Source organism: Heptranchias perlo, chromosome 2, assembly GCF_035084215.1.
Source record: "Heptranchias perlo isolate sHepPer1 chromosome 2, sHepPer1.hap1, whole genome shotgun sequence".
Classification (NCBI taxonomy): domain Eukaryota; kingdom Metazoa; phylum Chordata; class Chondrichthyes; order Hexanchiformes; family Hexanchidae; genus Heptranchias; species Heptranchias perlo.
In genome coordinates, this window is record NC_090326.1 from 126,827,081 (window position 1) to 127,403,796 (window position 576,716).

The following is a 576,716-nucleotide window of genomic DNA, read 5'->3' on the forward strand; positions in this document are numbered from 1 at the left end:
CAGACTAATAACGAATCAAGCCTGCAAATGTGCCGGTGGCAGCAGCACAAAAATTCCACCCACTCTGACCTGGCTGTGACTCCATCCCAAATCCCAGAGACACAGTCATCCAAATAATAGGAGCGAGTGCTCACACCTGTAGCAGCGCAACAGCAACGGGCATCCCATGCACAGTTCCCTCCCACACCAAGAGAGGAAGCCCAGTGGCTGCTCGGGCCAAAGACTTAAAGTGCTGCGAATGCCCTCAAAGAGTGTCCCTTGCTGGTCGGCCTTCACCCCAGATCTACTGCTGCACAAACATTCTTCGCTCCCATTGCAGTGAATCAAAATGCTGATAGTGGCTCCCACTTGTGGCCTAGAATGGCACCTACACCTGCTTTCCGAATTATTTCCCGAGTCAATAGGAATATTAGGGGGCTCATTATTGACTGAGGGGTGGTGTTAGGAAGAAGATTTCTGTTTTGTTAGGCATTGACACCAGTTCTGGCAAAGATGGAAGCTGTTCTGCAAGGATGGGATACATCTGAACAGGAAGCAAGCTAATGTACTGGCAAAGTGGTTAATTAGGGAAGTGAAGAGCCAATTAAACGAGGAAGGAAAGGGGCAGGCAAAATAAAAGCAATCAAAAAGAGCAAATAGAGAAGATAAAAATAGAAGTGGTAAATATACAAATAAAGAATAATTAGCAAAAAGGCCAGCACGAAGTAGGGATAAAGGGAGTAGAGGAGGAAAATGTAATCAACCAATTGTAATCACAGAAAACACAGGGATAAAGGAACAAGGTATTAGCTTGAACAAAAAAATCAAGGGAATAGGAATAGTTTTAAATATGAACAAAAAAATATAAAGTGCTTGTGCTGCAATGCTCAGAGTGTGGAAAATAAACTGAGGGAATTGGAAATAATTATATCAGTTATGTCAGGAAGGTAAAGATTTAATAACACCAACAGAATCTTGGCTGCAAATTGGACAGGAGTGGAAAATAAATATATCATGCAGAATATTTTTAGGAGGGACGGAACAGGTAAGAAAGGAGGAGGAGTAGCAATATTGGTGAAGGAGGGAATACATGTTGTAGAGAGGATTGATGTGCACAATAAAGAGTTTTAGACAGAGTCAGTATAGATAGAGATCAAAGATAAAAAAGGGATTGTTACATTAGTGGGATTGTACTACTAATTGCAGGAGAGAAATGGAAGATGAAATCTATAGACAGATCAGGGAGATGAGTTATTGTTCTCGGAGATTTTAATTACCTACTCATTGATTGGGACAAGAGAAAGGGGAATGGAATTCCTAACATATGTGCAGGATTCCTTCTCTAGGCACTGTGTTCATATACCTACATAGGGAGAAATGTAAGGAATCTTACAACACCAGGTTATAGTCCAACAATTTTATTTTAAAATCACAAGCTTTCGGAGATTATCCCCTTCGTCAGGTGACGAAAATAAAATTCCTTACATTTATCCACCCCAGTCCATCACCGGCATCTCCACATCATAGGGAGAGACATTGCTCGATCTAGTTGTGATTAATTAAATGGGTCAGGTAGATGAGGTAAATGTGGATGAGCACCTCAGATGTAGTGATCATAATATGATAAGGTTTAAGGTCCAAATAGAAAGGGAAAAAGCTGGTGCAAAAGCAGATTTTAGAAAGATGAGAAGTGAACTTGCTGAGGCGAGGTTCAAAAGAGAAATTGTCACACAAGACTTCGATCAACAATGGGATCATTTTCAAAAGGAGATTACAAAGTTGCAGAATAAAGCATGCCATTAAAAATGTAGACTACTTCAAGTTTCAAAATGCTATGGATAAATAAAGAGTTTAGAAACAAACTCAAATTGAAGAAGAGAGCATATGGGGCCTAAGTGTATCACAAAAATTACAAAAAATAAGAGAAAATATGAAAATAAGGAGAGAGATTAAGAGGGAGATAAGGAAATCATGGAGACAGTATGAAGAGAGAGACTCAGAAAATATTAAAAAGAACAATAATGTTTCTACAAATTTATCAGTAAAAAGAGAACTGTCAAATGAGAGGTGGGATCCCTGAGAGGAGAGGAGAGTGAGTTAGTAGAGAATGTGGGAATTGGTTGGGATAATTAACAGCTACTTTGCTTCAGTATTTACTTAAAGAAGAATATTGGGGGGCAAGGTAAATTGTGAATTGGTTGAAAGTGAGATCTGAGAAATTATAATAAATTAAAGGAAACTAAAGAGTTATTTAAGCTTAAGGAGGACAAAGTGCTGGGACCTGACAAAATACATCAGAGGATTCTGAGGGAAATGGGGGAAAGAAATGATGGAGCCTCTAGAAATTATTTCAGGGTTCCACTGAGAGTAGATGTGTGCTGGAGGTCTGGAGAATGACCATGTAATGCCTATTTTCAAAAAGTGAGCCACAGCTAAGCCAGATAATTATAAGCCAGAAAGACTAGACAAGAATAATGCAGTAGATGTAATATATTTGGATTTTCAAAAAGCCTTTGATAACATACCACATTGTAGACTGGTGACCAAGGTCAGAGCATGTGGAGTCAGAGGACAGGTAGTAGAATGGATAGCATGCTGGCTACAAAACAAAAAACAGAGATAGGGGTTAAGGGTAGCTACTCAGACTGGCAAAAGGTGGGAAATGGTGTTCTACAGGGATCGGTGCTGGGACCATTGTTGTTCACAATTTACATTAACGATTTGGATTTGTGAATTGGAAGTACAATTTCAAAATTTGGGGATGACACCAAATTGGGAGATATAGTTAATACAAAGGATGAATGCATCAAAATGTAAGAGGACATTAATAAACTTGCAGAATGGGTGGGTAATTAGCAAATGAATTTCAATATAGATAAGTGAGAGGTGGTGCATTTTCGTACGAAGAATAAGGCCACATACTGCTTGAATAATAAGAGACTGAATGGGATAGAGGAGCAAAGGGATCTTGGGTTACAGATATACAGATCACTAAAAGTAGTGACGCAGGTTAGTAAGGCCATAAAAAAGGCAAATCAAGCACTGGGATTAATTTCTAGAGGGATAGAATTGAGAAGCAGAGAAGTTATGTTAAACTTGTATAGAACCTTGGTTCGACCACACTTGGAGTATTGTGCACAGTTCTGGTCTCCGTACTATAGAAAGGATGAAGAGGCATCGGAGCGGGTGCAAAAAAGATTCGCAAGGATGATACCATAACTGTGAGGATATACCTATCAGGAAAGGCTGAACAGGCTGGGGCTCTTTTCTCTAGAAAAGAGAAGGCTGAGGGGTGACATGATAGAGATCTTTAAGATAATGCTAGGGATTGATAGGGTAGATGTAGAGCAAATATTTCCACTTGTGGGGAGTCCAAAACTAGAGGTCATAAATATAAAATAGTCACTAATAAATCCAATAGGGAATTCAGGAGAAACTTCTTTACCCAAGGAGTGGTAAGAATGTGGAACACGCTCTCACAAGGAGTAGTTGAGGCAAATAGCATAGATAAATTTAAGAGAAAGCTAAATAACCACATGAGGGAGAAAGAAGTAGAAGGATATGCTGATAGGGTTGGATGAAGAAGGGAGGGAGGAGGCTCGTATGGAGTATAAATGCTGGCATAGACCAGTTGGGCCGAATGGCTTGTTTCTGTGCTGTAGTTTCAATGTAACTCACTGTAAGTTAATCTGTGGTAGGGGAAATTTTGGAATCTTTAATTAAAGATGAAATTACTAAATATTAGATGAAGAGAAAATAATTAGAAGCAGTCAACATGGATTTCAGAAAGGAAGATTCTGCTTGACAAACCTGAATGGTTCTTCGAGGAGGTGACAGATATGGTGAATGGGGAAAACACAATGGATGTGATGTACATAGACCACAGAAAGCCTTTGACGAGGTACCACACAGGAGACTTTGGAGAAGATTAAGGGGTATTAGGATGACGTTAGCAAATTTCACTAAAAACTGGTTAGAAGGGTGGAAACAGAGAGTAGGAGTTAGGGGCAGTTTGTCAGAGTGGTTGGAAGTAGACAGTGGTGTTCCATAGGGTTCTCTGGGACCAGTTCTGTTCACAGTGTGCATCAATGATTTGAGCATAGAACTAGAGGGAGCAATGTCCAAATTTGTAGATGATACTAAAATAGCAGGCATAGTTGATAATTCTGAGAACCAAAGGAAGCTGTAAGTGAACATTGATAAGATGATGGAATAGGCAAAATAGTGGCAGATGAAATTCAATGTCAGTAAAGGTGAGGTGGTACATTTTGTATAAAAAAATAAAAGTAATAATTATGCTTTGAATGAGGGAAAGCTGAGTGATGTAGAGGAGCAGAGTGATTTGGGGTTTCAGGACCACAAGACCTTAAAAATACTACCTCAAGCAGATAATGCCATAAAAATAGTGACTTTTATAGTAAGATGCACAGAATATAAAAGTCGATATGTAATGGTGAATCTATATGAAATCTTAGTAAGACCACAATTGAAATATGATGTGCAGTTTTGGAAGGATATTGAGGCAATGGAGACCATACAGCACAGATTCACTATGATGCTGCCTAGTATGAGGAAATATAAACACGGAGAAAGACTTGAAAAATTAGGACTGTTTTCAGTAGAACAGAGGTGTTTAAAATGATGAAGGATGGGACAGAGTAGATAGAAACAGAGGGGTGGAAATTGGTTATAGTCCAACGGCTGCACTCAGAGAGGCCCGAAATTGGGCCTCGGACCTCGGGCCTCATTTCAATAATTTAGACAAGCTGCTGCCACCTCTTTGTGCCTCCAGAGGCAGCTCACCTATTGAAGCAGGTAAATTTTGGGCTGCTTGCTTCTCCAGAAGCATCTCTCAGGTAGGGTCCGGAGAGTGGGGGGAGAGGACAATGGGTGACGGGCCTATCACGGGATGGCAGCGGCCTTCTGGAGTGCTGTAGAGCCAGGATGAGAACTCCTGCTCCACATCAACCTTAGAAAAACAATTGACCAACCATTTTGATGGCGCCCACAGGCCGCATCCTCACCTGGAAAAACTGAGCGGAGCAGGCCCAACACATACTGTGCTTAGGGCAGCCCAGTTCGTTGGAGGGGACCTAAAACAGGCATTAAGTCGCTCATTAGCATATGCAACGGGCCTAACGCCTGTTTTAGGTGTCCCCCCCCGGACCCCTGAAAATCGTCTGATGCCAATATATCATGGAACGTTTCTCAGATGTCACTGGGGCGCGATTACAGCCCTGCAAAATTGGTCATTTATGTCCCCACTTTCCAGATGGAAAATGGGTGCAGTAATGACCAATTTATACTCCATACTGCACTTCCAGTGGACATCGGGCACAAGAGATTCCCACGCAAAATTCGTTAGGCCTAGTACCCATTTTACCAGTGCTAAGTGGAAGTTCAAAATCATGTAGATGAAGAAGAGGAGATGGCCAAGGACAGATCCTTAGGGAATTCCTGAGTTAACGTTGCAAGGGTGGTCTGCTGGAAATGAAACCATTGCTGGAGATGCTCTGGCTACAAATGAACAGGTCAGAATGGAACCAAGCAAAAGGATTTCTCCTGAACTGCACAAAGGAGGAAAGTCTTTTCAGGAGGATGGTGTGGTCAATTGTATCAAAGGCTGCAGGGAGGTCGAGGAGGACGAGAGGAATAATGCGGCAAGGTCACAGCCAAAGTGAATGTCATTTGTGACTTTGGTTAGTGCCAGTTCAGTGCTGTGGCAGGGACGGAAACCTGATTGGAGAGATTCAAACATGGAATTGCAGGAAAGATGGGCACGGATTTGGGTGGCAACAACACATTCAAGGAATTTAGAGAGGAAAGTGAGGTTGGAGATGGGGCAGTTGTTTGCAAGGACAGAGTGGTCATGGTGGGTTTTTTGAGGAGGAATGGGGGATAATGATAGCGGTTTGAAAGCAAATGGTTTTGAAGCTAGCATGGAGGCCAGAAAGGGAAGTTGGGTGGTCAGCAGTTTAGTGGGAATAGATTCAAGGGAGCAGGAGGCAAAGTTGGAGGTCACTATAAGATCTAGAAGCAGTGCAGAAATTGACATCGGCCCAGGAGAAGTGGATTTCTGGCCAGGACCCATACAGCAGCAAAATAAAGCTGAGAAACAGTGCACCGAAGTACAGACATAAGCTCAGCAGGTAACAGCAGCAGGCCGGGGATGGGCTGTAGACTAGACAAAGTTACCTTAAAACTTGATGTGACTGAATAGCAGATCAGAGTCACAGTAGTCGAGACTCACACTGTCGTAGGGCAGCGTAGTCCTGATGATGGGAATCCAGGAGTTGGGAAGTCAAATATGAGCGGAATTTCGGCAGTTGAAAGAAGCTCAGTGAAAACAAACAAGCAGGGTCGGGGGATGGGCAGTGGGGTCTGCACAGGTAACTTTATACTTGTAACTTGAACTTGTAGTTTGGACTAAAATGCATTCACTATTAGAGACAGGGGAACTTAAACATTGGAAGAGAGGAGATTGGGGGAGAACAGGCAAAGGATGACCACGGATGACCAAGGATACAGTTGCAGAGCAAAGGAGCCATCTCTTCCTTAATCACTGCATAGAGCAATGTGTTTTCAGTTTAGGCAACTCTGTATGACTCTGCCAGTGCTGTATTTGGTGAAGGTTAATGTTGGGCATGTCACTTATTGAGTATAAAGTTATTTCAAATATCTGTTTTAAAAAACTTTTTCTCACTAACTTAAACTGATACAGACCCAGTCAAGATTTGATACTCTAGCAGTGTCCATTAAAAGATAGAAGGGAGAGCTAAATACCTAAGGTCAACTCAAACTCATCTACCAAACATACAATAACTGCATAAAATTCACACAACCCACGCTCCCTATTGGACGAATGCTGGAGAGGATGCAGTCAGACTAACACGCACCTGCAAGTTATTTGATCTTCCCTCGGATCCAATCTAGACAGCATTCCAGGATACCACGAAGACCATAACCAACATTGAGGTACCTCAGGCCATGTTTGTTGGATCTGTCCCGAGGGGTGCAAGGGCTGCCTGAGATGCACAGACTAGCACATCTCTCACTGCATTCCCTCAATACAGAGGCAAAGCTGTGCTCCCTCCGCAAACATGTGGATTAAGCATTTGTGAAACACATGCCAGTCAGAGCGCATGATGTACAGCTCTGCACAATGTTGGGAAAGTACCAAGTAATCCAAAACCCTTTCCTAGAGACACAGCCAGGTCCCTGCTCACCAACACTACTCCATCACAGGCAAGAGCAGGCTGATCCCAGATAGATAACAGAAGATCGCCACTACCACTCCCAAGTGCATTGAAAGAGTGACCCAATCGATAATGCCCCCATAAAAGATAGGATAGTCCCTGTGCACTAATGTCCAAGTACCCCCTCCATGGCTGCCTCAAGTGTGTAAAATGGCTGTACAAATATATGCAACTCTGCACCCTTCTGTAAATGCTGTGTTAACAATACATAAACCAGGGTACAACCTTTTTTTTTTAAGAATTTTCAAAAATATGTTTGACTATGTAATAGTTAAATATTTGACTGTTTTCCTGATTGGATTTGTAATGTCAGGCTTCATGAAATCAAGTTTTTATGATTGTTAAAAATAGATAGAAAGGAAACAATAGTGAAATACAGAAATTGCTGATTGGCTAGTGGGTGTTTGCAGTACTTGGTGCACAGTACTGACACCAGCAGGGTTGAAAAGAGCAGGGAGCGGCTTCACTTAACGACTGGTGCTTGATTTATTACTTTGCATTCCAGCACACAAGCTCGACATCCATTTAGCTGCTAAAAGCAGCCTGACTATTACCTTTGGCTTCAAAAGGTTTGCTGTTTCCTTCTGAAGCTAGTTAGGCAATAATATACCATGTGCGTTTTAGATCAGAGCTTTGAGGATATGCCAGACAGCTGGTAAGAAGATCACTAATGGAGTCTTTCAATCGACTGATTTTCCCTCAGTTCTCCACTTCTGTATGTGCATAAGTACATCATTATAATACAGTATAACTTCAAGGTATTGAAACGGCTAATTGGTGACCCCCTGTGTTTATTATCAATACCTGACCCATATAGATCAGGAAGGTGCCAGGTTTTGATTTGCAGTCTGTGCTGAGTTAGCTGATTTCAGCTGGGCAGTGGTAGCAATGCTACAACTGGCCTCAGCATCCCTGGGTTAGGAAGGAGAAAATTGGTCAGGAGTCCCACTCATTATCACAATACAGTGACAGTACTTTTGTGTTTTAAGGAGGCACTGCCTTGATCACTGCAGAAGACAAAGAGCAGCCCTAGCCATGCATTATTTTTATCACAATGACGTTACAACCACCTAATGTGATAATCACTTCGCAAAAGGATGTTGTATTTTAAAGTTGATTTGTCACGTTTATTACAGTGTTTGGCAAACAGAGAGGGAGAGTAAAACAACTTGCTGAACAGTTTTCAATAAAGGCCTCTATAAACCAGTTCAAGTATCTCAGAGTGCTAGCAGTGCAGTGTGAGAGAGACAGCAGGAATCAAAACAGAGGAAAGCCCATTTGGCCCATCAAGCCTGCTGCTTCCATGCATCATGATCAATATACCCTATGGACCCATTTAACCTTCTGAGGCATATATTTTGCCAAAGACAATCAAACAAAACACATCTCTGCTGTTCAACACTGGCCTGATGTCTTTCAAACAACATCTCCCCTAGCAGGAAAGGAAATGATTGCTGTGTGTTATAGAGTATTTGATTAACTCAATCTATAATTATCCCTTTAATCACCAATCCCATTTCCAACCTGAAATTTATCCAATTGCATATTAAAAGAATTAATCATCTCAGCATTTGCTGGGAGTCTGCTCTACATATCCACTACTTTGTGGAGGGGAATGGAGGGAGGGGGATTTCTTCTCATCTCTGATCCATTAGATTGTATGATGGACTCTATGAGGAGGACAGAAACGGGTTCCTGATACTGTGAACAATCTGGTACTCACTGCATAGAGCATCTGGATATAATGCACTGTATGGCTGACTCACAAGTAGCATAATGTGTTGAGAATCTTGCTGTAATTAATTTTCATAGCAAAACAACCAATTTTAAATACCAGTGGCACAAGCAGAATACCAATGGGGTCTCCCATTCTATACAAGATGCATTCGGCTCATGATTCAGTCCATTATAACACATCATAACTTTGTTTTTATGAGTTCATTGACAGGCACTCAGGGACTAAAAGGGGACAACTCATTAATAATGAAAATAAAGGCGCTGAATTAGAAATCCAGCCAAAACTGCTGTAGTTATCATTACTTCTGTGACTGCACATCACTGTTTGTTTAGTATTTTATCAAATAAAGCCTTATATTATGTAAAATTGTAAATATCGTGCAACTTCCCATTATCTGCATTCTGTTCCCTAACAAGTGTCCTCAAAGTTCATAGATTTTTGTGGGAGTACTGGATCTGTAGAAATTGAGACCTATTCTGTTGCAAAATACAGCAATATGCCTTTGACTTGTAAATGTTTCATAAAAATCGAAGAACACGTGTGTGTGTTTTCCTAATGTTGTTTTCACCTGTTCCCTTCCCAAAAATACAACAAAATGTCAGCTTGATAAGAGTGCACAAACTATATGCAAAATGCATGTTACAGGTAGTTTTATGAGCCCGCAGTGCCAGGTCAGAAAGTCTTGAACAGCAGGCACCCTTACTTCCAACATGGACCACCAGCAGCATGGCCTCGTAAAATTACCCTTACCATGTCATTTTTTTGTATGTTGTGAAGTTTAACTTCTTTTATCTGTTAAATCTGAACATATTTTTGAAAATACTTCTCTTGGAGAATAACTTTTGAACAACAATAATTTAAATTTCTAATTTTTGGTGAATTTTTGTTCTCAGCAAGGTGAGCAATATCAATATTATTCCCCAGAATGGAACATTTCTGCACCTTTTGAAACCCAGAACCCTTATCAAGCAGGTCAGGTATAGTATAGGCAAGACTCAGTCTTCCTTCTATTCTCTGCTAATAATGTGCGCCATAAAAGCACTCCTTTTTGCACTGATAATGAATTTCCCCATTTCCCACACCAGTCACCTTACGGATTTTCTGAGTGATATTGCCAATCTTATGCTAATACATCAGTTAAATGTGGACAGTTTTGTGCCGTAGCCCTGACCTCAAGCAAATTCATTCAGGTGACCAAAGAGGCCCTTACAACAAGCAGAGTGAGGAAATCTTCGCCCTATCAACCTCGGCTGAATTAATGCATCGGCACGGACTCGATGGGCTGAAAGGCCTCCTTCCATGCTGTAACCTTTCTATGATTCTATGATTCTAAAACCCAGAAGATAGAAGTGAAGGATTAGTGTACTACATTATTTCACCACTCACTCCCCCATTATCATTTTATAGTGTTGCCCTAGAGGCATGTTACTTGATAATGGTCTCATTTCAGCATTTGTAAGCGCAGACACACACACGCTCTTTGATTTTTATGAACATTTACAAGTCAAAAAGCATTACGACTTTCCTCCTGATTATTTTAAATGCTGAACCAAAACTGCCCTTTCAGAATTCACGGATAATAGATCTTCTTCATTCCATAAATAAAAGTCACACAATCCTCGCTGTGCTTTTGTGAGAGTGAAGTTGTTCACAAGTGATACAATGATACATAATGTGACATGATTTAACTTGTCACATATTCTGTTTGCAAACAAAGTAAACTTTGACAGACTTTTTTCTCGTGAACACGCAGCCTCTGTAACTAGAAAACAGGTGAAAATAAGGGGACGCTTTGATTACTTTGAGGTGCATTTCTGACCTTAGTTACCCAGTTGTGACAATTTCTTGCCCTGGCCAATAGTAGTTCATAATATAGAGCCCAATACATAGCTCATAATATAGATCCCTGCACAATGAGTGACCCAATTGAATGCGAGCCCAGCAGTTTGTGACAAAATTAATATTTTTAACTACAGACTTACAATTAAAGCTGCGTTGATGGCCAATATATGAAACCAGTAGAAGACATTTGTGGGAAAGGTGTTCTGAACCCATAAAGTACCAGTGTTTGGGGTGTAACTTAATATTGAAGAGTTTTATTTGTAACTGTTTGGATTATTTTTTTTTAAAGGACACCTTTCTCAGGAACCAAATGTGGTCCAATATCCAATATTCTGTATGGTGATCAAAGGGCAAATCTGACTGGAGAGGTAGGTATCATTTTACAAGAGCTCCTGCACCTATTTGACACAATTAATTCAAGCAGTAAGGACATATGGTTAGAAAACAACTGTGCCCTTCTTTCTATTAGAATTAGCATTACATTTAACACTACAGGCCCAAAAATCCTCAGGCCTGACTCACCCCTGGAATGCCACCCTACTGCTGACCTCTACTCCTGACCCTGCTAGAGTATCCGAGGTCAGGGTGGGCTGATCTGTTTAATATATTTTGGGCAGGCACTTTTGTCAACATGGTCACATCTTGAGCGCCTGCTAGAGGAGGGGGAGGAAGAGGCTGGTGGACCCCCTCCAAAAGATAAAGCTCCCCAGCTGATGGCAGTCTTTTATAAGAAGTCTGAAAAATTGGTAGACATCAAATTGGAATTTCTGCCCCAGGTGCGATGTCATTATTGATTGTGTAAGGAAGTTAAATGAATGTCAACAGGTGGACAATTAACCCCATGACTGTCATTTCAGTTGTTTATATTGATTCTGCTTCACAATGTTGGGCTCAGTACTTCATCAAGGCAGTTCTCATGTTGATTGTGTCAACTGTACTCAATATTTAAAATAAACAATATTTTAAACATTAAATGTTGTTAAAATCAACTGTAGTTCATTGTAATGGCTTGAATTAAAAGAAAAGACTCCCTAGGTGGGTACAGGCACTGTTTGCTGTATAACTAAACCCTCTACGTCAGAGATCTCAGGTTAGATTTTTGCTTTCTTCTGAGTAGGCATTTGGGGCTCTACGCTTGGTCCTCATTGTGGCCCTAGTTTAGGGAAAGAAAAAGATAAGCCTGGCTTCCTGCTTCTGATCACTGCCCGGTGACCCCTGCTGGAATGTGAGCAGGTGTGGATGTTGTACGAGAGCAGGTCGAGGGTTTGCTAGGTGACCATTACTGTCTAAGCATCCGTATGAGGAGTGGACACATGGCACCAGTGGGCTGTCAGCAGCTGTGGAACAGCAGCCAAGCAAGTACTAGTGCCTTCAGGAGAGGAAGGGAGAAAATTGGAACAAAGAAACAGTTCCTCGAAGATAAAACATGCTCTTTAAATATCATTGGGCTGGATCAGGCTAACAAAAGAAAATTTATTCATCCTTACATTTAATCAATATCTACAGGATACAAATAACCCTAATTAAGACTGGCAGGGTACATGGAAAAATACCAAAAAAAAATGTCTTAGTTAAGACTTGTTAAGTTCACAAGACAAATGTTTCTTTCTGTATGAATGGTATCCTGGGACTTGTCCAGTTTTATTCAATAAAAATGTAATTAGTCATGTTGTTCTGTGGTGTTTGTTCTCCTGACAGTTCTCAGTGTGTAACTGTGCTTTGTAACTGACTGATTGCTAAAGCAGTGCCATGTTACTGTGCTTTCTCTTTCAGTTTGCAATGGAGGACCCTTTGATTAGTCCTGCTATCAGTGTTTACCCCTGGCGCACTCCGTGTAAGGTAAGGTCAGATCCAGCTATTGATAAAAATGGTTTTACTCAGTTGAGATAAATAAACCGTCCCAAAATTTACCTCATTATTAGGACTATGGAACAATAATAAAGTTAAATATTTTTGTTGAGTAATCCGTTCTGAAATAAATACAAAAATAAAATAAAAATAATTGGGCTAGGCCAGAGGATGTTGCTAAATGTTACCAGGAATTTCCAGATATCTCAGATCCATAAATCATTTGATATTGAAACAAAAGAGGTTCCAAATATGTTTTCCTAACATTTCCCAAAATGCAGCAAATGTACTGTCTGCAAAAGTTGATGGTACTGATTTTGTCTGCAATAAATGGGTAATGACACAGTGAAATCACTTAATTTACCAAAAGGTAATTCTGTCAGTGAAATCTGGATTAGCATTTGACGTTTTGTCATTTTTTATCACACAGATTCACTTAATTTTGTGTTTTTAGCTGTACTTGTGTTCTGGAGAGAGTATGGGGCATGAGCACACTTGGGCCTAAAAATTAGTTCTGGCGCGAACTCGGTACAGGAAAAGATCCCTGCACCAGAATGGGTAGGCCCGAGGCCCAATATCGGGTGGGTGAGCTGCAGACACGCTGGTGAAGATGTCTGGAATTTCTCTGGACTGTTATGAATACGACAAAGAGTGATGACTATCCTATCTACCTATCTGGATGAAAATGTTAGCTGAGATAATTAGTACATGGAAGATCACAGCAAAAGTCATGGGGATTTTATAAACTGGAAGAATTCTTTTCTCAAGGCTAATCACATAATGAATATCAGGACTTGGAATATTCAAACTTTCTGGGTTACAGCAAATGGAGGGAAGCTCATGAAATAAAAGAATACAGATTTTAGGTGTAACAGACTGTCCCTACATTGGCTCAGGCCAGAAGATAATCCAAGAAAAAATGTTTTTAAGTAGTAAGTTTGACATTTCTTGTTCATTTTTACAGGTGTTTTCCAATGTATCAAACACACCCACTTCCTTTTCCAATCCTGTATATGAAGGTACAACAGGGAACAGAAAGGCACCAACAGAAGAAATTTTTGGAACTTTGCAAATGTAATCAAATGAATTCTAGAAACACTTAAAAAAAATCAAAATAATACACTTGCCTATAAAATCGTGGATCTAGAGCTAAGGTAAAGAAATGACACTAATGTTCAAAAATGTTTGTATGATTTTTGCTACACTAATAAATAAGAACCTTTCTGACAACAACCATAAGGCTGTTTATTCAGAATAAATAAATGTGTTAAAGTTCACTCCCTCTTTGGTAAACTTCCCTACTTGAATCATTAAGTAGGGAAATTATGTTTTGTGCACATCTACACAGCAGAACTGTGACTATTTAGTTATGTTGAATTTAAAGGCTTCCCTTGCTGATCATAAATTGAATTCATGTCATGTTTAATGTGTGCATAGAGGATCATGTGCTGTGGTACATATGGAATGCATCATTAAGATAGAGGCTGGAGTAAAATAAAACTGTCAAATGACAAAATTCTGAGAGATGATATAGTTAAATGTATTCAAGGTGAAGCTGACTGGATAGCAATGTTACAAAATCAGCATATTTCTCAATTTACTGCAATGTGTCTGATCACATTGTCACTTAAGATCCCCTGTTAATATGTCAACAGCTCCTTGGCACCAATTGATGTGTATTTGGCCATTTTCAATACTCATAGTCAGCACCCAGACTCCCATCTCACCCGTTTTAACTTGTCTTTTCCATTCTGCTGCCCATTTCATGACCGGCTTGGGCAGCCTTGTATTTATTATTATCCGAATGTGTCCTGCCACTTCAGTCTTTTACTAATAGTGCCTGTCCCTTCTCCATCTTCTATTTTCTCTGCTTGCTTTCTCTGAAGCTCCTTGGGCCCCGATTTCAATCCAACCCGCCCGGCAGAAACGGGACCGGTGAGCGGATGAAAGTACAAAAATTGACTTACCGCCCCATTCCTGATGGAAACTTGCCGACCGCCATTTTAACTCAAGAGCTGTGCGCCAACACATTGACGAGCAGCCTGGAGAAAGTAGCAGCTGCAGGAGCATCTGTAAACCTTCTTCCGCTTCATGAGAGATTCAGGCAAGTCAGTCAACTCAATGTGGAGGCACTGAATGAAGGACTTGGGGGAACTATCTGGAGAGGTCAATGTCAATTGGATTGCTAAATATGCAGGGCGACATCTCAGAGAGACTAACGGGTATTCAATTGACTCTCTCGGGGATTTAAGGATCTTTCTGATTCTGTGAGATCCATTCTCCCACTGATCGTTGGTAACCAGAATCTTATCCCAGTACCTGTAGAGAAGCTGATGTGTGTGTTTCAGAGGCTGCTTTCCCTCATGGCAGATCATGTGCTGAAGTTGAGGTTCAGGATTAGGATGTGATGGCCAGTTGTGAGGATCAAAGATTTCCAGATGATAATACTCTATTCACCTATGAAGGACACCAAATGAGTCCGTCTCTGAGCTGTCCGACAGCTGTTGCCACTGTACCTATTTCATGTTCTACAACATCAGCAGGTTTATCATCAGGCTCTCTTGCACCCTTTGGAGCATTTATCGTCAGTCGTTTCCTGATTGCAAAGTTGTGAAGCACACAACATGCCACCACAACTCGTAAGACAGTGCTGGGCACATATTGCAAGGCACCCCTGGGCATATCCAGACACCAGAACCTTCCTTTGAGCTACCTAATGGTGTGCTCATTTCTTATCCTTGTCTTTGTCTGCAGCATTGAAAGTTCTAATAAAAGGCAGCATGAGCCATGGGAGTAGCAGGTATCACTACTCACCCAGCAGCCATCCTAACCGTTGCACCTGCTGTTGAAAATAGAGCTGCAAATCTGAAAAATTTGATGGCCCTCTCAGTGTTCTGTGTGGGAACACTGTTGAATTATAGAAATTAAGCTGCCCATCAAAAAGGGTAATAGAGACTTGGTTTATAGAGGAGTGTTCAGTGAATTGGCTGATCTGCCAAAAGTCCTCTGAGGCTCTCTGGAAAGTGCCTGTGGCATAAAAATTGAGAGCTGTCGTCACTTTCTCTGTCACAGTCACAGCTGCATGTGCTGTGGAGCGTGGCTGCAGATCTGGCTGCAGCAATAAACAGAGCTCCTCCAAAGTTTTGCTACTGAATCGCTGCCTCCTGATTGATACATCCTGCTGGATGAGTGCTGCTCTGGTGCTGCCTGATTAATCTGGCTTCCCTTACAGCCTCCTGGTGCTCATCTTCCTCCTCTGGCATATAGATCATGTAATGGGAATCCCATTGTGCAGTCCTCAGAAATTCTCTTGAAATAGAATGCTTTCCCGGGTAATGCAGAATGTAGGTGAAAGCTTCCTGAGTATAAGAATGGGGGAAAAATCCAATACCTGCAGTCTTTCCCAAGCAGTCTCAGTTCAGCAGTGTCCTTTTAACCAAATAATTCTGCCTTGATGAACATATCCTGGCAAACTACGCCTTTTAAACAGTGCACATGTTTTCAAGGGCAGATGGGAAGGCGGAGGACACAGAATTTAGGCTGGGTGACGTGAAACTCTGTCATTTGCACCGTGAGGATGGGCACTTCTTCTGTGGGCCCTAAAACTGGAATTTATGCCAGAGCAATCACTCTGCCCCATCAGAAATTACCGGCCCCGCAAAAATGCAATAGGTGACTTATGCCCTCCCCCAATCCTCTTACCTAACAGCACTGTGAGAGAACCTTCACCACACGGACTGCAGCTGTTCAAGAAGGCGGCTCACCACCACCTTCTCAAGGGCAATTAGGGATGGGCAATAAATGCTGGCCTCGCCAGCGACGCCCACATCTCATGAATGAATAAATAAAAAACCCAGGAATTTTGGGGTTGATTTATTTGCAGCAATTGCATGCTTTACTATCTCCTTGAAATGTCAAAACAACAAAGACTCTTCTCCTGCTTTAAGTCTCAACATAACATTGATCCTAGAAACACAGTCACTCACCTCTTCTGTGGTGAAATTCCATCAAGAGAGTCTCTGCCTAGTTCAGTTTCTCTGCTGACTGCCTAGTGGTATAAAATCAGCTATAGATAAATCATTCAAAATCCTTAAAGTTTACTGAAACAAAGGACATAATGCAACTGTATCAGAATTACATTAGATTAACAGCCATTCACAGGCTAGCAAGTTACTGAGGATATTTGTCCACACAAGTACATCTGCCAGTTATTGTAAAGTTCAAAGCAGCCCCGTCATTCTCACCACATTGATGAGAATCGTAGCTAAGCAGAAAGGTGGCTGGAGATGCTGCAAAGGAATAATGCATCTGAAGTTACCCCTTTGCATCCCTGACTGCAATATATATTCTTATTGATTGCAGAAACACAAGTTAGCAATATTAACCCTGCGATTGCCATGACTAACAAGAAAGAATCTGACAAATAATCTAACAAAGACAAAAATGCTTAATTTATGTCACAGAACTCTTGCCATTTACTTTACTTTCTTCACCAAACTTTTTTCATGTAGCAAAGGCTCTGCTTTACTTTTATTTTCTTTAGTAATAAAAATCCATTTGCCTTGATTACAGATATATAAAATGATTATTTTCTTGGTGCTAATTTATCTCATTGTCAGGGTGGTAAATGTTGCTAGCTCTGGTGCAAAAAAGCAAATAAAATAACAATTTTTTTAGTGCCAATGGAAAAGCGCATTTGCAGAATAATTGGCATAGAATCATATAAAATTGTACCTGTGCCCAGTTCTTTCAAAGTATGTAAAATTGAAAACAAATGGCGTTATCATGGGACAAATTCTTCACCTTCATGATATTTAAATGTTTGTATGCTGCTTTGGGGTATATTCCATGGGTTACACATGGGACTAAAGAGGCTGCCAAAAAAGATAAATGACGTTCCTCCCAATTCTAATTATGAATTTCAGAAATATTACAGCACACACACACTCAAACTATTCTCTTTTACTCTCTCTCTGACGTGGAAAACTTCTTGGCACAGCAATGGTCTGACTTTACCAGCTTCTCGAGTGGCTGATCGAGGGAAGTCAAAAAGAGCTTATGTGACATTTTTCTCCAGAAACCTACTTCACTTTTCCACAAGACTCCAACAAATACTCCCTCCCCAACATACATTAACAATGCAATGGTTTGAAAGTGCCTTCAGAAGTTTTGCTGTTACAGGTGGTATATAAATGGAGGTTGTTATTGAAAGTGCACATTGAACATCAAAATTAAATTAAATGTGTGGAGGAGTTACTGGAGAAATATGATTTCTTTGGCACAGGCATGATGGGATGAATGGCCTCCTTCTGTGTGGTATGATTCTATGATTCGTCGGAAATTAACTTGTGCATATGCTTTAGTACTGATAAAAATGCAATGATTTATACAAAGGTGTATAAAGTCGAAGGCTATCTGCTGAAGCACAGAGGGTATTGCGAATGAGTGGATTGTGAACTGAGTGGGAACTTCTGAATTTGGTGAGAGGGGGAATTAGGTTTAGAGGGGGAAGGACAGTGAACAGAGAGAGGGAGCTCTGAGAGACTCGGAATAAAAAGATAGGTTAATCGGGGTAAGTAAACAGTGAGTAAACTAATAATAATCGAGTATCTAAAGGGAGTTTAGGAAAAAAAGGGTTCTAAATATAATGGACGGGCAGCTGAGACTCATTACCTGCAATTCCTGCGCCATGTGGGAACTTCAGGACGCTTCATGTGTCCTGGAGGGCCACATGTGCAGAAAATGCCTCCAGTTGCTTGAGCTCAAGCTGAGGGTTTCCGAGCTTGAGGGGCAGCTGGAGTCACTGCAGAGCATAAGGGAGGCAGAAGGTTTCCTGGATTGTACGTTCCAGGAGGGGGTCACCCCACAGCCACGAAGAGTTCAGGATAGCAAGTGGGTGGCCATCCGAAAGGGTAGAAAGAGGCAGGCAGTGCGGGAATCTTCTGGGAGTGTGGCAGTCTCAAACCAGTATTCAGCATTGAATACCAGCGAGGGTGACGACACCTCGAAGGACATCAGTCCCAAGCATGGCACCATGGGGCAAAGGACTGCACAAGGGGGTACAGTGAAGTGTAGAAATGCAATAATCATAGGGGATTCGATAGTCAGGGGAACAGACAGGTGTTTCTGTGACCGTCGACGTGAGTCCCGCATGGCGTGTTGCCTGCCTAGTGCCAGGGTAAAGGACATTATGGAGAGGGTGCAGAGCAATCTGAGGGGGGAAGGGGAACAACCAGAAGCCGTGCTCCATGTGGGTACCAACGACATAGGAAAGAAAAGGGATGAGGTCCTGCAGCTAAAGTTAAGGAGCTAGGGAGGAAGTTACAAAGCAGGACTTCAAAGGTAGTAATCTCTGGATTATTCCCAGTGCCATGTGCTGGTGAGTACAGAAATAGGAAGATAAGGCAGGTTAATGTGTGGCTAGGGACATGGTGCAGGAGGGAGGGCTTCAGATTCTTGGGGCATCGGGACCAGTTCTGGGGCAGGAGGGATCTGTTCAAGGGTTGCACCTCAACAGAGCTGGGACCAATGTCCTCACAGGGAGGTTCACCAGTGCTGTAGAGGAGGATTTAAACTAATTTGGCAGGGGGATGGGCACCAGGATGTAGCATTAGAAAGGAAAAACAAGGTGAACAAAGGATTGGGCGAGTCAGATAGCACTAGAGTAAGAAATAGTGCAGTATTACGTGGAATCAGACTAAGGGAGAATACAAGAAGGTCTAAGATAGGTTTAGAATGCATGTGTGTAAATGCACAAAGCATGATAAATAAGGTTGGTGAGCTGCAGGGGCAAATAGCCACATGGGAATACGATGAAGTGGCGATAACTGAGACCTGGCTCAAAAAAGGGCAGGATTGGCTACTGAATATTCCTGGATACAAGGAGTTCAGGAAAGATAGGGAAGGAAAAAAAGGAGGTGGGGTGGTAATATTGATTAAGGAGAAAATTGCAGTGCTGGAGAGAGAGGATGTCCTTGAGGGGTCAAGGCCAGAATCTATTTGGTTAGAATTAAGAAACAACAGAGGTGCCATTACACTACTGGGTGTATTCCATAAGCCAGCAAATAGTAGGAAGGATATAGAGGAAAAATTTGCAGGGAAATTACAGAGAGGTGCAAGAACTATAGAATAGTGATAATGGGGACTTCAACTATCCTAATATAGACTGGGATAGTAATAGTGTAAAGGGCAAAGAGGGGGAGGAATTTCTGAAGTGTGTTCATGAGAAGCTTTTTGATCTGAATGTTCCTGACCTAACAAGGAAGGAGACATTGTTGGATCTGGTTCTGGGGAATGAAAAGGGTCAAGTGGAGCAAGTGTCGGTGGGGGAACATTTAGGTATCAGTAATCATAGTATCATAAGGTTAGATTAGTAATGGAAAAGGACTAGGAGCATTCTAAAGTAAAAATACTTAATTGGAGGAGGGCCAATTTCACTGAGTTGAGAATGGATCTGGCCCGGGTAAATTGAAATCAAAAGAGTGGCAGGCAAAACTGTAATCGAACAATGGACGGCCATAAAAGAGGAGATGTTTCAGGTACAGTCTAGGTACATTCCCACGAGGGGAAAGGTAGGGCAACCAAAGCCAGAGCCCCGTGGATGACAAAAGAGATAGAGAGTATGATGAAGCAGTAAAAGGGGGCGTATGACAGATGTCAGGTTAATAATACAAGTGAGAACCAGACTGAATATAGAAAGTACAGAGGAGAAGTGAAAAAGGAATTAAGATGGTCAAAGAGAGAGTATGAAAATAGACTGGCGGCTAACATAAAAGGGAATCCAAAAGTCTTCTATAAGCATATTAATAATAAACGGGTAGTAAGAGGAGGGGTGGGCCCAATTAGGGACCGAAAAGGAGATCTACACATGGAGGCAGAGGGCATGGCTGAGGTACTAAATGAATCACAGTCAAAGTCACAGTAAAAGTAAAGGTAGTTGAGATACTGGATGGGCTAAAAATTGATAAATAGGAGGTACCAGAAAAGCTGGCTGTACTTAAAGTAGATAAGTCACCCGGTCCGGAAGGGATGCATCCTAGGTTGCTGAGGGAAGTAATGGTGGAAATTGCAGAGGTGCTGCCATAATCTTCCAATCCTCCTTAGATACGGGGGTGGTGCCAGAGAACTAGAGAATTGCAAATGTTACACTCTTGTTCAAAAAAGGGTGTAAGGATAAACCCGGCAACTACAGGCCAATCAGTTTAACCTCAGTGGTGGGGAAGCTTTTAGAAACGATAATCCGGATCAAAATTAATAGTCACTTGGACAAGTGTGGATTAATAAAGGAAAGCCAGCACGGATTTGTTAAAGGCAAATCGTGTTTAACTAACTTGTTTGAGTTTTTTGATGAGGTAACACAGAGGGTAGATGAGGGTAATGTGATTGATGTATATATGGACTTTCAAAAGGCATTTGATAAAGTGCCATATAATAGGCTTGTCAGCAAAATTGAACAACATGGAATAAAAGGGGCAGTGGCAGCATGGATACGAAATTGCCTAAGTAACAGGAAACAGCGAGTAATGGTGACCGGTTGTTTTTCAGACTGGAGGATGGTATGCAGTGGTGTTCCCCAGGGCTCAGTACTAGGACCATTGCTTTTTTTGATATATATTAATGACTTGGACTTGGGTGTACAGGGCACAATTTCAAAATTTGCGGATGACACAAAACTTGGAAGTGGAGTAAAGGACATAGGGCGCTAAATTGGGCTATGTAGCGCTGGTTGTTTCGGCGCCGAAAGCCATCTTGGTATAGGAGTTAGCGCAGACACAAATAACGAATGCTAGAAGCATGTCAAGTAGGGAGAAAATGGCTTCAATCAGTGTGCAACGCTGATTTAAAGTGATAGACACCATTTTGGCACTTAACGCTCAAATCAACGCACAGTCTTAACCCCGACCATCAGAATGTGTCTCAGAGTGCCTGGAGGACCCCCACCAGCGCTATTTAAAGGGGCCATGCAGGATTTACAGGTTAGTGGCTGGATTATTGATTCTGGCTGCTGAGACATTTGTAACTGTTTTTGGAGGTCTCCTATACTTGAATAACAGGACTAGGGGACATAGCCTAAAATTTAGAGCCAGGAGTGAAGTTAGGAAATGCTTCTACATGCAACGGGTGGGAGAAGTTTGGAACACTCTTCTGCAAACGGCAGTTGATGCTAGCTCAATTGTGAATTCTAAATCTGAGATTGAGAGATTTCTGTGAACAAGGGAGTTAGGTCACAGGTCCACCATGATCTCATTGAATGGCGGAACAGGCTCGAGGGGCTAAATGCCACTGCCACTTGCTGCCTCCTGATATGTGCCACCTTCTGCAAAAAAGCGGGACGTATGTCGGGGTGATGTGCCTATCATGGTTGAAAAGCTGCCAGTGTGTGTGGCCTGTGAGTTGTGGTGGGCGGCTTGCATCAATGGTAATGTGTAAGGGTGAGAGGAAGCATCTGATTGGAAGAGTTGAGTACTGATGGAAAGAGTTTGTTGGTATGTGAGTGACAGGGGCTGTAGTGCGTGGTGCAGTTGGTAGGAGACGCCACTTGACAGTTGACCTCACTCACCTTGACCACTCATGTCAAAGCATTGAACTTCTACCTGCACTGCATCCATGTTCATGATGCTGTGCGACTGGCATTGACTTTTGAGTATATTTCTGGAGGGCCTCTTGCCGCACCCCCCCCCCCCACTCCCAGCGGATATAGGATGTCCCTCCTTCTGTCCACCTCTTGTACCAAGGTCTCTGGTGCATCAGCAGAGAAACTTGATGCGCACTCTCTTGCAGGCCTGGTACCAACTCAGATCGGCAGATTGGTGAGGTCTGGTGTGCAGATTGGAGGATGTGGCATTTAATAGTGCGCAACCTTTATTCAGTGTTTTAACATAACTCATCAGTGTGTAAACGTAGGGCTGGGACCTACATCTGTGTTTTACGTGTGCGATGCCTGATCTCCGTTCAGACTACGTGCAGACAGTACACTGTTATTTTCAGCAAGTAACAGGTACCAGCTACCTTTAAGAGATTTCTAAGAAACATTCTCCCTTTAAGAGATTGGTCTCCCCCTGCTGGTGGAAAGTGCAAATTGCATTGATTCCACGTGCAAGGCCCAGAATGGAATGCTGATTGCAGGTGAGTCCTCAGGCCGGCCGAAACTCCGTCCTGTCTGTGCAGGGTCATTGGACGCGGGGTAATAGCGCATCATGCTAACCGCACCCAAAAACAGCCCTTATCCAATTTTATCCCGCCTAATGTAGTACATAGACAGGCTGGTGGAATGGGCAGACACATGGCAGATGAAATTTAACACAGAGAAGTGCAAAGTGATACATTTTGGTAGAAAGAACGAGGAGAGGCAATATAAACTAAATGGTACAATTCTAAACGGGTGCAGGAACAGAGAGACCTGGAGGTATATATGCATAAATATTTAAAGGTGGCAGGACATGTTGAGAAAATGGTTTAAAAAGCATACGGGATCCTGGGCTTAATAAATAGAGGCATAGGCCCTGATTTTAGAATGGAGGCTGGGGGTGGAGGGGGTGAATGGACGCGGTGGGTAACCCGACTAATAAAATATGTCCGTTTCGCACACGATCGCAAGTGAATTGGTGCCACTTAACGTGGCTTCCAGGTTGCCATCCGAGAGCTGCGCAATGGGCGGACTGCGCACACGCATCACAGGCTGTCAGCTGGAGCAGCTCTATTTAAAGGGCCAGTGCTCCAAAGGCTTTTGCTGGAGCAAAGAATTAGAAATCAAAATGGGGCAGCACAGGGGCAAGGCTGCTCCAAGGGTCAGCAATGCTTCACTGCAGCAGCTACTGGACGGGATGAGGAGGAGGAGGGATGTCTTTTACCCTGTGGACGGGAGGAAGTGCCCTGCCTCTGCCACCAAGAAGGACTGGCTCGAGGTGGGAGACGAGGTCACCAGCAGCAGCAACATCTCCCACACCTGGGACCAGGCAGGAAGCGTTTCAATGACCGAACTAGATCAGCAAAAGTGAGTATACTTACTGATTCTCCTACATTTGTGTTCTACATTACCCCCACCCACCAACTCATTCTGCACTGCCAAGACTACCCCATCACATCACTCCTCACACCCACTTAAGGCTCATCCTCAACTTACCTTCACTTCCTTAGCACTTCCTCACCTCCCCATTAGTCACCCCAACATTACCACTCACCCCAATCCTCATCCAATGTGATAGCTCTGTCTCGTACTCACCCTCTGATGCACCTCTTTCACAGTCAGCCTCACCCAAAGCAATGCATTCATTGGCTGACCACTTCACCATCACTTACTCACACATTTGTTCTTTGTCCTCTTCGAGGAGAAGAGAGCGCAAAATGCATGCGAGAGGGCGAGGACCGGAGGGGGGCTACAACAAATAGTGGTCCTCACAGACACGGAGCAGGAGGCGCTGGAGATCAGCCACACCCTCGAGTGCCTGTCCGTCGGGGACGCCGAGACTGGCACCCCACAAACGTCTGGTGACACAACTTTTAACATTCATCACACACAATATAAATTGATGTTGAACACCTCAGTATGCTCATCGCAACATGACACATCTGTGAAGATGCTTAATATTGCCTTCTGTTCACTTACAGGTCCTTCAACGACCGCAGTGATGACAGAGGGCGATTCCTCAGAGGAGTTCCCCTGAGGGTGTACCGTCACACCTTAGTGAGCCATCCACCAGCGCAGATACTCACACCTCGGTTGAGTCAGCACCTGGTGAGTCACCACACACAAGTGAGCATGAGCAGACACTGGTGGCAGGGGCAGCTGTGGAGAGTCCACGTCGGTGGGCGCACTCCCCTCCAGGCTCTGCTCAACTGGACGCAGATGCTGAACCCCATGGGCCATCCTTTAAAAGGAGAATGATCGAGGGACAGCATCACATTTGCGAGGTACTGGAACAGGTGCCACGCGCACTCTCCACAATCGCGTAGAGGATGGAGGAGTCCAACTCCTGCAGTAGTGGAATGGTGGTACAGGTACAGGAGGGAATCTCAGATACTGTCACTGAGACGTGAGAAAGTGTCTGAGATAGTGTCGCAGGCAAGTGCGGGAATGTCTGTGATGGAGAGAAGGCTAGCCTCCATTGAGCTTTAAGCACGGCTCACAAATGAGTCCATTCAGGCCCTAACAGCGGTTGTTCGGACTCAGGGTGAACAACATTCTGCCGCCTTAAACAGGCAGGCAGATACTTCACAACTGGGCTTCTAAGGCCTCATACATGTCCTCCAAACTGTTCTCCAGCAGGGTGGTAGGAGTGATGTGGGCCTGGACCAGGAGAGGGATGATAGCAAAAGGGGACGTGGAAGTGGGGACGCCACTCAAAGCGCTCCCACGTCTCACCCGTTGCCGCCCTCTCAACCAGTGCCCGCAATGCTGCCTCCTCTCCAGGAGGCTGAGTCTGCCCTTGCACAGGTGCAGGTGGAGCAGTCTTTGGCGGGGCCCACATGGGCTCCAAAACCCAGAGGGCATAGGCCCAAAGCATCTAATCGGTCAGGGCATGAACAAGAGCCACTACCTCTGCTGCTGCCACAGGGGATGCACCACGTAGAAGTAGTAGGAAGAGGAAACCTAAGGATTTGTGAGCACGAAGGGTATGCACAAGGGTGTCTGACAGATGGTCATATTTTTCATTTATATTTATTTTTTGTTATATTCACATTAAATGTTATCATTCTCACCACTACTGCCACGTCTTGACTGGCTTTTGTGATCGGGTCCTTTCATGAGCTTCACCATGAACGGCGACACTTGATGCCACCCATTGGGTCACTTTACAATGGGTGTATGTGTAGTTGCAGGACTGTTTTGTGCGGGGGGGGGGGGGGGGGGGGGGGAGGGGCTGATGTTGGCGCTGCTCTTTCCTGGTGGTGTGAGGACTGGACTCTTCACACTTTCTGATGTCAGGAGAACCGTTCACATATCAGTGACTCCCTGATTTCACGAGCAGCCAGGTGAGCCACTGCTCTGCCCATGGGTTCCTCCTCCTCCTCCTCCTCAATGTGGATGGCAGATATGGATGGGGCCTCCTCTCTGTAGTGCCATGTTGTGCAGGACACAACATGCTACTATAATGCGTCCCCATGCAGCCCTATAGCATGCTCAATTGTAGACCTGGTGGTGATGTAGCTGTTGTTATATCAATGCTGTTCCTCGGTGATGGGGTTCCTTAGAGGTGTCATGAGCCACGTGTGCAGGGGGTATCCCTTGTTCCCGAGGAGCCAGCCCTTACGGGTGTTTGGTGCGTGGAAGAGGGGTGGGCTGCTGGACTCCCTCAGAATGAAGGAATCGTGGCAGCTGCCAGGGCATCTGGCACACACATGAAGGAATCTTTTGCAGCGGTCACAAATGAGCTGAGCATTGATGGAGAGATACCCCTTTCTGTTGATGAACATTCCTGGCTTGTGTGAAGATGCTCGTCTTGCTATATGGGTGCAATCGATTGCACCCTGTACCCGTAGGAAGCCAGCCACAGAGTGGAATCCCACTGCCCTCTCCGTCCGGCTGAGGCCGTCCATGGGGAAGTTGACATATTGCAAGGCCCTGCAGAACAAGCCGTCGGTGACTTGTCTTATGCAATTGAGTGCAGACAACTGAGAGACCCCGGTGATGTCACTGGGGGCATCCTGGAATGATCCGGAGGCGAAGAAGTTGAGGGCAGTGGTGATTTTAACTGCGACGGGTAATGAGATGCCGCTCAGCCCAGCCGGGAGCAGCTCGCCATGAAGGAGGCTGCAGATGTCTGTGACCACCTGGCGACTCACTCTGAGCCTCTGTATGCACTACTCCTCAGAGAGGTCCAGGAAGCTGACCCTTGGCCTGTAGATCCTACAGGTACAGGGTGCAATCGATTGCACCCATATAGCAAGACGAGCATCTTCACACAAGCCAGGAATGTTCATCAACAGAAAGGGGTATCTCTCCATCAATGCTCAGCTCATTTGTGACCGCTGCAAAAGATTGTGGCGAGGGTAATGCCTCCTGTGATGTCGCTCCCTGTGTTGTTGCCCTCTGTTCTCTTGTGCAGGTGCCTGTGGCGCAGCACTGTGCTGTGGAGCTCCAAGTGGCAGAAGTGCACGCCATGCCTGGCGAGGATGGTGATGTTCCTCGTCCTCGGATGTCGTGGTGAATGCAGCCATGGTGCCTCCCCATCCTGATGGTGTCAGTTTGAGGGGGTCTAAAAAGTTGGTATATAAGTGTGAACAGAAGAATTGTGAATGTAAACCAAGAATTTTCAGTGAAATCACGGAGATCTCCCAGCCAAAAGTTTGTCTGAAAGAACTGAGTGCCCTGCTGCAATAACTCAGCTTTTATCCCCATCTGTCAAACAAGCATTTGAATATCCAACTGGCTGCCGGCTGAAACACATCTGGTAGAACACAGAGTGTTTCCCACAGCACTGGAAACATGCTGAGGATGTTTGAAAATCGGATCCCTGCCTCAATATGCACAAAATTAAGTACTTCAAGTATCTAAATAACTATCTTAAGTATCATCCCACCGGCTTTAATTGTCGGTGGGACTTCCGCATTCGTGAGGCGAGCACGCACCCAGGCGCATCAGTGAGGAACCCGGAAGTCTGCGGTTTGGATCTGGGTTCTGAATTCGCTTGGGATTTCCCCAATTTTCAGAGCTCTCTCGCCCCAAACGCACCTGTTACTTCATTCTAAAATCGGGGCCATAGAGTACAAAAGCAAGGACGTCATGTTGAACCTTTATAAAACACTGGTTCGGCCACAACTGGAGTATTGGGTCCAATTCTGGGCACCGCACTTTAGGAAGGATGTGAAGGCCTTAGAGAGGGTGCAGAAGAGATTTACTAGAATGGTTCCAGGGATGAGGGACTTTAGTTACGTGGATAGACTGGAGAAGCTGGGGTCGTTCTCCTTAGAGCAGAAAAGGTTAAGAGGAGATTTGATAGAAGTGTTCAAAGTCATGAAGGGTTTGGATAAAGTAAATAAAGAGAAACTGTCCCCATTGGTGGAAGGGTCAAGAACCAAAGGACACAGATTTAAGGTGATTGGCAAAAGAACCAAAGGCGACATGAGGAAAAACTTTTTTATGCAGCAAGTAGTTATGATCTGGAATGCGCTGCCTGATAGGGTGATGGAAGCAGATTCAGTTCTGGCTTTCAAAGCGGAATTGGATAAATACTTGAAGGGAAAAAAATTGCAGGGCTATGGGGAAAAAGCTGGAGAATGGGACTAACTGGATTGCTCTTACAAAGAGCCGGCATGGGTTCGATGGCCCGAATGGCCTCCTTCTGTGCTGTAACCATTCTATGATTCTATGATTTAAGTTCATGTTGAAATTCTATTCCTGGGTTGTATCAACCTAAATTCCAAATCTTGCATTTCACTGGATTCAAGAACAAGGTCACGGTATTCATGTAGATTAAAATTAGTCAAGGTACAAAAATACAGTAACATTCTAATTTATATTTTTTAAACAATATAGCTATTATTTTATATTTCACCTGTACTGAGGATGCTTTGTGCATTCATTGTATACTACAAGTGAAGAAGGCAGCATAACAGCCAAGTCTAGCACTGTTAATTAACACCTCTGAACTGTTCTTTCACAAGCTTCGGCATCTTGGATGGGGAACTGGATGAACAACAACCCAAATTAAAAATTGTTATTCAAGTCACTTATGGAAAATAACAAGGAACTGCAAAGTTAAAATTACATTTTGCAAAGATCTGACAGGGATTATTGTTCCTTTTCCAATTACTGAAATGTAAGTTGGAGATAGGTGGGGCAAGTAGAGGCGGCAGCTAAAATAATGTACTGAATCTATGAAGTCCTGACAAAGAGCAAGCATTGGTATCTTTTACCTCATTATAGATGCTTCTATCTGACATTCAAACTCATTTGCAGCTATAATTTATTCCAGGTGTCTGCACCTAAATTGGCATCTTAAATCAAGCCCAGAGTTATGGGACAAAAGTCCCCTTGCTCTATCAACAACATGAACAAAGTTTGAGTAGTCTCTGGCCAATTCCTGTAGAAGTAATTTTGCAGCAAGTGAGCCTGTAACACAAAGCTTCCTGTAGTTCCTCACAAATTGCCAATGAATTATCAGTCTTGCTCAGAGATACAAGAAGGTTGCTAACAGGTATGAAATATTCATACTGGTGCAGCAGGAGTGTTCTTCTGAAGCTGGATAAAAGCATGCTACTGGGGCACAGAAGAAGGAACTTCATTCTGCATTCGAACCATCATATTCCTGCCCTGGGAGTGCTATATGCCGACACTGGATGCTTGAAATGGTTCCATTCCCCAGCATCCATGCCATTGATGAGAACATATTGACTTGGAAAAAAAAGAGATGATTACTTAACAGTTTACTTATCTCAACCCTCTTAAACAGATCTTTGCATGTGAAAAATCCTTGGTGTCACTTTAACGTACAGGTGAAAGAGATAGCAGAAAATATGTACAGTTTTGTAATGGAAAAGAATTGAGGCTGTAGAGGTTTAAACAAACACATGAACACAGCTTGCAGCATTTGATGCTTGAGGAGTGGCATGGAGATCACATGGAGTATGTCCAATCCCCACACAAACATCGCTTTCATCGTGCAACAAGTGTCTGGCTGAAGCTAACACACAATGAATTTCTTTTTTTTTAATGTACATTACTGACAAAAGAAATGTGATTTTCTTTCCAATATTCACAGGCAGACATTTGGGGAAACAATGGTATATGTATGCAGACCAGTCCCGAGTAGCTATCTGTACACTTTTGTGTCTTGTGAAGCAATTCAGTTAATAGTTATCTTAATTCCGTGCATTCCGTGTAATTTATGGATAAGGATGCCCCTCTGGGTAAAGAATCATTCTATATTTTGAACATAAGGCTAATACATTAGGAGATTTTTTTTTTAGCTAGTTGAGGTTTTGAATAATAAAAAAGATTGTCTAGTTTGACTATAATTAAATTCAATTAAATGTGACAATCAAAATATTTGTCCCTTCATGCATGGAATGGCAGTACATATTTACTGTCAACAGATAATTTAATAATTTCACCAAATGGAGAAAAAATTAAATTAAATTACAAAAATGGTTAAAATGCAGCAGCCTGTTTATCAGAAATGATTACTATTTTTTCATGCCTTTTTGAGTTATTAAGATTGTGTTCTACTGTGCTCGAAATGTTGAAAACAGGGAAGATAGATAATTCTGTAAATGTGCTGTTCAGTGCCGGAACATTCAACATTCCTCTATATTATTGTGGCTGGCAGAGTCTCATTCATAGACTCTGAATCATTGCTTAAATGAAACAAAACAAGTTTGTGTTTAGTTCCTGCAGAGAACAGCTATCTGTCAAAACCACTATTCTACATAAATAATTATTTTCCTGACCTCTTTCATTTCAACCAGCACATTTGACAATTTCGTAATCACATTTTGGAAGTTTAGATAGAATTCCAGCTTTCTTGGCATAATATTATACTAAGTTTGACTGTACAACACCCAACATTCTAACAAATACATCCATTATTAACGTACACCTTCAGTAGCGATGAATTGATGTCAGCAGAACTATTGCTATTATAAAATGCATGTCCTCTCCACCACAATGACTGCTTACTTCCACCTCTGCAACATTGCCTGCCTCTGCCCTACCTCTGCCCCACCACTACTGAAATACAGGCCTTCATCACCTTTAGACTACACTATTCCAACACTCTCCTTGCTGGCCTCCCTTCCTCCACCCTCCATAAACTCCACCTTGTGTAAAACTCTGTTGCATGTATTTTGGCCCGCAGTACATCCTGCTCACACATCACCCCTGTTCTCGTTGAATTACATTAGCTCCCTATCCCACTAAAGCATTACATTTAAAAATCCTCCTCCTTGAATTTAATCTTTGCAACTACCCCTAGGCCTATATCCCCCATGCCCCCTCCACACACACACAAACACACACACACACTCCATTCCTCTGTGTCTGGTCTTTTGTGCATACCCCTTCCCTTCATCCTTCCATTGACAACAAGGCTTCTGCCACCTGGGTCCCATTCTCTGGAATTCCACCCCTAAAGCCCCATGCCACTTCCCTCTCCTCCCATAAAAACCTCTTCAAAGGTCATCCCTTTGACAAGGCCTCCAACCTCTTCCTTCATGGCATGGCATCCATTTCCCTTGTGCCTCTCTGTGAAATGCCTTGGGACATTCTTTCTTTTAAAGACATATAAATGCAAGTTGTTGTTGATGTTAAGTCTTGCATAAATCACCAGTCTATAATTCCAACTCAGACAACTGCAGCATGGCAATAAGTTTTATGATTACTATTTATTGGCTATGACTGACTGCACTTCTGTGCCTTTGTATCATTACTTGGGTTAGAATAGCCATGGGAGACAAATCGTTCTAGTCACTATATGAAACAGCATCATAAACTATCTTTTTGAATGCATTTACAATCTCACTGCACATAGTGACCAGAGCAATCCTGTCATTGTAACTCCTCCAATCCCATTTCTCTTTGACTTGGAAGCTTGATTTGTTAAAACACAGATCAAAGCATTTGGTGAATACATTGATATGTAGGAGGCAATGATGCAGTGGAATTTTGGGTAAAATTATAAAATAATTCTCAGCAGTTAATGGAAAAAGCAATATTCAAAGACATTTGAACAATCAAAAAACAAAATTATCTGCGTAGTTTTGCAACTGTTATTGTGAAAAAATATTTGGCAAAGTGTTCTGTGGGTTTGTAAATAAATCTGCATTGTTATATTGAATCATAGTGCCTGATAATGCAATGAGTCAAAATTATACGATTTTTATATCAGAATTAAGTACATTAGATGGTTTTGTTTGTAAATACAGAAACAAAATTTGTCCAAAAAAAATTGTGAGAACAGTGCCCCTTTGAAAAGTGGTCTTGAACTGTTAACACTTTCTTGAGTATTTTTACATTGTCTTCAATTCTAATCTTTTCAAAATTCTTCTGTTCTGCTTTTTGGCCCCATCCTCCAGTTCCTAATCTTCCTTCACTTAGTCTCCAGTTTCGTTTTCTTTGCATTGTGAAGTGTTCTGAGATGTTTTACAGATGTGAGGAATGCTATTCAAAGCCAAATTTATGGAATCGCGTTCTTGGTGCGGAGCACATATTGAGCTTCCCAAGATTTCCATCGTTCATTTTAATGGATGGATAATTATGGGTGTGTGCACCCAATCTTCCAATATATTTTCACATCGTTCACCTGACGAAGGAGGAAGCCTCCGAAAGCTTGTGAATTTAAAATAAAATTGCTGGACTATAACTTGGTGTTGTAAAATTGTTTACAATTGTTCCTGGTGGACAGGGCTCTACACCAGGAGCACGATTTTGTAAAATTCGCTCTTATAAGTGCAATTTGTTGCTGTTGTATTACTACCAGATTTTCTTCTGGCAGCAGACACAGCAAAACAAAGGTTGCAATGTATATTACAATATTTTCAATCTATAATTGATAACCCATTACATTCACAAAGATTAGGCAGGGTACCATTACCATAACTAACAAACTTCATTTGTTAACAAACTCCTTGAAATTTGCATGGGGAATGCTCTGTGTTCAGTACGTTTAACAGAAAATCTGTGTGAAAGACTTATTTTTCCAAATTGCTTTCAGTGCAACGAAAATATTTTATTAATGAATTAACATACACAAGTGTTTAATTCACATACACAAATGTTTAATTCACATACACAAGTGTTTAATTCACATACACAAGTGTTCAATTCACATACACAAGTGTCTCTTCATTACAGTTCCTTCAGAATGTTGTGCAAGTGTTATTTATCACAATGAAGGTGGTACACTTGGAGAATATTGGGGCTACAATTAGATTTTCAATTGCTATTTTTTAGAATCCCATCAGTTCTTTACCTCTGTAAAATATACGACAGCTTCTTTAAACATTTTGGTTTTCTAGACAAGAACAAGTATCTTTAATCCAGTCACATCTACACAAGTACAGAACTATTCAGATTACAAATATACTATTTTTGCAAGGACTTCAATTGACTCTGTAAAAATTAGATTGCAAGCCTTACGAGTTATCTCACTGTATCTCACTATCTTCCAAGATGAACTTCTCACCTACTTGTGAACATAATTATACTCTAGTGTGTTGTGGGATTTCTGAGATTTCTAATATTTCTAATAATTCTAGCAGAGCTGCTTGACCCGCAGAAATACTAGAAGTAGAAAAATTTGCAGGGCTATGGGGAAAGAGCAGGGGAGTGGAACCAAATGGATAGCTCTTTCAAAAAGCCAGCACAGGCACGATGGGCTGAATGGTCTCCTTCTGAGCTGCATCCATTTGCAGGCACAAGGGGCTCGATTTTAGGGTCGGGTTTCCAGCGGGGGGGCCCCGAAAATCCCGAGATGAGGTCACGTGACCGGATCGCGCCGCGATCCCGACCACTTCCGGGTTCCCCGATGACGTGCGGGGCTGCGTGCGTGGCCCCCGCTGGTGGGAATCCCGCAGGCAATTAAAGCCAGCGGGGTTCCACTTGAGAGTACTTACCTTGCTTGTTGAGGTCAGTTAATGAGCTGAATCAGCTGTCAAAAGAGGAAGTGTGGGATTTTACCTGCATCGCAGACTGTTTCACACACTGGGGGAAACAGTCTCTCTCCAACCAGGCGTGTTGCAGCCAGCAGCCTGTGGCAGGTGCCAAGGTGCGCTCCACGGGGGAGAGCCCTCACCCACGCAGGAGGCCACCGCGTCACATAGGGCAACCCCTGCCCCCCACCACCCCCCGCCAAGCCAGAGGACAGACCGACACGAAACCGCAGCCCCAGTCCGAGGAACCACCCACCTAGCCTGCACAACCCCTCAGACCAACACCTGCCAGATGGGTGGTGCGTGGACACCCTCGGAGGACGAACAGCATGACCAGCCCCAGCAGCCTCGCAGTCCACGCCGTCCGCCGCAGAGACGTGGAGCCCCCCAACACGGTGTTGTTGCACGCCCACCTGCACAGCAGGAGGGAGGGCTACCGCAGAGAGAGACGCATCGCAGAGGGCACTACCCTCGCCACATGGTCCACAGACCGAGGCAAAGCTCCCCGGACCTCTCCGAGCAGCAGTGCACACGGAGGCGCAGATTCGCTCGACATGTAGTCGTGGAGATCTGCAGGCTCTTTCATGCCGAGCTGCTCCTGGCTGGCCCCAGCACCAAGTGCTTACCTGTCGCTGCCAAAGTCACCACTGCCCTCCACAACTTCTCCTCCGCATCCTTCCAGGGTGCAGCCGGCTACACCGCCGATGTCTCTCAGTGGTCTGCGCGGAAGAGCCCTGCAAATACACCTGCACCTACTCTGCAGTAACACGATGGGTGGCATCAGTGGTGGGTCCTCATAGTGATACCCAGGAGCGGGCATTATTGGACACAACAGACAGGATTCGCGGAGACATGGCAGTGGTGGTGCCAATATAATGTGTGCTGTTTGTTGCTCTGAAATTCAATATAGGTACCACCCATGGCAAACCCTCCGACACCCTTGTGCACCCCCTTCATGCTCACGAAACATTTACCTTACGCTGCCTACTGCACATATGTGATGCATGCCCTGTGGCTGCAGCACAGGTGGTGGCAGGTTGAGTGAGGCTGGCCGTGAGGGAGATGCACGAGAGGGTGAGTATGGGATAGAGCCATGAGATTGTATGAGGATTGGGTCGCGTGTTAGTGGCAGGATGAGGACTGGCAAGGTGAGTAGGTGGAGGTAAGATGAGGATGGGGTTTGAGTGGGTATGAAGGGTGATGTGACAGAATAGTGTTGGCGGTGCCGAAGGAGATGTGGGGTGGGGGCAGTGTTGTGGCAGACGGAGTGTAGGGGAAAGACTTCGTGTTCTCACTGTGGCTGACCTACTGAGGTCATTGCAGCGCCTCCTGCACTGCATGCAGGTGGGCGATATGTTGGTTGCGCAGGTGACCCCCTCTGCCACCTCGAGCCAGGCCTTCTTGGTGGCAGAGGCTGGCCGCTTCCTCCCACCCGCCGGGTGGAAGATCTCTGTCTTCGCCCTCCTCCTCACCCCATCTGATGATACCTGGGGTGAGGCATCATTAAACTGGGAGCAGCCTTCCCCCTGGGCTGCTCCATGCTGAAATTTGTTCCATTGGTTGCAGCATCTGTCAGTGGAGGACTGCCCCTTTAACGAGAGAGCCTCCAGCTGACAGATCGTACTGCGCATGCGCAGCCCGCCCGACGCGCAGACCAGCAGCGTGGACCCCGGAGGAGCAGGTAATTGATTCCTATTAGTGTGTTGCCTGCTACGATCGCGGAGGCAACCCACTAATTTCACCGAGCGTGTTGACCACGCTCCCGAAACCCAACCCGCCGGAAACCCGCAGGCCTGGTAACATCAAGCCCAAAGTGTCTGCAAAGGGGCATTGACAGGTTAAACGAATGGGCAAAAATTTGGCAGATGGAATATAATGTGGGAAAATGTGAAGTCATCCACTTTGGGAGGAAAAATAAAAAAAGCAAAATATTATTTGAATGGAGAAATACTACAAAATGCTACGGTACAGTGGTGTCCTTGTACATGAAACACAGAAAGTCAACATACAGGTGCTAAATGGGATAGATTCAGAACAGATCTAGCAGCTCAAAACTGGGCATCCACGAGGCGCTGTGGGCCACCAGCAGCAGCAGATTTGTATTCCAGCACAATCTATAACCTCATGGCCCGGCATATTCCTCACTCTACCATTACCAACAAGCCAGGAGATCAACCCTGGTTCAATGAGGAGTATAGAAGAGCATGCCAGGAGCAGCAGCAGGCGTACCTAAAAATGAGGTGCCAACCTGGTGAATCTACAACTCAGGACTACATGCATGCTAAACAGAGGAAGCAACATGCTATTGGCAGAGCTAAGCGATTCCACAACCAACGGATCAGATCAAAGCTCTGCAGTCCTGCCACATCCAGTCGTGAATGGTGGTGGACAATTAAACAACTAACGGGAGGAGGAGGCTCTGCAAACATCCCCATCCTCAATGATGGCGGAGTCCAGCACGTGAGTGCAAAAGACAAGGCTGAAGCGTTTGCAATCATCTTCAGCCAGAAGTGCCGAGTGGATGATCCATCTCGGCCTCCTCCAGATATCCCCACCATCACAGAAGCCAGTCTTCAGCCAATTCAATTCACTCCACGTGATATCAAGAAACGGCTGAGTGCACTGGATACAGCAAAGGCTATGGGCCCCGACAACATCCCAGCTGTAGTGCTGAAGACTTGTGCTCCAGAACTAGCTGCGCCTCTAGCCAAGCTGTTCCAGTACAGCTACAACACTGGCATCTACCCGACAATGTGGAAAATTGCCCAGGTATGTCCTGTCCACAAAAAGCAGGACAAATCCAATCCGGCCAATTACCGCCCCATCAGTCTACTCTCAATCACCAGCAAAGTGATGGAAGGTGTCGTCGACAGTGCTATCAAGCGGCACTTACTCACCAATAACCTGCTCACCGATGCTCAGTTTGGGTTCCGCCAGGACCACTCGGCTCCAGGCCTCATTACAGCCTTGGTCCAAACATGGACAAAAGAGCTGAATTCCAGAGGTGAGGTGAGAGTGACTGCCCTTGACATCAAGGCAGCATTTGACCGAGTGTGGCACCAAGGAGCCCGAGTAAAATTGACATCAATGGGAATCAGGGGGAAAACTCTCCAGTGGCTGGAGTCATACCTAGCACAAAGGAAGATGGTAGTGGTTGTTGGAGGCCAGTCATCTCAGCCCCAGGACATTGCTGCAGGAGTTCCTCAAAGCAGTGTCCTAGGCCCAACCATCTTCAGCTGCTTCATCAATGACCTTCCCTCCATCATAAAGTCAGAAATGGGGATGTTCGCTGATGATTGCACAGTGTTCAGTTCCATTCGCAACCCCTCAAATAATGAAGCAGTCCGAGCCCGCATGCAGCAAGACCTGGACAACATCCAGGCTTGGGCTCATAAGTGGCAAGTAACATTCGCGCCAGATAAGTGCCAGGCAATGACCATCTCCAACAAGAGAGATTCTAACCACCTCCCCTTGACATTCAACGACATTACCATCGCCGAAACCCCCACCATCAACATCCTGGGGGTCACCATTGACCAGAAACTTAACTGGACCAGCCATATGAATACTGTGGCTACGAGAGCAGGTCAGAGGCTGGGTATTCTGCAGTGAGTGACTCACCTCCTGACTCCCCAAAGCCTTTCCACCATCTACAAGGCACAAGTCAGGAGTGTGATGGAATACTCTCCACTTGCTTGGATGAGTGCAGCTCTAGCAACACTAAAGAAGCTCGACACCATCCAAGATAAAGCAGCCCGCTTGATTGGCACCCCATCCACCACCCTAAACATTCACTCCCTTCACCACCGGCGCACTGTGGCTGCAGTGTGTACCATCCACAGGATGCACTGCAGCAACTCGCCAAGGCTTCTTCGACAGCACCTCCCAAACCCGCGACCTCTACCACCTAGAAGGACAAGAGCAGCAGGCACATGGGAACAACACCACCTGCACGTTCCCCTCCAAATCACACACCATCCTGACTTGGAAATATATCGCCATTCCTTCATCGTCGCTGGGTCAAAATCCTGGAACTCCCTTCCTAACAGCACTGTGGGAGAACCGTCACCACACGGACTGCAGCGGTTCAAGAAGGTGGCTCACCACCACCTTCTCAAGGGCAATTAGGGATGGGCAATAAAGGCCGGTCTCGCCAGTGACGCCCACATCCCATGAACAAATTAAAAAAAAGGTAATCCGAAAGGCAAATGGAATATTGATCTTTATTTCTCGGGGGATGGAGTATCAAAGCAGGGAAGTCATGCTACAACTGTACAGGGTGCTGGTGAGACCACATCTGGAGTACTGCATACAGTTCTGGTGCTCTTATTTAAGGAAGGACATACTTGCATTGGAGGCAGTTCAGAGAAGGTTCACTGGGTTGATTCCGGGTATGGAAGGGTTGCCTTATAAGGAAAGATTGAACAGGTTGGGTCTATACTCATTGGAGTTTAGAAGAATGAGAGGAGATCTTATTGAAACATATAAGATTCTGTGGGGACTAAATAGGGTGGATGCTGAGAGGATGTTACCCTCATGGGGAAATCTAAAACTAGGGGGCATCAGAATAAGGGGTCGCCCATTTAAGATGGAAATGAGGAGGAATTTCTTCTCCCAGAGGGTCGTGAATCTTTGGAATTCTTTACCCCAAAAAGCTGTGGAGGCTGAGTCATTGAATACATTCAAGGCTGAGTTCGACAAATTTTTGATCAGCAAGGGAGTCAAAGGATATGGGGAAAAGGCAGGAAAGTGGAGTTGAGGTAAAAATCAGATCAGCCACAATCTCATTGAATGGCGGAGCAGGCTCGAGGGGCCGAATGGCCTATTCCTGCTCCTATCTCTTATGGTCTTATGTATCATTCTATGATTCTACGATTTTAAGTCTATTGATTGTTCCTGCGATCTTTATATTATGGAAGTGGTATTTGTCAGAATGAAAGTAATGCACTTGGAGAATGTTGGGCCTGCAATTAGATTTGATAATGGCATTTTTCAGAATCTTATTTTCCTTGACAAAATTGCACCACAAAGTCATTTAAACCTTTTTAGACTTCAAAGGTATTTTTAGTTCAAAATACCACCAGTGTATTAAATGGAATATATCGTGATAGGATCAGTATATCCACTTGTGAAGAATCCACTCATGACTTTTGTCACTCAAGAGTCTTCCAGTTAGCCCTTTTGTGGAGTTAGGTATTATAACACACAACTGGCTATGACATTTGCTGTCTATATCTCACTGATCCATATCTGTTAGCTTTTGACAAATAATGTAGGAAGAAAAGATATTTCTGCTGTTTTTCACTATAAGTTTTTAAATGAGTTATTATTTATATCTGATGAAGAATGTCCATTTGAAGTTTTCTGCTTTTTTGTTTGTCATTTCCTTGTCTTTATTGCAGTCACGTCATATTGTCCTGAATGCATATATTTTGGCACCAGCTGTGTGAGTAATTGGTATCAATGCAAGCTTTTTTTCATTATGGATCTAATTTATTTTAGTATTTATAACGGAAGAAAAGTTTTTCTTATGTGCTGGTGGACACCTACTTGTTAAGCTCAAAGAAAAAAAATGAAAAAGTTATTAAACAACAAGCTTTCTATATTTCAGTCAGTGGCAAGTAACCTCCTAACAGAATCATCAGTGAAAAAAATATTAATGATCTCTCCAAAACTATGAATGAGTACAATCTAGTCAGCCAGAGTTCTGCCTGTACAGATGAAAAGTAAAAATTTGATGAATGATAGGATTTATCATAAAATCTATGTGTTATTTACGTTGCAAAAACTAAATAGAAGCACCTGATTTTAAACTGCATTCCCGAAAAGCTGAACTCAGCACAGTTTATACTGGCTGACTAATCAACTATTTAGAAAGGCACTTCTTTCTTTTCAATCCACAGCCTCTATTGTCCATCCTCTAATTACAGTTCTTATCTTGCTGTTGTCATTATATAACAAACACTCAGAAAGCATTGTTATCATTTCCTAAACCATTTTAGTTCACAGCATCAGTTATGTAGAACAGATATGAAATCAAAGGCTGCAAGGAACATGTTTTCATACTTATTTTCTACTGCTTTTACAAGTTAGGTGACTTTACATTGGCATTTCTAAATCAGTATTCTTTAATTGCAGCTTGAAAGTGCCAAAGCATAGGGGTAATATTCCATGTTCAATGAGTCCCGGTGGCATAATCTAGGCTCAGTACACAAATCTGAGTGAGTATATTAAATGGATCTGTTCTGTTTACACTACCTGCCCTCAGTGGCACAGCTCCAAGCAGTTATTATTTTAATTGTGTGTCTTTGTATAGTAAATACAGCTTGCATGGGCGTATTCAATTTAAAAAAAAATGTGCCTATGCACAATGGACAAAATGGGCATATGCCAAAAGGTCAGGGATGATGGATGTGGCTCTGAACCAAATGACCTTTTATTTTGCTTTTGAATTTGCCCTGGCATTTAACCTACAAAAGGAAAGTATCAAAACTAGACTACGATCAGCTACTAAAATCTTTGCTGAAGTTCTTCCCAACCTAGCAGTTCTCATAGCTGACACACCCACCTGAATGTGGTCCAAATCCGAAAATGCCAATAGCTGCATGAGCAAGTACAGACTTGATTAATTTCAGACAGTATGGGACAAAAGCAAAATACTACTGATGCTGGAAATCTGAAATAAAAACAGAAAGTGCTGGAAACACTCAGCAGGTCAGGCAGCATCTGTGGAGAGAGAAACAGAGTTAATGTTTCAGATCAATGACCTTTCATCAGAATTGGCAGATCTTCCAGTCCTGATGAAAGGTCATCAATCTGAAGCGTTAACTCTGTTTCTCTCTCCACAGATGCTGCCTAACCTGCTGAGTGTTTCCAGCATTTTCTGTTTATATTTCTGATAGTATGGTGTCTAGTTAGACACTTAGACCCTAGGCATAGATGGAAGAGCATCATGCTCTCCGCCCACAGTACAGATCTATTCAAAAAGAATTTGATGCAAAAGGAACATATTGTGATAAATCCAAGGTACCTAAAAGTGTTGCTGGTGTGCCATCTTGTCATCCGGCAGAGGTGGGACTCCCCAATGGAGGGCTCACTACGTGGGAGTCCTCCCCTACACCATTCGGAATCTGGGGTGGAGAGTGCTGCACGTAATGATCCCTACAAATAAGTTCCTGAGCCACATTTTTTTTATTCGTTCATGGGATGTGGGTGTCACTGGCAAGGCATTTATTGCCCATCCCTAATTGCCCTTGAGAAGGTGGTGGTGAGCCGCCTTCTTGAACCACTGCAGTTCATGTGGTGACCGTTCTCTCACAGTGCTGTTAGGTAGGGTGTTCCAGGATTTTGACCCAGTGATGATGAAGGAACAGCGATATATTTCCAAGTCGGAATGGTGTGTGACTTGAAGGGGAACGTGCAGGTGGTGTTGTTCCCATGTGCCTGCTGCCCTTGTCCTTCTAGTTGGTAGAGGCCGTGGGTTTGGGAGGTGTTGTTGAAGAAGCCTTGGCGAGTTGCTGCAGTGCATCCTGTGGATGGTACACACTGCAGCCACGTGCACTGGTGGTGAAGGGAGTGAATGTTTAGGGTGGTGGATGGGGTACCAATCAAGCGGGCTGCTTTGACCTGGATGGTGTCGAGCTTCTTGAGTATTGTTGGAACTGCACTCGTCTAAGCAAGTGGAGAGTATTCCATCACACTCCTGACTTGTGCCTTGTAGATAGTAGAAAGGCTTTGGGGAGTCAGGAGGTGAGTCACTCGCCACAAAATATCCAGCCTCTGGCCTGCTCTTGTAGCCACAGTATTTATGTGGCTGATCCAGTTAAGTTTCTGGTCACTGGTGACCCCCAGGATGTTGATGGTGGAGGATTTGGCGATGGTAATGCCGTTGAATGTCATGGGGAGGTGGTTAGACGCTCTCTTTTTGGAGATGGTCATTGCCTGGCACTTGTCTGGCTCGAATGTTACTTGCCACTTATTAGCCCAAGCCTGGATGTTGTCCAGGTCTTGCTGCATGCAGGCACGGACTGCTTCATTATCTGAGGGGTTGCAAATGGAACTGAACACTGTGCTTCTTGGACTCCCAGGCCGCCTGTAACTTTTAGGGCTTGAAAGAGTCCGTGTATAATGTGCATATGGGATGTGAGAGGTTGCAGCCCCTGTTCCATTATTTGAGGGGGCTGCTCCTCAATCGTTACACTGCCTCTAAGGCAAGTAAAGTTCTTAATGTAGACAACACATATGTCCTGCTGTTTGTGACCTGAAAGTAAACATTCAGGGAGAGAGAATTAGTTGAGAATTAATGAAGCCATATCCAGAAACACTGACCTGGTCCAATCAACAAACAGTCTAAATACTCTGTCATCAGGCCTGTTAATGAAATCTTCCTTTGTTAAAGACTCAATTGCAATAGTCTTCACTGAGACTTAGCTGAGAAAATGTCCTTGCGAGGAGATCTGTGATCAGTCCTAAATCAGCCATTGATGATATTGGAACTCATATTTAGCAGGGATACTTGACTAGTTGTACCCTAGACTGAGGGACAGACTGGAAAAAACAAACTTGTGAACTTTGTTATTGGTGTCCAGGCCAGGCATTTTTCAGTAAGTATATCAAACAATATTGTGGGCAGAAAACACTGCCCACTAGAAAACACCACCTAACGTCATAGAAACAATCCAAAAGATGTGTGTGTAGGAGGGGGATAATATAGGAATAGTGCCATGCTAAACCTTTATAAATCACTGGTTAGGCCTCAGCTGGAGTATGGTGTTCAATTCAGGGCACCACACTTTAGGAAGGATGTCAAGGCCTTGGATAGGTGCAGAGGAGATTTACTAGAATGGTACCAAGGACGAAGGACTTCAGTTATGTGCAGAGACTAGTGAAACTGGGATTGTTCTCCTTAGAGCAAAGAAGATTAAGGGGAGACTTAATTATGAGGGGTTTTGATAAAGTAAATAGGGAGAAACTGTTTCCACTGGCAGGAGGTTCGGTAACCAGAGGACACAGATTTAAGGTAATTGGCAAAAGAACCAGAGGGGAGATGAGGAGATAATATGAAATCTAGAGTACCTAATTTAATAACAGTGACTTACTATCAGAGAAAGTTGTGGCTTTCTTACAGCAATTAAAACACTATAGATGGCTGGGCAGCACAGCCTCTTGGGAGATGACTACATATATGGGTCTTCAGTTCAAATCCTACCTTATCTTTCCAGATAGGATGACATGGTCTTTCTAAATACCGCTTGGAGCACTAGTGTAATTAATTAATTTTCAGCCTACATGCAATTTGAATAGAAGCAATTCAGAATGCTAAAACTACCCACGTGTCTGAAACAAACAATATTGCTCTGGGAGGGCAAATAGACTATAAATGTTGCATATGCCACACCGTTGCAGTAGAGGGTGCTCTTTTGAATCTACAGCTGAGGTATATTGCTAGGTCAATCTAGTCGAAGCTGTTCGTGAATGTAACATGGGAAAACGTTTAACTTCTCACCGCTGTCAGTTCTCGTTTTAATTAGAATAGATGCTATTAATACAAAATAGGTCGTGTAATGTAAGTAAGGAAGCCAAAACCCAAATATAGTAAGTTCTGTGTGGAAAAGAAATGCAAAATGCTGACATGACTCGAAGCCGATTACACAACTGGAAAGCAGCTTTAGATATAATTACCGAAATACTCAAATTGTTAAAGCGAATTTGCTTTAGACAAATAACCAACCCAATTCATCTGTCGGTAAATTGGCTTAAATGCTATTATATACGTCCCATCTTTAATCTTAGCTTAAAATATTAGGTAAAAAGCACATGTTAAAATTAAAGATGTTACATGCAAGTTCTGTTCTGACCCAAATACTGTTAAAATGGAAACAGCAGCAGTGTCAATAGGCACCTCCTTGGGGGAAAAACACAAATTGCAAAGTGCAAGAATAGACAGTGAGTCTGAAATAAAGCACATATGAAGTTGAAGTTTAACAGCATGATTTTTTCCCTTCTTTTTGTAGCATGACGATGGTTTGAGTAATCCAAACAGTAGCAGGGCTCCTGATGCTCAGCTGAGAGGTGTGAAGAGGGATGGTTTCTTCCTCTCTCTCTCTCTCTCTGGAGGTGATGGGGGACTTTGGGACGCGCTGATTGCTCCATCTGATAAAATCTTGTTCTGGATGAGGACTGCACTCAGTCGGTGTGGAGGTTTTGGAACGAACACTTCCGGTTAGACACACTCACACTGTGTGAGCACTCGGCTCCCGAGTGTGGAGCAGTAGCAAAGTAATAAGGGCCACCGCCACCGAAATACTCGGATCTCCCTCTCCCCCCCGCCTCCTCCTCATCAAGTCCGGACATTCGCTGAAATTAGGCGCCAGTTTGGGTTCCCTCATCGTGTTGGTGATTTTTTTTTTGTTCTTTTGCAACTGGGAAGCGAGCGGGAGTGTTCGGGCTGCTGGGCTCGCTTTGTGGGGGGTGTTTTGTTTCTTTTTAGATGAAATCAGATCATCAGTGAGTGGAAGTGTCTTTTTTTTTTACTCAAGATTTCACTCGGCAAGTGCAAACTTCTCGCGTTCATCATGGCGGGTGTCAGGAAAATCGGCTTTCTCGGTGGTGGACTGTTCTTATTTGTAACCCTGGGGAACCTGGTGCACCTCAACCGGGGGCAAGTCAGCCAACCAGCGGATGGTGGTAAGAGATTTATTTAAAGCCTCCTTTACTCCAGCCCCGGGTGGTGCTGTTTGATTTTTTTTTTTTGCTGTTTTAAACGCGAACAAATAAAACCCCCTCCAACAAAAAAAAAAGACCGCGATTGCATGAACTGTCAAGTTTTAAAGTTTGTCTCTCTTTTCTCCCCCCCCCCCCTTTTAAGTTTCTGACAATCGGCTCCTGTAAAGGAGACAGGGCTTGTGTTGGAAGTTTCCTTAACATTTGCTGGGGTTTTTTTTTTAAATATTGACGTGCGGGCACTTTTTTTGTTGTTTTGCTTTTCATTCAGGGATATTCTCTACTTGCTTTTCTCTGCGCACGTTTGAGGTCTCGACCCGCTGAAGGAATTTGCTCGGCTCTGTTGCGAAATTCACGAAAGTTAAAGCCAGCGCTTCCTTACAGCCGGGGGCGGGGGCGAACCGAATCCCGTCCAAAACACAGCCCACTTTTACTTGAAGTATATAAGGTATAGCCAGAAATTTTTTTTTTTTTGCACAAAATCTAAAGTGGAAAGCGTGAAGCATTTAATTAAAATGGCACGTTAAAGCATATACTTTTAATTAATTTTGTCAGAGTGTGCGAGTCCCTCTTACCTTTAACTCCAGGGCACGGTGCCTTGGGCTGTGGGGCGCCCGCCTGCAGATCTGGACAGCGGTCAGTTGTGGTTCAGGAGATCGGCCGGATCTCTGCACATCCCGGGCTGGCCGGACCCGGACCCGGACCCACTCCCCTCCTCCAGCCGGCTCCTTGGTTAGAAGCGCTGTTCTTTTTTGTTAACCGAGTGCCAAATGATTGACTGGAAGGAGAGCTGTATTTTCAGCAAGTGGTGCACCGTCTCACGTTAATGTTCCCGAATTAAAATATAATTTGCTGTCTGTCTTGTACCCTGTCTGCTTTACATTCGAAGTAGGTTGGATCTGTTGTGCCGGAGAACCCCATGCACCGTATGTTTGGACAGTTTTACTACCCATTGAAAGATGACTGCATTATAGTAGAGGTTGGATTAAGATGTGCTTCCCACTAGCAGTAAATATTTAAATTTGGTTCTCTACCTGCAGTTGGTAAATGAATGAACCGGATGCCCAATTTGCTGTAGGAGTGGGTTATGCCAAAACATTGAAAATGATCTAAGTAAATTTGAGATTTAATGAACTGCTTTCGTTATTTTAAAGACTAACATTGTCCGGGGATATTGACTGTGCAATGCCCGGAAATAGGCAATGGTCCTAGGAGTTGGGCTGAAGTTAAGTGTTGAACTGATCCTGAGTGTTGCTTTAAAGTGCTGATGTGCGACCGTGGAGGTTTATCACCAGACACTCACACTGGCAACGCCAAGAGATGGACTTGAGATGTGCTTTTGCTCATCAAGACTTAGTTCTCCCTCTTTTATTCAAGGACTGATTCATTCCAGTGCTGTCTATTGTTTTTGACCAATCATCTTAGCAGTGAACGAACCATGACATTTTTATTGCCCATGTAACAGCCGCTTAAAGCACGGCGGCCGCCTCACGGTACCTCTGTCTGAGAGCTCTCATTGGTTATGTTGAAGCCGACCCTTTTCCGCTGCTGTATTGCGGTTCCACATATTGCAAGACTTTTAACGTAAGAAAAGTCAACGAGGAAAGGCCATTCGGCCCATCGAATACTCTATCTTTTTTTTGTTAGTGGTATTTCATTTTAAAAGTTATATAACTCTGCTTGCTGCGCTATTAGGCTGCCAACACAGGCAAGTTTTTTGTTTTAAGAAAAATGGTACATGCACAGGAATTTACATTTGGGGTTATCAAACTCTGCTGCAGGGTTTGCTTCCTCTCAACAGCAGATGATTGATAACATTGGTGCCTTTAGAGCCAAGGCTATAAGTTTTAACTCTTTGCAACAAATGCACCAAATTTCATTTTTAAAAAAGCATATCATTGGCAGAATTAATACAGTAAGACATTTTTTTGCAGTGCTATTTATTTCTGTAATTGTGTTTTACATTATTCAGGATAGAAAATTATGTTGTGTTTTAGAAAGTTAGAAAGGCTAATTACAGTACTGGGAGGGAAAAGCTGCTCATCCACTCTGCCCTTGAATCTTACCAGTTGTTAATATTTTGTCTTTCGGTTATCTATATTTGGGTTTGGTTTCTGTACCTATGTTACTAGTTAATCTATTTGACAGTGAAGTTTATATTAATAAAGCCTTAACTTGTAGTGGTGAGGATAAGCATTTTCACACCTCACATTGGCTGGGACTGCATTGTTGCAGTAATGTATCTTTAATTACAAAGAAAGCACCCTCAACATGTAAATTACCTGAGGGGTGGGTCTTTGGTTCAGTCCTGAAGGGATTGAAATTCTGCCTCTCTCTAGCTGTCCCATAACAATATGATCAGAGGCTTGAACATGAACCAAGCCAGTTGTTGTTGGGCAGTTTTAACAGGGTTGGGTTCAGTAGCCTGGACTGAGTTTAGATCAGACTGAATAATAGTTGGTTTTACCAAGCTTGGACGTACGCTCAGCACTACATGATTTGGAAACAGCAAAGTGTATTAAAGGAGCTCTTAATTCCTTGAAAGGATATTATTGTTCTGGGAATGTATTTTTCAAGGTGTTTGTAAACAGAGATGCACCACTGGTGATATCACCACATCCTAGATGAGATTTTTTTTAAAAAACCTTTTTGTAAAGTTTATTAACAAATTTAAAATGGCATGGAGAAAGATGCTTGACAAACATATGGGCTCCAGTAGATGCTGCAGCAATGCAGTACAAACATTCTGAGCAGTCGATATGGAATTTTTGGAACCTGCTGTTTTAGGAACTCAGCCTTCCCATAAGCTCTGAAAGGAGGATGATCTTTCATTTTGGAATGTCTGTGCTAAAATTGCTGATATTGTGATTCTTCCCTATAATCTGACAAATAGGGACAAAAAACATAGAAGTAGATTGAAAAATGTATTTATTTCAAACATTAACGCATTTCATGGAAAGATTGGGGATGGGTTATTACCAATGTTTCATTTTTGATTAAATTTACAATGAATTGGAATGTAACCCAAAGCATCTAGTTGAAGTATTAGCATTCTGCTCTAGAAAGGGATATAAAATGGGGTCGCAGCCATGATTCCTCACTTGCTGAATTGCCTGTCTCAACTGGGTTGTTTGAGAGAGTCTGCAGAGGAAGCGAGGAAATTCACTATAAAGAGGAAATGAAAATTAAGCTGCTCAATCCGGGTCATCCTTGTATATGTTGCAACTGGCAATAAAGCTGGAAAGAGGATGTTTGCCTAAACTTAATTTTGAAAACTTGTGCATAGTACATAGTTGCTAAAAAGAAAACTAGTTATAAAATGGGGATGGGAAGTATAAATAAACTGGAAAATGTAGAAAAATGGCAAAAAGTACAATTTACAGACTTTTATCTCATCATTGCTATATCCAAAATAGATTGAAATATGAGCAATGTTGGATAGTGTAGAAGTATTTGGTTAGAGAGCAAATATCATTAATCAAGTCATTTACTTCAAAAGATTCAAAGCACACTTCATAAGTTTGGTATCTTAATTACAATAACTTGCATTTTTATAGTGCCTTTTAATGTCAAAAAATGTCCCCAAGGTGCTCTGGAGGTATAATTGAAAAAAACTCTTAGAATGAATGCTGCTGTTTTGCAACATTGCTTTCTGTTTTGTTTACAGTGCTGTAAAACATAAGTTTGTCTATTTTGCTGTGGTAAAATAGAAACTGTTTCAAAATGTTATTTTACTCAGGCATGTCTAGGGTAAGGTTGGTTACATGTGACACTAGGTTACACTGGAATACTAATCAACCCTTGTATTTTTTTCCCTAAAGTTTAGATTTTACAGTTGGTGATTGCTTTGACTGTACCACCGGCAGCAAATAGTTATCGGCAATACTTCAGCTATTTGGCAGTCAGTGCTACACTCATAAATTCTGTAAGCATTCGTCAAGCATATTAAGGTGTGAAATGGTGAATGCTGCTAGCTTAAAAGAGTAGGAGAGACATCAGCCTGATCATGGAATGTGGGCTGGATGTAAAAATGTGAAATACTTACTGATCCATATGACATCTGCTACTTGGGGGGGGGGGGGGGGGAATGTGCTAGAGAAATTTATTTAAAAATAAAATGAGGGCGATGCTGATGAGAGCTGGAGTATTTTGCCCTAAGCACCACTAGGTTTGCAGTGAGCAAGACTAGGGATAGATGGTAACTTCTACCGATCCATGCTGATTAACGTATTCTGCCCATACTAGTAGCAAGAAATTACTGCCCATATGGGCACCAGGTGCACAATAGTTTCCAGGTATCACTGTCAGTTAAACCTGCTGTAAATAAGGGAAATAATCTTAATGGCTACTGTAAAATATAGTCTACAACTTCAAATGGGTATGCTCATCTGATTGCTTCATAACTCCTTTTTGTTCTGAAGGAATATATCCATATGTTTACCAATGCTTTTCAGTTGCTTCTTGTTCCCATGTTTTATGCTTTATAGTTGCCCAGAAAAGAGAGACTGGGAAAGAGACATTTGTGTGGAATTCTTCCTATATGAATGGAGACTGTGGGCTTAGGTCAGTGCTCTCCATGATGTCACTGGAAGAACACTGCATGATGTGACTGCAGGTGGTGGGAAACTCTACACAAAATGTTTCTTCCCAGGCTACATCTAACCAGCAGGTTTAAAAGAATAATACACAGTAACCACTGGACATCAGAGTAAGACTGGTAATTTAGGATTATGCAGCAATTCAGATGAAGACATTTCCCTTTAACGAGAGAATTTTCTGTTTCAGGCAAATGATTTAAGTAACTATGGGAAACATGATGAATGCTACAACTTTGCTGGAACAGCTGATGTGTGGCATTTGTAGGGATAATAGACTATGACCTAGTTTGTTATGGAAAAAGTTTTAAATATAGAAGGCCCAATGCATAAGCGCAGTGTACAGTATACACTAATCCATCACAGCTCCAGCTTGATTGTTTAATAAAATTTGCATAATGCCCCACAGTGCCAGTGATCAGCTGCAACTTGTAATTCAAACTGGTTACTAATCAGTATAGTCAGCATGTAAAGGCATTTTCAATTTTTAAAAATGTCTGTTTTCCCTATTTTTTCCACCTTCTCCGGTAGGTAGAGTAGAACATTCTTGATCATGCATTTCTGATTTTTCTGGATGGAAGTGTAGTTGATATCACACAGATATTTAAGAATTTCAAATGCACAGATTGACAGGAAAAAAAAAGGTCGGTATATTTTGAATAACAAAAAAAAGTCCTAGAATAGTAAAATAATGGAGAACTAGTGCGTGGGAGTGAGGGGGGTTTAATAGCGTTACTTTTGTAAAACTTTTCTCACCGGGTGGTAAAAAACCGACAAAATTTGTCATACTTGTGGCTGGCATATTCAAACATTAGCCATGCCTGTGTCTACGTAATTACTCAGCTAACCAACATGGTAATGAATAGTTGCAAGGCTTTTAAAACAAAACTGTTTTGTTAACACCAAATAACAACAGTAGGATTAGGGACATTGAAATATTGGCCAAAATTATATGTCAACGATTAGAATACTTCCCTTTCCCCTCTGGAACCTAGCTTCCAGTTCAGCCGAGATTGATAATTCAGTTTATCGCTGATTGGCCAAACTCATTTCACTAGGGCTATCATCGCAATTAAATCCTACAATAAAAGTACTGTGGTACGGTAGGATGGTGCAATGAGTGCAATTGTTACACTGATGCATGGAGTTTCTAAGGTTAGATATTGAGTCATATTATTGGGAGGTGTTTTGTGTTTAACTTGTGCTCTAGCTGACCTGGGATTTTTTTCATTCTGTTAGTGTGTGCAAAGAGGAAAAATACTTTGTTTCTAAACACAAATATTCTGCAACTCACTGTGTACAAAATAATAAAAGTTCTAACAGGACAGAGTTTGGTGAAGAATAATTAACACATTCCCTTTTGGAGGATGAAACTGAAGAACCATTATGGGGATGTCAATGCAATATTACAAATTGTGATCTACACAGAATGTGATCTTTTACCTTCTGTTTAGTTACACTAAAGTTCACACTTCTCATGAAATATTTTAAAGGGACATTACAAAGCCTAAATAGTCTCCCCAATCTTTTCTCTCTTTCTTCAATTTTCTCCCTTCTTTTGAAGGCAATGACTCATACTGAGTACAAAGTACCAACGAAGGAGGCCATTTGGTTCATCTGACTCATCCTTGCATAGAAATCTATAATCAGCCATCACAGCATCCACATCTTGAATGACTCCAAAATATTTGCCTCCATTACAGAGATAATAAATACATTTAAGATGAGAAATAAGAGGTACAATTCCACAGGTGCTGGGTGTTCTCCAGTACCTCATTTTGGTGGACATTTTTCATGTCCAAGCAGTGAGTGCCAGCAGGCTGTTAGACAATGGAGTCATCATAGTTGATGCTGTTCCTGCTCTCACACATGTATTTTCCTCTAGGGGTAACCAGATAACAATCAGATATGGGGACTCTTTATTTATATCTTTTTTTATTTGTTCATGGGATGTGGGCGTCGCTGGCGAGGCCGGCATTTATTGCCCATCCCTAATTGCCCTTGAGAAGGTGGTGGTGAGCCGCCTTCTTGAACCGCTGCAGTCCGTGTGGTGATGGTTCTCCCACAGTGCTGTTAGGAAGGGAGTTCCAGGATTTTGACCCAGCGACGATGAAGGAACGGCGATATATTTCCAAGTCGGGATGGTGTGTGACTTGGAGGGGAACGTGCAGGTGGTGTTGTTCCCATGTGCCTGCTGCTCTTGTCCTTCTAGGTGGTAGAGGTCGCGGGTTTGGGAGGTGCTGTCGAAGAAGCCTTGGCGAGTTGCTGCAGTGCATCCTGTGGATGGTACATACTGCAGCCACAGTGCGCCGGTGGCGAAGGGAGTGAATGTTTAGGGTGGTGGATGGTGTGCCAATCAAGCGGGCTGCTTTATCTTGGATGGTGTCGAGCTTCTTGAGTGTTGTTGGAGCTGCACTCATCCAAGCAAGTGGAGAGTATTCCATCACACTCCTGACTTGTGCCTTGTAGATGGTGGAAAGGCCATGGGGAGTCAGGAGGTGAGTCACTCGCTGCAGAATACCCAGCCTCTGACCTGCTCTCGCAGCCACAGTATTTATATGGCTGGTCCATTTAAGTTTCTGGTCAATGGTGACCCCCAGAATATATCTCTATATCCTTTTCACTCCAGAGTGCTGAGGTCAATTGTAGCACCTTTACTGATGCCCTAGCTGAGATCTGCTAACTCAGCGCACATATTACACATTAAAACTGTGACCTTAGTTTCACACTATCAATTCATCTACCATTGGGGGAGCAACTTCCCACGAATTTCTAAACATGTGACGTAATGAAATAATAATGATTGAGGTTTGTGTTGGAAACCGTCATGGTGCATGACAATATAGTTAAGTTGCACATGTCTGATGCCATTTTGACAGATGTAGTGTGCAGTTATTCTGAACTGTTTTCCTAATGAATAGTAATAATTCCCTCCGTTATAAAGTAAAATAAATATGAAGTACACTTCCACACTTAATGCACGTCGTGTTTTATGGCACAAAGTTGTGTTTCATATGATGGAAAGTTTCATTTTCATTATTATCTACTAAGGACCTGCCTAACCACCCTTCATCAAAGTATAATACCTCACAACTGTCACTTATTCCATTGATTTTTACACTGGTATGAAAGCATTATTTATTCTACTCTGGCACCTTTATAATGCTTGCAGTCTTAAACAAGTCTGTCACAAAATTGTTTGTATAAGACTTACTTTCTGATATCTGGCTTCATTTCACTTTCACAATAGCATCTTTTAATATCCTGTTTACAATATGTATGCAGCAAGATGCCAGTGTGATTCCACTTTATCAAGCACAGGTTCTTGCTTGATCAGCTCAGAGTGGCATTCACAATAGTGTGGCTTTCATTTCTGGTAAAGGCTGAATTCAAATGTAAAAGATTCCAAGTTATGAAGAATTTGTCATGAAGCATATCATCACACTGATGCATCATGGCTTTCCATTTCTGATTTTTAAAAAAAAGTAGAAGGCTGGGAGGAGACCAATGCCAATGGTGTGCTGTCCATTCTGCCTTTAAATGCTATCATTGCAAAGTACCGTGCGCCCGAGATTGAGATGTTGTGTTGTCTTTCCAGTTTCACAGGTGCTTCCCTGTTTGAAAGATTGACTCTGTCAAATTCATCAACAGTCCATGCTTCTTTCATACCATTATAACACTGATCCTGTAAACAGGGTTTAGGTGAAAGACTGAGGTGGGATGGACTAGTATTTGTATGCCAGCAGCCTTTGCAATCCTTATGGAAATGACAATGCTGGTGTGTCGATACCAGTAGCGTGAATCTTATCAATGTTTTAGGGATTGTGTTCTGCGATTCCATCCACATAACCATGCAAACTGCTAATCACTGGCCTTGCTGACGAGCAGTACACATGAAACAGTTAATTGCTGCAAGCATTTACTCTTAACAATATGGATTTCTAACCCTGTAAGTTTGAGCAAAGTGCCTATGCATCTATTGATCAATTTCACTGGCATTTGCTTCACAGGCTTCTACCAGTGAAATTGATCAACTTGCTGAGAAGTGTGCAAAAGTAGCTAGGGATTGCTCTTGCCCTAGTTTTGGCTCCCTCCCTGCTTGTTTCCTGACTCCCTGCTTGTTTCATCTTGTTTCCCGACAGTGAAGGTGAAACTGGGAAATTGTTAAGTGGGAATTGTGTTTGTGAACTCCAAGCCCAAGCATTCCATTGTACAACACATTGTGGTAAAAGGACTGAATCCTGAATCCCAATTTTCTTTTCTCATTCCCTCTTGTGTTGAAATTAAATATTTTTATGGATTCTAAAAAGAAAATTCATGCTAGTCTCACTGGTGTCACTTATTGTTGCTTGGACTGAGAGCTATAGTAAATTTTACGATTTAGCACTTTTGGCTTAAAACTTTGTCCGAGAGCATAATGGGCATTCAGGCAAAGAGGTTAGACTGCTGGTTTTCTATCCATTTATAAGATTGGCTAATTCAGATAAAGCTTTGGGCCTTCCTGGCCTTTGCTTCTTGACTATTTACTGCTGTAACCAGCTAAACCATCAGGTGATCCTTTGACCTACATTATGTTATTCTCTTTTGAGATTTTGTTTCTTCACACGGTTATAATAAAAAAAATCTGACAGTGAGGTGTGACCATTATCGGACAAATAAGACATATGTAGTGTATAGTTATTTTTTTTGGTAACCAAAGGAGGTGAGTTGAGTTGGTGCTGAAAATAGGTCAGTTTGTTTTTGGGGTTGAAAGGATTCTTGGACTTAATAAAACTTCCACACCTAAGCCAGTTTGTTTGCTTTGGTTTTTAAATATAAAATATGGAAGTAGAATGAATGAGTTTCTTTTTTTAGCATGGTGAACACACTTACTAGAGAAAAAAATTAATAATTGTAGCATAGTTCCAGCTTCTGCTGAGCTTATTGACATCACACAGATTGTATTGCCCAGGTATCACCACTGTGATAAACATTACAGTGGTAGCTGTAATCAACATATGCAGCCATTCTCCATCCTCTGTAAAGTATCTTAAGTGGAAGATCTGTACACTAGTTGATAGAAATTACAGTAAAACACTTGCAAATTTATTTTTAATATAAAACAGTCACTCTGCAACTCTGTTTTAATTGTTTGCTGTATCACAAGGGTTGAAACGCATTGCAGTGTCAGTGCAAATGAACTCTGGTTTTGTTCATGTCCATTTGAGGTTTGCCAAGAACACAGAAACTGCTGTGCTTTCCATATTCTGTTGAGAAATGTGTTCCTTGTTCTGCATCTCAAGAACATAGTGTGATACTAAAATGACATTCTTGCACCATCATCACCGTCATTTCCAGGTTTTGGTTTATATTGCTGCAACTTTCTATACCATGACAATCGAGACTCCCAGTTGTCAGGTTGAATGCAATGCTTCTTGCTGCTTCAGCCCCCTCAAATCTCCCCATTTCCACTCCCACACTTAATATTCTTATTTGAATATGTTATATATTCTACCAAATTAATCTTGCCTGTGGTGTTACTTGACCACGAATGCTGTTTTTGGCCTCGTGTGAATACTGATTCGTGTGAATAAGCAATGCCCAGGCTTCGTTATCTTGTTAAACGTGTTCATGTTTACACACAATGCTGGGCACGTGTAATTTCAAATGATTTCAAAAAAAGTGAATAAAGTTTCTGACAGATGAGCAATGGTTTACATCTTTTAAAAGTGTGAAAATTCACTAAAGGTCTCCATGTTTATACAAAGACATTCCTGGATCTATGATTCCTGTATTGTGGAAAGGAGCATTAAAGAAATTAAACACATGAAAGAAACAGCTAAGGAAAGTGCAAGGAAATGGGACTGTTGGAAAACATAGGAAACCTTGATCAAGTTTAAAATTAAAACAGGTTTGAGATTAAAATAGAAGGTGCTGCCAAAGTACATTGGGTCAACCAATACCAATAAGAGAAAGAACAGCTCAACAGGAGGGATACCCCCCACCCCCTACCAGTACTGTGTTCTGACAGAGGGTGAAACCTATTAAAATAAGCCATTAAGGAGTGAAATTCATTTTTTAATGAATAATGGAAGATCCCTCTTTTCATCTGTAACTAATGACCTGCTAATGGATTGTCAGAAGTCGCATGTTTCAACATTGTGCATCCCAGCGAATTTGTTAAAAGCTCATTGATTGTGGAGAGAAAAAAAACAGTATTCTCCTGCTTTTTTTCATTAAAAGAACTTTGGTGACTAAATTTCCATTGCCTTTATTAAGAATTAAATATAATCTGATATTAAGTAATTTTTGTAGTTATTACTTCCGCAGATAGTTCTAGATGATAAGATACTAAATGGATAAAATATTTGTTTGCCACCTATATTGACTAAGGAAACACCCAAGCATGTATTCATAATTTTTTTTAAAAAACATTTTAGATTTGAGGTCTCATGATGTAGCTGCACAATTGAAAACTGATTAATAGAAAATAATTTTAATTTGCAATATTTTTAGATCATATTAACTAGGACTGACCTATATTGGATGATATGTAAATGACTTGAGCCTAGAAATTGCTTCTGGTAATGGAATACGAACATTTCACGTGTTTCAATAACATTAATTTGATTTTTTAACGGAGGTAAAACTCTGCTTAGCTTAAACTGGTGAAGATTTTTGTTAAAATAGTGGACAGAGGCATGCCATATTATGTTCATAAGCTAATATTGCCAAAGTTTAAGTCCCAATGCTTGATCCAAGTGAGTTTAATGTAACAATTTGGCATTGAAGTTCCTGTGCTGACCCAATTCTACTTTCAGTGACCATATTTCAACCTTTCTTTTTCCCTAGATCTGGTCCTAAACTCATCATAGAAACACAGAAGGAGGCCATTCGGCCCATCGTGCCTGTGCTGGCTCTTTGAAAGAGCTATCCAAATAGTCCCGCTCTCCCTCTCTTTCCCCATAGCCCTGCTAATTCTTCCTTTTCAAGTTCTAGTATATCCAATTCTCTTTTGACAGCTATAATTGAATCTGCTTTCACCACCCTTTCAGACAGTGCATTCCAGATCATAAGTCGCTGCGTTTATTTTAAAAAGAAATCTCCTAATTTCCCCTCTGGTTCTTTTGCCAATTATCTTAAATCTGTGTCCTCTGGTTACTGACCCACCTAGCCGTGGAAATAGTTCCTCCCTATTTACTCTTTCAAAACACCCAATTTTGAACACCTCTGTTAAACCATCCCATAACCTTCTCGGTTCTGAGGAGAGCACTCCCCAGCTTCTCCAGTCTCTCCACATAACTGAAGTCCCTCATCCCCAGAACCATTCCAGTAAATCTCTTCTGCACCCTCGCCAAAGCCTTGACAACCTTCCTAAAGTATGGTGCCCAGAATTGGACACTGTATGCTAGCTAAGACCTAACCAATGATTTATAAAGGTCCAGCATAACTCCCTTGCTTTTGTACTCTATGCCTCTATTTATAAAGCCAAAGATCCCATATGCTTTTTCAACAGCTTTATCAACTTATCCTACCACCTTCGAAGATTTGTGTATGTGAACCCTCAGGTCTCTCTGTTCCTGTACCCCTTTAAATTTGTACCATTTAGTTTATCATTATTCATTCTTTCTCTTTCTCCCCCCTCCCCACCCCGTCCCAATCCCCCAAAAAAGCACCATTTCACACTGTCCTGCATTAAATTTCATCTGCTATGCATCTGCCTATTTCACCAGTCTGTCTATGTCCTCCTGAAGTCTGCTACTACCCTTCTCAATGCTTACTACATTTCCAAGTTTCATGTCATCTGCAAACTTTGAAATTGTGGCACCTATACCCAAGTCCAGATCATTAATATATTCAGAAAGAGCAGTGGTCCCAATACTGATCCCTGTGGGACGCCTTTATTTCCTGAGTGCTAGGAATTTCTTATGCCATTCAGAAAATAGCAGACAAGTTGGTCAAGTTTATGGGGGGGAAGAATTGCTGTACTGGTAAATGCTTTAAAAAGAAAGTGTTTATGATTTTGCTCTCCCTAGGAAATAGAGCAGTTCTCCAAATATGTTTTTTAACACCATGTCATGCTTTCTGATCTGGGTTTAGCAATGCATTGGACGGGTTTCCACCCATTATCGGGGAACAGATTCAATCAGCTGAAGAAACACACTGTTCTCAGTTGTTATGAAGGCTAACATAAGAGCACATGCACAATAGATCAAGTTACAAACAAAGTTTAGCATCATTACGGGAGGAAAAGGAGTGTTGTCTCCCAAAATGGATATTCTAGGTCATCTACGGAAGTTATGCAGGAAAGGGTGATGCTCTGAGCAGGAAGAAAGACGGATCTGTATTTGTCACTGGAGGGAGCTATGCGTTGGATGCTTCAGCCTCACCAGGAGGTTCATGACATGAGGTTGTGTCAATTGATCGCACTTGATTTGTAGGGATCCAACTGGTGCCATTGACTCCAACTGCTGTGCCACTGACTGTGAAATTGAATGCAACAATCTGTTTCCTGGCTACAGTGTTGTTCCAAGCACTGGGGAGTGATGTTGGCATCAAGCATCATTCAGAGCATCATGTTGATTTGCATTCAGCAGGTGACTGATGCACTCTTCTGGAAGGTTCATTCATTTTTGTAGGAATTGTGAGAGACAGCTGCCCAGGCATTAAGTTTTATGATGTTGCTGGCTTTCCCAGGGCTTGAGTATGATCGATTGAATCCATATGGAGATAGAGCACTGTCAGTCAATCTGATGCTGCACATTAACCTTCTATTCTCTCAACATGCAGGTGGTTTGTGATGCCAAGTCAAACCTCCTCCTGGTGAATATCAAAATCCTGACATAGATACATTACTTGACAGCAGCAACTTGCATTTATATAGCACCTTTAACGTAGTAAACCGTCCCAAGGTGCTTCACAGGAGTGTTATCAAACAAAATTTGACACTCAACTACACAAGCATATATTAAGAGAGGGTCAAAGAGGTAGATTTTAAGGAGAGTCTTAAAGGAGGAGAGTGAGGTTTAGGGTGGGAATTCCGGAGCTTAGGGCCGAGGCAGCTGAAGGCACGGTCGGCAATGGTGGAGTGATTAAAATCGGGGATGCGCAAGAGGCCAGAATTGGAGGAACGCAGAGATCTCGGAGGGTTGTAGGGCTGGAGGAGATTAGAGATAGGGAGGGGTGAGGCCATGGGGGGATTTGAAAACAAGGATGAGAATTTTAAAATCGAGGCGCTCCCGAATCGGGAGCCAATGTAAATCAGCGAGCACAGGGGTGATGGGTGAACGGGACTTGGTGTGAGTTAGGGTATGGGCAACAGAGTTTTGGATGAGCTCAAGTTTATAGAGGGTGGAAGATGGGAGGCCAGCAAGGAGAGCATTGGAATAGTCAAGTCTAGAGTTAACAAAGGCATGGATGAGGGTTTCAACTGCAGATGAGCTGAGGCAGGGGCGGAGACGGGCGATGTTAGAGGTGGCAGTAGATGGTCTTGGTGATGGAGTGGATGTGTAGTCGGAAGCTCATCTCAGGGTCAAATAGGACGCCAAGGTCTGGTTCAACCTTAGACAGTGGCCAGGGAGAGGGATGGAGTCGGTGACTAGGGAACAGAATTTGTGGTGGGGACTGAAGACAATCGTTTCTGTCTTCCAATATTTAATTGGAGGAAATTTTTGCACATCCAGTACTGGATGTGGGACAAACAGTGTGACAAATCAGACACTGGAGAGGTCGAGGGAGGTGGTGGTGAGGTAGAGCTGGGTGTCGTCAGCGTACATGTGGAACCTGTCGTTTTGTTTTTCAGATGATGTCACCGAGGGGCAGCATGTAGATGAGAAATAGGAGGGGGACAAGGATAGATCCTTGGGGGACTCCAGAGGTAACAGAGCGGGAAGAGAAGCTAATGCAGGTGATTCTCTGGCTACGACTGGATAGATAAGAATGGCGAGCGCGGTCCCATCCAACTGGACGACGGAGGAGAGGCAATGGGGGAGGATGATGTGGTCAACCCTGTCAAAGGCTGAAGAAGGTCGAGAAGGTTGAGGAGGAATAGTTTACCTTGGTCACAGTCACAGGATGTCAGAGATGGCCTTATCTGTGATTGACACAATGGGAGTAGTGAGGCCACGTGAGATGGCACGATTGAGGGGGTGGCAGTGAATATGGGTATGGGAGTTTATATGGAGGAAAAGATTAAGGGAGGATAGTAGGGCAGTGAACTCAGAGGAGAGAGAGCATGATGATTTGAGATGTAGGTTGAAATCACTGAGGATGAGACGTCGCTCAGTGCAGAGGCTGAGGGACTCAGTGAAGCTATCTCTGTGAGAAACTTGGTGTGGTACTTGGGTGGGTGATATAGAGAATGAAGATTTTAGAGAAGTGAGAGGGTTGGAACAAGGTGTGATGCTCAAAAGGAGGAGAAGGTGCCAGAGGAATAGGGGGACAGACCAATGAGTGATTTGGTGATAAGAGCCACACCCCCACGTGGCAGTCTGGGCGGGGCAAATGGTGGAAGATATATAGCCAAGCAGGGAGGCTGCATTAAGGGGTAAGGTGTCATCACCCATCAGCCAGGTTTCCATCAAGGCCATGATGTCGATGCAATCATTCGCAATAAGCTCATGGATGGCAAGGGCCTTGTTCACAAGTGAATGGACATTCTGGAGGGAGATGTGGTGATAGATGATCCACTGGCAGAGTCCACAGTCAGCGCTGGGAGGGGTGAGTGGGACAGGAAGAGATTGGCCAGATTAGACCCCAGCAGGCGCGGTGGGCGGGAAGGTCGATGAGAGAGCAGGGTGGGGCATTTGGGGTTGCTGCTTGTAAGGAGGCAGCGACAAGTGCCTCGATAGGCCCTTCGGAGGATGCCAACGGAGACACAGAGGGAAGCTATAAGCTTTTCTAAGAAGGCGTCAAGCCTGAGATGGCAGCAGGTCAGAAGGAAGGTTGAAGAGTGCCGAAGGGTTGGGGTAGGGATTTGGGGGGTGGGGGGGTGGGTGGCAGGATACCTGAGGGGAAAAATGAAAGGAGGCATGACACAGGAGCGAGGTGCCTCGGATTGGTAAAGTGAAAAGAAGAAAAAAGGGGAAAAAGAAGCAATGGGCTGGGGCCCAGTAATCATTCATCGTGAATTAGTTGTGGGCTTCCTGGTTATTTGAGCAGGATGACTGACTGCTAGGTTGGCTGTTGGGGAGCAATGGATACCAATTGAAACATTGACTGATACCATTAGCCAACCCACAAATGTTGGTGGATCATAAAAACAACTAGGCCATAGGTATTGGGACTTATATGCGTGCAGGGACTCCAAGGAGATCCCAGGGAATCCCAAGATCGTCAGATTTCTTCATTTTGTGTATTTGTTATTTCATTACTGCATTTTCCTTCCTGTACACCAATAAAAATACTGTTTGCATAGATAGCACATTTTTTGGAAGCTGACATTTTTCAGAAATCAGGTCAAGGGTGCCTGGAAGAGTGTCAATATTTGTGGGGGACCCCCAGAAGTGTTTCCAAGAGTCTCCTACATGAAAAAGTTTGGGAAGAATTGAGCTAGGTGCATGCACCTATAAATTCTATTATCCAGCACACTTGGGTGTTATAACAAAGGCTTTTTGTGTCTAGATGACTGTAGAGTGCTCTACAAAGTGAGCCGGAGAAGGTGGGTAAATTCATCCTGGTGTGTTGCATAGCAAAACCAGAAACAAGTAATGTTCAATTGAACATCATGGAGAGAAACATCTAGGACATGGCAAGGAATGAGGAGCAACTGAAACTGTCCACTTAGAGTGGGAATAAGGAGGAGCCCATGCAGCCATGACCGAAGGGAGATTGGGCAACCTTACTGAGCTACAATTCAGCTAAAGGAATCTCTCTTGACAGTGTAAACTCTATCTCCTACATCCTGCGTCTATTATCCCACCAGTGCCACCAATAGGCATTCCCGTATTATTTTTAATGTCACTAAGGAAGGTTGCCTGAGGAAGCCAAGTTACATTCACTCCTTTGCCGTACGATTTGATGACATCTGATTCATAGTAAATATATAAATGAATGCAGCCAAAACACAATTCACTTTTTTTTTAACCTATTATAAGCATGTGCCCAATATGTTTATTTTCAGTTTGTAACATGTGGGTTTGTGTATGAGTGTATCTCTCATGATTACCCTGTGATAGCAAAGGGAAATGCAATTAGAAATGTGGGAACGAAGAAGACATTAACAGCAGGCTCTGATGTCCGGGTATCAGGGCACAGAATGATTTGACTTACCTCCAGAGTGTGCTTAATCCAGGCAACCGTTGCAGCACTGGAAAGGGATCAAAGACAGAATCTATTTGGTTAGAAATAAGGAACAATAGACAAGCTATAACGCTACTGGGTATATACTAAAGGCCACCATATAGTGGGAAGGAGATAGAGGAGCAAATTTGCTGGACAATTTCAGAAAGATCCAAGAACAATAGAGTAGTGAATATGGGGGACTTCAATATCCTAATACAGACTAGGAAAATAACAGTGTAAAGGGCAAAGTTGGGGGAGAAATTCCTGAAATGTGTACAAGAGAACTTTCTTGATCAGTATGTTTCCGGCCCAACGGGGAAGGAAGCAGTGGCGGTTCTGGGGAATGAAGTGGGGCAACTGGAGCAGGTTTCAGTGGGGGAGCACTTGGGAATCGGTGATCACAATATCATTAGGTTTAGGGTAGTTATGGGAAAGGACAAGGAACAATCAAACGTGAAAATACTCAACTGGAGGATGGCTAATTTTAGTGAGTTGAAAGGAGATCTGGCCCAGATAGATTGGAAAGATAGTATCAAATTGAAAGAAAAAGCATACAATTCCACAAAGATTAGTGGCAGGTCAGAAGATTGGACAGAATATAAAAAACAGCAAAGAATGACTAAAAGAATAATAAGGAGGGAGAAATTAGAGTACAAGAGAAAGCTAGCTAGAAATATAAAAACAGCTAGTAAGAATTTCTGCAGGTATTTAAAAAGGAAAAGAGTAAGTAAAGTAAGCGTTGGTCATCTAGAGTTTGAGTCTGGAGAATTAATAATGGTGGATGAATTAAACAGATATTTTGCGTCCGTCTTCACTGTAAGAGGATACAAATAACATGCCAGAAATAATTGTGAATCAAGAGGTGAAAGGGAGGGAGGAACTTAAAATATTTACAATCACCAGGGAAAGGGTTCTGAAAAAATTATTAGAACTAAAAGCTGACAAGTCCCCAGGTCCTGACGGACTTCATCCTAGGGTCTTAAAAGAAGTGGCTGCAGAGATAGTAGATGCATTGGTATTAATTTTCCAAAATTCCCTAAATTCTGGAAGGGTCCCATCAGATTGGAATGTAACTCCTCTATTCAAGAAAGGAGAGAGACAGAAAGCAAGAAACTATAGGCCAGTTAGCTTAACATCTGTCATCAGGAAAATGCTAGAATCTATTATTAAGGAGGTTATAGCAGGGCACTTAGAAAATCTCAGTGCAATCAGGCAGAGTCAACACGGCTTTGTGAAAGGGAAATTGTGTTTGACTAATTTATTAGAGTTCTTTGAGGAAGTAACAAGCAATTTGGATAAAGGGGATCCTGTGGATGTGGTGTACTTGAATTTCCAGAAGGCATTTGACAAGGTGCCACAGCAAAGGCTACTACACAAAATAAGCGCTCATGGTGTAAGGGGTAACATATTAGCACAGATAAAAGATTGGTTAGCCAACAGGAAACAGAGTAGGCATAAATGGGTATTTTCAGGTTGGCAAGATGTAACGAGTGGAGTGCCACAGGGATCAGTGCTTGGACCTCAACTATTTACAATCTATATCAATGACTTGGATGAAGGGACCGAATGTATGGTTGCTAAATTTGCTGATGACACACAGGTAGGTAGGAAAGTAAGTTGTGAAGAGGACATAAGGAGTCTGCAAAGGGATATAGATAGGTTAAGTGAGTGGGCAAAAATTTGGCAGATGGAGTATAATGTGGGAAAATGTGAACTTGTCCACTTTGGCAGGAGGAATAGAAAAGCAGTATATTATTTAAATGGAGAGAGATTGCAGAACTGAGTATGGAAGGATCTGGATGTCCTTGTACATGAATCACAAAAAGTTAGTATGCAGGTACAGCAAGTGATTAGGAAGGCAAATGGAATGTTGTCATTTATTGCAAGGGGAATGGAATATAAAAGTAGAGATGTTTTTCTACAGTTGTACAGGGCATTGGTGAGACCACATCTAGAATACTGTGTGCAGTTTTGGTTTCCTTATTTAAGAAAGGACATGGGATTGGGGGGAATATACTGGCATGGATTGAGAATTGGTTGACAGACAGGAAACAGAGAGTAGGAATAAACGGGTCTTTTTCCGGGTGGCAGGTAGTGACTAATGGGGTACCGCAGGGATCATTGCTTGGGCCCCAGCTATTCACAATATAGATCAATGATTTGGATGAGGGAACTAAATGTAACATTTCCAAGTTTGCAAACGACACAAAGCTGGGGTGGAATGTGAGCTGTGAGGAGGATGCAAAGAGGTTCCAATGTGATTTAGACAAGTTGGGTGAGTGGGCAAGAACATGGCAGATGCAGTATAACATGGATGAATGTGAGGTTATCCACTTTGGTTGTAAAAACAGAAAGACAGATTATTATCTGAATGGTGATAGATTGGGAAAAGGGGAGGTGCAACGAGATCTGGGTGTCCTTGTACACCAGTCGCTGAAAGCGAGCATTCAGGTGCAGCAAGCAGTTAGGAAGGCGAATGGTATGTTGGCCTTCATTGCAAGAGGATTTGAGTACAGGAACAGAGATGTTTTACTGCAGTTGTACAGGGCCTTGGTGAGACCACATCTGGAGTATTGTGTGCCGTTTTGGTCTCCTTATCTGAGGAAGGATGTCCTTGCCATGGAGGGAGTGCAACAAAGGTTTACCAGACTGATTCCTGGGATGGCAGGACTGACTTATGAGGAGAGATTGGGTCAACTAGACTGACATTCACTAGAGTTTAGAAGAATGAGAGGTGATCTCATCGAAACATATAAAATTCTAAAAGGACTAGACAGACGAGATGCAGGGAGGATGTTCCCGATGGCTGGGGAGTCCATAGCCAGGGGTCACAGTCTCAGGATATGGGGTATGCCATTTAGAACTGAGATGAGGAGAATTTTCTTCACTCAGAGGGTGGTGAACCTGTGGAATTCTCTACCACAGAAGGCAGTGGAGGCCAAGTCATTAGATGTATTCAAGAAGGAGATAGATATATTTCTTAATGCTAAAGGGATCAAGGGATATGGGGAAAAAACAGGAACAGGGAACTGAGTTAGACGATTAGCCATGATCATTTTGAATGGCGGAGCAGGGCCGACGGGCCTACTCTTGCTCCTATTTTCTATGTTTCTATGATATAATTGCTTTGGAGGCGGTTCAAAGAAGGTTCACTCGACTGATTCCTGGGATGGGGGAGTTACCTTATGTACAACTGAAGCAAAACATCTCCACTTTTATATTCCATTCCCCTTGCAATAAATGTCCAAACTTTCCTCATATGTTGTCAAGTTGGGCGTGTAGACACTGGAGTTTAGAAGAATGAGAGGTGACCTTATTGAAACATAAGATCCTGAGAGGAATAGAAGAGGTAGATGCTGAGAGGATGCTTCCCCTTGTGGGAGAGACTAGAACTAGGGACCACAGTTTAAAAATAAGGGGTCTCCCATTTAAGACAGAGATGAGGAGAATTTTTTTCTGAAAGTCGTGAGTCTGTGGAACTCCCTTCCCCAGAGAGCGGTGAAGGCAGGGTCATTGAATATTTTCAGGAATACTTAGATTCCTGATTAACTAACAAGGGAGTCAAAGATTATAGTAGGTAGATGGGAAAGTAGGGTTGAGGTCACAATCAGATCAGCCATGATCTTATCAAATGGCAGAACAGCCGACTGGCCCACTTCTGCTCTTACTTCGTATGTTCGTAGAATCAGATTGGCAGGTAAAACAGTAAATGAGCAATGGGTGGACTTCAAAGAGGAGATAGTTCGGGTGCAGACTCGACACATTCCCACGAGGGGGAAAGTCATAGAGTCATACAGCACGGATAGAGGCCCTTCGGCCCATCGTGTCCGCGCCGGCCATCAGCCCTGTCTACTCTAATCCCATATTCCAGCATTTGGTCCGTAGCCTTGTATGCTATGGCATTTCAAGTGCTCATCCAAATGCTTCTTGAATGTTGTGAGGGTTCCTGCCTCCACAACCCTTTCAGGCAGTGAGTTCCAGACTCCAACCACCCTCTGGGTGAAAAAGTTCTTTCTCAAATCCCCTCTAAACCTCCCGCCTTTTACCTTGAATCTATGTCCCCTTGTTATAGAACCCTCAACGAAGGGAAAAAGCTCCTTAGTATCCATCCTATCTGTGCCCCTCATAATTTTGTACACCTCAATCATGTCCCCCCTCAGCCTCCTCTGCTCCAAGGAAAACAAACCCAATCTTCCCAGTCTCTCTTCATAGCTGAAGCGCTCCAGCCCTGGTAACATCCTGGTGAATCTCCTCTGCACCCTCTCCAAAGCGATCACATCCTTCCTGTAGTGCGGCGACCAGAACTGCACACAGTACTCCAGCTGTGGCCTAACCAGTGTTTTATACAGCTCCATCATAACCTCCTTGCTCTTATATTCTATGCCTCGGCTAATAAAGGCAAGTATCCCATATGCCTTCTTTACCACCTTATCTACCTGTTCCGCCGCCTTCAGGGATCTGTGAACTTGCACACCAAGATCCCTCTGACCCTCTGTCTTGCCTAGGGTCCTCCCATTCATTGTGTATTCCCTTGCCTTGTTAGTCCCTCCAAAGTGCATCACCTCGCACTTTTCCGGGTTAAATTCCATTTGCCACTGTTCCGCCCATCTGACCAACCCATCTATATCGTCCTGCAGAAGGGCTTCCAAAGCTAGAGCTCCCTGGATGACTAAAGATATAGAGATTAAAATGAAACCGAAAAAGGAGGCTTATGATAAATGTCAGGCTCATAATGCAGTAGAGAACCAAGCTCAATACAAGAAGTACAGGGGAGAACTGAAAAAGGGAATAAGAGGGGCAAAGAGAATGTATGAGACTAGGTTCACGGGTAACATAAAAGGGAACCCAAAAGTCTTTTATAAACATATAAATAGTGAAAGTAAGTGTGGGGTTGATTCGGGACCAAAAAGGAGATTTTCCAGTGGATGCGGAGGGCATGGCTGAGGTACTAAATGAGTACTTTGCATCTGTTTTCACTAAAGAAAAGGATGCTGCCAATGTCACAGTAAAGGAAAACGTAGCACAGAAATTGGACGGGATAAAAATAGATAAAGAGGAGGTACTTAAAAAGTTGGTAGCACTCACAATAGAAAAGTCACCCAGTCCGGATGGGTGATCCTAGATTGCTGAGGGAAGTAGGATGGAGATGGCGGAGGCTCTGGCCATAATCTTCCAATCCTCCTCATGGATATGGGAGTGGTGCCAGAGGACTGGAGGATTGCAAATATTATACTCCTGTTCAAAAAAAAGGGATAAACCCAGCAACTACAAGCCAGTCAGCCTAACTGGTGGTGGGGAAACTTTTAAAGACAATCACCTGAGATAAAATTAATTGTCACTTAGAAAAAAATATGGTTTGATAAATGAAAGCCAGCACGGATTTCTTGAAGGCAAATCGTGTTTGACTAACTTGATTTTCTTTGATGAAATGATGGAGAGGGTTGATGGACTTTCAAAAGATGTTTGATAAAGAATCACATAATAGACTTGTTAGCAAAATTGAAGCCCATGGGCTTAAAGGGGCAGTGGCAGCATAGATACTGCCCCTTTAATCCCATGGGCTTCAAGCAAATAGTAGTGGTGAATGGTTGATTTTGGGACTGGAGGGAAGTCCCCCAGGGGTCAATATTAGGACCACTGCTCATTTTGATACATTGTAAACAATTTTACAACACCAAGTTATAGTCCAACAATTTTATTTTAAAATTCACAAGTTTTCGGAGGCTTCCTCCTTCCTCAGGTGACATTCACCTGAGGAAGGAGGAAGCCTCCGAAAGCTTGTGAATTTTAAAATAAAATTGTTGGACTATAACTTGGTGTTGTAAAATTGTTTACAATTGTCAACCCCAGTCCATCACTGGCATCTCCACATCATTTTGATATATAGTAATGACCTGGACTTGAGTATACAGGGCATAATTTCATAGTCTGCAGATGACACGAAACTTGGAAATGTAGAAACCTGTGAGGAGGATAGTAACAGACTTCAGGAGAACATAGACAGACTGGTGAATGGGCAGACACATGGTTGATGAATTTTAATACAGAGAAGTATGAAGTGATTCATTTTGGTAGGAAGAATGTGGCAAGGCAATATAAACTAAATGATACAATTTTAAAGGGGGTGCAGGAACAGTGAGACCTGGGGGTATACATACATGAATCTTTGAATCTGAAATTAAAGGCTCTTTATCTGAATGCACAAAGCATTCATAACAAGATAGATGAATTAATGGCCCAAATGGAGATAAATGGGTTTGATCTAATAGCCATTACAGAGACATGGTTGCAAGGTGACTAAGGTTGGGAACTAAATATTTCAGGGTACTTGATGTTTTGAAAAGACAGGCACAATGGAAAAGGAGTTGGGGTGGGGGGGTGGGGGTAGCCCTGATAATAAAGGATGTCATAAAGACAGTGGTGAGAAAGGATCTTGGCTTGGAGAATAAGGATGTAGAATCAGTATGGGTGGAAATAAGAAATAACAAGGGGCAGAAAACACAGTTTATAGGCCCCCTAACAGTAGCTATACTGTTGGACATAGTTTTAATCAAGAAATAATAGGAGCTTGTAACAAAGGTAATGCAATAATCGTGAGGGACTTCAATCTTCATATAGACTGGACAATTCAAATTGGCAAATGCAGTCTGGAGGATGAGTTCATGGAATGCATTTGAGACAGTTTCCTAGAACAATACGTCATGGAGCCAAAAAGGCAACAGGCTATTTTAAATCTTGTATTGTGTAATGAGACATGATTAATTAGTAATCTCACAGTAAAAGATCCTCTGGGGAAGAGTGATCATAATATGATAGAATTTCACATTGAGTTTGAGAGTGACATATTTATGTCAGAAACTGGAGTCGTAAACTTAAACTTAAATAAAGCCAATTACATTGGAATGAGGGGCGAGTTGGCTAAGGTAGATTGGGAAACTAGATTAAAAGGTATGACAGTAGTTAAGCAATGGGAAACATTTAAAGAAATATTTCAATATTCTCAACGAATATACATTGAGAAATAAAAACTCCACGGGAAAAGTGATTCATCCTTGTCTAACTCAAGAAGTTAAGGATAGTATTAGATTAAAAGACGAGGCCTATAATGTTGCCAAGAAAAGTAGTAAGCCTGAGGATTGGGAGAGTTTTAGAAACCAGCAAAGGATGGCCAAAAAAATGATAAAATGGGAGAAAATAGAATATGAGAGTAAACTAGCAAGAAATATAAAAATGGATTGTAAGAGCTTCTACAAGAATGTAAAAAGGAAGAGAGTTGCGAAAGTGGACGTTGATCCCTTAGAGGCTGAGACAGGAGAAATTATAATGGGGAATATGAAAATGGCAGAGACGTTAAACAAATATTTTGTATCTGTCTTCACAGTAGAAGACACCTAAAGCATATCAAATAGAAACATAGAAAATAGGAGCAAGAGTAGAACATTCGGCCCTTCGGGCCTGCTCCGCCATTCAAAATGATCATGGCTGATTGTCTAACTCAGTACCCTGTTCCCGCTTTTTCCCCATATCCCTTGATCCCTTTAGCATTAAGAAATATATCTATCTTCTTCTTGAATACACCTAATGACTTGGCCTCCACTGCCTTCTGTGGTAGAGAATTCCACAGGTTCACCACCCTCTGAGTGAAGAAATGTCTCCTCATCTCTGTTCTAAATGGCATACCCCGTATCCTGAGACTGTGACCCCTGGTTCTGGACTCCCCAGCCATCGGGAACATCCTCCCTGCATCTAGTCCTGTTAGAATTTTATGTTTCGATGAGATCACCTCCCATTCTTCCAAACTCTATTGAATATAGGCCTAGTCGACCCAATCTCTCCTCATACATCAGTCCTGCCATCCCAGGAATCAGTCTGGTAAACCTTCGTTGCACTCCCTCCATGGCAAGGACATCCTTCCTCAGATAAGAAGACCAAAACTGCACACAATATTCCAGATGTGGTCTCACCAAGGCCCTGTATAACTGCAGTAAGACATCCCTTCTCCTGTACTTAAATCCTCTTGCAATGAAGGCCAACATACCATTCGCCTTCCTAATTGCTTGCTGCACCTGAATGCTCGCTTTCAGCGACTGGAGTACAAGGACACCCAGATCTCGTTGCACCTCTCCTTTTCCCAATCTATCACCATTCAGATAATCTGCCTTTCTGTTTTTGCAACCAAAGTGGATAACTTCACATTTATCCACGTTATACTGCATCTGCCATGTTCTTGCCCACTCACCCAACTTGTCTAAATCACATTATAGCCTCTTTGCATCCTCCTCACAGCTCATATTCCACCCCAGCTTTGTGTCGTCTGCAAACTTGGAAATGTTACATTTTGTTCCCCCATCCAAATCATTGATCTATATTGTGAATAGCTGGGGCCCAAGCACTGATCCCTGCAGTACCCCACTAGTCACTGCCTGCCACCCGGAAAAAGACCTGTTTATTCCTACATTCTGTTTCCTGTCTGTCAACCAATTCTCAATCCATGCCAGTATATTCCCCCCAATCCCATGTGCTTTGATTTTGCACACTAACCTCTTGTGTGGGACCTTATCAAAAGCCTTCTGAAAATCCAAGTACACCACATCCACTGGTTCTCCCCTATCTATTCTACTAGTTACAGCCTCAAAAAACTCCAGTAGATTTGTTAAGCATGATTTTCCTTTCATAAACCCATGCTGACTTTGTCCTATCCCTTTAATGCCCTCCAAGTGTTCTGTTATCATATCTTTTATAATGGACTCCAGCATTTTCCCCACTACTGATATTAAGCTAACTGGTCTGTAATTCCCTGTTTTTTCTCCCTCCTTTTTTAAATAGCTGGGTTACATTTGCCACCCTCCAATCTGTAGGAACTGTTCCAGAGTCTATAGAATTTTGGAAGATGATCACCAATGCATCCACTATTTCCAGGGCCACTTCCTTTAGTACTCTGGGATGTAGATTATCAGCCTCTGGGCATTTGTCAGCCTTTAGCCCCATTAATTTCCCTAGCACTTAATTTTTTTACATAACTGTTTTCCTTCAGTTCCTCCCTCTCACTAGACCCTTGGTTCCCTCACATTTCCGGGAGGTTATTTGTGTCCTCCTTTGTGAAGACAGAAGCAAAGTACGTGTTTAATTGTTCTGCCATTTCTTTGTTCCCCATTTCTGACTGTAAGGGACCTACATTTGTCTTCACTAATCTTTTTTTCTTGACATACTTATAGAAGCTTTTACAGTCAGTTTTTATGTTCCCTGCTAGTTTATCCTCATACTCTATTTTTCCCCTCTTAATCAATCTCTTTGTCCTCCTTTGAATTCTGCACTGCTTCCAATCCTCAGGCTTGCTGCTTTTTCTGGCAATTTTATATGTCTCCTCTTTGGATCTAATACTATCCTTAATTACTTTTGTAAGCCATGGTTGAGCCACCTTTCCTGTTTTATTTTTGCACCAGACAGGAATGAATAATTGTTGTAATTCCTGCACACGTTCTTTAAATATTAGCCATTGCCTATCCACCGTCATCCCTTTTAGTAAAGTTCCCCAATCTATCATAGTCAACTCGCACCTCATACTTTCGTAATTTCCTTTATTTAGATTCAGGACCCTAGTTTCAGATTCAACTACTTCACTCTCCATCTTAATGAGGAATTCTATCATGTTATGGTCGCTCTTCCCCAAGGGACCCCGCACAACAAGATTGTTAATTAATCCTTTCTCATTGCACAAAACCCAGTCTAGGATCGCCTGTTCTTTAGTTGGTTCCTCAACGTATTGGTCTAGAAAACCATCACGAACACACTCCAGGAATTCCTCCCCCACAGTATTATTGCTAATTTGGTTTGACCAATCCATATGTAGGTTAAAGTCACCCATGATTATAGTTGTACCCTTCTTGCATGCGTCTCTAATTTCGTGTTTAATGCCCTCCCCTACATCTCCACTACTGCTTGGGGGCCTATAGACAACCCCCACCAACGTTTTCTGCCCCTTGGTGTTCCTTAGCTCCACCCATACAGATTCCATATCGTGATTTTCCGAGCCAATATCCTTCCTCACTATTGCATTGATTTCCTCCTTTATAACAACGATACCCCACCTCCTTTCCCTTTTTGCCTGTCCTTCCTAAATACTGAATACCCCTGGATGTTCAGTTCCCATCCTTGGTCACCCTGCAGCCATGTCTCCATAATCGCAACTATATCATAACCGTTAATATCTATCTGCGCTGTTAATTCATCTAGCTTATTGCGAATGATCCGCGCATTAAGACACAATGCCTTTAGACTTGTCTTTTTAAGATTGCTAGTCATCTTAGTTTTATTTTGCACTATGGCCCGATTTGTTTTTTGCCCTTGTTTTCTCTGCCTTCCACTATTGCTTCTTCCCTTTCTGTCTTTTGTTTCTATCCTTGTTTCCCCCTCCGCTGTCTCCCTGCTTATGTTCCCATCTCCCTGCCATTCTAGTTTAAACTTTCCCCAACAGCACTAGCAAGCATCCCAGTGTGGACATCGGTCCCGCTTGTATAGTTCCCACCTTCCCCAGAACCGGTCCCAATGTCCCAGGAATCTAAATCCCTCCCTCCTACACCATCCTTGCAGCCACGCATTCATCTGGTCTATTCTCCTGTTCCTATACTCACTAGTACGTGGCACTGGTGGTAATCCTGAGATCACTACCTTTGAAGTCCTGCTTTTTAATTGATCCCCCAACTCCTTAAATTCACCTTGCAGGACCTCATCCCCTTTTTTTAAACCTATTTCGTTGGTACCGATATGGATCACGACTGTTCACCCTCCCCTTCCAGAATGCCCTGCAGCCGCACCGTGGCATCCTTGACCCTAGCACCAGGGAGGCAACATACCATCTTGGAGTCAAGTTTGCGGCTGCAGAAACATCTATCTGTTCCCCTTACTATTGAATTCCCTATCAATATAGCCCTGCCGCTCTTATTCCCCACCTCCTGTGCAGCAGAGCCACCCATGGTGCCACGAACTTGGCTCTTGCTGATTTCCCCTGATAAGCCTTCTCCCCCAACAGTATCCAAAGCGGTATATCTGTTTGAGAGGGAGATGGCCCCAGGGGACTCCTGCTCTACCTGCCTTGTCCTTTTCCTCTGCCTGACGATCGCCCATTTCCTTTCTGCCTGCGTAATCTTTACCTGCGGTGTGACCACCTCACTGAACGTGCTATCCACGATAATCTCAGCATCAGAAATGCTCCACAGTGAATCCACCCGCAATGGGGAACCAAGGAGCTAATGAGAGGGAGGAACTTAAAATAATTATCAGTAGAGAAAAAGTAGTTGAGAAACTAATGGCACTAAAATGGGTCTGGAACTCACAGCCTGAAAGGGTGGTAGAGGCAGAAACTCTCAACTCATTTAAAAAGTACCTGGATGTGAACTTGAAGTGCTGTAACCTACAAGGCTATGGACCAAATCCTGGAAAGTGGGATTAGGCTGGGTGGCTAATTTTTGGCCGGGGTGGACACAATGGGCCGAATGGCCTCCTGTGCTGTAAATTTTGTGATTCTCTGAAAGCCGATAAATCCCCTGGACCTGATGGCCTAAATCCTAGGGTTCTAAAAGAGGTGGCTGCAGAGATAGTGGATGCATTGGTTCTGATCTTCCAAAATTCCCTAGATTCCAGAACGGTCCCAGCGGATTGGAAAGTAGCAAATGTGACCCTGCTGTTCGAGAGGAGGGAAAGTGAAAACAGGGAACTACAGGCCAGTTAGCCTGACGCCAATCATTGGAAAAATGCTTCAATCCATTATTAAGGAAGTGGTAACAGGGCACTTAGAAAATCATAATGTAACTAGCAGGGTAGATAAGGGGTACCAGTGGATGTAGTATATTTGGATTTTCAAAAGACATTCGATAAGTGCCACATAAAAGGTTGTTACGCAAGATAAGGGCTCATTGGGCTGAGGGTAATATATTAGTATGGATAGAGGATTGGTTAACGGACCAAAAACAGAGAATAGGAATAAAAAGGCCATTTTCAGGTTGGCAGGCTGTAACTAGTGGAGTGCCGCAAGGATCAGTGCTTGGGCCTCAGCTATTTACAATCTATATTAATGACTTAGATGAGGGGTCCGAGTGGAATGTATCCAAGTTTGCTGATGATACAAAGCTAGGTGGGAAAGTAAGCGGTGAGGAGGACAGAGTCTGCAAGGAGATATGGACAGATTAGGTGAGCGGGCAAGAAGGTGGCAGATGGAGAATATGAGGTTATTCACTTTGGTAGGAAGAGTAGAAAAACAGAATATTTTTTAAATGGTGAGAAACTATTAAATGTTGGTGTTCAGAGGGATTTGGGTGTCCCCGTACAAGAAACATAAAAAGTTAGCATGCAGGTACAGCAAGCAATTAGGAAAGCAAATGGCATGTTGGCCTTTATTGCAAGGGGGTTGGAGTACAAGAGTAAGGACGTCTTCCTACAATTGCTTTGGTGAGACCTCACCTGGAGTACTGTGTACAGTTTTGGTCTCCTTATCTCAGGAAGGATTTACTTGCCTTAGAAGGGGTGCAACGAAGGTTCACTGGATTGATTCCTGGGATGAGGAGGTTATCCTGTGAGGAGAGATTGAGTAGAATTGGCCTATACTCTCTGGAGTTTAGAAGAATGAGAATTAGAAGAATCATTAAAACATTTAAGATTCTGAGGGGGCTTGACAGGGTAGATGTTGAGAGGTTGTTTCCCCTGGCTGGAAAATCTAGAACTCGGGGGCATCATCTTAGGATAAGGGGTCAGCCATTTAAGACTGAGATGAGGAGGAATTTCTTCACTCAGAGGGTTGTGAATCTTTGCTCCAGAGGGCTGTGGATGATGAGTCGTTGAGTATATTCAAGGCTGAGATAGATAGATTTTTGGACTCTAGGGCAATCAAGGGATATGGAGATTGGACGGGAAAGTGGAGTTGAGGTCGAAGATCAACCATGATCTGATTGAATGGCGGAACAGCTCAAGGGGCCTTATGGCCTACTCCTCCTATTTCTTATGTTCTTGTGAACTTCTTTCTTTTAAAGAAAGAACAGACAATTAGATACACTTGGACAGTGAAATGAACAAATATCACAGATCTCTAAAGCTTATTTGCAACAGTTCTCTGTCATTCAGTGTCTTTTATATCATTGCCTAGACTGCGCTTTTGAGACCCCCAGATTTTCTGACCCTGGGCTAAAGGAGAAAAAAAATAAGCCTTTAGTTCCCACCCCAAGATTTATGTGTGGACCGGGCACAAATCTGATAACTACTCAGCACTGCTTAAAAAGTGCCAGAAGATGGGCTTCCATTGAATAAAACTGTTCTGAACACAATTCTGGTATTAGCCACGACATACACTAGAACTGTGTTCAGAGCACATTTTTATTCCAGTTGTTAAGTTACTATCTCTGAGCTGCTACTTTTATGTATGTGAGCTGGTTGTCACCAGCACTTTAATGTTATTTATTAGAATAATTACCTATAACATATGACATTCTATTCAGGTATAATTTGGAAATGCTAAATGAAGCTCACGCCATATCATGTCTCTAGGTTTTGTGTACAAAGCTTCGTCTATGATCATTCATCAGAGACTTCATTTTCTTTGGCTGATTATTTGCTGATGTTATTTATGACTCAAACTGGGGTCTGGATATAAACAAAATAATGGGTGTTTAGAATGCTGGAAAGGCAAGACTGATCTGTATGTGCTCCAAAGAGAGTACCTTCTCTTTAGATTTTAATGCTGAATAAGCACTGGTCACAGAACAATGCTGTGAATGTCAACATGATTCTCGATCAAAAAAGTCTGCCTCCACTTATACCATTTTATTATTTTTGCCTTTAGTCAATTGATGAATAGCTCAATCAACAGGACTCAAAGCCAATTCATCATACTACCCTCACCTGCTCATTTGGGAGCTGGCTTGCTATCAGAGGGACGGACATGCTTGGCACGTTAAAGCGACTGTTTCTAATCTGCTAGAGCCCAGCTCGCTCTTTAATAGAATGAGTGCATGGAGTGTGCTTCCAACTTGGTTTGAAAATGGGTCTCACAGCTCACTTTAGAGGTTACCTTGACTGTGGCTTCTGTCACCAGCCACTGGCAACCCTGACAGCCTCCGAGACTACATGGTTCAGATTATTCATATCTATTTTGGAATATCAGATTTAAACAAAAACCAAAATTAATGAAGTGTCTGTACTAAGAAATGAACCAGCTTTACCACCTGATGTGGATAGTGCATGTTGTCCTGTACAAAGGATGGCCCTATTTTAATTTATTTTTAAGTACAAATATTTGTAAAGGAAATCAATGGGCAGATTAGAATTTCCACCTTTTTAATAAAGAATGTATTTGGACATTTGATTCAAGCAAATTAGCAAAAGTGATGCATTGAGCGTGATGCAGTTTGGTGCTGAGTGGATATTCATCTCCATTAGAAATGTCATGTCAGTTCAGTGAACTATTGTCATCGTTGTCGTCCAAAGAGTCTCAGGGATGCACCCTCATTAATGCTCCTTGTTGATAAGCATTCACTGAGTACAACGGGCCCGTGTTGCGCTGCCATTGTTAGCTGCTTGAATACGTCTTTTGAAAGGATTGTTTTAGAATACTCTAATGCTGCTGGATCTCCAATTAAAATATTCATACTAATTATAACTGTTTAGGTACTGAAAATAATACTCAGCTTCTCAGACTTGTGCAGGTGCACAAGCTGGAGGCTTTTTATGAATGCTAATTTTCAGAAACCGAACCAAGGACAGGAAACCCAGTACCATAATACCCGATGCTCTTATCTTTATTTGACTCAACACAGCATTTTGAGATATCTAATTTTAAGATGAGGACCCCAAGAATAATTACCCTCCATCTCTTAAAGGGGTGGTCTGGTCGTATTAAGCAATTTTTGAATCGTGCACATTTTCAATACAGTTTTCTATTTTTTTACCTAGAATTTTGTTAAAACTAAGACAAAATATGTTGACCTAGAAAATGCTTAAAAAAGAACAGTGAGCTCAACAGCGCTCACCATTGTTAGTGGCAAAATCGAGGAGCAAGTTCTAGCATGCGCAAATGCACAAACACGGAAAACTGGAATTTGCTCCTCTTGGTTCACCGACTATGTGACAGTTTCGAATTGAAGGGATATAGCTGGCTGGAATCAGTGTGAACAATGGACCAGCGCCAACTTGCTCTTCTGCCCAGCTAGAAAGTAACTACTGGCGCCACAAAACAGGTATGCTTAAAAATACCATGTCTAAACTAAGTTTTAGCAGCGCAGTAAGTCTTAATGACTGCCAAACAACTAACAATTAACTTTTAAAGATGTGAAGTCTCATTGCTCCTTATTTTAAAAGTTTTTGTTCATTAAAAAATTTTTTTTTTAAATAATTTTTTTTAGCTTTTCCCTTCTGTCTCTTTAATTTAATTTGATTATTTCTTACCCTCTTTCTTTTTTCACTGTCTATAACTGTTTTCACAAATGGTTTTATTGTTGTACCTTTCACTTCCTGGATTTCATGTTCCAGCTTGCAGAAACCGTGCACAGCTTGTCAAAAATGCTGCAATCTGATTGGTGAAGGGGAGAGAGTGATCCTTTCGTTTCTCCCATGGGACCTAGCTTTTCTGGAGCTAACGCTGGGATCTTCTCCGCTTCCTATTGGAGGAAGTGCACCCAGTAAAGACCGCGGTAAATTAGTGGATTAGTATAAATCCATAGAGCAGCGAATACTGTTGGTTCGCCACTCAGAGCAATTTCTGGGCCATTACATTTGGAATGCTAGATGTGATAGTATCACTACATTGTTACTGATCAGAGGGTGAAGTATCTTATAAGGCACTTTGTCATTGTAATACTGCCTTTGAAACTGTGATTAACCTGGGAATTTGTTAACGGGGGGGAATATTCGAGTGTTGTCACCTTCTGCCCAATCCAAAACCAGACAGGGTGGGGCTTTGCACAGGGGTAGAGCTCAGTTGTGGAATTAATGTATTTTTGGTCCACTTTTTCTCTCTACTGATCCCCCCCCTCTATGCATTATTCTTTCTACCTCACATTTTTGACAACAAAATGCCTCGTTTTGCATAAGCCCTGAAGTTCTGGTGATAGGTTCTTCTGCAATTTCCACTGTCGTTCAATGCCGGGAAATTGGCGAAACCCTCGTAGAAATGGCATAAATGGCCGTTTTTGCCAGGGTTTCCGCTGAAATTGCAGTGGGAGATCAGGAGAACCCCAAGGAAATTCTTTCCTGTTGTCTGTCCATGAAGCCTCTAGTACTGAGGCAGCAAGTTGCAGTCCTATAGTTATGTGTAAATTATCTAAACATGTGGTTTAGTCTATAACCCCACATGTAGGCCCATTTACTGTTACTCTTACCATCTAATAACATGAAGTACTTTTCCTGCACAGTTATTGCTTGCCAGATAATTCTCCTAAAACAGCGAAGAGATCAGCCTTACCAACTCTATGGGGAAGACTATCCATGAGGTTCTCCCACCATACCTTCAGCTGAAAGCCTGCAGCAACAGTGTAAACTCAGGAGAAATGACCATTCTTAGCCAATTCATTGATCATCTGCTGAAGTTACGGCAGTAAGTCGAGAGAACAGTGGAAACTCCAGGTGTGCATCGTTTATGCCCCTCCCCCCTCCCCCCACCCCCCAACTTATATTACAATGGAAATCTACGTGTACAGGCAACACATAATTATGTAGGAGGAGATAGAGATGGAGATATTTGGACAGGAAATATCTTAAAGGAGGAGAGAGAGGTGGAGAAGTTTGGGGAGGGAATTCCAGAGCTTAAGGCCTAGGCAGCTGAAGGCACAGCCGCCAGTGGTGGAGTGACGAAAATTGGGGATGTGCAAGAGGCCAGAATTGGAGCATCACAGATATCTTGGAGTGTGATAGGGCTGGAGGAGCGCATGGGTGAACCCTAGCTCTCCACTTCCTGTGCATTGTTTACATATGCCCTGATATCTTGGTAAAAATTGTAGCAAGTCCAGAAAACAGAGAACTCTTTACAGATAATTTCAGTAACTCTTTCTATTCAGTGCCTTTTGAGATCTGTTTTGTCCTTGCAAGGTGGAAGAATAATGCTATACTTGTTTCAGGCTTTTAACGTCCAAACAGTAATAGGACAAGTGAATAGTATCGGTAACATAACATTTTTATAATAGTTGTTAAACTTAGCTAGCTCCTTGTAAATAGAAAATAAGAAATAATTTGCAACTTCTATGCTAAACTATACTGCAATTAATTCCTTACATAATGGTTCTTTATCTTACATAAGAACAGCCCCTCGAGTCTGCTCCGCCATTCAATAAGATCATGGCTGATCTTCTACCTCAACTCCACTTTCCTACCCAATTCCCAGGTCCCTTGATTCCTTTAGAGTCCAAAAATCTATCAATCTCAGTTTTGCATATACTCAATGACTGAGGGCTGGGACCAATATCCTCGTGGGGAGGTTTGCTAGTGCTGTTGGGGAGGATTTAAACTAGCTTGGCAGGGGGATGGGAACCTGAGTGTAGATTCAGATGGAAGAGAAGCAGAACTGGAAATGGAAGGCAATAAATTAGTAAGTGAGTTTGGAAGGCAGAGGAAACAAAGGAGCTTGGCAGTGCAAAAAAGTATATACCTCAATGCAGTGTAATATATGAAGTATAGTGAATAAGGCAGATGAACTGAGGGCACAGAGAGAAACGTGGCAGTGTGATGTCTTAGCTATAAAAAAAACGTGGCTTAGAGCAGCAGGAATGGCAGCTCAACGTTCCTGGTCATAGGATTTTCAAACGAGATCGAGAGATTAGAAAAAGGAGGGGGGGTGGCAATTTTGGTTAAAGAAACAATTACAGCTGTGAAGAGGGATGATATGTTAGAAGGATCATCAAATGAGGCCATATGGGTTGAGCTAAGGAACAAAAAAGGGGCAGTCATACTGCTGGGAGTGTACAAAGTTCCCCAAACAGTCAGAGGGAGATCAAAGAGCAAATATGTAGGCAAATTTCTGAGAAGTGTAAAAACAATAGGGCAGTAATAGGGGATTTCAACTACTGTAATATTAACTGGGATACAAACAGTGTGAAGGGTATAGAGGGCACAAAATTCTTCAGTTGCATTCAGGAGGACTTTGTTAGCCAGTACGTAGCAAGCCCAACAAGAGAGGGGGTAGTTCTGGGTTTAGTTTTAGGAAATGAAGCTGGGCAGGTGGAAGGAGTATCAGTGGGAGAGCATAGTTATGGAAAAGGACAAAGATAGAACAGGTGTTAAAGTTCTTAATTGGGGAAAGGCCAATTTTACTAAGCTGAGAAGCGATTCAGCAAAAATGGACTTGAAACAACTACTTGAAGGTAAATCAACGTCAGAGCAGTGCGAGGCGTTCAAGGGGGAGATTCAAGGGGTTCAGAGTAAACATGTTCCCACAAAGAAAAAGGGTGGGACTGCCAAATCTCGAGCTCCCGAGATGTCAAGGAGTGTACAAGGTGAGATAAGGCAGATCCCGAGTGCTCAATACTGCAGAAAGCCTAGAGTAGTGTAGAAAGTGCAGGGGTGAAATTAAAAAGGAAATTAGGAAAGCAAAGAGAGGGCATGAAAAAATATTAGCAAGTAAAATCAAGGAAAACCCAAAGATGTTTTATAAATACATAAGGAACAAAAGGTTAACTAAGGAAAGAGTAGGGCCTATTGGAGACCAAAAAGGTAACCTATGTGCAGAGGCGGCAGATGTGGGTATGGTTCTTAAAGAATACTTTGTGTCTGTCTTCACAAAAGAGGGGGACGATGCAGAGATTGTAGTTAACGAGCAGGAGTGTGAAATATTGGATGGGATAAACATAGTGAGAGAGGAAGTAATAAGGGAATTAACATCTTTGAAAGTAGATAAATCACCAGGGCCGGATGAAATGTATCCCAGGCTATTAAGAGAAGCAAGGGAGGAAATAGTGAAGGCTCTGTCCATCATTTTCCAATCCTCACTGTATACAGGTGTGGTGATAGAGGGACTGCTAATGTTGTACAGCTGTTTAAAAAGGGAGAGAGGGATAAACTGAGTAATTACAGGCCAATCAGTCTAACCTCAGTGGTGGGCAAATTATTGGAATCAATTCTGAGGGACAGGATAAACCGTCACTTAGAAAGGCACAGAGTAATCAAGGACAGTCAACATGGATTTGTTAAGGGAACGTCGTGTCTGACTAACTTGATTGAATTTTTTGAGGAGGTTATGATGAGGGTAGTGCTTTTGATGTAGCCTACATGGATTTTAGCAAGGGTTTTGACAAGGTCCCACATGGCAGACTGGTCAAAAAGTACAAGCCCATGGGATCCAAGGGAAAGTGGCAAGTTGGATCCAAAGTTGGCTCAGTGGCAGAAAGCAAAGGGTAATGGTCGAGTGTTTTTGTGACTGTAAGTCTGTTTCCAGTGGGGTTCTGCAGGGCTCAGTGCTAGGTCCCTTGCTTTTTGTGGTATATATTAATGATTTGGACTTAAATGTAGGGGGCATGATTAAGAAGTTTGCAGATAATACAAAAATTGTTCATGTGGTTGATAGTGAGGAGGAAAGCTGTAGACTGCTGGAAGATATCACTGGACTGGTCAGGTGGGCAGAAAAGTGGCAAATGGAATTCAATCTGGAGAAGTGAGATAATGCATTTGGGGAGGGCAAACCAGGCAAGGGAATACACAATAAATGGGAGGATACGGAGAGGTGTAGAGGAAGTGAGGGACCTTGGAGTGTATGTCCACAGATCCCTGAAGGTAGCAGGACCAGTAGATAAGGTAGTTAAGATGGCATATGGAATACTTACCTTTATTAGCCGAGGCATAGAATATAAGAGCAGGGATGTTATGCTCGAACTATATAAAACACTAGTTAGGCCACAGCTTGACTACTGCGTTCAGTTCTGGTCACCACATTATAGGAAGGATGTAATTGCACTAGAGAGGGTGCAGAGGAGATTTACGAGGATGTTGCCAAGACTGGAGAATTTTAGCTATGATGACAGAATGAATAGGCTGTGGTTGTTTTCTTTGCAACAGAGGTGTACAAAATTATGAGGGGCCTAGATACAGTGGACAGGAAGGACCTATTTCCCTTAGCAGAGAGGTCAGTAACCAGGGGGCATAGATTTAAAGTGATTGGTAGAAGGATTAGAGGTGAGTGGAGGAAAAAATATTTCATCCAAAGGGTGGTGGGTGTCTGGCACTCACTGCCTGAAAGGGTGGCAGAGGGAGAAACCCTCATCGCATTTAAGAAGTATTTGGATATACACTTGAAGTGCCTTAACCTACAAGACTACGGACCAAGTGCTGGAAAGTGGGAGTAGGCTGGGTGGCTCATTTTCGGCCAACGCGGACACTGTGAGCCTAATGGCCTCCTTATGTGCCATAAACTTTCTATGACTATATTCACAGCCCTCTGGGGTAGAGAATTCCAAAGATTAACAACCCCCTGAGTGAAGACATTTTTTCTCATCTCAGTCCTAAATGTCCGACCCCTTATCTTGAGACTATAACCCCTAGTTCTAGACTCTCCAGCCAGGGGAAACACCCTCTCTGCACCTACCCTGTTAAGCCCTCTAAGAATCTTATATGATTCAATGAGATCACCTCTCATTCCTTTAAACTCCAGAGAGGATAGGCCCATTCTACTGAATCTCTTCTCATAGGACAACCCTCTCATCCCAGGAATCAATCCAATGAACCTTTGCTGCACCCCCTCTAATGCAAATATGTCCTTTCTTGGGTAAGGAGACCAAAACTGTACACAGTACTCCAGGTGTGGTCTCACCAGCGCCCTATATAATTGCAGCAAGACCTCCTTTACTCTTAGACCCAAACCCCCTTGCAATAAAGGCTAACATACCATTTTCCTTCCTAATTGTTTGCTGTACCTGCATGTTAACTTTCTGTGATTCATGTACAAGGACACCCAAATCCCTCTCACTACTAACATTTCTTAGCCTCTCACCTTTTTTTTAAAAAAAGTTCTGCTTTTCTGTTCTTCCTACCAAAGTGGATAATTTCACATTTACAGAAGTTAACTTTCTCAACTAACTCTCTCTGGAAGTTCCAGACAGATTCATTTCAAAGGTGTCAGTTAGATCCTCCTCAAAGGTTCCAGATACATTCACTGATTTGAAAAAGACAGTCTGTTAAATACCTTTTGACACAGTTACCTAGAACCAAGCTGAATTTGACCATCGGTTTCATTCCAAAGAAGCTGCCAATCAAAGTACATTTTGAACAAATCACAATGCTTATATTTGAATTTAATGGCTTGGCTGCTGCTTCTGATAGCTGCGTTAAGACAAACCAACAAAATGAGCTGGAACTTTCTCCTGTAAATGATGCTTGGTTTTAATTTCTTGTGGTACCATGACAATTGAAGAAGCCCATATCATCCTAAAACTTAAATAAAAGTGTTTCATTTCTGTCATACCCGCATAGCATCTCGAATGTCGCTAGAGTTTCTGCAGTCACTGCCCTACCAGGAAGACCATTCTAGATATTGGTCACACTGTGGGAAGAAATATTTCCTAAAATCAATCCGGAGCTTGCCAGTTTGTCCTATAGCCCTAGTTTAACTTGAAATAGTGCTCAGTGTTAATCTTTTCTGTTGGCTTATATCCTGAGAAAAAGGCTGTCTCCCACAAAGTCTGTGATGTGGTGCATTGAAGTCTCATTGCTCTACACCACAAATTGGTTTTGGCCAATTTCCGGGCCCAAAATAGGTGATGCGCTGCAAATGCATGCCAGAAGCTGGAGGCCCGAGGCTCGTGTATTATGCACGGGGCCTGATACTTGTTTAAGGCGGCCACCTGAAGAAATGTTCCAGGGCTAGATTTTTCCTCCCATTGAATGAGTGGTTTGGATTTAACAAATTTAGAATAAATAAAGCTGATGCTTTGAGCAAAGCAGCTAGACTACTTTGATGTCCATAATGTGTGCAGTTTCAAAGAGGTAGACTGCGTCAGGATCATGTCACTGTTGTCTCTATTTCCTGTGTGATTCAGGCCTCCTTCTTCGCTGAAGTGAAGTGAGGCTTATTGCAAGAATCTTGTGTCCCTTACAAAATATACCTCAGAGCTGTCCACTAATATTGTAACAACATTACAGTAATGTATTGAAGTTACTACCACAGTACAGCCAGGTCCAGAAACATATCAAGCAGACAACTATGACATAACACAGAAACAAAAGCAAAATACTGTGGATGCTAGAATTTTAAAATAAAAACAGAAAATGCTGGGAACACTCAGCAGGTCAGGCAGCATCTGTGGAGAGAGAACAAGAGCTAACGTTTCACGTTGATGACCTTTCATCAGTATATGCAGCAACAGCCTGACATAGTCATACTCACACAATCATTTATTGCCCTAGGGATGGGCAATAAATGCCGGCCTTGCCAGCGACGCCCACATCCCGTGAACGAATAAAACATTTTTAAAAAAATACCTTTCGGCCAACTTCCCAAACTCTTCCATCACCATCCCTGGGTATGTCCTGTCTCACCGGCAGGACAGACCCACCAGAGGTAGTGGTACAGTGGTATACAGTCAGAAAGGAGTGGCCCTGGGAGTCCTCAACATTGACTCCGGATTCCTTGAAATCCCTTGGCATCAGGTCAAACATGGGCAAGGAAACCTCCTGCTGATTACCACCTACCGCTTTCCCTCAGCTGATGAATCAGTCCTCCTCCATGTTGAGCACCACTTGGAGGAAGCACTGAGGGTAGTAAGGGCACAGAATGTACTCTGGGTGGGGGACTTCAATGTCCATCACCAAGAGTGGCTCGGTAGCACCAATACTCACCGAGCTGGCCAAGTCCTGAAGGACATAGCGGCCAGACTGGGCCTGCGGCAGGTGGTGAGCAAACCAACACGAGGGAAAAACCTACTTGACCTCTGAGGACACGTTGGATGGTGTCCTCGGTGTCTTCACACTGAGGACACCATCCAACGTGTTGTGTGGCACTATCACCGTGCTAAATAGGATAGATTCAGAACAGATCTAGCAGCTCAAAACTGGGCATCCATGAGGCGCTGTGCCCATCAGCAGCAGCAGAATTGTATTCCAGCACAATCTGTAATCTCATGGCCTGGCATTTTCCTCACTCTACCATTACCAACAAGCCAGGGGATCAAACCTGGTTCAATGAGGAGTGTAGAAGAGCATGCCAGGAGCAGCACCAGGCGTACTTAAAAATGAGGTACCAACCTGGTGAAACTACAACACCAGGACAACATGCATGCTAAACAGCGGAAGCAACATGTTACAGAGAGAACTAAGCGATTCCACAACCAACGGATCAGATCAATGCTCTACAGTCCTGCCACATCCAGTCGTGAATGGTGGTGGACAATTAAACAACTAACGGGAGGAGGAGGTTCCATGAACATCCCCATCCTCAATGATGGCAGAGTCCAGCACGTGAGTGCAAAAGACAAGGCTGAAGTGTTTGCAACCATCTTCAGCCAGAAGTGCCGAGTAGGTGATCCATCTCGGCCACCTCCAGATAGCCCCACCATCACAGAAGCCAGTCTTCAGCCAATTCAATCCACTCCACATGATATCAAGAAACAGCTGAGTGCACTGGATACAGCAAAGGCTATGGGCCCCGACAACATCCCAGCTGTAGTGCTGAAGTCTTGTGCTCCAGATCTAGCCATGCCTTTAGCCGAGCTGTTCCAGTACAGCTACAACACTGGCATCTACCCGACAATGTGGAAAATTGCCCAGGTAGGTCCTGTCCACAAAAGCAGGACAAATCCAATCTGGCCAATTACCGCCCCATCGGTCGTTCTTTCATCGTCGCTGGGTCAAAATCCTGGAACTCTCTTCCTAACAGCACTGTGGGAGAACCTTCACCACACGGATTGCAGCGGTTCAAGAAGGTGGCTCACCACCACCTTCTCGAGGGCAATTAGGGATGGGCAATAAATGCCGGCCTCGCCAGCGACGCTCATCCCATGAGCGAATTTTTAAAAAGTCTACTCTCAATCATCAGCAAAGTGATGGAAGGTGTCGTCGACAGTGCTATCAAGCGACATTTACTCACCAATAATCTGTTCACTGATGCTCAGTTTGGGTTCCGCCAGGACCACTCTGCTCCAGGACTTGGTCCAAACATTGACAAGAGCTGAATTCAAGAGGTGAGGTGAACGTGACTGCCCTTGACATCAAGGCAGCATTTGACCGAGTGTGGCACCAAGGAGCCCAAGTAAAATTGAAGTCAATGGGAATCAGGGGGAAAACTTTCCAGTGGCTGGAGTCATACCGAGCACAAAGGAAGATGGTAGTGGTTGTTGGAGGCCAATCATCTCAGCTTCAGGACATTGCTGCAGGAGTTCCTCAGGGCAGTGTCCCAGGCCCAACCATCTTCAGCTGCTTCATCAATGACCTTCCCTCCATCATAAGGTCAGAAATGGGGATGTTTGCTGATGATTGCACAGTGTTCAGTTCCATTCGCAACCCCTCAGATAATGAAGCAGTCCGAGCCCGCATGCAGCAAGATCTGGACAAAATTCATGCTTGGGCTGATAAGTGGCAAGTAACATTTGCCTTCCCAGCGAAATGCCAGGCAATGACCATCTCCAACAAAAGAGAGTCTAACCACCTCCCCTTGACATTCATCAGCATTACCATTGCCAAATCCCCCACCATCAACATCCTGGGGGTCACCATTGACCAGAAACCTAACTGGACCAGCCACATAAATACTGTGGCTACAAGAGCAGGTCAGAGGCTGGGTATTCTGCGGCAAGTGACTCATCTCCTGACTCCCCAAAGCCTTTCCACCATCGACAAGGCACAAGTCAGGAGTGTGATGGAATACTCTCCACTTGCCTGGATGAGTGCAGCTCCAACAACACTCAAGAAGCTCGACACCATCCAGGAAAAAGCAGCCCGCTTGATTGGCATCCCATCTACCACCCTAAACATTCACTCCCTTCACCACTGGCGCACCGTGGCTGCAGTGTGTACCATCCACAGGATGCACTGCAGCAACTCGCCGAGGCTTCTTTGACAGCACCTCCCAAACCCGCGACCTCTCCCACCTAGAAAGACAAAGGGAGCAGACACATGGGAACACCACCTGCACGTTCCCCTCCAAGTCACACACCAACCCGACTTGGAAATATATTGCTTTTCCTTCGCCGTCGCTGGGTCAAAATCCTGGAACTCCCTTCCTAACAGCACTGTGGGAGAACCTTCACCACGCGGACTGCAGCGGTTCAAGAAGGCGGCTCACCACCACCTTCTCAAGGGCAATTAGGGATGGGCAATAAATGCTGGCCTTGCCAGTGACGCCCACATCCCATGAACGAATTTTAAAAAAAGAATGTCACTTCTTATTCCCTCCCTTTTGTACTGAACCCCTGATCCAAGCATAAAGCTTAAATGCTGATTCCCACATAAGCCAATACATTGTTCATATTTTAATGAATATAGTCCATCCATTGCCAAATTTTAGACACCGTATCATGCCTGCATGCACTGTGTTTAAGTGTTTCCTATTGTTTTCATGTAGATTCATTTGCTCTATGAATGATTAGATGGCTGTGGTACAAAGATTTGCAAACAGGCTGTTATTTTTAAACTGCATTTCCTCGGATTCCTGATCCAAGCACAATTCTGATCCAAGCATAACATTTCTTGCCCAAATTCAATTTACTTTTAATAGGAGTCAACAGTTGACGGCTGCAGCAGCAAACAATTGACTTGAGGGGCAGAGAACCTCCCAGGAGTGTAATGCTTGAAGGCAACGCCAAAAGCATTATTGCACACTCTGGGCCATTTCTGTAACCCAAGCAGTAATCATTTACAAGTCCCAGCATGAAATCTTCCATTGGTGTTCCTTTTGTTACACCATAGAGCAAAATGTATTTTGAAAAAGGGAAGTAGTTTTCATGCTTTTAGCAGAGTTGGCAGCCTACTGATCTTCATTGACAGAATCAAAGGGCAGTACCCCCTATTCTGTTGCCTACTAATATCACTCCATCACTATCACCCACTGATGTGAATTGGTGCCTGCATACTGTCATCTAACCTGTACCAGCTCCCAGCTTATAATATTTCAGGCAGAACCTTTTCATTGTACAGGGCAATAAAGCAGTGCAGCTGGGAAGTTTGCCTGCAGATTCCAAGGTTTGAAGCCGGCAGATGTGGTCCAGGACTCTCCCAGAATGTTTGAATGAGATGAGTGAGACCTTAGTCGTGTTTAATGTTTCAACCCAATCTTTAAGAGCTTTCACTGGAATCCTTTAGTTCACTGTTCAGTCTGTAAAGATGCTACAGTAACTATGATAGGGCATTGTATAATCACACCATACTAGAGTGTTAAGATAAACCTACAAAAGCTGAGTGGAATTAGCCACAATTAGAATCCCTTATGATAAGTACATGTCACTGTAAAACCTATAGCCTAGAAATCGCTGTTGGTGTGCTATTCATGGGTAAACTTAGGGTTTCAAAAAGTTTCTAGGAGAATTCACTTTTGCTGATTTGCATGATACAGTTGCTTTCAAACAATGGGCAAAACTGTGGTCATTCTCTCTTACATGAGCCAGCCAGTATAAGAGAGCAACACCAAATATGCTGTGAATTCCAATTCCAAGCCAACTCAGTACCTGGAATAGCATTGGGAAAGCAGAGCTTGCCGTTTACTCACCCAATTGTTGTAGCTTTAGGAGTTACTGACAGAGAGCCAGGTTGATGGGCTAGGATTTGCTATCCTGGTCACAGATTAATGCTGATGCTTCTTAATATTTCTGCCCTGACAAGCAGTTTTAATGTTAAGACAGTTTTTTCTGGAAAATCTGATGGAAGGCGTCCCTAATCGATCCAGATGTGTGAAATGCTGCTTCGAGTTAGCAATAGTCCGTTCGTTAATAATTGAATGTAACATGAGCTAATCACATCTGTGTCTGTTCCTGTCAGTGGTTGGTGCATGGGAGTCATGAGCCATGGCTGTCGAGGATAGCATTGGTCTCTCACATTCCATCCTTTCACTCTTCACTTCACTTCCCTTCAAATATGGTTGGCACAGACAATTGCCTTAAAATGAAGACATTGTGAGAGCTTCAAGGAAAGGAAGTGTTGTTCTGTGCCGCTGGTGGCATACCATGTCCACATGCACGACTCTAGGAAAGCCAGCAATAATGCAGATGTGTGCTGTTCCGTCACTTTGCTGCAGTGGCAAAAGTGAAGAAGTAGTCGGCCCTGCTGAACAATGCTTTGTGACGTCCTTGATACATCTGTGGACAGCAAACCAACTGACGCAGAAGATGTCCCCAGAATTAGGCTAGAAAGAACCTAATGCTTAAAAATTGAGTGCCATGTGGAGTAGTCTGACTTGACAGTATGGCAGTTGTTTTCATGCTGTTGCTTGCCTTCCTTAGCTAAGCCCAATGCTAGTGGGGCAATAAATGCAGTTCTCGTAGTCGCCAAAAACCCAAAAAAACATGGAGAAAAAATTGGATGAATTTACCTTTAAACAAAGACCCTAGCTTTCTCCTTGCAAACTCTCATATTTGTGTCGCTGGATAAAATAAAATCATTGCACCAGTAATGTGTTTCTGCAGCAATATGGGGGGGGGGGGGTGAGCTCCTCTTAAATATCCAAGCTGGTCAATTACTTTACTTGAATGGATAATTTGAGTGCATTTGTGCACCAATTTGGGTTTCAACCTGCCGCGATTCTATGTGGTACACTTGTCCTGTATTGTACTTCTGACATTGCAGCCCCTTATTACTCAGTTGCCACCAGTGTAATGCTTTACACTTCCTGGAATATTTAGGCACATAGTTTTTTTTTCCCCTATAAGTTCAGTTATGTCGTTTGCACCCTTGGAGCACTTGCAGCTCCTGAGAATTCCAGCATCACCTGTCTGGCCATAATTCCAGTTTGAAGCTCACCCAACCTGACACTGCAACAACACTGAACTCTAATATATAAATACACCGATCTCTGGTACGTTAATATTAACCTTATTCTACAAAAAAAAGTTTAAATAAAAATATAAATTTTATTTCTGCTGTCTCTGTCTTCTTTATCCTAGTTTCTGTCCCCATTTTTATTTTTATTTTTTTCTTTTCAGATTTATATACCGCATTTTATACCTTTTTTCTTAATAAATATATCTTTGCTTGCTTGCTTGTTTTCCTCTTGCCTTCCAAATTCCACTGTCCATTTTGGACATAGAACTGTAGAACCCACATCAAAAAGGCTTGTTTTCAGATTGACACAGCAATATCATAGATTCAAGTACTTGATGCCTTTTTTAAGTGTCAAGCTGCGAAGCAGTACTTCTCTGTAAGGTACTTTGTCAGGAGCCTCAGCAGCCTGATTTTGCCACATCGATGGCGCTCTAAGGATTAAAGTTTGGAACTAAAGCGATTTTATTGCCAGATTGACAGGCTTTGGTGCACATCGAGGCCCAGAAACAGTATGCTGCAGAAATCCAGTCTCTGCATTATTGAGTTTTCCACTTGGAAAGTTGACGCCGCAGTGTGGATATTTGCAATGTGGTTTGGGGATGTTTACATTTGGTTTCATTCCAACTCTGATTGAAAAGAACAAAATTGTAGTGGCAGACACGATTGGGCGACATGACGATTAAGCATTCCTCTGCGTATAAACATGGCAATGTGTCCTGTGAGACATTGTGCCATGGCAACGATACCCTTTCAAAACACAAGCGTTTTGGCTTGCCCGAGGTTGTGTCGGTAGCGTGGGCTGTTTGCATGACACTGAAGAGTTTTCAGTGTAAAACTCTCACACTAGTGCAGTGTTTGGAGAATACCCTGCTACCAATTCTGTAATGCTAGATCCCGGTTTCCTGATTGGAATGAGCTAGCGTTGCTGGATCCATGCCAGTATAATATATTTTAATTAATTTTATGATTTAAAGACTAAATGCATGAATTTGTGAGGTGCTGTAGCTTTTGGTGAAGTTGGTGTAGTCGTGAAGTACCCTGTACTCTGAAATGTTTGTGATTGAGAGACAGAATCACACCATGGACTAAATTTTACTTTCATGACAAAGTGTTAGGGGAGTGATGTCAAGGTGGGGAATTATTTGAATGATATACCTCAGGGATCATACCTGAGACCTGAATGTTCCTAATTTACTTCAGTGACTTGAATACAGAAACTCAAATCCCACACAGAGGGTAGGGCAGTCACACCTGATGAGGCAGCTAAGGACCTACAAATTGAGCTAGATAAGATCCATTAGTGAGCGGAACCGTGACAGATGAAATTCAATGTAGAGAAATGTAGGGTGAAATAATGGATGACACCTATTATAAGAATGATGTTGAAACAACTGAGGGTGAAGTTGAAAGATATCTTAGCGTGTTAGTAGTTTAACATGTCCAGTCATGGGGAAAAAGTAGAATGTTGAACTATATAGCCAGATAAAGTGGTTGGTCACTGATCTTTGGGTGTTGTAGTTCTTGATGACCTTATGGTATAATGCAAGTTACATAGAATTTACAGCACAGAAGCAGGCCATTTGGCCCAACAGGTCTATGCCGGTGTTTATGCTCCACACAAGCCTCTTCCCTCCTTACTTCATCTCACCCTACCAACATGTCCTTCTATTTCTTTCTCCCTCATGTACTTATCTCGATTCCCTTTAAATGCATCTATGCTATTTGCCTCAACCACTCCATGTGGTAGTGGATTTCACATTCTCACCACTCTGAGTGAAGAAGTTTCTCCTGAATTCATTATTGGATTTATTAGTGAATATCTTATATTTATGACCCCTTGTTTGGACGCTCCCACAAGTGGAAGCATCTTCTCTGCATTTACCCTATCGAACCCCTTCTTCATAATTTTAAATACCTCTATCAGGTCATCTCTCAGTCTTCCCTTTTCTAGAGAAAAAAGCCCTAGCCTGTTCAACATTTCCTGATAATTGTACCCTCTCTGTTCTGATATCATCTATGTAAATCTTTTTTTGCACTTTCTCCAGTGCTTCTATATCCTTTTTGTAATCTGGAGACCAGCACTGTGCACAGCACTCTAAGCCTATCTAAGGTACTATACCATTTTAACATAACTTCTCTGCTTTTGAATTCTGTTCCTTTAGAAATTAACCCCAGTGTCCTGTTTGCACTTTTTATGGCTTGGTTAATTTGCGTTGCTACTTTTAATGATTTGTGAATCTGTACCCCTCGATCCCTTTGCGCCTCTAATCCATTTAGACTCTTACTTTCCAAGGAATAGGTGGGCTCCTTATTCCTCCTACCAAAAGGCACCATCTCGTACTTGCCTATATTGAAATTCATTTGCCAATTACACACCCATTCTACATAATGAATGGCCTTATCGAAGGCCTTTTGAAAATCCATATATATTACATCCACAGCATTACTCTTGTCTTCTCTTTCTGTTATATCTTCAATTAATTCAATAAGGTTGATCAGGCATGTCCTTCCCTTTTGAAATCCGTGCTGACTATTCTTTATTATATTTTTGGTTTCTAGATGTTTTTCTATTAAGATTCAAATATCTTTCCTACCACTGACGTTAAGCTAACTGGTCTATAGTTCCCTCAATTTGTTCCAGCTCCCTTTTTGAAGTTCAGCTCATCATAACCTTTTTTTGGAAGTGAGTGAATGAATGCCGTCTCACCTGTGGCCTGAACATGGGAGGAGGAAGTTTGCTGGGCTATGCAAAGTAGCCAAGGTAATTGCGCTGAAATGTGGCTTCATTTTAGTGTTGAATTTCAATATATCTTAACTGCACATCACTCTAAACTTGATACACCGTCACAGAGGAAGAATCCATTACAATTTACCAACCGTTCATATACTTTCTAATTGCATAGGAGTGTTCATGTTGTACCAGGCTGCTGTGTAATGTTGCCATATCAATGTGTTTACCCTGTAGCCTATTAAATGCGATAAGCAAAAGCACCAAGTACACTGCTAGCACAAGGAACTTGAATGCTGCATGCTCCCACACTCATAAGGTGGCTGGTGGCTTGGGCACTTGGTGCGTACGTATCTTCTCTCACATTACTCTTTTCAACGTGTGTCCCTTTTTATATTTGCTTGCAAGAGAAGGGTGCACATGGCAAGAGGAACTGCACACAGACAGGAGAACAGCAGGAGCTGGCATGGATGATGGAGGTGTCATTCAGAGTGACTAAACATTTGTAACACTCATAGTGGTGTCAATTTGGCTCAGTTAATAGCACTGTTGCCTTTGAGTCATGAAGGTTGGAGTTCAAGGCCCTCTCTGGGACTTGTGTATGTAATCTAGGCTGACGTTTAGGTGAGGAAGCTTGTTATTCTGCCACGAACACTACCTGGCTGAGGAATATACTACAAAACTCTCCTTATTTTAACTGAACCAAAGCACTCCAGTCAAGTTCGACTTTAAGATTACAAGTAAACTATTAAAGGAACATGTTCTTAATGAGAAAAAAAGGTTTGGCACACTTTTATTGTTTGTGGGGGGAGAAAATATAGAAAAGTCATGTAGCATTTTTGTCATGATGTCGCACTCAAGTGATATAATTGTGCATTTTGTTAGATTTACATTGGAACGTTTTGTGTTTACAAAATACTTTTTGTCGAACCCTTTTTGATGAAGTTGGTGCTTCTATAATCGACAATGATACAATGGCTTTCTGTTACCATGACCGTTAATACCTGTTTCATGTAGAATTTAGCATGTGAACAAACTGCCATAATTTTCAGTATCTGATGTGACAACTGCATGAGGAGAACGATGGCTGACACATTTCTGATTTGCACATCAATGCAATCTAGCTTACATCAAATAGACACAGATCCCTGATTTGCTTGTCTTTGTTTTATTTACTGTCATTATTTCCTGGACAACAATATCTTTGAACAGCTCGCCCCATCCTTTGTGTGCATTGTTTTTGCTGGTGCTTGTGTTATATCCAGTTTGTGGAGATGGAGAGGTTTATAGGTTTCTTAAATTAACGAATCAGCATAAACATGCAAGTATTTTAGATTTCAAAACTTTGAGCCTTTTCCCCCCTTTGTAATTCAGTTTGAAGAAACTCACAATGTCGATGATGTCTGGTTAAGTTGCAAAGAAATGAGCCAACAGAAACATAAATCCATTGCATGGTGCAATGGGTGTAACACGGGAGTTTTATTTTAGTATGATAAACCAATAGGAAGATTAATTCCACATGGAGGCACAGATTAGGAGACTGACACATTAATGTAAATTGGGCCTCTGATCTCTGAACCTGCAGTCTCTGTAATGACTCCATGGTGGGAAAGTGAGGAAGATAACAGGCTAGTTAATATATAATCAAAGATTTGAGGTACTATTAAATATATAATAAAATAAAAATCAAGAATTTTGGGACATTATTAAATATAATTACCCAGGAGAGGGGGTCATAATTTTACATTTCTCAAAATGGTGTTCAGTCTGTTAACAATGGGATTTTCGTCGATTAATGTTTTGGGCAGAGTAACAGGACTTTAATTTGATTGTAATCTTTCACTATGAAGGCTGTGGAATGCTTATAAATGAAGATAACCATTCAAATGGTGACAGGTCTAAAATGTTGGCATCAGTTATTTTAGAAGTGACCTGGAAAAGATGATGTTTTGTGCAGTTTTCCCTCTCCTCTACAGCACTGCGACTCATAGTTTAATGCAAAACTCGAGGGGATTCTGCAAGGCATCAGTTTGTTCGGACTTCCAGATCTGATATTTAATTTTCACCATTCAATTTCACCCCGGCAATTTCGGAAAGCATTCCTAAAGGAATCCTAGTGCACACAAGGGGACCCAGTGAAATGTCTTGCCCAGCTGCAGTTTCTTTAAATTCTTTAGCGTGTGATTGTGAAGGATCTAGAACTTGTCAGTCAGAGATATTTCCTGATACTTGCCCTTTGCGTCATCCATTTATAATCACTTGCTGTGAACTCCCTCGACCTGTTAACGACGTGCTGAAAGAGGAAGAGCAGAGGGATTTGAGGGTACAGGTTCACAGGACATTAAAGGCAGCACCTCCGGCTGATAAGGCTGCTTAAATAAAAAAGCTAATGGAATTCTAGCTTTTATTATGAGATGTAGAATATAAAAGCCGAGAGGTAATGATGAGCCCATATAAAACTTTAAGACTTTGTATTTAAGCTCCTTACGAGGAAGGATATTGAGGGTGACTTGAAATATTGGGCCTTTTTTCTTTAGAACAAAGCAGCTTTGGCGGGGGGAAGTAATATGATAGAAGTGCTTTAAATTATGAAAGGATGGAACAGGGTAGATAGAAGCAGACTGTTTCCAGTAGTTGGGTCTAGAATGAGGGGGTCACAAATACAATATTAAATGCAAACGATTTAGAACAGAGAATAAGAGAAACATCTTTGCAGAGAGAGTTGTGAGGCTGTGGAATTCGCTTCCAGTATTAGTGGTTGAGGCAGTGACTTTGTCAACATTCAAGATTCCATTTGATAGGTGGTTGACCGGATATGGGAACAGGATGGGTATATGCGATTAGAACTATTCGCTTGCGTGGAGGGTAAACACTGACATGGACTGGTTGGGCCAAACGATCCGTTTCATTTCTATGTATAAAGTGGAACAACTAAATCCATTTGTATCCCTGCAGAAATGTTTGGAAAACAACTGTGGGTGCGGAGAGCAGTGGAATGCTCCTTATTTGCCTTTGGGTCTAGTACTTAGAGGAGTTCTTCAGCTTCCGCTCTGTGGCAGCTATGGGTAGAATCCTATCATTTGTAGTTCACAGTTTGTCAACAAATAAATGGAATGGTTTGCGTGCTACGCAATTGGGCCATTTTGACAAACTGACTATTAAGCAAATACTGCCCAGTTGCCTAAACAGTTTAGTTTGGCAATGCGGACCTCATCTGGTTTGGAATCATTCATTAGCTGGCAGTCGTTTTGGCTCCAAATTACCAGCAAATACTCGGGTCAGCAGAATACAGTAGGATGTTCTTAATGGAAATTTCCTGTGGTGAAAACATTCTCTCTATCTGCTCATAACACTGTGGAAAATCAGAACAAATAGCTCCTTTAAATGAACATTCCCATTTCACAGACAACATTACAAAATGTTTCTGACTGACCTGTTCCATATCCTTCACAATCACATGCTAAAAAATTTAAACAAACTTTGCAGATAGGCAAGACATCTTGCTGGGTTTCCTTGTGCGTAATAAGATTCCATTAGGAATGTTTTCCTAAGCTTCCTAGACGGTACTGTTGCTCTTTATGTCACAGTTTAAAGGATTAAAAACAACACCAGTAATGTAATCAGTTTGTGTTGTGGAGATACTGGCATCCAGTAACAGCAAAGATGGACCTTTTCATACAATCGATTAATACGCTTTTGGCTGACGCTGTTGCTGGTGACAGCCTCAACTTCAGTGTCAGTTTGTAAAGTAAATGAGGCAAAGAAAATCAGTGCTGCTATCTCTGGAGATAACAAGACCTGTCAAGAGGTGGTTTCTGCATGTAGAGGGAAGGAATGTTAGAGGTGGAAGTAGGCAGGCTTTGTGATAGAGGGGCTGTGGGGCAGAAGCTAAGCTCGGGGTCAAAAGGACGCTGAGGTGAGCAGTTTGGTTCTGCCTGAGACGGCAGTTGGGGAGGGAGATAAAATCGGTAGCAAGAGTTTGTGGTGGGGGCTTAAGATGCTGGCTTCAATGTTCCCAATATTTAACTGGAGGAATTTGCATCTCATCCAAGACTGGATGTGGGACAAGCAGTCTGATAACATAGAGGGGTCAAACGAGATGCTGGAGAGGTAGAGCTTAGTGTCATCCATGTACATGTGGAAGCTGACCCCGTGTATGTGGATGATATTACCAAGGGGCAGATGGGGCCTCTGTTTCGCATCTCGTCTGAAAGATGGCACCTTGACAGTACAGTACTCCCTCACAGTGGCGGAGCTAGGTTAGGCTGACTGGGGGGTTGAACTTAATATTTGGCTCACTAGACAGGAAGGGGACCGAGTTGGGAACTGGGAAATGTCGACTTACCTCGTCTGAAGGCTGAGCCGGGAAGTGTTTTATATTCTTTTTGAGTTTAGAAGATTGAGGGATGCTGTTATCGATGTATTTAAAATGATTAAGGGATTTAATGGGATAGATACGGAGAACCTATTTCATCTGGTGGGGGAATTCAGAACGAGAGAGCATAATGTTAAAATTAGAGCGAGGTCATTTAGGAGTGAAACCAGGAAGCACTTTTTTACACACAAGGCAGTGGAAATCTAGAACTTTCTCCCACCCCAAAAAAAGGCTGTTGCAACAATTGAAATTTTCAAGACTCAGATCGATAGTCTTTTGTTGGGTAAAGGTATAGGTGAGGGTATCAAGGGATATGGAACAAAGTTGAGTAAATGGAGTTGAGGTACAGATAAGCCATGATTTAATTGAATGGTGGAACATGCTTGAAGGGCTGAATGGCCGACTCGTGTTCTATGTTTCTATGGACCTGTAGGTCAAAGATGGGTGACAGAAGTTCCTGGGAGTGAAATGGAGGTGGTCCTCAAAAGCTGTTTTGGCCAACCTCAATGATTGACACCACCCTCCCTCACCTCCTGACCTTCTACTGCTCCATCAGTACTGCACTGAAGTGTCATCCTAGATTATGTGCTCAAGTCTCTACAGAGTGGGGCTTGAACCCATGACCTTCTAACTCTGGCAAGAGGGCTACCACTGATCATAGGCTGACACATCAGTTTATTGGGAATGGAGTCAAGGGAGAAGGAGGTGGGTCTTATGGATAAGATGAGCTTGGAGAGGGCAAGGGAGGAGATGGGAGAGAAGCTAGAGAAAGATGCAGGTTCAGGAACAGGGCATGGAGGAGCTTGAGGGGAGGTTTGGCTTGGTGGGCAAGAGGAATGGGGGAAGCAGCAGAGGCCATTATGATGACGGCCTCACTTTTTGTGACCAAGAAGTCCATGAGTTCCTTGCACACCCTGGTGATTGTACAGATCTTCGCCAGCCATCAGGGAAAGTCCAGAGACCAGATGTAAAGTTAGAAGTGTTTAAACAACTGTGCATCTGGTCCACCATTTAAAAGGTGTTCTCTCCACACGTGGCCTGGGGTATTGGATAGAGAAAAAAAACTGCAAATGTTGGAAATCTGAAATAAAACAGAAAATGCTGGAAACACACAGCATGTCAGTTCACATTACTAAAGAGAAAAATAAGTTGATATTTTAGTAGACGTCTCATGAATAGTTAGATGCTAAATTTTAATCTGTCTCTTCTCTTTACAGATATTGTTGGACCTACAGTTTATTTGGAGTTTTTGTTTCTTTGTGATACAGAGGACATTAGTTACAAGATAGTAATTATATTTGTCAGCTAAACCTTGAGGTTGCATTACTGTCTAGAATTCAGATAACCAACCAGCATTATTTATTTGTAACATTTTTAAGGATAATACATTCTGGATACAGTTTTTTGAGGCAATTGTTCTTTTGCTACGTGTTGGCTTACATTGTACTGCCATGCTTACCCACTGTGCCAACACCAGGCACATTTTGGTTGTGCCAGAAGAGCTTAAGAAGCAATGCCCCCTGATCTCCACCTATAACAAGCTTTTGATATTTTTAATAAGTGGGGTTAATGGCGTCCCGGGTCAGTTTGCTTGATGTCATTGGTATCTTGTCAAAATATGAAGGCCCTCGAAGCGATATAACAATAAAAAGATATCTGTCCATTGACTATGGGTGGATTTTAGTCATATGTTTAGTGACATATGGGCTTGGATTTTTACTCCAAACTGTGGAGAGAGTGGGTGGGGGGTGCGCGGGGTGGATTTTGGAATGGGAAACCCGGAAGTACCGGTCTCCTGGATGTCCTGGCGATTTTGACATCAGGATGTCTTTTAATTTTTTTCAGCAGGTTTCCCGCCTGACAGGCTGGTTTGGCTACCTGTCGGTCGGGCAAGTGGCCAGGGAGCGGATGCCTGGTAAGGCAGTCATCGGGTGGGTGGGGGGGGCCGCGGTCATTGCCGGGGTGGGGGCGGTCGTTGCCGAGGGGTGGGGTGGGGGCGGTCATTGCCGTGGGGGGAGGGAGGGGGCGGTCATTGCCGTGGTGGGTGGGGAAGGTAGGGAAGGGGCGGTCGTGGGTGGGGCAGTGATTGCCGGGGGAGGGAGGGGGCGGTCGTGAGCAGGGGGCAGTCATTGCCGGGGGGGAGGGGCAGTCATTGCCGGCGGGGGGGTGGGGGGTGCAGACGTCGGGAGACACTGGACGGATCAGGGTGTCGGAGTCATTGTGGTGTGGGTGGGTGGGGGAGGGGGTTAGCTGGTGGACAGATCAGGGTGTCGGAGACATTGTGGTGTGGGTGGGGAGGGGGGAGTTAGCTGGTGGACAGATCGGGGTGTCGGAGACATTGTGGTGTGGGTGGGGAGGGGGGAGTTAGCTGGTGGACAGATCAGGGTGTCGGAGACATTGTGGTGTGGGTGGGGAGGGGGGAGTTAGCTGGTGGACAGATCGGGGTGTCGGAGACATTGTGGTGTGGGTGGGGAGGGGGGAGTTAGCTGGTGGACAGATCAGGGTGTCGGAGACATTGTGGTGTGGGTGAGGGGGGGTTTAGCTGGTGGACAGATCGGGGTGTCGGAGACATTGTGGTGTGGTGGGGAGGGGGGGGGGTTAGCTGGTGGACAGATCGGGGTGCCGGAGACATTGTGGTGTGGTGGGGAGGGGGGGGTTTAGCTGGTGGACAGATCGGGGTGTCGGAGACATTGTGGTGTGGGTGGGGAGGGGGGGGGGTTAGCTGGTGGACAGATCGGGGTGCCGGAGACATTGTGGTGTGGTGGGGAGGGGGGGGGGTTAGCTGGTGGACAGATCGGGGTGTCGGAGACATTGTGGTGTGGTGGGGAGGGGGGGGGGTTAGCTGGTGGACAGATCGGGGTGCCGGAGACATTGTGGTGTGGTGGGGAGGGGGGGGTTTAGCTGGTGGACAGATCGGGGTGTCGGAGACATTGTGGTGTGGGTGGGGAGGGGGGGTTTAGCTGGTGGACAGATCGGGGTGTCGGAGACATTGTGGTGTGGGTGGGGAGGGGGGGTTTAGCTGGTGGACAGATCGGGGTGTCGGAGACATTGTGGTGTGGTTGGGGAGGGAGCCGATGACACCGGAGGGGGGGCTGTGGATCGATCGGATATGGCAGGGCAGGGATAGGCTGATTGTGCGTGTCGGATTGCGGCAGGTGAGCTTGTTGGGCCTGGAGGAAACACTCCCGCTCCTCCTGGCCCACAAGCAGGTGCAGTAAAGGCACTTACCTCATGATCTGGGCCTTTTCGCCTCCTCTTACATGGGCAGGCTGGAGGTGAGTTAGAGTCGGGTATTACATTTTTACAATTTTTAACTTCCCACCCATCCCTGGGGGTTAAAATTACCCCCTTGGTTTCAAAACAATTGTTTTCTGTGATGTAGAATCAGACTATGTTCAAAAGTGAATTACACACAATAAATTTGTCTTGGGCATCAGTGCAAAACGGGCAATAGCGAATCAGCTGGCCCATTTTATATTCCGCCCGAATTTCTTTTCCATTGAAGTCAATGCAAAACAGACTGACGATTCGCTGTCGCTGTTTTGCACTATCGTCCCAGATGAATTTATATGATGTGGAGATGCCGGTGATGGACTGGGGTTGACAAATGTAAGGAATCTTACAACACCAGGTTATAGTCCAACTGTTTTATTTGAAAATCACAAGCTTTCGGAGGCTTTCTCCTTCGTCAGGTGAGAAAGTGTAGGATTCCATGGAAGGTTGCCGCATTTATATTCAGAGAACAATGATTCGTTTGCAGCAAATTACCCAGCTTTCAGGAGAACAGCGTCCACGACACCACACAACCCTGCCACAGCAACCTCTGCAAGACATGCCAGATCATCGACACAGACACCACCATCACACGAGAGGACACCACCCACCAGGTACATGGTTCATACTCCTGTGACTCGGCCAACGTTGTCTACCTCACACGTTGCAGGAAAGGATGCCCCGGAGCATGGTACATTGGCGAGACCATGCAGACACTGCGACAACGGATGAACGGACACCGCGCAACAATCGCCAAACAGGAGGGTTCCCTCCCAGTCGGGGAACACTTCAGCAGTCAAGGACATTCAGCCACCGATCTTCGGGTAAGCGTTCTCCAAGGCGGCCTTCGAGACACGATAACGCAAAATCGTCGAACAGAAATTGATAGCCAAGTTCCACACCCATGAGGACGGCCTCAACCGGGATCTTGGGTTCATGTCATGCTACACGTAACTCCACCAGCGAAAAAAAGTTATCTGTTTTTAACACAACGGGTCATTCCCTGTCTTTCTCTTCCTTTCGGATGTTTCTCTCTCTCTCTCTCTCTCTCTCTCTCTGTCTTTTTTATTCTGGCCGTTTGTGTATTCGGTGGTCCTGTAGGTAACAACACTCTGTCTGAACACTTTGATTGCCTTGACAACGGGCAGTTGGAAAGATTATCTGTAATCACCAGGTATTGTTCTGTGAATATAAATGCAGTAACCTTCCATGGAATCCCACACTCACCTGACGAAGGAGAAAGCCTCCGAAAGCTTGTGATTTTCAAATAAAACAGTTGGACTATACCCTGGTGTTGTAAGATTCCTTACATGAATTTATATGCCACTGTCCTTTTGTATATTAGTGAATATGGATGTGGGGGTTGCACTATAACTTTTTTCTCATGTACCGTGCATTTGCATATAATGCACATTTTCCTGTTTCTGTGAACATTTTCCCATTGCATGTTATGCATTTGGGTTTCTAGCCCACTTTCTGATGTAAGATAGAATCATAGAAAATCTACAGCACAGAAGGAGGCTATTCGGCCCATCGTGTCTGCACCGGCTGAAAATGAGCCACCCAGCCTAATCCCACTTTCCAGCACTTGATCTTTGTAGGTTACAACGCTTCAGGTGCACATCCAGGTACTTTTTAAATGAGTTGAGGGTTTCTGCCTCTACCGCCCTCTCAGGCAGTGAGTTCCAGACCCCCACCACCCTCTGAGTGAAAAAAAATTTCTCTAATCCTTCTACCAATCACTTTAAATCTGTGCCCCCTGGTTATTGACCTTTCTGCTAAGGGGAAATAGGTCCTTCCTATCCACTCAATCTAGGCCCCTCATAATTTTATATACCTCAATTAAATCACCCCTCAGCCTCCTCTGTTCCAAAGAAAATCACAAGCTTTCCTTTTTTTTTATAGTCCAACAATTTTATTTGATTTTCAAATAAAATTTTTGGACTATAACCTGGTGTTGTAAGATTCTTTACATTTGTCAACCCCAGTCCATCACCGGCATCTCCACATCAAAGAAAATAGCCCCAGCCTATCCAATCTTTCCTCACAGCCAAAATTCTTCAGTCCTGTCAACATCCTTGTGAATCTCCTCTGTACCCTCTCTAGTGCAATTACATCCTGTAAATATGGTGACCAGAACTGTACACAGTACTCAAGCTTTGGCCTAACCAGCATAACCTCCCTGCTTGTTATATTCTATGCCTTGGCTGATAAAGGAAAGTATCCTGTATGCCTTCTTAACCACCTTATCTACCTGTCCTGTCACCTTCAGGGTCTGTGGACATATACTCCAAGCTCCCTCTGTTCCTCTACACCTCTCAGTAACCTCCCATTTATTGTGTATTCACTTGCCTTGTTTGCCCTCCCCAATTGTATTACTTCACACTTCTCCAGATTGAATTCCATTTGCCACTTTTCTGCCCACTTGACCAGTCCATTGATACCTTCCTGCAGTCTACAGCTTTCCTTCTCACTATCAACCACATGGCCAATTTTTGTATCATCTGCAAACTTCTTAATCACGCTCCCTACATTTAAGTCCAAATCATTGCGACATAATGGTGTGCCTATTAAATGCAATATGTTACGTCACCTTTGACACTGTCGGTTCATCAACGGTACCATTTTGTTTTCCCTTTTTTTTCCTCTGTTACTTGTAAGGTGATGTTCTGCAGCACTACTGAAATTTCTTGCAGCGTTATGCTACACTGACAAAGCACACAAGCAGTGTCACAGAGCAGTTGAAGCCTATGTAAATATTCATAACTGTTTTCTCTTCAATGATGGCTCAATGCAGTGTGAAATTAAGGAAAGTGCAATAAATTTGAGAGAACATATCAGTCAGACATAATGTTTAGTGGTGGCAGAATACTTTGCACTTCATTAACTTTAGACATTTAAATCGTGGCCTTAAGCAAACAGTTGTGTGACGTGTGCAGTTCACTCTTCTGCATTTCTTTTTACATTAAACTCCCCTTCTCCAAGCACTGAACCTAATTCATCTCAACAGCATTGCACCTCCAGTTAAGTGATGATCAATGAAATAACATGAATTGTACCTTGGAAAAGCCTGTGGCCTATATTGTGCCAAACTTCCAGCTAAGGGAGGGGAAAATGAGAGGGAAGTATGTGAAATAGGATTGATCCTAAGTCCTCAAACAAAGGATGGACATTTAAATGTTTCTGTCCACAAGTTCAATCGGTCTCATTCAGATTTGCCAGATGGATGGTTAGTGGAGGAATGGAAATTTCAGACTGGAACTGTAGGGCTACTTTTATAAAGCTTGTATTGAACCATATCTTTTAGGACAGAGAAGAGCGACGTTCAGAGTCAAGATGTGATGTGTACATGGTGTTATTTGCATGGGTTGTGATGTGCAACTGGTGGGCATGTTCTTGGGAGGAGCGGCTGTCATGAGTTAGTGACGTCAACTGAGGCAGCTCGAACCATGATTCTGAGCTGCAATGTCCATGCACTGTAGGCAAACTGTGGGCAATGGCTGTAGGTAAATGATTATAGGAGTGTTGGGACATTCTGCGGATGGCAATTCAATGAGGAGTGGAAATTAGTAAATCTTATTTATTATCACAATACATAATGAGATGTAATTTTGATTTGCAGCAATATAATATCATGCATGTAAACTGATAGCTGGGTATAATTTTCATTGCTTTATACAGCACTTGATTGGGGACTGGGATAAATAGTTGATGCTGTTGCTGTTTGTTAATGTTCATTTTCCTAGCATTGTCAAGTCTCCATTCAGTAAGGAAATAATGCAATGAATTAGACAGAATCACAGAATACCAAATTCCCTCAAGTAACTGAACAACTATTTTTTTTAAATTTTAGGTGAAAACTGTTATTGTCAAATAAGTGTAGGAAAATCTTCAATGTTTTCTTTATTATTCAGTGAATTGCCACTAACAGCTGGATGGCTTTTTTTATTGCATGATGGTTCGCAGAGATGAAGATAAAGTTCTGAAATCAGAACATAAACCTTCTCTGATGGGATGCCCAATGATAACTACCTTTTCAAGTTTCAATTATTGGTAATATTTATTAACAAACAAAATGTTCAGTTAAAGAAGAATCTGTAATCTATTTGAGGTGCTTTTAGTGTAAAATACTTTCCCCTTTATTCTTTTTAGTGTGACAACAACAAATTGCATTTATATAGCACATTAAGTAAAGAATGTCCCCAGATGTTTCACAGATAGGCATTTGGAACATAAACATGAAGCCAGGAAGAGAGAGGTTAGGAAGGGTGACTGAAAGCTTAGTTGAAGAGAGGGGTTTTGAGAAGGCTTTTAAAGGAAGAGAGGGAAATTTAAGGAGGGAATTCCAAAGACTAGGACACAGATGGCTGAAGAATCTGCTGCCATTGATGGTGCAAGACCAAGGAGGGAATGCCCCTCCAAAACACTGACCTGGCTGGAGTTTACAGGGTCATTGGGAGGTCAGCTCATTACTATGGGGCAGGTGGGCACAGGCACCACTTCAGGCGCAACGCTGGCAGCCACCTGCCCCTTGTTGCTGGAAACTGTGGCCGCTTTCTGCCCATTGCCTCGTTGCCTCCTACCCCTTTTTGAAAACTCCAGTAGACGTCCGATCGGTCCCCTAAGCATTCTAAAAAAGTGTTTTTTCCGGTTCTTCAACAGTCCAGCCTACCTGCGAGGCTTGGACCCCATTGGTGGGGCCTTGCGAATCCCAGTATGCCTCACCTCACTGGATGTATTGGCCACCCCTGTAATGCTGGGTCCCCTTCTAGGCCCAGGAGCAGGAACTCCCAGCTTAGCGAGTCTCTTCCCCGGCCCATCATTCGTTTTAAAAGGGGTAGCTGGTAGTTGTGCCCATTACAACACATTTGGAAAACTCCCGTAAATGGCAGAAACTCGGTGCTCCATTTCCTTGGAGGTTTTGCCAGTCTCCCGCCATTATTCCAGTGGGAGACTGGTGGCACGTCCAAGAAATTTCAGGCCCATAGTCTTTTTCAAATAAATTTAGGCAGGTCATGGTTCTGGCAGTTGCTAAGAGGGAAGGTGTAATTACAGCATGACAAGTTTCCAATATAAAAGTGGACATAGGAATTTATAATGGAAATTTAAAAATAAGGGCAGTGTGTATGACTTTAAAATGGGGACTGAATTACATCTGCAAGCCCAGATGGGAAAGAGATGTGCTCCAACAGAGTTCTCTTGGATTAAGCAAGTGGAATGTAAAAACAGTCCCTGCACTTTTTTTTTAAAAAAGTAATTCACTGTATGTAAAGCCTTTTGAGAATTTTTGACATGAAAACCACTGTATAAATATTATTATTGTGTATATAATATGGCCCAGGGCCTACTTGTGGCCCATCCCTCCTTCACACACGGCTATCAGGAAATCTATTCCTTTGTGTCTCTGGACCTCCATTCACAATCTGCTAGTGCACTGATGTGTGGAGGGGCGAGAAAGCTATTAGATCTTTAGAAAAAGTTGGTGAATAAACCTGGCTTGTCATTTTAACCTGTCCATTCCACTGTTTGGCTGCTTAAACAGGGCATATACATGGAAGAACCCTGCAGTTGGGCATGTTTGGAAACTTTTTTTTTAAATGATCTGGCACTCAAATTGGCTAAGTACTTACAAGCCACAGCACCCCACTGATGTGACTGCTTCTCTTTAATTACTCCTTTAAATCTTCTGATAGCTGATTAGGAAAAAGCGTCAATTTAAAAATCCTTCCTGCTACAAATAATCTTGCAAGCACTCCAAAAAAAAAACCTAAAAGGATCATTCAGCACTTATTGTTAGAACGCCTTCATCTCTAAAGTGCTCAATCAAATAAAATTGTTATTTTTTGTGTATTCAGTCATTTTGTTTTAACTATCAAGCAGACACCGTACCAGACTCATTTCTATACTGAAAGCATCATCTAATGTGAAAACATGAAATATTCACTGATCCTTTGCATGACACTTCCACAAAGTAACTTGTATAGTTTAATATATGCAGCTCCTCTGATTTTTGTAATGTTTAAAGGAACTCGCCTTTCATGTGTGAAAGCAGTGCATTCAGATCTGCAGTATTCTTTTAGTCAAATAACTGCACTTCCTCCCCAGTGAACGTCTTTGAAAGGATTGAGCTACTCCGGGTCAAAGGGGATTGTAAATAATTTGGTTTTGCGGCTCGTGCAAGCAGTTGAGGTGGACAATCTCAGTTCAGGTCCCAGTGGACGTGTGATCGTGACAAAGTTTTTTTTAAAAAAAAGTTGTCAGATCAACATTAATTGATAGCTCTCTAAAAGTGAGGGAACGCGAAGCGTCACAACAAAACTGTAACTGGGGTTGAAGGTCGTTATTGGGATAATGTAAAGGAGCAGTGTTTTGCATTTGACTTGGAAATGCTCGGTACTCTCACTGGTTACAAATAAGAGGACACTTCTGTCCTCAGTACCTTCATCCCTTAGCTTCAAGAGAAACCCTGCAATGACTCTTCTAATAAAGTGCTGCTTCCAGAATTCCGTTAGGATGCAATTAAAGAAAGGTCAAGGTATAGTACTGAATGGTTTGCTTTTCGCAGTAGTCTGTGCCGTGCAGGTACACCAACAGGGAGAGGACAGCTTGAAGTCGATGTGTCTAGTAAGCAGTTTGAGATTTCAGACAGAGGCAACTGCATTCCAAATGAAGTTTATGTGCCCAAAAGTCATGCAACTCAAACCATTATCCAATTAATGTTAGGTATTGCATTCATTCTTATTGTGGATGAGGAATAGTGACATTTTTGTGAAATTTACAATTCCCAACAAATCCCTTGTTACAATTCGGATTTGAGTAAATTGCAATGGTGGGCGTATTAAATTTTCATGGTGTGTTCACTTCAGCTGTACACCCTGGTGTGTACAATTATAGGTTTTGTCTTTGCAAACTGGGCAGTGTCTAGAGAGAGTGTTTTGAGGTCTGAAATAGTCAGGTGAAGTACTGATGGTTACAGTTTCATTAGCAGTGGTTGGATCAGTTAGAAGTGATGAATTAGGAGTATCACACAAGGAATATTGGCATAATGTCAATGTATATTGGCCTAGATGCAATTTTTTTGTCATATATTAGTGTATCACTTTAAATTAGCCTAGTAGCAACTGTGGCCGCGAATTCCACATTCACCTAAACGAAATTGTGGATCTTGAGCAATTTATATTACAAGAATGTGTTCTCTAGCGATATAAAATGCAGTATCACAAAATCAGGACCAGAATACATAAGACACTGCAATAAACTGTTATCATATCTTAGGATTTCGAGAAACCGTGTCGACTCAGTAAATTGTCTCCAGATTCCATTATTGATTTAAACATTTTCTCAATCTTGTGTTGCTCTGTATTTCGCAATCGTGTTTTCTTCCTTTTGTTTTAAGCTCCCTATACAGAGCAGAGTTAAAATTAGTGTTGCTTACAGAGAGTAATGTGTATATACAGGAGTAATGATAGGCCAGTAACTTCACTCAGGTGTTCAGATGCTATTGTAAACTGCTGGAGGGACATCTTAGTATATTGTAACCATCATCTGAACCCTGAGACCTTGGGGGAGATTTTCAGGCCATCCGCCAGTGGAAGTGAGGTGGTCGTACCCCAAAAATGATGGGTTTTAATTACCGCCTTGTTCCCGCCGATAGTATAGTCGATACGGTCTTCCGAATGGCCTACCGCTGGGCGGCTGGAGCACCTGCCTGAGTCGGGCAGGAGACCCTTTTAATATGCAAATCGAGGTCCTATGAGATACATAGGACCCCGACTGCCATTTTAGGACTGAACTGGATGGAACATGTGCCACACATGCTCTTTCCTCTTTGCCCGCCCCCCCCGCCCCACAACCTCTGTTTCAGCTGACAGTCCAGCTGAAGAGGAGCTCAAAGTGTGTGAATTTATTTTTGTGGGGCCGGAAGAAGCTGGAGTGCCCCTCCTGGCTTTCCAAAAACAACCTGGGTCATTGCCGTGCTGGAGCCCCTCCTCCTGAGAATTGACTCCTCCGGATCTACCTTGTGGCATCCTGGAGCTGACAGATTGTCCCGGGACGCTGTTTTTCGGTCTGCAGCCTGCCATCCATGTGTTAATGAGGTCCGACCTTCAAAATGGACCAGGCCTCCCGCCGGCACTGTCGGGCAGCCAGCCAGCGTGCTTCGCTGGTTGGCCGCCCGATAGTCAAAATCTACCCTCTTATTTCTGTAAAGTACCTTTGGGTGTTCCTTTTAGGTTAAAGGTGCTATATAAATACAAATTGTTGTGTTGCTATGAGACTGCTCAATAAACACTCCTTTGTGTATATTATATATATTATACATACTTTAGAGTTCATGGGGAAAGTTTTTTTTTTGTAATTATGTTCTATTTTCTCCCTTGTTTCCGTTTAAAGGATCACACTGTGCTACGGACGTCCCCAGAAGGTAGGGCAGGCTGGAGGCCTGTTGCCAGGGCTCTTGGTGTCGCTGTTTAGCCAATCTCTAGATGTGCAAAATGGGTGCATTGTCTTTACTCGATACCTTCCCACAGTGGAACTCAGTGTGTGGGTGCGAACCCACATACCGTTCTGTCCACGGTGTTGTGCCACCATGCTGCCCCCTAGTGGAGGTAGTTTATTTTGCTTTCAAGGATTTTTTTATTTGGTAATGAAACTCTTGGAGCTGTGAAAATGTAACTCTAGGATTCTTACACAGTATGGACACTTGAGCAAGCAATTAATGTTGTTGCCCTCACCTTTGGAAACACTAACTGTACAATTATTACTCTAAGGCATTTGATAAAGTATCACATAATAGGTTTATTAGCAAAATTAAAACTCATGGGATTAAAGGGACAGCAGCAGCAGCGTCGATACAAAATTGGCTATGGGACAGAAAGCAGAGAGTAGTGGTGAACGGTTGTTTTTCAGACTGGAGGGAAGTGTTCCCCAGGGGTTGGTGTTAGGACCATTGCTCTTTTTGATATATATTAATGATCTGGACTTGGGTATAGAGGATATAATTTTAATGTGCTTGGTTTACTTTTTTATGGCTGTATTAACATATGTCTCTACTTTTAGTGATTTGTGTATCCGTACCCCTAGATCCCTTTGCTCCTCTATCCCATTTAGACTCTTATCCAAGCAGTATGTGGCCTCCTTATTCTTCCTACCAATATGTACCACCTCACACTTATCTATTTAAAATTAATTTGCCAATTACACGCCCATTCTGCAAGTTAATTAATGTTGTCTTGTATTTTGTCACCCTCTTCCTCAGTATTAATTACACCCCCAATTTCGTGTCAACTGCAAATTTTGAAATTGTACTTCCGATTCCTGAGTCCAAATCAATTATCCCAGCACCGATCCTTGTGGAGCACCACTCCCCACCTTTTGCCAGTCTGAGTAACTACTCTTAACCCCTACTCTGTTTTCTGTTTTGTAGCCAGTTTGCTGTCCATTCTGCTACCTGTCCCCTGACTCCACGAGGGAGAATAAAATTGGATAAGGCCTATTATTGGCTGCGGGTAGTGCGATCCACTATTATCCCGCGACCAATGGCCCCTGCCTCAGTACTCACCTTCAAGCAGCATTGAAATCTCGGCCTTACACATTGATTCAAGTAAATGTGCACTTTCCAACAGCAGGGGGAGCCCCAATCTCTTAAAGGTAGTCGGTACCTGTTATTTGCGAAAAATAACAGTCTGCTGTCTGCATGGAGTCTGAATGGAGATCAGACATCGCACACGTAAAACACAGATGCAGGTCGCGTCCCTGTATTTACAAACTGATGAGTAATATTAAAACATGAATAAAGGTTGCACACTACTAAATCCCACACCCTCCAATCTGCATGCCAGACCTCACCAATCTGCCAATATGAGTTGGTACGAGTCCTGTGAGAGTGCGTTGCACCAAGGTTCTCTGATGCACTAGAGGCCTTGGTACAAGAGGTGGACAGAAGGAGGGACATCCTATATCCGCGGTGGGGGGGGGTGGGGCGACGGCAAGAGGCCCTCCACAAATATGCCCAAAAGGCAGCGGGGGATGAAGTCAATGTCAGGTGCATAGCACCACGAACATGGATGCAGTGCAGGAAGAAGTTCAATGCTTTGACACGAGTGGTCAAGATGAGTGAGGTCAACTGTCAAGTGGCGTCTCCTACCAACTGCACCACTAGCCGCATCCACTGCCCCATGCACTACACCCCCTGTCACCCACATACCAACAAACTCTTTCCATCAGTACTCAACTCTTCCAATCAGATGCTTCCTCTCACCCTTACACATTACCACTGTTGTAAGCTGCCCACCCACAAGCCACACACCGGCAGCTATTCAACCATGACAGGCACACCACCCAGACACACGTCCCGCTTTCTTGCAGGAAAAGGTGGCGCATAACAGGAGGCAGCAAGTGGCAGTGACGTTTAGCCCCTCGAGCCTGTTCCTCCATTCAATAAGATCATTGTTGATCTGTGACCTAACTCCATATACCCGTCTTACCCCCCTATCCCTTAATACCTTTGGTTCACAGAAATCTATCAATCTCAGATTTAGAATTCACAAGTGAGCTAGCATCAACTGCCGTTTACAGAAGAGCGTTCCAAACTTCTCCCACCCTTTGCGTGTAGAAGCTTTTCCTAACTTCATTCCTGCACGTCCTGGCTCTAAATATTAGGCTATGTCCCCTAGTCCTAGTATTCAAGTCTAGGAGACCTCCAAAAACAGTTACAAATGCATCAGCAGCCAAAGGCAATAATTGAGCCACTAATCTGTAAATTCTGCATGGTCCCTTTAAATAGCACTGGTGGGGGGTCCTCCAGGCACTCTAAGACATGCTCAGGTAGTCGTGGCTAAGACTGTGCGTTGAGTTGAGCGTAAGACACCATTTTGGGACTTAGCACTTTAAATCAGCGTTGCATGCTGATTGTATCCATTTTCTCCTTATTTTATTCGCTGCTGGCATTTGCTATTTGCGTATGCACTAATACCTGTACCAAGATGGCATCCGGTGCATGTCACGCTGGAAACATGTACGCAGCGAAGAAGCCACCTTGGCACTTAGAGAGGCCGCATAGGGCCAAAACAACGGGCGCTACACGGCCCAATTTCTCACCTCACATGCTCTGACCTTAGTTATGAGTCTGCTAGGTCTGCGGACTTTTGATTACCGCAAACGGCATGAAGATCATTCTCGAGGATTACAACAACTTTTGAACCCTTCAAGCTTGTTCTACGCTTGTATTCAACACAAAACAATAGTTACCAGATTGTTACAAGTCTGGTACCATATTATTCTGATGAAAGGTCTTCGACCTGAAATGTTAACTGTTTCTTTCTCCACAGATGCTGCCTCACTTGCTGACCTTTTCCAGCATTTTCTGTTTTTATTTCAGAATTCCAGCATCCGCAGTATTTTGCTTTTGACCGTATTATTTATCTGTTAATTCGAGGCTAATATATTTTCCAATCCTGGAAGTGCAGCATTGTGGCGGAACTGTAGCATGGAGGTCAGAATTTAGGACAGAACCTGCACCTACCCCATTTACATATCTCAATAGTAGGTGGGGGGAGGGGAGGAAGCGGCTGCCTCCCTCCCACATCCTAGCAATAGTTTGGGAGTGAGTCTGAAGGCGTTCCCAGACCACCCTGGAAATCTCACCAAATAGAATCCTGATGGGCCCAATGGAACCAACATCTGCTGAGAACAGGTGTCGGTGCCGTGCTGGGCCTGGTGAAGGGCCCAAAGATTAAAAAGCAAAATGGCAATTGATCCCAGCGTGGGCCTGAACAAACCTTTTCGTTTGTCTACCTTCTCTGTGGCCGGGACTGGCCGCTTGCTCCACCTCACGGAGCAGCAGAATGCCGTTCCAGGTTTTCGCTGTCTCCCTGGGATGGGCGCCCCTTTTTAAGATGTAGAAGTTGCAACATGGAAAAAGGCCATTCTGCCTAACCAATCCGAGTCGGAGTTTACAGTGTAGCTGTCGAGGCTCCAGTACAGGCGCAGGTGTCAGCCCCTATTATTTAAATGGCCCCATCCCTAGGATTTGGTTTGCGGTCACTGCTAAGTGAAAGCCATGGCTAGAAGTTCCATCCTAATGCACTCCCAGGGGCGCATGGTGCCGTGGAATTTCTCCCCCACTCTGTTTATGCTCTGCTCTGCTGTTCCTATTTAGTAAGCTCAGTTATAACTAGTTAAATTCAGAATTATTGAACATTTTTGCCTAATTTCTTCAAGATTGCTTGTCTGTGGACGACAGTTGAAGATCAAGGAAGAGTGAATAAATTGACCTTTACATTGAACCGACACAAGTGAATCTTTTATGTGAGATCATTTAAAAAAAAATCTCTTCTGCTGCCAGCTCTGAGTTATTTGATGCTAATTGTTTTTTATAATACAGTCCAGTCAGATTTATGTGAAAGCAAAAAGGAAAGACTTGCATTTATATACAGCTTTTCACAACCTTGGGACGTCGCAAAGCATTTTACAGCCAATGAAGTATTTTTGAAATGTTGTCTCTGTTGTAATGTAGGAAATGTGGACAGCAAGGTCCCACAAACAACAATGTGATGATGACCGGATAATCTGTTTTCGTGATGTTGGTTGTGGGATAAATATTGTCCAGGACACTGGGGAGAATTTCCCTGTTCTTTGAAATAGTGCCATGAGATCTTTAACGTCCACCTGAGGGGGCAGACGGGGCCTCTGTTTAATGTCTCATCTGAACGACGGCACCTCTGACCATTTCGGTATTGCAAGTGCCAATCTAGATAAATCTCTGGAGTGAGATTTGAAACCACAACCACAGCTGTCACCTTTGTTCCCTGTGGGGGGGAACATGGAAAAATGGACCAAAAAAGTTCTGAATTATTAGAGCTGAGTTTACTCAATGAAAATATTGAAGCAAAGTCCAAACAACGAAATGCTTTATTCCCTATCGTGCAATTTGCACTGACCAGCTTAAAGGAATTATGAAGGGTTTTCTTCAAACGATCACTGAACACTCTTCACAGGGGAAAATCCACAAGTACTCTGCACATTATTAGAGGAAATCTTCCATTTCTGACCAACTCTTTAACTTTAGATCTCAACTGACTCACTGTGCTCCTTCGCTTTCCTACTGACTCCTTGCTGGCCTGCACTGCGGTATTACTCAAAGCTCCAGATTCTTTGCTGTGTGTTACAGCCAGTCCTCTGACTCACTGCACTAACCTCCTACGCATGAATTACTCCTGTAGAACTGGCACAGGGCACTGAATTGCCCAGGATTGAGGACATATATTTGCAAATTAATCCCCAAATGACTTGAGCCGTCAACAGCTACATTGTTGTTGGTGTCAATTGGAGACCAGCTGCTTTCTCACAAGGCAGCGAGACAAAATCTGGGAGAGTCACCCCAGGTCATTCTCACACATGGGTTAGCAGTCGATCTCAGTATAGTGCCAGGGAAAGTCTCAAAGTGGAACACCTGCCTGCCATCTCAGTTATTGATAGTGCTTGGGGGCAGAAAACTGAGGAATGTCGAAGAGGAGAAAATACTTTAAAAAATGTATTGGTTTGGATGGGGGGTTTTTTGGTCAAATTTGAATGAATTCATGGAGGGAGTGTCAATGCCAGCACAGATAGTAAGCACTTCTGGGTCAGCTGTAGCACAGCTAGCTACAGAGTAAAATTCCTTCTACTAAGCCCCAAGAATTAGTAGAAATTGCTTGCATAAATTTCCTCTTTCTCTTATTTTAACTGGATCATTAAAATAAACAGAAAGAGGAAATTGACTGGAGGCCATTCAGCATTTGTACAGTAGCACCGTTGATATTGATTTTTATCCTAATGTGTCTCAACCTTAACCTCAGAAGAGCATTTCCATGCACCAGTATAAATGTTTCAACTTCCCACGCCACCATTCAAAAACAACAGAAATAACTTGCATTTATATAACACTTTTAATGAAAAAGGGCACTGGGATTGTGGTCCGCGATTAACCCACGCCCATGTATTGCGCTGCAGGCAGTACGTTAAAATTGTGCTGGCTGCTGATTGCTGTGTGCAGCCAGCGCTATCTACGCTGTTCAATGGCTGATACTTGAAGGCAGCCTGCACCTCTTCAAAGAGGAGGTGTGTTGTGGCTGCTGGAAGTGGTGTAGGAAGTGATTTGATTTGGAAGAATTTTGTCAAGATGGTTCAACATGCAGGAGAGCATGCACCAGTGTTTTCTGATGGCCTTGGTGCAAGAGGTGGAGGGAAGGAGGGACATCCTGTATCCGCATGGGGGCAGGAGGCCCTTGAAACATATGCTCAGCAGGCATTGGGAAGAAGTAACGGTCAATGGCAGGAGTGTAGCTCCAAGAACACGGATGCAGTGCAAGAAGAAGTTTAATGATCTGACATGAGTTGTCAAGGTAAGTGAGTTCAAACTTCAAATGGCATCTCCTACCAACTTCACCACTAGCCTCATCCACTGCTCAATTCACTACACCCCCATCACACACCTGCCAAGAACCTCTACCAATCAGTGCTCAACTCTTCAATTAATATTGTTTACCTCACGCTCACTGATTTAGCACAGTTGCAAGCCTCACATCCACAACTCTCAGGTCACACACACTGGCAGCTATTCAACCCTGATGGCCACATCACCCAAATGTATTGCAGGACACTCACTGACACACTTCTCTCTTGCAGGAGAAGGTGGCGCATAACAGGAGGCAGCAACAAACAACTGGAGGAGGACAAGCGCGCCTGCATGTTTTAACCCCCATGGAGGAGACAGTGCTGGCCATCTTGGGAAGGGGCATTGCTTAGGCCATGGCAACTGACAGCACTGGAGAGATTGATGATGAGGGTCTCTGCATACCTAATCCTCCTGCTCTCTTCCCACTTCTCCCTCATCCCACAATCTCTTCTGACGTACAAGCTGCAGATGGTGTAAGCATGCACTTTTACTCCTCTCCCCTCACCAAAACCCAACCCTTGTCCCTTTTCCATTTCAGATACCGAAGAACTGGAACCTTCCCAGTTAGAGGAGGAAGAGGAAGAAGACAGTGATGATGAAGAGACACAGTCACTCGATCTTATACTCACAGCCACCAGCTCAGAGACTGACACTGCACATACTTTAGAGGCTAGGCTAGAGGAGGGATCTGCATGCGGTGGGATACCGGGCACAGGAGCCAGGGTAGGGGGCTGGTGTGGCGCGGGTGGATACTGTGGGTACCAGCTTGCCGGAGGGCGAGGTCGCACACTAGTTCTGCTGCAGAGGAGTCAGATGAGGATTTCGATGGCCCAGGCTACAGAAGAAGGCTGATGAGCGTACACAACCAAATGCTTGGTGCACTAGAAAGCCTGCCCACAATGTCAAGGAGCACAGAGGAGTCCAGCTCCAACTTTGCACAGGGTTTCATGCAGAGCTTGGAACCCATCCTTTCCAACATGGAACATCAGCGCACCCGTGGATCCCTCCATGATATACCGTCTGATGACCGATGTCACAGCTTCCATTGCAGCGCACCCGTGGATCCCACCATGATATACCGTCTGATGACCGATGTCACAGCTTCCATTGCAGCGCACCCGTGGATCCCTCCATGATATACCGTCTGATGACCGATGTCACAGCTTCCATTGCAGCGCACCCGTGGATCCCACCATGATATACCGTCTGATGACCGATGTCACAGCTTCCATTGCAGCGCACCCGTGGATCCCACCATGATATACCGTCTGATGACCGATGTCACAGCTTCCATTGCAGCGCACCCGTGGATCCCACCATGATATACCGTCTGATGACCGATGTCACAGCTTCCATTGCAGCGCACCCGTGGATCCCACCATGATATACCGTCTGATGACCGATGTCACAGCTTCCATTGCAGCGCACCCGTGGATCCCACCATGATATACCGTCTGATGACCGATGTCACAGCTTCCATTGCAGCGCACCCGTGGATCCCACCATGATATACCGTCTGATGACCGATGTCACAGCTTCCATTGCAGCGCACCCGTGGATCCCACCATGATATACCGTCTGATGACCGATGTCACAGCTTCCATTGCAGCGCACCCGTGGATCCCACCATGATATACCGTCTGATGACCGATGTCACAGCTTCCATTTCAGCGCACCCGTGGATCCCACCATGATATACCGTCTGATGACCGATGTCACAGCTTCCATTTCAGCGCACCCGTGGATCCCACCATGATATACCGTCTGATGACCGATGTCACAGCTTCCATTGCAGCGCACCCGTGGATCCCTCCATGATATACCGTCTGATGACCGATGTCACAGCTTCCATTGCAGCGCACCCGTGGATCCCACCATGATATACCGTCTGATGACCGATGTCACAGCTTCCATTTCAGCGCACCCGTGGATCCCACCATGATATACCGTCTGATGACCGATGTCACAGCTTCCATTGCAGCGCACCCGTGGATCCCTCCATGATATACCGTCTGATGACCGATGTCACAGCTTCCATTGCAGCGCACCCGTGGATCCCACCATGATATACCGTCTGATGACCGATGTCACAGCTTCCATTGCAGCGCACCCGTGGATCCCACCATGATATACCGTCTGATGACCGATGTCACAGCTTCCATTTCAGCGCACCCGTGGATCCCTCCATGATATACCGTCTGATGACCGATGTCACAGCTTCCATTGCAGCGCACCCGTGGATCCCTCCATGATATACCGTCTGATGACCGATGTCACAGCTTCCATTGCAGCGCACCCGTGGATCCCTCCATGATATACCGTCTGATGACCGATGTCACAGCTTCCATTTCAGCGCACCCGTGGATCCCACCATGATATACCGTCTGATGACCGATGTCACAGCTTCCATTGCAGCGCACCCGTGGATCCCTCCATGATATACCGTCTGATGACCGATGTCACAGCTTCCATTGCAGCGCACCCGTGGATCCCACCATGATATACCGTCTGATGACCGATGTCACAGCTTCCATTTCAGCGCACCCGTGGATCCCACCATGATATACCGTCTGATGACCGATGTCACAGCTTCCATTTCAGCGCACCCGTGGATCCCACCATGATATACCGTCTGATGACCGATGTCACAGCTTCTATTTCAGCGCACCCGTGGATCCCACCATGATATACCGTCTGATGACCGATGTCACAGCTTCCATTGCAGCGCACCCGTGGATCCCACCATGATATACCGTCTGATGACCGATGTCACAGCTTCCATTTCAGCGCACCCGTGGATCCCTCCATGATATACCGTCTGATGACCGATGTCACAGCTTCCATTGCAGCGCACCCGTGGATCCCTCCATGATATACCGTCTGATGACCGATGTCACAGCTTCCATTGCAGCGCACCCGTGGATCCCTCCATGATATACCGTCTGATGACCGATGTCACAGCTTCCATTTCAGCGCACCCGTGGATCCCACCATGATATACCGTCTGATGACCGATGTCACAGCTTCCATTGCAGCGCACCCGTGGATCCCTCCATGATATACCGTCTGATGACCGATGTCACAGCTTCTATTTCAGCGCACCCGTGGATCCCACCATGATATACCGTCTGATGACCGATGTCACAGCTTCCATTGCAGCGCACCCGTGGATCCCACCATGATATACCGTCTGATGACCGATGTCACAGCTTCCATTTCAGCGCACCCGTGGATCCCTCCATGATATACCGTCTGATGACCGATGTCACAGCTTCCATTGCAGCGCACCCGTGGATCCCTCCATGATATACCGTCTGATGACCGATGTCACAGCTTCCATTGCAGCGCACCCGTGGATCCCTCCATGATATACCGTCTGATGACCGATGTCACAGCTTCCATTTCAGCGCACCCGTGGATCCCACCATGATATACCGTCTGATGACCGATGTCACAGCTTCCATTGCAGCGCACCCGTGGATCCCTCCATGATATACCGTCTGATGACCGATGTCACAGCTTCCATTTCAGCGCAAACATCTGCCATCCAAGGACTGACTGCTGCCTTTGAAGCTCAGACTGTTGCTATCGTGGCTCTGGGCACCACTGTTGAAAGGGGCTTCCAGGGCATCACAGCAGTCCAGCAATCTGTTCTCCAACAGACCTCCAGGATTGCTGAGGCCCCGCCCCGGGAGAGTGGCGGTGGCTGCGTAGAAGAGGAACCTGCTGGCGCCTCTCGGGGTGATAGCATTCCTACTCCCATCCCTGCCACTCTGCCAATGCCCTTGCTGTTGCCTGTCAGCCAGCCAGGCCCGACTGTTGCAGCCCAGGCCGAGAGGGTGCGCTCTGAAGCCGGGACCTTTAGGCCCAGAGCTGCTCAAGGTCATCTTCCAAGGTTATCTGCAGTCTCCCCCATTGAAGGTCAGCAGCCTTCCACCTCCCATGCTGCAGCCACTGGGGATGCACTACGTAGAAGCACTAGGATAGGTAAAGGCACACGGAAGACAGGCACCAAGGAAATACACAACAACCTCAACTTGCATTTATATAACACCTTTAACGTAGTAAAACATCCCGAGATGTTTCACAGAAGCAATTATTGAACAAAATTTGACACCGAGCCACATTAAGGAGACATTAGGACAGGTGACCATAAACTTGGTCGAAGAGGTAGGTTTTAAGGAGCGACTTGAAGGAGGAGAGAGAGGCGGAGATCTAGGGAGGGAATTCCAGAGCTTAGGGCCTAGCCAGCTGAAGGCATAGCCACCAATGATGGAGCAATTAAAATTGGAAGTGCAAGATGTCAGAATTGGAGGAATGTCAGAACATCTCGTAGGGTTGGAGGGGGTTAGAGATAGAGATAAGGAGGGGTGAGTCCATGGAAGCATTTGAAAACAAGGGAGGTCAGCCAGGAGAGCATTGGAATAGTCAAGTCTAGAGGTAACAAAGGCATGGATGAGGGTTTCAGCAGCAGATGAACTGAGACAGGGACAGAGACAGGCGATGTTACAGAGGAGGAAGTCGGTGGTCTTGGTGATGGAGCGGATTTGTAGTCGGAAGCTCATCTTGGTCAGATAGGAGGCCGAGGTTGTGAACGGTCAATGTCTTCGGTCTTCCTAATATTTAGTTAGAGGAAATTTTTGCTCATTCAGTCAGACAAGCAGTGTGACAAATCAGAGATGGAGGGGTCGAGGGAGGTGGTTTTCAAGTAGAGCTGGGTGCTGTCAGTGTAAATGTGGAACCTGTCGTTTTTGTTTTTGGATGATGTCGCCAAGGGGCAGATGAGAAATAGGAGGGGGCCAAGGATTGATCAGTTTCATTTTGTATGCATTATTTAATGAGTGAATTAATACATTTTGGATTTGAATTTGCATTTGGTGGTTTTTATCTCTGTGATGAACTAAGGGAGGAACCATTATGTTTTGTCAGAAAGAGGACGATGTGATGGTCAGTGATAGAGGAAAAGTGAGGAGAGTGGGACTGCTGGTGAGTGGGGAGATGTAGTTGAGGTTACCGGTATCGCTGATGAATAATCTGATCACATACAGCCCTGGCAGAAAGGCTTTGTCTACGTCGTAGCTTCCCTTCCTCTTCTTCTTGCACTTCCTCCTCCTCCTCCTCTTCTAGCAGCTCGTCCTTTTCTCTGTGGCCTTTCTTCATTCTCCCAGTCATATTCAATTCCCAGCAGAAGCCCTACCAGGCCACGTATGTCTGAAAGCAACTTTTTTCAGCACAATATTTTAAATGATGCAAAATATTGTGAGACCAGCCAGACCACTCTATGTAGAGTACTCAAACTTTAGCCAACTATAGGAAATCTCCAAAAAACGCATACAATTACACCAGCAGCCAGAAGAAATAATCCAGCAATTTACCTTGCAAGTACTTCATGATCCCTTTAAATAGAACTGGTGGGCGGGGGGGAGGGGGTCCTTCATGCTGTTTAACGTCGTGTTCAGCTGTGCGAAGTTAAGACAGGGTATTGGCTGGAGTGTGGAGAATGGCAGCGATGGCTTCAGATCAGCATTGCACACTGATTCGCGTCATTCTTTCCCTACTCTACGTGCTGCTGGCGGTCATTAGGTACGCGAGCAAACCCCTTCACCAAGAAAGCGTCCTGTGCACTTCCCATCAGAAGTGTGCACACTCATCTTGGACATCATTTTGAAACCTTCGTTGGCCGTGTAGTGCCTTTTTAAAAAAAAAATGGGTGCTACATGACCCAACTTAACCCCCATTAATCCACAAGGACACAAATTTTTATTTTTAAAAGGCCCATCTCTTCATTAGAAATCAGAAAATAATCTATGTTCTCTCTGCCCTTTTCAAAGAAAATCTAACACCTCTCCTGTTCCACTCTATATAATTTATTTGAATTGTCCTACATGCCACTGTTTTTGGTTGTATTAACAGGTATCATTTATCACAGCAGAAGGTCAGGTGCAGAGATGGTTATGAAGCAATCTGATTATTCATGGGAAGATATCATTTCTATTGACCTACATAGGCTAAATGTAATAATAAACACTTAGAAAATAGACAGTATTTGGTAGAATTCAAGTCGTCTTCCTAAACATACTGTTTTTTTTTCAAATTTAAATGACACAAGAACGACAACCCCTGGTGCTCATTGCATGCCAAGCATTGAGATCCTTCTGCGACTGAGCGTGACAATGTAAGATTGGGAGAGAACACAGTCTTCTAGAAATCACCTAACAGTGTTTCTATAATTAGACCTTGTCCCCTTTGATCCAGAAGCTGTAGTATTTCTATACTCTGTCCTCATGGAGGTGCCTACTCAAGTATGGAACAATCATTCCACTTGCTGTAATTTGATTATTGAATTACGCTATGAAGAAATGGTTAAGCAACCAAATTTATATTTGCTGGATAAAAGAGGACTGAGGGGAGATGCAATAAAATTATTCAAAATAGTGAAAGGTGGAACAGATTCTGGAGAAGGGAGGTAATTTGGGGATCTGTGTAATCAGGTGGGTCAAAAGAGGAAAGTATCTCTTCAATTAGCACAGTTACAGTCTTTCTGTTTTCTTATAAACATCAAGGTATTTATATATATATATATATAAATCAAAAAACATGTTGTAATGCTGACAAGTTCCACCATTTTTTGTAGAATTTGAATGTGCTTCAAAGCAACATTTCTAACAGTTAAGAATTTGGTCTTTTTACATCTCGAAACGTTAAATAGCCTTTTCCATGATGAATACTAATTTAACTTCTAGGAACTGTTCTAATTAGTTGAGGCTATGTATGTGAAGCAGAAATTTCACTTGCAAACATAAGCCATCTTTGCTTAATGGTAGCACTCTCACCTCTGAGTTAGAAGGTCATAGGTTCAGCATCTGTTGTATAACTTGAGCATATAATCTAGGCTGGCACTCCAGTGCAGTCCTGAGGGAGTATTGCATTGTTGGAGGTACCGTTTTTCAGATGAGACATTAAACCAAGGCCCCAACTACCTGTTCAGGTGGACATTAAAATCCCATGGGACCATTTGAAGAAGAATGGGGGTGTTCTCCTGGTGCCCTTGCCAACATTTTCTCCTTGATTAACACCATCAAAACAGATTATCTGGTCATTTATCTCTTTATTGTTTGTGGGACATTATCGTGCAATAATTGGCTGCCGTGTTTGCCTACATAACAAAAGCACAAGTACATCATTGGCTGTGAAGCTCTTTGGGATGTCTTGAGAATATGAAAGATGCTATATAAATAAATGCAAGTCCTTTCTTTCCTTCTATCTATGGCCTAATCAGCTTATTGCTACTGACTTGCCCTGTAATGTGGGCCCGGCCACTAATTATGGCCGTCTCCCTACTTCCCCATTTTTAGACACGAACAGGGGGTAGCAAGAAGAAAATCAGAAATAAAAATTACCGACTTACCACTGGAGGCCCACCCATTTGTGAGTTTTGCATGTACCTTGATTTAGGCAGCCAGCACTCACTCTGGAAAAAGCAGTCGCCGAATATATTTAAATTAGGATCCATTTATGTGATTGGGACCCAGATGCCAGTTTCATGTGACTCAGTGCTATTGCTGCTGCTTCCTAAATCCGCTCACAAATCATGGGAAGTACAGGGTGGGAAACAGTCAGTTCATTTAAATCGCTGTAAATGTCTGGGGATGCTGTGTGACCTCCCACTGTCAATGATGCCAATGGCGGTGTGCTCCATAGAGTGAGAGTTTGCATTGTGGCTGCACCTCATCCAGTTCTTCCAGTCATCCTTCTGTTGTGTGCCAGCTTGTCCTGCAAGAAGAGTAGGAGTAGGTTAGTCTGAGGTCTGTGAAAGGGTTGTGAAGATTTGTGTGATGCAGCTTAGCATAATGTGCATGCTGAGAGGAGGAAGCAGCAAGTATAGCCAAGAGGGGGAAAGTCATTGGATGACAAAGTGTAAACAGTGTGAAGTATGAAAAAATTTAACAGAAATGTGAGAATTAATCCAAGTTCAAACCGATTAAACGCAGAATGTTGTTTGTGCCAATTTTGAGAGCAGCAACAGGTGTGAGAGTGTAAGCAGAAGGAAGTATCCCGTTGTGATTGGAGGAGAGGCTTGTGCAGCGGGGGAGTGAAGGATTGGTCATGTTGGGGGAAGAGTGTGGTGTTGCAGAGCCAGATTCAGAGTAAGAGGGGTGTGAAGAGGAATCTTACCTTAGCAATCCTGGTAAGATCATTAAAATAGTTCTGGCACTGCAGCCAGGTCCTGGAAATGTTGCTGGCACTGACTTGCTCAGACTCTCCTTTCCATGAATGGTGATTTATTTGGCGTGGCACTTGTCTGCCATCTGAGGGAAACAAGTTCTCCTTCCTGGCTGTGACTTGTTGAATAAGCGACTCCACAGCAGTATCAGAAAATTGGAGTGCCCTGGCCAGCGACATGGTGCTGCTGATTCCGAAAAACAAGGACTGAATCTAACTCTTGGAATTGAGGCTGCGGGGGCCGTGCCGGACGGCGAACCGTCTCTGAATGACGTCTCCGCCGGTGGGTGGGAGTCAAAATTGTTTTTTGGGGGAGGGGGGGGTGGTCAGGCAGCCGCCACCCAGAAGCAGTCCCCAGCAAGGTAGGTAAGGATTTTGGGGGGAAATCGACAAGTCCATGATCAGGGTAGCGCAGGGAAATGAATGCCCAAGATATCCTTGTGGGGCCAGAAGGAAGCCGGGGGGGGGGTGGGGGGGAGAGAGGAGAGAGAGAGTTAAAATCGGATTATCATTTACACACCACCACCAATGAAAACTCCAGCTCCTCTTAAGGTGCTCTTTGGCTTCATGAAGCAGCAAGCCTGCTGGATTTTCCACCCTCTCAAATGGTGAGCTGCCTATTTCCGCAATTAGTGCTGATAGCTCACCACTTTGATTTTCATGATCAGACCCTATTTAAATCTATCTGGCCTCCTGCTGACTTAATCAAGAAGGTGGAGTGGTTGTCCTGCCCTTTGTATGCCTTACCCCATTGTTTTCTGTTTGTGACTTTAGTACAAGTTAAGAGTGGTCTTGTGGTCCATCATGTCCATACACAGGCCTTAAAACCACTGTATTTTCTGTTGCAGTTGTCAGTTTGTGCCTAACTGGGTTGTAATTTGCTGTTGATGGAGAAATTCAATTTGCAGCAAAGGATGCAAATTGAATTCTCATTATCAGTGTAAACAGCATGTTTGACAGAATCAGTAGGGAGAACGATGCTTGCAGAACATGAACCCTGCAGCGTACTGAAGAACTGCTGCAGTTTTTAATATCTGCATATTTTCTGTCACATGATGCTTTGTGTTCCATAAATGTTAAATGTCGAATTTAATGAATCAAAATTACAGAAATGTATGGAAGAATAAAATGTTCTTCAATTCCCAGACGTTGAAAATTTTAATTTACTAAAACGGGAAGGAAAGTACAGGAAACATCCTCTCCCTTCTCTCTACCTTCACTTCAGGTTGTCTTATTGCTGGGTGGGGTCATATTTTTGAGCTTATGCTTGCGAAGCTAAGTTATATATTTATTCTTCATTATCCTCATTATGGCTTTGAAGAGTAGATTTTGCAAATGCAAACTCCTGGCATGGAAACTGAGGCATGTTCCTCACAATTTTCTACCATGATTCCTTGATATACACTCTTGATGTGCATTCATAAAATCAGCCTCCTGAATGTATCCCATTTGTCTGCCACTGAGATGTTAATAAATGTTAACAGAGGGCTAGTTAGTAAATAGATTTCGGCCGGTCAATATGTTTTAGCCCTTCCCTCAAGTCCTTGTAGAATCATAGGGGTATGAGGGAAGGGTACAGTTAAAATGGAGTGGGCGATTTATCCGCTCCGTTCCTGCTCCTACCAGGCCAACTGTGATTTTTAAATTGCAGGCAGCAAAGACACCTGCCCGAAGCTGAAGGGGTCCTTCTTTAAATATGCAGATCAGGTTCCGGTGAATGAACTGGGGCCCGACTGCTATTTTTAACCTGAGGCCTGAGCGGGGAAGCAGTGGTGGCTTCCCTGCCAGGCCAAAATTGTCAGGATCTGGCGCCAGGGCCAGAAGAGGCCCAGGTAACTGTAATTTTTTGAAAAAAATTCCTTGTGGGCCAGGAGGAGCAGGAGTGCTTCTCCAGGCCCCACAAAGAAACCTTGAGCTTCTCCCAATCCTATCTGCAATTCCCCTCTCCGATGCACTTACCTGGTGCCAGGGACCATTCTCCCCTCCTTTCCACCACCCCCCCCGAAAAGTCCTCAGCAGTGGCCTGTGAGCTGTCTGAATTTTTTCAACAGCTTCCAGGCCATTTTGGACATGAAGTTGGCAAGTGGCATGCAAATGAGGCTTATCAATTGAAGCCGGCCGAGCCTCCTTGCTACCACTTCCAGACTGGCCGGCTGCTCTCAACACTGCTTTCCTGCCCAGGAGTAAAAATCAACCACATAGAGTTTTACAACCTAGAAGGAGCCACGTGACCCATTGTACTTGTGCCAGCTCTTTGAAAGAGCCATCTGCTTAGTCCCATTCCCTTACCCTTCCACCATACCCTTTTTAAAATTTTTATTTTTCAAATATATATCCACTCCCCTTTTATTAACTGTTTATGGCTTCTGTTTTTTTTATTCGTTCATGGGATGTGGGCGTCGCTGGTGAGGCCAGCATTTATTGCCCATCCCTAATTGCTCTTGAGAAGGTGGTGGTGAGCTGCCTTCTTGAACCGCTGCAGTCCATGTGGTGAAAGTTCTCCCACAGTGCTGTTGGGGAGTTCCAGGATTTTGACCCAGCGACGATGAAGGAACAGCGATATATTTCCAAGTCGGGATGGTGTGTGACTTGGAGGGGAACGTGCAGGTGGTGGTGTTCCCATGTGCCTGCTGCCCTTGTCCTTCTAGGTGGTAGAGGTCACGGGTTTGGAGGAGCTGTCGAAGAAGCCTTGGCGAGTTGCTGCAGTGCATCCTGTGGATGGTACACACTGCAGCCACATTGCGCTGGTGGTGAAGGGAGTGAATGTTTAGGGTGGTGGATAGGGTGCCAATCAAGCAGGCTGCTTTGTCCTGGATGGTGTCAAGCTTCTTGAGTGTTGTTGGAGCTGCACTCATCCAGGCAAGTGGAGAGTATTCCATCACACTCCTGACTTGTGCCTTGTAGATGGTGGAAAGGCTTTGGGGAGTCAGGAGGTGAGTCACTCACTGCAGAATACCCAGCCTCTGACCTGCTCTTGTAGCCACAGTATTTATGTGGCTGGTCCAGTTAAGTTTCTGGTCAATGGTGACCCCCAGGATGTTGATGGTGGGGGATTCGGCGATGGTAATGCCACTGAATGTCAAGGGGAGGTGGTTAGACTCTCTCTTGTTGGAGATGGTCATCGTCTGGCACTTGTCTGGCGTGAATGTTACTTGCCACTTATGAGCCCAAGCTTGGATGTTGTCCAGGTCTTGCTGCATGCGGGCACGGACTGCTTAATTATCTGAGGTGTTGCGAATGGAACTGAACACTGTGCAATCATCAGCGAACATCCCCATTTCTAACCTTATGATGGAGGGAAGGTCATTGATGAAGCAGCTGAAGATGGTTGGGCCTGGGACACTGCCCTGAGGAACTCCGACAGCAATGTCCTGGGGCTGAGATGATTGGCCTCCAACAACCACTACCATCTTCCTTTGTGCTAGGTATGACTCCATCCATTGGAGAGTTTTCCCCCTGATTCCCATTGACTTCAATTTTACTCGGGCTCCTTGGTGCCACACTCGGTCAAATGCTGCCTTGATGTCAAGGGCAGTCACTCTCACCTCACCTCTGGAATTCAGCTCTTTTGTCCATGTTTGGACCAAGGCTGTAATGAGGTCTGGAGCCGAGTGGTCCTGGCGGAACCCAAACTGAGCATCGGTGAGCAGGTTATTGGTGAGTAAGTGCCGCTTGATAGCACTGTCGACGACTCCTTCCATCACTTTGCTGATGATTGAGAGTAGACTGATGGGGCGGTAATTGGCCGGATTGGATTTGTCCTGCTTTTTGTGGACAGGACATACCTGGGCAATTTTCCACATTGTCGGGTAGATGCCAGTACTGGAACAGCTTGGCTAGAGGCGCAGCTAGTTCTGGAGCACACGTCTTCAGCACTACAGCCGGGATGTTGTCGGGTCCCATAGCCTTTGCTGTATCCAGTGCACTCAGCCATTTCTTGATATCATGTGGAGTGAATCGAATTGGCTGAAGTCTGGCTTCTGTGATGGTGGGGATATCGGGAGGAGGCCGAGATGGATCATCCACTCGGCACTTCTGGCTGAAGATGGTTGCAAACGCTTCAGCCTTGTCTTTTGCACTCACATGCTGGACTCTGCCATCATTTGAGGATGGGGATGTTTACAGAGCCTCCTCCTCCTGTTAGTTGTTTAATTGTCCACCATTGTTTCTAGTAGGGCATTCCATTCCATGCCCTAACGACCCTTCGGGTTAAAAGATTTCTCCTAACATCTCTCTTCATTCTTTTTTTTGATGATGTTAAACTTAAGCCTGATAGTTAATGATTCCTTGACCAGTGGAAATAGTTCTATCCTATTTAGCCGATCAAAACCTCTCAATTATATAAACCTCTGTTCGATATCTTCTTAGCCTCTATAGTTGGCCTTTCGAAAATTGTTTGTCTGGGTTTGGTCTTTGGGACTTCGAAGCATTTTTTAAAAAAGTAGCTGCGACAGCTAATTGGCAGCATAATTTGTAGAATGTAGCATGAAAGCTGCACCCTCACTTCCTCATAATAGACATCATCATGAGGATATGGACAAAATAAATACCAGGGTCCAAGCACTTGCTTTTGATATTGGGGGGAAAAAAAATTTTAGAAACTATTTATTAACCGTTTATGACATTGATTTTTAGTTAGAATCATAGAAGTTTACAACATGGAAACAGGTCCTTCGGCCCAACATGTCCATGTCGCCCAGTTTATACCACTAAGCTAGTCCCAATTGCCTGCACTTGGCCCATATCCCTCTATACCCATCTTACCCATGTAACTGTCCAAATGCTTTTTAAAAGACAAAATTGTACCCGCCTCTACTACTGCCTCTGGCAGCTCGTTCCAGACACTCACCACCCTTTGAGTGAAAAAATTGCCCCTCTGGACCCTTTTGTATCTCTCCCCTCTCACCTTAAATCTATGCCCTCTCGTTATAGACTCCCCTACCTTTGGGAAAAGATTTTGACTATCTACCTTATCTATGCCCCTCATTATTTTATAGTCTTCCATAAGATCACCCCTAAACTTCCTACTCTCCAGGGAAAAAAGTCTCAGTCTGTCTAACCTCTCCCTGTAAGTCAAACCATCAAGTCCCGGTAGCATCCTAGTAAATCTTTTCTGCACTCTTTCTAGTTTAATAATATCCTTTCTATAATAGGGTGACCAGAACTGTACACAGTATTCCAAGTGTGGCCTTACTAATGTCTTGTACAACTTCAACAAGACATCCCAACTCCTGTATTCAATGTTCTGACCAATGAAACCAAGCATGCTGAATGCCTTCTTCACCACCCTATCCACCTGTGACTCCACTTTCAAGGAGCTATGAACCTGTACTCCGAGATCTCTTTGTTCTATAACTCTCCCCAACGCCCGACCATTAACGGAGTAGGTCCTGGCCCGATTCGATCTACCAAAATGCATCACCTCACATTCATCTAAATTAAACTCCATCTGCCATTCATCGACCCACTGGCCCAATTTATCAAGATCCCGTTGCAATCCTAGATAACCTTCTTCACTGTCCACAATGCCACCAATCTTGGTGTCATCTGCAAACTTACTAACCATGCCTCCTAAATTCTCATCCAAATCATTAATATAAATAACAAATAACAGCAGACCCAGCACCGATCCCTGAGGCACACCGCTGGTCACAGGCCTCCAGTTTGAAAAACAACCCTCTACAACCAGCCTCTGTCTTCTGTCGTCAATCCAATTTTGTATCCAGTTGGCTACCTCACCTTGGATCCCGTGAGATTTAACCTTATGTAACAACCTACCATGCGGTACCTTGTCAAAGGCTTTGCTAAAGTCCATGTAGACCACGTCTACTGCACAGCCCTCATCTATCTTCTTGGTTACCCCTTCAAAAAACTCAATCAAATTCGTGAGACATGATTTTCCTCTCACAAAACCATGCTGACTGTTCCTAATCAGTCCCTGCCTCTCCAAATGCCTGTAGATCCTGTCTCTCAGAATACCCTCTAACAACTTACCCACTACAGATGTCATGCTCACCGGTCTGTAGTTCCCAGGCTTTTCCCTGCCGCCCTTCTTAAACAAAGGCACAACATTTGCTACCCTCCAATCTTCAGGCACCTCACCTGTAGCGGTGGATGATTCAAATATCTCTGCTTGGGGACCCGCAATTTCCTCCCTAATCTCCCATAACGTCCTGGGATACATTTCATCAGGTCCCGGAGATTTATCTACCTTGATGCGCGTTAAGACTTCCAGCACCTCCCTCTCTGTAATATGTACACTCCTCAAGACATCACTATTTATTTCCCCAAGTTCCCTAACATCCATGCCTTTCTCAACCGTAAATACCGATGTGAAATATTCATTTCGGATCTCACCCATCACCCATTAAATGGAACAAAGACTAACTAGGGGAAATTTATTTAGGAGAGTGCTTGTTACGTGCACTCTTCGTTACCTACATTTTTCTTCCCCTTTTTAAGAGCCCTTTGCATTTGAGATGGTTCTTTACCTACAAAAGGCCATGTGTTCAAAGTTGTCAGATTTGCAGTCACCATCTCCAATTCCACTGGCAAGTATCATTTGCAGGAAGGGAGAGCTGTACTTGGTTGTTGATTTCCACAGTAGTTTGAAAGCTCCCAGTCTCTTCAATGTTGAATGTTACTATCTTAAAGTTTCCTCTAAAGCATTTTTTTTTGAATTTCAATGAAATGCAAAGGGATGACTGATGGGGAATGTGCATGTAGCAATTAGTATTTTAATTTAAAATTATTGTTGAAATTGCCAGAGCTATTACAGATTTCAGTTCCTCTCTACAGAAACTAAGGGAGTGAATTTCCTCGCTGTTTTCAGCACAATAGCAGTGTAGAAATGGTACAGGAAATTTTCTGAGACTGATGAATCGTTTCTACCTGTTGTCTGCCTTGAAAACATTTCTCTCTAGTTCCCTTGCGCTTCTTGAGCCTTCCTGTGACCGCGCCCTCTGTCCTAATTTGCTTATGTCAGAGAGGGAGTCAGTAGCATAGCAAATTGTGGGTTTCCTGGGTTTGCACTGCTATTACGCTCTCGGTAAGTTAAACTGAGATGCAGGAGGTGTTGCTGCGGCCAGGACCACCTGATCAAGGTGGAAGGGAGGTGTTTGGCTATGAAGAGTCTGGAGAGTTTAAATACTAACTTCTGCAGCTTGGAAATGCTTTTTGAACCCATTTTTTTTGCATTTATTTCTACAAATACTGGCACCTGCTTTCGACTGTGCCTCACAGGGTCAGCCCATTGGAAGATTTTTGGATTCCCCCTTCCCCAACACGCATTCATGGAATCTCAGGAGTAGATCTGGCTTTCCCTATGGGCATCCAACTGTATGCCGTGATCATGAGGAGAAGGGGGATGAGCAGTACAGGACGGAGAGAATGAGTGCCAAGTACCATTTAAGGTAGATGCAGCCCACCAGGTATTACCCCTCCCCCAGAGAATATACAGGCAGCACAAGTCATATCAGGAGCTCTGTGTAAGAAGAGTGTGCTTTACCAAAGAGACAGTAGGGGATCTCTGGACCTGCTGCAGGAAGATCTGAAGCTGTGCTCATTCGCTCAGTGGCTATGAAAGTGACTACCACCCTCAACTTCTATCGTCATTTCAGGCCACTGGGAATCTCTAACATCAGTTCAGGAGCAGTACAGGCATGGGTTTGTCAGGTCGCTGACATCCTTTACACAAGAGAAGCCCAAATTATAACTTTTGGAATTACAGCAAAGCAGCAGAGTGAGAGAGGGCCTTATAGTTTTATGGATTGCTAGCTTCGCTAAGGAGCAGGGTCTCATCGATGGCACTTGCCTTGTATTGATGGTGCCCACACAGCCTGAACAGGAAGGGATTCCACTCACACTGTCCTTTCATCTGTTACATAATGAATCCATTTTTTGGTTTGAAGCCTGTGTCTCAATTCAGTAAGACTGCTATCCGTACAGAAAGGAGAACTCGTGGCAACACTCTATACACTAACTACGGGAATTTATTGTCTCAGGGTTCTCTTATGATTCCTGGGTGTCGTTATCATGTACCTAGATATTGGGCAGAATAACTTGCACTCTGGATTGTAAGGGATGCGATACTGAAGCCAAGAACATATCTGGTGTAAAAACCTAAAAATGGCAGCAATATTGTATTAATAATCTTTAACATGGTGTAAGGCCCAAAAAATTGCATACAATAGAAAAGAGCTGCTATGTCACACATCAGTGACTTGCACAAGGAAAGAAACTTAACATGCGCTGAAAAAAGTTGGCCCTAATATCCTAGCCCATAAGTCACAGTTGTTTATCAGCAGAAGAACACTCTGTGCATTTCTATAATTTTCCTTTTTCTGCTATTTTAACTCAGCATTAACCTGTTTCTTTTAGAGTTAATCGGCATGATTTTAGCTCGGAGCAGGGAACCCAGACCGCGTCGGTAGATATTCGCGTGGGGAACCCGGAAGCCAAATGAGTGTGTCGCAATCTGCGATTGCAACTCAATTGAAGGTAAGTATTTGTGCTTTCGGGCCTCCCGCGCACCAGGCAGCCAGATTGACAGACTGGTTGCCTGTCGGGAGGGAAAGGAGCCACAAATCGGAGAGGAGGGAGGGAGAGCGAGATCTTGGAAGAAAGGTGGGGGGGACGGGGTGTGGGCCTTGGAGAAGATTGGCGTGTCCAGCATCGGGGGTGAGGAGGGGTCCACCATCGGCCAGGTGAACTTGTCGGGCCTGGATAAAGCACTCCTGCTCCTCCAGGCCCACAAGCAGTTGAATAAAGGCACTCACCTCATGGATCCAGTCCTTCCCGCCTGCTTTCGCCTGATGTGAATCAGAAGCGATGTGAAACCCGAACAGGTACCGTTAAATTTGTGCCTCAACTATTGCAATTAGGTACATTGCCCTTTTAAGCATCAGCCTGCAGGCTTTAAGTGCGGACGGGACTTCTGGGTTACTATTGCCCGCGGGCATCCAAACGCATCCGGTTTAAACCCGGAAGTGGGCGCTTTGGGGCCAGGATGCGGTCCTGCTCCAAATATCAATTATTTTTACTGCCCACCCACCTCCTACCCACCCGTTTGTGGAGGTTAAAATGACCCCCTATGCTTCCACTAGCCTAAGCGACAGCATGTCTCATTAAAGTCTTTTACGTGTTCATCAACTAATATTGCCAATAGCATTTTCTGGGCTTTATCTTTCTGCAACAGGCACCTGACACTACTTTTGACTCCACTAATTCTGATGAGTGTTGTGTTATTTTATGTAACATTCTCGCATTTTCTATAAATCAACCTCATTTATTATCATAAAACTTACTAATAATTTGTAATTTTTGACAACATGTGGAAAATGTACTCAGCCCCAGTAAAGATAACAGAAAATACTGGCGGTCTGTAAATGGCCATAATCAATCTCTCATGACATCCTATGTGACTGTGACTGTGGTAAACTATCCCTCCTCATCCCTCTCGACCTGTCTGCAGCCTTTGACAGGGTTGATGACACCATCCTTCCCCTACACCTCTCCTCCGTTGTCCGGCTGGGTGGGACTGCGCTCGCCTGGTTCCATTCTTATGTATCCAATCGTGGTCAGGGAATCACCTGCATTAGCTTCTCTTCCCGCTCCCACATTGTGACCTCTGGAGTCCCCCAAGGATCTATCCTTGGCTTCCTCCTATTTCTCATCTACATGCTGCCCCTCGGCGACATCATCCAAAAACACACCATCAGATTCCACATGTGCACTGACAACACCCAGTTCTATCTCACCACCACCTCTCTCGACCCCTCCACTGTCTCTGATTTGTCACACTGCTTGTCCGACTGGATGACCAAAAATTTCCTCCAGCTAAATTTTGGGAAGACCGAAGCCATTGTCTTCGGTCCCTGTCACAAACTCCATTCCCTAGCCATCGATTCCATCCCTCGACCTGCCCACTGTCTGAGGCTGAACCAGACCGTTCGCAACCTTGGCGTCCTATTTGACCATAAGGTGAGCTTCCGACCACATATCCGCTCCATCGCCAAGACCGCTTATTACCACTCCGTAATATCGCCCATCTCCGCCCCTGCCTCAGCTCATCTGTTGCTGAAACCGTCATCCATGCCTTTGTTACCTCTAGACTTGACTTTTCCAATGCTGTCCTGGTTGGCCTTCCATCTTCCATCCTCCATAAATTTGAGCTCATCCAAAACTCTGCTGCCCGTATCCTAACTCGCACCAAGTCCCGTTCACCCATCACCCCTGTGCTCGCTGACTTACATTGGCTCCCAGTCTAGGACCGTCTCGATTTTAAAATTCTCCTCCTTGTTTTCAAATCCCTCAGTGGCTTCGCCCCTCCCTATCTCTGTAATCTCCTCCAGCCCTACAACCCTTCAAGATCTCTGCGCTCCTACAATTCTTGCCTCTTGCACATCCCTGATTTTCATCGCACCACCATTGGCAGCTGTGCCTTCAGCTGCCTAGGCCCTAAGCTCTGGACTTCCCTTCCTAAACCTCTCCGCCTCTCTTCCTTTAAGATGATCCTTAAAACCTACCCCTTTGACCAAGCTTTTGGACACCTGTCCTAATACCTCCTTATCTGTCTCAGTGTCAAGTTTTGTTTGTTAACCCTCCTGTGATGTGCCTTGGACGTTTAACTACATTAAAGGCTCCATATAAATGCAAGTTGTTGATGTTGTAAATGGCCATAATCAATCTCTTTTAAAAAATCAGGCAGAGAATTTATAAACAATTTAAATAATGGCCTCCTTTAAGAGATACAGAGAAAAATACAATTTCAGAACATTTGGAATAAAAACAGAAAATGCTGAACAGCACAGCAGGTTAGTCAATACCTCAAAGTGAAGGATAAGTGAATGCTTCAGTGACGACCGATTCCTCAGCTTCCATCAATTACTTAGAATAGTATTCACCTGAGATTCTTTTTTGGAAGCAAAATTCCCATTCTTGTCCATCCTTTCATGATTTAGAGCAACGGGCCAATTTTAATTTGCCAAAATTAGCATTAACACGGCAGTAACTGCCTCAAAGTGCGATTGGTGTACTTACTGCCCTGTCGATGCCCACACACTGCCCGCTGCCGTTTTTACAGGGGCCTGCCGCTGGGGGAGCAAAGCATTGCCTGTTTCAGGTGGTAGGCCCCTTTTAACATGCAAAACTGAGTCCAATGATGTACATAGGACCCGGATTATCATTCTAGGACAGAACTTGTCAGAATATGCACCCTGCACACTCTGACCGCTTTTACTGGTGATACAGCCAAAGAGGCCCTAAAAGGTCATTTTCAAAATATTTTTGAGAGGACAGGAGGAACAGGAGTGTTCCTGCCTGCACCACAAATATTATCTTTGCTGCAATTTCCCCAGTTTACCATTCCCCGGACTTACCTTGTTGCTGGCCAGTGGCCTCTGGGCCGCCCGATATTGCGTTGGCATGAATCCGACGAGCTACATCAGGATGCCTGTTTGAGCAGCTATCTGGTTCTATTTAAATGAGGCCCAGCCCTCAAAATGGCGTGCTCCACTTCTCGGCCGCCAAAACTCTGCATAGTCCAATGTCTGAGTCTAGAGATTATCCCCTCGGAAGTACAGATTTGTAACATTTCACTTATCCATCTCTAGAAGGCATGTAAAGTTTCCGGGCACATTTACAGACTACCAATAGTCTCATTTAAAACAATTGCACCTTTTGTAATCTGCTTCACCTAAAAGAACTGGATCTCCAACAACACAAACAGCTGGGTTAAAGTGGATCCACGTCGCTGCAGACTTACCTCGGAAACTCAGAACTCTCCTCCATGGGCCCCGCACTCCAAGACATGAGTCTCCTTTACAGGTGCAGCATTGAAAGTTTGCCTATTTTGGAGGAGGTTTCCTACCAGGCTAACCTTACTGTCTGTTTTCGGTACTATTTGGCCAGTTTCCTCAATCTATAGATCGACTTTTTAACAGTTTTGTTTCAATGTGATCTCCATGGGGTTTGGATAAAATGACAATTAAGTTAAGTATAACTTTTTGATGATCTTGGTCTGATGGGTTTTAAACTGTCAAATACAAGGCCAGTTACAATTGAAATTTTGAAATTTACAGTTCAAACCAGTTTCCATCCTTGTTGAAATTCAACTGGGAATGAGAAAACCTATTTTAAAAATGGAAGTTATCTAATTCATCAGGTCACATGAAATGTAGCTTACGAACACTAGGAGCCAGTAGGTGTTGACTCCTTGCTGGGCTGGGCTGGGCTGTGCTAAGTTGGTCACCCTCCAGTATCTCACCCAACTATCCTTCTGCATGTCTGAACCTCATTGTAAAAACTGCTAACATTCAACAATCAGGCACATGATAAAACCTAGAACCTTCCAGCACTATATAGTTCTGCTGCTCACTGGATAAACAAGCTGAGCTTTTGGAGGAAGTTTTCTGATACATTTTATCCTGAGGGAACATGTGTGTGAATGTTTCCAACAGGCAATCTCTGCAGTTTTCTTCATGGTGCAGGAGTTGGCCACCTTTGCCATGGGTTTGATAAATACCACCAATGAGTGCAGTGGTGAGATCACTGCTTATTTTTAAATTGTTGGCTCATCAGTGGCTCAGCCTGAAGAGACCAGGTAACTGAGAGTTAGTGGACCCATCTGGCATAATGTAGGCCTTGAAATCTCATAAGTAGTAAGAGATGTTTTTCTCCCTTCTGATAAGCCTGATATTGTACAGACTTAACCTCAATGCAAAACTCAAGCCTCTATCCTGGATCTGCATTGTATTCCTCTCTTAATTTGTGATAAGCTTCTCTCTAATTTTTATTGCCTCAGTGCATGTTTGCTCTGTGGGACTGCCTGACTTATAAATAGTTATTGTCATTTTACAGACAAATGGGCGTTATCTGTTCGTCTTCAAACTTGCTTATATCTTGGAAGCATCTTTTTTATTCAGACGGTGAGGCATCTACCAAGTGTAAACTTTGGCTTTGATACAGAACAATAGAAATTGTGCTTCTATCTCTCAATGTGGTTAAAGCTTTTACAGTAAAGCAGTAAATATATAAAGCAAAGTATGTGAAGCAAAATCTTTACTGATTCTGTGCACAGACATCTATCAGGTTTGTGGAAAGAACTGTGCTGTTTGTTGTGCAGATATTCTTTCATTGGTGGATCTAATCAACATGTTTGGAGTAATAAAACAGAGCTACCTGTCTGCTTGGTTAATATCCTTCATCTGGCTCCTTGAAGTGGAAATCCATCCCAATCAGGCCGGAATAGTTGATCACGTGCACTCATGTGACTTGGCTGACAGCCAGATGTCTGGGAAATTTCTCAAAAGGGATTGAAGTCTGGTATTGTGTGTCTGTGTCTGTGCATATATAATTTGGTTAAAACATGGGGCAAGGTGGAATGTTGGGTTTGGCTCACTGTTGGATTCCTGGGGACTACTTTCACTGACTGTACTGAGCAGAAATGGGGTGGTGGCACCCTGAAAATCAGAGAGAAAAAGATAAGCCATCGTTTCTACTCCTGAACGAGGAGATGCAATATAAACTAGAGGGCACAACTCTAAAATGGGTACAGGAACAGAGAGATCTGGGGGTTTATGTGCACAAATAGTTGAAGGTGGTAGGGCAGGTTGAGAAAGTAGTTAAAAAAGCATACAGGATCCTGGGCTTTATAAATAGACACATAGAATACAAAAGTATGGAAGTCATGATGAACCTTTATAAAACAGTGGTTCAGCCACAACTGGAGTATTGTGTCCAGTTCTGGGCACTGCACTTTAGGAAAGATGTGAAGGTCTTAGAAAGGGTGCAGAAGAGAATCACTAGAATGATACCCGGGATGAGGGACTTTAGTTACGTGGATAGACTGGAGAAGCTGGGGTTGTTCTCCTTTGAACAGAGAAGGTCGTGAGGAGATTTGATAGAGGTATTCAAAATCATGAAGGGTCTGGACAGCGTAGATAGAGAGAAACTGTTCCCATTGGTGGAAGAATCAAGGACCAGAGGACATAGATTTAAGGTGATTGGCAAAAGAACCAAAGGTGGCATGAGAAAAACTTTTTTACACAGTGTGTGATTAGGATCTGGAATGCACTGCCCGAGGGGGTGGTGGAGGCAGATTCAATCATGGCCTTCAAAAGGGAACTGGATAAGTACTTGAAAGGAAAAAATTTGCAGGGCTATGGGGAAAGGGCGGGGGAGTGGGACTAGCTGGATTGCTCGTGCATAGAGATGGCGCGGACTGGATAGGCCGAATGGCCTCCTTCCATGCTGTAACCTATCATTTGGCCAACCGCATGCTGTAAGGGGCCTACTGCTGGGTAATCAGAGCGTCCTCCTGTTTCAGACAGCCGGCTCGTTTTAATACCCAAATTGCACAGGACCCTGACGGCCATTTTGGGAGCCAATTGGGCGGAGCGTATGCCATGCACATTGCACCCAAATTACCAGGCGGTGCAGCCAAAGAGGACCATAAAGGATAAGTTTAAAATAATTTTTGTGGGGCCAGCAGGTTCAGGAGTGTCGGTGCTGCCACCCCATTCTCTTCCCCCATTAACAGGGGCCTGCCGCTGAGTGGCCGAAGCGCCTTCTGCTTCAGGCCCCTTTTAGCATGAAAATTGGGGTTGTGTGACGACAGCCGAAGAGGCCCCAAAAAGGTTGATCTTAACTTGTTGGGCAGCTGACCGACCGGTGGAGGGCAGTGGCCTACCGTCTGTTCAGTCAGCAAAGAGGCTGGAGCCATCTTGAAGCCCGAGCCTCACTTATAGAACTGTCGAGCTGCCCGCCCCAAACAGCGCCCTGATGTAGCTTGCCAGATTCGGGCCGTTGCAATATCGGGCATCCCAGAGGCCGTCCAGCCAGCAGCAAGGTGGGTGGGGTGGCGGGGAGGTGGTGGAGCTAGGGTGGTGGTGGGCCAGATTATTTCTGTGGGGCCCAGAGACACACTCCTGCACGTGATAGGACCCTGATTTGCATGTCCACTGCTTGAGACCGGCAGGAGCTTCAGCAGTCCACCTGTAGGCCCCTGTAAAAATGGCGGCGGCCAGAGCCTCTTAAAGGGGCGGTGAGTCTACCAACTGCAGATCGTTACCACCCTTTAAGACCAATTTCTTTCAGAGAAGTAGGTAAGAAAACTCAAATGTTTTTGGGCACACGACTTCTGGTTCCATTCGCAATTCTCTCATTGTGATTGCCATGCAGAAATAAGCAGAATCAGAATAAAAGACTGTGGTTAACAGAACAGATGGGATGCTGGAAATTCATTTCTACTGTCAGGTCAATGAAAGTGTCAAAGGCATCTGCCAAACAGCACCTTACCTGTATATTGATTGGATAAAATAAATGGAGCCATACTCACTCGAGGGGCTGAATGGCCTACTCCTGTTCCTATGTACAACTGAAGGGGAGTGAATTTCCATGGGGGCTCTCAGGCTCTTTCAGTAACTTCGGCAACAGCCGCAAAAACCCCGGAAAAATGGCTTAAAGGGTGCTTAAGCCATTTTTCCAGTTTCTGTGGCTCTTCCGCTGAAGTTACGGCAGGCGAACGGGAGAAGCTCGTGGAAATTTAATCCCAAGGTCTTTAGCACGTTTCAGAACTCTGTAGTCTAGACTCATATTAACAGTATCAAACAGTAAAAAGCTTCATAAATCACAAAACTATTTATTAAAGAAAAGATTAGAGAGATCTATTGAGATCAAATCCTCCTTAAGCATGATTACTCTTAATGTGGTAACATCAAAGTTTCAGACCTTAGCGAGCACCTGATTAGTTTGCATAACATTTATCTGCATGAGGTAATTAACTAATATTCTCTTTCAAAACAAAATGCCTGAGATGGTGAGATCAAAGTTGCATTTGATAAGTAGGGCAAATTGGTTGGCACAGCAACAATCAACAAATGCTGCAAATGTCTACACTTACCACTGATGATGCATTTCCTATCGAAATTGCAAATAAAAAATCCAAGAAACGGTGCAAATGTCTGCATCTGAGAAGATCAGAGTAAAGTGTCACGTCACGTCACTGGCCCTACTCGTTAATTAATGTTATTTTATGTGGGCATGCACATATTTTTATGCTGCTTCTTCTGTACCTTTATATCAGGGGTGCCCATGGGCTATATCTGGTCTGCGAGCCACAACACAAAGCCTAAGATGCTCACTTCTATTTGCACATGAAATTCTGCTCCTGTGCACCAGGTACAGAATGAGTGGGAAAACCTGGGTCGGACTTCATGTGCCAGGTTTGAGTGTGCCCTGGGTTTTCTGATGGGTATGCACTGAGGGCCACAGGAGGCTTGCAATGCTCTGTGGCACAAGTCTTGTAAGTGAGTTTATTTGGAGGGGTGTCTGAGGTCTGTCCTTGCTGCCCTGGGAATTCTGATGCATTGCGCCATGGGCCAATGGCATGCATGTTTAAAGGCTGGAAGAAAGTAGTTTTTAAGGGTGTCTGTACTAACCTTTTGGTGTGATCGATTCTTGTTTTTGGGTGATTTTTGGTCTCTTTGCATTGCACTATTGCTTGTTTCTTTGGATTGGATCAATTTGTTCCCTTTTGATGATTTCACTGCCATTCAAGACAGTTAGCTTGACATAGTTTTAACTCGAGTTGGAATAGAGCAGGTGGGGGACAAGGTAAGCGCTAAATCCCCCTGACCCTGGCAGCATGAGGCTCAGAAGATTTTAGCTCCACGGTCTCATCTGCATGACCTCGGTCAGTTGCCCATCCTAAGCCAGCGGGAAGTGGCAACTGTCTGGCTTGCGGGAGTGAAACGTCGGGTGGCAGAAGGCCACTGGCCAGGACCAAAGGAACAATCCCCAGCCTAGACTTTCCTTGTGGGGTCAGGAGAAGCACTCCTGCTCCACGTGGCCACATAAGGAAAGCTTAAAAAAAAATGTACCTCTTTGGGCCTCTTCTGGCCCCTGACTCTCCCTTCCTCCCTGCCCTCCCCCCATTAGCTTCACCTGGCAGGAAAGCCATAACCGCTTCCCTGCTTAAGCCACCAGTTAAAATTGCAGTCATCCAGAGCTGATCTGTGTATTTAAAGAGGGGCCCCGCAGGTTTCAGGCAGGTGTACTTGCCGTCTGCTGAGGATAGCGGGTTGAAATCAAAGACTGCGGGAAGGGAGTGGGCGATTTTTAACTGCCCGCTTATTTTAACTGCTTGCCAGCTGCTTTATTCATTTTCCACCTTTTATACCACCCTATTTCAGGCAGTATAGCCAGAGGGTGCCATCTGTTTTGTGGGAGCCTCATGCAAAGGTTCGCTCTGGGGACCCTAAATTCTTTATCACTGGATCCGCCCGGGGTCCCGTGGGATTGCATAGCTGGCACTGTCCGAACGCCACCTCTAGGTGTAATGGAGAAAGTTATAGCCCAGGCTGCCATCTGTGTAGTCTGCAATGACTCTTGCCTCATCTCAGCACGATATCACAGCAGAAAATGCCCAATTTCAAACGTTGCTCCCAATAGGAAGTGCAGGTCCCACTTTACGGAGCTTCACCCGCATGTCAATGCAGCCGCCCAGGATGTCCCGCTCTCCTCGGCCTCTGCACTTAAAGCACTGAGTGCAAATGATGCCAGGAGTCTACTAACACTTTGTCAGTAAGGGAACCGCAGAAAACCTGAGGAAGTCCACTGGGTGCAAAAGATCATTCGAAATGATAATCGTGCGGTTTCTATAGCAGGCAGCCAATCCACATCACCAGTTTTACACCTGGGCAACCAGTTGAGAATCTACCCCACTGAGTCTGGAGAGAGTTGCCTTAGAGGGTTGGAGTGCATGGAGGGTGTTTGGAAAGTCTTGTGTCCAAGGTGAGGAGTTGGAAGAGTGAGCACTGCCAGGGTTTGGAGCAGAAATGGTGGAGCTTCTTCCATTTTGACCTATGATGTGGAGATGTCAGTGATGGACTGGGGTTGACAAATGTAAGGAATCTTACAACACCAGGTTATAGTCCAACTGTTTTATTTGAAAATCACAAGCTTTCGGAGGCTTTCTCCTTCGTCAGATTCCATGGAATCCGAATCCCACACTCACCTGACGAAGGAGAAAGCCTCCGAAAGCTTGTGATTTTCAAATAAAACAGTTGGACTATAACCTGGTGTTGTAAGATTCCTTACATTTTGACCTAGTTTCAGTACAGCAGGGGTAAGAGTCCTAGAGAATTTGAGGTGTGCAGAGGCAGCATTTAAAGCCAGTAGAGCAGTAGTCTTGAAAGCAGCAGTTGAAGAAACAGAAGCTAGACAGTCGGATCCTTAGGATAATCATTCCAGAGAGTGCGTATGAATTGCAGACGATTTGGTTCATAATGTTAGTTTTTTTTTAACCAGTGTCAACTATTCCTGAATTCATTTGTTTATGTCTTTACTATCTGTGAACGCAAACACTTAATAATCTCTAAAATAAGTGATTGTTGAACTCATAAAGCTGTTTCATATTTCAGTGTAGGTTCCTTTCAAAACAGTTGGGGTGGTTCTTTGCGCAGGGCAAGTGGCCCTGAATTTACGGTCGGCACTTCTAGCAGCTTAAACGCATTGAAAACCAGATCTGTTTTTGCTCCCTTATGGTTGGAGATACAGGGGGCGATTTTCAGCGTTTACCTGAATCAGGTGGGCGGAGCAATCACACGGCCTGATACCATTTTAAAGTTCAGGCCTTTCATTTGCATTGAGTCGGCAAGCTACCGAGTATTCAATGTGCGCTGATGGGCAGCATACCAATCCGGGGGAGGGCAACGGGGGCCGGAAATCTTCAGGCTCCATAGCAGAGCTGAGCCAGAAGAAAAGTGTAAAGGTGGTGGGAAGGCACTATGTGGGATCCACTGAACAGCGGGTCACAATATTCCTGCTACTCCTGGACCCACAAAAGTGCACAGAAATTTTTTAAGTGGCCATTTTGTGTGTGGCCTCCAGCAGGCCCTTTGAGGACCGCTGCTGAAGGCCTACTACCAATGGGCAGAGCATATGCGGTGCAGGACCCCGATTTGCATATTCAATTAGGTGCCCACCTGTTTCAAGCAGTAACAATGGCCGCCCAATTTCAGGTTCGCCTGACAATCAACCGGGCATCGGTCAGCCAAGGGAAGGGTGCATTTTATTTCTTAATTTTCAACTGTTTACCGGTTTTCCAGTAATAGCAGGCTAGGCGGCATTTGAAAAATCGCCCCCACAGAAATTAAATGCTCAAGGGAAGTTTACACACTGTAGTGACTAATTTCCTCCTATAGTGCTGCTACACAGAACCGTCCAAGTGCAAAGTTGTTTTTTTAAATTGTGGAGGAGTTGTTTATATTTTTAAAGCTTCATATTAATGGTCAACACTGTACAGCAGTGTGAGGCTCGGATACCGCAAGGCTGTGAAAAGGCAGCAGGCTGCTTGTACTGTTTATTAGACTCCTATCTCCAAGCTTCAGTCGTAGCTGTCTACTGTTGCCAGCCAGAGGCAGGAAATCAAACAGCTGGTAGACATAAACTGAGTTACACCAGCGATAATACTTATTCCCAGCTACAATCAGCAGGAAAATCTCACCTCAACGTTTCAGATTAACTACTGAACAAATGTTCAGTCAGTGAAAGACGTTCTATTTCATGACTATTAATTCAGTGCAGTAGCTTTGCATTGGAGTTTACTGTGCTGTGCTGACTGCTACTAAGTGCTTAGTTAATTTCTAACCAATTAGATGTGCATATATTTGTCTAATGTTGTATTTACCTTACAGCATTGTCAGTGGTGACAGTTGCTGTAAAATAAGTGGGATATCTCTACTGCCTCAGGAGTAACTGAGATCCAATGCATAGCCAAATCAGCCATGTAATTGGCCAACTTTGACGGCATATTTTTCTGGCCATAGCCATACTAAACTCCCAGCCTGCCCACCCCAGGCTAGTCATAGGGTTTTCCCCTCACTGATATAAAAGGGCCCTTCATCAGCCATCACCAAAGGTTTGATGACCAGAAATAAAGACACAGACTAAAACTTTCAAACAATTTTGTGTGCCCAACTGTTTGTTGACGCCAGCGTTGTGGCCCCATGGTTTGAAGGGGTGAACTCCACAATATGGGGAGTTAAGACTATTATAGAGCTTAAAGCAGTTCATAGAATTTTACAACACAGAGGAGGTCATTTGGCCTATTGTACCCGCTCTGGCTATACGTTTTATAAGAACTGCTTCAGTAACATAAACTTGACACAAATGTTCCCAGGGTAAATGCTCACATTTTCTATTATGTTATACATGGCCATGCCACTTTGGATTCCTTGGTTCCTTGATTTTCCACAGGTTAGCTGAATTTTTCTCTATTTGCTACTGTTAGCAAAACAAAATGGTGTAAGTATAAATTGGGAAAACTGCATTATATTCATGCTGACTGTTTTTGCTAACATTAGTGAAACAAAAATATAGCTCCTAGTGAGCTCACCATCTCAGCTCTGTCACCAAGGAGAGATGCTGAGCAGACGTGAAACACTTTGCCGGAAGGAAGGGAAATTTGTGAGCACAGGCAAAAGTACCAAAGAAAGTCAGAAAGGCAGCAAGTAGCAAAGGCTTTTTGAGATCCAGCCTTCCTTATTTTGAGATCTATCCTTGGCGCACTCTCCTCTTCCTCATCTACATGCTACCCCTTGGTGACATGGCATTAGGTTTCACATGTACGCTGATAACATCCAGCTCTACCTCTCCCACCACCTCGCGAACCCTCCACTGCCTCTGTGTTGTCAGACTGCTTGTCTGACATTCAGTCCAGGTTGAGCTGCGATTTCCTCCAGTTAAACATCGGAAAGACCGAAGTCATCACCTTTGGCCATGCTATAAACTATATACCTTTGCCACTGATTCCATCTCCCCTCCTGGCCACTGTCTCTGGTTGAACCAGACTGTTTGCAACCTCGTCATCCTCTTCAGAAACACAGAAAAATTTACAGCACAGAAGGAGGCCATTCGGCCCATCGTGTCTGTGCTGGTTGAAAAAGAACTACCCAGCCTAATCCCACTTTCCAGCACTTGGTTCGTAGCCTTGTAGGTTACGGCACTTCAAGTGCATATCCAAGTACTTTTTAAATGTGATGAGGGTTTCTGCCTCTATCACGCTTTCAAGTAGTGAATTCCAGACCCCTACCATCCTCTGGGTGAAAAAATGTTTCCTCAGCTCTCCTCTAATCCTTCTACCAATCACTTTAAATCTGTGCCCTCTGGTTATTGACCTCTGCTAGGAGAAATGGGTCCTTCCTGTCCACTCTATCTCGGCCCCTCATAATTTTATACACCTCAATTAAATCACCCCTCAGCCTCCTCGGTTCCAGAGAAAACAACCCCATCCTATCCAATCTTTCCTCGTAGCTAAAATTCTCCAGTCTTGGAGAACATCCTCGTAAATCTCCTCTGTACCCTCTCTAGTGCAATCACATCTTTCCTTTAATGTGGCGACCAGAACTGTATGCAGTACTCAAGTGGTGGCCTAACCAGTGTTTTATACAGTACTAGCATAACATCCCTTTGATTCTGAGCTGAACTTTCGACCCCATATCCTCTCCGTAACAAAGACCGCCTACTGCCACCTCCAGAACATCATTCCATCTCTTCAGCTGCCTCAGCTTATCTGCTACTGAAATCTCATCCATGCCTTTGTCACCTCCAGACTTGACTATTTCAATGCTCTCCTGGCCGGCCTCCCATCCTCCATAAATTTCAGCTTATTCAAAACTCTGCAGCCCTGTGTTTGCTGATCTGCATTGACTTCCGGCTCCCCAACACCTCCAATTTAAAATTCTTATCCTATTCAAATCCCTTCATGGCCTCGTCCCTCCCTATCTCTAACGTTCTCCAGCCCTATAACAATCCGAGAATTCTATGTTCTTCCAACTTTGACCTCTTCTGCATCCGCCACTCCTTTCATCCTACCATTGGTGGCCATGCCTTCATCTACCTAGGCCCTAAGCCCTGGAATTCCCTCCCTAAACCTCTCCACCTCTCTTTCTTTAAGACTTTCCTTAAAACTCTGACCAAGCTTTTAATCACTCCTTTGGCTGGGTATCAACTTCAGCCTAATTATGCTTCTATGAAGTGCCTTGGGATGTTTTTCTATGTTCAAGGTGCTATGTAAATGCAAGTTGTTGTTGTTGTTGAAACTCTATTGCAACTGTGGGGACACTGAAACCAATATAAGGTGCTATTCTGAACAAAGTGGCATAGACTTGAAACGTTACTTATACTTTATATCATCGTAAACAACGGTTCCAAAACCTGTCAGTCTACATAGTATATTTATCAACTAGAATTGTCACTTAATTTTTTTATGTATCTCAAATTAGCTAATTACATTCATTCATAATGTGCTGGCACAAAAATAATTGCCTCTGCACAAGCACCCACACGGAACACAGCACAGCATAAAATGATATGTCGACCTAAACTAACTGCAGAATTTTTCCGTCTAGGATTGAAAATTTAATGAAAGGGGAGGAGGAAATCACAAGTCAGCCTGATCCTCAGCATACTGAACAACACATACATGGGCGCACACACAGATATAGGCGCGCACACACAGACATACTTTCCACCAGGGTCCGTGGATAATGATCAGGAGTTAAAATCCCAATTATAGCACTTCCATCACCATGCCAGTTGAGAGCAGAAGGGGAATTTTAACCCATAAGAATGGGTGGGTTGGAATCGGGAGGAGGTGAAAATATTAGTTTTTGTGATCGGAACCAAAACCCGGCTCCAATTGTTAATTGTAGCCATGTGATTTATATCAATTAGTGTTAATTGTATTCAGGTGGTGTGTATCAATTGGGAACTCTCGTATCTATTTGTAAGAGAGCTGATCTAGGATGTGGTGATGATAATGTGGATCTCTGTGAATAAAGGCTTGAAGGTTGCGCAAATCATACGGTTTCGAATAGCTATGGAAAAGGACACGGACCACTCTAAAGTAAAAATACTTATTTGGAGGAGGTCCAATTTCAATGGGATGAGAACAGATCTGACCCGGATAAATTGGAATTGAAGATTGGCAGGCAAAACTGTAATTGAACAGTGGGTGGCCTTTAAGGAGGAGATGGTTCGGGTACAGTCTTGGCACATTCCCACGAGGGGGAAAGGTAGGGCAACTAAAGCTAGAGCTCCCTGGTTGACAAGAGATAGTGAGTAAGATGAAAGGGAAAAAGGGGCATATGGCAGATGTCAGGTTGATAACACAAGTGAGAATCAGGCAGAATATAGAAAGTTCAGAGGGGAAGAGAAAAAGGAAATAAGAGGGGCAAAGAGAGAGTATTAGAATAGATTGGTGGCCAACTTAAAAGGGAATCCAAAAGTCTTCCACAGGCATATGAACAGGTAGTAAGAGGAGGGGTGAGGCCGATTAGGGACCATAAAGGAGATCTACTTATGGAGGCAGAGGGGATGGTTGAGGTATTAAATGAGTACTTTGCATCCGTCTTTACCAAGGAAGAAGATGCTGCCACAGTCTCGATAAAAGACGATATAGCCGAGACGCTAAAAACTGATAGAGGTACTAGAAAGGCTAGCTGTACTTAAAGTAGATAAGTCACCCGGTCCGGATAGGATGCATCCTAGGTTGCTGAGGGAAGTAAGGGTGGAAATTTCAGAGGTACTGGCCATAATCTTACAAATATCCGTAGATACGGGGGTGGTGCCAGAGGACTGGAAAATTGCAAATATTATGCCCTTGTTCAAAAAAGGATGTAAGGATAAACCCAGCAACTACAGGCCTGTCAGTTTAACCTCGGCGGTGGGGAAACTTTTAGAAACGATAATCCGGGACGGAATTAACAGTCACTTGGACGAGCGTGGATTGATTAGGGAAAGCCAGCGCGGATGTGTTAAAGGCAAATCATGTTTAACTAACCTGATAGAGTTTTTTGACGAGGTAACAGAGAGGACAGATGAGGGCAATGCAGTTGATGTGGTGTATATGGATTTTCAAAAGGCGTTTGATAAAGTGCCACTCGGTAGGCTTATCAAGACTGTGGCCCATGGAATAAAGGGGGCAGTGGCAACATGGATACAGAATTTGCTAAGTGACAGGAAACAGAGAGTAGTGGTGAACGGTTGTTTTTCAGACTGGAGGGAGGTGTACAGTGGTGTTCCCCAGGGGTCAGTCCTGGGACCACTGCTTTACTTGATATATATTAATGACTTGGACTTGGGTGTACAGGGCACAATTTCAAAATTTGCAGATGACACAAAACTTGGAAGGGTAGTAAACAGTGAGGAGGATAGTGATAGACTTCAAGAGGATATAGACAGGCTGGTGGCATGGGCAGACACGTGACAGATGAAATTTAACGCAGAAAAATGCAAAGTGATACGTTTTGGTAGGAAGAACGAGGAGAGACAATATAAACTAGAGGGCACAACTCTAAAAAGAGTACGGGAACAGAGAGATCTGGGGGTATATGTGCACAAATCGTTGAAGGTGGCAGGGCAGGTTGAGAAAGTGGTTAAAAAACATAAGGGATTCTGGACTTTATAAATAGAGGCATAGAGTACAAAAGTATGGAAGTCATGATGAACTTTTATAAAACACTGGTTCGGCCACAACTGGAGGATTGTGTCCAATTCTGGGCACCGCACTTCAGGAAAAATGTGAAGGCCTTAGAAAAGGTGCAGAAGAGATTTAATAGAATGATTCCAGGGATGAGGGACTTTAGTTATGTGGATAGACTGGAGAAGCTGGGATTGTTCTCCTTGGAACAGAGACAGTTACGAGGAGATTTGATAGAGGTATTCAAAATCATGAAGGATCTGGACTGAATAGATAGGGAGAAACTGTTCCCATTGGTGGAAGGGTCAAGAACCAGAGGACATAGATTTAAGGTGATTGGCAAAAGAACCAAAGGTGACATGAGGAAAAACTTCGATACACAGCGAGTTGTTAGGATCTGGAATGCACTGCCCGAGGGGGTGGTGGAGGCAGATTCAATCATGGCCTTCAAAAGAGAACTGGATAAGTAGTTGAAAGGAAAAAATTTGCAGGGCTATGGGGAAAGAGCTGGCTTAGAGCTGGCGTGGACTGGATGGACCGAATGGCCTCCTTCCGTGCTGTAACCTTTCTATGATTCTATAAGGAACTGAACAAAATATTAAACTTTACATATACAATACAAACAAAAATTTCAAAAATCAAAAACTTCCATACTCTGTACAACTCATTCTATCCAAAGCATTACATTGTGAGGCGACCCTTCTCCTGGGTCCCTAATAATTTCTTTGTAAATGTATTTCTTTTAGTAAAACAATCCGACAGTTGATGGCTTGAATCCACCCATTTAATTTGAGACCAATGTAGCCACTTCTAGTTTTAATGTTGGTGTGCTTGGATGCGCGCACATTCTGACCTGCCAACTTTACTTCCGGGTTTCGCGCCTGAAAATCTTCATTCCTGCTCTCTTGCCGGCTCCAGGTAAAAATCATGCCCCAGGTCTCCCCTTCTGACCAAGACTGAATCCAGGATCATCTTGGTTTACACAGCTCGGTATCAAACCACATAGCATCTTCATCCCTGAGCCTCCGGTGGAGACTCGAAAACTATTCTAATGGGTAACTACAAATGTCATTGCAGCAGTTCTTTCTGGGAGAGACTGTCAGACAGGAGCCATCGCCATAATAATGTTGTTTATCGGTCCTAATCACCTTTCTGTTCCTTTGACTGAATTGTCAGAGATAAGATACAAAATATACTTGGAAGTAAGAAAATCTGAATAATTCTTTGCAGCTTCGTGATTGATGAACCCCAGAAGGGCTACAAATACAGAGGATTTATTTGAATCATTAAGACTTCATTTTAAGAAATGGCAGGCTGTCACAATCGCCCTGCTGTTAATTTAGTGCAGTATGTAGCAAATGAAATGAGAAGTGAGGCACCAGCAATTTTGCAATATTGTTGCTGAAGTGCTGAGGAAGGCTTCCAAAACCAGCCTTGTCCCAATTGAAACCGAGCACCATTAAAAAAAATAACTGCAGGCTCCCCCAGTGGCAAAGTGGAAAAGCGCACTCCCCATTTTGGTACTGGGCCATATAGACCAGATGTGGAGGCCAATCCTCAGTCTCTGTATTTAGCCTCAGAACTCCTACACTGAGAAAAGGATGACCACAGTTCCCTCTCCTAATTACAGACCAATGACTCATGCTGGAAGGTGCAGATGTGAATCCATTGAGTGAGAATAAAATCAAACTTGGCTGTGATGTTGTCTCCTCCCATGGTAGAATTGCCTGCTGATAATCACCGTTTAGGCTCACACGTCAAGAATGGTCTCTTTGGCAAGGTAATAGAGGGTCAGCTGCCGTCCTTAGAACCATACCCGGTAAGTCAGTCCCTTTAGCAGAGGAGGGGAGAAAATGGAGGGGAAACATATGGCTGCAGATTTTCTTTGTCTTCTCTTTCTCCCAACCATTGAAGAGAGTACATGAAGTGGCATACACATGATTGCCACAGCCTTCCTTACGATTCTCTGAGCTACTTCCTATTTCCCTTGTGTCTGCACTATAACAGCAACATCAGTTACATCACTATAATATTCTCACACATGTTTGTGAGAAAAACATTTAAAAATAAACAGTTTTCTAACAAAAACTGTGTCCAGCTACCTCTTTGCCTTTAAACAACCAAATTAACTTTCACATGCAGTATCAGCTCTTAAACTTTGTAATTGATTTCCTCTTGTGAGTTAGTTTCATTCCTCTTGAAAATGAGCCAGCTGAGAACCCTATATATATGCTGTTGCTGCAATTGTGTATACCAATGTGTCCTCTTAGAAAATTGAAAACTTCATCGGATTGCCCCTAAATTTGATAAATGACAATGGAATTAACCTCTGAATTCTATGGAAAGCGGCCATGCTGGGAGCTATCAGGATATTTGATAGCGCATTTGTAAAAAGTTCACCGTAGGACAAACCCTCAATAATTTCAACTCTTCTCCTGTTGAAATCTCAAAAAAAATGGCTGTGAACCTTCATTGAAAACATTGAGCATTCAACCTGGGTGGAAAAGGTTTCTATGTTTTAAAGAGAGACTTTCACAAAGCACCTCATCAGGTCCCTTAGAAGTGAGTGTAAGGTAATATAGCGGTTATGGTACGAGACTAATAGCTCTGAGGTTGTGAGTTCAAATCCCACCACGGCAAGTTATGAAATTGAACTCAATAAATCTAGTACGTTTGTGGGCTGCCATCAGAAGGAAATATAACAATGAAAATTGCTGGAGTTTTGTAAAAACCCAATTGGTTCACTAATATCCTTCCTTCACTGAAGGGATCTTGCCATCCCGACCCATTTACTTCAAGGTCACACGATGTGGCTGACTCTTAATGCCCTCTGAATTGGCATTGCAAGCCCCTTAATTGTAAAAAAACAACCACTTTGGCAACTAGGCATGGACAATAAATGTGGCCTTGCCAGTGTTGTCCACGCCTGAGAACAATTTCAAAAGAAAATCTCAAAACCCTTCACGTACAATGAGTTACTTTAAAGTAAAGTGGTTGTTGTTTTGAAGGCAAACACAGCAGCCATTCTTGTGCACAGTAAGATCCCCAAAACAGCAACCAGTTAATCTGGTATTGGTTTTGTTAATTGAAGGACAAATGTTAGCCATGACACTGATCTTCGAAAAGTGCCATGGGATTAGTTTATTGGATTGTCATCAATCTTAATTAAGTGGCTTGTTTCCTTTTGAAAATCTGTCTGTTGGAGTGGGAAAAACAGCTCCCACTTAAATTACAGTCACTCTCATTTACAGCAGTATGGGTATGAAACTATTAACTGCCCTGTGTTGATTTGCAGATGGGAACAGTTTACCTTGACCTCCACCCCAGCATAAGTCAAGCTGTGTCTCACTGCTCTGCACCCGATTACAGTGCTGCTTAACCCAGGTGAATTTCATGGTTTCGCTCATTTGGGAGCAAAAATGGGCAGGTGCCCCAAATTGGGGAAAAGGATCGGCCTGTAATACCTGCTGCTTTCAGGGCCTTCTGTCTACTGTCAAAAGCAGCAGCCAGAAGGCCTCCAGCCTGACTGCTCCTCCTTGTGGCCTATTGTAATTCCCAACGTTCCTTTTTGGAGGTGCTAGGAGGTTGCTCGTGGCCCTTTTCAGATCCTCCAATCTGAAGGGGCTAGCCAGGACCTGTGAGGCCCACTCTCTCTGGGCAGTTGTCTGTTTGGGTGTCCTACAGGTAGAAACTCAGGAAAATGACATGGGAGATATTTTGACATCACTTGCAGAATTACCATACAATTTAAATGCTTCTCCATTTCTGGCAGGAACTTCCCACCTATCCCGGGGGATGCTCTAGGAAATGTCCATCAAGCACAAAGGGGATGAAGACTTGGGCCATAAGTCTGTGCTCAAATTTCCTCTATCTAACACCCCAGAGGAAGGTGCTTATTGCGTATTAAACAGAGGAAAATTTGTTCCCCAAGTCTTTTTTTCCTTATCTTACAATGATGTGAGGTGAACAGCCAGGCTCAGTGGGCCTACAATGTTTCTGAACGTTATCAATACTGTTTTAGATTCCATAATTCCCTGGTTCAGCAGTTTGTAGCACTGAGGCAAGTGAAGAAGCACTAGTGTAAAGGGACACATCTGGTTGAATGAATAGCACATTATGAGCTGTCCAAAAATTTACACATTGGTGTAGCCAAAACTGTTAGGGGGGATAAAATTGAATAGGGGCCGTTTTAAGGCACATATAGTGTGATGTGCTATTACCCCGCGCCCGATGTGCAGGCAGGATACAAGTTTCGGCCCACCCGAGGACTTACCTGCAATCAGCATTCCATTCCAGGCCTTGCATGTGGAATCAATGCAATCCGCACTTTCCACCCCCAGGGGAGCTCAATCTCTTAAAGGGAGGATGTTTCTTAGAAATCTCTTAAAGGGTAGCTGATACCTGTTATTTGCTGAAAATAACAGTCTACAGTCTGCACGGAGTCTGAACGGAGATCAGACATCGCACATGTTAAAAAAACAGATGCAAGTCCTCTCCCTATGTTCACACACTGAGTTTTGTTAAAACATTGAATAAAGGTTGCGCACCACTAAATCCACATCCTCCAATCTGCCGATCTGAGTTGGTACCAGGCCTGCGAGAGTGCATGCACCAAGGTTCTCTGCTGATGCATTAGAGACCTTGGTGCAAGAGGTGGACAGAAGGAGGGACATCCTATATCCACAGTGGGGGGGGGGAGAGAGGCAGGCATGAGGCCCTCCAGACATATATCCAAAAGGCAGTGGGAGGCAGCGGGGGACGAGGGGACGAAGTCAATGCCAGGCGCACAGCATCGTGAACATGGATGCAGTGCAGGAAGAAGTTCAATGCTTTGACATGAGTGGTCAAGGTGGGGGAGGTCAACTGTCAAGTGGCGTCTCCTACCAACTGCACCACGCACTACACCCCCCATCATGCACATACCAACAACCTCACTCTTTCCATCAGTACTCAACTCTTCCAACCAGATGCTTCCTCTCATCCTTATACATTACCACTGTTTCAAGCCGCCCTCCCATACCTCACAGGCCACACACTCTGGCAGCTATTCAACCATGACAGGCACATCACCCCGACACACATCCTGCTTTCTTGCAGGAGAATATCAGGAGGCAGCAAGTGGCAGTGGCATTTAGCCCCTCGAGCCTGTTCCGCCATTCAATGAGATCATGGTGGACCTGTGACCTAACTCCATATACCTGTCTTAGCCCCATATCCCTTAATACCCTAGGTTCACAGAAATCTATCAATCTCAGATTTAGAATTCACAATTGAGCTAGCATCAACTGCCATTTGCAGAAGAGGGTTCCAAACGTCTCCCACCCTTTGCTTGAAGAAGCACTTCCTAACTTCACTTCTGCACATCCTGGCTCTAAATATTAGGCTATGTCCCCTAGTCCTAGTATTCAAGTCTAGGAGCCCTCCAAAAACAGTTACAAATATCTCGGCAGCCGGAAGCAATAATCCATCCACTAACCTGTAAATCCTGCATGTTCCCTTTAAATAGCGCTGGTGGGGGGGTCCTCCAGGCACTCTAAGACACATTCAGATGGTCGGGGTTAAGACTGTGCATTGAGTTGAGCGTTAAGTCCCAAAATGGTGTCTATCACTTTAAATCAGTGTTGCACACCGATTGAAGCCATTTTCTCCCTACTTTACATGATTCCGCCGTTTGTTATCTGTGTCTGCGTTAACTCCTATACCAAGTTGGCGTCTGGTGCATGTCACGCTGGAAACGTGCACGCGCATCCAAGATGCCATCTTGGATGTCGGAGAGGCAGTGTAGCGCCAAAACAACTGGCGCTACACGGCCCAATTTAGCGCCCTTAGTGTTTCAGGTTTCTTGTTTACGTCCTACTTTTAGCTCCATGTTACTTTCTGCTTAATACAGCATGCAGAATATCTCTCCATCTTCAAATCTGGGATGGGAGGAGAGTTGACCATGTCATGTAACTGTGAATAATTCCCTGCCAGTTTGTTACCTGCAACATTCATTGGTTTGGAAAGAAACTTCCCCTCTTTTTTGATTAATGATGTGCTGCTGTGAGCTCAGTAGAGGAGCTTGTGTTGAATGTGTGTATCCCCCCCACCCTGAAGAAGAAGCCAAACTAGGCTTGAAAGCTTATGTGAACTTTGGATAGATCTTGTTGGCACTGTGCACTGGTCTTTGGAGGACTGCATTATTTATAGTGTCTCCCACAAAAATGGACAGCATTATTAAATAAACTGAACAGAAACTTCTATAACATAGCTTGGCCTTTAATCCAGTGATGCACTAAGTGATTCGTTATCTGATCTGAGTATGATTTGATTTATCGGTTTGAGTACAACATTTCAAGTGAAACTGTAACTGGTAATACGGGTTGCAGAATCAGAACATGTCCTCTGTTTCTCCAATACGGCGTGGCTCTGCACTACATTGTGTGCAGCCATTCAACATAGCGCAGATACACTACTGGCATAGAAATGTGTTCCCAAGCTCCAACCAAGCGATAGGAATTACAACAATACGGATTCCTTCTGCCTTTTCCTTACTGTCTTAGGTTGTTTTTCCTTCCATGCTGTTTCTGAAATATTTCTTCCAAGTCAGCTATTTAAAATGATACCACATAGACTCTTTCATGACTTCTCTTGACTGTTTACAAAAAACATGTTTTACATTTGGCACACGTTCTTGTGAATCCCAGCTTTTTTAGACTGGAAATGCATCTGGAGTGTGAAGGGCTATTTGGATTAGTATCAAATTGATATAACGTAATACTGATAGTTCGGGACGCATTGAAGGTTCAATCCAAATTTGATCCAAGTTGGAACATTTGTGGAGTCCGATGCAGCTGTCATTTTAAGCGGGCAGAGTGGCATATGCATACCGAGAAAAAAAACACTCATGCATACAGGATGCTATTTTCTATATCCAGCTAAAAGTTGCCGTTTGTTGTGGCTGGCATCAGTAGCTAGAAATATTGTACAAATATGAGCCTTTTTAGTTTTCAGAAAATGAAGATCTTTTCATGTTGGCTTAGTAAGTCGTCCATTTTTTTGTTGGACCAAGGTGAAGCATGCATTAGGTTGAAATATGAAACTAGGGAAACCTCCGACTTAACTGCATGAAACTGGACTACCTATGCATTTTTTTTAACAAAGCAGCAGAACAGGAATATGTATCACTTAGTGGAATTGCCACTTGGGACTGTTGAGGGTTATTTGAAACAGCCTTATTTTATCTATGAGAAAATAAGTTGTGCCATGAAAATTCCATCCAATTGGTCAAGAATCATAACCCACTCCTTTAACACCAAGTATGATTTTTTTCAAGTGACAGTTGAGTGCACAAATGTTAATCAACAAAAGAATAATTGAGAATGTTTTATTCTTGGGTCAGAATTATACATTCAAATTTGTCCTTGGAACAGGAATTCTATTCCTATTACTTTTTAATGTGTGAAGCTGGGAAATAATTGCTGAGAGGAACAGCATAATTACCAATGGTTCCTCACGTCACAATGCTGTTCTTTATACTTAAACAATTGTTTCAAACAGAAAAAGAAAAAAAAGTGGAAAACAAAAAGTATTATGCTCTGACCTCCATCCAACTTGGGTCTTTAATTGTGGGTTTGGCGAATGATCTATTATTGAACTCAGTGAGCATTCTACATCAATCAAGTGCCTGGCCAAGGAGCAAAGGCCAGTTCTGAACAGGAAGCAATCATAACACCACACAGAGAGGACATGTCACAGCAAGCAGTGAGATGTAATAAATACTTTCACTAGTGAAGTTGCAATGGTGCTTGCGAGCTGTAGTCAGCCTCATGAGGAAGTATGCACATGTGAATAGGACTGTAACATATTCTACTTGGGTTACTCGGTTAGCTTATTTGTAAAAATAGAGACTAATACCGTCACAGTTTCCAGACTACACATGAGATAATTAGCATGAATAAACGTAGTTTAGAATATGGAAAACTATCCTTAGATTCACTGTGCATCTGCATGGAGTCAACTGTACTACAATTTGAACCATACATTGTGATAAACCTTGGATCATGCCAGGTGTCATGAGGGGAGGTGGGGTGGCACAATCAATGAAGAAGAAACCAGCAGAGGAGAACAGTGGGAAGGAGAAAATGGGGGAAAGAACACTGATAAAACACAGAAAAGGATATCTTGCTTACTGAAATTGCGACCTTTGCTGATTTTCACAGTACACCCCATCTGTCATATGTTTAGATTCAATTTCAATCTAAGCACATAAGAACATAAGAAATAGGAGCAGGAGTAGGCCATCCGGCCCCTCGGGCCTGCTCTGCCATTCAACAAGATCATGGCTGATCTTCTACCTCAACGCCATTTTCCTCCACTATCCCCATATCCCTTGATGCCTTTAATATCTAGAAATCTGTCGATCTCTGTTTTGAATGTACTCAGTGACTGAGCCTCCACAGCGCTCTGGGGTAGAGAATTCCAAAGATTCACCACCCTCTGAGTGAAGAAATGTCTCCTCATCTCAGTCCTAATTGGCCTACCCCTTATTCTGAGACTGTGACCCCTGGTTCTAGATTCCCCAGCCAGGGGAAACATCCTCCTTGCATCTATCCTGTCGAGCCCTGTGAGAATTTTGTATGTTTCAATGAGATCACCTTTCATTCTTTTAAACTCCAAAGAATACAGGCCTAGTCTACTCAATCTCTCCTCATAAGACAATCCCGCCATCCCAGGAATCAGTCTGGTGAACCTTCGTTGCACTCCCTCTGTGGCAAGTATATTTTTGAGAAGGAGACCAAAATTCTCCACGTGTGGTCTCACCAAGGCCCTATATAATTGCAGTAAGACATCTTTACTCCTGTACTCAAATCCTTTTGTAATAAAGGCCAACATACCATTTGCCTTCCTAATTGCTTGCTGGACCTGCATGTTAGCTTTCAGTGACTCAAGAACAAGGACACCCAGGTCCCTTTGAACATCAACATTTCCCAATCTCTCACCATTTAAAAAATACTCTGCATTTCTATTTTTCCTACCAAAGTGGATGACTTCACATTTTTCTACATTACATTCCATCTGCCATGTTCTTGCCCACTCATTTAGCCTGTCGAAATCCCCTTGAAGCCTCTTTACATTCTCCTCACAACTCACATTCCAACCCAGGTTTGTGCCATCAGCAAACTTGGAAATATTACATTTGGTCCCCTCATCCAAGTCATCGATATAGATTGCGAATAGCGAGGACCCAAGCACCGATTCCTGCGGTACCCCACTAGTTGACCATCTCCAATAAGAGCGAGTCTATCCACCTCCCTTTGACATTCAACGGCATTACCATCGCCAAATCCCCCACCATCAACATCCTGGGGGTCACCATTGACCAGAAACTTAACTGGACCAGCCACATGAATACTGTGGCTACAAGAGCAGGTCAGAGGCTGGGTATTCTGCGGCGAGTGACTCACCTCCTGACTCCCCAAAGCCTTTCCGCCATCTACAAGGCACAAGTCAGGAGTGTGATGGAATACTCTCCACTTGCCTGGATGAGTGCAGCTCCAACAACACACAAGAAGCTTGACACCATCCAGGACAAAGCAGCCTACTTGATTGGCACCCCATCCACCACCCTAAACATTCACTCCCTTCACCACCGGCGCACGTAGCTGCAGTGTGTACCATCCACAGGATGCACTGCAGCAACTCGCCAAGGCTTCTTTGACAGCACCTCCCACACCCGTGAACTCTACCACCTAGAAGGACAAGGACAGCAGGCACTTGAGAACAACACCACCTGCACGTTCCCCTCCCCTTCTCAAGGGCAATTAGGGATGGGCAATAAATGCCGGCCTCGCCAGTGACACCCACATCCCATGAACGAATAAAAAAAAAGTCACACACCATCCTGACTTGGAAATATATCGCCGTTCCTTCATCGTTGCTGGGTCAAAATCACGGAACTCCCTTCTTAACAGCACTGTGGGAGAACCTTCACCACACGGACTGCAGCGGTTCAAGAAAGCTGCTCACCACCACCTTCTCGAGCAATTAGGGATGGGCAATAAATGCTGGCCTTGCCAGTGAAGCCCACATCCCATGAACAAATTTTTAAAAAGTCAGTCTGCCAGCCTGAAAATGACCTGTTTCGTCCTACTCTCTGTTTTCTGCCTGTCAACCAATTCTCAATCCATGCCAGTATATTACCCCCAATTCCATGTGCTCTAACTTTGTTCACCAACCTCCTGCGAGGGACCTTATCGAAATCCTTCTGAAAATCCAAATACACCACATCCACTGGTTCCCCCTTATCTATTCTACTAGTTACATCCTCAAAGAACTCCAATAGGTTTGTCAAACATGATTTCCCTTTCATAAATCCATGTTGACTCTGTCGAATCCTATTATTATTTTCTAAGTGTCCTGTTATCACATCCTTTATAATAGATTCTAATATTTTCCCTTCTACTGATGTCAGGCTAACAGGTCTGTAGTTCCCTGTTTTCTCTCTCCCTCCTTTCTTAAATAGCGGTGTTACATTTGCTACCCTCCAATCTGCAGGAACCATTCCAGAATCTGTAGAATTTTGAATGATGACAACCAATGCACCCACTATCTCTATAACCACCTCTTTCAAAACCCTAGGATGTAGATCATCAGGTCCTTGGGATTTATCGACTTTCAATCCCATTAATTTCTCTAGTACTATTTTTTTTACTAATACTAATTTCCTTCAGTTCCTCATTCTCGCCAGACCCTTGGTTCTCCATTATTTCTGGGAGGTTTTTGTGCCTTCTTCCGTGAAGACAGACACAAAGTATTTGTTTAATTTCTCTGCCATTTTCTTATTCCCCATTATAAATTCTTCCGTCTTTGTCTGTGAGGGACCCACATTTGCCTTCACCGGTCTTTTCCTTTTTACATACCTATAGAAGCTTTTATAGTCTGTTTTTATGTTTCTCGCTAGTTTACTCTCATATTCTATTTTCCCTTTCTTTATCAATTTCTTGGTCCTCCTTTGCTGAATTCTAAAACGCTCCCAATCCTCAGGCTTTCTGCTTTTTCTGGCAACTTGATATGCCTCTTCCTTTGATTTAATACTAGCTTTAATTTCTCTTGTTAGCCACGGTTGGATCACTTTTCCTGTTGGGTTTTTGTGCCTTAAAGGAATATATATTTGTTGCAAATTATGTATTAATTCTTTAAATGCTAGTCATTGCCTGCCTACAATCATACCTTTTAATGTGGTTCCCCAATCAACCATAGCCAACTTGCGCCTCATACCTTCGTAGTTTCCTTTGTTTAGATTTAAGACCCTAGTTTTGGATTAAACTGCATCACTTTCAAACTTAATGAAAAATTCTATCGTATTATGGTCACTCTTCCTTAAGGGCTCCTTTATGAACAAGATTATTAATTAACCCTTTCTCATTGCACAATACTAGATCTAAAATAGCCTGTTCCCTAGTTGGTTCCTCAACATACTGATCTAGAAAACCATCTCGTATGCGTTCCAGGAATTCGTCCTCCACAGTATTAGTGCTAATTTGGTTTGCCCAATCTATATATAGATTAAAGTTCCCCATGATTACTGCATTACCCTTGTTACATGCACTTCTAATTTCCTGCTTTATACCGTGCCCTACATTACCACTACTGTTTGGTGGTCTATAATCAACTCCCACTAATGTTTTCTGCCCCTTGCTGTTTCTCAGCTCCACCCAAACTGATTCTACATCTTGATCTTCTGAGCCAAGAGCCTTTCTCACTATTGTACTGATCTCATCCTTTATTAACAGCACTATCCCACCTCCTTTTCCTTTTTTGCCTGTCCTTCCTAAATGTCGAATATCCTTGTATACTCAGTTCCCAGCCTTGGTCACCCTGCAGCCACGCCTCTGTAATGGCAATTAGATCATAACCATTTAATTCTATTTGTGCCGTCAATTCATCTACCTTGTTGCGAATGCTGTGTGTATTCTGATAAAGTGCCTTTTAATTTTGCCTTTTTAACATTGTTTCCTATTTTGACCTTATTTGCTGCTGGCCTTCGTTTCCGCTGCCTTCCAATTTCACTTACTACTTTTCTGCCTTCCACTTCCAGCTTTGTACACTCCCTTCTGAATCTCCCCTCAGGTTCCCATCACCCTGCCAAGTTAGTTTAAACCCTCCCCAACAGCACTAGCAAACCTCCCCGCAAGGATATTGATCCCGGCCCTGTTGAGGACAACCCTCTCATGCAGGAATCAATCTAGTGAACCAGTTATTGTTCACGTATTACTGATAGCAAGAGGCCCGTAAATGTCAAACTTCCTGACTGAAACAACTCTTGCACTGAGATTATTATCAACAAAGTTGACGTTAATACGGAATGTAAAATCTCATAAAAGGCAGTGATCATTGTTTCACGGATCATCTGCCAGTGGCAGGCGCAGCAGCCATGAAGAGTCAAGTAGCATGAGCTTCCATAGTTACTTATACACTTGGGCCAACTATCATGCAGCAAGATCATTCCTCTTATCCTATAATCTGAAGAGGCATTTCGAGAGAAAAAAAAGTTGATGGTGCTCTGAAAGCCTTGCGAATGGTAACAGATGGCTGGTTGCAGTGATGTTTGCGCTTCCCCAGTGAAAAGCACTTGCTGAACTTGAAGCAAATGAAAAACAGGTGCTAAAACTCCTTTCAGGCAAATGACATCTGTAAGTGATCACTTGTAATAAAGACCCTGATCAACTGTAATTTGTCCACATTACTGATAATTGTTACATCTGAAAGTAGCTCCAGCTGCAGCTAATAGCCTTTGTAGGTTGTGATATTAAAGTAGGTTTTAATCTTTGATCAATGTGATTTTTCCATTCTACCCCACTACACTGGCCACTTTGTGAGTTAACATATCTTCAGTTAATCTGCTGCTGTTTAGGATGCTCTTATGTGATGAGATTTTAGAGCTGTCTGCTCACTCTTGTGGTTTTGGGGGTGGGGGAGATGGAATCAAACTCAACTCAAGATGTTTCTCCCTTTGAATCTCAAAATGAGATTACAGTCTTCAGATTGTTCCACTGGTGTCTTTTTTTCCTCCTCGTACGCACTGTGAAATTCAAGAGGGTGTCTTTATTCCATTCTTCTGTCAGTGTTGGCTGTCATAGTGGACGTCAGTGACAATTGTATTGATGTGATGTGATGATGATTGGACTGGAGAAATAATGATCGTGATGTGATTGCCACAAATTTTTGAATGAAAAATAACAGTTCACACTGGAAAATAATAGGCCAGACTTTGCTGCCAAAATACCGGTGAGATTAATGGCGCTTGCCGTTATTTATGCACAAATGCTACAGCAACATCAGGCGAGGGGCAGATGTGCAGTTAAATGCGAATATCTAAAAGCTGCTGTCCGAGTTGCGCCGCACTGCCGATAGCTTTGTGAAAATGGCAACTCACTGTCCGCCTCTCCATTGAAATGCATTAAATGGCATGAAGTTGCTGTATTTGTGTGGTAGATACAAACTCAACTCACCACAGAAAGTTATGCTTGTCAATTCAAGTGTAAGTACTCTTTTAACGCAGTGACAATTGTTAATTATTGCCAATCAACCTCTCTGGCACTGAAAATTTCATCTTACAAGTGTAGAGTCTCATTCCTTCAGATATTAATGTTGGCGATTTTAAAAATGTCAAATTTAAAATTTTAATTTTCCTTTCTGTCTTTTTTCTCTCTTTCTTAATTCAATCTTTCTTTCCCTCTCTTTATTTTTCTTTCTGTACCTGATTTGACATTGAATTCACCCACTCTAATTTACACTTCCTTATTATTCCTTGCGCTGTTTATTTGCAATCCTTCGAACTGATTAGTTAAAGAGATACCCTGTTGATTGCCCTGTTCACTCAGGTCCCAGGTGCCGTTAGATGCCCTGCTACAGCAAATTCTGGCCCATAATTAACAGTGTACAGATCAGGAAAGTCTCAGGTTTCAGTGCAGTACTGAAGGAATTCTGCATTGTGCAGTCATTTGGATGAGAGTTAAAGCAAGGTCGGCCCTCTCAAGTGGGTGTAAAAGATTCCATGGCGCTATCCGAAGAAGAGGAGGGGAGTTCTCCCGATGTCCCAGCCAATATTTATCCCTCAACAAACACCCAAAACAACAGTAATAACAAATTGCATTTATTATTCTTTAACGTAGTAAAACGTCCCAAAGTGCTTCACAGCAGTGTTACCAGACAAAATTTGACAACGAGCCTCATGGAGATATTAGGACAGGAGACCAAAAGCTTGGTCAAAGAGGTAGGTTTTAAGGAGTGCCTTAAAGGAGAAAGAGAGGCTGAGAGATTTAGGGAGGGAATTCCATGGCTTAAGGCCTAGACACCTGAATACACGGCCGCCAATGGTGGAGTGATGCAAATCAGGGATGCACAAGAGGCCAGAACAAATTATCTGGTTATTTATTTCTGTGCACAAATTGTCTGCTGCTTTTGCCTACATTATGTGAGTAACTACATTTCAAAAGGAATTTATTGGCTGTAAAACGTTTGTGACTCCCTGAAGGTGTGAAAGGCACGAAACAAATACAAATTCTTTCTTTGATCCCGATGTTCTGAGGTGGGGACACTATAATTGGTGTAAGTGTCCGCAGGTTGGGAGGAGAAAAATCAGTCAAGTTTCCACCTGCTGATCAATGCGCAATGAGCCGTGATCAGGATCAAGGGATATGGGGATCGGGCAGGAAAGTGGAGTTGAGGTCGAAGATCAGCCATGATCTGATTGAATGGCGGAGCAGGCTCGAGGGGCTGTGTGGCCTTCTCCTGCTCCTATTTCTTATGTTCTTATGTAGGATCCTGATGTAGGTTCAGCTGTGAAGTCCCAAGGTTGAGTAACGAGCTGACACTCACTGACCTGGCTCACACCTGAAGAACAAGAAGCCAGCGGGTTGTTGAAGACCATGGAACTGGAGCCAAGCAAAAGATGAGGGGAAAAGGACAGAAGAAAATTGAAAAAAATATTAAATAACAACAACCTGGGACATATAAAACAGTAATAATTTGGAATTCAAGATATTTACCACACTAATAGTGTCTTCTCTAAAATACTGCGCATTATCAGGACCATTCTGTACTGATGTGTGAAAGCAACAGCTTCTCATGCAAATTATTGTTTCTGAGATGAAGTATAGCAGAACCATAAAAGAGATCCAGCTAATTACAGTAAATAAATAAATTGTAGTTGAACCATAGCCTACATCAACAAAGTTAATCTCTTGGCACAAAGACATTGTGAATAGATTGAGGCTTTTTGTGAACTAAAGGATGAAATATTGTAAAATCTGATGTATAGGTCACACCTTCACACATGTCTTATATGTCCTTTAAATATAATAGTGATTTCTGCAATGATACAATATTTACAGGGCTATGGGGAAAGAGTGGGAGAATGGGACTAATTGGATAGCTCTTTCAAAGAGTCGGCACAGGCACGATGGGCCGAATGACCTCCCTCTGTGCTGTACTTACTATGATATACAGACCAGATTTCACCATAGAAGAGGAGTACTGGGCTATGGATTTGTGCCTACAAAGTTCTGGATAAAGTATCTATAGTAATTTCACTTACAGCTGTGAGAGGGAGAAGACATGTTAATGAGCCTATCTTTAAAACATGCGTAAAACAAGAAGCATGGCGGAATGCTGGTTTACTGGCACCACCAGAAACACAGTCTAACTGGCTAATTATCTCATTTGCTGTTTGAGAGCTTGCTGTATCCACAAAATTTCCACAAATTTCCACAAAATTCACCTGAGGAAGGAGGAAGCCTCCGAAAGCTTGTGAAATTAAAATAAAATTGCTGGACTATAACTTGGTGTTGTGAAATTCTTTACAATGTATCCAGATTGACTGACTGCCGTATTTGGCTACATAAAGTGACTGAACTTTAAAAGCAATTCAGTGGTTGTGAAGTGCTTTGGGAAATCTTGAGGACATCATAAGGCATTTTATAAATACAGATTCTTTGTATTGGAATGTAATCCTTTGAGATTTTTAATCTAGTTTGGGTGGAAACTATTTTGATATACTGCATCAATGTAATATGGGGAAATAGTTGAACAATTTGAGTAGTTGTATGACAAATGTCCAGTGGCAATCTGTTAAATGGTCCTCTTTGCTTTACAAAGTGCTTCACTGTGAGACTAAAGCATTTCCTCTTAAACAACTTCAATAAAAAACATCGAGAGCAACTAAATTTTGAGGGCTAGAGCAGGTGCATTACCTGCCGGGGGGCTGAAATTTGGGGAGGAACTAGAAGCCGCTGGGTTTATGTATGGTTTACTTTCTGCTATAAATTCCTTTTGAGAGGCAGCAGGTGGATCTTGAAGCTGAGAACTGGTGTGAGTTCTGTTCAGGGCCTAGTTAAGGCCTATAAAGCTGCTAGGGCAAAGGTAATCAATACCAGAGCAGATTGATTACCTTTTTATAAAAATGCCTTTTGGCTTCCTTAGGAGCTGAAGAAAAAAAATAACTGACCTGTTGCTTTGGCGCAGGAAGGCTACCTTGTTCTTGCTAATGGAGTAGGCCACTCCAACTTGCACCTGCAGAATGGGATGGTGCCTCTAATGTGCCCTTAGTTGCGGGCTGCCAGCCCTGACTATTTAAATGGCTGCTTCCCCACAATTTGGGATGGGGCTGCATCTTTTGCTGTGGGCACGCGGGAGTCCAGCTTTGCTGTACCACCACTGGCAGAGATGGGATCCTGGAATTAAGGGGGCCTGGATGTTTTAAGCTTTATATTTAATCTTTTGGTGAATTTTTTGCTAATCAAAATGAGGGATGTTAGTGCTGGGAACTAAATACATTTAAACATTGTCAGTTTCTGGTGAGGTATAACATGGTTAGATGCAGAGTAAAGTTCCCTCTCCTCTGCCCCAAAAATGTTCTTCAATCCTAACCTGAGAAGAGCACTCCACTAAACAAGTGTAACATTGTTCCATTTTATCAGATCTGTGCTCTGGACTCGTGTCCACTTGGAACTAAATTACCTAAACTCATTACACATAGAACCTTTACAACCAGCAGACAGAGGACTCTTTCATCTGTTAGTCTGTGTGGATTGACCCATGGTCCTAGAGGTGAAGGACCAGTGGCTAAACCACTGTATAAACTTGTTCCTCTTTAAGCTGTTTTTTTCAGTGGAATGAAGAATGTCAATACCTCCCTCTTTTTTTTCATAGGTCCTTTTACACATGAGCCTTGTGTGATGATTGTTCTTCTGATGCCTGCAGGATAGCTAATAACAGCATACTTCAAAATAAGATTCCATTCAAATTTGTTTTTCCCCATAATCATCAATATTTCTGGAATCCACTTTGGAACCATGACTGTGACAGTCTAATTATCAGCCTCGTTCGTACATCCTTGTTGCATTTAGATTTGACTTTAGAAACCACATTATTTTCCCGAAGAAATCTGAAAAATATATGTAGTTTGCCCAATTGGGTGGTGATGAAAGGCATAAGATTATATACCCTCATATGGTTTTGGGTTGGTGTTTTTTGTTTTAATTTTCTAATGTTTGATCAGTATTGGAGCATTTAATTAGCATCCTGTCAGGTTTTAAGTGTTCCTCATCTGTATCTAAAATTGTAGTCAGTGAGTTTCTAAATAATTTGCAGCATATTTTGTCATTATGTACTGTGCTCCGTAATAGACGCTAAACTGTACAGATGAAAGCTAAATTCCATTAAACAAACTTTGCATTTAAATACAATATCTAAAAAAAACACATTTAAATTATACTTGGACACAGATCCATCCATCCATCCAAAGACAGCTTATTGGAACACACAGGATTTCTGCTGCATTCCCATCTTCACTACTGTGTAGGAGTTTTTCTAGAAGGATTTTTTGAGAATTTCTACTGAAGACAAGGATTTTTAAAAAAAACACCAAAGGCCAATTTAGGGAGAAGAAAATCTGGAAAATTCCTCGCCAGTATCCCTTATGTAGTCCAGGAGACTACGTAAATGAAAACTTAACTCTAACAAATGTTAAGTATTGCACTTGAGTTGAGAAACGTGCTTCAGAAGTATAGAAGGCATGGAATTGAATAAGCATACAGGGGGTGAAATTAGGCCACGTAGCGCCTGTTTTGTAGGCGCTGTGCGGACTCCTAAGCCCTGAAAATGGTGTCCGAGATGCACGCGCACACTTCCAGCGTGAAGTGTGCAGTACACCATCTTGGTAAAGGTGGTTGTGTTCGCGCTTCTAAAGAACGCCGGCAGCATGTAAAGTAGGGAGATTATGACGTGAATCAGTGTACAACGCTATTTGAAGGGATCTGCAGGAGTTACAGGTTAGTTGCTGGATTAGTTATTCTGGCTGCTGGGACAGTTGTACGTGTTTGTGGAAGTTTCCTGTATTTGGAGAAAGTTGCAATATTCTATAGACAGTGGTCTGGCTGGTCTTGCAGCACTGTTAGTGGCATTTAAAATATTGTGCTCAACAAAGCTGCTTCCAGACATGAGTGGCCTGCTAGGGCTTCCTCTGGGAATTGAACATGACTGGGAGCATGCAGCGAGGCCACGCAGGGCAGGACAAGTTGCCAGAAGAAGGAGGAGGAGGAGGAAGAGGCAGGGAGGCAACAAGGTAGACAGGACCTGTCTGCCAGGGCTCTGCGTGATCAGATTCTGAATGAGATACCAGTAGCTTCAACGACACCTCCCCATTCACCAACAATTCCACACTCCTTACCTTTTCTCTCCCCCATGACCATCATATCATCCTCCTTTTGATTACACATTGCTTCCTCCCTCAGCTCATCGCAGAAATGAAAATGACCACCAAATACAAATTCATAACCACATTTATATATTTACACATCAAATGATTCAAATAAACTGTTACAATTCACCCTTGTGCATTCCCATAGTGCCTGTCATTCGTACACCTTTACCTTTCCTAGTGCTCTACAAGGTGCAACCCCAGTGACTGGAGCATAGGTGGTAGAAGGTTGCTGACCTTCAATGGAGGAGATTGCAGATGGCCTTGGAGGACGACCTCGAGCAGTTCTGGGCCGGGAGGGCCCAGCTTTAGACTGCATCATCTCTGCCTGGGCTGCAGCAGTCTAGCCTGGCTGGCTGACAGGCAACAGCAAGGGCACTCGCAGAGTGGCAGAGGTGGGAGCAGGAATGCTGTCATCCTGAGAGAGGACAGCAGGTTCGTCTTCCATGGTGCCACTGCCACTCTCCCGGGGCGGGACCTCAGCAGTCCTGGTGATCTGCTGGAGAACAGATTGCTGGACTGCTGTGATGCACTGGAAGCCCCGTTCCACAGTAGAACCCAGAACCACGATAGCAGCATTCTGAGCTTTCAAAGCAGCAGACAGTCCTTGGATGAAAGCTGCTTGTGCCGCAATGGAAGCTGTGACATCGATCATCAGACGCTGCATCATGGTGGTGCGCACAGGTTCGCACAGATGGAGGTGACCACCCGTTCCACGTGGGAAAGGATGGGCTCAAAGCCTTGTGCCAAGTTGGAGCTGGACTCCTCCGTGCCTCTTGACATTGCGTGCAGGCTTTCCAGTGCCCCAAGTATTTCATTGTGTACGCCCATCAGCCACCTTCTGTAGCCTGCCCCATCGAAGTCATCATCCGGCTCCTCGACAGCAGAACTAGTGTGCGACCTTGCCCTCTAGCAACCTGGCACCTGCGGTATCCATTCCCTCCACCCCAGCTCCTGCGCATTCGTGCCTGGTGTCTCACCATGTGCAGATCCCTCCTCTAGCCTAGCCTAGCCTCTAAAGTACGTGCAGTGTCAGTCTCTGAGCTGGTGGCTGCAAGTGTGAAATCGAGAGACGGTGTGTCTGCGTCATCACTGTCATCTTCCTCTGCCTTCTCTGACTGTGCTGTTTCCAATTCTTGGGTATCTGAAATGACAAAGGGACATGGGTTGAGTTGTGGTGCGGGGAGAGGAGAAAGTAAGATGTGTGTGCTCACACCATCTGCAGCAGTGAGTCAGAACAGATTGTGGGATGAGGGAGAAGGGGGATTAGGTATGCAGAGACCCTCATCGTTGATACCTCCAGCACCGCCAGTGCCCACGGCCGCAGCGACGTTCAATGATGGACAGCACTGTCTCCTCCGTGGGGGTGAGGACAGTGTAGGCGTGCCTGTCCTTCCCCCAGTTCTTTCCTATTGCCTGATGTTATGCGCCACCTTCTCCTACAAGAAAGAGGAAAGTGTGTCAGTGAGTGTCCTGCAAGATGTTTGGGTGATGTGGCTGTCATGGTTGAATAGCTGCCAGTGTGTGCGACCTGTGAGTTGTGGGTGTGCGGCTTGCAAGAATGGTAATGTGTGAGGGTGAGATGCAGCATCTGATTCGAGGGTTGCGTACTGATTGAAACAGTTCGTTGAGAGGTATAGTGCGTGGAGCAGCTGATGAGGCTAATGGTGCAGTTGGAAGGATAGGCCACGTGACAGTTGAACTCCCTCACCTTGACCACTCATGTCAAATCGTGGAACTTCTTCGAGGTGCGATGCTCCTGGCATTTACTTCATCCGCCATAGCTTCCCACTGCCTCTTCAGCATATGTCTGAAGGGTTTCCTGCCCCCCTGCGGATATAGGAGGCCCCTCCGTGCCTCCACCTCTTCCACCAAGGCCTGTGGTGTACTGTCCGAGAATCTTGGCACCGCTCTCTCCCAGGTGTAGACGTTCTTCATTGTGTTACAGCACTTCCCAAAGGACTAACTGGCTAGGCCTCAGCTGGAGTATTGTGTTCAATTCTGGGTACTGCACTTTAGGAAGGATGTCAAGGCCTTAGAGAGGGTGCAGAAGAGATTTACTAGAATGATACCAGGGATGTGGAGAGATTGGAGAAGCTGTAGTTGTTCTCCTTAGAACAGAAAAGGTTAAGAGGAGATTTAATAGAGGTGTTAAAAATAATGAACCATTTTGATAGAGTAAACAAGGAGAAACTGTTTCCAGTGTTAGAAGGGTCAGCAACCAGAGGACACAGGTTTAAAGTGATTGGCAAAGAGTCACAGGTGACATGAGGAAACATTTTTTTATGTAGCAGGTTGTAATGATCTGGAATGCACTGCCTGAAAGGGTAGTGGAAGCAGATTCAATCGTAACTTTCAAAAGGGAATTAGATAAATACTTGAAGGGAAAACATTTACAGGACTTTGGGGAAAGGGCAGGGGAGTGGGACTAATTGGATAGCTCTTTTGAAGAGCCGGCACAGGCATGATGGGCAGAATGCCCTCCTCCTGTGCTGTACCTACTATGATACTATGACTTCCTGCAGCTACAGTGTACCTCCCTTTAAGAGGTGCAGGCTGCCTTAAGTAGAGCTAGCCACTCCCGATATCGGGGCACCCTGCTGGTGTGTGCAGCCAATCAACAGCACAAATAACTCTGGTTGCACGCAGTAATCATTGAAATCATCAGGCAGCACAAATGTTACGTGCTGCCTGCAGCACTATAATCAGGTTAATCGCACACCGCGATCCCAGCACCCACTTTCGGGGGTTATCCAATATACCCCCCACAGAGTCTTGGGGAAGAGACATAAGTAATAATAAACCTATCATTTTCAGTGGCTCGTCAATGTGCTGAAGTAATTAAAAAGCTTTTGTACAAGTCTACAAAGATCCCTGATGCAAGGGATCTACAATGCATTGATCAGATCACATTTGGAGTTCTGTGTTCATTTCTGGTCATCACACCACAGAGAACATATAAATATATTGGTGTTGGTACAAAGAGAGCAAGACAATTGAGGAAAGCTTAGAGAAGCTCAAGCTCTACTTGAAGGTAGCACCTCATTAAAGCATATAAAATACTAAATGCTATAGAAATGTTAAACACAAATATTACATCAAAGTAAGCCAGGAAAATAAGATCAACAGACATAAATTTGCATTTAAATTAGTGAAAGGTAAATTTAAATTGGATATTTGGAAAAAGTTCCTTACTCGGAGTGGCAGGTGTGTGGAATAACCTGCCAGGCAGGGCTTTAGAGACAAAAACATTAAGAATGTAGTTGGGTACTTTAGCAGGAGAGTTTATGTACTAAAGGTTTGAACTCAATGGGCTGAATGGTTTTTCTTGTATTATGAAGTCAGAATCAGAAATACATGAAGCATGTGAGAGAACAGACTAGAGAGCATGGGGGGAATCGGAGACATTAATGTAGAAGTAGAGGATTTGTTAGTGGAATCAAAAATGAGTAGGGTCAGAGAGGAAGGAATCAACGATAGAAACATGGGGATAAGTAATCAGTTATTTTCTTCCCACTGTGTTAAATCTCAGGATTAAAATGTTGCCTTGTAAACTAGTCGACTTAGTCATGCGAGATCGATCAATGGCAGTAAGACAATATGCTCACAAGCAAAGTTTCATTCATTTAAAGTATATTTTAAACAAAGTAAAATACCTACGACCAAGTGAGCTTGAACTGGGGAAACAATATCTCCCGAATTCCAACTCATGAGCTCAATCTTCCTGAGTCGAATCCAAATTCCCACTACATTATGTTGATTTATATACCTTAGTTCTGCACAAGTTTCTTATCAAAATGCCTTTTTGTGGCATGTCCAGCATGGCAGCATGATCTGATCGCACCTGGTTCACATGCAATTTTTCATTTCTATGCTACAATGACCCTTTTGATATGGGTGAAGCTGACTCAATCTTCAATCACCCTGTTATCCACCCTCCAACAAACTAAAGGAAGCAAATTCCTCTCATCGTTCTCGAGGTCTCCAGACCATTCTTTAATTAAGTTTTAACAAGGTTAGTAACAGTTTGTATGTTTCTATATTTTACTGGAATTGTACATTTTAACTCTTTTCACCCTGTTATTACACCACCCCAAGGTGGGACGTAACCCCCGAGATGGGACATTCCATGTTACCAGCTCACACCCCCTTGTAGGATTTGTAATCCATTCCCTCTCTTCTGTAATTGCTCTCACTACCTCCCTGAATGTTGCTTTCCCAATCACTCAGCGTCACATTGTTAATGGGACCAAAGTAAGTGCAAAATATTTAAACACTTGCCTTTAAATGCACAATACAGAATGATTTGGCTTTTCACATCAGTACCTCGCATTATTTGTTTCTCATTATTATAATTTGCAAGTTTTTTTCAAGGATTTTAGAACTTTTTGGTTTCGACTGACAAGTTACAGAACCTCTGGTGATCTACTGAGATGTAAATGTCCTTGCATTGTAAGCAGTGAAGAAGAATTTTCATTCTGATGTGCAGTTGAAATTACATTTCAACAAATTCTTTTTGAGATTTGGTTATGCTCTTTTGCAGTTTATTTTTCCAGCAAACAAAATACATTTTAAAAGCTAGTTAATTTCAGTATCTGCACAGTTAATACAGTGGATAATTTGCAATTTCGCTAGTTAATATTTTTGTGTTTGCATAAATTTTATTTGCAAAATATTTTGGTACCTTTCAGTTCCTATTAATCTAATGCTTAAATTTGTCTTTTAAATTAATTTTTTTTTTAAAGGTTGGTATTCTTAATCGCATTTTAAAAAAAAAGTAGGATTATGATTAGCTTCAGCATTCTTCCTCTTTCTTTTGTATCTGTTTGATTTTTGTTAAAGCTGTTTAAACAGTAGGGTCAATTTTGACTTTTGGGGTGGTAGCTGCCCAGATTATTTTTGTGGGGCTCAGAGGAGTGAACCATGAAAATAATTTCAAACTTACTTTTGTTGGGTCTCTTTAATTCTATCGTCCGTGGATTGCCACATCCAGTTCCAACCTAAAATGGCAATTGGGCTCCTCGGATCCTGATTTCAAAATGGCCTCAGCCGCATCGTCAGGGTTAATGGGGCGATAAGGTGATCGGCTAAAGAGCCAGAGGCAACATGAGGAAACATTTTCTTACACAGCGAGTTGCAATGATCTGGAATGCACTACCTGAAAGGGTGGTGGAAGCAGATTCAATAGTAACTTTCAAAGGGGAATTGGATAAATACTTGAAGCAAAAAAATGTACAGGGCTATGGGGAAGGGGCAGGGGAATGGGACTAATTGGATAGCTCTTTCAAAGAGCCAGTGCAGGCACGATGGGCCGAATAGCCTCCTCCTGTGCTGTATCTACTATGATACTATGATAACCCCCGAGATGGTACATAACCTTACATGATACTGCAACAGAAGTCCATGTTTGAAATGTAAATGGTGGAAAATTAAAAGCTGTCCCTAGAGCTGTCAAAATCAAGTAATGGTTGTGACTTGGGTAAATCTGAGACCAATTGCAAATCCATTTAAACATATGGAACTGTGGAGTGAGATACATCAAAATAGATTATATTGTATAATCAAAGTAATGAGTCTCACGTAAAATGAGTGAAAATTGGATAGTGTCTTCTCGTTATTAATTCAGACAGAAGAGATAAACATTTAAGTATGTGTCCAAGAAAATTTAACATTGAGCTCTAACTTCTTTTCGGGGAAAACAAAATAGGGGTAATTTCAACCCCCAAGAATGGGTGGGTTCAGGACAGGTGGGCATTAAAAAATAATTGATTTTTGGAGCGGGACTGCATCCCGGCTCCAATGTGCCCACTTCTTGGTTTAATCCAGATGCATTTGGATGCGTGCGCAACAAAAACCCGGAAATTCCATCCCCATTTAAAGCTGGCAGGCTTATACTTAAAGGGGCACTGTACCTCATTGCGATAATTGAGGCACTTAATTTTTTGTGCATTAGAAATATCAAATAAATTTAACCTTGCGTGTTTGCGTTTCCCATTGCTTCTGTTTCACATCAGGTGAAAGCAATTGTAAACAATTTTACAACACCAAGTTATAGTCCAGCAGTTTTATTTTAAATTCACAAGCTTTCGGAGGCTTCCTCCTTCCTCAGGTGAACGTTGTTGGAAATGAAATCCTCGAAATGAAATCGCATTTATAAATCACAGAACAATGCTTGGTGATAACAGACAGTTTTTTCAACTGCCCGTTGCCAAGGCAATCAGTGTGCAGACAGACAGGTGTTACCTGCAAGGTCTCCGAATATACAAATCACCAAAAAAAAAACAGAGATAGAGAGGTAGAAACATAGAAAAGACAGCAACTGACCCGTTATATTAAAAACAGATAACATTTGTTCGCTGGTGGGGTAACGTGTAGCGTGACATGAACCCAAGATCCCGGTTGAGGTCGTCCTCATGGGTGCGGAACTTGGCTATCAATTTCTGCTCGACGATTTTGCGTTGTTGTGTGTCATCCCACGTACTCCCCGCGTGGGAGACTTCTACTGCCTCCCAAAGATACACAAAGCCAACACACCCGGACGTCCTATCGTATCAGGCAACGGAACCCTGTGTGAGAACCTCTCTGGATACATCGAGGGCATCCTGAAACCCATCGTACAGGGAACCCCCAGCTTCTGTCGCGACACTACAGACTTCCTACAAAAACTCAGTACCCACGGACCAGTTGAACCAGGAACACTTCTCACCACGATGGACGTCTCGGCACTCTACACCAGTATCCCCCACGATGACGGCATCGCTGCGACAGCATCAATACTCAACACCAACAACAGCCAATCTCCAGACGCCATCCTACAACTCATCCGCTTCATCCTGGATCACAATGTCTTCACCTTCGATAACCAGTTCTTTACCCAAACACACAGAACAGCCATGGGGACCAAATTCGCACCCCAATACGCCAACATTTTCATGCACAAGTTCGAGCACGACTTCTTCACTGCACAGGACCTCCAACCAACGCTATACACCAGATACATCGACGACATTTTCTTTCTATGGACCCATGGCGAGGAATCACTAAAGAGACTACACGATAACATCAACAAGTTCCATCCCACCATCAAGCTCACCATGGACTACTCCTCAGAATCAGTTTCTTTCTTGGACACACGAATATCCATCAAAGACGGGCACCTCAGCACCTCACTCTACCGCAAGCCCACGGACAACCTCACGATGCTCCACTTTTCCAACTTCCACCCTAACCACGTCAAAGAGGCCATCCCCTATGGACAGGCCCTGCGAATACACAGGGTCTGCTCAGACGAGGAGGAACGCGATGGACACCTACAGACGCTGAAAGACGCCCTAGTAAGAACGGGATATGACGCTCGACTCATCGATCGACAGTTCCGACGGGCCACAGCGAAAAATCGCATAGACCTCCTCAGGAGACTGACACGGGACGCAACCAACAGAGTACCCTTTGTCGTCCAGTACTTCCCCGGAGCGGAGAAACTACGCCATGTTCTCCGCAGCCTTCAACATGTCATCAATGACGACGAACACCTCGCTATGGCCATCCCCACACCTCCACTACTCGCCTTTAAACAGCCACCCAACCTCAAACAGACCATCGTTCGCAGCAAATTACCTAGCTTTCAAGAGAACAGCGTCCACGACACCACACAACCCTGCCACGGTAACCTCTGCAAGACATGCCAGATCATCGACACAGATACCACCATCACACGAGAGGACACCACCCACCAGGTGCATGGTTCATACTCCTGTGACTCGGCCAACGTTGTCTACCTCATACGTTGCAGGAAAGGATGCCCCGGAGCATGGTACATTGGCGAGACCATGCAGACGCTGCGACAACGGATGAACGGACACCGCGCAACAATCACCAAACAGGAGGGTTCCCTCCCAGTCGGGGAACACTTCAGCAGTCAGGGACATTCAGCCACCGACCTTCGGGTAAGCGTACTCCAAGGCGGCCTTCGAGACACACGACAACGCAAAATCGTCGAGCAGAAATTGATAGCCAAGTTCCGCACCCATGAGGACGACCTCAACCGGGATCTTGGGTTCATGTCACGCTACACGTTACCCCACCAGCGAACAAATGTTATCTGTTTTTAATATAACGGGTCAGTTGCTGTCTTTTCTATGTTTCTGCCTCTCTATCTCTGTTTTTTTTTTGGTGATTTGTATATTTGGAGACCTTGCAGGTAACACCTGTCTGTCTGCACACTGATTGCCTTGGCAACGGGCAGTTGAAAAAACTGTCTGTAATCACCAAGCATTGTTCTGTGATTTATAAATGCGATTTCATTTCGAGGATTTCATTTCCAACAACGTTCACCTGAGGAAGGAGGAAGCCTCCGAAAGCTTGTGAATTTAAAATAAAATTGCTGGACTATAACTTGGTGTTGTAAAATTGTTTACAATTGTCAACCCCAGTCCATCACCGGCATCTCCACATCAGGTGAAAGCAGGCAGGAAGGGCCAGATCCATGAGGTGAGTGCCGTTATTGCATTGCTTGCGGGCCTGGAGGAGCAGGACTGCTCCATCCAGGCCTAACAAGCTCTCCCGGTGCGATAGGACCCCTGCGTCTGGGAACAGCAGCAGGAAGCAAGGCCAATTTTAACAGCTGGGTCTCATTTATATCCTGCCGGATGGCTGCTCGCCTGAAACGGGAGAAAAGAGGCAGCTGGCCGGTCCCTGGCAGTTGAAGATTGGAGGTTGGGGGGGGGGTGGGGGGGTTGAGGGGTTGAGTGGAGCATTCGGCAGGGTTTTGTGGTTGGGGGGAGACTGTTCCTTTTGGCCCCAAAAAGGGAAGTTTAATAATTGCCTTACAGGGCCTCCTCTTCCTGCAGACCAGGTTTCACTGAGTGGGGTGGCTACGTTGGGTGGTTAAAATACCATTGAGGCCCTATGTACTTCATAGGACTCTGATTCACATAAATGTATGAGGCTCCTGTCTGAATCAGGCGGGTGGCTCGGCCGTCTGAAAAAACAGCGGCATCAAAATCGTCGTTGGCCAGGAATGGAGCGGGAACCTGCTCTATTTCAACTCCCGCTCTGGCCTGTTTCTGCTGGGGGGATAGGGGAACTTAAAATTCCCTCTTTAATGAGGGACACGATGAGTAGAGTGGAGATGCCTGAGTTTGAGTAGAGAGAAGGAAGAGTTTAAAAACCTTACAAACTAGAGATACACACTGTGACTCATCAGATTTACAGTCAGACAACAAACAGAATTATAATGAATGATTACATTTATATTTTCCAACTATAAAACTCATTTTTTATTTTACTGTTTACAGGCTAAAACCTTGTACACAGAGTGAATATCTTTATTTCAAAATCCTGAATCCTCTTATTCCAGGGGGACAAGAGTTAATAGTGCCCGAGGCTAACAGCAATTCAACCACACAAGTATGCTCTTTGAAGATGATGTCTGGCTGCATTGATGCATTACTTATTAAGCACAGTATTTCAGACTGGTTCACTGTTTTTAGTGCTTGCCATACAGATGGGAAGCACCTCAAGAATATTAGCGTTGTGTGTTATCTCTAAATTTGCATTTTTTATGTTGTGAGCAAATTTTCTGGGGTGCGCCATTGGCTTAGTGGTAGCATTCCTTTCTCTGGGTCAAATGGTGAAGGGTTCGAGCCCCACTTCAGACCGCCACCGCACGTGGTGACCTAGAATGTGGTTTCTGAATACTGGGTTGGCATTCAGCAGAGCTCTCGCATCCGGAAGGAGTGACCACTGGCTCAGTGGTAGTTTCTCACCTCTGACTCAGAAAGGTTGGGTTTGGGCCCCACCCCAGACAGCCCCAGCAAGTGGAGACTGGAGCATGCCGGCTCTGAATACTGAGTTGATGTCCAACCAGGGTACTTGTGTCCAATGGGTGTGAATGCTGCCCCCGCCTCCCCCCCATTGTAAAGAGTAGGTGGGGCTCTTTAGTCTTGGTTACAACCCACCTAGGAGAAGATACTGTGAAAATAAAAATGTGAGGAAGGCAACAGGAAACCATCTCAGCTACTCTAGTAAGTGGCTCAAGATCTCGTGTGTGAGATTTGAGATCGCACCTACCCTAGGACAGCACCGTTTGTCTAAAAATGTTGGCTGGGACCTGCACTTACCTTGCCATTAGCACATTGCTGCCTCTTGTTTGGTGGCTCTCTTGGTTTGCTTCACTGTCATATTTTACCCCACTTTGTTTTATTTTTTTTACCAAATATGGTATTTTGAATTTCAGCAAAAGCCAGAATTTGTCTGTCTGTAAGATTTCCTTCACTGAAGTAGCTGTAGGAAAAATAGAAGTGTAAACCCTCTAGATGTGTAGGCACTAAGGACGTAAGAGTTTATGGAGGGTGGAGGTCAAATTTAGAGGTAACAAAGGTATAAGGGTTTCCACGGCAGGGGTGTTGAGGTACGGATGAAGGCAAGTAACGTTGTGAAAGTAAGCAGCCTTTAGGATGGAGAGGATATGGAATTTGAAGCTTGGCTTACATCAAGCCGGACAAGTTAAAAACTTTTTGGATCAACTGAGAAGGGGATGGAGTTAGTGGCAAGGGAGCAGAATTTGTGGTGGGGGCTGAATTCGATGGCTTTGGTCTTACTGATGTTGAACTGGACGAAGATATATCTCATCCAAGACTGCATGATGGAGAAGCAGTCTGACAGCACAGAGGCAGCAAAGGATTAAGAAAGGTGATGAAGGGGTAGAGATGGATGTCATTGGTGAACATGTGGGAGCTGTGCTCTTGTCTCTGGATGACCTCACCAAGGGGCAACATGGAGAAGAGTGGGCCAAGGTTGACCATGTCAAAAACTGCAGAGAGGTCGAAGAAGACAAGGAGGGTAAATTCACCATGGTAACAGACACAGAGGATGTTATTTGTAACTTTGGTAACTGCCATGAGTTCGTTCTTATTTTGTGTCTGTAACATGCTTTTAAAATCGATAAATGCACCGTGCATTGGGCTACTGGGTCATACAGACTAGACCATGCTCAATTCTTGGTCTGTACGGCACCTTAGGACATTTTCCTACATTAAAGGCAATATATGAATGCAATTTGTTGTTGTTGTACTGAGTGGGGAGTGATTGATTTGATATAATCAGCCTCAATTCCCTTCGATTTTGGAGGGGAAAGGTAAGCCACTCCTAATTGCTATCCAATAACCCCACTGGCAAGTACACGTGCGTAGTCAGGTGAGGAGAGTATCAAGCCCAGCTGTGATCATCACAGCACTGATGCAGACATGGACGCAAGAGCTGATTGCCAGAGGACATGGGAGAGTAGCTGTCCTCAACATCGAGGCACCATCAACTGAGTATGGCACCTAGGACCCCTAGCAAAACTGAGGTTTGTGGGGGTGGGAGGGTTGGGGTCAAAGGGAAAAAAATATAGAGTGGCTGGCATCACGCTTCAAACACAGGAAGGCCCACCACCGCCCTTCTCCGGCAACTAAGGGTGGGAATAAACACAGACTCGTCCATGACATCCACGTCCTGTGAACGGTTTAAAAAAAAACAAGTTCCCTGTCGGCCACAATTCAATGATTGCACATTGACACTAATTGAGGAATAATAACTTTCTGTGGGATGGATTCTGCAACCTAGCACACTGCTGTAGTCAGACCTCTCATCAATCTGTAAAATATCATCTGTGATTACACATTGTGACAGATACTCTGCACTGTTATTGTTTTAATAACAGCAGGTTTTTGAGTAGTTGCAAAATAGAACTGCTCAAGATGACTAAATTATATTGAACAGTGAAACACATCTTTCACAGGAATGCTATGACATTTTTGCAAACATTATCACAAATATTTTGTGACAGCTTTGCATAAACTGTCATATCATATCGCAGACATTTATTTTAGGTATAAAAGTGAATTGTATGGTGAATTATTGAAGTCGATGTCAAAGTGGAGCTGTCCACCTCCTTTGTAGTTAACACATTTCCATCAACTGAAAGGAACAATACTGATATTGAACAAAGTTATTGTACCATGTAGAGATGTTTGTTCAGGGGAACTATAATAAGGGACGTAACTAAAAACAAATGTTTCACTGTTATGGTGTCATATATCCTCTCCATAATGTCGATATCTTTGAGATTGTACTGAATGTGTGATACATTTTATCGGAGAAATTAAAATTGAGTAGACACACGATTCAAGTTTAACAAAATACTGAGAGAAACGGTAACTATAAGAAAGTTATAACATTTTTCAGAAAAATTTCAAGGCACTTCATAGCCAATAACTTTGAAATATAATGACCACTGTTATGTAGGTAAATGTTTTTGCATACAAGATCTCACAAACAGCATTGAGACAAATGACCTGTTTTGGTGGTTGGTTAAAGGAAAATTATTGGCCAATACACCAGTGGAACACTCTGCCTTTCTTCAAATAGTGCCTTGGGATCATTTATGTCCACCTGGATAGACAGGCGGGCCTCATTTTAATGTTTCATCAGAAAGTCAACAACTCAGTACTGCACTAGAAGTGCAGTTAAATAGAGAAACTAAAACCCATAATCTTCCAATTTAGAGAAAATTAAAGAACATGACCAGAAAATGAATAAACCCCAAAACAAAATTAAATTATTATTTCCTTCAGAGCGTAATGAATATGTGGAATAGAGTCCTTGCAAAAGAAGTAAATGCTGTGTTGAGCACTTTTTAAAAAGAGCTGGATGAATATAAAATCAGGAATGGGATTAAAGATTATAAGGATAAGTGCAACAGAGATAATTAAATGCTGCATAGAACATGATGGTTCCTGAGCTGATGGGACCATAGAAAAGTCACATCAAGAGAGCCAACTGGTCACTGATGTATAATGTAGGATGTAAAACTACTAGAAAGTTTTGCTTGATTTACCTCTGGGTCAGGGAGAGGCTTTGAGGAACCTTTCCTCAGGAGATTAATGGGGTTAAGTAGAGTCCATGATACCGTTAGTACAATCTATGCTATCATGGACTCTACTTTTCAGGTTTAAGGAGGTCTTGTGTACTTGTATAAATTGCTTATATGCTTTCTGTATTAATGGGGGAACCATAAATAGTTCACACTTGGGATTGTGGCATATTAGGGTGTGTAGCACCAGTGCTGTGGCCATTTTTATGAATCATATTTTAAATCCAATGCCCCCAAGAAAGAACTACTGTTTGGCAAGCTTGTGGGAGTGGCTTAGAGAAAAGGATTGACTGGCAGGAGTTTCGAGCCAGGCTAACCTGACTAAGGTGCGTTTGTATGCAAACGGATATTTCACACTGACAGGCTGGGTGGAAGGGAACCCAGGCCGATTGACGTCATCACCGTTTAACATGATTACTGGAAACAATACCCCGAGAGGTAACTCAAAGACACTCAATCCCAACCGAAACTGGTGGAAGGCAGGAGATGGCCGGGCCATTATCTTCCAGGAGAGAAGCCAGTTAGGCAAGATCGGTTTGAGATCAAAACCCATTACCTGCTAATGGGGGCCATCAGCTCAGGAAACGACAGACACCCAGTAATCGGCACCCATTGTCTCTCCAAGTGCAAGGCCTGGGAGCGGGAAAACAAAATAGCATTTTTCACAAAAATTTCAAAGATTATGAGTCACTCCAGGCCACAGGGGCAGGGTGGGGGGAGGTCCAGACAGATCACCTGAGTCAATGCATTGATCAGTATTGGTGGGAGAGAAGGTGATGGGTTTTGGGGATATAAGGAGCCGTTTGGCAACGGTTCCTGGCTTGGCTCTGCTCTCTTCTCCTCGGCATCAATCTACAGCGAGTCTCCCGAGTGGGGCTCGGCTCGATTCAATGGAACACCGCCAGAAGCTGAGCGCTGCTCTTCATACCTCATCAATGGACTTCGACTCAAACTGGAACTTGGATACTGTGTCGGCAGTACAGAACCAGGAGCGAGATGTGCAGGAAGAAACTGCAAGCAACAACGGGCAATCGGGGTGAGCATATTGCCTGCGCGTACACATCCACAAGACCACTTAGCTGTGTAAGGGGATGATTCTTAGTCCCAACCAAACCTTAAAGGGTTTTAGTGCTGAGGGGGGGTCCTGTGTTAGTACTGTTTGTACTGTTTACTCCTGTTATTGTTAATCTTATTAAACACAATACGGTTGAGCCCGAAAAAGTGTGTCCTCATAATCCCTATCGTTCCAGAACTTATAGTGAGAGGTGTGTTTTCAGTACACCCAGGAAAACCACTTACAGGTGTTACATTGAGGGACAACAGCATCAATAATGAGTGATAAGTAGCATGAATCTACAAAATAATTGTACAGTTTTTCTCCTTTCATTGTGCCATGCACAATTCCTCCAACTAAAAGAATGGACAGACAACTGACTCCTGAACTTCTGCCAAAGCTACCATGGAATCAGCCACAAGGAGTTGCACAAATGATTTGGCTTAGCTCACTTTCTTATTTTTCTTCCCTGCACATATGGAAATATATTGGGCCAGAATTTGCTGGCAAAATAACGGCGAGTTTAATGTGCACATCACTATAGGTGTGAAAATAATCCAGCAATTTGTGGCGACGAAGAGACCCCGTGAGTTGTGAATTGCCATTAATTGCTGGACGATTTGCGCCGCTCCGCCGTTAACATCCCGAAAGCAGGAGTTCGCTGTTAACCTCCCTATGAGTTTCAAGAAATTGCTGCCTTTGCACTCTTAAAATTAATTAAAGTTAGGGCTGGTACTTGACAACGTAAGGACTCTTCTAATGACGAGATGTATGTTTCTGCAATGTCACTCAACCTCTTCAGCCCAGAAAGGGAACAATTGAAACTGTAGAGTCTCATTCCTACAGGTAGTAAATGGTTCTGAGAGATTTTTAAAATTTTAATTTTTTTTCTTTTTGCTTTCTGTCCTTTTCTCTCTCTTAATCCAATCTTTCTTTTCCTCTCTTTATTTCTCTTTTTGTACCTAATTTGACTCTTAATTCATCCTATTTCCTACTCCGTTGTTCCTCTTGTTTCTTTATACTTAAATCTCATTGGTTAAGGAAGTAGACTGTTGGTCCCGTTGTTCACCAAGGTCCCAGATACCCCGTTGACCTCGCTGCACTGTTAGCAGCTCGCACTCCCAGCAATTTGCTGCGCGAAAAAATTGAGCTGAAGGGTGAGGAAAGAAATCTAACAAATGGGGCTTGCCGCGAAATGCCCTGCTCCAGCAAATTCTGGACCATTGTCTTTGCATGATGTCTCCTGGATGGCTTGGCTGAGATCAGGAATTTGCAGTGCGTAAAATCTCAGGTGGTAAAGAAGGCATATGGGATACTTGCCTTTATTAGCCGAGGCATAGAATATAAGAGCAAGGAGGTTATGATGGAGCTGTATAAAACACTGGTTAGGCCACAGCTGGAGTACTGTGTGCAGTTCTGGTCGCCGCACTACAGGAAGGATGTGATCGCTTTGGAGAGGGTGCAGAGGAGATTCACCAGGATGTTACCAGGGCTGGAGCGCTTCAGCTATGAAGAGAGACTGGGAAGATTGGGTTTGTTTTCCTTGGAGCAGAGGAGGCTGAGGGGGGACATGATTGAGGTGTACAAAATTATGAGGGGCATCGATAGGATGGATACTAAGGAGCTTTTTCCCTTCGTTGAGGGTTCTATAACAAGGGGGCATAGATTCAAGGTAAAAGGCGGGAGGTTTAGAGGGGATTTGAGAAAGAACTTTTTCACCCAGAGGGTGGTTGGAGTCTGGAACTCACTGCCTGAGAGGGTTGTGGAGGCAGGAACCCTCACAACATTCAAGAAGCATTTGGATGAGCACTTGAAATGCCATAGCATACAAGGCTACGGACCAAATGCTGGAATATGGGATTAGATTGGACTGGGCTTGATGGCCGGCGCGGACACGATGGGCCGAAGGGCCTCTATCCGTGCTGTGTAACTCTATGACTCTATGACAAGAGTATTGCTTCCCCATGTCATAGTATGTTATATTTCCAAATCATAGTATATTGAAGGAATGGCATGCCGTGTTATCCTGGATCTCTGCCAGACTTACCTTTTAATGTTTTTAAAAGTCAATAGTTAATGGTATTGCAGCTTGTCCTCACCCACTTTTTCCCAGGCAGTACAGCCTACAATTTAGAATCCAGGCACAACACAGAGGGAGATGGTTGAGTTTAGGATTTGACATTTCAAGAATTACTCTGAGGAAAGATGAGTACTTTCTTAAACAAATTGTCATGTTGCTATTTTTAAAACATAGCTAATTGGAAGAGCTGCATATGATCATTTTTTTTTAAAAAAACAATATTTCGGACTCGTATCTTTTCTTCAAAGTGGTGAGTGGGAAAAAAGTCACATTCCAAGATATTGAGGCCTTTACAAATCCATGTGAAGGAATTACTCGTACCCAGATTTTATAGTGTGTAGAATAGGTGCCATAGAAACTTAGAATCATAGAAAATTTACGGCACAGAAGGAGGCCATTCGGCCCATCAGCTGAAAACGAGCCACCCAGCCTAATCCCACTTTCCAGCACTTGGTCCGTAGCCTTGTAGGTTATGGCATTTAAAGTGCATACGCAAGTACTTTTTAACTGTGATGAGGGTTTCTGCCTCAACCACCCTTTCAGGCAGTGAGTTCCAGACCCCTACCACCCTCTGGGTGAAAAATTTTTTCCTCAGCTCCCCTCTAATCCTTCCACCAATCATTTTAAATCTATGCCTCCTGGTTATTGATTTCTCTGCTAAGGGAAATAGGTCCTTCCTAACCACTCTATCTAGGCCCTTCATAATTTTGTATACCTCAATTAAACCACCGCTCAGCCTCCTCTGTTCCAAAGAAAACAACCCCAGCCTATCCGATCTTTCCTCATAGCTAAAATTCTCCAGTCCTGGCAATATCTTCGTAAATCTCCTCTGTACCCTCTCTAGGGCAATTATATGCTTCCTGTAATGTGGTGACCAGAACTGTACGCAGTACTCAAGCTGTGACCTAACTAGTGTTTTATACAATTCCAGCATAACCTCCCTGCTCTTATATTCTATGCCTCAGCTAATAACGGAAAGTATCCCGTATGCCTTTTTAACCACCTTATCTACCTGTCCTGCTATCTTCAGGGGTCTCCAAGGTCCCTCACTTCCTCTACACCTCTCAGTATCCTCCCATTTATTGTTTACTCCCTTGCCTTGTTTGCCCTCCCCAAATGCATTACCTCACACTTCTGTCCACTTTTCTGCCCACTGATATCTTCAGTCCATTGATATCTTCCTGCAGTCTACAGCTTTCCTTTTCACTATCAACCACACAGCTAATTTTTGTATCATCTGCAAACTTCTTAATCATGCCCTCTACATTTAAGTCCAAATCATTAATATTTACCACAAAAAGCAAGGGACCCAGTACTGAGCCCTGCAGAACCCCACTGGAAACAGCCTTCCGGTAATAAAAACCATTACCCTTTGCTTCCTGCCACTGAGCCAATTTTGGATCCAACTTGCCACTTTCCCTTGAATCCCATGGGCTTGTTCTTTTTTGACCAGTCTGTCATGTGGGACCTTGTCAAAAGCCTTGCTAAAATCCATGTAGACTACATCAAATGCACTACCCTCATCAACCCTCCTTGTTACCTCCTCAAAAAATTCAATCAAGTTAATCAGGCACAACCTTCCCTTAACAAATCCATGCTGACTGTCCTTGACTAATCTGTGCCTTTCTAAATGACGATTTATCCTGTCCTTCAGAATTAATTCCAATAATTTGCCCACCACTGAGGTTAGACTGACTGGCCTGTAATTACTCAGTGTATCCCTCTCTCCATTTTTAAACAACGGTACAACGTTAGCAGTCGTCCAATCCTCCGACACCATGCCTGTAGCCAGGGAGGATCGGAAAATGATGGTCAGAGCCTCCGTTATTTCCTCCCTTGCTTCTTTTAACAGTCTGGGATTCATTTAATCTGGGCCTGGTGATTTATCTACTTTCAAAGATGTTAATCCCCTTAATAGTTGTTATCCCATTCAATATTTCACACTCCTTCTCCTTAACTACAGTATCTGCATTGTCCATCTCTTTTGTGAAGACAGATGCAAAGTATTCATTAAGAACCATACCAACATCTTCCGCCTCCACACATAGGTTACCTTTTTAGTTTCTAATTGGCCCTAGTCTTTTCTTAGTTATCGTCTTGCTCTTAATGTATTTATAAAACATCTTTGAGTTTTCCTTGATTTTACTTGCCAATATTTTTTCGTGCCCTCTATTTGCTTTCCTAATTTCCTTTTTAGTTTCACCCCTGCACTTTCTTTACTCCTCTAGGCTTTCTGCAGTATTGAGCTCTCGGTGTCTGACATAAGCTTTCCTTTTTTGCCTTATCTTACCTTATATGCTCCTTGGGGGTTCCAGGGGGCTCTAGATTTGGCAGTTCCGCCCTTTTTCTTTGTGCGAACATGTTTACTCTGCACCCCTTGAATCTCCCCCTTGAATGCCTCCCACTGTTCTGATACTGATTTACCTTCAAGTAGCTGCTTCCAGTCCATTTTTGCTAAATCACATCTCAGCTTAGTAAAATTGGACTTTCCCCAATTGAGAATTTTAACTCCTGGTCTATCTTTTTCCTTCTCCATAACTATGCTAAATCTAACTGAGTTATGATCACTACCACCAAAATCCTCTCCCACTGATACTCCTTCCTACACAGAACTGCCCCCTCTCTTGTTGGGCTTGCTATATACTGGCTAAAAAAGTTCTCCTGAATGCAATTTAAGAATTTTGTGCCCTCTACACCCGTCACACTATTTGTATCCCAGTTAATATTAGGGTAGTTGAAATCCCCTACTATTACTGCCCTATTGTTTTTGCACTTCTCAGAAATCTGCCTACATATTTGCTCTTCTATCTCCCTCTGATTGTTTGGGGGTCTATAGTACACTCCCAGTAATGTGACTGCCCCTTTTTTTTTTCCTTAGCTCAACCCATATGGCCTCATTTGATGATCCTTCTAACATATCATCTCTCCTCAAAGCTGTAATTGTTTCTTTAACCAAAATTGCCACCCCCCTCCATTTTTATCCCCCCCTCTATCTCGAACTGAAAACCCTGTAACCAGGAACGTTGAGCTGCCATTCCTGCCCTTTAAGCCATTTTTTTTTTATAGCTAAAATATCACACTGCCCCGTTTCTCCCTGTGCCTTCGGCTCAACTGCCTTATTCACTGTACTCCATATATTACACTGCATTGAGGTATATACCTTTAGGCACTGCCAAACTCCTCTGTTTATTTTCTAACCTTTTTTCCTCTGCCTTCCAAACTCACTTACTAATTTTCTGCCTTCCATTTCCAATTCTGCTTCTCTCCCATCTGAATCTACGCTCCGGTTCCCCTCCCCCTGCCAAGCTCGTTTAAATCCTCCCCAACCGCACTAGCAAACCTCCCCGCAAGGAGATTGGTCCCGGCCCTGTTGAGGTGCAACCTGTCCGGTTCACTAGCGCGTGGCACCGGGAGTAATCCGGAGATTACTACCTTTGAGGTCCTGCTTATTCATTCCTTTCCTATCTCCTTAAAATCTGCCTGCAGGACCCCATCCCTGTTCCTACCTATGTCATTGGTACTGATATAGACCATGACCTCTGACTGTTCACCCTCCCCCCTCTGAATATTCTGCAGCCGCTCAGTGACATCCTTGATTCTGGCACCAGGAGGCAACATGCTATCCGGGAATCATGTCTGCGACCACAGAAACACCTGTCTGTTCCCCTAACTCTCGAATCCCCTGTCATTATTGCTCTCCTGACCTTTCTCCTCCCCCACCCTGTACAGCTGAGCCACCCATGGTGCTATGGACTTGGCTCTGGTTGCACTCCCCAGAGGAACCCCTCTCCCTTATTAGTATTCAGAATACCGGTTAGAGAGTGAGATGCACTCAGGGAACTCCTGCACTACCTGCCTGGTTCTCCTTGTCTGCCTGGCAGTCACCCAGTCCCACTCTGCCTGCACTCTCATAAGCTGCGGGGTGACCACCTCCTGAAAAGTGCGATCCACGTGCTAAATAGTATTTCAATAAACTGTATGTGTAATCACTAGCAACACCAGTTGACTCCAGCGTCTTATTACATCTCTCAAACATCTAAAAGAATGAATTACTTTGGAGTGCACTGATTGTTGTTATGAAGGCCATTGTGACGGTTATTTTGTGCTCCACAGGATTACACAAAGAGCAATGAGATGAATAACTAGTTAATTGCTTTTGGTGGTGGTAAAAATGTTGGTCAAGGCACTGGGAGAGCCATCTGCTCTTTATCAAATAGTGCAATGAGATTTTTAATCTAATTAAGGCCTCAGTTTGATGTGTCTTTTAAAAGACAGGGTAATTTTGACTACATGGGTGATAGCGGATCAGATGCCCGTTATACATCTCTCCCAATTTTCCATTTCCAAAGTCAAAATTACCCTCAGCACTTCTTGGCTTGGGGTTTCAATCCATAATATTCTAATTCAGATTGGAGAATGCTACCAACTGAGTGAAGCTGGTCTACATGTCGACAGATTTGTAAACTGGCACTTAAGGTAATGGCCCAAAGTGATCTCAATGCAAACTGAAATCAGCTATATTTTCCTGTCTTTGCTAAAGTGGACATATGTAAACATTTGTGTAATGTTGGCAGAAACCATTCATGGACTGTTATCCATGTTTAGTGCTGCTCTGAGGATCCTGCCCCTCCAGAAATAGATTAATAAACGTTATTTCAAATTGATGACAATAGGACATTTTCACTTGTTAAGGTCAGTAGTGATGAACTCATAGCACTCAGCAGCTTCAAAGTGAGTCCTTTATTCAGGACAGTCCTTGTATTAATGAATTTAACGAAGGGGAAGATTTTAAAGTATCATTGAGCAGTGAAAGAAGTATAGAGGAGTTTTCTGCCTGAGAGCATCGGTGTAGTGGGCATTGCTGGGTATACTGCATTGGAGTAGTAGGAAGAGGAGGAGGCAGCTCAGGAGTACTGAGGGCAAAATAGGTGCACTACTCACATAAGGTGCTATCTCAGGCATGGGAGTAGCTCAACAGAATGCAGAGTGCAGGCACAACTTACTAATGCCCGGAGGATGAGTCAAGTGTGGGAATAAGAAATTGGAGCAGGAGTAGGCCCATCGGCCCCTCGAGCCTGCTCCGCCATTCAATAAGATCATGGCTGATCTGATCCCAACCACAAATCTAAAGAACACAAGAAGTCGGAGCAGGACCCGGCCACACAGCCCCTGGGCCCTCTCCGCCACCCACAGGGCATTGACCGATCCGAACTCAGCTTCATGCCCAATTTCCTGCCCGCTCCCCATAACCCCTAATTCCCTTTACTTCTAGGAAACTGTCTATTTCTGTTTTAAATTTATCTAATGATGTAGCTTCCACAGCTTCCTGGGGCAGCAAATTCCACAGACCTACCACCCTCTGAGTGAAGAAGTTTCTCCTCATCTCAGTTTTGAAAGAGCAGCCCCTTATTCTAAGATTATGCCCCCAAGTTCTAGTTTCACCCATCTTTGGGAACATCCTTACTGCATCCACCCGATCAAGACCCTTCACAATCTTATATGTTTCAATAAGATCGCCTCTCATTCTTCTGAACTCCAATGAGTAGAGTCCCAATCTACTCAACCTCTCCTCATATGTCCGCCCCCTCATCCCCGGGATTAACCGAGTGAACCTTCTTTGTACTGCCTCGAGAGCAAGTATGTCTTTTCTTAAGTATGGAGACCAAAACTGTATGCAGTATTCCAGGTGCGGTCTCACCAATACCTTATATAACTGCAGCAATACCTCCCTGTTTTTATATTCTATCCCCCTAGCAATAAAAGCCAACATTCCGTTGGCTTTCTTGATCACCTGCTGCACCTGCATACCAACTTTTGATTTTCTTGCACTAGGACCCCCAGATCCCTTTGTACTGCAGTACTTTCCAGTCTCTCGCCATTAAGAAAATAACTTGCTCTCTGATTTTTCATGCCAAAGTGCATAACCTCACATTTTCTATGAATGCATCCCACAGGAGGCCAATGAAGGGCCATGTATCAGGAGGGGGAGTGGAACTAGCTGGATTGCTCTTGCACAGAGCCAACGTGGACTCAATGGGCCGAATGGCCTCCTTCCATGCTGTAACCTTTCTATGATTCTATGATAGGAGCTGGGAGGATATCTAGAAAAAGATGCAAGAGTTGGAAGATAATACTAATGTGAGAAATGGCAGTGATTAGGGAAGTAGCCACTGAAACCAATCAAATAAGTTACTTATGTCAGAAGAGTTTGCTTGAGTACCTTAATGTACTCAACCTAAATTGATCCAGTAACCTGCTGCAATTGTAACACCAAGGGAAGTAATGATCATGATCGAGAACCAGCACAGCAGGGTCACAAAAGGAGAATCCACAGTGACAAAGCTGATTATTGTTATTCACACGTATAACTGATAATTATAATACACTGTCAGCTATTAAACAGTCCCACAAACTTTCTGTAAGCCACTGTATTTTACATTCTGGCAAGCTATGTAGAAGGAGGAGGTTATCAACTGAGAAGCCATGCAGAGCTCTTTTGCTGAGAAGCTATATCTGGCTTAGGTGATGTGCAAGCTGGAGGAGAGGAATATGTTTCAGGTCTGTTTAATTGTAATCACATACCCTTATTGCGCAAATGTGCTTCTGGGGCTGTAAAGCACTCATTGTGTTGTGCTATGAAATAGGCCCATGCACTGTCTGAGTAGCAATAACTTGCCTAACTTATGTGCTCTCCTTTCCAGATATGCCACAACTCAGGGAGTAACAAGCCATGCCCGCTCACCAACCATCTTACCATAGCAGTCAGCATTTATCACCACTTGAAGCAGTACTAGCCAAAAGACAGAGGGCTTGTATGAGGAATTAGTGAATCACCTTACATGGGTATGAAAGGAGTATAGTTGGAGGCCAAAGAAGGGTTGGCTGTTGCTGAGCAGAGCCTTTGAGTCATTTCCAACCTCACAGAGATAGCAATGAAATTGAGGATACATCATGAGCACAAACAGGTGCAGCATTAACTTGCCCCCTTGCCGACCCATGCTGCAAACTGGGTTCGCTACAGTTGCAAATTCTACTATGCAATTGGGCATTGTTGTGAAGTAAGAGTCTCTGCTCTGCATCAGCGGCGGAGATCTCAGCCATTCCAGAAGCAAACACAGTTGCAGCATGTCTCAGGAATGCTCCCGCTGATGGTGTTGAGGTCCACATCTCATGATGAGTTAACAACTCGGCTCAGTATGCTTGGAGACGGTCTCCACAGAACCATGAGTAAGGGATTCAGAGACTTTATGCAATATTGCATGCTTGAACAGAGCAGTGGTTGATGTGAGGACTCAGGTTTCCACAGGGGTACGTAGCCTGAAGCACAGCGATAGGCATCTGGCTCTCAAGTTGCTGCCAGTCCATTGCTTGCAGCCGTCTCTGGACAAGTTACGGGTAATCTCCTGAAAGCAAACAGACTCCTGTAGCCAGATCAGGGCAGGCTATCCCTGGTTCACTGACAGGATCATCTGGGTCTGTCAGATCCCAAGGTAAACAGCCAGCTGAATCACAAGCAGCTCTGCAGAAGATCTCTTAGAAAGCCTCTATCTGTAGAGTGGCCACACACCATTCCGATATTCATAAAATGGTATCCCTTTGTGTTGATGAATGCAATGAGATATTGAGCAGTTTGCTTGAATGACCAGATGGTTATATTTGCCACATCTTTAATAAAAAATCCTAACAGTCTCGCCAGCTGCTTCTTGCCAGTGCTCATCTCTGTTTATTCACCACTGTGTTGAAGTAGGGCATCTGTGGCTTGCGTAATGCATTGATGAACCACAAACAGATTGTTCCTTGCCAAATCTCCGACCATTGTCTGGAAGCAGCTATGGCAAAAAACAGCTGAAAACCATTGTCGTTTTTAGCAGTACTTTCGGCTTGATGTTCCTTGGTTGCAGTTCTCATTCCAGGAGATAACCCAATTCATCAATGTCTTCCTTGGTGACACATGGCTTCCTCACACATTTTCGAGATAGGCCTGGTATATGTATTATCTTCATTTGTACTTGTGTTACATATTCCTAAGAGTTTGAAATTATACTATATTTGTTAAAGAAGAATTATTCCTGCAAACATTTATGTAATTAGCTGGATAAGAATGTGCACGTCACTTGAACACCCATGGTGAAGTCAGATAACATAAAAACGTTTTGGAAGTCATAACTTCCGGTATAAAGCTCTTACTTTTAAATAAAACCGACACAGAATGATGTGCCACTGAGTACTGTGTACAGTTCTGGTCACCCTATTATAGAAAGGATATTATTAAACTAGAAAGAGTGCAGAAAAGATTTACTAGGATGCTACCGGGACTTGATGGTTTGACTTACAGGGAGAGGTTAGACAGACTGGGACTTTATTCCCTGGAGAGTAGGAGGTTAAGGGGTGATCTTATAGAAGTCTATAAAATAATGAGGGGCATAGATAAGGTAGATAGTCAAAATCTTTTCCCAAAGGTAGGGGAGTCTATAACGAGGGGGCACAGATTTAAGGTGAGAGGGGAGAGATACAAAAGGATCCAGAGGGGCAATTTTTTCACTCAAAGGGTGGTGAGTGTCTGGAACGAGCTGCCAGAGGCAGTAGTAGAGGCGGGTACAATTTTGTCTTTTAAAAAGCATTTGGACAGTTACATGGGGAAGATGGGTATCGAGGGATATGGGCCAAGTGCAGGCAATTGGGACTAGCTTAGTGGTATAAACTGGGCGACATGGACATGTTGGGCCGAAGGGCCTGTTTCCATGTTGTAACTTCTATGATTCTATGATTCTATGAGTGGTATGATGCTGTTTTGTCCCCACATTATTCCAGATATCAATTGAGCTCTGTCGGGAAGGTGCAGAGACTCTGGAGACTGGGTTTTGGACTACTTTTGCATGGCTATTCTTGGCAATGTTTCTGCATCTTCAATAACTTACCTCCGTGAACTGCTTAACCGCCTCAGTCAGATACTTATGGTGTGTGGGGAGGGGGGGTGGCGGCGGCTGGGGTGGGGCAGGCTGGCATTCCAAATTTTTGTTGCCTCTAATATTGGAAAAAATTATCAGACGTGTTCATAGGTCTTTGATCGTGGGAGAAAGCTTGAGCTATGTATCTTACCACACAGTTCTCGATCAAATTACATAATTTACTTTTTACTTTATACAACGCTATGATGATAAAATTAACATTCCTTCAAAAGTACTTCTTCATTTTTGCCCTGTTTTCCCTTGTCTTGCTCACCAAAGCTTTTTGGGGAAAGTATCTTCCTAGTATTCTGTACCTCTCTCTCAAATGGCTGAAGTAAGAAAAGAAACTTGCAGTTTTTCTGCCACTAGGCTTCTGCTGATACTACTGCCAGGTCCATGAGCGTGGTCTTTGGTGACTCTGCTGCCATTCTGTCTCCCTGTGGGGAAACACATGAGTATGTGCTCACCTAGGTTGAGATTGTGAACCCACCATGCATTAGGTCATGGGCCAGAGCCCACAAGTTAACAGTTTAACATGGCAGCATGTTAGAGCACCAGTGTAGCCTCCATCAACCTCTTTGACAACAAGAACTGAATTTAAAGGCAGTAATGGCAAATCAATAATAGAAGATAAAATACACTACATGATGGGAAAAATGGATGGTATCTTTGTTGAATATTGTTGAATTTTTCCTGTGAGCATTATATTTTATTTCCATTTATCAGCCAGTTTTAAGTTCAACTCTTTCTTATCATTAATATAATTGTCAAAAAATAACTTCATGGTGTTTTGTTCATAACTGTCATGGCACATGATCGTCATTGTTCAATTTTGACTGATACTGTTCACTGTGGCAATAAGAAAGTGCAGTAGGGAAAAAGTCAGGGCAGGACATGTTACAAAAATGACCATCTCCTTGGCTAGAAAAAGCAGCAGCTTTGTAGTGTCCCCCATGGACATAGTTTTCAGAAATGAATGAAAACTGTAAGAACACTTCTGGCAAAAGAGCTTGTGGAAGAAACGCCCTGTAGCCCTGTGAAACACTTTTAAACAGGTTCTGGAACAGTGCTACTCACTGTGGTAACATTTCATGACATCTATATTATAATAGAAGAATAAAGATGGGAGTACAGAACATGCAGCAGCTAATGCCTTTGTGAAAAGTGAAAAGATGCTTAATCTGTTTTAAAGAAACATGGTTTTAAATATCTGAGTTAATAGAACAAATGAAAATTCATCCATCATGAAGTTTTGCACTAGGCCTGCTGATAATACTGAATTTTAGACAGTAGGTCCCAGTATGCTGAATACACAATGTGCCTTCGAGACACACGACAACGCAAAATCGTCGAGCAGAAATTGATAGCCAAGTTCCGCACCCATGAGGACGGCCTCAACCGGGATCTTGGGTTCATGTCACACTACACGTAACCCCACCAGCAGGGGAAAAAAAAGTTATCTGTTTTTAATACAACTGGAAATTCTCTCTCTCTCTCTCTGCCTTTCGGGTCTCTTTCTCTCTGTCTGTGTAATTTGACACATTGTGTATTCAGCATACTGGGACCTACTGTTTTCCGTGGCTAACCTGTCTGAACACCAACGACACCTTTGATTGGTGTGATGGTGTCCCAGCCTAATATCAGATATGCGATTTGAGAACCTCTCATTCACTACTCACCTGACGAAGGAGATAATCTTCAAAAGCTTGTGATTTTAAAATAAAATTGTTGGACTATAACCTGGTGTTGTAAGATTCCTTACATTTGTCCACCCCAGTCCATCACCGGCATCTCCACATCATAATAAAGAGACTGCAAAGCACAATCAATGCTAACACTCCCTAATTTCCTCAAGAATTTTGTTTTCTTGATGAAGCACCATACTCCAGGGGTTAATTTTGAAAGCCAAGTCCGGGTGCGTTGGAGTTGAAAATCAGAGAAATCCGGAGTGGGAACGAATCCCGGCTCTAACCCGCCGGCTTCCGGGTTGGACCCAGACGCATCCAGGTGCACGTGCTTCAGAAACCCGGAAATCCCGCCGACAATTAAAGCTGGTGGGAAGGTATTTAAAGCAGTAATTAAGAGAGTTGAACTGTTAAACTACTTAATTTTATGTTGATTGAGGCAGGGAAAGGATTTTAACTCTGCCTCAGCGTGTTCCCCGTGGCCTCTGAAACACTCCATGTTGTAGGAGAAGTGTTTCAGCCGGCAGCCATTTGGACATTTAAATGCCTGTTTGACAGATGGGGATAAAAGGGGAGTTATTGCAGCAGGGCACTGAGAGATCTTTGTGTTTAGACTGAAAATTCCTGGCTTCCACTCAGAATTCTTCTGTTTACGCATATTTACCAACTTTTCGGACCCCCTCAAACTGACACCATCAGGATGGGGGTGGCACAATGGCTGCATTCACCACTACATCCGAGGACAAGGAACATCACCATCCTCGCCAGGCACAGCGCCCACCTCCACCACTTGGAGCTCCAAAACACAGTGCTGCGCCACAGGCACCTGCACAAGAGCATAGAGGGCAACAACAGAGGGAGCGACGTCACAGGAGGCACTATCGTCGCCAGAGGGTCTACAGACCAAGGCTCAGCTTCCTGGACCTCTCTGAGGAGCAGTACATACGGAGGCTCAGAGTGAGTCACCAGATGGTCGCAGACATCTGCAGCCTTTTTTTTTATTCGTTCATGGGATGTGGGCGTCGCTGACGAGGCCGGCATTCATTGCCCATCCCTAATTGCCCTTGAGAAGGTGGTGGTGAGCCGCCTTCTTGAACCGCTGCAGTCCGTGTGGTGAAGGTTCTTCCACAGTGCTGTTAGGTAGGGAGTTCCAGGATTTTGACCCAGCGATGATGAAGGAATGGCGATATATTTCCAAGTCGGGATGGTGTGTGACTTGGAGGGGAACGTGAAGGTAGTGTTGTTCCCATGTACCTAAGAACATAAGAACATAAGAAATTGGAGCAGGAGTAGGCCAATCGGCCCCTCGAGCCTGCTCCGCCATTCAATAAGATCATGGCTGATCTGATCCCAACCACAAATCTAAAGAACACAAGAAGTCGGAGCAGGACCCGGCCACATAGCCCCTGGGCCCTCTCCGCCACCCACAGGGCATTGACCGATCCGAACTCAGCTTCATGTCCAATTTCCTGCCCGCTCCCCATAACCCCTAATTCCCTTTACTTCTAGGAAACTGTCTATTTCTGTTTTAAATTTATCTAATGATGTAGCTTCCACAGCTTCCTGGGGCAGCAAATTCCACAGACCCACCACCCTCTGAGTGAAGAAGTTTCTCCTCATCTCAGTTTTGAAAGAGCAGCCCCTTATTCTAAGATTATGCCCCCTAGTTCTAGTTTCACCCATCTTTGGGAACATCCTTACTGCATCCACCCGATCAAGACCCTTCACAATCTTATATGTTTCAATAAGATCGCCTCTCATTCTTCTGAACTCCAATGAGTAGAGTCCCAATCTACTCAACCTCTCCTCATATGTCCGCCCCCTCATCCCCGGGATTAACCGAGTGAACCTTCTTTGTACTGCCTCGAGAGCAAGTATGTCTTTTCTTAAGTATAGAGACCAAAACTGTATGCAGTATTCCAGGTGCGGTCTCACCAATACCTCCTTGTTTTTATATTCTATCCCCCTAGCAATAAAAGCCAACATTCCGTTGGCTTTCTTGATCACCTGCTGCACCTGCATACCAACTTTTTGATTTTCTTGCACTAGGACCCCCAGATCCCTTTGTACTGCAGTACTTTCCAGTCTCTCGCCATTAAGAAAATAACTTGCTCTCTGATTTTTCCTGCCAAAGTGCATAACCTCACATTTTCCAATATTATATTGCATCTGCCAAATCTCCGCCCACTCACCCAGCCTGTCTATATCCCCTTGCAGGTTTTTTATGTCCTCCTCACTCTCTACTTTCCCTCCCATCTTTGTATCATCTGCAAATTTTGATATGTTGCACTCGGTCCCCTCCTCCAAATCGTTAATATAGATTGTAAAGAGTTGGGGACCCAGCACCGACCCCTGTGGAACACCACTGGTTACTGGTTGCCAGTCCGAAAATGAACCATTTATCCCAACTCTCTGCTTCCTGTTCGATAACCAATCCTCCACCCATGCCAGAATATTACCCCCAATCCCGTGATTTTTTATCTTAAGTAATAATCTTTTATGTGGCACCTTGTCGAATGCCTTCTGGAAGTCTAAATACACTACGTCCACTGGTTCCCCTTTATCCACCCTATACGTTATATCCTCGAAGAACTCAAGCAAATTTGTCAGACATGACTTCCCCTTCATAAAGCCATGCTGACTTTGTCCTATTAAATTATGCTTATCTAAATGTTCCGTTACTGTCTCCTTAATAATAGACTCCAAAATTTTACCCACCACAGATGTTAAGCTAACTGGCCTATAATTTCCAGCCTTCTGCCTACTACCCTTTTTAAATAACGGTGTTACATTAGCAGTTTTCCAATCTGCCGGGACCTCTCCTGAGTCCAGGGAATTTTGGAAAACTATCACCAAAGCATCCACAATCCCTACTGCCACTTCCCTCAAGACCCTAGGATGGAAGCCATCAGGTCCAGGGGATTTATCCGCCTTGAGTCCCATTATTTTACTGAGTACCATCTCTTGAGTGATTTTAATCGTATTTAGCTCCTCCCCCCCGAGAGTCCCCTGCTGCTTTTGTCCTTCTAGGTGGTAGAGGTCGCGGGTTTGGGAGGTGCTGTCGAAGAAACCTTGGCGAGTTGCTGCAGTGCATCCTGTGGATGGTACACATTGCAGCCACTGTGCGCCGGTGGTGAAGGGAGTGAATGTTTAGGGTGGTGGATGGGGTGCCAATCAAGCGGGCTGCTTTGTCCTGGATGGTGTCGAGCTTCTTGATTGTTGTTGGAGCTGCACTCATCCAGGCAAGTGGAGAGTATTCCATCACACTCCTGACTTGTGCCTTGTAGATGGTGGAAAGGCTTTGGGGAGTCAGGAGGTGAGTCACTCGCCGCAAAATACCCAGCCTCTGACCTGCTCTTGCAGCCACAGTATTTATATGGCTGATCCAGTTAAGTTTCTGGTCAATGGTGACCCCCAGGATGTTGATGGTGGGGGATTCGGTGATGGTAATGCCGTTGAATGTCAAGGGAAGGTGGTTAGACTTTCTCTTGTTGGAGATGGTCATTGCCTGGCACTTGTCTGGCGCGAATGTTACTTGCCACTTATGAGCCCAAGCTGGATGTTGTCCAGGTCTTGCTGCATGTGGGCTCGGACTGCTTTATTATCTGAGGGGTTGCAAATGGAACTGAACACTGTGCAATCATCTGCGAACATCCCCATTTCTAACCTTATGATGGAGGGAAGGTCATTGATGAAGCAGTTGAAGATGGTTCAGCCGAGGACACTGCCTTGAGGAACTCCTGCAGCAATGTCCTGGGGCTGAGATGATTGGCCTCCAACAACCACTACCATCTTCCTTTGCGCTAGGTATGACTCCAGCCACTGGAGAGTTTTCCCCCTGATTCCCATTGACTTCAATTTTACTAGGGCTCCTTGATGCCACACTCGGTCAAATGCTGCCTTGATGTCAAGGGCAGTCACTCTCACCTCACCTCTGGAATTCAGCTCTTTTGTCCATGTTTGGACCAAGGCTGTAATGAGGCCTGGAGCCGAGTGGTCCTGGCGGAACCTAAACTGAGCATCGTTGAGCAGTTTATTGGTGAGTAAGTGCCGCTTGATAGCACTGTCGTCGACACCTTCCATCACTTTGCTGATGATTGAGAGTGGACTGATGGGGCGGTAATTGGCCGGATTGGATTTGTCCTGCTTTTTGTGGACAGGACAAACCTGGGCAATTTTCCACATTGTTGGGTAGATGCCAGTGTTGTAGCTCTACTGGAACAGCTTGACTGGAGGCCCAGCTAGTTCTTGAGCACAAGGCTTCAGCATTACAGCCGGGATGTTGTCGGGGCCCATAGCCTTTGCTGTATCCAGTGCACTCAGCCGTTTCTTGATATCACGTGGAGTGAATCATAGAATCATAGAATCATAGAAGTTACAACATGGAAACAGGCCCTTCGGCCCAACATGTCCATGTCGCCCAGTTTATACCACTAAGCTAGTCCCAATTGCCTGCACTTGGCCCATATCCCTCGATACCCATCTTCCCCATGTAACTGTCCAAATGCTTTTTAAAAGACAAAATTGTACCCGCCTCTACTACTGCCTCTGGCAGCTCGTTCCAGACACTCACCACCCTTTGAGTGAAAAAATTGCCCCTCTGGATCCTTTTGTATCTCTCCCCTCTCACCTTAAATCTGTGCCCCCTCGTTATAGACTCCCCTACCTTTGGGAAAAGATTTTGACTATCGACCTTATCTATGCCCCTCATTATTTTATAGACTTCTATAAGATCACCCCTTAACCTCCTACTCTCCAAGGAATAAAGTCCCAGTCTGTCTAACCTCTCCCTGTAAGTCAAACCATCAAGTCCCGGTAGCATCCTAGTAAATCTTTTCTGCACTCTTTCTAGTTTAATAATATCCTTTCTATAATAGGGTGACCAGAACTGTACACAGTACTCCAAGTGTGGCCTCACCAATGCCCTGTACAACTTCAACAAGACATCCCAACTCCTGCATTCAATGTTCTGACCAATGAAACCAAGCATGCTGAATGCCTTCTTCACCACCCTATCCACCTGTGACTCCACTTTCAAGGAGCTATGAATCTGTACTCCTAGATCTCTTTGTTCTATAACTCTCCCCAACGCCCTACCATTAACGGAGTAGGTCCTGGCCCGATTCGATCTACCAAAATGCATCACCTCACATTTATCTAAATTAAACTCCATCTGCCATTCATCGGCCCACTGGCCCAATTTATCAAGATCCCGTTGCAATCCTAGATAACCTTCTTCACTGTCCACAATGCCACCAATCTTGGTGTCATCTGCAAACTTACTAACCATGCCTCCTAAATTCTCATCCAAATCATTAATATAAATAACAAATAACAGCGGACCCAGCACCGATCCCTGAGGCACACCGCTGGACACAGGCATCCAGTTTGAAAAACAACCCTCGACAACCACCCTCTGTCTTCTGTCGTCAAGCCAATTTTGTATCCAATTGGCTACCTCACCTTGGATCCCATGAGATTTAACCTTATGTAACAACCTACCATGCGGTACCTTGTCAAATGCTTTGCTGAAGTCCATGTAGACCACGTCTACTGCACAGCCCTCATCTATCTTCTTGGTTACCCCTTCAAAAAACTCAATCAAATTCGTGAGACATGATTTTCCTCTCACAAAACCATGCTGACTGTTCCTAATTAGTCCCTGCCTCTCCAAATGCCTGTAGATTCTGTCCCTCAGAATACCCTCTAACAACTTACCCACTACAGATGTCAGGCTCACTGGTCTGTAGTTCCCAGGCTTTTCCCTGCCGCCCTTCTTAAACAAAGGCACAACATTTGCTACCCTCCAATCTTCAGGCACCTCACCTGTAGCGGTGGATGATTCAAATATCTCTGCTAGGGGACCCGCAATTTCCTCCCTAACCTCCCATAACGTCCTGGGATACATTTCATCAGGTCCCGGAGATTTATCTACCTTGATGCGCGTTAAGACTTCCAGCACCTCCCTCTCTGTAATATGTACACTCCTCAAGACATCACTATTTATTTCCCCAAGTTCCCTAACATCCATGCCTTTCTCAACCGTAAATACCGATGTGAAATATTCATTCAGGATCTCACCCATCTCTTGTGGTTCCGCACATAGATGACCTTGTTGATCCTTAAGAGGCCCTACTCTCTCCCTAGTTACCCTTTTGCCCTTTATGTATTTGTAGAAGCTCTTTGGATTCACCTTTGCCTGATCTGCCAAAGCAATCTCATATCCCCTTTTTGCCCTCCTGATTTCTCTCTTAACTCTACTCCGGCAATCTCTATACTCTTCAAGGGATCCACTTGATCCCAGCTGCCTATGCATGTCATATGCCTCCTTCTTATTTTTGACTAGTGCCTCAATCTCCCGAGTCATCCAAGGTTCCCTACTTCTACCAGCCTTGCCCTTCACTTTATAAGGAATGTGCTTACACTGAACCCTGGTTAACACACTTTTGAAAGCCTCCCACTTACCAGACGTCCCTTTGCCTGCCAACAGACTCTCCCAATCAACTTCTGAAAGTTCCTGTCTAATACCATCAAAATTGGCCTTTCCCCAATTTAGAATTTTAACTTTTGGGCCAGACCTATCCTTCTCCATAGCTATCTTAAAACTAATGGAATTATGATCACTGGTCCCAAAGTGATCCCTCACTAACACTTCTGTCACCTGCCCTTCCTTATTTCCCAAGAGGAGGTCAAGTTTTGCCCCCTCTCTAGTCGGGCCATCCACATACTGAATGAGAAATTCCTCCTGAATACACTCAACAAATTTCTCTCCATCCAAGCCCCTAATGCTATGGCTGTCCCAGTCAATGTTGGGAAAGTTAAAGTCCCCTACTATTACCACCCTATTTTTCTTGCAGCTGTCTGTAATCTCCTTACATATTTGCTCCTCAATTTCCCGTTGACTATTTGGGGGTCTGTAGTACAATCCTATCAAAGTGATCTCTCCCTTCTTATTTTTCAGTTCTACCCATATGGACTCAGTGGGCGAACCCTCGGATATATCCCCTCTCACTACTGCCGTGATGTTCTCCCTAATCAAGAACGCAACTCCCCCTCCTCTCTTACCTCCTGCTCTATCTTTCCTATAGCATCTGTACCCTGGAACATTGAGCTGCCAGTCCTGCCCCTCCCTTAGCCATGTTTCAGTAATAGTTAGCCATGTTTCAGTAATATGGCTGAAGACTGGCTTCTGTGACGGTGGGGATATCGGGAGGAGGCCGAGATGGATCATCCACTCCTCACTTCTGGCTGAAGATGGTTGCAAACGTTTCAGCCTTGTCTTTTGCACTCAAGTGCTGGACTCCGCCATCATTGAGGATGGGAATGTTTGCAGAGCCTCCTCCTCCCGTTAGTTGTTTAATTGTCCACCACCATTCATGACGGGATGTGGCAGGACTGCAGAGCTTTGATCTGATCCGTTGGTTGTGGAATCGCTTAGCCCTGTCTATATCATGTTGCTTCCGCTGTTTAGCATGCATGTAGACCTGAGTTGTAGCTTCACCAGGTTGGCACCTCATTTTTAGGTACGCCTGGTGCTGCTCCTGGCATGCTCTTCTACACTCCTCATTGAACCAGGGTTGATCCCCTGGCTTGTTGGTAATGGTAGAGTGAGGAATACGCCAGGCCATGAGATAACAGATTGTGCTGGAATACAATTCTGCTGCTGCTGATGGCCCACAGCGCCTCATGGATGCCCAGTTTTGAGCTGCTCGATCTGTTCTGAATCTATCCCATTTAGCACGGTGGTAGTGCCACACAACACGTTGGATGGTGTCCTCAGTGCGAAGACGGGACTTCATCTCCACAAGGACTGTGCGGTGGTCACTCCTACCAATACTGTCATGGACAGATGCATTTGCGACAGTTAGATTGGTGAGGACGAAGTCAAGTAAGTTTTTCCCTCATGTTGGTTCGCTCACCACCTGCTGCACGCCTAGTCTAGCAGCTATGTCCTTCAGGACTCGGCCAGCTCGGTCAGTAGTGGTGCTACCGAGCCAGTCTTGGTGATGGACATTGAAGTCCCCCACCCAGAATACATTCTGTGCCCTTGCTACCCTCAGTGCTTCTTCCAAGTGGTGTTCAACATGGAGGAGGACTGATTCATCAGCCGAGGGAGGGCGATAGCTGGTAATCAGCAGGAGGTTTCCTTGCCCATGTTTGACCTGATGCCATGAGATTTCATGGGGTCCAGAGTCAATGTTGAGGACTCCCAGGGCCACTCCCTCCTGACTGTATATCACTGTACCGCCACCTCTGGTGGGTCTGTCCTGCCGGTGGGACAGGACATACCCAGGGATGGTGATGGAAGAGTCTGGGACGTTGGCTGAAAGGTATGATTCTATGAGTATGGCTATGTCATGCCTCCTTTATGCCGAGCTGCTCCCGGCTGTGCCTGGCAGCATCTCCTTACCCGTCGCTGTTAAAGTCACCACTGCCCTCAACTTCTTCGCTTGGATCATTCCAGGGTGCCACCGGTGACATCGCTGGGCTCTCTGTCGTCTGCACACAAATGCATAAGGCAGGTCACCAACGGCTTGTTGTGCAGGGCCTTGCAATACGTCAACTTCCTCATGGACGACCTCAGCCAGAAGGAGAGGGCAGTGGTATTCCAGATAGCAATCTGAGCACCTCCACATGGGCCAGGACTGTTCAAAAACAGAAAGGGGTATCACTCCATCAATGCTCAGCTCATTTGTGACCACCAGAAAAGATTCCTTCATGTATGCACCAGATTCCCTGGCAGCTGCCATGATTCCTTCATTCTGAGGGAATCCAACATCCCAAACCTCTTCCACGCACCGAACACCCTTAAGGGCTGGCTCCTCGTGGACATGGGATACCCCCTGCACACGTGGCTGAAGACACCTCTGAGGAACCCCATCACCGAGCAACAGCGTCGATATAACGACAGCCACATCACCACCAGGTCTGTAATTGAACATGCGATGGGACTGCTGAAGATGCAATTTTGGTGCCTTGATCGTTCTGGGGGAGCGTTTCAATACACACCATCGAGAGTAGGTCGCATTATAGTAGTGTGTTGTGTCCTGCACAACATGGCGCCACAGAGAGGGGTTCCGGTTGAGGAGGTCCCATCCCCTCATCCACCATCCATTTTGAGGAGAAGGAGTAGGAGGACGAACCCATGGGCAGAGCAGCGGCTCACCCGGCTGCTCGTGAGGCCAAGGAGTCACTCATATGTGAACGGTTCTCATAAGATCAGAAAGTGAGATGAGTCCAGTCCTCACACCACCTGGAAAGACCAGCGCCAACACCAGCCCCTCTCCCCACCACCGCCGCCCCCCCCCCCCGCCCCCGCCGCTCCCTGAACAAAACAGTTCTGCAATTACACATACACCCACTGTAAAGTGACCCACTGAGTGGCATCAAGTGTCGCCGTTCATGGTGAAGCACGTGAAAGGGCGACATCACAAATGCCAGTCAAGAATGGGCAAGACGTGGCAATAGTAGTGAGAATGATAACATTTAATGTGACTTGAACAAAAACCAAATATAAATGAAAAACATCACAGTCTGTCAGACACCCTTGTGCATACCCTTCGTGATCTCAAAACCTTAGCCTTTCTCTTCCTACTACATCTACATGGTGCATCCCCTGAGGCTGCAGCGGAGGTAGTTGCAGGTTGCTCAGTTTATGGCCGGACTGCTTAGATGCTTTCAGCTTATGCCCTCTGGGTTTTGGAGCCCATCCGGGCCCCTCCAAAGACTGCTCCACCTGCACCTGTGCAGGGGCTGATTCGGCCACCTGGAGAGGAGACAGCGTTGTGGGTACTGGTTGAGAGGGGGGGGGCAACAGGTGAGACGTGGGAGCGCTTTGAGTGGCGTGCCCACTTCCATGTCCCCTTTCGCCATCATCCCTCTCCTGTGCCAGGCCCACATCACTCCTACCAACTTGCTGAACAACAGTTTGGAGGACATGTATGATGCCTTGGAAGGCCACTTCTAAAGTATCTGTCAGCTTGTTTATGGCGGCAGAATGTTGTTCACCAAGTCCGAACGACCGTTGTCAGGGCCTGAATACTAATTTATGAGCCGTGCTTGAAACTCAATGGAGGCTAGCCTTCCATCCATTGGAGACATTCTCGCACTTACCTACGACACTATCTCAGACAGTTGCTCACGTCCCTGTGACACCATCTCAGAGATTCCCTCACGTCCCTGTGATACCATTCCACTCATGCAGGAGTTGGACTCCTCCATCCTCTGCGCTATTGTGGGGAGTGTGCGTGGCACCTGTTCCAGCACCTCGCAAATGTGCTGCTGTCCCTCGATCATTCTCCTTTTAAAGGATGGCCCCCAGGGTTCAGCATCTGCGTATAGCTGAGCAGAGCCTGGAGAGGAGTGCTCCCATTGACGTGGACTCTCCACAGCTGCCCCTGCCACCAGTGTCTGCTCGTGCTCACTTGTGTGTGGTCACTCACCTGTTGCCAACCCAACTAACTGATTACTAGGACCCACCAAGGGATGAGAATCTGCGCTGGTGGATGGGTCGTTAAGATGTGACCGTGCACCCCCAAAGGCCTGGAGTCCTCTGAGGAATCGCCCTCTCTGTCACTGCGGTCGCTGAAAGGCCTGTAAGAGAACAGAAGGCAATATTAAGCATCATCACAGATGTGTCATGTTGTGATGAGCATACTGAGGTGTTCAACATGCCAATCACTGTTAACATCAGTTCATGTTGTGTGTGATCAATGTTAAATTTGTGTCACCAGACACTTGTTGGGTGCCAGTCTCGGTGTCCCCGACGGACAGGCACTCGAGGGTGCGACTGATCTCCAGGGCCGCCTCCTCCGCGTCTGTGAGGACCACCATTTGTTGTGGCCCCCCCCTCCAGTCCTCACCCTCTCACGGGAATTTTGCGCTCTCCTCCTAGAAGGGGAGAAAGAACAGACGTGAGAGTGAGTGATGGTGAAGTGGCCAGCCGATGAATGCATTGCTTTGGGTGAGGCTGACCGTGAAAGAGGTGCATCAGGGGGTGAGTATGAGACAGAGACATCGCAATGGATGAGGATTGGGGTGAGTGGTAGTGGTGGGGTGACTAATGGGGAGGTGAGAACGTGCTCAGGAAGTGAAGGTAAGTTGACGATGAGCCTTAAGTGGGTGTGGGGAGTGATGTGATGGAGTAGTCTTGGCAGTGCAGAATGAGTTTGGTGGGAGGGGGCGGGGGGTGGGGGGGAAGTTGATGTGCAACACGGAATGCAGGAGAATCAGTAAGTGTACTCACTTGCTGACCTAGTTAGGTCATTGAAACGTTTCCTGCACTGGACCCAGGTGCGGGATATGTTGCTCCTGCTGGTGACGTCCTCTCCCACCTCGAGCCAGGCCTTCTTGGTGGCAGAGGCAGGGCACTTCCTCCTCGCAGCTGGGTAAAATAGTTCACTCCTCCACCTCCTCACCCTGGCCAGTAGCACCTGAAGTGAGGCATCATTAAACCTTGGAGCAGCCTTGCCCCTGTACTGCTCCATATTGTGTGTCCTTGGTGTTTGCTGTAGCAAAATCCATTGGAGCAACAGCCCTTTAAATCCAGATGCTCCAGCTGACAGCCTGTCATGCGGGTGCGCAGTGCACCCACTGCGCAACTTTCGGACGGCAAACCCGGAAGCCACGTAAAGATCCACCAATTAAGTCGTGATCGCGTGGGGAACTGTAAGTTTTTATTATCCGGGTTTGCTGTGTGCCCATTGACACCCCCCCCCCCGCCATCACCGCTGCCATCCCGCCGCCCTTTTAAAATTGAGCCCCAGAAGTCTATTGTGGCAGTTAGCGAAGTGAACTTAGTGTCATGTTGATTGCCTATTAATATCTGATGCAGCAGGTTCACTAGATTGATTCCTGGGATGAGAGGGTTGTCCTATGAGGGGAGATTGAGTAGAATGGGCCTATAATCTCTGGAGTTTAGAAGAATGAGAGGTGATCTCATTGAAACGTATAAAATTCTTAGAGGGCTCGACAGGGTAGATGCTGAGAGGCTGTTTCCCCTGGCTGAAGAGTCTAGAACTAGGGGTCTTAGTCTCAAGATAAGGGGTCGGCCATTTAGGACCAAGATGAGGAAAAATTTCTTCACTCAGAGGGATGTGAATCTTCGAATTCTCTGCCTCTGAGGTCTTTGGATACTCAGTCATTGAGTATATTCAAGACTGAGATTGATAGACTTTTGGACACTGAGGGAATCGAGGGATATGAGGGGAAAGTGGAGTTGAAGTAGAAGATCAGCCATGATTTTATTGAATGGTGGAGCATGGAGGGGCCTACTCTTCCTCCTATTTCTTATGTTCTTAGCAGTCGGCATAATTTTCAGCTTGCTTAATGAAAGTGTCTTGTGAAAATGATGGACGTCTAGAAAGCTTCAGTGGAAGTCTACATTACCTGTGTTTGTGAGAATGATGATCCCCTCTGGCAGCATCATTTCAGAAGGTGTAGGTACAATGAATCAGATGGAGCCTTGTATGAATTGCATCAAATCACCCTCCAGAAGGTTGTTATCATTGACAGTAGTAGAAACAGATTCTTTCATTGTATAAGCTTCACCTGCATTTAATATCTGACTTCCCTTCATCGACTGTTCTATAAGCTTTTTAAAAAATCTTTCTCTTTATGCATGGAGAATCTGGTAGATTATCATATATTTACTGTGACCTTCAAAGAACAATCCTAATGCTTACTTATTTATGATAGACTTTCTCTGCAGGGAGCTTCCAACAGGCAGCTTGCTATCTTGGATATGTTTCCTTTGGAATTTTAAGTCTGTGCAAAGTCAGACCTGTATTTTTCAGGATGTGGAGATGCCGGTGATGGACTGGGGTTGACAAATGTAAAGAATCTTACAACACCAGGTTATAGTCCAACAATTTTATTTGAAAAAATTGTTGGACTATAACCTGGTGACGAAGGAGAAAGCCTCCGAAAGCTTGTGATTTTCAAATAAAATTGTTGGACTATAACCTGGTGTTGTAAGATTCTTTGTATTTTTCAGGGTGTAATTTGATCTTATCAGAGGTTAAAATATTGTGGACCCTTTCCATCCTTGAGGTAAATACATAGGGAATAATATTCTGAGAACTTGCTGGCGTGAGAAACCTTGCTCAGTGCAAGCGCGTATTTTTTTTTATTATTCGTTCATGGGATGTGGGCGCGCTGGCGAGGCCAGCATTTATTGCCCATCCCTAATTGCCATTGAGAAGGTGGTAGTGAGCCCCATTCTTGAACCGCTGCAGTCCGTGTGGTGAAGGTTCTCCCACAGTGCTGTTAGGGAGGGAGTTCCAGGATTTTGACCCAGCGACGATGAAGGAACGGCGATATATTTCCAAGTCAGGATGGTGTGTGACTTGGAGGGGAACGTGGGGGAGGTGGTGTTCCTATGTGCTTGCTGCCCTTGTCCTTTTAGGTGATAGAGGTCACGTGTTTGGAAGGTGCTGTCAAAGAAACCTTGGCGAGTTGCTGCATTGCATCCTGTAGATGGTACACACTGCAGCCACTGTGCACCGGTGGTGAAGGGAGTGAATGTTTAGGGTGATGGATGGGGTGCCAATCAAGCGGGCTGCTTTATCCTGGATGGTGTTGAGCTTCTTGCATGTTGTTGGAACTGCACTCATCCAGGCAAGTGGAGAGTATTCCATCACACTCCTGACTTGTGCCTTATAGATGGTGGAAAGGCTTTGGGGAGTCAGGAGGTGAGTCACTCGCCGCAGAATACCCAGCCTCTGACCTGCTCTTGTAGCCACAGTATTTATGTGGCTGGTCCAGTTAAGTTTCTGGTCAATGGTGACCCCCCCAGGACGTTGATGGTGAGGGATTCGGCGATGGTAATGCCGTTGAATGTCATGGGGAGGTGGTTAGACTCTCTCTTGTTGGAGATGGTCATTGCCTGGCACTTGTCTGGTGCAAATGTTACTTGCCATTTATCAGCCCAAGCCTGGATGTTGTCCAGGTCTTGCTGCATGCAGGCACAGACTGCTTCTTCTGAGGGGTTGTGAATGGAACTGAACACTGTGCAATCATCAGCAAACATCCCCATTTCTGACCTTATCTTGGAGGGAAGGTCATTGATGAAGCAGCTGAAGATTGGATAAGCTTCATCTGCATTTAATATCTGACTATTAGAAAATAGCAGACAACCTTCACAGGATTTTCTGATATGTCCTGACAGATTGGTGAGGTTTCACCTCAAAATTTAGGCGTTATTTTCTACTGGTCAGAAATTTGGGGGATGGGGGGAGAAGTGAATTTTCCCGGGGCTTAACTTTGGCAGAAGTTTGGCAGAAACCCTTTTTATACACCTAGACGAGGTTTCCACCGAAGTTACGGCAGCTCAGCGGGAGAAGCACCGAGGAAAAAATTCACCCCCTTGATGTTTACACTAAAATGTCAAGAGAATTCAGCTGAGACTATTATTTTCTGCTATAAAGCGGATGAAAGCCATTTCAACTAAATGTACTCCTCCTTCTCTTTCCTTCCCCTTCAAAGAGCAATTCCTTAATAGTTGTAGTTGTGCTGATGTGGGATAGACTGCCACCTAGTGTGGTGAATGCTGATTCAGTTGAAGCATTCAAAAACAAAGTAAACAGATTCGTAATTGAACAGGATGCGGATGGACATAGGTTGGTGCCAAGGTATGAGACACACAATAGAGTCCTGCATGGTCTTGAATAAGGCAAGCTAGATCAGCCGAATTGCCTTTATTTGTTCCACCTTTTTAAATTCTGACACTATGATAACATGAAGCCCCACAGGAGTCTTTCTCACTCAAACACAGGAACAGTAAAATAATTATTTTACTTAATGTATGGCGTTATCTGGCATTAACACAGCCTTTCACAATGTCCATCAAACTGTAGCTTTTGCACATCTCAGTAATTGCTGTACCATGAATTCTTTATCTGTGGAAAATTGAAAGATGTGTCAGAGCCTCAGCTCAACCATTCATTTACTATTTTAATGAAGTTATACAAACTACCATTGCAGTCTTGGAATTGTAATTTCTTGAAGTCTGGGGAGAGATATCTTACAGTTAACCAGTTTTCTTTTATCTGATCACTACAGTATCCAAAGGAAAGCATGCTGTGGCCTCAGGTCGTTCTGTTTGTGAGATTAATAAGCATTCATAAATAAAAACATAACTTCTGTAACTAGAGTTTCATGTCTAATGTGTGACAGAAAAATTGCTGTTCAGAGCATTTCACCTCCAGTTGTATTCTTGTGTACCTGTTGTCTAAATAATTGTGTAATTTATTGCATTATTGCCTGAATTATGAAGCCAGAAATAAGTAGAACACTAGCTAATTTCAGAAGAAACCTAAATTTCAGCTAATGCATGCAGACTCATTCATCAGGTGAATCAGTGTCTGTGTACTATTGGAACGTACATAGGTCGCTCTGTACATAAAGCAAGAATGGTTATCAATCTCTCTTTGCATTCAACATAAATGTATCAACAGTTTAGCTCACTCTTCCTACCACAACATAAACTGTGTTATTGTGATAGTTCCTTATTATAGTGTCAAGAAAAAATTCTGTAGAGTGTTTATTCCATAATTCTGGCAGCCATGTGGTCTCGTTCAGATGGTGAGTGTTGGCACTACTGAGGGATGTGATTTCTTCAGACCCAGCAGATATCATTACACTGAGGTTGGAAGATAGATCGAACAAGGATTCAGCATTAAAATTAAGAATCTCCATAAATGGGAATGAAAGAGAGGCCATCAGTAAATGGTAACATGTAGCTTTTGACGGTATATGGACTGAGGAGACCCCAATGATATCCTTTCTTATTTACCCGAATAAATATCTACTGGGCCTGATTTTCTCTGCTTTGTGGCCAACATTGTCACAGTGCCATAAATATTCCAGTAAATATGCCTAACTTCTGCAAAAATGTTGAGCAGCTGTTTTCCCAGCTGGTACAGTACATGGCAAAATTAGAATTCAACATGTATACTAATGACATTACTGTTTCAGTCACTTCAGCCATGTTTTATCCATCTGCAGCTGGGAAGACTGGAAGCAAAAAGCACACTTTCCACCAGTAAATGACTTTTCCAAAACATTTCTTCAAACTGCAAGCTGCGGCTCCACATAGACAGGATCCCTTCAAAAAATATAGATGCAATCAAATAAATATGGAAAACACTTGATAACACGATGCTACTGGGATGTTGTCAGCATCAAGCTTTTTACAAGAATTGTGCCTGGTAGTGCAAATGACATGGCAGTACAGTATTGTGGCCAATATTGTGACAGTGACATAAATCACCGACAATCAGGCCCAACAGATTTATATTTTCAGATAAATACAAAAGAATGTTATGGGGTCCTTTCAGGCCCTCTATCATTAAAAAAACACACACAATATCCTCCACTGGACTACCTGTAATAACGAAGTGTTTCTTTCAATCTCGGCTCAACTTTAAACCATATTTTGCTTTACAGTTCCTTCTATGTTTTCTTCATAATTAGACATATAAGTGCAATGTTTTGAGCAAAAATAATATAAAATTATAATTCCCTCAAAGGTTAATAGGGAGGGAATTGAATTCAGCAGGCCTTACCTACAGATATAAAATAGATAGATTGTTTCATAAGATTAGGATAGGGTGTGTACGGTGAACACCAAAAATAATAAAACCTAAGAAAAAATTAAACAAATTTACATCTTTACCAATTCTGTCTGCAACAGTGCAAAGGTACTACTTGTGTACCATGTTTAAATTCAGGACTTTTATTCAGCTCCAAACTTGAATAATAGTACAATCCTTTGAGGACGTCGTCCCCTTAAATTAACCCCTTCTCTGCTGTTCTTGTTTTGTGTTCTCTCGCAAATAAAAGTGAAACAGATGTAGCAACTCCAACCATTCGAACACATTACAAAATGAGCAAATGCAAAATTTCAAGTGCAAAGTTTCAGTTGTCACACTGACACAATGAGCATTTTGTAGCATATTCTGTACACATAATTACATATGTGAAAATGGTAGATCATTTAGAAATCTACAGTATAAAATGGTGATTTATTTTGTTAATATGAATTATTGGGTAACTGCATTCTACTTTACACATAAATATTAACCTGGTATTATTACATTATTTCGGAAGGATAGTCATTCCCTGGAAAAACACAGTGTTAATTGTGACATTATCTTACAAAATATGTTTTGTAACATTTTTCCAAAAATATCCTCTTGTATTGAGATTTTACAACAAGCAAATGCTTATATAATCTGACTGGCATTTCAAAACAATCTCTATTGATAGCTATAGGCTGGAAATTGTGGTTGGCAATATGAGGAGGAAACTTTAATGCATTTGTATGGTATTCCTCTAGTATTTTAACCGATGCCTGTTTAGGGTCAACACTTCTAACAAGGTAACAAGCTGATCATTTTCAAACAATGCATTAAGTGTTGATCTGCTAGACTTTATGGCAATGCTGTCCCAGCCAGACTCCCGCCTTCCACCCTCATTACCTTAAGCTCATCCAAAACTCTGCTGCCCATATCGTAACTCGCACCAAGTCCCGTTCTCCCATCACCCCTGTGCTCAATGACCTACATTGGCTCCTGGTCCGGGAATGCCTCGATTTTAAAAATTCTTATCCTTGTTTTCAAATCCCCCCCTGGCCTCGCCCCTCCCTATCTCTGTAACTTCCTCCAGCCCTGCAACCCTCCGAGATCTCTGACACGTTAACATAACAAACATACATCCAATTCTGGCTTCTTGCGCATCCCTGATTTTAATCACTCCACCATTGGCAGCCATGCATTCAGCTACCCAGGCCCTAAGCTCTGCAATTGGAAGCTCTGGACAAGTGTGGATTGATTAGGGAAAGCCAGCACAGGTTTGTTAAAAGCAAATTGTGTTTACCTAACTTGATAGCGTTTTTTGATGAGGTAACAGAGAGGATAGATGAGGGCAGTGCGGTTGATGTGGTGTATATGGACTTTCAAAAGGCAATTGATAAAGTGCCGCATAATAGGCTTGTCATCAGGATTGAAGCCCATGGAATAAAGGGTGCAGTAGCAGCATGGATACAAAATTGGCTAAGTAACAGGAAGCAGAGAGTAGTGGTGAACGGTTGTCTTTTGGACTGGAGGGAGGTGTACAGTGGTGTTCCCCAGGGGTCGGTACTAGGGCCGTTGCTTTTCTTGATATATATTAATGACTTGAACTTGGGTGTACAGGGCACAATTTCCAAATTTGCAGATGACACAAAACTTGGAAATGTAGTGAACAGTGAGGAGGATGGTGATAGACTTCAACAGGATATAGACAGGCTGGTGGCATGGGCAGACACGTGGCAGATGAAATTTAACGCAGAAAAATACGAAGTGATACATTTTGGTAGGAAGAAAGGGGAGAGGCAATATAAACTAGAGGGCACAGTTCTAAAAGGAGTAGTGGAACAGAGAGATCTGGGGATATATGTGCACAAAACATTGAAGGTGGCAGGGCAGGTTGAGAAAGCAGTTAAAAAAGTATACGGGATCCTGGGCTTTATAAATAGAGGCATAGAGTACAAATGCAAGAAAGTCATGATGAACCTTTATAAAACACTGGTTCGACCACAACTGGAGTATTGTGTCCAGTTCTGGGCACCGCACTTTAGGAAAGATGTGAAGGCCTTAGAGAGGGCGCAGAAAAGATTTACTAGAATGATTCCAGGGATGAGGGACTTTAGTTATGTGGATAGACTGGAGAAGTTGGAGTTGTTCTCCTTGGGAACAGAGAGGTTTGCGGGAAGATTTGATAGAGGTATTCAAAATCATGAAGGGTCTAGATGGAATAGATAGAGAGAAACTTGTTCCCATTGGTGGAAGGGTCAAGAACCAGAGGACATAGATTTAAGGTGATTGGCAAAAGAACTGAAGGTGACATAAGGAATAATTTTTTTACGCACTAAGTGGTTAGGATCTGGAATGCACTGCCCGAGGGGGTGGTGGAGGCAGATTCAATCGTGGCTTTCAAAAGGGAACTGGATAAGTGCTTGAAAGGAAAAAATTTGCAGGGCTATGGGGATAGGGTGGGGGAGTGGGACTAGCTGGATTGCTCTTGCACAGAGCCAGCACGGACTCGATGGGTTGAAAGGCCTCCTTCCATGCTGTAACCTTTCTATGATTCTATGAATTCACTCCCTAAACCTTTCCGCCTCTCTACCCCTCTCTTCTCCTTTAAGACCCTACTAAAAACTTACCTCTTTGACCAAGCTTTTGTCCACCTGTCCTAATATCTCCTGATATGGCTCGGTGTCAAATTTTGTTTGGTAACGCTCCTGTGAAGCGCCTTGGGACTTTTTACAACTTTAAAGGCGCTATATAAAAGCAAGTTGATGCTGTTGCTAATATCACCAACAGTAACTTCCAGAATAATATTTTTTATTCCACTCTTCGATATGCATCGTCATTTAATTTTCTAACAAAACTCCACTTCCTCACAAGAGGGCATCAGGTCTCCTATTCTTTTATCTCATCTAAATCTCATTACCTCTTCAATTTCTGACCTTCTATTGGATACATTGGTTAACAATGAGCTAGACTAGGTCCCACATCTTGGACACGATTTTAACAGTGAATTGGGGGCGGGGAGGCATTCAAAATTGTAACTATTTTAGACCCGCCTCCAACCCGCCCATTTCCGGTTTTCACTGGGGTGGGACGAGGGGTGGGCGACCAATCCGCTCCCAGGAGGTGGGTCGGGTATTAAAACCTTTCAAAGAGGCTCCAGGCCTCCGTTTTCCCACAGATTCCGATTTTGACCCCGGGGCGTGCTGGGATACCCGGGGGGGGGGTGGAGGGGGGTTCTGGGATACCCGGGGGGGGTGGAGGGGGTGGGTGCTGGGATTCCCGGGGGGTGGGGGGGTGGGTGCTGGGATTCCCGGGCCTTCTCTTACACGCCTCGTGAAAGGAGACGAGAAGGTCTGAGACTAAAATGTAGGTGCCTTTCTGGCACAGCTTGTTGGCCGGGAGGAGCAGGAGTGCTTCCCCCAGGCCCAACAAGCCTGACTGCAGCGACCATCCCCCCCCCCCCCCCCCCCTCAATGATCGCGGACCCCTGACCCGATCGATGATTCCACCTCCCCCCAACGATCGTGGACCCCCGCGATGACCCCCGATCCCGGCACCCTCCCCCACGTGACTGACCCCCGATCCCTCCCCCCACGACTGACGACCCCGTGCCAACCCTACGCACTCTTGCCTCCGCCCCCCCCCCCCCCCCCATCCATACAAACAAAGACTTATCTGAATACGTCCTCTCCCTGGCTGCTGCCTTGTCTGACTGAGACCGGTCAGTCGGACGGCAAACCGACAAAATAAACTAAAAGACGTTCTTACGTCAAAATCGTAAGGATGTCCGGGAAACCCGTACTTCCGGATTTCCCGTCCGCAATTTGCCCCCTCCTCTCCCGGCCCCTTCCCGGCTCGGGGTCAAAATCATGCCCCTTATGTTCAACTGCTTTTGCCAGAAATCCATGCACGCTGCATTCATGCTCATCGATGGGTCCTCCAGTGTTGCTCACTTGGAATTTGTTTTCCTGTTTACTTGAATAATAAAATATAGCAGATTACCTGACTTTTGCTTATGTATCTTTATTCCAGGAATGTTCTACACATTTAGCCAGAGGTTACCTTCAGATATCTTGGTAGATGTCAAAACCTACAATCATCGATGGAAGCGACAGCAACCACCAGGATCACCCAAATCGGTGGATACGAACAGAGCTAGCCCGGAGCAGGACTTGGCAGATCCTACTAAAATCTTTGATATTCTGCCTGCTGAGGACAATAACAATGATACAAAAATTGAGGTATGTTTGTTATGTTAGTGTCAGAGGAACTCTATTTTGGAAAGGAGCTCTAAATAGCAAACTTCTGCAATGTTATCCCTTTTCTAGAATTGTAGCAATAACCTCTATATTTCATAGACATATGTGACATGTTTTTGAATTATGAGAGAAAATTAATATGTCTTTGGAAATTAAATCATTAGAAGAACTCATGCTACCCCCCCTATTAGCATTTCAAACGTACCTGTCAAGTTTATTTTTTAAAGATAGCAGTCATTTTTTGAGTTATTAATGAAAGCTGGTAGTTTTCATCAACATTGTTAATTCTTTCCCACAACTAGGGGTAGAAATTGGACAATGCCTGAAATCGGGCTTGATTCCAGTGACTGTGCGCCAGAACAGATAGGCCCGAGGACTGCCCTAAATCCTTGCACCTCGTCGTCATAATTCAGGAGAGCTGTAGGCGCCAATAAAGTGCCCCGATGCAGCTTGCCTGTCAGGGTCCCAACCAAGTTCAGCTGGTGCCAAGGCCCACGGGTAATTCCAGGAGGGGGGGCTGCCAGCAGCGGTCCACAGTTGCTTTGTGGAGCCAGGAAGAACATTCCTATTCCTTCTGACTGCACAAAAAAGACATTTCAGGAAGTTTTGGGGTCTATTTTTGTACGACCTCCAGCGGTCCCTTGAAGGGTCGCTGGTTAGTCAACTCAATTCCTGGAAATACTGGTCGAAGCTTGCGAAATCCATGCTCCGACAAGTCTAAACAAATTTAGGCGTCCGGGTAGGAAATGGGGATGGTGCCTCATATCAACATTGAAATGAGCCCTCTGACCTCTGAATGTTTCGGGTAGCTGCCAGGCCCAATCAATTTAACAGCGGCCCCAACACTATCCACAGGCGGTCGTTGAATTTAGACCCCCTACTCTGTTATGCAGGCAGTGTTGAGTGCAATGATTACATGGTTATTCATTTTAGGAAGTAAAGAGCTAGATTCTGCATCATGAAATAGTCACATTAACTCCTCCTGACTGTTGTATTTTTAAAGCTGTCAAAATGAACACAAAATTATGGTTCAATGTTTCCTGTTTAGGTTTTAGCAATTTTATAGATGTTACATTTTTTATGTTTCAATTATATAAACAATTTAAGTGACCTAGGACCTAGGACATGTGCTAAGATTAATGCTGCAATTCACAAAGAATTCCTGTTACTCGAAACAGCTGTTGTATTGGAATCTGTCCTTGAGATATTTCTAGTTCAGACCGAGGTCTCTACACACGTAAGGGGTGATATTGGATAACCCGTACCCGGTCGTGAGATGCAAGCAGAATGTAACATTCGTGCTGCCTGGTGATTTCTATGATTGCTTCGTGCAGCAGCATTACCTGTGCTGTTGAGTGGGCTGCTCACCAGCAGGGGGCCCAGATATCGCAAGTGGCTAGTACCACTTAAAGGGAAGGTCCATTGTGGCTGCCATGATGTGGAGATGCCGGTGATGGACTGGGGTTGACAATTGTAAACAATTTTACAACACCAAGTTATAGTCCAGCAATTTTATTTTAAATTCACAAGCTTTCGGAGGCTTCCTCCTTCCTCAGGTGAACGATGTTCACATCGTTCACCTAACGAAGGAGGAAGCCTCCGAAAGCTTGTGAATTTAAAATAAAATTGCTGGACTATAACTTGGTGTTGTAAAATTGTTTGCAATTGTGGCTGCAGGAAGTGGTGGAAGTCAATTGGGAAGTGAATCTGTGCTGCAATATGGTGCAGCATGTTGATGATGGGACCTCTGGAATTTTTAATGAGCAAAACTGGGCTGCTTAGCATTTGCAGGACTCTGATATTCGCAAAATATAAGATATGGGTCCCCGCAGAATCTGAACGGAGATCAGACATCGCACACGTAAAACACAGATGCAGGTCTCATCCCTATGTTCACAAACTATTGAGTTATTTTAATACGTTGAATAAAGGTTGCTACTTAATCGCACATTCTCCAAACTGCAGGCCATGCCTCACCAATCTGAGTTTGTACCGGGCCTGCGAGAGAGCCTGCACCAAGGTTCTCTGATAACACTCTAGAGGCCTTGGTGCAAGAGGTGGACAGAAGGAGGGACATCCTATATTCACAGTGGGGGACAAGAAGTCCTCCAGACATATGCTCCTGAGGCAGTGGAAGGCAATAGGGGACGAAGTCAATGCCAAGCGCATAGCACCACGAACATGGATGCAGTGCAGGTAGAAGTTCAATGCTTTGACATCAGTAGTCAAGGTGAGTGAGGTCAACAGTCAAGTGGCGTCTCCTACCAACTGCGCCACTAGCTCCATCCACTGCTCCACGCCCTCTTCCCCCCCCCCCCACCCCCCCATCACCCGCATGCCAACAAACTCTTTCAATCAGATGCTTCCTCTCACCCTCACACATTACCACTGTTGCAAGCCGCACACCAACAACTCACAGGTCGCACACACTGACAGTTATTCAACCATGACAGGCACATCACCCAAACATCTTGCAGAGCACTCACCGACACACGTCCCGCTTTCTTGCAGGTGAAGGTGGTGCATAACGGGAGGTAGCAAGTGGCAGTGGCTGCATGGAACATGAACTTGCTGTCCTCTCTCAGGATGACAGCATTCCTGCCCCACCCGTGCCACTCCACCAGTGCACTTGCTGTTGCATGTCGACTAGCCAGCCCACTCCTTTTGGAGTATTGAAACTTTATTATAGGAACATAGGAAGATAGGAACAGGAGTAGGCCATTTAGCCCCTCAAGCCTGTTCCGCCATTCAATGAGATCATGGTTGACCTGTGACCTAACTCCATATACCTGCCTTAAACCTATATCCCTTAATACTTTTGGTTAACAAAAATCTATCAACCTCAGATTTAAAATTAACAATTGAGCTAACATCAACTGCCGTTTGTGGAAGAGAGTTCCAAACTTCTACCACCCTTTGCGTGTAGAAGTGTTTCCTAACTTTACTCCTGAAAGTCCTGGCTCTAATTTTTAGGCTATAGTTTTCAAGTCTAGGAGACCTCCAAAAACAGGTACAAATGCATCAGCAGCCAGAAGCAATAATCCAGCAACTAACCTGTACCTCCTGCATGATCTCTTTAAATAGCGCTGGTTGGGGTGGGGGTTGGGGGGGGGGGGGGGTGTCTTCCATGCTGTTTAAAACCTGTTCAGCTGTGCAAGGTTGGCTGGAGCGTTGAATTCCAAAATCGCATCTGTCCCTTTAAATCAGCGTTGTACACCGACCTACCGCATATTCTCCCCACTTTACAGGGTGCTGGCGTTGGTTATCTGCGCGTGCGCAAACGCCTTTCGCAATATGGCATTCGGCGCACCGTCACGCTAGAAGTGTGCGCGTGCATTCTGGATGCTGTTTGGGTCCTTAGGACTCCGTGTAGCCGACACAACGGGCGCTACGTGGCCCAATTTAGAGCCCATCATGTTTACTGATTGTAGGGCCATGGATCCGGCAAGGTGAATTTCATCCAATCAGGTTCCAAGAATTAACTGGCACAAAAACATAGCATATCAGCACAGTCAGTAACCAACACAAAAGAAGGTAAGAAAATAATGAATGAGAATCTGATCCATTGAGCCTGTTAAATCCAACAGATCCATCGTGTGCAGCAGCGATCCGCAGGGGTTGCGGGGGGGGGGGTGGGGGCGGGAGGTGGGTAGCAGCGGTGATCGGAAGTGGGGGGCAGCGGCCCACATTCTTTTAATGTGGGGTCGGGGGGGTGGATGGAGCACTCCTGCTCCACATTCAAGTAAGTATATTTTTTAAAAATTGTCTTGTTGCCTATAGGCCGCATGTAGGCCTGGTTTTCCTGAGTGCAAACAGCACCGGCACCAGCTGCCTCAGGGCAAATCAATCTTACAATGGGGGCCTCACAGGCATTGGGCCCCTTATTTGCATTTACAAAGGGCCTGACGCCTGTTTCAAGCATGTGCACTGCCCACCAATTTTTTGGCCTTTACCAATATGGTGGGTGTCGCACTTCCGGCTCGGAATGAGCATGCCCTGCCTGCCATGTTGGAGGCCATTTAGCGCCTGAATTGCTCGGCCATGGACTCTTCCCAATGTGATTAACCTGCTGAAAGAGGTGAATAACCACAGGTAAAACTTTCAAGAAGATAAAACTTTAAATTTTTTCTCTGACTCCTAAAGGTAATCAAGTAAATAGTTTGGAATCAAACAACATTATTTTATTCTGATGAGTTGTATTTCACAAATTGCATTTCAATGGTTATGAAGAGTCCATAACTATTGTGTTCCGTAAACTATTTAATCAGCTTTGCTTTATATTTATAAACTTCAACCCTGGTTTTTCTTGTAATTTTCTCCTCTTCCCCTCTTCTTAAGAGGAGAAAATTCTCCTTGCTGGGGTTCAGTTCTTTGGGTGCTGGCCAGCCTCCGGTACTGTGCCCAGGTGGCCATTATGCATATCATAGAATGGTTAGAGCACAGAAGAAGCCCATTTGGCCCATCGAGCCTGCACCGGCTCTCTGCAAAAGCAATCCAGTTAGTCCCACACCCTCGCTCTTTTCCCGTAGCCATGCAAATTTTTCTCCTTCAGGTACCTATCTAATTCCTTTTTGAAAGTCACAATTGACCCTGCTTCCACCACCCTTGCAGGCAGTACATTCCAGATCCTAACCATTCGCTGCATAAAAACGTTTTTCCTCATGTCGCCTTTGGTTCTTTTGCCAATCACCTTAAACCTGTGTCCTCTGGTTCGTGACCCTTCCACCAGTGGGAACAGTTTTTCTTTATTTACTCTGTCTAGACCCTTTATGATTTTGAACACCTCCATCAAATCTCTTCTCAACCTTCTCTGCTCTAAGGAAAACAATCCCAGCTTTTTCAGTCTATCCATGTAACTGACTTCCCTCATCCCTGGAACCATTCTAGTAAATCTTTCCTGCACCCTCTCTAAGGCCTTCACATCCTTCCTAAAGTGTGGTGCCCAGAATTGGGCACAATGTTCTAATTGTGGCTGAACCAGTGTTTTATAAAGGTTCAACATAACATCCTCGCTTTTGTACACTGTGCCTCTATTTATAAAGCCCAGGATCCCGTATGCTTTCTTAACCGCTTTCTCAACCTGTCCTGCCACCTTCAACGACCTGTGTAAATATACCCCCAGGTCTCTGTGTTCCTGCACTCCCTTTAGAATTGCACCCTTCAGTTCTTCCTACCAAAATGTATCACCTCACACTTCTCAGCATTAAATTTCATCTGCCATGTGTCCGCCCATTCCACTAGCCTGTCTATGTCTTCTTGAAGTCTATCACTATCCTCCTCACTATTTACTACACTTCCAAGCTTTGTGTCATCTGCAAATTTTGAAATTTTGCCCTGTACACCCAAGTCCAAATCATTAATATATATCAAGAAAAGCAGTGGTCCTAGTACTGACCCGTGGGGGACACCACTGTACACCTCCCTCCAGTCCAAAAAACAGCCGTTCACCACTACTCTCTGTTTCCTATTAGCCAATTTCGTATCCATGTTGCCACTGCCCCTTTTATTCCGTGGGCTTCAATTTTATTGAGAAGCCTATTATGTGGCAATTTACCAAACGCCTTTTGGAAGTCCATATACTCAACATCAACTGCATTGCACTCATCAACCCTCTCTGTTACCTCATCAAAAAACTCAATCAAGTTAGCCAAATATGATTTGCCTTTAACAAATCCGTGCTGGCTTTCCTTTATTAATCCACACTTGTCCAAGTGACTATTAATTTTGTCCCGGATTATTGTTTCTAAAAGTTTCCCCACCACCGAGGTTAGACTGACTGGCCTGTACTTGCTGGGTTTATCCTTACACCCTTTTTTGAACAAGGGTGTAACATTTGCAATTCTCCAGTCCTCCGGCACCACCCCCCGTGTCGAAGGAGGATGGGAAGATTGTGGCCAGTACTTCCATAATTTCCACCCTTACTTCCCTCAGCAGCCTAGGATGCATCCCATCCAGACCGGATGACTTATCTATTTTAAGTACAGCCAGCCTTTCTAGTATTTCCTCTTGATCAATTTTTATCCCATACAGTATCTCAACTGCCTCCTCTTTTGCTGTGGCTTTGGACGTGTCCTCTTCCTTGGTGAAGACAGATGCAAAGTACTCATTTAGTACTTCAGCCATGCCCTCTGCTTCAATGTGTGTTTCTCCTTTTTGGTCGCTAATCGGCCCCACCCCTCCTCTTACTACCCGTTTACTATTTATATGCCTATAGAAGACTTTTGGATTCCCTTTTGTGTTAGCTGCCAGTCTATTCTCATACTCTCTCTTTGCCCCTCTTATTTTCTTTTTTACTTCCCCTCTGAACTTTCTATATTCAACCTGGCTCTCACTTGTACTAACAACCTGACATCTCTCATACACCCCATTTTTCTGCATCATCTTGCTCTCTATCTCTTTCATCATCCAGGGAGGTCCGGCTTTGGTTACCCTACCTTTCATATAATGAGTGCCAACAGGCTATTTGATCATGGAGGGCAATATAGTCCAAGTCCAATCCTGTCCTCACTCAACATCCACACGTGCACACTACCAGTAGGTATCACTGGAATGAGAATGCTGGTTGATTTTCCCCTCCTTAACCCAAAATTTTCTTTTGATCCCCCTTTCTTCTGTCACCAATCTGGTGTTTTTATTTACTTTTTCCTCTTCAAGTATTCACTTTAGCTGTCTACTGTTGACTGTTGTACAGCTCCCGGTCCTCAGTATATTTTGGTTTAAGGAATCAATTTGTATACTTGTGTGATGCCATGACAGTTGGTAAATATTACTGACATTTACAATTTTCAGAAGAAGAATTGTAATCTCTATTGAGAACCAATTGCATTACAACATGAAAGTTGGTAATTCAGTAATTAAACGTTTGTGCAAAGTGAAAAAGGTTTAATATGTTAATGAAAGGGCGCAGTGAGGTTTCCTTGCTGTCCATTGATATTTCTGATTGACTCAATTGCCATATCTGTTGAAAATGAGGAACAGCATTATTTTTCAGAAATGTCTGTAAGATAAATCCTTTTGTTTACATTTGGGAGAATTATGGACAATATCACTTGTTTTTAATCAGCAACGTGGAAAACTCCAACAAGCAAGTTTAAAAAGAAACAGTTAAAATAGTTTGAGCAGAAAAGCTTGGCATTTCATCAAATGCTCACTTCTGGTTTCAGTTCTGTTACTTTACTACAGCTTTGAAATTAGCTTAATCTTCAATAGATTTGGATGTACAGTTTTCATTATCTTGTCTGCTTTTCTGGCATTTATGGACTTTCTCGGTGGAACAATGTCTCTTATAATTAGTGTCCATTAAAGACTGATTAATGCAGTTTTATTACACGACTGTTCTATGCAACTGAGATTCGACAAAGTATGTTTCAAAATCTGGAGTTGTTTCTTTTTTCCTGTAAAATGAAGATTAATCGCTTGTTCACTGGGGGTTAATTGCTCCTTAATTTGCTCTGTACATATGGTGGCTGATTTATGCAAAATGTACAGTGAGAGTGGTGGTTACATAGAGTCATAGAGTTATACAGCACGGATAGAGGCCCTTCGGCCCATCGTGTCCGCGCCGGCCATCAGCCCTGTCTACTCTAATCCCATATTCCAGCATTTGGTCCGTAGCCTTGTATGCTATGGCATTTCAAGTGCTCATCCAAATGCTTCTTGAATGTTGTGAGGGTTCCTGCCTCCACAACCCTTTCAGGCAGTGAGTTCCAGACTCCAACCACCCTCTGGGTGAAAAAGTTCTTTCTCAAATCCCCTCTAAACCTCCCGCCTTTTACAAAATGAATCATCCATCTTTGGAGAGGAATTGGTCCTAGAAGTGAGTAAACATGGTCAGAGGGATTCTTAATTTTCATTCAAAGAATGCGCATTGGCCCAAATGGCAATTCCTCCCAAGTGGTAACGAGAGGGATTAATCCACCAGGCTTTTTTATTACTTGTGTTTCTTTCAGGTAACCAGCAGTCATTGTACACCGTGATTCTAACACTCAATGGTTTACATCAAATAGTACAGAATTAGTTGTATTAGAATTCCCATTACTTGGCATGGCAATTTCTTATATTTTTTTAAATCAGTGGAATTGTTTGTATGGCAGAGCTGATACCTTTAGTACAAGAGCTTACCAGCCTCCTTATTTCTCTTCATGTCAGTGTGATAAACTGGAGAAAACTGGTTCACTATTTTGAGATATTGCTTTCTGCCTTTTCATTCATCACCTTTCTTGCTTGCTGCACTTTAGAGAATTCAATCTGTTCATGGCTAAAGTGAGGAACTAGCCCCAGGGCGGATCAGAACTAGACATTTTCTCCATACATGCACTGTACTGTGTCCTAAATGAAGCATGATTTGACATTTAATACATATTTTTACTTCAGTTTTTTAAACATGCTCATAATTTGAGGAACACTTTTTCTGAATATTCGCATTTCTCATTAGATCTGTTGTCAGTCCATAGGCTTTGAAATTATACCCTCTATACCCAAGTCCAGGTCATTAATATATATCAAAAAAAGCAGTGGCCCTAATACTGACCCCTGGGGAACACCATTGTATACTTCCCTCCAGTCTGAAAAACAACCATTCACCACTATTCTCTGCTTTCTGTCCCTTAGCCAATTTTGTATCCACGCTGCCACTGTCCCTTTAATCCCTTGGACTTTAATTTTGCTAACAAGTCTATTATATGATACTTTATCAAATGCCTTTTGAAAGTCCATATACACAACATCAATCACCCTCATCAACCCTCTCTGTTACTTCATCAAAGAACTCAATCAAGTTAGTCCAACATGATTTTCCTTTAACAAATCCGGACTGACTTCCATTTATTAGTCCATACTTCTCCAAGTGCCAATTAATTTTGTCCCGGATTATTGTCTCTAAAAGTTTCCCCACCGCTGACGTTAGGCTGACCGGCCTGTAATTGCTGGGTTTAACCCTCTGCCCTTTTTTGAACAGGAGGTGTAAAATTTGCAATCTTCCAGCCCTCTGGCACTGCCCCCATATCTAAAAAGGATTGGAAGATTGTGGCCAGTATCTCTGCAATTTTCACCCTTTCTTCCCTCAGTAACCTAAAATGTATCCCATCTGGACCGGGTGACTTTTCTACATTGACTACTGCCAACCTTTTAAGTACCTCCTCTTTATCTATTTTTATTCTATCCAATATCAATACTACCTCCTCCTTTACTGCTACATTGGCAGCATCCTCTTCTCTTGTGAAGACCGATGTGAAGTATTTATTTAGTGCCTCTGCCTCTACAAGAGGATCTTTTTTTATCCCTAATCAGCCCACCCTTCCTTTGTCTACCGTTTTGTTATTTATATGTTTATAAAAGACTTTTGGGTTCCCTTTTACGCTAGCCGCTTATCTATTCTCATACTCTTTGCCCCTCTAATTCCCTTTTTTAGATCTGCTCTGTACTTTCTGTATTCAGCTTGGTTCCCTACTGTATTGTGAACCTTACATTTGTCATAAGCTTCCTTTTTCTGTTTCATTTTACTCTCTATATCTTTAGTCATCCAGGAAGCTCCAGCTCGTGGGAATGTGTCTACTCTGTAATATTACTAGCATCATATTAATATTTATTTTGTAAGAAAAAGCTTGTATAGTGATTCAGCCACAAGCCAGTGTATATTTTACTTGCTCTATAATACCAGCTGAACTGTGCAATTTCATTGCAGTCTGTCTGACTAAATTCATTTAAATTACAGTACAGAACTTACATTTATGCCACTGTTCATATTAATAGAAGACAAAAATAAATTATTTAGCATGGAAACTTCCTAAACTTAAATATTACACACATGTTTAAAGGACCTGGTTGAAGTTCATTCATTTTAATTTACTTTGCTTCAGAGTATTGGAGAAACAATGACCTAGAGATGAACTTACTTTAGGGGACTAGCTATCGATCTGTTGTAGCAAGAACAGTTTAAATAAAGTAAACTGGCTTTTGACCCAAAACTACCTATTTTAAAAATGTAAGATCAATCCCAAAAAGGCAGATTAGTTATCCTGGGAATTCTACTGTGTGGTAATACAAGACAATTGTTTAGTGCTTTCGTATGAAGTCTCGTCGTTCACTATTTTAGCAGAGATGGTAGCATTTAAAATAAATGGGTTAAAGCCTCTGCTGAAGTAATGGAATTTCAATATCAATGTGTTTAGTGTTTGCACATTATTATTACACTGCATATGTTCCAGGGCTTAGACTGGTTTTGAAAAACAATTAAATTTAATTGGAAAAATTTGCATGTTGGCCTGGACCCTTTGCAGTGGTGAAAAAGAATTGTAAAAGGACTCAGTAAGGACTTTGCAATGTTGAATCTATGTTGAATAGAAGCAAGTGAAAGAGATTTTCTTTATTAAGGGAGAATTGAGCCTCTCTGGATAAAGACTAGCACAGGGTAAATTAATATGGGTAAATTTTGCATGTGGAGTCTTGCTCAATAGCAACGCATATCAGAGGTCAGCACACCGGATTCATGGCACTCCAATTTTCCAGTGAATAAGAATGGAAAATTGTGAGAGCTGTGAATTGGGCGTACTGACTTCTCAGTCCAATTCTCTCATCTGTGCTCCTATTGCTGGCAGTTGACTTGGAAGAATTTGCCTTTATATTTGTTTAATTATTGTAATCTACTGTGCATCCTTGTGGACACGGAGGTATGAATAGGCCACACTGAATAGTTCCTCTTTCCTGTTTCTGTTTCAGTATTATGAAATTCCTTTTTTTGCGTACATTTGATGGTTGTTTTACAGAGGTAGATCTACACGTCATATTAAAATTCAATTCATAATTCAGAGTGCCCCCCTGTACCTTGTGGAAAAGTGAAGATTCTTCCAGTTTTTTCCCTTATTTATTGGTTCCCGCTGATTGAAGATGAGTTGAAACCCATGGCAAGTTTGTAGAATTGTAGCACTTAAAGTGGGTCATGTCTGAATTGGCTTTCAAGTACTCCAAGGTCAAGTCACATACAGAATGATCCAGTTCTACCCTAACAACATGACTTAATGATGACAGCAGAGAGCAGCACAACTGTATGATATTTCCATCTCCCAGCCTCTGATGTTGGCATTTCACCTTATAAAACAATATATAGCGTTTTTTGTGAACACACAAGTGAAAATGATGTCCTCATGAGTAATACAATTTTGTCCTTGGACAGATAGACAGCTGATACTGATGTATACTAAAATACTCCATCTACTATTCTGAAAACCCAAATTAGTCATTATTGAATTACCCAATGTGGCTGCAAATGGCTTCCATCAGTTACATATCTCTTCGTTGTTTATTTTTCTCCCTTTTGTATCCAATTATCTAACATTTTCAACCGTACAATATACAGCTGGGACATCAATTATTAAAACAAGACATTTTGCAATAAGACATTCCATTGAGTATCAAAGTACTGTGGTGCTGCACGGAGTCACTGTAGAATACATTCTTCACTTTTCACAAATAAAGGGTTAATTGCTCTTATATTGGATTAAATTAAAACAAAATGATGGGTGAGTGTCATTTTGCTTCCAAAGTTTCCATGCAAACCTGTTTTCCACTGCTAGTAAATTTCTCACCCAACAGCTTACACAAAACGGTTTGCTCACAGAAGAACAGAGGGGTAGAGGTTTCTGCCCCATTCGCAAAAAGACAGCAAATTGCGATTGGGGGTTGGGCAGGCACTTCATCCCTCTGCTCCACTTGCTTTCAGCCAACAATTTGGGGGCCGTCTGGGGGTATTCACAGGCTACCCTGTGAATCCCACCAGATGTGCCCCATTTGGACCCAGTGGGACCGATATCTGCTAAGCGAAGGCGTGGTTGTCATTCTGGGCTGCAAGTGGGCCCCATCACCGAGGAATTATACATCAATCAACCCCAGAGGGCGCTCCTCCAATTTTCCAATGGGCCTGTTGTGACACCACAGGTACGGGTGCCTGCCTCTATTATTTAAATGAGCCATCCATAGGTTTTGCGATAGAGTAATGACCAGGTGAAAGCATTAGGTCAAAGTCCTGCTCCGTCACATTTCCAGCAGCACAGAATTTGTACCCTCTATATTTTTAGCTACAACACAGAAACTCTGGTGTAATATTCCATATTATCTAAAGTTGTGTTTAGTCTTCCTATACGTTGGATTTTTTTTTTATTCGATCATGGGATGTGGGCGTCGCTGGCAAGGCCAGCATTTATTGCCCATCCCTAATTGCCCTTGAGAAGGTGGTGGTGAGCCCCATTCTTGAACCACTGCAGTCTGTGTGGTGAAGGTTCTCCCACAGTGCTGTTATGAAGGGAGTTCCAGGATTTTGACCCAGCGACGATGAAGGAACGGCGATATATTTCCAAGTCAGGATGGTGTGTGACTTGGAGGGAAACGTGCAGGTGGTGTTGTTCCCATGTGCCTGCTGCCCTTGTCCTTCCAGGTGGTAGAGGTCGTGGGTTTGGGAGATGCTGTCAAAGAAGCCTTGGCGAGTTGCTGCAGTGCACCCTGTAGATGGTACACACTGCAGACACGGTGCACCGGTGGTGAAGGGAGTGAATGTTTAGGGTGGTGGATGGGATGCCAATCAAGCGGGCTGCTGCTTTTTCCTGGATGGTGTCGAGCTTCTTGAGTGTTGTTGGAGCTGCACTCATCCAAGCAAGTGGAGAGTATTCCATCACACTCCTGACTTGTGCCTTATAGATGGTGGAAAGGCTTTGGGGAGTCAGGAGGTGAGTCACTCGCCACAAAATACCCAGCCTTTGACCTGCTCTTGTAGCCACAGTATTTATGTGGCTGGTTCAGTTAAGTTTCTGGTCAATGGTGACCCCCAGGATGTTGATTGTGGGGGATTCGGTGATGGTAATGCCGTTGAATGTCATGGGGAGGTGGGTAGATTCTCTCTTGTTGGAGATGGTCATTGCCTGGCACTTGTGTGGTGCATATGTTACTTGCCACTTATCAGCCCAAGCCTGGATGTTGTCCAGGTCTTGCTGCATGCAGGCTCGGACTGCTTCATTATCTGAGGGGTTACGAATGGAACTGAACACTGTGCAATCATCAGCAAACATCCCCATTTCTGACCTTATGATGGAGGGAAGGTCATTGATGAAGCAGCTGAAGATGGTTGGACCTAGCACACTGCCCAATACAAGTTACTAAATGACATGGGTGTAGCATCTACTGCTCTGTTCCCAGTTTTTACTTTCACTTTTGAGGGACAGTCTTGCTTTTCAGGCTCAGTACTCCCCTCTCTCTTGTTTCTTCCACTGACCATTACAGTTTTTGGGCTACCCATAAACATACATGCCAACCTAGGAAACTGGTGAAAGCTTGGAAAAACAGTATGAATACCATTATAAACGTGGACATAGGAATTTATGTTGGAAATATAAAAATAAGGGCAGAATATATGACTTTAAAATGGGAGTTGAATTACACAAGTTCTCAATTGTCCCCTGCCCATTAACTCCACTCACCTGAAAACTACAGTTGGTTTTGACTCCCCATGTGGAATACCATACGAGATTGATTAGTAACACATTAAAAAATTTATATCTGCATACATCTGTGCACTGGAGTACTGTGAGCAGTTCTGGGCACCGTACCTTCGGAAGGACATATTGGCCTTGGAGGGAGTGCAGCGTAGGTTTACTAGAATGATACCCGGACTTCAAGGGTTGAGTTTCGAGGAGAGATTACACAAATTGGGGTTGTATTCTCTAGAGTTTCGAAAGTTAAGGGGTGATCTGATTGAAGTTTGTAAGATATTAAGGGGAACGGATAGGGTGGATAGAGAGAAACTATTTCCGTTGGTTGGGGATTCTAGGACTAGGGGGCACAGTCTAAAAATTAGAGCCAGACCTTTCAGGAGTGAGATTAGAAAACATTTCTACACACAAAGGGTGGTAGAAGTTTGGAACTCTCTTCCGCAAACGGCAATTGATGCTAGCTCAATTGCTAAATTTAAATCTGAGATAGATAGCTTTTTGGCAACCAAAGGTATTAAGGGATATGGGCCAAAGGCAGGTATATGGAGTTAGATCACAGATCAGCCATGATCTTATCAAATGGCGGAGCAGGCTCGAGGGGCTGAATGGCCTACTCCTGTTCCTATGTTCCTACATTACCTGTGTCACATTAGAAATTCCTACCTCCACATTTACAATGTAAATGGCCGATGAAATTTGTCGTGCTGTAATTACGCTTTCCTGCCAGTGGTGGCACTGATTTTACAAGGAATGTACTGCACAGAAACAGGCCATTCAGCCCAACAGGTCTGTACTGCTGTTTGTGCTCGACATGAGTCTCCTCCCACCCCTCTTCATCTAACCCTATCAACATATCCTTCGATTCCCATCTCCCTCATGTGTTTATCTAGCTTCCTCTTAAATGCACCTATGCCAGTCGCCTCAACTACTCCTTGTAGTAAGGAGTTCCACATTCTTACCACTCCCTGGGTGAAGACGTTTCTCCTGAATTCCCTATTGGATTTATTAGTGACTAGCTTATATTTATGGCCCCTAGTTCTGGTCTCCCCTGCAATTGGAAACATCTTCTCTACATCTATCCTATCAAACCCTTTTATAATCTTAAAGACCTCTATCAGATCACCCCTCTGTCATCTTTTTCTAAAGGAAACAGCCCCAGCCTATTCAATCTTTCCTGATAGATATAACCTCTCATTTCTAGTGTCATCCTAGTAAATCTTTTTTGCACCTTCTCCAGTGCCTCTATATCCTTTTTATAGTGTGGAGACTAGGACTGATCACAAGTGTGGTCTAACCAAGGTTCTGTACAAGTTTAGCATAATTTCTCTGCTATTGAATTCTATCCCTTTAAAAATGAACCCCAGTGGTTGGTTTGCTCTTTTTCTGTTCTTATTAACCTGCGTCGCTAGTTTTAGTGCTTTGTGTATCTGTGCCCCTAAATCCCTCTGCTCCCCTGCTCCGTTTAGACTCTTTTATTTTTCAAGGACAATGTGGCCTCCTTATTATTCCTACCAAAATGTATAACCTCACGCTTATCTATATTGAAATTCAGTTGCCAATTACACACCCATTCTGCAAGTTTTTTTTTAATATCTTCCTGTATTTTATCACAGCCCTCCTCGGTATTAACTGTACCCTCCAATTTGGTGTTGTCCGGAAATTTTGAAATTGTACTTCTGATTCCCGAGTCCAAATCGTATAGTGAACAACAGTGGTCCCAGCACCGATCCTGTGGGACACCACTTCCCACCTTTTGCCAGTTTGAGTAACTACCTTTAACCCCTACTTTCTGTTTTCTGTTTTGTAGCCAGCTTGCTATCCATTCTGCTACTCATCCCCTGACTCCACATACTCTGACCTTAGTCATGAGTCTACTATGCGGTGCCTTTTGAAAATCCGAATATATTACATCTACTGCATTGCCCTTCTCTACCCTTTCTGTTACTTCTTCAAAGAATTCAATAAGGTTGGTCAAGCATGACCTTCCCTTTTGAAGTCCGTGCTGACTAGTCCTTATTATATTTTCGGTTTCTAGGTGTTTCTCTATTACATCTTATGAGTATGGATTCCATTATCTTTCCTACCACTGACGTTAAGCTAATTGGTCTATAGTTCCCTGGACTTGTTTTATCTCCCTTTTTAAAATTAGGGATCTCATTAGCTGTCCACCAGTCCTCCAGCACTATTCCGCTTTCTAATGAATTTTTATATACATGTAATAGTGCCTCTGCTATCTCTTTTCTAATTTCTTTTAATACGCGCGGATGCAATCCATCCAGACCAGGGGTTTTATCCTCTCTAAATTTGATTAGTTTATCAACTATCTCCCCACATTCATCTTAAATGTCTTTACGTCTTTTTTGATGATTTCTTCTAATGTCATGCCCTGCATATTAGTCTCCCTGATAAATACTGGGGAGTTGATTGTCCCTCCCAATTCTTCCTCCTGTGCTGTAGAGGAACTCCTCTTCTCCAATCAACTCTACTTCCCAAATTTTCATATGTTTTGCCATTTAACTATCGATAATAGTACAACACCACAGTATAATGCAAAATAGGGATTGAATGTATGACTTACATCTGCACACTAGGTATGCCATCCCTTCTTGGATTCTGCAGGAATCTCCTGGAATGGAAGATGAAATCTCCTGGGCACTGCTGCTAGTAACACAGGAGAAAAGTGGAGCTTTGCTTCCTTCCACGCTGAACTCTAGCAATTTATCTGTGAGAAGACCTATTCCCCCACCCATGGATACACAGTTATGGTTGTGAGGGGTTATAGTGATGTCAGCAAGACTGAACCCTTCCAGACTCTTAACTATTTATTGAATGATTATTGAACATTAAGCATAGCGAAGTGACACAGTGAGAGGGGGAATGAGACCATATTCTATTGACTAGAGAATGTAATGTCTGGGTAAATGAGACACTCTGGGATAGAAAGTGAATCACGGGCACCACGAGGCCTAATATCTGGGACCAACATGCTCTGTCTCAAAGACGCCTATAAAACGTCCGACTCTAAATTGGGTTGGGCCATTTTTTAAGCGTCCGAGCGGCTGCCTAAAACAGCAGTTAATTCCCTTGCATATGCCAATGAGGGGCCTAACGGCTGGATTAGCACGCCTCAGGAAAATTGGGCTGCTCCGCAGACATCAGGCCTGCCCCGTTCAGATTTAGCAGGCGTGGATCTGGTCTAGTCAGCGACTGCCACTGAAAAGGTAAGTACATTTTTTAAAAATGTAATTCACGTGGAGCCTAAAGGAGCAGCAGTGCTTCTCCTGGCTCCATGGCATCCCGACAGTCACTATCGGCTGCGATGGGCCACCCTCCGGCTGTCCTCCCCATCCCGCGGCGCATAACCGAGGACCGCTGCTGGTGAGGCAAGCAGCCTGAAATCTGTTTTCAGAGATGGGTGAGCTATCTGTGGAGGCATGATAGGCGCCGGCAGCTCACACAAATTATTGATAGGAGGGCCAAGGCCCGATTTCAGGTTGGCTTTGAGTTTCCTGGTTGGGGCTTGCGATGCCTGCGCAGTGCAGATTCTGGGCCCAAAAACTGGCCCAGTCGAATTGCTACTCCTTTCTATCTTTACCTGTTCATTTAGTCAGTGAAACCAGGGATTCCGTTCCTGTGCTCAAGATGATGAAGTGCGGCCTTTATTTCTGATCTCTCTGCACGGTGCTTCAGGGAAATCTCTCCATGTTAATGAATCTGTTTTATTTCCCCACACATCCCCTCTCAGATGGGTTCAGGAGTTTACGCCTTATTCCAGCTGATTGGGAGAATCTCATTTGTAGGGGTTTCGGTTCTGAGGGGAGGGGGTTATCTGCCTGTGTTTCTATCTCAGAGACTCTCAGTCTGATTCTTCTAAAAACAAATTCACGCGGATGGTCGCGGATATTTTCCCTGTTACAGTGTGAGGTCCTGGACAGACATCCTATTCTCATTATTCTATGACAGATAGAAAGCCCGTGAGCGGCAGCAAATGTCAGTGAATCACAACAAGGAATCCTGAGTTTATTTCTGTTTAAAACCTGAGCCCGGCCACAGGACAGGAATCATCAGCTCTTCTTCAAGACATGTCGGGGCTCTGAGAAGAGCTGTTGGGTTCAGAGATTTAGAATTTGCAAATTGTTCACTTTTTTCTTGGGTGTCCCTTTCTTTGTCTCTTGTTTTCTTGGCTTGGAGATTCTCTTCTGTGCTGTTGGTTACTTGGCTGCTCATTTCTTCACCTTTACTGCTGTTCCTTGAGTGTCCTTGGCAACTTTGAAGGAGCCTGAGGCGTCCGTGCTCTTCGTCTGCACCAGGGTGCCTTTTTGCACCATCCTCTTGATAGATGTGTAAGGTGTGTAGTTACGGCCCTTAGCAGTGGGAGATTGGAGCTGTAATGTGTTGTTATTAGTAAATCAGTCTGAGTAAAACTCTGCCTATCACTTATAAAATGTAATAATATACAAAAACTGAGCTAATCGGGGATTCCTGAAACCCTGTGCAGCCTGGTTGTGATGCTGCAGCTGGCTCCAGCACTGGCTGTTGCACCCACACCTTACTCTGGGTACTGGGTTCATGATGAGAAAAAGACAGATCTCAAGCCATTTAAATAAATGGGTGGGGCGGGAGGAGGGTATTATCAAGGTCACATTTTTAATATCAAAAATGAATGAGTTTGACACTCAGGGCTTCTTCTGACCCCCTCAATGCAATTACTGCCTGTTAATTATCTCATCTCTTTCTGATTATGAATTTCCTTTGTAACATTACCCTAATATTGACAGCTCTTGTGAAACATGAGGGCAAAGGTCAGTTTGGAATTTTCATCTGAGCCCCAAGATAGGGTTGCAACTCTCCCAGATTGTCCAGAAGTGCCCAGGAATAGAAGATTAATCACCCAGGCACTACTGCTACCAATCCAGGAGAAAAGTAGAGTCTTCATTTCCCGGTTTGTGCCTGTAGCTTGCACCTTTCTTTGCTTGCTCGTGAGCGGCCTCCCGGTTCTCAGACCTTCTCGTATGGCAGCTGCTGGTGCGAAACCCTTCCCATCCCCACCATCGTACCTAGGTCCATCGCTCGAGGCGCCACATAGAAGCCCAGTTACAGCTGTCTATTGTTGACAGGTGCCGAGGCATTCCCTGCCTTCCATTTGAAGAAACGGCCTAGAATTTCCTCCAAGCTGGTCCCACCCCACCACCATACCTTCACCGGAATTGCGGTTCCGCCATACTTCCGATGGAGTTACAATGGCAGATTGGGACCAGCTACAAGGAAAACCCCGGCTACACAAGGCAAGTTTTAAAAATATCAACTTCCATTCAGTGTATATCTGATTTATAAAACTGTTAAAAATTTTAATGTCCAAAGATGCAGTTCTATGTAATTGCTACATTCTGCAATATGTGCTGTTTTAGGGAAAAGTAAGATCATTTGAAGAATACAGTTACGACACAACATGTTTTGATATCTCCTCTCTTCTGTACAGAATAGCTGTGACTGGCTACGGATGAACCAGTCTACGCTTTCTCTTTAAATCACTCAATGCATGGGTGACCAATCGTTACCCCACAAACCACGAGACTCTTCTGTTGATGAAATGTACCTCTCTCTTCCCTCCCACCCCACCCCCCCAACCCCCCAACTTTTCAGTTTGTTTGGCTGTGGTGTGGCTCTTCATGTTAACCCCTATATCATTGGCTAGCTGTGGCTTGAACAATTCCAGCATCACAGGTCCTGCTCAGAGACTGGCGTCAAGACGATCAGGAAGCATAGAGAATGAAATGGTAATCAAACTGATGAGTCCAACACAATTTAAGTACATTGATTGTTTATTTGGGCTAATTTTCCAAATTACTACTTAAATTTCTGCCATGTAGTTTTAGTTTCAGCAGGCCATTTTTTAATTATTAGTAATGGTACCCTCATTTTGGGGGAGTGGGGATGTTTGTAGTTTCTCCGATACTACCCTATTCAGCTGGAACAAAACAGGATATTGTGAAGTAAAACCTCAGTATATCTGTGGAATTCTGGCCTTGTCTGCTCAGACTCGAGGTTTGGTGATTTGCTCTGATAAGCTGCTGGTATTTACTACTGGTGCAGAATAGTACATTTGTCCTGAACCTTTTGCAACATCAATGATTTTCAGGTTCCTGTTCTTGCTCCAGCGTTTGTTGCTTTCCCCTCCCAAACTCCAGGTCATAAGGGTTTGGTCTCTCACTCCCTTTTTCCCCATTCCAAATGTCAAGTGATCAAACCTCCAGGAATACATCCAACCAGAATTGGCAACCCTACTGCTCACCCTGATCCAATTAATTCTGCTTCACTGAGGACTTCATATGGTCTTAACTCCCTATGTACAATGCCATGTGAGATCCGCCAGTACCTTTCTTTTTCTCCTCTTTTTGCTTATCTCTCTCCAACTCTTTTTGCTTATCTCTCTCTCCTCTTCCGCTTCTATTTCTGTCTTTTTCTTTCCTTTCAAGTGGGAGGTGATGGATAGTATGGCAGGATGTGGCAAGAAAAGAAACCACTAATGGGCTTAGGCTGCGTTTGGATATTTTATAAACAGGTGCATAATGAGCACTCTGCCATTTTTCACACTGTGTCTCACACACATATTCAAACACACACAGTTTAACTGTGTATTAACCACAGTATTAACTTTTCCTGACTAAAGCTTGTGAAATTTGACCTTTACCCTTCTTATAATTTTGAAAAACTCAGCACAAACTGATAGAAGCTAAAGAAAAATACCCCATCATTACGTTAGACTGCAGAATCTAAATTCAGTTCATATCCTCATAGTTCTGAGCAAAAATACCAAGCCCAACCTTTAGGAGAGGCTAAAGCCTTCAAGTACAAACTTTAATGAAGACATTAAAAGGCACAAATGATAATTCAGTGATACATTCAATCATGTTATTATGAAATATGTAATTTTTACATTTTAAAAAGAAACTGGTAAAACCCTTGCATTAGATTTCAGAAATATCAAGTAACTGAGAAAAAATGGCATATATGTTTCAAAATCTCATTGAAACATATAAATCTCATTGAAACCTATAAGATTACAAGGGGGCATGACAGGGTAGATGCTGAGAGATTGTTTCTCCTGGCTAGAGAGTCTAGAACTAGGGGGTATAGTCGCAGGATAAGGGGTCGGCCATTCAAGACTGAGATGAGGAGGAATTTCTTCATACAGAGGGTTGTGAATCTTTGGAACTCTCTGCCCCAGTGGGCTGTGGATGCTGAGTCATTGAATATATTCAAGGCTGAGATGGATAGATTTTTGGACTCTCGGGGAATCAAGGGATATGGGGATCGGGCAGGAAAGTGGAGTTGAGGTTGAAGATCAGCCATGATCTGATTGAACGGCGGAGCAGGCTCGAGGGGTCGTATGGCCTACTCCTGTCCCTATTTCTTATGTTCTTAAAACATTTTCAGATGAAAGATTTTCAGAAAGCATTTTGAATAATTTTTAGGGAAAATGTACTCGGTGGCAATTACACAAGTTTATAATAGGCAAAATTGATACTAAAGTATGATGAAAAGAGTGACAACAGGAAGTAAGGTTTTGTATACAGGAAGTACTTGCTGATATAAGATTTGTAGTAATGTGTGTGTGTGTGTGTGTATATAAAACGTCTTTAAAGTTCAAAGATTAAATAAACACACTTGTAACTGTGGTTCTCAGGACCTATCAGCTCATTTATCTCATCTTAAACATTTTCTGCTTCAAGTTGGCATCTAACCAACAGTTGAGAAAAGGTAAAATCTGGATGGTTCTAACAGACTCCAATTCTGTATTCCAAATGGTATGTTTGACTGACACTGAAAACCTCCGATAATGGTTGAAAATTTTTCTTGTGAAACACTAATAAGCAGATACATAGATGCCAACATCAATGGTTGGCATTTATGCATAAAATATATATGCCAGTAAAGGGGAAGGGCAGGGTTTGATTAAGTGTACTGGGGGGAGTTTGTCTTAGTGTGTTCATGGTACTTTCAATAGTTGTTTTGGGCTGGTGGTGTTGGCTCAGAGTAGGGATTTGAATTTGTGGGACAGGCTGGATGGACCAGTGGGCCTTTTCCTGTCCGTCATTGTCATATGTTCATGATTCAAAGCACTTAGGCTTTGTTCAAAACAGAAAGCAGAGTGTTTGAACAGTGGCCATCCAAGTCATTTCCGACAGCTCATGGATTTTGGCCCAAATTATTATTTTGTTTGGGAGCAGGTTCAAATGTGCACACGTTTGGGGAGGCATTGTAAAAGTTACAAGGAGTGAGTATGTTAACCATGGGGTTATGATATGGGACTAGTAACACAGAGATTGTGAATTTCAATCCCACCATAACAAGTTGTGACATTCAATTCAATAAATCTGCAAATTTGTGGCATAGCACCAGGAAATGACTATGAGAGCTACTGGATTGTCATAAAAATATAACTTTCATCAATGTCTTTCACCCATAACCAGTCTGGCCTACATGTGACTGCAGTCCCATTCTGCATGGTTGACTCTTAATTTCCTCAGGGCAACTAGAGATGGACAATAAATACTGCATATAATAGTGCATCCCAAGAATAAATAAAAAAATAATTTTCAACAGCTATTTTATGACCAGCTCATTCCCATTGGAATATTATTAAATGCCAAAATAATTAAACATATTCTAAAATCAAGGCCATTTTGGTATAAGAGGGCAGGACAAGAGGAAAACACAAATAAAGTTTCATTTTTCTCTTTATATTCAGAGTATTTCTTGAAATGACATTCTAATTTCTGTGACAGTATAATAATGGAGAAAAAATGAGTACTAATGTTTTTAAAATGCTTCATTAAATGCCTAATTTGAATGGATTTTATTTGGTAAGGATTTTATTTAAATATACTAATTTTAGTGGGTTCAATCAATTTGATTCAATCTATTTGCTTGGATTCCCCAATGTATTTTACAATAAACAGAGTAGTAGTAAATTCGCACCACTGGAGTACTTTATGTCTTTTGCGAGGAGGCTTTCAATGTTCGCTGGCTGATTCACAGCAAAACAAGTGTCAGTAGCCAGACAAATGCAACGTGATCCAAGTGCAATGTTGTCCAAATTCCTGCTCCCTTCCAGTACTACTTCTTTCAAAAAGACCAATCTATCTAATTAAAACTTTTGCATATAGCGTGCGTTACATTTTCAATGTGTAAGTATTACAAATATTATATCTGTGAGGCCTATAAGGTGTGTGTTATTTTATCTTGAGGCAGTCATTACTTGTATATTACTTGTACATTTGCTGTATTAGAGCAATGCCGAACTACTGTCAACATATCGGAAACCCCACTCCAGGTCCTGGACGACCTGTGAGCAATGGCACAGGAAATCTGTATTAGCCAAGAGTATATAGAATGCTTCATTATTTCTCTACTAACTGCACAGGAGCAGTGTATAACATGCAGAAGGTCTTTCATTTCAGTGCTGTTGATAATCATTAAGTTGGCATTTTTAAAAAAAAACATAAAGACACAAGGGTGTTCTGTTGAAAGGTATGTAGAAGTAGAGGTGTGCTGCTTTCATGCAGAATAAATGGAATTTCTCTGAGGAACTTTGATAAATTGAAAGGCATTTGCACCTTCTCCGCTGCCATTTGTTACTGTCTTCATATCACAGCTCTTCTAATGGGGTACTATGGTGAAGCAAAACGTAAAAAAACAGCTTTACTGTCTCTAAATTTTTCATACAATTTTTTTAAAGTCTTAAACATTAGGAAATCATAATCAAGAACTAAGTTATTAACTAGCACTTACAACTTTTTTGGTGCCTAACTGCCCCAGTAAGTAATTTTGCAGTCTGCTTCAAGGCTTGTTTCCATAGAAAAAATCTGCATATCGAAAACTGCACTGAAACGTTTCCTAACAAATGTGTTTTCTGCAATGACATTGAAGTGACTCTGACCTTGCAGCGTGCTTTGTCTATGATAATTCCCATAATTGAGCTCTAACAATAACATTTTCCTCTGGTGCAGTATCTTGGTTCTGATTTGTTTGGGAATTCTTTTGTTTCGTACACTCATTTATTTCATACACTCACTTGGAGTAAAATGGAGATGCGGCAGGTGCTTGTCTCCATTCCCAGTGCAGTGTAAAACCTTATTGTCTCATACAGAGCTCAATACTACCTCTAATTAGAGAGTGAAGGAATGGTCCAGAATGTAGGACTGCACCCAGACTTCTTTTCCAGATCAAAAGGACCTAATGCAGTGAAATAGAAAAAAAATCACTGGACTGAACAGAGAGAATGTCGAAACTGAGTCAGGATGTTATGACTCAAGCCCCACTCCAGGACTAGAGTACATAATCTCAGCTACCACTTCAGTACAGTACAGAGGGAGTGTTGCATTGTTAGAGGTGCTATCTTTCAGCTAAGACATTAAATCGAGGCTCTATCTGCCTGTTCAGGTGGATGCAAAGTATCCCATGGCAGTATTCAAAGAAAACGCTGCTCTCCCACTGTCCTGGCTAACAGTCCTGCCTCAATCAACATCACCAAAATAACTGGTCATTCATCTGATTTGCTGCTTGTGGGACTTCACTGTGTGCAAATTGCTGTGTTTGCTTACATAACAACAGCATCTTCCCTTCAAAAGGTAAATCATCTGCTGTGAGTCACTTTGAGATGTCCTGAAGATGCGATAAGGTACTTTACAAATACAAGCTCTTTTCTATTTAACTGCAAGATCGTTCAATAAGTGTTTCGTACTGCCTCCAGCTGATTCCACATAAACAGATGTTCATGGGTTAAATCAGTTATAGTGGCCAGTCGCACAAGTATCAGAACCTAGGATGGCAATGGAGCATCTACTGCCTGCACACCCTGTATTGTAACATCATGTTTATTCTTAGGTTTTTCCTGAATAATCACTTGCTATTAGATTAGAAGGCACTATTCTCTAATTTCTACAGACCCAGCCTTGCCAGCAACATACTTGCTTGTGAAACAGTTTCAGATAGATTTCAATCACATGCTCACCGCAGTCATAAACAAGAAAAGATATTCTATCCATTTATGAGTCTTCAGATCACATAGTGCTTGCTCTTTTTTATATTTGTACATGTGAAAGCAATTCAGTTTCAGTGGTGTGATGCAAATTAGGAAGGCTGTGTCACTGTTAGTATTTGGAGATGCCCGTCAGCAGTTATTCTGCAACTGACAAATCGTTACACCACCACTTGGAGTTGGCCTTGGTTGAATATGCTTCCGAGCAGTTTTAAATGGTGTCAGGAAAATGTTTCAGAACAGTTTTGCAAAAATAGCTGTACAACACCTCTTCCATTTTAACTCCCCCCTTGTGAAAACCAGGCAGAATAGTTGAAAGTGTGCAGTGCCTTTTGTGGCTGGGATAATACCCCACAGCTATTTTGGCACCAGGTGGTTGAGGCCCTGATTCAGGCAGATGCCTCATAAATATATGCAAATCAGGGCCCTATCACCCTGATACGTCCCTGAGGTAATTCTAATGACCTGTTGGCTAGAGCGCCAACCATGTGGCCAGTAAAACTTTCCAGAGAAGAAGCAGAGATCCCTCAAGGTAAGTACAAAACTTGTCTCTGTGGGGCCATGAGGAGCAGGAATGTTGGGGCCTCTGCTGCCCCAGGCTCCCCTGAGAAAGGTGGCTGGCCAGAAATGTTAATAAGGCCCAGTCATTAAAATCGATTGGGCCTCCCACGGCAACTCCCAGGCAGGAAGTCCGGCTCCTCTTCCCTGTTATCCACCCCATGGTGAAAATCCCCACTATGGTGTAACAGGGGTATTAATTACCATTTGAATGTGCGAACACCATCACCTCCGAGTTACACATTATCCTGACTTGGACATATCACTGTTTCTCCAGCATCACTGGGTCAATATTCTGGAATTTCCTACCTAGCACCATCACCACAAGAACTGCATGAGTCAAGGAGAAGGCCCATCACCACCCTCCCAGAGCAATAAATGTAGACTTCCCAGCATCGCCCACATCCCAAGAACAAATTTTTTAAAAAATTATCACTTGTGCTTAACTGTGTAATACTGATGAGGGCCGTATCCAAAGTAGAAATGTGAACTGCTTTAAATTGAGCATTTTTAGATCAATTTTGAAATGCCAAACCTGAGCCAGCTCTCATGCACCAAAGTCTGTAAACACTGTGGTGGTGCACATGCAGAGAATCCTTGCTAACATCCATCAGAGCATTTGCAGCAGCAGCATTAGCGGCTCACTGAAAATTACACCACCACCCATACATTTGAAAAGGCCCTGTGACTACAAGGGTGATCACTTTCTCTTCTCTTCTTGGCCCCTATATTCTCCTCAGGCACTGTTCTTCTCTCTTCCAAAGCCGTTGTCATCACTCCCTCCTCAAAAAAACCCACCCACAAAATCTCTGCCGTTACTTACTACCATCCCATTTCTAACCTTCCTTTCCTCTCCAAGGTTCTTAAACGCATCGCTGTTAATGAATACGGTAGTTTTCTTCCAATTAAAAGGAAGTCTATCCAATATTAAAGAATACGTATACGAGAGTCTTAAATGCCAAAAATAATTGTTTGTCAAAGAAAGAGTGAGTTTGTCTTTTGGCTTACACTCCTTTATTAAGTTCAGCATGGAGAGCAGTTGAACAGACTACAATCAAATGTAGATGTGCGTTCTTTAATTCCAGTCTGTCTCTGGGTACAATAGAGACATCACCTTCAGTATTGTACTAAAAACTAACAGCAAAGTGTGGTCTTTTTATGTTACCTTTCTTTATACTTGGTCACACCTACCAAAACCCATTTAATATGCAGAGACTGAGTATCTCTGTTCATCACTCAAGCACTATTTAAAAACACCTGGCTTTGGAACGATGTTACCTTTTCTTACACAGAACACGGTGTCCTTATTTACTTCCCCTTATCCATGTCTCAACATGCATCACTTTTAAAAATTTTATTGCTCCCTCTCTTCTCTCAAGTACTTAACACAATATAAGGCCACAAAAAAGTAATTAAAACAATTAATACAATTATTTAAAACTGGAGATAACATGTGGAATTGAATGGGCAAAATGCACAACTACTTATTAGGCTTCTGTGTGAAGGATTTATTTTGTGACATTGTGGGGCCCAAGAGGCACCAATAATCTATCCCCAATTTTGGTCATCCCCGGTTGGTGTGAGGCAAAATGTCACGTTGATTGACAAACCACATAAATGGTGTAATGCAATATCTTCCTCTCTTCGAATATGCCATGTCAGTTCTCCGAGTTCCATCGATCGACCTGTAGAGAACAGTTAGGGGATTCTTCATCCAGGGTAAAGCCACCTGCTAGTGATGAGCTCAACAGCACATCACAGCCGACTAGCCATTCCTGGAACAGCAAAAGGTATCTGGGGCATTCCAGATTCCTTCATTCCCACTAACCAATGTCCTTAGATAGTTCACAAACTCCTCATGTATCTCTTCTTCGCACCTTACACCAAACCATATTTCCATCTAATGTCCAGATTTATTTTAATAAAATTTGGGATCCAATTGTTTACTAATGCCATTTAACCCCTTTTTAGATCGGATTTAAGTAAACAAAAAACCTTCATGCACAATTGCCTTCGAGAGCAGTTGTTCCTTTCTAAAAAACTGTTTAACTATTACGAACAACATCCATTGGCAAAACAAAACCATTGGGTAAATGTAAAGGTCAAGAATATAAGACATTATTCTATGACACAGTGCCTGACTCAATGACTTCCAGTCCATTTTTACTTGGGTTATTCTCTATTCCCGGGCAGGTCATCTCCATATCCCGGTCAGTAACATTCTGTTCAGTCTCATCTAAGATGTTGCACCAATGCCGCACTTTTTCTGTTGTCAGACAGCTTATTCCTTCCTCGTTACGATTCACATTGCGTTGCCAAGTTGAGGATGACAACCACCTCCGTGGTGTACACGTAACAAAGAAAGACCAAAATGTTATATCTGTCCTTAAGCAGCAACCCCGCTCTTTTTTGTAGGGCTTGCACTGGTCTCCGTGATACCAGCTCTACAGTTTTTGCATGGCCGATTTCAAATTGGTTTCTCCTAATTTGTCCATAACCTCATGGAATCTAGCCATCATTATTTCCTATTTCTTCTTCTGCCATCCCAGTAAAATAGCATGTTCCTTCTTGGATTTGACTTAACCTATTAAAAGTTTTCCCGTACAACAATAGCCTGTTCCTTCTTGGATTTGGCTTATTTGGAGGTGATCAATCTCCTTTCAAAATTTTCCATACAACAACCACCCCTTCCGTGAAAGCTATAGAGGATGTATAACTAGTATAGTCGTATCCTGGCCACTATCACGTTATAAAGCTATACAACTTTGTTACACTCTTATTTACGTACTACTCACATGTGAAATATGTTCTTTTTCCTAAGTCCTGTGGTTCACAAAGCCGTCGCACATTTGTTGACAGTTTTTTTTTATTCGTTCATGGGATGTAGGCGTCGCTGGCAAGGCCGGCATTTATTGCCCATCCCTAATTGCCCTTGAGAAGGTGGTGGTGAGCCGCCTTCTTGAACCGCTGCAGTCCGTGTGGTGAAGGTTCTCCCACAGTGTTGTTAGGAAGGGAGTTCCAGGATTTTGACCCAGCGACGATGAAGGAAGGGCGATATATTTCCAAGTAGGGATGGTGTGTGACTTGGAGGGGAACGTGCAGGTGGTGTTGTTCCCATGCGCCTGCTGCCCTTGTCCTTCTAGGTGGTAGAGGTCGCGGGTTTGGGAGGTGCTGTCGAAGAAGCCTTGGCGAGTTGCTGCAGTGCATCCTGTGGATGGTACACACTGCAGCCACAGTGCGCCGGTGGTGAAGGGAGTGAATGTTTACGCTGGTGGATGGGGTGCCAGTCAAGTGGGCTGCTTTTTCCTGGATGGTGTCGAGCTTCTTGAGTGTTGTTGGAGCTGCACTCATCCAGGCAAGTGGAGAGTATTCCATCACACTCCTGACTTGTGCCTTGTAGATGGTGGAAAGGCTTTGGGGAGTCAGGAGGTGAGTTACTCGCCACAGAATACCCAGCCTCTGACCTGCTCATGTAGCCACAGTATTTATATGGCTGGTCCAGTTAAGTTTCTGGTCAATGGTGACCCCCAGGATGTTGATGGTGGGGGATTCGGCGATGGTAATGCCGTTGAAAGTCAAGGGGAGGTGGTTAGACTCTCTCTTGTTGGAGATGGTCATTGTCTGGCGCGAATGTTACTTGCCACTTATCAGCCCAAGCCTGGATGTTGTCCAGGTCTTGCTGCATTCGGACTCGGACTGCTTCATTATTCGAGGGGTTGCGAATGGAACTGAACACTGTGCAATCATCAGTGAACATCCCCTTATGACCTTATGATGGAGGGAAGGTCATTGATGAAGCAGCTGAAGATGGTTGGGCCGAGGACATTGCCCTGAGGAACTCCTGCAGCAATGCCCTGGGGCTGAGATGATTGGCCTCCAACAACCACTACCATCTTCCTTTGTGCTGGTATGACTCCAGTCACTGGAGAGTTTTCCCCCTGATTCCCATTGACTTGAATTTTACTCGGGCTCCTTGGTGCCACACTTGGTCAAATGCTGCCTTGATGTCAAAGGCAGTCACTCTCACCTCACCTCTGGAATTCAGCTCTTTTGTCCATGTTTGGACCAAGGCTGTAATGAGGTCTGGAGCCGAGTGGCCCTGTCAGACCTCAAACTGAGCATTGGTAAGCAGGTTATTGGTGAGTAAGTGCCGCTTGATAGCATTGTCAATGACACCTTCCATCACTTTGCTGATGATCGAGAGTAGACTGATGGGGCGGTAATTGGCCGGATTGGATTTGTCCTGCTTTTTGTGGGCAGGACATACCAGGGCAATTTTCCACATTGTCGGGTAGATGCCACTGTTGTAGCTGTACTGGAACAGCTTGGCTAGAGGCGCAGCTAGTTCTGGAGCACAAGTCTTCAGCACTACAGCCGGGATGTTGTCGGGGCCCATAGCCTTTGCTGTATCCAGTGCACTCAGCCGTAGGTATGGTAGGCCATTTATCCCCCAGAGCTCGTCCAGCTCAAGTCCATGGTGATGTCGGTCTTTACTATCCGTCCGGTGTCAACCGCCCGAGGTGTTTTCGAAAAGCACACATGAAGATGCCAGGGCTGGCTCGCCAATGTTAAAGAATACGGTAGTCTTCTTCCAATTAAAAGAAAGTCTGTCCAAAGTTAAAGAATACATGTACGAGAGTCTTCTTAAATGCCAAAAATAATTGTCAAAGAAAGAGTGAGTTTGTCTTTTGGCTTATACTCTTTTATTAAGTTCAGTGTGGAGAGCAGTTGAACAAAGAAAGTACAATCAAATGTAGAACAGGCACTCTTTAATTTCAGTCTGTCTCTGGGTACAATAGAGACATCTCATTCAGTATTGTACTATGAGCTAACAGCAAAGTGTGGTCTTTTTATGTTCGCTTTCCTTATACTCAGACACGCCTCCCGAAACCCATCTGATATGCAGAGACTGAGTGTCTCTGTTCGCCACTCAAACACTATTAAAAAACACCTGGCTTTGGAACGATGTTACTTTTTCTTACACAGAACACTGTGTCCTTGTTTACTTCCCCTCATTTATGTCTCAACAGTCGCTACCTCTCAGATCGATGCTCACCTCTTCCGCAACTCTGTTTGATTCCTATCCCACAGCCCTAACCAAAGTCACCAACAGCATTCTTGGGGACTCTGACCATGGTGCATTATTCCTCCTCATTCTCTCTGCAACATTCAAAACAGTCAACCACACCATCCTCCCCAACACCCCTTCTCTGTTGTCCAAGCCAGTGGAATTGCCCTTGCTTGGTTTTACTCCTACCTACCCAATCATAGCCACAGTATTTTGAACAACGGCTTTTCTTCTCACCCTGCACTCTCATTTCAGAATCCCTAAGACTCCATCCTTGCTCCCCCACTCTTTCTCTCATGTAAATGCTTTATCTTGGCAATATCATCCAATGACATGGGGTTGGCTTCCACATGTAATCCAACGACACCCAACTCTACTTCTCCATCATCTCTCTTGACTCCGCCACTACCTTTCTTGACTCCTCTGCTGCCTCTGTGCTGTTAGAGTGCTTAGATGACATCTAGTCTTGGATGAGCTGTGATTTCCTCCAGCTAAACTTTGGGAAGATCAAAACCACCATCCTTGGCTCCCATCACAAACTCCATACCCTCCCCACCAACTCCATCCCTCTCCCTGGCCACTGTCTCAGGCTGAATCAGACTGTTTGAAGGCTCATCATCCTGTTTGACCCTGAGCTGATCTTCCAACTGCACATCCTCTCCATCATAAAGACTGCCCACTTGCATCTCCGCAACATCGACCGTCTCCTCCTTTACCTCAGCCTATCTGTTGCTGAAACCCTCGTTCATGCCTTTGTCATAGCCAGACTTGATTACCTCAGTGTTCTTCTGGCAGGCCTCCCACCCTCCATAAACTTAACTCATCCAAAACTCTGCTGTCCATATCCTGTGCCATACCAAGTCCCACTCGTCCATCACACCCGTCCTCACTGACCTACGTTGGGTCCCAGTCCCCCAGTATTTCAAATTTCAAATTCTCATCCTTGTGATTGAATCCTTTCATGGCCTCACCTCTCCCTATCTCTGTAACCTCCTCCTGTCCTACGATGCCCCCCCCCCCCACTTCTCTGTTCCTCTGACTCCGGTCTCTTGTGCAACACCCTCCATTTGCCTTACCATTGGCTGCCTTGCTTTCAGTCAACTAGGTTTCACTCTATATAATTCCCTCACTAAACCCATCAGCCTCTCCACCTCCCTCGCCTTCTTTAAGACCCTCCTTAAAACCCATCTCTTTGACTAAGCTTTTGGTCACCCCTCCTTATATCTCCTTCTTTGTCTCGGTGTCCGTTTCTTTTTGATTATGCCTTTGTGGAGCGCCTTGGAACATTTTTGCACATTAAAGTCGCTATATTCATGCAAGTTGCTGCTGCTGTTATTCTAGTGTGCGCTGTCTGTCCACTGTCCGTACTTGGGAGGTGGAACTTGCTGAGTGCTGGTAGTCTATTTTGGGCTACCTTCATATATTTCCTGTTTGGAGCACGAGGAGGAGGACAAACAGAAGCCACGTTTGGATGCCAGGAAGGTGTGGCATCATAGAAGGAAAGGGGCACCTGTCTATTATTACTCTTGGAAAAATGTATCAGTACAGCAAGACTTTTCTCTAATGTAGAGGAACAATGCCTTCAAAGGTTTAGCTTCCTCAGGGAGGTGGTCAGAGAGCTCTGCGACCTGTTACATGGGGATCTGCAGCTACAATCCTGGGTAGGAATCAAGCTGCCAGTGGGGGACTCTTAACGCTTTATAGTTCTGAGCTCCGTTATCAGATTGATTGAACCCTTCGAATCAAAATTCTCATTAAATTCACTACTTTTATACCTTTCTGTTACCCCTGCTATGTAACAACTAATATGTCTTCTCCATTAAATAGTTGACCAAAAGTTACCTTCCTATATTTATTATCTTATCCTGATACACCTAATCGCTGTTTGACCATGAGCTTTTGTTAACAAGTTACTAATCTAAGTGTGCTTTTAAATCTCAGACTATATGAATAATGGGTAATTTTATAATACCTCTATTGATTGACAGGGGTAAGATGTAAACATCTTGCATTCCACTTTTTCATGCTCCGAATCTATTTCGTGAGTTTGCCAGACTATTCTAATTAAGTCTCAATGGGCTAGTATCTAGCAGTACCATGTCCTCTCTCTCCCGGTCCAAGCTACTTTGGTGGAGATTAAGCCATTCCATGTCTAAGTACACACGGCCAGCACAATGCAACTTTGAATGGCTCATTAAATCAGTTATTGTTCCTTTGATCGCCCCAAACATTACTTGAATAACTGGTAATTCTAGAGCTAATACATGCTGATGAGCACTGACCTTTGGGGATGCATGCCTTTATCAGACCAAAACCAATCCAGACTTGCCCAACAGCTTTGGTGACTAGATAACCTCGGACTAATGTACTGATACACTGTGTGCTAAAGTTCGTACTCTACATTTTAACTCTTTCTTACCCATGTCTCCTTACATCATCTATCAATGTGCAGCTTGTATGTCATCATGCAAGTCACTGTCAGATTTTCAAGTTGCATTCATGATGCCTTCGTTTTGACAGCCTACAGTATCAGCTGTTTTTGCAGATCCCAGCAAGTGAAGGGCAGACTCCTATAGGATCATGGGTACCCACTGCTGCCTTGGTTCATGGTAATATAATAAGGCCAGGCCTCCACTAGGGCTATTATCAAAAGCACGATTAGCAGGTGAGGGGGCATACTGCAATATTATCCATCCAAATTTGCCCAGATCATAGTGGTATGCTCCATTCTTCATAACTTCGCAATCGAACGAGGCATTCACTTTAAGGAGGAGCTGCAGCAGAAGCCCTCGCAAGAGCAGCTGTCAAACAAAGTAGAAAAGGCCAAAGAACTCGAGGAAGCAGCACCATAAGGTGTTTTGATAGCTGGTGAGACCGTTGACAGGCCTTGGTTCAGTACACTTTTTCTGAGCACTCCATCCTTCCCACTCCAAAGGCCGTTTCCTTGTTCCCTAAAATAAAAGCAAAGCCCCAACTTTTCCTACAACACTCCCCTTCTCTCCCAGCAACATACGGTCTGCACGTTTTTGTCCCTCACCTCTGCAATGATACTCTGCTAACTCAGCCAATAATGCACACAACTTTTTTTTAAACGAAGGAGGAAGAAATGTCTCTCTCCCTACTACTTGCCACCACAGTACTTCCCCTTCCTAACAGTTGGTGTGTGCTGTGCTCAACCTCCTATTCCAGTGCTTCATCTTTGTACAATCCCCGTGTAAAGAGACTGGGAAGTTGATGTGAACTGTGTTCTTGGCTGTGAGATTGAGGGTTGCTCTCCATTTCCATCTCCCAATGGGCCAGTTTCAGCCTGTGGTACTTACATTGGTGCGAGGACAGCTGATTTCCCCCACGCCGCCTCCTGCAGTTTTCATAGGATCATGGGAATTGCTGGACGAGAAAAGACCAAAGTCTATCTAGTTCACCTTCTACTATATTGGATGTCGCTCGATACAATGATAATGGGGTTGTTGATCAATCATAGCAATCAACTTCCATCAATTAGTCCACAACTGACACAGACATGACGCGAGGAATACCCCAGTGGTGGAGAGCTTTAGGAAACATAGGTCCAAAGTCACCTATTTCTCCCCAAGCATGCTATACTTGCCACATGTCATGGGGGCTTGACAGGGTAAATGCTGAGAGGATGTTTCTCCTCATAGGGGAATCTAGAACTAGGGGGCATAGTCTCAGAATAAGGGGTCATCCATTTAAGTTGGAGATGAGGAGAAATTTCTTCTCTCAGAGGGTTGTGAACCTTTGGAATTCTTTGCCCCAGAGGCTGAGTCATTGAATATATTCAAGGCTGAGTTAGACAAATTTTTGATCAGCAAGGGAGTCAAAGGATATGGAGAACAGGTGGGAAAGTGGAGTTGAGGCCAGAATCAGATCAGCCATGATCTCATTGAATAGCGGAGCAGGCTCGAAGGGCCAAATGGCCTACTCCTGCTCCCATCTCTTATGTTCTTATGTCTCAAATTACTCATATACTGTATCCTGATAAGTCATTGGGGAGGTGGGGTAGAATTTTGTAGAACACCACTCTCCTGGGACTCCAACTGTAATATGAATGCGCCTTTAAGAGCTGTACACATAAGTACATTTCCATTGGTACCCAGAATGAATTTGCTAAGCATGTTCTCTCAATCTATCGGTCAGAGCAATGCAAACTCTATGCAAGTGAAATGTTTGAAACTCAGTAGCACAAAATCAAAACAAAGTTGTCAGTGTGTTGACTTGTAAGTCACTGCATTCAGTGTCCTTTGTGACCACTAAGGAGTTGGGTGATCAGATGCTTTTCCCAGATTCAGTCAAGCCATATGTTTGCTCCTCGATATAAAATAAAAGTGACAGCCAAGGGGACGAGTTTCACAGCAGTTTAATAGCAATATAGTGGGGCAGGTTGTATGACCTTCACTCTGATACAAACCTGACATAGTGAAGGACCTGTTAAGATCATGTTATTGACTAATTTTATTGGACTACAGGTGGTCAGATAGCTATAGAACTACTAAACGTGTATCATTAAGAACCAGCAGACCTAAATTTTAGAGCACATGGATCTAATAAGAGCACTGTTGTCTTGCATTGGAATATCCAATTAAAACTGAATGAAGAATGTCCATTTAGGACAATTAGGTATTCCACTGTCATAACTATTGCTGCTTAAGTTTAGCTTTTTTTGTTTTATTTTTATTTTTGGGATGTAAGTGAGGCCAGAACTGTCACATTTATTACCCATCCCTAGTTGCTGTGAGAAGGTGGTGGAAGCTGCTGCCTTGAACTGCTGCAGTTGTTGTGATGGTGCTCCCTCAATGGTGTTAAGTAGGGAATTCCAGGATTTCGATCTAGTGAAGTTGAAAGAACAATAATCTATGCCTACATTGCTCTGCAAATTGCCAGTAAGAGTGGGAAGCAATTTATCATAGTATTGTATGATACAGGACAGAAGGAGGCCATTTGGCCCATTGTGCTTATGCCGGCTCTTTGAAAGATCTATCCAATTAGTCCCACTCCCCTGCTCTTTACCAAAAACACTATACATTTTTTCCCTTCAAGTGTTTATCCAATTCCCTTTTGAAAGTTATCATTGAACCTGCTTCCACCACCCTTTCAGGCAGTGCATTCCAGATCATAACAAAACTGCGTAAAAAACAATTTCCTCATATCGCCTCTGTTTCTTTTGCCAATCACCTTAAATCTGTGTCCTCTGGTTTCTAACCCTTCTGCCACTGGAAACAGTTTCTCCTTATTTACTTTATCAAAACCATTCATGATTTTGAACACCTCTATCAAATCTCTTAACCTTCTCTGCTCTAAGGAGAACAATCCTAAGCTTCTCCAGTCTCTTCACATAACTGAAGTCCCTCATCCCTAGAACCATTCTAGTAATTCTCTTCTGCACCCTCTCTAAGGCCTCGATATCCTTCCTAAATTGTGATGTCTAGAATTGAACACAATACTCCAGCAGAGGGCTAATCAGTCTTTTATAAAGGTTCAGCATAACTTCCTTGCTTTTGTACTCTATGGGCATCATTTTTACATGGAACATAGGAACATAGGAACAGGAGTAGGCCATTCAGCCCCTCGTGCCTGCTCCGCCATTTGATAACATCATGGCTGATCTGTGATCTAACTCCATATACCTGCCTTTGGCCCATATCCCGTAATACCTTTGGTTGCCAAAAAGCTATCTATCTCAGATTTAAATTTAGCAATTGAGCTAGTATCAATTGCCGTTGAGGCGGAAAGGGAGCGGGGAAGAAGATAATCGGACATGAAACCCGGAAGTAAAGTTGGCGGGTCACCTTAATCAGGGCAATAAATTTTTCTTTCGGGTTTCACGCCTGGCAGCCAAAAGATTGGTGGATGCGGCCAGAAGACGTGGAGGAGGGGTCGGACGTGAAGGTGGGGGAAGTCCCCGTCAGGGGGATGCCACCATCGGGTGGGTCCACCATGGCGGGCCGATCGTGGGGTTCCGATCGTGCAGGCGAGCTTGTTGGGCCTGTTTAAATTTCATCTGCCACGTGTCCGCCCATGCCACCAGCCTGTCTATATCCTCTTGAAGTCTGTCACTGTCCTCCTCACTGTTTACTACCCTTCCAAGTTTTGTGTCATCTGCAAATTTTGAAATTGTGCCCTGTACACCCAAGTCCAAATTATTAATATATATCAAGAAAAGCAGTGGTCCCAGCACTGACCCCTGGGGAACACCACTGTACACCTCCCTCCAGTCCGAAAAACAACCGTTCACCACTGCACTCTGCTTCCTGTCCCTTAGCTAATTCTGTGTCCATGTTGCTAATGCCCCCTTTATTCCATGGGCCGCAATCATGATGATAAACCTACCGTGCAGCACTTTATCAAACGCCTTTTGAAAGTCCATATACACCACATCAACTGCATTGCCCTCATCTACCCTCTCTGTTACCTCATTTAAAAACTCTATCAAGTTAGTTAAACACAATTTGCCTTTAACAAATCCATGCTGGCTTTCCCTAATCAATCCACCCTCGTCCAGGTGACTGTTAATTCTGTCCCGGATTATCGTTTCTAAAAGTTTCCCCACCACTGAGGTTAAACTGACTGGCCTATAGTTGCTGGGTTTATCCTTACACCCCTATTTGAACAAGGGTGTAATATTTGCAATTCTGCAGTACTCTGGCACCACCCCTGTATCTATGGATGTTTGGAAGATTATGGCCAGTACCTCCGCAATTTCCACCCTTATTTCCCTCAGCAACCTAGGATGCATCCCATCCGGACCGGGTGATTTATCTACTTTAAGTATAGCTAGCCTTTCAAGTACTTCTTTATCAATTTTTAGCCCGAGTATCTCAACTATATCTTCCTTTACTGAGATGTGGCAGCATCTTCTTCCTTGATGAAGACAGATGCAAAGTACTCATTTAGTACCTCAACCAACCCCTCTGCTTCCATGAGTAGATCTCCTTTATGGCCCCTAATCGGCCCCACCCTTCCTCTTACTACCCATTTACTGTTTGCATGCTTGTAGAAGACTTTTGGACTCCCTTTTATGTTGGCCACCAGTCTATTCTCTTACTCTCTCTTTGCCCCTCTTATTTCCTTTTTCACTTGACCTCTGAACTTTCTATATTCTGCCTGGTTCTCATTTGTGTTATCAACCTGACATCTGTCATACGTCCCTTTTTTTCCATTTCATCTTACTCACTATCTCTTTTGTCATCCAGGGAGCTCTGGCTTTAGTTGCCCTACCTTTCTGCCTCATGGGAATGTGCCTAGACTGTACCAAAACCATCTCCTGTTGCCCACTGTTCAAGCCAATCTTTGATTCCAATTTACCCGGTCCAGATCTGTTCTCATCCCATTGAAATTGGCCCTCCTCCAATTGAGTATTTTCACTTCACAGTGGTCCATCTCCTTTTACATAACTGTTCTAAACCTTATGATCCTATGATCGTTGTTCCCTAAATGCTCCCCCACTGACACTTGCTCCATTTGGCCCACCTCATTCCCTAGAACCAACTCCAGCAATGCCTCCTTCCTCATTGGGCCGGAGAATTGCAAATGGCAAACTTTGATTTCAGCCTAGAGAAGAACAAAAACAAACGCGTGCTTAAAATGAGAATATTTGCTTTGATTTTTTCATCAACTGAATCTTCTGTTCAGTCTTCTGAATAATGTATTGCTCTACTGTGGAGAAATCTGATTTATAAAGCTGCAGTTGTTTTTCAGCAGTAGAAGACTGCTATTGATTTTCTTTCCAGTAGTGTATTCTAGACAAACTGACCTGTCCTGAATGGCTGTGATACCAAACATTCCCAAAATGCTGCTAGCCTTTTTGTGGCTTTACCTATTTGCACTTTCAGGGAATTATATATTTGAATCCCAAAGTCTTTCTGTTTATCCATACACTTCGGGATCTTTCCATAGAGTCCATACTCCCATTCCTTGATCTTCTTTCCCAAAATTTCGTCTTATATCACACACCTAAATTTTTCTTACAAACCTTTAATGAGATACCTTATCAAATGCCTTCTGAAAATCCATGCAACTTACCCCTGCAGCATTCCCTTTATCAAATCTGTCACTTCAGGACTTCAATGGAAAGTAAAATTGGGCGGTGCGTAAATTGGACGACTGATCTGATGGTGTCAGCTTCCAACTGGGTTAAAGATATTTTAGGCTTCATAAATTAGGAGCAACATGGAGTGAAGATGTGCATAAATTGAACTAGTAATGTTATAACTTTGGTAGTCCTGAATGCTGGAAAGAGATTTTTGTAAATCTTGCACAGCTTCAATTAGAAAAGAAAGAAAGAAAATTCTCTCAGATAAAGAGATGTGGGGTTGTTTAGGTTACAAGACTACACACACTTATTGCACTGGATCTGGTGCAGACAAGCTTGGAGCTGCAGTGGGATATTTTGTATTATTAAAACTCACTTGTTTGTTGCTCCACATCTCTGTGTAGAAGAATGCCCAACATCACAAGGATGACATGCCTGGTTGCTAAATTACAAATTGTAATTACAGCATTTGTTGCTTATTGTGACTGTCAATGGAGACCCAGATGCCTTTTAATATTCATTGATAGAGCAATCAATCCCGCTGAATAGAACAGAAGTAGTGCTTTGATGTGGCCTTGTGCTTTCCACATATAGCAGTGTGAATTGACTTTGTGTTTGTTTTATCAGTTTACCAAAATAATTCATGTCTATTACTATAGTCCTGAAGAGTTAGATTTCCTGGTCAAACTTACAGGGTTAAATTGACTTCAATTGAGATGTAATGTTTGATTTAATTTGCTTCTTTTCTATATTCCTTCTCAATGTTAAGGGTAAACATAATTGTTATCACTTTTTAGTGCATCTACAAAAAGGCTGCCGAGGAACATAAATAAGCAGCAATAATCTCCCACTTCTACATACTGCTCCTTGGCGACATCATACAAAGACACGGGGGGTAATTTTAACCCCCAAGAATGGGTAGGCTGAGGCTGGGTGGGTAGCAAAAATTGTTGAATTCAGCGGGACCACATCCCAGCTCCAACGAGCCCACTTCCGGGTTTAACCCTGGTGCGTTAGGATGTGTGCGCAACAGAAAACCGGAAGTCCCGTCCCCACTTAAAGCCGGTGGGCCAATACCTAAAGGGCAGTGTACCTCATTGCGATAATTGAGTTACTTAATTTTTTGTGTATTAGAAATGTAAAACAAATTTAACCTTACATGTTCGGGTTTCCCATCGCTTCTGATTCACGTCAGGTGAAAGCAGGCGGGAAGGGCCGGATCCATGAGGTGAGTGCCTTTATTGAACTGCTTGTGGACCAGGATGAGCAGGAGTGCTTTATCCAGGCCCAACAAGCTCACCTAGTGCGACAGGACCCCCGCGATCGGCCAACCCCCCTCCGATGGTGGCCCCCCCCACCGATGCTGGACTCCCGCCTCTCCCGTGGTGGACCCCCCAATCTTCTCCAAGGCCCATCTGATGTTGTCCACATCCCCCCAACCTCTGATTTCTTCCATGGTCCATGATCTGTCTCTCCCTCCCTTCTCTCCGATTCATGGCTCCTTTCCCTCCCGACAGGCAGCCTGCCTGTCAATTTGGTGCCTGGCGCGTGGGAAACCCAGAAGCACAAATACTTACCTTCAATTGAGTTACGATTGCAGAATGTGACGCACTCACTTGACTTCCGCACGTGCTGGGTTCCAGGCTCCGAGCTAAAATCATGCCCATGGAGTCAGGTTTCACAGGTATGCTGCAAACACCAGCTCTACCTCTCCACCATGTCTCTTGACCCTTCCACTGCCTCTGTATTGTCAGACTGCTTTTTCGACATCCAGTCTTGGATGAGCCACAGTTTCCTCCAGTTAGACAATAGGAAGACTAATGCCATTACCTTCGACCCCCACCACAAACTCCGTAACCATGCTGATTCTATACCCCGACCACTGTCTTAGGTTGAACCAAGGTTTGCAACCTTGGCATCCTATTTGACCCTGAAATGAGCTTCCAATCCCATATCCTCTAAGTAACAAAGACTACCTACTTCTAACTCTAATAAAAACAGAAAATTCTGGAAATACTCAGCAAGTCAGACAGCATCTGTGGAGAAAGAAACAGAGTTAATGTTTCAGTGACCTATCGTCAGGACTGGAAGAACTCTGTAACATCGTCCACCTCCGCCTGTGCCTCAGCTCATCTTCTGCTAAAATCTTCATCCAATTCTTTGTCACTTCTAGACTCGACTGTTCCAATGCTTTTCTGGCCACGACCGTCCTCCACCCTCTAGAATCTTCAACTCATCCGAAACTGCATATCCTGTGCCACACCAAGTTCCACTTGCCCATCACACCAGCCCTCGACCTACATTGGCTCCCGGTCCCCCAAAGCCTTGAATTTAAAATTCTCATCTTTCATGGCCCAGCCCCTCCCTATCTCTGTAACTTCCTCCAGCTGTACAACTCTCTGAGAATTGAATTCAATGAATCTGATCATTTTGGACTGTCACCATGAAAAATGCTGGACTGTTGTAAAAATCCAAGTGGTACACCAAGGTCCTTCACTGGTGACTCCTGGGAAGTGATTTTCCATGGGGACTCTCCGAATTGTCCACCGTAAATTCAGTGGAAACCCTGAGAAAAATGGCTCAATGGTCACTGAAGGACCACCGCCACCTTCTCAGGGCAGCCAGCAATGATCAATAAATGTGGCATTGCCAATGTTGTCCAAATCCAAAAGACTAATAATGATGAAAAAAATAAAGTCACATTATTTGTGTCAGCTTCGCTCAGTTGGAGCGCTCTTGTCTCTAGATCAGGAAGTTGTGGGATCAAGCCTCACTCGAGGACATGTAGTATATAATCTCATTTCATTCAATGTTGAGGGAGTGCTGCATTGTTGGAGGTGCCGACTTTTGAGCGAGATGTTAAACCAAGGTTGTTAAATGTGCCTGTTCAGGTTGATATAAAAGGTCCCATGGTACTATTTAAAGGAGAATGGGGAATTGTCCAACACCACCAAAATAGATTAACTGATTATTCATCTCATTTACTGTTTATGGGACCTTGTTGGCAGCTGCATTTGCCTACAAAATAAGTGACTGCACTTGAGAACTAATTCACTGGTTGTAAAGCGCTTTGAGATATTCTGAGCAAGTGGTGAGGTTCTATTTAAACGCATGTTCTTTCTTTATTAAATAACTTTGGTTTCAAATTAATTCTAAATATGTTTTCTCCTCCTTGCCCAAGTATCCAGTACTCAACCCTGAAGCATTGTATCACACCTGGAAGATAGATAGCATTGGATTTTCATGTTATAAAAATCATATTTGCCAATCTTATTCATCTATTTGCAGGAAAACACAGACCATAACTACTATACATCAAGAGTATATGGGCCAACAGACCCAGTAACTAGGGAACTATGGGTAAACATGGATCAAATGGAAAAAGATAAAGTGAAGATTCATGGGATCCTATCAAACACCCACCGACAAGCTGCAGTAAGTGTAATGTAACTATTAAAATCAAATAAAGCAAGTCTCCAAATTGATTTGATGAATTTAGCTGATTCATTTCGAGCACATGATCACATTGTTTCAGGGTCAGTGCAGGAAAGGTTACATTTCTTTACAGGTAGGCTAAACTCAAATTAATTTCTTTCATTGTACATATACATATATCATTATAAGGTGCCTTTAACATAGCAAGATGCCCCAAGGCAGGTGACCTAAAGCATGGTGAAAGATGAGACTTCTGAAGGTGGAGAGAGATGTAGCCAGGTGGAAGGATTTGGGAATAGAATTCCAAAGTGCAGAGTCCTGATAACTAAAGGATGGTGGAGCAGAGGACGAGTCTGCACAGTGTACGATTAAATGTTTTATAGCTAAGGTTTCAGTTCTTTTAGTAAGTTATCTGTATTGTGCAAATATGCTACAATTCTCATCTTCAGTCGGCTAAATATATTCTAACAGTGCACCAGTTCCAGCTCCTATCACTACTCATCTTTATAAAATTACATAAATGAGGTTTAATGATGATACTCTTAAAAAATCTGATGAATGCCATTTCTTTTATTGACTAATATATTTGATTGCTTCATACAGAGAGTCAATTTGTCCTTCGATTTCCCATTTTATGGCCATTTCCTGAGAGAGATTACTGTGGCTACTGGCGGTAAGTCACTTTTGTATTGTAACAGTAAATTTCAGATGATAAGTTAATCATGTGAACAACAGGAGCTGAATTAAAACTGCCTTCTCGTACATTGACAGAATGCCCCTTTTTTTTCCTTCAGTATTGATGTTGATACTATTGGCAATTGGCAGTGCATTGAAACTGAGAATTTACTTTGGGGACGAATTTCCTCAAGGCTTCTCCCCGTTTACCACCACAATCTTGGGGGAAACCCCGTTTAGGTGCATAAATGGGGTTTCCGCCAAAGTTACAGCGGTGCAGTGGGAGAAGCTCTGAGGAAATCCACTCCTATAGAATTTTTACCAGCCTTTGAAGAAGTGAGACTTTTATCCTAGATTCAAATCAGGTCTGAGAGGTGAAAAGCAGTCTTCTGATGCACCAATCTCTTTTCTCCATGTGAAGCTCTACTCCACCTCACTGAGAAACGATCATACTTGATATGTGTGTTCCAAAACAAAACATGTGCAGGTTCAGGTTTTAAATGAGTTGAATGTTGTAGCTGTTGATCTTGATCTTTGTCTTGAGGATATTCTTGCTGACCATCAATACTTTATTAAATTTTTTAAATTCTACCAGAGATTTTCTGAGTCTGAGGGGGAGGGACGGGGATCGGACGATCGGGGTCGGGGTCGGGGGGAGAGGATCAGGGTCGGGGACAAATGATTAGGATCGGGTTCGGATGATCGGGGTGGGAGGGGGGGTCAGTACAGATAGGCTTGTTGGGTCTGGGGGAAGCACTCCTGCTCCGCCGGACCCACAAGCTGTGCCAGAAATGCACTTCCCTGCAGTCTCGGGCCGCCTTGCCTCCTTTCACGAGGCGTAAAACAGAAGGCCCGGGAATCCCGGCCACCCGGGGTTGATATGGGGAATTAGTTAAAAATGGAGGCCTGAAGCCTCCTTGAAAGGCTTTAAGGCCCGATCCGTCTCCTGGGAGCGAGTTGGCCGCCCGCCCCTTGTCCCGCCCGCCCCTTGTCCCGCCCCCCTCCCCCCGAAAACCGTAAATCGGCGGATTGTAGGCGGGTTGGGGGCAGGTCTGAAATGGTGGCAATTTTCAATGGCCCCCAACCTACCTAGTTTTAAAATCAAGCCCATAGTGTGGTACAGTTCCACAGATATTGGCAGTGCTCCTAGTACCTTGCTAGCTAAATGGCTAGCTTTGAAGATCGTTAAAGTTGATCGGGTATTTGACTACAAGGGAAGGGGGACATCACAACTGAGCCCAATTCTGTAATTGCCTAATGGGTACTTTTCAGCCACAGTCAGTGGATAAACACTATACACTGATCAGAACTGGCTTATTTTTTATGGGGTAGATTTTCAACCTTTCAAAAAGACCACCCACCTCTAGTGGTTTCAATTGGTTTCCTGATCTCTTGACATTTCACAATGTAGTGTTAAGTCAATCTGAGCCAGCTCCACAGATGCTGCTCTGCTAAGTGTCTCTTAAGTGTTTTATGCATCTTTGGAGTTTTTCCTTTATTACTGTGGACATCACATCCTGCTTGGTCTTAACTGCTGGTTTCTGTTGTCCATGTAAACCAACCTCATGTTTAATGATTCTGGTGGTGGTAAGGACAGTGTATATTTGTTGAATATAACTGTAGCAAAAAGCAGGCACTAGTATGAACTATTGCCAATGTTTGATAAGAAAATAAATCTACTTTAATTACTTAGGTTTGCATTTTTTACTAGTAAATGTAATTCAAGAAAAATAAGTAGTAGTTGCTATTTTATCAGGACATTGAAATGGCAGCATGAATCTTGTACTAATGTGAAACTTGTTCATCCAGTTCTTTAACTATGGTACATCATTACACACTAATTATTATAATATGAATCTTGTTAATGCAAATGAGGTTTAAAATTGTTTTAAGAACATAAGAAATCGAAGCAGTAGTAGACCATATGGCTTATCGAGCCTGCTCCATCATTCAATAAGATTATGACTGATCTTCGACCTCAACTCCACTTTCCCGCCCGATCCCCTAGAGTCCAAAAGCATGTCTGTCTCCGCCTTGAACATATTCAACGACTCAGCATCCACAGCCCTCTGGGGCAGAGAAGTCCAAAGATTCACAACCCACTGAGTGAAGAAATTCCTCCCCATCTCGGTCCTAAATGGCCGACCCCTTATCCTGAGATTATGCCCTCTAGTTCTAGCTTCTCCAGCCAGGGAAACCAACCTCTCAGCATCTACCCTGACAAGCCCCCTTTTAAGCTAAGCATTTTCTGGAGAGTTATTACACTAACAGTTAAATATTGGCTGTGGAGTTTTTGCTTTGATCAGTAAAACCACTGCCAGTCATAAATCGTGGTGAAGTTTTAAACCGATTAATAAAAGCAGTCAGCAAACTGATTAATGCAATGTCGCTGTCACTGTGGTGTTTCTATGAAGTGCTGCAGTGGTCAGAATTTGAAGGGAAGCTTTGATTGTGGACTGTGGGAGCAATGCATATTTGAACTTACTATTTGACAACATTTTAGGCCTTTTATAATAATCCAAATAAAATCGATAACACTGGTTTGGTGACAAAACCTGTGTGCCCCATGAGGAAAGGTTTAGTGACAGGCAGAGAAGTGACTGGTTATCAGCAGTTGGCAGACAGTTTGAATAATTCCTCAGGCCACTTATTTTCATTCACATATGGTTAGAACTTAAACCTTGAAGTGACCCTGCCTTGTCAATCTTCAGAGTCCTGTGTGCAATTTAGAAGTGAAATTGCACTGGTCCACAGAGAATTGGCAGCAGCTTACTTCACAAAGAAAAATAAATGATGGAGTTGTCAGGTTATTTAAACATTTTTATCATTCTGGTAATTTTTCTTCACTTAACCCTGCAAAATATATATTGGGAGTGTTGCAACTCAATTAGGTTGATAGGAATTTAGAGTGAAATTTAATCTAAAAGAAATTGTCAAAAACAAATTTGAGATAAATAAATTATAAATTGCTATGTTCATTTTAAAATATGTTTTCTGTTCAGGCTCAGAAACCTGTTGTTTTAAATGTTAAGCATTGATTTTATTTGCTTAGCTTTCTGTACATATGAAACCATTTCCTTTTCCTTGGCCTGCATAAGCTGAATTATGAAGCGTCCATGAATCTTATTTGAAGGCCCCACGTGATGTTTTCAAACTGAACAAAATATATTTTTTTGGTTCCCTGAAATTAATACAGCCAAAAAAATTGTTCTTTTCTAAATGAGGCCACTGCCTGCGCAATAGGTTTTGAGAGTCTACGATAGTGGATGTTTGGAATGGACTCGCAGCAAGAACAGTTGAAGCTGAGATGATTACCATCTCTAAAAAGGAGCTTGGCAAATAGCTAATTGGGAATGTGATTGAACCTTATTGGAATAAGTATAGACTAAGATGAGTAAATATTCTACGGGACACAGTGGTTCCTGTGCTGTTATGATGGGAGCGGAGATTATTGTCTAGGTCAGCAGGCCATGGTTGAACAATGAACATGAAAGGTTGGATGAATATTCTGCAGATTGCTTGATAACTGTTGTCCAAAAGGTATTGGTGCAGAACATTTCCTTGTGACATTAAATGCATGAGGTAGAGTCCATCATAGAGTAGATTGAGGTGGCAACTTGATCAGCTAGATGGCTTTTATTCATTCCATATTTCACGTTCTTGTTTTTGCTTGTGGCTCATTAGTTTTAATGTGGTTTACAAAATGTAAAAAATGCAAAATTGCAACATTTAGCAGTAATTTTACTTACTGACTAAGTACGTGTTGTCAGTATCTACAATTGGATTGTGGACTTTTCCAAATATGAAGTTTTGCTTGCCAATGTCGCTGTAATTCAATTGAACATAATGTCCATCAATAATAATATTCCAGTGAAAATGTGCACAATTTTTAAAAACAATCTCTTGTATCTTAATTTATTTAAAAGGGAGGAGAAATTCAACTTGAACTCTGCGCGCCGGTCCATGTAGGCCTGATGCCTGAGCCAGATTTGGCATTGGGCCTCATTTGAATGGAAGTTACAAGCTGCGAGCACTAAAGTGGGTGGAAAGCAGCTGTCAACTTGCGGAAATTCGGGCGCCCCTTGACTGCCCATTGACACTCGGGTAAGTGTCGGGGCTGGGATTCCAGGGGGGAATCTCATGGTACTGAGGTGGGGGGGTGGAGAGTCCGGGGCACAGGAGGCCTGAACTTTCCTTGTGGGTCCGAAGGAGCACCTCTGGCCTCTTGGCCCCTTAAAGGAAAGTAAGAAAAAACTCACCTTCAATGGCTTCTTCTGCTTCCGGTCCTCTTCTCATTTGACTTTTCCTGGCAGGAAAGCAGCAGCAGCTTCCCTACTCAGGTCACAGTTAAAATCGCAGCTAGGGCCCAATCGAGTCATTGGACCCCAATCTGCATATTTAAAGAAGGACCCGACCAACTTCAGGTGGGTGCCTTTACCACCTGTTCAGATGAGCAAGTTCAAATTGAAGATGGCAGGATCCAGGCAGAACCTTGACAGGTAAGCCACCTGGTTGATCTTAGCTATCTACCCGCCAGGTTTCCGCTGGGCGCATAGCATTACAATCGAACCTCTTGTTACAAATGCTTCTACAAACTAGCAATACAGTTTTCCACTTGTTCTGACACTGGGGATAGAATGTGACCATAAATGAAAGCGGCAGCCTCACATGAATGTTGCTTCATGCTATGAAATATGCTCGAATGTAAATGGAGTTAATTCCAGAGCACCGGAAGCCCTGGCATATTAAAATAGTATGAAGTGATTATGTAGAAGTGGTTCTGTAAGAGATAAAACAACATCAGTTGTTTATCATGGTGCTGCTGTTGCATCAAATACGATGTTTTTCTTCACTGTGAAGCAGCACTTGGGAATTGTAAAAAAAAATCCAAGAAGCAATAGAACTCCCTTGCTAACCTGATCAGTAGCACTATCAAAATCACTTCAAAACAACAACCTTTTGAATTTGAAAGGTTAAATTTCAAATAAACTTGGAAACAAAACAAGTACAGAAGTGAAAGAAAATAGACCCTTATATCATTCTAGCACAAATAGATTTTTGTGGTTTACAGTAATATTTCCTGATCTGAATCCATTTGGGTCCCTAAACCTACTCTTCTCAACACTTTACAGAGTATTTTATATCTATATATATTACACACATTTCTACTTTTATTTGCTTTATGGCTTCTGATCTCTACAGCATTCAATTGGGGTAAAAAAAACTGTTCATCACTTCTGAACTAATGCTGCTGTGAGGTTGGCTGTTCGGGGATGGATATGGCTGACATAGGTGTTAGACTGATAGGCGATCACTGGCATAGGTAGACGGAGCACAAATTGTCCTCATGGTGAGCAGTTCAACAAAATATTGTAATGCATCAAAACTTAGCAAATATAACTGTTGGTTTTGAAAATGGCCTCTTAATAGCTCGAATCTTATTAGAGTGATGAAAATGAGCACTTATCTTTCCCATCTTTCAGTCTCACCCGTTGCTTCTGTACTTCCCATGTCCCCATTGTAATCCTTGTAGTTCCCACCTGTTCATCTTTCATTCCTGTGCTTCCCATCTCATCCTTAATTCCTGTACATCCCATCATCTTTAATCCCTAAAAGTTCAATTTCTCCATCTTAAATTTCTGTATCTCCCATATTTCCATCTTTATTGTTAGTTTGGCTCAGTCGGAAGCACTCTTACCACTGAGTCAGAAGGAAGTAGATTCAAGCCCTACTCCACGACTCGAGCACATAATATAAGCTGAAGTTTCAGTGCAGTATTGAGGGAAATTTGCCTCATCGGAAGTGCTGTTTTTGAAACAAGGCCCCCTCTGCCTGTTCAGGTGGATGTAGAAGATCCCATTGTTACAGGATAAGTGTTCTTATTTATTTATAATTTATTCCTCAAATCAAAATGGTTCTTATACATTGAATATCAGGATTTATTAAGTATACAGTACATGTATAATAGTACCTAAACATACACTTAAATGGTAATACTTACAAGCCGTGTTACAGTTCTGACTTCATTATCTTAGGCCTTTATGAATCCACATACTTATTACAAACTGCCAATTTTTATACATTTCACTTACTCCCTCCACGTGACAATCCACACAACTCTGCATTACATAATTATATAAAAGTTAAAATATAACTCCATATAAAGAGAATTTATCCCTTATCAATAACTTTAGCCTTAACGTTTATTTTTCCGTAGACCAGTACAACTTCCCAACTTTGTTATCTTATCGATAGTATAATTCTTGTTGCATATAATTGCGATTCCACCAAGTGAAGCTTCCATTTCGTACCAATCAATCCAGATGTTTTCCTTTGCAGAACTAACTGTTTATTGAGCACTTATCAACTGATTAAAATTCCCTGCAGTATGCACTCGCATGTCTTTTAATTAGGTTTACTGAAGTGACTAAACCGACCACTGCTTTAAGGTCAGCCCTGGCTCAATAGCTCAGTGGTACTTTAAATTGACTTATACTTCTCTGCTTAACAGGGAAAGGCTAAAGGGTACTATTACTATAATACAAAGAGAAATCAATAACAGTATAACATTACCAGACTTCAGGACAGTGTGATTAACCATTTCCGTACACCATAGCACTATTCAAAGAAGTATAGGGAGTTCTCCTTGTGTCCTAGCCAACATTCATTTCTCCTTCAGCCAACATCAGAAAAACAGATTAACTGGTCATTTATCTCATTTACTGTTTGTTGTCCTTGCTATATGCAAATTGTCTGCCACATTTGCCGAACAAAGCAATGGTGATTATACTTTAAAAATAATTCATTGATTGTAAAGTGCGAGGGGCTGTCCTGAGAAAGTGAAAGACACTACATAAAAACAAGTTTCTTTCTTTCTTTCATTCCTTCTTTCCTTCACTATGCCCCAGGCTATAATGTCTCACTCTCTCTCTCTGTCTCTGTCTCTGCCTCTCTCTTCTCCCCACCTTTAATGTCTGTCCCTCCCAACTCTCTATTTTTAGCCTCTATCACCCACCTCCCTACTTTTTAACTTCTACACTTCCCATTTTTAACCTCTGTATCTCCCGCTATGTCCTCTATAATTCCCAATCCCCATCTTTAAACAGTGCATCTCCCACCCCTTCATCTTTAATCTCTATACTTCTCATTTCTCTATCTGTCATCGCCGTACCCTCAATCTCCCCATCTTTAATGTGGAGATGCCGGTGATGGACTGGGGTTAACAATTGTAAACAATTTTACAACACCAAGTTATAGTCCAACGATTTTATTTTCAATCCCACAAGCTTTCGGGGGCTTTCCCCTTCCTCAGGCAGTGTGGAAAAGGTCTTTCCCCATCTTTAACCTCTGGACTTCCCATTTCTCCATCTTTACTCCGTGTACCTTCCATTTCTCCATATTTAATCTCTTTACCTCCCAGATCTTCATATTTAATCCCTGGACATTTATCTGATCATTTATAACACCTGTGCTTCCAGTCTGTTCATCTTCAAACACTTTGGGGGTAATTTTAATCCCCAAGAATGGGTGGGTTGGGGGCGGGTGGGTGGTTAAAATAACAGCTTTTTGGAGCAGGACCACATTCTGGCTCCAATGTGCCCACGCCCCCACTTAAAGCCGGCGGGCCGATACTTAAAAGGGTAATGTGTCTCAATGAAATAGTTGAGGTACTTAATTCTTTGTGTATTGCAAAAGTTAAATGAATTTAACCTTACCTGTTCAGATTTCCCATCGCTTCCGATTCACGTCAGGTGAAAGCAGGCGGGAAGGGCTGGAACCATGAAGTGAGCGTCTTTATTGCACTACTTGTGGGCTTGGAGGAGCAGGAGTGCTTCATCCAGGCCCAACAAGCGCACCTGGCGCGACATGACCTCGCCAACCCGACCCCCAAATGCTGGCTGGACTCCCGATCCCGATGCTGGCTGATCTCCCTGATTTTGTCCACCTCCCATCCCACCCCCCTCAATTTTTTTCCAGGCCCACGATCTCTCCCTCCCTCCCCCCTCTCTAATTCGTCGCTCCATTCCCAGTGCCTGTCAACCTGGCTGCCTGGCGCGTGGGAAACCTGGAAGCACAAATACCCACCTTCAATCGAGTTGCGATTGCAGATTGTGACACATTCATTTGATGCCTGACACGAAGGAAGATGGTTATGGTTGTCGGAGGCCAATCATCACTGCCCGAGAATACCACTGCAGGAGTTCCTCAGGGAAGTGGCCTTGGTCAAACCATCTCCAGCACTTTCAATAACGACCTTCCCTCCATCATAAGGTGAAGAATAGGGCTGTTCATTGAGGATTTCACTGTGTTCAGGGTTGGGTTGACAAGTGACAGGTAACATTCAGGTCACCTAAGTGCCAGATAAGGGCCATCTCAGACAAGGGAAAGGTTAGCTATCTCCCATTGACCTTCAGCGGCATCACTATCACCAAGTTCTCCACTATCAGCATCTTGGAGATCAGAGAATCTTAACTGGACCAGAAGCTTAATTGGACCAACCATATCGACACCATGGTTACAAAAGCAGGATAAAGGCTAGGAACTCTGCGACAAGTGGTTCACCTCCTGCCCCCTCAAAGGCTCTCCACCATACTCACCACTTGCCTGGATAAATGCAGCCATAACAACACTCAATAAGCTTCACACCATCCAGGACAGAGCAGTTTGTTTGATCTGTGCACCTACCACTGAACCTCTACCATCGAGAAGGACAAGAACAGAGATGTTGTGGGAACACCTTTCACTTCCAAGTTCATCTCCAAGTTGCACACGATCCTGACTTGGACATATGTTACCGTTCCTTCAATACCATTACAACCCTCGCCCATGCTTTCCTCACCTCCAAACTCAACTTCACTAATGCTCTCCTCGCCAACTTCCCAACCTCACCCTACATAAACTCCAATTCATTTGCTGCCTCATACCATCCTGTACTAAGACCTGCTCATCTATTATCTCTATCCATGGCAACCTCACCGGCTCCTCATCATCAATGCATAGGTTTCAAAATCCTTGTCCTTATGCATGTACATTTGCATGCATGTTGTTGTTGACAATGTTTTTAATTAATTTCCAATTGAAGATAATTTATACAATAAGTTTAATATGATTGGCAGATTGAAACTGTAGAGCCAAATGATATATTCATTTCAGCACTTGATCATATTTGTGCCTTTCCATAGAAAGAGATAAACCTTTCCACAGCTGTCAGCAGCCTCACTTTGTATCATAGACCGACAGGTAAACACTTTGTGGGATCTTAATATCAACTTTTTATTCCTCTTCATTCTAAGTCCTTGATAGGGTGTTCTCATTTTTTAATGTATTTGTTCTCACGATTTGGGTGATGCTGGAAATACTATAACACAAGGACTGTAGCAATTCAAGGAAAAGACCCACCATGAAGGAGTGAAGTGGGGAAGGAGGCTGGTGATATCTCAGAGATAGCAGCAGGTGGCCTTGTTCATCCATGACATGATGTTGAACAAGCAGTCGGACAGTACAGCAGCAGTAATGGAATTGAGTGCTATGATGAAGAGGTAAAACTGTGTGTAGCCAGAACAACCTCTCCACACACTTTCTTGATATCACTAAGAGGCAACATATAGATTAAAAATAGAGCAGGATCCAAGTTACTTTGAGACAGGTCAGAATGAAACTATGGGGAGATGGCGTCATAAGAACATAAGAAATAGGAGCAGGAGTAGGCCATCCAGCCTCTCGAGCCTGCTCCGCCATTCAACAAGATCATGATCTTCTACCTCTACGTCATTTTCCTGCACCATCCCCATATCCCTTGATGCCTTTAATCTAGAAATCTATCGATCTCTATTTTGAATGTACTCAATGACTGAACCTCCACAGCCCTCTGGGGTAGAGAATTCCAAAGCCTCGCCACCCTCTGAGTGAAGAAATTTCTCCTCATTCTGTCCTAAATGGCCTACCCTTTATTCTGAGGCTGTGACCCCCTGGTTCTAGACTCCCCAGCCAGGTGAAACATCCTCCTTGCATCTACCCTGTCGAGCCCTGTAAGAATTTTGTATGTTTCAATGAGATCACCTCTCATTCTTCTAAACTCTAGAGAATGCAGGCCTAGTCTACTCAGTCTCTCCTCGTATGACAATCCCGCCATCCCAGGAATCAGTCTGGTGAACCTTCGTTGCACTCCCTCTATGGCAAGTATATCCTTTCTTAGGTAAGGAGACCAAAATTGTGCACAATACTCCAGGTGCGATCTCACCAAGGCCCTATATAATTGCAGTAAGACATCTTTACTCCTGTACTCAAATCCTCTTGTAATAAAGGCCAACATACCATTTGCCTTCCTAATTGCTTGCTGCACCTGCATGTTAGCTTTCAGTGACTCATGTACAAGGACACCCAGGTCCATTTGAACTTCAACATTTCCCAATCTCTCACCATTTAAAAAAATACTCTGCATTTCTGTTTTTCCTACCAAAGTGGATAACTTCACATTTTTCCACATTATATTCCATCTGCCATGTTCTTGCCCACTCACTTAGCCTGTCTATATCCCCTTGAAGCCTCTTTGCATCCTCCTCACAACTCACATTCCCATCTAGTTTTGTGTCATCAGCAAACTTGCAAACATTACATTTGGTCCCCTCATCCAAATCATTGATATAGATTGTGAATAGCTGGGGCCCAAGCACCGATCCCTGAGGTACCCCACTAGTCACAGTCTGCCAACCTGAAAAAGACCATTTTTTTCCTGCTCTCTGTTTTCTGTCTGTTAACCAATTCTCAATCCATGCCAGTATTTTATCCCAATTCCATGCGCTCTAACTTTTTTCACCAACTTCCTGTGTGGTACCTTATCGAAAGCCTTCTGAAAATCCAAATACACCACATCCACTGGTTCCCCCTTATCTATTCTACTAGTTACATCCTCAAAGAACTCCAATAGGTTTGTCAAACATGATTTCCCTTTCATAAATCCATGTTGACTCTGTCAAATCCTATTATTATTTTCTAAGTGTCCTGTTATCACATCCTTTATAATAGATTCTAGCATTTTCCCTACTACTGATGTCAGGCTAACAGGTCTGTAGTTCCCTGTTTTCTCTCTCCCTCCTTTCTTAAATAGTGGGATTACATCTGCTACCCTCCAATCTGCAGGAACCGTTCCAGAATCTGTAGAATTTTGGAAGATGATAACCAATGCACCCACTATCTCTATAACCACCTCTTTCAAAACCCTGGGATGTAGATCATCAGGTCCTTGGGATTTATCGACTTTCAGTCCCATTAATTTCTCTAGTACTATTTTTTTTTATTAATACTAATTTCCTTCAGTTCCTCATTCTTACCAGACCCTTGGTTCTCTAGTATTTCTGGGAGGTTTTTTGTGTCTTCTTCTGTGAAGACAGACACAAAGTATTTGTTTAATTTCTCTGCCATTTTCTTATTCCCCATTATAAATTCTTCTGTCTCTGTCTGTGAGGGACCCACACTTGCCTTCACCAGTCTTTTCCTTTTTACAAACCTATAGAAGCTTTTACAGTCCATTTTTATGTTTCTCGCTAGTTTACTCTCATATTCTATTTTCCCTTTCTTTATCAATTTCTTGGTCCTCCTTGGCTGAATTCCAAAAATGCTCCCAATCCTCAGGCTTTTTCTGGCAACTTTATATGCCTCTTCCTTTGATTTAATACTATCTTTAATTTCTCTTGTTAGCCACGGTTGGACCACTTTTCCTGTTGTGTTCTTGTGCCTTAAAGGAATATATATTTGTTGCAAAGTATGTATTAATTCTTTAAATGCTAGTCATTGCCTGTCTACAGTCATACCTTTTAATGTAGTTCCCCAATCAACCACAGCTAACTTGCACCTCATACCTTCGTAGTTTCCTTTGTTTAGATTTAAGACCCTAGTTTCGGATTGAACTGCATCACTTTCAAACTTAATGAAGAATTCTATCATATTATGGTCACTCTTCCCTAAGGGCTCCTTTACAACAAGATTATTAATTAACCCCTTCTCATTGCACAATACTAGATCTAAAATAGCCTGTTCCCTCGTTGGTTCCTCAACATGCTGATCTAGAAAACCATCTCGTATACGTTCCAGGAATTCGTCCTCCACAGTATTAGTGCTAATTTGGTTTGCCCAATATATATGTAGATTAAAGTCCCCCATGAATACTGTATTACCCTTGTTACATGCACTTCTAATTTCCTGCTTTATACCGTGCCCTACATTACATAGAAACATAGAAAATACGAGCAAGTCGGCCACAAATCACACATTATTCAAATAGATCTAAGTGATACAAACATCGAACTTCTCACCAGATAATACTGAGAGCACTTTTCTATAGGTTGGTTTTCAAACTCATTCCTTGTAAATTGCAACAAATTAATTATCGGCAACTGTAGCTTTAAGGTTTCATCCTGCAATTTGGAGGACGAATATGGGTTTCACTTTATAGAGAAAATAATAATTGGAAGAATTAATGTGCAGATATAAATTAGTTCTGTCTTGCTCCATTAAACATTGACAGTAGGCTTTTCTCTAGTTGCATGATATTTTGGTGAAGTTGTTCACTTCACATTGATGTGCCTGTCCAGTATCAACAAATGCACAATACCATCAGTCAATATGTGTGATTTGTTTAATCAGTTATCAACTAAAATGGAAGTTCCTCATCATTCAGGGAAAATAAATGATGTAGCAGAGGTTTGAAGCAATAAATGCACCAAATGGGATATTTTTCAGCCCATTCACCTGGACCTTTTTGATATCGAAAGGAAAATAGAAAAATAGAGATGGGGCCTTTTGTTTTATTGATTCTGCAATATTCATTACAAGCAAAAACATGCTTTTAGTGCAATGGGCCGCTGTATTATACCAGTCATGATTTTTATCAGACTTGATTGTAAAGACATCAAACTACAGGTTACAACAATGCATCTTCCACCAACGTCCTCCTTGTTATCTGCTGAGGCCTTGGGCATTTAAAAAATCAGTTTCATGCTCAGTTTAGCAAAAAAACACTTCAAAGCATCTCGACTCTTCCTGAATTGACGAACGAGTTCGACTGAGCCAACATGCAAATAGGAAGTTTTTGAAAGGAGATTTGTGGAAACAATTCAGTATTTTCTTTTGAAGCAAATTTGTAGCTGCACTTGGATGATCTTCGTTATTGCCCTAATTGCCCATGTATCTTATGTGGGCAAACATTGAATGAAGGAACGTACAGCAGGAGCTGATTGAGAAGATCGAATAACAAAACCTTACATGGGTGGCATTAAATAAAGAGAGAGAGCTTCTCTTGCCCTTGATGGTTAAGTTGCTGCTGCTGCTTAGGGTGGGGTAAGAATGTGTTTTCAGCACCATATGCACTGTAGTTTTTTTGTATACTTTGTGGCTCGGTTGCGATATTTCAGAAATTTGTACTAAACAAACACCAAAGAGTATGTGGTTACATTAGCTTTAGGCAACTTAGGGTTCAAAAGAAATGACCAACCACCTAAAGCCAAAATCTGCAATAATATTTACAGTGGGAGGACATCAGATGAAAAGAAAACAGTGACTGGTAAGATTGTTTAAATGCAAAATCTTCATGTAATCCCTTCTGGAAAATTCTTTTGAAATTAGTATTTTCCTAATATGAATTCAGTTTAAAACAATGCTCATGGATAAGCTCCACAATGCCCCCGTTTATTCAGAAATAGAGGCAGCGCTGTGGTGGTTTATGGCTGCATTCCTCCACGTGCGGGTACAGAATCTCATGATTATGGTACTGGACTACCAGAGATCGTGAGTTCAAATCCCACCATGGGTGTTTGTGAAATTTAATTTAATAAATATCACCAGGACAAAAAATAACCAAGAAAGTTGCTGGATTAAGGGTAAGGGAAAGGAATCTGCCACTCATACCCGATCTGACCTACATGTGAGTCTCTAGTTGACGCAATATGGTTTACGCTGAATGCCCTCTGAAGTGGTTTAGCAAGCCCCTCAGTTGTAAAACAAAAAATTGCTGTGAGATTCCACAAAGATAGCAAGGAGAAGAGCACCCTTTCAGGGCAATAAACCGATCTTGCTGGCATTGCACACATGCAGAGACCAAAAGGAGCAGAATTCCCAAAACTTGGGAATTTAAGCACTACCTCACAAGTATAAAGGGAACATTAGAATGAGAATCCAAACACTGCTGGTTCCAGAACAACATCTATGGAACCTAGGAAGAGAATGGCTGCCCACCCTTCCAATGGGGGATAAATCAAAAATAAAGCTACCTTCATGATAACTTATTTAGAAAAAGACAATATATTAACATCTATTGATTTCTAATGACTGATCTCCCAATTAGGGCCACAATTTTCCCATTTCTTTTTGAGGCTCAGAAATATCAACCTCCGCCTTTTCCTTTCCTCACTCCATTCTGCCACAATAAAAGCAATAAAGCATCAGAGCATTAAACTTGCAAATCAGCAACAGCAACTACAGCTCGCACTTTTTAATCAATTTTAACACACTGAAATCTCCCATGGAACATCACACGGGGAAGAACAGGCACCAAGAAGAGGTAGGTTTTGAGAGATGTAATAAGGTGATCGGTTTTGGTACAGAATTCCAGAGTACATGCCAAGGAGGCTGAAGGCTCTGCTACTGATAGTGGATTAGTGGGAAGGGTGAACAAGAATGGTCGCAAGTCAGAGGAATGAAGGGTTTGAGATATGGGACCGATATTTACTTGGAGCCGGGAAGAGAATTGGGGGTGGGGGGGAGGGGAGGATTTTCAGACAGGAAACTTGGAAATAAGGGATTCCTGCACATCGTGACAATTTTGACAGTAGGACATCTTTTACATTTTTTTCAACAGGTTTCACGCCCGACTGCCAGGCTGGCTGCCTGTCGGGCGGGAAAGCAGCTCGGGAGTGATCGGAGTCTTGAAGGTTTGGATTTGTTGGGGGTGGGGGGTGGTCGGGGAGAGATCAGGATCTTTGGGGTTTGGATTGGGGGGGATTGGGGAGAGATGAAGATCTTCGGGGTTTAGATGGGGGGGTCGGGGAAAGATCGGAAACGTCGGGGTTTGGATTGGGGGGTCAGGGAGAGATCGGGATCTTCGGAGTTTGGATTGGGGGGGGTTGGGGAGAGATGAGGATCTTTGGGGTTTGGATGGGGGGGTCGGGGAGAGATCGGGAACATCGGGGTCTGGATTGGGGGGTCGGGGAGTGATTGGGTTCTTCGGGGTTTGGATGGGGGGGTCGGGGAGAGATTGGGATCTTCGGGGTTTGGATGGGGTGGTCGGGGAGAGATCGGGATCTTCAGGGTTTGGATGGGGGGGTCAGGGAGAGATTGGGATCTTCAGGGTTTGGATGGGGGGGTCTGAGAAAGATCAGGATCTTCGAGGTTTGGATGGGGGTGGTCGGGGAGAGATCGGGATCTACGGGTTTTGGATGGGGTGGTCGGGGAGAGATGAGGATCTTCGGGGTTTGGATGGGGTGGTCGGGGAGAGATTGGGATCTACGGGTTTTGGATGGGGTGGTCGGGGAGAGATTGGGATCTACGGGGTTTGGATGGGGGGGTCGTGGAGAGATTGGGATCTTTGGGGTTTGGATGGGGGGGTCTGAGAAAGATCAGGATCTTCGAGGTTTGGATGGGGGTGGTCGGGGAGAGATCGGGATCTACGGGGTTTGGATGGGGGGGGTCGGGGAGAGATCGGGATCTACGGGGTTTGGATGGGGGGGTCTGAGAGAGATGAGGATCTTCGGGGTTTGGATTGGGGGGATCGTTGGGAAGGGAAGTCAGAGATCGCGGGGGGGGTGGGGGGGGAGTCAGACATCATGGGTGATTTGTCGGAGATCATGGCGGGTGAGCAGTCAGAGATAGCAGAAGGGGTGAAGGGAGTCAGAGATTGCTGGGTCGAATCACAGGGTGTGTAAAGAGAGGGCCGGGGGATGCACCTCTGCTCTGCCTGGCCCACAAGCAGTGATGTAAATGCACTTACCTCATGGATACAGCCCTTCTTGCCTCCATTTACCTGCCAGGATTTCGGCGGTCCAGGAAACTCTGCCTCCATGGTGTAAAAATTTAAATTTAAATAAAATGGAGGTATGCAGCCTCATTAAAAGATTTCACTGATTGACCCGCCTCCTGAGAACGGGTTGGTCGCCCACCCCCCGACCCGCCTCCGTTAAACCCGGAAGTTGGCACGTTGGAGCTGGGTTGCAGTCGCGCTTCAAATTTCTGCAATTTTTATTTCCCATCGACCCCAACCCACCTGTTCTTGGGGGTTAAAATCCCCCCCGTGATGTAGGGCTGATGGAAGTTACAGACATAGAGTGGTATGTAAGCAAGGATGAGGACTTTGAAATCATCCTGTTGGTGATTGGGCTCAGTGAAGGTTGGGGTGTTAGGTGAGCAGGATTCAGCATTCCACTGGCAGAATTTTGGACAAATTGGAGCTTGTGTAAGGTGGAGCTCAGAAGGCAAGTAAGGAGAATGTTGGAGATGTTGAACCTGCAGAATGAAAGTTTTAACTGCATTTATGGTGAGGTAGGTACAGAGGTTGGTGTTGCTGCTGAGATAGAAATAGAGAGTCTTAGTGATGGATAGGATATGGGCTTTGCAGGACACCGATGCTGTGCCTCCCTGGATTCAGCCTGAGCAAACAGACGAGGAGAGTGATGGAGTCAGGAGGGCTAAGTCTAGAGTTTCTAGCACTGGCTTAACTGGATGACTTTGATCTTGCCAGTGTTAAGCTCAGGAATGTCCTAGCCCATCGTGACTTGATACTGGAGAAGAAGGTGGACGGCATGATAACAGGCATGGAGTTGAGAGTAGTGGCAGAGAGACATAGCAGGGTAAAGAGATGTCAAAAAACCAGCGAGGAAGGGTGGGAGATAACATTTTTAGAATTGGGTATTTAATTTCAATTAAATTTTCAACAAAATATATAAATATGGGTCTTTTCCTATACAAATTTACAAAGATGAGTACATATCCTGCAATATGCCATTGAATGAACTGACAGTGAATTGTTCCAAATACCGTACAACATAAGCTTTAACACTGCTATGTTTCAATTGGCTGGGACAAAATGAAAATTGTGACATTCAAATTCCCTGTCATGTGGGCATATCGGGGTAGGAGTGCTGCAGAGAACACACTCCATCTAAGTCCTAGGTGGCTCTTTCTCCTGCAACATTTTTCTCCAATTCCCCCCCAATCGACTTTTCCCTGATCCCCTCCTCTCTGGAAGGCAGTAATTTATGCTAGGAATTGAATTTCATGGCTTGATCTGACCTGCTGATGCTCCTGCTGGGATTCCATTGTTGTCTTGCAGTTTTAATTCAGACAGGAAAGTGATATCGACTCCTATAATGGGAATAAGAGTAGCTCCTAACCTGTCTGGTCTCCACTGATTCAAACACTACAATGGTGCAAAACATGATCACAATCATTGACTCACTACCTTTTCCTCAGCCTGGGAGGCAGCTTCATTCCACCTTCGATAAAAGGGAGAAAAAAATCTGAAACAGACAGTTAGCACCATTTAATAATACAACGGGCACTGGAAAATCCTCTTATTGCTGATGGTGACAAATAGCAGGAAAATCCAACTCCAAGACTTGTAAATATAAATGTGTGTGACAGAACTCTACCTCAAAATTGAAATTTTAGAGAAACACATTTCCTCTAAGTAACTGTACTGTATATTGGTAAAACTCTTTAACTTAAGGCTGGAGTTAAAGGGTGATTCAGTGACCTGGGGAGTGACACTCGTGGAGAAATCTTGGGAAAATCCAATCACACCGCCTATGCTTTTCCATACCTTTTGTAAGGAGTCTTACTACACCAGGTTATAGTCCAACAGCTTTATTTAAAATCACAAGCTTCCAGAGGCTTCCTCCTGAGTCGAAGGAGGAAGCCTCCGAAAGCTTGTGATTTTAAATAAAGTTGTTGGACTATAACCTGGTGTAGTAAGACTCCTTACATTTGTCCACCCTAGTCCATCACCGGCATCTCCACATCATTTCCATACCTTGGCAGATAGTGAAACACAATAGGGTTGATTTTGAAATCGGGCAGGAGGCAGGCAGAGGGAGCTCGCTGCCCACTCGATGGAAGCAGTCGGAGGGCCAAACCATTTTCATGATCAGGCTTCATTTCAACTCTGTTGGCAAGCTGTTTATGCATTTGTAGTATCTCGCCAATCGGAGAGGGCAGAAAATCCAGCAGCTCTGGATAGGTTATGGGGGAGCCATGGAAGCACAGCATTAATGCTCCTCCTGACCCCATAATATTTTTTGTGATCTGATTTATGTTCCCAAACAATGTGATGATGGTACACCATAAAACAGTGGACCACAGAAGTATAGCAACATGAAAATAAATGGAATGAACTGGAGAGGTTAAATTACTGCTCACTATGTTAATGGTCTTGCTTGACATTGTAATCGCAGTGGGAATACCCAATGTCTAAAAAAACAATACATGACTATGTGCATGACTACTCACTCACAATGAGAGGTCACTGAAAATTGCAGTGCAGCTAAGTAGGCACCAGTGATTTAATAAATTAATTATGAAATTAATAAAGAAGCAAGCACCAAAGTATTAAATTCTTAGAGTAGATGGCATGAACACATTAATGAATTATTACAGCGGTAGACATAACAGCAAATAAATTACTGGAGCAGCACATACCAGTGAATTAATAAATTAATAGAAGAACAGGCACTAGCAAATTAATAGAGTAGTGGTCATAGGGCATACCAGCAAATCAATACATTAATACAGAAGCAGATAGTACCTTTTACAAGTGACTCTATGCTGCCATTATCCTGCAGGCGTGTGCCAATACTGGCTTGAAGGAGATCTGTAGAAGGAAAAGTCAGGAAGATAGGTAGGAGAATAGAGGCGGAAATAGTGTGTGCAGGCCTTGAAATTCTGCAGGGGTTCTCCCAGTCTTCCACTGTTGCTCAAACGTGTTACCCAATGATTCATTGAGGGAGTTTTATTCTGCAGCGAACCCAAACTCGACTTTGAGTGTGACTGGGTGAAAAAGTGGAAAATCTTCTATTCGTCAGCATCTGAATGAAAAAGTAGAAACCCCAGAAAAATGACGTAAACTGCTGAAAGAGGCTGTTTATGTCATTTCTCTGGAGATTCCACCACTCTCCTGCCAGAGTTATGGAGGACGATCAAGAGAACCCATTCGAAACTTCAGGGCCCTTGTCCCAATAGCCACGAGTTATAATGGGCAGTGCCATAACCAGGAGTTACTGGATACAGAAAAGAGGGCAGATGTGTTCAAACCAGGGAAAAACAACCTTATTGTTCATACTTTATTTTTTCCTGCTGTGCTGCCTCCTAGGGAATTGAATTGATGTGCAGGCATTGTTGCCAAACAATGCCAGTTTGAAAGTAAGTTATTTGGCCTGTTTGTGTTTTTCACTTGCTGTTACAGCAGCTTTTTGGAAACGTATTGCACCCGATTGAAGAACAGGTTTAAAATTTATTATTCCAATCCCACTTCACCTCACAGAGAAGGAAAATTGTATAATAAAAGACTGAATAAGTAATCAGAAGGATGATTTTCTTTCCCCCCCTGGGTATCAATGTTTGGACTTCTGCACATGTACAGAAAGGTTATTTTTCAACCCTTCTCCTTCCATTAATGTTTTCCCTGTATTACCCAGTTTCCCAACCAAGATCGTGGGCAGCTGGCATTTTCCAGCTTCCTGTCAGTAGAACCTTCTACGATGCACAGGTGTGGAGTGGGTTCATTTTTCTGCTAGTTTTCCCTGCCTCCTTGACGCAGAACTGTCAGACTCCCCTCTATCCCTCATAGTTGGCCTGACTGAGATTAAGAATGAACTGTGAAGTCACTCATTGGCCCTGATATTTAGGGGGAGGCGTGGAGGGAGCAGGGGCACATGTAGGAGCTGGGAAACCCGAAAATACCGGGAAGGTGGAGGTCCCACTGAATTTAACGGCAGGTCCCCATCAGAAATGTTTTACTCCGTTTCCCGCCCGGCAGCTGGCCAGATTGAGAGGCTGGTTGCTAATGGGCAGGAATGCCTGCTGTAGAAGGCAGCAGCTGGGAACCGGAGAGGAGGGAGGGGCAGAGGGAGAGATCGCAGGGTGGGGGTTTGGGGGGTGTTGGATGGCAGGGGGGAGAGAGATCATGTGGCGGGGGGGAGAGAGATCGTGTGGCGGGGAGAGAGAAATCGTGTGGCAGGGGGGAGAGAGATCGGGTGCCGGGGGGGGGAGAGAGATCGGGTGCCGGGGGGGAGAGAGATCGTGTGGCAGGGGGAGAGAGATCGGGTGGCGGGGGGGAGATATATCATGTGGCGGGGGGAGAGAGATCGGATAGTGGGGAGGGGGTTAGAAGATCGTGGTGGTGGAGTCTGAGGCTCGGATAATCCTGGCAGGTTTGCTTGTTGGGAGGTCTGGGGGGAAGCATTCCTGCTCCTTCTGGCCCACAAGCATTGCTGGAAAAGCACTGCTGGAACTAGCAGTTCTTGCCCCCTTCAATTGCTGAGCCTGGGAAACTCATGCTGGAGGCATTAAATCAAAATCACTGACAAAATCTGAGGCATGGAGCCTCATTTAAATATTATAATTACCGACCCACCTGTCGAGAGCAGGTAACTCAGCCAACTCCCAATCTGCCTCAGTTAAACAGGAAGTAGGCGTGTTCGCGGCTGGTTGGGGTCGGGTTTCCAATTTTTAACAATTTAAATCCCCCCACCCTGTCCGTCCGTCCTGGGAGGATTAAAATTCCTCCCATTTTATCAAGGGTGTAAATATGAATTACACACCAATGCAAAGTAGTGAAGGCAGGGTCATTGAATATTTTTAAGGCTGAGTTAGATAGATTCCTGATTAACAAGGGAGTCAAAGGTTATAGCAGGTAGACGGGAAAGTCGGGTTGAAGTCACAATCAGATCAGCCATGATCTTATCAAATGGCAGAGCAGGCTCGAGGGGCCGAATGGCCTACTTCTGCTCTTAATTCGTATGTTCGTACATATTATCATGTGCATTGAGATTTTCTATAAAGGGGCAAATGCCCCTCAGGGCAAAGTATTCCAATTTGGGCTAAGCTTACACTTGCAATTATACCCCAAATGAAAAATATGTTTTTCAATTTGGGTTATTTGTAGGTTTCAATTTGATTTGTACTCATCTCTATTTACAAGGAATCAATGCAATGAAAAATGGTCCTTATCACCCACTGAACTAAGCAGCTCATCCACAGGCCTTTTACTTGGATCGAGGAAACCACTACAGAAAGGATAAAGTACAAGAAGGTTTCTGCATAGAGTGACAATAAGATTTGTGTCTGTCCATCAACATTTCTTTTAAATAGAAACATAATAATAGGCGGACGAGTATTGTTTTTCAGCTGCAAGTGCATTATCAGTAACAAAAACGTATTTTTCAAATTTAGAAGTATGTGGCGACTTGCTGTAAAATCCCTTGCTTGATTTACACCTGCAACCTTGTACATTGACCATAACTAAGCAAGTGTCCCAGAATATTTAAGGTAACCAAAGAGCTGAAATGAGAATTCTTTCACTGCTCCTAAACCCGAAAGACTTCATAAATTTAAAGAGCTATGTCCATAAAATTAAGCAGGACAAATGAGGATTTTCACAGTTATATTTTCTCTTTCTATTTCTTCAATATGGTCTTGATTATGCTGAAGAAATTTATTCCATTCAATCCATATTAAATATTCTTGTTATTGCCTTTCATTTTTGTAATATTCTTCTCATTTTGTAGTCCTTTTTAGAATTCTGACTTTTTTTTCTTCATTGTTTAATTCATTTGGTATTGCTGTCCTTTCTCCACAATCTATGTTCTGCCCACAAATTCCATACCTAAGCCCTAGCCCTAAGCTTCAGAATCATCAGCAAATTCTAAAATCCTAGCCTTACCATCATAGTCCACAATATTCCATCAGTTCTAAATAGGGTGACAAAAGTGGAAGTGCAATATAAAGCTATTTAAATTTATTTTAGCCTTGGCCTGGTGTCACCTACTCACTATTTCTTGATTTATCTCACCTTGCCTCCTACTATTCTTGCTACCGTCCAACTCTCTGGGTCTTAGCCCTTGACCTAAGTTTCTCAATTTAAAGTAAAACCTTTAACTTTATTCATTAAAACATAGGATGCTTTCACAAGCCTCAGGAGAAGGCCTTCTCCAGCAAACTTGTCCATCATATTACAATTATACAAATTAATTTTTAAACACTTACTGTTTTTAGCCATTAACCAAAACCTGTCAACATTTAAACAATCAGAGAGAACATTGTCTAAATGTTTAATTGGACTAGGATAGGGCAGTAAACTGCTCTTGAAATTGTCCATTTCAATTAGGTTGAACACTCTGTAAGATGCTGCCTATCATTGTAGCATATGCCAAATTCAGTTGATCAATCACTGAAAAATAATGTCCTAGTTTAAAGCCTCTTTGAAGTAAAAGCCTTGGATATTTTTAAATATGCCTGGGCAGTAAATTATTTTGAAATCTCTTTGGTCAAATTCCACATAACCAAGATTCTTAAAACTGTAGCACATTATCTTCACTTGGAATGGAACTGTTGTAGTTTTATTGCAAAAAAACGTTTCAGGAAAATGTCATGTTTTGAAGGATACTATTAGAATAATTACTTAGACTCATTACCTTTAGTACATTATCCTGAAGCAACATTATGTAGCAACAGTAGGGGGCATAGTCTCAGGATAAGCGGTCGGCCATTTAAGACTGAGATGAGGGGGAATTTCTTCACTCAGTGGGTTGTGAATCTTTGGAATTCTCTACCTCAGAGGCTGTGGATGCTGAGTTGTTGAATATATTCAAGACTGAGATAGATAAATTTCTGGACTCTAGGGGAATCAAGGGATATGGGGATTGGGCGGGAAAGTGGAGTTGAGGCCGAAGATCAGCCATGACCTTATTGAATGACGGAGCAGGCTTGAGGGACCATATGGCCTACTGCTGCTCCTATTTCTTATGTTCTTATTATGGGTAGAACTTGACCAGCCTGATGTGTATCAGCATCTGTAGTAATTTTGTGTTACAACGTCCTAAAAAATTGATTTTTTTGGCACCAAAAAGCATTGGTTTGTGTCAGTAAGATAATATGATGTTACTTACAAAGCCTATGTATTCATAAGCTATTGTTTGGCTTAGCTTTTCTTGCTTTAGGAAAGAAGATTGACATACAATATTTGTTACTGTCAAACATATTTTTGTATTAATAGACCTCCTTTTCACAGCTGATTATAATTGAAGAATTTACAAAGACTCCAAAAGAACAGAAAATTGAAATTCCCTGCTTAAATTCCTCTGCCTCTCCACCTCCCTGATCTCCTTTAAGACATTCCTTAAAACCCACCACTTTGACCAAGTCATTGGTCACCCCTCCTAATATCGCCTTCTTTGGCTTGGCATTCTTTTGTTTTTATGACTGAAGCACTTTGGGATGTTTTTCCTATGCTACAGGCACTATATAAATGCAAGTAGTTGTTATAATACAAACTTTGACAGGACAGGGAGTGGAAAGGCTTTGACATGCAAGGCATGGAGTCTTGTGGCAGGTGGCAAGTCAGGTAAAAATGAATGATTGGTTGGTTTTGAAGCATCTCAAATGTAGTATTTCATGATTGAAGTAATACGAGATGAAAAAGACATGCCTAGGCAATGAACGGGCATCAAAGATGGACTGCCTACACTTGCCATTATGCCAATAACCATAGCTGCAAGCCCTGTACACCTACCCGGCAATGACCAAGGACAGAGGTCATCCATAAGCTCCAGGTCAATAGGGAGCTAGTTGCAAAGATACCTGCGCCACAGGGACGACACTGCCAGTAGAAGTCAGGTTCACCACTGCCCTCAACTCTTCTCTCTTTGCCTCCTTCCAGATTAGCGTAGATATCAGCAGCAGTATCAACCAGTTTGCAGGCCACACATAGATCAAAGACATGACTTATGTATTGGTCAATATGGCCGGCACTTTTATCTCCTTACCATTGAATAGCAGCAGCTGCATGTCAGGGCTGTCGATTGTCACCACACTGCTGCACGTGTTATTAATGGCAGCCATGTGGCCATCAGCATCATTTAAATGCTCCTTCTCCAGCACCAATTCTCCAGCTACTGTGCTCGGGTACAGTAGCATAGTGGTTATGTTACTGGACTAGTAATCCAGGGACCTGGACTAATAATCCGGAGTCATTAGTTCAAATCCTGCCATGGCAGCTGGGGAATATAAATTTAATTAATTAATTTCAATTAATTAAATAAAATCTGGAATTTAAAACTAGTATCAGCAATGGTGGCCATAAAAATACCGAATTGTCGTAAAAACCCATCTGGCTCACTAATGTCCTTTAGGGAAGGAAACCTGCTGTCCTTACCCAGTCTGGCCTATATGTGACTCCAGACCCACAGCAATGTGGTTGATTCTTAATTGCCCTCTGAAATGGCCTAGCAAGCAACTCAGTTGTACAATCTCGCTAAAAAAAGTCATAATAAGAATAAAACCAGACGGACCACTAGGCACCAGACAAGACAAAGGCAAACCAAGCCCAGTCGACCCTGCAAAGTCCTCTTCACTAACATCTGGGGACTTGTGCCAAAATTGGGAGAGCTGTCCCACGGACTAGTCAAGCAACAGCCTGAGATAGCCACACTCACAGAATCATACCTTTCAGCCAATGTCCCAGACTCTTCCACCACCGTCCCTGAGTTTGTCCTGTCCCACCGGCAGGACAGACCGACCAGAGGTGGTGGTACAGTGATATACAGTCAGGAAGGAGTGGCCCTGGAAGTCCTCAACATTGACTCCGGACCCCATGAAATCTCATGGCATCAGGTCAAACATGGGCAAGGAAACCTCCTGCTGATTACCACCGACCATCCTCCCTCAGCTGATGAATCAGTCCTCCTCCATGTTGAGCACCACTTGGAGGAAGCACTGAGGGTAGCAAGGGCACAGAATGTACTCTGGGGAGGGACTTCAATGTTCATCACCAAGACTGGCTCGGTAGCACCACTACTGACCGAGCTGGCCGAGTCCTGAAGGACATAGCTGCCAGACTGGGCCTGTGGCAGGTGGTGAGCGAACCAACACGAGAGCAAAACCTACTTGACCTCGTTCTCACCAATCTACCTGTCGCAGATGCATCTGTCCATGACAGTATTGGTGGGAGTGACCACCTGCACAGTCATCATGGAGACGAAGTCCCGTCTTCGCACTGAGGACACCATCCAACATGTTGTGTGGCACCACCATCGTGCTGAATGGGATAAATTCAGAACAGATCTAGCAGCTCAAAACTGGGCATCCATGAGGCGCTGTGGGCCATCAGCAGCAGCAGAATTGTGATCGAGCACAAATCTGTAGCCTCATGGCCCGGCATATTCCTCACTCTACCATTACCAACAAGCCAGTGGATCAACCCTGGTTCAATGAGGAGTGTAGAAGAGCATGCCAGGAGCAGCACCAGGTGTACCTAATGAGGTGCCAACCTGGTGAAGCTACAACTCAGGACTACATGCATGCTAAACAGCGGAAGCAACATGCTATAGACAGAGCTGAGCGATTCCACAACCAACGGATCAGATTAAAGCTCTGCAGTCCTGCCACATCCAGTCGTGAATGGTGGTGGACAATTAAACAACTAATGGGAGGAGGAGGCTCTGCAAACATCCCCATCCTCAATGATGGCAGAGTCCAGCACCTGAGTGCAAAAGACAAGGTTTGCAACCATCTTCAGCCAGAAGTGCCGAGTGGATGATCCATCTCATCCCCCTCCCGATATCCCAACCATCACAGAAGCCAGTCTTCAGCCAATTCGATTCGCTCCATGTGATATCAAGAAACGGCTGAGTGCACTGGATACAGCAAAGGCCGTTGGCCCCGACAACATCCCTGCTGTAGTGCTGAAGACTTGTGCTCCAGAACTAGCCGCGCCTCTAGCCAAACTGTTCCAGTACAGCTACAACACTGGCATCTACCCGATAATGTGGAAAATTGCCCAAGTATATCCTGTCCACAAAAAGCAGGACAAATCCAATCCGGCCAATTACTGCCCCATCAGTCTACTCTCAATCATCAGCAAAGTGATGGAAGGTGTCGTCGACAGTGCTATCAAGCAGCACTTACTCACCAATAACCTGCTCACCGATGCTCAGTTTGGGTTCCGCCAGGACCACTCGGCTCCAGACCTCATTACAGCCTTGGTCCAAACATGGACAAAAGAGCTGAATTCCAGAGGTGAGGTGAGAGTGACTGCCCTTGACATCAAGGCAGCATTTCACTGAGTGTGGCACCAAGGAGCCCGAGTAAAATTGAAGTCAATGGGAATCAGGGGGAAAACTCTCCAGTGGCTGGAGTCATACCTAGCACAAAGGAAGATGGTAGTGGTTGCTGGAAGCCAATCATCTTAGCCCCAGGACATTGCTGCAGGAGTTCCTCAAAGCAGTGTCCTAGGCCCAACCATCTTCAGCTGCTTCATCAATGACCTTCCCTCCATCATAAGGTCAGAAATGGGGATGTTCGCTGATGACTGCACAGTGTTCAGTTCCATTCGCAACCCCTCAGGTAAAGAAGCAGTCCGCGCCTGCATGCAGCAAGACCTGGACAACATCCAGGGTTGGGCTGATAAGTGGCAAGTAACATTCGTGCCAGACATGTGCCAGGCAATGACCATCTCCAACAAGAGAGAGTCTAACCACCTCCCCTTGACATTCAACGGCATTACCATCGCCGAATCCCCCACCATCAACATCCTGGGGGTCACCATTGACCAGAAACTTAACTGGACCAGCCATATAATTACTGTGCCTACAAGAGCAGGTCAGAGGCTGGGTATTCTGCAGTGAGTGACTCACCTCCTGACCCCCCCGCCAAAGCCTTTCTACCATCTACAAAGCAGAAGTCAGGAATGTGATGGAATACTCTCCACTTGCCTGTATGAGTGCAGCTCCAACAACACTCAAGAAGCTCAACACCATCCAGGACAAAGCAGCCCGATTGATTGGCACCCCAACCAACACCCTAAACATTCACTCCCTTCACCGGCGCACTGTGGCTGCAGTGTGTACCATCCACAGGATGCACTGCAGCAACTCGCCAAGGCTTCTTCAACAGCACCTCCCAAACCCGCGACCTCTACCACCTAGAAGGACGAGAGCAGCAGGCACATGGGAACAACATCACCTGCACGTTCCCCTCCAAGTCACACACAATCCCGACTTGGAAATGTATCGCCGTTCCTTCATCGTCGCTGGGTCAAAATCCTGGAACTCCCTTCCTAAGCGCACTGTGGGAGAACCTTCACCACACGAACTGCAGTGGTTCAAGAAGGCGGCTCACCACCACCTTCTCAAGGGCAATTAACGATGGGCAATTAATGCTGGCCTCGCCAGCGACGCCCACATCCCGTGAACGAATAAAAAACAATTGACACACAATTTCGTGAACACATTATCACTTGCTCCTCCTTCATTGTGCAATGTGACTCACTCAGTGCTACTTCCTCAAGATCCTTATTGGATCTGTGTCGCTGAGCTGGTGCTTGCAACTGTTGGGGAAAGGGGCACAGGAAGTGATGCTCGGCTGCCCTAGCAAGCTTACAATTGACAGAAAAGGATAAAATATATGGATGCTTGTTCCAAGAGACATCTTCAAACAGCTCACAATACAAATTTGAAATAATCACAAAGAATTAAAGAGAGGTTGGAGAAAAAATATTTACACAGCGGGTGATATGAATGTGGAATTTTCTGCCACAAACTTTTGTGGAAGCAAAGTCCATAAATTCTTTTAAAAAGGTGTAGTTACTTGAAAAAGAGAAATATTAAAGTTTGGAGAGTAAGCCAGAGAGTGGGATTACACTTTGTGTCTCATATGTAGAAAAATACTGACTTTTACTTGAGAAATAATATTTTTCCAATATTTTGCAACTATGCAAGTTTTATATTACTCTAGATTCCTGCAATTGGGGGATTGGGTGATGTGCACTGTCAACTCTGAGACCTAAGTTTAAATCTCGCCCAGGTGGATGGGATGAAACTCTTGATTTCTCTGTCAGGTGTAATGAATTTGTGCAGCCTGAATCCAGTTCCCTGTACTCAAAAGACCACAGCACAGAATGGTGTGTATTTTGGCTCCAAAAGATATTAAATTGGAAACCTCACTCTAAAAGATCACATTGACAGCTGGTGAGGGAAATGTAAATGTCATACTGGTACATTAGAGAGTGCTGTGGTGCGTTTGTGATGAAGGCATATTGTTGGTGTTATGTCAAGGTAACTTTATTTTACAAATGGAAGAGGACCAGGAGTCTTTGAATCAACTTTAATCAACAGATGAAGCTGAGCAGAAGAATTGTCCCTCAAAGAAAGCATCTTTCATAAAATATTATTTGTTAAATAAATTTTGGGTGTGTAGGAGGCCAATGTCTCGCAAATAAATCAAGTTACGTTGGAGCGGTGTTAGTTCTGCCTCCATCCTCCCCATGGTAAAGTGCCATAAACAGCATCAAATATGATGTATTTCTACGAGAAACCATGGAGTGAATGTAATTTCATATCACCTCAAGGGTAGTACAGTTCAGCCCACTTGCTATATGGCAGTAAGTGTGATAGTCTGTTATAGTACCACACACCACATCATCAGGAATTGGTCAATCATTGATAGAAAAAAGTAAGAAATGATCAATGACCGACATTTTAGAATGATTAAATTTTAAATAGCGTTGTGCAGAGTACTGTAGAGCTATTCTGTTATTTCTTGTAATCATCAGACTTTTCAACAGGATATCTGCATTAAAAGAAAACAATGGATACCACCATATTTAATGAAGTGATGCTGGTAAAAGCAATAACAACTTAACATGCAGGTCTTGCATTCTAATAAGTGAAGACCAATAATTATTTTGTATCTTCTGGTAATAGAGTCATAGAGAGAGTTACACAGCACGGATAGAGGCCCTTCGGCCCATCGTGTCCGCGCCGGCCATCAAGCCCAGTCTAATCTAATCCCATATTCCAGCATTTGGTCCGTAGCCTTGTATGCTATGGCATTTCAAGTGCTCATCCAAATGCTTCTTGAATGTTGTGAGGGTTCCTGCCTCCACAACCCTCTCAGGCAGTGAGTTCCAGACTCCAACCACCCTCTGGGTGAAAAAGTTCTTTCTCAAATCCCCTCTAAACCTCCCGCCTTTTACCTTGAATCTATGCCCCCTTGTTATAGAACCCTCAACGAAGGGAAAAAGCTCCTTAGTATCCATCCTATCTATGCCCCTCATAATTTTGTACACCTCAATCATGTCCCCCCTCAGCCTCCTCTGCTCCAAGGAAAACAAACCCAATCTTCCCAGTCTCTCTTCATAGCTGAAGCGCTCCAGCCCTGGTAACATCCTGGTGAATCTCCTCTGCACCCTCTCCAAAGCGATCATATCCTTCCTGTAGTGCGGCGACCAGAACTGCACACAGTACTCCAGCTGTGGCCTAACCAGTGTTTTATACAGCTCCATCATAACCTCCTTGCTCTTATATTCTATGCCTCGGCTAATAAAGGCAAGTATCCCATTTGCCTTCTTTACCACCTTATCTACCTGTTCCGCCGCCTTCAGGGATCTGTGAACTTGCACACCAAGATCCCTCTGACCCTCTGTCTTGCCTAGGGTCTTCCCATTCATTGTGTATTCCCTTGCCTTGTTAGTCCCTCCAAAGTGCATCACCTCGCACTTTTCCGGGTTAAATTCCATTTGCCACTGTTCCGCCCATCTGAATTCATCAAAATTAGACTTCATTGGTTAAGCTTAATGATTACATGCTCCTGGCGTGGACCGTCACCCACTAGAAGCACAAATCGGCATTTTGGGTTCGTGGCCCTACAGGACTTTCCTGCTGGGAGCAGAAATCATTAAATTACCCCGTATAGCGTTCCACCATTCAAATTTTCCCAAAAAACTAGACTAGCAATGCAAGTAGGAGAGTGTCTCTCAAATCATCGATATTCACCTGCTTATTGTTTGAAGCACTTCTGTTCTGATCACCAATAAAAGTAGGGCATAATCATTTACTGCGATTTCCAAAATATTGTTTTATATGTACAAAAGGGTCACAATTCATGAAACTGTACCTCTTTACATGTCCTCCATATTTTTTTTAAAGGAGCAGATCATTTTCTGTTCCTATTTTGGCCAAATTTGGACTGAGAAGTTTGCTTCAGCTCTGATTCTTTGGCAAAACCATCTGTAGAGCTAGGTAAACAAGTTAAATTTGTGTAGTTATCTACGAGTTTTCATGTTTTGGTGATATTGTTGGACCATCTATTGCATGGTAAATTATATTTAAGCAGCAAAGTAGACAAATTTCTATGGTACTTTTGATTCTCAGTCTTGATCAGAATTGATTCTTGCATCTCTGTCTGTACCCTTGGCCTTCTCTATCTGTCCACCATCAATCCTCTTGTGCATTGCTCTATGTCCTGTCTGACTCCTCTGCTTTCTCTTTAGCCTCATGTTTTTTCCCTACCAAATTAAATTTATGTGCGGATGCCATTACTGTTTACCACACTTATCCCAGAATTCCGCACACATGGCATCATTGTGTAATTGGGCAATTGATGTGAAAATCAGCTATTGACTTTTAGTGCAATTAGCCTGGAGAGTCAAGACAGATAACAGAAGTTGAGCTGGAGTAGAAACCTTTCTTGACCTTTTAGACTTCACTGAAAGAAACACAGCTGTCATGTCATTTAAAAACAGTCTGCTATGTTATTGATTTTTGAGGAGGTCACAACTCTGAGTTAATTAGGAAAATACATTTACTGCGTGTTTTCCCCCTAAATGCAAGCACCCCAGATAGGACTTTTACCTAATATTTATTATTGTACCTGAGCTCGAGTCAGCCAGTACTTTTCCAAATCAGAGTTCTCTCAGAGCAGACAATAACCCATTGGAAATACTTTCAGTCCACCTTATTCGGCATCAGATACCATGGAAAAAACAGAAAACTGTGCAAACAATATTAGCTTCTCATTCTGACATGTGGAGACACTCCTGTCCAGGAGCTGCGTTTGCTTTGCGGGGACCCTGTGCAAAGGTTCAGTTTGCGGCCTCTACATTTTACTAGGCAATGATATTAAATGCTACATATTTAGCTTGGTGGCAAATCTGCACAGGTATGACCATGAAAAAGCACGTTTGCAATAGGTAACATAAAAATAGTCGACAAAATGATCAGGATAAGCTATTACCATTGCATAGGTGTCCTTTCACTAGATTTGCTCAGGGCCCCGAGCATTTGCATCTGTTACATGGTCCTAAAGCTGCCCCAAGGAGTGTCGCTTTACAGTTACTCCTGTCTGTGAACCAGTGAGTGTCCTGGGCTCTCTCAACCAGAAACATACAAAGGCAGCTGTCTTTATGAATAAGCTTGATTTTCTTTAACAAAGCTACAGTAAATGATCAATTTTTAATGGCAGCGCAGTAAATTCATATCATAGATCTGGAGGGTACACTTCTAGCTTGTTGGTGATGGTCAATTTTTGCTGGAGCTGCTTACATCCTGCACTAAAGATATGGTATGAACAGAAAAAGTGGGCTGTGAGCTCTAGCTATAAATCAGTTCATGACATCAGGAGTTGTCTGAATTGTCAGTGGTGTGTAGGATTTCAGAATAAGGTCATTGAGATGGACAGATAACTGCAACATATACAAGTGGGTCGACAACTATGTGTTACGAAAGTAAGTAGCTTCCCTTCTGGGGAAATCTTGGACAGTGTTTAAAAACAAATCAGACCAAGGTGAATTTCTATATTGTTAGGGTAGATATTTTCACGGTTCCTTTTGTCAAAAGAAACTATTAAAATGAATTGTTTGTGATGGATATATGTGGGTTACTCTGAAGAAAACAATCACTAAGATCTGTAAGCCCTGGTGATTTGCCTGCTTTGAATATGAATATTCTTGATTGATAAATACACTGTCAAAAGAGGCACATCATGGTAAGTAAGAGTTCTATCTGTCAATGTTCCCTTCAGCCTAGCACAGGACACTGGATAGAGAGCATTAGAGGGACCCTATATGAATATGGGAAGAAAGCCCTATCCCTTTCTTTAAACATCGCTCTAGTTAGAAACTACCAAATGATGAAGGTGGAGTGGAGTAGTTTCACCCTAACATGAAAATATAGTATGGAATGCTCAGTCTGAACAAGTCGAGAATCTGAACTTACGTCACATTGTTTGCAGTGTTGCAGAAACGGAGCACAAAAGTATTCTTAACTAAGAAGTCTGTGCCCCATTATTTCAAATACTAGCAGTTCTCCTCGGACTTTGTAGAATATGTTGTTTTATAAGGACATCAGCATTATACTATGTAATGTGCAATGTAATATTGTGCTTCTAGAGTGTAGCTTTGTGTATAATTTGTTGTCTCTTTTATAGGCCACGGTTGTAACTGCTGTGCCATTCTCAAGTCAATTGGAGGCTATTTATTCTTGGAAGATCCTCAAGTAGGCATGGAGACCAGAACTAGGAGCCAGACTAGCTTTCTTTAAATAAAGACTTGCATTTATATAGGGACAACCTCAGGACATCCCAAAGTGATTTACAGCCAATGAAGTACTTTTTTTTTTGAAGTGTAGCCACTGTTGTAATGTAGGAAATGCGGCAACCAATATGCGCACAGCAAGATCCCACAAACAACAATGTGATAATGACCAGATGATCTGTTAAGTGATGTTGGTTGAGGAATAAATATTGGCCAGGACACTGAGGAGGTGCAAAAAAGATTTACTAGGGTGATACCAGAACTGAGAGATTATACCTTAGCAGGAAAGATTGAGCAGACTAGGGCTCTTTTCTCTAGAGGAGAGAAGACTAAGGGGTGACCTGATAGAGGTCTTTAAGATTATGAAAGGGTTTGATAAGGTAGACATAGAGAAGATGATTCTATTTGCGGGGGAGACCAGAACTAGGAGCCATAAATATAAGATGGTCATTAATAAATCAAACAGAGAATTCAGGAGAAACTTCTTTACCCAGAGAATTGTTAGAATGTGGAACTCACTACCACAAGGAGTAGTTGAGACGACCAGCATAGATGCATTTAAGGGAAAGCTAGATAAACACATGAGGGAGAAAAGACTAAAAGGATATGCTAATAGGGTTAGATGAAGCAGGGAGGGAGGAAGAAGGCTCGTGTGAAGCATAAACACAAGCATGGACCTGTTGGGCCAAATGACCTGTTTCTGTGCTATACATCCTATGTAATTCCCCTGCTCTTCTTCAATATAGTGCCATGGGATCTTTTATGTCTACCTGAGAGGGCAGACAGGGCCTCGGTTTAAGATCGCATCCAAGGACTGTACCTCCGACACTACACCACTCCCTCAGTACTGCACTGAAGTGTCTGTCTGGATTTTGTGCTCAAGTCTCTATAGAGTGGGATTTGAACCCATAACCTTATGACTCAGAGGCAAGTGTGCTACCAACTGAGCCACGGCTGACACCGTAATTATCAGGGAGTGCTGCAACCAAAATCTCTACAACAGATTATCTGGTCATTACCTCAGTGCTGTTTATGGGACCTTGCTGTATGCAAATTGGCTGCGTGTTTCCCTACGTTATGAGTGATTACACTTCAAAAGTACTTAATTGGCTGGGACATCCTGAAGTCATGAAAGCGCGATATAAATGTTGCTCTTTCTTTTTTGCTTTCTTTAATGGAAGTGCAAAGTTCGTTATCTGTTATTCGGAGGGGTTATTTTGGGGAGTTATTCTGAAGTAGTGGGGGGATTATGAAACGTTAAGTATGGTGGCAAAAGTTGAGTGGCAGGAAGTGTTGAAAATGTCAAAATATCACGCTCCACTTGATTATATAAAGAGCTAATAACAAAAAATCAATATATCATCTCATGCCATTTGTGATGCAACCATTTTAGATGTGGGGTAGTAAGTTGTGTGGCAAATAACCGGACCTAGGTACTCTGGAACAGCGTTCTGTGTAGCTGCAGTGCAGTTGAGGATGCTGCACATCTATTGAATGTCTGCCCATTTCATGCTGGTCTACCAGGTGGTCTCTCCAGACTCCACAATGCTGACCCCAAGGCTACTGAATGACTAAAACATGTATGATGAATAAGAACATAAGAAATAGGAAAGGGTATAGGCCATACGGCCCCTCGAGCCTGCTCCGCCATTCAATCAGATCAATGCTGATCTTCGACCTCAACTCCATTTTCCTGTCCGATCCCCATGTCCCTTGATTCCCCTAGAGTCCAAAAATCTATCCATCTCAGCCTTGAATATATTCAACGACTCAGCATCCACAGCCCACTGGGGTAGAGAATGCCAAAGATTCACAACCCTCTGCATGAAGACGTTCCTCCTCATCTCACCTAAGGCCCTTGACGTTTTGACATTTTTGACTTATAGTTTATCTCCCTACTTTGTAGTTTGTATTTTGAATTTGTTTTTCATTCTTTATTGTACCTTCACAAATAGTAATAGTTCTAATTGATCTTGGGGAGTGCCTCTTTAGAACACTTCCCCATGAGAGTCCCTGACCAGTGCCTTTGTCGGGACAAGCCAGCTTAAAAGCAATTTCAGACCCTAGGCGAACACAGTATTTCGTCAAGAATTTCTTCAATTTTTATTTTCGGCAGAAACGTTGATTTATCCTTACAACTCATTTTATTATATTTGCTTCAAAAGTCTTCACTGGTAACTAATTCCAAGGTTGGGAATTTCCTCGGAGCTGTTGCTGCTCCTGCTCCGCCAGCGTACTTTCACTGGAAGTGCGGCGTAAACCAGTTTTCATCCACACTTCTAGTGAAGTGATGGTGGCAGTGCGGGAGAAGCTCTGAATAAATTCATCCCCAAGTGTCTTATCGCCTTTTTGTGTAAAATAGTTCTGCCTGAATCGCCTGCGCATATAATGTTTGAGACGCTCTCACAAAAGAAATTCTTCCAGCAGACTGACACATAATACTTACCTTGCCCAAAGTAATACTGTGTGGAAAAAGAACACAAAACAATCAAAGAAAGAAAGACTTACATTTATATAGTGCTTTTCATGACCTCAAGATATCCCAAAGCGCTTTACAGCCAATGAAGTATTTTTTGAAGTGTAGTCACTGTTGTAATGTAGGAAATGCGGCAGCCAATTTGCGTACAGCAAGGTCCCATGAACAGCAATTTGATAATGACCAGATAATCTGTTTATTTTTTAGCGATGTTGGTTGAGGATAAATATTGGCCAGGACACCAGGGATAACTCCCCTGATCTTCTTCGAAATAGTGCCGTAGGATCTTTTACGTCCACCTGAGAGGGCAGACAGGGCCTCAGTTTAACATCTCATCTGAAAGACGGCATGTCCAACAATGCAGCACTCCCTCAACACAGCACTGGAGTGTCAGCCTAGATTTTGTGCTCAAGTCTCTGGAGTGAGACTTGAAGCCACAACCTTCTGACTCAGAGGCCATAGTACTACCCACCGAGCTGTGTGGGAAAAGAACACAAAACAATCAAACAGTCCCATAATTTAAAACAGTATGTGCCTACTGGTGATGTGTACAAGAGATTACCTTGCATTGATTAAATGAACTGACCTGGATGACCTTGCTCAAATAAGTTGGTATAATGACACCCGGGTGGTATATAAGGTACTAATTAAACTTTATTTAGAGTTAACTAACAGGTCTTTCGCATGGATTGGTCGATTGCGGTTTGTAACATACTAGAGTCTCTCCAAAAGGAACAATCAGAATAATAAACAGAAGCTGGAGGGATCTTCAGAATAATAAATAGGGAAGCTAGTTTTGGTAAGTTTGCTGCTTTCTAACATAAGGAGATCAGGGTAAATTTAGAAAGAATAATGGAGCAAAATTCTCTTTTATATCATTGAAACAATTCCTTGTATTTTTGAAAGGAATATTCAGTATTCATTATATTTCACAGCAGAATTGGCTGACCTATAAATTTACACAAGAGTGAAAATCAGATGGGTGGCTGCTTTTTTTCCTCTGTATTAAACAACACAGATGAAAAATGCAGTAACATGCAGCTTTGAAATATGTCATCCATGGCAAAGAGATTTAGTTAACAGTTAGTTATGCAGAAAAATTACATTCTCCCACTTTTCATTAAAAGAAGAATCTCATCTTCAAACATTGCTATCAATGTAACTCAAAACATGTTTTAACAATAATTGATACATGGGATTTACTCTTTGTTTATTTCTGTAGCACCTATTCTTCAGTTGTGTAAAAATCTACCAAATCTTCTTTCAAAACCAAAGTTTTCCTGCCTAAGTAATCTGGCTCTGACAATCAATGCGCTTCTGTACAAATACAAAGCTCTTCAGATTACAACGGTGCTCTTTGATATTTTTCCAAGGAATACAGTTTGTTCTGCACAAAAATATATTGGTTATTGGACAAAGCAACACAGAGGAGGAAAAGCATGTGTCAACCAATGTTTTATTCAAGAATTGTAGTAGCCAAAGTTTAAAGTCCACCATATTACATTAATGGGTCAAAGACACAGATCCACTCTAGCCACTGATGTAAATGGCTTATTCTGTACCATTTTTTATTGGCCAGTGTCTGATATGCCTAGAAACTCATCAGCATGTTTCAGTCTCCTAACCAATCTGCCAAGAAATCCACATAGGCAGTTGCTATCTCCCCATGGGGATATGCCCCATTTACCAAAGTCTAAAGAACTCAGTTGCAGGTTGACAGAGCCAAGGCACAGGGAGTCCCAAGAACGCGCAGAGCAGTAATGGAATTTATCAAACCACATAGACTAGGAGCAGAGTACTGGTGGGCTTCCCGCTGAGCCCTTCCAGAATAGAATCATAGAATGGTTGCAGCACAGAAGGAGGCCATTCGGTCTGTCGAGCCTGTCCCAGCTCTCTGCAAGAGCAATCCAGTTAGTTCCATTCCCCTGCCCTTTCCCCGTGGCCCTGCAGATTTTTTCCCTTCAAGTACTTATCCATTTCCCGAAAGCCACGATTGAATCTGCCTCCACCACTCTTTCAGGCAATGTATTCCAGATCAAAACCTCTTCCTCGTGTCGCCTTTGGTTTTTTTGCCAATCACCTTAAATCTGTGCCCTCTGCTTCTCAACCCTTCTGCCAATGGGAAGAGTTTCTCTATCCACTCTGTCTAGACCCCTCATGATTTTGTACACCTCTATCAAATCTCCTCTCAACCTTCTCTGCTCTAAGGAGAACAACCCCAGCTTCTCCAGTCTATCCACGTAACTGAAATCCCTCATCCCTGGAACCATTCTAGTAAATGTTTTCTGCACCCTCTCTAAGCTCTGCACATCCTTCCTTAAGTGCGGTGCCCAGAATTGGACACAATACTCCAGTTGTGGCCGAACTAGTGTTTTATAAAGGTTCATCATAACCTCCTATGCCTGTATATATAAAGCCCAGGATCCCATATGTTCTTTTAACCTCTTTCTCAACCTGCCCTGCCACCTTCAATGACCTGTGCACATATACCCCCAGGTCTCTCTGTTCCTGCACCTCCTTTAGAATTGTACCCTTTAGTTTATATTGCCTCTCCCCATTCTTCCTACCAAAATGTATCACTTCGCACTTCTCTGCGTTGAATTTCATCTGCCATGTGTCCACCCATTCCACAGCTTGTCTATATCCTCTTGAAGTCTATCACTATCCTCCTCACTGTTCACTACACTTGCAAGTTTTGTGTCATCCGCAATTTTGAAATTGTGCCCTGTACACCCAAGTCCAAGTCATTAATGTATTATCAAGAAAAGCAGTGGTCCCAGCACTGACCCCTGGGGAACACCACTGTATACCTTCCTCCAGTCCGAAAAACAACCGTTCACCACTACTCTCTGTTTTCTGTCCCTTAGCCAATTTTGTATCCGTGCTGCCACTGCCCCTTTTATTCCATGGGCTTCAACTTTGCTGACAAGCCTATTATGCGGCACTTTATCAAACGCCTCTTTGAAGTCCATATACACCATATCAACCGCATTGCCCTCATCAACCCTCTCTGTTACCTTATCAAAAAACTCAATCAAATACATAGTGGCAAGTTGGTATAGGCCTGGAACATGCACGTTGGTCAGAGGAAGCCTTTCTGTTGTATTCCTTCAGAGTTCTGATCCATGAAGGGCAATTGTCTTGTATGACACAAGCTTAATCTGTTTTAAGAAAGACAAGAAAGTCCAAAGTGCGATTTGGTCCTTCTTAGCGCAGGCTTAAAGGGCTATGTCCAGGTGGAAGTTGGCTCCCAGATACCAATAAGAATCAATAATTGGGACAGACAGTTGTTGATTTATTGATACATGAGGGCTGTTTATTTTTTATACTTTAATTAATACCTTTGATGTCCCTTCTTCAAGTAAAAAAAAGAAGTAATACCATACTGAGAGACACCCTTCTCCATATCTCATCGATTAACCTATTATTCAAGATGGTGAATAGAGCACAGTAGTTCCTTCAGGTAAGTCCACCAGCAAGAAAATATCTGTGAAATGGAGCACTGCAGTTCTTTCAGAAATACCCTTTCGATGCCATTGAAGACATAATTAATGACAACATTGAATAGGATGGGCGACAATGGACAAGTTGCCTCTTTCGAGATGGTTCATTGAGTATCCACCTGTACAAAGATCTTGAAGCTAGGGGGTTTCAAATGTACTTTATGTCCTGGTGTTTGAATTATGAACAGTAAATTGACTGACGTGGCTTGTCAGGCCCTTCAGCTGTGGTAGAACTGGGTATTTTGAGGATTGCTCATATGTTCGGTATAACAATCTTTTGTTCTTCTAGGCCAGTGGTGGTAACATTTTTGAGCAGAACTTTCATAAATTGACAAAATATAAACTTACCAGGTTGTTGTAGGATTTCTATTACTGAATTTCTGACAGCTTTTATTTTCAAATCTTGTCTTGTAGTTTGTCACTTTGTAGAACCACATGTGGCATTAATATTATTGACCAGCTAATTTTGAATGTCTAATTTAATAAAGTTCAACCTCACCAGACTCTCTCTCATCCCACTCCAGTTTTTGTGTCATTTTGCTCCAGGCTCTATATCTCACTGAAGATTTCTCTCTCTCTCTCTCTCATTGAGCACTGTGGCTCCTTATTCTGGTTTCTGTGGCTCTATGCTCGACGTTTTTTCTCTCCCTGATCCACACCCTTTCTCTCTCCCTTTCTGATTTGCTGACTCCCTACGCCTGGCTTTGTGAACCCTGTGTAAGGACAAACCAATCAAAATGTGAGGTTCAAATGACTGTTCAGGTACAGCCTGCTGTTATGGCATGGAAGTATCCCAGGTTGCTGCTGAATGCTGTGGGTACAGACTTTACTTAACCATTTATTCATAACTTTTCTTGAATTTGTTTGGTGGTTGAAAAAAAAATGAATAAAGGGACATGGGAACAGGGTGGGCACACGGGTTTAGGACTGTTTGTGTGAAGGATAAACACCAATACAGACTGATTAGGCTGAACAGCCTTGTTTCCCTGTTGTAATTTCTATGTAATACTTTGCTTTGAGGTTTTCGTTTCTCCTTGGTGAAAAAACACAGTTGGTTCATTAATTGTTCTATGAGAGTTGTATTATTTATATGTCTTGTAGGTTTTATCTACACGGGAGAAGTTGTACACCGTATGTTAACAGCCACCCAGTACATCGCACCACTGATGGCTAACTTCGATCCAAGTGTGTCTAGGAATTCGACTGTCAGATACTTTGACAATGGTAAGTACTAGTTTTATTGAAATATCTTGCAGAACAGATTTGAGTACAAGTAACAAAAAAAAAAGGCAATTCATATTTTGCTTCCCTAAAATATGACTATAAATTCCTGTGTGTGTGGTAAATATGAGTAAAGAGCAGGGTCCTTTGATTTCTATAAGTTTTCTAACTCAGATACTGGAGTGTACTCTTTTAGCCAGGGGGACTTCTTGGGGTTAGAATGGATAAATAGCTGAACAGTCAATGGGAACCACCTATAATGATGGTGCTGAACACTTGCTAAGCTGGTAACAATGCACTGGGCTGAAATCTGCAAATCCTAAAGTTAGTGAGCCGTACTCTTACCGTTGGCGCTATTCATTCTGATTTAACGTTTTACTACGATAAAGGCACCATATAAATGCAAGTTGTTGTTGTTGATTGGTTTGGCTGAATGTATGAGAAAGCCTAAGAACATCACTATAGGATTTTTTCAGGGTAATGTCGTTGTTCCAATCGTCTTCATCAATGACCTTCCCTCCATCATAAAGTCAAGGGTGGGCTGTATGCAGATATTGCTACGGTGTTAATTCAAAACTCCTCTGATAATAAAGCAGCCCCAACCAGCCTACAGCAGGACCTGGACAACATCCAGGCTTGGCTTGAGAAGTGGCAGGCAACATTCATGGCTACATAAGTGCTGGCTAATAATCATCTCTAAAAGAAATGGCACAACCACCTCCCCTTCACCTTCAATGGCACCACCCTCGCCAAATCCCTGCCATCAACATCCTGGGGTCACCATTGACCAGAAACTTAACTGGACCAGCCATATCAACACCGTGGCTACAAGAACAGGACAGAGGCTGGGTATTCTGCGACAAGTCTACACCTGTTGACTCCTCAAAGCCTCTCCGCCATCTACAAGGCTTAAGTCAGGAATGTGATGAACTACCCACCACTTAAGAGTCAAGAAGCTCCACACCAGAGTTAGTGATTGAAGCAGAGACCATATCAACATTTTAGAATAGATTAGGAAGGCAGTTGAAGGAAAGAGGGATAAAGGGATATGGGAACAGAGTGGGCAAGTGGGATTAGGATAAACACCAACACGATCTGGTTGGGCTGAAGGGCCTGTTGTAATTCTATGTAAGCAATATTTCAACTGTCTCCTCCTCAAAGTAAGGTGACCTACTGCTGCCACGACTGCTACCAGACATTCCCCAGTAATTTTCATAGGAGTTCTTCCGATCTCCCACCATAGCTTTGGCGGAATATCAGCAGAAATCCAGAGAAACTGTGTAAATGGCTGTTTATGCCGTTTCTCCAGGATTTCTTCCAATCTTCTGGCAAAGTTACGGCAGGAGAGCAGGGAACCCACATAAAAATTCTATCCACTGTCTTCAGCTGCAGTCTCCAGTGAAAATTGTAAATTTGCCTTTTCTTTTTATAAATTTTTAAAAAATGGAATGCTTATATTCATCCAAAATGCTGGAAATGCACCAAATAAATTGTTAAATTCAAATTTTTCTGGAGAAGTATGCCCCCCTGCCAGACAGTAGCACTGCTCCACAGATTAGCTTGAAGGTACTGCACACCCATGTGGTATCATTTGTACTAATATCCATTTATTTGCATGTACAGGTACCACTCTGGTTGTACAGTGGGACAACGTTCACCTACAGGACAACTACGATTTAGGAAGCTTCACCTTCCAGGCTACCCTGCACAACGATGGGCGGATTGTTTTTGGTTACAAAGAGGTGAGCTTTTCAGCTACTTTAGATGCTGCATTAACATAAAGATGTTTCTTAATTAATTGGCAATAATGTCCCTGAGCCAGTGTTTTTCCAATGGATGTTACTTGATTAACCTCATAAAAAGGGCTTCAAAGTCAGGTAAGAATGGAGGAGCGGCTTTTCCATTCACAACCAGTCATTTTGAGATAAATAGATTTGGTCAAATTAGGGTTGTAATTTTGTTTGCCTTTTATTGATTCTATGGCTTGGATCTCGTTTGTCTCCCATAACGGGGGGGGGAGGGGAGGGGGGTCAAATTCAGTCTCAAATCCCACACCCCACTCTGGTCATGATGAAATTAAATTTCAAAGAAGCTTTATGACTCCCGTTGTGAGTATCCTTGTTCTGTAACATTGACTGTCTATAAAGGTCATTCCACAGTTTGTCATATCTGAGACAGTGATGACAAAGGGATGATTGAGTCAAAATATTAATTTTCTTCTATATTTTCAAGGAAAATCCTGGAGGGGGTAATGAATAAATAAAAAACAGAAGACTGGCACTATTACTTCAACAAAAAATGTCTAATCATTCTTGTACATTGTGAGATTTAGTAATGATTAAAAAACAGAAGACTGGTACTATTACTATAACAAAAATTGTCTAATCACTGTTGTGCGTTGTGAGATTTTAAACCATTCTGTAATCCAGTTTGAGACATTCTGATGGATTTCTACAAAGTAAGCTTTTGCCCCTTACTCCACCCAAAGTCTTGATAAAAAAAATATTGTTCACGAGTAGCTGTCAAAACTGAGATTACAGAAAAATGGAACATTCCGATTACTTGTATTTTGCATTGAAAATGGCTAATCCGATTTAGCACTCACCATTTGTGACATCATTTTTATCAGCAGTATCACAATTCATTTATATTACTGAAAGTAGTTATTTACAAAGAGGGCTTTGTTCAAATTGAAGAATCAATCATTCACTGATAAATGTGAGCTGCACGTGGCTGATTTTGAAATAGAACTTGATTTATGGATATGTTATAGTTCAGAATTGTAATTTTTTGTACGTATGGCCAGAATATTAATACTGCCGTGTTTTCTGAATATAACTATAATTGAAATACCGAGGTAGTTTTACAGTTTCAGGTGTTTTACATTCTACAAGCAGCTCCGAGAAGATGCTGTTTCATTACAACGTAACCACCTATCATCAGTAAACAGTAAACGGAAAGCTACAGAAAATATCTGCATATTGAAATGCCTGAATAATCACAGCCATCCATTTTGAAAGTATCCTACATGTATTGATTTTTCTGTCCTCTAGATTCCTGTTTCCGTGACACAGATAAACTCAGCCAACCATCCAGTCAAAGTGGGACTCTCCGATGCATTTGTGGTCGTCCACAAGATCCAGCAGATTCCCAGTACGTGAAATTACAGTCATTCAGTCAGCAGATCACGTGCTGCACAGGCCATAAGAAACATTAGCTGGGAGCTTCCAGTCTATTTTCAAGGGAGAAGTTTATCTCAAATTAAAATTTAAAAATATAACCAATAGAGATCTATATTTAATAGAAATTTTATTTTTGGAAGTTGACGTTCCTGTTTAGTTTCAGAAATGTTGGGTATTTAGACAATGTGCTGGTAGTGACTACTGCAGTTTTTTAAAAAAAACATTTTTCTTGCATTATTAAGATTCGCTGAAAGCAGACAGAACAGCAGTAGTTAAGTCAAACAGCAGGAAATTAAGTCAAATCAGCTAACTTGAAAGTGAAAAGTAGAATCATAGAGCATGGAAGGAGCCCATTCGGCCCATCGTGCCTGTGCCAGTTGGCAATATTCATTTGGCAATATTGAAAGTTTAGATTTACAGCAGGCTAGTTATAGAGCCTTCAGCATATACAGATGGTGGACAAGTAACCAGAAGATTTTGAAAGGTTGAGGTCTCAGATATTCTCAGAAATTTACTATGTATATTCACAGAAAAGGAGACTTTTAGCATGTAATGACTGAGACAGTGGCTCGACTGAACTGTTAAATACGTTTGGCCTGAGCAGCTCCAGTGTCAGCTGTTCTTTAAATATGTGTGTCCTCTTGGTGATTTCTTTTTAGAGATGTTAAATCAAACATGGCTCTAGTCAATTACTGTCAAAATGAAATGAAAGTCTAGCCACCTCAGCTTATTTGTAGGTTCATTGAAATGCTGAGAGAATCTCAATTGCCTCGCCTTTGTCTGCTGGTAATACACTTTATAATTTCTATTGACACATTCTTATTTCTTTGTTTAGTCAAATGTGATATCGATCTTTCTGGGTGTTATCACGCCAAACCTTTCCCAAAACAATTCTGCCATGATTGATGCTTTGAAGTATGAAATATAACCTGCCTATTTCAAGTGTGTGTTTCGTCAAGAAACATTGAATGCTTTTAACCATACATCAGTGTGGGAATTGAGCATTTAGGTATGATTGGCTATTAAGGAATTTTTATGTTTACCCAATTAAATGGTAGAACAGTTGTGAAACTGATTAAATTGCATACTTAATAATAGTAGTAAAAGAAAAGCAACGAATTTGGAACAATATAGGCTCTTGAAATTAATTTATTTTCTTGACACCGTAGTGTTTATATACCTAATAGGTCCATTGCTTAGTTACTCCGCATATTATTATCAGTGTCTGAAATGACTATTACTAGGCACTGAAACCAAAAATGAGTTTTATTTCTGAAGTATGTCCACATACCCAACTCCTCATACATTCACCCTCTTCTCAATCAGGTTGCACTGATTAAGTTCTACAGTAAAGGGACACTTGTACAAAACCTGGTTAATATGTAAGTGTACAAATAATGCACAGATTGTATTACATATTCAAATCCCTGCTGCTTCCTTGCTGTCAGACATTAGTCTCCCTGTTCTCTCCTGGCTTCCGCACCATATCTCCTGACTCCCAGACTTACCACCTCTCCTTCGCTTCCCACCTCTCTTTTTGCTTTGCTCCCAAGGCATTGCTCTTTTCTGCCCCCTGAACGCAGATTCACCTATGCTCTGCTTCCCAAGCTTGGTCCTAGCCTGAGCCCAGCATTTGCTCCACACCCTGATGCCAGACTCGACTTTGCCCTACATTGTGCCTGATACAGTTTACAATTATAATATTGGAAACATTCATACACAAGACTTTTAGTATATTATATTATAGATCTATGTATACACCGCAAATTTGCTAGGAGGTTCTTCTGATCAGCCAACTTAACGTTGGTGGGAACCCTGGATACACTGCATTAATGGGATTCCACCCATCCTCCGCCAAAGTTACAGCAGCTGATTGGGAGAAACCTCAAGGAAATTCCTGATGATACTTTTTAAAGATCCAATTAATATATAAACAGTGTTACAGACTATAAGACTACTACTTCCTTTGGAATATCATTTTCTTATGTAGACCGATTAATCCTGGGACTTTCCTGGAATGGTGTAATCGGCAAGTTACGCCATAAGTCACGCTTGGTTGCGCACTGATCTTCCTGACATGAACTTACACCATAATTTCCTGGGAAACTAATTTGTATATGCTGTAGTGGCGTTCCATCGACCTCAGGAGTGTAGTGAACAATGGCGGGCCCTGGAAACCTTGAGTGGAACCACTATAAAAAGCTCAGATCAGATTTCTCTTGTCATGGTTCTTCATGTGCTCTGCCTCCTGCCTCTGCTTCTCCTCCATAATAATAATAATAATAATAATGGTGAATAGGGGAATGCCCAGTTGGACAGCCACAGGGGCAGCTATAGGGCCGTGCAACCTATGCAATTGCACGGGACCCCGAGTGAATCCAGTGATATCTTTAATAATCTCAACTTTAGTGATATAAGGACCTCAAACCAAACCTGTGCATGTGGCTCTCACAAAGCAGACGTCACACCTGGACAGCCACTGCAGCCACTTTGCCCTTCTGAACCCATTCAGCGAGTTGATGCACTACAAATATTGGCATCAGACTCTTCACAGAACTCTGGTGAGGAAAACTCGGAGATGAGCAAAAAATAACCCCGAAAAAGTTATTTCAAACTGTAAAGATAAAGCTGCACAGCTTGAATAGTCCTCCCAGGCTGAGAATCATGTGAGAGCCATAAATTACGTTGCTAGCAGGTGACCTCAGGCACCTAGATTTTGCAGAGTAACTGGATGCCACAGAAAATTCACTCCAGCAGCTGTTTTGAATGGGGTTAGGGTTATGTTAAATAGCTTTAGAGAGTTTGGCATCACTCTTGGCGAAGTGACACAAGGTCCCAGGAATTTACGAAGTGATATGAAAACTGACTTAACTCACTTACGCCATATTTTCCTCGGATCTTTGCACTGGAAAATTGCTATAAGATGTGACTACATTAGTGTTATGTTGTAAGTTTCCAGGAAATTCCCAGCCATTGTTTGCTGTACCAAGGGCTATTTTTTCATCCATTCACAGTGAATGGACAAAAATATGGATGTTTTTAGCAAATCATAGATTTCAGTTGGCATTTGAAATGTGATTCAAATGTTGGGGTCAAGCATCAATCCATCTATCCAGGTAGCCTTTTGTTATAGCTTCACTATGTTGGTACCTCACTCTAAAGAATGAGGCACCAACCTAGTGAAGCTATAACACAGAACTATCTACATACTAAACATAAAAAGTGGTAGACTATACACAGAGCTAAGAAGTCCCACAAACAATGAATCAATGAAACAACAAATCTCTGTTGCTCTACCACATCCGCTTGAGAATGGTGTTGGATAATTAGACAAATAACAGGAGGAGAAGGCTCCATTAACATCCTCATCCTCAACTGTGGTGGAGCCCCAACATGTGAGTTGATGGGTCAAAATCCTAGAATTCTTTGCCTAGCACTGTTATGAGAGCACCATCACGACAAGGACTGCAGTGCTCAGTGCAATTAGGGATGGGCAGTAAAAAGCGCAGCTTTGCCAGTGTCACTCACATCCCGAGAACAAAGCTATGACATATTAAAAATGTAAGGAATCTTACAACACCAGGTTATAGTCCAACAAATTTATTTTAAAATCACAAGCTTTCGGAGATTATCTCCTTCGTCAGATGAATGAATGAAAAGGTTCTCAAATCGCATATCTTATACGATGTTGGGACAGCATCACACCAATCAAAAGGTGTCGTTGTTATTCAAACAGGCCAGTCACGGAGAACAGCACGTCCCAGTACACTCGATATACATTGTGTCTTTTACACAGGCAGGCAGAAAGAAACTCAAAATGGCAGAGAGAGAGAGAGAATTTTTAAAAACATATAAATTTTTCCCCCTTTTTGCTGGTGGGGTTACGTGTAGCGTGACATGAACCCAAGATCCCGGTTGAGGCCGTCCTCATGGGTGCGGAACTTGGCTATCAACTTCTGCTCGACGATTTTGCGTTGTCGTGTGTCTCGAAGGCCGCCTTGGAGAACGCTTACCCGAAGATCGGTGGCTGAATGTCCTTGACTGCTAAAGTGTTCCCCGACTGGGAGGGAACCCTCCTGTTTGGCGATTGTTGCGCGGTGTCCGTTCATCCGTTGTCGCAGCGTCTGCATGGTCTCGCCAATGTACCATGCTCCGGGGCATCCTTTCCTGCAACGTATGAGGTAAACAACGTTGGCCGAGTCACAGGAGTATGAACCATGTACCTGGTGGGTGGTGTCCTCTCGTGTGATGGTGGTATCCGTGTCGATGATCTGGCAAGTCTTGCAGAGGTTGCTGTGGCAGGGTTGTGTGGTGTCGTGGACGCTGTTCTCCTGAAAACTGGGTAACTTGCTGCGAACGATGGTCTGTTTGAGGTTGGGTGGCTGTTTAAAGGCGAGCAGTGGAGGCGTGGGGATGGCCTTAGCGAGGTGTTCGTCGTCATCGATGACATGTTGAAGGCTGCGGAGAACATGGTGTAGTTTCTCCGCTCCAGGGAAGTACTGGACGACGAAGGGTACTCTGTTGGTTGCGTCCCGTGTTTGTCTTCCCCCAGTCCATCACCGGCATCTCCACATCATATTAAAAATGGTGAGTGATCTCGATTTTAAAAGCACTGCCCTTGTAAGTGGCACTGTAAACATAACGTTACATGACTAAATGCAATGAAGCAGCACCTAACGTTACGTGACAGTCCCAACTCAACCCTCATAGTAAAAAAGCATTCCTTTTCGCAAAAACAACACACATTACTGGGTCCTCAGTATAAGCTTAACATTCTGTAGTAATATTATAGTGGTGGTATTTTTAATGCATCACCCAGACATCTAGAATCCTGCATATTTACTGATGTCATTGCCAATATTTTGCTAGATGCCATTGTGCACAGTGCACAATTGTAATAAAACTGGTAATAGAATCAAAAATGAATACATTAGACGTGATTCTTCCATTATTTCAATTTTGGCCATTAGTTAATAAAATGTGCAGCACTCACAATTTAAAAATTGGAATCTTAATTTACTAACTGGTTGTTTTATTACCAAATGGTAGGTTGGAGCATAAAGTGACAACTTGAGTCAATGTATTTTTGTTTTTTCATTTAGCTAGGTAAATGTTAAGAAATGTAATTTCACTTAATATTTGGCGAGATGAAAGAAATCCTAATAAAGATCTTTGTTTTAATTCCTTTGAAATGTGAAGTTCAAAACAAATTTTATACCAAAATCACGTGACAGTAGTTCCCAGTGATAAACCTTGAAATTACCATTCGGTTTGAACGGTTCCCATTTTTCCCACTCAGGCATTAACTCAAAAGACAAGCAGACAGCTCTGAAGACTGTGTCTTCAGGAAAGTTTCAATATCACAAACTTAGAGGATTGACTTTGTCATAGATTAAGAGCTTCATGCTAGTTTATTTTCAAAAACAGGACCTTAAACACCATTTAAACACAAATGTAAACTGACAGCCTTAGGATACAGTATTTTCTTACCCTGCCATCAGGCTACATTAGTAATGTATGAAAGCCACTGCTGTTGATATTTGCTGTAATTGCTGGGCTTATCTCATTTGTAATCTAACGTTGATAGTTTAAAAAATCTTATTGTAGTCATACAAAAGTAGAATGTTCCCATTCAGCAGATTCTGCTGTAACACAAGGCACAGTTATTACTATTCTTTTGCTTTATCAAGTCATTGTTTTTATTTGGAGACTATCCCATATAGAGATAAAAAGGAGTCCTGCAGGTGTTGATTCATCTCGATAAAGTTCCACAGGGTACCACTAGCCCTCTGGTACCTCACTAAATAGTCCATTCTGCATATGTGAACTAAGGCAATTAATGTCAGCTGACTTTTCAACACTGATGGCATCATAGCCAGTCCTGAAGATGATCTTATTTGACATCCCACAAGCACTTTCCAATCAGGGTCATAGATACCAATCAGGAGTAAGAACAATCACAGATTTTTCCCATCTTTAGGTTGTGCACTCTGAGGCAAACTGTAGTGCTCCAATTGCTGTCCCAGCTGAGATTAACTAACTCAACACCTTGCTGGTCAGTGCTACATCACATTGGCGCCGTTTGTTCGCCGCTCACACTAAAATCTGGCCCATTGTATATTCACCTTTACTATCCACCAGATAGACCTAACTGAAGAATGCATGAGTGACACAGTTAGAAAGAAAGATTTGCGTTTACATAACATCTTACCATGTCTTTCAGCGACATCTCAAAAGCACTTTACATACAATGAATGACTGTAAGCATATCAGCCATTTTGCATTTTTTTTATTCGTTATGTGGGCGTCGTTGGCAAGGCCAGCATTTATTGCCCATCCCTAATTGCCCTTGAGAAGGTGGTGAGCCGCCTTCTTAAACCGCTGCAGTCCGTGTGGTGAAGGTTCTCCCACAGTGCTCTTAGGAAGGGAGTTCCAGGATTTTGACCCAGCGACGATGAAGGAACGGCGATATATTTCCAAGTCGGGATGGTGTGTGACTTGGAGGGGAACGTGCAGGTGGTGGTGTTCCCATGTGCCTGCTGCTCTTGTCCTTCTAGGTGGTAGAGGTCACGGGTTTGGGAAGTGCTGTCGAAGAAGCCTTGGCGAGTTGCTGCAGTGCATCCTGTGGATGGTACACACTGCAGCCACAGTGCGCCGGTGGTGAAGGGAGTGAATGTTTAGGGTGGTGGATGGGGTGCCAATCAAGCGGGCTGCTTTGTCATAGAGTCATAGAGTTATACGGCACGGATAGAGGCCCTTCGGCCCATCGTGTCCGCGCCGGCCATCAAGCCCTGTCTACTCTAATCCCATATTCCAGCATTTGGTCCGTAGCCTTGTATGCTATGGCATTTCAAGTGCTCATCCAAATGCTTCTTGAATGTTGTGAGGGTTCCTGCCTCCACAACCCTTTCAGGCAGTGAGTTCCAGACTCCAACCACCCTCTGGGTGAAAAAGTTCTTTCTCAAATCCCCTCTAAACCTCCCGCCTTTTACCTTGAATCTATGTCCCCTAGTTATAGAACCCTCAACGAAGGGAAAAAGCTTTGTCCTGGATAGTGTTGTCCTTCTTGAGTGTTGTTGGAGCTGCACTCATCCAGGCAATTGGAGAGTATTCCATCACACTCCTGACTTGTGCCTTGATGGTGGAAAGGCCTTGGGGAGTCAGGAGGTGAGTCATTCGCCGCAGAATACCCAGCCTCTGACCTGCTCTTGTAGCCACAGTATTTATGTGGCTGGTCCAGTTAAGTTTCTGGTCACTGGTGACCCCCAGGATGTTGATGGTGGGGGATTCGGCGATGGTAATGCCATTGAATGTCAAGGTGGTTGGACTCTCTCTTGTTGGAGCTGGTCATTGCCTGGCACTTGTCTGGCGCGAATGTTACTTGCCACTTATCAGCCCACGCCTGGATGTTGTCCAGGTCTTGCTGCATGCGGGCTCGGACTGCTTCATTATTTGAGGGGTTGCGAATGAAACTGAACACTGTGCAATCATTAGCGAACATCCCCATTTCTGACCTTATGATGGAGGGAAAGTCATTGATGAAGCAGCTGAAGCAGCATACAGCAAGATGCCACCAATAGCAATGAGATGAATGACAAATGTAATCTATTTTTTGGGTGGTGATTGAGGGCACTAAGGAAACTCCCTGTATTTCTTTGAATGCTGCTAAGGATTCTTCAAAACGCATCCTAACAGGCAGACAGAACCTCGGTTTGACATCTTACCCAAAGGACGGCATTTCTGACAATGCACTTCCAGTACAGCACTGCTGAGGCAAATTCTAGAAACCATAACCTTCTGACACAAAGGCTGTTGCTCGCCTTCAAAGTCCATTTGAAGTGGGCGAGCTATGTGCTGGGTGATATTGGGCTGGAAAAATAGCAAATTAAATTGCTACCTCGTTAAAGAAAGAAAGAGCTTGCATTTATGTAGCGCCTTTCATGAGCCCAGGACGTTACAAAGTGCTTCACACCACTGAAGTACCTTTGAAGAGTTGTCTCTGTTGTAATATTGGGAAACACTGCAGCCAATTTGCACTCAGCAAGGTCCCACGAACAGCAATGAGATAAATGGCCATTTAAACTGTTTTAGTGATGGTGGTTCAGGGATAAATGTTGGCCACGATACTGTTCTTTGCATTTGTATTACATCCTGTGCAAGAAAGAGCACCGCCAATGGAAGACCAGGTCTGGAAGCTTGCACGTGGCGCAATGTTGGTAGGGACCTGGAGGGTTTGCGAAAGTGCTCATTTCCAGCTTCCACTCACCCAGATCCTACCAGAGTAGGATAATTAAATGAAGGTGCTGGTGTACATTTGTTTAGTTGCTCAGATTGGCAGAGCACTGAATAAATGTACAATTCTAGTATGACACTCTAGCTTTTATTTGTCTCTTTCACTTACTGTAAATCTTTGTTGCCAAAGAACTTTTACCACTACCTTTTTCAGACTTCCTCTTATGTACTATTGTGTCGGAGCGAGTCTCAAAACAAATGTAAGTACCTATGTGTGATGTTACATCATTTTATAATTGCTTTGTTTCTTTAATTACACTATAAATGTGCAAGACAATAAAAATGAATTGAATGAAGCAGTAATGTCAAATAAGTGTCCTTGGCAAAGTTTTGATGAAGCAATCTAAATAATGTCAACACATGGCTGAGAGTTGCCACAGAAACAGGATGCATTTTGTTGGGTGCCTATTCCTGGCAATTCTCAAGCTCTCTTTAGTGTGTCTTGACAATGGAAAATAGCACTCCCAATTAATCAGAAGTACCGTGAGGATTTGTAATCTTTCTTAATTACATTCTTGGCATAATGCTCATTAAGAACAGTTTATTTACTACCAGTCATTAGAACCACTGTTGTGCTATTCTTCATGGGTACCATCAATAATGGCTTCACACAAAAGTGAAAGAGGTAAACTAACAGGACTTCGCTCTTAATCATACTGGCCTGTTCTCAGTGAGTGGGACTGAGTCCACAATTCATTCTTGGAGCCAGGAACCCTCAAATAACAATACATCAGATGATCAATCCCACTTAATGAGAATGAGCCAATTATGCCCAGAAGGCAAGTATTATATTGTTGGATCCTGATAAATGTAGAACCAAGTTGCCTGGAAGCAATATGCCTTAATCAGAATTTCTTCAATCTGTATAAAATTGCAACATTGTTGATATTTGTACCATAACCTATTCAGCCATTGTGGAGTCAGTCAGAACAAAAATAGCAGAACATTCACAAATCAAACAAAAGTAACTAAACTTGAAAAATGCATAGCTCTCTCTAGGTCAAATTTGGAAAGGCATTATCTTTATTTAGCAAATGGATAGCAGAGCAATCGTGGTTGAATCAGGATTTTGTACTTTGTGGTTGCATCAGGAAGCCCATTCAACAAGAAATGAAACGGCTTGGATCAGGAGTCAGGTCTTTTTCAAGATGACTGTAGTGCAGGAACGCTCAGAAAATAAACAAGACGACTAGCTTTCCCTGAGAATTTATCTGCTTAAGCTGCAGAAAGGGAAATACACTTTTTATCCATTCCTGGACTGACTCAGTATGGCATGCCAAGGAAAACAACCGGTGAGGGATGAATAATATAGAATGTAAGGTGAGAGATATTTTTGGAGTGCTGCTTGATATAATTTTGTGGGGTTCGGGAAAAACTTCACAGAACCTTTTTACAGGAGATAAAATTGATTGGTCAGAGTCCATACTACAACAGTTTGTACATGGTCTGTGTAAGGAACTAGCATGATGGGCAAATATGGTCTTTCTTCATTCCACATTTCTTATGTTCTTCGAAGGGTTTTATGGATTTGACTTGTACGGTAGGATAGATTGGTTGACTTTGTAAAACTACAACTCAAGGACTTAAGTAGGTGTTATGTTATCACTATGATAGATCAACAGGCAACATGTTCCAAAGGAAATTGCAATTTAGCTGATGGAATTAATCAAGTATCATAGTAGGTACAGCCCAGGAGAAGGCCATTCAGCCCATCGTGCCTGCTCTTTGAAAGAGCTACCCAATTAGTCCCACTCCCCTGCTCTTTACCCACAGTCCTGTAAATTTTTTCCCTTCAAGTATTTATACAATTTCCTTTTGAAAGTTACGATTGAATCTGCTTCCACCACCCTTTCAGGCAGTGCATTCCAGATCATTACAGCTCACTGAGTAAAAAAATGTTTCCACATATCGTCTCTGGATCTTTTGCCAATCACCTTAAATTTGTGTCCCCTGCTTACCGACCCTTCTACCACTGGAAACGGTTTCACCTTGTTTACTCTATAAAAACCGTTCATGATTTTGAACACCTCTATCAAATCTCCCCATAACCCTCTGCTCTAAGGAGAACAACCCCAGCTTCGCCGGTCTCTCCACATAACTGAAGTCCCTCATCCCTCTTGTATATCAGTCACAAAACTAGCAGCCCTAGTCTATCACACAGAAATGTAAATAAATTATTGAATGAACCAACTGCTGACTGGAGTGGTTATTTACACACCCATTTCAGGTGAATAAATTAAGTGAGAAGGTAGCATTTAGAGTTTCAACTTGATATCCTTGGGAATATCAGTAACAATGGTGCGTTGCCTAATCATAATTAAGCATTTTATTTTGCCCTGGTTTGATATTCACTGTGATCATAAGTATCTTCTGATGCAGTTATCAACTTCCATGTGAGGGAACACCTGGATAACAGTGACCACAATATAATTAGATTCAATTTGATCAGTCAAACCAAAGATACTAGTTCCACATTTCAAGAGAGCTAAATTTGAAAAAATGACAAGCAGACTTGAACCGGGTCAATTGAACAATCCTACTAGGTGGGGAAATTACCAATACAGAAGAAAAGTGGAATACCTTTAAAGCAATTCTGATGCAAAAGGAATCCATGTATGCCCCTGGAGTCAAAATAAGGGCACAGTGTGGCCAACTGGTCATCTGCAAGGACAAATCAGACTTGAGCAAAAAATAACAAGGGGCTTACTTAGACTAAAAGAAAATAACTCTCTGGAGAGCAGGGATAGGTATCGAGCTCAGCTAAAGGCAAAGGAAGCTGCTATCAGAGCATCAAAAAGGTTACCGGAGAAGGTAGTGGATAACTGTAGTAGCAATAGTAAAATCTTTTTGAGGTGTGTTAGGAGTCAGAGGGGCAATAAAGGATTCTTCAGGGCAGGTTCAGGTGAACTCCCAGGACATGGCAGAGGTTTTAAATGACTACTTTGCATCAGTCTTCACTCCAGTAGACTGCTCAGTTACCATTAATGCAATTTACAGTTTACTTGAAAGTTGTAACGGTCAAAGTGGATGCAGATATAATCCTGGGAAGAATAAGGGGTCTCAAAACAGATTGGACAGTATTCACCCGAAGGTGCTCGAAGAAATGGAAACTGCACTAAGTGAGCCCCTTGCTTCTGTTTTTACCAGCTCAAGTGAGTCAGGGATTGTTCCCATCGATTGGAGGGAGGCTCATGTTGTATCAATATTCAAAAAGGGCAACAAGTCAGAAGCAGGAAATTACAGGCTCATTACCTTGACTTTGGTTATAGGCAGGTTCCTAGAAGAGATCTTAAGGTATACTCTGTACAGTTACCTAGATAGAAAAGAGGTTATTAGAGACTCCCAACATGGCTTCTGGAAAGGAAGATCATACCTCACCAAACTGGTTGAATTTTTTCCAGAGGTTACTAGGTTGCTGGATGAAGGTAGCCCAGTTAGCTTGGTGTACTTGGATTTTCAAAAACCTTTTGACAAGGTGCCACACACTTTTTCTAAGATATAGTCTGGTGGAATTGGAGGGCAGATCCTGAGTTGGATAAGGAATTGGTTGCATTCTTGTAGACAGAGGGTTGTTATTAATAATAGAGATTCTGCTTGGAGATCGGTTACTAATTAGAGCTCCTCAGGCTTCAGTGTTAGGACCGATGCTCTTCACTATATATATTAATGGTCTGAATGAAAATGCTGGGTGAATTATCTGCAGATGACACACAGATCTGTGCAAATGTTATAATCTTGAATGAGAAAGAAAGATTACAATCAGATCTAGATGCAATGGCGGAATCGGCTTGAGGGAACACCTTCAGGGTCGGAGAAGAATTTCGCAGAATTTTATTTTCCCCCCCAAATTGGCCTAGAGTTTATTTTATCTGGGGTTTTTTTGCATTCCCAAGAAATTACGTGATGGCTACTGGGTGAGGAGCATTGGGGGTCATGATGTTTGGGTGCAACAAGACAGCGTGGGACAGGCTTGATGGACCAGCTAGTCTTTTTCTGCCTCATCAGTTTTGTATGTTTCTACAAATCAAGTTGGGTGACTAAAATGATGAATAACTAGTGGTTATTGTAGTTCAAAAAAAGCTATGCTTTATCAAAGCGAAGACTGGACTTATTTTTTTCATCAGGACTAGAGGTCAGGAGATAAAATTGCACTGTAGTATATTACCTGTTTCCAAGCCTCTTGCAATTACATTCTTCAAAACAAATGGCCACCTCGAAGATATATAAACATAGGAACATTTAACATTGCCACAGAGTAGACAGTGAAGGATAATCTATTACTAGTCGCTTTCGATACCAAAGTCAAAGAATTCAGGTAATCTGCAGATATTGACTAGGAAGCAATCACTCGAGAATGAAACACCCTCCATCTATTTAATAATGTTTCCACAAAAGTAATTTAGATTCTACAAGTTTTAATTCAAAACTAAATTAGATGCAAGCAAAGTATTATGTTAGAAAAGTGGAAATTGTACTTGTGATTTTAAGAATGAATATATAGAAAATAGGCACAAAAGGATTAGTTTTGAGAGCCTTCTACATTCATATATCAGAATTTTCAGCTACTAGAATCTGCAGATTGAATAAGCTGTGCTCACTCTGATGCCTGACAAAAATGTAGTTTAGACATTATAGATTAGAAGGTCAGCCAGGTTGATATGGGAAGAGAGAATAAACAGGTAATCATGCAGCATTATAAAATCAAAAGATGTAGTGAAGTAAGAATTGATTCCAATCAATTTTATGCAGAACAAAATATAAGCAAAAATGTAAGCAAAGATAGCAAGAAATTGCAAAAGGACATAAGCAAATCGGCAAAATGACGGCAGACGCAGTTTAACATAACAATATGTGCAGTAGTGCTCTTTAGACATGAGGGCCACGTGAATTGGGTGCAGGGAATAATCCCTAAGTGCTTAAAATGGAAGGGAAGGTTCTCGGGAGGAAGGAATCGGGAAGGAAGGTACCCTGAAAGGAAGGCGGTAAGACATGAGAATGGCAGAGAGGAATACAATCTAAATGGGGAAATAGCAGAAGGTAGCTGAACAAAAAGATTTTAGAGTTCAAGTATATAGATCATTGAAAGTTAGCTTGCAGATGTAAAATATTACCAAAAAGTCTAATGGGTTGCTAGGCTTCATCACAAGAAGAATAGAACATAAAAGCAAGGATGCACTACTACAGTTATACAGTGGACCAGGCATTGTTCTGTGATTTTCAAATGCGAAGGATTCGAAAATTTCATTTCCACACCGTTCACCTGAGGAAGGAGGAAGCCTCCGAAAGCTTGTGGAATTTAAAATAAATTTGTTGGACTATAACTTGGTGTTGTAAAATTGTTTACAACAGTTATACAGAACACTGGTCAGACCTCATTTGCAGTATTGTGTTCAGTTTTGGATGCCCCACCTTAGGAAGGATATAGTGGCCTCAGAGAAAGTCCAGCAATAATTCGCCAGGATGGCATCGGGAATGAAGGGTCCCAGCTATGATGAGGGATTGGAGAAACTTGGATAATATTGCTGAAGATCCGAGGGTTAAAAGGTGAACTGATTGAGATGTTTAAAATAATGAACGGAATTGGCAGTATATCTGGAGAATGAATCTTTCCTCTGTTAGGGTATCCAAGACATGGGGAATCATATTAGAATTAGAACTAGAACAAACTAAAAGCAAATTCAGGAAAAACTTCCTCATACAAATGTTTGTGACAATGTGGAATGCACTTCTCCTAGAAGGCTATGGATACAGAAGAAACTGTGGCATCGAGAAGGGAGATGGATACTTATTTGGGAAGTAAAAGGTATTCAGATGTATGGAGCATAAGGGTAGGGATTTGGGATTAAACAGATAAGACATGGCAAAGCGATCTCAATGGGCCAAATGGACTATCACTGTACCTATGTAACTTGATATTAGAGAAACTTTATTCCACAAATGATTTTTTTTAACAGAAAATACGTAGAGAATGACATACTGGTCCTAGTATAATAATATGATATAAGAATTAAATAACTCTTCCGTCTGACCACTTCAAACAAAAGTGATGAAGATGGGTCCTCGAGCTGTAAAAGCACCACTGAGCCAGCTGAATATTTTATTTATATAGATTGCTTATTTTTGTGTTTTTGAATTGTGGCAATATATTTTTGTCTTCACTGTCTGGGCAGTAATCTGGCAGGGCGTATCGCCAGCCCTATATACAACCCGCCTGATTCCATTGATTTCAATCTAATCTACCCCACGGTTTCTTTAGCCAATTTCTTATGCATGCCCAAAATTTACACTGAATTCCCATAGCATTGAGCTTAACTAATAGCCTTTCATGTGGAACTTTTGTCAAATGCCTTCTGGTAGTCTAGGTAAACACGTTATAGAGTTTACTACAGTGCATTGGGATATCACTTCCTCAAAGAAATCAAGGCGGCATTTTAGGCAGAATCGTACCCTTCTGAATCCATGTTGACTACTGTTTACTAAGTTATTATACAGATAGTCTTTGTTTACAGAAATAATTTGAAACCAGAGTAAAATAACAACCACTTCAAAAAGACATGGAGGTATGAAGGGTCAAGAACCAGAGGACATAGATTTAAGGTGATTGGCAAAAGAACCAAAGGTGACATGAGGAAACACTTTTTTACGCAGCGAGTGGTTAGGATCTGGAATGCACTGCCCAAGGGAGTGGTGGAGGCAGATTCAACCATGGCCTTCAAAAGGGAACTGGATAAGTACTTGAAAGGAAAAAATTTGCAGGGCTACAGGGCTAGGGCGGGGGAGTGGGACTAGCTGGATTGCTCTTGCATAGAGCTGGCGCAGACTGGATGGGCCAAATGGCCTCCTTCCATGCTGTAACCTTTCTATGATTCTAGTGTGTGTGACATCATAAATGTAATCTTACCCCAATGAGAGGCCATTTGACGTAAACTGTGAGCGCAGTTACTAGAAGATGCAGGTTTAAAATAAACCAAACCTCGAGTAAAACTGGAATTTAGAAGAAGTCATTTCCCACAGAATAGTGATTATGTGGAGCAGATCACAGCAAAAGAAATTAAGAATGCACCAATGCTAAACTTGTAGTGTAAGCACAGAGTCAGGACCCGACCTTTTGTAAAGGGTAGCACGCCAAGGATGAACAGTAAAATATACAAATGCTTAAATACCTTTGGGGATCAGGGAATATTTATGCAAAACTTTCCTTCAGGAGATAAAATAGTTTGCTAATATCCATAATAAGGCAGATTATACAAGGTCTGTGCAAAGATTCCTGTGTTTGTAACTGAAATTTAGAGTAAGCACACATTTCTTATTGGAAAATGATACTTGCTTCGAAGGCATATTTACCAAATTTTAACTGGCATTTTGAATTATTTTGCATGGAATATTTTGTACTAGTTGTGAGAAAACTGATTACAACAGATTTGATTTAAACCCCAACAGGGTATTGTTGAATTATTTCTCTTGACAGGACATCTTATTACAGTAATTTCCTGCACCTTTTTAATTATTCAATTATACAATTATACAGCTTAAGGTACTTTAAGTAACAGTTTAAAATAAGCACTGGCCACCTGATCCCTAATTGTATACAATGTTTGCAACATTTAATGCAGTTTTGCACTGATCCAGGATACACATTAGGTATTAATTATCGTGTGTTATTGAGAATTAAATTCCACCAGCTGTTCTCAAATCCAGGACCATTACCAATCGATAAAGTTTACTGCCATCTGGGCACTCACGTTTATACAATGATGTAAGGACCAACGTTTAATAAAATGGAATGTATGATTTTCTTAGTTTTACATGAATCTGATTTGAATCAAACTAATTGGAATCCTGTTTACACCCAATATTAGGGTGCAAGCTTTTACTCAGAACTAGCATGCATGTTAGCATAATTCAAGAGTGGTTTTCGATGCTGTCCAAAACAAGCAGAACTTATATCATTGGTGTAGAAAGGACCAATGGAAAGATTGGGACAGGGGATCCCTGCCTGCCCTTGCCTAAGGCTGAATTCCCAGCTGAATTGGGAGAGGTGTTTTGAAGGAGTGAGGGTTTTTTTCCTACAGGTTGAACCTAAAGATTAGAGGGAATGTAACCTGGGATAGATACAAGATTAAATAAGAAAGGCTTATAGTACTACATTAGTCATTGAAACCTGGGAATGAGCTACTGCTGTGATCCAAATTCCAGCTGACACTGGTTCAAACCTGCTGGTCTACATTGATCCTAATTGAAATTTTGTAGAGGGTGCCATTTTCTGACAGTAGCAGCTTAGCTTTTAATTGGACACAGTCAAAATCTCTGAGAGTAAGTTGTTATCTAAAAAATAATACCATTAAGTATTCCTAACTTACAACATAGAAATTTTCAGTTTTTAAAAATTTGTTCTCGGGATGCGGGTGACACTGGCAAGGCCACATTTATTGCCCATCCCTAGTTACATAGAAACTATTTGGCCCAACAGATCTATACCAATGTTTACACTTCACACGAGCTTTCTCCCACTCTACTTGGCTCTTCCCACCCTGCCCGCGTATCCCTCTATTCCCTTCTTCCTCATGTATGCATCAAGCCTCCCCTTAAATGAGAAAGTAGTGATTTTACAACTTGGAGTCAAACATGCAGTGTGGAGCTGGAGTTACCTGTAGGTCAGACTAGATAGGGGTGGCAGATTCCCTTAGCTGAACGACATTAGGGAATCAGGTGGATATTTACAACAAAATAGCGTGGCCATTTTTACTGCTACTAGCCCATAAATTATGAGCAGCAGAGTTCTCCTGGTCTTCTGGCAAATATTTATCCCTCAACCAGCACCACCAGAACTGATGATCTGGTCATTTATCTCATTGCTGTTTGTGGGACCTTGCTGTGCGCAAATTGCATCTTGCGTTTCCCTACATTACAACAGTGACTATACTTCAAAAGTATTTAATTAACTGTGAGGCACTTTGGAATACCCTGAGGTTGTGAAAGGCGCTATAAAAATGCAAGTTCTTTCTTTTACCACAATTTAACACTTCCTGTGTGGCAGACAAGCTTACATATCTGGGCATGATTGCACTTATGATATCCACCAATGACTTACATGCCTGTTGGCAGACCTTCCTGGTTTTATTGGGTTTTTTGCATTTATGATGTGACCAGCCAATATTCAAACTTTGCCTATCGACTGGCTGCAAAAATGGCCCTTTGAGCCAGTTTTCATCCAATGAGAGAACACTTTTTTGATACATTGCAAGCCAAGCCCAATAAGATAGAGGAAGCCAGAGAACAAGTTCAGCATTTTAGAGATAATTTTTGTTCAAGTAAAAAGGGTTATAATAGATAGGTTAGATTGGATTAAATAAAAAAACAAAGTAAATTAAAGTTAAAATAACAATAGAAGAATGGAAAAGAATCAAATAGGAAGCAAAAATGAATAATGCGGGTGAGCAGTAAAAAAATTATTTGTGTTTAGAATTATATTTTATGTGTATTTTAGTCATGCAGGATTAATAGGAGTTGTAAGCTATTATTAACATCTGGGTAACTTTATTTCTGTGATATTAGTGTTTGCTTGAGAATAATAGTATACCAGCTGAATACTTAAATAAAAGCACAGCTGGCCTGTGTAGGCTGTTATATTCCTAGACTACCAGCAGCATATGGGCTAAAAGATACATAAATCATAAAGAATAACTTTGAACACATCAATTTAAAACTGACATTTCAATGGAATGTTCATCATTGCAGATGTTCGCAGAAGAACAATTTACGAGTACCACCGAGTTGAACTGCAGATGTCAAAGGTCACTAACATGTCTGCTATTGAAATGATCCCTCTAGCCAGTAAGTATTAATTTATCAATCTTATTTTCATCTAAATTTCACTGACTGCACTTTAGAGCCAGGTAAAGAACCTACGCGATGCTCGCCAAGCTGCATTTATTACCCATCCGTAGTTGCTCTGGGAAGGTGATGGTGGGCCCTCTACTTGAACCGCTGCAGTTCTTGTTCTGATAGCGTTCCCATGGTGACATTAGGTAGGGAGTTCCAGGATTTTAACCCAGTGATGATGAAGGAACAGTGTTATAGGTTCATGTCAAGATGGTGTGTGTGATTGGAGGGGAACTCGAAGATGATGGTGTTCCCATGATCTTGCTGATCTTGTCTTTCTTGGTGATAGAGATCTTGGGTCTGGGAGGTGTGAGGGTGAAATAAGCTTGATGAGTTGCTGCAGTGTATCCTGTAGATAGCACATACTGTAGTCGAAGTGCATCGGTGCTCATTGTCTAGCACTTATGTGGCACAAATGTTACTTGCCATTTGTCAGCCCAAGTCTGGATGTTGCCCAGGACTTGCTGTAAGTCAGCACTGGCCAATACATTATCGGAAGAGTTGTGAATAGAGCTGAACACTGTAAAATCGTCAATGAACGGTCCCAATCCTGGGCCTCTCCCATAGAGGCAAGGCCACTCACCTGGAACTGCACCTCAGCACTCCTATGGCTCTGTGCGGAAAGAGAGTGCAGAAGGGATATGATGCTCTGGAAGCCCCAGTCAACAGTACTCAGAGCCAAAATGGCAGCCATCTGAGCTTCAATGGCAGAAGTGTGAGCTCCCATGAAAGCTGTCAGAGCTGCTAGCATAGACTTCTTCATGGTGGGCGCCACTGTCGTATTCATGGAGCTGACCACTCGCTCCATGTTGGATAAAATGGTCTCCATGGTCTGCGCCAAGACCCGACACAAATTGGAGTTGAACTCCACCGTGCTCTGAGCCATCGTATGCAAGCTCGCTGGCAGGCTGCCCATTGCACCTGGCATTTCTTGGTGTATGCCCATCAGCCATCCTCGGTCGCCTGGGCCCTCGAAGTCCTCTGCAGCAGAGCTAGTATGTAATTTTGCTCTCTGGTAAGCTGGCACCTGTGGCACCCTATCCCCCTGCCTTAGCTCCTGCACACTTGTGCCTGGTGATTCACCACATGAAGACCTCTCCTCTAGCCTACCCTCTAAAATACATGTCGTACCAGCCTCTGAGTTGATGTTTACTAGGGTCAGATCGAGTGACACTGCTTCTTCAGGAAACGTGGCCTCCTCCCCTTGAAGTGGCAGAGGGGCATTCACATTGTCATACACCTGAAATAAGAAAAAGGGATTTGGGCTAGCTTTTTAGTGTGAAGGGAGAGCAGAGAGAGGTGAGTTTTTGATGAAATCAGCTGCAGTTTATCATGCAGAGTGTGTAGGGTGAGATAGAAGTAAGAAAGGAAGAAGAGGATAAGGTTTGAAGAAACCCTGCACGTCTTCTCCTGCATTGCCACTTGCCACGGCCATAACTCTCCCCCGTCCTTCATGGCCAGCACGTTTTCTTCCACAGGGGAGAGGATGTGCAGGCGGACTCGGCCTCCTCTGGTCGTCCGGCTCCTGTCACAAGTGGGCACAACCATTTCCTACAAGAAAGAAGGGATTGTGTTGGTGACATCTTTGTAAGGATTGCAATAGAAGTGAGAGTAGGATATGCAGAGTGTGTGCCTTTGTTCCATATCCCTTGATACCCTTACCCAACAAAAACCTATTGATCTCAGACTTGAAAATTTCAATTGGCCTAGCATCCACAGCATTTTGGGGGAGAGTTCCAGATTTCCACTACCCTTTGTGTGAAAAGTGCTTCCTGATTTCACTCCTAAATGGCCTAGCTCTAATTTCAAAATTATGCCCCCTTGTTCTGGATTCCCCCACCCGAGGAAATAGTGTCTACCCTATCGATTCGCTTAATTATTTTAAATACCTCGTTTAGATCACCCCTCGACCACCTAGACTCAGGGGAATACAAGCCAAGTTTATGCAACTTGTCCTCATAATTTAACCCTTGAAGTCCTGGAGTGCTCTTACTTCATGGCTAACTGGAGGAACTTTTGCTTTTGTCATTCCCTAGATGAACCTCAAGTGATGGGCTGGAAAAAAATGCTTTGAACAGATGACCCAGTGAAGTTAAAATTGCTTTAAAAGTTATCTCCACTGCCTCCTGTTAGTAATCCTGATCATTCATAATAGAAAAACTTTAATTGTTCGATTATTTTAGCCACCATCTTAGTTATTAAAATAATTTCAAGTGACAGTCATGTTCCAGGGTTTTGATATCTTGTATATTTTGTCCTGATATTTTTTCTCTCTGTTACTCTCCTCTTTGCTCCCAGCTTGTCTCCAGTACAGAAGCTGCTTTGCCTGTGTCAATGCACAGATTGGCTTCAACTGCACCTGGTGTGACAAGCTCCAGAGGTAAGACTGCTGTTCCAAGAGAGCACTGCAACAAGCAGGTTATAATTGTTTCACTAAACGGCACTGAGTCTGTTGTTTAGCTCTTGATTATCTTTGTCTGAAATGAATATCACTGCTGATGTGTTGTCGCCTGTACTGATCAATTGTATAACTTGTCTTAGTTGCGTTTGACAGAGCTCAACAGTGACCTCGGATCTGCTGTTTATTAATCCAGACAGGAACTATACCTTTCAGTGTGGATTTAATACAATTCTCAGCCACTTATATGTTAACATTAGAGTAATTCTGTGTTCCAAGATAATTATATTCATATTCTACTACTACAACAACAACTTGCATTTATATTGGTAGGAAGAATGAGGAGAGGTAATATAAACTAAATGGTACAATTTTAACAGGAGTGCAGGAACAGAGAGATCTGGGGATGTGCATACACAAATCTTTGAAGGTGACAGGATAAGTTGAGCAGGCTGTTAAAAAAGCATATGGGATCCTGGACTTTATTAATAGAGGCAGAGAGTACAAAAGCAAGGAAGTTATGCTAAACCTTTATAAAACACTGGTTAGGCCGCAGCTGGAGTATTGTGTTCAATTCTGGGCACCACACTTCAGGGAAGACGTCAAGGTCTCAGAGAGGGTGCAGAAGAGATTTATTAGAATGGTACCAGGGATGAGGGACTTCAGTTTATATGGAGAGACTGGAGAAGTTGGGGTTGTTCTCCTTGGAACAGAGAAGGTTAAGAGGAGATTTGATAGTGCTGTTGAAAATCATTAACAGTTTTGATAATGTAAATAAGGAGAAACTGTTTCCAGTGGCAGAAGGGTCAGTAACCACAGGACACAGATTTAAGGTGATCGGCAAAAGAACCAGAGGCAACATGAGGAAACATTTTTTTTACCCAGCGAGTTGTAATGATCTGGAATGCACTGCCTGATAGGGTGGTGGAAGCAGATTTAATAGTCACTTTCAAAAGGGAATTGGATAAATACTTGAAGGGAAAAAATTTACAAGGCTATGGGGAAGAGCAGGGGCATGGGACTAATTGGATAGCTCTTTCAAAGAGCCGGCACAGGCATGATGAACCAAATGGCCTCCTCCTATTAGTACAAGACTTCAGCAAGTAAATAGGCCTGAAATTTAAACCTGAAATCGCTATTTATAAAAAATGATCGTTGTTGCACATGGATGCAAGTATGGTTGTTTGATTGCACTGAATCTCATTAGAGCATGCAAATAAGGAGATGAGTCTTGGTTCCTTGTATGTGCAGCACAGTCTTTAAAATTAATGAAAATGTTGTCGAAGTAACATACTCCTTCATTTAAACTACAAACCAGTGTCCCGTAAAATTATCACACAACGTCTTCATAAATGAATATGTATTAATCACTTTCTAAGAAGTTGGATGTGTGACAGCATGAGTTTCTAACATCGTTCCCTTTGTAGATCAAACAATTACAGCCTCAGGCAAGAAACAGTCAGATCAGAACAAGATGTGGTATTCATCATGACCTCAGGTAGATTAATCTGATACCCAACATGGTAATGAGAAGATAAGGAAGCACTGCACTTCAACGCACAACAGCAACATGAGAGAAATTGCCTTAGGCAAGTTTGGTGGGGAGTCAAATGAAAAGGCAATTACCGTTTGTTAAATATTAGAAGGATGACTACATTTATATGTAGAAGTAGTTGCTTACGTTGTTCAAAAATGTTGCACGATAACCTTGCTACATTATGGTAAATCGTATTATAACGGTAAATTTTACATGGCAAGGCTCCTGACATGGAGCTTTGCTTGACGGAAGTGAGGATCAGAGAATCTGGTGATGAGATCTGCATGTCCAATTTACGCACCCCCAATTTTTCGGATGTTCATTTTAATGGCGGCGAATTAGGCCCGTGGGTCTCAATGCCAGATTCTCCAATCTATGCTTCTGTCAATCAAGGTTCCAGGCTGGGAGGGTAGTGTGGCTGAATTTACCCCATAGTGTTGTCATTGGGAGTCACATAGAAAACTGTGTTATAGTACGGATCATCTGAATCACGGGGGGGCCAAATTTCCTCAGAGGCCTTCTGGGGGTGGACCTAGGGCTGGACAGCAGATTGTAAGGGACCCAAAATAATTGTACTTTTTCTTACCAACCTCAAGGTGGGCCCCACAACCACCATTCCTGAGGCTGCTATGCCTCCTTTTACTGGTTGTAACAGCCACCACAGATCTGACAGTCTTCTGAGACCCAGGATGCAGAAACTCCTGGACTTGAGAATTCCCCACCCCCCTGGTCCATCTACATCAGTTGCCTTGTTTGAGGTGGGTGGAGGTTGATTCCCAACCTAGTTTGTGGCTCTTCCACTGCACTTCTGCTGGAGTTACAGAAGTACTGAGGATTTTTGGCTTGATGTATTTGCACAGAAAGTGGAATTCTCTGCCAGAGGAAATAGATAGTTGCTTGAAAAAAAATGAATATTAAAAAGAACGAGAGCAAACAAGAGTGGGATTAGGTGAGGTGACTCACAGCATGTTATACCACAGGCTGTTCAGCCCATCTGAACGCCAGTGCCAGCTTGATGGGCCGAATGGACTGTTTCTGTGCTGTAACATTCTATGATTGTATGATCAGAACAGATAAAAGGCATGCGCATAGTGGAGCTGATGGTTCTGTGAGAGACAAGGTTAGAGGAGATATATGAAAGAAAGCTGCTAAAATATGCTGAGTTGGCAGCTGAGTACGAGGATCGCTAAATTATAAGGAGAATGAGTTTCAGGGCACGAATGACTGCTGGGGTTGGTGGGAATGGCAGTTGATCTGACACCATGGATTGAGCATTAGTAATGTAGAGCCTGAAACCTTGATGATTCCTGGCAACAACTGATGATCTGCATGGTGGGGAAAGCAGCAGTTATGCTGTTAATGTGATATGTGACAAAACTCAAATATTTTCCCAGCTACCATCAAGGTGAAATAAGGTCATATTTTCATTACTAACGGTGCAGGAGAAAAGTAAAAGATTTGTTTTGCTATTGTGAAATGAGAATAGCAAGTGTGAACGATTTAATTTAACTTTTTCTAAATAGCTATTTCAGAAAATATTGTTTAACTTATCAAGGCAGCATCATACTGAAAAACTGGAGAAGTAACAACTAATGGTAAGGATAGGAAAATAAATGAGTTGCATGATTGCAACTGTGACATTACCATGGTAAGTAAAAACATGGTAATTGCTATTTCAGAGTCACTGGGCTAGAACATTTTAATATTGTGTCTGTCTTGTCTCTCATTGTTATAGTAAGTAATTTTTGTGAAAATATTATGAAAGACCTGTTACCTCCATCCAGAAGAAAATGAGATATTATTCAATGTCTCTCTCTGTCGGTGAGATAATGAGAGACATTTACTGGATTTCAACCCAGCCTGGTACATAGGTTCAAAGTATCAGTACTTTGGACAAGCAAGATATTGGGATTATACTAATGATGATGTTAGTTTTTGTACAGTAATATTTATGACATTCAGTGTGACTGCGACAGTGTCACGCTATCCCTCTTCATCGTCCTTAACCTCTCTGACTTTTGATACAGTCAACCACTTTATCTTTCTCCATGATCTACTAATGTGACAGTGCTCTGCTATTTCCATTCCTACCTGTCTGAACGCAGTCAGACTTCTCCTCCTATGCCCTCACAGTCACCTGCAGCGTAACCAAAGGTCCCAACCTCAGCCCCTTCCGATTTCTTACTTATTTCCTGCTCCTTGGCAATATTGTCCACAGGTATGAGGTCAGCTTCTACAAGTACACCAATGATATCCAACTTTGTTTGACTGTGCTGTCTGGCTGTCATTCTGACATGAAGTCTTAACACCATTGTGGTGGTCACTACAAGGACTTCAGCACTTTAAGAAAAACCACCACTTCTCAAGGCAGCAATGAATACAACCTTGCCAGAATCACCTACATCTCTAGAAAAAACAAAAAAAGAGCCACAATTTGCTTCAGCATAACGTTCATAAGCCATCCTGTTCAGCTCCCATCAGAAACCTTGCACCTAAAGTGCCTATTCCATCCCTTTTTGTGAGTGCTTGGTAAGACAGTTGCATAACCCTTCAACCCTGAGCTGAGCTCCAAACTCTACATCCAGTCTATTGCTAAGACCACTTACCTCCATCTCCTTAACATCACTGACCTTTGCCCCTACTTTACCCTACTGCCACTTAAAACCTTATCTGTACCTTCAGTACTTCAAGACTTGATTTTTCCAGTGTTTTCCTCACTAACTTCCCTGGCTCCACTCTATCCTGTGCACCCCTCAGCCCTGTCCTTGGCAACCTCCACCTGCTCCTTGTGCTAAAGTGCATTGACTACAAATCTTCATCCTTGTTTTAAATCCCTCTCTGTCCTCACTATGCCCTGGTACCATTGTAGTCTTCTCCAGCCTATATCCCAGCTCAAACCCTCCACCCTTCCAGTTCTGATAGATTGTGTGACCTTCCCCCCCCCCCCCCCAAACCACCCAAGGGCAAAGCCTTTAGCCACCAGGAATTCTCTTCCAAAACTCCTTCTGCCTCCCTACATTTAAAAGTCTTGTCAAAACCTACCTCTTTGACCCTGTCTTCAAATATTTCCTGCTCAGTATCCAAATATTTCCTGCTCAGTATCTGCTGCTCCCTCTGAAAAGTGCCTTGGGCTGTTTTGTTGCATGAAAGGCACAATACAAAAGTAAGTTGTTTATTACTGTTGTGATTTCAAAATGGTTTCAAATTTTGTAGACACATTTAGTGTATTGATTGTAGAATGTAGAACAGACATACTGTATTTTTTTCAATTTTCTCCAGTTCTCTTCCTCTTCTGATAGTGCTGACTTGTGTTGGTGTAGAGCATCAGCAGCTTTTTTGTGCTTCTCCCAAGTTACTATTCTTCATGTGTGAGCTTTGACAATGAGTGTTGGCAAGCTAGTCAACTGTGGGAGACATCGCAGCCAAGACCAATCTTGTAGCCCTCACCCAAAATCAATACGTGAACACTTTCCAGTATGAGTCACCGCATACCAATCCAGAGTAGGAGTCTTGACAGAATTCCCACACTCCCTTCAGTTCAAGATCTATTGCAGTGATCCAATAACGACCTGGCTGAAATCAGTTAACTCAGTCCAGGCCAGGGACCAAACATGGGATCTTCCTGTTCTTTCTAGCTCAATACAATACCAGGTTGTGCATCTATCCACTAGCCGTAAGAGAAACCTACCAGCTAATTTTAAACTGATTACTGTGATGCTAATATCCATTACGGGAATGAAGTTTAAAATACCATTGCAAGGGGATAGTGACAAATTTCTACTATGTGCATAACTGATATGATATGGGTTTGCATATCACCACTTCAGACAGCATCACTTTAGTGTTGGAACCACGTACAAATTGACATAGGGACAAACGGATTAGATGGTTAACTGCGTGGCTGAAAGAGTGATGTGGGAAGCAGGGGTTTCAATTCATGTGGCACTGGCACCAGTACTGGGGAAAGAGGGAACTGTTCCGTTGTGACGGGCTCCACTTAAACCGGGCTGGGACCAGTGTCCTGGAGAATTGAATAACTGGGCCAGTAGATAGGGCTTTAAACTAATAAGAGTGGGGGAGGGTTCAGGAAAGAGTAAATTTATAAATCTAAAGAGAAAAGTCAAGGCACTGGTGCAGAGTAGCGATTTGGGTAAAAACAAGCAAAGTGCATCAGAAAGGGACAGAAAGATTAACAAAGGTAATATAGCATTAGTGACTCAGGTCATATCAGGGAAAAATGGTAAAAAGTTAAAATTAAAGGCGCGATTCCTGAATGCACGAAGCATTCGTAACAAGGTAGATGAATTAATGGCACAAATAGAGGTAAATGGGTTTGATCTAGTAGCCATTACTGAGATGTGGTTGCAGGGTGACCAAGGTTGGGAACTAAATATTCCAGGGTACTTGACTTTTAGAAAAGACAGGCAAAATGGAAAAGGAGGGGATGGGGCGAGTGGGTGGGGGGGTAGCCCTGATAATAAAGGATGAGATAAAGGCAGTAGTGAGAAAGGATCTTAGCTCAGAAAATCAGGATGTAGAATCAGTCTGGATGGAGCTAAGAAATAACAAGGGGCAGAAAACACTGGTGGGAGTAGTTTATAGGTCCCCTAACAGTAGTTATAATGTTGGACAGAGTATAAATCAGGAAATTAGAGGAGCATGTAACAAGGGTAATGCAATAATAGTAGTGGACTTTAAACTTCACATAGCCTGGGCAAACCAAATTTGCTGAAGTAATTTGGAGGATGAGTTCATGGAATGCATCCGAGACAGTTTTCCAGATCAATATGTTGAGGAACCAACTAGGGATCAGGCTATTTTAGATCTAGAATCATAGAATCATAGAAGTTACAACATGGAAACAGGCCCTTCGGCCCAACATGTCCATGCCGCCCAGTTTATACCACTAAGCTAGTCCCAATTGCCTGCACTTGGCCCATATCCCTCGATACCCATCTTCCCCATGTAACTGTCCAAATGCTTTTTAAAAGACAAAATTGTACCCGCCTCTACTACTGCCTCTGGCAGCTCGTTCCAGACACTCACCACCCTTTGAGTGAAAAAATTGCCCCTCTGGATCCTTTTGTATCTCTCCCCTCTCACCTTAAATCTGTGCCCCCTCGTTATAGACTCCCCTACCTTTGGGAAAAGATTTTGACTATCGACCTTATCTATGCCCCTCATTATTTTATAGACTTCTATAAGATCACCCCTTAACCTCCTACTCTCCAGGGAATAAAGTTCCAGTCTGTCTAACCTCTCCCTGTAAGTCAAACCATCAAGTCCCGGTAGCATCCTAGTAAATCTTTTCTGCACTCTTTCTAGTTTAATAATATCCTTTCTATAATAGGGTGACCAGAACTGTACACAGTATTCCAAGTGTGGCCTCACCAATGCCCTGTACAACTTCAACAAGACATCCCAACTCCTGCATTCAATGTTCTGACCAATGAAACCAAGCATGCTGAATGCCTTCTTCACCACCCTATCCACCTGTGACTCCACTTTCAAGGAGCTATGAATCTGTACTCCTAGATCTCTTTGTTCTATAACTCTCCCCAACGCCCTCCCATTAACGGAGTAGGTCCTGGCCCGATTCGATCTACCAAAATGCATCACCTCACATTTATCTAAATTAAACTCCATCTGCCATTCATCGGCCCACTGGCCCAATTGATCAAGATCCCGTTGCAATCCTAGATAACCTTCTTCACTGTCCACAATGCCACCAATCTTGGTGTCGTCTGCAAACTTACTAACCATGCCTCCTAAATTCTCATCCAAATCATTAATATAAATAACAAATAACAGCGGACCCAGCACCGATCCCTGAGGCACACCGCTGGACACAGGCATCCAGTTTGAAAAACAACCCTCGACAACCACCCTCTGTCTTCTGTCGTCAAGCCAATTTTGTATCCAATTGGCTACCTCACCTTGGATCCCATGAGATTTAACCTTATGTAACAACCTACCATGCGGTACCTTGTCAAATGCTTTGCTGAAGTCCATGTAGACCACGTCTACTGCACAGCCCTCATCTATCTTCTTGGTTACCCCTTCAAAAAACTCAATCAAATTCGTGAGACATGATTTTCCTCTCACAAAACCATGCTGACTGTTCCTAATTAGTCCCTGCCTCTCCAAATGCCTGTAGATCCTGTCCCTCAGAATACCCTCTAACAACTTACCCACTACAGATGTCAGGCTCACTGGTCTGTAGTTCCCAGGCTTTTCCCTGCCGCCCTTCTTAAACAAAGGCACAACATTTGCTACCCTCCAATCTTCAGGCACCTCACCTGTCGCGGTGGATGATTCAAATATCTCTGCTAGGGGACCCGCAATTTCCTCCCTAACCTCCCATAACGTCCTGGGATACATTTCATCAGGTCCCGGAGATTTATCTACCTTGATGCGCGTTAAGACTTCCAGCACCTCCCTCTCTGTAATATGTACACTCCTCAAGACATCACTATTTATTTCCCCAAGTTCCCTAACATCCATGCCTTTCTCAACCGTAAATACCGATGTGAAATATTCATTCAGGATCTCACCCATCTCTTGTGGTTCTGCACTTAGATGACCTTGTTGATCCTTAAGAGGCCCTACTCTCTCCCTAGTTACCCTTTTGCCCTTTATGTATTTGTAGAAGCTCTTTGGATTCACCTTTGCCTGATCTGCCAAAGCAATCTCATATCCCCTTTTTGCCCTCCTGATTTCTCTCTTAACTCTACTCCGGCAATCTCTATACTCTTCAAGGGATCCACTTGATCCCAGCTGCCTATGCATGTCATATGCCTCCTTCTTATTTTTGACTAGTGCCTCAATCTCCCGAGTCATCCAAGGTTCCCTACTTCTACCAGCCTTGCCCTTCACTTTATAAGGAATGTGCTTACCCTGAACCCTGGTTAACACACTTTTGAAAGCCTCCCACTTACCAGACGTCCCTTTGCCTGCCAACAGACTCTCCCAATCAACTTCTGAAAGTTCCTGTCTAATACCATCAAAATTGGCCTTTCCCCAATTTAGAATTTTAACTTTTGGGCCAGACCTATCCTTCTCCATAGCTATCTTAAAACTAATGGAATTATGATCACTGGTCCCAAAGTGATCCCTCACTAACACTTCTGTCACCTGCCCTTCCTTATTTCCCAAGAGGAGGTCAAGTTTTGCCCCCTCTCTAGTCGGGCCATCCACATACTGAATGAGAAATTCCTCCTGAATACACTCAACAAATTTCTCTCCATCCAAGCCCCTAATGCTATGGCTGTCCCAGTCAATGTTGGGAAAGTTAAAGTCCCCTACTATTACCACCCTATTTTTCTTGCAGCTGTCTGTAATCTCCTTACATATTTGCTCCTCAATTTCCCGTTGACTATTTGGGGGTCTGTAGTACAATCCTATCAAAGTGATCTCTCCCTTCTTATTTTTCAGTTCTACCCATATGGACTCAGTGGGCGAACCCTCGGATATATCCCCTCTCACTACTGCCGTGATGTTCTCCCTAATCAAGAACGCAACTCCCCCTCCTCTCTTACCTCCTGCTCTATCTTTCCTATAGCATCTGTACCCTGGAACATTGAGCTGCCAGTCCTGCCCCTCCCTTAGCCATGTTTCAGTAATAGCTATAACATCCCAGTCCCATGTACCCATCCATGCCCTGAGTTCATCTGCCTTGCCCATCAGACTTCTTGCATTGAAATAAATGCAGTTTAATCTAGACTTCCCTTGGTCTTTGCCCTGCTTTCTCAGACCATCTGTCCGGTCATGTTCTGTACACTCTCCCTTACTGCCTTTTGTTTCTGTCACCACTTTATTTCCCACTGACTTCCTGCATCGGTTCCCATCCCCCTGCCACATTAGTTTAAACCCTCCCCAACAGCACTGGCAAACACTCCCCCTAGGACATTGGTTCCAGTCCTGCCCAGATGCAGACCGTCCAATTTGTACTGGTCCCACCTCCCCCAGAACCGGTTCCAATGGCCCAGGAATTTGAATCCCTCCAGCTTGCACCATCTCTCAAGCCACGTATTCATCTTAGCTATCCTGTCATTCCTACTCTGACTAACCCGTGGCACTGGTAGCAATCCTGAGATTACTACCTTTGAGGTCCTACTCTTTAGTTTAACTCCTAACTCCCTAAATTCAGCTTGTAGGACCTCATCCTGTGTTTTACCTATATCGTTGGTGCCTATATGCACCACGACAACTGGCTGTTCACCCTCCCCCTCCAGAATGTCCTGCAGCCGCTCCGAGACATCCTTGACCCTTGCACCAGGGAGGCAACATACCATCCTGGAGTCTCGGTTGCGTCCGCAGAAACGCCTGTCTATTCCCCTTACAATCGAGTCCCCTATCACTATAGCTCTGCCACTCTTTTTCCTGCCCTCCTGTGCAGCAGAGCCAGCCACGGTGCCATGAACCTGGCCACTGCCACCTTCCCCTGGTGAGCCATCTCCCCCAACAGTATCCAAAACGGTATACCTGTTTTGGAGGGAGATGACCGCAGGGGACCCCTGCACTGCCTTCCTACTCTTCCTCTGTCTGTTGGTCACCCATTCACTATCTCCCTCAGTAATTTTTATCTGCGGTGTGACCAACTCACTGAACGTGCTATCCACGACTTTCTCAGCATCGCGGATGCTCCAAAGTGAGTCCATCCGCAGCTCCAGAGCCGTCAAGCGGTCAAACAATAGCTGCAGCTGGACACACTTCCCGCAGGTGAAGGAATCAGGGATACAGGAAGGAGCCCTGAATTCCCACATCCCACAAGAGGAACATGACACGGCCCTGGGATCTCCTGCCATGACTTAACCCTTAAATTAGCTTAAGAACAACTACAATGTCAAGAGAAAAAAAAAGGAAAGAAAAACTACTTACCACTCCCTTTAAGGAGTTTACTCCTTTAAATTGTTCTCAATTTAGAGAATGTTAACTACACTAGGGACCTTGATTCACTAAAAAATAAACGCTACTTCCTATAAGACCTGCAGACCTTCCCTTTCCTTTTACTTCAGTTACTGTCGATAAGGAGAAATACTCACCTGAACCTACTCACCAATCAGGTGCCTCCCCTGTGTCGCGTCCCGATCTGATTCCTGACGTCACTTCGAACTCGGTCGCAGCTCGGCTCGGCTCGGCTCCTCTCAGCTGTTCTCAGCGCTCTGAAATCCCGCCTTTTATCGGACGCTCCCTCCGCTCGGCTCGGCTCCTCTCAGCGCTCTGAAATCCCTCCTTTTATGGGACGCTCCCTCCACTCGGCTCGGCTCCTCTCAGCTGTTCTCAGCGCTCTGAAATCCCGCCTTTTATCGGACGCTCCCTCCGCTCGGCTCGGCTCCTCTCAGCTGTTCTCAGCGCTCTGAAATCCCGCCTTTTATCGGACGCTCCCTCCGCTCGGCTCGGCTCCTCTCAGTAGTATTGTAATGAGACATGTTTAATTAGTAATCTTATAGTTAAGGAACCTCTGGGGCAGAGTGATCATAATATGATAGAATTTCATATTGTGTTTGAGAGTGATGTAGTTAAGTCCAAAACTAGGGTCTTAAATTTAAACAAAGACAATTACGTAGGTATGAGAGGCGAGTTGGCTAAGGTAGATTGGGAAATTAGATTAAATGATATGTTGGTCGATAAGCAATGGCGAACATTTAAAGAATTAATTCATAATTCTCAACGAATATGCATTCCCTCGAGGAATAAAAACTCCACGGGAAAAGTGATCCAACCGTGGCTAACTAGAGAAGTTAAGGATGGTATTAGATTAAAAGAAGAAGCTTACAATGTTGCCAAAAAGAGTACTAAGCCTGAGGATTGGGAGGGTTTTAGAAATCAGTAAAAGACGACCAAGAAATTGATAGAAAGGGAGAAAATTGAATGTGAGTAAACTAGCAAGAAATATAAAAACACATTGTAAGAGCTTCTACAAGTATGTAAAAAGGAAGAGATTAGCGAAAGTAAACGTGGGTCCCATAGAGACAGAGACAGGAGACATTATAATGGGGAATAAGGAAATGGCAGAGACGGTAAACAAATATTTTATATCTGTCTTCACAGTAGAAGACACAAAAACCATACCGGAAATAGTGGGGAACCAAGGCTGTAATGAGAGTGAGGAGCTTAAAGTAATTAAGATTAATAAAGAAAAAGTACTGGAGAAATTAATGGGACTAAAAGCTAACAAATCCCCTAGACCTGATGGCCTACGTCCAAAGGTTTTAAAAGAGGTGGCTGCAGAGATAATGGAGGCATTGGCTTTGATTTTCCAGAATTCCCTAGAGTCTAGAACGGTCCCTGTGGATTGAAAGGTAGCAAATGTAACCCCACTTTTCAAGAAATGATGGAGAGAGAAAACAGGGAACTATAGGCCAGTTAGCCTGACATCAGTAGTAGGGAAAATGTTAGAATCTATTATTAAGCACGTAGTAATAAGGCACTTAGAAAATCATTATATGATTAGGCAGAGTCAACACCCATTTTATGGAAGGTAATGTGTTTGACAAATCTATTAAGAGTTTTTTCAGGGTATAACTAGCATGGTAGATAAGGGGGAACCAGTGGATGTAGTATATTTGGATTTTCAAACGGCATTCGATAAGGTGCCACACAAAGGTTGTTACACAAGATTAGGGCTCATGGGATTGGGGGTAATATATTAGCATGGATTGAGGATTGGTTAACGGAAAGAAAACGGAGAGTAGGAATAAACGAGTCATTTTTGGGTTGGCAGGTTGTAATTAGTGGGGTGCCGCAAGGATCAGTGCTTGGGCCTCAGCTGTTTACAATATTTATCAAAAACCTAGATGAGGGGACCAAGTGTAAAGTATGCAAGTTTGCCCTCGATACAAAGTTAAGTGGGAAAGTAAGTTGTGAGGAGGACGCAAAGAGGCAAAGGGATGTAGACAGGTTAAGTGAGTGGACGAGAAGGTGGAAGATGAAGTATGATGTAGGGAAATGTGAAATTATCCACTTTGGTAGGAAGAATAGAAAAGCAGAATATTTTTTAAAAGATAAGAGACTAAGAAATGTTGGTCAGAGGGATTTGAGTGTCCTTATGCATGAATCACAAAATGTTAACATGCAGGTACCGCAAGCAATTAGGAAAGCAAATGTTATGTTGGCCTTTATTGCTAGCAGGTTGGAGAATAAAAGTGAGGAAATCTTACTGCAATCCTGTAGGGCTCTGGTGAGACCACACCTGGAGTCCTGTGTACAGTTTTGGTCTCCTTACCTAAGGAAGGATATACTTGCCTTGGAGGGGTTGCAACAAAGGTTCACTAGATTGATTCCTGGGATGAGAGGGTTGTCCTATGGGGAGCGATTGAGTAGAATGGGCCTATATTCTCTAGAGTTTAGAAGAATGAGAGGTGATCTCATTGAATCATATAGAATTCTTAGTGGGCTTGACAGGGTAGATGCTGAGAGGCTGTTTCCCTTGGCTGGAGAGTCTAGAACTAGGGTTCATGGTCTCAGGATAATGGGTCGGCCATTTAGGACCGAGATGAGGAAAAATTTCTTCACATGAAAAATTTCAAGGGATATGGGGATCGGGCGGGAAAGTGGAGTTGAGGTCGAAGATCAGCCATGATCTGATTGAATGGCGGAGCAGGCTCAAGGGGTCGTATGGCCTACTCCTGCTTCTATTTCTTATGTTCTTATGTTCACTCAGAGGGTTGTAAATCTTTGGAATTCTCTACCCCAGAGGGCTGTGGATGTTCAGTCGTTGAGTATATTCAAGACTGAGATCAACAGAATTTTTTACACTAATGGAATCGATGGATGTGGGGATAGGTCAGGAAAGTTGAGTTGAGATAGAAGATCAGCCATGATCTTATTGAATGATGGAGCAGACTCGAGGGGCCATATGGCCTACTCCTGCTCCTATTTCTTATGTTCTCATGAGGCCTGTATTCGCAGAATGCCCTAACCAGTGCTCTGGTTTTCTGTGGAGCAATGATTTGAATTTTTCCTACAGTTTCAAATATTATACAGTTGTATGTTTATGAACCTGTTGTCTTGTGTCTCCTCTTTCATTACATATCACAAATCCACACTCCATGCCCAGCATGGTGCATACAGTACCTGCTCAGTTTGCTATGAAATTGAGCTTGTTAATCTATTTGTCATCGTTATGTTTTTTCCTATATCAATAATACTCTATCCCTATAACAAAGTAAAGGGGCAGACTTTCATGCTCCTGCATCTGGGGCTATTGGATCACCTGGGGGGACTGAAGACTGATCGAGCAAGAGCAGCGCACGTTCCAATGGAGTCTATTCATCAATTTAAATGGATGGAAAATTACTCGAGCTCCCTTCTTTGGCCATTTTGGTGAGGCACTGGGAGGCAAGTGGTGCCCATGCTTCTGGAATCTTACCCTGATAATGAGTCAGAACTTTCAAGAGAAAAGGCAAATTAGAAATTTGGTGAGAAAAGAAAGGAGAAAAATAAGGAAACTTAGTTGTTCACCCTGTCTTCAATGGAAAGATTGAAGAGACTGCTTGACTGGTATAAGCTAAAGAGCAGACTTCTAAAGGCAATGACTTTATATTAAAAAGATTTCAATCGGTTCAGCTTAAGAAAAACCCTGATTATAAGCCTATGACATTTCACAAAAAGTAGTTACACAGCATTATAACCTACCCTGGCTATGCACCACATTCCTTTACTTGAGTTGGAGGAAAATACATAAGTACATGAAAGCCAAAAAGGGGGAAAATCCGCATGTTGGAGGCAGAAAATTGGTGATATATTTCTGGGGAGTCCAGGAACATGCTCAGTTTTGATATGATGACGTTGTGTAAAGAGTAGCTTCTTTCCACGTCATGTTTCGAATTCTGACACAATAGCGTGCAAGATATGGTGACAGTTTCATTTTAAGAATCTTTTCATCAGCTCAGTGTTGCAATTCTACAATCAGGGATAACCAAGTTCAAATGGCGGTCAACATCGCAAGATAATTACTTATGAGGAAGGCTATTCATCTCATCTTAATTCATCCATTTAAAATAAACCAGGAACTGTTGCACAAACACTCCACTGCCACCAATAAAATAAATAGGTTAACACCTCTGTTAAATAGCCAAAAGAGGAAATGATACAAACGTGCTGAGCTCCCATGCTATAATATTGTACAACACAATTTCCAGGCTTGTATCCTTGATCATTTTTTATGCTCATCAAGGTGAGGGAAATCAATGAAACATTGGGATCTAGTTAGCTTTAGCATGAGCCAGATCTGGAGCAAACTTCCAGCTTCTTTGCTAATAGTAGTGTAAATCTCTGCTCCTGGGGAATGTGCCTAGATTAACCAGTGTGACATTTCAATTTTCACAAGATCACAAGATAATTACAGATGAGGAAGGCCTTCCAGCCATATTAATTCATCCATCGAGAGAGGTCTTAACGTCCCTCCTTTACAGCATCCAATTATTTCTTAAATTATTCCAGGGGTTTTGTGTCCTCTGTATCTGGAAGTATATTCCATATGTTGATCACTCTCTGTGAAAAATAATTTCCTGATATCAATTCTGAAGTTACCTTTTACTAGTTTACGTTCCCTTGTTCTTGCCCCAAATGTGCGGGAGTAGATTTGTCTGCATTAAATTTCATCTGCCATTTTTCTGCCGATTTACATATTTTGCCCAACTCATTCTACAATTTTTGAGCTGCCTCCTTCAATTTCACTACTCCTCCTAGTTTGATATAATCTACACATTTGACCACTTCGCATTGAGTTTCTGAAACCAAGTGGTTTATGTAAATTTAGAAGCGGTGGTGGTCCCAGCATTGAGCTTCAAGGCACCCCACTCAGTCCTTCCCCCCACTCTGACATAACTTTTCTAATGAGTACTCGTTGGAAGCAATTTTCAGCCCTGTTTTCAGATAACGGGCCAAAAATGGCAATGGCAACCTACTGCCTGGCCACCAAACACAACTGTTCCCTCCAAAACAGGTGGGTACTAGGTGAGGTGGGTACTAGGTGAGGAGTGGCCTAACCAGCAGTCCTTAAAGGGATCACTGCAGACCGCTCAGAAACCAGGTAAGTCTTTGTTTTTATTTAGTGATTTTTTTTGTGGGGCCAGGAAGAGCCCCCAGACCCCCCCCCCCCAACCCCCGGAATTGCCTGCCCCCTTTAACTTCTGACTTGGCATCGCAGAGAAGCCACCAGATTTCTCATCCCCCTCTAATTGTCAAGCTGCTTGTGAGTGCTGGTTCAGCGCTCGCATCTCACCGGAATTATACAAGTGAGGCCTGATCATGAAAATTGGTGGTGCCTTGGACTGATTCCATCCGGAGGACGGCTCCCTCTGCCCACTTCCCATCTGATGGAATCAGTCAACCGAAAATTGACCCCATTGTTTCCTACCCTGCAATCTTTTTTGTCCATTCCCAGGGTCCATTTTGTCCATTCCTGAACCCCCACAGCTTTGGGTGTAATTAATAGCCTTTCATGTGGAACTTTATCAAGAGCCTTTTGAAAGTCAAAATGCATCATATCATAGGGCTTCCCATACCTTGTCATATGGTTGTCACTTCCTCAAAGAAGTTAAGGAGATTGGTCATGCAGGATCTGCCCTTTTCTAAATCCATACTCTCTGCTGTTAACTAGGTTATTGATGTACAAATGATGATCAAGTTTATTCCTGATAATGAATTCCATTATTTTACATGGAATGGAAGTAAGACCAATGAGTGTATCGTTAGTTGCCTGTATCTGTTTTGTCACCCTTTTTGAATATGGGAACCACATTAGCCTGGATTAGCATTTGGATCGAGCCCTTTAAATGGCATTCCAGGAACCTACTGCCTGGCCACCAAACACAACTGTTCCCTACAAATACTCAGGAAGAGACAGGTGGGAAGTTGGGGGATAGAAGAGGAGGAGCGATTTCAGAGGTATGATGGAGAGGAAAATCTTGGAAATGTGAAAAAGATGTGAGATTTTGGAGATGAGAATACTGGGAAGATTTCTGGTATGGATAAGACTATATTGGGGAGGGGATCTCAGGGGCATTTATGTGTCCAGGAGGTTCAGTGACACGAGAGGGAGGGGTAATCTTAGAGATTCAGACTAGACCAGATCAAGAATCATAGAATCGCTGAGCAGTTGGGAGAAGAAATATGGGTTCAGGTCCATTCAGGTGGATTGCACTTTGGGATTTGTGTTGAGGAGGAGGGGAGACAGGAAAATCGACCCCTTTATGTTTATGTCAAACCCAAGTGATGTAACATAGCCTTGGCAAAGGATGTCTCCTACCACATATTTCAGAATCAGATGGAGACCTGGGGACCGTTGCTGTAAAACAGAAACATTTTTGCTTAGCTGCAAAACAAACAATATAAGTGAATACTCAAAATGGGTCTCCAAAGCTCAATGTGGTAGCTTTCAGACCTAACCCTTTACTCTTATTGAATCTGAAATCCTCGCAGCAGACTATGGGAGAAGAGATTTCAAACAGGTTAAACCCCTTTAAGTAGAGGTTAAATAGAACAGTGTGAAGATTAACTTGTTTCATGAAGCAGAAAATTATTCCAATGCAGCTTGCTTTGGGTATAACAATATAATTTCAATACAAAAAGAGAATGAAACACTAAAGAAATTTGCATACAGTAATTGAGCATTTTCTATGCACAACAGCTCAGAATTAGACAAGAAGAAAAATGCACAGCCATATTTTTTTGTAACTAAGTCATTCTTCAAGCTGGGAACAGGTTTGCAGCATATTACTATTAGTTTGGTTGAAATGTTTCTTGACGACGTTTGGCCAAATGAACTGACCTGATGTCCCGTTTACCATCATATAGACAGGATTTAAGTAAAAGCATTACATAGCACTATGGGGTTGAATTTCCAAGGAGGTTCTCCCAATCGATCGGTGGAAGATCCGCGGAAGCCTCAGAGAAACAGCATAAATGCCGTTTGTGACCATGGCTCCTCCGCTGAACTTTTAAAAATTCATTCATGGGATGTGGGCGTCGCTGGCAAGGCCGGCATTTATTGCCCATCCCTAATTGCCCTTGAGAAGGTGGTGGTGAGCTGCCTTCTTGAACCGCTGCAGTCCGTGTGGTGAAGGTTCTCCCACAGTGCTGTTAGGTAGGGAGTTCCAGGATTTTGACCCAGCGACGATGAAGGAACGGTGATATATTTCCAAGTCAGGATGGTGTGTGACTTGGAGGGGAACGTGCAGGTGGTGGTGTTCCCATGTGCCTGCTGCTCTTGTCAAGGTGGCAGAGGTCGCGGGTTTGGGAGGTGCTGTTGAAGAAGCCTTGGCGAGTTGCTGTAGTGCATCCTGTGGATGGTACACACTGCAGCCACGGTGTACCGGTGATGAAGGGAGTGAATGTTTAGGGTGGTGGATGGGGTGCCAATCAAGCAGGCTGCTTTGTCCTGGATCATGTCAAGCTTCTTGAGTGTTGTTGGAGCTGCACTCATCCAGGCAAGTGGAGAATATTCCATCACACTCCTGACTTGTGCCTTGTAGATGGTGGAAAGACTTTGGGGAGTCAGGAGGTGAGTCACTCACCACAGAACACCCAGCCTCTGACCTGCTCTTGTAGCTACAGTATTTATGTGGCTGGTCCAGTTAAGTTTCTGGTCAGTGGTGACCCGCAGGATGTTGGTGGGGGATTCGGCGATGGTAATGCCGTTGAATGTCAAGGAGAGGTGGTTGGACTCTCTCGTTGGAGATGGTCGTTGCCTGGCACTTATCTGAACTTATAGCGAATAAGCAGAAATTCACCTCCTATGATTCTTGAAATTCCTTGATTATAATCAATGAGAGTTATTTGACGATTAAGTTGGTTTCTAACATATTTTGCAATGCACTGGACGTTGAATCCCTGATACAATTTTAATTGCTGACATTGATTTGAAAAGCACAGTAGCAGGGGTCGTGTGATGCGTTTGGTTAGCAAGCTGGTCTAGAAGTTAGCGTCTAATAATTGCAGACGAACATTGAACATTTTTATGTAACTTTCCTTTGCTATTTTAGCGGTTATATTAATCTATTTAAAATCGACAGGTTAACGCCTTTGTTAAAATAGTGGGTAGAGGAATGTCACATAAATGCTAATACCATGAGCAGTCATTTCTAAATTAGTATCTTTTCACCTCTGGGGACATCATTCCAAATTCAGCACAGACTAATCAATGAAAGTCTCCTTGCTGTGCTAGCTGTAAGGCTTCTATATACATTCGGATTTAGGCAATCTCAACTCTGTCCCTAATCAGCATGGATCCACAGAACAAAACTACCCCTACTTTGATATGAAATTAGCAATCTTTTTCAGAAAATCCACAAAGGTAACTTGTGTGGGAAATGGAAACATCTTACTGTGTAGGGGTGTTTTTCTGAGATTGAGACAAAGGTACATTTTGGGGCAATCTAGAGGAAGCTTTACTCTGCATCTAGGGAGTGAAATTGGTCTATGCGAGTAATGCAAAATGATACGTAGCGAATCGGCACCCCATTTTACACTGCGCCTTCCATTTCCCAGTGCTAACATCTCTGTGAGTGTGTAAGTTCTCCAATAAAAATGCAGCAGCTAAAGTTAGCTAAAGGAATTCTTATCATTTGTTTTCTAAATAGATACATGATTATAAGAATGGAAACGTAAAGTTAACTTTGCTTTCTTTTTTATCTTTGTAGGTGTTCCAATGGATTTGATCGTCATCGACAGGACTGGGTGGATAACAGCTGTCCTGATGAGGTACAGTGGCGCATTGTTTGAAGTGGAGTTGAGATGAGTAATAAAACAAAATTAAAATTATAATAGAATTTTATTGGATTCCCCACCTCATTAAACCATGTTCATGAAAACCATTGACTGTAACATTTCTAACTACTTTAATGGTATTGAAGCAAAAGGATGAATGGGTTTCAGTCTGAAGATGAGCTCTATCTAATCTTATCAGACAGTTGTGCACATTAAGATATTATGATAAATGTTGTGTCCAGACAGTGCCTTCAGTGGTACTTTCGTAGACTTAATAATACTACCTACTGTAGAGTAATTGGTTTCCACACTTTACTGAAGCTGAACTGCTTTTCTCTTGGCTACAGTCTAAAGATAAGACATGTGACATCAGGCCTGGGGAAGTGACTCGAGCCTCTTCACCTACAACAACAAATGTTGCAACATCAGCTACGAAACCCAGAATCCCAAGCACTACATCCACAACTGCTTTCACATCTGGCCTTCCTACTTCCAGCTTAACCACAGAAGGTATGGGGAAAGATAAACATAACTGTTTATGGATCACCAGTGAGGAAATACCATGGCTGCAGCAGATACTTTGAAGGTTAAGAACCTATTTGTAGAACCTAAACACCTGTTTTAATGAACCAGTTATACTACACAGTTTGCTTTGATTTGAAATTATTTTGGCACCACAATAATGCGAAGTGTATGGTGTAATTTGTGTATGAAGTTATCCAAATTAAATTTTGGCCAAGCACTGAGAGATCACATCAAGGAGGTAGTCTCACAGCACTTCCACTTCAACCGGGGTATAGACCACATCTATTTAATCTCCTTTGTTAGCAAAAGGCCAAGTGTCCCACCAGCTCTTCGGCAATATTAAAATTTAACCAGTATTCAGATGCCAGTGATTGGATCACTGCATAGGTACGGTTACATACATCCACAGAGCTATATTTTCACTGGTCAGAAATGACATAAGAGTCAACAGTATAATTCAGGTGACCATCTACAGCTGGTACATATTCCTTTAGTTTACAGTGATAATCCTAAGTTCTTTTGATCAGGATTATGAAGTATTTTAGTCCTATTTCTGGGAGTTTGTTCCTGAGGGAAAAAGGTTTTTTTTGTAATTTCAGCCCTGCTCGAGGCTTGTGAATCTTGTACTTGAGTACAGTTCAGTGGTACTATAAGTAAAATCACTGACAGCTCTAATAAAGGATACTCAACATGTTTTTAAAAGATTCTTTTATATTAATGTTTTTGCCTAAGTTATCATAAGATACCACGGAATAAGTGAAAATACTTGGCAGCATTTCAATAAGGAAGACATATATTGGCTTAACATTATGATAAGTATTCTGGATTTGAATCAAATATATTTAAAAATGGAATAGATGTAATGTTAGTTACCCATTTTGTGTATCTTGTGTAGTCATATGTGAAACACATGATGGGCAACAGCAGAACAATGGAATGTTTTGCTGCTTGTAACTTGACATTCTAAATTGCAGGTCATTTATCTGTATGCTCTTTTAAAGGTCTGTGTCTCAGCATCACCAGTGGTAACACATGTTCTTGCACCCTCGTGGTTTTTTGTGGCAGGTGGTGCACTTTCCCATCAGGAAATGCCGAGATTTTCTCTGCTTTCTGTGCACTTTGTGCATTTGCTTCCTCATTGCTCAACGTGTTCTTAAAATACAATTATGCAGCATAAATGATGCTTTTAAACAGCTGAACATTTAATATTGGGGACAGCAAGGGGGAGGCTGTAGAGCAGGGCTAATCAAACGGTGGGTGTGATCTGTATTTATCTGTAAGCCATTTACCACCCTCCCCCCCACTACAAATATCATGATCTCATGATAGCTTTGTGAGATCAGAAATTTGTGTCCACTACCTGTAGAGGGATCCAAGCAAAGAAGCAGTGGCAGGAATGAGTCAGAATGGCAAAATCAGGAGAAGAGTGTTTATGAGAACTGGGTGTGAGGGGGGAGAAGATTGCTTCCTTGAACTGAGGGCAGAGGGTTACGGAGAAGAGTGGGGGCGATGGGAGGACAGCATGAGGGAAGGCGAGCAAGAATGGAGAGGAAAGAGTATTCCTTTTATTGCACAGAGCACTTACCTTTCATGTAAGTTGTAGTTCTGAATGAATGGGTAACTGAAACAGAACTACTTGATTTGCTGCTTTCAATCTCATGGTATTTGTTGCTTGCACTTGAAATTGTGCAATACATTGTTAATAACAAACACTTTAATGCATTGTTGCTAATATTGCACAGCTCAATTTGAAATTGTTTGCATTTATTTGTGAACTCTGACTCACTGATGCTTTTGGGCAAGCTGGACCAAATCTTACACCAGGGGGACTCAATTAGTCAAACTCATTATAGGGGTTTGGGCCACCTTGTCCAAAACACCTCACTAAAAGTCACTTACACATCAAATTGCTTGGATTCATATATCAACAAAGTCACTTACTATTTACATAGGAAATAAATTTCACACACAACTAAAACATTTTCAGGCAGAGGAATGGGATAGTAAAGTCATCTCAGATAAAAAAACAGAGCACAGAATTCTTGATGATTCAGACTATAGTACTTAGCCAAGGCTCTCTAATATGAAAGCGTAACATTTTAAACAGTATTTAAAGAGAGAAATAGAATTTATGCATACTTTCAAAAATTGCCTTTGCATTTCTTTAATACCTCCTGAGATAATGTTATGAATTCATAATGGCAATCAGATATATACACAAAAGGCATTTTGTTCATTTAAAGTTATAAAAATGACAGCTTAAAATTCTCGCTAAAATCCCTTTTAAACTCCCAACTGTCTAGCCTTTGGCCTTCCATTTGCCGTAATACATCTGCAGCCATCAATTTACTCACCTCACTCCCTCACCTACATCTTTGATGTACTTGCCCCCACCAAAATTTTTACTCTGTCTCCCATGGTGTTCACCTTTGCTGCCTCAAGGCTATGGGGCGGAGACTTGAGCATACCTGGCACACAATTGGTTTAGCCATCCATTGCCGGTTCTGGCTGGACCACATCAAGCTCTATTGGCATCACTCTCCTTTGTCAAAATCATCCAAAACCAAGATCACCCTGGAGAGCAAAGATATCCTCTGGCATCTTTTTCTACTACCAACCGACTCTTTAAACCCTCCCCTCCAATCCCCTCCATACTCACCTCCAACAAGAAGTGGGAGGAGTTCTAGGACTTCATTGTCACTAAGATTAAGACCATCCGTTCAGCTGTCTCTGTTGCTCCCCTCCCCCACCCCCATCTTCACATTGCCCACCAAGCTAAATGACCCCCCAGGCTCCCACTGCCCTAGCACTGATCCTGTGTCCATATCTGCTTTTCCTCCTATCTCCCCTCAAATCCTCGCCAAGTTCATCTTGTCCATGAGACGCAATTCCAGCTCCCTTGACCCCATCCTCACTAAACTGCTGACCACTCCCCTTTCTTTCCTGGCCTCCACGCTGGCTGACCTTTTAAATGGTCACCTCTCTTCAGGTACTGTCCCATCCTTTTCAAAACCAGTGTCATCACCCTCCCCCCATCAATAAAACTCACTCTGTCCTTCACAAACTATCACCCCATCTCTATCCTTTTTCTCTCAAGTCCTTGAACATGTTGTTACCTCCCAAATCCTTGCTCATCTTTCCTGTAACTCCTTGTTTTTAATCTCTCCAATCAGGTGTCCCTACCCCAGTACTGAAAGGGTCCTAATCATAGTTACAAATGACATCTTCTGTGACTCTGACCGTGTTATCTCTTTTCATCTGCCTTAACCTCTCTGCAGCCTCTGTTAGTGTTGACTGCATTATCCTTCTCCAACACCTCTCCTCTGTTGTCCAGTTCAGTGACACTGCCCTCGCTTTGTTCCACTCTTATTTATCCAATCACGGCCAGAACATCTCCAGCAATGGCTTCTCTTTCTGTCCTCGCATCGTTAACTTGTTTTCTTCATCTACATGTTGCACCTTGGCAACATATATGCTAATGACATCCAGCTCTACCTCTGCACCAACTGTCTCAATCCCTCCACTGCCTCTGTGTTGTCAGACTGCTTGTCTAACATCCAGTCTTGGCTGAGCCACAATTGCTACCCACCCACCCCCCGTTAAATATTGGGTAGACTGAAGCCCTCGTATTTGGCCCCCACCAAAAACTCCATACCCTTGCCACTAATTTCATCCTCTCCCCACCAACTATCTCAGGCTGAACAAGACTGTCTTCAACCTCAGCGTCCTATTTACCTTTCTGAATCCATATCCTCTCCATGACCAACACCACCTACTTCCACCTCTGTAAGATCGCCCACCTCTACCTTTACTTCATTTCACCTTCTGCTGAAACCTTCATCTATAGTTTTGTAACCTCCAGACTCAACTATTCCGATGCTCTCCTGGTCTGCCTCCCATCCTCCACCCTCCCCTCTCCCTAAACTTCAGCTCACCCAAAACTCTGCCGCCTGTATCCTATCCCGTTCGCCCATCATCCCTGTCCTCACTGATCTACATTGCCTCTCATTCCCCTAATGCCTCAAGTTTAAAATTCTCATTCTCGTTTTTAAATCCCTTCAGGACCATACCCTTCCCTATCTCTGTTATCTCACCCAGCCCTACATCCCCCTCCCCCTAAATTTTCCATTTCCCTGACTCTGGCCTACTGTTCATTTCCTCTCCCTTCTCTCCACTATTGGCAGCTGTGCCTTCAGTTGCCTAGGCCCAGTCCTCCTGGATTCCTACCCTAAACCTATCTATCTCCACCTCCCTTTCCTCCTTTAAGACCCTCATTAAAATGAATCTCTAAACAACAACAACAACTTGCATTATTTTTATAGCACCTTTAACGTAGTAAAACGTCCGAAGGTGCTTCACAGGAACGATTATCAAACAAAATTTACACCGAACCAAGCTGTTGGTCACCCCTCCTAATATCTCCTTCTTTGGTTCAGCATCCATTTTCTTCCTTATGCCTTAGTGAACCACCATGGGACATTTCTCTATGTTAAAGGCACAATATAAATCTTGTTATTGAGGTCATTTGGCCCAATTGTTCATGTGTCAGTGCTACCTCTTCAACTGAAGCTATCTACTGTAATCCCATTTTTCTACCTTTCCAGTACCCTTGTGTATTCTTCCTTTTCCAATTCTCTGTCAAATAATTTTCTAGTCTCTGCTGCAGTAGCCACTATGTTGCAATATCCATCTGCGTGAAAATATTTCTTCTAACTTGAGTAATTTACCATATCTGACTAGTGAGTGACCACAGACAAACCTTCCATTTCAATTTGCTGCTAATTGTGAACCAAAATGGAGTTTTGGGAATTAAATGAGATAACCCCAAAGTTGTGAGGTTAAAATAACTGCTTTTTGAAGAGGGACCGCAACCCGGCTCTAACGCATCCACTTCCAGGTTTAACCCAGGCTCATTTGGATGCGCGCACACGTCCGAAACCCAGAAGTCGCGCCCCCACTTAATGTCAGCGAGCAGATAGTTAATGGGGCAATTTACTTTGTTGAAATAGTTGAGGTACTTAATTTTTTGTCGATTCTAAGTCTGAAACTAATTTAACCTCACCTGCATGGGTTTCCCATTGTTTCTCAATCTAGTCAGTGAAACGGAGGTGAGATTCATCCAAAGTTGATTTGACCCTTTAAAGCAGCGATTGACACATCTGAATAAGAGCTCAATCATTGCAGCTGGTCAGTCCGTTCTCTCAGGCAAACATCTGGCTGAGAGTTCTTCTTATGTTGAGACTGAGAGTTCTTTGCTGAGACAGCTTTAGGAAAATTTCGAGCCTTTCTAACTGACAGGATTAGGATGGGGGGGTGGGGAATGCAATGGATGTATTCCAGAGGACATCTGAGAAGGCGGAAAATGACATTCCACAGCAGCCCCCGTCGTGCTGTGTTGGGATCTGCTGGTGCACAAGAGAGAGAGGTGCACAACAAGGATCTGGAGAACAGCAGAGAGGAGAGCTACAGAGGGGCCAACGTCGCAGGAGGCACTCCACACGTGAGAGGGTGTACAGGCAGAGGCTGAGCTTCATGGACCTCTTCGAGGAGCAGTGCCCACGCAGGTTCAGATTGAGTCGCAGCAGTTCTCCAGTGAGAACTGCTCTTCGCTGGACCTTGTGGCCATGCATTGCCCGGGGCAGTAAAAGTAACGACTGCCCTCAATTTCATCGCCTCTTGGTCCTTCCAGGATGCCACCCGTGACATAGACACATAGAAAATAGGAGCAGGTGTAGGCCATTCGACCCTTCGAGCCTGCTCCCACATTCAGTATGATCATGGCCCATCCTCTATCTCAATACCATATTACCACTCTCTCCTCATTCCCCTTGATGCCTTCTGTGTCTAGAAATCAGTAACTATCTCCTTCTTAAATATATTCAGTGAATTGGCCTCCACAGCCTTTTGTGGTAGAGAGTTCCACAGGTTCACCACCCTCTGAGTGAAGAAATTTCTGCTCATCTCAGTCCTAAATGTCCTACCCCTGAGACTGTATCCTGAGACTGTGTCCCATCGTTCTGGACCCCCCAGCCAGGGGAAACATCCTCCCTGCATCCAGTCTGTCTAGCCCTGTCAGAATTTTATATGTTTCAATGAGATCCCCTCTCATTCTAAACTTGAGTGGATACAGACCGAGTCGACCCAATCTCTCCTCATATGACAGTCCTGCCATCCCAGGAATCAGTCTGGTGAACCTTTGCTGCACCCACTCTATGGCAAGTATATCCTTTCTTAGGTAAGGAAAACAAAAATGCACACAATACTCCAGGCGTGGTCTCACCAAGGCCCTGTATAACTGCACTCAACTGCACGCAAATGCTCCTGTACTCAAATCCTCTTGCAATGAAGGCCAACATACCATTTGCCTTCCTAACTGCTTGCTGCACCTGCATGTTTGCTTTCAGTGACTGGTATACAAGGACACCCAGGTCCCTTTGTACATCAACATTTCCCAATCTATCACCATTTAAATAATACTCTGCCTTTCTGTTTTTCCATCCGAAGTGGATAACTTCACATTTATCCACGTTATACTGCATCTGCCATGTATTTGCCCACTCACTCAACTTGTCTAAATCGTCTTGAAGCCTCTTTGCATCTTCCTCACAACTCATGATCCCACCTAGTTTTGTGTCGTCAGCAAACTTGGAAATATTACATTTGGTTCCCTCATCCAAATCATTGATATATATTGTGAATAGCTGGGGCCCAAGTACTGATCCCTGTGGTACCCCACTAGTCACTGCCTGCCACCCTGAAAAAGACCCATTTATTCCTACTCTCTGTTTCCTGTCTGTTAACCAATTTTCAATCCATGCCAGTATATTACCACCAATCCCATGTGCTTTAATTTTGCACACTTACCTATTATGTGAGACTTTATCAAAGGCCTCTGAAAATCCAAATAAACCACATCCACTGGTTCTTCCTTATCTATTCTACCAGTTACACCCTCAAAGATCTCCAGTAGGTTTGTCAAACACGATTTCCCTTTCATAAATCCATGTTGACTTTGTCTAATCCCGTTGATATTTTCTAAGTGTCCTGTTATCACATCCTATATAATAGACATCTCCAGGGTGTGTCAGTCATCTGCATATATGTGTATAAGGCAGATGACGGATGGGTTGTTTGCCAGGGCGTCCGATTACATGAACTTCCCCCGTGACAACATCAGCCAGAATGAGCGGGCAGTGGGTTTCACCTCTCTGGCTGGCTTCCCATGGGCTGCACGGCACAATCAATTACACACGGGTGGCAATCCGAGGAACACCACATGAGCCAGGAGTCTCATAAACCGAAAAGGCTATCACTCCATCAAGGCACAGCTGGTGTGCGACCACAGGAAGCAATTTCTGCAGGTGTGCACCAGATTCCCTGGCAGCTGTCATGATTCCTTCATTTTACGCGAGTCACAAGAACATAAGAAATAGGAGCAGCAGTAGGACGTAGGGCCCCTTGAGTTTGCTCCACCATTTAATAAGATCATGGCTGATCTTTGATCTGAACTCCACTTTCCTGCCCTATCCCCATACACCTTGATTCCCTTAGTGTCCCACAATCTATCGCTCTCAGTCTTGAATATACTCAATGACTGAGCATCCACAGCTCTCTGGGGTAGAGAATTCCAAAGATTCACAAAGCTCTGAGTGAAGAAATCTTTCCTCATCTCGGTCCAAAATAGCCGACCCTTTATATTGGGATTATGACCCCTAGATCTAGACTCTCCAGCCAGGGGAAACAGCCTCTCAGCATCTACACTGTCAAGCCCCCTCAGAAACTTGTATGTTTCAATTAGATCACCTCTCATTCTTCTAAACTCCAGAGAGTATAGGCCCATTCCACTCAATCTCTCCTTATAGGACAACCCTCTCATCCCAGGAATCAATCTAGTGAACCTTCGTTGCACCCCCTCTAAGGCAAGTATATCCTTCCTTAGGTAAGGAGACCAAAACTGTACACAGTACTCCAGGTGTGGTCTCATCAGAGCCCTATATAATTGCAGCAAGACCTCCTTACTCTTAGACTCAACCCCCTTGCAATAAAGGCTAACATACTATTTCCCTTCCTAATTGCTTGCATATTAACTTTCTGTGATTTGCATACAAGGACAGCCAAATCCCTCTGAATACCAACATTTCTTAGTACCTCACCTTTTAAAAAATATTCTGCTTTTCTATTCTTCCTACCTAAGTGGATAATTTCACTTTTCCCCACATTCTCGCCCACTCACTTAACCTATCTGTATCCCTTTGTAACCTCCTTGGGTCCTCCTCACAGTTTACTTTCCCATCTAGTTTTGTATCATCAGCAAACTTGGATACATTATACTCGATCCCCTCATCTAAGTCATTGATATATATTGTAAACAGCTGAGGCCCAACACTGATCCTTGCGGCATCCCACTAGTTACAAACTGCCAACCTGAAAATGACCCGTAAATTTCTACTCTCTGTTTTCTGTCCGTTAACTAGTCCTCAATCCTTGCTAATATATTACCCCCAGTCCCATGAGCCGTAATCTTGAATGCCTTTTGAAAATCCAAATCTACTACTTCCTTATCTACCCTGCTAGTTACACCCTCAAAAAACTCTAATAGATTTGTCAAACCAGACTTCCCTTTCATAAAACTGTGTTGACTCTGCCTAATCATATTATGATTTTCTAAGTGCCCCGTTACTATGCCCTTAATAATATATTCTAGTATTTTCCTTACTACTGATGTCAGGCTAACTGGCCTACAGTTCCCTGTTTTCTCCCTCCTTTCTTGAATAGCAGAGTTACATTTGCTACCTTCCAATCCATGGGGAACATTCTGGAATCTAGGGAATTCTGGAAGATCAAAACCAATGCATCCACTATCTCTGCAGCCACCTCTTTTAAAACCCTAGGATGTAGGCCATCAGGTCCAGGGGATTTGTTGGCTTTTAGTCCCATTAATTTCTCCAGTACTTTTTCTTTACTAATCTTAATTACTTTAAGTTCCTCACTCTCATTACACCCTTGGTTCCCCACTATTTCTGGTGTGTTTTTTGCGTCTTCTACTGTGAAGACAGATACAAAATCTTTGTTTAATGTCTCTGTCATTTCTTTATTCCCCATTATAATTTCTCCTGTCTCTGCCTCTAAGGGACCCAAGTTTACTTTTGTTAATCTCTTCCTTTTTATGTACTTGTAGAAGCTCTTACAATCTGTTTTTAAATTTCTTGCTAGTTTACTATCATATTTTAATTTCTCCCTCTTTATCAATTTCTTGGTCATCCTTTGCTGATTTCTAAAATCCTCCCAATCCTCAGGCTTACTACTCTTTTTGGCAACATTGTAAGCCTCTTCTTTTAATTTAATAATATCCTTAACTTCTCCAGTTAGCCACGGTTGGATCACTTTTCCCATGGAGTTTTTATTCCTCAAGGAATGAGCCCAACATTCCACACCTCTTCCAGTCAGGAGACAGACTTGAGGGGACAAGGGAGACCTCCTGCAAACGTGGCTAATGACACCTCATGAGGATCCCCACCAATGAGGCGCAACAGCGATACAACTAGAGCCACATGACCACCAGGTGTGTCATTGAACAAGCCAGAGGCATGTTGAAGATGCACTTCAGGTGCCTGGATAGATCTCGAGGAGCCCTTCAGTACTTGTCAGCGAGGGTGTCCAGAATAGTCATTGTGTGCTGTGTGCTGCGTCCTGCGCAACATAGCGCAGCAGAGAGGGTTAGAGGTGGAGGAGGACAAAGGCACTCATCAAGCATCCTCTGCTAGCCACAACGTTGAAGACGAGGAAGAGTATGAGGAGGAGGAGGAGGAAAATGAAGATGGTACACCCATCACCAGACCATCCACGCACATTGCTGGCCCCAATGCCAGGGATGCCCTCATATCTCACAGGTTCTTATAATGAGATTTGCAAAATAAAGAAATTGAGATATTCATGCCACCTGTCACAACCACCACCAACCCCTTTCCACCCCTCCCTTTGCACAAAACAGTCCTTCAACCACGCATAGACCCATTGCACATTCGCCAAATGGGTATCGTCATGTATTGGCATTTATGATGAAGCAAATGAAAAGGCGACTTAACACTCAGGATGCAATAATGGGCAAGACGTGGAAGTGGTGATAATCAATAAATGTAATGTGCCAATATATAAAAAGAAGAACGAACAACATAACATTTCTTCAAACACCCTTGTGCGTACCCTTGGTGAACTACAGTTGCTTTAACTTATGCTTTCTACCGCTTCTACGTGGTGCTTCCCCTTTTGCTTCAGCAGAGGTAGTGGCAGGTTGCTCAGATCCCTGCCCTGACTGTGAAGATGCTCTTGGCCTACGACCTCTGGGTTTTGGAACCGTGAAGGCCTCGCCAAAGTCTGTTCCACCTGCACCTGTGCAGGGGCAGACTCAGCCATCGGGAGGGGAGGCAGCATTGTGGGTACTGGTTGAGGAGGGCTGGCAACAGGTGCGACATGGGAGTGGTTTGAGTAGAATCCCCATTCACCATCATCCCTCTCCTGGGCCAGGGCCACATCGCTCCAACCACTCTGCTGGACAGCAGCTTGGTGCATAACAGTGATGCCTTGTAAGGCCATGAATAAGGTATCTGTCATCCTGTTTAAGACGACAGACATGTTGGCATCCAGAGTCTGCACGGCCGTGGTAAGGGCCTACATTGACTCATTTGAGAGCCGTGCTTGAAGCTCAATGGAGGCTGCCATTCTCTCCATTGCAGACATTCTCGCACTTACCTGCGACAACCATCCACTAGTGTTGCAGTTGGACACCTCCATCCTCTGGGCTATTGTGGAGAGTGTGCATGACACATTTGCCAGTACCTCGCAAAGGTGCAGCTTTACCTTAATCATTCTCCTTCTCAATGATGGCACCGGGGTTCAGCATCTGTGTCCTACTGAGCAGAGCTTGGAGAGGAGAGCGCCCCTCCCCGACGCAGACTCTTCATAGCTGCCCCTGCCACCAGTGCCTGCTCGTGCTCACTTATGAGTGGCGAATCACCAGGTGACAGCCCAACTAACTGGCTAACAGGACCCACTGAATTCTGCGCTGGTGCACGGCTGTATGTCCTGTGATGGTGCACCTTCGGAAGAAATGAGATCCTCTGAGGAATCAATGTCTTCCACTTTGCCACATTCTTCTTGAGCACGTGAAGGCCCTGAAAGACGACATGAATTATTCATCGGCAAAGTAACAATCTTGCCAGTCACCATACTCAGGTCTGTCATTGATGAAATAAAGTCATCATGTGTGTGAAAGATGTTCAAGTTCTGTCACCAGGCACCTGCGGGTTCCCAGTCTCTCCATCTCCGATGGATAGGGATGCAGATGTCCCACTTACCTCCATGGTCTCCTCCTCCGCATCTGTGAGCTGGACTATTTGTGGAGGTCCACCTCCAGTCCTTATTCTCTCCCTTGTGTTGTGCGCTCTCTTCTACAAGGGGCGAAAGAACTGACCTGTGAGTGACTGAAGGTGCCGTATTCACCTGATGGATGCATTGCTTTGGGTGAGGCTGACTATGAAACAGATGCATCACATTGCATCAGGATTGGGGTGAGTGGCAGTCGTTGGTAAATAAATGGTTGGTGAGGAAGTGCATAGAAAGTTAAGGATGGTTGATGCTGAAACTTAAGTGGGTGTGATGAGTGATGTGATGGACTAGGCTTGGCAAGACAGAGTGAGAGGGGGGGGTTAGATGAATCAACAAATGTGCTCAATTTTCCTGACCTGGTCAGGTCATTAAACTGCTTCCTGCACTGCAGCCAAGACCTGGGCACCGTGCTCCTGCTGCTCACCTCTTCTACCATCTCCAGCCATGCCTTCTTGATTGCCGAACCAGGTTTCTAACATCCTGTCACTTGGGTAGATGACCTCCCTCCTGGTTCTCACTGCACCCAGCAGTACTTCAAGTGACCCACCCAAGAACCTGGGTGCTTCCTTTCCTCTATGTGCATCCATCGCTTCACTCCTCCTTTCTCCGCCAGAATCCATTTTTGCAATAGCCCTTTAAATAGTGGACTTCAGATCGGATCATGCGGGTGCGCAGTACGCCCACAGAGCAGTTTGGAGATGCGAAACCCGGAAGTAAAACTAGGTGCCTTCGATTTAGTTGCCATCGCAGATTCCGACGTGCTCACTCTACTTCTGGGTTTCCCACCCAATTATCTACCCACCCACTGAGTTCCTGGCTCCAGGTGAAAATCAGGGTGTTATTGGTTGTATCAATTGAAAATGTGCAGTGGTGCCCCCGGGCAGTATTGTTGGAGTATTTATTTGTGTACTGCTAAATAGATAAGTATGCTATAATGTAGTGTTTGCACTTGCAAGCTGTCGCTAAATAGTATTTCAAATCTCTTACAGATGATACAAAGATTGCTTTGCATCTGAGGGACAATGGAGGTAAGTGTTTGATTTATATAACCGTTTTGGTTCCATTTTTTCATTTAATCAATTTATAACATCCTGTGGCACTTGGTCAAGAGTTTAACATTATACATGGATTTGATGACAATAAAAATGTTGCTTGTTTGCAGGTATCTTTTCTCTTGTATGTTTTTTTATAAATGCTTTACAAGATGTTTAGCCTCATTTCATGTTTTATAAGACTCAGAGAAGGTTCAGAGAAAGTTCAGAGAAGGTTCACTAGGTTGATTCCGGGTATGGAAGGGTTGTCTTATGAGGAAAGATTGAACAAGTTGGGTCTATACTCATTGGAGTTCAGAAGAATGAGATCTTATTGAAACAGACAAGATTCTGAGGGGACTCGATGGGGTAGATGCTGAGAGGATGTTACCCCTCATGGGGGAATCTAAAACTAGGGGGCATAGTCTCAGAAAAAGGGGTCGCCCGTTTAAGACGGAAATGAGGAGGAATTTCTTCTCCCAGAGGGTCGTGAATCTTTGGAATTCTTTACCCCAAAAAGCTGTGGAGGCTGAGTCATTGAATACATTCAAGGCTGAGTTAGACACATTTTTGATCAGCAAGGGAGTCAAAGGATATGGGGAAAAGGCGGGAAAGTGGAGTTGAGGTAAAAATCAGATCAGCCATGATCTCATTAAATGGCGAAGCAGGCTCGAAGGGCCGAATGGCCCACTCCTGCTCCTATCTCTTATGGTCTTATGGACTCACTCTATGACTGCATTAAAAACTGAATTCAGAATAAAGGCTGAACTCCACACATCCGATACATTCAGTTCAGTAAATTTTATCACGAACCGAATATTCAGTAAATTCAGTAAATTTTATCACGAACCGAATTGCACTTTGAAGGTATATGAAATGTCAATATCAAAAAAATTATATTGATTTTTTAATTGTAAGTACATTATGTCTAGTAGTATTATAAAATCCACTATACAACTGGTATAAGAATGCATTCCTTGGCCAGTAGGAATCTGAGCAGAGCAAATTGGTTTTCAGGACACCTGACCTTACAGGTAGTGCTCAGAATAATGAGAAGAGTGTCTCTGGGCTCACAGATTAACAATCCATGTCACACGCAGTTTCAATTCACTTAAAAATAACACATTTGCCACAAGTGGAGAAGTGGGCCTTCACAAGATCATATTTCTCTAGATCATTCTGCATAATTTGGGGGGGCCGGCTTGGCGGGGGGGGCATTAAAAATTCAAAAATCGGAAACCCAACCCCAACCCGCCTCCAATGTGTTCACTTCTGGTTTTAACGGAGGCGGGTTGGAGGGCGGGCGACTAACCCACTCTACAGAGGCGGGTCAGTTATTTAAATATGTAAATGAGGCTGCCTCCATTGTCTCGCCCCCTCTGAACCCCCCCCCACCGATTTCCACAGTCTTCCCCCGACCTTCGATCATCCCCCCATCCGACCCTCGATCTTCCCCCTCCACCTGCACAATCTCCCCGACCCACGATGTACCCCCTCCACCTCCACAATCCCCCTGACCCACGATCTATCCCCCCCACCTCCACGATCTACCCCCTCCAAATCCGCGATCCCACTGACCCATGATCTCCCCCCTCCCACCTCCACAATCCCCCTGACCCACAATCTATCCCCTCCACCTCCACGATCTACCCCCTCCCACTCCACAATCCCACTGACCCACGATCTACCCCCCCACCCCACCTCCACGATCTACCCCCTCCAAATCCGCGATCCCACTGACCCATGATCTACCCTCCCCCCACCTCCATGATCCCACCAACCCACAATCTCGCCCCTCCCCCTTCCCGACCCACGATGTTACCCCTGACTCACAACCTCCCCCCTGACCCATGATCTCCCCCCGATCCATGATCTCTTCCTCCCTCCTCTCCTCTCCCCAGCTGCGGCCTACAAGCACAGGCCTTCCCGCCCGCCAGCTTCTCAATCTGGCTGGCTGCCAGCCGGGAAATGGAGAAAATAAATTTAAATGCAGTTCTGCTTTTAAATTTGGCAGGATCCCTGCGTTACCTGCATTTCCGAGTTTCTCAGTCGTTAGAATCATAGAACGGTTTCAGCACAGAAGGAGGCCATTCGGCCCGTCAAGTCCATGCTGGCTGTCTGCAAGAGCAATTCAGCTAGTCCCATTCCCCGTAGCCCTTCAGATTTTTTCCCTTCAAGTACTTATCCAATTCCCTTTTGAAAGCCATGATTGAATCTGCCTCAACCACCCCCTCAGGCAGTCGATTCCAGATCATAACCACTCGCTGCATTAAAAAAAAATTTCCTCATGTCGCCTTTGGTTCTTTTGCCAATCACCTTAAATCTGTGTCCTCTGGTTCTTGACCCTTCCACCAATAGGAACAGTTTCTCTCTATCTACTCTATCTAGACCCCACATAATTTTGAACACCTCTATCAAATCTCCTCTCAACCGTCTCTGCTCTAAGGAGACCAACCCCAGCTTCTGCAGTCTATCCATGCAACTGAAGCCCCTTATCCCTGGAATCATTCTATTAAATCTTTTCTGCACTTTCTCTAAGGCCTTCACATCCTTCCTAAAGTGTGGTGCCCAGAATTGGACACAATATTCCAGTTTCTTTTTATTCGTTCATGGGATGTGGGCGTCGCTGGCGAGGCCAGCGTTTATTGCCCATCCCTAATTGCCCTTGAGAAGATGGTGGTGAGCCGCCTTCTTGAACCGCTGTAGTCTGTGTGATGAAGACTCTCCCACAGTGCTGTTAGGAAGGGAGTTCCAGGATTTTGACCCAGCGACGATGAAGGAATGACGATATATTTCCAAGTCGGGATGGTGTGTGACTTGGAGGGGAACGTGCAGGTGGTGTTGTTCCCATGTGCCTGCTGCCCTTGTCCTTCTAGGTGGTAGAGGTCGCGGGTTTGGGAGGTGCTGTCGAAGTAGCCTTGGCGAGTTGCTGCATTTGCATCATGGTACACACTGCAGCCACAGTGCGCCAGTAGTGAAGGGAGTGAATGTTTAGGGTGGTGGATGGGGTGCCACTGGTTGTGGCCGAACCAGTGTTATATAAAGGATCAAGAAGAGAGGGAGAGAGAAAACGAAACTACAGGCCACTTAGCCTGACTTCGGTCATACGTGAAAATGCTGGAATCCATTATTAAGGAAGTGGTAACAGGGCACTTAGAAAATCATTAAATGATTAGGCAGAGTCAACATGGATTTATGAAAGGGAAATCGTGTTTGACAAATTTATTTGAATTTTTTGAGGATGTAACTAGCAGGGAACCAGTGGATGTCGTATATCTGGATTTTCAAAAGGCATTCAATAAGGTGCCACACAAAAGGTTGTTACACAAGCTGCTCATGGGGTTGGGGGTAATATATTAGCATGGATAGAGGATTGGTTAAAGGACAGAAAACGTGGGAAAATGTGAGGTTATTCACTTTGGTAGGAAGAATAGAAAAACAGAATATTTTTTAAATGGTGAGAAACTATTAAATGATGGTGTTCAGAGAGATTGGGGTGTCCTCATACCAGAAACACAAAAATTTAGTATATTTTTTATTCGTTCATGGGATATGGGCTTCACTGGCAAGGCCGGCATTTATTGCCCATCCCTAATTGCCCTTGAGAAGGTGGTGGTGAGCCGCCTTCTTGAACCGCTGCAGTCCGTGTGGTGAAGGTTCTCCCACAGTGCTGTTAGGTAGGGAGTTCCAGGATTTAGTTCCAGGATTTTACCCCAGCAACGATGAAGGAACGGCGATATATTTCCAAGTCAGGATGTTGTGTGACTTGGGGGGAACGTGCAGGTAGTGTTGTTCCCATGTGACTGCTGCCCTTGTCCTTCTAGGTGGTAGAGGTTGCGGGTTTGGGAGGTGCTGTCGAAGAAGCCATGGCGAGTTGCTGCAATGCATCCTGTAGATGGTACACACTGCAGCCACGGTGCACCAGTGGTGAAGGGAGTGAATGTTTAGGGTGGTGGATAGGGTGCCAATCAAGCGGGCTGCTTTGTCCTGGATGGTGTCGAGCTTCTTGAATGTTGTTGGAGCTGTACTCATCCAGGCAAGTGGAGACTATTCCATCACATTCCTGACTTGTACCTTGTAGATGCTGGGAAGGCTTTGGGGAGTCAGGAGGTGAGTTACTCGCTGCAGAATACCCAGCCTCTGACCTGATCTTGTAGCCACAGTATTTATGTGGCTGATCCAGTTAAGATTCTGGTCAACGGTGACCCCCAGGATGTTGATGGTGGGGGATTCGACAATGGTAATGCCGTTGAATGTCATGGGGAGGTGGTTAAACTCTCCCTTGTTGGAGATGGTCATTGCCTGGCACTTGTCTGGCGCGAATGTTACTTGCCACTTATGAGCCCAAGCTTGGATATGTTGTCCAGGTCTTGCTGCATGCGGGCTCGGACTGCTTCATTATCTGAAGGGTTGCGAATGGAACTGAACACTGCGCAATCATCAGCGAACATCCCCATTTCTGACCTTATGATGGAGGGAAGGTCATTGATGAAGCAGCTGAAGATGGTTGGGCCTAGGACACTGCCCTGAGGAACTCCTGCAGCAATGTCCTGGGGCTGAAATGATTGGCCTCCAACAACCACTACCATCTTCCTTTGTGCTCAGTGTGACTCCAGCCACTGGAGAGTTTCCCCCCTGATTCCCATTGACTTCAATTTTACTAGGGCTCCTTGGTGCCACACTCGGTCAAATGCTGCCTTGATGTCAAGGGCAGTCACTCTCACCTCACCTCACCTCACCTGTGTAGGTGCAGCAAGCATTGGTGACTTTTACAGCAACGTGCAATGCCTAGCCACGAGGGAGCAGCTCTTCTTTAAGGAGGCTACACACATCTGCGACCACCTGCCGGCTCAATCTGAGCCTGCGTACACACTGTTCTTCAGATAGGTCCAGGAAGCTCAGCCACTGTCTGTGGACCCTCTCACATAGGTAGTGCCTCCTGCGACCTCAGCCCCTGTGTTGCTCTCCTCTCCGCTCTTCTCCACTCTGCTCTTCTCTTTACTGTTCTCCAGCTCTGTGTTGTACACCTCTCCCTTCTGCACCTGCAGATCCCACCACAGCACAACGTCACTGCCCTGAATGGTGATTGTCTTCCTCGTCCGATGTCCTACCGAATACATCCATGGCACCCACCCCCGCATCCTGATCTTGTCTATTTGAAAGCCTCCAAAGTTCTGATCAAGCTGTATTAGCATAAGAGCTCTCTGCCAAACGTTTGCCAGAGGGAACTGAGACACCAGCTGCAATAACTGAGCTTTTATTCCAATGGGGCAATCACAAATTTAAATAGCTCCATGAACTGCGGCTCCACCTCGCCTCCGTTTCACTGGCGAGATTCACGAGCCCCGAGAAACCCGTGCTAGAGATGTTGAATTCAAAGGTCTCTTAAGTTCAATTTAAAAACACCAACTTAACATCTCCTAATAAGATGAATAGCTCCCATAAGTACCTGCCCACCTGCACTAATTAAGGAGCCATGTGCAGCGAGTAGGTTACTCGCACGCATTCAAATGCGCCTCCGTTAAACCCAGAAATAGGCGCGTTGGAGGAAATTGCAAGTGCACTGGAAAAATCAATTATTTTTACTTCCCACCTGCTCCCAACACACCCGTTCTGGGGGGTTAAAATTCCCCTCCACTATTTCAGGCATTAGGTGCCATACTGTAGACTCTTACAGACAAGCCCTTCAGCCCTCCCCAAGTATGCACTATATGATATTGTCAATAGCCTGGCCCAAAACGTCTTTGGCAGCATTGGCCTATGTACTAATTCAGCTACCGTTTACACAATCAGGACACAATTGAAATAAGTACTTAATTTATTTTAGTATGTATGGCTGGTATGTTTAGGCCCAGTGCTGCGCCTTAGTGCTAAATTCTAAACTTGTGCTCCTTCCAAAGGCTACCCCAGTAGCAGGAGTATGTCAGGTTACTGGCTGCTGGTTGTCAGTGCAAGTCTCTTGGGATTGAGGCGGCTCTGTACTTCTTGTGTTGGGTGATGAGATGGGCCAACAACTGGTGCCACCATATCTGCTGCTGCAGTGGCTGATTGGTGCTGCCTGCTTTCTGATACATCTTTTGTCATTGGATGTGGCATCACCCCGAGAAGACCAGTCTCTACATGCACCCATAACTGGGCAATCACTGATACCAGCACTGAGCTTGAGGAAGGCTTCGCTATGGCCCAATCTTATATTGTTAGGCCCAAGGATGTTGATCGTGGCCTCTTCAAACTAACTCAATGCACTAAAATTAGGGGCTGTCCTCCATTCAAGTTTGCTCCATTCTGTTATGTGCTACCTTGTTCTGCAAGCAGAGAAGTACTTTTAAAATGTTCGAAATTCGAAGAGCAGATAGAGACCAAAATGTCCACCCTGCATCCCAGATTATGCGTGAGTAAATCAACATTCATCAGATAGCTAGGTAATGTTGTAAAATGGGTTTTTGGGATCATCTTCGTCATTGGCCTGCCGCTTCAAATTTTCTACCTAAAAGCAATGATGCAATCCTTTAAATTCTGCTGCAACATTTGAAGAGAGCAGCTGCACACTATTTCCCCCACTTCCTGCTTGATGACAACAAGCTGTCACTGCTAGGTCCAATCCATCTTGGAGCTCTTTGTGCATACATAATGCGGCCAACCGTGGGAAATCTCATGAGGTCAGCCCTGCGTGATGTCAGTAAGCTCTAAGCTCAGTATGCACTAGTTCTGCCGCTTCAGTGCCAGGACTGGAAAATCATTCCTTATATGACATCTATAGTTTTAATTTATTTGACTTAACCTATAGTTTTAATTTATTTATAGTTTATAAACCTATAGTTTTAATTTATTTGATCTAACAGTTCACACTGTGAATTTTTCATTTCTCATTGGAAGAAAGATACTTTTAGTCTTTTGACTTTCTGCAGTTCTTTTTTATTTCAATAATGAATTGATATTAAAAGTACATTTTTAAGAGTTGTAGTGCCCTGAAAACAGTGGCCCATCATTGTAAATGCAGATAAACCGAACCCCTGCTTGCCCTAGCCCCAGGCTGGAAACCTGGTTCCAAATACCAAGGACGAGATAATTTGCATATCCAAAAACAAACCTGCCCTGGCCTAACCCGATCCAGCCTACTACGGTGGAGGTGCACCTTGCCATTCTGTCTGAAGTCTCACCGAGGCCCAAGTGGACAGAAGAAAAAAATTGCAGAAGTAATTCTTCGGCTCCCATGGGAGCCACTCTGATGCTACAAAATTGCTATGCTCAGAGAGTTGTGAATCTTTGGAATTCTCTACCATGCTCAGACATTGAGTATATTCAAGTCTGAGATCGATGGATATTTGGACACTAAGGGAATCAAGGGATATAGGGATAGGGTGGGAAAGTTGAGTTAAGGTAGAAGATCAGCCATGATCTTGTTGAATGGCGAAGCAGGCTCGAGGGGCCGTATGGCCTACTCCTGCTCCTATTTCTTATGTTGTTATGTTAAGGGGGTGGGTCGGGGGAGTTCTGAGTTCTCAGGTTTCCCCAGAAAACTCCTCCTTTTATACCTTTGAAAAGATTCAGTGGAACAGAACATAATCAATCTCCTCAGGGATTGATTACCTTCTTCTAGTAAAAGGTTAGGGCCTCAAAGGGACTCACACCAGATCTCAACTGGAGTGAGTTCCACTGAATCCTTTCAAAGGTATACTAAGCTTCTGCCAACGAACCTTCCCTGATGTTATAAGAAGGTCCATATGGCCAGGAATGCAAATGCTGCCTTTGACAGAACCAGATTATTAGACTATATAAAGAGTATTGCACTACCAGAGCCAGTAAGCTATTATAAAACAATTGATTTGTGCCAATTTGATTTGAAAATATATTGCTGGTGGTCCAATACTCCTACAAAAGTCTAATAATCTGGTTCAGCGAATATAAGGGATGAATGCTGTATATAACCATGTAGTTGGAAGGCAGTTCAATTTTTTCAATCCATAAAAGTGTCAAATGTAGACCATAATAGTCACTTTGAATACAACCTTCAGGGTAATGCAGAAACACTCTGAGTCCCTCTATTATAACTGGAGTTTTCATTGGATGAACTACTATTAACTCAGTGATTAGCTATGACTGATATCCAACAATATTTTTCGGAGCTATTGATAAGCTACTAGATGACACACAGTAAATGTTCATAGCCTTGAGTAATTTCAGATTCGTTCCACGATCAATGAGCTAAAATATTGCTTTGGTTGCCATGGGGCCAAACATTTGAATAATACAATTGTTCAGTTTTTCAGAGGGAGCAAATGATTCCAGCAGACATTGGAAGAAACTGCAGATTCTGTGTGATGGAAAAGTTTGCCTGCAACTGATCAATTAGCTGGAAGCCTATAGCTGGAAACATCCTTGGATAATTAGAAATCGATGGCTACTCCGGTCAAAGAAGGATTTTACATAAATAGTGCGCTGAGATCTGCCTACAGTTAGGATTTTCTAAATCTAATTCTATCAAGGCACGAGATTGTTATATATTTCTAAATTCCACTAGCCAATATGGTGGCTATTGAAGCTAAGATACTCTGGCAAAGAAGTCAATATGTTGTGTTAAAGATCGTGCACTACACAGGAATGTAGCTAATACCAGCCAAAGGGTTTTCACAGATATAATGAATGTTTTACTGACATTCACACTGTTTGTTTTGTATCTAATTGACATAACTCAGCAACCAAGACCTATACAAATACTGAATTAGAAGTGATGCTGTCTCAAATCAGGTAATGTCGTTCTATAAACAGCAAAACTACTTTACCTTTTTTCTGTTTTTATCCCTAATGGGATCTGGAAAGAAATTATAGTAAAGATAGTTTGCCATTATGGCCGTGGATAATTTGTCCTTTTACAATTTTCTCCAGTCCCCCCCACCTGCCCATCATTTCTCCGTGTAAACACCTGCGGTAAAGTTCCACTAATGCTAACCGTCCTCTGGCACTCACAGCAGGAGCTCTGCTGAGTTTTGCCCCTCCCACTTAGTTTCATAGCCAGGCCTAACACAGTGTACACAAATTACATACACCATTTGTTCCCTGAAGCAGCAAATCCAGGAGATAAAAAGTATTCACAAATTCAGGTGGCATGGGCCACTGATTAAACTCAGTCAGAATGCAGTATCCAGCTCTTAAGAAAGAGAGCTTTCTCCCAGCAGGGCCGTCCACCAGCTAATGAATGCACTGCGCTTCTTTCTCCCAAATAGGAATGCTCTCCTGGCTGGCAAGTGGGAAAATCAAAGGGTTTTTTTTTATTTAAAATGTTCCACCAGCATGAAATGAAATCCAATATACCTTTGTCCCAAGTGATGACTCAGAACTGCAGCATGAATACTGGTGCCTGGAGGACTAAGGGGAGCTCACAGGTCAGAATGTGGAGTGGAGGCACTGAGGCAGGCCAAGTGAGCAGCATTGCTGAGGAAAAGAGCTGAGCAACTGCTGAATTTAAATTGTTTTTTTTTAACTTGGTGTTGACGTGACACTGTTGGATGTGACCAGTTTCAGAATTCATTTTGTTTATGCAAGAGGGGCAAAAGGTTCTTTTCTATATGGGCACCGTTGGATTCAGGTTTATTTCCGTGAGTTTTCTGTGGTTTATTTATGGAATCAGCAGGCAAGGGTGGTTTATGTATCATGTGCCTGTTTTTCTTTTGTACTTTTAGCATGCTGCTGCCTCATTCTGGACCTCGACTCTGTGCTAGGTGGCAATTCCTGGGCGAGTTGTAAATCAGGAATCCCTGTCTGTTTGCAGTGTGAAATAGTGTCCGGTAAGAGCTGCAGCTAGGATTGGTAGTAAGGAGCACATCAAAGAGTAAGAATGCTTTCATGAACTGAGGTCATTGGAGGGGTAGGGTGCTTCAGTAATCTGGAGGAAGGAGTTACAGAGAGAGAGGGTCTCTGTGAAGGGGGAAGAGGATTAGAGGAACAGTGCCTCTGTCTAGGAGAAGCGAAAGAGGGAAAGGTTGTCTCTGAGAAGGGGGTAGAGGATAACAGAGAGAGCTGGCCTCTGTGAAGGGGAGTGCCTATTGAATGTATTGATAACTTTTATGGACGTGAAACATAGATAAGCCCAAATATCATTTGTTTTTCCAATTTTTTTTAAAATGAAAAATATGTCAATTGTGAAGCAAAATAAATGATGTTTAGCATTAACCAGAATGCATAATTTTAATGTAAAGATTTAAAATTTTCCAGGGGACCATGTCCCAGTCATAAAAGCATAGAAAATAGGATCAGGAGTAGGCCATTTGGCCCTTCGAGCCTGCTCTGCCATTCAATATGATCATGGCTGATCCTCTATCTCAATACCATATTCCCCCTCTCTCCCCATACCCCTTGATGCCTTTTGTGACTAGAAATCTATCTATCTCCTTCTTAAATATATTTAGTGACTTGGCCTCCACAGCCTTCTGTGGTGGCGAATTCCACAGGTTCACCACCCTCTTCATCTTAGTCCTAAATGTCCTACCCTGTATCCTGAGACTGTTACCTCTCGTTCTGGATCCCCCAGCCAGGGGAAACATCCTCCTTGCATCCAGTCTGTCTAGCCCTGTCAGAATTTTATATGTTTCAATGAGATCCCCTCTCATTCTTCTAAACTTGAGTGAATACAGGCCGAGTCGACCCAATCTCTCCTCATATGACAATCCTGCCATCCCAAGAATCAGTCTGGTGAGCCTTCGCTGCACTCCCTCTATGGCAAGTATATCCTTTCTTAGGTAAGGAAACCAAAACTGCACACAATACTCCAGGTGTGGTCTCACCAAGGCCCTGTAAGGCAGTAAGACATCCTTGCTCCTATACTCCAATCCTCTTGCAATGAAGGCCAACATACCATTTGCCTTGCTAACTGCTTGCTGCACCTGCATATTTGCTTTCAGTGACTGGTGTACAAGGACACCCAGGTCCCTTTGTACATCAACATTCCCCAATCTATCACCATTTAATAATACTCTGCCTTTCTGTTTTTCCTTCTGAAGTGGATAACTTCACATTTATCCACATTATACTGCATCTGCCATGTATTTGCCCACTCACTCAACTTGTCTAAATTTCCTTGAAGCCTCTTTGCATCCTCCTCACAACTCACGATCCCACCTAGTTTTGTGTTGTCAGCAAACTTGGAAATATTACATTTGGTTCCCTCATCCAAATCATTGACATATATTGTGAATAGCTGGAGCCCAAGCACTGATCCCTGCGGTACCCCACTAGTCACTGCCTGCCACCCCGAAAAAGACCCATTTATTCCTACTCTCTGTTTCCTGTCTGTTAACCAATTTTCAATCCATGCCAGTATATTACCACCAATCCCATGTGCTTTAATTTTGCACACTAACCTCTTACGTGGGACTTTATCAAAGGCCTTTTGAAAATCCAAATAAACCACATCCACTGGTTCTCCCTTATCTATCCCATCAGTTACATCCTCAAAAAACTCCAGTAGGTTTGTCAAACATGATTTCCCTTTCATAAATCCATGTTGACTTTGTCTAATCCTGATGATATTTTCTAATGTAAAGATTTAGAATTTTCCAGGGGACCATGTCCCAGTCTCCCCTAGAAAATGCACCAGTAGCTACAGAAGGGGTGTGACATCACTTGGAAGGAGTCTTTCAATTCTAATTTTGCTGCCTTGCATTCTACTGCAATTGTTTGTCTTACAAAAAAAGTTTCTGAACATCTATACTTAAACTTTCTAAACAGTTAACAGTTGGTTCATTGGTAGCATTCTCAACTCTGAGTCAAAAGGTTTGGGGTTTAAGCCCCACTCCAAAGATTTGAGCACATAAATCTAGTACTGAGGGAGTGCTAGACTGTCAAAGGTGCTTCTTTTGGATGAGATGTTAAACCAAGGTTTTGTCAGCCTGTTCAGGTGGATGTGTAAGATCCCATAGCACAATTAACACCACTAGAATCATCTGATCATTCATCTCAATGCTGTTTGTGGGACCTTGTGTGCAAATTGGCTTCCGCATTTCCCTACATTACAGCAGTGACAACACTTCAAGAATATTTTATTAGCTGCGAAGTGCTTTGGCATGTTCTAAGGTCAAGAAAGGCGCTATATAAATGCAAGTTCTTTCTCCTCAAACTCACTAAGATCCTCTGAATCACCTGGTTGGATTTACTTCCTGGGCTGCCGGAGGAGGGGTGGGGTGGAACTTCTTCCCACTGCCCCGACCCTGCCTTGACTCCAACCCATTTTGGTAAGTCGAGGCTGATTTCCGCCACACAGAAGGAGCCACTGCTTCTGCCCAGGATGTTACAGCCAGGCTGCAGTGGGACTGCCGCTACCGTGCCATTAATAGTAGGAGGACCACTTAAAGGGATAAAAAGAAAGGGGGGTGCTCAGAAAATGTTAAATTAAAGGCCTCAAACTGGAACGTGACCTTCAAGCAGCAAGTGTTTGGGGCTATAATAGAGGGAGAAGTGGCCAAAACTAGACCCTCTCCTTCCAAGCAATAAAATAGCATGAAAGCTGCCACAGCCCCAAGATGTACCAGCCACCCGTCTCTTGCCAGCCCCAGATCGTTGGTTGTAAACGTGCCTACTGCAGGTGCAGAGCCAGCTCTTCTCCCCCGCCGCCCCCCCCACCCCCCCCACCGTCCACCCTCACCGGGACAATATAAAGAAAACAAAACCCAGCAAAATGGTTGTCCATTCCTTTTTCCTGACCGTTAGGCCTGGGAAATGGATATTCTTGGGGACAAAAGTCAGGAAAATCATTCCCATTAATTATTAACCAAGCCACGTTTGTCAGCAGCAGGACTAAAGTGCAACTTAAATCATATTGCTAAAGGCATCAAAAATCAAAGCCAACATAGAGATGCATTAATGAAATCATTCATTTGCCTGCATCTATAATAGTGTGATTGATACAAGATTTGGTATTGAAGGTTACAGTAAGCTTAATTGTAAATATCACACTAATTCAGCATTAATTGGGTTTTATTTAATTATAATACAATAAAATAATATTGTGTGCGGACCTAGCAAGGTTAAGTTCATATTCAATATTTCAAGTATCATGGGTGGGTTTCCAGTGTGTAGGCCGTTTCTTGGGCAACGTGACTGTAAAATTATGCCACCTATTTCCTTGTGTAGAAGGCTGACTATGGCATCAGGTAGATCTGCTTTCCACTGTTATGCTCTACTTTCACCTCTGGATTACATCTGCAGTGGGTCATCATCATTTGTTTTCTTTCATAGAATCATTCGGCTCATCGTGCCTCTTTTAAAGAGCAATCCAATTAGTCCCATTCCTCTACTCTTTCCCCATAGCCCCGCAAATTTTCCTTTTCAAGTATTTATCCAATTCCCTTTTGAAAGCTCCTATTGAATCTGCTTCCGCCACCCTTTCAGGCAGCGCATTCCAGATCATAACAACACGCTGGGTAAAAAAATCTCTCATCTCCCCTCTGGTTCTGTCTTTGGTCATCTTCTCTGCCTCACTTCAGCTAACTTTGCAAATAATGTATTTCCTCTGATGACCGCAATGCTGTACTTTCTGTGCTTTAATGTTTGTGATATTGAAGTAACTTACGGAATATAATTTACATTCTCTACTTCTATTTGGATCTGTAACACTTAACCTTTCTGAAACCTTCAATCTTTACATTCTTAAACCTCGCTCCAGTTTTAAGGGCTTTTTGAGCCTATGAGCCTCCTTCTAAAACATTTGAAAATGTTATGATTTAGGTGAACAGTGTTTAACTTTAAATCCTTTAACATGCTGTAGAGAATCCCATCAGGCGACCAGACCAAACCAATCAAAGTGCCCAATTCAGCTACATGGATCAGATCACTTTCAAAGGTGTGATTCAAGAAACTATAATTGCTAGATTTTAATTAATTTTACTACGTCCTCACTTCTAATTATTTTATTCTTCTCCCTTTCCTCCCAGTATGTAAATCTCTAGGATAAATGCGACACCAATAATGTCCCCTTGGGGCTTGGTTAGTATGGTATCAGTCCGAGGACCATGGCACATAAATCTATCTTCGTTCCTTCATTACTGACAGGCTCAAGGTTGTCTTGGTCCAGTGCAGCAATAGGTAACCATGGCTGTGCTAGGACATAATAATCCTTTCATTTAAGCATCTTCCACACACATTCTGTGGAGCACCACAAAATACTGCTTTAAAAATAATGACAATCAAAATTATTGGCAAAGGGAATGTATGTGATGATTTTTTTCCTACATGCCTACCATTTTCCGGTAAGTGCTGGCGTCAGGCGAGGATTCAGAAAATCTCTCCTACAATGAATTTAATATGTTAACTGTTTATAGTTCATCCTTAGTTTCAATCCAGTTACTATCTATATGTGGATGGAAACAAACTTCTTCTCTGATAGCCCTCTTTAATATTATGATACTGGATGAATTTCTGGCTGTTCATTTAGTGTCTACAGCTGTGCTCCTTTCTACTTTCATTATTATCATAGAATCATAGAAAGTTACGGCACAGAAGGAGGCCATTCGGCCCATCGTGTCCCTGCCAGCCGAGAAAGAGCTGTCCAGCTTGAACCCACTTTCCAGCACTTGGTCCATAGCCCTGTAGGTTACAGCTCTTCAAGTGCACATCCAAGTACTTTTTAAATGAATTGAGGGTTTCTGCCTCTTTCAGGCAGTGAGTTCCAGACCCCCACCACCCTCTGGGTGAAAATATTTCTCCTCAGCTCCCCTCTAGTCCTTCTACCAATTACTTTAATTCTATGCCCCCTGATCACTGACTCGCCTGCTAAGGGAAATAAGTCCTCCCTATCCACTCTATCTAGTCCTATCATAATTGTATACACCTCAATTAAATCTCCCTTCAGCCTCCTCTGTTCCAAAGATAACAACCCCAGCCTATCCAATCTTTACTCACAGCTAAAATTCTCCAGCCCTGGCAACATCCTCGTAAATCTCCTCCGTACCCTCTCTAATGCAATCATATCTTTCCTGTAATGTGGTGACCAGAACTGTACACAGTACTCAAACTGTGGCCTAACCAATGTTTTATACAGTTCTAGCATAACCTCCCTGCTCTTATATTCTATGTCTCAGCTAAGAAAGGAAAATATCCCGTATGCCTTTTTAACCACCTTGTCTATCTGTCCTGCTACCTTCAGGGATCTGTGGACATGCACTCCAAGGTCCCTTTGTTCCTCTACACCTCTCAGTATCCTCCCATTTATTGTTTACTCCCTTGCCTTGTTTGCCCTCCCCAAATGCATTACCTCACACTTCTCTGGATTGAATCCAATTGCCCACCTGACCGGTCCATTGATATCTCCCTGCAGTCTACAGCTTTCCTCCTCACTATCAACCACACGGCCAATTTTTGTATCATCTGCAAACTTCTTAATCATGCTCCCTACATTTAAGTCCAAATCATTAATATATATCACAAAAAGCAAGGGACCTAGTACTGAGCCTTGCTGGACCCCACTGGAAACAGCCTTCCAGTCGCAACAACACCCGTCAACCATTACCCTTTGCTTCCTACCACTGAGCCAATTTTGGATCCAACTAGCCACTTTCCCTTGAATCCCTTGGGCTTTTACTTTTTTGACCAGTCTGTCATTTGGGACCTCGTCAAAAGCCTTGCTAAAATCTATGTACACTACATCAAACGCGTTACCCTCATCGACCCTCCTTGTTACCTCATCAAAAAATTCAATCACGTAAATCAGACATGACTTTCCCTTAACAAATCCATGCTGACTGTCCTTGATTAACCCGTGCCTTTCTAAATGACGATTTATGCTGTCCCTCAGAATCGATTCCAATAATTTGCCCACCACTGAGGTTAGACTGACTGGCCTATAATTACTCGGTCTATCTCTTTCTCCCTTTTTAAACAACGGTACAACATTAGCAGACCTCCAATCCTCCGGCACCATGCCTGTAGCCAGGGAGGATTGGAAATTGATGGCCAGAGTCTCTGCTATTTCCTCCCTTGCTTCTCTTAACAGCCTGGGATACATTTCATCCAGGCCTGGCGATTTATCTACTTTCAAAGATGCTAAACCCCTTAATACTTCCTCTCACTATGTTTACCCCATCCAATATTTCACAGTCCTCCTCCTTAACTACAATCTCTGCACCATCCCCTTATTTTGTGGAGACAGACGCAAAGTATTCATTAAGAACCATGCCCACATCTTCCGCCTCCCCACATAGGTTACCTTTTTGGTCTCTAATAGACCTGCTGTTTCCTTAGTTAGCCTCTTGCTCTTTATGTATTTATAAAACATTATTGGGTTTTCTTTAATTTTACTTGCCAGTATTTTTCATGCCCTCTCTTTGCTTTCCTAATTTCCTTTTTAATTTCACCCCTGCACTTTCTATATTCCTCTAGGCTTTCTGCAGTATTGAGTTCTCGGTGTCTGACGTAAGCTTTCCTTTTTGCCTTTTGTTATACCCACAACAAGCTTTTTTTTAAACAATTTTTGACAGACAGTAACTCTTTTGTGAAATTCTGAGGCAATCATATCTAACACCTGTAACCACCTTGGACGGCCATTTGCAGCAGCGTGAGATACTTGACAGTCAGTCCCACATATATCAATGTGTGATCATTGACAATGATCCTTGTTGCTTACTTTGATCCTGCCCTTCAAATTGGACAAATTCTCCTGCATATCTGCCCAGGTGCAGATATTGTGTTCACCTCCAAGCAATCACCTTCCGTGCCTGCTGGAGCCAGTGCTTGTTTTGTGTGCACTTCAGATCCATAATGGCCATTTTGTCTTTTTCTGATATTATTTATGATTGTCTGAAGGAGCTTCTCCAGAAAATTGGTGTGTATTATTCTATGTTTTGCTCCTCCATCATCATTCAAAAGTGTGCATGCCTTAGCTGGATTAACTCATTGTGGATTCATTATAGCTCTTGCATGAATATTAAAGGTGTTAACAAGTGACTCAGCTGTGTTATTGCAGGCGCATTCTGATTACCTGCTCAGTTGTGCATGAATTGCAATGCTGAGTAAACATGAGTCCCAGCGAGTATGCTAAAACAAGAAGAAATAATTAACTCTCATTTAAAGTATAATCAGTGCAGCAAATGTAACCCTTATTTAGATAGTACTTGGCCTTCTAGTTTGTTGAGGTCTTAATAACTTACAGGCAGCAATAAATAGGCAGTAATCACAGGCTGTGTTTGTGCAGCAGAAACATATTGCTCAAGCATTTAGTTGTTGCTTTCAGCAGTCAATACTTGTGAGCTGATAATGTTTAAATGTTCATTTCTCTTTTCATTTCTAGGACATTTTTTAATAGTTACTGCAGGCAAGCCCAGTCATTTTCAGTTTTGGAGGTGCATTTTTATTTTGCTTGACAGCCCTTTATCATAAGTGACTTTCACCCTAACCACCACTTCTCAAGGTCATTAAATTGCTTTCCGTAGGCCAATCCATCCTTTCTGATTTTTGAAGTGTTATTTATTTTTGGGATATTTTAGCCCAGGCACTGATGCCCACTTTTTGAATCAATAATTGCCTCTTTCCTTTTAATAAATTCCTTGACTAAAATATGTCCTTGAAACATAACTTATGCCTTAATAAGGTTCTTTATGTCATTTTACTTCAGTTACTTTTCTAATTCATTATTGGGATGTGGGCGTCCCTGGCAAGGTTGGCATTTATTGCCCATCCCTAGTTGCCCTAAGGTGGTGGTGAGCCTTCTTCTTAAACTGCTGCAGTCCTTAAGATGAATGTGCTCCCACAATGCTGTTAGGTAAGAAGTTCCAAGATTTTATTATTCCTCATGGTGGTTTGGTACAGCTGAGTGGCTCACTAGGCCACTTCAGAGGGCAGTAAAGAATCAACCACATTGGTGTGGGACTGGAGTCACATATAAACCAAGAAGCAGGATTCCTTCCCTAAAGGACTTCAGTGAACCAGTTGGATTTTTACGACAATCCAACAGTTTCATAGTCACTTTTACTAATACCAGCTTTTTATTTTCAGATTGTTTTTAAACTGAATTCAAATTCTCAAATTGCCATGGTGGCATTTGAACTTGTGTTCTCTGGATTATTAGTCTAGTAACATAACCACTACACTGCTGTTTCCTTAATAGTAGTGTAGTGGTTATATTACTAGACAAGTAATCCAGAGGAAAATAAGTCATGGATGTTGACAAAGATCAGGTGGCTCATTTCCTGGTTGTTAGTTTTTATTCAATTTAACATTCCATTGGATGGCTTAGTTTACCACCAGCAATGATTTAAATGTGAAAATATGCTAAATCACATGTTATCGCTTTATCCGCACTCACATGGCTGCACACTGGATAATTCCACCCAGTAACTTTGAACCAGTTCATCAGATTGCTATATTTAAAATTTGCCTTTCAACCATCACAATCCCAATCTTTTATGTGTGGCATGATTAGATGAGCAATTTTATTTTAAATTCACAAGCTTTCGGAGACTTCCTCCTTCCTCAGGTAAATGTTCAGGAGCTCCTTGAAGCCTACGCATTTATACATATAGAACAATACATGGTGTTTACAGACTGCCCCTGCAACTGCCCGTTGCCAAGGCAATCACCGTGTTCAGACAGAGAGGTGTCACCTGCAGAACCCCCGAATACACATTCAACAAAAAAACAAACAGGGAAAAAAAACAGAGAAAAAAAAGAGAGAGGCAGAAACATCCGGAAGGCAGAGAGAGCCAGCAAATGACCCATTATATTAAAAACAGATAACATTTGTTCGCTGGTGGGGTAACGTGTAGCGTGACATGAACCCAAGATCCCGGTTGAGGCCGTCCTCATGGGTGCGGAACTTGGCTATCAATTTCTGCTCGACGATTTTGCGTTGTCGTGTGTCTCGAAGGCCGCCTTGGAGTACGCTTACCCGAAGGTCGGTGGATGAATGTCCATGACTGCTGAAGTGTTCCCCGACTGGGAGGGAACCCTCCTGTTTGGCGATTGTTGCGCGGTGTCCGTTCATCCGTTGTCGCAGCGTCTGCATGGTCTCGCCAATGTACCATGCTCTGGGGCATCCTTTCCTGCAACGTATGAGGTAGACAACGTTGGCCGAGTCACAGGAGTATGAACCATGCACCTGGTGGGTGGTGTCCTCTCGTGTGATGGTGGTATCTGTGTCGATGATCTGGCATGTCTTGCAGAGGTTACCGTGGCAGGGTTGTGTGGCGTCGTGGACGCTGTTCTCTTGAAAGCTAGGTAATTTGCTGCGAACGATGGTCTGTTTGAGGTTGGGTGGCTGTTTAAAGGCGAGTAGTGGAGGTGTGGGGATGGCCATAGCGAGGTGTTTGTCCTCATTGATGACATGTTGAAGGCTGCGGAGAACATGGCGTAGTTTCTCCGCTCCGGGGAAGTACTGGACGACAAAGGGTACTCTGTTGGTTGCGTCCCGTGTTAGTCTCCTGAGGAGGTCTATGTGATTTTTTGCTGTGGCCCGTCGGAACTGTCGATCGATGAGTCGAGCGTCATATCCCGTTCTTACTAGGGCGTCTTTCAGCGTCTGTAGGTGTCCATCGCGTTCCTCCTCGTCTGAGCAGACCCTGTGTATTCGCAGGGCCTGTCCATAGGGGATGGCCTCTTTGACGTGGTTAGGGTGGAAGCTGGAAAAGTGGAGCATCGTGAGGTTGTCCGTGGGCTTGCGGTAGAGTGAGGTGCTGAGGTGCCCGTCTTTGATGGAGATTCGTGTGTCCAAGAAAGAAACTGATTCTGAGGAGTAGTCCATGGTGAGCTTGATGGTGGGATGGAACTTGTTGATGTTATCGTGTAGTCTCTTTAGTGATTCCTTGCCGTGGGTCCATAGAAAGAAAATGTCGTCGATGTATCTGCAAAAAATCACATAGACCTCCTCAGGAGACTAACACGGGACGCAACCAACAGAGTACCCTTTGTCGTCCAGTACTTCCCCGGAGCGGAGAAACTACGCCATGTTCTCCGCAGCCTTCAACATGTCATCAATGAGGACAAACACCTCGCTATGGCCATCCCCACACCTCCACTACTCGCCTTTAAACAGCCACCCAACCTCAAACAGACCATCGTTCGCAGCAAATTACCTAGCTTTCAAGAGAACAGCGTCCACGACGCCACACAACCCTGCCACGGTAACCTCTGTAAGACATGCCAGATCATCGACACAGATACCACCATCACACGAGAGGACACCACCCACCAGGTGCATGGTTCATACTCCTGTGACTCGGCCAACGTTGTCTACCTCATACGTTGCAGGAAAGGATGCCCCAGAGCATGGTACATTGGCGAGACCATGCAGACGCTGCGACAACGGATGAACGGACACCGCGCAACAATCGCCAAACAGGAGGGTTCCCTCCCAGTCGGGGAACACTTCAGCAGTCATGGACATTCAGCCACCGACCTTCGGGTAAGCGTACTCCAAGGCGGCCTTCGAGACACACGACAACGCAAAATCGTCGAGCAGAAATTGATAGCCAAGTTCCGCACCCATGAGGACGGCCTCAACCGGGATCTTGGGTTCATGTCACGCTACACGTTACCCCACCAGCGAACAAATGTTATCTGTTTTTAATATAATGGGTCATTTGCTGGCTCTCTCTGCCTTCCGGATGTTTCTGCCTCTCTCTTTTTTTTCTCTTTTTTTTCCCTGTTTGTTTTTTTGTTGAATGTGTATTCGGGGGTTCTGCAGGTGACACCTCTCTGTCTGAACACGGTGATTGCCTTGGCAACGGGCAGTTGCAGGGGCAGTCTGTAAACACCATGTATTGTTCTATATGTATAAATGCGTAGGCTTCAAGGAGCTCCTGAACATTTACCTGAGGAAGGAGGAAGTCTCCGAAAGCTTGTGAATTTAAAATAAAATTGCTGGACTATAACTTGGTGTTGTAAAATTGTTTACAATTGTCAACCCCAGTCCATCACCGGCATCTCCACATCATGATTCGATGAGTCCAAATAGCTATCAAAGACATTCTTATTGTCAGTTGACTGTATCTTACTTTTTCTTTGTGCAAGGCAAATTTAACAGCAAGCTAGCTCTACCCTCTGCTGTTCCGCACACCTACACGTTTTAGAAAAACATGCATAAATTTGTGTTCTTGGAGGTGCAAAATATAGTCACAAAATCAAATGGGTGCAGAGTGGCAAGGCAAAGCTCACCGCAGCTCCTGCAAATTTAATTTAGGATTCACTGCGAGCTCTGTGGCATCGAATTGCTTGAATTTAAACTTTAAACAAAATGTGCGTTATCAACCCAGCCTCTGAGCAGCATGAGTTGCAGCGCGGCTGGAAAAGTGTGTGCAGAGAGGACACACCCACAAAATCTGTCAGGAAGAGAAGTCATGCCCACAGATTCAGGCTACATTGCTCAAGCAGACAAGCAGACTTCATTCATTTAAAGTTAGTATTCTGGATGTCATTGTAAATAAAAATTTTAAATTTATTTTAGAACAAGCCAAAGAATTAATTGAATTAAAGAGACAGAAGGGAAAAGTAAAAAAAATAATTTTTTAAGTTTAATTTTTTTTAATGACTAAAAACTATTAAAATAAGGAATAATGTGAGATGCCACATTTTTAAAAGTTAATTTTTAGTTGTTTGGCAGTCATTAAGACTAACCACGCTGTTGAAACTTAGTTTAGACCTGGTATTTTTAAGTGCACCTGTTTGGTGGTATAATTAATTACTTTCTAGCTGGGCAACTTGCGATTTTTCAATAATTTCTCTGATTGCAGCGTGTGATGGCCCTTTAATTCAAAGCTTTCATATCGCCAGTGAACCTCTAAGAGAGAGTTCACTATTTCCGCGTTTTCCCATTCAGATTGATATATATATAATGCTGGATTTCGTTCTGGGGAATGAAGTGGGGCAGGTGGAGCACGTTTCAGTGGGGGAGCATTTGGGGAGCAGTGATCATAATATAATTAGGTTTAGAATAGTTAGGGAAATGGCAAGGAACAATCAAATGTGAAAATGCTTCACTGGAGGCGGGCAAATTTCAGTGAGTTAAAAAGGGATTTTGCCCAGGTGGATTGGAATCAAAAATTGTAAATCAAAACAGTAATTGAACAATGGGAGGCCTTCAAGAAGGAGTCGGTTCGGGAGGCCTTCAAGAAGGAGTCGGTTCGGGTACAGAGTAGACACATCCCTACGAGGGGGAAAGGAAGGGCATCTAAAGCTGGAGCTCCTTGGATGACTAAAGATATAGGGCTCGAATTTAGCAGGCCTGCGGGTTCCCAGCGGGTGGTCCTCCGGGAGCGTCGAAAACGCGAACGGCGAAATTAGTGGGTTGCCCACGCGATCGTAGCAGGCAACCCACTAATAGGAATCAATTACCTGCTCCTCCGGGGTCCACGGCGCTGGCCTGCGCGTCGGTCGGGCTGCGCATGCGCAGTACGATCTGTCAGCTGGAGGCTCTCCAGTTAAAGGGGCAGTCCTCCACTGACAGATGCTGCAACCAATAGAACAAATTGCAGCATGGAGCAGCCCAGGGGGAAGGCTGCTCCCAGTTTAATGATGCCTCACTCCAGGTATCATCAGATGGGGTGAGGAGGAGGGGGAGGACACAGATCTTCCCCCCGGCGGGCGGGAGGAAGCGGCCTGCCTCTGCCACCAAGAAGGCCTGGCTCGAGGTGGCAGAGGGGGTCACCTGCGCCACCAACATATGGCCCACCTGCATACAGTGCAGGAGGCGCTGCAATGACCGCAGTAGGTCCGCCACAGTGAGAACACGAAGTCTTTCCCCTACACTCCGTCTGCCACAACACTGCCCCCACCCCAAATCTCCTTCGGCACCGCCAACACTATTCTGTCACATCACCCTTCATGCCCACTCACACCCCATCCTCATCTTACCTCCACCTACTCACCTCGCCAGTACTCATCCTGCCACTAACACGCGACCCAATCCTCATACAATCTCATGGCTCCATCCCATACTCACCCTCTCGTGCATCTCCCTCACGGCCAGCCTCACTCAACCTGCCACCACCTGTGCTGCAGCCACAGGGCATGCATCACATATGTGCAGTAGGCAGCGTAAGGCAAACGTCTCGTCAGCATGAAGGGGGTGCACAAGGGTGTCTGAGGGTTTGTCATGGGTGTTACCCATATTGAATTTCAGAGCAACAAACAGCACACATTATATTGACACCACCACTGCCATGTCTCCGCGAATCCTGTCCGTTGTGTCCAATAATGCCCGCTCCTGGGTATCACTATGAGGACCCACCACTGATGCCACCCATCGTGTTACTGCAGAGTAGGTGCAGGTGTATTTGCAGGGCTCGTCCGCGCAGACGACTGAGAGACATCGGCGGTGTAGCCGGCTGCACCCTGGAAGGATGCGGAGGAGAAGGTGTGGAGGGCAGTGGTGACTTTGCCAGCGACAGGTAAGCAGTTGGTGCTGGGGCCAGCCAGGAGCAGCTCGGCATGAAAGAGGCTGCAGATCTCCACGACTACATGTCGCGCGAATCTGCGCCTCCCTGTGCACTGCTGCTCGGAGAGGTCCGGGGAGCTGCGCCTCGGTCTGTGGACCCTGTGGCGAGGGTAGTGCCCTCTGCGACGCGTCTCTCTCTGCGGTAGCCCTCCCTCCTGCTGTGCAGGTGGGCGTGCAACAACACCGTGTTGGGGGGATCCACATCTCTGCGGCGGACGGCGTGGACTGCGAGGCTGCTGGTGCTGGTCATGCTCTTCGTCCTCCGAGGGTGTCCACACACCACCCAACTGGCAGGTGTTGGTCTGAGGGGTTGTGCAGGGTAGGTGTGTGGGTCCTCGGACTGGGGCTGCGGTTTCGTGTCGGTCTGTCCTCTGGCTTGGCGGGGGGTGGTGGGGGGCAGGGGTTGCCCTATGTGACGCGGTGGCCTCCTGCGTGGGTGAGGGCTCTCCCCCGTGGAGCGCACCTTGGCACCTGCCACAGGCTGCTGGCTGCAACACGCCTGGTTTGAATGGTCCTGTTTCCCCCAGTGTGGGAAACTGACTGCCTTGAACCTAAAATCCCACACTTCCTCTTTTGACAGCTGCTTCAGCTCATTAACTGACCACAACGAGCAAGTTAAGTGCTCTCAAGTGGAACCCCGCTGGCTTTAATTGCCTGCGGGATTCCCACCAGCGGGGCTTGCGCGCGCAGCCCCGCACGTCAGCGCGGTACCCGGAAGTGGCCGGGATTTCGTCGCGATCCGGTCACGTGACCGGAGATCGGGATTTTCGGGGCCACCCCGCTGGGAACCCGCCGGAAACCCGACCCTAAAATCGAGCCCATAGAGATTAAAATGAAACATAAAAAGGAGACTTATGATGAATGTAATATAGTAGGGAACCAGGCTGAATACATAAAGTACAAAGGAGATCTAAAAAAGGGAATAAGAGGGGCAAAGAGAGAGTATGAGAATAAATTCGCGGCTAACATAAAAGGGAACCCAAAAGTCTTTAATAAACATATAAATAGCAAAAGGGTAGTCAAAGGAAGGGTGGGACCAATTCGGGACAAAAAAGATCATCTTGTGGAAGCAGAGGGCATGGCCGAGGCACTAAATGAATACTTCACATCGGTCTTCATTAGAGAAGAGGATGCTGCCATTGTAGCAGTAAAGGAGGAGGTACTAGCGATATTGGACAGGATAAAAATAGATAAAGAGGAGGTACTTAAAAGATTATCAGTACTCAAAGTAGAAAAGTCACCCGGTCTGGATGGGATGCATCCGAGGTTACTGAAGGATGTAAGGGTAGAAATTGCAGAGGCTCTGGCCACAATCTTTCAATCCTCCTTCGATATGGGGATGGTGCCGGAGGACTGCAGGATTGCAAATGTTACACCCCTGTTCTAAAAGGGGGAGCGGGATAAACCCAGCAATTATAGGCCGATCAGCCTAACGTCTGTGGTGGGGAAAATTTTAGAGACAATAATCTGGGACAAAATAAATTGGCACTTAGAAAAGTATGGGCTAATAAATGAAAGTCAGCACGGATTTGTTAAAGGAAAATCATGTTTGACTAACTTGATCGAGTTCTTTGATGAAGTAACAGAGAGGGTTGATGAGGATAGTGCGGTTGATGTTGTGTATATGGACTTTCAAAAGGCATTTGACAAAGTACCACTTGTTAGCAAAATTAAAGCCCATGGGATTAAAGGGACAGGAGCAGCGTGGATACAAAATTGGCTAAGGGACAGAAAGCAGAGAGTAGTGGTGAACGGTTATTTTACAGACTGGCGGGAAGTATACAGTGGTGTTCCCGAGGGGTCAGTATTAGGACCAATGCTATTTTTGATAGATATTAATGACCTGGACTTGGGCATGGAGGGTATAATTTCAAAGTTTGCAGTTGACACTGAACTCGGAAATGTAATAAACAATGTGGAAGATAGTAGCAGACTTCAGAAGAACATAGACAGAATGGTGAAATGGGCAGACACATGGCAGATAAAATTTAATGCAGAAAAGTGTGAAGTGATGCATTTTGGTAGGAAGACTGAGGAGAGGCAATATAAACTAAATAGTACACTTTTAAAGGGGGTGCAGGAACAGAGAGACCTGGGGGTGCACATACACAAATCTTTGAAGGTGGCAGGACAAGTTGAGAAGGCTGTTAAAAAAGCATATGGGGATCCTGGGCTTTATTAATAGAAGCATAGAGCACAAAAGCAAGGAAGTTATGCTCAACCTTTATAAAACACTGGTTAGACCTCAGCTGGAGTATTGTGTTCAATTCTGGTCACCCCACTAAGGAAGGATGTCAAGGCCTCGGAGAGGGTGCAGAAGAGATTTACTAGAATGATGCCAGGGATGAGGGACTTCAGTTATGTGGAGAGACTGGAGAAGCTGGGGTTGTTCTCCTTAGAACAGAGAAGGTTAAAGGGAGATTTTGATCGAGGTATTAAAAATCATGAACGGTTTTGATAGAGTAAATAAGGAGAAATTGTTTCCGACGGCAGAAGGGTCGGTAACCAGAGGACACAGATTTAAGGTGATCGGCAGAAGAGCCAGAGGCGACATGAGGAAACAATTTTTTACGCAGCGAGTTGTAATGATCTGGAATGCACTGCCTGAAAAGGTGTTGGAAGCAGATTCAGTAACTTTCAAAAGGGAATTGGATAAATACTTGAAGGGAAAAGATTTACAAGGCTGTGGGGAGAGAGCAGGGGTATGGGACTAATTGGATAGCTCTGTCAAAGAGCCAGCTCAGATACTATGGGCTGAATGGCCTCCTCCTATGCTTTACCTAGTATGATACTATGATATTGCTGGACTGGAGATCAAAAATAAAGAAATGGAAGTTCAATTATTTTGTACATGCTGACACTTCACCTGTCCATTGCTGCATTAGCAGCGATTGGGAAGCAACCTGCCACCAACAGACTCTTCAAAGATGGCCAAGAATTAGTCAGTTCAGCCAAACCACGCATATGGAGCCGGATTCAGCACAAGATACGGGGGGCTGCGAGCTCCCTGATGCTTAGTCAGTTCACACATGTGCTGAGGCCTGAAAAATATTGGGACTGAAGGCCCAGGTAAATGATACATTTTTGGGGAAAGGAGACATCTAGTTGAGACCACTGGGAGAGGCGAGGCTAATGATGGCAAAATTTGCTTAGCTACTGGAAGATGGGTTGGCTGAGTTTATTGATAAATTTTGCAGTTTGTTTTCGGAATTGCCTAATTAATTGTATCAGCTTTGGCTCAGTGGTAGCATTCTTGCTTCTGAGTCGGAAGGTTGTAGGTTACAATCCTACTCCAGAGGCTTGAGCATGTAATCCAGGCTAACACACCAGTGCAGTGTTGAGGGAGTGCTGCACTGTCGGAGGTGCTGTCTTTCAGATGAGCCGTTAAACTGAAGCCCCATCCGTCTCTCAGGTGGATGTAAAAGATCCTACGGCACTATTCAAAGAAGAGCAGGTCAGTTTCTCCCAATGTCATGGCCAATATTTATACCTCAGTCAACATCTAAAACAGGTGATCTGGTCATTTGTTTTATTGCTGTTTTGGGATCTTGCTGTGTGCATATTGGCTGTGACGTTTCCTTACATTACAACAGTGACTAGACTTCAACAGTACTTCATTGGTTGTAAAGTGCTTTGGGATGTTCTGAGGTCATGAAAAGCGGTATATAAATGCAAATCTTTCTCTTGTTTTAATTACTTTTGATTATGTCAGAAATTTTATTTGGAGGGGTAGGTGAGAACCCACCAGGGTGGCTTAAAGGACTTGGAAAAAGCTTAGTTGGAGATGAGCTCGGAGACTCTGAAGTTAGCATTTAAATGTGTTTCGATTGATAACCGGGAGTTGGAGCAATTAGAATGCTTGGCATTCTGCAGACATGTCAAGATGCGACCTATGACCTCCATACATTTTTTTTGCCATACCAACATTGCTTGCTAAACACAAATGTTTTTTATACATATTAGACATTCATCCATATCAATTTGCAAAAACATGAACAAGTATATAATCATATACTGAAAAATATTCCTGAATGCCATCCCACGCTGTGTTAGTTTATGTAGCCGTACCCACTTTGAAGATCCTTCCAGCACCCATTTCGTTCAGGAAAAAAATGCCCACGGCAAGTGGCTATCAAATCTAATTTAATGCCCTCAATTCAACCGGAGTTGCAATAGTGATCATACCATAATTGACTTTGAGGTTGCTTGGTTAATCTAGGAGTAGGCCTCATTTACTTTTATTGCAAACCCATCATTTCACAGCACAAAGCGATTAATGTTATGGCACTATTCATCTGTTGTGAGTCCATGAAAATCACTTGTCAGGCGCCTAACTTAAAACGGCTTCATTGGATTCTAACAAACTTCACCACTTTACAGCATAGTGAGCATTACAGCAACTCCTCGTGCATGTCCCGTAAAATGGAAAATATTAGCGTAAAAAATATTTAAACCTGAGGCCCCTGACAATTTTTCGCAGCCATTTGACAAGAGATATTTTGCTGGGAGACATCTGATTCATCAGATGTAGCAAACCAATTGCTGTAATATAGCATTTCTCACCTCAGCAGGTCAGGCCAGGTTAGGTTCACACCTCCTCCAGTGATTAGTTAAACTCATACTTCATATGCAGTGGAACAAAGGGGATTTCAAATTTACTCTACTAAAAGGCATAGCTTATAAGAAAGGCCACAGACTGCCTGTTGAATGACATGAGTTTGAGTTTGATCAAAATTTAAATATGTTAATTAATTTACAATATAACAAAAGTTTAATAACGGTGAAAATTTCCCAATTTACAATATGTTCATCTTTATAAACAATTTATCTGCCGTTGCTTAATTCGGCTGGAGTGGTCAGATGACACAGAATATTGATACAGTGTATATACCACTTCCTGTATATATCTTGTTGCACACTGTCCCGCTCACACATCACCCTTGCTGGCCCACACTGGCACCCCATCCTGCAAAGCATTAAATTCAAAATCCTCGTCGTTATCCATAAATCCCTCTACAGTCCTGCCCCACCCTATTTCTCTAATCTCCTCCAGCCCGATATCCTCGCCCCACCCCCCTCAAATGCTTCACTCCTCTGGCTTCAGCCCTCTGTGCGTCTTCTGTCGACTCCCTTATCCCAACCTTAGTTACACAGCCTTTAGCCACATAAGTGGCTCTTTGGAGCTCCCCTCACTCCTCCTCCCCCCCCCCCCAAACCTCTCTGCATCTCTTTTCACTTTTAAAATGTCCTCAAAACCCATCGCATCGATCGAACTTTCAGTTACCTCTCCCAATTTCTCCCATCTGGTGTGCATCCATCTTCCTCGTGCCTCAGGGACATTTCTTTACATTAAAGGTGCTATTTAAATTAAGTTGTTGTTTTGATTTTATCATGTCACATTTTATAGGTGATAAGTTCTCTTGAATCACCTGCAGTATTATGACCATCAACCCGCATAGACACTAGTAAGTCCAACTAGGATGTTCCAGTGTCCCAAAGTAGTTGACAGACATTTTTTTTTACTGCTTGTCTCCTCCCCCTCACTCTCATTCTTTTAACCACACTCTTGGCCCCCATGTCGTAGCTGACATTGTAAGTGGTTCCCTTTCCTCAGGCACCAAACTTGCTCCAGCCTTCAAAATTTGCTTTTCCTTCTCCATCCATCCTCAAAGTGTTGAAATCAAGATTCAAGAAGAGTCTTCAACTCTAGCTCATTCTGAGGACCTCAAAACGGTGGAGTTCTTTTCCTCCCTCAATGTTTCTTTCCTCCCACAATCATCAAAGTTTTAAAATCAAAAGTTATCATTTCTATTTCTCTCTTTATTTTGCCTTTTTTGTTCTTGTTAACCTTGGTGATGCTCTGCACTATGGGCATTGGTCCTTCACTTTGTTTTTTTTAAACATCAAATAATTAGTTGAAGAGCCAGCCATGATGAAATGTGTGTAAGTTGGTTATTGGTATTGGATCTGGTGAGGAGCTTTATTTAGTTTTATTTTCTTTACATTGAATTTATATATGTTCACGTGTAATCATTTTTGGGTCATCTGTGCAGCACCAATTGGACTCTTTATTTGTGCTGTTAATCTTCCAGAGTGCTTGTCAGTCATGGCAGGAAATTGCTACAATTTCAGCTCATGTTTGGTGAGAGGAAGCACGTACGATTATTCTTAAACTGCTGATAGTGTGAATGGGTTATTACCTCAAAAGCATGGAATCATTTTCATATTCCATGTATCTGAGATAAAAACATATAAATCATGTAGTTCTCCGGTAAGTGGGTTATGGAGTAAGGTGATTCATGGAATATTTTCCAAATCGCACAGAATTCCAGCTCACTGTCTCTCATCTTAAGATGTGTTCACATCTTCTTAATAGACACGTAACTCTTCAAATTGCAAATCGCTAAACATAATTCTGAAGTTTAATAAATACTATAAATAAATGCATTAGCGTCAGAATTTGATAAATAATTGTTCAGCCAAAAGCAGTAAATTTCAACCTTTTGATTCCTGTAGAATACATAAATGCCAGTCTTATTCCAACTCACAGCCACATAATGCTTTGCTAAATGTCAGTTAAACCTTGCAGTGTGTGGTCTGGAGGGATGATATTAACATTGCTAAATTCCTTGTTGGCAGTGACTACGAGAATGTTGGCATGTTTAATTAAATAAAGAACCCTTTGGCTTTGGTAATAATTTGCTGTGTAAGACAGATTCTACAGAATATCTAGGAGACCTGTTCATGAGTTCTAGACAAAATTATCCCTCCCAATAAAATGTGATCCTCTCTCGAGTCTAAATGAGCCTTCAATTCCATTCAATTAAATTGTGGTGACTTTTTTTGTCTCTTGTGCTTTTATTCCTAAATATAACATTGATATTTTAACAAGAAACAAGGTAAAGTTATTGATCCATCTGAAACTAATAACTGTAAGAAATGGTAGTAGAAATGCTATTGGTTTTATCAATTATGGCTTTCATTTGTAAACATCTCATACAAATACTGTAGTTGTTCTCTGGCATTAGTGTGAGGCAGCATCTTAGTGTGAGCAAGCTATCGGTGTGTTGTGAGACTGGGCTGCCCTGAGGACAGTGTGTGCATGCAACGATGCAAAACGCATTTCATTCTAAGGTAAAGTAAACCAGTAATAAACCAATAGGCAATTGTATTTAGATGCTTATTGCATTTAAAGGGAAATATTCCCTAATGAGCATATTTTCAGTACAAAGTACTGCTCCCATTTAATTTTCGGGTAAAATCATGAAACATTTCTCCTAGCAGTCGAGAGATTGCTCTTTTTTTTTCAATGCCCTCACTGACAGCGCACTGCAAACCGGCTTTGTGAAGTCTCGAAGCCAGGAAAGAATCATTGACTACAAAAATAACTACAACTTGCACTTATATAACGCCTTTAGTGTAGAAAAACAGCCCAGGGTTCTTCACAGCAGCGTATCTCATTGAGAAACACAGGATAGGGCTTGAGGGGGCAGTGGAAATCATGGATTTTAATGGGGAAACAAGTGAGATGGAACATGGTGAGGTGCTTGAAGGGGGAGAGACCAACGTGTGATTTGGTGATAAGGGCCACATCTCCACCACTGCGGTTTGGGTGGGGCGAATGGTAGAAAGTATAGCCAGGCAGGGAGGCTTCAGTAAGGAGCAAGGTGTCACCACCCCTTGGCCCAGTTTCCGTCAAAGCCTTGACGTCAACGCAATCATCCACAATAAGGTCATGGATGGCAGGGGCCTTGTTCGTGAGTGAACAGACATTCTGGAGAGAAATGTGGAGATGGACATTGATTGTTGATCCACTAGCAGAGTCCAACAGGGCAGTGGTGGGTGAGATGTATGGGACGGGAAGGAGGTTGGTGAGATTAGCCCCCAGTGGGCATGCTGGATGGAAATGTCAGTGAAAGAGGAGGATGGGGCAATTGGGGTTGCTGCTCATAAGGAGTCAACGACAAGTACTTCAATGGGCCTTCGGAAAATGCCGAGAGATCCACCGAGTGGGCTTATCTAAGGGGATTCAAACCATGGATGGTGGCAGGAGAGTAGGAAGGCAGAGGAGTAGTGGGTTGGGATAGGAATTAGCAGAGCAACGTACCTTAGAGGGGAGAAATAAAAGGTGGTATCACTGGGTGACAGGAATGGAAGGAAACAGTAAGTAAGGGCCCAAGAGCAGCCAAGAGAAGAAAAAAAAGGATATAGGAGTAATGGGCTCAGGTCCTAAGCAGCAGCCAAAATGTGCACGCAAATGGACACAGAGGGAATTCATGTTACATAGGCACAGAAAAGATTAGGAGAGACTTGTTCAGGTCATATACAAAGGACAGAGAGGTGACAAAATGAGAGGGTCCAAAGTTAAAGCTTGAGGTCCCACGGTGAGATGAAGTTGACTTATAGACAGGGTGGAATCCAGTTGCAGCATCAACAAGCCAAGGTCTAAGTTTGGAGACACTTATGGAGAGGAAGTGAATCGAGGAGCTATTCTAATAGGTCTCTGGTGGGCTGTTGGCAAGGAAAGTGAATCTAAGATTTCTCCTAACAAGTCAGAGAAATGTTTCGGGATTCCTGCCCCCTGTACATGAGTTCATTACATTGAAACTATTCCCCCTGCAGCAATGTTCCTTTTTAAGCCTGGAGCTTTCTCTTTGTTAGCACTTAATGGCCCTGAAATCACATTGTGGCATGCTAGAGTGCAGACATTAATGTTCACCTGAAATTTCTCTCTCCACTATCAGCGGTAGTTTTAACCCAGTAACATAAATGGTTAAAACCGCCCTAAAATAGAAAAGGGAGGAATTCGGATATTAACATTTATGCTAATATCATAGAATCATAGAAAGGTTACAGCATGGAAGGAGGTCATTCGGCCCAATGAGTCCGGGCCGAGTCTATGCAAGAGCAATCCAGCTAGTCCCACTCCCCCACCCTTTACCCGTAGCCCTGCAAATTCTTTCCTTTCAAGTACTTATCCAGTTCCCTTTTGAAGGCTATGATTGAATCTGCCTCCACCACCCCCTCGGGCAGTGCATTCCAGATCCTAACCACTCGCTGTGTAAAAAAGTTTTTCCTCATATCACCTTTAGTTCTTTTGCCAATCACCTTAAATCGATGTCCTCCGGTTCTTGACCCTTCCACCAATGGGAACAGTTTCTGTCCATCTACTCTGTCTGGACCATTCATGATTTTGAATACCTCTATCAAATCTCCTCGCAACCGTCTCTGTTCCAAGGAGAATAACCCCAGCTTCTCCAGTCTATCCACTTAACTAAAGTCCCTCATCCTGGAATCATTCTAGTAAATCTCTTCTGCACCCTTTCGAAGGCCTTCACATCTTTCCTGAAGTGCGGTGCCAAGAACTGGACACAATACTCCAGTTGTGGCCGAACCAGTGTTTTATAAAGGTTCATCACGACTTCCATACTTTTGTACTCTATGCCTCTATTTAGGATCCCGTATGCTTTTTTAACGGCTTTCTCAACCAGCCCTGCCACCTTCAACGATTTGTGCACATATACCTCCTGATCTCTATGTTCCTGTACCCCTTTTAGAGTTGTGCCCTCTAGTTTATATTGCCCCTCCTCGTTCTTCCTACCAAAATGTATCACTTCGCATTTTTCTGGGTTAAATTTCATCTGCCACGTGACCACCCATGCCACCAGCCTGTCTATATCCTCTTGAAGTCTATCACTATCCTCCTCACTGTTCACTACCCTTCCAAGTTTTGTGTCATCTACAAATTTGGAAATTGTGCCCTGTACACCCAAGTCCAAGTCATATATAATATATATCAAGAAAAGCAGTGGTCCCAGCACCGACCCCTGGGGAAGACCACTGTACACCTCCCTCCAGTCCGAAAAACAACCGTTCACCACTACTCTCTGTTTCCTGTCCCTTAGCCAATTCTGTATCCATGTTGCTACTGCCCCCTTTACTCCATGGGCCGCAATCTTGATGATAAGCCTACCGTGCAGCACTTTATCAAACGCCTTTTGAAAATCTATATACACCGCATCAACTACATTGCCCTCAACTACCCTCTCTGTTACCTCATCAAAAAACTCTTATCAGGTTAGTTAAGCACTATTTGCCTTTAACAAATCCGTGCTGGCTTTCTCTAGTCAATCCACACTCGTCCAAGCGACTGTTAATTCTGTCCCGAATTATCGTTTCTAAAAATTTCCCCACCACTGAGGTTAAACTGAACTGGCCAATAGTTGCTGGGTTTATCTTTACACCCTTTTTTAGAACAAGGGTGTAACATTTGCAATTCTCCAATCCTCTGGCACCACCCCCTTATCTACGGATGTTTGGAAGATTATGGCCAGTACCTCTACAATTTCCACCCTTACTTCCCTCAGCAGCCGAGGATGCATCCAATCCAGACCGGGTGACTTATCTACTTTAAGTACAGCTAGCCTTTCAAGTGCCTCTTCTTTATCAATTTTTAGCCCATCCAGTATCTCAACTATATCTTCCTTTACTGAGACTGTGGCAGCATCTTCAACCTTGGTAAAGACAGATGCAAAGTACTCATTTAGTACCTCAGCCTCCATGAGTAGATCTCCTTTATGGTTCCTAATTGGCCCCACCCCTCCTTACTACTCCTTCACTGTTTAATTCAGAAAAGGAGGACAGAATTCAGCAAAGGAGGACAAAGAGATTGATTAAGAAGGGAAAAATAGAGTTTGAGAGTAAACTAGCAGGGAACATAAAAACTGACTGTAAAAGCTTCTATAAATATGTCAAGAGAAAAAGATCAGTGAAGACAAATGTAGATCCCTTACAATCAGAAATGGGGGAAATTATAATGGGGAACAAAGAAATGGCAGAACAATTAGACACATACTTTGGTTCTGTCTTCACAAAAGAGGACACAAATAACCTGCCAGAAATGTTAGGGAACCAAGGGTCTAGTGAGAGGGAGGAACTGAAGGAAACCAGTGTTAGTAAAAAAAATAGTGCTAGGGAAATTAATGGGGCTAAAGACTGACAAATCCCCAGGGCCTGATAATCTACATCCCAGAGTACTAAAGGAAGTGGCCCTGGAAATAGTGGATGCATTGGTGATCATCTTCCAAAATTCTATGGACCCTGAAACAGTTTCTACAGATTGGAGGGTGGCAAATGTAACCCCACTATTTAAAAAAGGAGGGAGAGAAAAAACAGGGAATTACAGACCAGTTAGCCTAACATCAGTAGTGGGGAAAATGCTAGAGTCTATTATAAAAGATGTGATAACAGAACACTTGGAAGGCATTAACAGGATTGGACAAAGTCAGCATGGGTTTATGAAAGGGAAATCATGCTTAACAAATCTACTGGAGTTTTTTGAGGCTGTAACTAGTAGAATAGATAGGGGAGAACCAGTGGATGTGGTGTATTTCAGAAGGCTTTTGATAAAGTCCCACACAAGAGGTTAGTGTGCAAAATTAAAGCACATGGGATTGGGGGGAATATACTGGCATGGATTGAGAATTGGTTGACAGACAAGAAACAGAGAGTAGGAATAAACGGGTCTTTTTCCGGGTGGCAAGAAGTGACTAGTGGGGTATACCGCAGGGATCAGTGCTTGGGCCCCAGCTATTCACAATATATGTCAATGATTTGGATGTGGGAACTAGATGTAACATTTAAAAGTTTGCAGACGACACAAAGCTGGGGTGGATTGTGAGCTGTGAGAAGGATGCAAAGAGGCTCCAATGTGATTTAGACAAGTTGGGTGAGTGGGCAAGAACATGGCAGATGCAGTATAACATGGATAAATGTGAGGTTATCCACTTTGGTTGTAAAAACAGAAAGGCAGATTATTATCTGAATGGTGATAGATTAGGAAAAGGGGAGGTGCAACGAGCCCTGGGTGTCCTTGTACACCAGTCGCTGAAAGCGAGCGTTCAGGTGCAGCAAACAGTTAGGAAGGCGAATGGTATGTTGGCCTTCATTGCAAGAGGATTTGAATACAGGAGCAGGAATGTCTTACTGCAGTTATACAGGGCCTTGGTGAGACACATCTGGAGAATTGTGTGCAGTTTTGATCTCCTTATCTGAGGAAGGATGTCCTTGCCATGGAGGGAGTGCAACGAAGGTTTACCAGACTGATTCCTGGGATGGCAGGACTGACGTATGAGGAGAGATTGGGTCGACTAGGCCTATATTCACTAGAGTTTAGAAGAATGAGAGGTGATCTCATCGAAACATATAAAATTCTAACAGGACTAGACAGACTAGATGCAAGGAGGATGTTCCCGATGGCTGGGGAGTCCAGAACCAGGGGTCACAGTCTCAGGATATGGGGTATGCCATTTAGAACTGAGATGAGGAGAAATTTCTTCACTCAGAGGGTGGTGAACCTGTGGAATTCTCTACCACAGAAGACAGTGGAGGCCAAGTCATTAGATGTATTCAAGAAGGAGATAGATATATTTCTTAACGCTAAAGGAATCAAGGGATATGGGGTAAAAGCAGGAACAGGGTACTGAGTCAGACGATCGGCTATGATCATTTTGAATGGCGGAGCAGACCTGAAGGTCCGAATGGCCTACTCTTGCTCCTATTTTTTATGTTTCTACGTTTACATGCCTGTAGAAGACTTTTGGATTCCCTTTTATGTTGGCCGCCAGTCTATTCTCATACTCTCTCTTTGCCCCTCCTTTTTCCTTTTTCACTTTCCCTCTGAACTTTCTATATGCTGCCAGGTTCTCACTTGTGTTATCAACCTGACATCTGTCATACGCCCCTTTTTTCCATTTCATCTTACTCACTATCTCTTTTGTCACCCAGGGAGCTCTATGCCATGGTAGAATTTCAGAGCCACTGTTTTTGTTTACATGTCTAACTGTAGGTTGCTTGTAGTGGTACGGATTGTTTTCAGCAGTTCATGGTCCTGTAATGTCTCTGGGTTTTGTTTTTGTACATTTGTAGGAGATGGAAAACACTGACTAAGTGTTCACCCTAAAATCAGCAGTGGGCTCAGGCAGATCCTGCCCTAACATTGGTGGAGTTCTGCCAAAACTTCTGGAAACTGGACTGGGACCCTATTACTCCGGGTCCTGACTTGCGCCCACATTTTCTGGATGTCTTGTGTGGGCGAGGACTCCAACCATTGGTGTTCCCATACCTCGGACCTAATTAGGGACTTAGCATACTGTCAGCGAAAATGTTCTCGTCGGTCTTGGGGGCACTCCCTCCCTTGGCTGTTGACATTTATGCTGGGCTTTCGGGCTGATTCTGCTGGGGTGGAAGCACCCCAGGTTCAACCCTAGCTAGCTGAAACCGTGCAAATCCTCGGAGCTCCATTTGACCCAGTGAACTTTGGAGATTTTTGGGGCCATTGTTCAAAAGACATTTTGTCACCTAAGTGCAATTACCATAACATTTTTTGCCACATGGTTGCCACAGAAAAACTAAAAAAAAACATTAACTCTGCCTTTAATAGTTTTTAATCTTAGTGCGCCACCAATTTGTCTAAAATAAGTAGTGTGTGAAAAATGATAGAAAAATTGTTATTACTTTTCCCCAATGGGTTTGCTGTGCCGGTGAAAGTGATGTATTCTCTTTATGGTTTTTGAGTGGTTATTAATGACGTGTCTGACATATTCTCTCTATGGTTTCTGTGCCGTTATTAATGACGTGTCACTCAATATTCTTAAACACCCAAAAAGAAGTTATACAGTGTGAAGCTTCATTTGGGCAGTTAAAAACAATTCTCTCAAAGGCAGCAAGTGAGACTCCCCAAGAGCTTTTATGAATTTGTAGGAATGGAGCAAGTCAGATATTGAAGCAAGAGCAGAAAATGTTTAACATACCCGAGATATTTGTTACATAAGGAGTGATCTGATTTCATGACATTATAAATTTTGAATATGTAGAAATAAAGAAGATGAAACTGAAAAATCTGGGAAAGCTAAAAATCTGAAAGAATAACAGAAAACGCTGAATGTACACAACAGGTCTATCAGCTTTGGAAAAGATGGGCTAACATTTTGGATGGAGATTTCTCTTTCCAGATGTGATGCACCTTCAGTGCATTTTCAGCATTTTTTGTATTAATTATAATATACAAGTAGAACATCATGGCTAGAAATGAAAAAGTATAATGATCTCCACTCGTGACACAAACCATAACTCAGTTTGTTGCTCCTACATTATCCATTTATGGAAATGTTTGTCACATCATACTTCTAGCCATGACTTATTCTCTATTTTTGTGCAAATTATTATATATATTTATTTGACTTTTAACATTTTATTCTACAGATTTGAATTCTGTTTTCACCAAGTGAAAATAGATACTAAACATGTGTCTTTTTTGTAAGTTAATATCCAATAAATTTAGTCTAATAATGTGAGAGCTCCTCCAGGGCCCAAGAGGAAAGTTTTGGTCTCCCTGCCCTGGGCTCCCTTGGTCCTTCAGTTCCAAGTGGTGGCTTCCTGCCACCCAACATTACACTCCCGCCCGCCAGCCAGCGGCTGCTTCCCTCAGTTTTTGGGCTGGAAACAGATGGGCGGGGGGGTCGTGCAGATGAGGCCCGGGAGTTAAAACCTCCTGGACTTCACACTGCCGAGGTCTGGGCGGTTTGCCACCCGCCTCAGCCCGTGTTTGCCCAATTCCCGCCCGATGCTAAAATTGAGGCTAGAGAGAGCCATTTAGGTGATTTCATAGTTTTGTTAAATTTCCAATTATGTGTAAAGCTTTAATGTACTCTGTGTTTGCACATGCATATTTTAATTGTCCTTCTTTTGCGAATGCACCAAAGATTTAGAAATCTGCATTCTCCTTTATTTATCCAACATTTAGATACAAATTAAATTTTGCCATCCAAAAGAACAAAGGAGGCATATCGCCTGGAGACACTGAGCATGATAAATTGGGCCGTGTAGCTCCCGTTGTTTCGGCGCTACATGGCCTTTCCAACATCCAAGACGACGTCTTGGCGGCGCACGCACATTTCCAGCGTGACGTGCGCCAGATGCCACCTTGGTATAGGAGTTAGCGCAGACGCAGATAACGAATGCTGGAAGCATGTAAAATAGGGAGAAAATGGCATCAATCAGTGTGCAACGCTGATTTAAAGTGATAGAAACTATATTGAGACTTAACGCTCAACTCAACGCACAGTCTTAACCCTAACCATCTGAACATGTCTTAGAGTGCCTGGAGGACCCTCCACCAGCGCTATTTAAAGGGACCATGCAGGATTTACAGGTTAGTGGCTGGATTATTGCTTCTGGCTGCTGAGACATTTGTAACTGTTTTTGGAGGTCTCCTATACTTGAATATTAGGACTAGGGGACATAGCCTAACATTTGGAGCCAGGACGTGCAAAGAGTGAAGTTAGGAAATGCTTCTACACGTAAAGGGTGGCAGAAGTTTGGAACACTCTTCTGCAGACGGCAGTTGATGCTAGCTCAATTGTGAATTCTAAATCTGAGATTGATAGATTTCTGTGAACCAAGGGTATTAAGGGATATGGGGCTAAGGCAGGTATATGGAGTTAGGTCACAGGTCCACCATGATCTCATTGAATGGCGGAACAGGCTCGAGGGGCTAAATGCCACTGCCACTTGGTGCCTTCTGATATTGCTTCACCTTCTCCTGTAAGAAAGCGGGACGTGTGTCTGGGTGATGTGCCTGTCACGGTTGAATAGCTGCCAGTATGTGTGGCCTGTGAGTGGGTGGGCGGCTTGCAACAGTGACAATGTGCAAGGGTGAAAGGAAGCATCTGGTTGGAAGAGTTGAGTACTGATGGAAAGAGTTTGTTGGTATGTGGGGGGATGGGGGCTGTAATGCATGATGCAGTTGGTAGGAGACACCACTTGACAGTTGACCTCACTCACCTTGACCACTCATGTCAAAGCATTGAACTTCTTCCTGCACTGCATCCATGTTCATAATGCTGTGAACCTGGCATTGACTTCGTCCCCCACTGCCTCCCACCGCCTTTTGGATATATGTCTGGAGGGCCTCTTGCACCCCCCCCCCCCCCCCCCGCAGATATAGGATGTCCCTCCTTCTGTCCACCTCTTGCACCAAGGCCTCTAGTGCATCAGCAGAGAACCTTGGTGCACGCACTCTCGCAGGCCTGGTACAAACTCAGGTCGGCAGATTGGTGAGGTCTGGCGTGCAGATTGGAGGATGTGGCATTTAGTAGTGCGCAACCTTTATTCAATGTTTCAACATAAATCATCAGTGTGTAAACATAGGGATGGGACCTACATCTGTGTTTCACGTGTGCGATGCCTGATCTCCGTTCAGACTCCGTGCAGACAGTACACTGTTATTTTCAGCAAGTAACAGGTACCAGCTACCTTTAAGAGATTTCTAAGAAACATCCTCCCTTTAAGAGATTGGGATTCCCCCTGCTGGTGGAAAGTGTGAATTGCATTGATTCCACGTGCAAGGCCCGGAATCGAACGCTAATTGCAGGTTAGGACTCAGGCCGGCCAAAACTCGCGTCCTGCTTGTACAGGGGCCATTGGGCGTGGGGTAATAGCGTATCACGCTACCCGCGCTCAAAAACGGCCCTTATCCAGTTTTCCCCCCTGAACCTTTTGAGATTTTCACCATGCTGGGTCCATCTTGATCAGGCGTTTTTCCCCATCCCCAGGATTTGTACAGGTTCCTTATTCTATCGCTGACACCAGCACCTCTTCCACCATCATTAGGTTTTCATTGACAACAGCAGAGAGTATTAGCCTGTCAGGCCTTTACAAGTTGGCTGAAGCCAGTAGAATCTGCACTGAGATCAGTTATGGATTTGGAGCAATCACACCAGGGGAATTGGAATATAATGAAAAGAAAAAAAAGTGTATTTATATAGCGTTTTTCCACATCTCTCAGAAACATTTCACAGCATCCATAGACAATAAATTATTTTGAAGTGCAATGACTTGTTAGTTGGGTAAACACAGCAGTGATTTTGCACACAGCAAGATCCCTCAAGGAGCAGTGAGATAAATGACCAATTAATCTTTTTTGATGGCACTGGTTGAGGGAGGGATGTTTTTCAAAACATCAGGACATTTCTTCAAACAGTGCCATCAAATCTTTAATATTCGCCTTAACCCGCAGAATCTTGTAGTCAGGGCCTCAGAGCTTCTGATCCAAAGTACAGCACTTGCAGCATTCCTTCAGTGCTGAACTGGAATGTCAGCCTAGTTTATGCAGTCTAGTCCTGGTGGGCAACTTGAATCATGTGACCCAGAGGCAAGCTTGGCAGTAAGTGGGCCAAGCTGGAACCATAATCCAGCTTAGAAATAAGGAGGCACAGAGATCACTCTCAACCATAATATTAAAAATTAAATTTTTCCAACTCATTGTGTTTCTATAAAAAATTCAAGAAATTTATATAGTGGCTTGGAACAACTTCAATTTCTTAGCTACCTCCTTTTGAAAGCTGCTTGTTTAAGAACACAAACATCCTCCTGTATAAGAGCAAACTATTGACTTTCACCAGAAATTCATTGTCATTTTCCTTTCATACTGCAGTAAAATTTCCCACTCTGCCAAGAGGGTGCTGGCCCTGCCCTGCACTACCTGCTTTTAGAGTATGAAAATGCTTTCTCTGCCAAAATCATACTAAGAACATAAGAAGTAGGAGCAGGAGTAGGCCATACGGCCCCTCGAGCCTGCTCCCCAATTCAATAAGATCCTGGCTGATCTTCATCCTCAGCTCCACTTTCCCCATATGCCTTGATTCCCTTAGATTCCAAAAATCTATCAATCTCAGTCTTGATCAACGGCTAAGCATTCACAGCCCTCTGGGGTAGAGAATTGCAAAGATTCACAATCCTCTGGGTGAAGAAATTTCTCCTCATCTCTGTCCTAAATGGCCGACTCCTTATCCTGACACTATACCCTCTAGTTCTACTCTCCAGCCAGGGGAATGAGCCTCACAGCATCTACCCTGTCAAGCCCTCAGAATCTTGTATGTTTCAATGAGATCACCTCTCATTCTTCGGAACACCAGAGAGTATAGGCCCATTCTACTCAATCTCTCATCGGACAACCTTCTCATCCCAGGAATCAATCTAGTGACTCTTCGTTGCACCGCCTCTAAGGCAAGTATATCCTTCCATAGATAAGGAGACCAAAACTGTACAAAGGACTCCAGGTGTGGTCTCATCAAAGCCCTGTACAATTGCAGCAAGATTTCCTTTCTGTTGTACTCCAACCCGCTTGCAATAAAGGCCAACATACTATTTGCCTTCCTAATTGCTTGCTGTACCTGCATGTTAACTTTCTGTGTTTCGTGTATCTAAAATTTCGTACATCTAAATCCCTCCGAATTTCAACATTTAATAGTTTCTCACCATTTAAAAAAATTCTGTTTTTCTATTCTTCCTACCAAAGTGAATAACCTCACATTTCCCCACATTATACTCAATCTGCCACCTTCTTGCCCACTCACTTCACCTGTCTATATCTTTGTGTCCTCCTCACAGCTTACTTTCCCACCTAGCTTTGTATCATCTGCAAATTTGGATACATTACACTCGATCCCTTCATCTAAGTCATTAATACAGATTGTAAATAACTGAGGTCCAAGCACTGATCCTTGCGGCACCCCACTAGTTACAACCTGCCAACCTGAAAATGACCCGTTTATCCCTACTCTCTGTTTTCTGTCCGTTAACCAATCCTCAATTCATGCTAATATATAACCACCAACCTCATGAACCCTTATCTTGTGTAACAACCTTTTGTATGGCACCTTGTCGAATGCCTTTTGAAAATCCAAATATACAACATCCACTGCTTCCCCTTTATCTACCCTGCTAGTTACATCCTTAAAAAAACTCTAATAGATTTGTGAAACACTATTTCCCTCTCCTAAAACCATGTTGTCTCTGCCTGATCATATTATGACTTTCTAAGTGCCCTGTTACCATGTCCTTAATAATAGATTCCAGCATTTTCCCTACTACTAATGTCAGGCTAACTGGCCTATAGTTCCCTGTTTTCTCTCTCCCTCCTTTCTTGAATAGCAGGATTACATTTGCATCCTTCCAATCCACTGGGACTGTTCTAGAATCTAGGGAACTTTGGAAGATCACAACCAATGCATCCACTATCTCTGCAGCCACCTCTTAGAACCCCATTATGTAGGCCATCAGGACCAGTGGATTTGTCAGCTTTTAGTCCCATTAATTTCTCCAGTACTTTTTCTTTACTAAACTTAATTATTTTAAGTTCCTCACTCTCATTAGACCCTTGGTTCCCCACTATATCCAGTATGTTTTTTGTGACTTCTAATGCTTATTTAGACAGCTAGCAGCAGCTTGCTTCTTAAAAGTGTGCCATTTCACATCATGTACAAATGATTTCTGGCAATTTTAATTTGGTCCCCAGCTTTTTATTCAAGTTTTATCTGAGAATCTTTTAATTTGAAGACTGTAACACTCCAGGATACAGTTCTGAAAGCAGCATAAAGATAACGTATTCCTAATAACTTAAACATTTTATTGTACGGGCACTGTGACTCCTGGTGGTTTCCTAAGTACTGGAGATTCTTCAACCAGTACCATAGTGAATAAGGATCTATTTGCCTATCATTAACCATGTATGTTTATTTACTGAATCAGTCACATCTTAATGGTATCAGGACACAAGGGCTGACATTTGTTTAAGCGACTCATATTTGAACACGTCAATATCTCCTAATACTTTATGCGTAATGTTAAGTTGCATAATGGAACGGTGTACAGGTACATGCACTAATTGCATTTAAAGTAATTAGTGCATGACTCACACTATAGTCTCAAATTGCTTCAAATAATTAACATTAACCCTTACCCCGCTGAGCAAAATAGAATCCCAAACTGCTCTGTTGATTGCATTTATTAGAAGCACTGATTACTTTAAGTATTTGGTGCTTATGGAGAATATGCACATGTCAGCACCAATTTAATTTAATAAAACTACAATGTGTTGGTATTTACAATAATGACGAAGCATTGACACTATTCACAAATTGATTCGGGAGCATTATACAGACAATTGTGAACATAATTGTGTTACAAATTATGTTTCTAATGAATACCCTCCTCCAGTGAAGGTGTGCAACTTGCTTACTTTGCATCTCTCTGGTACACGGAATAGTATTTTACAGCACAGAAACAGGCCACTTGGCCCAACAGGTCTATGCTAGTGTTTATGCTCCACATGAGCCTCCTCCCACCTTACTTCATCTCACCCTATCAACATGTCCTCCTATTCCTTTCTCCCTCATGTAATTATCTAGCTTCCCCTTAAATGCATCCATGCCATTTGCCTCAACCACTCCATGTAGTATTGAGGTTCCACATTCTCATCATGGTGAATCTCTTCTGCACCCTCTCCTTGGCCTTGACAGCCTTTCTAAAGAAAGAAACTTGCGCACAACATTCTAACTGCAGCCTAAGCAATGATTTGTATTTGTTTAGCACTACCTCAGTTTTGTGCTCTATTGATAAAGCCTAAGATATCACATGCTTTTTTCAAAAAAGCTTTATCAACTTGCCCTCACTTTTAGGGATTTGTGTAACTAAACCTGCAAGTCTCTCTACTCCTTTTGAAGTTTTATCATTTAGTGTATAAACCTTCTCATTCTTCCTCCCAAAGTGTATCACTACATTTTCCATACTAAATTTCATCCAACATCTATCTGAAGCCACTTACAGTCCTCTTCCACAATTAACCACGCTCCCCATTTGAGTCATCTACAAATTTTGATCCTGTGCTCCGAAACCCAAGTCTAAATCCCATTCGCATGTAGAGAAAAGCAACACTGACACATGGAGGACACCACTATTTACATCCCTCCATTCTGAAGAACATCCATTAACCACTACTGTCCCCTTCTGAGTCCTTCATGTGCTTCAGCTGAAAAGTTATTACAGGCAGCCCTGTCACTCCCTGGTTATCACAAATGCTGCTCTTTGCCAGCCACAAGAGAGTGAAACCCATCGGATTTTCCTTCCTCTCTCCCAAGGGGAGATGTTTGGCTTCCATTCACCACCTGCTCTCGTAGCAAGGCTGTGATTGGAAGTTCGGCTGTGATGGGAGTTTAGTCTGCTTTCCACCACTGCAAGACACTGCAATGGTGCTTCAACTGCAGTCCCAAAGCACCCGTGGTTACTAAGATTTTAATGCCTTACTTTTATATTATTTTACTCATTCTTATGTTGATGTTAACGCATGCTTAAATATTTTTGAATGTGGTTATGTTTGCTCAATTAGCAGTAATCTTTGCCTATGGGAAAATTGGGTTTTTTTGGTTCATTGTTTTTTCATTCCTGGAATTAAACATATTGCTTTGTGCCCATATCCCCTGAACAATCCACCTGTTCTCAACAAGAGGGTTTGAGCCTTTGATCAGTCATTAAACTTGGCAAAACTCGTTCAACAAATCTTCACAGTCCCAAGCTCTCTATTTACTAAGAACAGCTGGTTCTAAACTGGAAATGCACAAGACAATTTATCACTTTCACTAATGGTGACATTTTCAGCATCTAAATCACAGACACGTCTGTCACTTTAGTAGTGAGTAAAGTTAGAACACTATTTTCATTAGGGAATCACCTGCATAACTGTTTCATTCCAGTGTTTAAATGATAGTCTCAGTACTTTACATACAATAACAACTTGAATTTATAAAGCGCCTTTAACATAGAAAAATATCCCAAAATGCTTCACATAATAGGACACCGAGGTTATGAACAATCTGGCTCAACCTGAGACAAAGGCCGGGGAGGTGGTTGGAAGTGGTGAGGGGACAGAAGGGGGCCAAAAACAATGGCTTTGGCCTTCCCAATGTTCAACTGGAGGAAATTTTTATATACATGTACAGTGTCACTGTTGTTATGAAGAATGTAGCAACATGACACCATAAATTGCATTATAACATACTGTTCTTTCATGGCTACTCAACTCAGAATTCAAGTGGACTGCTTACAGTGGAAGATATAAGGATGCTTCTGCTTTTCATTAATATAAAACAATTTGGGTCAGGATTGAAAAGTGGCAGTATAACTTTGGAATCAGGTCCTTCTGTCTCCAGTTGGGCTTTGAGTTCATAGTTTAGCTCCAATTTTGTTGAACCACTTTTTTACATTATTTCTCAATGTTTTTAATGCTAGGAGAAAACAGATACTTCCATCAGCATTCTCCTAGCATTAAACATTAGCGATGTAGGATGCAGCACTCTTTTCATGTATCTAAGTACGTATGCACAAAGCTCTTTTATTACTGATTTCAGTGATGCAGAGTTACCAGTATAATTCCAGTCTGCCGGCTACACCTAATACTCCACAGATACCTGTCTGAGACTGCAGTATAGGTAGCTGTAAACTTAAACTATGGCTGTACTTTTATATCATATGTGAAAGATGTAGAAATGAAGAACTGCAGCTGTAAGTGAATGGTGAAGGCCTTTCCTAATATATGGTTTACTAAGAATAATGGTCTTTTTTTTTAGTTACATTGTGGTGTATAGAGTTCATTTTATTTTAGTATCTGAAAGGAAGATCAATAGTCAAACTCTGTTGAAGCAGTGACAGAGGTTTAGTTTAAACAGAGGTTTAGTTTAAACAGTATATAGTAATATATAAAGCATGCGTAAATATTTGTGTGTATATAGTTATATTTAAGCAATGTTTTTTCTCATGGGACGTATGTGCTGCCGGCAAGATCGCATTTAGTGCCCTGAAAAGGGGGTGTTGGGCCTTCACCTGAAGTCCTTTTTGATTTACCTTGTCTTCCAATCTACTGTTTTCACATTTGGTGGTGTCCTGCACCAAGGGCCTTGATCCTTCACCTAGGTTTTTCAATTAAAAAAAGAAACAATGTACAATTGTTACACTATTACACTAAATATCTCAGAAGGATAACGGACATGATATTTGAAATCAAATGAATAAAATTTAAATTCAAATCTAAAGCTTTTACTTTTGCAAAAGAAAGTGCCCTTGAGGTGCCTTTTGAAATTTCTCTCACGATTAGACTTGACTTGTTGCTCATCTGATTTTTAGTGGGAAATTATGGTCATGACATCATTGTTCAATGACCTAATAAACCATATCAGAAGTTTAAACTTTTTTGTGAGATTTTCAATTTATTGACAATTTAATCATTAAAGAAGATAAAGGATATCATGCAATGACAGCAAAATTGCACCAATCCAATTATAGGTTTGGGCTGCAAAAGGAATGCCAGTAAATCTGAGCAGCTATAAACAAATAATCATAATTGATGGCATTTTAAATAGTATCACAGGCTCAACAAGGTGAGAACAGCTATGACAAGTGAATAAATCATTCTCCTTCACAGAGTGATCCAAACACTCCAGAACATGTTTGATAACGGTCATTGACATTGCTGAGCTCATCTACATTCCCTGCTTAGTGCAAACTTAATGGGTCGGATTTTGCTGTGAGCGACAAAAGAACGGCACCAGACAGTGGTTAGACTTGCATTTGCCCATAGATTCTCTATGGGGTTTTTCACGGCAAGTTACTGTAAATGAGAGATCTAAACAGCACGGCGCCCTCTACAGGGCATCTGGGACCTTTGTGAACAGGGCAAGCAACTGTGTACCCCCTTAACCAATCAGATTGAAGAATCATTAATGAGCAGCGCAGATTCTGAACCAGGAAGTGTAAGGTAGAATAGTGAATTCAATGTCAAATCAGGTACAGAAAGGGAAATAAAGAGAGGGAAAGAAAGATTGGATTAAGAGAGAGAGAGAAAAGAGACAGAAAGAATAAGTTTTAAAAAGTGTTATTTAATTTTTTTAAAAATCTCCCAACAATGATTAAAGGCTGAAGTAATGAGATTCCGCATTTGTAAAAGTTAATTTTCAGTGCCAGGAAGATTATTTGGCAGAAATTAAGACTTACCATGACTTTAAGAGGGTACTTAGACTGGAATGGGCAAGTCCTAACTTTTTGTGGCGAGTTTAGTCTGTATCTTCACCTTCAGTACAGGAACTTGACGCCATTCAATACATTTGAATGGTGAGTCAGACAGCGAGATACCATTTTCGCAAAGCTGATGGAGGGGCAGCACATCTCAGACAGCAACTTCTGGATTTTCGCGTTTAACTGCGCACGTGTGCTCGCCAGCAGTTGCTGTCTGATTTGCGCATAAATAACGGTGAGCGCTGTTAGCCTCACCATTATTTTCACAGCAAAATCCAGCCCATTGTCTGCTTCAGGTCTGCTCTTTACACAAAATCATATTTAAGTCACAATAAGTTTGACAGTGTGTTGCTGCATATTCCACTCCACTGGGGACAGAACTGTGGTTCTAAAATATTTTTTATAATCATAAATATTGTTCAGTGAAAGCTGTTCATGATCACCCCTCAGGGTGTCATGAATGATTATTTGTTGTTTGCTGAATGCACCATAGCTTCATCCTGCAAAGTGACCTCACCATTTGAAGCAAAGAATAGGATGGTAAAGCCATGGCAGAGCAATAGAGTGAATGTGACAGTGAGGAATTAGCTGCCGAACCAGCAATGCAACAAGGAAGACTAGTGCATCAGGTACTATTCAAGATGCCTTCCAATGAGAGCCACAGCTGCACTATTTCTCCAACAAGAGAGAGTCTAACCACCTCCCCTTGACATTCAACGGCATTACCATCGCCGAATCCCCCATCAACATCCTGGGGGTCACCATTGACCAGAAACTTAACTGGACCAGCCACATAAATACTGTGGGTACAAGAGCAGGTCAGAGGCTGGGTATTCTGCGGTGAGTGACTCACCTCCTGACTCCCCAAAGCCTTTCCACCATCTACAAGGCACAAGTCATGAGTGCGATGGAATACTCTCCACTTGCCTGGATGAGTGCAGTTCCAACAACACTCAAGAAGCTCGACATCATCCAGGACAAAGCAGCCCACTTGATTGGCACCCCATCCACCACCCTAAATATTCACTCCCTTCACCACTGGCGCACCGTGGCTGCAGTGTGTACCATCTACAGGATGCACTGCAGCAACTCGCCAAGACTTCTTCGACAGCACCTCCCAAACCCGCGACCTTTACCATCTAGAAGGACAAGAGCAGCAGGCACATGGGAACAACACCACCTGCACATTCCCCTCCAAGTCACACACCATCCCGACTTGGAAATATATCACCGTTCCTTCAATGTCGCTGGGTCAAAATCCTGGAACTCCCTTCCCACCAGCACTGGGAGAACCTTCACCACACGGACTGCAGCGGTTCAAGAAGGTGGCTCACCACCACCTTCTCAAGGGCAATTAGGGATGGGCAAAAAATGCTGGCCTTGACAGCGACGCCCACATCCCATGAACGAATAATAAAAAAGTAAGAATCCCCAAACCACTTACCCCATTAATTTCCTCATATACCATTATATTCCTATCTTCTGCTGTACTCCCAATTTATTTCTAATGCGAGCCTTGGCTTATTAGCAGCACTCTCACCTCTGAGTTTGAAAGTAGTGGGTTGCAGCCCCACTCCAGAGATTTGAGCACTTAATCTAGGCTGACATTCCAGTGCAGTACTGAGGGAATGCTGCACTGTCGGAGGTGTCGTCTTTCGGAGATGTTAAAGCAAGGCCCCTTCTGCTGTTTCAGGTGGACATAAAAGATCCCATGCCACGATACAAAGAAGGGAACGGGAGTTCTCCCTGGTGTCCTGACCAACATTTATCTTTCAACCAACATCACCAGAACAGATTATTTGATCATTTATATAGAATTACATAGAAACAACAGCACAAAAATAGGCCATTTGGCCCAACTGTTCTATGCTGGTGTTTATACTTCACACAAGCCTCCTCCCACTCTAATTACCTATTCCCACTCTGGCCCTGTATTCCTCTCTTCCTTCTCCCTCATGTATGCTTCAATCGTCCCCTAAATGCAACAATATTATCTGCTTCAACCACTCCATGTGGCAGTGAGTTCCACGTTCTGCTGTGTAAAGAAGTTCCTCCTGAATTCTTTATTTGATTCGTTACTGGAGATCTTATGTTTATGGCCCCGTGTTCAGGACTCACCCACACATAGTAACAGCTTTACATTGAGTTACATTGAGTCTACAACACAAACAGGCCATTCGGCCCAACTGGTCTATGCCCGCGTTTATGCTCCACGCGAGCCACCTCCCTCCCTACTTCATCCACGCTATTGAACCCCTTTGTAACTTTAAAGACCTCAATTAAGTCTCTTCCTAGTCTTCTCTTTTCCAGAGAAATGCGCCCCAATCTGCTCGATCTTTCTTGTTTGTGTATCCTCTCAATTCTGGTAACATCCTTGTAAATCGTTTCTGCACTTTTCACTTCTTCAATATCCTTTTTGTACTATTGTAAACAATTTTACAACACCAAGTTATAGTCCAGCAATTTTATTTTAAATTCACAAGCTTTCGGAGATTTTCTCCTTCCTCAGGCAAATGTTTGTACTATGGAGACCACAATACTCCAAGTTTGGTCCAACTAAGGTTCCAGATAAATTTAACACTACCTCCCTGCTTTTCTATTCTGTTCCTCTAGAAATTAACTCCAGTTCTTTGTTTGCATTCTTAATGGCCTTCTCAACTTGTATTGCTACTTTCAGAGATTTATGTCTTTGTATTCCCAGATCTTTTTGCTCTTCCACCGCATTTAGTTTCTAATGTGGCCTCCTTATTCCTCCTATCAAAATTAACCACCTAACATTTTGCTATATTGAATATCATTTGCCATTTATCCACCCACTCTGCAAACCTGTTTATGTCTTCTGTATTTTGATGCAGTCCTCCACATTATTAGCTATACCCCCCAATTTAGTATCATCTGCAAATTCCGACACTATAGCTCCAATTTCTAAGTCCAAATCGTTTATCTACATGGTGAACAACAGTGATTTCAGCTTGGATCCCTATGGGACACCACTTCCTACTATCTGCCTGTCCAAAAAACTTGCCTTAACTCCTACCCACTGTTTTCTATTTTGTAGCTTTCTTTCAATCCATTCTGCTACCTGGCCCCTAACTGAACAGGCCCTGATTTTTCTCATGAGTCCCTTACGTGGCACCTTATCGAAGGCCTTCTGAAAGTCCATGTATACCACGTCCACTGCACTGCCCTTGTTTGCACTTCCTGTTATTTCTTCAGAGAATTCAATAAAGTTGGTTAAACATGACCTTCCTTTTAGGAATCCATGCTGACTATTTTTTATTATACTCTCCGTCTCTAGATGTTGTGTTACCCAACCTTTTAGCTAAGATTGTACATTTTAAAAGTACTTATATGTCTGTGAAGTTCTTTCTTTCTTTAAATGATACAAATACCAGCAAAATGTCCAAATGAGGTGCTCTGTATTTATTTCACCAATTATGTGGTGCATTATGTTGTCAGTGTGATTTGCCACGGTGCTTCCCCTTCCTGATGTAGTTTGTTTCCATTGTATGGTACCTTATCTACTCCTTCGAAATTTTTCCATTGTGGAAGTAGTAAGTGTGACAACCTGCTGGGATCTTGGTAACCTTAGTCCACCTTATCATGTGCATTGAAAAGGTCCTAAATCTGAATCAGATACATCTGGCATTGGGATAGCTGCCTGTCCAGCATGTGTTCTGGCACTGCTGCTGTCACTTATGCCCATACGCTTGATAGCCTGGACTCAGTGTTGGCTTCAGAACCAGGCACCTGATTCATGTCACTGCTGCTAGGCACTCCCTCAATACGGCCATCGATCTGTCTGAGAGCAGAACTTTGGACAGTTCACAGGTACTTGAATATCTGCATCAAAGATGTCTCTGTGTGACCTCCTAGCATATTGAAGCTGGCCAAGCTTTGAGCCCAAGGCTTCTTTCACAGCAGTGAGAGAATTAATGAGAGATGCTTCCACTATGCCTATGGCTGTGCTACCAACAGCTGTAGTACAGATGTCGTAGGAAGCGCCATCTGCTCCATGGCAAACTGTAATGCAAACAACTGTTTGTGACTCGCAGATCCAGGAGGTGGATGATTCCATTCTTCTCCTCAGACCTTACAGTGTATTTTTCATGGACACAAGTAACTCATGTAGACAGTCCTGCTGAGAGTGTAGTCAACTATTATGAACAAGCCCTGCGAGTTCTGACACCCCAGGCACTGCAGTAAACAAGTTCTTTGTAAACATGCTTACAATCTTAGTCCAGCTAATGAACAAAGGAAATCTCCCCAGAGAGAGGACACTTTTATCCCATTCCTTCTGCAAAATGTAAGATATGGGTGATGGTCTGATAGTTAACAATTTACTCTGACATACTAAACATATTAGACATTGCGCGGGAATTTCCTCAGAGCTGCTCCCACTCTGTCGCTGTAATCTCATCGGAAGTATGGTGGAAACGGGGTTTCTGCTGCACTTCTAGCAATGGTGGGCAGTGGAGCAGGTGTGGCTCCAAGGACATTTCTGGGCCTTGTATTATTTCTTGTTATGTACAATTTTATCAAAATATTAGTGATATCTGGGTATCTTTGGTAGGAATAACATTTATTGCAAAGTATGACTAGTTTACAAGATCACCAAAGGCACCTCCATCAAGTGAGTAACAATTTATTGAAATGATTTGACGTGGCAGAATGCAAAAATCTAGAAATTTATTTACAATTGCAATTTTACCAAGCGGCATGAAATGTAAACATTGGGGTGAATTTTAACCCCCAAGCGCGGGTGGGTTGGGGTCAGGCGGGATGTAAAAATTGCAGAAATTTGAAGCATGACTGCAACTCAGCTACAACGCGCCCACTTCCGGGTTTAACGGAGGTGCGTTTGGCTGCGTGAGTAACCTACACGCCGGAGGCATGTCAATCACTAGGACAGGCGGGTCGGTAATCACGCAATTTCCCCCCCACCCCTCCGCCCCAGGCTTGGAACCCACCTTTGCGTTAATATCGGGGACATTATCTTTAGTAACTTTGTCTTCGTGAATAGTGCAATAAATTAAAAAGTGACATATCTGTCACCGTTTAATTTAAAATACAAATCAAAGAATTGTGTTACACCAAGCAACAAACCATTATTTATGTTGCTGTGATAGGATTTGGTGTCTGAATATATTTTTGCATCATTTACTTTGCAAAGACTTTTATTTTCTCGATATGAACAATAATTTCACTCTTCAGTGGAATAATAACTTACATCAGTGAAAATTAAAAACACACTAAATTGAGTTATTTTTCAGGAGTGATGATTGGCTCACTGGTAGCATTCCTGCCCCTGTGTTGGAGGTTTATGGGTTTGATCCCCACTCGAGACAGGCCCAGAAAGCGGAGACAAGAGTTCCAGTCCCTGAATACTGGGTTAATGAAGAACGAGATACTCATGTCCAACGAAAGTGGAGGGACATTGTCCCCATCATAGCAGAGACCAAAGCTCCAACCTTTGAATATTGAGTTGACATCCAGCGGGGTACTGGTGCCTGATGGGAGTGGAGGGAGGTGCAGGGCTGGGTCCCCAATGGATTTCCCTCCCATCCACCCCTGATATCGACACTTTCCGAGGCTGCCAAGGGGAACGTGATGGAAATCTCCAGGAAGCAGCGGTAATAGCCCTGATGTTATCCCCTCCCAAGTAAAGAGAGGGCCTTGATGTGGCCTCCTTGCCTTTCATTCTGGCCTCCACTTACCTTGCTTTCTGGACTTTGGTCTCTACTGAGACCTATCAATCAACTGCTGTGCCATTTTTCAGGGTGCTTCTACCCTTTTAGCTGCTGGCCATCACTTCTGTTTCCTGGTTCAGAGTTGCAGCAGTGAAAGGGGGCAGGCGGAAGTTCTGCCCTGCCAGAACACTGCTGCTGGGAAGAGAATCCACTACCCTGGTGTACAAATGTTTCATAACACGTAGCCCGGAGAACCATTACTCAAATACTGTGCCTGAATGTCACATATCAGGGAACCCATAAATGGTCCTCAACACTCCAAAAGGAGGAAGTAATTCTGTCGGCAGGTTGCTTCCGACCTTCACCCTTCCATGGTAAGGCTTTCAATATAAGCAAGGACTACTCCAGCCCATCTATTGTGTTTCAGGAAGGTGATTATGACAGGAGTTGCGGTGGTTGTTGGGTCAAAATATCCTCCAAATAACCACCAGGCCTTTGTTGGTTGGCCATTTGTAGCAGCTTGACTAATCTATCTGCATGTGGTGGATTATTTGATGCCAGGGAAATCTCTAGCAGCAGATTGAGAAGAGCCTGTATGAAGGACGTGAGCAGGTACCGATGAGGCTGTGCTATATACAGACTACAATTCTATATTTACCACACATAACATTAACTGTTAATTGTTTACTCTAATTAAACTTTAGTTTATCTATTACAGTGAGCCAGTATAATTGCAGCATGCTCTGTTCTCTTACCCCAGATTAGTGTTTGGTGAACGATCCAGTTTTTTTTCATGGTTTTCGCATTATTAAGACCATCTGACAGTTGGTATAATTAATGCTACTGTTTATAGCTGAATAACAGGGGATATATCTCACGGTGTTATTAACAGCCACGGGCCAACAACTGATGCATTCATTTAGCTTAAGTAATGCTGGGTGAAAAAAAATCAATAGTGCAAAATTAGTCACCCAGAATACCATGGCACAAGTGCAGTCCAATATAGTTTTCCAGTGTGGATATAATTTGTACTGCAGTTCCATAGGGAAAATTCAGCAGTTGTTTATAGAAAATGTAGAAACCAAAATTTTTGTCAATGTAAATTCATTATATCAGTATGTTTATCTCAGTTTGAATAATTCACTAAAACCTACATTAAATAGAATTAAGTTTCAATCAAACAACATTAAAAAGCACACTTTAAAGGGAAAAAAAACATTAGACAATTGGATTTAAAGCAGCCTGGGCCTGCTGGGGGATGTGTAGACTGTGCAAAAATTATTCAGTATATCCAGAGCATCAATATGCAGCCCAATCAAAATAAGATAATGTAATTTGTACAGGATATGTCACCTCGAGTGGAATATAGCATTGTTATAGCTCAAATTAGGTAGTGCAAGGGAACGTCAGGTTAAATAATTTGATTCTACCTTGTGAGCCCCTTGTCCAATACCCTGCATGAAAACTAGGTCTAGCAAAAAAATAAAGCAAACAACCCCCCTTTCCCAAAGTGGAGAAATTCCATTTATGTTTCAAGAATGACATTCATTTGGGAATTCAGATGACATTGATAAACCCCCCTAAGCATCAGTCTCACGGTTTGACACACTCTGAATTCATTATGCCACCTTTGATATGTTACAGACTTGTCGCACACTAACACACACTAGCTTAAAAGCTATTCTTCGTACCCGCAGCAACGCAATATTTCCGAGAAGTCAGAAAATTTTGATACCAAACTTTTATATTATGAAATTATCAGAAGGAAAAACAATCTGACGTGTCTTATTTTTAATGCAATTTATATATTCTTATTCTGAACAATTTGCATTATACACAAAGGGGAAGAAATTCAACATCATTGCACCAGTTTTTGGGCCTAAAATTGAACATCTGGAGAATGAATTTCGGGTCCTGATCTCTCCCAGAAGTGTGCCAGCTGGCATATTGGGCTAGGCTGCCTGTAAGCAGTGGGGGCTTCATTAAAATATTAAAATAATGGTCCTTCGCCTGTTGAAGGACCCTTTTCCCAAATTGAATTGTCAGAACACCAGATTGGTGAATTCTTATCCCACCCAGTAATTCTTGGCGTCAACAGTCAGCGAGCAGGCTGCATCAGCGATAATTAAAGGGATCCTCAGCTGCACTCGGGTAAGTCTCTGGTTAGTCTTTTTAGGCTGCCAGTGGGCTTATAGGCCTCTTTTTGGCTTTTGTGGCTGCAATAGCTGTTTGCAGGCAGAAAACAAGCAACTTTTAGGAGCTTCAATACGATCTCTGTGCAGGGGCTTCAGCTCATTATTGGTGTTGCTCACGCTGCCATTGGGGCTGGAGGATGAGGAAGAGGAGGAACAGCAGCAAGGTAGAGAGCAGAGACCTGCAGCTGCTGGCAGTAGAGTGTGAAGGAGGGGAGGGCGCAGGAGGCCTTGCACCATGTGGGTCTTGCACTATAGAATGCCCTACAACAACAACAATTTGCATTTATATAGCGCCTTTAATGCAGCAAAACATCCCAAGGTGCTTCACAGGAGCATTAATCAGACAAAATTTGACACCAAGCCACTTAGGACAGGTGACTAAATGCTAAGTCAAAAAGGTAGGTTTTAAGGAGCATCTTAAAGAGGAGAGAGAGGTAAAGAGACAGAGAGGTTTAGGGAGGGAATTCCAGAGCTTAGGGCCTAGGCAGCTGAGGGCATGACTGCCAATAGTAGAGCGATTAAAATCGGGGATGCGCAAGAGGCCAGAATTGGAGGAGCGCAGAGATCTCGGAGGGTTGTAGGGCTGCAGGAGGTTACAGAGATAGGGAGGGGTGAGGCCATGGAGGGATTTGAAAACAAGGGAATTTTAAAATCAAAGTGCTGCCGGACTGGAAGCCAATGTAGGTCAGTGAGCACAGGGGTGAATGCTGAACGAGACTTGATGCGAGTTAGGATACGGGCAGCAGTGTTTCGGGTGAGCTCAAGTTTACAGAGGGTGCAAGGTGGGAGGCCGGCCAGGGGAGCATTGGAATCGTTTTTGGAACCCCTGACATCAATTTCAGTAAAGAGCAGTGTATCTGGCAGCTCCTCTTCACCAGGGAGGCTGTTGCAGAGTTTTGTCACCTGTTGCAGCACCAACTGCAGCCCAGTACTAGATCATGTACATTGCTGCCTGTGGCTGTAAATGCTACTGTGTCCTCAATTTCTACACCTCTTGGGCATTCCAGACTGCAACGGGTGACATAAGCAACATCAGTCAATTTGCTGTGCACTGCTGCATCAGGCAGGTCACAGATGCCCTCTTCGAAAAGCACAACCAATTTATCACCTTTCTGATGGAAGTAGCTAAACAAGTGGAAAAACCCCTGGGTTTCACCAGAATTGCGGGCTTCCCACAGGTTTAGGATATCATTGATTGCATACAGATTGCCCTGCATACTCCATATGAAGACACCAAACTAGTCATCAACAAGAAGGGCTTCCGCACTTGGAATGAGCGGCTGGTGTGTGACCACAGACAGTGGATCATGTAGTTCTGTAGGTTTTCTGGCAGTATCATGATGCATTTGTCCTACGTCAGTCCTTCATCCACTCGGTATTCCACCATCGGGTGTCAGGCTGGCTGTTAGGTGACAAGGGATTTCCCCTGACCACCTGGCTCATGACTCCTGAACCTGAGCATTGACACTAAGAAGCACTATAATGAGAGCCATGCTCTGTCAGAACAAACAATTGGCATTCTAAAATAAAGGTTCCACTAACTGGATAGGTCTGGGGGCGTCCTTCAGTACAGCCCCGAAAGAGTCTCCAGATTCATCATGGTATGCTGCATTTTCCTCAACTTCGCCCTGCAAAGGGAGCCACCATGTGAGGAAGACAAAGAGGATGACCAGGAACCCGAGGACAAGCAGGAAGAGCAAGAGCCAGCAATGCTGCCAGCTGCCAGAGCTCCATGGCAGGAAAAGAAACAAAGGATGTGCAATTTGTACTTTTTAAAGGGGACCTGGATCATCGTTAGGTACTTCTGTGTGAGGAGTATGTTAATGATCACTGCCATCCAGCTTTTGCATTACCCAGGAATTCCTAACACTCGCACAGCTTTTGTAAGACAAAGCTTTTTTTTAATGAGCCAGCCATTAAAGATGATTGTAAAGAATCTTACAACACCAGGTTATAGTCCAACAATTTTATTTGAAAATCACAAGCTTTCGGAGATTATCTCCTTCGTCGGATGAGTGTGGGATTCCTTGAACGTTGTCAAGGCCATGAAACTACCGGATTGTCGTAAAAACCCATCTAATGTCCTTTAGGGAAGGAAACCTGCCGTCCTTACCCGGTCTGGCCTATATGTGACTCCAGACCCACAGCAATGTGGTTGATTCTTAATTGCCCTCTGAAATGGCCTAGCAAGCCACTCAGTTGTAAAATCTCGCTACGAAAAGTCAGAAAAAGAATAAAACCGGACGGACCACCCGGCATCGGACCACTAGGCACCGGACACGACAACGGCAAAACACCAAGCCCAGTCGACCCTGCAAGGTCCTCCTTACTAACATCTGGGGACTTGTGCCAAAATTGGGAGAGCTGTCCCACAGACTAGTCAAGCAACAGCCTGACATAGCCATACTCACAGAATCATATCTTTCAGCCAACGTCCCAGACTCTTCCATCACCATCCCTGGATATGTCCTGTCCCACCGGCAGGACAGACCCACCAGAGGTGGTGGTACAGTGATATACAGTCAGGAGGGAGTGGCCCTGGGAGTCCTCAACATTGACTCTGGACCCCATGAAATCTCATGGCATCAGGTCAAACATGGAAAAGGAAACCTCCTGCTGATTACCACCTACCGTCCTCCCTCAGCTGATGAATCAGTCCTCCTCCATGTTGAGCACCACTTGGAGGAAGCACTGAGGGTAGCAAGGGCACAAAATGTACTCTGGGTGGGGGACTTCAATGTCCATCACCAAGAGTGGCTCGGTAGCACCACTACTGACCGAGCTGGCCGAGTCCTGAAGGACATAACTGATAGACTGGGCCTGCGGCAGGTGGTGAGCGAACCAACACGAGGGAAAAACTTACTTGACCTCGTCCTCACCAATCTACCTGTCGCAAATGCATCTGTCCACGACAGTATTGGTAGGAGTGACCACCGCACAGTCCTCGTGGAGATGAAGTCCCGTCTTCGCACTGAGGACACCATCCAACGTGTTGTGTGGCACTACCACCGTGCTAAATGGGATAGATTCAGAGTGGATCTACCAGCTCAAAAAAACTGGGCATCCATGAGGCGCTGTGGGCCATCAGCATCAGCAGAATTGTATTCCAGCACAATCTGTAACCTCATGGCCCGGCATATTCCTCACTCTACCATTACCAACAAGCCAGAGGATCAACCCTGGTTCAATGAGGAGTGTAGAAGAGCATGCCAGGAGCAGCACCAGGCATACCTAAAAATGAGGTGCCAACCTGGTGAAGCTACAACTCAGGACTACATGCATGCTAAACAGCGGAAGCAACATGCTATAGACAGAGCAAAGCGATTCCACAACCAACGGATCAGATCAAAGCTCTGCAGTCCTGCCACATCCAGTCGTGAATGGTGGTGGACAATTAAACAACTAACGGGAGGAGGAGGCTCTGCAAACATCCCCATCCTCAATGATGGCGGAGTCCAGCACGTGAGTGCAAAAGACAAGGCTGAAGCGTTTGCAACCATCTTCAGCCAGAAGTGCCGAGTGGATGATCCATCTCGGCCTCCTCCAGATATCCCCACCATCACAGAAGCCAGTCTTCGGCCAATTCGATTCACTCCACGTGATATCAAGAAACGGCTGAGTGCACTGGATACAGCAAAGGCTATGGGCCCCGACAACATCCCAACTGTAGTGCTGAAGACTTGTGCTCCAGAACTAGCTGCGCCTCCAGCCAAGCTGTTCCAGTACAGCTACAACACTGGCATCTACCCGACAATGTGGAAAATTGCCCAGGTATGTCCTGTCCACAAAAAGCAGGACAAATCCAATCCGGCCAATTACCGCCCCATCAGTCTACTCTCAATCATCAGCAAAGTGATGGAAGGTGTCGTCAACAGTGCTATCAAGTGGCACTTACTCACCAATAACCTGCTCACCGATGCTCAGTTTGGGTTCCGCCAGGACCACTCGGCTCCAGACCTCATTACAGCCTTGGTCCAAACATGGACAAAAGAGCTGAATTCCAGAGGTGAGGTGAGAGTGACTGCCCTTGACATCAAGGCAGCATTTGACCGAGTGTGGCACCAAGGAGCCGTAGTAAAATTGAAGTCAATGGGAATCAGGGGGAAAACTCTCCAGTGGCTGAAGTCATACTTAGCACAAAGGAAGATGGTAGTGGTTGTTGGAGGACAATCTTCTCAGCCCCAGGACATTGCTGCAGGAGTTCCTCAGGGCAGTGTCCTAGGCCCAACCATCTTCAGCTGCTTCATCAATGACCTTCCCTCCATCATAAGGTCAGAAACGGGGATGTTCGCTGATGACTGCACAGTGTTCAGTTCCATTCGCAACCCCTCAAATAATGAAGCAGTCCGAGCCCGCATGCAGCAAGACCTGGACAACATCCAGGCTTGGGCTCATAAGTGGCAAGTAACATTCGCGCCAGATAAATGCCAGGCAATGACCATCTCAACAAGAGAGAGTCTAACCACCTCCCCTTGACATTCAACGGCATTACCATCGCCGAATCCCCCACCATCAACATCCTGGGGGTCACCATTGACCAGAAACTTAACTGGACCAGCCATATAAATACTGTGGCTACTAGAGCAGGTCAGAGGCTGGGTATTCTGCGGCGAGTGACTCACCTCCTGACTCCCCAAAGCCTTTCCACCATCTACAAGGCACAAGTCAGGATTGTGATGGAATACTCTCCACTTGCCTGGATGAGTGCAGCTCCAACAACACTCAAGAAGCTCGACACCATCCAAGATAAAGCAGCCCGCTTGATTGGCACCCCATCCACCACCCTAAACATTCACTCCCTTCACCACCGGCGCACTGTGGCTGCAGTGTGCACGATCCACAGGATGCACTGCAGCAACTCGCCAAGGCTTCTTCGACAGCACCTCCCAAACCCGCGACCTCTACCACCTAGAAGGACAAGAGCAGCAGGCACATGGGAACAACACCACCTGCACGTTCCCCTCCAAGTCACACACCATCCCGACTTGGAAATATATCGCCGTTCCTTCATTGTCGCTGGGTCAAAATCCTGGAACTCCCTTCCCACCAGCACTGGGAGAACCTTCACCACACGGACTGCAGCGGTTCAAGAAGGTGGCTCACCACCACCTTCTCAAGGGCAATTAGGGATGGGCAAAAAATGCTGGCCTTGACAGCGACGCCCACATCCCGTGAACGAATAAAACATTTTTTAAAAATCAAAGTGTTCAGACAGAGCGACATTACATACAGGACCACCGAATATACAAACGGCCAGAACAAAAGACAGAGAGAGAGAGGGAGAAACATCCGAAAGGAAGAGAAAGACAGAGAATGACCCGTTGTATTAAAAACAGATAACTTTTATTCGCTGGTGGGGTTACGTGTCGCGTGACATGAACCCAAGATCCCGGTCGAGGCCGTCCTCATGGGTGCGGAACTTGGCTATCAATTTCTGTTCGACGATTTTGCGTTGTCGTGTGTCTCGAAGGCCGCCTTGGAGAATGCTTACCCGAAGATCGGTGGCTGAATGTCCTTGACTGCTGAAGTGTTCCCCGACTGGGAGGGAACCCTCCTGTCTGGCGATTGTTGCGCGGTGTCCGTTCATCCGTTGTCGCAGTGTCTGCATGGTCTCGCCAATGTACCATGCTCCAGGGCATCCTTTCCTGCAACGTATGAGGTAGACAACGTTGGCCGAGTCACAGGAGTATGAACCATGTACCTGGTGGGTGGTGTCCTCTCCTGTGATGGTGGTATCTGTGTCGATCATCTGGCATGTCTTGCAGAGGTTGCCGTGGCAGGGTTGTGTGGTGTCGTGGACTCTGTTCTCCTGAAAGCTGGGTAATTTGCTGCGAACGATGGTCTGTTTGAGGTTGGTTGGCTGTTTGAAGGCGAGTAGTGGAGGTGTGGGGATGGCCTTAGCGAGGTGTTCGTTGTCATCGATGACATGTTGAAGGCTGCGGAGAACATGGCGTAGTTTCTCCGCTCCGGGGAAGTACTGGACGACGAAGGGTACTCTGTTGGTTGCGTCCTGTGTTAGTCTTCTGAGGTGGTCTATGCGATTTTTCGCTGTGGCCCGTCAGAACTGTCGATCGACATTAAAGATGATGACCACGTCTGCGAGTTTGCTTTCTTTGACACCTGTCTGATAAGAATCTTCAAACATTAACCTATTGCCTTTCAAAGAATCCATAATTTGGTCAGCTGCAGTTCAAAAGCCACTGGGGTATACAAAGTTTCACAGCCAGAAGAGAATTTCTGTTGCTGTTTAACAGTAATGTATATTTGCACCAACAGAATTACATTATGATGCAGGATGGAGCTGATGCCCTTCACATACTGAGAGAGTTCTCTGTTCTCCTTCATATAGTGCATTCACCAGAACAATTTAAATCACATCTGACACCTCTAATAATGCAGCACTCCTTAAGTACTGTACTGGAGTATTAAACTAGATTATGAGCTCAAACCTACAATGTTCTGACCCAGAAGCGATATTGCTACCGACTGAGCCAAGCTGACACCTGTCGCTTCAAGGAATCATCGAATGCTCGTAGCTTTTCAAAGTGTATGTATAAAATTAGTCGTTGGTCTTCAAAAGATGGTGTATGATTCATAAATGAAATTCAACACACCACGCAATGTGAACTAAATCATTGCGAATATTTGCCTGAGCCTTCTTCCAGTAATGATCATATTTGAAAATAGTTAACAAGATGGCTTGATGCCCATCTTTAATGAAGCCCTTTGTTAAATTTATGATGCCTTAAAAATTATTTGCTCTTGTAAATTATGTCACATGATTTTTTACTCCATTTCCTTGACCCTAATATTTGGAACTATGATGATCAGTGATAAATTCTTTAATGTTGCCTTGATAGCTGGAGCAGCCAGAATTACCTGAAATTCAAATATGACTGCTTTACCAAATTTAATCTGTGGAGATAAAATATCACAGATGTTATCAGTCTTATTTGCATACATGTCAACCCACAGGGACAGTGTGTGTCAAACCTGTCAGGCCTCATTAACAATTACACTCAAATAGTTTTTAGGTTTACTACTTGAGGGCAGTGAAATTCCAGAATGTGTGTGCCACATCCTATCTGAATATTTTAGTAGGAGTTGTTAAAATGTCACTTTTTTTTTCTTACTGTTCTTCCAGCTTCTACAGCTCACAGCACTGCAGAGAAGAAAGGTGACACTGTCCATACTGGCTTGATTGTGGGGATCCTCCTGGTTATCATCATTGTTGTAGCAGCAGTCCTCGTGACATTTTATATGTACCACCATCCAACATCAGCAGCAAGTCTCTTCTTCATTGAGGTATACCCTGGTGATATCATCTAAAATTGTGTTCCAAATTTGTTGATACACTAGGGGACCAAAATTCATGAGTAAAAAATTGTATCAAACCACTTTTTACTCAAGCCTGCTTTTATCAAAATGAGTGTCAGCGGGAATTTCAGCCCCTAATTACTTTTATACATGAAGCTTTTTGTATAGTTAACCTTTGATAATGAAACCACTACAGACAACTAAACAGGCCTCCTTTAACGAAACTAGTGTCGACTTACAATGAAACCCCCAGAGCTCCTGGATGAGAAGATTCACCTCAGGATGAATATATAAACTAGGTTGTCATTACCAGCAACCTTTCCTGTTAGATGGCTATTGAAATCAGGATTAACAAAAATAACAGACACCTAAAGACTGCAGCCTATCTCGTCCTCCTCCATTTCTAATTATTTATTTGTTATTTATGCTGTGTCTTTACTGCAATGACCATCTGAGAGTGATGTGAGCTGCTGCAGTGATCTATGCTACCAGCTCTTTACTACTCTGAAATGGGGTGAAAAGCACAGCACTGCATATGCATATTTAAATACATAGTATTTCATTTACTGAATAATGTTCTAGAATAGCAGATTATCCTGCCATCTTTTTTCCTAACATCAATAATTCTTAACCTTACTTTTAGAGTTTATAGAGGCAGTTCCCCCACATCGACCGACCCAGCACTCGACCCAAGCATTTTTTCAAAAGTGCAGTGCTCTTGTCCAGCCCAAGGATCGCCCAGCATTTTGTGGCCTGCAGCTGTAAATGTAGATCCAGTGATTGGGACCTTCTGGATGCCAACAGAAATCAATTACCAGCGGGTCCCGAATTGATCTGATGATCCTGCCGAGGGCAGGGGATATAATTGCAGAGAAGGACTTTCTGTATTGTCCAGCCTGCCGCTGCACTTTTGCTCAGAGAATGAGACAGGAGGCTGAGAACGCCCCTTTCCGCTATATAGTATCATTTACTGCGGGTACCGCAAAATTCCGCATCCACAGGAAAACCCTATTTAAAAAATTCTGGGGCAAGGGGGTTCCTTGAAAAGGACGGAGCTCTGCAGCTGAATATGTGTGAGGAGTTCTCACTTGGACCTGAGAATATGAATTGGAGCCAAGCAGTATAAACAAAACACTGCCTGGCTGGGACCGATTCTGTCGTCTTAGACTTGTACGCACAGTATAAACACACCTTGAATCCAACAACATGATAGCTTCCAGCTTTACTGTTCCAGTGAACTGTTTCTGTTGTAAATATGCACAGGTAAGGCTTCTGTAAACTATTTCAAAATTAGAAACAAATATTTTGACTGTTCAGTCAGCTGTGATTAAACTGCATCAACTAGATGCAAATATCAGTAGATCGGGAGTAGCTTTAGAAAGACAAACATCTGTTCATTTTAATGGATCCATTGAATATATTTCAAAGAAAACAGATGGAAAACCAAAGAGATAAAAAGATCCCGTGTTAAATGGCTCAAATATTGATTGGTCTGTAGAGACCTGAATGGTGTGTTTGACTTTCCTCGGCATCATTCAGTGATACACAATGAAATAATCCAGTTCTATCCCAACGGTTTCCTTTGTGAAAAGAATGCCAAACAAATTCTACATATAAATGCACAATGAAGAAAAGTCAAATATTCCAATCATTTCTATTCAAAGGGAAGATCTTAATAGCTCACGAGTGTTGAAGCTAATTGGTGAGCTATAAAAGTTATCTTCATGAGTGAAGTAAGTTTTGTTTTCCACTGTTCTGCTTTGATTTATTCTGTTTACAGAAGACATCTGTAAGGACTGTTAGGATTCAAAGCAGGTTTGAAATGACTTCTTCAAAAATAAATTTCACACAGAGAATGCCAAATGTGGAGGCCATTTTAATGCATACAGTTATATCATGCAATATACTGGTATCCTTCCCTATGCTCCAGGAGAAAAACTATTCATTGCCTATAGGGATTATTTTAACCCTACCTGACAAAAATCGGACAGGCAGGCGATTAAAATCACCTGGAGGACTTTCCTGCTCTCTTCTCACAGGCTATGATTTTAACCTGCTCTTCTGAGCAGGCGAGACAGACACCCGCTGGAAACTAGCAGGCTCCTTCTTTGAATATGCAGATTCGGATTCGCTGACATCATCAGGCCCAACTGCTATTTTAGCCATGGGCCTGAGCGTGGAAGCCTTTGTGGCTTTCTCACCAAGTGAACTGACAGGAAGAGGAGCAGAAGCCAGAAGAGGCCCAAACTGGTACATTTTTTTAAAACTTTCCTTGAGGGGCAAGGGTCCCACAAGGAAAGTTTAAGCCTCCTTTGCCCCAAACTCTCTCCCACACAATTGTGAGACCCTCCCAAAACCCCCTCTCCATGACTTACCTGAGTGCTGCGGACCGTTCCTTCGTTCCTCTGGTTCGTGACCCTTCCACCAGTGGGAACAGTTTTTCTTTATTTACTCTGTCTAGACCCTTCATGATTTTGAACACCTCCATCAAATTTCCTCTCAACCTTCTGTGCTCTAAAGAGAACAATCCCAGCTTTTCCAGTCTTGTCCACGTAACTAAAGTCCCTCATCCCTGGAACCATTCTAGTAAATCTTTTCTGCACCCCCTCTAAGGCCTTCACATCCTTCCTAAAGGGCGGTGCCCAGAATTGGACACAATACTCCAATTGTGGCCAAACCAGTGTTTTATAAAGGTTCAACATAACCATCTTGCTTTTGTACTCCATGCCTCTATTTATAAAGCCCAGGATCCCGTATGCTTTCTTAACCACTTTCTCAACCTGTCCTGCCACCTTCAACAACCTTTGTACATATACCCCCAGGTCTCTCTGTTCCGGTATCCCCATTAGAGTTGTACCCTTTAGTTTATATTGCCTCTCCTCATTCTTCCCACCTAAATGTATCACCTCACACTTCTCACCGTTAAATTTCATCTGCTGCGTGTCCATCCATTCCACTGTCTATGTCCTCTTGAAGTCTATCACTATCCTCTTCACTGTTTACTACACTTCCAAGCTTTGTGTCACAGAAACATATATAGAAACATAGAAAATTTATTGCACAGAAGGAGGCCATTTGGTGCATCGTGTCTGTGCCAGTCGAAAAAGAGCTACCAAGCCTAATTCCACTTTCCAGCACTTGATCCATTGCCTTGAAGGTTCTGGCACTTCAAGTGCATATCCAAGTACTTTTTAAATGTGATGAGGATTTCTGCCTCTACCACCCTTTCAGGCAGTGAGTTCCAGACCCCCACCACCTTCTGGCTGAAAAATATTTTCCTCAGCTCCCCTCTGATCCTTCTACCAATTACTTTAAATCTATGCCCCTTAGTTATTGACCTCTCTGCTAAGGGAAATAGGCCCTTCATAATTTTGTACACCTCAATTAAATCACCCCTCAACCTCCTCTGTTCCAAAAAGAACAACCCTAGCCTATCCAATCTTTCCTCATAGCTAAAATTCTCCAGTCCGGTCATCTGCAAATTTTGAAATTGAAATCGTGCCCCGCACACCCAAGTCCAAGTCATTAATATATATCAAGAGAAGCAATGGTCCCAGTACCAACCCCTGCATACCATCCTCCAGCCTGAAAAACAGCCATTCACCACTACTCTCTGTATCCATGTTGCCACTGCCCCTTTTATTCCGTGGGCTTCAATTTCATTGACAAGCCTATTATGTGGCACTTTATCAAACACCTTTTGGAAGTCCATATACACAACATCAACCTGTTTACTATTTATATGCCGATAGAAGACTTTTGGATTTTCTTTTATGTTAGTTACCAGTCTATTCTTGTACTCTCTCTCTGTCCCTCTTACTTCCTTTTTCACCTCCCCTCTGAACTTTCTATAATCAGCCTGGTTCTCACTTGTATTAACAACCTAACATCTGTCATATGCCCCGTTTTACTGCTTCACCTTGCTCTCTATCTCTTTCGTCACCCAGGGAGGTCAGGTTTTGGTTGTCCTACCTTTCCCCGTTGTGGGAATGTACCTAGACTGTACCGGAACCATCTCTTCTTTAAAGACCACCCATTGTTCAATTACAGTTTTGCCCGCCAATCTTTGTATCCAGTTTACCCGGGCCAGATCCGTTCTCAACCCACTGAAATTGGTCCTCCTCCAATTAAATATTTTTACTCTAGATTGCTCTGTGTCCTTTTCCATTACTAATCTAAACCTTATGATACTATGATTGCTGAAACCCTAAATGTTCCCCCACTGACACTTGCTCCACTTGACCCACCTCATTCCCCAGAACCAGATCCAACAATGCTTCCATCCTCGTTGGGCCAGAAACATACTGATCAAGAAAGTTCTCCTGAACACACTTCAGAAATTCTTACCCTTCTCTGCCCTTCACCTTATTACTATCCCAGTCTATATTAGGATAATTGAAGTCCTCCAGTATGGTTCTTTATGGTTTTTGCACCTCTCTGTAATTTCCCTGCAAATTTGCTCCTCTGTATCTTTCCCACTAGTTGGTGGCCTGTAGAATACACCCAGTAGTGTAATGGCACCTCTCTTGCTCCTTAAATCTAACCAAATAGATTCTTGACCCCTCAAGGGCATCCTCTCTCTCCACCTTAATTTCCTTAATCAATACTGCCACCCCCTCCTTTCTTTCCTTCCCTATCTTTCCTGAACACTTTGTACCCAGGGATATTTGGTACCCAGTCCTGCCCTTTTTTGACCAAGGTCTCTGTTATTGCCACGACATCATATTCCCATGTGGCTATTTGCGCCTACAGTTCACCAACCTTATTTACCAAGCTTCATGCATTTACACACATGTACTGTAAGCCGATCTTAGACCTACTCATATTCTCCCTTAGTCTGACCCCACTTAATACTGTACTATTTCTTACTCTAGTGCTATCTGTCTCTCCCAATCCTTTGTGCACCTTGTTTCTCCTTTATAGTGCTGCATCCTGGTGCCCATCCCCCTGCCAAATTAGTTTAAACCCTCCCCCACAGCATTAGTAAACCTCTCCGCGAGGACATTAGTCCCGGCTCTGTTGAGGTGCAACCCGTCCAGCTTGTACAGGTCCCACCTCCCCCAGAACCAATCCCAATGCCCCAGGAATCTTAAGCCCTCCCTCCTGCACCATCCTTCCAGCCACGCATTCATCTGCTCCATCCTCCTATTTCTATACTTGCTGGCGGAAGGCACTGGGAGTAATCCAGAGATTACTACCTTTGAGGTCTTGCTTTTTAATCTTTTTCCTAGCTCCCTAAAACCTGCCTGCAGGACCTCAACACTCTTTCTGCCTATGTCATTGGTACTGATACGGACCATGTCCTCTGGCTGTTCACCCTCCCTCTGCAGCCCCTCGGTGACATCCTTGACCCTGGCACCAGGGAGGCAACATATCATCCTGGAGTCATGTCTGCGGCTGCCTGTCTGTTCCCCTAACAATTGAATCCCCTATCACTATTGCTTTCCTGACCTTCCTCTTTCCCCCTCCCCACCCCCCCATCCCCGTACAGTTGAGCCACCTGTGGTACCGTGGACTTGGCTCTGGCTGTATTCCCCAGAGGAACCCTCTCCCTCATCAGTATTCAGAACTGATTACTGGTTAGAGAGCGAGATGCACTCAGGGGATTCCTGAACTACCTGCCTGGTCCTCCTTGTCTTCCTGGCAGTCACCCATTCCCTCTCTGCCTGCACTCTCTTAAGCTGCAGGGTAACCACCTCCTGAAACGTGCTATCCACGAAACATTCAGCCTATCGGATGCAATGCAGTGACGCCAGCTGCTGCTCAAGCTCCGAAACTCGAAGCTCGAGCTCCTCCAGTTGATGACACTTCCTGCACCTGTGGTTATCCAGGACACGGAAGCGTCCTGGAGTTCCCACATGGCACAGGCCGTGCATTCGATGGGTCTGAGCTGCCCTGCCATGCCTCGATTTATTAGACTACTAAATAAACTTAACAGAAATAAACTAAAGACGAAAAAAAACACTCACCAGCTACTCACCAATCAGCTACTCACCGATCAGTTCCATTCCTTGTGCTAATATCACTTTAGGTTTATTCCTCGGCCCTGGGCCTCACTTTTTACCTGCTCCGATGCTCCGCCCCCTCCAGATGTCTTCCTTCTTCATCTCCCTACCTATGGCTACAATTTTACCTGATTTATACTGTTTCTAGCTGCACATTCGATAAGGTGCTACATAAAAGGTTGTTACCCAAGATATGGGCTCATGCAATTGGGGGTAATATATTAGCATGGATAGAGGATTGGTTAACGGACAGAAAACAGAGAGTAGGAATAAACGGGTCATTTTCAGGTTGGCAGGCTGTAACTAGTGGGGTGCTGCAAGGATCAGTGCTTGGGCCTCAGCTATTTACAATCTACATTAATGACTTAGATGAAGGGACTGAGTGTAATGTATCCAAGTTTGCTGACGATACAAAGCTAGGTTAGAAAGTATACTGTGAGGAGGACACAAAGAGTCTGCAAAGGGTTATAGACAGGATTGGTGAGTGGATAAGAAAGTGGCAGATGGAGGATAATGTGGGGACATGTGAGGTTATTTACTTTGATAGGAAGAATAGAAAAACAGAATATTTTTTAAATGGTGAGAAACTATTAAATGTTGGTGATCTGAGGGATTCGGGTGTCCTCGTACAAGAAACACAAAAGTTAGCTTGCAAGTGCAGCGGCAATTAGGAAAGCAAATGGCATGCTGGCCTTTATTGCAAGGGGGTTGAAGTGCAAGAGTAAGGAAGTCTCACCGCAATTGTACAGGGCTTTGGTGAGAGATCACCTGGAGTATTGTGTACAATTTTGGTCTCCTCATCTAAGGAAGGATATACTTGCCTTGGAGGCGGTACAGCAAAGGTTCACTAGATTGATCCCTGGGATGAGAGAGTTGTCCTATGAGGAGAGGTTAAGTAGAATGGGCCTATACTGTCTGGAGTTTAGAAGAATGAGAGGTTATCTCATTGAAACATATAAGATTATGAGGGGACTTGACAGGGTAGATGCTGAGAGGTTGTTTCCCCTGGCTGGAGAGTCTAGAACTAGGGGCCTAGTCTCAGGATAAGGGGTCGGCCATTTAAGACGGAGATGAGGAGAAATTTTTTCACTCAGAGGGTTGTGAATCTTTGGAATTCTCTACCCCAGAGGGCTGTGGATGCTGAGTCATTGAATATATTCAAGGCTGAGTTAGATAGATAGATTTTTGGACTCTAGGGGAATCAAGGGATAAGGGGATCAGTTGGGAAAGTGGAGTTGAGGTTGAAGATCAGCCATGATCTTATTGAATGACAGAGCACGCTCGAGGGGCCATATGGCCTACTCCTGCTCCTATTATCATCAGCTACTCCTTGTGGTAGCTTGTTCCACACTCTTACCACTCTCTGGATGAAGACGTTTCTCCTGAATTCCCGACTGGATTTAGTAGTGACTATCTTATATTTATGACCCCTAGTTCTGGTCTCCGCTACAAGTGGAAACATCCTCTCTACGTCTACCCTATGTTATGTTCTTATGTCATAGGCATCTGCATTCCATAACCCTTTACCCACATTCGGTACCACTCCCTATCAGATGTCCCTAGGCCTGCGAAATATTATGATTCCGAAGTTGTACATAAAGCATCGATATTTGGGTTGGAAAGGCATAAAAAGAGAACTGAGTCTCTCTTCTAGAAAAGAGAAGACTGATTGGTGACCTGCGAGAGGTCTATAAGATTATGAAAGGGTTTGATAGGGTAGACGTAGAGAAGATGTATCCACTTGTGGGGGAGACCAGAGCTAGTGGTCATAAATATAAGATAGTCACTAAAAAATCCAATAGGGAATTCAGGAGAAACGTCTTCATCCAGAGAGTGGTAAGAATGTGGAACACACTACCACAAGGAGTAGTTGAGGCTTCCGGCATTGATTCTTTTAAGGAGAAGTTAGATAAACACATGAGGGAGAAGGGAATGTTGATAGGGTTAGATGAAGAAGGGTGGGACAAGGCTCACGTGGAGCATAAACACCGTCATGGACCTGTTGGGCCGAATGGCCTGTTTCTGTGCTGTACATTCTTTGTAATTCCTTTTAATCCTTTGAGTCTTGAGTTGGGGTGATAACATGAATCTAAATGTAAGCATATGCCAGCTGGCTGTAGAGAATGCTGTAGTAACCTCTTTTTAGCAGTCTTTCAATTTTAGATTTTTTTCTAACTACGGAACTAATCTAAAAGTGGAATATAGTATAGAATAAAGTTAATTATTTTGTGTAAAATAGATTTCTCAATCTTAATCTCTAAAAGGGGTCATTCTACTAGTTCTGTCTTGTGTTCACTGCAAAAAGATGGTTTCAATAAACAGGCCAAAACTCAAATGATCTAAAACCATCTCCTAATACACGCTGTGGGTTAGGGGGATGGGGGAGGGGTTGGTGGTCGTGGATTCTCCTCTGGGATCCTGCCCAAAATTACAATTACAACAGCTCTTCCCTTATGAGGTGCATGTTTATGTTCAGGTATTATCTTTATCCTCCAATGGTTCAGCAGTTAGAGAAATTAAAATTAGTCTTTTCCATGGTCGGACAATTTGCATATGACAGCATTTCAAGTAATCTGTTTTTGATAATTAACAGACATTGAAATCATAATCCTGTCTCGGCGGTCAAATGTAATCAGCATATGAACTAGCTCTGGCCTCTCAAAGAATCTATAATTTAATTAAGTTGGGAAACAAAGATGACTGGAGCTTTGGTCCAGACCTACTGTCTGCAGTTGCCAAGGAATCACTTGGATCTTTGACACTTAAGATTATATACATATCTATATTAATATAATAAAAATGGTTTCTGTCCATCACATTACACTTCCTATGTCACAATTCACTGCCACACTTAATTTAGGCAAATTTCTTCCAGCTAATTGGCAGATATGTAAATTTCTTCCAACAATCTTTAGAAGAAAGAGATAGAAAGCCAGTCATCTGGAATGTACAGAGAAATTCCCCCACCAACTGAAAATTCTGTTATATTCCATATTAACATAGGAATCAGAGGGTTAAAAAACTGAAATGGAACATAGAAACATAAAAACCAGGAGTAAGCCATTCAGCCCCTCAAACCTGTTCCTCCATTCCATTCAATTAGATCATGGTTAGTATCTACCTAAACTTAATTTACCTGTTTTTGCTCCATATGTCTTTATGGCCTTACCTAACAAAAATCAATCAATCTCAGACTTGAAAATTTCAATTGACTCCGTATCCACAGACTTTTGAGGAGAGAGATTTCCACTGATCTATGTATGAAAAAGTGCTTCCTGATTTCGCTCCTAAATGGCGTAGCTCTAATTTTAAGATTGTGCCCCTCTGTTTTGGATTCCTGCACCAGAGGAAATAGTTTCTCTATATTTACCCTAATGAATCCCATTATCATTTAAACACCCTGATTAGATCACTGCTCAACAGTCTAAATTCAAGGGAATGCAAACTGAGTTTATGCAACCTGTCCTTATAATTGAAGCCTTTAAGCCCTGGTATCATTCTGGTGAATCTGCGCTGCACCTCCTCAAAGGCCAATATATCTTTGCTGATGTGCGGTGGCCAAAACTGAATGCAGTATTCCAGATGAGGCCTGACCAAGGCTGCATACAACTAAACCATTATTTCCTCACTTTTGTACTCCAACCCTCTTGAGATAAAGGCCAATATTCCATTAGCCTTTTTGATTGTTTCTGGTGCTTATGCACTAGCTTTTAGTGATTTGTATACTTGGATACCTAATCCCTTTGCTCCTCCACAGCTCCTAGTCTCTCACCATTCAGAAAATATTCCAATTTGTCTGTCTTGGAACCAAAATGGATGAGCTCACACTTGCCCACATTGAACTCCATCTGCCATAGTTTTACCCACTCAAGCAGTCTGTCCATAATGATTTAAGTATGCATTTAAGGGGAAGCTAGATAAACACATAAGGAGAAAGGAATATGCTGATAGGGTTAAATGAAGTAGGGAGGGAGGAGGCTCGTCTGGAGCGTAAACACCGGCATGGACCTGTTGGGCCGAATGGCTATTTCTGTGCTGTACATTCTATGTAATTAATTAATGTCATTAATGAATATGGTGAAACGCTGAGACCCCAGATCCCTGTGGAATCCCACTTGACACATCCCACCAATCAGAGAATGTTCCCTTTATCCCTGCTCTCTGTCTCCTACCTCCCAAACAATTACCAACCTATGTCAGGAAATTACTTCCTACTCCATGCACTTCCTGGGGGGCTTACATCCCGGCATAGGTGCCAGAGTGTGCCCGCTCATGCACTCCACCATTGATCCTGCTGAAATTCAGAGAGTTGGGAAGGGGCCATGAGGACCGGGCCTTTGGCTGGTTGGAGGTGCATCTGGAGAGCAGAAATGCCAACCTAGGCTTGCTGACCCAGGAGATGCAATGTACCCTTGAAAAGGGAACAAAGCATCCCCCAGTGCCCTCCGTGGTGGGGGATGCTTGCAATATTGAATAGAAAAATGTTCTCCCTTCATTTGCAAGGATCCAGGCCCTGACACCAATATGGACCACCAGATGGGCTTCGACAGGTTATTGGCAAGGTCAACCGCCACCAACACTACGGCAGGTTCTGAGTGATGGCAAGGGCACTCCCAACTATGGAGTCCCCGCCCTCAAACCCATCCCTTTTATATTGATAGCATTGCATGGGCAGGCAAGGCCCCACCCCCAGAAGACTCATCAATTACTATGTCAGGAGATTACTTCCTACTCCATGCGGTTTCCTAGGGGGGCTCACATCCTGGCACAGGTGCCAAGTTGTGCCCGCACGTGCACTCCACCATTGATCCCGCTGAAATTCAGAGAGTTGGGAAGGGGCTATGAGGCCTGGGCCTTTGGCGGGTTGGTGGCAAATCCAGGGTACCAGCTGAGTTAGCAGTCAAACAATTAAAATCTAACTACCCTGAGGCTTTGTTTACTTAACAACAATTAGAATTTGTGGGCGTAAAGAGATCCATTTCCACCTTAGCTGCAGAATCTAATGGTATTCTGCCTAACTCCTGTCCTTATAAAGCAGCATACATGAGACTTACTGTGAACAACACTGCGTAAGATCCACTATATACGAAAAACACTTACAAGTATCGGAAGGAAAGCTCTCCTTTTTTCACAAAGTTTGGAAACATTTGTAAATAAACCACATTAAAAAATTTTAAATGGGACTTTTTTTTGTATTCATTCTAGGGGTGTGGATGTTGCTGGCAAGGCTGGCATTTATTACCCATCCCTTGTTGCCATGAGAAGGTAGTGGGCCTTGTTCTTGAACTGCTGGTAGGGATTCGATACAATCGAATGACGTGCCAGGCCACTTCAGAGGGTAGTTAAGAGTCAACCACGTTGGCGTGGGACTGGAGTCACATGTAGGTCAGACTGGGTAAGGACTGTAGGTTTCCTTCCATAAAGGACATCAGTGAACCAGTTGTTTTTACGACAATCCGACATCCACCTGGTCACTTTTATTTCCAGATATTTTTAAACTGAATTCAAATGATGGGATTTAAATTCTCCAGCTTTCAGGAATGAGAACCCTGGATGATTGCCACCCTCCCACTCACAACGACACTGAGGCCAATTGTAGCACCAATGTGCCAAATCACATCAATTAACTTAACATAGATTAAGGAACAAGCCTGAGACATTTCTGGTCCAATTCTGCATAAATGGCCTTCTGGGGTAACGTGTTCCACATTCTTACAACCCTTTTGAAGACATTTTCCCAGGATTTACTTTTAACCATTTTTAGCCCCCAATCCTTCGCCACATTAAATTTAAAATCATTTTCCTGGTCTCCAAATCTCTCCATTGCCTCACCTTATCCTACGTCTGTAACCCCATCCAGTCCTATATCTCCTCCCACACCCTTCGGTCCTCTGACTTTGGTCTTTTGTCCATCTCCCCCTTTGTTCATTTCCCCCCCTCCCCTGCCAATTGGTGAAAGAGCCTTCAATCACCTGAGCCTAACTTTCTGGAACTCCTTCCTTAAACCTCCACTATGTCTCTCCTCTCCACTTTTAAAAACATTCTTCAAAACATCTTATGGACCAAACTTTTGGTCATCCCTCTTAACCTCTCCCTCCATGGCTCAACTTCCATTTTGTTATCTAATCCTTTTTCTTCTCCCTCTTCTGTAAAGCGTCTTGGGATGTTTTCTACATTAAAGATGAGTTTTTGCTGCCACCCGGATTAACTGGAATTAACCAGGAGTGCTCCTCCTGGCTGCACATTGGAACCACGGCAGCTGCCGGCCGCTGCTCAGCGTCTGTCCGTTCCCCCACCGCCCCGCTCCGAAAACTCACCATGGGCCCGGTACCATCACCCCTGTTGGCCGACTTTTGTCTTCTTCAGGACTGGTGCACTGCCTCCTGGGACATAACTGGCGCTCAAGGCGCACTGGTTGCATCCTGATGACCTAAGAGGAACAATTGCAGGGCTATGGGGAAAGAACAGGAGAGTGGGACTAATTGGACAGTTCTTTCAAAGAGCCGGCATAGGCACGATGGACCCTTATCTAGTGACCCTTGCTGGACATGGTACATGTGGGCATGGAACTAGGCATCACCTGTGATGCCAGCTTTGGTTAAATTATCTGCCGATCCTTGCTATCTTGGTTCTTACAGGACGAATACTTTGTCTAAGTATTGACGATGGCCAGCACCTGTGTGTGTAATTGTAAACTAGTATTAGGAGGGGAAAAAACTGGAGTGAGGGGAGGAAAAAAGAAAAGTGCGATGTAAAAATATTTTGACCATTGAGCTCGATCTAATGCTTGTGTTCTAACTCAACCTGGATTTGTAAACTGCAACCAAAATTAAATAAATAGAAAATATATTTTGTTAATTGCTTTGTGAATGGAATGCCATATCAACACCATAAAGTCCATTTGTGTTCTACCACAGGGCATGTAAGTTAAACGTTCTGTTTCTATTCTGTTTTTCAGCACCAGAGCAAGCTGGTTAAAAAGATGGTCTTACTGACACAGCTCTAAAATATCCTCTAGGACTAGGCATAAAATATCAGGTTTGCATTAAAACATTAATGACTGGAGAAGTAACCAACTACCACTGTTGATTACTTCTGAACAGCACCTCCACAAGATCCACTCAGATACTTTTCTTTCTACTTCAGTTTTATTTTAAAATTTGACCGTTTAACTCACTTGCCCTCGTCCAACTAAGTTTCTAAGAATTTCTGTTTGGAGTTATTTGCATTTTGCCACAGTGTCCGTGCTAATTTATTTCTATTCAATTCTAGCGTCGCCCCAGTAGATGGCCTGCAATGAAGTTCAGACGTGGCTCTGGTCACCCTGCTTATGCTGAAGTGGAGCCAGTTGGGCAGGAAAAAGAAGGCTTTATTGTGTCTGAACAGTGCTGAAACTGAGAACAGACAGTGCACCAGTACTGGCCTACAGGTGTGGGATTTTTGCTTTGAAGTGGATAAAGAAACAAGCTCAAGCCCACTGTCCACAAAATACCTATTTCTGGATCAGCTCAAAATAAGAAAGATATACATTTTCATCTACAAAATCACCACTCCATAGTCTTCCTTAGTAGCCATGCAGACTTTACCTATGTTTCAAAAAAAGCTACCATCCCTGTTTGGCAACTGTTATGGAATTGGATGAGCAATAGCGCTGCACATAAGCCGCAAAACTGAAGAATCGAGTTCACTCCATCTCTACTGGTTCAAAACCCCAACAAATAACTTTTGTGGGAAAGGAAAACAAAATCGGTTATCCATGTTACTACAGTTACAAATGCAACAAATTTGCTTACAGCATGCTTTTAACTAATCATCAATCAGATAAAACCATGAATAGTATCACTCTCTTCAACATTTACTGTGATTCATAAAATGTGTATACATTAAGAATGCACTGACATCAGTTGGGGGAAATGTAATTAACGTGCACAATTTCTTTAGGGGGATATTTTCTAATCCTTCTGTTGGTGTTAGTGACACTGAATCATTATTGATGGATTTCTTACCTGTAGATGAGCTATAAAGTGGGAAAATTTAATGTCCCAATTAACGGGATTCAGTTGCGTAAGGATTGGGAGACAATTATAGATGAGCTGATATGTTTTTTAAAAGAAGTAAAGTTTTGCAAATATGCAAATCTGACAGGTAATTTTTCTTAAATCTAATGGCCCAGAATTTACTGTGTGAGGCTAACAGCGCTCACCGTTATTTATGCGCAAATCGGACCACAATGTTCAGCGGGTGCACATGCGCAGTTAAACACGAAAATCCGGAAGTTGCTGTGCAAGATGCGCTGCCCCTTCATCAGCTTCGCAAAAACGGCATCTCGCCATCTGGCTCCCTGTTCAAATACATTAAACGGCATGAAGTTCTCGTACTTACATGGTAGATACAGATTAAAATTGCCTTGGGATGTTTTACTACATTAAAGGTGCTATATAAATGCAAGTTGTTGTTGTATAGTCACCACAAAAGGTTAGGGCTTGTCCATTCCAGGCTAAGCACCCTTTTAACGACGTGATAACTCTTAATTACTGCCAAACAACCTCTCTGGCACTGAAAATTATCTTTTTCAATTGTGGAGCCTCATCCCTTCAGCTTTTAATTGTTGTTGGAGATTTTTTAAAAATTTTTATACTTTTTTTTTTACTTTCTCTTCCTGTCTCTTTTTTCTCTCTCTTAATCCAAGCTTTCTTTTTCCCTCTTTATTTCCCTTTCTCTACCTGACTTGACATTGAATTCACTATTCTAACTTACACTTCCTGGTTCAGAATCTGCGCTGCTCTTTAACGATTCTTCAATCTGATTGGTTAAGGAGATACACAGTTGCTTGCCCTGTTCACACAGGTCCCAGATGCCCTGTAGAGGGCACCGCGCTGTTTGGATCTCTCATTTACAGCAACTTCCAGGGCAAAAGCCCATGGAGAGTATATGGGCAAGGACAAGTCTAACTAACGTCAGGCGCCGTTCGCTCGCCGCTCACAATAAATTCTGGCCCAGTATGTTTCCCTCAATAACTTTGGTCATTCCTGATGTATGCTTACTCAGTTAAAAACAAAAACTCCTCCAAATTATTGTGCACAACAGGATTTCATTGGTTTCAGGTTGCTGAGGGGTTCATAAGATTTGTGTTGCATACTTAGCTCCGAATGTGCAGTGTGGCATCTTCTGGCTCAAAAAGGTAGTAAGACTGAGAAGGTTTAAGTGCACCCCTACTAGAAACCAAATGCTGGGAAATTTTGCACATCCTACTAGTTCTGTTGTGTAGTGCACACATTAGTTAAATAGATGAATATATTTTGTTTCTTGATAGTTTACACAAGACAGGTTCTTGTGCTCCAGATTGTGAAGAAATGTTATAGTGTATTTTTTCCATCCAGAAGAGGAGTGTAACATTAATTACCACATACATAAAATGGGTTGTAAAATAGTAATTAAGACTAGAGTGCTGTTTGACAATAGAAAGCAGCTTCATTGACAGCAAAGAATGCGCACTTTTAACTGCCTTCACTGAAATGAATTGATTGGTTTTTGAGCTTTCTTTGTGATGTGAGACCAGGCTGTTAGTCAATGAATTCAGGTAAGTATTCTTCAATAAAATCCTTGTGAATTAAATCTTCCAGTCTTACAATTAAAGGCACTTGCAATTATTAGTAAGTATTGAAGATGGCAGATTCAGGTCTAATTACAGATTATTGACTTCTTTCCGCTTGCCAACACCACAATCAATGAACAATACAACTTTTCACTTCAATCAATAAGTTTCACTCATGGCGAGTTTGACCTTGCTGGGAACAGATTTTTTTCTCAAGCATTTTGTGTAAGAGTACCACTTAGAGGTAAAATAGCTTTTTCAGTTGGGTTTGATCTGAAAATTACTAAGAGAAACTACTCTAAAATCTTTGTCCTTAACATTATCCCAACATCTAAACTCCATTAAAGATAATGTTGTCTTAATTTTAAGCTCCCTCTGTTTAAGACTGTCCCTGGAATGGAAAATGTGCGCAGTTGCAAAGTTGACTGGATGAAGCAGATGATGAGCTTTCCTCACCCTTTTCATTTATTTATGGGTGCACCTAATTTTGGTTCAACGTCCAGTATCTCTTGTAAAAGTTCTGATAATGTCAACAGCTGCAAGCACCAGTGTACAGCTGCTTTGTTCCCTAACAAGAAGTCTCCCAGTAAGGCTTCTTCATCCTCATCAGCCAAGAGTCATTGATTTTTCCAAAACATACTTACAGCAACCCTCTCTACAATTGGCATAGGCTCCATGAACCAAATGGTCTCCTTCTGCGCTGTAACGATTCTATGATTCTATGTTAGAATAACTATTCCATATCACCATGTACTTTCTCCCAAATCCTACTGGACAATCCACACGCAATCATCTAGAACACGTGATAAGGTCCTGATTCCAGTAGTCTCTAATGCAATGCACTGAAGTGTCTAACATATATTACACCAACTACCATGTTTTTCTTAGCCTAATGCTGCCTTTCAACCATGTTCCAAATTTTCAACTATACTTTTTCAGCTGAAAAATCTGTATTCACACCATACACCCAATACTACGCTGAAAATCAGCAATATAACACTACTGATGTTGTTCTGCAAAGCTTTGTCTTAAAGAGCTACACAACTATTTTAAGGAAGAATCAAATCAAGGCTTCAATAAACTGAATCAATCTTTGATCTGGCTCAGTTTTCTCAACCAGATCTGCTCATGTACCAAGTAGGTGTATTGGTTATGGTATAGGTCAATAGACTACCCAACAAAGTTCTAATGTTTCCTTCACTCTAATTTCAGATAAAGCCTTTTCAGGTAATGCTTATAGGAGCATAGGAACAGGAGGAGGTCATTCAGCCCCTTGAGCATGTTCCACCATTCAGTTAGATCATGGCTGGTCTGTACCTCAACTCCATTTACCCGCCTTTGTACCCTTACCCAACAAAAATCTATCGCTCTCAATCTTGAAAATTTCAATTGACCCAGCGTCCACAGCCTTTGGGAGAGCGAGTTCCAGATTTCCATTACTCAAGTGTGTGTAAAAATGCTTCCTGATTTCATCTAAATTGATTGCGCTAATATTACATTTATGCCCTCATTCTGGATTCCTCCACCATAGGAAATTATTTCTCTGTATCTAACGCATCACATCCCTTTATCATGTTAATGACCTCGATTAGATTGCCTGTCAACCTTCTAAATTCAAGGGAATTCAAGCCAAGATTATGCAACCTGTCCTCACAATTTAATCCTTTAAGGCCCAGTATCATTCAGGTGGATCTGCACTGTACTGCTTCCAAGGACAACCTATCTGTCCTGAGGTTCGGTGCCCAAAGCTGAACACAGTACTCCATATGGGGTCTGGCCAAGGCTCTGTACAACTGAAGCAGTATTTCAACCCGCTTGAGATAAAGGCCAACATTCCATTAGCCTTTTTGATTACACAGCTCCTCGTCTCTCACATTGAGTAAATATTCCAATTTGTTTTTCTCCAATCCAAAGTGGATGACCTCACACTTCCCCACATTGAACTCCATCTGCCATAGTTTTGCCCACACACTTAGTCTGTTTATGTTACTTTGTGATTTCCTGATCCCATCCACGCAACTTACTGTGCATCCTAACTTAATGTCATTTGTAAACTTGGATATACAACACTCTATTCCTTTGTCCAAGTCATTAATATACATTGAAAAGCAAAGGCCCCGGTAAAGATCCATGGGTAACAACACTTGTCACATGCTGCCAATCAGAGAACAAACCCTTTCATCCCTACTTTCTCCTATCTACCAACTAATTACCAACCCCATGTCACAAGGTTACCTCCAATTCCATTTGCTCTCATTTTTGCCAATAATCTCTTGTGCAGAACCATATAGACACTATCCATTGACACTCTCCTATCCACCATGCTACTAACCACCTCAAAAAAGTCAGACATGACCTACCCTTCACAAATCTATGCTGACTCTCTTTAATCAGCTGGCACTTATCACTCTGTGCCTGATGATAGATTCCATTAACTTCCCCACAATTGATGTTAAATTGACAAGTCTGTCGTTACCTGGTTTCTCTCTCTCTGTTTTATTTGAAAGGAAATTTGACCTTTTAAGAACCAAAATCATCACACTAGAATTATTTATATTCCACATTCAGGCCAATTTAGGATTTCCTAAGTCTCATTTAAGCAACAATCAAAATCAAAGGTGTATTTATTACTCTTTATTAGACTTGATTTCCAGCAAGATCCATAAAGGTGAACATGTGTATGTTAAAACTTCTTTCAAATTGTCTCTTTCTGTATATTTGTTTTTAACTCAAAAAATGTCAGTTACAGCATTTGTTGTTCAAACACTATGGAGATAAAAAGAAAATAATGCAAATGCTAAAAATCTGAAGTAAAAAAAACAGAAAATGCTGGAAATGTTAGTCAGTATCTGAACGAGAAAGATCAGAACCAAAACATTCTGGAGAGTTCTGACAAAAAGACCACCCAAAACATGAATCTAGTTTTCTTTTTCAGATACTGATTCGACTTCTGTCCATTTCCAGCTGTTTCATTTTCATATAGTGGAAAAATTGATCAGAACAAGCTGGAGTATTGTTTCATCTGAAGCTTTCCTTCACATCCAATCATATCTCAAAGTCCCTGCCTCCCTTTCCAAGGTTACAACTACTTTCTCCAGTTCGCCTCCACTCAAGAGTCTGCCAGTGTTTCACTTTCTGCCGACTTACTCCCCGAGGCCATCACAGTTTGATTACTTCGCAAGCTACTGACTACATTTCCACCCAACACTAGCGGTGCTTTCCCATGCAAGTACAATAAGTGAAATAAATTGCACAGATTATCAGCAATTCTTGCAGACAACTTTGAGACAACTGCACATCCAACAATTATAACACACTACTATTTTTTAACCTGAAAATTATCTTGGAATGTAGATTTTCCAGTCTAAATTCCAATCAGTTTACTGTGCTGTGAAGGAAAAATAGCTGAGCAAATATTTATTGCTTCCCTCTCCCATTCTGTAGTTTGGATGACTATAATATCAGAGATTCTAACAAAGGAGGAAAGAATCCAATGAAATGTTTTTCAAAATTTATTGAAGTACACTTTTGACAAATGTATTGTCTGTTCTATTCCTATAAGGGTTTCCATTAACTGACTTTAGCCTTATTTACTAGACATATACTCTGGCTTATTGTTCATTAGTAGTCATTTTATAACTATATATTGCACAATAATAGAAGTGAAGTCATTTTCTGAATGAATTCATTCTGCCTGACCTGAACCTGCAAGTTCAATACCATTGTGCCAAGATTTGCACTATGTATGAAAAAAAGTACTAGAATTAAACTACCCAATATTTAACATACAGGTGCATAGGTTTATGGGGGAAGGGTCATGCAGTAACTTGTGTCTAAGGCTTTAATGGATTTTCAATGTGAATCAATGGAAGCAGGCTGTTCATTTAGCTTAAACATATTCTGTTATAGCATATCACTCCTTATTTAACTTTTGGCCTCGTAATACTTACTGTATTGTATTCAGTTTGACTGTCAAATGTTCTTAGTTTGAATTTATTGAGTGCTTCAAATTGGCATAAACGTGTCTCAGCGCATCATTTTCAATGCTTGACACAGATGCCTTTCAATATTGGATAGTTTACTAAGGATTTTTTTTCTATAAGATTATTTTTGTATATGCTTGGTCATTTTGACACAGCATAATAATGTGCGTATGTATGAATTCTAAGGCTAAAGGTTAAACAGACAGTATATTTTGTGTTGGCCTATATGTTGAACACATGTGATTGTCTTGCTAAGTACAATGACCTGCTCACTAAAGTTTGTATTGTCATTAATGCACATTTGGTGAAATTTTAGAACCTGTCTAGAACAAAAAAAATGTTTACATCAACCTAATTTTTATTTTAGAACAAAATAAATGAACATGCTGCACCTTTTAAAGGTCATGGTAAAGATGATTAAACTCTGTAGATTTTGTCACTGGCAAAAAAATACAATTTATATGGGTCAACAGAAGTGTATACTGTATCTTAAGACATTTTTCAACTACAGTCTGGGAGAAAGAACGTTGGTTTCTGTGAGTCACATCCTAATACCTCACAACCTACAATGTGTTGAAAGGGTGGAACTGGGATCGGTGCGTGGTGGTCTGCAAATGGTCTTCAATAGAACTGACAAATTGGTTAATCTTACCGGCTTCAGAGTCTTGTGCTCTCCTGCTGCCTTTCTCAGCAGCGATGTTTAATACGAGAGTGTTCCAATTAAATCAGGGCAGTTGAGAGTTGTGCACTATCTCATAACTGAAAACTGAAATCAGCACAGACACCAGCGTGACACACTTTGGTTTGAATGAATGAGGCAGTTGAACCTAAAACAGAACTGTAAAAGCTTTATTTCATTTCCATATAACTCAAAGGTTATAACATGCATAGATTGTTTTCTACAATAAACTCATTTCTATAATTTTGACCTTCCTTGTTGGCTGAGTTTTTAGCGTTGCTAAGTTTAGTAACTAATTAGAAATAGATGTTCTTTTCATAAATTATTTAACATTTAAAAAAAACATGCAAATGTGTAAGAAGACTGAAAATTATGGTTATTAAAGGACTATGTTTTTACATACTCAATAGTTGCACTTTCCAAAAGGCTGCAATCACGATTGTATTTTAATATACGGTAAACCTGTTTAGGTCAGTGTGACTGCTGGGTCAGCTCACACATAGGGGAAAATCATAGAATGCAGCTGGTTTGAAACTCACTACAAAATGGTAAAATTGAGCAGTTTCATGGAGCATTCAAATAATTTTACCATTGTCAGATCCATTCTAAATGATCATCTTAATGTAGTGAGCTTGAAGGTAATGGCATGCAACAAATTATTTATTTGGAGTACAGAATCTGGTTCCAGTCACATTAACTTAAACACTTTTTGCAAAAAAAGTTTACAATTTTTTGCAATATATACTCGTCTATATTATAGCGAGTTGTAAGACAGGTACAACACAAAACCCACCAAACCATAGCAACCCGTCAGATATTTATTATTTCTCCCACCTCCTCACTGCAAAAATTTAGGTCAGTGCCTGTATCCTTTTAATAAATCGGGAATGGCCTAAAGAGGCGCATTGTTCATTCTGTCATTATTACTCCATTCAAAATAGCATCAGGAGTATTCATTTGGGAACATTACATGTCAAAATTAGTGCCCTGGATTTAGATCAATTTCAAAGCAAGATGTGTTTGTGAAGATTGGAAACATAAAAAGTGGGAGGATAGCAAGAAATAAAAATGATTTTTTTTACAATTGTTTTTTAAAAAATAATTATGCAATGCATCATATCAATATTCAAGAACATTGTTTTCAGCTTTTTCCTCCAAAATGTGATGTGCATAAATACAAAATTTGAAATAAAGCAAAATTATTGGTCGAGTGAACCAGTTGATGCACTTAATAAAATGAATTTTGACTCTAGTCACTGACGATTATCCATCTTTTCATAATTCATGAATTTTGAAACAATGATGCACTTAATCTCATACACCAGGTGCCAATAACACACAGGACATTTAGGCTATCTATTTGTTAGGAGAAGACTCTGTGTTAACATGCAATCATACCCAGCTATCCCTGAGTCAGAAGTATTATCTTCTTATCATATGGCAGGGCAAAAATCACAGTGAAACATTTATCACTTTTTAATTTAACCCTCACAGTAAGTTAAAATTAAAAGCCACCACACATTGACTTCTCACAAATGTGGTTCTAAAAATTAATCTCTCTATAACCACAGCCGTATACACCCGAGGGTTTTTAACAGTTTGGTGTTCGCATGCTTTCCCTGAAGGTCAATGATTCATTGTATCGATAAATTAAGCATTAACAATGCTGTGTGTACAAAGTCAATTAGAAAGCAGCTGGTAAAAGTTAGGATGTGGAGATGCCGGTGATGGACTGGGGTTGACAATTGTAAACAATTTTACAACACCAAGTTATAGTCCAGCGATTTTATTTTAAATTCACAAGCTTTCGGAGATTTTCTCCTTCCTCAGGCAAATGTTTCAAGATCTCCTTGAAGCCTACGCATTTATACATATTGAACAATAATAAATGGTGTTTACAGACTGCCTCTGCAACTGCCCGTTGCCAAGGCAATCACCGTGTTCAGACAGAGAGGTGTTACCTGCAGAACCTCCGAATACACATTCAATAAAAAAACAAACAGGGAAAAAAAAACAGAGAAAAAAAAACACAGAGAGAGGCAGAAACATCCGGAAGGCAGAGAGAGCCAGCAAATGACCCATTATATTAAAAACAGATAACATTTGTTCGCTGGTGGGGTAACGTGTAGCGTGACATGAACCCAAGATCCCGGTTGAGGCCGTCCTCATGGGTGCGGAACGTTAGGGAAAAGGAGACAATGGACACGGTAATTACAAGGACAATGACTGTGGCTCATTTGTTGCCATGTTACTTCATTCACTAATCACATGCTAGTATTTAGCATTGGAAATCCTGTCACGAAGGAAACATTTTCTGCTTATACCTGATCTTGTTCATTTTTCAGTTACTACATATCCATGCATTTTTTAAATACATGGACATAGAATACCTGCAATTGCTATAAGAAAATGGTGAATATTATTTTACTTCTTAACATATAAATAAATGTATTCGAAAGCTCTCTTTTTCTCTGTAGGCCTGAGCCTTTGTTAAACATTTTGATCCACTGAGCCAGGCTAGCAGAAAAGAAGTGTCAGTGAGTTTTGCCAGGTTAATAAACCAACTCTAAGGAAAAAAACTTTGATCAAAACACATAGAATTACATAGAATTTTAGAGTACAGAAACAGGCCATTCGGTCCAACATCTCCATGCCGGTGTTTATGCTCCACAGAAGCAGATTGTCCCATGATGAAAGTGTCATGACAACTACCTGGGTATCAGGCATTCACATGTAAGATAAGGTGATTGGCATTGCACAGTAGTTGCAAATTAATTGATTGAAAGCCTTTCCTGTTCATGAAATTGAAGGGGTTGACATGTGGGCATTTAAGTTCTGCATGCATTCTGTCAGTTGCTGCTTGCACTATGGATGCCCTGCCAGTCTATAGAACTAGATAGCTCTCTCTCATTGTTCCTACGGTTCCATTGGGAAGGATATGAATTGTGCAACCTTCCTGAATAAAGCATCAGTCATCTTCTTTATACAATGGAGCTGTTGCCTGAATAATGTGGCAAAGGTCACCTGATGCTGCCTTGATGGATCTAGCAGCAAAGAAATTCAGGCAGTGGTGACTTTGATTGGCACAGACAATGCTGTTCTTCTGGTGGAACTGGATTGTAAGTCCTCGGCCTGCAGTTGAAATATCTCTCCAATAACTTCTAGTGGAAACGGCCTTCTAGGGCAGTGATTTTCAGATAAGTCTAAGTAAGACCTTCACGGTCTGTAAAATTTAGTGAGTGTAAAATTTAGGGAACAATCATCTTCTGTGATGGCTCACTCCAGGATCCGCCAATCTAGCCTCTTCCATCTCTTCATCCTCCTCCTCTTCATAATGTAGGAATAGAGGGATTCCCATTGGCCAATCCAGGTTCCCAGTCCAAATGTACTTTTTTCAGAGCTGACTAAAAATAGCAGCAAAACCCCTGACTAAACCTGTAAAATACTAAACCATTTGATATGCAGGAAGAGTAACACTAACCTTCCGTTGCACCAAACAAAATGACCATCTCAATGCAGCATCCATCACAGGGACAGCTTACTGTTTTGGGGTGGAAGTTGGGGAAAGTGGGGCGGATGGTTTAAGCCACACTCACGTGACCATATTTAAATGCAGCTTGGTGGGTTTTAAAGTGGACTGCTGATTTTTTTGGGAGGGTAATTCTGGTGCAATGTTCGTTGTGGAGTTTTGAGGCGTGAGCCATTGCTGTTCCATTTTACTCCATTTACTACCTTATTTCTGCCCCAAAATTTGTGTTAATCCAGAAGTAAATCAGGCCTTCAATCATCTGTCATTTATTTATATATCAGAGAAATGATTTGCTACCGTTAAGGATTGAGAATTATGAATGACACAATATCCCATAATTTAATTCTGCGATCCTTTAATGGCTTCTTTGTAAGTAAATTGAGATGAGTTCAATCGATTTAAACTTAATTTTCTATGGAGCATGTCATGCCTGGAGGACTTTGATCATGATTTTATCTCATGTTACATTTATTTATAAAGCTCGTGATGCAAAGTCACAAGCTAACATTGTAAGCTTTCAAATGGTATCATTTAAATTTATTGAGATGATGCCATTTTTCTGTGGGTACAGACGTGACATGGAGCATGATGTTAGACTATTCATTAGTTTTAGTAATTTTAATTGAGGAGTTGCTCAATTTTCAGGCAGGCAGAAATTTCAACAGGAGGTCGGGCTCATGCAGGGAAACACATTTACTGAACATCGTTAAGAATACAAAAGCAAAATGTTGCAGATGCTGGAAATCTGAAATGAAAACAGGTAATGCTCAGAGGGTCAGGCAACATCTGTGGAGAGAGAAACAAAGTTAGAGTTTCTATTAGGCACTTTGCAGCCTTAACATTGAATTTAACAACTTTCCATCTTATCTACCGCTCCCATTTTCTCGGACAGCAGATGCTGGTGATGGAAGACGGCTGCACCAGAGTCACTGGGAGTGGGGGAGCTGTGGGCTGGGACTTTGGGATGGGGATCCCCCTCTGCTGTTCTGCTGTAACCATTTACACCTGATCTAGACCCATCTTTTGTTTCTTTACTTGTCCCATTCCCACCCCCTTTTGCTTTGCATTATTATCCCATTCTTCATTTAATCACTTCTGCCCTTCCCCTTTGTTCTTTCCTCCCCACCCAGAGGGTGGTTGGAGTCTGGAACTCACTGCCTGAAAGGGTTGTGGAGGCAGGAACCCTCACAACATTCAAGAAGCATTTGGATGAGCACTTGAAATGCCATAGCATACAAGGCTACGGACCAAATGCTGGAATATGGGATTAGAATAGACAGGGCTTGATGGCCGGCGCGGACACGATGGGCCGAAGGGCCTCTATCCGTGCCGTATAACTCTATGACTCTATGACTCTATGACCCCATTTTTCTCTGGCTCTGTTCTTGCTAAAAACTGTTAACCTTGAGCATCTTCCACTTCAGATGAAGGGTCATCGACCTGAAACGTTGGCCCCGATATTTATGGGGAGCGTGTGAGGGAGGCTGAAGAACCCGCTAAAGCCGGGGACGTGGAGATCGTGCGGAACTTAACTTGGGGACCGACCCCGACAAATGGGAGGGGGAGGGGAATGTTGGCTTTCTGGGCTTGGGGGTAAGGGGAGTGAGGGGGAGGTCAGCCACAATCGCGGCATGGAGAGGTCGGTGATCGGGGCTTGAGGGGTGGGGAGAGGGCGTGATCGACAAGGGGGAGGCCAAAGGCTTCTGTGTGGGGCCAGGGGGTGTACTCCTGCTCCTCCTGGCCCACAAGGAGTGCTGTAAAAGGCATTAACCTTGTGGAGGTGGCAGCTCCCACCTCCCTATCACTGCGGGGTTTCCCAAATCCTGGGAAACTCGCACGGCATCTGTAAAACTTAAATCGGGTCCCCAATTGCACTGTGGGAGCCCAATTTAAATATGTTAATAAAGTGTCTCACCTCTCTATGGTGGAACACTCGGAAGCCTCAAAACCCACTGCCGTAAAGACGGCAATGGGGGCGTGCGTGGTGGGTAGGGGACGCGTTCTTTGTTTTTAACCCCCCCCCTCCCGAACCCTTCTCTGCACATTGTGGGGGAGGGGTTAAGATCAAGGCCATTAACTCTTGTTTCTCTCTCCATAGATACTGCCTGACCTGCTGAGTGTTTTCCAGCATTTTCTGTCATTATGAACACTGTCATTTCAGTAAACAGCTAAAAAAGGGCAATTTGTCACTTTAATGAAATTCAAATTCTTTGTGAAGTAGTTTTCAATTACTTCTAGATCGCCTCTTCGTCTTCTGCTTTCAGCCCATTTATTTGCTCATTGTCAAGGTGAAACTGAATATCCATCTTTATCACCAGATTTGTAACACGCAACAGATTGCAAAGATTTGCATCGGTCAGTACGGTAAAACATTACCAAATTTATTGAAATAACTCCTCTTTCTGCTAGTATTACATAACACTATTTATAGAACAACATATTTATAGAACAAGAGAGAGTCTAACCACCTCCCCTTGACATTCAACGACATTACCATCGCTGAATCCCCCACCATCAACATCCTGGGGGTCAACATTGACCAGAAACTTAACTGGACCAGCCACATAAATACTGTGGCTACAAGAGCAGGTCAGAGGCTGGGTATTCTGTGGCGAGGGACTCACCTCCTGACTCCCCAAAACCTTTCCACCATCTACAAGGCACAAGTCAGGAGTGTGATGGAATACTCTCCACTTGCCTGGATGAGTGCAGCTCCAACAACACTCAAGAAGCTTGACAACATCCAGGACAAAACAGCCCACTTGATTGGCACCCCATTCACCACCCTAAACATGCACTCCCTTCACCACCAGCGCACGGTGGCTGCAGTGTGCACCATCCACAGCATGCACTGCAACATCTCGCCACGGCTTCTTCGACAGCACCTCCCAAACCCACGACCTCTACCACCTAGAAGGACAAGGGCAGCAGGGACATGGGAACAACACCACCTGCATGTTACACTCCAAGTCACACACCATCCCGACTTGGAAATATATCGCCGTTCCTTCATCGTCGCTGGGTCAAAATCCTGGAACTCCCTTCCTAACAGCACTGTGGGAGAACCTTCACCACACAGACTGCAGCGGTTCAAGAAGGCGGCTCACCACCACCTTCTCAAGGGCAATTAGGGATGGGCAATATTGCCGGCCTTGCCAGCGACGCCCACATCCCATGAACGAATAAAAAAAAGTGCAGGGACGGTCTCTTGGTATCCTGGCCAACATTTATCCCTTAACATCACTCAAACAGATTATTTGCTCTTTTATTGCTGTTTGTGGGACCTTGCTGTCCCATTTCCCTATATTACAACAGTGACTACACTTCAAAAAGTACTTAATTGTGACGTACTTTGGGACATCCTGAGGCCTTGAAAGGCGCTATATAAATGCAAGTCCTTTCCTTTTAGTCTGTCTTGCAATCCCAGTCTAATTCTCTACTGACAAAAAAAAATTTTACAGATGCAATTAGACTCCACTCTAATACTCGTTACCCTTAAAGTAACTCTTTAAAGGGAGATTTAGTTTTCCAAAAACTAAATAAAATTATACAACAGTAAAGTCATCGGCAAGGGAAATAAGTTTATGGAAATAATCCCCTTATGTTCAATAAAGTTGAAGGTTACCTATGATTATATCCTGCAAAAGAATATAATTTACCCTGAATATACTATTTGCTGTTCTCCCAATTTTCTCCTTAGTATTAACCATTCTGTCTCACACCACTTACACACGCACGTAATGGTGATATTTACTTTGTACTTAGGCTACAATTAGACATTGTACTGAAAGTAATTTTTTTGATCGTTGCTGCTGGTTTTCAAAAGGTCACAGCATATATTATATAATATAAAACAGAAAATGCTGGAAAAGCTCAGCAAGTCAGGCAGCATCTGTGGAGAAAGAAACAGAGTTAACGTTTCAGGTCGAAGACCTTTCATCAGAACTGGAAGATGTTAAAAGAGTTAAAGTTTTTAAGCAAGTACAGAGCCAAGGAAAGTGGTGGGGGGGGGAGGGGAGGAGAGGAAAGATCAAAAGAGAAGGTCTGTGACAGGGTAAAGGGCAAGAGAGATTAAATGACAAAAGGGATGATGGTGCAAGGCAAGGAAGGTGGTGATGGGACAGGTTAAGAAACAAAAGATCAGTCTAGAGTAACTGTAAATGGCAGCAGCAGGACCATTACCAGCACTTGCTGTCCGAAAAAATGGGAGCAGTGATTATGATCTGAAGTTATTGTAATCAATGCTGAGTCCAGAAGGTTGTAAAGTACCTAAACAACAGATGAGGTGCTGTTCCTCGAGCTTACGTTGAGCTTCATTGGAACAGTGTAAGAGGCCGAGGACAGAGAGGTCAGAGTAGGAGCGGGAAGGGAAATTAAAATGGCAAGCGACCAGCAGGTCAGGGTCACACTTGTGGACTGAGTGGAGGTGTTCAGCAAAGCGATTACCCAGTCTGCGTTTGGTCTCCCCAATGTAGAGGAGACCGCATTGTGTGCAGTGAATACAGTATACTAAATCGAAAGAAGTACAAGTAAACCGCTGTTTCACCTGGAAGGAGTGTTTGGGGCCGTGGACGGTGGGAAGGGAGGAGGTTAAAGGGCAGGTGTTGCATCTCCTGCACTCGCACGGGAAGGTGTCGTGGGGAGGAGAGCGGGTGTTGGGGGTGATGGAAGAGTGGACCACGGTGTCGCGGAGGGAACGGTCCCTTCAGAATGCTGAAAGGGGAGGGGATGATGTATTTGGTGGTGGGATTGTGCTGAAGGTAGTGGAAACGGTGGAGGATGATCCGTTGAATGTGGAGGCTGGTGGGGTGGAAAGTGAGGACAAGAGGACCCTATCATGGTTCTGGGAGGGAAGGGAAGGGGTGAGGGCAGAAGTGCTGGGAACAGGACGGACATGATCGAGGGCCCTGTCAACTACAGTGGAGGGGTATCCTCATTTGATGAGAAAAGGAAGACATATTAGAAGCACTGGTGCGGAAGGTGGCATCGTCAGAACAGGTGCGACAGAGACGGAGAAACTGGGAGAAGGGAATAGAGTACTTACAGGAAGCGGGGTGGGAGGAAGTGTAATCAAGGTAGCTGTGGGAGTTGGTGGGCTTATAATAGATATTGGTTGACAGCCTATCTCCAGAAATGGAGATAGAGAAGTCAAGGAAGGGAAGGGAAGAGTCGGAGATGGACCATGTGAAGGTGAGGAAAGGGTCGAAATTGGATGTAAAGTTGATGAAATTTTCTAGTTCGGGGCGAGAGCAGGAAGCAGCACCAATACAGTCAGCAATGTACCGGAGAAAAAGGTGAGGGAGGGGACCTGAGTAGGACTGGAGCAAGGAATATTCCACATATCCCACAAAAAGGCAGGCATTGCTGGAACTCATACAGGTTCCCATAGCAACACCTTTTATTTGGAGGAAGTGTGGAGTCAAAGGAGAAGTTGTTCAACGTAAGAACAAGTAGTTTCAGTGCATAACTAGTGCCTAGTGAAGCAGTCTTAAAGCAACAGAGAGGGCTGACATTGTTTTGAATCCCATTAGGTTGATGGAATACTCTCCACTTGCCTGGATGAGTGCAGCTCCAACAACACTCAAGAACACCATCCAGGACAAAGCAGCCCGCTTGATTGGCACCCCATCCACCACCCTAAACATTCACTCCCTTCGCCACTGACACACTGTGGCTGCAGTGTGTACCATCCACAGGATGCACTGTAGCAACTCGCCAAGGCTTCTTCGACAGCACCTCCCAAACTCGCGACCTCTACCACCTAGAAGGACAAGGGCAGCAGGCACATGGGAACAACACCACCTGCACTTTCCCCTCCAAATCACACACCATCCCGACTTGGAAATATATCGTCGTTCCTTCATCATCGCTGGATCAAAATCCTGGAACTCCCTTCCTAACAGCGCTGTGGGAGAACCTTCACCACACGGACTGCAGCGGTTCAAGAAGGCAGCTCACCACCACCTTCTCAAGGGAAATTAGGGATGGGCAATAAATGCTGGCCTCGCCAGCGACGCCCACATCCCATGAACGAATAAAAAAAAGGTAAAGACATTAGAGTTAACATTACAATATAACAGGTACAATCTAGGCCTCCTCCATTGCATTTATATGTTAATTTTACAGAAATTGCAACTAGTTTATATTCTGCTAAAGTTTGCCCGAATATGCTTACCCTTTAAAGTTTAACCCTTGGGTTTAAACTAGCTTCTGCCTTTTGTCGCTGTTTTAAAATGACCGTGTGAGTCACTCTTCTGTAAGGGAATAAAAGGTAAAATTTACATTTATATCGTGCCTTTCATGTCCTCAGGTCATTCCAAAGTGCTTCACAGGAAATGGGTTACTTTTGAAGTGTTCTCACTGTTGTCTTGGAGACAAACATGCAAAGTTCCACTAACAGCATTGAGATACATTACCAGTCAGTTATTTTTATGGTGTTGATTGAGGTATGAATATTAGCCAGGCACTGAGAGAAATCCCGACTCTTTCTTAAAGAGTACCATAGGATAGAGTTTAACATCTCATCCAAAAGACAGCACCTGCAACAATGCAGCACTCCTTCAGTACTGCACCAAAGTGTCAGCCTAGATTAGATGCTCAAGTCCTGGATATAGTTTATTTTCATAAGAACATAAGAAATAAGTGCAAGACTAGGCCATACGACCCCTCGAGCCTGCTCCGCCATTCAATATGATCATGGCTGATCTTTGAACTCAACTCCACTTTCCCACCCGATCCCCATATCCCTTGATTTCTTTAGAGTCCAAAAATCTTGAATATATTCAACAACTGAGCATCTGGGTTAGAGAATTCCAAAGATGCACAACCCTCTGAGTGAAGAAATTCCTCCTGATCTCAGTCTTAAATGGCCAACGCCTTATCCTGAGACTATGCCCCCTAGATCTGGACTCTCCAGCTAAGGGAAACATCCTCTCAGCATCTACCCTGCCAAGCCCCCTCAGAATCTTATATGTTTCAATGAGATCACCTCTCATTCTTCTAAACTCCAGAGAGTATAGGCCCATTCTACTCAATCTCTCCTCATGGGACAACCCTCACATCCCAGGAATTAATCTAGTGAATCTTCATCGCACCATCTCTAAGACAAGTATATCCTTCCTTAGATAAGGAGACCAAAACTATACGCAGTACTCCAGGTGTGGTCTCACCAAAGCCCTGCACAATTGCAGCAAGACTTCCTTACTTATGTACTCCAACCCCCTTGCAATAAAGGCCAACATACCATTTGCTTTCCTAATTGCTTGCTGTACCTGCATGCTAACTTTTTGTATTGCTTACACAAAGACACCCAAATCCCTCTGAACACCTGTGGCACGATTTTCAAATCAAAGTGCGGTTGCGTTGGGGGCAGGGGGGCTGAGAAAATCGGGAAAACCCTGAGCGGGTAAGGAAGCCGGCTCCAACCAGCATCTTCCAGGGTTGCCACAGACACACCTGTGTGCGCGCGTGCTTCTGGAATGTGGAAGTCCCGCCGGCAATTAAAGCAATGGGCTGATATTTAAAGCACTTATTAACATTGTTGAACTGGTTGAAGTTGTTAATTTCATGGTGATTGAGGCAGGGGTGCAATTTTCATTCAGCCTCAGCGTGTTTCCCATGCTGTGGGAAACACTCCATGTTGTAGGAGACGTGTTTCAGCCAGCAGCCATTTGGACATTGAAATGCTGGTTTGTTAGATGGGGATAAAAGGTGAGTTATTGCAGCAGAGCACTCAGTTCTCTCAGACAAACCTTTGGCTGGGAGATCCTTGTGTTTCGACTAAAAATTCTTGCTTTCCACTCAGAATTCTTCTGTTTACGCATATTTACCTACTTTTTGGACCCCCTCAAACTGACACCATCAGGTTGGGGGGTGCCATGGCTGCATTCACCAGTACATCCAAGGAAGAGCAACATCACCATCCTCGCCAGGCATGGCGTGCACTTCCGCCACTTGGAGCTCCACAACACAGTGCTGCACCGCAGGCACCTGCACAAGAGAACAGAGGGCAACAACAGAGGGAGCGACATCGCAGGAGGCACTACCCTCACCACAGGGTCTACAGACCAAGGGTCAGCTTCCTGGACCTCTCTGAGGAGCAGTGCATACAGAGACTGAGAGTGAGTTACCAGATGGTCGCAGACATCTGCAACCTCCTTCATGCTGAGCTGCTCCTGGCTGGGCCGAGCGGCATCTCATTACCCGTCGTTGTTAAAGTCACCACTGCCCTCAACTTCTTCACTTCTGGATCATTCCAGGGTGCCACCAGGGACATCGCCGGGGTCTCTCAGTCGTCTGCTCATAAGTGCACAAGGCAGGTCACCGACAGCTTGTTTCGCAGGGCTTCGCACTATATCAACCTCCCCATGGATGACCTTAGCTAGAAGGAGAGGGCAGTGGGATTCCACGCTGTGGTTGGCTTCGCACGGGTACAGGGTGCAATCGATTGCACCCAAATAGCAATACGAGCACCTCCACATGAGCCAGGACTGTTCATCAACAGGAAGGGGTATCACTCCATCAACACTCAGCTTGTTTGTGACCACCGCAAGAGATTCCTTCACGTGTGCGCCAGATTCCCTGGCAACTGCCACGATTCCTTCATTCTGAGGGAATCCAACATCCCGGGGCTCTTCCACGCACTGAGCACCCTTAAGGGCTGGCTCCTTGGGGACAAGGGATACCCCTGCACACATGGCTGATGACACCTCTGAGGAACCCCATCACCGAACAACAGCATCGATACAATGACAGCCACATCGCCACCAGGTCTACAATTGAACAACTATAGGGCTGCTCTAGATGCGCTTCAGGTGCCTTGATCGTTCTGGGGGAGCACTTCAATACGCACCAGACAGAGTGGGACGCATTATAGTAATGTGTTGTGGCTTGCACAACATGGCTACAGAGAGGGGTACGGGTTGAGGAGGCCTCATCCCCTCATCCACCATCCACATCTGCCATCCCCATTGAGGAGAAGCAGGAGCAGGGGGAGGAGGAGGAGGAGGAGGAGGAGGAGGAGGAGGAGGAGGAGGAACCCATGGGCAGAGCAGCGGCTCACCTGGCTGCTCGTGAGGCTAGGGAATCACTCATATGTGAACAGTTCTCGTAAGATCAGAAAGTGAGATGAGTCTGGTCTTCACACCATCTGGAAAGAGCAGTGCCAACACCAGCGCCCACCCCCCCTCACCCCCCGCCACCCCCACCCCCCCACCATGCACAAAACAGTCCTGCAATTACACATACACCCACTGTAAAGTGACCCACTGGGTGGCATCAAGTGTTGCCTTTCATGGTGAAACACGTGAAAGGGCGACATCACAAAAGCCAGTCAAGAATGGACAAGATGTGGCAATAGTGGTGAGAATGATAACATTTAATGTGACTTTAACAAAAACCAAATATAAATGAAAAACATGACAGTCTGTCAGACACCCTTGTGCACACCGTCCGTGATCACAAAACCCTAGCCTTTCTCTTCCTACAGCTTCTACGTGGTGCATCCCCTATGGCTGCAGCAGAGGTAGTGGCAGGTTGCTCATGTTCCTGCCCTGACTGCTTAGATGCTTCCGGCCTACGCCTTCTGGGTTTTGGAGCCCATTGCAAAGACTGCTCCACCTGCACCTGTGCAGGGGCAGACTCGGCCACCTGGAGAGGAGGCAGCATTGTGGGTACTGGTTGAGAGGGGGGCAACGAGTGAGACGTGGGAGCTCTTTCAGTGGCGTCCCCACCTCCAAGTCTCCTTTCGCCATCATCCCTCTCCTGGGCCAGGCCCACATCACTCCTACCACCCTGATGGAGAACAGTTTGGAGGACATGTGTGATGCCTTGTAAGGCCACTTCTAAAGTATCTTTCAGCCTGTTTAAGGCAGTGGAATGTTGTTCACCATGAGTCCAAATGGCTGTTGTCAGGGCCTGGATGGACTCATTTGAAGCTTGAAGCTCAATGGAGGCTAGTCTTCTCTCCATTGCAGACATTCCTGCACTTACCTTTGACACTGTCTCAGACTGTTGCATTCCCTGTAACACTATCTCAGAGATTCCCTCATGAACCTGTGACACCATTCCACTCATGCAGGAGTTGGACTCCTCCATCCTCTGCGCTGTTGTGGGGAGTGTGCGTGGCACTTGTTCCAGTACCTCGCAAATATGCTGCTGTCCCTCGATCATTCTCCTTTTAAAGGATGGCCCCCAGGGTTCAGCATCTGCGTCCAGCTGAGCAGAGCCTGGAGAGGAGTGCTCCCACCGATGCGGACTCTCCACAGCTGCCCCTGCCACCAGTGTCTGCTCGTGCTCACTTGTGTGTGGTGACTCACCAGGTGCCAACCCAACTAACTGAGGACTAGGACCCACCGAGGAGTGAGTATCTGTGCTGGTGGATGGCTTGCTAAGATCTGACGGTGCACTCTCAGAGGCCTGGAGCTCTGAGGAATCACCCTCTGCCATCACTGCGGTCGTTGAATGACCTGGAAGACATCAGAAGGTAATATTAAGCATCATTACAGATGTGTCATGTTGCAATGAGCATACTGAGGTGTTCAACATGCCAATCATTGTTAACATCAATTCATGTTGTGTGTGATGAATGTTAAAGTTGTGTCACCAGACGTTTGTTGGGTGCCAGTCTCAGTGTCCCTGACGGACAGACACTTGAGGGTGCGGCTGATCTCCAGGGCCTCCACCTCTGCCTCTGTGAGGACCACTATTTGTTGTGGCCCCCCTCCAGTCCTCGCCCTCTCGCATTCATTTTGCACTCTCCGCTCCTAGAAGGGGAGTAAGTACAGATGTGAGAGTGAGTGATGGTGAAGTGGCCAGCCGATGAATGCATTGCTTTGGGTGAGGCTGACCGTGAAAGAGGTGCATCAAAAGGTGACTATGAGACAGAGACATCACATTGGATGAGAATTGGGGTGAGTGGTAGTGGTGGGGTGACTAATGGGGAGGTGAGGAAGTGCTGAGGAAGTGAAGGTAAGTTGAGGATGAGCCTTAAGTGGGTGTGGGGAGTGATGTGATGGAGTAGTCGTGGCAATGCAGAATGAGTTGAGGGTGGGGTGGGATGAGGGGTGATGTGCAAATTGGAATGCAGGAGAATCAGTAAGTGTACTCACTTTTGCTGACCTAGTTAGGTCATTGAAACATTTCCTGCACTGGACCCAAGTACGGCAGATATTGCTCCTGCTGGTGACCACCTCTGCTACCTCGAGCCAGGCCTTCTTGGCGGCAGAGGCAGGGCACTTCCTCCTGTCGGCCCGGTAAAGCAGTTGCCTCCTCCTCCTCACCCCGGCCTGTAGCACCTGAAGTGAGGCATCATTAAATCTTGGAGCAGCCTTGCCCCTGTGCTGCTCCATTGTGTTGTTTTGGTTTTTGCTGCAGCAAAAGCCATTGGAGCAATAGCCCTTTAAATAGAGACACTCCAGCTGACAGCCTGTCATGCAGGTACGCAGTCCGCCCACTGAGCAGCTTTCGGACGGCAAACCTGGAAGCCACGTAAAGGGCCACCAATTAACCTGCGATCACATGGGGAACGGTAAGATTTTATTATCTGGGTTTGCCACGCCCCCATTGACCCCCCACCCCCCCCCACCATGCCACCGCCATTTGAAAATCGAGCCCCTGGTGACTTCTATATTTATGCTTCACACAAAAAAAACTTCAATATTGAGAACTGGCTCAATCCAATCTGGGGCAAGTAGATTTTGTTTAAAGTATTCCCCCTTTATGGACGAAAATAACATTCATCCAAAAATTTATTTGCCTTGTTTTTAAGATGTCGATTTTCTTGCTGACAAGAGAGACAGACCCAAAAGTAAAGTCTCCCTCCCTGCTAGGCTGCTACAATATCATTGCAAAAGGCAAAGGGCACAACTTCAAACAGGCCTAAGGGACATTATGGAACTACTTAACCTCAGGAAACCACACTTTAGGCTGGGAGATCTGTGGTTTCTCGAGTCTTGGACTGACTTTAATGATCCTCATTAATTTCTTTAAAAACATTGGTTGGGCAGCAAAAGTTTACTAGCTCTGGAACCCATGGGTTGGATTTTCCTCCACATTGCTGACTGGACCTCGATTTTGCTGGCTCAACCCTACCAGGATGGCAGCCAGCCACCCCTTCCCCACCTGCCCCGTCTAAATGGAGAAGGGGCCTGGGTTCCCAAACAATTTCCCTCCTTACTGCCGCTGTCTCTGCCAACCCCAGAAACCGGCAAAAAAAAGATGGCATTCGTGTTCAGTCCCCAACATAGGTGACATAGGGAGAGAGCCTAGTATGGCTTCTCCTCCCTCCAAAATGGTATGCGGCACTAACCTTTTTAGGCCCCAGTCTCAGCTGTGGCCTAAAAAAAATGCTGAATATTCTATTTGGGGCTCATCTACCCTGTTCAAAAATGCAACCATCTTTCCTAGTCTCACTGCAGCATTGCCCAGGAGTTTCCTCTTCTGCAACAGCAGGCTCCGTCTTGGTGGTGGGGTCCGAGAGAAATATATGTGATGCATTGTTCGGTGCCAGTTTGGTTCACTGGTAGCACTCACGGTGTGCGGATATTACAGTGTGCTGAGAGTTCGGTAAGTGTGGGAGTTTGGTGAAGTGGGGGAAGGAGGTGCTGCTTTGCCTTGCTTTTCCAAACTTTTCCTGCAGAGCGGTAGTGGACCTGAGAGTAGAAGACTGAGATTGTGGAATAAAAGCAGCAGCAGACCTGCACCAAGAGACAACTACTGTGCGACATCACAGGGACTCAACTCCTGGACCTAAGATAAATAAGAAGCAAAAAGTAATCCAAGTGGGACGTCACCAAGGAAGAGGTAAGTGATTGGCTGGTGAGTATTTTCCTGCTGAATTTGTCTAAGGTTAGAGTTTGTGGATTCTCTGGTCTCTGTTGTGTAGTGGGGGACTGCTGTTCAGCAAGGGCCCTTGAGTATACCTTTATAATTGAAGTGCAATTGGTGGGATTCATTTAATTTGAATTAATTAGTTAAAGGGTAAGTCATGTCAGGACAGCCCAGCCCCGTGTTATGCTCTTCCTGCTCTATGTGGGAAATCAGGGACCCTTCCGGTGTCCCTGACGACCATGTGTGCGGGAAATGTATCCAGCTGCAGCTACTGACAAACCGCATTGCGGCACTGGAGCTGCGGATGGATTCATTAAGGAGCATTCGCGATGCTGAGAACGTCGTGGATAGCACGTTTAGTGAGATGGTCACACCGCAGGTAAAGGTTGTACAGGCAGGAAGTAATTGGGTGACCACCAGGCAGAGTAAGAAGAGCAGGCAGGCAGTGCAGGGGTCCCCTGTGGCCGTCCCCCTCTCAAACAAATATACCACTTTGGATATTGTTGAGGGGGATGACTTATCAGGGGAAGGCAGCAGCAGCCAACTTCCTGGCACCAGGGGTAGCTCTGCTGCACAGGCTGGGAGGAAAAAGAGTGGAAGAGCTATAGTGGTAGGGGATTCTATCGTAAGGGGAACAGACAGGCATTTCTGTGGCCGTAAACGTGACTCCAGGATGGTTTGTTGCCTCCCTGGTGCCAGGGTCATGGATGTCACTGAGCGGCTACAGGGCATTCTCAAGGGGGAGGGTGAGCAGGCAGAGGTCGTGGTCCACATTGGGACCAACGACATAGGTAGGAAGGGAGATGAGGTCCTGCATCAAGAATTTAGGGAGCTAGGTAGCAGATTAAAGAGCAGGACCTCAAAGGTTGTAATCTCTGGATTACTCCCAGTGCCACGGGCTAGTGAGTATAGAAATAGGAGGATAGAACAGATGAATGCGTGGCTAAAGAGTTGGTGCAGGAGGGAGGGTTTCAGTTTCCTGGATCACTGGGCCTGCTTCTGGGGAAGGTGGGACTTGTACAAGTCGGACGGGTTGCACCTGAACCAGAGCGGGACAAATATCTTTGCGGGGAGGTTTGCTAACACTGTTGGGGGGGGGTTTAAACTAACTTGGCAGGGGGATGGGATACAGAGTGGAGCTACAATAGGGGGTGATGTGCAGCCAAATATAGAGAAGAAAACAAGTCAGCTTGGAAGACAGGGCAAATATGTGAGGGCAAGGCTGGATGGCATCTATTTTAATGCAAGGAGTCTTGCGAATAAGGTGGATGAACTGAAGGTGTTGATAAACACATGGGAGTATGATATTGTTGCTGTCACAGAGACATGGTTGAGGGAGGGGCAAGACTGGCAGCTCAATATTCCGGGGTACAGAATCTTCAAGCGAGACAGAGGGGGAGGTATAAGAGGAGGGGGGGTCGCAATATTAATTAAAGAATCAATTACTGCCATAAGGAGGGATGATATATTAGCAGGTTCCTCTAATGAGGCCATATGGGTGGAGCTTAAAAACAAAAAGGGGGCAAGCACTTTGATGGGAGTGTACTACAGGCCCCCAAACAGTCAGGGGGAGATAGAGGAACAGATATGTCGGCAAATCTCAGAAAATTGTGCAAATAATAGGGTAATAATAGTGGGGGATTTCAACTTCCCCAATATTAACTGGGATACTCAGAGTGTAAAAGGCTTAGAGGGTATAAAATTCTTAACGTGCATCCAGGAGAGCTTTTTGAGCCAGCATGTAGAAAGTCCTACAAGAGAGGGGGCGGTACTGGACCTAATTCTAGGGAATGTGGCCGGCCAAGTGGAAGAAGTGCTAGTAGGTGAGCACTTTGGTGACAGTGACCATAATTCGGTGAGATTTAAGGTGGTCATGGAAAAGGATAGGGAGGGGCCGGAAATAAAGGTTCTAAATTGGGGGAAGGCCGATTTTAATAGGATAAGGCAGGATCTGGCCAAAATGGACTGGGATCAGCTGCTTATAGGAAAATCCGCATCGGAGCAATGGGAGTCTTTCAGAAGGGAGATTGAGACCATACAATGGCAACATGTTCCCGTAAAGGTCAAGGGTGGTTCCAAGAACTCCAGGGAACCTTGGATGTCAGGGGATATACGAGAATGGATTAGGAAAAAAAGGAGGGCTTTTGGCAGATACAAAAGGCTAAAGACGGAGGAAGCCCTAGAGGAGTACAAAAAGTGCAGGGGGATACTTAAAAAGGAAATTAGGAGATCAAGGAGGGGCCATGAAATAACACTGGCGAGCAAAATAAAGGAAAATCCTAAGATGTTTTATAAGTATATTAAGGGTAAGAGGATGACTAGGGAAAAAATAGGGCCCATTAGGGACAAAAATGGCAATCTGTGTGTGGAGTCGGCAGCTGTAGGAGGGGTTCTAAATAAATTTTTTGCATCTGTTTTCACTATGGAGAAGGACGATTTAGACATAGAAATACGGCAGGGGGACTGTGATATACTCGAACATATTAACATCGAGCGGGAGGAGGTATTGGCGGTTTTAGCAGGCCTAAAAATGGATAAATCCCCAGGCCCGGACGAAATGTATCCCAGGCTACTGTGTGAGGCAAAGGAGGAGATTGCGGGGGCTCTAACACATATATTCAGAACCTCTCTGGCCACAGGGGATGTGCCAGAGGACTGGAGAACCATTAATGTAGTACCATTAGAAGGGGAGTAGGGAAAAACCGGGGAACTACAGGCCAGTGAGCCTAACATCAGTGGTAGGAAAATTATTGGAAAAAATTCTGAAGGACAAAATTAGTCTCCACTTAGAGAAGCAAGGATTAATCAGGGATAGTCAACATGGCTTTGTCAAGGGAAGATCATGTCTGACTAATTTGATTGAATTTTTTGAGGGGGTGACTAGGCGTGTGGATGAGGGTAACGCAGTGGATGTGGTATACATGGATTTCAGTAAGGCCTTCGATAAAGTCCCCCACAGGAGACTGGTCAAGAAGGTACGAGCCCATGGAATCCAGGGTGCCTTGGCACTTTGGATACAAAACTGGCTTAGTGGCAGAAGGCAGAGGGTGATGGTCGAAGGTTGTTTTTGTGACTGGAAGCCTGTGGCCAGTGGGGTACCACAGGGATCGGTGCTGGGTCCCTTGCTGTTTGTGGTCTACATTAATGACTTGGATATGAATGTAAAAGGTATGATCAGTAAGTTCGCTGATGATACAAAAATTGGTAGGGTGGTAAATAGCAAGGAGGATAGCCTCAGACTGCAGGACGATATAGATGGGTTGGTCAGATGGGCGGAACAGTGGCAAATGGAATTTAACCCGGAAAAGTGCGAGGTGATGCACTTTGGAGGGACTAACAAGGCAAGGGAATACACAATGAATGGGAGGACCCTAGGCAAGACAGAGGGTCAGAGGGATCTTGGTGTGCAAGTTCACAGATCCCTGAAGGCGGCGGAACAGGTAGATAAGGTGGTAAAGAAGGCATATGGGATACTTGCCTTTATTAGCCGAGGCATAGAATATAAGAGCAAGGAGGTTATGATGGAGCTGTATAAAACACTGGTTAGGCCACAGCTGGAGTACTGTGTGCAGTTCTGGTCGCCACACTACAGGAAGGATGTGATCGCTTTGGAGAGGGTGCAGAGGAGATTCACCAGAATGTTACCAGGGCTGGAGCGCTTCAGCTATGAAGAGAGACTGAGAAGATTGGGTTTGTTTTCCTTGGAGCAGAGGAGGCTGAGGGGGGACATGATTGAGGTGTACAAAATTATGAGGGGCACAGATAGGATGGATACTAAGGAGCTTTTTCCCTTCGTTGAGGGTTCTATAACAAGGGGACATAGATTCAAGGTAAAAGGCGGGAGGTTTAGAGGGGATTTGAGAAAGAACTTTTTCACCCAGAGGGTGGTTGGAGTCTGGAACTCACTGCCTGAGAGGGTTGTGGAGGCAGGAACCCTCACAACATTCAAGAAGCATTTGGATGAGCACTTGAAATGCCATAGCATACAAGGCTACGGACCAAATGCTGGAATATGGGATTAGAGTAGACAGGGCTTGATGGCCGGCGCGGACACGATGGGCCGAAGGGCCTCTATCCGTGCTGTATAACTCTATGACTATGACTTTTGGATCATGTAGATTGTGGAGTCAAGCCCCATTATGGCCCTGAACCCATAATCTAGACTGACGAGAGCAGTATTGAGGGAGTTCTACTTTGTCAGACATGTTAAACTTAGGCCCCGCCTGTTCAGTGTTGAGGTGAACATATAATATCATAGCACTATTTGAAGAACAGCAGGGAATTCTCCCAGTATTTTGGCCAACACCACCAAAAACAGATAACTGGTCATTTATCATAGTTGATGTGCACAAATTGGCTGCTGTGCATCCCCGCACCCCCCCCACCCCCACATAATAACAGTGACTACAATTCAAAAATTATTCATCAGCTGTGAAGCACTTTGGGATGTCCCAAGGATGATAAAGATGCCATATAAATGAAAGTTCTTTCTTCTTTCTAATGTCATGCTCTGTTGAGCACTGTGACCAATCACCAAGCTCACGAGAACCTAAACACACAGCAGTTATTCCGCCTCCATAATCCATAATGGGTGTTAGCTCTTTCATCAAATTCTTGTGATCTCTATTTGAGCTTTAGCAGCAGTCCTTTATTAACTGTGATAATCATTATCCATAAAGCACTGATGCTTTATGACTTTTGCTTTTAGAAATTGTAAAAGAAGATCAAGAGAAATATTTGAGGTGGTTCAACTTGTATTGGCTTCAACTTATTTTAACTTCAAAAGTGCCTTTTAAGAAATGTTTTGATGGTAACTCAGTTTAAAACCTGAAATTTTCACACTAGCACAATTCCCTTTACACTTACTGAACAAACCATGGCAATATATCCTGCAGCTAAATTTATGGCTAGTCTAAAACTAGTGAATCACCGCCTTCATGATTTAATATCTAATACTAGATTGGCTCCTCTTTGCAGCATCTGTTGATAAATGTATTAATATCTTTCAATGGGTTCTATAATACTCCAATGCATACTTCGATTGAAAAAAAATCTTTAATTTGAATAAATAAAACTTACAGCCAAATAAACCCTCTTGTGGCTTTTTCAAACTGAAACACAATTGCCTAGAAATTCCTTATGCACTAATAGGGGGTTACTTTTGATTTTCGTTACCCAGATTTCCTGGTGGGATCTTCCTAAATTAGAGGGCGGACCTGATCGGAAAGTTGGCGGAATTCTTTTACGCTGGATCTCTGCCCGCTTTTGTGCCCGCCCCAATTTCTGTTGTCATTTCTTGTGGCCGCAGGAATTTTTGGGTGGATGTATCACGGTGTCATGCGCCCCCTTTACTGTCATTTCCACTTTGTTTGTGCTGTGTCATAGAGGGCAATTTTAACCTAACCTGCCCAGCAGGATCGGCAGCTTGTTTTACACCCAACCCTGTTTTACTTTTCAGGGCTGTAAAACGGGCAGCCTATCCCGTCAACTTCCGACCGGGCGGGTTAGGTTAAATTATCCCCTTATTTTCGTTTGTTTAAAACAAGATTTTTTTTTTATTCGTTCATGGGATGTGGGTGTCGCTGGCGAGGCCGGCATTCATTGCCCATCCCTAATTGTCAGATCCTCAGCAGAAAGCAGAAGAGAAGTGAAAGAGCCCAACATCCACCTTTTTAATATCAGTTTACAGCTCAATTCTGACTAGTTTTTTAAGGATTTTCTTTTAGTTTTTTTAACCAGTTCACAAATGGGAATTCCCTGTATGTTTGCCTTGTGGTTTACCTAGGTGCTACCTCAACAACAGCAGGACGAGTGTGAGTTGGCTGGTGGCTGAATTCCAGCAGGAGCCCCTTAGGACTGAAGTGGCCCTTGTTTCACGGCAGCTAAAGCCAGAGGCGGGCCTGCTGCAGGCCGCACCTCTTGTACTGCTGCATGAGCAGCCTAGCCCTGTGACCTTTCTGCCACATGCGCAGGCATCAGAGGAGGTTGGTGGGAGACCCTGCGTTCGCTGCTATTCTGAGAGACACCACTGTCTTCTGTGCCCATGCCTGCCATTCCACTAGTAACAGGCATTGGCTCTGGATGACCGCTGGCCGACAGAAGAGCAGATCTATTGGTACTAATAAGATCTGTGAAACCAGTCACCAAACCTCTTGGAGCCAGAAGAGCTTCCTGGGGCCTCTTTTGTAGCATTCTGAGTAACCCTGGAAGATGCACACACTCAGTCATGAAAGCCTCTGCTGCAGTTGCCACATGCTCCATAGTGGACTGCAGTGCTGTGAAATCATCTTTCAATATCCTACATATGCTACTAATGGACTGCTGTACCAGAGTCACCATTTGCAGCACTCTATCTAGTACAGCCACCAGTGCCTACACCAATGTTGATGCTTTGGGGAGCTCTAGATCCCCAGGCTCTTTAGCCAAGAGGCAATGCTAACTGACCCTCCAGCCAGCAATTTCTCCTGCTCGTGTACTACCAACTTCTGCTCCTGTTCCTGCTCACTTGTACTCTGTGTGACACCCAATGCACTCCCGTCCCCTCCCCTGATCACTGTTTAACTTCCCTGGGTTCAATGTCTCCCTGTTTCTGACGCCCTGTTTCTGACCTTCCCTCCCCGTATGTGAAATATTTCTTCCTGATGGGGCCGAGAGGTCACAGGTTTGGAGGTCCACCACTCGCTACCTATCTCTTCTGACTATTATGGGCTATCTTGCCCTTAAAAAGGAAAGCAAAAAGAGCTGAATACCTTTTAGTTACATGACATGGAAGTGAGCCTTCGTGGCAGCATTCCTGTCTCTGAGTCAGAAGGTGATGGGTTCAAGCCCCACTTCAGAAAGGTCCATCGAGTGGAGACTAGAATATGGTCTCGAAATACAGGGTTGACCCTTTTATGGTGATGTTGGCGTTTAGATCCTGCACTAGCGCTTCATTTCCTGCTTCTGTAATCCCGAGCTGCAAAACAAAGGTTTTTCTAATTGGGCTTGCCCAAAATCTTAAAAGGAGGCTGACACAAGAAATTCCAAAATAGAAACAGAAAATGTTGGACATACCCAGCATCTGTGGAGAGAGAAACAGAGTTAACATTTCCATTTATGACCATTTATTTCCATAATGACCATTTATCAGAACCAGAAATACCAGTCAGGATCACATCTGATCAGAAAGCTGGGCTTGTTAGCTCACATGCTGGATTATGAGACTCATGCAAGCTTGAATGTATTATAACTGATGAACAACTAAACAGCCAGTCACAGCATATCTGCACCTTCCGCAACTGGTGGGCACCGTAAGGACTGGAGTGTTTAGTGGACACCGGGAGTAACCTTATCATTTAGTTTTATAAGTTTCCTTTTGTTCCTTTTTTTGGTTAAGTTCTTTTATTAGTTGTGCCTCTTAAAAAAAGGGAGCACATTTAAAAAGAAAATAGTTGATGACATGGGGGCAACCCAGTGTCTCCTTATTGGTCCTTAGATAAAGGCAACACATCTGCAACAAAGCTGCACAGGAGCTCTCTAATTGAGAAACTAACCAATTAACCAACATATAAAGTGCATGGGCTTTTAACACAGTTGTTGCAGGAGTAAATTTGTTCACTAAGGTAGCAGAAGAGGCCGGAAAGCAAGTTTGCCACTGAGTGACGAGACCCTCAAGTGGAGGAGGCAGCAGATAGTGCATTTCAGCAGTGAGACCCTCAAGATTTTTCTTGAGGAACCATGTAACATGGATATATAATTTACTGGATAGACAATAAGCACAGGGAAGAAATAACCAAGAGGATTAATGTAGTGCCATGTACTCAATGGATTTGGGGGGCGGGGGGGAGAAAAAAGAGAAGCACAAAGGTAAGTAATGAATATTAATGCAGTTGACATTAACATGACCTGAACAAAAACCAGCAGACGAGCAAGGTCTTTTAAATGGAGCCATTGTGCAGAAGTTAACAAGGTAAGCTTCCCTAGAGAACACAAAGTGGATGAGCAATGCATGATAAGATTAACTGTGGCTACATTTTATATATAAGTAATGCTAAAAAGAATGCAGCTGGCCAAAGGGATAGGATTCAAAATCTGATATCAAAGCTAGACTAAAAGTGCCATTTTAGGCTGTAATTTCTTAGAAGCATAGCTTGACAGTTAATGGAAATTGACCTTCACTGTACATAATGTAAAGACAGTATACCATATGTTGCATGCATATACTGTCTGTGTAATATTGCCTCTTCTTTATTTAAGCAAAGCTGGCCTTCAGTTGAAGTGAGCAACTGCAAATTGGCAAGGAGACCATCCAAGCTACACACTTTACCCCTCCCTCCCCCTGCCCCATCAAGCAGGCAACAGGGAACATCATAGGCTGAGAGACTCCAGAGGGCTTGAGATGGAAAAGCAGGATGAGAGGTCCAAGGTTTGCACATTCTGCATCAGTTATAATCGCCAAGAAGTGAAAAGGGTAATCTGGGCACACATGGCATTGAGCAGCAGTACTCAGTATTTTTTTTCTTCGTTCATGAGATGTGGGCATCACTGGCAGGGCCAGCATTTATTGCCCATCCCTAATTGCCCTTGAGAAGGTGGTGGTGAGCTGCCTTCTTGAACAACTGAGTGGCTTGCCAGGCCATTTCAGAGGGCGATTAAGAATCAACCACATTGCTGTGGGTCTGGAGTCACATATAGGCCAGACCAGGTAAGGACGGCAGGTTTCCTTCCCTAAAGGGCATTAGTGAACCAGATTTTACAACAACCCAGTAGTTTCATGGCCACCATTACTGATACTAGTTTTTTTTAATTCCATATTTTTATTTAATTAATTGAATTTAAATTTCCCAGCTGCCATGGTGGGATTTGAACTCATGACTCTAAAATATTAGTCCAGACCTCTGGATTACTAGCCCAGTAACATAACCACTATGCTACCATACCCTACTGTATAGCAGGCCCTGCTTGCTGGCTTAATAGGGATTACTAAAACTAAGTACTCAAAGGGCCTAATAATCCGATGGCAAGCGTCCCGTGTATTATCAAGTGAAGGGGCCTCAGACCTCCAATGCATTCAGTGGCCTCAGTGCAGGTGGCCAGTGCAAAGGGAACTGAGAGACTGTGCACATGCTGCGAGCAAACCTTATTTGGTTGACAAAAAATATTACAATTAGGGGAGTGGTCCACAATGCAACTGGAATACCTTTTTTTTATTCGTTCAGGGGATGTGGGCGTCGCTGGTGAGGCCGGCATTTATTGCCCATCTCTAATTGCCCTTGAGAAGGTGGTGGTGAGCTGCCTTCTTGAACCGCTGCAGTCGTGTGGTGAAGGTTCTCCCGTAGTGCTGTTGGGAAGGGAGTTCCAGGATTTTGACCCAGCGACGATGAAGGAACGGCATCTGTTAACTGCTCTCCTATCAACAAGTACTAAGTATCTTAGCCAAGGAGATATTTTACTTGGGACACAAAGTAGCACAAAAGCCCAGATAGACTGGAAATATAGTTAAACTGGTTAACAAGGAAAGCTAAAATAATCATCCACAAAGTTAAATATAACATGAAAGGGTTTGCTGTAAAAATATAACTTACAAAGTGTATATCTTATTTGTTTTGAACTGTACACCTGGTCTCTCTCATTTTGGGATTCAACAATTACTGAATCACTCTGTTTTATAAATAGATATGTATGAACCTAAATTACTGAACAGAATGATGCTGAAATGCAAGGTTCAAACTATCTCTAAAATTGGAAAAGATAACAATATGACTGTAGTAGAAGACTGAATAGAATTAGAGTTCAATTTTAAGGACTCAGTGACAATAAATATAAAATGTATGCATCCTAATTCATCAGAGAAATCCCATTCCAGATTGAGTTACTAAGCCCCTCATTATCATATTAAAAAATCTTCCCCTTCTAAATCCAAGCTAACTGCTATTGTACAGATGATCTTCAAGTTTAATTCGGATCATTGATTCCATTATTTTGCATGGGATGGAAGTACGACTTATGGATCTGTACTTGTCAGTGTCTGTTTTGTCACCCTCTTTGAATATATTTCCAATCTACTGGTACCTCACCAGTGTCTAATGACTCCCTCCATCACCCCCCCCCCCCCCCCACCCCCTGATGATTGTTAATGTCTCACAAATCTCCTCCCCTAGTTTCTCCCAGTACTCTGGGGTAAATATGCTTAAATGGGGTTTCTGCCGCACTTCTTACTGCGATGGAAACGGGAACAGCTCGGAGGAAATTCCCAGCCCCTCTATCCCTGTGGATTTATTTGTCTTGCCCCATTTAGCCTGTCCAGGATTTCCATCTTATTTATGACAAAGTCATTGATTTTACTTGGGATATCTTTGTGAGGCAAGGGCATGTTGCTCAAGTCTTCCCTTATGAATACTTGGAGGATGTAATCATTCACAATATTTATTATTTTGTGCTCATCTTCAGTTTTGAGCCCATTTGTATCTTTTATGATTTTTCACCTCTTTTCTGATTACCGTCGTGCTGTGTTATGCTGAAAGATTTTTTTTACTGTTCTGCTTCATCTCAGCTGCAATGTCTTTTTACAGGACTCTCTTTGGCCTCTGACCCTTTTAATGTGTTTCTGCACTTTCTCATATTCATACCAGTGAGCCCATTCTCTTTTCTCCCCGCAGCATTTGTACAGGCCATTTTTCCTTGTTACCTAATTTTTAATTTGTTTGTTAATCCATTTAGAGTGATATTTTTTGTCTGAGATTGTTGGTTTTGGGAATGTATTTATCCCACATGCTCAGGATTCCATTTTAAACTTATCTTCTACTGAAGTGTTATTGAACAACTGTCCCAAGCCCCATCTATTTTCTTTAGTTTGTCTCATTTCATCCAATTCAGCCCTTTCGAAGTTATGCAGCTGGCTCCTGCTCCTATTTCTGACTCCCAGATCATGTTAAACTTCATTATTCTGTGATCACTGTCCCCAGGGGTGCTATCACTTCCATTTTGTGTACATTTTCTGGGTCATTACTGAATGTCAGATTAAGATGAGCATTGCTTCTCATTGTTTCCCCGATGTTCCACATTGGGATTGACTACCTTTGCCTGCAGAGCTTTTTGGGGCCTTTGCAAGGGCTCTTAACTGGTGAGAGTTTGGATGGGCATAATGGAGGCATAATTGACCGAATTCTGGGGTAGACCAGGAACTCCCTCGAGCCTGCCCTGAAGACATGGGGAAGCAGGCGAACGACTCACCTACTCCCCCCGCACAGGAATTTACCACAGGTGAATGGGGTAGAATCCCTGCACATCCAGATTCCACCCCAAATTCTGTCCCCCCCCCACCTCCCCACCAGGTAGGTAATGTGCCTGTTATAGAATCATAGAATCATAGAATCATAGAAGTTACAACATGGAAACAGGCCCTTCGGCCCAACATGTCCATGTCGCCCAGTTTATACCACTAAGCTAGTCCCAATTGCCTGCACTTGGCCCATATCCCTCGATACCCATCTTCCCCATGTAACTGTCCAAATGCTTTTTAAAAGACAAAATTGTACCCGCCTCTACTACTGCCTCTGGCAGCTCGTTCCAGACACTCACCACCCTTTGAGTGAAAAAATTGCCCCTCTGGATCCTTTTGTATCTCTCCCCTCTCACCTTAAATCTGTGCCCCCTCGTTATAGACTCCCCTACCTTTGGGAAAAGATTTTGACTATCGACCTTATCTATGCCCCTCATTATTTTATAGACTTCTATAAGATCACCCCTTAACCTCCTACTCTCCAGGGAATAAAGTCCCAGTCTGTCTAACCTCTCCCTGTAAGTCAAACCATCAAGTCCCGGTAGCATCCTAGTAAATCTTTTCTGCGCTCTTTCTAGTTTAATAATATCCTTTCTATAATAGGGTGACCAGAACTGTACACAGTACTCCAAGTGTGGCCTCACCAATGCCCTGTACAACTTCAACAAGACATCCCAACTCCTGCATTCAATGTTCTGACCAATGAAACCAAGCATGCTGAATGCCTTCTTCACCACCCTATCCACCTGTGACTCCACTTTCAAGGAGCTATGAATCTGTACTCCTAGATCTCTTTGTTCTATAACTCTCCCCAACGCCCTACCATTAACGGAGTAGGTCCTGGCCCGATTCGATCTACCAAAATGCATCACTTATCTCTGGTTGAAATTAGTTTTGGGCAGTAGCTCAAAATGGGCGATGGTGAATGGGCAACCCATTTTACACCCAGCTTGATTTATTTTTCACTGAGTCAATGGAAAAGAAAGTCGAGCAGGATGTAAAATGGGCTGCCCATTTACTATCGCTCGTTTTCATGTAACGCCCAAGGCCTATTTCAGCCCCGAAACCTTTTCTTCATTTTGTGCAGTTTAAGTCAATGGTGTTGTGTGGGATGAGTTTTCTTTTGTGTCAGGCTGGACAAAAATATTTATCAACCATTTGATGTTGAGCTTGAAATCAAAAAAATGAAAATCAGGCAGGTTCAGTAAGGGGGCGGTGATCTGAACCGTCAGGTTACCACCCAGGCCCTGAAGATGAAAATCTACCCCCCTGTCATGTTTTAAAAAACCCAGCTGGTGCGGGAAGGGTCCTACCACCCCTACCTGAACTGCTCTATAAATGACTCCAGTCCCACAATATGTGCTTAACTCTTAAGTAGTTCCCACCACTTTCTCATTAGCACAACAGCTGCCAGCTATAGCATTATCAGCCCTTTAGAGTAAAGCTCCTTCTACAATGCTGCAACTACGTCATAATCTTAAATAACTGGTCCCAGAAATGGAAATTCCACACCAACACAGCACTGCACTAGAGTGAATTTGCCATTAACATCACCAGCCATTCTCTTGATAAGTGCCAATGTAGTGTTAATTAATGTTGAATTATTGTTCTGTGGAAGTGCGCAATAGCAACTGGGCTGTGATCCTTACAGCTGACAGTGTGAGGAGATTACTATCCCGTCATTCTGGGCTGGTTTCAAACACAGGGCCCTGAGGTGAAAGGAAACTATTCTAATCACCGCTGGTGATGATATTTTTGGTATCACAAAATTTCTGTAGCTTTACAGAATTAAATGCTTTCCTATTGGGAAGTTTGATTTCATTTTATAAAATCACATGCAGTTCAAAATCAGTTATGGCAAGTGCCTTGCTCCACACCCAATCAATGCTTTAATTGACTTGGGAGTGCTTGATGTGGCTCTATAGGGTCGATTTTACTGAGTTGTATTACCGGAACAGAAGTTCACACTGAGAAGCCTCACACCATGGGCGGAAATTTGTCAAATGTACCCTCAGGTGTCAGAAGCAGAAAAGGTGTTTTATTTGTCTGCGCTGACATAGTGCCATTCAGCCCATCGTGCCTGTGCTAGCTCTTTGAAAGAGCTACCCAATTAATCCCATTCCCCTGTTGCTCCAAAGATTCTATGAGACCTTAGTTTGGTGTTCCTGTTTAGGGATTTTTAGGAAAACAGATATAATTACTCCTTGTCTTTACCAACGCCTCTGTTAGTTAAGAGATATGCTTCAATATTCAATGCTAGAAGGTCTTTGGAAAAATTTGAAGTAAGCCAGAGGCTTAGAGAGTAAGCACAGCAATCACCTTCGCTGATATTAGAAAGAAAACATGGTTAGTTGGTACTTGGCCCTATAAATCCTCCTTTAACTACTCGTGAGATCAGGGAGGTGACACAAAGGCAATTGATACACAGTAAAGGGTACCTCTCCTGTAGCTGATCAGTGATTCACAGAAGCTCCTTCAGTTACACACAGATTTTGATGTAGATGGAAATACATTCTGTTTGTAGCGTTTATCCTTCATTAAAAGAACGTGATATGCATTTCACTATTATGAGGCAAAATAATAAGAAAAGAATTTATAAAGCACCTTTCGTGATGTAAGGTGCTTCAAGAAAACCCATTGCCAGCAGCTCAAGAAAAATGTCAGCAAATTATTAACCACTGTTTTCAATAAATCTTACTCATAGAATACATTTAAGACCATTATCCTTTGAACGAGCGGCACCTTCCTCCCCATTGCTCCATGATGATCCCTATTCTTCGAGGCATTTGAACATTGACCCTTTCAAGGAAATATCTTTCCCTGGCATTTGAGGGGGCTGGAACGATTAAACCATGGTGTCATTATCTGAGAGGCAGCAACATCTTGAGCTATCACTCCTGGTGGCCCATTCTTGCTAGGCATCGGCTCAGTTGGGCTCATGGTCAGTGAGAGAACAGAATGAATAATCCTAATTAAATCCTGCAAAATGGTGTTGAGACATTAATAAAACCAGTTGTCGCTGCCATTCAGAATGCCACAACTGTCCTTAGATCCTCCTAACACCGTGTAGCTACAGATCTCTCTTGGACTGCATCAGAGTAGTCTGTGTGATCTTGCAAACTACTTCATCATGTTGCAGATGCAGGTTGTGGACTTCTACACCATCTGCAACATGTGTGTGGACACCGTCTCCACTACCGCATGTGCACAGTTCTGGTCTCCATATTATAAAAAGGATATACAGGCATTGGAAAAGTTGCAAAAAAGATTTACTAGGATGATACCAGAACTGAGAGAACATACTTATCATGAAAGGCTGGGGCTCTTTTCTGTAGAAAAGAGAAGGCTGAGGGATGACCTAATAGAGGTCTTTAAGATAATGAAAGGGTTTGATAGGGTAGACGTAGAGAAAATGTTTCCACTTGTGGGGGAGACCAGAACTAGAGATCATAAATATAAAAGATAGTAAATAAATCCATCCGCTAATAAATCCAATAGGGAATTCAGGAGAAATTTCTTTACCCAAAGAGAGGTAAGAATGTGGAACGCGCTAACACAAGGAGTAGTTGAGGCAAATAGCATAAATACATTTAAAGGGAAGCTAGAGAAGCAAACGAGGGAGAAAGGAATAGGAGGGTATGCTGATAGGGTTAGATGAAGTAGGGAGGGAGGAGGCTCGTGTGAAGTATAAATACCAGCATAGACCAGTTGGGCCGAATGGTCTGATTCTGTGTTGTAGACTTGATGTAACTTGATTTTAAAAAGCATTTGGACAGTTACATGGGTAAGATGGGTATAGAGGGATATGGGCCAAGTGCAGGCAATTGGGACTAGCTTAGTGGTATAAACTGGGCGACATGGACATGTTGGGCCGAAGGGCCTGTTTCCATGTTGTACACTTCTATGATTCTATGATTCTATGATTTGCTCCCGTATAATTTTTTGTTTTGAAAACAGGGCCCAAGGATCTAGGTCCCATGGCTTTTCAGCCAAAGTCTGTTGTTTCTCCAGTAAGCCATGACTGGCTCCTCCTCGTCAATTCCCAGCTCCTCCTGCTCACTGGTATTCTGTGTGACACCCTGTGATATTCCCTCCGACCCGCTAAGCAAATCCTCCTGAGTGGGTGTATGTGGACTGGTGTTCGATTAAGTAAGGTAAAATGATCAGCGTTGGTGAGGCTGATGTAGGAGTTATTGAGCTGGAGGTGCCAGGTTGTGCTACAAACAGTCATCAGTTTCTCACTGAATATCAGGTAGGAGGGTTGTAAAGGAAGATTTTTAAGAGGGTGGACTCGCAAGAGTGGCTTTGAAGATGTAAATGAGCAATGATAGGAGATCTTACAATAATGGTGAACATCTGGAGAATATAACAACTCTCTGCACTTTAGGCAATCTCTGCCATTACCAACCTGTTCCTGAAGCTTTACCTCCCCCTCCACCCCTCCCCCAGTGGCAGTAAACCAATCAGGAGTGGAGATACCCATTCCAACCTCACATTGCATGAAACATTATGTTTGTCCCAGGTTTCCAGCGGTGTCACATGTGCAGGCAGAAGTACTGCCCCACTGTGTTTCTGTTGTGCAGAGGAAAATCCAGCCCATGTTCTGCACAGGTCTCTCTTCCCCCAAAAGGCTGCGGTTTCTGGTTCAATTGAAAAACTGAGATTGATACATTTTTGTTAGGTAAGGCTATCAAGGGATAGGGATCAAAGGCGGGAAAATGGAGTTGAGGTACAGATCAACCGTGATCTAACTGGACGGCAGAACAGGCTCGAGGGGCTAAATGGCCTACTGCTGCTCCTACATAGGTCAACGAGTTGTTCCCAAATATAACTCACTGTAAGAAGATATTCTTTTCAAGGCTTGCTTCATTAGTAATGAATGGTACGTACAGAAAGGAAATTATAGGGCTGAAATATCTACCCTGCCAAACCAACCGAAATTGCAGTTAAAATGGCCCTTTCGACTTGCCCGCACCATCCCGTGGATTATAATTGTAACCTGCTCTTCCGAGCAGGCAAGCGAGACCTCCACAGGAAGGCAGCAGGGTCTTTTTATAAATATGCAGATTGGGCTCAGATAATTGTCATCTGCAATTTTAACCGGAGGGGGCTTCCCTGCAAGGCCAACCTGATGGCATGAGGCCCAGAAAGATAAGTGATTTTTTTTAGTTTCTTTGTAGGTTCTGGAGGAACAGGAACTCTAGACCCGCCCCCTCCCCAGCCGCAATGCCGCTTACCTGACTGCCCCAGGGACAGCTTCTTCAGGTTGCCGGCGGCAATCCCCTGCCGCCCTAAATTCCTCTCCCACCTGCTGGCCAGATGCCGCTTCTCGCCAGGTTTGGGCAGGAGACTGAGGGAGCCTATGCAAATAAGGCTCAGGAGTTAAAATCTCTGCAGTCTTTTCTAGCTTGTTACTAGTTCACTTACTAACAAATGCTACAGTTGTAAAGTACTTTGAGATGGCCTAAAGATATAACAAGGCAGGGTACAAATGTGAGTCCTTTCTTTCAGTGCAATTACACTGCCATTTTTGCATCAGTGGGCAGTAATTTCAGGTGCGCCATGAAATAAATGTGGCATTATGTCTCAGCGGACAGATCCCCTGATTTGACTTCAAACACAATAAAGCCAAGTGGTGTAAGGCTCATGACAGAAAGCCATCTCACACCAGTTGAAGTTTGCACAGTAGGACCACCTGGGACTTACTTTTCATAAATTGATCCATCGAAGATCAGCGACTTTCATTTTACTTGACAATGTTTTTAATGTTGGAAGGAAGTAGAATGCCCCAGGAATAAACAGATCATTTATGGGTTGGCAGGTTGTAACTAGTGGGGTGCTGCAAGGAGCAGTGCTTGGGCCTCAGCTGTTTACACTATATATCAATGACTTAGATGAGGGGACCGAGTGTAAATGTATTCAAGCTTGCTGATGATACAAAGCTGGGTGGGAAAGTAAGCTGTGAGGAGGACGCAAAGGGATAAAGACAGGTTAAGTGAGTGGGCGAGAAGGTGGCAGATGGAGTATAATGTGGGGAAATGTGAAATTAGTCACTTTGGTAGGAAGAATAGAAAAGCAGAATATTTTTTAAAAGGTAAGAGACTAAGAAATGTTGGTGGTTAAAGGGATTTGGATGTCCTTGTACATGAATCACAGAAAGTTAACATGCAGGTACAGCAAGCAATTAGGGAGACAAATGGTACGTTAGCCTTTATTGCAAGAGGGTTGGGGTACAAGAGGAAGGAGGTCTTACTGCATAGGAACAGGAGTAGGCCATTCAGCCCCTCGAGCCTGCTCCGCCATTTGATAAGATCATGGCTGACCTGTGATCTAACTCCATATACCTGCCTTTGGCCCATATCCCTTAATACCTTTGGTTGCCAAAAAGCTATCTATCTCAGATTTAAAATTAGCAATTGAGCTAGTATCAATTGCCGTTTGCGGAAGAGAGTTCCAAACTTCTACCACCCTTTGTGTGTAGAAGTGTTTTCTAATCTCACTCCTGAAAGGTCTGGCTCTAATTTTTAGACTGTGCCCCCTATTCCTAGAATCCCCAACCAGCAGAAATAGTTTCTCTCTATCCACCCTATCTGTTCCCCTTAATATCTGATAAACTTCAATCAGATCACCCCTTAATCTTCTAAACTCTAGAGAATACAACCCCAATTTGTGTAATCTGTCCTCGTAACTTAACCCTTGAAGTCCAGGTATCATTCTAGTAAACCTACGCTGCACTCCATCCAAGGCTAATATGTCCTTCCAAAGGTGCGGTGCCCAGAACTGCTCACAGTACTCCAGATGCAGTCTAACCAGGGTTTTGTATAGCTGCAGCATAACTTCTGCCCCCTTGTACTCTAGTCCTCTAGATATAAAGGCCAGCATTCCATTAGCCTTATTGATTATTTTCTGCACCTGTTCATGACACTTCAATGATCTAACTATTTAAAAAAGGAAGGAGAGAAAAAACAGAGAATTACAGACCGGTTAGCCGAACATCAGTAGTTGGGAAAATGCTAGAGTCTATTATTAAAGATGTGATAACAGAACACTTGGAGGGCATTAACGGGATTGAACAATGTCAGCATGGGTTTATGAAAGAGAAATCATGCTTGACAAATCTACTGGAGTTTTTTGAGGATGTAACTAGTAGAATAGATAGGGGAGAACCAGTGGATGTGGTGTATTTGGATTTTCAGAAGGCTTTTGATAAGGTCCCACACAAGAGGTTAGTGGGCAAAATTAAAGCACATGGGATTGGGGGTAATATACTGGCATGGATTGAGAATTGGTTAATAGACAGAAACAGAGAGTAGGAATAAACGGGTCTCTTTCCGGGTGGCTGGCAGTGACTAGTGGGGTACCACAGGGATCAGTGCTTGGGCCACAGCTATTCACAATATAGATCAATGATTTGGATGAGGGAACTAAATGTAACATTTCCAAGTTTGCAGACGACACAAAGTGAGCTGTGAGGAGGATGCAAAGGGGCTCCAGTGCGATTTAGACAAGTTGGGTGAGTGGGCAAGAACATGGCAGATGCAGTATAATGTGGATAAATGTGACGTTATCCACTTTGGATGTAAAAACGGAAAGGCAGATTATTATCTGAATGGTGATAGATTGGGAAAAGGGGAGGTGCAATGAGACCTGGGTGTCCTTGTACACCAGTCGCTGAAAGCGAGCATTCAGGTGCAGCAAACAGTTAGGAAGGCGAATGGTATGTTGGCCTTCATTGCAAGAGGATTTGAGTACAGGAGCAGGGATGTCCTATAGCAGTTATACAGGGCCTTGGTGAGACCACATCTGGAGTATTGTGTGCAGTTTTGGTCTCCTTATCTGAGGAAGGATGTCCTTGCCATGGAGGGAGTGCAACCAGACTGATTCCTGGGATGGCAGGACTGACGTATGAGGAGAGATTGGGTCAACCAGGCTCATATTCACTAGAGTTTAGAAGAATGAGAGGTGATCTCATCGAAACATATAAAATTCTAACAGGACTAGACAGACTAGATGCAGGGAGGATATTCCCGATGGCTGTGGAGTCCATAACCAGGGGTCACAGTCTCAGGATACAGGGTATGCCATTTAGAACAGAGATGAGGAGAAATTTCTTCACTCAGAGGGTGGTGAACCTGTAGAATTCTCTACCACAGAAGGCAGTGGAGGCCAAGTCATTAAATATATTCAAGAAGGAGATGGATATATTTCTTAATGCTAAAGGGATCAAGGGATATGGGGAAAAAACGGGAACAGGGGACTGAGTTAGACGATCAGCATTGATCATTTTGAATGGCGGAGCAGGCCGGAAGGGTCGAATGGCCTATTCTTGCTCCTATTTTCTATGTTTCTATGTACCTGAACTTCTAAGTCCCTTTGGACATCCACTGTTTTTAAATTTTTACCATTTAGAAAGTACCCTGTTCTATCCTTTTTTGGTCCAAAGTGGATGACCTCACATTTGCTTACATTGAATTCCACTTGCCAGTTTTGCCCATTCACCTAATCTATCAATATCCCTTTGTAATTTTATGTTTTCATCTACACTGCTTACAATGCCACCAATCTTTGTGTCATCGGCAAACTTAGATATGAGACTTTCTATGCCTTCATCTAAGTCGTTAATAAATATTGTGAATAATTGAGGCCCCAAGTCACATCCTGCCAATGTGAGTACCTACCCATTATCCCTACTCTCTGTCGCCTTTCGCTCAGCCAACTTCCTAACCAAATCCGTACTTTTCCCTCGATTCCATGGGCTTTCATCTTCGCTAACAGTCTCTTATGTGGGACTTTATCAAATGCCTCTGGAAGTCCATATAAATAACATCCATTGACATTCCCCTGTCCACTACTTTAGTCACCTCTTCCAAAAATTCAATCAGGTTTGTCAGGCACGACCTACCTTTCACAAATCAGGTGTTCAGTCACCCTATCCTTAATTATAGACTCCAGCATTTTCCCCACAACAGATGTTAGGCTAACTGGTCTATAATTCCCCGGTTTCCCTCTCTCTCCTTTCTTAAAAAGCGGAGTAACATGCAATTTTCCAATCTAGACGGACGGTTCCTGAATCTAGAGAACTTTGAAAGATCATAGTTAGGGCATCTGCAATGTGCTCACCTACTTCCTTTAAAATCCTGGGATGGAAACAATCTGGTCCTGGGGATTTGTCACTCTTTAGTGCTATTATTTTCTTCATTATTTTTGTTTTACTTATGTTAATTTTATCGAGTCCCTGTCCCTGATTCAATATTAGTTTCCTTGGGATTTCCGGCATGCTATCCTCTTTTTCTACTGTAAATACTGACGCAAAGTAATTATTCAACATGTCCGCCATTTCCCCATTGTCAATGACAATATCCCCACTTTCAGTTTTTAAGGGGCCAACACTTCAATTATATAGGGCACTGTTGGGACCACACCTGGAGTATTGTGTACAGTTTTGGCCTCCTTACCTAAGGAAGGATATACTTGCCTTAAAGACGGTGCAACGAAAGTTCACTAGATTGATTCCCGGGATGAGAGGGTCATCCTATGAGGAGAGATTGGGCCTATACTCTCTGGAGTTTAGAAGCATGAGAAGTGATCTCATTAAAAAGTGTAAAATTCTTAGAGGGCTTGACAGGGTAGATGCTGAGAGGATGTTTTCCCTTGCTGGAGAGTCTAGAACTAGGGGCCTAGTCTCAAAATAAGGGGTCGGACATTTAGGACTGAGCTGAGGAGAAATTTCTTCACTCAGAGGGTTGGGAATCTTTGGAATTCTCTACCCCAGAGAACTGTGGATGCTCAGTCGTTGAGTATATTCAAGACTAATATTGATAGATTTTTGGGCACAAATGAAATCAAGAGATCTGGAGATTGGGCAGGAAGGTAGAGTTGAGGTAGATAAGCCATGATCTTATTGAACATTGGAGCAGGCTCGAGGGGCAATATGGCCTACTCCTGCACCTATTTCTTATCTATTTCTTATGTTCTTACAACATTTCAAGAAAAATTAACAACCTGGGGAGCTCTGCGAATGTGTTGAAACACAGGCATACAGTGCACTTTCTTTGTTGACCTCAGTGCACAAATGGTGGTCTCATTTGGGTCTGCCAACTGTATGTTGCAGTCCACAGATACTAGTTTGAGACAGGCAGTTTCAGTATAAGGCTGCAGTTAAAAGGTGTTCAACTCCCTCATCATATTTTTTAAAAAATAATATATTTTCAGCCGAAATTCTCGGCACTGGGAATGTACCATCGGTGTTATCCGGCCGGGGTGGAATTGGGGCACTGGGAATGTACCAGCGGTGTTATCCGGCCGGGGTGGAATTCGGGGCACTGGGAATATACCAGCGGTGTTATCCGGCCGGGGTGGAATTGGGGCACTGGGAATGTACCATCGGTGTTATCCGGCCGGGGTGGAATTCGGGGCATTGGGAATGTACCATCGGTGTTATCCGGCCGGGGTGGAATTCGGGGCATTGGGAATGTACCAGCGGTGTTATCCGGCCGGGGTGGAATTCGAGGCACTGGGAATATACCAGCGGTGTTATCCGGGCCGGGGTGGAATTGGGGCACTGGGAATGTACCAGCGGTGTTATCCGGGCCGGGGTGGAATTGGGGCACTGGGAATGTACCATCGATGTTATCCGGCCGGGGTGGAATTGGGGCACTGGGAATGTACCATCGATGTTATCCGGCCGGGGTGGAATTCGAGGCACTGGGAATGTACCAGCGGTGTTATCCGGCCGGGGTGGAATTGGGGCAGGACCCAGTTATGCCAGTTCTCTGCCCATTTTTTGAAGGTTTTAAAATTTCCACTGAAAGGATTTGGGATGTGACTGGGGGGGGAAGTAACATCCCATCCCAGATCCGCCCCCAACAAGTGTAACCTGAAAGTCCTAGCTTTTTAATTCAGGGAAAATATGCAGGTATAAAATACTACATAAATAATAAAACAGGGCATTATACAGGGAATACGGTTACTTTCATTCAATGATCAACTGAGAAATTACATTTTTTTTTTAAAACAAGCAATTCTAGACTGCCTCTCAATGACTTAACTGATTTAACTTAATTTGTACAACACAGTGGTCTTGGTTTCCATTTGAATGGGTATTTAATCTAAAGTTTATTCTCATTCGACCACCTCAACTTGTGGTGACAGTAGAATGATGACACTTAGGCCTGTATTTATGAGGGAGGGACGTGGGCGGGGGTAGAGGCCAGAAACAGCTGAAGAACCCGGCAAGGCCAAGGACACGGAGGTCCTGCCAAACTTAACGGCAGAAGCTCATCATCACTTTTTGTTCCATTTCCCTCCCGGCAGCCGACCAAATTGTCAGCCAGATGGGAAAACCAGCGGCAGGAGGCCACACCGTGGACCTTGGGGCGGTCCCCGGCAATCAGCGGGGAGGGAAGAGAAGCACTCCTGCTCCTCCTGGCCCACAAGGAGGGCTGAGAAAGGCACTTACATTGTGGAGCTGGAAGCTCCCACCTCCCTTTCACTGCTAGGTTTCCTGACCCCTGGGAAAACAGTGCAGTAGCAGTGAATTCTAAACCAGGCTCCCAATTGTACTGCGGGAGCCCGATTTAAATAGGTTAATGATGGACCCACCTCTCCACGGCGGGACACTCAGACATCTTGATATCCGCCGTAAAAAAGGCGGTGGGCGTGTGCAGGATGTATTGGGGCGCTTTCCCCATATTTAAGTCTTTAACCTCCCTCCACCCCCTCCTCCCACCCCCCAACCCTGTTCACCCCCTCGTGGAGGTGGGGGGGGGGTTAATATCGAGGTCTTAATAATTCAATTCAAATAGCAAACGAGAGCTGAATGCAAGCATCCTGTTAGACATTATAAATACCACAGGTACAGGTAAAGCTGACTTTTAGCAATTTTATAAAAATGTTAGAGATCTGACTTTGCTTTTCTGCCAACAAAAGCTAGGACTTTATTTGTTCTCTTAGGGTTCATTCTCTGCTCCTATGTGTTGGGAGACTAAGGCCATGATTTTAGCATGGCAGCAGGAACTCAGCGAGTGGGTAATTAGTCGCATAGGAAACCTGGAAAAAACTTTAGCATGTCGGTTCGAGAGATCGCAACTGAATTGAAGGTACTTAATTTTACTTCCGGGTTTCATGTCTCCAAGCTGTGCAGCGGGCGCACTGCACACCCACATGACGTGCTGCGAACTGGAGTATTTAAAGGACCAGTGCAAAAATGGATTTTGAAGGAGAAAGGAGGAGCAACGAAAATGGAGCAGCACAGAGCCAAGGCAGCACCCCGGTTCAGCAACGCTTCCCTTGAAGTTCTACTGGCTGGTGTGAGAAGCAGGAGGGACGTCCTCTACAGTTGCTCGCCCTGTTCACTCAGGTCCCAGATGCCCTGTTTCCCTCACTGGGCCATTATCAACTCGCACTTTCAGCAACTTGCCACGCAAAAAAAGTAAAAACCTAAACGAGCAAGGGCATGTCTAACTAACGGCTGACCATTAGATGCCCTGCCACAGCAGATTATGGCCCATTGTAATTCTTTTTATGCTTCCTTAAAAAAATAATATTCAGCACTTCTTTTGATTCTTTGCATCTTTGTTCATAGGACATTAAAGGCAGCGCCTCAGGCCATTAAATAAGCCAAAAGATTTCTAGGTTTTATCACAAGAGGTATAGAATATAAAAGCTAAGAGGTAATGATGAACCTATATATACAAAGAAAGAACTTGCATTTATATACTGCTTTTCACGACCTCAGGATGTCCCAAAGCACTTTACAGCAAATTAAGTACCTTTTATGAAGTCACTCTCATAATGTAGGAAACCTTAATAAAAACTCAGTTAGAGTATTGTGGGCAGGTTGGGGTTCCACACAGTTGGAAGGATATCAAGGCTTTAGAGAAGGTACAAAGCAGATTCACTGGGATGCTGCCTGGTAAAAGGAAATACAAATAGGAAAAACAATTACAAATTTGTATCTTTTTTCATTAGAACAATGCTGATCATTGGGCAAAATTATGAAAGGATGGGACAGGGACAAGGACAGGGTAGATAGAAGCAGAGTGTTTGCAGTAGGTGCGGGGTCAAGATGGGGGACCATAGATACAAGATTAAATGCAAGAGATTTAGAACAGAGATCAGGGAAAGCTTTTTCACACAGAGAGTTGTGAGGCCATGGAACTCACTTCCAGGGATAGTGGCTGAAGCAGAAACTGTGGCCGGGAAATTCTGCTCCGCTGGCGTTACTTTGCTGGAAGTACAGTGGAAACCCGGGTTACCCGGATAAATGGGGGCGGAGGGCGATGCTTTTAGTTTGGTTTCAGTCAGGCAGGGGATGGGGCGAGTGCAGGACAGACTCACTGGCCTAAGTTTTATCCTGGGGTGTTTTAACTCCTGGGCCTCATTTAAATGTCGCCAGTCCAGGTGGGGAAGAGGGTGCAGACCAGCTGCCAGAGAGGAAAATCGAGTAGCCAAGGGCTGCCCGCAGGCTTACAGGGAGGGGTTTTGGGAGGGTCTCGCTGGAGGGAAGGAGAGGTGGGGGGAAGTCTGGGGCAGTAGAGAACGTGCCTTTCCTTGTGGGACCAGAGCACCACACCTGTCCCACAAATAATTTTTTTTCACTTACCTGGAGGGCCTCTTCGTCTTTCCCACCTGTTTCAGCCTGGCCGGAAACCCAGGGTGGCTTCCTCATTCAGGCCCCAGTTAAAATGCCATTGGTGTCCTGTTGACGTTATAGGACCCCAATTAGCATTTATGCTGGAGGCCCCCACCTGAATCTGGCAGGAGTCTCATCCACCTCCAAAACCAGTAGCATTCAAAACAGGAAATGGAGCAGTTCTATTTTAACTGCTGTTCCGCTCTGTCCCCACCCAGCGGGGAGAGTTAAATTCCCCCCGGCATTTCCACCACACTTCCGGCAAAGCAACTCCAGCGATGCGGGACCAGCTGTGAGGAATTTCCCAACCTATATTGAAGGAAAAGAGGATGAAGGGAAATGGAAACAGGGAGGGCAAATATCATTAGGACTACTTGCTCGCATGGAGGGTAAACGCATGGTTGGGCTGAATGGCCTGTTGACGTGTTGTAACTTCTATGTGTTTCTATGGTATTACATTTTCCTGTTCTATCTTTTTGTGATAAAGCCTCATTTCTGTTGAAGAAGTAACATTACATCATCTTTTGCATTACAAGCATGCTGAGTGAGACTAAAGAGAAAAGGCTGCTACAGACATTTAAGGCAGGGGTATCCAATGCAACATTTGGAGATAGACAAGGAATTAACTGAAAGAGAATTAATGAAGTAGTGTCGTGCTGGAGAGATGTTCGGAGTGGAGTGCCCCAGGAAATGGTGCTGGAGCTCCCAATGTTTCTAATCTACATAACCAACCAGGATTAAGAAATGCAATTGTATTTGCAGATGATATTAAATTAAAATAATAGTTGAGTCTGATGAAACAGCCAAGAAACTACAGGAGAACCCACATAAAATTTGCAAGTGGGCAAAACTTTGGCAGATTAAATCTAACACAGATATAGATGTAAGATGTTATACACTGGAAGAAAGAATGGAAGGCACACTTAATGAATAGCGTCAAACTGGCTAGAGATTTCTGCTCCTCCTGGTCCCACGAAGAAAGTAAAAAAATATATTAAAAGACTTGCCTTTTTGGGCTACTTCTGGCCCCAAAGCCTCTTCCTACTAAGTTGACCTGGCAGGAAAGCCACAACTACTCCACTGCTCAGGCCCACAGTTAAAATAGTAGTTGGGCCTTGATGACATCATTGGAGCCCAATCTTTATATTTAAAGAAGGACCTCGTTGGTTTCCTGTGGGTGTTCTCTTGGCCTGTTCAGGAGAGCAGGTTAAAATCGTTGTCTGTTGGATTGGTATGGGATGTCGACAGGTGAGTCCCAACGAGTAATTTTACTTAATTTTGCACCTCGAAATCACCCAAAAATAGATGGTTTCTCACAGGAAAATCTAGGCCATAGACGCAAAATAGTACAAAATGTTCAGGATTGATATCAGGAAGTACTTCTCTACGCAAAGATTGACTAGAATAATCTTCCGGCAGGTTAATAGGGGCAAAAGCTCTGGAATCATTCAAAAGATGGTTAGATATTGAGGGAGAACTGTAAGTTTTCTATGGAAGGAGGAACTTAGATGGTCCAAATGGCCTTTCTCATCTGTACTTCTCTTTAGAGTATTTCATCACCTTTGACGCTGGGAAATGGAATTACTATTTTCAGCACTCAGTGCCAGCATCAAAAACTCACAGGTCAAATGCAGCACATATAGATGGGGAGTATGGCTCCCTTCACTCTGCTGCACATGCCTTAAGCTCAACATTGTTTGTCATACTAGCCATCTCTGTAACCTCTCTGAGTGAGACTGCTTAACAAATAGAACCAAATTAGGGGCGGTTTTGTGCATTGGGCCCAGCACGCTGGGAATGGGGTTGAGACTTCCCAAATTCATTTCTCATAGGACCTCTGTATGTTAAAGAATTTGGTCACAGGTCCAGAGGGAAAAGTTGATGTGTTACCCTCAACAGTCCTCAACATTTACTTTTGGAGCCCATGTCTATGAAACGATTTGGACTCGCTATGGTAAGCCAATTTAAAACATAAAAAATACTGTTTAAACCTACAGATGATAGTCCTAAAATGGTCCCATGCTGCTTCTAGTTTATTATAAAAAGTTTGCATGAATATAGATTTCTATACTCGTTCCCTTGCAAATTTTGATTTGAAAGGTGAGGTGGTGATACTGAACATTGGTGCCCCAGGATGCAGTGCCAGTGGAGTGGTGGATCATTGGTTAGATTCTGCATACTGTTGATTTCCTAATCTTAGCCATGCTATATTCCTACATTACAACAGTGACTACACTTCAAAAGTACTTAATTGGCTGTAAAGTGCTTTGGGACGTTCTGAGGATGTGAAAGTTGCAATATAAATGCAGTTTTTTTCTTTCTTTCATGCTGCACGGGGAAGTACCATGCAGACTCCAGGCTGTAAAGCAGGGTCATTGAAAGGGAAACCAATACTTGTCCTCTCGGTTCTCCTTCCAGGCAGATGGTCATTGCCAATATCTCAGCTACCCTTGTAGCCTTACAGCACTGCAGCAACTCGCCAAGGCTTCTTCGACAGCACCTCTCAGACCCACGACCTCTACCACCTAGAAGGACAAGAGCAGCAGGCACATGGGAACAACATTGCCTGCACTTCCCCTCCAAGTCACACACCATCCTGACTTGGAAATATATCATCGTTCCTTCATCGTCGCTGGGTCAAAATCCTGGAATTCCCTACCTAACAACACTGTGGGAGAACCCTCACCACACAGACTGCAGCGGTTCAAGGAGGTGGCTCACCACCACCTTCTCAAGGGCAATTAGGGCAATAAATGCTGGCCTTGCCAGGGACATCCACATCCCATGAACGAATAAAAAAATAGCCAGGCAGGAAATAAATAATGGGTGGGGACAAACAAATATGTAAGCAAATATGTGAAAAAGGTAAAGGGCACAGAATAATAATCATGGGAGATTTTAACTATCCCCAAATAAACTAGCAAAAAAGAGTAGGTAAAGGGGTACAGGGAATGGAGTTTTTACAATGTATGCAGGACTCCTTTCTTACCCAGTATGTAAAAAGCCCAAGAGAGGAAGCACTGCTGGATCTAATAATGGGAAATGAACCAGAACAGATAAGAGAAGTAAGCGTAGGGGAACATCTAGGCAATAATGATCACAACATAATAAGGTTTATGATAATGATTGAGAAGGGCATAGTAAGACAAAGACCAAAGTAATAAATTGGAAAAAAGTTGATTTTCATAGGATGAGAATGGAAGTAGGGAAAATAAATTGGAAAAATTTACTCATAAACAAAGAAATAGAACAGTAGTGGGAAACATTTAAAACGGTGATCATTAGCGTCCAGGAGAAATGTATCTCATTAAAAAGCAAGAACAAACTAACAAGTAATGATAAACCATGGATGAATAAAGAAATAAGGGCAAAGTTGAAACTAAAGAAAAAGGCATACACTAAGTACATAGAAAATGGAATATGAAAAGATTAGGAAAGAAGTTAAAAAAACAATTAGGAAAGCAAAGAGAAACTACAAAATTAAATTATCAAGAAATATAAAAAGAAATGGTAAAGTATTCTACAGATACATAAATAACAAAAGAAAAATCAGAATAGGGATAGGGCCACTAAGGGATACACAAGATAAACTCACAGGTAATTACAGAGAAATTGTAGAAATATTAAATAATTACTTTGCCTCAGTATTTACCAGGGAGACTAATATGGTGGGCATGACATTAGAAGAAGAGATCAAAAAAGATATAAAGACATTTAAGATAGAAAGGGGAGAGATAATTGATGAACTAATCAAATTTAGAGACCATAAAGCCCCAGGTCCGGATGGATTGCATCCACACATATTAAAAGAAGTTAGGTAAGAGATAGCAGAGGCACTATTACATATACATAAAAATTCATTAGAAAAGGGAATAGTTCCAGAGGACTGGAGGACAGCTAATGTGATTCCTATATTTAAAAAGGGAGATAGAACAAGTCAAGGGAACTATAGACCAATTAGGTTAATGTTGGTCGTAGGAAAGATAATGAAATCCTTACTCAAAGATGTAATAGCAAAACATCTAGAAACTGAAAATATAATGAAGAATAATCAGCACAGATTTCAAAAGGGAAGGTCATGTTTGGCCAACCTTACTGAATTCTTTGAAGAAGTAACAGAAAGGGTAGACAAAGGTATTGCAGTAGATGTAATATATTTGGATTTTCAAAAGGCATTCGATACGGTACCACATAGTAGACTCATGACTAAGGTCAGAGCATGTGGAGTCAGGGGACAAGTAGCAGAAAGGATAGCGTTATATCATTTTAAAATGAATGTGTGACACTTTTCAGAATATTAACTAGGGTTTGTAACTGGATGAACGATTTAGCGCATGACTTTTCAATGAAGCGCATTGGCTTTGCTGATAATATACTTTGATTAAATTTAACATGATTAAAAGCCTTGATGTTTTGTGGAAATTAAAATATTTTTATTTCATATATGTTAAAGTCCTTCATTGGATTTGTAATGTTGTCAGGTTAAGCAGCTTTGCTCATGGGCAATATGGCTGTGCTTTGCTTTGTTCACACTGTACTTTTATAAAATTTCCTTTTTGCTTTCAGCAGAGACATTTTGTGAAAACAATCTAATATTTAATGCCACAGGCAGTGTTTTATATCTTTACAAAAGAAATTAAATTTTATTCTACAATTGGATTAGCGACGAGAATTTAAACACCTTTTGAGCAGAGTGAGATTGAACTTGACAGTGAGTGAGAATGATTAACAGTGTGGCCATGTGTAATCCCAATTGACACCAGTGACACATACAAAAAATATCCATGACCTTAAAAATGATTCACGTGACATCATTTCTTATCAGGAAGAGAGCAGGCATCATATCAGGAATAATTTCATTCCACACTAAAAAAACTAACAGTAGGACTTAGATTAAAGGGAGAGAAACAAGTCTTAAAGGATCTGACAGATGTAGCTTGGTGAGATAAAAGAGAGCTTCACATTTTGATAATACCCATCATCCAAATGCAGTTAAATTTATTAACAACTACAATTGAGTACTGTAAAATAAAAGAATGGCAACTTCCAACATCAGCATCTCAAAGTAAAAAGCATTTAAAACTAGGCCCCGATTTTAACCGAACCCACCCGGTGGGACAGTTTCCACGACAGTACCTAAATCTCCTCCTGTGTCTTTATTATTTCCCTAATTTAAACAAGGCTGCTGGCTGGTAGTATAATGACAGAAAATATATACCTGACGAAGCTGCATACATTAATATTTTAGGCTCCAGCATCTTTTTAAAAATTATTTGTTCTTGAGATGTGGTCAATGCTGACAATGTCGCATTTATTGCTCATCGCGATTTGCCCTGAGCAACAAGTGAGTCATTTCAGAGGGCGTTAAGTGGGTTAAATTTCCACAGGGGTTTCTCCCAACTGTCTGCTCTTACTTCAGCAGAGGAACGCAGAAACCTGAGAGAAACATTTTCACCAGATCTTTCGCCGAAGTTATGGTAGATGATCGGGAAAACCCCAGCAGATATTCGGCCTCATAATGTGAGCCAGAGTCATATATAGACTACACAGGGTGGGGGTAGCAGGTTCCCTTTCTTGAAGGACATTATTGAGCCAGTTGTTTTTTTTTGCAACAATGCAGCAATCAATGCATGGTCATTTTTCTATTGTCAGCCCAAAAATGATCAGATTTGCTGAATTCAGTTTCATAACTTCCCATGGTGGGATTTGAACTCAAACAATTGGGTTACTGGGGACCTCTAACATACCCACCATGCTACCAAATCCCAGCTACTACAACAAGCGCTCCACAGCAGTGATCAAACAAAATTTGACACCGAGCCCCATAAGGAGATATGAGGACATGTGACCAAAAGCTTGGTCAAAGAGGTAGGTTTTAAGGAGCACCTTAAAGGAGGAGGTAGAGAGGAGGAGCGGCTTAGGGAGGGAATTCCAAAGCTTTGGGCTTAGTCAGCTGAAGGCACGGCCGCCAATGGTGGAGTGATTAAAATCGGGGATGCGCAAGAGGCAAGAATATAAAACTATAGATCGAAATTCCTATTTTTGTAACCAGTATCTTCCCCTTCACCCTCTTTGCATCAAGGCAACATGATCATAAACACAAGAAAATATCGGAGAGCTCAGACAGTATTGAATCCGTTGCATTCCATTGAGCACAACTCTGTAATCTCAGCACTAGCAATACAGACACTGCAGTGTACAGAATGTTCAAGGTAAGATGGATAATGGTTGTTGTGCACCTGGATTTCAGTAAGCTTTGAAAAATTAGAGCTGTTGTCATTAGAACAGAACCAGATTAGAGGCTGATTTTATAGAGGTGTTTAAAATTACAGCAGCAAGTTATGATGCATGAGGAGGTATCTGGGAGACTGCCAGTTCTTAGTTTAGTTCCATGAGGATTGGTTGGGGGTGCAATTGATTATAATTTTTATAAATGATTTGGAAGTTGGAGTTATGTCCAAGGCTTCTAAATTTTCAGAAGACACCAAACTGGGAACACTAGCAAATGAGCATTATCATTTGCACAAATTTGAAAAGGATCCAGAGAAACTAGGTTTGTGGCAGATGCAATTTAATACAGAGAAATGTAACATTATGAGGTTTGGCAGTTGGAAGGTATAGTGTGGATTACTGGGTCAAAAATATAACCTCTTTCGCTCTCATTGATCTCTTTGCAGCACTTTGCTGCCTCTCAGCTCCATAGGTCCCTCTGTGCTCCACCTGCATTGAGAGATTCTGGAAGGTAGCACAAGCTAAAAGAATGATGTATTCTCTCAGCTGAAGTTTCTAACATTTATCACTAGCAAAAGTCATCCTTAGTGATTGTCACTTATTTGGGTTTTACACTAGATATTCTACTGGGGTTCAGCATCCCTGACCACTCCAGTCAAGTGCCATTTGAACCAGTGTGTGCCCAGTATTTAGGTAAGTAATAGCAGGATCCAAGGATCAAACCGAGAATCCTTGGCACTGTATAGCAGCTTACTGGAATGTACCATTTGCTGCCATGCAAGTCTCTAGCCTAGACCCTCTGCTGGCTGTACACATAGACTGACTAGCTGGGTTTAGGAAACACAAATAAACTACTAATCAAATGCTTCTGATCATAAAGCTGTCCATCAAAGGACAATCAAAGCCAATCACTGATCCTGCTCCTTCTTCCAGTTGTCAATCACCCCAAGGATGCTCATTGCTTTGATTTGTGTCAAAGGAGATCACCAGCCCATTACAAGATACTGTGAAGACATGTCAGAATAAAAGACATTAAGAAACTAGCATCTGTCATTACATTACATGTTCCTCCTGGTTCACCAGCAATATGACAGCTTCACATTAAAGGGATATCGCCGGCTGGAATCAGTGGAAACAATGGATCAGCGCCAGCTTGCTCTTCTGCCCAGCTGGAAAGTAACTAATAGTGCCACAAAACGGGTAAGTTTAAAAATACCAGGTCTAAACTAAATTTTAACAGTGCGGTAAGTCTTAATGACTGCCAAACAATTAAAAATTAACTTTTAAAGATGTGAAATCTCATTACTCCTTATTTTAATAGCTTGTGGTCATTAAAATATTTTTCTCAATTAAAAAATTAACTTTTTAAAGAACTTTTTTCTTCTTTCTCTTTAATTTAATTTGATTATTTCTTACCCTCTTTCTTTTTTCACTGTCTATAACTGTTTTCACAAATGATTTCATTGTTGTACCTTTCACTTCCTGGATTTCATGTTCCAGCTTGCAGAAACCGTGCGCAGCTTGTCAAAAATGCTGCAATCTGATTGGTGGAGGGGAGAGAGTGATCCTCTCACTTCTCCCATGGGTCCTAGCTTCTCTGGAGCTAACGCTGGGATCTTCTCCGCTTCCTATTGGAGGAAGTGCACCCCTTAGTTAGTGGGTTAGTATAAAACTATGGAGCGGTGAGCACTGTTGGTCCTCCGCTTCGAGCAATTTCTGGGCCAATATGTTTCAAAAGTGGGAGAGCCTCCATCACACGGACTGCAGCGGTTCAGGAAGGCGGCTCACCATCACCTTCTCAAGGGCAATTAGGGATGGGCAATAAATGCCGGCCTTGCCAGCGACGCCCACATCCCATGAACAAATTTTTTAAAAGTGTCTAGTCCTTTTCTGTCTGAACTGAGGTTTTTAGCCCCTTGTGCATTGTTACTAGTAATACCGGGATTCAAATTGATAATCAAATGGACAGAAATATATATTTGCCACAGTGACTTTCTTTTCATGAATGCTGTAGTAAATTAAAAAGTGTCATATTAAAACACAAATGTAAAATTGAATTATACGAAGTACTGAATCATTTTTTATGTTGCTGTGACAAGAGTTAGTATCCAAATTTATTTGTGCTTCATTTACTTGGCAAAGACTTTTATTTAATGGGAGCGAACAATAATTTCCCTCTCCAGTGGAATGATAAATTACACCAGTGAAAAATAAAAACAGGTTTAACTGAGTTATTGACCCAGATATTAACAGGGAGGCGGGGAGGGTGCGGGGGAGCCCAGTAGTGCATGAAGAAACCGGCAAGGCCGGTCGATCTTAACAGATAAAATAAATAAATAAATAAATAACTAGAAACTATGCAGCGTCCCACCCGACTCATGGCCAGATTGACTACCTGGCCAGTGGGTGGGAGCGGATACTCTGGCCGTGATTGGAGGAAGGGGAGGGGTCTGGCTGCGGTTGAAGGAAACGGGGGGGGTTGGCTGCAGTCGAAGGTAGGGGGGGGGGTTGGCTGCAGTCGAAGGTAGGGGGGGGGTCTGGCTGCGGTCGAAGGAAGTGGGGGTTTTGGCTGCGGTCGAAGGAAGTGGGGGTTTTGGCTGCGGTCGAAGGAAGGGGGGGTCTGGCTGCGGTCGAAGGAAGGGGGGGGGTTTGGCTGCGGTCGAAGGAAGGGGGGGGTCTGGCTGCGGTCGAAGGAAGGGGGGGGTCTGGCTGCGGTCGAAGGAAGGGGGGGGGTTTGGCTGCGGTCGAAGGAAGGGGGGGTCTGGCTGCGGTCGAAGGAAGGGGGGGGTTTGGCTGCGGTCGAAGGAAGGGGGGGTCTGGCTGCGGTCGAAGGAAGGGGGGGGTTTGGCTGCGGTCGAAGGAAGGGGGGGTCTGGCTGCGGTCGAAGGAAGGGGGGGTCTGGCTGCGGTCGAAGGAAGGGGGTGTTTGGCTGCGGTCGAAGGAAGGGGGGGTCTGGCTGCGGTCGAAGGAAGGGGGTGTTTGGCTGCGGTCGAAGGAAGGGGGTGTTTGGCTGCGGTCGAAGGAAGGGGGGGTTTGGCTGCGGTCGAAGGAAGGGGGTGTTTGGCTGCGGTCGAAGGAAGGGGGGGTTTGGCTGCGGTCGAAGGAAGGGGGGGTCTGGCTGCGGTCGAAGGAAGGGGGTGTTTGGCTGCGGTCGAAGGAAGGGGGGGGTCTGGCTGTGGTCGAAGGAAGGGGGGGTTTGGCTGCGGTCGAAGGAAGGGGGTGTTTGGCAGCGGTCGAAGGAAGGGGGTGTCTGGCTGCAGTCGTGGGGAGAGCGGCTCTAGTCGTGATCAGGGGAGGGTGAAGGAGGTGGACGTGATTGGGGTGGGGGGTGTGTGGGAAGGATCTGGCCACCATCGAGGGGTAGGTGTGGGTAGCCCAGCGCAAGGGAAGCCTAAGGCTTCCATGTGAGACCCGGAGTAGCACTCCTGGCCCATAAGGCAACCTGAAATATAACTTTAAAACTTATCTTCTGTACATTGCCCCCACCCCCAGCACCCATCACCCCCTCCCCCACTACCCGCCCCACCTGCTCAGCGCTCAGCTTGAAATTGCAGATTGCATCCTGATGACATCATTGGACCCGATCGTTATATTCAAAGGAAGACCTCACTTCCTTCCTTTGGGTGTCCTGCTCGCCTGCTCAAAAGAGCAGGTCACTATCGGGACACAGTGGGAACAGAGGGGGTAAGTGAGTCGGGTTACTTTAAATGCCCCCCTGCCCAGTTTCCACCAGTTAAAATCGGGCCCAATATTTCAGGGCTATCAATTCTGTTCTACAATGGATCTAAAGATTGAGCTCAAATCAAGTTGTCAGGTTGATAACGCAAGTGAGAACCAGGCTGAATATAAAAAGTTCAGAGGGGAAGTGTAAAAGGAAATAAGAGGGCCAAAGAGAGAGTATGAGAATAGACTGGTGGCCAACATAAAAGGGAATCCAAAAGTCTTCTACAGGCATGTAAACAGTAAATGGATGGTAAAAGGAGGGGTGGGGCCGATTAGGGACCAAAAAGATCTACTCATGGAGGCAGAGGGGATGGTTGAGATACTAAATGAGTACTTTGCATCTGTCTTTACCAAGGAAGAAGATGCTGCCAGAGTCTCAGTAAAGTAAGATGCAGTTGAGATACTGGATGGGCTAAAAATTGATAGGTACTAGAAAGGCTAGCTGTACTCGAAGTAGATAAGTCATCCGGTCTGGATGGGATGCATCCTAGGTTGCTGAGGGAAGTAAGGGTGGAAATTGCGGAGGTACAATCTTAGATACGGGGGTATTGCCAAAGGACTGGAGAATTGCAAATGGTACAAACTTGGACAAAAAAGTGTGTAAGGATAAACCCTGCAACTATAGGCCAGTCAGTTTAACCTCAGTGGTGGGGAAACTTTTAGAAACGATAATCCGGGACAGAATTAACAGTCACCTGGACGAGTGTGGATTGATTAGGGAAAGTCAGCATGGATTTGTTAAAGGCAAATCATGTTTAACTAACCTGATAGAGTTTTTTGATGAGGTAACAGAGAGGGTCGACAAGGGCAATGTAGTTGATGTGGTGTATATGGACTTTCAAAAGGCGTTTGATAAAGTGCTGCATAATAGGCTTGTCATCAAGACTGAAGCCCATGAAATAAAAGGGGCAGTAGCAGCATGGATACAGAATTGGCTAAGTAACAGGAAAGAGAGAGTAGTGGCAGTTTTTCGGACTGGATGGAGGTGTACAGTGGTGTTCCCCAGGGGTCGGTGCTGGGACCACTGCTTTTCTTGATTAATGATTTGGACTTGAGTGTACAGGGCACAATTTCAAAATTTGCAGATGACACAAAACTTGGAAGGGTAGTAAACAGTGAGGAGGACAGTGATAGGCTTCAAGAGGATATAGACAGGCTAGTGGCATGGGAGGACACGTGGCAGATGAAATTTAACCCAGAAAAATGCAAAGTGATACCTTTCGGCAATAGAAACTAAAGGGCACAATTCTAAAAGGGGTACAGGAACAGAGAGATCTGGGGGTATATGTACACAAATAGTTGAAGGTGGCAGGGCAGGTTGAGAAAGCGGTTAAAAAAGCATACGGGATCCTGGGCTTTATAAATAGAGGCATAGAGTACAAAAGTATGGAAGTCATGATGAGCCTTTATAAAACACTGGTTCAGCCACAACTGGAGTATTGTGTCCAGTTCTGGGCACCGCACTTTAGGAAAGATGTGAAGGCCTTAGAGAGGGTGCAGAAGAGATTTACTAGAATGATTCCAGGGTGAGGGACTTTAGTTACGTGGATAGACTGGAGAAGCTGGGGTTGTTCTCCTTGGAACAGAGAAGTTTTGAGAGGAGATTTGATAGATGCATTCAAAATCATGAAGGGTCTATACAGAGTAGATAGAGAGAAACTCCCATTGGCAGAAGGGTCAAGAACCAGACGAGATAGATTTGAGGTGATTGGCAAAAGAACCAAAGGTGAAATGAGGAAAAACTTTTTCACACACCTAGTGGTTAGGATCTGGAATACACTGCCCGAGGGAGTGGTGGGGGCAAATTCAATCATGGTTTTCAAAAGTGAACTGAATAAGTACTTGAAAGGAAAAAATTTGCTACAGGGATAGGACGGGGGAGTGGGACTCGCTGGATTACTCTTGCATAGAGCCAGCACGGACTCAATGGGCCGAATGGCCTCCTTCCGTGCTGTAACCTTTCAATGATTCTATGATTCTAAATTGGACGGACTGTTGGCTCAAAATAAAATAAACTGAATATATATTACGAACCACATGAAGGAGTTCCAACCATGAATCTGTCGCCAAGGTTTCAAAGTTCAATTCAATATCCAGAGGTTAATGGACAAGCACCAGTTCTGCCTCCTCCTACATCCACAATTAGATTTACCTGGCCTTCTCTATGATCTCTCGGGTGCAATGCGCCGGCATGCCAAAAAACTGATGCATTACAGATGATAAGGTATCTAGGTTTTAAACTTTGCAAGATAGCCAAGTCTGTAACATGTGGCTTCACGGTGAAGAAACTCGGATACTGCAGAAGAAGTTGGATTTTGAATGTTGCCTCAAACATCCCATTGTAGCAAAATATCATTGGACCAGGTGAATCCATAACAAATGCTTTCTAACTACTTTTTATCTAAGGGAAATTGTTTTGAGAGGAAAAAGAAATTGCATTTCTCAATTACCAGGCTGCCTAGACTTTGGAGAAAATCGAAGGAACTTTCAACATTGGCTTGTGCGTAAAATGGCTGGAAGTGGATCGGCCGCCTGTTATACACCTTGCCCAATTTTTCTTTCCATTGAAGGAAAATCAGGCAGGGTCTATTACAGATGGCCAATCAGCCACCGCCAATTTTACACGCAGGCCGGAGTTGAAAGCTTCTCTCAATATATGGAAGAAAAGTGGAATATATGGAACAGCTCTGAAAGGATTTGCTCAGGTTTTTTGACACCTCTCGGCTTCGAGGTTGCACTTTGACCTTCTTCATATTGTATCACACCATGAATGGAAAATTTGATTTCCTGATGTGCATTACTGGCGCTGAGGTTTCTAGCTGGCAGCATGAACTCAGAAAATGACTCCTGTTTTCATCGCTGCCCATTTGAAGTTGTTTACACATTTGCCATGGTCCTGAGGTGTTTGTGTGGAACATTGGAAAATTTGTTGACTTTCTTTGTTATCATGAACTATACTCGTGTTCAGACGTGTATGTTTGGTGGGAGAACCAAAGAGAATATCTTGCACATGCAGGTATTTTCTGACAGAAAAGCGGGGAGCACATGCTGTTACATATGGCTGAAGAAGATTGCAGAGGTCAGGAGGGTGAGGCTGTGGAGGGATTTGTGAATGAAGATGAAGATTTTAAATCCAATATGTTGGAGGCTGGGAAGCCAATGGAGGGCGGTGAGGATAAGGACAATAGAGAATTGGAACTTAGGCTAAGATAGGATTCAGATGGTGCCAGGAGCCTTTTCCTGATTGCATGCTCTGCCCATGTATGCCATAAAATTTCAATCGTAGTCCTAATTACGTCATCAGGGCCCCGATTTACATGCAAAAGAGGCCTACCCCTTATCTCAGGCAGGCTCTTCGGCCCCCCAGCAGTAGGCCCTTGTGAAAGCCACAGCAGGCCGATCATAGGAACATAGGAACAGGAGTAGGCCATTCAGCCCCTCATGCCTGCTCCGCCATTTGATAAGATGATGGCTGATCTGTGATCTAGCTGCATAAACCTGCCTTTGGCCCATATCCCTTAATACCTTTGGTTGCCAAAAAGCTATTTATCTCACATTTAAATTTAGCAATTGAGCTAGCATCAATTGCCGTTTGCGGAGTTAGTGAGGCAGTAAGTCTATCGACCACATTTTTAGGCCTTTACCAGCCTGTTAACATTGATTTTTCGAAATGAAAATCGACTCCATTATTTCTTGAGCCATCTGAAACCTGCATTGTAATTTATTTCATCCTTCCTATGTGCTGTATTTAATCTTACCCAGAAAGCATTCTTTGCAAACAGAGGTGCACTGCTAGTGCTCGGTTTAAAGCAAAGCCTTTAATGAAGATAGTGCAGCTACATAAAGACATGTAAGCACAGCAGAAAATTATCAGTGAATTGTCTAAATAAAGTTCAGAGCAGAAAAAGAAACAATACAAAGGATGAAATTCCACTGTGTGATATTTGTAATGTATTGTTTAATGCATTTGTGTGAAATTCTTCTCTTTGCTATTTTGAAGAACTCAATACTATGCTTAAAGTAACATAGTATCATAGTAGGTACAGCACAGGAGGAGGCTATTCAACCCATCATGCCTGTGCTGGCTCTTTGAAAGACCTATCCAATTAGTCCCATTCCCCTGCTCTTTCCCTATAGCCCTGTAATTTTTTTCCCTTCAAGAATTTATCCAATTCCCTTTTGAAAATTACTATTGAGTTTGCTTCCATCACCCTTTCAGGCAGAGCATTCCAGATCATTACCACTTGTTGAGTAAAAAAAAATGTTTCCTCATATAGAATCATAGAAATTTACGGCACAGAAGGAGGCCATTCGGCCCATCGTGTCTGTGCCAGCCAAAAAAGAGCTATCCAGCCTAATCCCACTTTCCAGCACTTGGTACATAGCCTTGTAGGTTCTGGCACTTCAAGTGCATATCCAAGTACTTTTTAAATGTGATGAGGGTTTCTCCCTCTACCACCCTTTCAGTCAGTGAGTTCCAGACCCCTACCACCCTCTGTGTGAAAAAATTTCTCCTCAGCTCCCCTCTAATCCTTCTACCAATTACTTTAAATCTATGCCCCCTGGTCATTGACCTCTCTGCTAAGGCAAACAGGTCCTTCCTATCCACTCTATCTAAGCCGCTCATACTTTTATATACCTCAATTAAATCTCCCCTCAGCCTCCTTTGTTCCAAAGAAAACCCCAGCCTATCCAATCTTTCCCCATAGCTAAAATTCTCCAGTCCTGGCAACATCCTCATAAATCTCCTCTGTACTCTCTCTAGTACAATAACATGTCACCTCTGGCTCTCTTGCCGATCACCTTAAATCTGTGTCCTTTGGTTACCGACCCTTCTGCCACTGGAAATTATTCATGATTTTGAATACCTCTATCAAATGTCCCCTTAACCTTCTCTACCAGCCCCAGCTTCTCCAGTCTCCACATAACTGAAGTCCCTCATCCCTGGTACCATTCTAGTAAATTTCTTCTGCACCCTCTCTAAGGCCTTGACGTTCTTCCCAGAATTCACAGAATTGAACACAATACTCCAGCTGAGGCCTAACCAGTGTTTTAAAATGGTTTAACGTAACTTCCTTGCTTTTGTACTCCATGCATCTATTAATAAAGCCCAGGATCCCAAATGCTTTTTTAACTGCCTTCTCAACTTGTCCTACCACCTTCAAAGATTTGTGTAAGTGCATCCCCAGGTCTCTCTGTTCCTGCACCCCCTTTAAAATTGTACCATTTAGTTTATATTGCCTCTCCTCATTCTTCCTACCAAATGTATCACTTCACACTTCTCTGCATTAAATTTTATCTGCCATGAGTCTGCCCATTTCACCAGTCTGTCTATGTCCGCCTGAAGTCTATTACTATCCTCCACATTGTTTACTACATTTCCGAATTTCATGTCATCTGCAAACAAAGTAAATGGGTTAGCAACTTTGATAAAATAGTGAACAGAGAAATGTCACATGAATGCATCAACTAAGGCGTTACAAATATCACACTGAAGAAATTCAACTTCAGACTTCCTGGTTTGACAAATCCAGATAAGAGTCGGGGGAAAGTTCCCATTTACCCATGCTCAAATAATGTTACTTGATGTTACTCCACGGTGAATGTGATACAACCCCCAAAAAGCCACCTGTCTCATTGCACAAAATGATTCAGAATGAAGTCATTATGAATGTCTCCTCAATGTCGGACTCAAATGACAGCTGTTCCATTACTGTGTCCTCCTGCTCTTTCAAATCTTTCATAATGCTGTCAGAATGAGTATGCTTGCCAACCTTTCTCAGCATTGTATTTTAGGCATACCCCTTAAAAAAGTTTCAAAAAGGAACTGTATCTTCAAACATTCACTCCTCAAAGTTGTCTTGTGTACTGAGTCACGTGGCTTGATTATGCTGTCCTGAGCCTGTGGATTGGGAAAGAGAATCATGAGCACAAGCTACAGACTGCATGCAGGCTCACCCTTAAAGAAAAAATGTAAACAGCCACAAGGTTAAAAATAAACAGGCCAGAAAGACACAATCCCAATCAGCCAAAGCTCCACTTTCAAATAATCTGTGTAAGGATGATCAAGGAGCTAGGGAAATTGTCAAAAACATCCGTAATTATCACTTTGATATTCATGGAATGAAACTCCTTGATGTTTTTGAAAAGTTTAATTCAGTGGTGATGCTCTGATGGCCTCATCAGTATAGTCAATGGCTCCTGGGAGGTAAAAAAAATCCTGCAATAACAAGAAAGTCTTGCTTTGATCTCTGTTATTACTGCAAGGGTAGCAGATAAAACAAATTCTACTGAGCCAATAATGTCAGGATTACATTTTGATATTTTTAACCGACTGATTCCTGTTGCTCCATCTGTAGAGGACTGAAAAGTACTGGTGGTATAGGACGTGACGGATGATTTAATTTCACTGGCAGTAGTAAGACTAAAATCAGCTAACTTTTCATGTAACATCTGTTTAATCTCAATCTGCGGTAACAGCGACTGTCTGACCAGTTTGTAGAACTAATTTGCCATCTGTGAATTCCTTGGCAATGTGTTCTTCTGCTGACTATCCTGCCTTTTGACGGTACCGATTTTGGAGTTTAATTGCTGAGTAAAGCTATAATCTTACATTATGCTCCCATACCTGATACTTTAAAAACATGCTCTCAATAATGCTATAAGCAATTAGTTATTACAGCCTGCAAACCGGCCTTCTGAATAGCAGCTGTTCCTAATAGTCCACCACATAGGTTCACTTGCAAGTCCCATTGTGGTGTGCACTGCACAAATAGTAATCAAACAAACCATTCACTTCAGAATACAATACAATGCAAACAACAGTGCAAAAAAAAAACATATAGCCGGAATTTCCTCAGAGCTGCTCCTGCTCTGCTGCCGTAACTTTGCCAGAAGTGCAGATAAAACCCTGTGAATGCGTGTTATCGAGATTTCCACCGTACATCCGGAAAAGTTGCAGCAGCGGAGTAGGAGCAGCTCCAAGGAAATTCATGGCCAATGTTTTAAATTCACAGGAGCATTACAAAAATCAAGCTCCAGTTCTTAGGCTAGACTCTATAGGAATTTGGGCGCAGAGGTCACTGGTCCTGCAGAATTTTCCATCCAAATTAATAGCTCCAGCGTAAAGCACTTGCCAATTTCCAATCAGCTACTTAAAATATGACCCATGAGCTCCCTGCATGGATTAGGTCTGATATTGGAAGCTCATTCACTGAATGGGGCAGGATACCTGGTGCAGCAGCAGCTCTTAAAGGGCTGCTGCTGCTGCATTTTAAAGAGGAGGATCGTGTCCTTTGACAGCAATGTTTTTTTTGTATTGACACCATGGACCAAAGAAAAGGATATAATGGGATAGCACTTTTTAACAATGCTGCCCTAGAGTGGTGATGAACTGGGTGCAATAAAGTGTGTGTGGGAGGGGGGGTCATCCTCTTTGAGGTTGTGGGGCATCCTCCTCTTTGCATAGCTGTCTGCTATAGAAATTCATAGAAGTAACAACATTCAAATAGGCCATTCAGCCCAACCAGTCTGTTTCAGTGTTGACCTTCCACATGAGCAAATAGTTCTAATCTCATTTACCCGGCCTGTTCTTGTATCCCTTCATCCACTTTTCCTTTATCCACCTATCCAATCTAACCTTGAATGTTGACATGGTTTCTGCCGCAACCACTAACCCTGGAAGTGAATTCCACAGCCTTACAACTTTCTGTGTAAAGAAGTTTCTCCTGCTCTGCTTGGCTACTTGACGCTGATACTGGGTGCTTGAAATGGATAACATTCCATTTCCCAGCACTATCACTGCTCCTGTTAATGTTCACAAAAGTTACCTTAGTAAAGAAATTATAGGGATTTTCCTCTCATTTCTTGTGAAGAAATTGTGAATGCCTATTGCTGCTCTCTGTTACTAAACCCGATAGTCACAGTAACATGGATGAACTGTTCTGTCCTCCTCATCAGATGTATTAGACACACTTCATCTCTGCCTCACCTCCTAGTACACTCTTATTCTTACCTCACCTCCTAGTATACTCTTATTCTTACCTCACCTCCTAGTACACTCTTATTCTTACCTCACCTCCTAGTACACTCTTATTCTTACCTCACCTCCTAGTACACTCTTATTCTTACCTCACCTCCTAGTACACTCTTATTCTTACCTCACCTCCTAGTACACTCTTATTCTTACCTCACCTCCTAGTACACTCTTATTCCCCGCCGCTCAGTTCATGCTGACATTTGTATCCTCCCTAATTCAAATTAGCAGTCATCCGCCTCTCCTCCTCAGCTCAGATTGGCATGCTGCTTCCCTTCCTGGGTCATTCTGCCACCCCTTCCTCCTTTACCCCCTCACTTCACGGTGGTCTTTTCTTCACTCCCTCACTTCATTGTGACATGTTTCATTTTCCACCTCCCCCAACTCTTCCTGGCACCATTTACCCCCTCCTGCCCACACAGTTCTGGCTGGTAACCTCCTCCTTCCCTCCTTCCTGCAAACACTACTAAGCCCTCCCCAATCCAATCTGCTGCTTCTCCAAGGCATGGAATGCTCCATGGGTGGGAATTCTAATGTTAGTTTTGTGATATCAGGAATCTCTCTCTCACAGTAACATTTTATCTCCCAAAGCACCAACATGTTGAAAAGGGAGCAGCACTGAGGAATGGAGCTGAGAGGGGGGAGGGGGGGCACTTATTTTCACCAGCCCAGTAGTTTAGAAAGTGTGCGAGAGTACAGACATTGGGCTCTGCTCCTGGCTAGGTCTCCTGGGCCAGGCAACACTATGTGAAAAACAAGGCTAGATCTCTTCCAATGGCACTCTGTAGCAGCCTGCTGGGAGATGTTAAAAGGCATTAGCTTGTGCTCTGAATTTCCATCCCTCACTGTGCAAGAGCCTTCACTTTGCAGCCCTGTTGAGATGGTGAATTTTCCATCTGAGGAATCACTGGTACATTTGTTCCGCAGCACAGAAAATGGGAATGTCCTTGTTGTGTGGCTTAATTTTACCAATATTTCTTACAGATCTATGAATGTACAGACAAAACATCATCGACCTGAAACGATGCTGCCTGACCTGCTGAGTATTTCCAGCATTTTCTGTTTTTATTTCGGATTTCCAGCATCCACAGTATTTTGCTTTTGTATGAATTTTGTGACGTTGGTCTGCCCCAGGTCCTGTTCTCCACCATGTGGGCAAACCACTAACGTAGAAGCCAACCTTTCAGAGTTTCTTTTTCCTTTTGTATTTTATTGTTTTTAAGAAATTCAGGTCACATAACAGCATTTGCAACACTCTCTCAGCCTACACGGTTCAGTAATTTTCGGTGTCCATTGGTTCGTTCAAGATTTCAGTGCAGAGCAACGACAGGTGAACGACGAAAGCTATATTACCCAAGTATTATTTGAATTCCAGTGGGCAGCCTCTTGGGTGGGAAACAAGATGCTGTGGTGAAATTTTGTGGTAATGAATTGACTACATTTCTGAGTTCTGACACATCATTTAAGAGTCAAACCGCAACAGAATATGGTTTAAACATTCCCTGTGCTTTAACAAGATTGTCAACCCTTACAAGCAATAATTCAGATGAATCTGTTACAGATATCGAAGTATTTTATGCAGAGTTTCAAGTTGCACACTTGTTATTGCCAATAAAAATCAGTCTGTTAGGAATACACGGGAAGACTGCACACTTTAGCTTTAGCATTTTGAGGAAGAAAACACATCACAAGATGTACCCTCAGACTTTCCTGAGGCATTGAGTCTGAGACATTGTTAGTGCTTTTTTAAATAAAAATCTAATGGGTTTTATTTTGGAAAAAATAAGAATGTAAGAATCTGCTTGTACCCCCTATGCTGCTTTGTGCATACACCCTGCTTTAATGAATTGGCCAACATTCTATGGTTCATGGCCTAGAAAATTGTTGGCATCATGCAGTTTTTCAGGCACAGTATGGGCGCCTAAGCATCCAATATGGCGGGTGGCATGGAAGCGCTCATTCCGCCTTGGAAGTGCTCCGCCTGCCATATTGGATCAGGCTGCTCCATAGGCATCCAGAGTGTGCACCGGAAGTATGTTAAACAATCATTAAAATATTTAAGTAAGACTCCTACACTTGTTGTAGGACTGTTTTGTGATATTGGTCTGCCCCAGCACCAAGTGATAAATTCACCCAGCAACTCGTGACAGCAAGGACCCTGCAGCAGCACTATATTCAAGAAGGCGGCTCACCACCACCTTCTCAGGGGCAATTAGGGATGGGTAATAAATGCCGGCCATGTCAGCGACGCCCACATCCCATTAAAAAAAATATACAGGTCAGTTGTTGGTTTGTCCTTTTAAGCTACTGGTTAACTTCTGGACATTTTGTGGCCTATTTTCTGACTTATAAAACTCAATTCTGACTTCTGAGAAGATTTTGCTGGTGCTGGACTTCAAAATAGTTTGACTGCAGTCATGGGAGGTCTGTCTTTGGGACTGGAGAAAGAGGGGAGCAGCAATGAAGAGAGAAGAGAGCAGGAGAGGCTGAGAGAAGAGGAGCAGGGGGAGGAGGGCACTACACAGGAAGCCATAAACAGATCAGGTCTTAAAAGCACTTCTCCTACCTGAACTTCTCTGCGGAGCAGTGACTGAGGCACCTTCGCATCACAAAGGAGGCTGTGACCAAGCTCTGTCACCTACTGCAGCCACAATTCGAGCCTCGAACCAGGGCATGGACAACACTGCCTGTGGCTGTGAAGGTCACTTAAGTTTTATGCAACAGACCTCCTCCAGGCTGTTGACATCCGTCTTCAGTACAACAGCAGGTGACATCAGTGATCTCATAGTTTGCAGTCCACCACAGTTTCAGGGAGGTCACCAAGGCTCTCTACATCAGGACGAACACCTACATCACTTTCACCATGGACAGAACGAAGCAGAAAAAGAGAGCACTAGGCTTCACCCACATCGCAGGCTTCTCCAGGGTCCAAGGTGCCATAGACTTCACCCACACTGCCTATGTGCTCCCCATCACCTCGCATCTTTAGAGAGGGATTCAACATCCTCAACGTCCAGCTTGTTTGCAACCATAGGCAGAGCATCATGCAGATCTGTGCCCAGTTTCCTGACAGCAGTCACGATGCACTCATCCTGCACCAGTTCTCTGTGCCGCCTTTGTTGCAACCAGGCCGTCAGGTTCAGGCTGGCTACTGGGCGACAAGGGCTAACCCCTTCAGTCTTGGCTCATGACTCCTGTCAGGAACCCAGGCACAGCTGCAGAGCTGACCTACAATGAGAGCCATGTTGCCACCAGAAACGTCATTGAGCAGATGATCGGCCTGCTCAAGCAATACTTCCGCTGCCTGGACCATTCAGGATGAGCTAGGCAGTACAGCCATGAGCAAGTATCCATAATTGTGGTCATCTGCTGCATGCTCTATAACTTTGCCATCATGAGGGGTTAGCTCTTGCCACTGCCTGGACAGCAAGAAGTGCAGGAGGAGGAACAGCAGTATGAAGAGAAGGAAGAGCAGAAGCAGCATCGACCACCGGTGCCCCTAGCTACCAGAGCTCTCAGACAGCAGCTCATTCAAGAGTGCTTCATGTGAACAAACCCTCCCCTCCCCAATACACCAACAGTTCTACAATCTTTATCGCCACCGTCCTCACTACCACCATCCGATTACCTTCTTTCAGTCCATCCTTATGGGTTTTGTCCTCACTTCAGTACAACTATAAACACTAACACTGAATTCAGGTAAGGGTATCAAGGGATATGGTGCAAAGATGGGAAAATGGAGTTGACGTGCAGATCAGCCATGATCTAATTGAATGGTGGAGCAGGCCTAAGGGGCTGAATGGCCTACTCCTGTTCCTATTTTCCTAGAATCAATACCTGAGACTGATGATCTAAATGGCAGAGAGTTTCAGGATTCTAACACTCCACTGCATATGTCCAACAAAACAAAAATGAAGCCATTAGGGAAAAAGAGTCAGTGTTTGTATGATTGGCAGTTCTATGTTTTTTTTTTATTCGTTCATGGGATGTGGGCGTCGCTGGCGAGGCCAGCATTTATTGCCCATCCCTAATTGCCCTTGAGAAGGTGGTGGTGAGCCGCCTTCTTGAACCGCTGCAGTCCGTGTGGTGAAGGTTCCCCCACAGTGTCTGTTAGGAAGGGAGTTCCAGGATTTTGACCCAGCGACAATGAAGGAACGGCGATACATTTCCAAGTCGGGATGGTGTGTGACTTGGAGGGGAACGTGCAGGTGGTGTTGTTCCCATGTTCCCGCTGCTCTTGTCCTTCTAGGTGGTAGAGGTCGTGGGTTTGGGAGGTGCTAGCGAAGAAGCCTTGGCGAGTTGCTGCAGTGCATCCTGTAATTTAGTTGAAATGGCAAATCAATAAGGAGATGTTTGGAAATGGTTGTTTAGCTGAGATCAGCTAATTCAGCAACAGGGGATTGAAGCTGGGATCTTTCTAGTGTGGTTAGCACAGCTGCTTACTTGCATAATCAACTGAGTAGGTGTTTTGACCACAATTGGGGTGTTTTTCCAGTAGGCGGTTTGGTCCTGCTGATTCAGAACATGTTTGAGGTAAAATTAGGAAGGGATTTTTTCACTGGATTGCCACTCTATTAGCACAATGCACATTCTTCTCACCAGTCTTTTAGACCAGCTTAAGGTACTCTTGCAGAAAATGTGTGAGAGCTTCATTTAAGCATTATTTGTAGATGTCAAAAAATGATAATGACATCTGACATGATTTCCCATCTGTTTAGGATGGGATCACATTGAGCGCTGTGTACATCCATACAGAATGGGTGATAACAGAAGCTCCATACGGAATGAAGCTCTTAAAGTGAGGTATCTTTTGTATTTTTTGTTATAATTTTCATCTTTCTAGTACATTTTTAGTGCTGTTTTTTGTTTTTTCTCTGAATTTCTTTTTCTCTGATTTTTTGTAAAATGTTGCTATTTAAGTATTGCTATCAGAACAGGTAAGCAACCGTTCTGGTTTTTACACTGCATATTTCCTTAGGTTCAGTGTCACTGTGCAGTCCCAGAAGTGGACCTTGTGCAACCTATAAATCAGAGTATGCCTTTACCTGGCCAATGTATCTAGGTAAATTTAGTAAGGCCCAGTGGTTGCATTGAAAATCCTTGTCACTGTATTGCAGCTTACTGGAATATATCATGTGATCTGCCGTGAACTTGGAAGTTAAAGAAAGAAACACTAGGATTTGTGTATCGCCTTTCACAACCTCAAGACATCCCAAAGCGTTTTACAACCATTGACATCCCAAAGCTTTTTACAACCAATGAAGTACTTTTGAAATGTAGTCACTGTTGTAATGTAGATTTTCTATTATAACTGCTCACAGATAGTGTGCCTCGAGTAATCTGTTTTCTAAACTTCAAAAGTGGTTGGGTGGAGGAATGCAGCACAACTTTTTTTAACGGATTGTATGGGATATCCAGATATGGCATGTTCTATGTTATTGTTGCTGAAGTAGTTCTAGGAAATAAGAAAGAAAGAACTTGAATTATAGAGTGCTTTTCACAACCCCAGCATGTCCCAAGGCTCTTTACAGTCAATGAACTACTTTTGACGTATATGCACTATTTGTATTGTAGGAAATGTGGCACAGCAAAGTCCCACAAACGGCAATTAAATAAATGATCAGTTTATCTTATCAAATGTTGGCCAGGACAGCGGGAGAACTTCCCTGCTTTTTTTCGAATAGTGCCATGGGATCTTTAATGTCCACCTGAGAGGTCTGACGAGGTCTCAGTTTAATGTCTCATCTGAAAGACAAATGCAGCACTCCCTCAGTACTTCATTGAAGTATCGGCCTAGATTATGTGCTTAACTCTCTGGAGTGGGAATGAACCACAACCTTCTGACTCAGAGATGAGGGAGCTGCCACTAAGCCAAAGTTGACTCCTTAAGTTGGAAAATAACAGTATTAGACTGAGGCTCAGGCGATGAACCACTAGACACATTTATTGAATGATAAACAGATAAATGAACAGTACTCAGTTACAACAACATATTTACAGTCATTGCAAACTTCATTAATCTCCTCAAAATGTGAAAACAATATAGACGCATCTCTTGTGCTAACCCCCAACTTAAAAGATCCCATGGCTCTATTTCAAAGAAGAGCAGGGGAGTTCTCCCCAGTGTCCTGGCCAATATTTATCCCTCAACCAACATCACTAAAAACAGATTATCAGGTTATTATCACATTACTGTTTGTGGGACCTTGCTGTGAGCAAATTGGCTGCAGCATTTCCTACATTAAAACAGTGACTATACTTCAAAAGTACTTCATTGGTTGTAAAGGGCTTTGTGAGGTCCTGAGGTAGTGAAAGGCACTAGATAAATGCAAGTCTTTCTTTCTTTAGAACACACTCGCTTTTTCTTATTAGCTACTTGCTACTACGAGGTCCTGACTAGAGCCATATCTCTGACAGCTTCAGACTGACTGATTAGTCTCTTGTTGCAATTAAGTCAAGATCCTTTACAGATAGACCAGAACAAGGGACATTAAACTGTTTCTCATAACAATAATTAGGTGGACAGATATTCACAGGATTCAAAAAGATCGTTGTTCATCCAAATACCACTGTCAAACAAACAGAAAGATTCACAAGATACTGATTTTTGAATTTAATGGTTTCACCCACTCCCTGTGAGTAAAAGTCACACCTGAATGCGATCTAACTAACACCTATTAGTAGCTCCATTGAACACAATGCACTAGGGAATCAGGTACAGAATTTCAATTTGCAAATGTATGCCTGAGATAGATGTCAGGGAGACAATTGTCTGATTCTGTCAAAAATCCTGTGCTATTTTTCTTTAACTGGTCTTTAGTTTTCGCCCTGTGTATACTGTGACCAGCAAGAAAGAATCCAACAAATCATAAATCCAGCATCATTTTGTCACAGGAATGTTTAGGGAGAAGTGAGAATAATCATAATCACCGGAAAGCCAATGGTCATTTTAAGCATTTACAAGAGTTCAACAGAACAGGAAGAACATAAAAGAGAAGGAATATGAAGAGGGTTCTTAGAATACAAAATTTCACTGCAACAATAACAAGACATCTAATTGCAAGCAACAGAGTCTCATGCCAATCATCGTCAAGTTTTTAAGGTACCTCAAATACAGTATTTCATGGTTGAGGTTTTTTTTATTCATTCATGGGATGTGGGCATCACTGGCAAGGCCAGCATTTATTGCCCATCCCCAATTGCCCTTGAGAAGGTGAGCTACCTTCTTGAACCGCTACAGTCCGTGTGGTGAAGGTTCTCCCACAGTGCTGTTAGGTCAGGAGTTCCAGGATTTTGACCCTGTGATGATGAAGGAACAGCGACATATTTCCTCAGGGCAGTGTCCTAGGCCCAACCATCTTCAGCTGCTTCATCAATGACCTTCCCTCCATCATAAGGTCAGAAATGGGGATGTTCGCTGATGATTGCACAGTGTTCAGTTCCATTCGCAACCCCTTAGATAATGAAGCAGTCCGTGCCCGCATGCAGCAAGATCTGGACAATATCCAGGCTTGGGCTGATAAGTGGCAAGTAACATTCGCGCCAGAGATGTGCTAGGCAATGACCATCTCCAACAAGAGAGAGTTTAACCACCTCCCCTTGGCATTCAACGGCATTACCATAGCCGAATCCCCCACCATCAACATCCTGGGGGTTACCATTGACCAGAAACTTAACTGGACCAGCCACAAAAATACTGTGGCTACAAGAGCAGGTCAGAGGCTGGGTATTCTGCGGCAAGTGACTTACCTCCTGACTCCCCAAAGCCTTTCCATCATCTACAAGGCACACGTCAGGAGTGTGATGGAATACTCTCCACTTGCCTGGATGAGTGCAGCTCCAACAACACTCAAGAAGCTCGACACCATCCAGGACAAAGCAGCCCGCTTGATTGGCACCCCATCCACCACCATAAACATTCACTCCCTCCACCACTGGCGCACCGTGGCTGCAGTGTGTACCATCCACAGGATGCACTGCAGCAACTCGCCAAGGCTTCTTCGACAGCACCTCCCAAACCCGTGACCTCTACCACCTAGAAGGACAAGGGCAGCAGGCACATGGGAACAACACCACCTGCACGTTCCCCTCCAAGTCACACACCATCCTGACTTGGAAATATATCGCCGTTCCTTCATCGTCGCTGGGTCAAAATCCTGGAACTCCCTCCCTAACAGCACTGTGGGAGAACCTTCACCATACGGACTGCAGCGGTTCAAGAAGGCGGCTCACCACCACCTTCTCAAGGGCAATTAGGGATGGGCAATAAATGCTGGCCTTGCCAGTGACACCCACATCCCATGAACGGATAAAAAAAAATGTCCTCGGGCTGAGATGATTGGCCTCCAACAACCACTACCATCTTCCTTTGTGCTAGGTCTGACTCCAGCCACTGGAGAGTTTTCCCCTGACTGCCATTGACTTCAATTTTACTAGGGCTCCTTGATGCCGCACTTGGTCAAATGTTGGAAGTGGTACAAGATGAAAGAAAGCATGCCTGGGAGGGAGATTTGCAGACATGAAAACTAGACTGTCTACACTTGTCATTATAGGATCAACTATATCTGCAGACCTGGTATGCCTATTTGGCAATAAGTGGAACATTGCTTCTCCAAACTTCAGTGCAGCAAGCAGCCAGTTACTGATCTCTGCTATCTGCTGCAAGGACATTGGCAGCCAACTGTAGGTGCAGCACTGCCAGTGGTAGGCAAGGTCACAACCACCCTCAACTTTTCTGCCTACTTCTCTTTCATAGGGATCGTCTGCAGTTTCAGCCAATGTGCATAGATGTATGTAACAAACACGTGGCAGATGCATCGGTCAACAAGACTTATAATTATATAGCGCCTTTTAAGATCTCAGGACGTCCCAAATCGCTTTACAGCCAAAATGTCCAAGGCCAGCAAGACCAGAATGTTCATGTCCTGTCCCACTAAACAGCAACATTAGCATGACACAGCTGCCCAATTTCACCACACTGTGCCGGGAGTCATTGATGGTAGACATGTGGCCTTCCAGGTAGCAGGTTCCTACTCTTCCTCTGCTGCCACCATTTGGTCCTCCCCACTTAAGCTCTGTGACTTATATGATGCTACCCCTGAAGCTTACTCATTGCATCCTCTTAGATCTATATAGCTGTGCTGATGTTGCAAGAGAGATACAAGGTGCTGAAGGGGTCCTGTTCTAGGATATTGGTAGTATCTGATTTACACAAAGTGTTAGGCTGTAACCTAAATGGAAAGTATGTGGATCTATCAATTCGAAGACTACAGTCTAGAAATTGCTGTTCAGAGTGTAACTGTGGATTACTAAAAGGACAAGCAATTACTCTTACTGCTTTATTTTTGATTCAGTTTGAGGTGCAAAAGGCAGGTTATAATTTGCCACATAATGAGGCAGCCAATGAAAAGAAAGAAGCACTAATCCTCAATCAGCAGTAAATTTCAATTAGGAGACAGTTAATTACCTTAATAACTATGGGAAGGCAAAGCCAAATATTTACTCAGCAAAAATTACTGTAGGATTCAGTGTTATAGAGCAGGGAAAGGTAATTTTATCAGTAAAATATTACAAGCCCAACTGCAAGGACTTAGGGTGAGGAGGCACACAATTAATGGCACTAATGATTAATGCACCTATGACCTATGTAATAACTAGCACATTGCTTGCAGTAAGTTGGAAGATGTAATGTTGTATGACGACAGAAGTATCATATATAATGCACAATGAGTTATCCTGCTGCTATGCGGCAGCTGTGTTTAATTTGGCCTGTCCCTTTAAGAACACAAAATCTAAATCCTATAAAAGGCACATTAGATACTAAATTCATTAGCGCTCTAAACTGGGCATGATTCCGGTGGCACACAGTGACCGCACGTCAGATTAGAAAGGCCCGAGGACCGAACTAAATGCGTCCTCGGGCCTCATCATCATAATTCAAGCAAGGTGCTAGTGCCAATCAGGCACCCTGATGAAGCTCGCTTGTCTGGGCCTCACCATTTTCGACTGGCACTGAGGCCCACAGCTAAGGCCCGAGGGAGGAGGCGACAGGGAGAGGGGTGAAGGCAAGCTGGCAGTGGCCTGCAGTTGTTTTGTGGAGCGAGGATGAGTACTCCTGCTCCTTCCGATTCCACAAAAAACAAAATTTTGGAAAGTTTGGGGCCTTTTTTGAGCAACCTCCAGCACTCCCTTTCAGGACCACTTTTAGGTTAGGCAACGCAAGACCCAGAAATACTAGCAAGCTCCTAACGCCAAGCTCCTAGTCTTAACGAATTTACTAGTCCGAGTCTGAAATGAGCCCACATCAGTATTGAAATGAGCCTGCGCTCACTTCAGGCGGCCACCAGAGCCGCCTAAATAAAGGCCCAGACCAATTTAGCGGTGGCCCAAACACCCATGTAGATCAGGGGCAGGTCTCTGCACTGTTAAATTGATTATAGTTGTGCCCATCTTAGGCCCCATTGTGTGATCAATTGCTGTTGGTGAGGAAAGCTTGCAGATTGGCAGATGCTTGTAAATTTTTTAAAAACAACAAAAAGTGAGTGGCTTTCTTTGTAACTTTAAAAAAATATTTTGACACTTTGAACTGTAATGTCTGAAGTTTGATGTCCAAACTGTGCTAGATAGTTCTTAGTAAGTGAGTATAAAGAGTACCAGATAACCTGCAATTTAAAATGTCACCTTTAACAATGTAATGAGTTAATTTAGCATAATGATAAATCTTTAGGGTGGGGGAAGAAGGAAAGGAATAAGCTTTGAAAAGTATCGCTGCAGTAAACACAAATGTTGAAGTAGTAGAATCAAACAAATGTCACTGGTGATCGGAAAAAACATCATTAACGATATGTGAACTGGATATATTCCATATACACCAGCTGGTTCAACCTAAAAAGAGCACTAATTGCTGGGAAACTGGTATCACTGAAAAAAAAGGGAATTTGTGAAATGATTTTTAGGTGGTAAGGGATACAGAATAATAGGTAGATGCTGTAAAAGTTTGATGCAGTAGGCAGAATTCTGCAAAAATATGACCATTCTGCAATTCATGTGTAAATGCATTTTTGTGGTGTGCACACACATTATCATTGTTTTTCTGCTACCATTTGGCTAGACGTGACAAATTTGCAATGTATCATTAAGGGAGGGGATGCAGCAGTAATATTACCATGTTGCTCAAAGCATCATCACTGGCATTGTGCTAAATTTTATTTGGTGCATTGGCCAAGAGCACCCTAATGCCCAGTACCTCAGGTGGCAGGGTACAAGTGGTGCATAAGTGACACGAAACCTTTGTTTTATTTTGCCAAAATAAACTTTTCTTGTTAAAAACCCACAGCTGCACAGCACAGTGCCTGAGTGCCAACTATTAAAGAAAAATTCCAGATATGCTCCGCTAATCTATGGAATAAATGTCTTCCTTATTTTTCTTGCACCATTTGTGCCTATTTGCTGCCAAGAAAATTCCAATGTGCAGATGTGAAATGTCCTAGAAATGCCTGGAAATGTGTTAGTATATTCAGCTGTGCAAAATGGTGTTTTTTGTCACTGAATAAAAAAACACTTTGTGAGCACTGGAGCATCCACATATTTAATGCATTGGCACGGCTGCAATGCAGCAAAAACACAAAATAGAATGATATTATAATGTAGTCAGATTCTGAAAGCACATTTGTTATATTTATGTTCATTCCTTAACTTCACATCAGTTTCCTTGGAATTACATAAATTATATCAATGAAATGGAGAAAAGGACACCAAGCACTAGTTAAAATGATTAGTATACATGATTGCCTATTTAATCCATTTCTGGTTGACTAGTGAAATTTCTTACACCTCTATACCTTTAAAATGTTACCATAATGTCAAGGACAGTCACCCTCACCTCACCTCTGGAATTTAGCTGTTGTGTCCATGTTTGGACCAAGGTTATAATGAGGTCTGGAGCCAAGTAGTGCTGGCGGAACCCAAACTGAGCATCGGTGAGCAGGTTATTGGCGAGTAAGTGCCGCTGAAAGCACTGTTGATGACTCGTTCCATCTCTTTCCTGACAATTGGGAGTAAGCTGATAGGACGGTAATTGTCCAGGTTGGATTTGTCCTGCTTTTTGTGGACAGGACATACCTGGGCAATTATCCACATTATCGGGTAGATGCCAGTGTTGTAGTTATACTGGAACAGCTTAGCCAGGGGCATGGCTAGTTCTGGGGCACAGGTGTTCAGCACTACAGTCGGGATGTTGTCGAGGCCCATAGCTTTTGCTGTATCCAGTGCACTCGTTTCTTGATGTTATGTGGAGTGAATCAAATTTAAAATAGTGGGCTTCAATGACTAGTGAAACAGACATCCCAAACCTTTCTGACTGAGCCCGTTTCACCGACAAGGGTTCCTTTGTTTTACAGAACCAAGGTGTCCAAAGTGTGGAGAAGAGGGAAAACAGATATTAGCTATAAGGGTAGATCAGATCCTCACTTAGCCTAAGTGTACAGTCTCCAATATAACAAACCAGTATGACTCAAGAAATCAGCATCTGAGAAGTTTGGATGCATTGACAATGTTAGGGTAAGGTAGAGAAGAAGAAAAGACACTGGAGCAGCTTCAGCTGCTATGTAGTATTCATTAAACATATGATTGTAGTAGAGTTTAAGGAATCTGTAAAAGGACACTGTCCACCACCAGAATTAGCAAAGCCATGCAATGCAGGAGAATTATTAGTTACGGAACTCTTTTATTTTTGAGCTATTCAGTTAGATGACATATCCAGGACTACAGTTACATATTGCAGAGCTTACAAGAATTACAAGAAACCTATATTTAGGAAGGAAGGAATGAGGTATCATCGAAGGATAATCATGCAACAATAGCTATATTGACGGTAACTAGTAAGCTATCTCAGGGAATGATCAGACAAGTTTACAGTGGGTTTGTCTCTTCTATAAGTGCAATAGTTTACTATAGTTCTGATTCTCTGCCCAGTACTCCCTGGAATCATAGAACTATCCTTTATATATTTTAGATTTATTATCCTTTAATTTCCTTGTTTTTATCCCCTTGTAATCTTCCAGGACCTTGCACCCCTTGTGGCTGAGGTAGGTACTGGCAACCTGCTAACAGGTCTCTCCTAATGCTACTCTTAAGCTGTAAACAATTTTACAACACCAAGTTATAGTCCAGCAATTTTATTTTAAATTCACAAGCTTTCGGAGATTTTCTCCTTCCTCAGGCAAATGTTTCAAGATCAAGATTTGCCTGAGGAAGGAGAAAATCTCCGAAAGCTTGTGAATTTAAAATAAAATTGCTGGACTATAACTTGGTGTTGTAAAATTGTTTACAATTGTCAACCCCAGTCCATCACCGGCATCTCCACATCATGACTCTTAAGCTGGTCATTAGGTGATGCTTGAGGACTGTCTCATGATGACTCTCCACTATCTTTCCACCCTGTTAGGAGGTGCTTGGCCTCTCTGCTCATTGCCCACCCAAAGCAGTAGGCCAAGATCCATAAAATAATAAACAGAAACAAATAAACGAATCATATTCATAAAGATATTGGAGGTTCAGGGCTTGACATAGCTCGTTGCTGGCCAGCAGTCTGTTCCCACGCAAATCCCTGGATTTACTGAGGGAGTGCCCAGCAGCTAGGCAATGGCAGGAGTAGGCATGGGATGAGGCTACTGCCTCTCAGGACAAAGCCACAATCGAACCACCCAGCCAGTCTCTTCAAATGACTGAGGTGACAAATAGCAGTCAGGAACAAGCAGCCAGTGGAGTATTAGACAGAGCACCAGCAGATACATGGTCATCACATACTTCCAAGATGTAGGGAGCCACCTCAATTGAAGGGAGCTCCTACAGAAAACCAGCGGTCAGTCACCACATTTACTCCACAAACTCGGAAGCATCTAGAAGTAGTATTAGATCAGGCCCGATGCATGCCCCGCTCTTCGCAGACCACTTTCTTTTTGGGAGCCTAAAACAGGCGAACAACTCTGTTGTCATTTATTTGATTTATTCATGCACAGTAAAATATGGCCGATACCATGGCTGGAGGCTTGGAACAGTCCAGCAGCATAGAAATTCAAAGCTGTCATTGTCTGACAACCAGACAGAACCCTTCCTTGGCTGAAGGTTCAGGTTGAGGAGAGAGCATAACTCAAATACTAACTCTCTTGTGAAGCTTAAACATGCCTAGGTCTGTAGAGTCAGCTCCTGGGGTAAGAGCGGGGACAACCAGAATGCCTCTGGTGCGATTACACTTGCCTCTGGTCTCTCCTCAGAAACTCCTTTTCATCCTTCAAATCTCTAAGTATAAAAGGAATACCCAAAGGAATTCTCATTCTCAAATATTTGGTTGCTGCAACTAAAATTGCAGCTGGTCACCACGCTGTGGTAGGAAACCAGAAAGGAAAAATATAAAACATTGTTTAAAAAAAAGGCTAAACAAAAGCAAAAAGTAATGCTACGGTAAAAGCACCATAAAAGGAATCAAAGGCGTAATAATAAACAAACCAGCTTAAGCGGGGAGCACTGCAGCATGGCTTTAAGAATCCAACTCTCAAAAGCTGGAGCATGCCTTTCCTGCAGCATCCATTTTATATGGGCATAGAAAGCTCTCAGCACATCCCTGACAAAAATCATGGCAAATCATAGCTGACAGCTACATACATGCCAACCAATAGCTTTTCAAGCTAACAGTCAGATTTTCACCCCATGTGGCAGCTTGTCAGCATTTCGCAAGAAAAATCATCTTTTTGCACCGTGAACCAATTAGATCAGTTGGAATGCTGAAATGGATGCTGCCATAATCAGTTAGGAGATCTGCTGGTTTCTCCCACTGTGTATTGCCCAAAAACTCCAGGCAAGAAAAACTTTTAAGATGAGCTGATAGTTTTTGAGAATTGCAGTTATAGTTGTTTATTTTTAGTATTTGTCCCCAAAGAAATTGTATACAGCAAAGCAACTGCTAAAATGTAGCTTTTAAGAACTTTTAATTTTCTTTAAAGTAACTTTCTGGGCATGCTTGGCTGCTGTCTTATGTGGAGGTTTATTTTCTTCAAGATAAATTGCAGACATTTTTTTTCAGATAAGGAAAATTTGCTCTGATGTGAATGCATTAACTGGCTTTAGTGAGCACTCCTGTCATTGCACTGGTTGAATTGCTAAGGTTTGGAAATAAAGAATGGGGTAGAAATGGTAATAAGCTTTATTTAATTTAAACAAATGATACTGAGATTCCCATTCTTAGAATTTTACTACAGTGTCATGCTCTGATGTGTGATGCAGACCATTGACTTGCTTGTTTGTTTGTGTGTCGCAGTGCCCAGTTATGTTCTGTAACTATTTTCGGTTTGTTTACTCACCTATGATTGAGATCCCTTTGTTACCATGGAGTAACTGTAAACAATTTTACAACACCAAGTTATAGTCCAGCAATTTTATTTTAAATTCACAAGCTTTCGGAGATTTTCTCCTTCCTCAGGCAAATGTTCCTTGAAACATTTGCCTGAGGAAGGAGAAAATCTCCGAAAGCTTGTGAATTTAAAATAAAATTGCTGGACTATAACTTGGTGTTGTAAAATTGTTTACAATTGTCAACCCCAGTCCATCACCGGCATCTCCACATCATGGAGTAACTGGGCAAGGAGCTCACACCACCTATATTTGAACAGTCAATATCCATGGAAAAATATGATGAGTGACATTAAAAATCACACCACCCCTCAAACTGGAGGCAATCAGGCAGGTGTATCTGTTACTCATTGCCTGTTTCTTTTTTTTACTGATTGCACTGTGCAATGATTTTAATTCCAGTAGAAGAAAATAAACCTTTTTGACAGGTTCAAAAGACAAAGCAGGCCATAAATCACTGTTGGTTATAATTGCTTAATATATTTGCATAACATTCCTCTAATATTTTATTTTAATGAGTGGCATTAACCCATTTATTTTGTCTTATTCAAGTCTGCACAAACAGGTTAATTTTAATATTTAAAATATCTGTAACCTTTTCAAGAGAAATTATTTTTGACTCGAAAGGTAGAATTACAGTAGGCTCCAAAACGTCAAAGTGTTAAAGATCAAAACTTTCTCATGCAGTTACAAATCAGAATTTTCAGGGAGCATGCCTCAGATCATCCCAGAAAAAAAAATCTTGCACCTCAGCACTTGTGTCTCCTTTCACTAACTTCTAAATTCATCATTCCTGCAAACTGTGCTTTTATAATACTTCAGGAGTTTTCCTCTACAATAAACTTGATATACCTGCAGCTTGAGGTATCACCTACCCATGTTCCACTATACTTTTAGTGCAACTCCTCACCTTCATGTGTCATGAGGCCTATGCTCAGGGCTACTTTTGAGCTGTCAGTATTTCTGAGCCACGTCAATTGTTTTGAAGCTGTTGACTAGCTTTTTACAGTTTTGTAGATTGCTATATTTACAGCTATTTGCATAAATTTACATTGCAATCGGGGCCTTAATGAGGCTCTCACATCATGCAAGAGCACTTTGCACCTATTTATTTCTGCCACCAGGAAATTGTATGTCATATGAATTGGGTGAGTGAGAGGGTTTGGCTTACCCGCCTGATTCTCTGGTCTCCACTTACCTGATCGTGCCTCCTCTACTGACACACCCGATCAGGATATCGACCCTTAAATAATTATTATCAGTGGGAAAGTGTGGCAGCTAAACTGTCCTTTCTGTTTCCAGTTCAAATGCAAATCCCTTTTACCTGGCAGAGCAGGAAGGGATGAGAGGTTTTACATTAGGGTGAGAAAGCGGCAAACCAGTCTTGGCAAGATGTCAATAGTGTCTAGAGAATGAATGGCCAGGACAAAGTTTCAAATAAATTAGCCTTGTCATAAAGTTTGAAATAAATCAGGCTTGTGATCGGAGTCCTTGAAGTTATTTAGAGCATTTAAATGTTTAATGAAGATCATTTTTTCACAGACCTTGTTGGACAATCACTGCCTTATTGCCTCACAGAATTTTAAAAGTCAAAGAGAGACTATTCAGGAGTAGTTACTACATTTTGATAGATCTGCGTTAAATCCACATAGACCAAAACCAAATTGATTTGCCCTCAGTCTAAGGGCTTGTTCTGGTTTTGATTTAATTATCAATGGTGTTGAGAAGTGTAAGCATGCATGTCGTATGCAGTTTGTTGAACATTATGATGGTGGGCCTAGTAATGTTATTCTATTTAAAGTCTATAATAGTGCGAAAAGTTACATTTTGACCAGTGTGATTTCTTTGAAACATAGCTTATTGATCTCACATTTTCCTAATTGTTTCCATGTACAGCAACCTTACAACGGGTTTCTTATAGAACTACAGATGGACACACAGATGGACTTGCCCATTGTGTTAATCTAAGCCTCATTAAGAGACACTGCATCTTTAATATTTAATATGCAATTATAACACACATCATTAGTAATGTCATTAACAGTGTAATTATAACTGTAATTCTCACATCTAAATTATGCATTCAGTTTGTCATGCAAAATTAGGTATAATTGGATAACCTGTTGTTGCCTTTGATAGCTTAATTGAACAAATTATAAATAGGTGTAACATTTTTATCCATACATATTGGAACGGAAGTACCTTTGAGAATAGAGAACCTGTTGTTACTGCTACAAAACATCAGTGTCCTTTTTACGTGAGAAATCATCACCAAATCTGCTACTGTGAATGTAAGAGCCACAGTAATATATTCACACTGAACCACTCAGTTTAGAAAAGGTTGCAGTTAGATAAACAAATTCTGCCCTGACCGATGGCCAGTAGACTAGTGGTCAGAGGCTATATATTCTGCAGCGAGTAGGTCACCTCCTGAATCCCCTCTCCACCATCTACAAGGCACAAGTCAGGAGTGTGATGGAATACTCCCCACTTGCCTGGATGAGTGCAGCTCCAACACTCAAGAAGCTCAACACCATCCAGGACAAAGCAGCCTGCTTGATCAGCACTTCACCCATCACCTTAAATAGCCACCCCTTCCATTAGCGACATACCGTGGCTACAGTGTTTACTATCTACAGGATGCACTGCAGCAACTCACCAAGACTTCTTCGGCAGCATCTCCCAAACCTGTGGCCTCCGCCACCTAGAAGGACAAGGACAGCAGGTGCATGGGAACAACACCAAGTTTGCATCCAAGTCACACACCGATCCGACTTCAAGATATATTGCCGATCCTTCATCGTCACTGAGTCAAAATCCTGGAACTCCCTACCTAACAGCGACATGGGAGCACCTTTACCACATGAACTGCAGTGGTTCAAGAAGGCTGACCATCACCTTCTCAAGGGCAACTAGGGATGGGCAATAAATGCCAGCCTTGCCAGTGATGCCCATATCCCGGAAGTGAATAAAAAGAAAATGTTGACAAGAACACCTCAACGGTGAACTGAAAGACAGATTGCTGCAAGAAAACAACAGATGGGGATCCTAAATAGAACAGGAGAAAGGAACTTGTGAAAAAATATATTAAATTAATTTTGTTTCCCACTGAAGCCCACCCCGTGTGCTCCAGCTGTGCTCCATTTCTTCCCCAAATGTACCAGCTCCGTTCTCTCTCTCCTACGGAGGAGTGACCAGTGCTCCAAGTCTGCTTCTTCCCTCCTTCCAGCACAATAGTTTTAGGAGTGGCCATCCTTCCCTCTGATTTCCAACTTGAGGGCCCCAACTTTTCCTGGCTCCACGCCATCCTTGCACTGCTTTCCTGCTGCTTTCTTATCTTCAGCCATGCTCCGCAGGTCCGGGGCACATCAAAGTGCTGCTGCAGACTAGGGCTGACAGATCAGCTAATTTGCTTAGCGCTGCGTCCAAAAGTTAAAGTGGAGAAATTGCAAGATCAGTACTCACAAAATCAGCTCTTCTGGTCCAACATTGAGTCTGTGCATCCTATTGTGTCATGACTCAGAAGCAAGAAACACTAAATAGCCTTCAAACACAAAGAGCCAGTATCACAAAATTTCCCCACTCTGGCCTGCCTCCCTTCCACCCCTATTCTGCCTTTGGCCCTCAGGCCGGCTCCACTCCATCCTCATTCTATCTTCAGGCCGGCTCCACTCCATCCTCATTCTATCTTCAGGCCGGCTCCACTCCATCCTCACTCTATCTTCAGGCCGGCTCCACTCCATCCTCACTCTATCTTCAGGCCGGCTCCACTCCATCCTCACTCTATCTTCAGGCCGGCTCCACTCCATCCTCACTCTATCTTCAGGCCGGCTCCACTCCATCCTCACTCTATCTTCAGGCCGGCTCCACTCCATCCTCATTCTATCTTCAGGCCGGCTCCACTCCATCCTCACTCTATCTTCAGGCCGGCTCCACTCCATCCTCATTCTATCTTCAGGCCGGCTCCACTCCATCCTCACTCTATCTTCAGGCCGGCTCCACTCCATCCTCATTCTATCTTCAGGCCGGCTCCACTCCATCCTCACTCTATCTTCAGGCCGGCTCCACTCCATCCTCACTCTATCTTCAGGCCGGCTCCACTCCATCCTCATTCTATCTTCAGGCCGGCTCCACTCCATCCTCATTCTATCTTCAGGCCGGCTCCACTCCATCCTCACTCTATCTTCAGGCCGGCTCCACTCCATCCTCATTCTATCTTCAGGCCGGCTCCACTCCATCCTCATTCTATCTTCAGGCCGGCTCCACTCCATCCTCACTCTATCTTCAGGCCGGCTCCACTCCATCCTCACTCTATCTTCAGGCCGGCTCCACTCCATCCTCACTCTATCCTCAGGCCGGCTCCACTCCATCCTCATTCTATCTTCAGGCCGGCTCCACTCCATCCTCATTCTATCTTCAGGCCGGCTCCACTCCATCCTCACTCTATCTTCAGGCCGGCTCCACTCCATCCTCATTCTATCTTCAGGCCGGCTCCACTCCATCCTCATTCTATCTTCAGGCCGGCTCCACTCCATCCTCATTCTATCTTCAGGCCGGCTCCACTCCATCCTCACTCTATCGTCAGGCCGGCTCCACTCCATCCTCACTCTATCTTCAGGCCGGCTCCACTCCATCCTCATTCTATCTTCAGGCCTTGACATCAGCTGGACTTGCTCCTAACTTCTGCTTTGCATCTTAGGACCCATTCTGTTTCTTCACTGCTCTAGGATTCAAGGCGTTGGGCCCCATTGCATTCTCTCCCTTATTCAACTCCAGGCATCAGGCCACGTCATGCTCCTTCTTGCTCCAGCTGCAGGCCTCAGTTCCCACCGAGCTCCCTGCCTACCTCAGACACAATAGCCTCCGTGGTCCAGGTTTCTTTCTCACCTTTATGTGCTGCAGTGGTTCACAGATGCCCTGACATTATTCAGGACTGTGGGTGCAAGTTTACTTGACATCAACAGGCTATAGTACAAAGCCACAGATCCAGATCCATCGGTTCCTTTCAGACCAGAGTACGCCTCCCTGATCACCAGCCCCCTATCAGAACAATCCCAACAGACTCCCAGCTCAGGCCTCAAACCCCAGTTTCACATACACCCATGGATTTTCCTCCACCCCTGAATGGCTTTTCCATCCCTCATCTAAATACTCACCTCTGACCAGATACATTTTGGCTCTCAATTTGCTGGGTGCCTTAACCTTTAAAAAAGGTAATAGATGCATAGTCAATATATTAGTAAAAGAACATATATAGGATGTAAAGGCGACACAATGGGAAATATACAATCGAGAGAGGACAGAGAAAGAATGAAAGACAAAGAGAAAAAGATACACTGAGATACAGAGGAATACAGAAAGAATTAGTGGAAGAGAAAGAAAGAGAAATCACAGAAAGAAAGACGCAGGGCCCAAAATTTCATGGCCCTTCTGGCACCTTCCCAACAGAAAGTTAGCAGCGGGGCCAGAAATCAGGCTGGGACCCAGACACACAGAGCCCCACCTGCACTGTCAGCATTTACTGTGCCTTGTAAGGAGTGAAACTGCTATCTGTTCTTTACGAGGGCACCAGTATATGAGGGGAGGGGCCAGGGACATGAACCGCCCCCCCCCCCCACCCCCCTCACCCATACTGGGAGTTCGCTCATCTTGGGACTCCCAAGGAACCAATATAACTTTGGAGGCCAGTATAGACCAAATGAGAAGAGGCGTACCGGCCTATTAAACAGTGCGTGTGGACCACCATGGGGGTCCTGGCCAGGGAAGTGGCCTGGATCCCTAAAGACTGACCGTAAGGATCATTTTTCCTCTGTGCTTACTGCGTTCCTTTCAAAAAGGGGACCACTTGAGCCAATATTGAATGTTTCCGGAATGGCTCCAAAACTCCACCACTGAACCTGACAGCAGAGGCCAGATTTCCCCAGGGCTCGGGGCATGTGGGCATCGGCGATGTAGCTGCAATGGTGCAGGCACCCACCAGCTCCTTAGGCTAATTAGGTACCCGCCCCCTGAGACCCCACGTGCTCCACGGGATCAGTAATGGAAGGGACTGGCGGGCACAATCCCAGCATAAGTGTCGGGATCATAACTGGAATTTCAGCAACAGAATTTTTGTTTGCGAACAACACCACACAAGATCAACTAGTAACCATTAAATTTTAATCACTGTTGATCTGAATCATGGACTGAAATTCCACTGTGCAATATTAATATTGTCGGCCCCCATCATCGCTGCTGAGCTGACGGACAGGAATTTAGTAGTAGCAGTAAAATTAGTATTGAGTGTGTTTGTATAAAATTCCATTAAAATAAATAAGTTAACTCCTTTGTTAAAATAGCTGACTGAGAAATTTCATACTATATGTTGTTACTACCATCACACAGGATGATTTCGATCCATGACTTTGATCTGCAAGCTACTTATAAATATTACAAATTGTGCAGCTGTTGAATGTACAGAATATTAAAGCATTCCCTTTCTCCTCTGTTTGAATCCAGCCAGGGCATGGTGGTTTTAAGGGTCTTCTGTCTGAGTGTCACAGATATAATGTGGAAAAGGTTTGCCAGGTGCAAACCAACTCATCAATACAGTTGTCCTTGCAATTCATGACTGCCATGAAATAATGGATGAAACGATCATGCATAATTTAAATGATTCACTTTGGTATTGGGTGTGATTTTCCTGTCTGTAATCCCAGATCCTGGAGTATTTCAGACAGGAAATAGGAGCAGAGACCTGTTATACATGTTCTCCATTTTTTTTGCACATAATCCACATTTCCAGCAGAAGAAGCTCCTGCCTGAAACAGAGAGGAAAGTTTAAATGAGGTAGAAATTACATAGCAACGCCTTCCACGTCTATTTCTAATGCTAATGCAAAAATGCCCGTGGAAATTGGGTGTAAGAGGTTGCTAGGCTGCACCTTCAGAAGGCGATCTTATTGAAACATATAAGATCCTGAGGGGACTCGAAGGGGTAGATGCTGAATGTTTCCCCTTGTGGGAGAGACTAGAACTAGGGGCCACAGTTTAAAAATAAGGGGTCTCCCATTCGAGACGGAGATGAGGAGAAATTTTTTCTCTCAGAGGGTCGTGAGTCTGTGAAACTCCCTTCCCCAGAGAGCGGTGGAGGCAGGGTCATTGAATATTTTTAAGGCTGAGTTATATAGGTTCCTGATCAACAAGGGAGTCAAAGGTTATAGTAGGTAGACGGGAAAGTAGGGTTGAGGTCGCTATCAGATCAGTCATGATCTTATCAAATGGCAGAGCAGGCTTGAGGGGCCTAATAGCCTACTCCTGCTCTTAATTCGTATGTTCGTAGAATGGAAGATCATTAAGAGGACAGCTGGCAACTTCCTCTTAGATGGTAAGTTCTGTCATGGAGGAAGTTTTCTGCAGTAACGTGAGTGGTGGGGATTTTGCTGCTGGCAGAGGTAAGAGCCACCGATATCAAATTCCTTTTCTCCATTATGTCACTGCAGGCCTTTAAGGCCTATAGGAGCACACAGCTTTCCACCCCTAATTTCAGTGACGCCAAATGCGGGACAATATTCCCACCCTGCACTCACTCATGGTATTTAAACAGTTCAACTCAGAAATATGGCCAGGTTGAGCAGAGCTGGCTCAAGTGAAACGCTGGGGTGATCAGAGAACAGGAACATCAGCCCCATTACATACAATTAGTGAGCTATACTTGATTGATAAACAATTAAACTCATCATGACCTACAGAACAGAATGGATCCACATTACCATCTACAATTACTGGTGGTAGTTAAGGCAAGTCATTTTTAATGATCTAGTTATATGTTCTAATATTGAATAAATTTCATATTAGGATTTTAGGGATCAATGATAATGATAATCGCACCAATAAAAATGAGCATTAATGAGAAATTGATTACAAGCAGTCCTTAAAATCCAGATCTTTGGACTGGAAATAATTTGCAATTTTTAAAATAAATTTTTTGCAGCACAAGAGTAGACACCATTACCCTCACCATGTTTTGGTATTCTGGAAAGCAGAATTTAAATTAACTATCCTTTACATTATTATTGCTATAGTGGTTTGTTTTGCAGCTAAGGAAAGTAATGGGCCTCCTTCATTCCTCAGTTTATATTTAAGTTTTAATGAATGGGATTTCCCACTGCTATTAATCACTGCATTTGCAATCTGTACCATGTGCAAAATACTTTTGACTACAAACTGAATCAAAAATAAACATGCCATTGAAAAGTTAGGTTCCCAAAGGGACCCTGAGATCATTGGATGTTCAGTTCCCCTTTTATTCTTTCTCGGGATGTGGGCTGCACTGGTATGGCCAGCATTTATTGTTCATCGCTAGTTGACCTTGAGAAGGTTGGTCTTCTCAAACTACTGCAGTCCGTGTGATGAAGGTGCTCCCGCAATGCTGTTAGGTAGAGAGTTCCAGGCCTGGAAATTGGATCGTGCCCGAATCGAGCCACGATCCCAATGCAGTGCAAGCTGTACATGCCTAATGAGGCTGGTGGCAGGACCACAGCAAATTGGTCTTCCAGCCTCAGTAGGGCAGTAGCAGTGAGCTGCAGGCCCCTTTTTCAACCCCAGAGGCAACTCACCAGTCATGGGGGAGGAGGGGTGAGCAGTGGCCAGCAACAGCCCCCATTTTTAATATGAAGCCAGGAGGAGCACTCCTGCTGCTGCCAGCTCCATATTCAGGTATTTTTAAAAAACGTACATTTTTGGTAGCAGCCTCCAATGGTCCCCTTATGGACCTTTGGTTAGGCCGCATGTAGACCTGATTGTCCCGTACAGCCCATGCCTGCTACATTCAGGATAAACCAATTTCCAGTTTGGGTCCAAAAACAGACGTTAGTATACTCAAGGGACCTAACACCTGTTTTAGGTGACTGCCTAGGATGCCTCTATAGCACCTTAACCAATATAGCATGGACGTGTTTCCAATGCTATTTGGGCATGGGAAGATGGCCCCCTAAATTAGACCATTTTGCAACTATTTTCTGCCTGGAAAAAGGGCGTGGCTAGGTCCAATTTCAAAACCACTCCCCAGGTTTCTGACCAAGAGACGATGAAGAAATGGTGATATATGTCTAAATCAGGATAGTGTGTGACTAGGAGGAGAACTTGGAGGTGATGGTGTTCCCATGCACCAGCTGCCATTTTCCTTCTAGGTGGCAGAGGTCACGAATTTGGGAGGTGGTGCCAAAGACACCTTGGCGATTTGCTGCAGTTCATCCTGTAGATAATACACACTGCAGCCTCGGTGCGCCAATGGTACAGGAAGTGAATATTCAGGCTGGTGGCTGAGGTACCAATCAAGCTTTGTCTTGGATGGTGTTGAGATTCTTGAGTGTTATTGCATTTAGATCAATCCAGGCAATCACAGAGTGTTTTATCACACGCCTAATTTGTGCCTTGTAGGTGGTGGAGAGGCTTTGGGGAGTCAGGAGGTGAGCCACTCGCCACAGAATACCTAGCCTCTGACCACTACTCTAGTAGCCACAGCATCTATGTAGTTGGCCCAGTTGAGTTTCAATTTGAGATGTCAAGGGGAGTGGTTAGTCTCTCTTTTGTTGAAGATGGTCATTGCCTGGTACTTGTGTGGTGTAAATGTTACTTATCAGCCCAAGCCTGGATGCTGTTCGTATCTTGCTGCATGCAGGCATGGACTGATTCATTATCTGAAGAATTGCAAATGGAGCTGAACATTGTGCAATCATCAGAAAACAGCCCAATTGAGACCTTATGATGGGAAAGTCATTGATGAAGCAGCTGAACATAGTTGGTCCTAGGATACTGCCCTGAGGAACTCCTACAGCGATGTCCTGGTTTAAGATGATTCAACAACTACAACCATCATCCTTTGTACCAGATACAACTCTAGTCACCAGAGAATTTCACCCTGATCCCCATTGGTGCTATACTCGGTTGAACGCTGCCTTGATGTCAAGTGCAGTCACTCTCACCTCACCTCTGGAATTCAAGTCTTATGTTCATGTTTGGACCAAAGCTGTAGTCCCTCACCCAAGAGTACATTCTGTGCCTTTGATACCCTCAGTGCTTCCTCCAAGTGATGTTCAACATGGAGGAGGACTGATTTATCAGCAGAGGGAGGGCGGTAGATTCCCTCGGCCATGTTTGACCTGAAACCATGAAAATTCATGGGGTCCGGAGTTAATGTTGAGAACTCGCAGGGCCACTCCCTCCTGACTATACCACTGTACCCTACCTCTGGTGGATCTGTCCTGCCAGTGAGACAGACATACCCAGGGATGGTGATGGAGGAGCCTGGACATTGGCTGATGGGTATGATTCTGTGAGTATGACTATGTTAGGCTGTTGCTTGATTAGCCTGTGGGACAGCTCTCCCAATTTGGTACCAGTCCCTAGATTTTAGTGGGGTGTACTTTGCAGAGTCGACCAGGCTGAGTGTGCCTTTGTCCTATCCTAATTCAATGCCTAGGTCGCAGCCAAATGATCCAGCCGGTTTTATTCTTGTTTATCTTTCTAGCAGTTTGATACAAGTCAATAGTTTGCTAGGCCACTTCAGAGAGCAGTTAAGAATGAACCACATTGATATGGGACTGGAGTCACATATAGGCCAGACTGTGTAAGGACGGCAGGTTTCCTTCCCTAAAGGACATTAGTGAATCAGTTGGGTTTTTATGACGTGATCACTTTGCTGGTACCAGCTTTTTGTTTCCGTATTTTTGTTCATGAATTCAAATTTTCAAACTGCCATGGTGGGATTTGAACCCACATTCTCTGGGTTACTAGTCCAGTAACATCACCACTACTTTACCGTAACCCCTTTTACCCACACCAATACATCCAAAGACTATTGATTGCTCGAACCTCACCCATACCCAGTGTTGATACTAAACACTGTGAAGTGGAGCACTGCAGGCTTGAGTTCTGACTCTGCTGAGCTCCCAATCTCAGGCACATTGCATGGGGAGACACCAATTGCCATCCCCTCAAAGGGGGAGGAATCAGCATTTCCACCTGCCTGACAGCAGAATTAGGGATGTCCTGGGAGTAGTCATCTATTCCACCTTCTCAGCGCAGAGGGTGAACCTTCAAGGGGAGAAATGTGAGATAAAAGGGGACCCATACCCTTAATGCAAGAGTACATATTGTTGCAAAAAAATGAAATTCCAATGACATCATTGGCTTCAGATCAGTCTTGCTAAAATATTGCTACTATAAAACCCATAATATTTACAATGTATGCTGTTTCCTCAAGACATTCTTTGAAGATAAGTTTGGCAATTTGGGTGTTTCACTGAATGGTAATAAGGTAATTAAACAAGGGTTTTGTGCAACCTGCATCCTTATTCCATTCTTATCACTGGGACCATTGGCTGTTCAGATCTCTATTACCCACATAAACACATTCAAAGATCTCAACTCAAACCCATACTCCAACAAAAGAAGGCTCTTGCCCTATCAACCCTTATTTTGTAGGGCTACCAAAATGCACAGAACACTCACAAAATTTGCTTCTTCAAGAGTCTCTAACAGACTACAGTGAAGTGGTGGTGCTGAAGGACATTGCCCACCTTCCATTGCTCTAACACACTTGCTGCATATGCTGCTTGAGGAGCAGAAGAATGACTTTAGGGATTTATAGGGGAGCCCTGCAAACAAAACCATTAAAATTCAGAACAACAATCTACAACCAAGCACTGATTAGCAATAGTACTTACCCAGAGAGTTATGTTCCCTCTTTAAGAGCTGGCAGCCCCTCTTTCATTTATGATGATTTTGTACTTTGTGATTTTGTTTCCACTAAAGCTAAGGGAAAGCACATGTGCTTTTAAGAAATAAAAACATCTCTACAGATATACAGAATACTAAACCCCTCCTGATTACTGTTTCATCTCCCCACCCCCCCAACAACATATTTTTTTTTTCATATTTTACTCTATAAATCACAGTAGTACCTAAAATGCAGCAATATTTTTCTAAAGCATATAAAAATTCAAACGCACAATCGGGTTTAGTATTTTATTGCTTTAACATCAGCCTGTGTTGGCCAGCAGCAAAGGCACAATGCAGCTTCTGTGCATTATTGAGATGCCCATTGAGAATATGTGCACATTCTTTCAAATTGCTGCTGAACAAAATAGTTTTTCAAAAAACAGATTTTTCAGGCTCTGCTTATAACAAAGAAAGTAACAATGATAAATGACTTGGAAAAAAAAAGAAAATTGTCTTGCACAGCAGTAACTATTTTCCTAAATGATCTACCTCACGAGGAATGTCTTAGTGAAACTGTCTTACCTTCTTTCATTTAACTGCCAGTATCTGCTAGCTGTCCTTATAAACTTTTGCTGTCTCAAATTATCAAATGCAGGGGTAAAATTCCATTCCACTACCACAAATTGATCATTTAATGGCACTTTAACTTCATTATAGCTGCCATCCTTGATATCTGTTATGAAGTATAATGATACATGAAGCCGAAGAGCGCATTAAGCACTCCTGATTCATTTTAACGCCAGTCACAAGATAGATTTGCATTGATTGATCCAGTTCCAGGTGAGTGATTTATAATGCATGTCATAGAGCCAAGCTAAATTATGATGTAAAAGGAAATATTTAGCTGAATTAGTACTCAGTTTATTGAGAGGCGCTCAACAGTTAAGATATTTTATTATTTATCAGTAACTTTATGATCTGTTATGAACCTTTTATTTTTCAATTGTCAGCTATTAAAGTAAGTGACAAAATAAATGCATGTTCAATTTATTCAACTGTCATTAAAAATATCCCATGTAATTTTAGCAAGAGCATCAGCTACATCTTATTGGGACAGTGGTGAGACTATTTCAGAAATCAATAATTGAAAAATTAAGCCCAGATCTCATCTTCCTAAGGCATTCATCTTACTGAGTTTTAATTTTTTTTTATGTAACAAGCTTTCTGGAAAGGTAACAAATCCCACCCTATTTCTGCTGAGCCTCAGATACAAAACAATTATATCTTTCCTTACAAAATGTTATTATTTGATTGATCTGTTCAACTATAATTCAGCTTTGTTTTGTGCAGCCAGGTATCTGAGCAAAGAAGCCCATCACTATGCTTAAGGGTGTCCACACTTAGATACTAAGGAATACACTTGTATATAGACCTGTAGCTTAGGAGCAGGTTGGCAAGAGCCATAGTTTGGGGACTTCAGTATGCCCATACTGGTACTGATGGATCTTAAGCAGGTAAAACCACAGGGCTTGTCCTGAGCGTTGGTAAGTTTCCCACTTTATTATCCAGCTAGACCGGACTACCCATTAAAGCTTTAGCTTGCAAAGTTATCTGGTGCCTAGTGGGAAGATTTCCAGCCTGAATGATAAGTCGACTCCTCCAGGTCTCATTAATGAGCTAGACTGCCCAATCAATCATCGACGATGCCTTGGAATATTATAGAACTGCCTGGGTTAGATATTACTGTGTCTGCCTCAAAGGTTGACTTTGAATACAGGAGTTGGGATGTCTTGTTGAAGTTGTACAAGACATTAGTAAGGCCACACTTGGAATACTGTGTACAGTTTTGGTCACCCTATTATAGAAAGGATATTATTAAACTAGAAAGAGTGCAGAAAAGATTTACTAGGATGCTACCGGGACTTGATGGTTTGACTTATAGGTAGAGGTTGGATAGACTGAGACTTTTTTCCCTGGAGAGTAGGAGGTTTCGGGGTGATCTTATAGAAGTCTATAAAATAATGAGGGGCATAGATAAGGTAGATAGTCAAAATCTTTTCCCAAAGGTAGGGGAGTCTATAATGAGGGGGCATAGATTTAAGGTGAGAGGGGAGAGATACAAAAGGGTCTAGAGGGGCAATTCTTTCACTCAAAGGGTGGTGAGTGTCTGGAACGAGCTGCCAGAGGCAGTAGTAGAGGCGGGTACAATTTTGTCTTTTAAAAAGCATTTGGACAGTTACATGGGTAAGATGGGTATAGAGGGATATGGGCCAAGTGCGGGCAATTGGGACTAGCTTAGTGGTATAAACTGGGCAACATGGACATGTTGGGCCAAAGAGCCTGTTTCCATGTTGTAAACTTCTATGATTCTATGATTCTATGATTGCAATCCTCCATTGTCACCTTGCAGCCAACTCAACCTCAATAAAACACGTTTACCAGCCACCAAAAAGGACAGTTATTAAATGATAATTACAATCATAGAATCATACAGCACAGCAGGAGGCCATTCTGCCCATCATGCTTTGCCAGCTGTCCAATTAGTTCCATTTCCCTGCTCTTTCCCCACAGCTCTGCAAATTACTCTTTTTTAAGTCTATATCCAATTCCCTTTTGAAAGTTCCTATTGAATCTGCTTCCACCACCCTTTCAGGCAGTGCATTCCAGATCATAACAACTCAATGGGTAAAAAAAATTCTCCTCATCTGCCCTCTGGTTCTTTTGCCAATTATCTTAAATCTGCGTCCTCTGGTTACCGACCCTCCTACCAGTGAAAACAGTTTCTCTCTGTCAAAATCCCTCATAATTTTGAACATCTCTATTTAATATCCCTTCAACCTTCACTGCTGTAAGGAGAACAATTCCAGCTTCTCTAGTCTCTCCATACAACTGAAGAACCACATCCCTCATGCATACTCCTACATTTGGACTTTAAGAGTTATAGAAACAGCAATATGGTCAATTAGACAACAGAAATTAATCTAGTGTATTTTAACAATAAATAAATCATCTCATTTTAAAAGGGGCGAAAATCACAAACTGATCCTTTACTATTTCCTTTAATTCAACTAGGGAAAGGGAAATTCATGGTTGGGGTTATTTGCAGAATGATCACCCAATTATTACCAGGCAAAAAAAAAATGCCGTTGAGATGAAGATAAGTTACCAAAATGATGAAATGACAATAACAATTTCCCTCATTATCAAACTCTGCTTAGGTGGGAGTGACTACTTACAAGACATTTTTATTAATAAGCCTAAGTGAAGGGCCAAGGCCCATAGTGCAGGACACTAGCAAGGCTAAGACGAGTTTAGAGATCATTTTGCAAGGTTGTGTTTGATGGAATCAAGGGTTGTAAAATTAGCCCCATTGTGTTAAAGTCCTATTTCTGATCCACTCAAGGAGCAGATCCTCAGAGCATTAACACGTATAAATGAAGAGAAAGGAAATCAGGAAGTAGTGATTAGCCAAACCTGGGTTTTACAAGTCGACAGATTATAGAAAGAAGCAAAGACTGAAGGAGATGAGGAGCTCCACAGTTTTGAGGCCATGAGAAAATAAATGTATGTTTAACTGATTACTTTATCTATATTGCTGTGTCTATAATCTTTAAAATCCAAATGTGGGAGCATGCATGAGGCTGCTGAAAACATTCATTGATTGAATACAAAGTAAAAATCGTATTTGCAGAGTGCTTAGTTAGTAGCTATATAATTTCAGCTGTAGCTGTTCTGATCTGCTGGTTCCTAATTAAAATACTTTAGGCACTGAAGATTAAAAATTCTTTGTTATTAATAAACATGGCTGATGTGAAGGCGAAAAACAACCCAGTACATTTTTATCTTTCTGAAACAGTTCATTGGCCAGCATCATGTTTAAAAATGACCTACAATATGAAGCATGTGACGATAGCTGCAGCAGGTCAGTGGATACAGATGAATGCCTAAGAGGTGTATCACTCCTGATGCTGCTGAAAGAATTGAATTCTTAAATTATGTTAAATTCTCAATTATTATTAAATGCCAATCCTGAATCTGAGGTGTAATCACTGATTGCATGCTCTTTTTAAAAAAGAGAAATTAGCAGTAGTTTATAGATCCATTGCCAGGGGACACAAAATGGGTACATTAACTGTCATGCTAATATTTTTTATTAAATAGAAAATTAGGCGGGAAGAATTATTCTATGCATGGCTATTAAGGGGTTTTGGGCATGAGATGCCAGCCAGCCATTCATATGCCAGCCTCCTTTTATGGTCTCTCTGAGTGAGGTTGCTAGTTTTGCACTATGGGCTGATGCCTACTAGAAAATGGATTGAGACTGCCCATATTCATTTCATGTATAACCAACAGAGAGGTGAAGACTTTCATTCTATCTCCCTGGGCTGGATTTCAGCTCAGCTCAGCTCCCAAAGGGGAAAAGACAATATGCTACTTCACTAAATCACCCAGTCCCCACAGCTTTCATTTTTATTGGAGGTAACAGAAAGAAAATGAGGTGCATAAATACTACTAGGGCATAAGCCATACTTTATTACTGATGAAAGAGAGATTATGGGCTCAAAAACATGCCTGCAACATCACAGTTCCTGAGCAGAAAATTGTCCAGAAAATAAACAAAGTAACTCATGCTCCATGTAGAATTGAAGTCCCTACAAGAATGATCTTAACATCCTGAAAGAGATGACAAAGGAAAAGGAAAGGGCCTGCAACAAAAGGTTGAGAAACAAGGGAAAAGGTTGAGCTGCATTACCCAAAAACATACTTTTGGTACCAGAAAGAATAATGGCAAACTGTTCCATCTGATGTGGAAGAAGAGGCAACACCCACTATGTGCTCTGTTTCTGGTAAGAATGTTCCTTAACATTATACATTATCATGTCATTTTCTATTTTTAAATATTTATCACTTGTAATATTTGAATGTGATATCAGTGAAAATCGGCATTACACATAGAAAATGTTCATTGTTTACTTTTATCTGCCTTCTGTAAAATTCTGCAAGCAAGCATAGCTTTAATAAGAGCATAAGAACATAAGAAATAGGAGCAGGAGTAGGCCAATCGGCCCCTCGAGCCTGCTCCGCCATTCAATAAGATCATGGCTGATCTGATCCTAACCTCAAATCTAAATTCATGTCCAATTTCCTGCCCGCTCCCCATAACCCCTAATTTCCTTTACTTCTAGGAAACTATCTATTTCTGGTTTAAATTTATTTAATGATGTAGCTTCCACAGCTTCCTGGGGTAGCAAATTCCACAGACCTACTACCCTCTGAGTGAAGAAGTTTCTCCTCATTTCAGTTTTGAAAGAGCAGCCCCTTATTCTAAGATTATGCCCCCTAGTTCTAGTTTCACCCATCCTTGGGAACATCCTTACCGCATCCACCCGATCAAGCCCCTTCACAATCTTATATGTTTCAATAAGATCGCCTCTCATTCTTCTGAACTCCAACGAGTAGAGTCCCAATCTACTCAACCTCTCCTCATATGTCCGCCCCCTCATCCCCGGGATTAACCGAGTGAACCTTCTTTGTACTGCCTCGAGAGCAAGTATGTCTTTTCTTAAGTATGGACACCAAAACTGTATGCAGTATTCCAGGTGCGGTCTCTCCAATACCTTATATAACTGCAGCAATACCTCCCTGTTTTTATATTCTATCCCCCTAGCAATAAAAGCCAACATTCTGTTGGCCTTCTTGATCACCTGCTGCACCTGCATACTAACCTTTTGATTTTCTTGCACTAGGACCCCCAGATCCCTTTGTACTGCAGTACTTTCCAGTTTCTCGCCACTAAGATAATAACTTGCTCTCCGATTTTTCCTGCCAAAGTGCATAACCTCACATTTTCCAATATTGTATTGCATCTGCCAAATCTCCGCCCACTCACCCAGCCTGTCTATATCCCCTTGTAGGTTTTTTATGTCCTCCTCACTCTCTACTTTCCCTCCCATCTTTGTATCATCTGCAAACTTTGATATGTTACACTCGGTCCCCTCCTCCAAATCGTTAATATAGATTGTAAAGAATTGGGGACCCAGCACCGACCCCTGCGGAACACCACTGGCTACTGGTTGCCAGTCCGAGAATGCACCATTTATCCCAACTCTCTGCTTCCTGTTAGATAACCAATCCTCCACCCATGCCAGAATATTAACCACAATCCAGTGATTCTTTATCTTGAGCAATAATCTTTTATGTGGCACCTTGTCGAATGCCTTTTGGAAGTCTAAATACACTACGTCCACTGGTTCCCCTTTATCCACCCTGTACGTTATATCCTCAAAGAACTCAAGAAAATTTGTCAGACATGACTTCCCCTTCGTAAAGCCATGCTGACTTTGTCCTATTAAATTACGCTTATCCAAATGTTCCACTATTGTCTCCTTAATAATAGACTCCAAAATTTTACCCACCACAGATGTTAGGCCTACTGGTCTATAATTTCCAGCCTTCTGCCTACTACCCTTTTTAAATAAGGGTGTTACATTAGCAGTTTTCCAATCTGCCGGGACCTTTGCCGAGTCCAGAGTATTTTGGAAAATTATTACCAAAGCATCCACAATCCCTACTGCCACTTCCCTCAAGACCCTAGGATGTAAGCCATCAGGTCCAGGGGATTTATCCGCCTTGAGTCCCATTAATTTACTGAGTACCAATTCCTTAGTGATTTTAATCGTATTTAGCTCCTCCCCCCCAGAGCCCCCTGTTTGTCCAGTGTTGGGATATTCTTAGTGTCCTCTACCGTAAAGACTGAAACAAAATATTTGTTCAGCATTTTTGCCATCTCCATGTTTCCCACCATTAATTTCCCGGTCTCATCCTCTAAGGGACCTACGTTTGCCTTAGCCACCCTTTTTCTTTTTATATAACTGTAGAAACTCTTGCTATCTGTTTTTATATTTTTTGCTAATTTATTTTCATAATCTATCTTCCCTTTCTTAATCAATCCTTTAGTTACTTTTTGCTGTCTTTTGAAGACTTCCCAATCTTCTATCCTCCCACTAAGTTTGGCTACCTTATATGTCCTTGTTTTTAGTCGGATACTATCCTTAATTTCTTTACTTAGCCACGGATGGCTGTCATTTCTTTTACACCCTTTTTTCCTCAGTGGAATATATTTGTTTTGAAAGTTTTAAAATTACTCCTTGAATGAACACCACTGTTCATGTACAGTCTTACCCTTTAATCTATTTTCCCAGTCCACTTTAATCAATTCTGCTCTCATACCATCATAGTCTCCTTTATTCAAGCTCAGTATGCTTGTTTGAGAACCAACCTTCTCACCCTCTAATTGGATATGGAATGTAACCATGTTATGGTCACTCATTCCAAGGGGATCCTTAACTAGGACATTATTAATTAATCCTGGCTCATTACACAGGACCAGGTCCAAGGTTGCTTGCCCCCTTGTAGGATCAGTTACATACTGCTCAAGAAATCCATCCCTAATACACTCAATAACTCTTCCTCAAGGCTGCCCTGCCCAATTTGATTTGTCCAGTTAATATGATAGTTAAAATCCCCCATAATTATAGCTGTTCCCTTATTACATGCCCCGACTATTTCCTGATTAATACTTCTTCCAGAAGAGTTGCAGCCATGTTTCTGTAATGGCCACAAGATCTTACCCATACGTAGCTATTTGTGCCGTTAACTCGTCCATTTTGTTACGAATGCTACGTGCATTCAGATAAAGAACTTTCAAATATGTTTTGTGACACTTAGTTCCTGCTTTTTTAATGATGAACTCTTAAAAATCCTCAAATGATGCTAATTCTACAGTCATATACTCATAAATCATACTTGTTTCCCATTTTCCCTCCTTTACTGAAGGTCAAGACTCATGCTGGAGTATTGTTCCATGGAATTCATTGTGTGTGAAGCACTTTGGGATATCATGGGGACCTGAAATGCACTATATAAAATTCAACTTATTTTTCTTTCTTTCTTTCTATCTTTCTATACTTGTACCCCTCTGATACCTTACTCAGGTGGTCATTTCTTATGTCTGAACCTAAATAGTGAGTGATGTGGAGATGCCGGTGATGGACTGGGGTTGACAATTGTAAACAATTTTACAACACCAAGTTATAGTCCAGCAATTTTATTTTAAATTCACAAGCTTTCGGAGGCTACCTCCTTCCTCAGGTGAACGATGTGGAAATCGTTCCACATCGTTCACCTGAGGAAGGAGGTAGCCTCCGAAAGCTTGTGAATTTAAAATAAAATTGCTGGACTATAACTTGGTGTTGTAAAATTGTTTAAATAGTGAGTGTCAGCAAGATATTTGTCTATAGGGAATAGGCCAAGCTGTACCCTGGGGTAGCTGTACAAACCACATCTTCATATGTACGTAGATGATTCTTCCACATGTTTATTTATATTTCTTATTGAATAAAATCAAGCATTGTTTGTAATTTTCTATATTAAGGCTATTTTGCTGGATAGTGGACAGGTGATCTGGAGCAGGTGTATTTTGCCCCTCTTTAACTTGGGGAGTTCCAGCTAAATCAGCTAACTAACTAAGCACAGAAATTTATGATCAAAAGTTTATATATTAATGATAGCATCATTTATCAAAGATTCTAAATCCCAAACATCTTAATATGTACTTTAACCCTTGACCTTCCTGCTGACATTCCTTGGGCTGCCTTTCATTGAACACATGCGTCACTCCATCAAAAAAGTCGGTCCAGTTGTTGTAATGAAATCACCAGGTCAAATTTCAAGTTCTGGCTTCTATTGGCTGAAAAACTGGTGTTGGGAACTGGTTTTCAGCCAATCTGAGACCAAGTTTTATTATTGTGGATTTCAGTTCCCGAATAGGTTATAGGATTATGGAAACATATGGAACATAGGAACAGGAGTAGGCCATTCAGCCCCTCGTGCCTGCTCCGCCATTTGATAAGATCATGGCTGATCTGTGATCTAACTCCATATACACGCCTTTGGCCCATATCCCTTAATACCTTTGGTTGCCAAAAAGCTATCAATCTCAGATTTAAATTTAGCAATTGAGCTAGTATCAATTGCCGTTTGCAGAAGAGAGTTCCAAACTTTTACCACCCTTTGTGTATAGTAATGTTTTCTAATCTCGTTCCTGAAAGGTCTGGCTCTAATTTTTAGACTGTGGCCCCTCATCCTAGAATCCCCAACCAGCGGAAATAGTTTCTCTCTATCCACCCTATCTGTTCCTCTTAATATCTTACAAACTTCGATCAGATCACCCCTTAACCTTCGAAACTCTAGAGAATACAACCCCAATTTGTGTAATCTCTCCTCATAACTTAACCCTTGAAGTCCGGGTATCATTCTAGTAAACCTACGCTGCACTCCCTCCAAGGCCAACATGTCCTTCTGAAGGTGCGGTGCCCAGAACTGCTCACAGTACCCCAGGTGCGGTCTAACCAGGGTTTTGTATAACTGCAGCATAACTTCTGCCCCCTTGTACTCTAGTCCTCTAGATATAAAGGCCAGCATTCCATTAGCCTTATTGATGATTTTCTGCACCTGTTCATGACACTTCAATGATCTATGTACCTGAACCCCTAGGTCCCTTTGGACATCCACTGTTTTTAACTTTTTACCATTAGAAAGTACCCTTTTTTGATCCAAAGTGGAGATATAGACATTTATGATCAAAAGTTTATATACTAATAATAGCATCATTTATCAAAGATTCTAAATCTTTGGAGATACAAACAAATGAGTAAGTTTAGTATTTAAAGGTAAAATAAATGATGTTATTTAAAACTATTATAGTAAGAAAGTTACTCTTGACATATAAACAACATTGGTACCATAATACATGATCACTCTTCAGTGTCACAATGTGAGAACTGCCTTCCCTGGAGCTGACAGTATTTCAAGGGTTAATGTTGTACCTTAGTTCTATATTTCAAACAATGTGGCATTTATTATTGTTTATTTGTTCAACTGGTGGAAGTTCTTTCTGCTACTTATTTCCTTAAGTAGGTATAGGCATGGCAAGATTTATCACGGACAATCTCAGGGTGTGTGATGTGTTTACACGGAGAATGTCTAACTGTCTGCACCTCTAAAGGAGGTGACAATTCATTTTCTAGCCTCTTGTCTTCAGACAGCAGTTACTCACAGTGTGATTGTGGCAATCGAAAACACCAAACAGCAGCATCAAGGGTAGTATATAGTACAATAATAGGGTCCAATTGTTATTTGATAGATATGTAGTGACAGTTATCTCTTTTCAGAATTTCTCTGCTGTATCCTGCTAAATGTTACATAGTGTAAACACAATGGAGAGACTAGGGCTTTCACCCTATAACACCATGGTTTATACTTTTAGTCCTCAAATTGGTAGCAAGAAGCAGCAATTAACATCCTTGTTTGAATAATTCAGTGTTGAGATATTAATTCCCAGCATCTGCATTATTTTGCTTTTTGTTTTATTGATTAATCAGAACCGATTGTTACAGTTCTCTTTCTCCCTTCACTCCCTGCTTTCTATCAGTAGCCGCCACTTCTTCAGTTGTAGTTAATGTACTGTGCTCAGATTACGTCGTTAATTTTAGCTATAAAGTTTTAATTTACTCTGGACATTATGGCAGTAATAATCCACCTGGTGGTCATTTAATGTTGACCTAATGTCACATGGATATTGTCCATTGCCGCATAAAAATGCAGCTGGGTGGTAGTAAAACCAGTTCATGTTTTAGGACGTACTTTTAAAAAAGCCATAAAGTTTTACAGCCAAATATTGAGGGGATAGTGGCTGAGGAGGATAAAGTGAATCTTAGCCAGGCTGCTATTCCCCAATTTCTACATGGCACATTCCTTTGGAGTCCCATGTCTTGGTCAGACCAAGCCTGAATTTAATGCTGGTGTTGGAATGTCAGTGTGATGAAAGTCAAGTTTTATTATCAAGCAGAATGTCTCACTGAAAATGAGTGACCATTCTATACTGATGCATGTAGAGACATCATACATCAAAAGAAGTGAGTGAAGAACACAATGTTGACTGGTTAAAGAGCAACATTTCCGTAGAGGACATAATAGTGCTTTTAAAACAGGCAGCAGGCAAGGCACTCTTCATTTGAATATTGATATCGTTTTAGGACTTTAATAAGAATAAAGTGGCAAATGCCACTGAACATTCCAGAAACATTTGCAATTTCCCCAGAAGGGTGAGTAGCCACTATGATGAGGATTATACTAACAAGCTCGATTTTTGGAAGTCCGAGCAGGTGGGTTCGTGGCCGGGGGGGGGGAGGCTCCGAAAAATCGGGGATTCCCGGGCGGGTCCGGAGCCCGGCTCCAACCTGCCCACTTCCGAGTTCCCCAGTGACGCGCTTAGATGCGCGCGCAGCCCCCGCATGCGGGACTCCCGCCGGCAATTAAAGCGGGGATCCCACTTAAGGCAATTAATGTGATAGTTCAGGTCATTAGCAGATCTAATTTGTAGGATATTTTAGGAGAGGTGGGATTTTCAACTGAACTGAGAATGTTTCCACTACTGGGGGAAACACTCCCAGTTCAAATGGATGTGTTGCAGCCACCAGCCTGTGGCAGCTGCAAAGGTCCATTTGACAGGTTGGGGGGAGTCCCTCACTCATAACAGGAGGCCACTCTGTCACTTTGGACAAAGTTTGGCCTCCACCACCCTCCTCCTAACAATAAAATTCACAAACTTGCAATCTTAACCCCGGTGTGCAGACACATTTACCTACCTTGCGGACCCCCTCAAATGTACATCTTCCGGATGGGGGCCGCCGTAGCTGCAGTCATGACCTCCTCGGAGGACGAACATCACCACCAGCCTCGCCGACCACGCCGTCCACCTCTGACACGTGGAGCTCCACAACACAGTGCTGTGACACATCCACATGCACAGGAGAAGGGAGGGCAACCGCAGAGAGAGATGCGTCGCAGAAGGCACTACCCTCGCCACAGGGTCCAGAGACCGAGGCTCAGCTTCCTGGACCTCTCTGAGCAGCAGTGCATACGGAGGCTCAGAGTCACTCGACATGTAGTCGTGGACATCTGCAGCCTCCTTCATGCCGAGCTGCTCCTGGCTGGCCCGAGCACCATCTTCTTACCTTTCGCTGTCAAAGTCACCACTGCCCTCAACAACTTCACTTCCACATCCTTCCAGGGTGCCACCGGGGACATCGCCGGCGTCTCTCAGTCGTCTGCACAAAAGAGCCCTGCAAATACACCTACACCCACTCTGCAGTGACACAATGGGTGGCATCAGTTGTGGGTCTTCATTGTGATCCTCAGGAAAGGGCATTATTGCACAAACCATACAAGATTTGCAAAGATGTGGCAGTAGTGGTGACAATATAATATGTAATGTGAGTTGATCAGAAATTAAATATAAGTAAAAACCATGACAAACCCTCAAACACCCTTGTGCATCCCCTTCATGCTCACGACACGTTTGCCTTACACTTCCTACTACACATATGTGATGCATGCCCTGTGGTTGCAGCACAGGTAGTGGCAGGTTGGGTGAGGCTGACCGTGAATGAGATGCATCAGAGGGTGAGTATGAGATAGAGCCATGAGATTGTATGAGGATTGGGTTGAGTGGTAGTGGTGGGATGAGTACTGGCGAGGTGAGTAAGTGCAGGTAAGATGAGGATGAGCTTTGAGTGGGTGTGAGGAGTGATGTGATAGAGTAGTGTTGGCAGTGCAGAAGCAGATGTGGGGTGGGAGCGGTGATGTGGCAGACGGAGTGCAGGGGAATGAGTAAGTGTACTCACTTCGGCTAACCTACTTAGGTCATTGAAGCGCCTCCTGCACTGTATGCAGGTGCGTGGTATGTTGGTGGTGCTGGTGACCTCCTCTGCCACCTCGAGCCAGGCCTTCGTGGTGGCAGAGGCAGGCCACTTCCTCCCATCCGCCGGGGGGAAGATCTCTGTCCTCCCCCTCCTCCTCACCCCATCCAGTAAGACCTGGAGTGAGGCATCATTAAACCTGGGAGCAGCCTTCCCCCTGGGCTGCTCCATGCTGTAATTTTGCCTATTTTCTGCAGCATCAGTCAGTGGAGAACTGCCCCTTTAAATAGGGCTCCTCCAGCTGACAGCCTGTGATGCGGGTGCGCAGTCCGCCCGCTGTGCAGCTTTCCAGCATGAAACCTGGAAGCCAAGGTAAGTGGTTTCAATTCGGCTGCGATCGCGTGCAGAGCACCCCAAATTCACTGGGCGCATTACCCACACGCCCAGTCGACCCCCCGCTGCCAACTCGCCTCCCTCCTAATATCGAGCCCATGAACTGTGTTTGAAAGACTGCATTTGGGGGAAGAAAAGGCGTGAGAAGAATAAAAATATTTTCCTTCATAACATATTATTGTAGCGGTCTCCTGACACAAGGATCGCTAAGCAACATGGAAATGGAAGCCACGGGGGAAAAGAGTTTGAGGTCGACCAGGAGGAACTCTATATACCACGCTGTAGCGACGGATACAGCTAAAATGAACCTGCAACTACACAGGCTGGAGACAAAAGCCCAAGGCAGAATTGGATGGTGTTGATCAGCTACTGCCATATGTGCCTCAACGGCACAGGCAGAATGATGATGATGTTGTTATCTTCACTACAATCTGAGACAGTTTGTTGCACTGAACAGAATCTTGCTGGTAAAATAACGACGTGTTATCGACACATGCTGTTATTAACGCATAATTCGGCCAGTACGTTCAGCGAATGACGAGATACACCATGAGTTGCAAATCTCCAGGACTTGCTGCTCGATTTATCTCACTTCGCCATTTGCTTCACACAAACAGCATCTCGCACTTAGCCTCCCCGTTATTTTTAAGAACTTGCTGGATTTGCACATTAATTGCTCATTAAACTCGCCTCATAAAGTTAGGGCTGGTAATTAAGAGCACAAGTAGCATTTTAACAAAATAATAATTGTTAATGCAATGCCAATTAACCTCTTTGGCCCAGAAAGCGAATAATTTAAACCATTCAATCTCATTCCTGCATGTAGTAAATTCTTCTTGGAGATTTAAAAAATGTCAAATTTTAAATTTTATTCTTACTTTTCCTTTCTGTCTCTTGTTTCTCTCTTTATCCAATCTTTCTTTCCCTTTCTTTATTTCTCTTTCTGTACCAGATTTGACTCTAATTCACCCTCCTTCTCCATCGCTTCTCCTTCTTTCTCAATCCTTAAATCTCATTAGTAAAGTGATATACTGTTAGTCCCACCATTCCCTAAGGTCCCAGGTGCTCCTTTGCCCTTACCACACCGTTATCAGCTCGCACTTTCAGCAAGTTACAGTGCAAAAAAATTTCGAGCTGAAGGATGCATGAAAAAGTCGAACTAACAGCGTGTGTCATGAAATGCCCCTCTCCAACAAGATTTGCCCTGATGGGCCTTATTCCCTGATGCTGTATACCAGTAGTGCAGGTATGGTTAGGCAAACATGGTGCATGTTATAAGGTGTGCTTGCTGATAGCCAAAGTGCATTGTGTACCATAACATGTTAGACCAGCACCAGGGGGAACTGAGGGTAAGTGCACCCGGCACGTGTTCCACTCATTAATCATGCCAAATTTATTTAAATCACTTCTATCACCCATAGCCCTATTTCAGCTCTGAGAAAGCACTGCTGATTTTCAGTGCCCATTTAAAAAGGGGGATTTCCGGGAAGGCCCATTCAACAATTTTGGGGCTGCCAATCTTAAAGGGAAGTAGGAATTATGATGGGTTGCATCCCTAGCACCAAACCAATACTGTAAATGTTTAAATATTACAGCAAAGCACACTCCTGAAGGTGCTAAGGGGTGATTTTACAACAATCCCGACTGTCCTTTCCTTGATGTGCACCATTGCTTGTTTCTTTGCATCGGATGCTATTTGTTCCTTTTTGTTTGGTTTCACCTTTACTGCTAGGCCCAAGCATCCAAAACACTTTTCTCTGCATTGACTCTAGGGCTTCAACGGTCAGCTCATCTGAATATTTTAATGGCACTTCAGGCGCTTCACTCATGATATGCTTGAGGAACATTTGGCAGGAGTCAGAATTTCAATCAAGGCTGTAGGCTGTCCATTGAATGCCAACAATATTTTCCAGCTTGGGGCGGGGTGGGGGCGGGCACTCTACCATCAGATTATCAAGTGGTTTACCACCAGAATGCTATCTAAAGTGTCTTAATGCTTGCAGGTCAGATTACTAGCCCTCAAATGTCTGTAAATTAGTTTAAAGCAGCAGGGCATCGTGAGAGAGGCCCCTGGAATACTTTACAAAGCGCGCAGCAGAGCGGCAGAAATTCTCTAAGAAGCTGCTGGGGTGTGCATGGCGGGGGTGGAAGAGAGCACATCTAGGGCAGAGCAGAACTTCCATCTGCCCATTGACATCATCAGTGACCCAATATGAAATCAAAGAATCAGTCCAATTTACATATCCTGGGCTAGTGCCTGTGTCATTTCTGGTGTAACTGGGTTGCCCCCTGGGAGCTGGGAGGGGAAGGATTTCACTGCACAGTTTGTTGCATAGTTAGTGGGCCCATGGGTTTCCAGTAGTGTCACCAGATTTTAAACATTTCTTGCTCTTCCTTCCTCTGCCAATTTTGGCAATGAAATCGATCGCTCTTCCTCCCCTTCAATGCTCCAGTAACACTGCACACCAGGGACCCACAGGCATTCCTGGCATCCATCATTGCTAAAGGATGTTACTGAGGGAAATATGTCATAAAATATATTTGCCTGATCAAAATAGGATTGTAATACACCTTCGGGCAAGCATGGACAAGCCCCCAAAAGTGCAGAGAACTCCAACAAGGCCAGCACCCTGACAGATCCAAGTGTAATCCCAAATCTCCATAAACTTCAGCACATCCAAAACACTGCTGCCTGCATTCGATTCAACACCAAGTCTCGCACAACCATCCTTGTTGGCTTATGGTCCCCTAGTGCCTCAAATTTGAAATTTTCTTCCTTGTGTTTAAATCTATTTATTGCCTTGGCCCTCCCTACCTCTGTAACCTCCTCCCACTCTACAATCCCCCCTCCCCCACACACTGCATTCTTTCGACTTTGGCCTTTTGTGCATCCCCTCCACCCTTTGCCCAGCCATTGGTGACCTTCAGCCACCTAGACTCTTCCTTCCCTAAGCTTCTCCACCTCTCCATCTCCCTCTCCTCTTCTTTCTCCTCTTTTACGATCCTTATTAAAACCCATCTCTTTGACCAAGCTTTTGTTCTCCCCTCCTAACATTGCCTCCTTTGACATTGCATCCATTTTTTTGATTGCTTTGCTGATGACCAAGCTCCCAGTCAGAACAATAAAACCTTCACTGCTCGAGAAGAATACAAGAAAATACCATTTTAGAGCATCATGCAAAATGACCATGAAAGCTGCCAGATTGTCAGAAAAACCCAACAGCTTCACTAATATCCTTCAGGGATGGGTACCTGCTACCTCTACCTAGCCTGTCCTGTATAAGAATCCAGGCCCACACTACGAAGTTGACTCTTAATGCCTTCTGAAGTGGCCCAGCAAGCCACTCAGTTGTATGAAGAATCGCTACTCAAGAAGGCGGCCACCCCATCTTCTCAGGACAACTAGGGATAGGCAAGAAATGCAGCCTTGGCAGCATCACCCACATCCCAAGAACAAATAATAAAGCACATTTGTAAGAAAAAATGAATAAATCTGAAAAGATGCTTTTTAAATTCTTGAACCAATCAGTGATAGAATTTAATTACTTGAACCATACATGTTAATTGCTTATTTTCCTAAATATAACTTTTACAGTCCATTTGCCCAGAAAGAAAATCTGGGCTGATGACATATCGAGCAAACCTTGTATACAGTACTTTAAAGAGTTGTGCCGCCATTCATCCTCAGAGTAGTGAACAACAATGGCTTTTACACTAACCAGGGGAGGAGAACTGCCTTTGTGTGATCCATATATAATAAGCATTTAAGATGGACGGATGACAATATATTTCCCTCATTCCCTACCAGTCATTCTTTGAATTACCACTTGCCCACATTCAATATGCTAGAGTTGTGCTCCCTAATAGAAATATTTTAGACTGGGGCATGCTGTTGCATCTCTAAAGTGTTACATAAGTTTCTGACCCACAGTCTTAATGCATAAAACATGGAAACAAGAAAGGGCTGCAAAGAATGATGTGGTGATTTAAATAAATACATAAGATTTATTGAACATACTGACAAATGCAAGCAGTTCCCACCTGCTAGTCTGCGAGCTTAGAATTCAAGGATCCCCAATATTCTAGAGAGTAAACCAATAATTTATCATGATCTGTACATTGAAACATAGCTGAATCTTGTCATATTTCTAAAATTATCGTTAAAAAAATGTACAAATGAATGCAGTTAATTAGTTTGCAAAACATATTTAGTTAACATTTTGGTAGGTAAATGACTCTTGTTGGTCGATATCATAATTTATATTCACAGAGGAAAAGGATGCAGTGCATTAAAAAAGGAACAGACAGCAAAGACCTTTGATCACGTCATTTAGATTTGTTTCCGAAATGTCCCATCTATTTTAATGTTGTACTTATGCCACAGCAATAGAATGGAATCACAGCAGCATGGTGCTCATTAACAATGTGCATTTAAAATGATCCACCACCTTCATTTCTCAACATCAACAGCCACTGACTGCAGTTCAAGAAAGCAGGCCAAATGGCTTTTTATTTTAGGCCCCCTTTAATTTTACTGTGACAGATTTCCTATGTACGTCCATTTTTCTGTAAGTGAAAAAAATTACCTTCAGCTGCTCCTCGCATTTCTATTGTGTTGCTGCATTCATCAATGTGAAGGGAATAAATTTGTTTTAATATTACTTGGTAGCATTGAGCTGCCGAGACAGAAACTCCCATGCTGTGGTTTAATGACACAGATTAAGCAATGAGCGCTAACAAGGATTTTTTCAAATATTGAAATCTTCCACTGTGACTGTAAAGTAACAAAGATAAAGAAAAAGTAGCAAATTTGATATCTGGTAAATAAATTAATTTTATTTTTTTTTGACACTGGTACCTCATATACCTAAGCATCTGGGTAAACAGGGAATAAAATGCCAGGTCCAATAAAATTCAATTTGGGCCAACTTGACTGAACATATGAATGATAATGTTGTAACGGTATTTAATCAAGTAAATATTTAAGATATTTAAAATGTTAAACTTTTGAAGAGTAAAACAATAGGAGACACATTGGGCAAAAGACAGGCGCAATTCGGTGCCGTGGTTGGATCGCATTAGCCAGGTTGAAGTCATATCAAGTAGTGCACAGGTACTTATTGTACTGCCTGTGGGTCAACTGATGCCCACACAAGGTACTTGTCATCAGCAAGATTCCAACCAGTCCCACTTTCCCCACTTGTCCTGATTTGTCTTACATGCTAAGAGAATCAGCCAGATGATTCTAACCACCTCCCCTTGACATTCAACGGCATTACCATCGCCGAATCCCCCACCATCAACATCCTGGGGGTCACCATTGACCAGAAACTTAACTGGAACAGCCACATAAATACTGTGGCTACAAAAGCAGGTCAGAGGCTGGGTATTCTGCGGCGAGTGACTCACCTCCTGACTCCCCAAAGCCTTTCCACCATCTACAAGGCACAAGACAGGAGTGTGATGGAATACTCTCCACTTGCCTGGATGAGTGCAGCTCCAACAACACTCAAGAAGCTCAACACCATCCAGGACAAAGCAGCCCACTTGATTGGCACCTCATCCCTCACCCTAAACATTCACTCCCTCCACCGCCGGCACACAGTAGCTGCAGTGTGTACCATCCACAGGATGCACTGCAGCAACTCACCAAGGCTTCTTCGACAGCACCTCCCAAACCCACGACCTCTACCACCTAGAAGGACAAGGGCAGCAGGCACATGGGAACAACACCACCTGCACGTTCCCCTCCAAGTCACACACCACCCCGACTTGGAAATATATCGCCGTTCCTTCATCGTCGCTGGGTCGAAATCCTGGAACTCCCTTCCTAACAGCACTGTGGGAGAACCTTCAGCACACGGACTGCAGCGGTTCAAGAAGGCGGCTCACCACCACCTTCTCAAGGGCAATTAGGGATGGGCAATAAATGCTGGCCTTGCCAGCGACACCCACATCCCATGAACGAATAAAAAAAAGATTAAATGATGCCATCATTGTACGGCAGTCCACAGAGCGCCCACATTATATGAAGGAGAAGAATCACAGGGTGAATGGCTCTGAGGAGAACAGAGCTATTCTCTGCATCTATATCTGCTGACACCACTGATAACCTCTCTCACAACAGAGGAGCACCTCAGCCTGAACACGTCAGTACCTATTTGCTGTTCCTTAGCTGCCACTTCATCATCAAGTTTTGGTGCAATGACTGTGGGGACCGCAAAAGGGCAATAGTCGTCAACAATGCTTCAAAAGTTAGCACCAGAAGGTGAGCAAAAAGGAGGAGCACACTTAACTTTTCCTTCCTCCTGATACCAGTAAATTTCTTCCTCATTTTCAGCCAGGTATGCAAGTCCTGCGAGACTGCCTTGACTCAACTAGCATACTCCTTTCTTGCAGCGTACACCTGTGCTTTTATTGGAGGGAGTGGGGTGTTGGGGGTGGGGGGAATCTTCAGCCCGAAAGAAGTCCAGCCTCCTTTTGGTGTTCCTCATGCTCCATCACCTCTAATGGTTCAGTATCAAAGTTGCCCACTTATCTCCAATGTGCTATTGTGAGCAATTAGTTAAGTTTTCTGTTGCCACTACAACTTCAATAGCAAACCGCAGCCCTTTAAGAGCCATTGCCTCTCTGGGTTTTGTGCTCCGCTGCTAAGTGTGCTACAGACTAAGCTCCTTAGGGCCGATTTTCCTTTGCTTGTAGCTATTTAAATTGGGGGCAGGGACCCCTGTTGGAAAACTCAATGTGACGCACCCCCTGAGCAGCCGATATAGGCGAGCCTGTGCCATGGGCCAAATGTATCCCATTTGTTCATAGGAACATAGGAACAGGAGAAGGCCAGTCAGCCCCTCGTGCCTGCTCCGCCATTTGATAAGATCATGGCTGATCTGTGATCTAGCTCCATATACCTGCCTTTGGCCCATATCCCTTAATACCTTTCAAGCCTTGGAAACTCAGGGCTTAAGTATCAATTTCAAAAATTGAACTGAAGACAATGAGAAAGTCTGTAGAATATATCCCAGACAAAAAGGGCTTTGAACTTGATTGATTGACATCTCTGTATTCAATGACACAATGATAGAAGATGTTTGTATTCCATGTTAATGAGTGAGTGTTTGCATGCTAACAATTTAATGAGAACTTGTTAATATTTTAAACAATGTAAATTTTGAACTTTGACTAGAACGGTTCATCCATTTAGAATTTAATGCATTCATCTGTACATTTGCACACTTTTAACACTTGCCAGCAATTAAATTATTAAAGTGTGGGGAGTGTGAGGCCATTCAAGAAAGACAAATTGGAATATTTTCTTAATGGTGCAAAAACCAGGAGCTGTGGAGGTGCAAGGTGTGTCCAGGTACACAAATCATTACAAGCTAGTGCACAGGTACAAAAAGTAATCAAAAAGGCTAATGGAATGATGGCCTTTATCTCAAGGGGGCTGGAAATACCAAGGGAAGGAAATTATTCTTCGGTTGTAAACCTTGGTCAGACCCCATCTGATATACTGCATTCAGTTTTGGGTACCGCATCTCAGGAAGGATTTATTGGCCTTGGAGGGGGTACAGCACAGATTCACCAGAATGATATCAGGGCTTAAAGTGTTAAATTATCATAGGTTGAATAAATTTGGTATGTATTCCCTTATGTGTAGGAGGTTCAGGGGTGATCTAATTGAGGTGTTTAAAATGATAAAAGGATTCAATGGAGTAGATACAGAGAAGCTATTTCCTCTCGTGGGGGAATCCAGAATAAGGGGGCACAATTTCAAAATTAGAGCTAGGCTATTCAGGAGTGAAAATAGAAAGCATTTTTTCACACACGGGGTAGTGGAAATGTGGAACTCTCACCCCCAAAAGGCTATGGATGCTGCGTCAATTGAAATTTTCAAGACTGAGAGTGACAGATTTTTTATTAGGTAAGGGTATACGAACATATGAACAATGACGGACAGGAAAAGACCCTCTGGTACATCCAGACTGTTCCACCCAATTGTTATACCTTGTGACGCACCCCCTGAGCACTCCCCACCCCACCCAAAACCATGTGATCTCCTGGGAGAGGTGAAAAACCAGATAAAAACCCAGGCCAATTTGGGATGCAAAAATCTGGGAAATTCCTCTCCGACCCCTTTTGTGATCGAAACTAGTCCAGGAGATCTCACTGGCTCTGACAATTCTATGCATTACTTACCTTTTGTAAAAGGTGATCTCTGCCCCAGCCAGAAACAGGCCCAGCTTTTGCTTGAAGGGATTCAGCAATTTGGCGTTCACCGCACGAGCTGGCAACCTGTTCCAGAGGTCCACTATTTTCGGGGAAAAAACCCATCTCCTGACATCTAACCTAGATCTAGCCTTGTACAACTTATAATTGTGACCCCTTGTCCCCCCTAACCTATTTAATTGGAACAAACTGTCAACTCGAACACAATCTGGTCCCTTTATCATCTTATAAACCTCGATCAGATCACCCCTAAGTCTACACTTCTCTAAGTGTAAAGTCCCATCTCTTTTAGCCTATCTTGATAACTAAGATGCTTTAAGCTGGAAATTAGTCTAGTGGCCCTCCTCTGCACCCTTTCCAAAGTCTCAATATCACCCACCATGTGAGGAGACTAAAACTGGACACAGTATTCCAACTGAAGCCTGACCAAGGTCTTGTACAAGGCCAAATAGTATGTTTTGTCTTATTGTCAATTGTCCTATAAATGCACCCCAACACTCTATTTGCTCTAGCTATCACTTCACGGCATTGCTTATGAACCTTTAGAGATCTATGCACTAGAACGCCCAGATCTCTTTCCTTCTCCACCTGATTTAATGCTTTTCCCTGAAAGGTGTATGTATCTTGAGCATTTGTCCTGCCCACATGCATAACACTGCACATCTCCAAATTAAACACTATTTGCCAGTCACGAGCCCAACCCCCAACACATCAAGATCTGCCTGAAGCAATCGAGCATCGTTTATAGTCCTGACACTTACACAGATCTTGGTATCATCTGCAAATTTTCAGATCATACCCCCAACACCTACATCTGGATCATTAATAAAAATAGTAAAGCGCACTGATCTCTGTGGGACACCACTGGTGACCGGTCTCTAAACAGATTCAAATCCACCTATAATTATTTTCTGACTACAGCCTTGCAGCCAGTTCATAATTGAGCTCAATATATTACCACTTATACCAAAGGCTTCAGTCTTGTAGAGAAGCCTCTTGTGCAGTACTTTGCCAAAAGCTTTTTGGTTAGTCTAAATAGACAAAGTCTACTGGGCTTCCCTCATCCACCATCTTGGTGACTTCTTCAAAAAAATATAATCAAATTTGTTAGACATGACCTTTTTTTGAAGCCACGTTGGGTGTCTCTAATATGTCCCTCTCTATCCAAGTAATCACATTTCACATCCCGAATGATACCCTCAAGCATCTTTCCTGTTATTGATGTCAAACTAGTGGGCCTATAGTTACCCGGGTCCATCTTGTCTCCTTTTTTAAAGGTGGGAACTACATTATCCTCCCTCCTACATTGACCATCCCAGAGTGCAGTGAGCTATTAAAAATACGCGCAAGGGGCCCGCGCAACACATGTCCCATCTCCCTGAGGACCCCCGGGTGGATATCATCCAGCCCGGCTGCTCTATCTATTTTCAAGTTCTTAATTCTATCTAAAACAATATGTTCATCTGTGTTAATATTATTAGTTTTATTATTATCATCATTATATTGTAACAGTCAATCATCGTCTTCAAGAGTGAAGACCGATGCAAAGTACTCATTTAATATTTTCGCTATACCCAGTGAGTCCTTTGTAACTTGTCCTTGAGCAACCTTCAATGGCCCAATACAGTCTTTGACAGTTCTCTGACTCTTCACATAATTGAAAAAGCTTTTCCTATTACATCCACAATTGTTTACAATCCTCTTTTCCATTATCCTTTTAGCTGATCGAATAGCGGCCTTCATTTTCTTTAGCTGTTCTTTGTACTGAACTCTGTTTAGTTGAGTATTAGATGCCTTAAGATTGTAAAAACATTTTTGTTTACATTTTATTTGTCTTTGTACATGACCAGTCAGCCACCTTAGCTTTTTGTTACCACACTCCCTTCTTATGACTTTGGATGCATATTTGTCTTCCCCATTTTTGTATCCTGCTCTTAAAAACTTTCCTTTTATATTCTACATCAGTCTCATCACCACCCAGTAGGGTTAGCCAATTAACCCTTTCCAAATCATCTGCCATTTTAACTAAATTTGCCCTTCTGAAATCTGGTACGAGCTGCAGAAGGGATATGGAGCAAAGACGGTAAAGATCGGCCAAGATCTAATTGAATGGTGAAACAAGTTCGAGGGGCTGAATGGCCTACTCCTGTTCCTATCTTCCTATGTTTGGTAGTTGATGGCATTGAAAGATAAATTAAACTTGTATTCCTTTATACTTTACTGCTATATGTGAAATTCCTTAAATTCCTGTGTTTCTTAGCGAGATGAGGACGTAGTCCCTTGCCTGACTGCTCGAAAACACGGGTGAGTAAGCTGTTAAGAAGCAGATGGATTCACACCCACAGAGAATCCCTGCATCCCCATCATCCCCACCCTCACCATGCTCAACTGGGTCTCCATGCCCTGCAAGTTGACTTCAGGATTCTTGGCCTCTCTTTCAAATCCATCCATGACCTTGTCCTACACTAATTTCATGATCGCCTCTTGTCTTACATCCCATACAAAGGGCTCAATTTTGAAATGGTGGGGGGTTGGGAGCGGGGTGGGGGGAGAAGGTGCACGTGGCAAACCCAAATAAACAAAACTTACCGTTTCCGACACGATCACCGCGTAATTGATGAAGATTAACGTGCTTTCTGGGTTTCGCGCCCGGCAGCCAGCCTGATTGACAGGAGCTGTCAGGAGCTGCAACGCAGGGTGGGGTGGGGGAAGAGAAAGAGAGGGTGAAATGTCATCCGGTGCTGGAACGGAAGACCGGTGGGGGAGGGGGGAGGGAAGTGGAAGATAGGGGTAGGAGAGTGGAAGATCGGGGGGGGGTGGGGGAGAGTGGAAGATCGAGGGGGGGAGAGTGGAAGATCGGAGGGGGGAGAGTGGAAGATCGGGGGGGGGGGGAAGAGTGGAAGATTGGGGGAGAGGGGGGTGAAGAAGCTGAGATCGGGGGGATATTGGTGGGAGAAGAGGGGGAGATCGAGGGGACATTGGGGGGAGAAGAGGGGGAGATCGGGGGGGACACGGAGGGGTGAAGAGGGTTAGATCGGGGGGACATCGAGGGGATGAAGAGGGGGAGATCGGGGGGGACATCGGAGGGGTGAAGAGGGAGAGATTGGGGGGGCATCGGAGGGGTGAAGATGGGGAGATCGGGGGGACATCGGGGTGGGGGTGAAGAGGGGGAGATTGTGGGATATTGGGGGGGTGAAGAGGGAAGATCAGGGGGACATCGGGGGGGTGAAGAGGGTGAGATCGGAGGGGGTGAAGAGGGGGAGATCAGGGGAACATCGGGGGGATAAAGAGGGGGATAAGGGAGAGGGAGACATCGGACATCGGAGCAGGGTGGAAAGGTAGGTTGATTTTGTGTTTTAACTTCGTGCAATGGTTTTTCATTTAATTTATTTTGTTTCTTTTTCCCTGATCCAGTCCATCATGCCTAGTTTCACCAGGCGTGAATCAGAAGCCGTGGGAAAACCGCCCATGTAAGTTAAAAATAGTTCTAACAACCTAATAAGTCTCAAGTAAAGTGCCTTGTACTTTGGCTCTGTAGCCGGTGGGACTTCTGAGTTCGGAGTGCCCGCGCGCTCACTGGTGCGTCCGTGGGGAACTTGGAAGTCAGCAGGTTGAAGCCGGGCTTCAATATCCCCGATTTTCGGAGCCCGCCCTTCCCCCAACGCACTGGAAATTTCCCGAGAAAATCGAGCCCATAGCCTTCACTGACCTAATAATGGGCTTCACCTCGTCCCAACTCCATCCACTCCACCATTGGTAGCCATTCATTCAGCCACTTAGAATCCTGCCCTCTTGAACTCTGTGCCTGGTTCCCTCTGCCTTGCCACATCCCTCCCTCCCTTTTACAAACTCCTTCTCTTTGATCCTATCTCTGGCTCCCCCCACCCCCCACCAGCCTTCTCCATTTTCCCTTTTCCTCTCCTGTTCGGTGTCCAATGTCTTGTCCTCCCAATATCTTCCTGCTTGTGAAAAGCACTATAGACGTGTGAGTTGATGTTGAGTATCGTAAGTTAGAATCTGCAGTTCATGTAGAGGTGATTAATACATGCAGATCCTGGAGACTGCCCTGAGATGACAAGTGCCTTTGCTAATCTGGGATAAAAGGGTATCCTGGGTGGGAAAACAAGTTTTCTGGATGAGGGAGCAAGAATGTCGTGGCTGCAAAAGAAAATCCACACAGCAGTGGGACGAGGGTTTGCTAGCTGAGAAAAAAGAGACTTGACACGGTTGAGCAATTAGATTGTATAAACCAAGAGCACAGACTTAGCAGGACTGATGATAAAAGCTTTGTGAAACAGTGGGAGGAGAGAGTGTGTGCACTTGAGAGAGAGTCTGAGGAATATTGTCATAATAATGATGTCAGGAGCTCTTCTGTGTGGTCGTTTCAGTGCCAAGCAAACTGTAAAGCATCTCCAGGTATTGCTTCATTACACCAGAAATTCAGTGGCTTGCAATTAGTTCCAATGAATCAGTCTTATCTATTGTCTAGAGTTTTGCTGTAACAAAATGTTTTCTTTAAGATTTTTGTTTTCCTTACGGTTCACTAAAAAACACAGATCACTATTCTTTATTACTAAGACGACAGCAATGAGAGTAAACCACTGCTCTACATTGCACAATTTAATGAAGACAAAAGGATAAACATACTGGGCCTGTTTATGGCAGCAAGGGGTCCGAGGCCAGCCTGAAATTGGGCCTTGAGCCTCATTAACATTCTATGCGCAAGCCTGCCGTGCCTTCACAAACAGCTCTCACATTGCAAATGTCGAACGTCAAGCCGCTTGACTCGCTGACAGCGGCCCAAAGGTAAGTCCCGGAACGGGGGAGTTGAAGTGGGCAATGAAGGGGGGGGGGGGGGGAGGGGCCGATCGGCAGGACAGTGGAGTCAGGGGAGCACTCTTGCTCCTCCTGGCTCCGCAGGAAGAGATTTTTAAAATTTAAATGTTAAAAAAACTTACCTATCGTTAGCGGCCGCAGCGGCTACTGAAGAGTTCGGAGTGTGGCATGCCCGGCACCAACTCCACTCATTGTATACTCATTTTAATAGGGGGGTCCTATTAGACTCCTAATTCACATATGCAAGGGAGCCTAATGCTTGAACTCCTGCAAGCCGCTCATACCAATACGGCAGCGCTTGTAGCGCAGGCGCTGATCGGGCACGGGATGTTACGCCCCTACATTGTTTTCTTTGACCCTGTTTTCCGCCTGGAAAACGGGCGCAATGAGGAATAATTTCTACCCCAATCACTTTGTCCCAGTGCTGTTTCAAGCCCTGCATTTTCCCATATTCACTACTATGCAACACTGGCGTTGGCTTTCAGTTAGAAGGCAACAGAATCTTCTTCTTGTACTCATACATGAATGATGTGGAGATGCCGGTGATGGACTGGGGTTGACAATTGTAAACAATTTTACAACACCAAGTTATAGTCCAGCAATTTTATTTTAAATTCACAAGCTTTCGGAGATTTTCTCCTTCCTCAGGTAAATGTTTCAAGATCTCCTTGAAACATTTACCTGAGGAAGGAGAAAATCTCCGAAAGCTTGTGAATTTAAAATAAAATTGCTGGACTATAACTTGGTGTTGTAAAATTGAATACATGAATGAGGCAGCTTGCCGATAGGGCAGTGTGAAAGAAACGGATTGAAAAAGTTTTGCAGTATTACATTATCTAAGTGGGAATTCACCCATCACCATCATCAAAAATTATTCTGCCAGACTTTGCAAACTAAAATAGTAATAGATGAAAGAGACTGAAATAGTACTTGACACATATTTATTTGCATTACAGAGGAAATTTTCTCCAAAATACTTGTTTGGTTTGAAAGTAGTGTTGAACTGGCTTTATTTCAATCACAATAGAAGCCATTTGTTGTCTGCACAATGACCCATTTTTCTATTATATTATTTCAGATATTTTCATGAGATAAACGGCATACTGTTGATACAGCAGCTGTTCTTGAAATCTAAAGCTTCAGTTTTCCTAACCATAGTGCCAAGTCAGTGCGTATTGAAAGCTGTAACACCTACAAGCTGCCAAACTGTGGATGAAATCTGCCCAGTTGTGCCCACCTTCCTGAATGTAATTTTTCCCATTTTCATGTAGCCACCATTAATCACTCACACTGACATTTTTAACTGCTGACATACGTACAAGGTCAGACACTGACAAGAAAGCCTGTATCTTTTTCCCTGTTTTTTTTAAAGGGTAAATTTCAATTCTTTACTGACAATCATAATGTTTCAATGGGCTAAAATTATGCTACACAATATTGGTAACAAATGCATTAACACACTCACATGATAAACCACTGTCTGCTATTTTAGCAAAGGGGCTAATCCATTATTTTAAATGAGTTAACTCCCTCATTAGAATAGCAAGAAGTTTGACTATGTTAACATGTTTGTATGCTAATATTGCACAGCATAATATTACCCAAACGTTTTAAATTGCATGTTCCTATGCTGCAGACAAATTCAGATTATAGAATGACTATTTAAACTGGGGTAAGACAAATGTCATTGATTTTCCTTCTTGAAATGCTGGTTTGCGCTTTGTAACTGCTCTATGTAATTGCACTAAATTTTGGATCACAAATATCTGTTGTGTTTATGAGCCCAAATTTGTCACAGCATTCCCTTGGTGGTGAAAAAATGTAATGTTCTCCACAGAAAATATATACTTCAGGAAACTTGGCAGAGGACTTTGTTTATGAGTAAACTGTTAAACTTTTACAATTTCTACATGCTGGAATTCCTCTTTAAATACAAATACTGCAAATTATTTTTTTTAATGAGATTTGTAGATCCTAGTGTTTATTGGCCAAATGGTCAGTGAACATTTTGTTACAGATGTGTATTGCTTTGCTGACTTTAATAGAAAGGAAATCACAGTATCATACTTGATAGTCCAAAGGGCCAATACTTGTAATAAATTTTTGTCAGAGGGTATAGCTTAGTGGAATTGCCACATGGATTAGTACCTAGAGCTGTTACAAATAATGGTCATTGTAAGAGAAACCAGACTGGGTTACCAGACTCATCAGAAAACGTTAACAATATGTTTTCCGGTGGCACAATTTAATTGGCAAATGATTTTACCATTTAACCACTTCTCGTCAGGAATAAATTAGAAAGAAAGAGCTTGCATTTCTATAACGCCTTTCACAACCTCAGGACGTCCCAAAGTGCTTTGCAGCCAATGTAGTACTTTTGAAGTGCAGTCATTTTTGTAAATTAGGCTAAAATGGATCAGAAATCTCTACTGCTGAAAATCTGATAACACCCAGATCAATATTACAAGGTCCATAGACCAATCTATTTTCATAACAGCTGTGACAAAAATGAATTGCAGCTACCCGGGTATTCACATAAATGTATTCAGTGTCATATATTTCCTTTAAATGTGGAAAGTTATAGCAAAAAGTTTTCCATCTTATATCCAGAATGCTATGCCCTGCAAAGAAATGACGAGATCAGTTAATACCATTTTTAATTTTTACCATCTCAACACACTTTCTGGTTTCCTTTAAATTGTGACAGGAGTGTTATCAGTACATATAAAATATAAAGACACATAATAATTGGGCTTGGCACAAGCAGACAAGTCTAGGTTCCTAGACACTGACACTTCCCTACCCAACATTCTGGAAAAATATTTTAACGCACGTCAGTGGGTATGTTTCCTTTATTCACAAATACATTTGCCAAGAATTTAAAAATGTAACAATAGTTAAATTTGATCTATATTTTCCAACAGAATGGGGCAAAATTTCAGCTTGCAGGCATTAAGGTATTTTAAACAGTTATGTGTTGGGAAATGTATATACTCACCTCCAAGGTAGGAAAGCTACCTCCTCCAACCCACAGCAACATTTACCACAGGCAATAAGAAATTCAATCAGATATTAGATGGAATTATTTAAATTTACATCCTCAGTGACCAAGTGTGAGGTGTGTTGCTGATATATGTTACTTGGTAATAAGTGCAAATAAATGTGACATCACCCGTTAGTGGTAAAAGATGGAAAATGGAACTTGACTATTCCAATGCCCTCCTGGCTGGCCTCTCATCTTCCACCCTCCATAAATTTGAGCTCATCCAAAACTCTGCTGCCCACATCCTAACTTGCACCAAGGCCCATTCACCCATCACCCCTGAGCTCACTGACCTGACATTAGCTCCCGGTCTGGCAACACTCCGATTTTAAAATTCTCATCCTTGTTTTCAAATCTCTCCATGGCCTCGCCCCTCCCTATCTCTGTAACCTCCTCCAGCCCTAGAACCCTCTGACATCTCTGCACTCCTCCAATTCTGGCCTCTTGCACGTCCTCAATTTTCATCGATCTGCCATTGGCAGCCTTCAACTGCCTCAGCCCTAAGCTCTGGAATTCCCTCCCTAAAACTCTTCGCCTTTCTACCTCTCTCTCCACCTTTAAGGCACTCCTTAAAACCTACCTCTGACCAAGCTTTTGGTCACCTGTCCTAATATCTCTTTATGTGTCCCGTTGTCAAATTCTATTTGATAACACTCCTGTGAAGCGCCTTGGGACGTTTGAACTGGGGATATGGAATTCCCAACATTATTCCATTGTTATGAAGAATAGAAGGATGAGGAGATGGAAGAGACTAGATTGGAGGATCTTAGAGCGATGCATCTCAGAAGACGTTTGTTCCACATATGCAGATATCTGCTCATCAGGGCTTATAGACCACCAGGAGAACAGCATAATTTGTGTTGGTCAAAATCACTACTGCCTTGAATTTCTTTGCCACTGGATCCTTCCAAGCAGCTTCTGGTGACCTTTACCTTTGCTACTTTGTTAGGCAACAACTCACTACTGCATAAAGTAGGTGACTGATACTCTCTTCAAGAGAGTTGCACAATTCATATTCTTCCCAAAGGAACGACAAAAACAAAGAGAGCAAACTATCCCGTTCCACAAATTGGCAGGGTTGCCACAGTTGCAAGGAGCAATACCACAGGAGCAATCCTGTGCAATACCAAGCACCTTATCTTGCACGTGAATGCCTGATATCCAAGAAGCTGTCAAGTTGCTTTCACCATGCAACAATCTACCATACCAGCTCTTATGACTCAGAACCATGTATTAGGATGGTTCATTGGTGATGCGGACTATCCCCAGCAATCATGCTAACGACGCCAGTAAGGCTTCCACAATCAAAGGGAGACAACAGATATAATGAAGCCCATGCAAATACAGGAAGTGTCATTGAGCAGACTCATTTTAAGTGCCTGAATAAATCTGGCAGAGCCCTGCAATACAGCTCAGAGAGAGACTCCAGAACCATTGTTTCTTGCTGCATACTGCATAATATCACAATGAAGAAAATCTTGCTGTTCCAGAAAAGGATGATGATGAAGACAGAGGGGAAACATTTCTCTCCCCACAACATCAGGAAGGGAACAGTTAACAGCCACAGCCAGAGAAAGGAGGACACAACATATAGCCCAGTGCTTCGAATGAATAAAGGTTGACACACCGCATAAAGTTACTTTGCACTTGCCTGTTCTCCCCCAACACACTTACAAAGTCTCTCACTGTCAAAGACTTATGACAATTTCCATCATAAGGCAGATGTCTACCCTTTGTACCAGCTCATTTACTTGCTGTAGCTCCCAATCTGCTACTTCTGGGAGGTGCTACCTGAGTAAGTCAAGCTTGAACAAATGTGAATGATTGGTTGCTCGGATAGATCCCCTGGAGCCTTAGGGCACTCAACATTGCACACAGTGCTCTTACTGTGGTCCAACCAAGGTTTTGCTCCTTTTTGATTGATCTCAACCCCATTAAAACACCTTCTTACCATATCATTCAATCCCTTCTCTCTCCAGAAACACATTTAATTGGTTACTGAACTAATTTATACTTGTCACTTCAATTACCATTTGTAAAAGACTATGCCCTACCGTAAACTATTATGGGGACACCATTACCACAAAGACTGCAGCGGTTCAAGGAAACGGCCTATGACCACCTTCTCATGGCAACTAAGGATGGGAAATAAATGCTCCCTTACCAACATTGCTCACATGCAGAGAATTTGTTTTTAAATGCCCTTTGGTAAAAAATGTTCTTCTCAATTCCCTTCTCAATTTGTCCTTCTATATGTTTAATTTGTGCCCCTTGATATTTCACTACAATAAAATAACTTGTATTTATTCAGCACCTTATCATGTCCAAGAGCACTTCATAATCAATTAATTACTTTTGAAGTGCATTCACTGTTGTTATGTAGGGAAATGCAGCAGCCAATTTGTGCACAGTAAACTCCTACAAACAGTAAATGAGATGAATGAGCAATTCATCCGTTTTTATTAGTATTGGTTGAGGGATGAATGTTGGCTATGACACCAGGAGATCTTCCTCCTGCTTCTTTGCATAATGGAATCTTATGGATTCAAATAATCTCCTCCAAATAACACATCCAACAATACAGCACACCCTGAGTATTACAGTATCAGCCTAGATTAAGTGCTCAAACTATAGAGTGAGGCTTGAAATCACAGCCTTCTGATTTAATGACAAGAGTGCTACCAAATGAGCCGAGCTGACACTGAATAACTTCTCTGAATGAGCTTTGTCCATCTCCTTCATATTTTGAAAAAATCAATTTGATCAACTCACCTTAGGTTGCCTTTATTCAGGTTTGTGGCGTCCATCTCTGAGCCTGCATCAAGCGATCACAAGATAACTCAGTCACAAGACACAGATGCTGGCTGACCTTTCAATACCCCTTCCATTAGCCAAGAGGCTGCTGGAGAGGGCTATGCACCTATGCATCTGGCCATTTACAATGTCTACTCCAGTGTGCAGTCCGGTATCATACTGACATGGTCAGATTGCATAAAATTATGCAATTGTTTGGGCACAGATTGCAGAACAGATTGGCTACAACAACAATAATTTGCATTTATACAGCACCTTTAACATAGTAAAATGTCCCAAGGCGCTTCACAGGAGTGTTATCAAACAAAATTTGACACCGAGCCATGTAAGAAGATATTAGGACAGGTGACCAAAAGCTTGGTCAAAGAGGTAAATTTTAAGGAGTATCTTAAAGGAGGAGAGAGAGGTACATACGTTGATGTGAACCCAGTAATTCTCTTTCATGTTACTCAAGGAAGTTGTCATTGAAAGCTGACTAAAGCCCTCTGAAGATGTTTTTGTAGGTCTGTGGGGCCTCTTGCTGAGGCGCCTCCCAGTCCAGAACACCATCATATAGACAGCCCTTCATGTGCTGGGTCCTCAGAAATTTCAGCAGCCAGTACTTTGTAGCTGTTTTATTCACAGATTTACAAAATTTAAATAGACAAATCATACTAAAATATAACTCACTGATGCAATATCATTATGTTTAAATTGATGTTTTACTGTTCGAATGGTAATCTCCAGTGTAATGTTTCCCCTCCCCCTGATGCTAGTCTCTCAATCACATTTCATGTAGAAAAAGAGGATAGCATGCCGGAAATCCCAAGAAAACTAATATTGAATCGGGGACAGGGACTCAATAAAATTAACATAAGTAAAGCAACAGTAATGAAGAAAATAATAGCACTAAAGAGTGACAAATCTCCAGGACCAGATGGTTTCCATCCCAGGGTTTTAAAGGAAGTTGGTGAGCAGATTGCAGATGCCCTAACTATAATCTTTCAAAGTTCTCTAGATTCAGGAACTGTCCCTCTAGATTGGAAAATTGCACATGTCACACTGCTTTTTAAGAAAGGAGAGAGAGGGAAAGCAGGGAATTATAGACCAGTTAGCCTAACATCTGTTGTGGGAAATTGCTGGAGTCTATAATTAAGGATAGGGTGACTGAACACCTCGAGAATTTTCAGTTAATCAGGGAGAGCCAGCATGGATTTGTGAAAGGTAGGTCGTGCCTGACAAATCTGATTGAATTTTTGGAAGAGGTGACTACAGTAGTGGACAGGGGAATGTCAATGGATGTTATTTATATGGACTTCCAGAAGGCATTTGATAAGGTCCCACATAAGAGACTGTTAGCTAAGTTAGAAGCCCATGGAATCGAGGGAAAAGTATGGACTTGGTTAGGATGTTGGCTGAGCGAAAGACGACAGAGAGTAGGGATAATGGGTAAGTGTTCACATTGGCAGGATGTGACTAGTGGATTCCCGCAGGGATCTGTCTTGGGGCCTCAATTATTCACAATATTTATTAACGACTTAGATGAAGGCATAGAAAGTCTCATATCTAAGTTTGCCGATGACACAAAGATTGGTGGCATTGTAAGCAGTGTAGATGAAAACATAAAATTACAAAGGGATATTGATAGATTAGGTGAATGGGCAAAACTGTGGCAAATGGAATTCAATGTAGACAAATGTGAGGTCATCCACTTTGGATCAAAAAAGGATAGAACAGGGTACTTTCTAAATGGTAAGAAGTTAAAAACAGTGGATGTCCAAAGGGACTTCGGGGTTCAGGTACAGAGATTATTGAAGTGTCATGAACAGGTGCAGAAAATAATCAATAAGGCTAATGGAATGCTGGCCTTTATATCTAGAGGACTGGAGTACAAGGGGGCAGAAGTTATGCTGCAGCTATACAAAACCCTGGTTAGACCGCATCTGGAGTACTGTGAGCAGTTCTGGGCACCGCACCTTTGGAAGGACATATTGGCCTTGGAGGGAGTGCAGCGTAGGTTTACCGGAATGATACCCGGGCTTCAAGGGTTAAGTTACGAGGAGAGATTACACAAATTGGGGTTGTATTCTCTAGAGTTTCGAAGGTTAAGGGGTGATCTGATCGAAGTTTATAAGATATTAACTATTTCCGCTGGTTGGGGATTCTAGGAGTAGGGGGCACAGTCTAAAAATTAGAGCCAGACCTTTCAGGAGTGAGATTAGAAAACATTTCTACACACAAAGGGTGGTAGAAGTTTGGAACTCTCTTCCACAAACGACAATTGATACTAGCTCAATTGCTAAATTTAAATGTGAGATAGATAGCTTTTTGGCAACCAAAGGTATTAAGGGATATGGGCCAAAGGCAGGTATATGGAGCTCGATCACAGATCAGCCATGATCTTATCAAATGGTGGAGCAGGCACGAGGGGCTGAATGGCCTACTCCTGTTCCTATGTTCCTATCGGAGGACTTCAGCATGTTTCTTTTTAAGTGTAGATGTAATGGTCTAAAATATGCAGTCATGCGTTTTACTCTTTTCTCCTAGATCATTAATACATTTATGCAAACAATATTTTTACTGTGTCAGTTGCAACAGAGAAATTATATTTTCCATATCAACATTTTACTTGCATCCATGTTTGTCATATGCATTGAGAATACTGCACTAATATAATGCAATTCACAGAGGTCTATTACACACAATTAACTTTGTTGAAATTGCACTGTGTAAAAGCACATTAGTTTGTTGGTATGAAATTTCTTTGTGCACTATTTTAAAGAAGATGTTAACAAGCAGGTTAGTGACTTTGTTAAAATAGCAGTCCGCTGAATTGCAAATTAATACGTTGAGAGTGAATTTCCTCGGAGCTTCTCCCACTCTGCCAGCGTAACTTGGGTGGAAGTTTGATGGAAACCCAGTTACGTGAGTGAACAGGCTTTCCATCAAACTTCTGCCAAAGTTGCGGCAGCAGAGCTGGAGGAGCTCCAAGGAAATTCACCCCATTAATGCATTCCTTACTTACATTGTGCAGCATGATTTCAATTAGAATGAGGGTTCAGTTTCTCAGTATTAGTGTAAGATGCCTCCACATACATTTAAATGTATACATTTTGACTAACACGTTCTAAAAGACATTAAGAAAAAACACAGATTCTTGAATTTATTCAAGGGTTCTGTCGGATTCCAGTAACTCCAGCAGGAGTTCGATGGAACCCATCAGAAAAATGCAGGGACTCAATTACACTTACAAGTCAGGTCCTCACCAATTCTGGGAATTCCCATTCGGCCTTGTGACGGGTTGAATCTATGCTCATCCCTTATGAGGCCAATGGTGTCAAGGGGGCGTAGCCAGGTTTGGGCCTTCCCTATGCCCAAAGTTTCCGCTTCCCCAGTTCAGATGGATACGGCATATTAATTGGAGGCCAGTACAGAGAGCGATGAGGCATGCCAGCCTTCAGGTGGATGCAGGTTGGCTCCAGTAGGAAATCCAGTTAAGGGAAGCAGCCTGAACCCTCAAAGAAAGGAGATCATTTATTATATGAAGGGGAGAAATGGGAAATGGCAGGGATTTTCCAGCTGCCCAGGACAGGTGGGCACCAGAGATGTGGCCATTGTGGTACTGGTGCCTGCCAGTCCCTTGCAAATTAGGTGTTCTCCCGCTGACCCCAGGAACTCTGGTGGGGTCAGCGCGAGAGGGCACCAGCTGGAGCAATCCCTGCCGAAGCATCAGGTTCACAGCCTTTGAATTGTTGTGGCCTTTGATTTTAGTTGGCCGGTGTAGATTAATAGTGTGTTAAAGTGTTAATTTGTAAACTAGTGTTAATACACCACAAGTAGCCTTAGTACCGAGACTGGTGTTTTGCCTGCAGTGGGAAATTAACATAAGAATCACTGACTCCTCCCCCTCCCCCTCCCCCTCCCAACCCTGACATTCCTAATCACGTCGTTTTTCACATCGTTCACCTGACGAAGGAGGTAGCCTCCGAAAGCTTGTGAATTTAAAATAAAATTGCTGGACTATAACTTGGTGTTGTAAAATTGTTTACAATTCCTAATCCAGACAGAATACATGCTTGGTAGAATACAGCTCAACTCACCCCTATCAATTGTGATGCTCTTTTATACCCATTTGCATTTAATCTGAAGTTCAGGTAATTACATTAATAGTTTTATTTGTGTTTGCATCATTACACACAAACAAATGTTAACAATAAATTGAGAATTTACACCTGACAGTTCTTGGTGTACTGGGGGTGCGTGTCTCTGAGATGCATGAGGTGTTTGTAATTACAAAATATCCATCAAATTTCCAGGTCGAGTGTTTACTGGTACATTGGCCTCGATATTAATGGGGAGGCGGGGATGGAGCACGAGGAAAGCCCTCAGCATGAAATTGTAGATCCAGTCCTGATGGCACCATCAGACCCGACCTGCATATCTAAAACAGGACCCTGCTTCGTTACTCCTGGTGTCCTGTTCACCTGTTGAAAACAGCAGGTTAATATTGGGACAGGACGGGAAGAAAACAGGATTGAAGGGTGTAAGTGACTCCCGTTATTTTAACTGCACCCCCCACCCCTCCCACCCATCCCGTTGACCCTCACTTCCCCCCACCTCCGTTTCCTCCGAGGGGAGGGTGGTCAGGTAAAATCAGGGCCATTTTGGTAATAGGCACCATTGTGGATTGACGTGATAAAAGCTAATTTGAAACATTTTTTCTGCTGTTACAAAACAATGACCTTGAATTTCCATGTGCGCTCTCCCTACCACAATATAGGCAGGAGATTGGCAGAACTCCTGAAGAAATGCCATAGCTGCCTGAAAATGGCCTTTTATGTCATTTCTCTAGGGATTTCGCCGATCTCCCACTGAAGTTATGGTGTGAGATTGGGGCAACCCCCACAGAAATTCTGGGCCTACATCTTTCAATTTGTACTTTATTTACGTGCAAGCAGTTCCATTTGCCATTGTCTTCCAGACTCTTAAGATGTTTGTATACACATTTATTTTCCCCTCACTTTTTCTTCCCTCTTTAGATATCTCCTTTTTGCAGCACCATCGCCCTGCTGTATATGGAATATATATGGAAAAATGTCTGACAAAAAATACTGTAAACATTTAAAAAAGCACTTAACAGTTCTTGGGGGAGAAACTGCGATGCATCTTGTACATTTTCGGGGTCTAAACCGGGCATGATGACGTTGAATACAACTCCGCGATGTTCCGTGCCGGGAGTGCACGGGATGCCATGTTGGTCTGGGCACAAACCACGGTGGGAAGAATCGGTAAGCAGCTTTCACAAGCGGTATTTAATGGGATCCTCACCTCCATTAAGGTAAGTCTCTGGTTAGTCGTTTCCGGTGGTGAGGAAGCTTTTGGGCAGGGTTTTTGACTGTTTTGGCAAGTGTTTCTCTGTTTAATACTTTTTGGAGGGCAGGAACTGCTTCACAGGATTTGCCTACTCTCAATCACTGAACATGGGAATGCTGCTGAGCTTACCATTTAGCATCTCAAATCAGGAGGAGTTGCACTAACAAGGAAGGCAGCCAAGATCTGATACAGGCTGCAAGAATCGGGTGAAGAAGGCAAGGGCGCAGGAGGCATTACAGCAGGTGGATATTCAGGGACAGGAATTCATACCTGAACCTTACAAAAGAGCAGCGTGTAAAGCGGCTGTGTTTCAACACAGAGACGGTCACTTAGGCGTCAGCCTTGGGCCCCTGGCAGCAATCTCGCCTCTGAGTCAGAAGGTTGTGGGTTCAAGCACCTTCCAGAGACTTGAGCACATAATCTAGGCTGGCACTTCAGTGCAATGCTGAGAAAGTGCTGCACTGTCGGAGGTGCTGTCTTTTGGATGAGTCATTAATCCTAGGGTATGGCCTGTCCCACTGGCAGGACAGGTCCACCAGAGGTGGAGGCATAGTGGTATACAATCAGGAGGGAGTGGCCCTGGGAGTCCTCAACATTGACTCCGGACCCCATGAAATCTCATGGCATCAGGTCAAACATGGGCAAGGAAACCTCCTGCTGATTACCACCTACCGTCCTCCCTCAGCTGATGAATCAGTCCTCCTCCATGTTGAGCACCACTTGGAGGAAGCACTGAGGGTAGCAAGGGCACAGAATGTACTCTAGGTGGGGGACTTCAATGTCCATCACCAAGAGTGGCTCGGTAGCACCACTACTGACCGAGCTGGCCGGGTCCTGAAGGACATAGCTGCCAGACTGGACCTGCGATGGGTGATGAGAGAACCAACACGAGGGAAAAACCTACTTGACCTCATCCTCACCAATCTACCTGTCACAGATGCATCTGTCCATGACCAGTATTGGTAGCAGTGACCACCGCACAGTCCTTGTGGAGACAAAGTCCCATCTTCACACTGAGGACACCATCCAACGTGTTGTGTGGCACTACCACTGTGCTAAATGGGATAGATTCAGAACAGATCTAGCAGCTCAAAACTGGGCATCCATGAGGCACTGTGGGTCTTCAGCAGCAGCAGAATTGTTCTTCACCACAATCTGCAACCTCATGGCTCAGCATATTCCTCAGAGTGACTGCCCTCGACATCAAGGCAGCATCAAGGAGCCCTAGTAAAATTGAAGTCAATGGGAATCAGGGGGAAAACTCTCCAGTGGCTGGAGTCATACCTAGCACAAAGGAAGATGGTAGTGGTTGTTGGAGGCCAATCATCTCAGCCCCAGGACATTGCTGCAGGAGTTCCTCAGGGCAGTGCCCTCGGCCCAAACATCTTCAGCTGCTTCATCAATGACCTTCCCTCCATCATAAGGTCAGAAGTGGGGATGTTCGCTGATAATTGCATAATGTTCAGTTTCATTCACAACCCCTTAGATAATGAAGCAGTCCGTGCCTGCATGCAGCAAGACCTGGACAACATCCAGGCTTGGGCTGATAAGTGGCAAGTGACATTCGCGCCAGACAAGTGCCAGGCAATGACCATCTCCAACAAGAGAGAGTTTAACCATCTCCCCTTAACATTCAACGGCATTGCCATCGCCAAATCCCCCACCATCAACATCCTGGGGGTCACCATTGACCAGAAACTTAACTGGACCAGCCACATAAATACTGTGGCTACAAGAGCAGGTCAGAGGCTGGGTATTTTGCAGAGAGTGACTCACCTCCTGACTCCCCAAAGCCTTTCCACCATCTACAAGGCACAAGTCAGGAGTGTGATGGAATACTCTCCACTTGCCTGGATGAGCGCAGCTCCAACTACACTCAAGAAGCTCGACACCATCCAGGAAAAAACAGCCCGCTTGATTGGCACATCGTCCACCACATTAAACATTCACTCCCTCCACCACCGGCGCACAGTGGCTGCAGTGTGTACCATATACAAGATGCACTGCAGCAACTCACCAAGGCTTCTTCGACAGCATCTCCCAAACCCGCGATCTCTACCACCTAGAAGGACAAGGGCAGCAGGCGCATGGCCACACCATCATACATGTTCCCCTCCAAGTCACACACCATCCTGGCTTGGAAATATATCGCCGTTCCTTCATCGTCACTGGGTCAAAACCCTGGAACTCCCTACCTAACAGCACTGTGGGAGAACCTTCACCACATAGACTGCAGCAGTTCAAGATGACAGCTCACCACCACCTTCTCAAGGGCAATTAGGGATGGGCAATAAATTCTGGCCTTGCCAGCGACGTCCACATCCCAAGAATAAATCATTAAAACCAAACCCCTGGATGCTTTCTCAGGTGGATGTAAAAGGTCTGATGCCACTGTTTCAAAGAAGAGCAAGTTATAGTCCAACAATTTTATTTGAAGTTCACAAGCTTTCGGAGGCTTCCTCCTTCCTCAGGTGAATGTTGTGGAAATGAAATCCTCGAACCCTTCGCATTTATAAATCACAGAACAATGCCTGGTGATTACAGATAGTCATTCTAACTGCCCGTTGCCACGGCAATCACAGTGTGCAGACAGAGAGGTGTTACCTAAAAGGCCACCGAATATACAAACCACCAAAAAAAATAGAAAAGACAGCAAATGACCCGTTATATTAAAAACAGATAACATATGTTCGCTGGTGGGGTTACGTGTAGCGTGACATGAACCCAAGATCCCGGTTGAGGCCGTCCTCATGGGTGCGGAACTTGGCTATCAATTTCTGCTCGATGATTTTGCGTTGTCGTGTGTCTCGAAGGCCACCTTGGAGTATGCTTACCCGAAGGTCGGTGGCTGAATGTCCTTGACTGCTGAAGTGTTCCCCGACTGGGAGGGAACCCTCCTGTCTGGCGATTGTTGCGCGGTGTCCGTTCATCCGTTGTCGCAGCGTCTGCATGGTCTCGCCAATGTACCATTCTCTGGGGCATCCTTTCCTGCAACGTATGAGGTAGACGCTGCGACAACGGATGAACGGACACCCCGCAACAATCGCCAGACAGGAGGGTTCCCTCCCAGTCGGGGAACACTTCAGCAGTCAAGGACATTCAGCCACCGACCTTTGGGTAAGCATACTCCAAGGTGGCCTTCGAGACACACGACAACGCAAAATCATCGAGCAGAAATTGATAGCCAAGTTCCGCACCCATGAGGACGGCCTCAACCGGGATCTTGGGTTCATGTCACGCTACACGTAACCCCACCAGCGAACATATGTTATCTGTTTTTAATATAACAGGTCATTTGCTGTCTTTTCTATTTTTTTTTGGTGGTTTGTATATTCGGTGGCCTTTTAGGTAACACCTCTCTGTCTGCACACTGTGATTGCCGTGGCAATGGGCAGTTGGAAGGACTATCTGTAATCACCAGGCATTGTTCTGTGATTTATAAATGCGAAGGGTTCGAGGATTTCATTTCCACAACATTCACCTGAGGAAGGAGGAAGCCTCTGAAAGCTTGTGAATTTCAAATAAAATTGTTGGACTATAACTTGGTGTTGTAAAATTGTTTACAATTGTCAACCCCAGTCCATCACCGGCATCTCCACATCAAAGAAGAGCAGGAGAGTTCTTCCGGTGTCCTGACCAACATTTCTCACTCAACCAACACCTAAAACAGATGAGGTGCTCATTTATTTCATTCCTGTTTGTAGGAGCTTGCTGTGTGCAAATTGGATGCCGCGTTTCCTTCATTACAATAGTGACTACGTTTCAAAAGTACTTAATTGACTATAAAACGCTTCGTGACATTATGAGGTCATGAAAGGCACTATATAAATGCAAGTCTTTCTTTTAGCTTACTTTTGCCACCCATTGCAGCCCAACACCAGGGCCTGCACTCTGCTGCCTGTAGCAATGAAGGTCACCATGATTCAAAATGTTATACCTCGAGCTCCTTTCAAACTGCTTCTTGGAAAATCAGCAACATCAATCAGTTTGCTGTGCATACAGCGATCAGGCAGGTGACTGATGCACTGTTTGCGAGGTGACAACTCCATGAGGAAGTTCATTAGCTTCCACATGGAGGCTGACAAGCAGAAAGAAAGAGCACTGTGATTTGCCCACATTGCTGAATTCCCGCAAGTGAAGGGCACCATAGACTGCACGCACGTAGCTCTGCATTCTTCCTATTAGAAACCAGCATTGTTTCTCAACAGGAAGGACTTCCATTCTCTCAATGTTCAACTCGTTTGTGACCACAGGCAGCAACTCATGCAGGTCTTTGCCTGGTTTCCTGGTAGTAGTCATGACTCTTTCATACTGCTCCAGTCCTCAATACCCCCTCTGTGCCACCCAGATCATCGGGTGGCAGGCTGGCTGTTGGGGAACAAGGGCTATTCCCTCACTAACCGACTTATGACTACTGTCAGGAACTTGGGCACAGATGTGGATATAGCGAGAGCCATGCAGCAACAAGGTTTCTGATTAAGCAAACCATTGGTGTCCTGAAACAACAGTTCTGCAGTCTGGACAGTTTGGGAGGCATCCTTCAGTACAGTTTAAGAATGAGTCTCAAGATTCTTTATTGTTTGCTGTCGGCTCCATAGTCTTGCTATCCAAAGGGGAGTTGACTTGGAGCTGCCTGAGGAGGAATAATTGGAGCAGGAAGATGAGGAGTCAGATGATGCAGAAGAAGAGCACGGCCAGCAGTAGTAAGGCAACTAATTATGGAGGAGAAATTCTCCGAAACAAACCCTCCCCTGCCCAGAGCATCAACACTCTCTCCTTCCATTTGACCCAATCCTGACAGTCATTTCCCTCAAACAGTATAATTTCATGGATGTTCTTTCTTCACTAAGATTATGAAGACCAACAGCTATTCCAAAATAAAACATTTTTACTTCCAACATTCTCCACTCTCACAAGTGGTTATATGAATGCTACATACCTACAAATCATTCCTGTGCAATGCCCTAGTGCTTGAATTGTGGGCTCTATTATCTATTCTAGTGCTCAATGAGGTCGTTCCCCAGTGGCTAGAGCTTGGGAGGTGGGAGGCTGCTGAACTTCCACTGAGACCGCTTGAGATGGCCATGGTGGGCGTCCTCGAGGAGCTCTGGCCATTGACGTCCCGGCTGCAGACTGCTGGGACTCAGCTTTGGCCGGGGCTGTCTGACCCAGCTGGATGTCTGGTATCAATCAGGGCACTGGTTGAGGGATTGATGGTGGAGCAGGCACGCTGTCATCCTGAGAGAAGACAGCATGAGTCAATGCCTCTCTCAGGAGGCTGAACCTCAGCACATCCACTGCTCGGCATGAGAACAGAGTGCAGGCGTGCTGGAAGTTTCTCAAAGCCCCTACCCACACTCTCCTTCATAGGAGATCTTGGACCCCAGAGCCAAAATGGCAGCAGTCTGAGCTTCTATCAAAGGTGTCAGAGGTGTCACTACTGGCTCCATCACTGTGGCTCATCCTGCAGTGCTTGTAGAGCTAATCATTCACTCCATGTTTGACTACATGGTCTCGATGCCGTGTGCGGACAGCACACAAGTTGGAACTGGACTCCTCCATGCTCTCCGACATTGTGCGCAAATTCACCAGCCTGCAGCCCGGTCCATTTAGAAGGTCCCTGTGGATTGCCATCAGTCTTCTTGCAGGATTTCTCCTCCAGCTCCACCAGACATCATGCTCCTGACACGCCCTCTACCCATAACGTCCATGACCTGATCTTCAAGTGGGGAACAGCACATGGATGAATCATGGCCCTCATCCTGTGGATGCCTGCCCCTTTATATTGTGTGTGAGCTTGGCCTGCAAGAAAGGAGAAAGTGTATCAGTGTTGGAATAGTGAGGACGTGCATGTGAGAGTAGAATAATGTTGCTGGTGTATGAAATATGGCAAAGGTGTGAGGAGGTGCAGGAAGTAATAGTAAGAAGAGTAGCTACAGTAGGAGCAGAAGGAAGTGAAGTGAAGTGTGCTGCAGTGATTGTGGGAGAATAATGGTAATTAGGGGAGGGAAGGGTTATGAGTGCTGGGGCAACAGGTAGTGCAATGTTAAGCAGAGGGCAATGAGAGATGTAAGTTGAGCGGCTTACCTTTGCTATCCTCGTGAGGTCATTAAACTTTTTTTCATGTCCTGGAGGCGATGCTTCTGGCACTCATATGCTCTGCTACCCACTTGCTCTGAACAATTCCCCACTCCTGTCAACTTCCTCCACCAAAATCTTCAACGCAGCATTTTAAAAACCGGAGGGGCCCATGTGGCTGCCGTTGTGCAGAGTCCTCACTGACAGTTGCCTGTAGACAAATTGCATCTCCACTTTAAAAGGTGCAGGCTGCCTTTAAATTTCAGAAATGTGCAAAATTGACATCTCGATTATGAGCTGCCATTGAAGAGTGCGAGTAGCGCTGGCGTCTCGCCTATTTTATTTAAGTTAATGAGGGGCACAAGTTTGAGGCCTTCTTTGCCACCACCTGATTGGGCACGCACTCCCATTCTATGCACGAAAACGTACTTGCAGAAATTTCTACTCCCTTGTGTCCACGGAACTTCCCTTGCGTCCAATCCACAGGCAAACAAAGAAAATGATGAAACCCAGCACAAGTGCTGTTTAATTGTGTTAAGTGTGTACTTAAATATTTTTGCATTAAGTCTGGAGCCTTAACGAGTCTCTTGCAGGAAATGGGTGCAGATACTTTACGTCACTAATAATAGAACGGCTCAGAAAATAAACTAGTGTGGGGCCTGCTCATCCAATTCAGCGCACCCTCCACACCAGTTGCTCACCTGCTCTTCTGGCGCACAGGACCGTGAAATCAGTCCTAACAACTCTCGAGAGAATTCTTGCTCAATTTTGTAGAGAACATGGCATAAGAAATATTCTGCAGCATTAATCTCGTAAGTATTTTCCTTCACCATTCTTTAGCTGAGATTCCCAAGGCCCCCCGCTTGCAGTTCAGCACTTACCAATGTTATTATTGAATGACTCCATAATATAATCATAATGTCTCACTTGTTAATAAATGACTGCAATACCGTTAGTTTAATGCTTAACATCAGAATGATGTACAAAAACTACAATGAGAGACATAAAGCATTTTCATTGTAATAAGTTATTGTATCAAACAGGACTACATTAATTGATTTAAATGATTCAATTAGCTACTAATGGAGAACAGAAGCTTGCAATCCTAAAATGAGCATAGTTGGTCAATAGCTTTTTGATGTACGAGTTCTAAATAGGCCATTAAAGCCCCACTGTTAGAATTTTAAAACAATATATCCCATCTTCAAATGGCTAGAAATATTTCAACATGTTTTGCGGTGGAATAGATGGACTTAAACTGATTAAGCATGCAGCACACTAGGTCTTGTACTTGAATTCACTTCCTCCCCCCATTCCAGGATAAAACACGCCAGAATATTTGTTGCAATGATGTTTAAATATCACTTGACACTTTGTTACCTGGGAACTTAAAAACACTATAAAGAAAACTCTGTTCAAAAAAGTTCAATTTTCCCTCAGGAAATAGAGGAGCCAGTCGGAAATGGCGATCAATCCATCTTGCCATTTGCTTTTGTAGCTACAAACCGCACTTTAGAGCAACAACAACTTGCATTTATATAGCGCCTTTGACATAGTAAGAGGCCCCAAGGCGCTTCACAGGGGCATAATCAGACAAAAACTGAGACCAAGCCAAAGAAAGAGATCTTAGGATGGGCGATTAAAATCTTGTTCAAAGAGGTGGGGTAGAGTTTCCACTTTGGGCACAAATGGGAAATTGCACCCAAAATTGCGATGATTAGGTTACAGTTCAAGTTTCCGATAAAATCATTGCGCAATCACAAACGTAAAATCTTCCATGAACCAGCGCAATCGGGCAGTATACTAGAACGTAATTGTTTATTTTTCTTTCCATTGAAATGTATTCCGTGATATAGAGAAGAGTGGTAACCTGGTGCAGCTTTATTAATACAGCTGAAAATGGGTTCATTTTCAATAAGAGTTTCCAATCCTCCACCTGATTTAAAATCACTGAAAATGACTTAATAAAGACTACACTGAACCATTTACTAGTTTCATTGGTGTACACAAGTAAGTTTCTTAGTAAATTAAATATTTTTTGATATGAAGAAACTTTAAAATGTGCCCACTAGTGCCTGTGCGCCTAAGAAAATGAGTACAATTTGAAGGGCCTTCCCAAACCAGCACAATCAGCAGAATCTCACAATTTCGACCTGGGGGCCTGGCCAGTTTTGTGGGCAGGACCTGGTCCAGGCAAATTGAATCTTAAACCAATGGAAAAGATTGCAGAAAATACCAACGTAAGTGGTTTTGGGTGTAACTCGCTTACATTTAAAATTCCCAATCTTTTGCGTGGGTTCGGCCAATTCTGCCCAGACTGGGCTGGAATAAACGAGCAGAAACTCAACCCCGTAAGTTTTAAGGAGTGTCTTAAAGGAAGAGAGAGAGGCGGAGAGGTTTACATAGGGAATTCCAGAGCTTAGGGCTAGAATGCATGGCCGCCAATGGTGGCGCAAAGCAAGTGCGGCATGTGTAAGCCTCCTTTGTATTGGTAACATAGTCTAAAATCTTAGTCCTTGGTCATTATCCTGCCAAATCATTCACAAAAACTTTCAAGATGATCAATTAGTGATTCTACGCAGATTTATATCAAATATTTGTGATAGTCAATTATTACAAAACACTGCCAGCAGAAATGTTAAAACTTATGTGAAATCATTAAAAAAAACTGCACTCTCTCTTTCAAGCTGCACCAATTTCCATGGGGTTAAAAGATTTTTTTCTTTCATGGGACATCTGGCTTTGAAAATCTGAAACCAATGCCATATTTCAAAGCATCAATGTATTTGGCACCTAAAATGATGCGAAAATAGTTGAGGTTCTACTTCCTCTCTCTAGAGAGAGAGAGAGGAGAGGTTTTTTTACCAGACAGTGTATTTCCACTTCAAGAATGTTCTTGGCAGAGATCACATCCATTCAATTTTGCCTGCTCAAAAAACAATGATGTGAATTAATTGATCAGTAAATTTTATTGTTCATCTTGTGCTTCAGATGCAACATTTGCAGGGTTGTTTTTTTGTCAAGACACTGATGTGGGATAAGGTATCTATTGTAAATTTGTGAGTTCAAAACCACTAACGCTCAGGATTAACCCTTTCCTGGCTGAAAGCTCAAAGCAATGGTCTCCAGTTGAGTCAATTAACTAGAAAGACTAAAGGGTCAATTTTAATCCTGCCCACCTGCCAGAAACCAGGTGGTGGGGAGTTAAAAACGAGCAGGTTACTTACCCGCTCAGAACTCAACCCTTTCTGCCGTCTTCAACATTAACATGAAGTGTTCTGCAGGCGGATGAGAGGCCGGCCTAAAGCAGGTAGGAGCCTCATGAATTTATGTAAATCAGGGTCCTGTTACATCAATAGGACCCCGATGGCATTTTAACCAGGGCCTGAATGGTGAAGCTGCCATGGCTTTCTCAGCAGGCTGAAGCAAGTGGGCTGTTGGTGGCAAGAATGAAGACGCCCTCCAGGTAAGGCAAAAAATTTCTTTTGTTGGGTCATGAGGAGCAGAAGTGCTCCTTCAGGCTCCACAAGGAAAGTTGTAGCCTCCTGGACACAGACACCCTCCTACCTTCCCTCCTGCGAGACCCATTCAAAATCCCATACTTGTCACTTACTTGGGAGCCGGTGGATAGTGAACCGGTGGCATTTGAATAAAGCCCTGCAGTTAAAATCGCCGTGGCCTCTTGCTGCCTCTGGTGGGCAGGAAGTTAACTCGCCAGAGCTATTTCCTGCTGGAAACCTGCATTGAGTTGAAATCCACCCATAAGAATCTGTTCTCCCATAATTATTACATTTCTTATTGGCATTCTGTTTCAATTAAAAAATGAATTGGATCAAAACAATACAAACCTTTGGTGGTTCTAAAGAGTGAGCTGTGACTTTCTGGAGGCCAGTCCGATACATCAGGATTGAAAAGAATGTTGTTTTTAATGATGTGAGTGTGAACATGAATAAGAGACCCACTTTGAATGTCAGCCATTTTACTTTCTTAAGGATTCTATCCCTTGGGTCCAATGGGAACACATCACAATCCCTATAAAACTGGAAGAAATAGTTTTGGTTTTAGTACATTAAGGACTATATTTTCCTCTTTTTTTCCATAAAAGATTAAGTGTTGTTTTTTCATAGATCTGAACAACCCCAATTAAAATGACAGGTGCATGTGATTTTACTGCAGTTATTTTGTACGGTATAAATTTGTTAATGGCAGACAACTGGCCAATCACGATGTACTTGTAATAATGCTCTATTCACAATTTTCAAGCGGCTAATTATCCAATTAACTGGCATAGATAACGAATTTGTTGTTAATCCAGCTGTGAAGTGCACAAATCTGCAGTGATATTTTAATCAAGCCACTTCAAGACCAGACCTTGGAGATCCTGTTAGATAGTAATTTTGGAAAACGTTACGATCTTTTTAGGCTATGAGTAGGGGAAAGCCCACAAACTTGCACTGGAGACATACAGCATACCCATACACCACAGACCAGGTCAACTCAAGATCTACTATTGGGAAGCAGTCTGGAACAAGTATCACTACTTGGAAAAAAAAGAACCATCCCAATGCAAGAGTATCACTCTGCCTTAATATGGAGATGAATGATCGTCAACAATTTTGAATGGAATGTATTTTTCCCACCTACTAGTTCCTTGAATAACCCCTAGAGGTTAATTGCAGTCAGAAGTGATATAATAACTGAGTTTCCAGGGCAAACAATACATCCACATCTTTTTGTGGGCATAGAGAGATGTGAGGACAAAGTATCCCAATCATCAGACTTCTCCTCATATCACAAGGCTTTACCGACTTCCTCTGATCCAACGTCAAGAAAGGTCCTATCAGATGAGCCAACTCTACTACATGGGCTCACTGTGGGGCTGATAATGCAACATTAAGAACCCAAAGCACCACAGCGCTTTGGATACTAGTGCTTCATATTATTGGGAGGACAGGCTTGAACCATACTCCACATCTGATGTTTATAGCAAGGCTCATTAACAATAACATGGGGTCCTTCCAAAATGCATTTGGCAGGCAGGACCAATAGTTAATAGGCTGGGCACCTGTGTAAACTAAGTGCTCCTAGGAAGGCCTGTTCCCTTCAGTTGGGCCCTCCTAGTTAAAGGTACTGGTAATTACTATATTTCTTTGCAACTGATTATTTCTGTACTGTTTTGGTCTTATTGCACAAAAGAAGTTATTAAAACATATTGGAGCATTCCTAATAGCTCTTTAAAATTGTATTGCATCTTTTGTCAGTGACTATTTGTACAGCTGTAGTTATTAGAGAGTTCATTAGTGTCCAGTTGTGGGTATTCCTATGGCCAGATTTGCAGGTTCGAGTATGAGGGGAGGATGAATGCCAGGCAAGGGAGATTGCGATTTAGAGGCTGCATTCAGACACGCCCATATGCTGACATCTGTGTATATCTCTTATCTGGATGTGTATGAAGAAACCTGCCATTGACAACTTAAGATTCAGAAAGAAAGCCTTCACCAAACACTGCACAATCCTGACTTTGAGATTCACTTCCGGCACATGGCCTGGTCAGTGGCTGTCAAACATTGATCTTTTATGCAGCAAACTCTTTCTAGGTAAGTGTGGGAGAACTCATCTCCCAATCTGCATTGAAGAATTAGTTCAAGCAGGTATTGTTTGCCAGGGCCAGAGATTTAATCACTTTTCTAGTGGAAAGCAGCTAGGAGCAAGAAAGAACCCTTCACTTCTACCATATGGCAGGATTCCCACAAGCGCAGGGCATCATTCACCACACATAGTTTAGTCTGGATGAAGCATCATTCATGAATAAAAAGGGTTGCCATTTCATCAAGGCACAGGTCGTCTGCGACAACAGGAGCAGTCATGCATGTGAATTCATGTTTCCCTGGCAACTCCCATGATTTGTTTCCCCCACTGTAGTCAAAAGCTCAGCCTTATCTGAAGGGGCTGAGAAGACCCTGGCCTGCCCCCTGCTGGAATTTATCAATGAGGCCACAAAGAGATGGAAAGCTGGTGCAAATGGGTTCTGTCCCCATGCCCACATTACACTAATTCCACAACAAAAGCAGCACAGAATTTCTAGGCTCGCATCTCTCAAGGCAGCCAGCAACCCTTTAACAGCTGCTAGCATTCAATAACTCACCCCATGACCATGGCGCTCTTTCAGCCTGATTTGTAGTATGCACTGGGAGCACCCTCTAAATATGTTAATCAACCGACGTTCCACTTCAGATGAGATCAGCTATTTGAGACGCAGGCACTTCCAGTGCCCAAAGAGCAGCTCCAGTGAGTTCGAACAATGCTGTTTCCACTCTTTAAAATTTTCATTTTTTCAGTCGTCCTGCTTTCTGCAGCCAGCAGCACCCTTCAGGTGGTCCACTATCATAGGCAACACCTGAACAAAATTATATAGGTAAACTACACAACAGTTGTAAACCATTATCAGCCAGCATATTATTCATAAAGCGCTCAGATAGCTGGGGCATTGCACAACCCAAATGATAGCAACATGAACTGGAATAACCCTCAGATGGAGTGGAAAGTGGGCCTACTGAAAGGATGTACAGCCACATGTCAATATCCAGAAGCCAGATCCAGTGTGCTTAGTTTAGCTTTTAACAGGAAGTCCAAAGAGTCATCCACTCAAGACATTAGATATTTGTCTTTAACTGGCAGCTCATTCAGTTTTCTGTAGTTGACATAAAACTCTGACCTCCCCAAAAGGCTTTAACTAGAGGGGGTGCCTAAAACATCATCTGTTATCATCTTCTCAATATGTTTGCCTGCCTCTTCTTTTTTGCCAGTAACCTGAGATAAGAGGTTAGGACAATAAAAGTGCAACCCACGAATCAATATATTCTGTGATCATATCAGTCTATCCCAGTGCATCAGAAAACAGCGTGGTGAATTCACATTAGATTTTCAATAAATAATTTTTCTCTGATACATTGCCAGAAAGCCGTGCAGCAATTAATTCAAAATGTTCTTCAACATCATCAGGTAAAGTCATGTCCCCAAAAATTGTACCTCCAATGTCTTTTGCAGAGCAGCCATTTCCGGTTGTGTTTGAAGTGTTTACTACCTCAGGCTCAGTCGGTTTCTATCTGAGTTTAATCACATACTGCCAAATGAAATTGCAGTCTACCGGTAAAGGTGCTGCTGAATTCTCCATTACTAGGCAATCCCACCTGCATTCAAATTTTATATTAACTAACCAGAGGGTCTGGCACTTATAAGATTTTTCATTACAAGAGCTGGACCTATATAAGGTCTGCTGATCAACCCAGGGATACCATCAACAAGTTGTGCACTCGTCACAAAGAGTTGGCACATGTGTCCAGTAGGACTGTGAATTAATTATTATTAATGTAGTCAGAGGTGGACTCCTGTTTGTCAAATCATCTTTTCCGTTGAAGGTTGCAAATAAATGTGAAGTCTGTTGTTCCACCCCTGTCTGATCGGTTGCAGTTGGGCCTTTGGTCCCTTCTGCGTGGGCAATCCTGAAAGATAGCCACTGGTCTTTTCCGTCTGTAACTTCCACGGTTATAATTATTTCTTCCCCTTGGGGATAAGCTTTCCTGAGGAATTGTATTGCAATTTGGGCAGGTACGGATTATGAAGTTGAGTACACCACAGCCAAAACATTGCAGATGTCGGTCCCATACCGGCGATACTGAGTTTCCTGGGAATGTGACCGTGTGTAGCACCCCATGATCACTGTACATGTTGTGGTTAGGGATTCAAAACAAAAGGGGTGAAAGTGGTCTTCGCCAATAGTGCAAAACGGGCTCGTAACAAATCGGCAGCCCGTTTTACACTGCGCCCGATTTTCTGTCTTCAGTGGAAACGGGCGCAGTTTAAAACGGGTTACCAACTCAACCCTAAACTATCAATGAGGCATGATGACACCATCCTTATTCTAGATTGCTTGCACTAGATGAACCAATAGTGAATGCTTTCAGTACCCAATTGCAACAATGTCTGATTAACCAACAGTTAGTTTTAAGGTGCTTAATAAATATATATATATATATATATATATACAACTAATTCTCTGCTTCCAAAGGGTTCTGTAGATTCAACAGGAATCTATCCTTTTTTGTAAATGGGGAAAAAAATTCAGTATCTCATATTAAATTTGTCAAACTCTCATTCTGAACAGTTTTACCAGTCAAACGGTGCTACCATTTAAACTAATCCCTCATATAAATAGTACATTGTTCACATGAAAAAAACCTTATTTCCTTGACTCCTAGACCTCAATGAGAAGATCATTTTCTCCCAGTTTCCTTGGGAGTAGAAGGGTCACGTTTTCAGATCCAGCTTGCTAGTTGAAAACTGCTAGCCCGTCCCTCACCAATGGAAAGAATTTCCATGGCTCAATCACCCCGTTCTTAACTCACACTGCTCCTTTGTTTAAATAGCCAACTCACACAGAACAGGAAGACAAAGATTGAAATAGATGGTGAACACTTGCAGCAAAAGCCTTTAACTTTTTTTTTGTTGTAGGGATATGGGCAACACTGGCAAAGCCGCATTCCTAGTTGCTGTGAGAAGATGGTAGTGGGCCTTCTCCTTGGAGTGCTGCACTCCTAATGTTGGTGCGCCAACAATGGCGTTAGGTTTGTAGGATATGGTCATTACCTGGCACTTCTGTAACGCAAATGTTACCTGCCACTTGTCAGCCCAAATCTTGTCGTCTAAGTCCTGCTGTAGTCTGGCATGGGCTGCTTCATTATCAAAATAAATAACAAATAATGGAATTAATAGGAAGGGCACATGGTCACAAGTATCAGTTCTCAGGAGGGTGAAGGGATGTGTGCATGATTTGGTATGTATCATTTATTTTCTCCCTACTATGGAGGTCCTATTTGGGCCCCTTCTCTGTTAGGCCACTCTAATGACATTTCTTAAACCATGAAGGCTTATACCAACAAAACATTTCTTACCAGAGATAGAAAACAAGCAATCAAGACCGTGGACTCGCGGGCAGCTTGTTAAAGGGGCATGAAGATGCCCTGCCTTATTTGGACCTGTATGCACTCTTTGTTAGCAAAGACCTGAGAAGCTTGGCAGGAAACAAATGTGCTTCATTGATTTAGAGGTCATTAGGGGGATACCAACAGAACTGTGTAAACTAATTGACACTAGAAGGGCTGAACTCTTCTAATACGTGTCACTCAGATTGGCCAATAGAATTTGAAGAGGTTTGGTTTGAAATTAAGAATACATAAGATAGTCTTTTTGACACTAAAGTCTCAGTTTTCAGTCTTCAGTCTGTAGTTCTTACTTTAATTCTTGTTCTTTTAATGGTTCTTATAGTAGTCTTTGCAGTAGAAGGTGTAACAGTTCTTTGTCTAGTATATGTACAAGGATGTCTCTATAAAATCAGAAAGTGCATTTATTTTTAATTCATTCATGGGATGTGGGCTTCACTGGCAAGGCCACCATTTATTGCCCATCCCTAATTGCCCTTGAGAAGGTGGTGATGAGCCACCTTCTTGAACCGCTGCAGTCCGTGTGGTGAAGGTTCTCCCACAGTGCTGTTAGGTAGGGAGTTCCAGGATTTTGACCCACCAACGATATATTTCCAAGTCAGGATGGTGTGTGACTTGGAGGGGAACGTGCAGGTGGTGGTGATCCCATGTGCCTGCTGCCCTTGTCCTTCTAGGTGTAGAGGTCACGGACTTGGGAGGTGCTGTCGAAGAAGCCTTGGCAACTTGCTACAATGCATCTTGTAGATGGTACACACTGCAGCCACGGTGTGCCAGTGGTGGAAGGACAGAATATTTAAGGTGGTGGACGGGGTGCAAATCAAGCGGGCTGCTTTGTCCTGGATGGTGTCGAGCTTCTTGAGTGTTGTTGGAGCTGCACTCATCCAGGCAAGTGGAGTGTATTCCATCACACTCCTGACTTGTGTCTTGTAGATGGTGAAAAGGATTTGGGGAGTCAGGAGGTGAGTCACTCGCCACAGAATACCCAGCTTTTCACATGCTCTTGTAGCCATAGTATTAATGTGGCTGGTCCAGTTAAGTTTCTGCTCAATGGTGACCCCCAGGATGTTGATGGTGGGGGAGTCGGTGATGGTAATGCCGTTGAATGTCAAGGGGAGGTGGTTAAACTCTCTCTTGTTGGAGATGGTCATTGCCTGGCACTTGTCTGGCGCGAATGTTACTTGCCACTTATCAGCCCAAGCCTGGATATTGTCCAGGTCTTGCTGCATGCGGGCACAGACTGTTTCATTATCTGAGGGTTTGCGAATAGAACTGAATACTGTGCAATCATCAGCGAACATCCCCAATTCTGACCTTATGATGGAGGGAAGGTCATTGATGAAGCAGCTGAAGATGTTTGGGCCTAGGACACTGCCCTGAGGAACTCCTACAGTGATGTCCTGGGGCTGAGATGATTGGCCTCCAACAACCATTATCAACTTCCTTTGTGCTAGGTATGACTCCAGCCACTGGAGAGTTTACCCCTGATTCCCATTGACTTCAATTTTACTAGGGCTCATTGATGCCACACTTGGTCAAATGCTGCCTTGATGTCAAGGGCAGTCACTCTCACCTCACCTCTGGAATTCAGCTCTTTTGTCCATGTTTGGACCAAGGCTGTAATGAGGTCTGGAGCCAAGTGGTCCTGGCGGAACCCAAACTGAGCATCGGTGAGCAGGTTATTGGTGAGTAAGTGTCACTTGATAGCACTGTCGATGACACCTTCCATCACTTTGCTGATGATTGAGAGTAGACTGATGGGTCGGTAATTGGCCGGATTGGATTTGTCCTGCTTTTTGTGGACAGAACATACCTGGGCAATTTTCCACATTGTCGGGTAGATGCCAGTGTTGTAGCTGTACTGGAACAGCTTGGCTCGAGGTGCAGCTAGTTCTGGAGCACAAGTCTTCAGCACTACAGCTGGGATGTTGTCGGGGCCCATAGCCTTTGCTGTATCCAGTGCACTCAGCCGTTTCTTGATATCACGTGGAGTGAATCGAATTGGCTGAAGTCTGGCTTCAGTGATGGTAGGGATATCGGGAGGAGGCCGAGATGGATCATCCACTCAGCACTTCTGGCTGAAGATGGTTGCAAATGCTTCGGCCTTGTCTTTTGCACTCACGTGCTGGACTCTGCCATCATTGAGGATGGGGATGTTCACGGAGCCTCCTCCTCCCGTTAGTTGTTTAATTGTTCCCCACCATTCACGACTGGAAGTGGCAGGACTGCAGAGCTTTGATCTAATCCATTGGTTTTGGGATCGCTTAACTCTGTCTATAGCATGCTGCTTCCGCTGATTAGCATGCATGTAGTTCTGGTGTTGTAGCTTCACCAGGTTGGCACCTCATTTTTAGGTACGCCTGGTGCTGCTCCTGGCATGCTCTTCTACACTCCTCATTGAGCCAGGTTTGATCCACTGACTTGTTGGTAATGGTAGAGTGAGGAATATGCCGGGCCATGAGGTTACAGATTGTGCTGGAATACAATTCTGCTGCTGCTGATGGCCACAGTGCCTCATGGATGCCCAGTTTTGAGCTGCTAGATCTGTTCTGAATCTATTCCATTTAGCATGGTGGTAGTGCCACACAACACGTTGGATGGTGTCCTCAGTGTGAAGACGGGACTTCGTCTCCAGTTGAGGACGAGATCAAGTAGGTTTTTCCCTCGTGTTGGTTCACTCACCACCAGCCACAGGCCCAGTCTGCCAGCTGGAAAACAGGTTTCCTCCCCTAAAGGACATTAATGAATCAGATATTTTTTTACAACAATCTGGTAGTTTCATGGTCACCATTACTGATATGAACTTTTTATCCCAGATATTATTTAATTAAATTTAAATTCCCCAGCTACCATAGCAGGATTTGAACTCATGACTCTGGATTATTAGTCCAGTAACAAAACCATTATGCTTCCGACCCCGACAGAAAGAGAGGGAAAATTTAGAGAAGTTAAAATTATAATGGCTATACCAGGCAGAAATGTGTGTCGCTTAGATGTACAGATTTCCCTGAGATCAAGGGAGGTAATACTTAACCAGATATAGCTACCAGCGCAGAGTGTAAATTTACCCAAGAGCAGAGGATCCAGGAAGAATGGACAGCATCTCTACAGCTGGAATTTCATCACAGACTTCTTAAAAACCTAACGCCATTCATCCAGAGGAAGGTGAGGCAACCAGTTCAGCTCATCAGGATGAGCTCGTATAAGTTCTGGAAACATTGCTAACTACAAGCATATAGACTTTAATCTATTAAAGATTGATTATCCAATTATGTTAACTTGTCAGCTATCTAAGGAGTCTAATCATAAATTAATTTCAGACACTGATCTCAACTATAAATTTATAATTTATTATAGTTTTATAGAAATAGCTAATGCTGAATTACTATGACTTAACTGAACTGCCTTGGTAACCTCTGTTATTTATTTAGTCAATTAACTCTATCTACTAATTATTTGCGTACTCGATGTTTAATCCCAGTGTTCCCAGACGTGACTCCAGGATGATATGTTGCCTCCCTGGTGCCAGGGTCAAGGATGTCTCTGAGCAGCTGCAGAACATTCTGGAGGGGGAGGGTGAACAGCCAGAGGTCGTGGTCCATATCGGTACCAACGACATAGGTAGGAAGAGGGATGAGTTCATGCAGGCAGAGTTTAAAGAGTTAGGAAAAAGATTAACAAGCAGGACCTCAGAGGCAGTAATCTCCGGATTACTCCCGGTGCCATGCGCTAGCGAGTATCTAGATGGAAGGTTAGAGCAGATGAATGTGTGGCTGGAGAGATGGTGCAGAGTTGGGGGGGGGGCTTCAGATTCCTGGGGCATTGCACCAGTTCTGGGGGGTATGGGGCCTGTACAGGCAGGACAGGTTGCACCTCAACGGAGCTGGGACCAACTTCCTTGCGGGAAGGTTTGCTAGTGCTGGGGGAGGGGGTGTTAAAACTAATTTGGCAGGGGGATGGGCACCAGGATGTAGCATTGGAAAGGGGAAACAAGTAGCACAAAGGATAAGGAGAGAAGGATAGCCCTTGAGTAAGAAATAGTAAGGTGTTAGGTGGCATCAGACTAAGAGAGAGTACAAGAAGATCTAAGATAGGTTTACAGTGCATGTGTGTAAACGCACAAAGTGTAGTAAACAAGGTTGGTGAGCTGCAGGCGCAAATAGCCACAAGGGAATACGATGTTGTGGCGATAACGGAGACCTGGTTCAAAAAAGGGCAGGAATGGGTACTAAATATTCCTGGATACAAGGTGTTCAGGAAAGATAGAGGAGGAAAGAAAGGAGGTCGGGGGGGTGTGCGGGTGGCAGTATTGATTAAGGAGAATATTGCTGTGCTGGAGAGAGTGGAAGTCCTGGAGGGGTCAAGGACCAAATCTATTTGGTTAGAGATAAGGAACAATAGAGGTGCCATTAAACTACTGGGTGTATTCTATAGGCCACCAGGTAGAGGGAAGGATATAGAGGAGCAAATTTGCAGGGAAATTACAGAGAGGTGCAAAAGCTACTGAGTAGTGATAATGGGGGATTTCAACTATCTTAATCTAGAC

The 576,716-nt window shown here is 43.5% G+C and overlaps 2 protein-coding genes and 1 long non-coding RNA gene across 3 annotated transcripts in view; 2 read left to right on the forward strand and 1 right to left on the reverse strand.

Moving 5' to 3' along the window:
- malrd1 (MAM and LDL receptor class A domain containing 1) overlaps positions 1–13,876 on the forward strand; it is a 397,527-nt gene extending 383,651 nt beyond the window's left edge. Inside the window, exons 38-40 of the mRNA XM_068007090.1 lie at positions 11,105–11,183; positions 12,589–12,654; positions 13,628–13,876. Of these exons, the coding sequence (XP_067863191.1) occupies positions 11,105–11,183; positions 12,589–12,654; positions 13,628–13,741 (259 nt within the window). The 3' untranslated portion in view covers positions 13,742–13,876. The remainder of the gene's footprint in view (positions 1–11,104; positions 11,184–12,588; positions 12,655–13,627) is intronic.
- A 29,547-nt stretch (positions 13,877–43,423) lies between these two features.
- Positions 43,424–433,574, forward strand: plxdc2b (plexin domain containing 2b). Its single transcript, XM_068007092.1, has 15 exons — positions 43,424–43,644; positions 43,788–43,935; positions 212,300–212,508; positions 254,010–254,156; positions 254,760–254,829; positions 294,478–294,600; positions 296,221–296,339; positions 297,651–297,750; positions 315,810–315,905; positions 318,252–318,333; positions 337,537–337,597; positions 337,951–338,113; positions 350,503–350,541; positions 412,891–413,051; positions 426,341–433,574. Exons 2-15 carry the CDS (start codon positions 43,824–43,826, stop codon positions 426,458–426,460), a joined length of 1,602 nt encoding a protein of 533 aa, XP_067863193.1. The 5' UTR covers positions 43,424–43,644; positions 43,788–43,823; the 3' UTR covers positions 426,461–433,574.
- A 3,883-nt stretch (positions 433,575–437,457) lies between these two features.
- On the reverse strand, positions 437,458–459,107 carry LOC137343369 (uncharacterized). The gene is made up of 4 exons (XR_010967854.1): positions 458,861–459,107; positions 456,432–456,637; positions 443,030–443,108; positions 437,458–437,640 (listed from the first exon to the last, which is right to left on the reverse strand). It is a non-coding gene; the product is annotated as an uncharacterized lncRNA (long non-coding RNA).
- Positions 459,108–576,716: the final 117,609 nt, after the last annotated feature.

What these genes read in the sequence shown, in the direction of transcription:
- plxdc2b (XM_068007092.1), top strand. Translation starts at nt 43,824, where the DNA reads ATGGCGGGTGTCAGGAAAATCGGCTTTCTCGGTGGTGGACTGTTCTTA. An exon ending in TTCCAGCTTAACCACAGAAG is followed by an intron (nt 338,114 to 350,502) that starts GTATGGGGAAAG and finishes AATCTCTTACAG; the next exon opens with ATGATACAAAGATTGCTTTG. An exon ending in GCATCTGAGGGACAATGGAG is followed by an intron (nt 350,542 to 412,890) that starts GTAAGTGTTTGA and finishes CTGTTCTTCCAG; the next exon opens with CTTCTACAGCTCACAGCACT.